Consider the following 576,716-nt stretch of genomic DNA (forward strand, 5'->3'; position numbering starts at 1 on the left):
TTCCTCACCCTTTGAAATTATCAAACCTTCTTTTACTCACTTTTATCTCTCCCACTGTTTTGATGTCTCTGGCCCTACTGCTCCTCCTCTGGCATGTGGTGTACAGCTCCACGGTCAAATGAGTCACGGTTTCACACTTTCCTGCTGTCAAATACCTCTTGCTTCAAAAGCTGCTCTAAGCACCAGGCTCTACTATTGCTTCCTATCATGCACACACTAAGAACAATCATTAGAGTTTGTTGGGGCAGGGAACTTCCTCCTGGCTTGGTCATTAAGCATTACATAATTGCATCACCTATATAAATTCTTTTATGAGTTGATCTTTGATCAGTAATGCATTGCTGATATCCTCTTGGGTCTCTTGGTCTTCCTCCCATGACAGTGCAATGTTTGAAATTATCATCTTGTGATGGAAGTCTTTTTTGTTATAATGGGATTAAGTGTGCTTGTGCAACAATGTTCTCATGGATGCTCCTGTACCAGCTGTTTCCCTTATGGCATGGTTGTCTTCAGTGGCAATGGCTCTGTTACAGTCATGTGTATCTAACTTACACTGAATGTGTAGTTAAATTACCTAAATTAACAAAATTTTGCAGTCCAAGCCCTGTATGTTTGGGATGGCATGCAAAACAAATCCCAAGTGTACTGAGTATCCAGGGCTAGAACTGCTTTTCTTGTCACTGTAGATATCTCTGTGGGAAGGAGCTCTGTGAAGGCACTTGCAGGAACTTCCTGCTGCCACACTGAGTGCACCAGGAGACACAGACCTGGCAGGTGCAGTGCTCCTGGTCATGTGTGGCTCCAAGTGGCCCAGAGCAGATCCCGTTGCTTCATTTCCCTACAGAGCACAGCCCTTCATCCCACAGATGTAACCTGCTGCTCCATACCTGCTTGTGACTGTCGCAAGTGGAGTGACTTCTGTTTCACTTTCACTAGAAAATGGGTAGCAAGCATATAAAGAGGTATTTTTTTTGCTGCTAATGTCACCACAGATGGGAGCACAGCCTCCCTGAGAAACATTGGATGTTATCCTACATTGGATGTATTCCACTAAATGTAGTGAGAGAAGGCTTTTTCAGGAGTATGTAGTATGTGTGATTCATATTCTGATCAAAAAGATGGGACCCACGTATTTATATAGTTTTTTTTAAGTCAAATGACATGTCTATTCTTGACACATGTTCAATTGCTGGGCCATTGTTTCTGCACATGAATTGATCCTTGTATACTTTCAGTTGCATATGAGTCAAAAATTTGTTGACATATCTTTTGATTTGTCACATTAAAAAGTCTTATTTTTGCAGTCTTATCATAACAAAGCCACCCAGAAGAGCAAGAGTTGTAGTAACAGGCCCTGTGTATGCAAACAAAATTCTAATATGCATTCTGCAGAAACCTTAGTAATAATATCCTAAATTATGTATACTTAAAAGGATTTTTTATCATACTAAGAAGAATTAATAGCAAAAAAATTAATAAAGATAATTTCAGATTGATAACTAGTTTTTAAAACTTGCAATACAGTTTCTATAACATGAAATAATATCCTGAAGGAAACTGATAGATACAAATAAATCTCAGCAAAATACTAAGGAAGCTGCAACTGGCAATACTACTGGCATGGCTGAAAATCTTTATTATCTTTAGATCTAATCTTTATTATGTCAAGATTCCGTGGGATCAAGAACAAATCAAAGGCAAATCCAATTGGACTTTAAACTAGTGACTTTTGTGTGCTCAAAGGCAAACCTGATAATCTAAGAAAACTGAGAAAAACAGGCTTTTGTACTTTGAAAAATGCAGTTACTGAGTGTTGCAGGGTTTAAGGAAATGACGTAGTTATCTCAGCTTGTGCTGCAGTGTTTCTTTTAGTACAATTCAAATTATTTGCTTTCTTTTGCCTTGTCTGATTAAGTCTTTTTTCTTCTTTTTAATAATAGGGAGCAGGATATGTAAAATACTCCATTGTGTAAAAACAAACCAAAATACACCAGTGATTGATCTTTCTAAGAAAATTAAACATCGCAAGTAAATCTACCATCTTTCCCCCATTGTTGGTTCTTTGGGCCTACAGATATTGAAATGAAGGGAAGGGACAGATGAGGCTGATGGACAGTTGTCATCTAATCCTGACAGATCTTCTGCCCACCTCCACTGAGGAGAGACTGAATGGTGTTATCATTCCCCTGACTTAAGCTAAGTCCATGACACCAAATGGAATCTATAGAATACACAACAGCTGCGTTTCACCATTGCCTTCTATCTCATTTTCTTTTCTACCCTCCTCTTATAGGTCTTTTTCTGACCTTTGTGTGTGGGTGTTTTCCTAGGATGTGTGACTTAGCTGATTAAGGCTGTGGCATGTCTTGTTTCCCTGCAATGAACCCATGACTAAAAGGGCAGCTAAAAGCAGCATTGTAGTCATCAGATGCTGCTCAGTTTGCCAGGTTTTGGAGTGGCTGATAAGACCATGTGCTGGGCCTGTCTTTTTCCAAGGGCAAGTGAGTTGAAATAGAAGTTATTTTTCCTTTCTAATTCCCATGCTTTTCTCCCCTTTGCTGTGTGGGTCTGGTTTGTTACAAGGAAGTAGATACTGATTTAGTAGTCCTGATTTCAACTAAATGTAACTTTGGTGCTCTCTTTCACACAATGCAAAATTTTCCCTTATAAAAACCTAAAGACTGTAGGGAAAGGCAATGGAAAATCCTTTACTGTTCTGCTTAATATGTTGTGTTGTGTTTTTTTTTCTTTTTCCTAGTTACGAAGAGTCAAAGCATTTTAATTTTCACTGTGAAACTAAGTGAATAGCTTGAAACTCTTAATCCAGATGTTATAGAGTGTCATATTTAAATAGAGCTTTTGTCCCTGTTCTATCTTTGTCCCCTTTTCTAACAAACTTAATATACTTCCCTGATCTTTTGAGAGAAAAAATCAAAAAATGGGGTGTTTGGGGAATGACCAAACCACTTGGACATCTGGCTGGTTAGTGTCCTACCCTGGATTCTTCATAAAGCTTACTTCGTACCTCTGACTAGCAAGAACAATTTTATTAAATACCAAAAAACGTTACATAATCTTGGACATAAGTCAAATGTGCTTAGAGTAATTTTTGCCCAGCCCTAATTAGAGACCAAGATATTACTTCCATATGCAGAAATCTCCTCTAACACTCATTTTTTTAATTCAGCAGACAGAAAGTATGATCTAAGACTTTGTTCTCCAGTATTTGGAACATGGGACATAAGTATACTCCATAAATTTGAGGCATTTTGCTTTTAGTTTGGTAAAAATTGAAGCTGTGCATGTTTCCATATGCAAGGAAAGAAATAAACTCAACTCCGTTAATACAGCTAATTTTCTGTGCCAGTTCAAGTGGACTAAATAGTACTTTTCACCTGCACTTGCACTTTAAATGGGCAGAGCTCAGAAGGAGTAGTTTTGAAAGCACCACAAAGAAAAATAAATAAATGTAAATATCACTACAAATAGTTACGTCCTTAAAATCCAATATATATTTCTTTCCTAGGTTGTTTCTTTCTTTCACCAGCAGTGAAGGATAATGAGCTTCAGGGTCTGTGGGAACCTGCAGTTGAAACAGAACTGTGATATCTTGCAAATATAACATTGAAAGGACAATGGGGAAATCACACTTAATGGGAGAGGAACTAACAGTGTGACTGTTTGAATGACAAAACCTTATGTCAAAAGTCATTAAATGCCCTCCTTTGTCCTTGGCCAGGACTAATGTTTCATTTGAATATTTTATCTTTATCTTGTGAAAAATTATATTTATGAACTCTGAGAGCAGATGCAAAGTGCTATTGCATGCAAAAGTCACAGTTCTTTCCCCTGTAGCCAACTGACATCAAAATACAGCTGAACAACCAACTACTGATCATAGAAATTGGGGTGGAGAGACCGTAAGCAGTAGTAATATCACTGCAGAAAATACTGATCCTAAAGCTAGTATTACCTGATTTAGGCAAAGAAATTGTTAAAACAGTTCCCTCCCTTATGGTCCTGCTTGGATTTAATTAAAACAAGTTCAGCTGTCAGTAGGAAATATCTGCTACATAGCCTAAAAGGAAGCTTGTCTTCTTGACCAGTAATAAAAGCACATTTCTGCAACAGGAGAAAAGCAGTCTTAGTTCTGTCACTCTTAAAGTCTAATTCAGAGTGGGTATTGCAGTTGGTGCTGCTTTATTTGTACTGAGATCTCCATCCTCACTTAATGCTGATGGGTATACCTACAGTCTTATCTGTGTATATATGTGTAGTCTCATTATACCTATTCTGTGTGCTAAGACAGGTGAAGAATGTTGACATTATCCTTTAGGACCACTAGGCAGGTACTGAAATGGATTAGCAAATTATGTGTTTCTGTTAGGAGACAAGCAGTGAATCACCAGCAAATTGTTGCCTTCTGCTAAATCAGCAGAAACATGAGTGTCCCATTGTTAATTGTTTATGAGCTCCTAATAGTTTGCTGTAACAGTTAGCTCAAAATCTACCAATATTGTTCCAAAGCATAAAATCCTTATGCTCTGCTGCTTTGTACTGATATACATCTGGATAATGTGTGTGTAAAATTTTATCAGTCTGTTGTGCAAGAGTTTTACATCCGCTTTTTTTGCTGGTGACTATATATGCTAAGAGGCAAGCATGGAACCAAGCCTTTTAAAAACATTTAATAAGCAGATTAGGCAGAGTTGTCAGAGAAACCTGAGCTGCAGTGCTGCTGTTAATGATGGAAATCATGATGTATTGCTAAAAAGGAAAATGTTAATTGGACAATTAAAATCCCCATTCATGATATGCAGAAAAACCTGGGGGTTCTGCTTTAATGTAAAGCTGTGTTTTTCAACTGAAACCATGCCTGCCTTGAAATTACATGTGGCAATTTACTTATGTATGGTTTATATATATCTATACATTTATGGAAATGGAAATGACCTCAGTAACCTCAAAGAGAAGATGATTTTAAGTGGATTACCTAAGTGGCGTAAGAGTGATTTTCTTGCTTTTAATGAAGTAAAATCATACTGCTCAGAGTGACTAACACCACTTTTCAATTGTTACTTCATGGGTACAGATTTTAGGTGATTATTTTGCTGTATCATAAGGCACACAATGCAGTGTCATATAAACAGATTTAACAGGCTGTACAGTATTTATTGAAAAAGAGCTGTGCACTAAAAAGAATGGAAAAGAAAGATACTACAACATTATGATTGATATTATAATACTGATTAATATTATATACTATTAAGATCAAAGAGAGAAAATCCAATAACAAAGATGGGAAATACATGATATATTACCTAATATTGTCCTTCTCTTTCAGTGACTACAAAATTAGTCTCTGCTGTCAAGAAAGCAGAAGCACCTTAGCTAAGAATTTGAGATATGCAAAAAGGAAACAGTTCAGCTTGTTTTCACTGGTCGCCTGGTGGGATACCCTTGCAACTGACAGGAGTTGTTCTTTTTAAAATGCCATATTCTGGGAAATGTAATGGAACTATGCCTATGGAATCAGTCTGAGCTACAAGAAGTACAGCAGAATCCAAGAAGTGGGAGGCAGAAGTGAACAGAAAGAATAATGTCTGGAAGAAGCTAGTGTTCCTGAAAATTATGTGAGCAGTTCTACCAAATAACAAATAGTCATATCTAAGATTTTAGTGATGGTACAAAATGATCCAATCAAGAGATAGAAAATATTTTTGAAACAGTTAATGATTTGTGTGTTGTTGGACACAACAAGAGTCATTGGGTTTTAAACAATATTAAATTAGAGTTTTGTACACAACACACGAAAACTCATTAAAAAATCAACTGTACAAAAAATTATAAAACAGATAGTCAACCAAGATAAAAAATTTATGACTCAAATGAGGGAAGAGCTAGACAGTTTCCATTTGCATCAGTTCTTTGCTTGGCACAGAAGCTGACTAGAAAATCACGCATGGATTTTCGGTCCAGCTCATCATAGCAAACTGTATCTGTCTTTAAAATAACAATACAAACCCCCAAATCCTTCCTTTTCAGAATTCAGCACATTATAAATTTTGGTTTAGGTGCATTTCAGCATATGTCCTTATTTTGTTCAGTGAACAGTCACAAACAGATAGTGCTTCCATTTTGTAGAGGTGAGGAATTTCATTAGGGCTATGGGATAAGAGACTAGATACCTAAACTAAATATTTATGTAAGATAGTTTCCTCACAGAGCTTCAGAAAACATTTTTTCTTTTTAATTATAGAAGTAACTGAACCATACCAAATATAAGTTTTGTGCTCTAGCAAGAATGTTGTAAGCACTGTTAATGTCTTAATTTATTCCTGGAGTGTGATACAACACTCCAATTCAGGAATTCTGCTACTCCTTTATAATAACTATTATTTTTCAATAAATTAATCTATTTGTTTCTGCTTTACAATTGTGTTAATGACTATTTTCTTTCATATTAGTGAAATGGACAAGTGAATGTCGGTTATTTACTATATACCATTTCCCAGATACTTTATCTACAACAGTTAAGTGCTTGTTGTGACTGGAATGTAATCTCAGTGGTTTTGGTTCTGTTACCTCCATGGAGCTTTCACTTCTTAATGGCTACAGAGACTAATCTTGAGTTAAGAGCCAAACATTTTTTCCTCTGCAATAACGCAATGATGTTTAGATTTGTGGCTTTTAATGTCAAAAGGAAATTATAGCTCATGCATGCCTTTCCAAGCAGAATAGCTCATGTACAGGACACTAGAATAACTAAAAGGTAGGCTGGAATAAACTCATAATAATTATAAAGAAAAAAATTATTTAACCTATGTGATTATCCTATATTAAAGAAATTAATAATTAACTGTGTGTGAAAACTGGGAGCCTGTGTTTATGCTGGCCTGTGAAATAATGGTGGGAAAAAGTAGCCTTGTTACAGATTTCTCTGAGTATGTGGGGAATATCTGTTTTTTTCCTCAGTTATCTGCACTGGCATGTGCACAGTGTTATTTGTGCTTCTGTACGGTATGTAATGCTTGTCCTTCTGATTCTGTCACCCAGTGAGGCAGCAGAAGCAATACTCTGTCACATACATGACACCACAGACATCACAGAAGCTGTGAGAAGTATTCTACGGGAAAACCCAAGTGTATACCTCTGAAAACTATGGCCCTATATTTTGTTAACAATGCTGAATAACAAATATATTAGTGAATAACTTAGCACACAATTTTTGACTCAAAAAAAGCTAAATTTGGTTCTTCACCCAGAGGGTGGTTGGGCACTGGAACAGGCCCTCCAGGGAAGTGGTCACAGCACCAGCCTGACAGAGTTCAAGCAGTGTTTGGACAAAACTCTCAGGCACTCTTGGGGTTCCCTGTGTAGGGCCAGCAGTTGGACTCAGATAATCCTTCCAACTCAGCATATTCTACGATTCTAATAATTTGTTCACAGTGAATAGTTTGCCTAGTAACAATTGTAGTTCTGCACTTGTGTTGTCATACTCACAATTCAAATAAGATGTTTGCATTATGACCAGCTTAAGTTTTAGTTTTAAATGCTGGATGCTTTTGTGTCTTGTGTGAATATTCAAGTCTTGGGCTTTATGTTATGATACACTTGAAGAAGTGTACTAGAAAGGCAGACAGAAGGCAAAAATTAAGACATTACTGTAACAATGTTGTGGTACACAGGTTCAATATTTATGATTGGAAGACCTTGAAAGTTTTCCCTTTCTCTCTGTTTCTCCTTCCTCCCCCACCCCCCACCCCCCCCCACCTTTTTATTCTGGCAGCTTCTCCAGGCTACCTCATCATCACCTCACATAATATTTATGAGAAAAATACATTTCACCTGCTGGCATAAAGGATATCTAATTGGAGAATGATCAGTCTGAGTTTTGCATTGATTACCAAATTCTTTTATCACTAATTTATAAGCATTTTAAGTAATGTAAATATTTCCCCATGGAAGAATATTATTTTTATTGCCTCTAAAGACAAAAGAATTAGTTGCTTCTCCACAACCTGCCAAAAACTTTGACTTTTGGTATCTAGTATCTGATTAATGCCTGTAATGCATCCTAGCAAAAATTTAATGTTGTTCCTAGTGTTTGTGCTTCATCCTTCCCCCACCTACAATTGGTTGTCTCAGCAGCCAAGGAAAAAATATTCTTTATCTCTTTAGAAAAAAATGCAAGTCTACTGTATTGCTGAAATTTCATTTTTTTTTGAAAATGCAAGTATGAATATAATGTTTTCTCAAACAAGTTTTGGGTTTTTTTTGAGGTACACAAATCTCTTAACAATTATTTGCATTATTCAAGTTTCAGAGTAGCACTATGGCTACTAAAATCTCTCCCAGAAAACTGCCTGTTTCTTTAGAAACAGAGTTGTTAAATATCACAGAACTGAACTTCACAGCAAAGATTGTCATGGTAGGGACAGGGGATTAAATTTTTCTGGTTTTATAAGTTTATTGGAAAATTATACAGAGGATTGCTGCATATTAATAAGAAGGAAGGCCTTCCCTGCCTTTTTTGTGTCTTTGTAATAATAACAGAATTATTTAAGTCCTCAGATATTAACTCAATCAGAATAAATCAGGGACATGAGGTATCTAGAATCTTACTTTAAAAGATTTTGGAAAACCTTGAAGAGCTAATTTTCTCCAACTATTTGCAAAAACATTGACTTTTGAGACTGACATATGGTTAACATAAATTATTAACAAAATTAGAATTACCTTCCTATTGATTCCTTTTCAGTGGCTAAAAACTGATGGTATTTCATTTTCAAGAATGCAAGGTGAAGAAGGCACCAGAAACATCTCCCTTTATCCATAAAAGTGTGAGATGGATATATCCTTATATACATTATAGTCATATAGTACATGTATATAGTTACATAATGACATAACCTGTTAGAAGACTGAGAAAACCAGGAAATTCTATTTTAAGGATGCTATTTAATGTGCTCTTTTAATTTAAACCAACATTTTTTAGAAGCATAATATCTTATTGCCCCCCAAAATGACCAAAGGGGAAAAAAAGCCACCTTCAAAAACCCACTTCTTCTGGTTTTGTACCTTCCCACAGCTTCCAGTGAATTTATCAGAGAGTACATCAGAAAAAGATTAGAAGAGCAATAAAAACCTCAAAGGATGCAGGAACATGAAAACACAAGCAAACTATTTTCCCCCAAAAGATAACCCACAAGACTCATAATTCCCCTTTAGTCTTAATAATCACCCTCACCAACCCCCTCCCCCTCCCCCCCCAATATCAAATAATGAAAAGAGAAATTAAAAGCTTTGAACTTTGCCAGGAAGGATGCTTCAGACAGTGTTGGTTTCTTGCTCTTAGGTGAGAAGTGTAATTTCCAGACCTTGGCACAGCCATGTTCTAGACTACACTTAGACATGAGCTCAGTAGCTGCAGAACAAAAGTTTTTATGAAAGGATAAGCTTGGTTGTCTAAATTTTATTATAACATTGTATTCCTGTGTAAAATTTTGCCTACAGGCTATTTATAGAGTACAAAACATGTACCTAATGACAGACATGTACTTAACACTTATACTGTACTTTATGGGTTCAGGATAAACACTAATTGAAGAAAATGCAGTATATTATTGAACTCCAGGGTGATCATGACAAGCATATGATCTTAGATATAATTACTCTCACTTAAACTCTGCTAATCTGCAATAAAATCTTTTAAATTCTGTGCAGAATTAAGCCTACTAATTTTATTCTTTCCAAGTCACATTTGGGACCTAAACTGGCATAGATTTTACATTGACTCAATTTCATTGACCACAGGGTGTTGATTTATGACATATGATAGGAGATGCAATCTTTCTAGTTTTACAGTATTTGGAATAACATGTTTGCAAGATTGATATTTGGCTGAAAAGTCTGACATGCTGTAAGAAAGAGCAGCACCAGGAAGAAAGGATAGTGTCTGCCCCTTTAAATTGCTATTGGCATTATCTTATTCTGTGCTTCCAAGAAGAACAAATAGTGTGGTGGTATATTCCGCTATAAAAAACAAAGAAACATGTGGGAGTTCCCCTCATGTTGCTGAATACTGAATGTTCACAATACTTGTTATTATTATAAACAGCAAACATTGTTTGTTTCACATAGATTATTACTTTGAGTGTGTGCACACAAAATTACCTATTAATCTTCTTCTAATATTTAATTTAGATCATTAAAATTTATGAAATGAAAATGCCAAAATCCTTGTAATAGTGCAAATTTATGTTCAGTTCAGAATCCTGCTGTGATACCTCAGAAGCACTGTCATGCTGGTGCTGCTGTACTGCCTCTGCATCACACAAAGAAACCTGGGTTTTTTTTGTGAAAATTGCTAAGGGCATATTCTGGATCTTCACAGTGCTGCTGCCTTGATAATTGAGGCTTGCAGGAGCAAGAAGGCCTTGCTGTACAAAGGCAAAATGCACTAAGTAAAGTATCTGTTGTAGTGACAATTACAAACGGGCACAGACATTGGCAGATTTCAAATGAAGTTTTAAGAACATAACGAGAACAGCACTACAAAAAGTTTACAGTAAGCAGCAGGTTATATTAGATGGGAGAACTGGACCAAAAATTTGAAAGGCTGCTTCTAGATGGATGAAAAAGAAGTAGACATAGTACATGCATGTCATGCAAGACAACTAGATGGCTTACAAAACATAAACTAGAGCTGAAAGGGAATGCCAATTTTCTTGTGAAAACTTTTTGTTAAGCTTCAGAGGTTGCGTTAGAACCTTTAAATTCATAAACCAATACAGGATTGTTTTGGTAGAAGTAGAAACTTTTGTTCTGCATTTTTTTCTATGGAAAGCACAGCTATCAGTGATAAAAATCATCAGACTTGTGGAAAACAGTGGGCATGATGAGATGTAATATAGACTAAAGTAACAGTGGGGAACACAAAGTGAATTGCTATGGGGTTGACTGGCATCTTGAACCTTGGGACTGCCAGTCCTGGAGTAGGGACCCCTGTTCTTCCACACCCACACAAAATATGCAATTCTTCTGAATTCCACCTGTAAATATCAACCATGGAGGATGTTTATTCTTCTGCTTTTCCCACTACTTCATCTAAGAAATAATTCTGTGAACTTTACATTACTTCCTGTTATGATAGAAATGATTGTGTTTTTCCATTTTTAACCATTATTTTCCATTGTTTTAACCAATCAGTTGCTTTTAATTATTCAGTGCAGTTAACCATAACCGCTGAGTAGAACCTCACATCAGCTAAAATGCTGGAACTATATTTAATATGTATTTTTACACATGTGTACTGCACATATGAATATTTGTCCTTGATGAGTAATTTAATAAGAAGCTTCTGTCTACATTACGCCTTTATCACCCTGTTCAGAAAGTTTCTGGAAGAATCTTTACTACTTTTTCCCTTTGCTCCCTAAGCAAATTACTTAATGTGGCCAGATATGGTGCATGTGTCTCTGTTACTGCATAATATCTTTTAAACTAAGTGGAAAACTCCAACAAATTCACAGAAGGTTAATAGTAGCATACATGCTCCTAGCCATTTCATTAGAACAGATGCACCGGTAAAGAAGATACCAGATAACTCTCTTTGGTGTCTGAACAACTGTAGCATACATTTCATTCATATTAGACACCAAAAAAAACCCTTTGTGTTAGAGACATATTACTGCCCTAGCATGGAGAAGCTTCATATGGAGTTTTCATCTTTGTAAACACCAAGGAGTCTAATTATGAGCACCAAATCTATAAGAAACCAGGTATGATCAGTTCCACAGTTCTTGGAATGACTTCCATGATGTCATAATGTGCTGAAAACTACAAAATGTTTCAGGCACTGATGTTATAGTGAACTTACAAAAAATTACAATTTTTTTTCTTTCCTTTCTCTATAATGTCCTTGCTTTACATGCAGCAAACAAAAAAGGCATTTAATCTGATACTCATCTTCATAGCCTTATGGAAAGTACCCTGGATGTTCTATGATCCAGACCTCTGACCAGGTGAACTGAGATTTACAACTGTATGAAATACATTCACAAATAGGTTGTGCTGGAACTGACTTGTGTGCTGAGCAGGAGAAAGAGATAGGATAGTATGATAAAAGATATTTGTTCAGTGCCTTTTCAATGAAATCTAATTTTTTAAACTTATCCAAATTCAGGACTTTTCTTCATAATTGGGGTCTATTTCAATAAATATCTCTCAGTCTAAATAACTTGGAGAAGAGATACTTAAGAGGTTTGAGTGAAATATGAATGAACATAAAAAAAGTCTTTATTTTATCATTCTTAAAAAAATATGTATTTTCAGTTAGTAGTAATCTTGAGAGGTAAAAGTCACTTGAAGTCAGTAGTAACTGAAGCCAGGATATTACAGAGGAAATGCTTAAGCTGTCATAACTCTGGGGTTCATCTTCAGAACCTCTATATTAAATATTCGTACATTACTTGCTCTAGAGGTCTTATGGGTCATGACTGCTCTTGCAGTTTCCAATCTGTCAGATGAACAGGTTTTCCACTACTGGAAGTAATGATAAAATCTCACAGTGCCACACTTTTTCATGATGTCCTTGAACAGCATAAAGTTACAGATTATGGGTATAGCTTCTCTAGAAGCACTTTCCACATTTTGCTATGCTAGCCACACAGTCTGTTTACCAAAATAATTGTGATTTCATTATGTTTACCAGTTTTGGTCCTTCGGAAGCCTTCTGTTGTTATACATCTCACACACATTTTACTTTGTCAATGATCCAGTGCTAATTTTACTCTTTTTTGAGATACCCTGTTGTCCTCCCCTCATGACAATTGCATTGCATTAACAGAGGCTCTCTGCCATACACTTGTTTCAGAGTGCTGTTGCTGTTAGGTGTCTGGTGGCTCTCTGGCTTGCCAGACTTCTTTCTGGAGGCCAAGCCTCCTCCCTGATGGACATAGGTGTCCTCTTAAAGGTATGATCTGCACGAATGCTCATGAAAGATGAGCTATTCTCTGGCAACCCTTGACTTCACCCTATGGAAAACCCGGTATATATCCTTCAAGGAAATGATATTTTAAAGCTTTACATTCACCCTGGGTTAAGTTCACTCACACGATGGTTCAAGTACAACACTGGGTGAAGCCATGTTGTACCTTCCATCTCTTCTGCCCGACAGTACAGTCGGCTGACAAAATAACTGGCGCAGAGCCGTTTAGCTCTCCCTCTCCCGAGGGATCTCTCAATGCAGCACATCACGCCTAACTCCTGCGGGACAGCCGTGCCCAGGCAGCCACGGCACCGAGCGGCCTTCCTGGAGACGCCCGGAGGAGCGGAGGCAGCCCCTGACTCGGGCCGTGCGAGGTGAACGCGGGGCGGCCGCGCCCCCTGGGGCCGGCGGGTCGGGCAGCGGCCCCGGGCGCGCCCCGAGCCGGGCGGCAGCCGCCTCTCCGCGAAGCACCGACAAGGGGCGCTGGGCGGCGCGTTTGGAGTGCGGAGGGAGCGGGCTGCGGATCACCTGCAGCGGCGGGGGGGCTGGGAGCTCCGCCTCCCCTCCTCCCCCGGTTAATTGCATCCCACTCCCCGCGGCAGGCACAGGCAGCCGGGTAGCGCTATCAACCTGCTGCAGGCGCAGGGGCACCCGACCCCGCTCGCAGCCAGGGCCGGGCTGGGGCCGTCGGCTCTGCCGCCCCCCCACTCGCCCCATCCCGGTGCGGCGCGGCCGTGAACCTCCTGCCGCCGCCAGCCCGCGGGGAGCGATCGCCGCCGCCCGTCCGGGCATCGGGAGCAGTGCCCGGCAGAAGGAGAGACAGGGGCAGCCATGGCCGAGGGGGGCGAGGGCGAGGACGAGATCCAGTTCCTGCGAACTGTAAGCGCCGCGCTTGCCTCCCTAACCTCCGCGCTGTGGCGGGGCGCCGGGAGGGCCGGGGGCTGAGGGGGCGACAGCAGGACCGGCCGGGGTGGGAGCCGGGCGGGAGCAGCTCGGAGCGGGCTCCGAAGCCTCGGCCTCGTCCCTCTCCACCTGGCAGCGTGTGGCCCCGCGGCCGGGCGGGGGGCGATAGCTCTGCTGGCCGCGCCGGGATGGGCGGCCGTGCTCGCCCCGGGCGGGGGCTCCCCGGGCAGGGTGAGAGGTGGGCGGGGGCGAGCGGCGCCTCCCCAGCAGCACCTCTTCGCGCTGCCTTCCCGGCCGCGGTGTATGTGCCTACTGCAGATACTAACCAAGCAGCCGTCCCCAGCATGAAAACTGCAATCACACCCCCTTTGCAAAAATAGGCTTGGGGGAAAAAAAAAAAAACCAAAACACCTCTCTCACCCTGTCCCCTCCCCACGGAGGTTCCCACTAACTTGCAGCCTCGGCAAGGCTCCTCCTCGCCGGGCACAGACTAATACGGCTTTTTCTGGCGTGCGCATCCTTTCGTTACTTCGGTCCAGGGCATGTTAAGGCCCTAGAGTGCTTCTTCCTTCCGTTTAATTAATACATCGGGACTGCTGCATCTAATGCTTATCTGGATTATGTTTCTTCAAGCAATGCTTTTATTTATCTTCTCGGCCATCTCCCAGGTGCCGTTTATATGCACAATGCTAGCAAGTTTTGCAGATAGGCATCTGCATTTAGAATGGTGGTGTACACAAACCGTGCCACAGTTTGAGGAAAAATTGCTGAGACATTTGTTAAGTAGAGCTGGAAACACTGAGTCTGTAGGATAAAGCTTAACTTCCATTTTATTTAGTACAGTCTGATTTAGAAAATGTTCACGTTTAATGGCTTGTAAGAAAATAACTCTAAAAAGGGGTGGAAATAAAGCAACATAGTGTATGTGAAACATATTCATGTGCTGTTTGCGGCATTAAGAAGCCTGGTTCTCAGTTGTCTTCCATTTCTATCAGAAACCACACAATATTAGATGTATACCTTAATATTTTTTTTTATTTTGTTTGAAGATTCTTAGAAAATCTGCTTTTACAGAAAATACAGCTGTTACACAACATTGTCTTGAAGATCGACAGCTTTTTTTTCCTGTCAGTGTTATGTGACTTGTATTGTAGTGTTGCCTTACACCTAAAGACAAAGCAGAAAATATTCCTGTGAAAGAAAATTTGTGGTCTCCATTCACTAGAGTTTTTTTTTATTAGTACTTTTCACTGGTAAAGATTTTTAGAAGACTTGTACCATGGCAGCCTTACTGCAGGCGTGAATGTTAAGCTTAGTTCATGTTATCTGAATGCTTAATAGGGAAGGAGAAGCATTGAGCATGCTAATACAGCTCAGCACATCTACAGTGATGTTAAACTCCAGCACCTGACGGCAGCAGCATGTTATGTAAAACAGCACTCCTGATAAAGTGTGTCAGGCTTGATACAAATTTGGCAAACCCAGTCTTTAGATAGTACTTGAAAATGTTTAGAATGTTGCATCACTGGTAAAATGACCTTGAATATGGTAAACTGAAGCTTTGGGGAGGCATGTGGTGTGGTTTAATCAAAAAGGCCTGAGAAACCTTTTTAATGTGAAGTTTTGAGTCTATAATCTGAAGTGGTATGTAAGCAGTGATTTTTACTCTTCCTTCCACTTTGTCCAAGTTGTGAGCATTACTTGGAAAAGCCAGTGCTTTCAGACATTTTTTTTGATGTAGTCTTCCACTTCTCAGTTGTTAGAAGGCTTGGATTAGTGGTCTCTAAAGCTACTAGATGTGTGTAACTTTCTGAATGCCATTGGTAGAAAGCACTGGAAATTTGATATTACGCTGGTAATTACTGCAGTTTTTCTTTTTATTTATTTTTAAAATACTAATTAGGGACAGATGGATTCATAAATGTTTTGTAGATAAACGAGCACTTTTCAAAGAACACTGTATGCAAGCAAAAAGCATTCTGTGCTTTCAATAGTTTGAGGATGACATCTGTAGGCCTACTACATGTAAACAGTGCTCTTTATATTTTCTTCTTTTGGTAGAACCTGATAAACTTCCTAAAATCTTCAGAGTCTACCCTGGAATGTAAACAATGTGTTTTTTTAATGGTTAGAATTGCACATGAGATTTATCAATTAAAAATGCCCATTATTTGCATGGAGCTACTAAACTGAATTTGTGGTTTTGACACATGTTGATTGGAAATTTTGATTTTTCTGACCTCTTCACACATTCTTATATGTCTAATGATTCTTCTTCTTTACTTGCTGCTTTTTTTTTTTTTTTTTTTTTTTTTTTTTTTTTTTTTTTTTCTCCCTGGTTTGGTTTTGTTTTGGTAAACTGGAATTAAGCATTACTTCCTGCAAATTTTGCTGCTAGGATGGATTTCTGTTTCTTTTGGGAATAATCTGAAACATGAACACAGCCTCTTAATACCCTGTATTTCTGGAAGCATCAGAGCATTGTCTGGGACAACTTTGGACAGACTGGAGCTCAGCTCTGTGCTGTTCAGTTCTCCTCAAGGAACTTTTCTGTAGTCCTGTGAATTACTTGCTTCTCTGGAATCAGGGATCTCCCCCATTAGTTTGCCAAATGCTCCAGGTGGAGATGACCTTGTGTTATGTATGGCGTTATTTAGGCTTGGACATACATTCTCCTGACTTCTCCCATGGAATAAACATATATTGTGCAGAAGAAGTGAAGGGGAACAAGTATCCTGCTGTGTGTTTATTAGTTGTGTGTCCAGGCAGGACCTCTTCCCTGTAGGGGAATTTGTTTTTTATTTTATAATACTAGAAAGATGAAGGATATATGTAACACAGATTTCACTGTTTAGTCTTTACAGTCAAGAATCTAAACCGGTCATAATTGATATGGAAATGACCTGGTTTTTTATTTGTTTGTTTTTATTTTATTTTTATTAAGATGTGTAATTTGACAAGAGTGAAAATAATTCCAACTTCTAGGAGTAAACAGAAAATATCTTCTCCTAAATGCATAGGCTCCTTCCTTAATATGCATATGCAAGGACTGTTTTTTGTGACACAGAACCCCCATAAGGGAAGGCCTTTGCAAGAAGTGGGGTGGCAAGCTGGTGAGAGGATTAAAACCAATTGCAAGATTAAAAAAAAATATTGCCTATATTTGTTCCTTAGATTTTTTAAAGGTGTCCTGACTTTCAGGAGCAATATGTACCTGAAAGTGATGAGAAATGTGTAATTTAGGTATTTGTTTTTGTGATGTTGCTGATGCCAGTGTGTATGGTTTTCTGGAGTTGTGGAGTTTCTTAAATTAGAGGCAGGTCTGCTTTTAGCTGTTTATGGCAGGAGACACCAACAGGACATGCTGAAGTAGGGCTAACAGGGTTATGTTTTTTTTCACTGTCTTCTGAGACAGTGATGACTACCATGCCTGTCAGGAATCAGAGGCGTAATCAGCGTGAGCAGCACATGTTCCCCAGGACCGATGGAGTCATCATCTGTTTCCATTTTTTTTTTTTTAAAGGTTTGAATGCTAATGTTCCATGTTGCACTCTCTTCTAATGCCTTTTTAAAATTTTTTAAATTAGCTTACTGTAAAACAGAACCTCTTGCTTGTGTGAATGTACTCTGTGCTGCCTTATTTTCTACATGGATTTAATAGTTCTGAGTGTGAGTGCCAGTGGAAAGTGTAAGTGTGCTTTGCAACACTGGAAGAGTAGTTTGAAACAAATTTAAACATTACTTAGCATTCGTGTTTGACATGCAAAAGATTTTTATTCACTCAGTGCTGAGTTTTTGTACTTGAGATGATAAAAGAATGAAGTTTATAGCAGTGAAGTTTGAAATGAAGAATGTTGTGTTCACATTTCAAGGACAGCAGTTCTGTGGTTTCAGAGTCTCTTCTATTCCAGATATTCCTCATTATGGCAGCATTTAAACAATGAGTGCCACTTTAAGTCTGACTAAAAGTCGTATACTTATATGCCATCCTACATGAAGATTCTGTGGAATTAGAGGACACAAAAGGAACCAGAAGAAACAAGGTCTGAAGATTATTGTAAGATAAGCAACTCAACAGTAGAAGACTTATGAGAGTCTCTCAGTGAAACAGAAAAAAAAGTGGTGTTTTTTTTTAATCCCTCAATGCTTTTCATGTGCTGTTTATCTTTTAAAGGGCTTTTTCAAAATATGTGAGATTCTGGTAGCTGCAGTCATCAAACATGCAATTGTCAGAATGCACAAAAAAAAAGCTCAAAAGCAATCTTGGCTATTAGAAGCAGTTTTAGAATTAAAGTATGCCAAAACTCACTTTGGATATCCTTTGTTTATTTTATAAAGTGTTTCTTGTTCTTGTCAGTATGTGACTTTGAAGATACACAAGGGACTGGCACAAGAGACCAGTGTTTAACAGCTCATGTGAGGGATGGCATGGCTGAGATTGCAGCATTTGTACCTTCCTCTCTAAGGCACTGCACTGCAGTACAGATACCGAATATGATCTCAAATTCTATTTTGGAATTGGGCTGGATGGCTTGTTTGTAGTGAAGGGGTTTTAGCTGGGACATGCAATCCATTTCTTTTTCAGGGATTACATGTGAACCTTTCAGGTATAATTTTTTTGATTCCAAAATTGGTTGCCAAACATTTTATGCCACCTTTAAGATTATATTAGTGGATGAAATCGCTTGTCTAGTGCCTGTACTGTTGTGTCCCGTGTTCTGCATTTGGAAGTTGTCTGTATTTGATGTGTGAGAGCTGCATTTCCTCTCAGAGTATGAAGATGTTTTGATGCATCCTGCTTTTTTGAATTGTGAAGACCTGAGGAAAATCCACTGGAGGAACTTAAAATGTGTACAGACTGTAAAGAGAGAATACCACTTATTTCTGACCTAAGGTTTAGAATGGGCATGAGAGCTATGCCTGACTTGTGCTTCTCTATTTATGTGCTCTATTATTACAGGCATATTTTAAAGGTGGATTTTCCTTTTACATGGCTGTGTGGAAAATACACAGGATGATTCTAATTCAAGAAAATAAACCAGTCTTTATCAGGGATATGGATTTATTGAAGTATTTCTCTGAATCAAGGTAGAAGACTGGAAGTTGTGTGGAGAAATGCTGACAGTGGACTGACCCCAGGAACTATGTGAATTAAACTGAAAAGACAGAAATATTTTTCTTCTGATTTTTGATTAATGTTGAAAATCTGCATTAGTTTTGGTATTGTTTTCTGAATTACACCTAGGCTTTTGCTTAAATTTCCTGATCTGACTGAAATAAAGCTTTGTGTGGATGACAGAAGGAGAGTGAAGAAGTGTGTATATTCCTATACTTCCTAATAAAACTTTAGTGACATAAATTTCTTTCATTTGGTAATAATACAGAAATAACTTTGAACTGTAAAATGACTACGAGGGTGATTGAAAGAATTTGAACTTCATACTGTGTTTGTTTGACACAGTCATACTCTGGAATTTCTCTCTGTAGCAAAGTAAGGATAACCTGGCATCATTTTCTGTCTCCAGTTTGTATTCTGCTAATACAGAATGTTTTGCAGGTGTATGGCACTTATGCTATGTCTGGCTGTGTTGTCTGTACGACTCTGGATATGGAGGACCTCTGAGTCTGTCTGATGCATCTCAGTAACTGAGAAAAGGGATAAAGGAACTAGTTTTGTTAACAGCTTAAACCTTTTTATTGGCAACCACAGCAATATGGAACTTAGTGCAATATGCTGTGACCATCAGAAGCGCAGCTGTGGTATTTCTTTGTTCTCCTTGTAAGAAATAGAGCAGCTTAAGGGCACTGCCTGCACCATCACGAGAGGTCACCCCAGTTTCCTAACAAAGACTAGCAAGAGCTCCCATGTGGTTTTACTGCAGTGTAGTTTTAAACTGTAGTCCCTTGTTATTAAGTGTGAGATTCATTAACTAATTATGTATTCAGTTATTAAAGTACTTTTTATTTTTATTTTTTTTACATAATAACCATGGTGCAACTTGTGAGGTGAAGAGCTTAAACTCTTCAAATATGTTGCTGCTTCTTGAGGCCAGTGATGTTACTCAGCTACTATAGGTTAGAATGAATGTTTTTGAGGCATGTGATTTAGTAGAAGCTTTTCATAGCTTCTCAGCATTGCTAAATAAAAACAAACTGGTGTATAAATGCCTTTTGTTAGAAAAGGGAAAGATATGATATGTAAGGCATCATAACATGAATTGTGTTAAATTATGTGACAGCTGCAATTCTTTTCTAAATGTAGTGCTCAAATGATCAGATTTAAAGTAATATTGATGTGTTTATAAGAACATTCACACTAACAATTACATAAAATTTTAAATAAAAAGATGATGTCATTCCTTCAGTGCTGTGGCATACTTTAACATTTATCATAGTCAGGAATGACTTCCACACAACTGTCATGTGCTTGAAAAAAAGTATATTAGGTTTCCTAGTAATTCAGACTTCCCAGAGGGACTTTGGCAAAAATCTACAGGGTATCATTCTGTAAGATGCATGGGTCAGTTAATTTTTAATGTGGATGACATTTTGGTTCAGGACAAGTTTTTTTGTCACTGAGATGGAGTGACAGGATCATTGCGTTTTGTGAGACAGCTTCCCAGGGGATTGGAGTAATAATGCTACATAGCAATAGACCTGTGTTACCTGGTAGTCTTTTATTCGACTGTGGGAAATAATATCTGAAGGGTATTAGCTGGCAGAAACAAATGTCAAACACTGGCATGTCTTATCTCTCCTCTCTCTGAAAACCTCTCTGGAATTCTACTGTGAAAACTGAGTGCACTGAATTTGAGGTATATCTCTGCTTAAATCCTTATTTCAAAGGAATGATGGAAAAAAAAGCAACACAACATTTGCATTGGCTGTCTGTGAGTTTTCCTGGAGATTGCCAGAAAGTGGAGTTGTATTAATGGAATCAAGTCAGAAATGGCTGTCTCTTACAGCTATATTTCTTCCTTTTAAACCAGGCAAAGCTGGAAAAAACAAGTACCGGGGATTTGTGTGGGATGTGTTCTTTGGCTTCAGAAAAAGAAAAATGGAAAGAGGAATGTATCTTCCTTTGCTGAATATGCCAGATAATTTCCTGTGGTGTATGAACATCTTCATTCCTGTGATGGGCAAGCAGAACTCCTTGTATATAAATTTAGGTGGAGGAATGAATGTAATTTGAAGAGTTCTCAGAGTAAGCCTAGGCAATTGGATAGATATGCAATAAGACTCAGTAAACTTCTGGATGGTAGGATCCATTCCTTGGTAACTGATCCTCATTGTACATCAGGCATGTAGCCATGCTGATAAACATTTGAACATTGCCTACTGTGTGTTTATTTCCTAGATGTGAAATGGAATAATTTAGTTAGAACTAACATGCTAAGCACAAGCCAGATTGTTAAACCTCTCTCTGCAGACACATGGTCTTCATCCTTGAGCTGCCTTTGTAAAAGCATTTAGTTCCAATGGTGACAGAAGCAACCTAAATACCTGTACAGATACATAAGAATCCCTAGCCCTGCAACACTCACAAGAATTCTGTGTGCTCCTAACACTGGGGATTTGCCAGAATATAAGTCAATCTCGTGACTTTGTATTTTTGTCTATTTTCTGCCCATTTATGAAGTGGATTTTGCAGTGCTAATGCATAGATAGTTATGTGTGGTTGCAGTCTTTATGGCAAGTACCAGGGAGATGGAATGCATATTCCCTTTTCCATGCAAGTGCAAAGTAAAAAAAATCACAGTATGTGATGCAGGGAAATACTCAGTAAGGTTCTCTCCATCCCCATTTCTTTCTTCTGGTGTTAGAGACAATTTAATAACTCTTTGCTGCTTAAGAGTTGGATTCATCTTCTCTTAAAAGCTTGTATTAAGTAAATGTGGTTTTTGATTTTTTTGCTCTGCCCCAGCTAACACAGAAAGCAAAGGTTTATCCCATGCCATCCTGAGTCTGCTGGGGTTTGACTTTGTGCCACACCAGCTCCACCGGGCTCTGCTGGGCTCAGCTGCCCACATCAGCAGTGTGCCTAGTTTATTGTAGTCTTGGAATTATGTAGTGTTGGGTCCTTCAGAAAAGCTTGTGAGCAAAAGAAAAACCAGTAGTCTACTATTTAGTAATTGCAGGAGGGTGATAGCTGCACAGATAAATCCAGAAAGCTCAAATGCCATCATTGTTAACTGAATTTCAGTAGGGTAAGTTTGTGAATTAATGATTCATACCCCAAGATGTTTTTCAGAAGATCTTTACATGATGGTCTAACTGCCTGATCAGATATGTCAGCCTTATTATTTAGTCTTTAATCACTTCTAATGTATCTCATGTAATGAATTATGCATTTAAAGAGTTGCTACTTTTGCTAGTCATATGTCAATGCAAGAAGGATCAATGGAGGCCTGGTTTTCATTTTGATCTGACCAGGGTTCTTGTAGAAATATCCTGTAAATTTTCTTTGATTTGAGAAGGTTCCTGAAATCCTGCAGAAGAAACATTGCATTTTTGGATCATTTCAGAAGATTGCAATGTTATGTCTCCAAGTCCGTTTCTGGAATCTGTTAGCAGTATCTTTTACAAGAAGACTACTGTGTTTGTTCTCTACCCGATCTTCTGGTTCATTTTAACTTGCTTTTCTTTGGAGTTTCAAGATCTGAGTCCAGAACTTTGTTTAATCTCTGTCACTTTTCCTTGGTCTTGTCAGAGCCGCTGAGATCCTTCTCTTCCAGTATTGGGTTTGATGGCTCTTCCTGATTTTAATTGTGGCACAGCTTCAATCTAAGCCTGTGCTAGGTCTTACTATTATATATTATGAATTTAAGGATTCATTCAAATTGATAGAATTTTCAACTTTTTTTGGTTTTTTTTTTTTTTTGAAGGGGTCTGTTAAATTTGGAATTTCTTTCTGTCTTCTTTTTTTCTATTTATTTTAATCTTGATCTGAAAAAGATCAAGGTTTTGTTCTCTCAGACCAAGAAAATAAGTGTTTTAAAAATGTCACACAAAGTTTACTAAGATGTCAGAAGTTATTACAAGAATTTCAGTAAATTGTATTCAGAATATCATTTATCTTGATGAGTGATTAGTCTGCATTTTCTTTCTCCTTTTCCTTTGCATGCTTCACCTCTGGAAAGCTTCATCTTACTGAACTGAAAGGCTCCAAAATCTTCAATTTCTGAACAGAATTTGTCTAGAAAGGGAAAGGGTTGGAGTGTAGGAGGGAAGGATGTCATAACTTGCAGGTGACCTTTGTCATCCTTTTGAGAGGCATAGTTTGTTGCCTGGCTTTTCAGGAAAATAAAACCAACCAGCTTTAGCATAGAAAGTGTTATTTAAGTTTAGATGCAAGAAGAAACACTTCAATTTTCCATGAATGGGAGGTGAAAAATGAGTAATTAGGTAGTGAGAATTAGATTTTCATGTTCCTAAAGGTGAATGGAGATATCTTTATCCAGGTGAGATGTCTTGCTCATTTCAGCAAAATAGTGTATACTTGCATTTTAAAATACTGGGATATTTACACTTGTTTATTGACTTCAAGCAACTGAAAGCATTTTTGTTTTTTCTTCTTTCTTCCATCTGATCTTGGAATTCTCATACCTTTTTTAATCTACTGAAAATTAAATGGATGTGGTTTAAAGCTATATCAAATTGCAACATTGGCATATTCTGTTGAAAATGTTACAAGCGTCACTTTATTCTGATTATGTCAGAAGTAATGTATTGCTGTTTTTTTCTTTTGAAATTTCCAGTTGGATTCTATCTCATAATTTGTATGTCAGTTGCAATTGCAGCTGAATTTTTCCTTATACTAGAAATCTGTTACTGAAGCAGAATTAGATGCTTTCTATTTTATGCCCATTTTTTATTCTGCTTTCTGTTCTACAGTTTATTTTTCTCTTAACAAGCTGTAAAGATAAAAGAACATCAGTGACACTATTTTTCCCTTCAAAACCAGTTTGTTCTGGGGAGCTGTCCCTCAGACTTGGTAGATCAGCTCATTGCAAACATCCTGTGCCTGACTTACGGAATAGTTTACTCTGGCCCTCTGCACAAAGGTTCCTTCTGCTGATGCTAGGAAAACCTCTAGGTGAGAGTTACTATATCAGTTTCTTGAGGCTGTAATCCTGTAAAGTAATCCAATTAATATAGTGTATGAGAAGTGCTCAACCTTCTGAACTCGATGGGGGACATTTATTTCTTATGCATGGCATTTGCACTTCTGTTTACACAGGAAGGCCTTGCTGCACTTTTTGATTTACTAACACAATAAACTAACATGGGTCAGAACACATATTCAGTGAAGGAATGAGGTTGACTGGTGGTGAACTGTGCGGGATTGTCAGTGCTAACAAAATTACTTCTTTTTGTACATCTGTAATTTCTGTTGATGAGTGAGTTTTTTTATGATGATTTATGACTGTTACAGAATTACACTTTGACAATTGGAACCACATCTAGAGCTTGGGAAGCGCACTTTGTTGAAAGTTCTTACTCAAAAGTTATGGTTTGCTATTATGGTTGTACCATAGTAATTTGTTTTATTGGGAGGGGCAGAGAAACAAGGAGTTCTGCAAATGAAACAGGTTTATAACCTTACTGTATACCTTTAAATTAAAGAGTAATCAGCTGAAAAAAACCCATATTCCTTTCAAAATTTCTAGCTGGATCTCATTTTCCTTGCCTAAGGAATAAATCTTTTAAATGAAAGAAATACATAAAACAGGCAGATTGGTATAACAGGTTGTTAAAGGATATTCTATTAACAAAACTCTGGAAGAAAATACTTATGGCACAAATATACTTTTTGGCCAGAAGCCTAAAAACAAATCCTTGTATTGCAAGACTGCTTCAAATAAAAACCTGGCTCTCTTACCTATTGCTTAAATGATACTGCAAATCAAATGTAAATGAATTGATTTTAGTGTATTGTCTATCAGAATAATCTACCCTTCATCTGTTAAACATTCAATGAAATTATTTGTCTATGACTGTGACATCTCTATATGGCCATGTATGTTTTTATAAGTCTGGTTCTGTTCTTGTTGGTGTTTATGTCAAACCTCCTCTAGATTTTAATCAGAGCTGAATCATGCACTAATTGTGTTGTGTGGTGTTGTATGTAGTGGCCTAAATGTGTTGAATTCATGTCCTTGTCTGCCATCTTAAAACAATTAATATTTATCTTGCTTAGGTGCCAGAAGTGTGTGACCTTTTGCACAATTAGTTTAAAATTATGTGCATATTGCTAACTGTCCATCAAAATATTTACATCTAATGGTAAATTGTTCCAACTTTGCTACTCAGATATATCAACTCTAACTTGGATTTGAGATTACAAATACTGTTTAATTTTCTCAGGAAGTTATCTATGCTGTGGGGGAATACTGCTTTTTAGGTACTAGATACATGCAAAAATGTACTTCTTACTATTTATCTTTTTCTCTTTCAATGTCATATTTTAATTAATATGTTGTAAAAAATATATCTTTTTACTTGGTCTGTATTACAAGGTCATGAGATCTGTTTGTCTTGAAGCATTTGCCACTGCAATTACTTTTGTTTACTGAGAAAAGTAGGAATTATACTTCAAAGTAAGAAATTATCTTGTCACAAAGTTTCTGAAACATCAGCAGTGCATCTGTGATTTTTATTTGGTGTCTGCAAGCCTAAGCAAAGTCCATTTTAGGAATATCAGCACTTGGTGGAACTGAGCTTTTGCTGTACAACATTGCTTTTTCAGCCTCATGTATTAACTATGGCAGTGGCGAAATAGCTAAAATGATGTGCACTTTCAAATTCATTGTAGAGATAAACTAAACATTAAAATGTATCTGCTAGTTTTCTAAGCTCATATGAGTGATTTGCCTTGCACTTGGACTGGAGTAGAATATATAATAAAAAAAATTTATAGGCATATGCCTTCTGCTCACATTTGTCTAATCTGCCTAGTCCAGCACTTTAGCTCTTGTCTTCCAGTAAAACTTGCAAGGCTTAAGTGGGAAGAACTTCAACCAGTTTTCTTGATTGTACATGGTTTGCATGGCAGTATCTGGTAACAGACCATTTCCAGCTTATATGCTGCTGAAATTGTCTGTAAGCATCTTTATATTTATTGGATTTTCCATTCACATAAACTTTCTGTGAACCCTTGCATGTTTTATTCTAGAGTTTCCAGCTATCTTGTTCAGAAACTTCTAATCTATGGCATGGTCTCATGACTGTGTTTATTTGAAATGCTGTATAGCAGTTTTTTTTTGTTTGTTTGTTTGTTTGTTTTTTTTCTTTTTTTTTTCTTTTTTTTTCTCCTTAAACACAGGAGTTAATTTTATCAGAGTTAAGAAAATAGTGATACGTGTATGAAAATGTGCCTTCTTTTCTCTTCTGGTTTTCTTGGTGTTTTTTGATTTGTATATGGGATTTTTGGAATGTTTTTCATATGTAAACTAACCCATATCTGGAATTTAAACTTTTCTTTCCAAAACATGTATCTCTTTCATTGTGAAGATCTCAAAATCGTAGTATTTTGTCTTGAACAGGATGATCTTGAGAAAAATTGAAGCATGTATAAACAACCTTTTGCTGTCTTTTAAAACTGACCTACATTCTTTTCTTCTTCTAATCCAGCTCTTGCTGAATTAAAGGTAAACATATTTCTTGATTTAAATTTAACATTTGTTTAAAGTGTAATATATTTTTATAATAAAGATTTTATACCCTAAAGAGAAAGGAGCATTGTCTCTTAAACTCATAGTAGTTTTAACAAATAGAAGCTACTTTTTTTTTCTCCTCGGGGTGGAAAGCAAGTTCTAGTCTGTAATTTGTGTTTCTTGGTAAGGAGCTACAGCATAGTAAAATCATAAATGACTACATTTTTAAAGACTGGACATGTTTTTTCTGAAAGCTGTACTGAAGCTTTCTATTCTCTGGCACTAGTTTGTGTCAGAGAATAGAAAATAATTTGGGTGGACTTGGATATTACTTGGTCTAAAAGGTAGCCCAAAATACCTATTTTTTCCACACCTTATGAGGTGAGAGAGATCTTGTTGCAGAAGAGAGTTCCATCACTCTACTCAATCCTGTGGGATGGAAAAGAGATCAGAATTGTACTACACAGAATTGGTGCTGACTTCCAGGAGGAATTTATCCCCCATTTGCTTTTAATTGCAGTAGCTTAAGACTTCTCATCAGGAAGAGAAAGCTCATCAGGAATGGATTGTGCTTCTCCCATCAAACCCTCTGGTCTCTGGAAGGCAGTTTTGTCAGGTTCAGCTGGAAACATGAACCTTTTACTTCAACTGTCACAGAAGCTCCTGAGTTTACAACTCCTGGTGGCCAAGGATTTTTTACTTCTGGATGTGTAAGCGGATTCAGATGAGAAAGTGAGCAGTGTTAGAATTCACTAGGTTTTGGTTGTGTAACTTTGGTTGCATCAGTAGTGTTCTTTTAATATCCAGTCTAGGGATGGTAGCTCCTGCTCGTAGCTGTCGTTTGCCTGTTTTATTTTCAGATTTGTCATTTGTGCCAAGGATTGGATTTTTACATGCTGTATGTTGAAATAGTTTTTAACAAGTAGTAGAGGCAAAGAGCATACAAAAGCCAGAGAATTGTGATGAGCCCAATGCTGCAGAATACTGGTAATTGTAGAGAGGCACATTTCTAGCTGAAGTTAGCACAGAGTCCATCATGAACTTTTGACAGTCAGAGATGTGTCAATTCAAAATATTGTAATTGATGCAGCACAATGTGGTGCTCATGAGACTCTGGATGTTGACAGAAGGTGCTGTTAGGAGATTTGGAGATGATCCAGGGGACAGAGTATTATTAGAGATTAGTTGACAGAGGTATCACTCTCACCTCTGTGGTCAACATAATGTCTATGAAACTGTGGTACAGCTTGCAATGCAGTGTGTAACTCTTCTCTCTGATATTGTTTTAAATGTAAGACTTTTCTTATGCAGAAGTACTACTTGTAGATTGTGGCTTTGTTTTTTGGGGTTTTCAGTTCTTTTTTATTTGTTTTAACAGCATGTCATGTTATTGAAGTCGCTTCAGGGAGCTGTTAAACCACTGAGCTTCCTGAGAAGTGGTTTTTTGTGTTTTTTGTTTGTTTGTTTGTTTTTGTTTTGTTTTTGTTTTTTTTTTTGTTTTTTGTTTTTTGTTTTTTTTTTTTGTTTTTTTTTTTGTTTGTTTGTTTGTTTTATGTGGGTTTTTTTTTTGTGTGTTGTGTTCTGTGGACTTTGGCCATAAGAAATCTTACTGCATTTTTCTGGTACATTTCAGTGCATTAGTTGCACAGCTCACCTGGCATGGTTTTGCTGGCAAACTGGGTTAAACAAGGGACTGAATCAAGCAATTTTTTAGTTTTGAAAATTGCAAGATAAAGAATGAAAAGGTGGGTGTTTTTTTTTTGAAGATAACTAAATCGTGAGCAATGTGATGATTTATGACTGCTCTTGAGTATTTAACTTAAGTAAAATCAATAACTATTATTGATTTTTAAACAACAAATATTGTGGTATTCATTTTTCTCTTGGGTTTAGCTTTTTCTTTGGATCAGGGAGAGAAATCTGATTGGAGGGTTGGAAAGGTAGTGGGGTCCAGGAAACTGAGAAATAAAGTGCCACTTTGTTTAGTTTGAGGTTGTAAAGATCACCTGTGGAGCAAGTATTATGGATTCAGGCTACTTGTTGCATAAGGAATTTGGGATCTTTGAAATATATTTAAAAATTTAGTCTTCAATTAGCTCTTGCCACTCTATCCTAATACTTGACGAAGAATCTCTGTGAGTATCTATGAGTATCGGTGTTTATGAGTGAAGATGGAGGATCCAATGACAAAATATATTTTTACTACTAGAGAGAGTGTGTGGTCTAACTGTGACAGCACATTGGCTAAGGCAATGTGGCCTCTGACTTTTGCAAATTCATCTTCTGAAGAAGCAGCTTAAATACAGTGTTGTTGGAAATAAAAGCAATCCTCAGAACCCTCTTTAGGTACTGAAAACCTCAGCTAAACTAAGACATATAATCATTATATCCTCTACCTCTGCTGCTAAAACTGTATTTGGTAAAATGTGTATCAATGTGGGAAGTCAAACCCAGATTTCTATCTATAATATGAAGTCACATTCCACTCCCTGTAAATTGTCTGGAGACTGATGGATCAAAACTATCCAAATTAATTATAACCATCATTGTTTTCCTGCTGATTTTTGGCTGTTTCAAGGGACTGAGCAGGTGTTTGAATTGAACTGGGGTTGTCTTGGTGATTGCAGTCTGAATAGTCAAAATTATTGTTGATGCAACACTTGACATTTTTTGGATTTTTTACAGAACCACTGGAGTTGAAAGGGACCTCTCAAGATCATCTGATCCATTTTGCTTTTGAGCTCTCCATAGATGCAGTTCACAGTGTCTTGGGGCAACTTATTCCAGGGTTTGGAATGTCCATCTAGAGGAGGGTAAAAAAGTAATTTCTGGAGTTCAGCCTCTCTCACCTCAGGGCTCACCAATAGTTTTAGAACCTGTATTGGTCCAAGCAAGACGTCATGAAATGTCTATGACATCATGTACTGAGCCCTATAACATGACTACAGGACTTTTTTCATAGTGAATAAAAGTACCCTTTTAGAAGAACTTAATTAAGAAAAGTTGTTCACATCAGAATTGAAATTAGAGTGTTCTTGCAGGGTTAGAATTCCATTTGTCAGTCCATATCTGCGCTATTCCAGCTCTGGGCACTGGAGTGAATTACGAGACCTCTTGACATGTGGCTTTTCTTTATTTTCCAGAAACAACACTAGAAAGCAATAAAAAAGTAAGTATTTCTCAATAGGAGGCTAACTACATTTTTTAAGAACAGTACCTAACAGTACCAGTTACCAGTTATGTAACCTCAGAAGAGACTTTGTTACGAGAAGAAAAAGATTACAGGAAAGAACATTTAGAAAATGCAAAATATGTATGTCAAATATTTCATCACTATCAGAGAAATTAAAAGGCACAATTAATCTGATGGCCACAATGAATAAGCAGAATTATTTCTGCAAATATATAAGTAAGAAGATGTAAAATTTTTAGTGTTGAAGTCAGCTTTGATTTGAGAGAAATAAATGTTGAAGAGTCTTTGGCAGAGAAATATTTGGAGTCTTCAGATAGTTGCAGTTATATTGCATCAGTTTCCATTTGCAAAGCTGGATTTTCCTCCACTGTTTGAATGGTCTAAGTCCAGCTCGTGAATTGTCACAATCTGACTTTTGACCTGAAGCAGGGAAGTTTCATGTTTTGGGTTCTAAATTGAAGCAATTTTTTGTCAGTTTCCTGGGTAAGGATGGAGTCCCTAAACTGTCAGACAAATCTGGCTTTGTTTGGCACTGTTAGTATCATGCTGGACATGATACTAAGACAAGTACTAAAACATTAAAACATCTTCATAAGATGTTTTACTGTTTCTTGTGTGGTGCTGTCTTGGTGACAGCAACCAAGTGGTAGTGATGTGATTTGCTAGTGCAGATGACCTGCTTGTGGTTTAACCCGAATTTGACTTGGTTTTGCTCAAAGTGTCCTGTTGGTAGTCACTTAAAATGGCACAAGTCGCTTGTTATTTCTACACATTCACGTCTCTGCTGCATAATGGGTGCTCTTAAATATTCATATTAGAGATAGTTACATGCAAAAAACTTGCATTTTATGTCTAGGAATCGATACTCAGTATTTAAGAGACTGATACGAAGAAATTGTTGATGACTGGTGCTGGCACAAAACACTAATTTTGATTTGAAGTTTGTCTTGCCAAAAGAGCTCTGGCTTTGTTGGACTCTTGTCTGCTTCTGTGGGTGTATATGTGTGTATGAGTATGGATGAAAGTACATGAATGTTTTTTCTGAGCATTTTCCTGTGTTTAATGTCAATAGGAATCTTGAAATAACTTAAACCATTGTCAGAAGGCCCAGTCTGTAATGGAAGATCTGCCCTGGTTATAGATTTGTACTTGTCACCCGTTAGTTTGATAAGAGACCATATATACATATGGAAAAAAAACTATTTTCCATGTAACATTGGTATTTTAATTCTGAAACACTTATATTTGTCTCTTAGTTGTTTAACCTGTACGTTTGAAGTAGTGCATGCTGCCTTAAATTAGTAATGAAACTTTATCTGAAGGAAATGAATTTTGGGAGAGAATTTGAACAAAGAGAACCAGTTGCTGTGTTTTTCTTAAAGAATTGGGTGTAGGTAGGTCTAAGGAGAGGGGGACAATAGATATCTTTGTTAGTGAGACAAAACATGAGGAGCTACGATGTATATTCAGTTATCAGAGGAAAGAACACAGCAGTTGGATAAAAGAGGAAACAAGGGACAAAATTAATTACTGTTATTGATTGCATTTCGAAGTGCCTGGAGGGCTCAGCTGAGGCAAGGGTGCCATGATGCTACTGTACAAATGTGCAGCATGTCACAATTCCTGCCTCAAAGAGCAGAGGAACGCTGAGATGACACCAAGGGACAGGAAAATGAAGTAGTGTGCCCAGGAACACAGAGGATGTCTTGGTGTTCATTCCAATCTCCTCTGGATTCCTGGTGAATTCGAATACGGAGAATTGGAGGGCTGTGCCTTTGAAGATGAGGACATACAATACAGACATTATGTGGGAGGATACTGTAAGTCAGTGTATAGAGTCAAGGCCTCATGGACAGAAGACTGAACCAAAAAAGGTGAATTTATTTGCTTATTCAGTGGCTGTTATCAGAAACATGAAGATGTCTTAGTACAAAATGTGTAATACTGCTAATAATGGCATAGTTGGAAAAAAGATACATTGCAGTTATTGAGTTGAAAGTTCTAAATTTTGGTTGCCTGATTGGTTTGAGATAGTGTCTGGTCTTTAATGGTAATATTTAATTTAAAGTAGAATGCATTGTGATTTCTGTGTTTATGGCATATCAGGCTAAAAAGACTGGGAAGGAGTTCTTTTTGACAAGCTATTCTTAAAGGAAAAAAATGAAAGGGGGGATATGAAAAACTGCATAGCCAAATAATAACTGTAAGACATGCATCCTAGAGACCTGGAAGTGTTGAGCCCTCCTGTACTGGGTGGTGTGGGAGCATACACATCCTCACATAAAATGATACTTAAGTAGAATGTTTTGTCATAAATGAGCAGAAACAGAAACCTATTTGTTAATTTAACTATCCAGAGTTTCAAGTGTTAATGGATGAGCTCTGTTTGCTCCATCCATATACTGTAAAACCTGAAAGGAACTTTGGCATCTGTATAGTCTTTATGAATGTACTTGTCATAAGTTATTTCTTTTGATTTCATGTAACCATTAGAAGAAGGAATCTAGGCTAACAATGTGGGGGGATTTTTTTTTTTTTGTCTGGTCTGAGTAAAAAAATTGGAATTTCCTGAAGTGCCTAAAAAGAAATTGTATTTAGAATTTAATAAATGTAGGACTTCTCAGATAATGTTTTCAAGGAGATGACTTTGGAGGTAATTTTTAACTCTTATGTTTGTTTTTTCTGTGCACCTACAAAATGTGTTGTGTTCCATGTACATAGAATTGTTTTTTCATCCTGTGTTGTAATGTACCAATATTATAGGTGGTCAGTCTGGCTTTTAGTTGTACTTAAAAGATGGCTTATTTAAATGTTATTTCCTTGCTGTTGTATTATGTCAATACACGGTACCTTCTGGATGAGAAGTCAAAGCACATTGCAGTTTGTTCTTGGATGTAGGATTGACCATCCTTAGTCATGAAAACATATGCAATGAGAAGGAAAGGTCCCTAATGCTAGCATAAATTAAGCTCTTAATTTGGACTCTAAAATCCTGAATTGTAGTTAGCTATTGGTTTCCCTCCCTGAACTTCAGTATATTATCATTATTGTAGAAAATTCTGGATTAAATATTTCAAGTGAGGGTAATTAATTCTTACAATCTGGTTACTCTGTCTGTTCTGTGAAAACAGTGATAATTCAGTTTGATTTTTTTTTTAAATTTGTTTGAGATTGTGATTTATTGGTACAAGCAAAATAATGAAAGAACAATGAATTATAAAACCTTACAGGTTTTAGGGTTTGTGTTCTGGTAAAGCAGTGAATTTAAAAAGTAAAAAACTTGAGTAAGAAAAATGTTGAGTGGTTTTGCACAATGGATTTGTTTAATTTGTGGAAACTACCTTTAGTAAGTTTTACATAGCTCAAAATTTACAATTTTTGTTTCAGTACAGTTCAAGGATGCTCTTCTAGCCAGATCTTCTGTCTTTATTGTCCTAGTCAAGTTACTACACGGATATTACTAGGTATTCTCAAGGTATTACTAGGTTGTAAGAAGAACAAAAGATGATTTTGTTGTTGCCATTAAGTCCTGGTGAGAACCAAGGCTGGTATTTTAACTGGATTTAATGACTCACCTGAAATTGGCATGCAAATCTTTACTACTGAATAAAAAAGACAAACAGAAGCAGATATGTGCAATGTGTAATACATTGTTTCTAAAATGAACAGAAATACCATATGAAGATGGAGTCTGTCTGAAGATTTAAGCAAAACAGGGATGTCACTCAGCATGCAGTACCAACTGCTTTCAGCTTATTTAATATGCAAGAGCATAGTTGCAGATGACTCACAGTTAAAATGCCTTACGTAAAATTGCCAAAGTATTTAGTTCATGTCAGGTGATGGAAAGACACTTTAAAAACAGTAATAACAACTGTATTCAGTTACTCTCACTGGTTTATATTTTTCTGGGTTTTTTTTTAGTCTTTTTTAAAAGATCCCTTCTGTAGTCTTATATAAAATATAAAAATGATGCCTTAAAAGGAATAATTAAAAGAAATTATGCAAGGCTGCATTTTTACTTGTGATTTAGTGCCAGAAGTTTACCTTACTCAAGAAAAGCAAATTCCAGTCCAGAGTAGACATTGCTATCTGAAAAGAAAGGCTATTCTAAAACTCTTGCTAACCCACTGCGTTCCAAAAATCTGTGTATCTTCCATACACTTCATCAGTGCTCCCAGAGAAATAGGCTAGCCTGCTTTTGTCCTTAATAGCAGTGCTTTTGGGTGCTGTATTTATGTATTTACTACAGATTACATAACAGCATAAAAATAACTGACTGTCAAGGGGTACATTTAGTTCAATATTTTGTCTCTAGTAGTGGTCAATAACAGAAAGGGAAGAGGACAAGAATATACTTACCCTGTCTCTGTTGTGTGCTACCAGCCTGTAGCACTCTGTGTCTTCAGGGAATTAGTCTCAGGCTTGGTGACACTGAATTTGGTGGCAAATTGAGTTCCTCAGCTGCAGTGGATGTTAAGTGGGGAAGCACTGCTTTTTGTTTGTTTTGAAGCCTCTGTGTGCAACTTTTGATAATCTCTAGATCTTGTACTAGAAAGGGCAGTGAATCATAACTGAAAACAATACTACATGCATTTGCAACTATTGTGATTTTTTTGGTAGGCTTATACAAAAGGTTCAGTACTTTTTAAATCTGTTGTTCACTCTTGAAACACAATCAACTGTTGAAAAACCAGTGGGATTTCTTTTAGCAGTAAGTGGGGTACTTTGTGTTTCTTCTATAATCTCACATTCCCCATCCACTTTTCCCTTTTTGTAGTTCTTACTTTGTACATTTGTGGAAGGCCTTGCATTTGCAGATTTTCTGACTTTTTATAGTCCTAACAGTTGCATTCTTGTGTAGCCTGCGTTCTGGGTGCTTCCTGGCCCTTTGTAGCAGCAGCAGCCTGTTTGACTCTGTTTGTAGCTATTGGGAAAAGTGTTTGGGGAATTAGGAATATTTTCAAACATGCTTATGACTTACACTTGAACTGGGATGATTGCTACTTGCTTATTGTGCTTTCATTGTTGTGCTGAAATATTTTTCCTTGTGGATGCAGTGCTGCATGTTTTTGTCTCTGCATCCTGAAATGGAGTTTGTGTTGGAAAGCTCACAGAAGCATTTCTGGGAGTGCACAGAGAGAGCCATGGTGGTTGATGCTGCTTGGGAAGAGAAATCCAGTCTGCTGTAGCAGGGTGGGGGGAGGGGTAAGGATCAGAATGTCTCAAGTGAAATGGTATACACTAAGCACCAATATATTTTTTAGGGCTCTAATTGGGCCCTAAGAGGGCTGACCCTCTTATTTGCCCTTTTGAGAAGTTGTTGCTGTCATATATTTGAGAGAGGTGTTGTTGAGTTGCAGCTTAAGAAACCCGAAGTTGTGGTGTGCAGCTCTTTTTAGCAGTACAACCCAAGAAGTCAACAGCAGCTGTGGTCATATAGTTGTGGGCAACGCTGTGGCCAGACGGAGGAACAAGGTGTGGTCTTCCATGGTTGCACAGGCTGCCTGTTTCACAGTGCAGGAAAAGAGAATCCATCCTTATTATCCCCCTGGCATGCCTGTATTGTGAGGACTGGCAGAATGAGAAGGAATTCAAACCCTGACCTTCATGCATGTGTAGGTGAGCAGAGCAAATAGGGAACAGGCGGTGGATTATGCGGTGCTGTGAGGGGACAGGCAATCTGTAATATGCCACAGCTAAATGCTCACCCTTTACTCAGGGTGGAGGACAAACTTACAGTCTCAATGCTTTATTGTTAAGTTAAAAAGGTGAAGTAAAGCTTCTTCTTGCATCCTGTATAGTTTTACATTAATGGTGCTTAGCAATTATGTCTTGCCTTTGAGTGCTGCAAAATATTAGCTACTGTCAGTGCTCAAAGTAAATCTTAGAGGTGAAAAATGGTAAAAAATTATCATTCCAATAGCTGCAGTTTGTTTAAAAAAGTAACCAAGCAAAACCCAAACAGCAGTATAGGTATTTTTAATTTGACTTTTACAGTTCAACATACTCTTTGCAATAAAGTGGATATTTTTTTCAAAAGGAACTCTGAAAGATTACTGAATTGATTAATATTCAAAGTGGGCTGCTGTCTTGAATGTAACAACAATAAGAAATAAGAATTCCATTAAAACAAAACATTAATAATTACTGCTGTTCCATATGCTTAAATTTAATTGTGATGAGAACTTCCTCCCAGTCAAATATTCAAATGAAGGCTCTTGAAGCTCCCAGTGTTAAGTTAGAAGCGAGATGAAGAGAATGTCCTCAGGTAGCAAAGAAAAGATGTTGCTCCTTCTATTGCTCCTTTTCCATCCAGGCAGTCGATATTGTTTGCAAGTCCCACAGTAAGGATTTAGGGGAGAGAGAAAAATCCAGCTGCTTGTGGTGTTAGCTGTGCATTGCAAATAAAAGTGTCTCTAAGTACGAGGATGGTGGCTGAGTGGTGAGCATCTCTGGGCTTCTGAAGTTCTGGAGTGGGGGTCACTACTTCTTTCAGTGATGACCCCTAACGCTTGGAGATCCTGAGGGATGAAAATTGAAAAATACAAGGTTGGCTAAAAATACTGTTAATTTTAAGTGGAAAAATTGCTAACTTTTAGGTTTCCATTTAGTTACGATTTTAAGAAAGCCATGTTTTTAAAGTTTGGAAATAGATCCTTTTTCTTATATAAGATTTAAGGTTAAGATTCTTCAGAGCACCTCCATTCCATTTTCAAAAGCAGTACTTACTGAAAAGAACATATTTCATTGTAATTTTGGGGCAAGAAAAAGTGCACGATATTTTTTAATTATTAAGATATAAGAGCAGAAAAGTCTTCAACTTTGGCCTTGAGGATGTTTATTGTCATTTTAGCTTTGGTTTTTAAAACCAAACTTCTTTTTATGAAACAGAGAATGATGAGAGGCTCCTAACTTGTTTACTTTTCTGTTTTTTACCCACTGGGCTGTGTATTTTTGTAGATGGGAGGCATATGTCCCTGAGAGATCATAAGTACTCCCCTCCTCCTCACTAGATGGGCTTCTCACATCCTTAGGCTAATAGGGAGAATGATGCATTTACATTATTGCTTCATTTAAGCAATAACTGTTGCTAAGAAATAAATACTTAATTCCCAAATGGTATCTGCAGTATTTAAAGGTTTGGCAAGTTTTCGGGAGGATAGGCATGAATTCAGCACTAAACTGCTGCTGCTTCTGTGGAAAACAATGAGCTGTGTCATTTGATCTGGGACAAAGTGACTAGTAAGCAGGGGTGATTTTGAGGAAGTAGTGTTTAATAATGAAGAAAGAATACAATTTCACATGTGAAACCATTCCTATAGCTTGTTTGTAAAGTAGATAATGTAGTTCATGTGTTAGGGTGAACAAACAGAAATGGGTTGTAACTGTCTGTTTCCCTAAAAATCCTCTTCTGACTTTTTTGCTTCTTGCTGCTGCTGGTATACTTGTCCACTGGTTTGTTTTGTGGAAACACCTCCCTGTATTCCCTTGCAGTCCTCCTTGCATTAGAAGCGGAAAACCTTTTTTCTTTTTTTTTTTCTTTATTTTTCCTGCGTAAAGAAGCCATGAAGTATTATGTTGCCTCTATTGAACTCATGGGAAGAGTGTTGCATCAATGAATGGAGGTCAGTTGCTATTGTGTAAAAGCTTAGTCTTTAATTATCTGTTTTTCTGGTCTGATTTGGCCTGTACTATTCAGTACAGTTCTGTTTTACTTTGTAGTATGTGCTGGTTCTGGCCAGGACAGGGGCAACTTTTGCAGTAGCCAGGAGGGGGCATGATTAGGACCTGGAGGTTGTTTTATACCACTTCAATCATTGCCAGGGGTGAGGGAAAGGGTTCTGGTCTGGTTGAATATGTATGATGGAGGGAAGCCAAACAATCTGGTATTTGTCTATTTTCAGGGGTTTTATCTGTGAATTGTTTCTTTGTTGTACCCTCTGTCATCAGCATTTTTGCTGTTACTGTTAGTTTTCTTATCTCATTGCTGTTTCCAGTAAATAGTTCTTATCTTAACCTGTAATATTTGCCTTATATACCTCCAATTCTCCTCTCCATTCCACCGCAGGGGTGAGAGGGAGGGGAAAGTGGGGGGACTGTGAGAGAGGTGGTGTGGCTTGAACAGTTCAGATGGGGCACTGAGTTGGAGAGAACCATTCCTAAACCACAACATATTAGGACAATGTAGTAGCTCTGGTAGATTTTGACATACTGCTCTGAACTGGGCTAAGAATGCCTGGATTGCTCACCCAGAAGCCTGTGAGACTCATGTTTTGTACCTTGGACAGAAGCAGTCTCGCACTGGGTTTTTTGCTGCATTATCTTCTCTGAGATGATGCTGTCTCAGAACTGCCTGATGATGCTCTTGGAACTGCTGGAGGCTCTTGCTGATTTTTACTGGCAGCTGTAGCTACCATTTTTTAAAGTCAAATCCTGAATATGTATGATCTGTCTAAAAGTGGTTATGATAGGCAGAGTTTGCCATGTCTGCTCTCCCTAAACAGCCTGTGTTGTCTCTTGAGCTTTTCATTCTTTCTGAGAGTGCCATAGCACCTTTGAATTGACACATCTCATAGGTTTAGCTGTGGTTGTTGGGGCTTGCAGAGCCCACTCTTGCTCTTTGGTCTCACTTCCCCTCTTAGCACAAGTCAAAGTTTTGCCCAGTGATTCCACTGTTCTGTGGTAGGTCATCCTATGTGTCTAAGGTTGAATATTCAGTGACTACTCTTAAGTCCACTGGAAAACAACTAAGCTAAGTCACATCTCTTTGAAATCAAAGCCCAAACCCCTAAGCAGATAATATTCTGTTATGAATTAGTAATTTCCTTTGACAATATATTCTTGTGGCTATTTACCCTCACAGTTAAAAATCATGCTTTTTTTTTTCCTGTGACATTTTACCCCTTATTTGTGTTCTAGTGATGTCTAATTACCAAAAGATAAATTTAGAAAGCATTTATAACCTACAGTGGCATAGGTACTTGCAGTTTTTCTGTGAAATATGACAGAAGTCTCGTTTGTACCTTTCTCAGGTTTAGTTTTATATCTGTCTGGAGTTGGTTTTTCCATGCAGTGGCTTCACATAAATTATATTCAAATAGACACAATCATTTCCTATATCCTTTATTGTATGTGTATCTCAGCTGCTTTCATTCTTCTACCTCAAGATTTTGTAGTAGAGGTAGCTTGTCCTTTAGAACAATCTCTAGTTTTGATCCAGTTATAAATCATGGTTTAGGGTGTTTTTTTTTTTCCCTGTAATTTCTTTGTTGTGTCAACTAACGTTTCAGTTTTCTTATATAATTCAATGATGGTTTATCTTTACTTTTCAGTTTCCTCACAAAATAGAATGACTTATTTCTTATTTAATTGCTGTTATATTTTTTTTCCTCAAATAGGGATCACTGATGTATTATTTTAGTTTTTTAGATATTTAATTACTGAAAAATAAGTGGACTAATATTCTGTTTCTTTTCTTTCCTGGATTACATCTCTCAGGTTGTTTACATTTTCTGTTTATCTGGAATAGTTAAATTATCATCTATGTATTTCAAAAGAAATGCATTATGTGCTTTTTATCTATATTTTATTTATAAAAAAATCATGTTATCTTTCAAGAGTAGGGTGCAAGAGTATTTTTGCAGGTGTCAGAATGTGCCAAATAGTTTGAGTTATGTAGCATAGTAAAAAAAAATGAAAGGTAGGATTTGGATTTTTTTTTAAGTTGCGTGACTAAATAAATTTTATTTAGTTACTTGTCCTACAGATCTCTGCAACAATCAATCAACTGCTGTTAAAGCCTGTGGTATTGATTTTGATTTGTAATATCACAACCAAGCCTGAAGGTAATGTGGTGGTGACCTGCTGAATGTGCCCCAACAGAGCCTGTTCACAGAGGCAAGCACAAGGAAGGCTGGAAGCTGGTTCAGTTTTCAGTTTTTAGGTGCACAGATAGAAAGTGAATGAGCTTATAAGTGTTGGTCTTGCACTGTATGTTTAGACTTATTAAGCCTTAGGACTTTTGTTATATGAATGATTTAATAAATCCATTTACATTGGAGATTTGTGTCCTGCTGTTGCTTACATAATGGTGATCTCACATAGTTCACCTCAATGTGAAGCTCCCAGATGTGCATGAGTGCCTGTGTCAGTTGTGAAAAAAAGCATGTATGGGGGCTGGGTACACCTGTAATTTGCCATCACGGACTAACTTAAAATTAGGTGCATTCATATGCACATGTGAAATCGTTGAGATTCAAAATATGCACATCAATATGGTCTTCAAGTTTTTATTAGTGAATTAAGCTAGGCTAGGGCTGGAGAAGTGGGTTGAAATCACAGTAATGTAAAGTTGCCTTTTCAAAAATTGTACCCCTTACCATGGTCACCTTTGTAGTTGTACAGTGCTTGGTTTATCAATAATTTTTCAATTTCTTTCATTTTCTCTTGTGATTAGGGCACACAGTATGGCTTGAGATCAAAATGCCAACAGCATTCTGTAGTCATAGGCAGGATCAATAATGTAGTGATTTAAATTTTGTGAAACCCTTCAGAAGAGATTGAAGCAGAGAAATTTTTAGACTCTTATGTCTTAAAACCAACAGTATATTCATAAGCTACTTCAAATTTTACAAAATGTTAACGTTATCAGAGCATCCCTTTGCTGTATCTCATGATGCTGAGTCTTCACTGTGCTTGAAGTTATTTCTCCTTTGCTGCCCAAGTTGTCAACAACTGTTGTACGAAGGCTGCTCTCCTAGGCTAAACTCAAATGTCCTATGATATGTGCTTCCTCTCTCTGGGGAGATGAAGATGTGTCTCTTCATTGCAAAGAGCCTTTGTTTGCTTAAGTGACAAGCCAGTGCTTTTTACTGTTCTTTGCAGTGTGTTTCAGCAAAGGATATGCTTGGTGTGTCTTCCCACCCAGGCTAGATAAAATCAGGCTTCTGCCTTCAGGTCGTTGTTTTCAGTGCCATTGTATTATGGTTTGTCCAGGTCAGGTGCTGACATAAATGAGGATGGTGTTTTTTCTCCTCCTGTCAACAAATATTAAACCAAGAACACCAAGATTACTTTCCAAGCCCTGTGCTGACTTTGCCTTGGTTCCAGGCATTATTGTGAGGTGTGATGTTGGAATATACTCTGTTCTGAGACTGGATTTTCCAGTGTTGAGTCCCCCAGTGACATGAATAGAGGAGGCAGATGTACTGCAGCATGGGTTGATACTGTTCAGTTTTGATTCTGAAGTTTGATTTAGATCAATGAAGTTTCCCTGAAGTACTCTGCATAAATTAGCATGCTGAGGGTTTCAGTGGCACTTTGAGAGATTTGTTCTTCTTTTCATAATGAAAACTATTATCCATTTAACTAGGTGTTAAGTGTTTATTAGGCTTTGTCTTATTGATATCTGGCTGTAAGAAATTAAAAATAATAAAATTAAAAAATTTTATTAGTTCCTGACCAACTATCATTAAGGGCTGTCAGATGAGCACTTATCATTTGATTATATGCCCTCAATTTGACTTCCAAGTCTAACCTATTAATTGGAAAGGAAGATTTTCATCTGTTCAATTTCAGGCCCTTGAATCTATTTGAAAAGTTTATTGACTTTCTCTGTTGTGACCTCTGTGGGAAGAGTAGCAACATTTAGACTTGTGTTGTCTGAATCTACCCTCTGTAACACTTGAGCATGCTGTGTTTGCTGAGACACCATGAAATTCAAGAGTAGCAACATTGATTTGAGTTCTCTCTGCCTGAAAACCCATGACTTCCAAAGCTGTATATTTCTGTTTGTCAGCCCTCAGCTGCTCCAAATCTACAGTGTAAACAAGAAAAATCCAGTGTTCCCATCCTGCACAAAATTGTGATTTTTCTTCAGTTTTAAAACCATCAGTGAGTGCATGAACAGGGACACTGATAAACTTGGCTTTCTGTCTGCATGTCTGTGAAGCCTGCCTGAAAGCTCTTAAAATTTGTCTTTTAAGTTCTTCTGTCAGTGTTAGAAGTTGAGTTATAATCAGATTATTTCAAAAAACATGTAAGTGTGTGCAAAAATTTGTAAATTAATTTTGTTTGGTGTTTATTTCCCCCTTTCCCAATTAGAATGAAAATACATAGTAGATTTGTAATTTAAATTTCACATCCCTGGTAGCAGGAGCTACCTTTATATGAGCATATTTTGCTTTTACATAAACAAAATCTAATGGTTTGTTTTGCCATCTGACCAACCTGTAGCCTGCCTGGTAAATTAAATTTATTGCTAGCCTTTTTTCATAAATCCAAAAATTTGGATTAAGTCTTTTCAACTTAGAAATTTAGGATTTATTATTTGCTTTTCGAATTCAGATTGTACCAGATTGTGTCTTGCATCTTAAATCCTGTCTGTCTCTAGGATGTCCAAGAGCTTGACTGTTTGTTCTGAGTGGAGGCCTGGCCTGAGCAGTGGGAATTTCAAAACTGTGCACCATCAGGGTTTGGTAGCTAGAACTGCTGCTCCTCCACCCCTTCTGTGTAATGCTGAGCAGTATTGAACCAACTTTCATAGATGGTTGTGTTTCCTTGATTATCTGATACAAAATACCTGGATCTGAGTTGGAGAAGTGCTGAATGCTCACAGGTGCAACAGAATCCAGTATGGGATGTGTTTGGAACATGTAAATTGTTATTTAATTGTAAGTATTCCAAAAGCGCTGCTCCCAGCAATGCATGTTGGACACTCAAAATTAGTTGGTCCTTTTTACCTTCACTTGGTTTTCCCTGTTTGCCAATTAAGGCAATGACATTTTACCTTGGAGATCTTCTGCATGGGATTCTGCAGTGCTTCTGAAGCTGTGAGGTGCTGGAGTGCTGTCTGCCTGGCAGGGTATGAATATGAAATATACTGGTGGATGGAATGAAGTGGTGTGCAGTAAAGGTGGCAAGACATCAGGGCATGTACCGAATACCAGAGGCAAAAGGATCTGTTGAACATCTTTCACTCTGCACTGTTACAGGGCTTCATTCTGTGGGGGGAAAAAGATATTTGCTCATAAAATTAATTAACAACTACTTTGTAGTCCATATCTGTACGAGACAAAGGATGCAGTGGTACTAATTGCAGAAAATCCAGAGGGAATTGTCTAATGGTATGGTAATTGTACACATATAGAATGGTCCATTGGAACAGTTACAGCTATTATGCACAGCTTGGCCCTCTGAGAAGTCTTTGCTTCCTGAGTAAGATTAGAAGCTCTTTTTACTTTCTCTTTTCCTTCAGTTAATTCAGTGCTAGTGCCTTGGTCTGGTGTTTTCCTTCTTGCTGCCTTATTTACAATTTTTTTCTTCATCCATTTTTAAGTTGTGTTTTCAGATGAAGGCAGATTCTACATAATTTTTTTTACCATGGGTGAAATATAAAATGTACCATAACTTGATTTAACTCTGAAAAATAAAGATATTTTCAGGAATTACATCTCCACATACATTTGGCAATGTAAGATTGACTTGTTGTAATTTCTTTCATTCCCTTTCACCTTGCTGGAGGCATTAGCATAGCAGAAAGTGAGAGTAGAATAAGTGCAGTGTAAGGGTTTCTACTTATTTAGCACAAGTGTAAAATACATATTACAAGGTGCAGGAAAACAGAGATTCGAGATTTGTATCTCTTTTTGTGCAAGTAGCTACACTCTTACATCTGGTATATGAAAGTGCCTTGTATTTCCCATTCCTGATACTAGAAAACTGTGGATTAAATTGTCCATTATTTTCTAGTATTACATGGATCCAGCAGTTAGGCTTATAGCCCTCACAGAAAGCAAAAGTTCCAACAGGTTATACTTATGCTGTCAGAGGAAATAAACTTGTTTGCATTTTTTAATTGTGATGGGTTTTCTACTAATTAAGCAAGTTAAACATTTGCTGCAAATTAATATGTGAACCCCCTGCCATTTTCAAAGACAGACTTTGATCTAATGTTTTGTAAAAATGGTAAAATGGGTGAATAAAATGAATATTTTGAAGCATTTTGTTACTCTCTACCATCACTAATATAAATAAAATAACCAATTTTATTTCTAACACGGATTTGGATTAAAAACTAAAGGACATGTGAGTTAGTGCATGTAGTGATTTATGGAGCAACAGACCTTTAGAGACAGAATGAAATCTGTAATATGTGCCAAGTGAGATTTTAGGTGTGGAAAATTAGAAACATTAGGTGAATTCTTCAAGCCTTTTGGTAGGGCCCCTCTGCATTGTCTCTTCTAACAGTCTTTGTCTTCTGGAACATGTGGACCAGGTTTGTGTAAGGGGAAGCTGAGTAAATGGGATGGAATTGAAGACTTTACCTCTTTGTTCCATGGTGTATTTTTTTTTTTTTTTTTAAGATTACTGCCTAAGAAATAGGTGTTTTTGAGAACAGTTTCTCTGTTTTCTATTCCAGACATTTTAGTTTAGGCAAGTATTGTTGTGTGTTGTAACATTTATCCTCAATGAGAGATTGATAGGTTAAACAGTGAGTCTTAAGGGATTCTTTTTTATACAATTAGCTTAGTTCTTCCTCCTAGGTGTTTAAGATAAAACTCTCAGATTTAAAAGCTGTTGTTCTGTTTACTCCAAAGCAGTACCAGGTGAGGGAAAATTCCAAGGCAAACTAGGAGATTTATAAATTCAATTTTCATTTCTATCTTCCCCCGCCCCCCCCCCCTCCCCCCCCCCCCAAACTCCTGGCTACTTTGTCTGTCTCTTGGAAGAGGTCTTTAGAAATTCTCTCCCTCCAGAGAGCTTGCTTTGATAGCATCTCTAATTTGTCCAAATTGACTCATGTAAAAAAGTTAGTCTTAAAATCTTCTGTCCCATCTGCCAACTTCTCAACATTTTACAGGAAACGCTTCCCAGGAGAATCATTACATTCACCCTAGTGTGCTGGTTAAAAGGACTCTGGCTGTCACTGGGATACTTGCCATGTGGAATGTAGAGAAAATTACTCTTTCTGATATGGTAACTACTGGGAATCTCGCTAAAAGAGTGGGCCCCCTTTGTGCTAGGTGATTCACTTAAAAGCAATGGAAGAAGAATGCCTAGTTATTGATCTTTAGAGCATGCAATTCACATTTTAGACAGAATTAAATTTATTAAAGATATTAAAAGGAGGATATAATAATAAAGCAGAAATAGGAAAACTCTAATTTACTTAGAGTAAGCTATAGTTAAGAGTAGTCAAATGATGTATTACATGGGCATCTGTGGTAGTCTTCTTTATCCAATAAATAATGGGAGAAAACTTCTCTAAATTAAGTAGCTTTTGAACAAATTGCTATTTCACTTTTTCAGATAGTGTTTTTGTGTTGTTTTTCTTCCTGGCCAACCCTGAAGGAATTGTTAAAGCAAAACTTCCTTTCTGTGAAGTGTGACACTAACTCATCCTCCTGTTAAAGAGTAGCAAGTCCCTTTATTTAGCACCTGTTTCTGCCCTGGGTTTGAGTCCAGCTGGTGAGGACTGAAGGAGAGAAGCTGCTGCAGTTGTTAGCAGCAGAAATATCTGCAGGGCTTCTTGAGAGACTGGGCACTTAAACAAGCTGGTGTTGTTTTTCTGGACTCAGCTTTCAGATGGTTTTTGCTTCACTTGATTTCTGTGCTGCTGAAGTAAAAAACAAGTAGGTAATTGTGTGTTTTATTTCATTAAGCTAGAATTTGAATTCTATCTTAGATATAAGATGGTTAGCATTAATATTAGTTCAGATAATATCCCTGCCAGAAATTTTTCAGGAATGTTGGAAATAGTTACTCTAGTATGTTTTCCCTAGATAATATTTTCAGGTTTAAAATTATTAACTAGAGAACATACCACTAGGACAATAAGAGAGACTTCTCATTATTACTGTTCTTTTGTGTTTCCTGGATACTGATTTCAACAAAATATATTGGGTTTGAATTTTTTTTCAAGAGATTTAGTTCTAAACAAAGACACTTGCTTAGTATTCTTTAGCATTTTGCCCAAAAATGGTTGCAAACTTGAAACAATAAACTGGATGTTAAGTATCTGCTGCTTTTAAAAAATGCTTCTGAGATTTTCATAGTAGAAAAAGTTACTTTTTTAGGAAGAAATATTTTGCCAAAATGAAATTTTTTCAAAGTTTATTGCAGTGTGAAAAAGCTGACATAAGTAGTATCTGTGGCCCTTTGGAATTATTTTCCTTACAATCATTTTGGGTTTGATGTAGAAACATGTCTAGGTTTTCTTCCAGCCATCCTACCATATATCCATTTTATCTCTGATACGTGGTTTTGTCAGGAGTCTGTTCACTGGTAATTATCATAGGATACCTTTTCCTTTCCGCAGCTAATTTTCTAGGCCTTGTGGCAAACTAATGGAATTGGTCACTGGTGAAAATTCTGAAGGCTTATATTCCTTACAAAACCTGATTAACTTCTTTATTTGCTTGTATTGATTTCCTCTATTTTAGAAAAGGGTAGGAAGGAAGACAAATGCTGCTGCTTTCAGTATTATGGAGGAAATACATAGTATATAATAAATGTGCATTGACAGCAGAAGCACAGATATATATTACAGTGGATGCTGAGAGTGTAATTGAAGCAGCCATTATATTCTGGTATATTACTTGCCTGCATTCTGCTTCACCTGGAGAACATTATGTTTTCATCCCAAGTTCTCCCATGTAACTTCCAAATCTGTGCAGCAAGAGGGAATAAAATCACTATCCAAATGAGGACTTCATATGAGATCTTATTGGTAGAAATGAGCAAAACTTTACTTATTCATAAAATCATTTGGAAGGTGTAGCCAAGTGTAGGTACAGTTTTTAAATCTGCAAAACACCAAAATATCAGAATTTATTAGCTAATACTGTTATTTTGGAGATGGATTAAAATATTTATTATCATAGGGAAGTGAAAGTCAATCTTGAATCTAGTAATTTACTTATTTAAAATTTTTTCTCACCCATTGCATTGTATTAGTTTTTGGAGTTTGTTAGTAAAAAATTGCATGCCGCTGGAAAATAAATTGCAGGACCATGAAGAGACTTGAAAAAATGCGAATGGAAGCCTAGAATTAATATCAATCATTCTAACATCTGCCATGTCTTCACAGTGAATTGAATAGAAACATTATTTTGTATCTTCTTGTGAACCACTTATCTAATGAGAAAAATGTAATTAATAAAGTGATACAGTACATCTATACAGTTTCTCTTGACTTTAGCACTGGACATGAAGACTTTGTCATCTCTTTTTAGGGGGACTTTGGAAAAGGTTTTTCCTGTTGTGTGAATATATTTCCAATGGTGTCAATAACATTTTGAAATTTACCTCTAAAATAGCATTATGGCGTATATACACAAACTAATATAGGAATATGTTTGTATTGATGAACCCACCCAGTATGTATGAACACATAATGTTTTCATGTGAGCATCTGTTCTTATGAGAATTTTTAGAGGCTGTGTCAAGATAATTGTGTGACATAATTACCAGAAAGAATTAACTCCAGTACTCAATGTATTAAGAAGGGCTGTTCTAGCATTTTCGTATGCCATACATTCAGCCTCTTGCTTAAACTACATTTTACAATCAGATAAATAACTCGATTATTCTTTTATTAAACCATCACTTGCCTTTTAAGCTTCAGTAGTGCTTTGACAAAACTGTGGTACAGAGTGTGGTATGCAATATAATTGCTTTATTTTTCAGCAAATTTGCAGGCATTGAGCATTAAAAGAAGTGAGACAATTTGGTCACAGGTGAATTTCTTTCCTAAATGTCCAGCAAGAAAGTGTAGCAAAAAAAAACCCTGGACTGGGTGAGTTTTGAAAGACAGATACCCATGAGTAAAAAAAGAGGAAAAGCTGCAGGGTAAGGCCATTGGAAGCTTTGCTTTGCTGAATATTTGATGGAACAGACTGCAGATCTCTGCAGTGTGAATCTACTGAAATCCCTGATGGAGCTAAGAGTTAGTTGTCCTTTCTGGGATTTGCAGTGATTTGATCTGTCCAACATTCCTGTCTGATAGAGAGGAGAGGGCGTAGCAGAGACAGCAGTGAACATAATGAACAATTAACTTAAACAGCACTCTTTGCATACGGATCTGTCCAAGTAAAAATAAATGATTGGAAGGTTTCTTAATTCTTAATCAAGGATATGATTTTTGGTTTGTAGATTGAGTAGGCCAGGATCTACAAAGGTACTGTGAAATTTCTGTCAATGAAATCTGTTGGGGGGGCGGGAATGCGGTGTTTTTGTTTTTGGTTTTTTTTTTTTTCTGGATGCTTTCCTTATGAACCTTGTTTCTTGATTCAGAAAACCAACTTAGAATCTTACTCAAGGCCCAGTAGAGTTAAGGTAGCACTTGCTTGAAGCCAGGGTGTACTTCTCGAACAGATATAATAATAATAATAATTCTATGTGATTCTCTGAAAAGACAGCTCTGTTTTGAGAGAGAGAGCTGCTTGCTGATTTTAAAAAGGTAAATGTTAATGCATTTACACCCTTAATGACTGTTGTACAATAGGGATAAAAAATGAGATGAAGAAATGCTGAAATGATTCTAGTCTGATTACTTCCAAATTATACTGCTCGTTTCTTTCAGAACAAAGAACAATGGCAGGCTAATGAGAGCTCTACTCTTTCTTAATAGATTAAAGCTATTAACTGACTGGTTCTGCAAATTTTTGTTTCTTGCAGTTTGCATCTGTTCAAATGACATTATAGAGATAAAACCAGTTAGATTCTATTAGCTCCTGAAGTCACATAAAGGCCTAGAAAACTTCTGTGGATGCAGTTATATTTTCAGTGATGCATTACTTCATCCAGCCTTAGGTCAAAATAATAGTAAGTCACTATCTGGGCATTATATCCTTCCTGTTTTTTCAAATCCCATAATAAAATTATTTATGGATTATTTGCAGAATTCATTCTCTTCTTCATATCAGGATTCAATAAAGATAATAGCAGTCAGATACAAGACAACACTAAATGCCTTCATGCAACACTGCTTTGGAGAAGTAAAATAATCTTATCACTTCAAGTAAGTGAGTAAGTAAGTGATAAGAAAGAATCTTATTACCTAGCAGGTTAAATTATGGACAGGTAAGCTTGAAGCAGAATACAGGGTTTTATGTGAGTAAGCTCAGTAGTGATTAAAATATTTAAGTCAGCCTGGCTTGTAATCTGTGACTGATATTTTCCTATTAATATTTAGGAGTGGAGGATAGGGATGGGCATCAGGAGCTGGGAAATGCCAGAATCTCATTTTGAAATGTTCAAATTTTTGTTTCTTCTTTGGTTATAATAAACTATTTCAAGGTACTCCAGAATTAGAAGGTAGCTTTTGAGAGGGGCAAAGACTTTGTCTTCAGGTATTTTCCTTTAAACAGAGCTCTGACACTATGTAGGGCTGCAAAACCCAGTGAAATGCTAATTCACTATCCCAAATCCAGTACCTCACTTCTACCTGTGTCTTCTGGTTATCATAGGTGAGGAGAAGTACTGGATATCTTCTGTCAATCTTTACACCTTTGTACTATCCACTCCTAGTGTGTGTATGCCTTGTGCTGGTGAGAAGTTTGGGAAGCAGATGGAATGCAGCCCTCATGAACCTGTGGTGCAGCCAGATCAGTCGGTAAAACTGCTCAGTGTTGGATGAGACTGGCATACAGATGAGAGTGACCTGAATTAAAGCTAAGAAAGCTGAACTCAGAGAAGATGTTAGCTGGTAGTGTGAATTGAAGGAGGTCTGCTAGGTGTAATACCAGATGCTGTGGCCAAGTACTGAGTGCTCTCTGTCAAGTGTGTTCTGAATCTGGGCCTGTGGTGACTCCTACCTGCTACTGCAGCAGCAGTGGCCACCAGTGTTCCTGTTTGGCCAAATGGCCTGTGTTACTGTACTTTGGCAGAGCTCTGCACAAGGTCATGCAGTTGTTTTTTTAATGTTTGTTTTTCTGTGAGTTCATTAGGTTTAATCTGCAGTGTAATTACTCTTCTTCAAATCGGCAGGGTCTGCAACCCGAGTTCATACTGTAGGAGATAACGGCTTATGAATCCCTCAATTATCTAAGTACCTGTGAAGAAACTATAGTCAAGAATGAATGCTGTTTGTTTTTGAATCTCTTCAGGAGCTCACTGTTAAAGTTCTCATTAGTTTTTCTCCCAAGTATACAGTGTATTGGAGTCTCTCCCGAGACTCTCCCAAAGAACTATGTAAAACCTAGCAATATGTGTGCTATATTTCACAATAGCTTTGTCACAAAGAAACAATTCACATGAGTTCGTGACAGTCAGAATGTGTTGGATACTGCCTTTCATTAGGGAAAAAATGACAGCATGCCAGTATGTTGCATCTAAAGAATGTGTTTAAAAATAGTAAGTGGTTCTAGAGAATTTCCAGGCTCACAAATAGCAGACATGCTACAGTTTATCTCAGTTTCTAGAGGAACACAGTCTGAGTGCTGAACAGAACTTTGGTCAAGATAACAGGATGTTAGGATTCAAAATAACTAATGATGAGCCATGAGAAGTACCAGGAAAGGTTCTGATTGTTTTAAATATCTTGCTGAATCTGTTGGTGGGGTTTATTTAGTTTGTTTTTCAAGATTGTCATTGCTGTTACAGTAGGTCCAAAAGCAGTATTCAAGTATTCACAAATTTACTCTAAATCATAAAGTATATCTTAGCAATAGAAGAATTTTGTCACTAAGATACATAATTAAGATCACTAAGTTTTATACAAGGTATGTATCACTAAGTTACAAACAATAATTAGTTGTTTTGTTTTACAGACATAGTCAGTAATACAGACCTTGATTACAGTCCTTTTAGTAAGAAACTGGGAAGAGGTGTAGAGATTAAGAAGAGTTCTTTAATTTTTACTGACCAATTTTAAACTGATAGGTAATATTTTAATTTCAAAATCTCCCTGATCACAAGGTAACATTGTCTGAAGCACTGGGCTATATGACTGGGCTAGGAAATATTACATACCTTGGCTTCTGTAAATGCAAGGTGGATAGCATGCTCTCAGCTGCAGTGCAGCAGCCATTCCACTGCTTTATAATGCTCTTGATAGATCTGTATTTCTGTTTAATTAGAAAAGTATGGATTGAACTTAATGCTAAGATTTAGTTGATAATTATGTCAGCATGGTCCCCTGGAATTGTTGTGTTTTCTGGCCAGACTGGCAGTAGAAATAGAAAGTGGAGCCTGCATGAAACCAGCTATTCTCCCAGTGGCAGAATAGCTACAATTAGTGGTAACAGAGAGGCAACTATGTGGCCTTTGTGCAGCTCTGGGAAATGCTGAGCCAATGAATGGTGGAGTTTTTTGAAGCTTTTTCACCGAATCAGTTAGGTTGAAAATGACCTCTGAGATCATCAAGGCCAACCTCTGATGGAACACCCCCATGTCAACAGGACCATGGCAGTGGTCTGCCAAATCCAATCTTTCCTTGAACATCTTCAAGGATGGTGACTTCACCACCTCCCTAGGCAGCCCCTTCAAAGGCCCATTTTGTAAAATGCTACCCAGTCCAGGTAGGCATTTTGAAATGGAAAAGCAGTCATGACAGTAAATGTGCTCTCTCCTTCTATGGGTATCTAGAGGTTTAAATTATTTCTTCTTTTATCTGTTTCTATGAAGGCTTACTCTATGCAACTTGTGTTCGTATGGATTATTCGACTGTTACTCAGTTTTCTGGAAGTTGTTTTGTTTGTTTGGGGTGAGTTTTTAAATTATTTTCTCTCTCTTAGTCTAGTGTAAAAACATTGTATTGCCTAAAAGCCTTGCTGGTGGAAGTGTGTAATTGTATATATTATTAATTGTATCTGTTACTAGACTAGAGTCTTAATGCAATTTCATTTGCCAGAGGGCCTTGTCCTTCTTTATCATACTCAGATATGTTGAATTTGCATTCAGCTGACTACAATCAAAGATGTCGAGTGAAAATGAAAGTCCCAAAACAGAATCTTCTCTCTTTTATTAATTAAACATGAAACTAACTGTTTCTGTTTCCTCCATGTTGACTTAAGAGATATAAGCAAGAACATTGTAACTTGAAAGCAACATTTTACTCTGACAATCATTATACACTGGGTCTCTGAGCCTAAGAATGTCCAAGAGGCAGTGTTGTTTTTGTAAAAGGCAGAATCATCTACTCGAGTAAGATATGTGGTATTTCTGGCATGAGAAATCTTGACAGAGATATTTATACATATATAAATATGTATTAGTTTTTGTTCAGTTAAACCATTTGATATTCTGCACAGCATATGGTAGGTTCACATTATCTGCCACATAAATGGGGCATATGTTTACTTCTTAAATTTCCTAAGTCTAGTTGTCTTAAGTATCCTAATGTGGTGGAAGAATCATCATATTCACTCTCTTCTTTTTTAATATGTCTTGTGGTTAAAATGCCTTCAATCATGACTTTTATTTCTTGGTGCTATTGTGCCAGAGGCACTGTTCTCTTGAGCAGGGAGAGCCCTTCTGTGACCTGAATATTCTAAAGCTGAAAAGAGAATCAAGCTCAGAGCTTGATGAGAATTGTGTTCTTTGGACCACATTAATATTTTTTTCTTTCAAAAATACCTGTTTTTCCATTTCAAACAGAAAGACTAGATGATGACATAGCTCCCTTGCACCCCTCTTTGCAATAGGACTAAATTAATCGATGTCTCTCCTTGCAGATACGTCGGCAGTTTCTGTCAGTACCTTTCGTCTTGCTGCATTCCTGCTGGGAGAGACAAGGCTCCTTGCCAGCCTTGCTCAGGATTGTCTCCCTTAAGAATACTTCCAGTAACTGTCTACCCTTGTTAGAGACCCCAGCTTCCTTTTAATTGCAGTATTCAGGAGCTCTGCTGAAATCAAGAGAGTGATGCCAATGTGCTGATGAATGTGAAGTTCTTAGAGTGGAGTTCTTAGAAATGGCTAGGCTTTAGCCACAGTCTTGACACTCAGAAAATCAGTACAGCTAAAGAGAAAAGAACATTTGAAAATGAGAGAAGTTTGATTTGTACAGAGCCTACCTCTGGAGGCTTAGTATATTGTGTTCAAGATCCTTCAAAGAAGAGTCTTTGTATTAAAAATTCTCTGTAATATAATCTGTTCAGAATACATTCAGTCTTTACTCCCTTTGCTCGAAAGAGTAAGCAGTAGGAAATACAGCATTTGTGGCTTCTATAGCTTTGAAAAATTCTAACATTCTTCATAACATATCTTTGTACACATGTTAAAAAACTTTAACAGAAATGTACTTACATAGCATTTGTGCTGTAATTTGGCGAATTAGGATTTGTAGTTTGTCACCACTATGAGAGGGATGTTCATATTAAAAAATCAGAATAAGAAGTTTACCCCTTGGTCATTGAGCACGTGACTCACTAGGCTCTTTCTACCCCCAGACTACAATGATGCAACTGTTTCCTAGATATTTGTAGGAGTTGCCATCAGAATTTCTGTATCTTCCTGTCAGAACTTGCTTAAGTTCACTATGGAATATTAGGAGAAGACAAGCGCAGTGCAGTGTCCCATTACACTTGAAAAAAAGTGTGTCAGATGAAGCTGTAAAGCTGTGAGGTCATTTGAGGATTATGAAATTACTCCTTGAACAAGAGAGAGCCCTGGATTAGTCCCTTTAAAATATAATGGGAGAAGTATCCCCTTGGCAACATTTGCATTAGTAATCAAATGGACCTTGAATTAAAGCCCCTCAGCTCACATCTACTGTGAATGCAGTGAATGCTGTAGCAAGCAGGTCATGCTTGTGACAGTGCTTATGCTGCTGCTTGTATGGTACCTAGTGAGGTATGTCATAAATTCTCTAAGAAGGCAGCAAAAAATCTGGGAGAAAGAAGCAGCCAGCCAGCCTCTTGGCTGGATGTTCTTACTTAAAGCTTGCCCTGCTGCAGGGACTGTTCTACCGAGCTCCACTTCCCCTCCCCTGCTGGATGTCTGTGACAGTGTAGTGAGAAGATCCAGAGAGCAGTGTAGCATCGATTTATCATTAGTAGAATATATAGTGTTCAAGAACTAAATTAATTAATGCCTAGCATCAGAGAACTTACTGAATATCCCAGGAACTATGACAAAAATGTTTGTACCTATACAGTGGTGTTTACTCATTAGTTGCATTGTTAAGAGTAGGGAAGAAGTAAATTCTGAGGATCTACATGGATAGAAGATGACTGGATTATGTATGAAGGCATAAATAGTAAAAATAGTGTAATGATGATAAAAAGGAACTTATGTTGTTGAGATTTCTGTCTTTGGCATTTGCTTAATTTGCAGGAATTTATTTTAAATTTCTAAATCCTTGTTCAGTTGCAACTTTTGGCAGGGAGAATTGATCACTTTCTTTCTGAGATTCTTTTGTGATTCTTGTCCTTTAGAATCAGTTAAAAAAACAAAATACAAAGCTGTGCAAATTAATTAACTTTAAAAAAACATTAGAAAATTTAGTGGTCCAATCCATTTAGAATCATGGTTGAGGAACTTATTTTTCATTATCTTTCTCTCTGACTCTCAGTGCAGACAGGGAATAAAAGCACTAGAAGACTAGACATCCAAACATTTTCTTCTGTCTTTATGGTCCCTGAATTTTGGACACCACTGTAGTGCAAGATGTTGCCAGTGAATAGTAAAGTATGAAGGAAAAAGAGACAAAAAAGCATGATGAAGATTATCAGCGAGACAGAGATGAGGAGCAGAGTAGGCTGAGAAGAACAGGAAAATGTTAAGATTGAAGAAAAGGAAAATTCTTTGGGTGAGGTGCAGGTGAAAAAAGGAAGCAATAGGAAGATAAACAAAGTGAACAGAGATTGAAAAACAAAAGTTGGAGGAAGCTATTCCAGGACAATAAGTGAGGAAGGCTTTAGAGGATAAGAGTCGAGCATAGCAGAAAGATGATAAGGTGGAAGGTCTTTCTCTCCTGTGAAGAAATAGATGAAAAGGATAAAGAAACTCCACACTTAGGGAATGAATGATCCTTCAATGATTCAACAGCCAGTGTTGTGTAGGAACCATGTGAATGGGAAAGAGAAACTAAACTAGAGAGAAATCAACACTGCAGAAACAAGAGTTTTTCTGCCTTATGAAGAAGAGAAGATCAGGAAGAGTTTAGCTTTATGAAAGTGTCTCAGCGCAAATCCATTCATTTATGTCTGTCTCCACTGTAAGGACCCTGTCGGTACTCTCAGATACTGCTGTCCCTGCACAGCTCCTCAGGACTCTCCTCCCAAACTGTCCATGTACTGGGACTCTGTGTCAGCCCCCCCAGCAGCACTGCAACAGGGTCAGTCTCCAGCCATCCACAGCCCTGCTCTGCCCAGCCAATGGCCATGTTGAACCATGCTCACATCCCAGCTCAGCTTTGGACTGATTCTGGGGAGGTGCTCAGTATCTGGGACTGGGAGGTGGGATGAGCCTTGGCTACCAGACCTAAAGGCACAACCTTCATGGGGATCTCCCACTCCTACTGGGCCCTGGCGCCCACGGAGCTTTGTCTTGGCATGCACATGGTTGGCCTTTGATAGCCTATTGATTTTTTAAACTGCTTTAAAACACTGTGAGGTCAAGCAATGTTGTTGTTGGCATTCATGAATTATTGGCAAAATGTTGATGGAGTTGCATGGAACATGCAAGTTAGAGGAGCATTTTGTAGCACCATATATTTATTAGGCTAGCATAATGTTTGGATGTAAAGTAGCTTTCCCAGGTCTGCCCTTGCCTCCCAAACTCCTAAAGGCTGTTTGTACTCTCCCAAAACTGGAGGGGAGTTCTCCTAAAGGAGAATACATTCCACTAGACAGCTGAAGGCTTTTCTTTCTGAGGAAAGTTACTGGAAGCTGTATTGCTGGTGAACTATGGGGAGAAAACAGAAGGTTTTCTGGTCATGCAGACTTAATTTATTTGTAGACGAGAAGTTTGTATTTTTACTCCAAATTTTTTTTTTTGAAGTTTTTAGGCTTGAAGTTACTTCTTGCTAGTTGATCAGAAAATTTCTTAACTATGCTTTCAGTAATACTCAATTTATCGGTGTACTTAAGATGATAGCTCCAATTATTTTCTTTTAACTTCAGACCAGAGTGTAAACGATGTTGCACAGTTGAAAGTTTCATAGTTGGAGAAAATAGAAGTACTTATGGAAGTGGGGAAATATACTGTGCTGCATATGCAGAGAAAATTGCATATATTTTTTTTTAGTAATGATAAAAATAACAAGAATAAATTTTGAATTATATTCACACACTTGCACATGCAGCGTTGACACAGAAGAAATATTTCAAATGGGTTGTTTTATTTTTTGCAAAGCCAGCACAACGCATATAAATTGTCTGATTTATAGGACTCAGTATGAACCAGTAATGGAATGTAGTAATGAGGAAGGGAAATGCAAATATAGGATATGTCACAAAAGGAATTTCCAGTAGAAAATAATATTCATACTATTGTGTTAAGTCACTGATGAGAACTTTTCTGTAATTTTAACAGTAGTTCTTGCCCCTTTTGCTCAAGAATTCTGAAATTGACTATGGGCTGGTTATAACAAAGGGGAAAATGGCTGGGGAGAGCTTGCCTTGTTTAGCCTAGGACAGTGCAACTTAGATTGTGGCCTTTAAAATGTTGAGGATATAAACATCAGGGAGGAATAAAAATTAGTTCATCTTAAAGACAAATGTTGGCACTAAAACCAAAGGGAATAAACTGACCCTGAATAAGCTTAGCCTGAAATTAGAAGATGGTTTCTGATTCTCAGAGGACTTCATGCTGCTCCTGGATACAGAGATGAAGGGCAAAAGAAAACTATGGTAAAAGCAGACCTTAGTAGGTTGGTATTCTCAGATTATGTCTGAGATGATAGAAGCAAGGATGGAAACAAAGGCTCAGATTGTTAGGGTTATCTGGAGTATTTTGCTTATCATCCTGTAGACAGTTTTTGTGTAAGATTCCTATTTGTTTTATTTTTATTCCAAACTACTGAGGAAATGATGAGCGGATCATTCTTAGATGATCCATACTTTACAGTTGGTGACAAATGCCTCACTGATGTGGCAACATTTAAAGTGAACTTTAGCAAGCTGAAATACTTAAGCTAGTGCAGGCTCTTCCAAACTTGTGAGTTGTGGCTCTGCTCTGGCATTGCCTCCAACAGTGGCAAGAGTAAGGAGATATGGAAGGATGCAAGAAATGCAAACCATTCTGTGACTATGTCTTGATTGCACTCCCTCATTTAGTAGGGGCACAGTTGACTTGCTTATTATGCAACCTTTCTAATGAGAAACTCTTTGCTGTAAGCTCTGTAGAGGAACCAGGATGTTATTTTATTATTCCTGTGTTCTTTAGGAAATCTCTATTTAATGTGTATTTTGCATTTCAATTGTATCTCTGTGCTATGGACACAGTGCTCATGCATATGTAGTTGGCTGAGAGGGCTGTACTGTTGGCAGTAAAAACTTCACATGAACATGTGCAGGCCCAAAATGACTCAGGTTTCCTCGGCACAGCCTGGGAAGCAGCCTATCCTCATGGACTCACAAACCTCTATAAAAATGACCATATATGTCTGACTCTGACAGTTGTAATATATTGATTACTTTCAACAAATTATTATATGTGGGAAAAATCAAAAAACCAAACCAGACTGGCTGGTATATGCAGTCCAGACCAAATCCACAGCTTTGAGTAGTATGGTGATGTCTTTCCTTTTTTTTTTTTTTTTTTTTCCTCTTCTTGAATGCCTTGCCTGATTTTTCTTAGCATCTCTAAGAAAAAAACACTCCAACTTTTGTGTAAGACAGTGACAGCCCCTGAGCAAATAAGCATCATTTAGGCCTTTCCTTTTCTTTAAGCTCCCCAGTTCTGTTTTTTCCCCTCTTAACCCAATGTAGAAGTCTGAAAAAAGAAAATATAACGCAGAATTCGTAGCAACTCTGTTTCTTATCAGGATATAGGGCTGGAAAAACAGCAGTGTGTCATGGCTCCTAACGGATGCTGTAAAGTCCTTGAAGAAATCCCATAGATTATAAGGATGTATATGTACACATATCTGTGTATATGGCAAATGTCAGAAAGGGACCTATTGAAAAAGAATGTTGATTTTCAGTCCTTTACCCTTAGGTGTAAGGTCTTGTGTGCCTTTAATAGAATTTGGTAAATTAATTTTTGGAGGTTCCTGTGTATTATCTGTTTTGTTTCTCACTCATGAAGAGTGATCTTCCTGTAAATAATAATAATAATAATGAAATGACAGTTGTTGGCAAAGGATTTGCTACATTTATTAAATTACTATGCTAGTCTTTCAGACTTAGATATATAAATTAACATGTCCTGATAATTTATTACTGGCAAAACGCTGACAGCTTTCAACTAATTTTAAAGGCATAAAAGTGAATAGGAAAAGAGAGAAACAGAGGTGGTCCGTACAAACACCTTTTGCCTATATGAAGTTAAATCAAGAGTAAACATTATGTTGTGTATTCTTTTACAGATCAGCTGAGTAAAGTTATGCATTATATGTGGACTACACAGATTACATTGTCAAGATTGTGCATGTGAGCTATTTAAAAGGATGTAGTTATCTAAGATGATTACCTTATTAAAGATATACTGTCAAGTTTGAAGATAGGAGTATTTTTTCATGTTTTTTTGTGTCACTTTCAAATCATTTTTGTTAACAGCTGGTTACTTAAGCTTATATAAGAATGTGAATGACTTATATTATCTGGTGATTTTCCAGTTCTACAATGTAGAATTTCTTAGTCTTCCTCCCAGAACTATTCTTCTGCCATATTGCTCTTCAGGAGTTACATTAGAGTGCGCCTTTACGACACACTCCAGGAAACAGCAAGAGAAGTGACTCTCAGAATGCTGGATGCAGCTGATAGCTCAAAGAGCTCTTCTCAGCCAGTTAACAAGGATGCCATTTAGTAGTCCTTAAAAGGTGATGAAATTTTGTTTGCTGCTGCCCTAGGATGTGTAACTATTAGCTGTGACTAGAGGTTTATCTACCCATATGAGTGCAAAACCCAAAGAAAGCAGTGTAAATATCTACTGAACAGGGTACAGTTATGTAATTGGCACTTAAAGGTTATGACGGAGGACAGTGGTGATAAGCTAATGAATTCATGAAGGGAAAGTTTAGGTGTTACCTGAATGTTATTTATTCTTCTTGGGTGAAGATAAAGGCAACTGATGCTTAGCAATAGTAGATAGAACTCTCTTTTTCTTCTTAATGTTTCATTAAAAAATTACACTGCTGATAAGAGCTCAGAAAGTTTATTTTGGGGCATTATTATCTGTGTTGATTCAGGGGGAAGAGTGCCATCTGCAGAATCCTTAATCTTCCCTGCTGTAACAACTCTGTCATGCCAGCAGTGCTCAAATGCTGGTGGACAGGATTTACTCTTAGCTTGTGAGACCTGATGTGCTCAGCTTTTTCTAAAGAAATTGCCTAAAACCTGCTACAGAGCAGACTGCTTTTCTGTTGTACAGAAAAACTCCATCTATATGCTCCTTTACCCAGTGAAACATAAACTTTAAGAGATTTAGAGATTTTAGAGGAGCTAAGATTTTAGTTAGAGATAAGCCTTACTAGAGTTAATTAAAATAAAAGGACTTTGTAAGTAGGCCTTGATGAAGTTAAGAGTACGTAGTTAAATAATAATTGATTGCTTGTCAACACAATGTTTAGTTAGCTGGGTTTATAATGAAGAATATAGAAAATGACAAATAGCTTTTAGGAGCATAAGACAGTTGTGGGCCTCCTCTGTTCTGAAACCAATTGAAGAGAGGGAATGGGAGTTCTACCAAGGTTCATTTGTCATATTTGCATTGAAAACGTAGAAAGGTCAGAATGAGGAAGACTTCCTTTACTTCCTCATTTTGGGACCCCTCCCCATGAAAGGGACCACCGACCCATTTCAAGGAACAAGCTACGCATGCTTAATAGCTTTTGGAATGATTAGCATATGAACCGAGGAATGGGATGTACCAAAATGATGAATATGTATTTGTATTTTGGGTATTCAATTCTTGTGTGGATAAAAGGACTCTGTAATCATCTGAAAGGCACGATGTGTATTTGGGAGCTATCCCGCACGCTGCCCGGCATTGCAATAAACATACACTTTCTAACTTTAAACTGTTAGAGAGTTTTTGTCCGTCACAGTTGGATATTGGTGCTAGAGCAATATCCATATTTCTTTAATAAATCACCAGTATTGTCCAAAAAAAGATTAAGATGCACATCCTTGTTGCTTTTATAATCTTCTCTAGATTAACTGTGAGGAAGCGGGGGGGAAAGAGATGAGTATTAGGTCAAAGTGTTTTAGAGGGGATGAAAAAAGCAGCTGCTGCAAAGCAAAAGAAGCACACACTCTCAGCCAAAATCCCACCACCCAAAAACCTGCACAGAAAAACTTCAGGGAAAACAAGAGAGATAGGCTTTTTAATTTATTTTTGTTGGTGTTTCCCACCTTCTCACCCTACAACCCCCCTACCCCACCCCCCTTTCTGGACATTAAATTCAAGTTACTCTATGCTGTGGCTCTCACCACTGTTTCTTAGTTGAGGAGGGAGGTATTCTTTTTACTGCCATGAATATAATGGATATTGAAAGTCTCTTTTTGAAGGGACAGTCATCTAGGGCAGGTTCTAACATGTTTCTGTAGCCTTGTGTTTAATATCTATGCTTCTAATGATGAGTTCTCCTTCCAGAATGCAATGAAGAAGTTAAAGGAAAGAATGAGAGACATTAAAAGAAATACACATAGACAACTTTTTGACTTAGTAAAGCAAAACAGTAAAAATGTTTTTCACTAGAAAAACAGAATCAAGACACCGTGAAGGAGAAGACTCAAGAGAGCCAGAAACCAAGACTTTGACTGCAGTGGCCAGTGACGTAACACAAGATAGCTCTTCACCTAGCATAGGGTCATGTTGGCAGAGACCTGGTGCATCTTGCCAGGGCTCACATGATGCTCACAAGCACACTGCAGACTGTCAGATAGCTGTGACTATCAGTGGCAAATGCCTGGAAGCTGAGGGTTAGAGCACTATTTCCGTATTTATACAAATACTTCTCCAGTGTCTTTGAAGCATGTAAGAAAGGGAAAGTATCTGAATATTGTCTTTGCATCTTGACAAGAGGGTCAGGTAAGTGGGCTTTTCCTTCATGAGGAAAAGAGATATTGCTGAAAGTTTGTAGCTTTCATTGTGACTTGAAATTTAAGCTCTTTCTGGATTCAGAGGAACTGAAGACAGAGTCCCAGAGAATCAGTGTGCCTTGCTGTAAAGACAGGCAGAACAAGCCTATGTGACACCATGCTTGGTTGGTGGTCTGTCAAATCTGGCAGCCCCATAGCCAGAAAAAGGCAGAGAATGCAAGAAAGCAGGAACGTTGCCAGTCCAGCATGTTCATCTGCAAAGTGGTGAGCAAGGGGCTTGGAAAGTCCAGGAATTCATTAGGTTTGGTATAGGAGTGGGGCAGTTCCATAGTTGTGCGGTTGGGAACCAGCATCCCAGGGTGTCTCTAGGCTGAGAGGGTAGGAAGTGTCTTCAGCTGTCCTAAAGAAAATGGAAAGTTTTTAAAGTACTATCAAAGGCTTTGTGTGTGGTGATTGTTTATTATTGTTGTTAAGGCAAGAAGGAAGAATTTTCTTTTATGATGAGAATGAAGCACTGGAACAGGTTGCCCAGAGAGGTGGTAAGTGTGACCAACATGGTAGCTGCTTCCTTCCAAACCAAACCATTCTATGATATTGCTGTTGGTGCTGTTGTTATTATTATAATAATACCCCATTTTTCCCCAAAGAAAAGAAAATTGTATTTTAGTGGAAATATCCTGACCTGAAAGTTGCACATTTTGATATTTTAAAAAGAGTTGTGTGTATTTATCCTTAAGCTTTGGAGGGGGTGGATATGCAATGGTACTGTTTTTCTTTTATGCATTCCTTTGATCTGTTCATCTTTCTGGCCCACCTCACCTCCATCTGTAGGTTTGTTCCATCTGATATGCAGATTTGAGCCTTCTGGGATTGAGTTGCTTTTCTGTTGTGCTTAGTGCAGTGATATTTATTAGCCAAAATCCTTAGTTATTGAACTGTATCATCTTTGACAGTATTTCAGGTAATCTCTGAAAAGTAAATATGTAGGAGGCCTTTGATATTCTTAGGAAACATATGAGAACTTGATCACAGGATGCAATGAATTGAGGCCTTTATTTTTACATCATAGGAAAAACTTGTCCATATTATGATTTTAGTGGTCGCTAAAAAAAACCCCAAAGGCATTTTTCTGAGCTGACTTTTGCTGCTCTATCAACAGTAGTTTCAGTAGTTCCAGTGCTGTGTCGATGAGACGGTGGGGAATGCAGAAGAGTGATGATGAGGCAGGACTTTTAAAAAACATTATTAGAACGAAATATGAGTTCTGGAGCAAAATAATTTAGGAAATTGTAGCTTAAGTATAATCTGTATGCATAAAGACATTGTTGTTAAAGCAAAGCATAGAAGATCTGGCTGGTATGCTTGAGTACGCATTCCACTTGTACCAATTTTGTGTCTTTTAAATTCACAATTTGAATAAGGAATATCTTATGAGTATTGTGATTTTCCAATAAGTATCTGGAAAATCTTGAGCCTGGAGATTTTTACTGCCTGACCTCATGTGGATGAGATGTCTGTATGCTTTGGATACTTTGTGTGCTGCATGTTGTCTGTGAGGTGACATTCTTCTTTTTTTAAGTTTTTTTTTTTTTTTTAAGTTGGATGTACAACACAGTGAATGCATGAGTGTAAGAAATAGGCATGTATAAATAAGAATATTAATTGGCAGGACTCTGGCTAATGAGTTTCAGTAGTGCACGAGACATTTCCAAATGGTCTAATTAGCCTCCAACAAGTTTTAAAATAAGGTTTGATGGATTCCTGAAGAGAACTCAATTGGTAGTTTATTTTTTAACACAGCTTTTCTTACAGTAATTCAGTATAATTTAGCCAGTAGAAGTTTTTGCAGTTATTTATTTTTAAGTGTAATTTTAATTTATGTGAAAGTATAATTGGAAATGGGTTATTTTTGCCAAGTCATCAATGAAATGCTGCTTTAGTAAAATATGCAGAAGATATTCCTGGTCTCTCTATAAAATTTGGCTATTCTGCAGTAAGCAACATACGTAAACATTAACTACAGCTACAGATAGAAAGATACTATATGATGTAAAAGAATTGTAGGCAGTGTGCAAAAATTTTATATGGCACCTAAGTTCATCGGGGTGGAGAGGAGACACAAAGTCTTACACTAACCCTATTTAAGTTACTGGATGGGGAGAAAATGAGATTTTGTGTGTTTCGCTGTTTTCTTTTGTTGTATTTGTTCACCTTACCTTATGTTCTTAGCCAGTTACAGCTTCATCACAGTACAGTTGTGTAACATATATATGTATTGGTAACTTTTCCATGTATATTTCAAAAAATGTTTCCTAAAATAGTCAAACCATGTTGGTTAATAATTTCAGAGTTGGTTAATAATTTTGAGGGTTTTTTTAATTATAATTTTTTATTCTTCTTCTATGTATGTACAGGAGCTAAGCTTTTCTGGAGATGTCTTAAAATGACAAGTTCTGAGTTGTTTTAAGGACTCTGTCCCATTTCAGTTTGAAAGGTGAGACATCCAAAAGAAAGGTGGCCTTTGCCTAAATTAACAAGGTTAAGTTATAAATGGAATGAATAGTAAAAATCATGTTTTGTGTCTCTTATTTCACAACCGGTGTAATAACCCAGAAATAATCCTAAGGGCTCTGAAAATCCTCAAAGGCAGTTTCCCTCAGCATTATTTTGGCTTTTAGTTTTAACTGGAAAAATAGGCATAGGATTTTTAGTCTGTAATTTCAGTGCTACCTTTCAAAATATTGCATTTGGTTTTGTTAGTTAGCACTTGGCAAATACTTTTCAGCTCTCATCACATAAAAAATAAACAGATAACTGAAGCAGTCAGGAAATACAAATTTCAAGAGTTGGACATCTCATTTCATATTTTCTGGGTTCTAGAACTTTGCATGGTTGTGCTTACTGGGAAGGAATTTTGTTTGTCACCTTTATCTGGGTTTCAGATATAACACATGGACTTGAATAAACTTTCTTTTCCAAAGCTTTTATTTGTCTTTACTGAGACTTATGGTGATCAGCACCAACACTCTCAAATGCTTTGCTCAGCATGCAGCAGATGGGAAGTTGACTCTACAAGTGCTTTCTTGACATTAAAGCATTTCATTAATTGCAGTGTGCACTCAAGATCAAGTTGAGCCCAGGATATTGATCTGTCAGGCTCCGGAACCCCTCAACTCTTCTGTCATGTTATGTGGATCTCATCCAGTTCAAATGCCACATATTTATTGTGATGACAGCTTTTACAGTATGGTTTTCCTGAGTCTAGCTCTATGGCCACTCTATATGTCATATAAATATGACCATATAATTTACTACACTTTTTTTTTAGTATTTTGACTCATTACAGTGTAGTCCAGTAAAGTTTATAGTATTCAAGGGCAGTCTTTCTCTTATTTTAGACATGCTCCTTAAAATGATGTTATAAAATTTTATAATTTAGTATAATTTAGTTAGTAAAGACTTTAACCTTCATAAACCTATGAAACCACAAAAATCCATATATGCTTCACACTGAAGGGAGCTTTGCTTCTCTTGGCAATTGTTTTTGTTCATCTATCAGGAGCAAATATTAAGCCTCAGTGGAACAGGCTTAATTTGTGGTAGGGATTTTTTAGTGTTACTTGCCTGGAATGACACTCTAAATTGGAATGTAATTTTAATATGCTTGGTCATAAAACTTCACCTTGTAGCCTTATTTCATAAGGAAAAATGGTATTTTTAAGCCAAAATGTTGAAATTTAACTTCATTCTTTTTATGTACAAGCAGCTAAGTAAAAACTTTAATACAACTTCATGTACTGTTTTTCTCTTCCAATATTTCATTACATTCCATAGTTTAAAAGTTAATGCCTTGAAAAAGAAACCATCCTTTTTCTTGAAAGTTAAAGAGTTGTTAAATGTGTGCTCCTTAATTTTCCTGTGTTGTGTGTTTGCCTTTCTGGGATGTATATTTACACTGATAGTAAGGTGTTTATTGCAGTATAATTTGTGTCTAAAATATGAGAGATTCATGACATTTAAAAATTTTATATAATTTTCTTACTGTAGATAACTACATTAAGGTAATGTAATTACCTTAATGATTTGAGTGGCGTTGTATTATTTCCTGTGAAAGCTGCAACCTTTATGGTAGCTGTGTGAGTTAAGTATAGTTATGTACAGTAATGGGGATAAAATGGGGATAAAAGGAGTGAGTTTATCCTACAAAACAAACAGTCATTCTTATTGCTGATCCTTAAACTTTGTGCTGCATGACCCTCCGGTTACTTCATTCCTGCATCCTTGCCTGGTACCATCTTGGTTCTGCAGAAATTTTCATTGCGCTTGACTTCATGCACGAGGGACTTCAGTGTTGCTGTTCAAGCTTCATACATGCAAGTGCCTTTGTAGAGGTTTGCAGGAAACCTTTACTGGAATTTGCTGCAGCACTCCTTTCTTTTCTTTGAACATTCTTGTTTAAAGCTATGCACCTCCATTTACCAAAAGCTGCAAGTCTTTAGGAGTAAAATATTAAAACATAATATTGGCCCATGTAAGTTATGCAGACCTAATAGAAGTAACCATGCAATTTTTAGTTGTGTTCTTGTCCTGCATTATAATATATAATCTCTTTATTGGTTTGTACATGAATTGAAAAAGGTACCCAAATTAGATGACTAGCCCCTCTAAGAGGGAATCTTGTTCTTTTTGGCTGTCAGAAATGAAGTCATTGAACACTGTATGTATTACTGCTTTACTGAAGGTCTTTATATGAGTAGAAAAAGTGTTCCTAAATTAAAAGATGTGTTTGTAATAAATGTTTAGGCTGCCCTGAATATTAGCATTATTTGATGGTGACTTATATGAATCTGATTCCATGACAAAATTATATTGATATTACATAATTCTCTTGTTCCCCCCCCCCCCCCCCTCATAACCTGCAGCCTTAAAATTCTTGTTCTAAAAATTTGTTGTCTAAAAATTCATGGGAAATATTTCAGCTGACTCGAAGCAAAAGGATTTCTGGGAAGTAGTGTTTGACAGGATCAGATATCTGTAGTGTTTAGTAATGTCTGCTGAAAATTTTTTAATTATTCAGAGGAAAAATAATGTCACACAACAGTAATCTGAATGCTAATACACTGAAAAACTAGATACCTTTAATTCTTTTTACATACACAGTTACTGATCGCATTATTGCTTTTAATGGCTGCTTGTGTCCAGTTTAAATTCCTAGAAATTTATTTTCTTGTCCGAATGTGCAGATAAGCAGCAGAACTAGTGAGGGCAGTGCTTAAATGCTTTTCTTAACTATATCTAATTGCAGTAAGGCTGCACCTACATAATTTTTCTGTTGAGCAGTATTCAGTTGTAACTTTTTTCAGTAAGTATATGAATGGTTTTTATCACTGGAAACTGTCTACCTTTCCTTTATTCTTAAGATGAACATCTAAGGAAAGCCCATGTTTTGTCTGGTTTTCTTTTAGAGGGCATATGACCATATCCAAAACCTGCAGTGAGTGTTCAGCATCTGAATGTATTTGTGTCAAGCGGCTGCAGTGATAATAGGCTGCAGATGATGCAGTCTGCATTGTTAAGTCTTCAGGGAGCTTTGCTCTGATAAACCAAGCTTCATTCCACTGCTGCATCTCGAAGAATAAAGGGAGTAGGAATGAGCAACGTTATAAGTCCCAGATTAAGTTACAGAGATGCACAGTGTATGAAAGAGCTTTTTGGTCTGTGACTAAATACACAATTTTTCATCCATGTTGTCTGTGCAAGACAATAAATGGTATTGTTGTGCAAGTGTCTTACCTCCCCCATCTCCTTGCAACCTTAATCGGGGTACAGTAGCAAGCCACACGTAGTGTGGCTATAGTATTACTTTATTTTTTAATGAAACTGAAAGAAATGTATCCTGCATTTCTTTTGGTCTTGTGTATTGAATGTACTTTGAATTCCTATTGCTTTTCTTCATTTTCTACCAGGAAGTTGATATAACTTATATAATAAAGAAGTGTAATGCCAATCTCTGTCTAGCTACTAAAATATGAGTAACATTGGGTCTGGAATTAGTTTGTCTGTAATAATTAGAAGCTGTTCCTTTGCTTCTTTGCAGGGTAATTGCCTAGAATTGCCACCAGCAAGGCTTTGGCTTAGCTCCTGGCTATGGCTGTGTCAGATGTACCAACACTTAATAAACCACATAAGTTGGTATGTTAAGAATTAGAGATTTTGACCTTTTCTGGATATTCCCAATTTGAATAAAATTTGGTGGTGTTATGGCAGAGAGGTATTTTAGTTCTGCAGTCTTACTTAGGAAAACTGATTCTCAGTTTCTGAATAAGGACTGGTAACACAAAGAACTGATTGGACTGGAAGCTTTGGCTCAGCACTTCTGTTGTTCTCCAAACAAGTGTTTCTACTCTCTTCTTTTAGCTCTCTCGAAAGATGCAGGTGGGTTCAGAGCCCAAGTAATAAATAGCAGGAGCTGGGTGCAAGTACTTAGAGTGCCTTTAATAAATGCTAACTTGTTTCAGCCTTAAGTCCTTGATTCTAGGGTTTGCCAGTGTGTGGAGACATTGGTGGTCTTTTTCTGTAATTCTCGTCAGCATGAGGAAACTCAAAACTGCAGAGGAACCCCTGAATATTGAACCCTTTGTTAGCAAGGTGTCTTGTTTATGTTTATCAACAAAAAATATTAATTTGAAAGGCTCAATTTCTCAAGAAGTATTAAGAGAACACGATTTTTAGAAGCCTTGATGGTAGTGGCTTTGTTGGAATAAGGATAGAAGTGATACTGGAGAAACAAGCTGTGGTAGTAGTAAAAACTGTAGCACCCATAGACTTTCAGAATTGTATTTCAGTTTTCAATAAATAAATCTTGAAAGAGTAGCTCTGAAACTCCATGTAGAATTTTGGGGTTTTTTTGTGGTTATACTTGAACATTGTCTAATTAATTGTTGTTTTCTTATGTTTCAATTTTGTGCCTGTTTATTTCTTTATATGGAGACTATGAAAATTATGAATAGAGTTTATGTAAATTTAGAAAGTTTTGGGTTTCATGTAAATAATTGTAGAACACTTAAAAAATTTGTTTTGTTTTATATTATTATGTCTATCAACCTTTTTTCTTGATTATGCCCAGGCTGGTATATCACTGTAGCATACTAGGAAATTTATCAAGATTTATGTTTAGGTTGGTTTATGTTATTTCAACAAAATTAAACTTACCACATTACCATTCCTTTAGTAAAAAACATTACACAAACACTTGCTGGTATTAAACTGATAAAGGTGCAGAGTTTCATTCTCCTGTGTGGTCAGAAATGTAGCATAGATAATAAACAGAGATGGCTATTTTGATAGACTTTATGCTCTCTAAAAATCTCACCGTAGCTTTAATGTTTATAAGTTGGAATTCTGTTACCAATTTCAGTCTGTTGTCTCCTAATGACAATTCCAGGTGCCCAAATAACGAATTATGTGCTTATATGATGTTCCTTCATAAGAAACAAGTGAGTTCAACTCTTGTACTGCTTTTGTGAAATTACCAGGATAATACAATGGAGATGGAAAGGAGCAGTGGAAACTAAATACATTTGTAGATGTATGTATTGGGAAAAAGGAGGAAGCTGTTTAGTCATCGAGAATCTGTGAATACATGTTGCAATATCAGCAAAGCAGAGAAGCAGTGAGTGAGCTTGAGGTCCTGGATGGTATTTCTCACTGCTAACAGATTATTGCATGTAGGTATTCTCAAATAAATAAACAAGAATGTAGCTAGTAAATGCAAGAGGCCTGTGCTAGTTACCTGTAGTTTGGACTATTTGGTGTTTTGCTTAACTTTTTATTGGTTTAATGTGCTAGTGGATGGACTATGTAAGGTTACATTCAACTAGGTGAAACTTTTTGCAATATTTATTTTTACCCACCCCCAGTATTTCTTTCTGAAGAACTATTGATAAAGATTCTTACAGGATATTTGATCAAAAATATGAACAAAGCAGAGATCATTATGTGGTAAAGGAGTCAGATTTATTTTTCAGTTTTTAAAGGAAGTTAGTAACAACAAATATTTGGTTGCCACTGCAGGGGATGTAATTTTAGTAGTTAGCTGAGGCTCTCTGTTCAGTTGCTCTTTCTTTGCTTTCTGTTTTCTGATATTTGTTGCTTTCTTAGCCTGTGTCCTGCGGGCATGACAGCATCACAGTGAATAATAACAGCATAAAAGGTAGCATAACATATTTTGGGATGTCACAGGCTACATGGCCAGGAGGATTTATTGTAAGTTTGTTTTCTAACCTTTAGGTTAGCACAGAATACAAAACATTACTCAGTAAATTCCATCCCAAATTGTCTCTAATCTTTGAACAGTATAAAAGTTTCTAATAGAGTATTTTTTCCTAGTCTCATAATATAGCCCATATAAGGTTGTATTTGCATATCAAATATGGATAAATGTTTACAGAGAAATTGTTCTTACTAGCATTTAATATATGTGCTATTTAACTTTAAAATCTCAGATCAATAAAGTTATATAGAAGTCTTTGGCACACTGATGAACTCTATTTTTCGATTATTTATCTGTATTTAATCTGAAGAGCTTCTGTGATTGCTTACTGCTTTTAGGGTTTGTTTGTGGTAGTTTTTTGTTTCTTCATTTTGTATTATTGTTTTGGGTTTTTTTAGGCATGCTATGCTCTTTTGAGAGTCATCTGATTGCTTAGCATATGAGAATAGAATCTCTCAGGAGGGATTTTGAACTGTTGCAATACATTATTTTTTCATAAGACGGAAACTGGAAGGATGAAATTGAGGCAGCTGTAATATTTTCTCACCCTTCTTTGAAAGCAACATCTCTGTTGTGAAGAAAGCAAAATGCAGAGTAGGGGAGGTGATAGCAATATGGATTTGGGTGAATCAAGCCTGGAATGGTAGGAGTATCAGTGCAGAGAGAGAAGAGCTGAGATCTGAGTTTCCCTGATGATTTTTGAGTCCTGCATCTTATATAGCAAGTTTTTGCTGTTTCTTTGTGCTGACAAATGCTTTTTTCCTTCTCCTTCTAACCCAGAGTTTTCTGAGTTAACACTCAGGCTTTTTGTGAGTGGTATTTATCCTGTACATCACTTAACAACACTAATGTGTTACTGGATTAAACAATGGCTAAAGTGTAAGAAGTCTAGGTAGAATGATTTTCAGATTAAAGGTGGTAGAATCCATATTAAAAACATTTCATTAATAATGTCAGTTTGTGTGAGCAAGAGTTGTTTAAAGTTGACTGCAGTGGATTCAGTGTTTACTTACCATTTGATCAAGGTTAATCCACAAGAAGGTTCTATCTTGTGGTATAAAATCTAGTCTTTATTAAAAATAAATTAGCTGTCATATATTATTTTCTTTGCTATTTGTGTGAATCATCTCTGAAAAGTACATTGTGTTCAAGTATAAAGTTTATCTTATTATGGCAATCTTGATTTTTTTTTTTTTTCCTTTGCCTTGGAATGAGATAAATGCATAAACACTGTGGGAAGGTAGACCTAATAAGATGCTCTATATTCTTTACTAAGAGCCATGTATTTCAGATTTCAGTTTAATTAAGGTGAATAAAAAAAAAAGTGGATCTCCATAGGGGTTAATCCAGCCCGAGAAATTTAGTAGAGTGATGGCAGATGAAAGTTAGCAAAGATACAAGTGAGAGACTGCTTATGATTCAGAGCCTGTATGTTTTTGTACTCTCCTGATTGGGGAGGTTTCATCAGGAAACATTCTTTAGATTTTTAATATTAGAAAAGCAATGGGAAACTACAAAAAAAACTATGAAGAAAACCAGTTATTGTAGTAAGACTGATTTGCTGTTACCACCACTTAAATACAGTATTAATGAAAGAAGTTCATGTAAGGATGCAAAACAAGTACTGTAACAACAGAACTTCAAATGCAGACAGTGTCTGATATATAAAAAGCAATTTGGCAATGATTTAAAGACCCTTCTTTTGATAACTGTAGTATTGAAGTTTAAGTGCTTTTCATGAGCAACCATTAGCACGCTTGCATTCTAAGAAATGGCTTAGATGTATTATGCAAAAATAATGATACATATGGTAAGGAGTGGTCAGATACTATCCTTGATATGGTTCTTAATGTATGGTAAAGATGCATGGAATGTTACTGCATTGTAAATCTGAAGATAGAAAACCTTGTAGAGATACAATAGGACTGGAGGTGTCTGCAATGTAAAGACCGTTTCATGAACCCCAAATCTCACTGTGTGGCTTAATTGCTGTCTGAGGCTAGCTCAGTCACTTGCACACTCCCCACCTTAAACAGGATAAGGGAAAGAATTGGAAAAGCAAAAACAAGAAAAAAACTTGTGAGTCAAATTAGAAGGAGTTTAAAGTAATGAAAAGATGTGGGATACCCTTTCTAGCCCCAGTGATGCAAAAGTCATCACAGCACCTCCTAGATGCAGACTGAGGCCTTGTGAGTCTCCAGGCAATGGCTGCTTTAGAAAGGTTATCCCTCAGTTTTTATGGCTGAGTATGACATTGCACGAGGTGGAATATGCCTTTGGTCAGGTAAGTTCAGCTGGTGTGGTTGTGCTCGCTCTGGCTGCTCGGCCATCCCTGATGTGCCTGCTGTGGTTTCAGAATGAGGAGCAGAGACACTGTGACACTGTGCAGGTACTGTTCTGCGTTGGCTAAAACACTGGTCTGTTGTCCCCACACCAGTCCAGACACAAGTCCAGAGTACAGCACTGCACAGACCAATGTGGAGAGTTAGTTCCATCCCAGTGAGACTCATCATAGTCACATGTCTGTCTTAGACATTCATTTCTGAAGCACACCTTCTGTAGTACAGAAATGCTGAAAATAAAGGGTATAGACTTGTTAACTTTTAGTTCTTTATCTGCATTTGTGAGTAGTAGCAAATTCATTTTACTTGTCCAAGTTCTGCATAGGCTGGGACATCTTATAGGAGAAGTCTCAAAATCAGCTTTACACTGTAAATTAGTCATAATCAGTACCTCTTGTTTCATCTTCTGTGGCAGTGCTGTCTACAAGTTGGGGCAGTCAATTGCTCTGAAGCTTAGATAATAAAGTATTTTGAAACTGGATTGATTGTTGGATTAAGGAAGTTTTTCAATTAATTTAAGAAACTGTGAACCTCAAGCAAATGGATGTTGTATTCATATCTGCTCAAGTTCTGTCATATGTTTTTAAAACCTACAAAAGGCTAAATTATTTGTGGAAGTAACATTTTACAGTGAAGCTGTTGCAGTCTAACTACTGCAAATTGCTGGGGTTAAATGTCCTTGGTTTCCAAATCTATTTCTCAAATGTTTTGACCTTGCTCAGAAGAGACATTGTAGAATAATGCCAATTTTCTTTACTGTCAAGGATATATAAAACTTTTATCCTAGTTCTCTTATATAGATAGTCTCTTGTGTCTCTGCTGGAGAAAGGAGGCCAAAACCAAAGGATGATGAAGATCAACCATGTACACAAGTGCTTAATTATTTTAGAGAGAAGAATAAGCTTTAATAAAATGTATCTGTTACCATTATTCTAATATTTGGACCAGATAATATGCTAATTCAGGTTTAATTACAGATGATTAATTTCCTCAGTCTTGAGCACATGTGATGTGAGGAAAATTGTTTGCCTGAAGCGCCTTTGTTTAAATAAGCAATGACATAATGTATCAACATTAATCATGACCTTAACTGAAGGTAATAACATTTTTTTTTCCCTGTTTTGGGCACAGTTTTTGGTAGCACTGGAGAATGCAGGCTGCAGAAGAATTAAAGACTTTACTTTCCAGACATTACTCATTTTAATGAGGAATCAAAGTTCTTCTTAGCCTGCTAAGTCCTTTTAGATATTTTTATTAGGATTTTTCCCTTTTCATATGTGATATTCTCTAGGTACCAAAGAGCTTTAGAGATTTCTATTTCTAATGTAAGTTGCAAATGAAAAATGGATTTTGCAAATTTTTTACAAGTGCACCTTTCTTTAGGGAGAGTTTAGATGCTAAAATGAAGATTTGTAGTCTTATCTACTAAAAGTTGCTATCATTTCCCTGAAAATTTGCCAGTTACGTTCGGTGGAATTTATCTTACCTTGATGTAGGCATTGAAAATTACAGCAATTTCATTTTTTATTATATGTTTTCCTTGTTTTGATTAGAAGATGAGCTGCATGTGAATAGGTCAGATATCATACATAATAGCTGTCTATAAAAAGTGTTTCATTCCTTTTAATTAAATTCAGGTAGGGGAGGTATCTTTCAGTGTTCTTGTGCCAATGTTCATTGTTTTTTTATTTTAAACTCTCAATCATCTTTTTAGAGGAGACTGTTTATAGGCAGTTTTAAGGCGAGACTTGTATGTGGTCTTGTCCTGCCACTTCTTTTATTAAGCCTTTTTTTCTATCTGTTCTTGTTAGGACCCAGGACTATAATGTTTCAGGAGTAAAAAATATAGAGAAAGTGAAGATAGTCCCTGCACCAAAGGGGTCTAAGTTTAAAAATAGGAAAAGAAACAATGGACAAATATGTCAGCATGATAATGATAATCTTGTGCCAATACTCTGAAAGTGACCTTTAAGTTTTGTATAGGAGAAAGATTTTGCTGAAAGCTTAATTGTAACATAGTAGTTATTATGGGATGACAAAAATGATTTCATGTCAAAAAAGTGTATCCTGTTTTGGACTGGAAAGCCTGGTGGTTGTGTGAGTAGTGTCAGTGTTGAGTCACGTCTCACATGGCTACTTTTTGGTCATCTGGTGGGGAGCCCTGCTGAATACTTAGGTGAATAGTGTTGTGTGGCAAAGGAAGCTGTTTGGTGCTTTTTACAGTGATTGTCATTATTGGTCTTAGATAGCAAAGCAAATCTGTACAGATGAGATGGTTTTATAAGGTTGTAATTTGCTTTCAGGGAAAATTCAGAGCTTTGTCAAAAGGCTAGCAAAAGTCTAATGGTGCAGAAAGTTTTATTAGAAGAGAAGATAGTTACACCTTTTTAGCATGCTATTTCTTCTTGAGCTTTCATTAGGATTAATTTATTTTCAGCTGCCATTCCACGAGGAAAAAAATTAAAACCTGTTTTATGGGAGTCTCTGCATTTAGGTTTTGGACCTGCCTACAGCTTCCACCGACATTGGTTGAACCCACATGTACTCAGTACTTCTGGAAAAGCTTTTCTTGATCTAACTTAAAAAGTAAACATGTGCCATGAATCTGGCTTCTACCTTGCTGGTAGAACAAAATAAACAGGACAGAAAAATAAACAGGACAGAAAAATGTAATCTAATGTTATCTTTTGATTTTGAAGGGGGAATAGTTGGTGGACAGTATTTTTATGCAGTCCTAACTTTTTCCTTCCAGCCTCCTTCTGGGGGTTGCCACAAGATTCAAGTACCCATGTTGTGCAGCTGATTAAAGTAGTGGTCACTTAATTCTGTCCCTTGCTTTCCTTCTGCCACTGGGCTGTTTGACCCTGGGGCTCACTGCCCCATGGCTGTGCTGTTTGGGGGCAGCGTGGGTGGGGGTAAGGAGAGGTGGCTGGGGATCTGGAAGAGGGCCAAGTGTCAAGATGAAGAGGAGATAAAGCCCAAGGGGAGGAATGGAGCTTCTGGAGGAATTGATGCTCCTGCTTGTTTTAGTGGCCCAATTTAATGTGAAATCATGTTTTTCATGCCTGTTCTAACAGACAGATCTGTTTTTGATATGATCTCTTAATTCTCAGTCATACTACCAATACTTGAAGAACTATATGAGAGATAATCTGATATTATTGTTGCAGTAAACTTTATTTTGCCATTGAACTTAATGATGAAAACTTGGAGCATGGCTATGACCCTGCACAGATGGGAAGTGGTTTGATTACCCTCTGGTCCCATCAGACTGTATTTACTCCCATGGGTATAGAATCACTCAGGTAATTCAAATGTTGCAGCATTTGCTTCCTGCCTGCAATTAACTAGATTTCAATATGGTTATTTCATTATTTGTTAATATTGTCTAAGCTATTTGATTGTATAGTAGCTAGTTCTCATATTAAAACAGGGAAAGTCACCCATTAATCCTTAGAATAACTGTGTGGTTGATATTTTAGCTAGACAAAAGTAATTTCTCTAAGAGCTGAAAATTCCAGTTCTCTTGTGTGTAATCCAATCAAAATTGGCATAGAATATACTTCAGATAAATTTATCTCAGTTTTGAAACATTTCTATCCCTGTTAGTTTGGAAAAGTATGACAATAGGCTCAACCTATTCGTAAGTATATGGGGGGGACTCCAATTCCAAGCTTTTTGAACAATTTTTTACTTTTATCAATAATTAAACAAGTGTAAATTGAATCCTTGGAATGCAGTAAAACTCTTGGTCACATTATTTTCACATCAGGTACCTCACCTTTATTTTTGTGTTGAGTGTATTCACAAAATTTTGCTGTGTCATCTAGCTTTGAAGATCTAGACGGGTGATATAAAAAGAGATTTTCTGTCTGCCTTTGTCTTGAAGAGGAAAGAATTCTGATTCTCTTTCTTCCTGTGCTAGTGTGATAGGCTCAAAGAACTGAAGTATACACTTTATAGCATAAGGTGGGTTTAAAATGCACAGCAGTGCATATTAGTATCAGAATTTTATAAAATTTGTTAGTGGCTGTTCAGTCATAGCCTTTTATGAAAGACACTTAGGTTTTTTAACTGCAGAGCTTGCATTTCATCAGTTTATACTGTGGAACCACTGCTCTTCCCTGTCAGTTGCATACAAGACATCTGGCAATTTTAGCAATTATGTGAGGAATATGTATGTATGTGAGGAATTTATATGCGATATGTCCTTTAATGAGCTTTAACTTCAGTGGAAGGAGTTGCTGCACAGACATAAAGTGATTCCCAGAGGTACTGGCTGAAGTTCTCCAGTAGTCCTTAGCACCTCTGATTAAGGCTGTAAGACAGTAATTAATAAAAGAGGCTTACAGTGCTTGGCAGAAGATCGTGGATTGATTACTGAGTATTTATAACTTTCTACTAAAATCTGGCTGTTTCTCAGAACTTGGACATTTGACCTTTTTTCCCAGATTTCTCCACTTTGTAGCTATAAATAATGGTATTGCCTTTAACTGTAAGGCCACTTTTAAGGATTATATTTTCTTTCTGAAATGGATGACAAATTAGAAAATTCGTGCAAGTTATTTAATATTAGACTATTACTTTTAGATTCACTTTAATGGAGAAAACTTTACATATAAATTGTAAGTGCAGCTCTCTGCTGTCTGGGGTGAGTATCAAAAAGACAAATTTTTTGATGGGGATGGTGAAATTTATTTGATATGGATGGAGAGGCAATGCACTTCCATCCATCATGGTTTGCTTTTTTTAGTATTTGAATGATACTGAATTTGATGCTTGTTGATTATCTCTGTCTATTAGCTTCCTTTTTTTCTTGACACTGCTTTTCTGCAGGTTTTCCTTCAACAGGGCTGAGTAGTGGTGTCTGTCAGTTTTGTTGTTCAAAACAGTATTGGACAGATGTGTGTTTTCTATGCAATGCATAGATGTTGGATACTATGGAAGGGAAATGTAATAGTTGGTAGTTAGTGTTTCTTGCTTAGTATTCTTTTTTTTCACTGTATCCTAAAAGCTAGTCTGTTGTTGGTGCAGATAGAATTTCCATGACCATAGACTTGTTTCACATTTTAAGTTAATTTAGTTGATGAAAGGCTTCAGGAAGTTATTGTCATTGACAGAAATCTGTCTGAGCATCCTGCAGTGTACATGGAATTTTTTTGTCTGTTTCGTGGTCCACAGCTCTTCCACTGAGGAACCATATGCATGAATGAAAACCCATAATTTTCATGATGGTTGGTGTTCTTTTGTTTTGTTTCTTATCCTGTTACTGATTTGTGGGAGATGTTTTTCCCCCCTTTTTCCTTTTTTATAATTTGGTTGGTTTTTGACTGCTTGAAGACATGGATGTCTCTGATAATGTTACTATCAGAAGTACTAATTAAATATAATGATAGTAGTTATTTTTAGTTTAATGTGCTAAACAGAACATGAACAGTGTTAGTTTTCCCTGTAACGTCTAGTGAAAGGAAAGCTTTGCAGCCACTCTCCAAATTCAGCACTGAAAAGAAATACATATTTTATGACCTGACAAACAAGCTTATAATGTCTGATAGAATTTTACTTCCTGTGCCTTAAACATGTCTGTAGCTACAGAGGACTACAGAGAATGTACTATTTGTTGGCATTTTATGTAAATTACGCTTTTCCATAAGGCTATTGTAATTTTGTACTTCATTCAGATATAATCTTTGAAATATTTTATGTGCATTAATTAAGTCAAGGTTACTGTGTAGATCATAATATTTAGAAACTAATGTGATGTTTAGAATCAGCCTTCTACCTGACATATTTTTTCTCCAGTGTGGTTTTCTTTCTGTAGAGCTATAACATATGTCCTACCTGCTGCTATTATCTGCCCTTATCACAATTTAAAAAAGGACTGTGGAGAACATTAAGCAAATGCTGTTGTGCAGTCAGTGCTCCATTTAGATTGAATGGGCAAGATTTATAGATAATGCTCTCAAGGTTTATTTGTATGTTATGGGTGTCTATTACATAGCCTTGGAATACGTATAATAATACTAAACCAAGATGGGGAGCCAAAAATACGGACTATGGAGCCTTTTGTGCCAGACAGAAGGGAATCTTTTTTTTTTTTTTTTTTTTTTTTTTTTTTTTTTTTTTTTGTTTGTTTGTTTTGTTTTGTTTTTTTTGTGGTTTTTTTGTGGTTTTTTTTGTGTTTTTGTTTTTTTGTGTGTGTTTTTTTGTGTTTTTTTTTTGTTTTGTTTCATTTTGTTGGTTTTTTTTGGTGGTTTTGTTTTTTTATTTTGGCTAGGTAAGGTGAAAAAATACTTCTATAATACAGCCAAATCTGTTTTTCTTTGAAAGTGCATATACCAGTATCATGTTATATCAGATAACCTTTAGTATAACCTGAGATAATGTCAGGAAAACATTTTTGAAAAATATACTGACCAATGTGTCAAGGAGAGTTTTTTTCCTCAGAGATATTGGGATGAATTGAAGAAATGAAATGTTCTGCAATCTAAGTGTCTGGATTTTTTAAAGTGTTATGAAGGAATAAAAAGAAAATGTTCAAGCTGGTAGTGAGTCAGCTTAAAGCCTTAAAGAGGCATTAAGAGAAAAAGTTTGATGTACGGAAAAATGTTGTTTCTTGGGATTTTGATTTTCTAAAAAAGAAAACCCCAACAAATTGTAATGTTGATATGTAAGGAGTGCTGAAATAACTCTTTTTTTGATTGCAGGTTGTAGCAGAGGAAAAGCAGCATTTGCAATTATTCAGTGAATACATCCAGGGATTTGAGAAGGGAAAAAGCTGTGCTAGATGCTTATATCTAAAAACAGTGGGTGTATTGTTTTGTCACTGACCTTGCCAATCTTGTTTTTTGCGTTTGCAAACCTGATTACAGATTCAGCCAAGTATCCGAAACCAGGGAGGTGATAATTGTGACGTTAAAGTTATTAATGCAGCTTTTTAATTGTAGAATAATAATATTAAATTTTGCATGGATTTCTTTTCTCCATGACACTAAAATGATGGAAGCAGCCAAGATAATTTGCATTTCAACCAGATCTATTTTGCAGTTTTAAACTTGTGAATCCTATATTCTGTGTGTTCCATTCAGAGTATTAATCTCCCAGTAGAGAAATATTAATGCTGTTGTGCAAATTGTTAGCAAAACTCAATCTGTTTAGTGAAACTGCAAGCAAAATGAAGCAGAGAAAGAGGAAAGTATGATGGAGAACTTATTTTATGAGATAAATAAGAAGACAGCAGCTTCTTAGTGGAGAAAAGTTTTAAGGCCAAAAGGAAATCTAATTGTTCTGAGAGGAATGATACATCAGGAGGAAAAAAACAGAATTATAGAACCTTGAGGTTTTTTTAATATGAATATATACATTAAATAAAATTAAATGTAGTTTGGAAATCAAAATAAATTTCCTAACTTATGTAATTACTAGCTTCTCATTTCAGATCTTTGTAAGAGAAAGTAGGTGTGTTTAAGATGGAGGGAATTTAAGGAAATAATAAGGTGTGATGTATGCAACACCAGGGGATTTATTCACTGATCTAGGGAATCTCTTGTAGTGTTCTTCCTGTATGATAAACTTCTCTATTTCAAGACCTATTTTTTTTTTAATGTTACATGATACAAAGTATGGATTAAGCATTAAAATTAATTTCTGAAAATGTTTTATTAGACTGTTGGCTTTGTCACTGTTACAGACAGTGCTTCATGCAATCTTCATGCAGATCTGCTTCATGCAAATCTATTCAGTGCGGAATACTACCATGCAGGATTTTGCTACTCAGCTGTACCATTGAGGCAATGACTTCTGGCCTGACAGAAAGTGAGTGGTTTCTGAGTGACCCTGACCAGTACTTCTTTGCAAATTTATAAGGAAGAAGAGTTTATGCCTCTGATAAAACTCAAGAGGCAGGTCTGGGTGCTTCTGCTGTCAGATATGCAATCCATGTCAGGACTTGGACAAAATAGGGCTGTACTCTCTGCAGTAAATTTTCATTGAAAGCTGCATGAAAAGTCAAAAAGTCTCTGATAGAAGCATAAAACAAGTCAGTTGAAAGCATTAAAAAAAACACCAATACAAGCAGTGGAACCTGTTAAGTGATGGCTCACTTGGTCCAAGCCAAGCAGGGTGCTATGAATAGTGTTTGTTCATGGAATTTGCAGATAGACCCAGCATTGATTAGTGACCCAAACCCAGCAGACTTACATGATTCTAAACAGACTTAGTAATAGATTTGCAATCAAGTGTCATTATTTTAATGTAATTCCCAGTACAGGATGATTGAGAGCCTTTATTAGCTTTGTGTCACAAAGTCCCAAACTAAAGATTTTCAGAATGAAGGAAAAAAATTAATTACATCCTTTGTATACCTCACTTTTTTATATTGCTTAGTTGACCAAGCTGACTGATACTTCAGTTGAGAGATGTGAAACATAATCCTGACTTCAGAGGTTTTGGCAAGTTATGGATGGCCTTGTAGACCCTGTGTTGTCATCTTTTGCAACAATGTTGTCTTTTTAAATGTTTTATGTATTTGTGGAGACAACAGCGTTATGATGTATTAATGTACTATGTTCTAATCCCTATAAGATAAGGGGCCAATATTTCAAGGGTTAAGGAACTGAGACAGAATATTTACTGTCATCTGAAAGGAGAAAATATTTAGACCATTGCCTTAGCCAGAAAGCCATCACTTTTCTGTACGTGCATTTTCTGTTTCAGGTAACTGTAATATTTGAAGAGTTAATGGGCATTCAGTCCCTTTTCCTGTGATAGAGTGTTTGTGAAATAGAAAAAATCAATTTTTTTCCTGTTAGTTTGTCCAAGTAATGAATGAGAACAGCATCAAGCTAATTAAGGATAGCTGCTGCTTCTGTATGGGTGGCAGCTGTGCTTCTTGTCTGCTGAAGAAGTTGTTTGTTGCTTAGTCAGGACTGAGACACAGCTTTTATCATGTCCTGGAAAAGGGGCAGTCAAGCTCGTTTGCTCCCTTCTGGCTGCAGGACAATTTATGCTGTGAGCTTACACTGCGTGTTTTGTTGTGAGGAGTAGATTGAATGGAATTACTATTCTGATTTTCCACCAATTTGCTCACAGGGGGAAGGATAGTTAGGGTGGCAAAACAGGAAAAAGCTAGACTGAATCTCTTTATTTCTCATTTTTGCGTGATAAAGGACTGTGATAATTTAGTCCTAAAAGTCCTCTTCCCAATATGATAAGACATTTCAATTGCTATTGATGTTATGACAGGTCTTGGTGTATGTAGTTGTACCCTGGGAAATTACAGAGAGAGACATTTATCATACTACAGATCCCCATTGTGTTACACACTGCACAGATGCATAACAAAAATCCAGCTCTTGTGTTTATGTGTTTATGTCCCAAGCATAAGGTGAGATGGATTCAAGAGGCAGGTGGGCTGGAGAGATGCACACAGGAAAAGCAGACGTACACACAAACAGATTTTTCTTTATGATCCCCTCACAGACTACCACAGCTGTCCAGAGAAGGAGCAAACACTGTGGTGGGAGATTATTTTTTTTCATCTGTCACCTTTCAAGTGCAATGTGATCAAAGCTAATGTTGAAGCAATGCAGCATGTAAAGGAATCTGTTTTCATTTAGCTGGGCTGTCTGATTTTGCATTCATTACATAAGGTGAAAATTAATTTTCTAGCTTCTTGCTCAAATAGTTGCTTGCTCTCTGGGAGAAATCCTGTATGTCCAGGAACACTGATGCCCTTCTAAGAGAAACTGTCACTTCAAAAATCTTTTATAACACAAGTGAATAGATGTCGTCATTTTTATTACTAATGATCACTTTACCTTCAAATATGTTCCTATGAAGAAGCTGCCTTGGGGACCCTTTTGTTTCCCTTACCACAATTGCATAGCAAACACTAGTGACAATTGCTTACTCATGAAAAAATTAATGTTAAGTAACAAATATTTGAATTGTGAGTTGTATAGAATGCTTTTCTATTGCTTTTATTTTTAATGATATTTCTCTGTTCTGCTTATTTTGTTCTTTAAATTAATTTTGAGTTGACAATGATCTACTACAATTTTCCTGCCATCCTAGAGTAGAAAAATACAGCTGATTTTTCTCTTCATTAAAAAAAAAAAAAAAAAGAAAAAGCTGAAATCAAGAAAAGAACATTGCTGGATGCATTTCCAAAAACTAGATGACAAAGTGAAGCCCTTTATATCACGGACTGGCTTATTATATGCTGAACATAGTAATTGTGGCCTCTTAACTTTCAGTCTTCTGTTTTTATGATATGCTTAGGCTTTTCTGTTTTTATTTTAATACATTCCTTAGAATATACTAAGTTAAGGAATGCTCTGTTGGTTCAGATCACTCTTCTGTCTACCTGAGGAGCCCTGGAGACTGTGCTCTAGATGGAGACTCACTAGGGCCGAGTAGAGGGGTAGGATCATCTCCTTTGACCTGCTGGCCATCTTTGCCTAATGCACCCCAGGGTGTGCACCCCATTGACCCCATCACCCTTTGCCTAATGTACCCCATTGACCACCTTGGCTGCAAAGACCATGGTTAACCTGCTCAGCAGGACTCTCAGGTCCTTTTCATCAGAATTGGTTCCCAGCAGGTCAGCCCTGAACCTGTACTTGTACATGAAATTATTATTCCTTAGGTTTCTTAAATACCTATGCAGTATCCTGTGAGAAATTCCAGAAGTTAGTTATAGACTCTGTTCTCAAAAGCAAAAAAACACCCCAGGAAAAAAAAAAAAAAGAAGAGAAAAAAAACCACAACCCTAACAACCCTTAAAATGGGTGGGAGTATTTCTTTTAGTCTGTTGTAAACTTTGCAAAGATTTCTTCGATTTTTTTCTCCATTTTCCCTTTATTTTCAGTACATTTGATCTGTCATGGTTTATGTGCTTTCCTCTCCCTGTTTGGGTAAGTTTCCAGGTTTTTTAAACTGTTGACTTTTTCACTTAGATAATCTCCTCTACTTTCTTGTTGAGCTAAGGAAGTCTCTATCTGTTTTGTTTTCTATTAGAAATGTTAGGCTGTTTATCTGGTCCTCTATTGCATTGTTTTTTGAACAGCGCATGCTTGCTTTCTCGAATGCTTTTTGTTTTGACCACTCCTTTTGGGTTTTGTTCATTTGATTTCTCTTCTTCTACCATTTCTATTTGTGTCCTTTCTTGAAATTGAATATCATTATGCTGGATTTATTGGAATATCTTTTTTTTTCAGTGTTATTTTTCTGTTTGTTGTGATTACTTTTAAACATTGTGTTTTCCTACTCACAACTTGATACAAGTAATTAGCTTCATTTCTGAATAAAGCCTGAAGGGCTTCTCTAGGGGGATTTAAGACTAATTCTTCCAGGAACCAGTCACTGCATCAAAAAAATTGTATTTCTGCACCTTTTCCTGATCTGACATTAGTCCATACTGCATGTGGAGAGATAAAAATTGCTGCATCTGCATATTGAGTTTTTTGTATCTCAGATAAAATCTTCTGATGAAAGTCTCCTATCTAACACATTTCTAGGCTTCTAAGACTGTTGTACAAGCACTTACAAGTTTTACCTGTACTTTGTTGTTAACTATTGCAGGTCAGCTGACATTGCAGGAGGTCAGACTTGCTTTTCTGGTTAATCCTGACTTCCCCAGTTCTTTGTATATCACCTCTTATCGCCCCTTATCTCATGGGTTCATTGAGACAGCCTATTTCTTGGTCCTCGGGCAAGGATTTTCAGCCATTTTGGTGAATGCTGCCATAGAGGTCCTTGACTTCAATTTCCAACTAAGAAACTGAATGTAGCCTTCAAAATACCTTTCCTACACTCCCCTTCTTCCTAAAGTAACAAAGAGAATGGTGACCATGATCACCTCTCCTTGATGCCCAATTATAACTAATCTAACGTTTTGGCCAATGCTGCAGTCTTTAGACTTGGTGGAGGAATTATTTGTCACGTCCCCTTGGACTTCGCAAACTGTCTGTCAAAATCTTCCATTGTCAATACTGGCTTTTGCCTATTGTGGAAATTCTCACAAAGAATTTCTCACAAAGGGGGCAGAGCCCCCTCAGTACGTGAGGATGCTGCAATACTTCCTCTCAATCCAGCTTTAGCACCACTACTGCTGCAGTGTTTTGGACCATCTCATGTGTGCACCTCTTCTTTGTGAGGGGTACTAATGTAAAATATGCAGGAGATAGGAAAGGTATCACTTCTTACTCCAAAATGTCATCAGTGTTTCTGTCAAAGACCCATATGAACAATTTTTTTTTTTTTTTTGCTTCACAGTAAATTGGGATAATGACAAATGAAAGTGATAATTTTTTAGAAAATGCCTGTGCTCTGAGTATGTTTTTCATGTAATTATTTTTGCATAAGTATTCATACAAAGTAAGATGAAGTAGCTCTGTGATTGTACTGAAACATTAGGTTTTGCCTAATACTGGTAGTTGGTCATAAATTTGAACTCCTGAATATTTAAAACTTATTCTTTAAATAAATCTCAAAAGTTTGATGAATTCAAATAGTACCTTTAAACCTATGCCAGTATTACTTGTTCTGATTCAATATATTTTCTTTTTATTAAGCCCACATAATTGCTTCTATTTATTGCTCCCATATGCTGGTATGTTCTGATATGGAAATAGTGAATCATTATTTTCCATGTCAATAATTTCAACATTTTAGCTAATACTTTATATTATTAGTGTAGTACTACTTACTTGGAGCATGCATTAGGATTAAATCTAAAACTCAGATATTAGTAGGAATACAAGTATTAGAATATTTGTACTTGTCTGACAAGGTAAAATTTGAGTGAGTTAAATAGTATAGTTTTTCTGTATAGTTTCATTTTTACACATTATGATTATAAGATAGTTATCACCTCTTGAGGAGACCAAAGAAAAAATAATTTGGGTTATTATAGGAAAAAATAGATGTTTTTATTTCCTTCATGTACCTAGAAAAACATTCTTGCACAGTTCAGAATATTTAAAGCTATTTGGATTGTTTTGGTCTGTAGTCAGTATTACAAATAATTGAATTAATCACTGTCCTTTTTTTGAAAATGAGCTCTGACTGTTTTTCATCTATCTGCGTTTCACAGTATTTATGATATCATTTCAAATTTTGGTTTAGTGTGTTTATTAGTTAGAAATCATACTTAATATAGAGGACTTATGACTGGGTGATCTTGAAGAGTGAAAATTTTATTTCCACTATTAGTGCCTTGGAAATTACAGTATGAATCTGAGCATTTTATTATGGTGGTTTTGCCAGCTTAAGTATGAGATTTGTTGTTGTTAAGCTGTATCTGAAATCTCATGCAGAAACCACCTAAAGTATTGATTAACTCTGTTCATAGAACAACAATCATAATAAATGTTGCTTGTTTATTTCTTTTATCTCAACTTGTTTCAGAGAAGAGAGGCAGAAACCCTCTAATGTGAATGGGAAAAGAGAGTTGCAGAGAAGAGGCATGATCCTGTGAGGATATATGACTGTATGCATACTTTAATAAAGTTTGTGTACTGACTTGTTTATTTTTGGTTTCCCATCAGCCCTGTTCTGTTTTCACATAGCCCGGTCTCAGCAAAACATTTTTACTAACTTCCCATGCATTTGAAGTGATGTAAACACTGAAGAATTAAATCCTTCTTTGAATCCAGGCCTCTGGAGGTATCTTCTTTATTTCAGAATCCTTCAGAGAGACTCACTATATTACAGGCAGGTTGCTCTCTAGAATTATCTAATGAAATGCTGAAGACAAATCAGCTCTCTGGGCTACTTGGTTGGCATATCAAACTCCTGCAGATTGCTACACATCTATTGGAAGAAAGAAATTTATTTTTGTGTCCATATTATTGCTCATTTTGTTGCTTAACTAATACAGTTATGTTTAATAGATTTTAATTGTGTCCCGTTATCCAAGCATAGTCTACTTATTTCCACAGATAGTCCACTCTCTTGTAAGGAGGAGGGACAGTCTCCTAACAGTTTTTAAATTAATGAATCTGCTAATTCAATCAAAAGAAGAGAGGTTCCCACATTTCAGCCATCCTCATCCAGGTGACTCATTATGATTTTCTTGTACATTGGCCTGCTGGATGTCAGGAATTTTCCACTTACAGTTGTGGATGTTGTCTTCTGAAGAACCAGAATTGTTTCCTCTCCAGTTCCACCTCAGTATTTAGCTTCTGTTCTGTTTTAAAAGTCATATTTATAATATGATATATAATTTTTCAGATACTTGCAGTTTTAATCCGTACTTGTCCTCTGTGTTTAAATAGAAGTTTTTATTTTCTTTGACATTTTTTAGCATATGAATACTGTTTTGATTTCTGAGAGTTGTCTGTTGTTTGGCAGTTAAATATGAACAGTTTAATGTTAAATTTGCGTAATAGCAAAAATGACTAAAGCACTTTGGTTTCGAGGAGGAGGAGATCTGTTGTTTTTCTGTGAGTGAAGGGATGGAAAAAGAAATGGTCTACCTTGCTTACATTGGTTCCAGTGTAATTTTCTTTGCCATTTATAAGAGTATGCTTATTATTGTGCATGTTCTAGAATAGAGAACACAGTTTACCATTAAAGTATAACCATGTTTAAAAGCCTGCAGGCATTATTCTAATCTCCTTTTTGCTGCAAGAGGGTGATGATTTAAAAAAGGGAAAACCCTTTCAAAATTAAAATTTTATCTTATTAAGTTGTGAGTTTTTACCCTACCAAAGCAGTAAGTCTCTTCTTGAGTTTCAGCAATTTTCAAGACCTAAATTTATCAAAAGACTCTTCAGATAATTTCCTGCTTTTGTGACTTTCTGCAAAGAATGTATAAATTATTTCTTCATAATCTTTAATTATGCTGAGCCTTAGGAGCTGTTAGAAAGCATACTGGAAAGTCTTCCATAACATGCTTAATTCTGCATAGCCCCTATTTTGTGGCTGGGTTGAACAAGAAGGTGACAGAAAACACAAAAATATTCTCTTTCCTGCATTTTCTTGTTCTGCCACCCTAATTGTTGGTATTCTTAGAATTTCAGAGTTTTCTTACTTTTTTTTTTTTTCTTTTGTAGAAGACTCTTGGTGTTATTTTGTAGTGTCCTTGATTGTAGGTGGGTCTATAGCATCCTTCAGTTAGGGGCCTGGGATATATGGTGTACTCAGTTTGCTAATCTGTGTTTGACACATTCCTGTAGCTGCTGGATAGTGGTCATGTGGCCACATATCTTAAAGCTTCCAGCTACTGTGATTTGAAGACTATTTTTCTCCTTTGTACTCTCCTTAATCAGTAAGTAGTGTATTAATCTTCACCTTCTATTTCCCATGTTATTGCATTGAAAAGAGAAGTTTGTGGATTTTTTAAAAGAAATGTTTACCTCCGGTATGACTTTAGTTGACATAAAAAGGGATTTTTTGAACTAGGGCAGTCTGAAATGTAAAGAAGTCCAAGGAAAGTACCACAACTCTGGTGAACTGCTTTTATTTTTCTGTTCATTTTGTCTTCTGTCTAAAAAAGTGATTGTAGATATAGGAGTCAGATGGAGGAATATATCTGGATATTAGTTCCTTTAATTTGAAGAAGCCACCTGTTATTCTGCCAGTATACAAGGAGAATTGGAAAATAAATTTTTCTTAATGTGGATTATTTATTACAGTGATATAGCTCATATTTGTACAAGAACTAAGGTGTAAAATTCTAAAGGGAGAGACAGGTGGTTTACCCAGAGAGCCAGGTCTGGAAAGACTGGAGATATTTGTATGAGATTTGCTGTGGCAAAGCCTCAGCCCTGACTGACAGGGCCCATTCTGCATGTATTGGAAGAATTGAGGATCAGTGTGAATTCTTTCACTGGCATCTCTGTAGGAGCTATAAGGCCTTGCCTATAGTTGACAGCTGTAGTGCCTTTGTTTTGAGACGTGAACATTATCTCTGTTTGTTTCCTCTTTGATGGTTTTGTTTATTTTTGGCCTGTAAGGCAGCTATCAGAAGACACCTGTCACTTAGTGTCCCTAGTGGCTGATTTACACAGGACTGAACAGCTACGGTTTCCTGTCCCCAAACTACTCTGTGTTCTTAATGCCTTCTTGTCTTGTCAGGAAGAAAGGGGGCTTGCTGTTAAGGAGTTATTACCATGAAGCTGGCTGCAGGAATGACTGTCACCAGGCTGGTCTCTGATGTCATGTGTATATTAATGAGATGGAAATCAGGGTTTGCCTTCCTGCTCTTTGTAACAAGCACCTTTGAGGTGACCTAGGGATTTCATTAGAAGAGAGAGGAAGATACATCAATGGATTAAATAACACTTTAGGACTTCTATCTCACCACCCTTCATTCAGTGTGGAATGGTCTCTCTGCCTTTGACTTTATCCAGTGGTTTTCCAGCAATTACAAAAAAAAAAAAAAAGGGTCATATTTACTTGCCCTTCAGTGCTTGCAGAAGTTTATAACACAACACAAAGGAAAGGATTTGCAAAGTTGAATTTCTGAGGTCCAGTGGTATTCATGAGGTTTGAGTTTGAAATAAACACAGTAAGATTGAGGCAACTGTAAGTTGGGATTTTTGGTGTTGAGCAATGCAGACATGTTGTGGTGCTTAGCCAGAAGACTCCTTCAGTCTCCAGCGATTTGCAGCTTATGGAGTCAGACATGGCTTCCTTCTGCTTAACACAGTACATCTAAAAATGAAAGCAGTGTTCAGCTGTCTGCTGGGAGTAATGTTAGGGTGTGGATGGACAAGTCCATTAGTATTTTGTGGACAGAGTCCAGTGTCTGTTAAGAAAACTGACTTGCCAGTCACCTGAATCCTATATGCAGTGACAGTGAGATTTGCATGGCTTCCTTCCCCTTCTGAAAATGCTGCATTTTAGCTTTTGGAGTGGCCATAAGAGGGTGATATCCTCCCTTTAATTTACTAACAGATTACTGCAGTGAAAGGTAGTCCATTGCTTTTGCTAATATCAGCTCAAGTATTTTTCTTGGCTTTTTTAAAAAAAAAAAATCCCTCCAATGCATTCCTGCATAGTTACAGCACATTGCCAGTCCTGTGTGGGGTTCTTGGATGAGGTTTCCTAACAGTAAAGTCACTTTTAGTAAATACCCGATCTCTGTCTATGAAGAAATTTGAAAAGAGACAACTTATATAATGCTGATTCATATGATTACCTCCATTTATGTACAAGCTTAAAGTACAGACATTTGCTTTCAAACTCAACAGAATACTGAGGATCTTGTTACTGTGCAATGATTTAAGCAATTTAATTATTATTTACCACATTCTTTATTACTGATGGAAGCTAGTTTCTCAGGGGCCAAACTTTGAGAGCCACATGGTTACAGATCAATAATATTTTTATTTTCTTGAGACTCTGTGCATCTTGTTCAGCCCATTAATTCCTCTATTCCAGCAATTTTGCTAATTGTTTATTTACTGCTTCAGATTTCAACTGTCTTATTAAAGCATCAACTTCATTAGTATGATAAATTGCTTTCTTATAGCTCACTACTGATGCAGAATTTCTTTAAATTCTCATTTTAGTGACATCAAATAAGAGGAAACAAGCTTACCCTAGTAATGTAAGAAATCTGAGACCTTAGCAGATTTTCAATGCCAGTAAGAAAGGACAGCACCCGAAGTTTTACACTTAAATAGTTTTCAGGGTATGAAATCTGACAGTTGTTTTACTTACAGATTTAAATATGAATGGAAGTAGCTCTTTGATGCATATAATCACAACATAGAGGTCATATTGCTGTTAGCATCATCTGGTATGCTGCTTTTGTTTTTGGTACACAGATAAAGGTCAAGGCGATTGACTTGGTTTCACATTTCTGTAGCTCTGAGTAGAGATGCCCATTGCAGCCCCTTGAATTCAGTGTGGGTGTTTCTCCAAGATGTTCCAGAGGCATTTAGTTGTGCACTTGCCACCAGTGCTGGTCTGAATAGAAGTGTCCTCACTATGCTGGGGAAAGACCTGTGTTTGAGTAACTCTGATAATGCTAAGATATGTGGTAGCACATAGTCCACTCAGGGTGTTTGAGAGAGCTGCCTGATCCTCAGCAAGGAAGGAGTTCCCCCATCCTGGTTCACAGTGTGAATGGAAAGGGATTAGGATCTTGAATTCCAACTCTATGAGTAGAAACATGGAGAAGTGGAGCTAAGCAGCTTGTCTGCCTTCTGTGCTCTGTGATGGCTATTCATCCTGTCAAGGACTGGAATAGATTGTTAATAGAGCTCCTGAAAATATAAAAAAAAAAACAAAAAACAACCCAATCAGTGAAACACCATCTTAAAGGTCTCTTGGCAGGTCAGTCAGCCATTGGACCAGAGCAAAAATTTTCTTGCATTGCTCGTTGCTGTGAATTAAACGCTTCATTATATATGCTTTTGCTGAATGGCTGCATTCTACAAGTTTAAAAAGCTGAAGACATGTAAGAATTTGGCGAAACCTGAACATCTAAATGCAATCATAGTAATTTTCTCTCCCTGGAGATCTGAGAGATTTGCTAAATTTAACACGTATATAGGAGACTATACCAAAAGATAGCAGCAGTGGTGAGGCAGAAATGAGTCATCTCCAGCTCTTGAGAACCAGATGGAATTTTCTTTTTCTTTTAACTGGAGGTCAGTTTTATAGCTATAATAGTATCAAAGCTTATCAAAAATATCTGTGAAGCCATTTTTACTTCAAAATGGTTTATGTTAACAAAATTTTTCTTTCTGAATGAAATGTTTCAATTTCCATTAAAATTTATAATTTTTATGCAAGACAGAAAATGATGTATGGCTTTTTAAAAGGCAGGTATTTTTTTTTTAAAGTGCAGTTTGTGAAACCAAGGATTTTAATATCTGTTTCTCTTAATAACCTTCAGGAAAACTTATTCACAATAAATTAATTTCTATGGAGTTCTGTAAATTTGTGTTAACTCTAGGATTAAAAATAAGCAAAACAAGCTCAATATTGTAATTACTGTAAAGAAAAGGAGAACACCCTGCTTGCCCTACAAAGAAGAAATTTTTTGTTTTATGGTTCCTTTTCTGGACTCTATAGCGAAGGTCTTGTGATTAAACTTTTGGGGGCTTGTGGCTGTGGGATTTAGCAGTAGATAAGACAAAGCTGTCTTATTTTCAGAATAAACAAAGTTTATGGGGTTTAGTTTAAAAAAAACCCCACAATTGTTTATAGATTAGGAATTTTGCAGAACAGTAGGTTAATAATCTATGGTTTATCCTGGGAACAGCAACTTGTTACAATTGGGAAAATACGAGTCTAAGTAAATTATATGAAGCAAGAGGTAATATTTAGACCTTAAAAACATCATCTTAAAAACAAATGAACATCCATACAGAAAAAACCCACAAAACCCCCTTCCCTTCCAAACCTGTTTTAAGAAAGGGAAAGTAACAAATACTGGTTAAATTCAAAATAAATCTACTCTTTATTTTTGTCAGCTTACTTGTCTCCCATTCCAGGAATACCTAGAAAAAATGGTTACTTTATTTTTTGTCTGAGAAACCTTTTTTAGTCAAACTTTAGGAGGATTTCAGTATCACACTGTATTCATGACACAGGGAAAAAATGAATGTAGTTCCACTAGCCAGACTTGCAGCTGATTTTGTCTCAGCCATGGTGTGGAAGGCACAAGGATCTTCCCAAGCTCTGTTGTTGCTGGTGCTTTGCAGTGCAGCATGTTTTTCCTCCCTCCTTGTGTAGTGCATATGCTCGCTGCCTTCAAGAGATGAGAGAAGCAAACTGAGGTGAAAGGGGGATTTAGAGCAAGACATCTCTGAAACAGAGAGCTGCAGGCATTTCACTGGTGCAGCTTCCTCCTGCATCCTTTAGAAATGCCTGAGAGATTGCCTAATCTTAATTTGTAGTAGCAACTACTCTTTTATTGGCCCAGCATCCTTAATGACTGTTTGGGAATCGCTTGCCATTCTGGATAGATGCTGCTAATTGGTGTGCATGAAGGTGATGAATATGTCTGTGTGGAAAGATCTGCCAAATACCCCAGCAAATGAGAGGTTCTGGAGGGATTTTTCTCCATCTTTGGATGTGTTTTTTCATATTTGGTTAGAGGTTTAATAGGAATTTTGCATAAGCACAAACCACCCTCTTTTATGTAAATATTTACTATCACATTCAAATATCTATTTAAAACTGATATGATTCTTAAGGATCTAAATCCCCCCAAAAGTCATCTAACTTGTGTGTAATTATTCTTGGAGAAGTAACTTGTTTTCTGGCTTTGCTAGGAAGATTGCTTAAGCACACTTAGAAAATTATATAAACTTTCTAAACTGTAAAAGCTTCTTAGGCAGCCACCAGCAATAACAGTAAATAAAATGCTTAGGCTTTATTTGCACATAAACTCTTACTTCTACATAGGAATTAGGGGTTTATATTTGCTTTTTAATACAAAATATTTCCAATAAATGTTAAGGATTTCAGTAATGCAGAAAGCTGCTAGAAGTGTTTTTTGAGTGCTATGGAGTTTTCCTAAAAGTGAAGGCAGTAAAGTGTGAAATTACATGAAGTTTTCTTGAATGTAAAAGTGATTTTCTTGTCATTTGCTATTCAAACCTTCTTAGACCCCACTCCCCAATAATCTTCTTATTAACCAGGTACTACATTTCTTGACCATCTCTAATAAATAATAGAATTAGGCTATACATAAAAATTGGCATGAGGAAAAGCAAGAAGGTGATGAAAAAGGTGACAAAGGCTCAAAGCAAAAGTTTAAGGAAACTTTTATATTTTCATTTTACCAAGTTAGGAGTTGAAGGAGAATGTGTTTGTTTAGGCAAGAGAAATGAGTGGTTTGGTAATTCAGATGCAAAAGAACACAAGATAGGAGAAACTGGTGCAGAAAAAAATGCAGTGGCAGGGAGATGTTCCTGAGAAAAGCCAGAACAGAGCATCAGTTGGGATGTCTGAGGAGCAAGTGAGGTATCCAAGCTTGACACAAGGAGTCGAGGCTCTGCCTGCCTGGAGAAATCAAGATTTTGGCCCTTTATTGTACGGATTATATGCACAAGCATATACCTTATTTTGGAGAAAGGAACATATCTGATGCAGTGAGATCAAACCAGGTACTACCTGTTGGGAAATGGTAATTGAATTGATAGTTATGGACAGTTTCTTGACAGGTAGAAAAGTGTATCAATCAAATAAACAGAGGACAAAACAAAGGCTTGTACGTTTAGAGTCATTAAGCTTTGTGGCAAGCCCTGTAGAGAATCAGTCTATTTTAGGCAAGGGTATTCAGCACTAGGTTTTTGTGTTATTTCTTAGTATTTGCTTTATATGTATGTTTATGCTTATTGCCCTTGTACTTCTGAGTAGGTTTGTAAGATCTGTTTTCATTTTGATCTGCATGCTACAATTAAATCTTTAATTCAGTGGTGTTACTTAACTCTGTTTCTGGGAAATGTTACTGGCCTAGTATTTTTCTATGTCTTAGAAACTGTATAGACTGTTATTTAATGACTTGAGAATAGAAGGGGAAGGAACATGAAAAATGGACTTGAAAAAAGTTGATTTTTGTTTTTGGAGATAAGACTGAGAAAGTTGAATCGTATGTTTTGGAGAAGACCATTATGAAGCCTAAAAATGTTTTGGTTTTTTTTTTTTTTTTTAATATTTTGCTTATGGTGAAACTACATAGGTATACACTTTAGGATTTTTGAAAGCATTTGAATTGGTGTAAATGTGATAAGAAAATTAGACAGCACATCTAATTGCAAGCATTAAAGAACTGAATGTTGAAAGACAATCCTTCCAACCAGCCCAAGCTTAACAGGAAAATGTCAAAACCCAACTAAGTCAAACCAAGAAAAAAAATTTTTCTTTTTTTTTCCCCCCCTTTTTTTTTCATCCTCTTAACCTGCAAAGTGGAACTGAACAGATGTGTAAACCTTTCTGGGTAAATGGAACAGAGGCAGTCACCAAAAGATATTTTTCAGGCTGCTAAAATAAACCTAAAATAAACATGTTACTGTAATCTATCTGTCTCTCTTTTCTTTCTTTTTTTTTTTTTAATAGAATATGTCTAAGAATCTGTAAAGGCATACCTTGATTACTTTGAGTTTGTTATTCTGTATTTTAGTAATGATTTAAGTCTGGTTTTGTTACGCTCTTCCTACCATTAGCAATGTGATACAGTGCAATGTCTTTCTGCCAAAAGCAGCACCTTCCAGAAAGCTTCTTAGTGTCTCATAGAATGAATATAATCAGTCTTACAATGTTATATTATTAATGTAAGTATTTATTGAGAAAGCCAAAATTGAGTTGGAGCATCTGAGCACTTTTTATTTTTGCAGTTTGTGATTTTGCCTCAGTATTCTTATCACTACATCAATATAAGCTTTAATTTCCTAGTTAAGTATGTGTGACAGATTTCAGGCTTTCAGGTCTTAAAAAGCCATCTTAAAAACATCATTACCTTTAAGTAAAGACCAAGTCTGAGCATTTCAGGAAAAAGAAAATACCCCATTTAGTACAATTCAAATGCAAAACCTGCAGGTTTGAGTTATCAGCTGCAATAAACAATGTTATAATGATGTCAAAATTTTGTTTCCTATTTTGTGAATTTGTGTTGTCCATAGCAGAAAAGTATCTTGTTAATGTACTTGTAGCTCCTTGGGCAACCATAGCAGCCTTTCCCTTCTGGGGCATTAAGGCCAGTAGTTGTTCTGTAGGGTTGTCTATTCTATGCTAGTGACCTACTGCTTTAAATTGATTTAGTTCCTACATGCTATTGTGTTTTCAGGTGGTAAGGCACAGAGAGGCCTATATAATTTCATTCTATAGACTTCACTTTCCTTTAATTTTCACCATTTTTCTAGTTCAGTAGTAAATATGGGCTTTAGGGTGAACATAAAAGGAGGTCAGTATTGAAGCAGATAAAAAGCTGCATTTGTGTAAGCAAAGTTTGTGGTTCAAATTATCTGCCCTCATCTATATATCTTTCTTTCCAAAGAATTTTTTTTTAACCTCTGCAGTATTGAGATCAATAGCCTGTTCAACAAGGGTCAAGAAAATCTCTGCCTAGCCATTAATATTCTTAAAATTTATGACATCATGTGGGGAAAAGACAATATTTTTATGCCTTATCATTACATAAGATGAATTATTGGGAGCTGGAAGCCAAGTCAAACCAGAAATCTTGAATTTTAAGTTGTAACTGCTAGTAATACTGATTTGCTAATGATATATGTGTATGTGTGAATGTGTGTGTATGTACGTATGCATACATAAATCTTGTTGTGTGGTCTGTATACTGTAATCCTGCCAGTATGCTCTGTCATGCCTCAGGCTTGCCAGCTTTTATTAAATATCCTTTTCTACTGTGGTACTTCCTGTGAGAATTTGTGATTGCAGACCTGTACTTTACTTCTATTATGTTATGCCTGCCCATGAAAACTGGACACGTGGACAGCTGGTAATGCTGACCTAACATGAGTATAGCAGGACTTAGGCCAGCTATTCACTTAAGGTTTTGTTTTGTTGTTGTTTGGTTGTTTTTTTTTTTTTTTTTTTTTCCCTTGGCATTGTTTTCTTTCCTAATGGCACTAGCTTGGATATAGATGCCTAAAGCCTGACTGCAGCAATTCCACTCATCCTGGGTCAACCAGTTGTGTAGAAGCTGAACTGCCAAAGCCCCACAAAATTTATACTTTTTCCACAGAATTTTCATATGCTTTTCATCTGCTGGTTCATCTAAATGTTTTGGAGCGGCTGACAGAGCACTCCAACAGAGAGTTGGCTGTCTCACAGTTTGTGCTAGATGAGGTCTGTACATCGGGAGTTGCTGCAGGATTTATTCAGGTTGCCATCATGTTGACTGTGGCCACCCCTTAGCTGTTTGGGGGCTGAAGGCTGCATTGCACCTGCTTGTAAGTTAGTACCAGAACTGGGGAGAAAATGACCTTGTGACCCAGGACTCAAGGGTTGTGAGTAGAGATGGAATAAATGACTGAGAGTTTCTTTTGAATATCCAGATTAGCATATGATTCAGGTTGAAATTGATAAACTAGGTATTGTTTGCTTGGTCTTTACTTGATTTGGTTGAGGCACTAGGAAACGAAAGAATGTGAAGATCCAGTTCACACTGTGCTATTTGTTATTTAAGATACAGTTGTAATTTCAATAGCTATGCAAAGCTTGTCTAAATTTCTTGCCATTTGATGCCTTCAAATCTTGTGAGTTAGTTTTCATACTCCGTCTTCACTGAAAACACAAGAGTCTTCTGCAGAAGGCTAAAGTTTCCCTGTTGCCTCTTAGCAGACAAGCTACTGTAAGCACATTTAAGCTGGGATTCACCTCACTTAATCTGGGACACCTAAGTGTTGGTCATGCCAGCCTAAGCTGATCATTGAAAGAGTCCAAGGAGAGGAGCAGATACCTGCAGAGGGTGGTTCACCAGGGCTCTCTTTAGTCCTGGTTTCACAAGGCATCTTGCTTTCTGCAAAAATGATCTCCTGCATCCACTGCAAAGGAAGCTGAGGCTCAGTAGCTATGTGTGACAGATGTAGCTAAACAGACTTAGCTGAGTGAATTTTAGGTGCTTTAAGGGTGGTACATCCTAGTCTAAAGGGTTTGCAGGGGCTCAGTGAATCAGATGGACACAGGAGAGCCAAAAGAAACATATAAGGGCTCATGGTTCTTAGTTTCTTTGATACACAGATGATTGTCAGCATCGCTTTGCTGCCATACTTTAAAGTTAAGTAAACACTACAGTTAGTGAGTTTAGAGGACAAGCACGGAAATATAATTGTGTCCCAAAATGAACTTAGATGAATGTACTGTGTTCGAGGTAATGTGAAATTTCCATGAAATTGTGGATTATGCCTTTGTTTTAACAGTAAGTGTTAAAACATCAATTAAAATGAAGGAAGAAAAGTAGTAACAAAAAGTGAAATTCTTTGTAATAAGTATATGAATTATTACATTGTATTCTGTGACTTAGACATACCTTACATTAAGAGTTAAAATTTAAAAATATTCCATTACCATTCTTTAGACATGTAACATATGAAGAAAATTAGAGAAAAACTGCCCAGCATTAAAATATCCAGCCTTGGTTTTCTTTGGCTCAAATGAAACCATTATTCTAAATCCATTCCCTAGTTAAAATGTTCTTTTCTCTTTCTCAGACATCTCTGATTTACAGCTAATAGTGTGATTTTTATCAAGTGTGGCACTTAATAAAGAGCAGCCTGTGAAAAACAATCTATACATAGAGCCTTATACTACAAATAAAAATGTTTATTTTTCTATTGTCTTTAGTAGCAATTCTGACATATTCTGGAAGGCTTTCTAGTATTTTAGATGCAGCTCCTATGATAACATGATACTTTTTACTATCCCAGTACTCTCAAAGTACAGTGGAACCAATGACAGAATTTCTTGTTCTAAAGAAAAATGGGAAAAATTGAGTTCAGCATATGATCATGAAATCAGTATTTGAGAATTTTTCCTTTCAGCCATTATTAATCTACTTTTAACATTTGTTTGTTTAGGAAAATGTAGGGTTTAAAAAAAAATTAATACAGAAATATTTCCACTGTATAAACAGAAATGGCAAGAATTTGTTGATGTTTAGGTGTTTTGCCCTTTCTTCTAGTTGGGAGCAGAATGAAACAGATAATTTATCCCATGTCATGTAAAAAAAAATGTATGAAAGAACAAAACATGAATATACAAATATAAACTTGTGATTTATAGTGTTTCAGTTTGTCCTTGTGCATAATTTTGTGTGGAAGCATTTGAAAGTTAGAGTTGAAGTAGCTGAAACATACTCCTGCTGTTTCAATATTCTTGGTGATAATTTTCCATTTCACTGGCTCATGTACAATAGCTGGTGAGTTTGTTCAAGGGAATGAACAGGAAATAAAAATTGAGCTGTCTCTCTACATGTTACTTTGCAGCATGTACACAATCCTGAAAGGTATTTTTGCACCTGCTTAATAACATATTTTAGGGACTCACAGTTCACTGCAGCCTTCTGTCACTGCACCTGATTAAAGTCTGTGAGGAGTTACCTGCTGGCTCAAGAACCTTGTGATAGAAAGCCATTTTCCTGTGTGCCTGAAAATTCCTTAATGTTTCTAAGTTAGCAGTATACAGTGTGTTAGTTCAGTCTTCCAGCTTTTCCATGAATTGTTCCGCTCCACAGGAAGACTGTGAAGGACTCAAGATAGATGATTAAATAACTGAGTGCCCTGAAAACTGGGGTAAAGAAAAATTCTTTTAGGAACCCATAATTCTTTACTATTTCAAAAGGCAGGATCAGCACAGAATGCATGGGGATCTGCTTACTATTCTGTTAATACCTTCACAGAGTCTTTAATAACCAAGTCTTCTACCTCAGGGTGCTTTAATTTCTTACGCAGAAATTGTCAATCCTATGCTACTATTGCACTGAATCTTTCAGTCTTTGAATACTAAAATTACTTTTCAGTCTATAACAAAAAATGGAAATGGAATGGCAATGCAATTGTTACAAAATAAACAGTGTATCCTTCTCTGGAAGAGACATTCTATTGATGTTCTCTGGTACTGATTGAATAGTAGCAACTTGCAACACTTGGTAAAGTACAGAGCAATATCCTGTGCTCAATAAAACCTATGACTATGTGGCTGCTGGATGATCTGGACCTAAATCCTGCCACAGAAATTTGACCTTTGGCAGATCCTGTATGTCATCTTCGGTGTAAAATACAAAATATGTTCTGTTTGAGGAGGGAATGCTGCAGATAAGACCTGTTCAGGTGTTTCAATTTTCAAGGTATTGATGCTGGAGATATGTCATTTCAGGATGCCACAGAACTTCCTCCCCATCTCCTATTTCACAGCATTTCAGGAGTTGCCAAGAACTAGCCTATTAATGTCAGAAACAGCAAGCCCAGAGGCCAGCTAGAGCACTTGGCTCCTGTCAGAATATTTTGGGATTATTTTTGCACCTTGCCTATTACATCTTGTTGCTACCTTGTAGCATCTTTCCTACTACTATTAGGAAAGATTTCTGTCACTTTACAGCCCTTATACACTTTTTTTTAAACAGTATACAGAGTAAATGGGACATAAGTGGTTTAGAAGCTGCTTCTGGGGAGAGCTCTTGCCAGGTAAGCTCTGTGATCATGGTATGTCATGATGTCTCAAATAAAACAAAGAGTTTTTACTTAATTATAGTTTTCCTAGAACTTATCAGGGCAGTTTTATGGATTATATTGCATTGGTTTGAAACATAATTTTAAAAACAAAATATTATTTTTTCAAGTTTTCTGTTATCATAAAAGTGTGGTAAAAGCAGAGCTGGCAAGTTAAATAAAATGCTCAATTACTATTCTCCAGTACATCTTTCTTGAAGCAGAGTTCACTAAAAACAGGGCTCCAGTGGTGTGGCTTGTCATATAACTTGATTGAAATTGTAAAATAAATACAGCCTAACTACTGTGATTCAAAATTGGGGTAAAATTAACAAGAACTGTCAATATGGTCTGAGGTTCCTGGCTGGAAGAATATTTTCCTGATAACACTTTCCTTGTAAAGCTGAGTACCATTACTAGGACTGAAAATGACTGACAAAAATGCCTGCCTCTCAGCCTTGCCTAGCAGGCTTCACATCCGTGGCTATCCCAGTGCTGCTGCCTTGACTGGCAGCTGGTATTATGGGTAAAACACCCTCCCCCAAAAATAGAAATTGTTTTATTTTTGTCACACAATATACACATAAACTGTAATATGCTAGGTATAGTGATTTATTCCTAAATGTGGTCAAGATCAGGCTGCCTCTGATTGGCATTTTGTCTTTCTTTTAGTGACAACCCTGAGTGTGTGGAAAGGCCAGCACACCTTTTAGTGACAGTCCTGGGTGTGTGGAAAGGCCAACACTTCTCATTTTTTCTCACTGCTCAGTGTGGTCAATTTTGTGTGCATTATTAGAACTGAGGTAGAAGAATTATCAGCAAGGCTTTTAAAACTGAAGTTTTAAAGTGGTGGGGTTAGAAAATCAGGGAATAACAGAGAGTACACCCGGGAGGAAGAATTTTTTATGAGCTATCTGGAAATCCAGAGGAAAATGCCATGGAATTTTTTTCAGGGATATTTGGATAAGAAATAAAAAATTTAATTCATAAAAAGAGTTCCATATTCAGGAGAGGATGGTGGTCTCCTGCTGTATGTAGCTTTGACTTGAATCACTGGTTGTAGTCAAAGTCACTAATCATTGCTATTTCAATGTATCAGTCCACATTTATCCTGCTACTTCTTTTTACTTATTTACTTGTTGAGAAGAGCAGTAAGACTTCGATACTATGATTTTGCAAAATGTGAGTACTGTTCAAACCTGATGATAATTGTGCTAAACAGAGGAAAAATAGCTCAGCTGCAGGCCACAGGCAGCCTTGGAATCAAGCATCTGACCTGTTCATTGTTGACTGTTCCCAGGGCCCTGCAGGTAAGGCCACCAAGCAGACTTCTAGCTGCTTTATTGTATTGTATATATTTTCCTAGCACTGTACTTATGGAGGCTTTTTCTTCTGAGTCTTTTTTAAAAAGCTAAACAAATGCAGCCAGTAAGCTGGGGAAAAAAGGTCTTAAGCACAGGGGAGTAACTTGGCAAATGAGAAGTTTGGTGGGAGATCTGGGAGTGAAATTCATGTACCACTTCTGTCAATTTAGTGTTCTTCCTGTCAGCTGCACTGTCCCTACAAATGACATTTATTTCCTGGTATCTAGGCATTATAGTTTCTTGGATATAAAGCTTATAGTGTAGTGTTTTAAGACTGCTGCAGTTTTAATTTTGTACATTGATGTTTTGCGAAATAGGTACATTGGGGAGGGTTAAGAAGAGATAAATGTTGAACAGCAGCTCTCTTTGGAGATAGTGGATATTGGTCCCTTTTTTGAAGGTACAACCAATATCTTTAATGAGAAAATGAAAATCTCTATTGCACTTGATTATATAGTGAAGATGTCTAGGAACTGGGTTTTCAGTGTAATGATTGCTTGGGCTTTCATAATATGGTTCAGCTCCAGCTATGTGATGGCCCGTGGTGGCATTTTAAGCTGGGTAAAGATTGAATATTGACAATAGCTCTTTTCGACATGTTCATAGGAGGGTACCACATCTCATCTTAATGATTTTATTACTGATCTGCAGGAAAGAATAGGTCATAAATCAAAGATGCTCAGAGGAGAAGTTGTGAACTGTAGTCTGAGAGAATTTTAAAAAATGGATTTAATCTAAGAAGAATTCAGAAAGGTTGTAGACTTCTCATGGAAACAAGGAGGTATCTTACAGTAAATGTGTGAAGTGAAAGGGTTAATCTCAAAAATTACAGCAGCTTCAGAATGAAAGCAGGGAGAAATATTGACAGAGGATTGCATGGCTGAAACAGGTGAAGATGGGAATGAATCTTTCTCCTTGCTTCAAAAATAAACAGAGTGACAGGTGAGTGTTTTGGAATTGGAGGGGAAAGTCACATGATTGATTGGGCTGCTGAAAAATATTAGTTTGTCAGAGTATTGAATTGGAACAATTCAAGAAATACTGCTGGTAAAAGATGAAGGGAAGAGAAAGTGAGCTAGAATGGTATGTGCAGACTCAAACCGATGGTCATATTACAAACTTAGCTGCCTGAGACTGCTCACAAGATCCAAGACTAGGGGCTGATAAAGCTTTCCTCATGTATTGCATGAAAGGGATGATGAAGAGAGGAAGTTTTCACAGTCTGAATTAGGGTGAGAGGACCTTGTTCATGATAGGTGTATTCCAGGTGCCTTCTTGCTCTGGAACTCATTAGTAGGAATATACAGAAAAAAAAGTGTGTTTGTTCAGTTGAGTCTCAGTATTTTATGACCTTGAACAAATTATTTGCTTTAACAAGTGCCCCTGTTTTTCAGCTGAGATTAATGAGGTATTTCTCAGAAAAGTGTTGTAAACCTAAAACGCTTCAGTGATTATTTTCAGATACGGCATTTTCAGGTACTGGTGAGGCTCGGGATTTATTAGCTATTGAGTGCTGTGGGGTTATTAAGTCCTTGATATTTGTTAGAGTCAATCTGCTGCCTTCATAACTGATTCAGATAATAATCTTGTGTTTGCCTGCAGAATATTATGGACACCTTTTCTAGCATGCTCTCACCTCTGTCTTTACTGCTACTGTTATTCACACCAGCAAAATCAAATATAGCATGGAGATCCCCCATGCTGTAATCACACCTTTGAGTGTAGAAGAGGCATAGCCTGGAACGAGTGAGTGAGGGTGTAACGCAATCGATTCTTACCAATTCTTAAAATAGGTGAATTACATCAGAGATAAATTTGAAATACTGAGGCTGTTAAGAAGCTGAAATCAGCTCACCAGATGTTTGTGTTTAATTTAGTACCTACACTTCATTGCAGATGTTTTCCACCACTCCTCTGTCAACTCTGTCAGATGCAGTTAGCCATTGCTAACTATGGTAACAAACAAATTTATTATTAGACATTGATAGCTGAACTTGGCATTTTTTTTTAAGATTGTAGGACCACAGAAGGTGAGAAATAATAAAATGAGCCATCTGATTTGGGAATAAGATCATTAGCAGACACAGTAGAAGTCAATCTATGCTAGCACACGCACATGAATGCTGAAACCAAATTTGACACTATTTCGTGATGACTCGGTTGAGTAAAGAGCTGGAAGAGGAAGCATTTGGATTATGTGTATATAGAATATCTGCTTTCAGTGTTGTGTGCACATTGCTATCACTACTAAATAGTTTGCTTGAGGAGGTGGCTGGTTATCATGTGCAGCTGAAGGTTACAGTCACCTACAATACCACAGCAGTGCCCAGCCAGACCAAGGCCAGTGCTATGCTTGTTTCTCCATGGAGCACTTCTCAGAGCACACAGGTGCATTGTTACCTGTTTGTGCTGGAGCTGTGCATTCTGTTTGTTCATTGCCTTCTGATCATGCTTTTCATTTCCCTTGGGTGGCTGTGGAATGCACAGACTGGGATGGGCGCTGTGTCTGAGACACTCTGCAGTGTTGAAACACAGCTCCTAGATAAACTCTGCTTTGCCATATAGCATCACACTTTCCATGTGGTGTGTAAAAAGTTTTTCCCTTTTATTTAGTGTTTGCTTTCTGACAGGCTCTTTGTGTCATTGTTCTTTAGTGAAGACTTTTTCTGACAAGTACAGAATGTGAATCTGTGTGACTCAACATAGGTTTTCTTTTTTTTTCTTTTTTTTTTTTTTTGCCACATGTCTTTAGTACTGCAGATTGCTATGACATTGCTGTAATGTTGCAAATTATTTTTATTACCAAGTTAGAACTTTTTGGGGAAGGAGGAGGAGGTAACATGGTTATTGTACTAGCAGCCAGCTTCATAGTCCTGTGTTGAGAAATGCCAGCTAATTTGGTCCTTTGGAATTCCATCTGTTCTGCCTGGGGTTTTCTTTCTCAAAGGAGAATTCCATTGGAATAAGGTTGAATTCTTAGGAAATTACTCCTCCTACAAAATAGAACTAAAACATGTACAATTAAATGTGTTCAGACCATTTAGAATTGCACGACGAGAAAAGTCATCTGTTCTTCTCATCCTAAGACAAGTTCAGCTATGCATAAATTATCCTGAAAGAAGTTTTCTTGTGCAGTTTTTGCAGTCTTATAATGATTAGGCTTCTAAACTGGCCTATAAAAATGCTTTATTTTCTGAAAGCTTTTCCCCAACTGTCTAATACTTATTTCTTTAATGCATTAAGAACCAGTATTACCTGTCCTCTCTTCCATGTTTTAGTGACAAAAACACCAGTGTTGCCAAGTTTTCTCACCATCTAAGCGGTCTGCATCCCATCAGTATTCTTGAATCTTTCATTTTTTTCTGTAGGTATCATCAGTCTTTTTGCTCTCTGTCCTTCCCTTATGCAAAATGAAGGGTCAAAATGGCTGAACTGCACTATTGCAATGGTGATCTGCAACCAAGGAGATAGTGTAGTTGTGGTTCAAACTCAGAAAGAGTAATCAGAAGTTTGTGGTCTTTTGCTACTTCTGTCCTAGTCTTTGCATTCAGATGTCAGAAGCTATAGAGTCATTGTCCTAAAGTGGTACTTCAAATTTGGTAGTTTCTTGTTGATCAGTCAAGAATAGAATTAACAGTCATGCTACTCTGAATGTTCTGTTGCTGTCTTCTATAAAATTGTTGAAAAGCTATTTAATCTCTGCAGATCACAGTTCTTGCATGTTATATATGTGTTGTTTCATAAATCTTGTGCATCAAGGCTTCCGTTTGTTGTCTGCAGGGACTTGGAGAAGGAAAAACACCATCCTAACTTTTTACTTGACTTCTTTGTTGTAGCTTTTTACATTTTAAAGTACAGAAAGAAAAGGCTCTGGGGCAACTAGTAGTAGTAGGGCTTCTGTCAAGAGTCAAAGTGCATTGAGTATGTTACTCAGATGCCTATCATAAAAAAAAGTCACATCTGATTTTTGATTTTTTTTTTTTTTTTTTTTTTTTTTTTTTTTTTTTTTTTTGCTGGTCAGATGTCTAGGTTCATCTTAGGAGGATTGATTTGTGGACCCCATTATCCTGTTAATATATGGTTGCCTGCAATTACATGAGTCTTGTGATGGATGACCCATAGGTCCTTCAAACCTTTTATTCTACTCTGTAATCTAGTGTTTATCCTAAAAAGGCAAAGGGAAGTTGAAGTGAAGTTTATAAGTTAGGAAGTATTCTACAGTTTCCCTAAGCAGAAAGCAGTTTGTACTGGCTAAACTTCTATTTGTAAATCTGCAGAATAGATTAAAGTATGTGTGGCACCTATTCCCATTGCACAGCTGAACTGTAAATTGGATGCGGTGAAGCAGAACTCTGCCTCTGTGACCTATTAAAAATTGAGATACTAAGTTAAAGTCTGTCCTGAAATCCTAATTTATAGCATATGGAAGTTGAGGAAACCTTCCACTAACTAGAGTATTTGTCATATAAAACAACAGTAGGAATTTGAATGTGCAAGCATAACTTAAAAAGTTTAATCTTTGAATGTTGAATCTTATAAATGTGACACTCTCTGTTCTCTACATCATTTCAGAATTGATATATTGTCAGGACACAGTAGAAACACAGACTCAGCATTACATCTTTGAGAGGTAATTATGTATAATCAGATTGTGAAGAGCACAGCAAATTATTTAGATTAGTAATAACTCGTGTTATTTGTTGCATTCTCTGCAAAGAAGTGAAATATAAAACATAAAATCGAAAATCAAGGAAAATACTTGAAAAAGGTTGCATGTTTTTGTCATGAAATGGAAGGGAAATACAAACGTCATAGTCATGATGTGATGAGTTTAAGCACCTCAGGCACATACAGTGTTTCTAAATAAATGTATTACTTGTGGTAAATTGCTAGTTTATTTATTTTCACCTTTTTCTGCAGAGGATTGTAGCAAGAGTAGAAGCTCTAATACTGTGCTTTTCTTGCATGGATACAGTAAAACATTTGGAGGTAGTAATGGGATAATTTGTAGAACAGGAGAATGACATACTGTAGGAAAATCTATTTTGCATTGTCAGAGAATGGAGGAAAAAAAAGGAAATTATTCAATCTTTCTTATATTTTGAATTTCTGCTAAACCATTACCAGATATGAATGAATTCAGAAGTTATAGAAGTATGTGAAATGATTAAAAGTTTAAAGGACTACAATGTGCAGAATAAAAATAAAATAAATTCAAACATGATGAATATTTTAAAAACCACAACCAAACAAACCAACAAGTATCAGGTTTCCAGGAAAATGCCACAGCAAGTACTCCACCCTCTAAATCCCAGATACATCCATGATGAAGAGGTACTAACAGCTATTGCACTGTAGATGCGCCTACCTGTAGGAATTGCCAGACACTTGTAGTTCTTTAATAGAATTAACATTGAGAAGTTTAAGGATTAGTCAGAATTGACTTTACACAGGAGGTGACAATTTTCAGGGTTTAATAAGACACAGTAAACTACTAAAAGCATATATGTGTGAACAAGATGACAAAAACATATCTACATATAGATACATACATATGTATCTATGTGTTTTTGTCCAGTTGTAACTTTAAATTGGTGTTTTTGGAAAAATACATATAGTCAAAACATTCATGTTGGAACATAACATGTCCAGATCTTGACATGAAAAATTAACATTTCTTCTTGACCAAGTAATATATATTTCATGTAATCATAGGAGGTTTGAGTGTATTTCACAGAGAAGTCAAATAATTGCTGCAAATAAAAGTATGCGCTATTAAGGAGCTTGAGAACTTGCTGTTTTAATATTATATGTTGAGAGCAAACCCATTCTCCTCCCTCAATATGGTCTCCCATCATGCAGTTCTAACAATGCAATTTGACCATTTATGGCCATTACTGGCAATATTTTGGTTTTAGGTATAATTTTTAGCTGTAGAGAATGCTGTGCCACTGTTAAAAGCGAGTACTGTTTTTTTTGGTCACTGTGTCCTCTACTAAATCATTCAGTTATTTATTTAGTTTCTGTGAGATTAAAGACTTCATGACAAGAATTATGTAGTCCTTAATGGATAGATATTATTTAAAATCTGCTGTGTTCTGCTTTTTAGTTCTTGCTTTTCAAATTTGGATGTTTTAAAAATAAGTAGGGTTTTGTGACCTAGATAACATATACCTGAAATTTCAGAATGCTTCTTGAAAAATCAGAAATTATATTGTAGTGTGCTTATCAAAATCTTGTGCTGTTTGAGTGAGTGCCAATATGAGACATGACACAAAGCAGAATAACTTCATTCTGGGAGATACAGTGTCTTTAAAACTGGGAACTGGTGTACTGGCTGAAACACAAGGATTTATCAGGATTAATGGGTTACTCCAAGATGGTTCTTGCTCATCATCTTAAAGCACTCTATATGGCCGGTTATGGAAGCTTTAGCTGCACAGGGCTGGGGCCTGTTCCAGTGTCTCATCACCCTGACAGTAAACATTTTTTCCTACAGTCTAACCTAAATTTCCCCTCTTTTGTTTTGTACCCTTTACTCTTTCTTCCATCACTGCAGTTCCTGATAAAGAGTCCCTCTGGCTTCCCTGGCCAGAGATATTGGAAGGTTGCTGTGAGGTCTCCAGAAAACCTTCTCTTCTTCAGGCTTAACAGGCTCAACTTTCAAATCCTGTGTTCATAGAGATGGTGCTTCAGTCCTCAAACCTGGGGAGGAGAATAGCTTTTTGGCTCAGGCTATCAGTCAGCTGGGCAATGTGAGTGCCAGTTCTGTCATCCTGTAGGCATGCTCTGTTACTGTAACTAGGTAGTATCCTCTTTGCTCCTCACATCCACATCTTTGGGATGGAGATTACTGCACTTCTGAATTCCTTAGGGTCATGAAGCACCTCAGATTGTGAACTGAAGGACAAATGAGAATGGGTAGAAGAATCATTCATTAAAGTATCTAAACTAAATGGACAGCTTCCCAAGTTAGATTCACTCTTAGATGCAGTAAATGTAATACACCTGAGACTGTGCCCCATTGTTGTTATAGTAACTGACATTTCCTTGTACATTTGATAATTGTGTGCACAGAATTTGTGTGGTTTTTTGGAACCTACTTTCCCTTGTTATCTAGATATCTCTTCTTTCAGTATCCACACCCTGGAAAAATAGAAGACAAAGCAGCGTCTTTGGACTTAACTAGTGAAAGCTGCTATGGTGATAGGGAATTGGGATGGAAATAGTAACAATTCAAATTTCCATGGAGGAAACAGGCAGATGTTTACCAAAGTGATGATTAATCAGCAAAACAAGAGTAGCAGAAATATCTGTCAGTGGAAAAGACTGCAGGGATTTTGGGTTTGTGCTACTGCCCTTTCTTCCAAGCTGTACTGAAGCTTTTTCAAGACTATAAGAAACTTTGTATAATATTTATCTGTTGTGATTGTTTTGAATATGAACTTTAAATTAAATACCATAGTTATTTACTGCAGAATATAGAAACTGTTTTTATTTGCATTTTAATGAAAATGAGTATATACTAAACTCATTTATTTCAAAATTATTGAGACATGCTATTGTTTATTAAAGCATGTTATCTTGATCTATTACAAAGACCTATAACTGTATTACAAAAAGACTAGGTTTTGTCCTTTTGACTATGCACTTTATATTGTCAGTGCAGCTGTGCACAGACATGCACAGATGTCTACATGTCTTGAAACACTCTGTCCAAGAGTTTATATTCCATATGGATAAAAAGTTAGTACAAGTGATTACATTTTAGCATTAAATACCTGTGCTTGAAGTTGGTTTCTTGAACTCTCAGATCTTTGTCTGTTTAGTTTACTGTGATATTAAATAACATTTGCAGATGTATTTAAAAGGCACCAACATTATGGTCAGGAACTTCGCATTGCCTCTTCTACCCTGAATTTTCAGTCATGTGAGAAGAGAGTTGATGTATCTCTTTAACTTTTGAAGGCTACAGTTACAGCCCTTTGAACTATAAATTATGTTGACCTGACAGGAAAAGCGATGATGAACTAATATCAGAAGATAATAGGAAGGAATGAATCAGTTTGAGACATCTCATAATTCATTATGTAAAAATATCTGAAAGATATTTTTATTTAATAGACATTTAGTATGATGCATATTGTAGTGTTCTTTGTACAAGAGCAAAGAGAGTGAAGGTCTCTTTCATGGTATGACTTAAGATAAGGAAATAATGCATTTTTAGCTCTCTTGATATTGGAACTGCTTATCATTTGCTGATTTGAAAACAGGTTTAGAAAAACACTGCTGTGATGCTTACCCACTTACCAGTCTGCTTTAAAGAAATGTAATGGAATAATGTATCTTAAAGTAATTCTGCAACACAATCAAGTTGAATATCTGTAGGAATCTTCTGAATACATAGTCAGTAAATGTTGGAAGACTGAATCTAATGTGGAGCCTATATTAGACAATTCTATAATGATGGGCACAGAAATGCAAAGTAATTTAGAGCTCTCTGTGTGCGTGATGCTCATTATCCGTAATTACCTTTCATGTGATCTGACAGTGGCATCACTTTCTTAACCTTCTGTGCCAGTGTTACACCACCACTTGGACTAGAATGCTAAGTTCCACGACACTGTGACTCTGAGACCTGAATTAAGAGAACATTTATTGTGAACATCTCCATAGAAAACAAAGAAAATATAACAGAGTTGAAATTTGATTTGTTTTAATGAACATGTCCTACCAACCCAGAAATAAACTTTGTAAAAGGATATGGGAGGGTGATTGATTTTCACTAACTTGGAAGCATTTATTAATAAAATGTCTTTTGTATTTACCAAGTATGTAACAAAATAATCCGTGTATGCCATACACTGCACAGAGAAAGAAGGGGAAAATGTTTGCAAAATGTATTGAGTAAGTGTGTGTGTCAGGAAATTTAGCAGTTGCTATATTCCTGTTCTTAATCCTCTAGCAGTCAGCATCTGCATTATATATGTGTGTTTGGTAATTGAGCTTAATTGGTTTGCAGGGAAGGGTATGATATATTAGATCCTTAACTATAATTAAGTATGTCAGGGACTTGCCCCAAACCAACTTATATCTTGCTGCTGTCAGCATACAATAATTTTTTTAGATGGGCTTTGTCAAACACTTTTCAGATGTTCTCTAAAAACCTAGCTTACAATGGTAGAAAATGGGGCAGTACAAAAAAAAATTGTGCTTCATTTCAGTAGAAAGTAGCCTTATTATGTTGTTTACTTCTGGCTGTGGAGGTACAATGTTAGAATCTTTAGCGATACTTTTTGGAGGCAACTCTAGGACAATGGTGACAGAGTTACTGGAATTTCTATTCTGCTGGGGTGGTTACTTCAGGAAGAAGGGCTAGAAAGAGAAAGAAGGAGAGTGTATTTATATAGCTTCAATCTAACACCACCATTTTTAACCTAAAAGAAACCTTATTTTAACCAAATGCAATTAAGATTAGGAAATAGTGCTTTAAAAAATAAACACAACCAAGCACTTGCTTTGCCCCCCCTCCAAATGCTCTGGGTTTTATAGATTATGTTACTTTCACAAAGAGTACACAACAAAGCTGTTAGGTCTGTATGTGTGGTCTTTTCCATCCTTGATATTGGCCTTCAGGGATTTTTCTTTGTTAGCTGCGATTTTGCATTGTGAACTTCACCAGTAACATATGCATGTATTAAGTTTTTCGGATTTAATACCTGACTGTGGATTGCAGCATGGGCACTGTTGCTGGTATACAAATAAAATTGCTTTACCTACACTTACCTTTTCCATATGGGGACAATTAAAAAAAGGTAACAGGAATTAATTTTTTCAAGTGTCTGATTAAACCCTATGTAACCTCCTGTTCTTTTCAGATGGAGATACAATTTAATTTAGTCTAGTTAAATTATTTGAGTAAAGTAAATGGAACCAAATGAAAAGCTACTTTAATTCAGGATGAGTTTGTGGGTGGTTTCAAATTATTCAGTTCAATTTAAATTCAGGAGTTAATGTAATTTGATGAACTTTTCTGAATGTCCCTCTGTAGCAAACTGCCCATAAGAACAACTCCTTTGGTAAACATTCCCGCTTTAATGCGTGCATTTTTGAAGTCTCAGGCTGTTCTGCTTCCAGTTGCATGCTTCATTCTGTAGTTTTATTGTTCTATTTATTGAATTGTATTTACGGTGTTCAGTATGGCCTCTTCATAATCATTCATTTGAAATTTATTATTGGAAACTCATAAATGAATTGGCAGAATGTATAGGGCAATGCTATTTTTTCTATTCTAAACCAGAAAATCTTTGCTAGAAAATACTCATTGCAACAAAATTTTCTTTCTTTAACTTGAACTATATTCCTGCAGAGATTCTCCAGCTGCTGATTGTGTTACTTAGAAGAACTGTGATTTAAATAAGGGTCTGCATCTGTTTTTTGGGGCTTGTTGATAAGATCTTTAACTGTTACTTCACAGAATTAGTCCTGTAGAATTTTAGTTAATACATATTAAGGACTAAGGAACACACTGCTTTGCTGTGTGTAAGATATCATTGATTCCTCCTAGACCCTCCTTTCTCTGAAATACTGAGCAGAGCTATGGGACAGCTGTCCCTATAACTCATTTTCCCTTTTAATTCTGAGTATTTCCTGTATATTTTTATATCCTTGCACATTAGGGTAAGCACAGAGCACTTAATTGGCAAGTTCATAAAGTCTATTAAGCTCAGTATAAGATAGTGGTAGTACTTTCTCTCATAAGCTTCAGCACTCTGCTTAGTCATCATACTTTTATTAGCTTCTATCACAAAGTCTTCCTTGCTCACGAAAGTCTAAGCAAGTCACCACACCTTCTTCTGTTAAGAAAATGTGGGTAGTTCTCTCCACAGCTTATACCAGGCACTAGCTTTTTGGAGGTAAAATCCTTTATTTACACAAGATTATACTTCTCAACTTACTGCAAAAACACTAATTTATGAATTATATATACAAAATGATTCTGAAGATAGGAAAAGTATTTTTGTTTACTTTTTTCTTTACAACCTTCTAAGCAAGTTGTGTTAACTAGAATATGTGCAGTATACACACAAACAAGTTAATTCAAATGTCTAGGGTACCCATCAATTAATTGATTTTAAGCTTTTCTACTTCTTTGCATTGTATGACTGACCTATGAAAGAAATACTAATTCCTGTGTACTTCGTATGTAGTCAAAAATAAAACTCCTTCTCTGACTTTTATTACCAGGACAGGCAAACAGAAAAAGTACATATGCAGTTATTATAATTATTTTAATTTATTTACTCACATTTGAAATTCAAAATAAAAATATGCTGGGGTTTGATTCTGCTTGTGTTCAGGGACAACAGTTTGTGCATTTAAAAATGATTTTCTAAAAGGTTCCATAGGTCTTGCTGGGTCAGAAACATAACCCTAGTTCTCTTTTTGCTTTTTCTTTTTGGTAGGATGATGAAGTGGTTCTGCAGTGCACTGCAACTGTTCACAAGGAGCAACAGAAATTGTGTCTTGCTGCAGAAGGATTTGGCAACAGGCTTTGCTTTTTGGAATCCACATCTAATTCTAAGGTACCGCTGAATGATTTACTTGTCATTTCATGTCACAAAGCAAGGATAGTTTTAACATTGCTTGCTTTAATGTAATATACACAAATCTGTCAAGAAGAAGGAACAAATCAAGTCTATCAATAATAACAGGAATATTTAATGCCCATTCAAAGATTAATTGTTTCTTTGTCCTTTGGCTGGACTCTAGTGTGGTGTTTACTTTAAAACTAGTTAGCTACAGAAGGCCACCCCAAACAATATGCTTGTTATTTTGCTTGTCTGAAGTCAATTGTAGTAAGCCACAGATCAACTTTTGTGTACTGCAAATTGAAAGATAAGTTGATTGCTCTGATTCTAACTCCGCAGAAAAGAGAGCAATTATTATGTTTGTGGTAAGTTTTTATTCTGTGGCATTTATATTGAAGTTATTATTACTTTGAGACCTGATTCCCTTATCTGAGCATAGTGCAAGTATCAAAATTACCTCATCTAACACATTTTATCTAAGCCTCCTCTAACTCTGGTGTATATGCAGTATATATTTTGAAAAAAATAACTTTGCTGTTTATTGCAAAGAAGGGATTTTGTTTCTCAGTCACATATGCTCAAATAAATGTTATGAAGACAAAAATGGGCTTCCTGAGGGCAGAACTGGTTTTGTGAATGAAGTAATGGATATACTTGGACATTTTATTCATAGAAAGGGAAGAACATTGTTTAATATATTTGTTTTTTCTTCAGTTAAAATATAAATATTTGATAAGAAAATATAATAAAGGTAGAGCATCTGGAAAGACATCTAGAAAGATTTAGAACAAAAAATGATGGTTATCTTGCCAGCTTTCTTAACATCACTTTGATTTTCTCTGATAATTCACAGAGTAATGCTTCATTTCTGTCTCATCATTTTGAATGCATTATTCATAATAATAAATTTTTCACTAGAATATTAATGATGCATTATAATAGCAGTGATCTTGATGAAGTAATTCATGCTGCTCTGTTTTAAATGAATCTTTTTAACAATAAAAATGTGCTAGGATAGAAGTGGTTGTAGTTCTACTTGCCTGTGAGGCCTGAAAGATTTATTTAATGAATTTGTTATAATTCAGGAGGTTTGGATATTAGATCTATAGTCTCTCTCTCCCCATATAAACCTCCTGAATATTCCTGTCTTTAAGGAATACAGTGTAGATTTCATATCAGTTATGTATGCTTGTTTGCTGATGCTGCTTTTTTTCCTTGTTTTAGGAAACAATTTGTATTCTGCTCATTCTTCATGAGTTTGGGGGTAAAAAAGCAAACAAAAGAAAGCCCATGCAGCTCGTCTGTGTTTTAATTTTCAAGGGCTGACAGCTGCTAGGATGAACTCATCTGAAGTCATTTGTAGATATAAATATTGAGGGAGCCATAAAATTACCAAATCCTTAAAGCCTATAAATAAAAAAAAAATTACTATACATAAGACTAAATAATTTTTTCCTCATGTCTGTATCTATGCATGTTACTATTGCATTATATAAGGAGGAACATAAGAAATATTCAAAGAGGTGTGATAATTTGAAAATAGTTCCAACAGAGTTCTTGAGCCTGTTAAAAAAATTCTTGAGCCTGTTTAAATCCATGTCTTAGAGGCTGTTTTCCAGTTAGAGTGGGATGTGATGCACTTTAATGCAAACTGTAGTGGGGCATGTGATTTACAGGCAGGGATCAAGGATGGGATGCAAACCCAAGCACCAGTAATAGGCTGAACACAAGTAATAGACCAGCTGTCATCCTGGACTTGCATTTTTGAGAATGCTTGTTACTATGCTGTGCTTTTCTCCTATATCTTTCAGGATGTGGGTCCTCATGGTGTAGCCGATGTTTTATAATCACAACTTCTTTGTGTGCATTTTCCTGCCCCAGGATCACTAAATAATTCACACTCCTTGGTCAAATTGAAGATATGTCTCGATAGAATAATTTGCTAACTGCTGACTATTAATTCTTACCTCTGTACAGCAGTAACACTGGGAGATGAGGCAAGAGATGCCTGTATAGGCAAAGTAAAACAAGGAGTTCATTCACCTGTTCTCATAAGCAGGCATGTGTACATCCCAAGGAAAGCAAGGCTTCATCATGCATCACGGTGGCTTTGAAGACAAATGCTGTCATTCTGATCTCCCCCTGCTTCCTTTTTCATCCCCCGTGCTGAGCACGAGGTTATATGGTCTGGAATATCCCTTAGGTTTGTTGGAGTCAGCTGTCCCGGCGATGTCCCCTCACAACTCCTTGTCACCTCCCACCTGCACGCTGGTGGAAGGGGTTGAGGACCAGAAAAGGTCTTGACTTAGTGCAAGGCTGCAAATTGCTCAAATTGATCTCATATCTTGAAGAGCAAGGTAACAGATAAGCAAGACATCAAGTCTAAATTATGCCTAATTTTACTAATAGGAGACAGTCCCGAATATAAAACATACAGACTTGCCCAAGATATACTCATGACTACCTCATCTCTAGAGATGTAGTAGCTCAACAAAAATATTTCTATTTCAGTTTCTACCAATTTCAAAGCAAATCTGTCTCGAAACAGATCTTATTCTAGGAATAGGTTGGAAGTGCCAAGTGCATAACAATATTAGATTTCTAAACCATCAAGAATTTTTAACACTGAAAATGTTGCAGCAGCAAGAATAACAAAACCCAAAGAAGGTGTGCTGAGGACAAAACTTAAAATGCTTACTTTCCTTATCTTTATTTATTTATTCAACAAGTTTTGTCAAATCTATGGCATGAATTTTTATTTCATAAGTAAGAAGAAGAAGAAAATAAAGGATGGCTGTCAGAAAAAAAAGCAAGTGTGTCATTTTTATGGTTTAGTCCCAGGCAGCAGCCAAGCCCCCAGAGAGTGCTCACTCACTCCCCCAGTGGGATCAGGGGTGGGACCAGGGAGAGAACCAGAAGGGTAAAACTGAGAAAGCAGAAAAGGCCTTTGCTCTGTGCAAGCCCTGCTCAGCAATAACAAAACCATCTCTATAATATCAACCCTGTGTTCAGAACAAATCCAAAACACAGCCCTGTACCAGCCACTGAGCAGAAAATTAACTCTACCCCAGCCCAAACCAGCAGATCTGTAAACTTCCTTTTCAGCAATTGTCTATAGGTAATTTTGTTTCATTATTGTTTTCTGTACTTCCAAATTCATCCCTTTTATTAAAACATAACTTACCTTAAGATAAGTGAGATCTGTTTCTTTACTTTTGAATGTTAGTTGTTGCTTTCTATATATAAACAGATTGGTAATATGAGGAAGTCCATTCATTAAAAGATTATGTTGTCTTGCTAGTGAAGTAAATTTTCTTTAGACTTAAATAATGCATGGATTGCTGAAAAGGAAACAAGATGGAGCTATGTTTTAACAACTTCTGAAAACAATTCCTGTCCACTGTGCAGAATGAAAAATACTCAGCTCTGGGTCAGTCACAAAGGTGGTGTTGATCCCTTGTGAACCACTGCACAACAGAACACTGAAAGCTAAGTTACGCTTTTCTAAGTGGCATAATGGTTTGGGTGTTTTTCCTGTTTTTATGGCAGGTAGTAAACTCATATTAATTTCATTATGCCCCGAGGTATGGACCTACTTTACAGATAAAAACTATGTGTGGGATTTTTTTCCCTCTTGAAGTCCCTGTAATTTGGACTTGAGAGAGGGGAGGATAATATAGTAAGGGTTTTTGAAGGTCTAAAAAGGCCTCTCAAGTTGGTTTTTTTGGTGTTTTATTTCCTTTTTTTTTCCCTTTAACTTTTTAAAGAAGGCAAGAAGGCAGTGCAGTGTGTGATCCTATGGTTTGATCTTTTTACATATAGTAAATTACAGTGCTGAGAGCAGAGGCCGGAAACTGATAATAATTCTATTTGTAAAGTTAAGGAGGTATTTCACATGGAAGTAAGACTTTAATAACTTATTTTCTGATTTGCTTTTGAAGAGTCTCTCCTTCAGAGAGCAGAAAGTTTCTTCATATGTAGTGCTAGACTGGTGTAGGCCAGTTGGTTGGGAATTCTGACTCCATTATCCAGAGTATGTCACTGATGCTCTGTTGTTTGTTGGCCCCTAGATGTTACTGTTGTGTAAGGCAGTAGAAAATAAAGCCTGATGGTAAGACTGACATACTGCTTCTTGTGCTGACAAATGCAAATAATTTGATTTTTATCTTTGCCCTTTCTTTGTCAGATGAATTGGCTGGAGCTGGACAGGTGGCTATGCTTAAAGGGAAAAGGAGAACGGGGGAGGGGACTGGAGAAGGTTATACCTGGCACAGACAATGCTACATGAAAGTAGGATTCTCTAAGTATTTATGCAAGCTGTTTCCATGCCAGCAGTCAAATTATGTATGGATGTGTCTGGAGAAGGGTGTCATCCTGAATGGTGGGTCATTGGCCTGAACTCCTGTACCCTGATTGTCTCTGGGAGAAAACCTCTTTTCTCTGTTTGTCTTCTAGAGTGTAAGATCTGAAGGCAAGGGTTGCCTTCTTTTTTTGTCTTTTACACCAAACATATTCTCAGTGGCCAAGACAAATAATCTGTCTCCGGAGGGACTGAGTCTGAAACTTTCTCTGACAGCTGAGAAACAGTATCTGCATTGTGCACAGTTTTTGAATGTGTAAATCCAATTAGATAAAAAAGCACATGGTTTTCCTTAACATATGGATGCAAGTAGATGCTTTTTGAGCAGTTGCTGACATAATGAAACAGTGAGTTTTCTAAAAATTCATTCACTCTGAGAAATTAGATCAGTGTTGTTTGCTTGTGTTTACACTGGGTCATTCTGTGAATGTAAGATGGTGGTTACACCTTACACCAAAGTAAGGTGGTTGGTTGGAATTTTTTTTAATGTAATTGCTATGGTTCATTTCTGTACATGTGTTTCCAGTTAATTCTTTTATAATAAGTCAAAAATTTTGTCAGGGCTTTGTAGCTGCACCTTTAGGGCCATTTAAATTGCCTTTGTGTCATATTTCCAAAATGATTATTCCCATTTAATGGTAAAGATGGCACTTAATCTTACGTAATCTTATGTTCAGAGGACTCTACTTAGCAGACTTTGACTAAAACTGTTGATTTCAATAATTCAAATGCAGGGAATTTATGAATACTTACACATTACTTGGCCTGCTTGACATACATAAATTAGACACAGGTAGACAAAGTCTTCATAGGTGTAGATTAGGCAGGATTTTGTTCAGAGTCATTCTATCCCAGCAAAATGCTCTCTAGGAGTAATGCAAATAAAAAGTGTGTTTCACAACATTGTATGTACTTTTATGCAACATAAATTTTTAAATATTATCTTTATTATTTATGTATATCCAAATCAGTTTTTACTTCTTGTAAATGTAAAATATTTTATAAATTTTGAGCCTAAATGCAGATTGGTAGTTATAGCCATCAGACCTGATTGTAATCCTTGCAATTAGTTCCAGAAACGAACATAAATATTTATTGAGATGGAAAGTAAATAATTTAAAATGAATGTGAAAAATTTGGACTATGAAAAACACTGTCAGATCTCCATGTCTGTAAAGCACCAATAGAAATATGGCTTTATATCAGCTGAAAATTGTGGGCATTTTTATTCGGCATAACAATACAGTTTAGCATATTCGTACTGTCACCTGTAACTCAGGTAGTTTTTAAAAAGGAAACAAAATGTGTGATATCAAGCAGGTCACCACAGACTTAACAGTGTAATAATAATAGATCCAATCTGTGAAACCATAGCATTTTCATTTTTCATTATATCTCCTGTTGAAGCAGATATTTGAAGTATTAAATTCACATGGGAATGGATTATTTCTGATATTAAAGAAATATTTTTTATCAAATCTAGTTTTGCCAGAGATACACATTGAGTTTTAGCTTAATAAGGCATTATTTGCTACAAAATATGAATTTAAAGCACTTCCTATCTTCAAACTGTACATTCATGAATGGGAAAGTGTTTCTTTTTAAATGACACTCACTTACTTAATATTTTTAAAAGTAAGACATTATTATAGGCCAGTTCTCTGGTTTTGGGGATAACTCTGAATGCTGAATACTAGTTATTTAGAACCCATGGAGTTTTATTATAAAACTTTAAATGTATTGCATACTTGGGATTTTCTTGCCAAAATGTATTTTAGAAATATGTAACACTGTAATTGATAAAGCACCTGGGAAAAAACCTCCAAAGGAAAGTTCTGAATTCCTAAATTTGCTGCTAGAGTTCATGGCATGTAACCTGAACATATAGTGACAAAAGCTGATAGATAGAATTGAAGCAATATTGTAAGTCAGTTTAGTTGATGATAATACTCCAAGTGATGGCACTGAATGAAAGGATAGTACTTATGATATCTATGCATGCATCATGTCTGCTATCAACTAAACAATGCAAGAAAAATTTCAAAATCTCTTTGTTTCACACTATTAGTAACATAGGCCATCCATTCAAGAAACTTAACTCAAAGTTATATAATTTATGAAATTTAATGAACAAAACATGAGTTGTAATTTCTCCAGTCAAATGTGTGGTTTGCAACTTTCTTCATTATCTAAATGTATGTTAAAAAACAAACCAACCCTAAATTTTTGCAAACCCATGTATAATGTGACTGTTTTGGGTGTTTTTTGTTTGTTTGTGTAGGTTTTTTTTTGTTTATTTGTTTGTTTGCATTTGTGTGGGTTTTTTTGGTAGAACATATGTAGGAATTTCACTTCTGGTCTAAAATAAGAGAAGAAAACCTGAAAAATCCCATTAAATCAGTTTTCCTTTATAATTATATATCCCACTAACTGTTTAGGCATCTTATTACTTAAAGATTAAAATGAAAAAGAAGCAGATATTATGCTGAAAGATCTTGTCTGAGATATTGCTGTAACACAAACACTGTGATCGAATGAAGTCAGATATGTGGTGTACAGTCCTGTAATTGGTTTGGCAAGTTTTTAGAGGCTTCTAAAAACCTGCCAGTTTGCTGTGATTTATTTTCTGAGTCCTAACATTTTTAGCTCAGTTCCTAGTAAAAAGGAAAATTGCTATCATTGCATGATTGGCTTTAAAAAGGAAAATTGCTATCATTGCATGATTGGCTTATCTATTTGCATTTTGAACAGTCTGTTGAAAGCAGTGCCCTCATCCAAGTGCACAGTTGATGGGTTTTGATGTTTGGGTTTGTCTTTTGCCCCATTTAGTATACAAGCCTTGTGACTCTTTAATAATCTTGGGACTATATGTTAAGAACTGCTAGCAGATTACTTGTCTTCACCAAATGCACTAACTGTAGTAAAATACAATAAGAAAGTCCTTGAAAGACAAATAAGTGATATATAGAGGAAATTAAAAGTATTTTGAGGTAGGAGTTCTTATTTGGATACATTCATGTCTGATGAAAGTTAGAGCTGCTGGCTTTTCAGTGTAAGCTAATCCCAGAAGCTTCAGGCTTGCTGCCTTACCCTGGGAAACTGAACATCACAAGGTTAGACAGCTGGCATGTTCTGCCAAGTCCCCTGGAGCTCAGCATTTTAAATATTTTTCTCTGAAGGGTTTAGAGTGACATGTACTTCATTAGTACATGCAGAGTAGTTACAAAGCAGTCATTTGAGTTTTAATTAGACTGATATGTAGCTGCACATCTGAAAACCTGAAAAAACATTAATAAATCTGTGTTTCAAGCTAAGAACACTTAAAAGTATAAATGCTTATTTTAAGCCTTTTAGATGAATGTTTGTCTAGAACAGCAGTTTCAAATTAGCTTTGTACCCCTTCTTTGCAGTTCAAGTCATGGTATTATTACTTTGTGCTCAATATTTTTAACAACTGTTAGGCTAAATCTGGTTCAGCAGACTCTGATGAATAATCCTAGCCCAATGGGCTCTCAGAAATTAGGGCAAAGAGATGTGGCCTACTAATGAGTGAATCTGTGTTTATTTGAGGTATCTAATATTCATAATATCTGAAACAAAATGGAAAAAAGAGTATAATTTTTTTTTTTTGTTTATTTCTTAAGACTTTTTGAAACAGACCTTGTGGGTTGTGATTTTCAAGATTTTAGACTTTACCTCCTGGTTACTTCCCCCTGAAAAAGAAGGATTATTTGTGCTTTTGTAGCAACTGACAAATGCTGTGACTTGCTAGTATAACAAGAATATTTTCAGCATTAAATTAAGAGTGTTAGTTTATAAATAGTCTGAATTGGATGAGGGAAGTTGGGCAAGTGGAAGTAGTTTGGAATTTGAAGATGTATGCTTTGTGACCCTGTGTTTGAAACCCAAATGCAAGTTGTTTTAGTGACTTTCCTAGTGCTGACTGTTGGGTTACAATGTACAAATACAATATTAACTTTTTCTGGTCTCACAAACAAAAGAACAATTGCTTTATTTTGCATTTAAAAAACCACAGGCCAGAAGGTAAAAGAAGTCACTAGCTCTTAAAGATTATGCATAAATGCTAAAGGTTATAGTTATAGTTCAAGGTTCTTTTCCTGAGGGTTTGATTGTTATTGAATAGTTGGTGAATGTTTGCTGTTTGTTTGAAAACCTGTACATGATAGAGATGGACATGAATATGTGAATAATGCTAATGGATATTATGGAGCTTTAACTCCTTCCAAGTTCTCTTTTTCTTCCCTACTGGATATAAAGAATGTATTTAGGAGTGGTAAGTTTATTTCATCTTCCAGGTCTTGTCTTGGAATATTTATGAAGACACTGTCCACAAAAATGTTGCCTTTTCATGAGCACTGACTTTTTACATGTGGTTAAAAAAGAACAGGAAACCAATATCACTGGGCTGATTTCAAACATCTGATACAATCTTCCCTTAATACTGCAAACTCTACTTCTATCCCACATCTAAATGGCTTTTAATGATAACAGGGAGTTAAGAATTTCATGTTTTCTTGTTTTTTCTCCGAATATTGACCAGTTTTATTTGCACAGTACAATGTTTACAGCTGGCAATAAGGCAATAATTGACAGAAATGCAAATCAAAATCAATAGCTGTTGAAATGGCTTTAGATAATGTAGGATGAATTCGTTTTGACAGTTTAAGATGTTTTAAACAGCCTAGTATTGATCTTTAAAAGAAAGAGCAGGGATAAGCTATTTCTATATGAAGGAAAAAAATTGCAAAATTCTGTGACATTTTGAGTACTGTGAGAGAAACAGAAACAGGGCTAGCACAGGACTTGCATGAGAAGGTTGGACAGAGGTCCCAGAAAGCAAACAAATGTTCTGCTCAGTGTAATATGAAATATGAACTGATTTTCCAAAAAAAGTGTTTGATTGTCCATTACTCAATAAATTAGAAAGCCCAGTAATACAGAATTTCTCATTCTAGTGTATGTAAGTTGATTGAGTATTAGCAAATAAAAAGGCCCATAGAAATTAAGTCAAATTGCAATAAGGCCTTATTTTTAAATAAGAAACATGCCTAGTTTGATTAGCTGTTTTAAGAATAAAGCTTAATAAGCCTTGAGTGCCATATTTCATATTTTATTTCATCTGAAGTACACTAACAATAGATTAAGCCTCTTTGGGCTGATACATTTGAAAAATGCGTATAGATTAATGACTAATAAGTCTTCATTAATTCAAATTGGCAAAACAATTCCTTTTTGTTTTGCATGTTTCTGGCTAATTTATCATGGAGGTGATACACATAATTGTCTGCATCATTCTTACTAAATTTTTTTTCTGTCTATATAAAAGGAGAATCCCTTAGAAGAATTAATGGAAAAGAATTTTGGTTATTTTGAAGAACTTAAAATTATGTGGATATCTTTTTTGTCTGTTGTTTTTAGAAAATAAATCAATACCAGACAACTGAAAGGTTATTTTAAACCCCAGCATGGACAGGCACCTGAGTAGGGGAGTGAAACATCTTTGCCTGGTTAGTTGAAAGTTAAAGTACTGGCAAATTAAAATTAGAACCTATCTAGGAAATGATATGTACTTGTGCATAATAGGTGTCTGCAAAGGTCAATGATCTAAACAAATGCCATATTCTCATGTAGGGGTGGTATCTGTGAACTTGTTATACTCCCTCCTCATTATGCTCCCCAATGAACATGTATTCAAAGGTAGCAGGAAAAAAGTCCACATGTTATTTAGGTCCTTGAGACTGTCTTTACCATCTCTAAATTTTTAAGCCTCTTGCTTTATTGCTTCTTGCATAATTCACTTCTGAGACAGGTGGGAAATACAGGTGGGTATTTCTGTCTAGACAGTACTTTGTGGAAACTTTTTATTCTGTGTGTTACTGAATGATAAGCAAAGAATCATTTAAAGCAGCAGTTGGTTTTATCTTAACAGCTTAGTAGCAATATTTGGGCACCCTAGTCCAAGAAAGAACAAAATGTGAATATTTAGAACAAATTACTCTTGCAATTATTCTTTTTTGATTCTTTAGTTAATAAGGCTGTGTACTAAAACAAGCGTTTGTTTTTCACATCATGCAGTGGATGTTCAGATGTAGTGCCTTGCTCAGGTAAACAGGGGCTTTATATATTTAGACATTGATAGATAAGCCACAGTTTCTAAGTATATATGGTTAGCTTTTTTTTTTCAAACAGATATTTATTTTATTTATAAAAAGTGTAAGTATTATTGCACTTTTTATCAACAGTGGAAACGTGTCAGTATAAGTCCTTAAATCCCTGGAAGTTTCCTGGCAGGCAGGACTCTTCAAATCCTTCTGTCTCTGACCCAAATTATCTGCTAGAGTTTCTCTTGACCTACAAGACCTTCATTATTAAATATAGATTTTCTTTTTTTTTTTTACTAAAAAGCTTTCAATATATGATTCTGATTTATTTGGTTTACATTGCAGAGGTGGATGTATGTATCTTCTAAGGCAATGTATTTTTTAAAATATAATTTTAAACTGTCTTGCCAGGAGAGAGCTGATGATGCATCTCCTTTCCTTCATTTAAGGGCAAGTCAGAGCATACACTCTCTGTTACCCATTCAGCAATATTTATTTTTCATAGGTACACAGGTTGACCACTGATTTCAACAACATACAATGGAAAATATAATACTTGAAAACTTACAACAAAAAGCTTAAAAAGTTAATATTTAATGTCTGTTAAGTTTTTAGTTGATAAATTATGATATAAATGAGCAAATTTTACTTTTCTTAGACACAGTGTTTCATGTTTACTGCAATGTAGATGAATTGCTCATAACAAATAGCATTCTGGAAGAATTAGTATTTAAGTTTATTTGGATGTCATTTTTGTGTGTGTAAATTCTACTGTGAAGATTTCAGATATGGGATAAATTTAACAGTAAGAGAATCTCAGCAAATAATGGCCTATTGGTTATTATGCAGGGGCAAGACCTTCCACTGACGCAGGTCAGGCTGTGTCACTTATTACAGGTACAAAACACGTGCATGTCTGCCCTATTTATTTGATCCTGAAAGGTTAGAGGGTTGCTGCTTAGAAACATGACTGTTGTAATGTATGGTTTATATTAAATCTGGTCAGGGATTAGGAAGATTTTCCTTTTGGCTATCTGGTATGTTTTTCAGATAGGGACAAAGTAGTATTTTATAAAGGTCATCTTTCTGCAAGAATGCTGCAAGAATCAAGGGGTAGCTGCTTCCTTACAGGTTCTAAAGCAACAATACCCTCCCATGATAATAATCATCCTGGATTTTTCCATAATTCGTTGCAGTAGCTACAAATACAACATAATCTCTAAGATAAAAGGGAATGTTAAGGTTTTGAATTATACACATAAGATTAGCATAATAAGATAGAATTTTCAGCATTAATATGAAGATAAACAATGTTTTTGTTAATTTGGATGTATGCCTAGACCCTCTGTAGCACTGTTGATCCTATGAGCTTTTCTTATTTTATCAGTCAGCATGAAATTTTCCTAATTACCTTAAAAATTAACACATTTTCACTGCATTAGGGTGATACACTATCAATTAAGTTCATCTAAGCTTCTGGCTGCAGCAGCAAATGTTGTGATGGGAGTTGAGCTGATTGACCAAGTTTATTCATCAATGCTGCAGTAGTTGTATGGCTCCTTATCGAATATTGCTTCTATCTATTGCTAAGACTTCTAAATTTTCAAAAAGGAGATAAAAAGGAAGCAGCTCTCAGTAATGTAGATATGTGGGACTTATGTCCTTAGGTTAGAAAGGAGACTAGAGGGAAGAGATGGAGGGTAAGAGGAAAAAGCCCCTTACCCATTTAAAGATGGAATATATGCAGCCCTTAATCTATATAGAAAGTAAATACCTTACTAGGAATTACAGCTTCCAAGTGATTAAGATAGTCTGCTCTGTTAATAATGGCCTCAAGACCTTTGACTAATTTCAGGATCAAGGCAATTTCAAAGGGCAAAAACTGAAAAATTTTAAGATGAAATTTTGAAACTGTTTTCAGCATAAAGGAAAATACTGTAATTGTACTTAAGTAAGAACATCTTAAGTACAAGTAGGTTTCTTATGGATTTTTAAAGAAGATTGTGAGAAGGAAAAACCCCAAGAAGCAGTTTCCTTCTACGGATTAAGTTTCAGGCTCACAGAATTTTCTTTGCCAATGAGCTCTGTTACACAGTGACTAGCAGATGATATTTCACTATCTGAAAATGAAAGTTGGAAACGAACTTTGTCTTCACTGCTGTGTAAACTCATAGAGAATAAAAACTAGTAACTCCCTGTAATCAGACAAAAACTACTGTAGAACAGTGTTTGATGTATCAACAGAAAGTATGCTCAGTGTATCAACGATTTTTCCACTGCTGGTTTTATCAAATCTAATGCTTCACTTATGGGAGACTTCTGCGCTCAGAGATCTGGATAAGATGGTGAAACTTTAGATATGTGACCAGAGAGAGTATTTTTAAGAAAATTAAAACATTCCATTGTTTAGGTCAGATTAACAAGGACATCAGCATGTGGCATAGGCAACCAGCAGAATTCAAGAGAACCACTGAGGACATGGAGCTGTCTTGTGTTTTAAGATTTGAAAATGGAATTATTGCAATGTATTTGTGTCTGACCTCAGTTCCACCACTAGCTGGTTTTCCCTGTGTTGTCTCCTTCTTTTTTTTTTTTTTTTTTTTTTTTTTTTTTTTTTTTTTTTTTATTCTAGACCCTGTTCTGATTTTATCCTGTCAGTTTCTAAGTTTTGCCTCCTGAAACAGCTGAAACAATTTTCCTGTGCAAAAAGGACTCTCTTGAGCTTTCAGATGTTAACAAGAAACTTTTCACTATGTGAAAATGACATTTTTCAGGAAGTAGAACATGCCTGGATTTTTGGAGTTTTTCCTAGAAAAAGTGAAAAGTGTACTTGTGACAAAAAGCCACTCCGTTGTCAAACTGCCCTTCCAAAAACATAAGTGCACTACAAGTTTTAGGTAGAATAACAAAAAACGTTTTGAATGCAGAGAATTTCTCTGCTTTTGAGGGAAACAACTGCTTGGGATGGAATGTCCTATAAGAGCCTCATACAGAAAGTGATGGTTTCACACTGAAATAGTCAGAAGCAGCTGATAGTAAACTTCCTGTAGGAGGTGTCCAGGCAACCTTCACAGTCTGCTCATGGTAAACACATGGGAGCTTGACACTGTTCTTGGAGGAGTTTCAGGGAGAGGACAGTGTTACTTGACACTCTCTACAGAACTGAAACTGTAAGGCTCATAATTCATTCTCTGTCTTGTCTGCTTTGGAATTTGATGAATATGGTTCATTCTGTTTGGCTGACGGGACTTGGGTTGTCAGACTCATATATTTCTGTTCTGTCTCCATTATTTCAATGACAAGCTTGAAAACAAGGAAAGCTAGGCCTTCTATGTAGAGTCCTAGAAATAGAAGTTTTTCCTTGGTTATATTGATTGTTTCATCACTGTCACCAGACAGAATCTCATTTAAATAGAAAAGGCTGCCAGAAAGATAGAGGTGTATAAATTGAAATGTAACTTGAAAATAGCTGATGGGTTCAGTTTCTTTCAGGCTACTCCCACAAATAGGACTACAGATGTTTTGCTTAAATTCTGTACTGAAATGAATTTTCTGTGTCCTCCTACTTGCATTCTCGAAGTTAGGCATCTAGTAAATGTGCTAGCATTAAAAAGAGTTATGAACACCCACATCTCACTTTTTGACATCAGGCTGCTTAATTAGGTAATTGATTAGGCACTGCTGTGTGAATTCTCAATATATAGTTAAAAACTAAATACCTGCAAGTCCATTTAATTGGGAATGTGGTTAGAAAAATAACAAAAATAACTGTGAGCTTAGAAAAATAACTAAGAAGCTTGCAAATATCTAGGAAGACAAGTAAAGCTGAGGTGAAGCTGCTTATTCTAGAGACAGAATTGTGTTTGCTGATGCAATTAATTATCCTTCAGTCATCACTAATATTTATGAGAGGCAGAAGTTCAGTTTACATTCACAAGATTATATGCAACATATTATATGAGCAGGTTGTACATTCCAGTGGCTTGTTAGCACTGTGTGATTGTCAGAGTAATGACAACAGCACTGAGTTTTGTGTCTCAGCCTCTTGCTTTTGCTGGAGTGTGTAAATAGAAATTCTGTAGAAAATGAAACTGAGGATAATTAATACATCCAGTACCCATGATTCACCTGTGGGTTGGAATGCAGTTAGGGTTGAAATATATTTCAAAAGCTTTACTTGAAACACCTTTTTAATAAAGGGTATGAATATCTAATTTGCAAATCTGCCTCCCACAGAGTAAAGCATAGTTTAATATGCAAATATTGCTACAGAAAACTAGTGTACACAATAAATGTAGTTTAAAATGACAGGAAGAATAAGGAATTCACCAATTTTCTAAATAATCCAGTAATTACTTCAGTAATGGGTATGCCTTAAAAATTCCAGATGACCGTTACATTTATTTTAACTTGTCTAATTTTGCTGATTGGGCTATTACAAGCCATGATGAAGGAACAATAGAAAAAGGTAATAATAATTTATTACTTTTCTCCTAGAGGTACTGAATGTCCTTTTGAAATGTAATATACAATTTCTATTTATTTATGTAATAACTTTTTTAAAAATTGAACTACTTGCATATTAGGCTGTAATTATGACTGAGTAGATTTTCTAAAAAGAAAAACTGACAAGAGGGCAAATCTAAACATAAACTGGCAGCCAAATCAGTAATGCTTTAATTAATACTGAGGTAAACTGGAGTTACTACTATTTACCTTTTAAGTTAGTGAGTATATTTTGGATTCAAACCCAGTAAAAGTATGATTGATTTTGCAAATGTGTCAGAAATAAACTGAAAATAAATTATACTGAATACTGCCATTGCTTATCAGAATTTTCCACTGATGATATGAAGTGATACAGGTTCCCTGGCTTGTCCAAGGCCATTATATACTCTGTCACAGAACAAACCAACCCCCGATTTGTAATATGAATTAATTTTCTATGTCAGTTACTGCAGCAAATATAAATATGATGAAAATTGGTAGAAAAGAAAGTTGAAGATTGCCAATATGGTTATTTATATCTGATGAGGCCTCTGCTTTTGAGCTGATCAGTTTATGGGGTTATAGTTTGTATTCTGTTATCAAAATAGAGATGTATTATTACCATTTAACTGTTAGTTAAACCTGGTAGTTTTGGCATTTATTAAAAGTGCATTGGTGGGTTGTTAGACATGTAGCAAAATATTTTCTTTAAAATTATTTATTATTAATGGTGTGTTCATAGTCTAGCAAAGCAGTCACTGAAATATCTGCCAACACATTTCACCTGTCCTCAAAAAAGCCTGATGTTGAAAACAAATTGCTACAGGTTTTCCTTGCAGCCACTAGAATATGCAGTTGCTCTCCAGACTGGGTACTAAAATGTACTATGTACTGTGCATGAAGATATTGTTCAATAGAGAATGTTAGACTGCCATAGAATACCTTTATTTTTCATATGCCATCCTCTGTCTGTGTGTGAGATAATTTGACAGACAATAAGATAGATAATCAGAGGTCTGGCAAATACTCTGGTTTTCTTTCCTCATTTTTATTTTATGCTTTGAAGAGATGGAAAAGCCAGTGTGAGTAATTTGTTATATTTAAATGAGAATTTTAAAATTAGTTGGAATTATTGTCTTTGGAGGGGGCTATTCAAGAGAGGAAACTTCAGTCTGAGGCCCAAAGTCTTATCCTTTAAATCCATAGTGTTAAAAGCATCAGCATTGAAATAAAGTGTATAGGGATGAGCTGAACTGTAACTGAGCTAAATACATTGGCAGGTCTGCATCTGTCCCCTGTTTTTCCATGCTTTGATAGTTGTACGTCCTGGGATTGATGCAGTCATGCCCGTTGGATTTCAGTAGACCAGAGCTGGCTAAGGAACTGCCAGAGAGGAAGGTCTAATTCACATGCACCCTGCAAGCATCAGTAGGTGCATCTTTCCTCAGCTCTTAAGGGAAAAACATTTCTCTCTGAGGGCCACCAAGTACCCAGGCATTCATGCAACGAAGATGAGGTGAGATAGTATGCTCTCCCTTTTGCCTCATGAAAAAAAACTGCCTCTAACATTTTGCTAGACTGTAAGAACACAGTACTTCTTTCACTTAATTAAAGCAAAACGATCCCATACATTTCTCCTTTTCCACTGCCTAGCAGCAAAAAGTGTGCCTTACCTGCAATGAGAGTAGCTGAAAAGTGTTCATTGGGACTTCCTACCTCAGTTTTAATGGGTAGGAGAGGAAGTGCTCATGGCTGTCTTGAGCATAAAGGAGAATGAAATGGATGAAGGAAAAGTGTCCTAGTTATGTTGGTTTGACCAGTGTTTGGGACGATGCAGGATTTTTGATATTGGAGAGTATATAACCTTTGGGGTAGATTCAATAGTAAAACATTTGATATGTCCAGAATTGTATGTGTGAGACATGTTCTGCCAGCAAAAATGCTACTTTAAATAACAGTAATAACAGTGGGAATATTGTTAAGGAGACTTTGTTTGCTTATTTAGGCAGAAAAGGTAGCCTTGGCTTATTTCTGAGCACCGTGTATGGAGCATTTTTTCTCTTTTGTTCGTACTCTTGTTTGTCAGTTTAACTGGGCAGACTGGAGAGTGAGCACTACTGTTAGGCTGTGAGGCTTTCTAGACTGGAAAACTGTCCTTATGTTAACTGAGTAGAAGCAGCACCTTGCAGCCTGAGATCTTTGTGTGCTCTTTCCTGCTTTGTAACGAAAGGGCTCGTGGTGGTACTTATATTACAAAGGTGTTTTGAAGACCATCTAATTGGTCGTTTGTTGGCCTAGTCTTAGCATTAAAAGGACGGTTGTAGTGTCTGACTAGCTACAAAAGAAAAATGGTAACAAGAACACTGACAAATAATTAGAGACCTGATCCTGAAGGAGTTGCCTGAAAAATATTCCATGCCAAAGTATCATTGCATAAGTCAGTCAAAACCCATGTAACAGAAGATGCAATTAAAGTCTTTTTCATCTGCCTGAAACTTAAAGTACAATTTTACATTAATTTCATTGAAATAGAGGTATTGGAAAGATCTATTATGTATTAAACAGACCTGAATTGCTGTATTTTGTAGGGATGAACAGCTGTATAATAAGCTGGTAAGAATGTGAGGTATTCTGAGTAAACTAACTTTTGGGGGGGAAAAAACGATTTTGCAACTACCTTTTACAATTTGGCCTTGGAAGTCGCCTCTTCACTTTGTACACAGTTTGAGTAAGTGTGCCGTTTTACAGCTTTTAGCAGCAAAAGCATTCATGCTGTAAAAAACTGGATTCCAACAGTCAATAAAAGTATTCCTAAACTAAATGAAAATGAAAAGAAAATAGAGAAGGAATACGAAAGAATTTCTGAGGCAAGTAAAGGTGTGTAGGAGTTGCATGTTCTTTTAACAGAAGAAAAGATCCCCACATAAAGTCTAATTTTACATTGCTACTTTGTAACTTAGACATTGCTATTACAAACCTCTTTCAATTTTATACGAATATTTATGATAGTCTGGAAAATTAACTTTTCAATAGTTCAATGATATTTATTTCAAGCATGACAAGTTAAATAATGATTTTTATAGGACTCTTTAGTTTTATCCCAGTTAGAGCAGCCTGTGGTGAAGTGTAGTGCCCTGCAAGGCTTTGAAGCTGCTGGCTTGGCCTTGATACTTGATGTCCACTATTTCTGCTAGGAAAATTCATCTTGACCTTTATGATAATGATGAGCTCTGGCTAACTACCAGTAGCCTAAAGACTGAATTTGGTTTTCCTCACAATCTGAGCATAGTGTCTGGGACACATGTTCCATGTGCTAATGTCCAAGCAGACCCATCATTGCTTTGCTTAAGAGCCTTTCCACTCCCATTTTTTTTTCTCTGATTTCCTTTGTACAACTTGTATTGCTGCTTCTATTCCTTCCAAGGAGCACATGCAAGAAGAGTCTGCCTCTGTTCCCTCTAATCACTATTAGATTTTTAAAGAGAATTGCAAGATCCCTCTCCTCCTCTCTGCAGACACAGAGGGAGAGTGCACTAGCCCTGACATTCATGGTGATTCTCTGCTGAACTTGATGAAATTCGTTGGTTTCTTCTTTTATTGAGAGTTTCTTTCTTTTTTTAGATGGGACTTGATACCCCAGGTATCAGCTTGCACATGCTGAGCAGAGCATTGCTCCCCTTTACTGGCTAAAACTTAAGTGTTGCAGCCCAGTATGTGGCTGGATTTCATAGCCTCACAGATGTATTAGATCTTTCAGATCCATGGATGGTGAGGCAAAATACAGCCACTGGAAAGTGCTACTCAGCGAATGTGTTACTAATGTGATCTCATGGTTTTCTTTTACCTAGAATGTTCCACCTGATTTGTCCATCTGCACCTTTGTGCTGGAGCAGTCTCTGTCAGTACGGGCCCTCCAGGAAATGCTGGCCAACACAGAAGAAAATGCAGAAGGGGTAAGTTATTAAATATTCACCTTTCTTCATCTCGCAAAATAGTACTTTTTTTATATGGTACCACAGGTTTCATGGCTGTCACATGCTTATAGCATGATTGTGCTGAATTTTCTTCCTTTGCTACAGGAATGGTCTGGTTTTTTTTTGAAATCATAACCACTTGCAGTGTCCACTGAAGGTTGCTAGAGTTGTAAATTTGCAATTTCAATGTGCTATGGGTCAGTATAGAGTTAGAAGGGTGTTTTAATTTGAGACTCTCATAATGTGTCATATAAAGCTTGATCACTTCTGAACAAATAAGCTTTCTGGGCATTCCTGACTATATTGAGTGAGACTGTCAAAAGGTCTTAAAATTACTTGGATGTTTGATGGTTGTGTTTGGAAATAATGAAACTTTTAGCTGATGTGCCCTCAGCTAAAATATACTGTGACAGACCTTTAAGCTGAAGATAAAATATTATTGAGCCTTGGTGGACAAGAAGTAGCAGTCTGGAAGATTAAGGATATAGGAATTACTTAAATCCTATAACAATTATTATTCCTAATAGGAATTAATTAACTATTTGCTAGTCAAAAAATTATTTACAAATAAATCATAGTACTGTAATTAATTACTGTTCCCTGCAGTGCAATTAATTTGATTTGTTATGCTGTAATTGAATGTTCCATATGCACCTTATAGTGTTCATTTGAATGCTGTGCTCTAGCTCACATCCTGTAAATTTTTGAAGAAGAGTGACTGTAGGCATAAGAGTTCTATAGGCAAAAGAGAAATAGGTGTTAACCATAAGTCCATCACTCAGGCAGGAGATAAATATGCCCCTGGTATTTATGGGGATGCCTCAAGAAACCAAACCAATGTAGCGTAGTCAGTCCTATATATAGGACTAAATATATAGGATAAATATATATAAGTCTAAATACCAGGCACTTAGACTGAAAATGGTATTTGGGAAATGAAGTCTGGATGATCCATGGATGATCCAGAGTGTGTTCTGCAGTGAGAATTTGTCCAAGAGAATGAAAAGCATATCTGAGAGAAGAGGTGGTACCAGAGTAAGCAGATATGGACTTCTAAACCCCTCTTCCCTTACTTTGTGAATACTGAAACCAAGAGCAAGCAAATTCACTGGGGAAAAAATAAAATCAAAATAACAGACCCACAGAGGCATAATGTCAAAAACCACAGCCCAAACCCCAGGATGTACAGTGATAACTGTGTATGGCCACATGTGTAAAGAGCAACAGTTTTCTTTCTGTTTATTCCCAACAGATGTAAGCAGGGGCATGAACTGAAGGAAGTATGGGGGAATGTGTGACCAAGTAATGCTATAGGGCAGAATGCAGTGAATGAAAAAGCATTCAATTTTCAAATAGGAAGTACTGAAACTTTTCTTTAAATCATAACATCAACTTGCAGATTTTCTCTTGCACTATCTTTAGCAGAGTCCTAGGGCCATGTGTTAAGAGAATATTTCTTTTAATATGAAGATCACACCCAGAGAACATTGGAGAATGAACAAACCTCTCTGCAGAATGATTAGGTAATGTGAGCTCGGGTATTCTGCTGGGAACAGGGCAGACTTAAGAGCACGTTGTAGGCATCTTAGGTGGAATGTTTGCACTAGTTCTGGACTATTTTTTGCACTTGATGTGAGTAGAAAAAGATTTTTGTAGGACACACTGACTGATGAGACATACCATGTTTGGTGGTAATCTGGTATTTTCTGGAAAAAATTACTGATGTTTTCTGTGCATAACCATGAAGGTCAGAATTCTGGACACTTATACCCATGCCTAAATAACACTGATGACAGCTGCCCTGGTCTACAGTGCTCTGTACTCAAAGGTCTTCTGAGATGTTTACAGGAAAGATAAAGCAAAGTTCAGTGTGGTCATTATGTGGCTCTTGGCTGTTTACAGAGTAGTTTACTGTGCTCTCAGCACCAACACTAGCAGAAGATACAGAGCTACAGCTATACCAACAGAGACAGATGGTGTTCAGTAAATCATAAATATATTTCTACAGCAAATTTGGATGGCTTCTGTAGAAATGCATTAGGAATCTGCTTGTGTCTCTTGCATATTGATATATTGATATTAGAAGAGAACCATCTTGAAAATAGTAGTTTGTAGATGAGCACAAGGTCCTATTGTCAACGTCAATATTTTTTTATTAAGTCTCTGAAAGTCAGGAGTGATGATGATGATATTAAAATGACTGAATATGTACTTGCTGATAAATTAATAGTACTGGCATTTGGTATCTTTATGTATTTTCTATTTTTCTATGAAAAATACACAGATTTTGCCTTTGCATTTATATTTGTATCTCATAGGGCAGGTACTTACATAGGCAGCTTCATATTTGTTTGAAGTAACTGCCAAAAGAATTTTTAAGATACAAGGTTATTTGTCTTACCTGAAGCACTATTACCTTCCTGGAGAAGCATCCATTCTTTTTATTAAAATAACAGTGCTTCATTTCATTTAGTAGAAAAAAGTATAGAAATTTTTTGAGAAATTGTTGCTATAAACTGGTTTCAGCATGACCTCAGTTTTCTAGTGGAAAGAATCCTGCAAAAGGAGGTTTTTTCAGTCCTCAGTTACTTTTCATTACATTAGAAATCATTAAGATGCTGTGCTTATAAGAGGTCTCCTTGTGCTGGTTTGCCTTTTGTGTTGTGTAATCTTCTCTTGAATGCTATGTTTATATAATAGGTATTCTTGTTAAATAACAGGTAAGTTAGCAGCAATGTAATGGCTGAGTAATATGAACAAAATCTCATGCTGACTTGAGTCAGAACAATAAGCAGATATCTTGTGCCTAAGACAGAATAACTGTGTGCACTTACTGGATTTACTGCTACTTCTCAATTAGTGTGTGTTAAATGTGCAAGATCAGCTCTGCAATAAATACCTATGTTTTTAGTGCAAGAATACCAAAATGAGAATTTCCATACTTTGTAAGATCAGTAATCCATCTATCTGTGTATACCTACTTGACTCTCCTGAACCAGATAAATGCTAGTATCAAAGGCAACAGTGGAAAATTACTGAAATTTCCTAAGAAAGAATGTGTGTAGTGCTCTGTTTCTTCTAGACACTGAGTAGTTATTTTGTGCTCTGAGGTTTCATCATTTCCCTGTAAAATAGTATGGTTAGCTCTGACAATTTATTAAAACACTGACATTCATAGCTTGCTTGAATGGTTTTGGTTTCAAAAATAAAACTACAACCTAGTTTATTTCCTTAGGTAGCATTATTTTCACTTTTTGTTTTAAACAGGTAATATTTTTTATTTTGCTGGGTTGTGGAGTGCTATATGCATGTACCACTTTCATCAGCGGGAAAGAAACAAAAGCCAATTGTCTGCGCTATGGTGTGTTATGCAAGCAGAATTACAGGTGCACTGTCCTACACAAGGGTGACCTCCAGCCTAGGTGTTATTTTATAATAATTTGGCTAATTTTCTTAGTGTAACATTTTATTATTAGAAAAGCAGATGTAAGTTGAAAATTGAAGTCTTTATGTTTTTATAAAGCATTTAAGACCACAGAAAGCATTCAGGTCATCTCTTCTTAGCCTGGTTGTTCTTTCCAGTGAACCTTCTCTGGACCCAAGTGCCTTGTATTTCACTAGTTGGGATGATCCTGAAAAGGTGAATCCATAGCTTCTGGAGTAATTTAGGAATGGTCGTTGCAACCTGTTGGAACTGTGTTTTGTTTCTGATTCTTTTTCCTCTGATTATCTTTTTGGGTACTTTGATGTTTTTTTCTTTTTTATAAGTATTTTATTTTTTTAAAATCACATCTTCCTTTCCTAGTTCAAGATCTCTATCATCTAATACTTTCTTCTTAAAGTGAAAGTGATTAAATGCCATAATCAAATCAGTTCCTGGAATTTTTCCCTAATTTTCTTAAGAAATGAAGCCTGGCCATCTATCCATTAGTGCTCTTGAATTCAGCAACTTCTGCAATTTCTGGACAATATGAACAATATTAGAAAGAGGATTAGATAGTTCTTCATGATATGATGGATATTGGGTATGGGAAAGGGATCTAACTTTATATATCCTATAAGAGAAAAAGAAGGCAAAGTTTTCTCTTTTACATTACCATCAACTGCTCTTGTGCTATTGCACCTTCTGCACAGGTTTTTTTCACTGAGAAAAGATATCACAAGGCCATGGGAAGGAAGTTGCCAGGTTTCAGATGCGAGGGAGGGATTTATAATTTTCTGTTTTCTTTCAGTTTTGAGATTTAAATTACTTTTTCATGAACATTAAGCAACAGACCTGTACATTGTATGCTATTACCTGTCTCACATTTTATGACAAGGAAAATGATTTCCCTTTGTGCTGTTGTATACCCAGTAGAAAAAGGAATCCTGAAGAAAAGGTATCCAGACACATTTGACATGGAAAAATGCCAGGTATTTTCTTAGCCTCAGTTGGTTCAAAAGTGATACAAATTTTGTCTGAAAGGTTTTTCTTTTTAAATAATCCTCAAGCAAACATGCTGCATGAAAAATAGGTATTAAGATATAAATTTGCCAACATAGTGTGCAAATTAAAATTAAGTGTAAGGTAACCTTCATAAAGCCCATTGTTACTAACTATTATCTGAAATATATTCAGAGGGTTTTTCATATGATTCAATATGAATTATTTTTTTCTAATGGGATAATCTGAGTATTCCAAACAGAGTTACTTTCAGTATTTATATAAAAAGGGGCAAGTTTGAACTTTCATTCTATTCTAATGCTTTTGTTACTTCAGAGTAATAGAAACCAGTTTTGTACACAGTGAGTAGGTACAGGAAATTAAATTAGTTTGGCATTTAAAGGACATTTTTCTGTAAGTGGACAAGCAAAAAAATCATCTATCATCTGTGTTGGCTGGAAAAAAAAATCATGTTATTATGTTGAATTACACTTGGTTTGCCTGCGTTTTCTGAAATATATCCAACAGTCTCATTATATAAATAATATACTATTTTTTCCACCTTGTTATGTCTTTTATAGTCCTTCATGATAATTGTAATAAATGAGACCACTGAAATTTGAAGATTCTGGATTATATTTTACATGCCATACCTGATGAATAGACTATATACATATGCGTATATTTATATATGACACATATATATACAGGTGTACGTGACTTGCTTTCACATGCCAGTATGTTGTACGTCTGTATGTGGATGGGAGACCTGGTATCCCAAACAGAGAATTGTTCTTAACTGCACTATCCCATTGGAGTGACTGAGAACTCTGTTAATAGATTCTTTTACAGAGCTTTAATTAGTTTTTGTTAGCAATGATAAAACATTCTCTTCACTCTGGTCTACCAGAATACTGGTGAGTGCCAAACCATTCCAATTCTACTGTTGTACCATATACCCCCAGGAAAATCTCATATCATTGGGAGGGTGTAGAGTAAGAGACATCTATTTTGGTGACAGCTTCTGGAGCTGCTGTTTGTTGATTTGTGCTTTGTTCTGCCAACACGAGGTATATGCTTGGGCTTTTTTTTGTTCAGGTATATGTTGGAGCATGAGACTCCTGTAGGGCTTTTTTTAGTTTTTGTTTTTTTTTTCCCAATTTTATTAGCAAAGTGTTTGGAACATTCAATTCCTTTGCTAATGGCTAGGCTTCATGCTACATGAGCTGCTCGCTAGTAAAATCATCTGCACTTGGAGTGTAATGTGTTTCCTTTGGAATTGTGTTTTAACGACTCCAGCAGGACAGATGCACCAAACTCACTTATCCTCAATGGAACCCAATGGATTTCTCTCAGCTGCTTTTGTGGCCTTTCACTTCAAGTGTAAGCTTTTTGATTGCTAACTAGAAAAGAGTGTAGTAGTGAAAAAAGTAAGGATTTTTTGCATGTCACCTGTAGCAAGAAGGTGAATGTATAAGTAGCTACAATTTCTGTTTTGAATGACACAAAAAACTAGGAACTAGAATACAACAGGAGAGCTTAGGACTCTCTAGAATTTGCATTGAAATGATTTTAAGTGCTTATTCAGAAAATCACATGTATTTGGTTTTTTTTACTTCTGAGAAAACTTGAAGGTTTTTTTTTTTTTGTTTGTTTGTTTGTTTTTTTGCTATTTGTCTTTCTAGACTTCATCATACAGGGGAAAAATTGGCTCTCAGTTGCCTTAGCATGCTTGAAATTTATTTACTTTTAGGCAAAATGAAATGTAGGGTTAATACCTTTTTAGTTTCCTGCAAATTGATCTTAGTTGCTATATTGTCTACTGAACACTTCAGTGTGCGTTTGCTGCATTTTCTCCAATATTTATTTGCCCATCAACTGTGCTATTCTAATACTGCATGCCATGAAGATTTGCTGTGCTTGGCAGCTCTATCCTGTCCTCCTGGTTGGTAATGAAGATGTGAAACTCTGTCCATGCCAATATCAACTCTTGAGGGCTGGTCTTCCAGAGAGCTGCTGGTTCAGAGCTGGAAGCAGACTTCTTTGTGTTTGATACTTTTGAGTGTTCTCCCAACCCATCTGAAGAAGAACATTGGTCGTGGAAGGAAAAATCTGATTGTGGAGTGAGTACTCAGTGGAGTACGCAGGCACTGTTGCAGCTGAACTTGGGGAGAACTGTAGCAAATTCAATTCTGCCACTGAAGCAGAATGGAAAAGTGAGGATTGAAACAAGAATTGGTTCAGATTCCATGTGGTCCTAGGGAACAAACTGAAAATAGTTAGACTAGAATTTGCTGACTGAATATAAGCAATGCAGAAGTCACTGGAACTGGCACTTTTATATATTGAGCTGCCATGAGGACAGCTGAGAAATACTGGCAGAGAGATTAGAATGAGGAACTCAAGGTGTAGTGTGTGGGTTTTTACCTTGGTTGAAAAAAGAAGGGGATTAGTTGTTTTTATGCCTTTTACCTGTCAATTCTATAGGTATTATCCCTGTGCCATCTATAAGCTACAGTTTGTTAAAATAAAGTATAGCAACATACCGATGCTTTTCTGTAGAGATTCCCAGTTAGTTCCTGAAAGAGCTTGGAGTTTTTTGATGAAATTTAAGCACAAAAAAATTGAAAATGATACAGTTAAATTTATCTTCAGAATCAAATCCCCTTTTTTTTTCATCAGCAGTTGGAATTGATGTACTAAAGGCTATTTATGTAAAATGATGAAAAGATAAACCCCAAATCTTCACATTCAGATGCTGTTCTAGAATGTTGAAGTCTCAGTTTTGCTGCTCAGTTCTATGGAAAGTTGAGATATCTCCTAAACCACTAATTTTGTTAATTCTACCAGATGTCTCAACATAGCTAGTAACATACTGAATTTTTAAACCAGGCCAGTGTAGATAAGCAGTTGGAATCAATAAGCTAAGTGGTGATTACTACTTGCATTTTTTTCTGATTTTATTTGTCTTCATACCTCAGGACTGATTTATGCATGCGTTGAGGACCATAGCTGATGAAAGCGACACATAAAATAATGCTAGAAATTGCATCCTGGGTGTCTCAGACTAACCTCCCTGCTTTGTGTATCACATTGATTTTAGTAGATTCTTTAAATCTATTGATATGTCACAATATTGTGAAAATATTGTATTGTGAAAATTGAATTAATATTTGTGAGGTTAAGTTTGCAGTAGTCAATATCATAAAATGGATAGGATTTAATTGTTTTGTCTTTAGAAGAGTTTTAAAATCAATATTTAGTACAATGAAACTAAATAGTAAGTGACCACACTCTCATCTACGTTTTGCATGAGGCAAATGCATGTTGAAAAGGTTATGGACATGTGAAAGGCTGCATCATAAAACAGTGACATTTTTCTGTTTGCCTTAAATTTGTTAACTTTTTTTTTAAAAGTTAGGATAATTTTTTGAAAACACAAAAACCTTATACTTTAGCTTAGTCAAAAGTGTTTTGAGATATTAAATTGTTCATGGTTATATATGATTCTTGTCTGCTACAATTCTACTACTACTATACAAAGTGCAGTTTTACATTAATCTCTCAGCTGAGGCAAGGCCTGGATAAAGTGATGCTCAAACATTGTATTCTCTGTTGCAGTGTGCACAGCTATAATATGAATTATTTGTAAAGACCTTAAATTAAATAAAATATAACTTTTACTTTTGTCCAGTTATATTCAGATTGGAAGTAATAATTATTCAATGTTTTTAAACAGACTGCTTATACTCAGTAAACACCTCATAATATAATAAACACCTCATAATATATATGAAAATTCTCCGTATCTCCATTTGTCTTGTAATGGCTTCTTATAGGGGTAGTTTCCTGAAATATTTGGCTAGGTTGGTTCAAAATTTAAAACAGGAAGGATCCTTTTTTCCAACTCAGTGACTTATAATAGCAAATTAAAAAATATTTTGGTGAGTGGTGTAAAATGTTATCAGTGTAGGAAATGCATAGCAGTACTACAGAGGCTGGCAGTGTGGAAAACATTAATTCTGTCTGCAGTACTGTGTAGCAAGAAACTAGACTCCTGTCAGCCAGCTCTGTAGGATCTCAGCAGCTGGAGCTGGGAGATTACACATGGGATTCTGCCTCTTGAAATGTGCTCAGTGTGCTCAACTTCCAGGAGTTGCCAATACCTTCTGTGATAATTAAAGAAAACAACAAACCACCCTTATCCTCAAATTCAGTCAAGATTTTTGTAATGCAAGTTTGTTCCTAATTCTCCTTATCCTGCAGGGTTCAGCACCTTGGGGTACTTTTGATTCTAGTGGTGCTCTGTATGCATCACAGACTCCCATATTGTTTAAGTTTGGATGTGAATGGTCCTCCCCAGAGGGGTAACACTTGAACAACACCAACAAGGGTAGCATTAAAAGAAGAGATAGAACTGGTGTAGTGAGACTGAGCAGGACTGAACAGACTGGATTCATGTCTTGAACAGGAAATGGGAAGGAATTAAGCTTAGGGTGGGTTCATCTCTGTATTGCTTCTGTGGTGTGTCTGCATGTCAGAGCTGCTGATGAACATGCACAGTTTCTTGGTGCTGTCAATGAACTGTTGCTGAGCAGATCTGGTTAGGGATGTTCCACATGAGGATTCATCTGCATGTATGTAATTGCATCTCCTCAGGCAATAGGAATTTTGAATCCATGGTAGCTACATCACTGAGCAAATCTATGATATCTTAGCAAAAATAATAGGCTTAGTGAGTACAGGTGTTATTTCACCTCTCCCTGGAACAACCATTTGTCTGTGGTGAAATTATTTCTTTTGATGCCCACCTGTTCCTTAGTGACTGTGGTAGGGTTGATTTGCCAAGAAGGTTTCTGGTTTTGTAATGTTTTGTTGGACAGTCATCAAATGGCTTGTTTCAATTATTATAATGAGACAAGAGCCTTCCAAGCAGATGAATGTATCGGTCTTGTATCTAAATACTACCGCAGTGTGAGAGCTATACTATTTCAGGTCTAAAGTTAAAATACCTAGGTTTTGTTTCTCTCTTATCATAGAGAATTACCATTTTTTAATTACTTATCAGGATGGTAAGAGTTCTTGAGTTGGGGGTGGAGGGAAGGAAAGTAAAAGAAATGAGGGGTTTAAGACCAGTGGTGTTAAGTAAACAGAGAGAGGCTGGGAATGGGGAACAGCTCTGTAGACAGAGGTGAGATTCTGTCTCTGGCCTCCAGGTGCCTTATTAGTAGCTGAGTCTGGGACCTAAGCACAGCAGAGAAACCTGAGTGAGCAGTGAACCTCTGCTCTTCACAAGGACACTGACTTACCTTTATGAGTGGTAGGATCATCCACCTATAGACCATGAGTTTGGCTCAGTGTGTGTCAGGATCACTCAGCTTTTCCTAAACCTGGATTTTAGTTTTTTAGTGTTTGAGTGGCCACTCTTGTGAGCAGAGCCTTGTTCCCTCAAGGTTCAGTCAGAGCTGCAGGCTCTGGGACAGGGAAGGGAGCTGCCCCTGCTCGCAGCATCTTGTCCATCCAACCTGCCGAGATACCTCTGGCCTCTGTGGTGGAGAGTGGGTCCCATGCCAGCAGGATCCATTTTGGAGGTTTTGCTGGATCTCAGCAGCAGTTAAGGCTCCTGCTGTGTTCCTGCAGGCAGTCTGGATTGACTTCTTCCTCTTCAAGAGCATGCCTGATAAATATACATGTATACACGCACACGCACACATACATTTAGGTTTAAAAAGAGGGAATGTGCTCTCTGTGATGCTTCCTGACCTCTTTGTATGCACCTGTCCTTCATTTTTCAAGTGAAAATTGAAACCTGTGTTTTAGAGTACATGGTAAGTGAGAAGGGGGGGGGGGGTATTACCCCCACATGGTTAGGTGTTTGATCTTGATCCATAAATATTTTTTGACAGACATGATAGTTGCTGAGCTCTGAAGGTTGTCCTTCCTTTCCCCTGCAGTCTCCTCTTTCTGCCTGGCTATAGTCTTTTTAGCATTTGCTAGTTCAACAGTCGAATGAACCCTTTAGTCTTTTAAATTATAGCCATTCACTGTGTGTATAAATAGATATGGCATTGATTTCCTTTTTCATGTGATAGGGGTTAAAGCTTGAGCCTTATTTTTCTTTACAGAAATTATGTACTTCTAAGTAAGCAGAGCAAAGAAAAGAAACAAAGGGTAAAAAGAAAAGAGCAAAGCGTATTCAGGCTTCTGCTTGTAAACCTGTGTTTTAAATTGGCTGTTGTCATCTGCTTCAGTTTGGGGAGTCCTGTATTGTTGTATATGATCTTTGTAGTTAATGCTCGTTTCTGCAGATACTGCTGATAGAGTGGATTGTGCTTGTAATGATGGTGGTACACGCAGCTTCCACTCCTGAGGCAGCCTTTGATAGCTGACAGTCTGTTGACAAATATGCAGAACACTCACTTTTTTTGAAAGATGTTTCTATTTAAAAAAATATTGGGATGAGTCACAAGATAACAGTATGCAAATAGCAGAAGAAAAGTGACAAATTTGGAAATCCTGGTTTTTCTTACTGGTGATTATTTAATGTGGTAAATTGACATAGTCTAGTGTATATGTAGGTCATTTGGCAACAAACTATTTTCATTATCTAGGTATTAATGCATTTTGGTCTTCCTGTAAAATTCCATTTCCAGGTGGTGTTTGTTAGAATATAAATGATTTACTGGGTATAGCTTGGTTTCTTTAAAAGAACTTGTGCATCTGCCCAAATTTTAATAATGTCAGTAACTGATTAAATCTTTTGGCTGTTCCAAGAAATTTCAGGTGGGGGTTCTTATTCTCTCTCCTCAGCCATATGTCACTATTTATTAGGTACCTTACTTAGGGAAATACAAAACTTTTGTCCTAAAGAAACAACTTCTTGGTGGGTTTGGAGATCTTTGGAGGAACATATGAGACAGTCAGCATTTGCCTCTGCCCAGAAGACCACAGTTCTTTTTCTGTATGCTTTCTTGGTATTACTGCAAGCAGTATGAGACTCCAGTGCTCCTTGTGACTCTGAGTATTCCAAGATGTTGCAAAGTATAAAATAAAACATTTTTAGGGAACTGAGAGCTTTGCGTGGAAAAACACAGACTTGCTGAATCTTGTGACTGCACAGCCTTTTTGTATCTTAGATGTCTGACCCTACCCAGTTTGCTGGGTCCTTTCTCAACTCATGTATGCTATGGCATGAGTTGAGAGAAGAAACAGCACATGCAATAAACTTTCTACTGAGATTTCTTCTGAAATTCCAAACTTTTCCAACTTTTCCCAGTGAAATTCTGATCAATTTCATAGATGACTTCAAGATTTTATTGTTTTGATGTAAAAAGAGTAAAGAAAAATAATGCCTTAACACAAGTAAAAGCTTAATCAACAGATTAATGAAATAGACTCATTTGTAGAACTTCATGGTTAAAATTTATCATTTTTGCTTGATATAGTTTATCAGTGAAGTAGAAAAATTATTTTGTTACATGCCAAAACATTTTTCTCTAATCTTATTACTCCTCTTTTTTCACCCTAGCATCTTATTCACAATGTCTTTTACCACAGGCCTCTCTTTGAAATCCTTTGTAGATAGGATAGGATAGTGTTTAGGGGCTTTCCATGTATCTTGACATGGAAATCTCTTGAGGATTCAAAGGCTACAAATATAGCTGTTGGTTTAAATATAGTCGAGTAGGAAGCATTTTCTAAATTCTTTCTTACATGCTTATTCTGCTTGCATTTAAAACAGTTAGGAAATTTTGTCTCATAACCATCTCCTTCTTATAGTCTTAACTGCATTCCAAAGGAAAATTTCCTTTCTTTTACTTCCTAATTCTGGGTGGATTTTTCATTTCCAGCAGTTTCTTTTTCTTCTGGCTTATTGGATCACTTCAAACTGGGAGCAAGACTGGAGTAATCAAGATGTCAGATTCAGAGAGCCAAAATGGGATTGTGAATGTGATTATTAAAGGGAGTGATGCAAACACATAACATTCACTCATGTTTAAGTGAAGACTTCAATCTGTGAGGAAGTGCTTAGCTAAAGGTTTCATTTGTTCTGCAGCTTGGTGTAACCAAATAAATAGACTACTATTGAGCTAATTATCTTTCTAATATAAACCTGACACTGATTTTTGCTCTGAATTTAGAGAACAACAGGTTCTCTACAGGTAAAAAAACCCCAGGTATCTGTTTCTTTCGCATCAATATAAATGTTTTCTTTTTAACATGATAAAATAGACATCAAAAATATCTTTTATTTAAAAGTCTTAGTAATATTGTGGTAAAGCATTGTAATTAAGGCTAGGAGTTTTTTCAGACTTGTGCACTCATAAATCTATGTCAGACCTTATGAGGAAAATGAAAGGATTTGGTTGCACATGTTGTGTGTGAATTCATAGCTGAATTCAAAGCTGAAGTGTTTCTGTAATATGAAAAAAATTAATTTCACAACCTCTACTTCAATAGTTGACAACTTCATTTTTCAGGAAAATTCTGTCTGCAAAATACCCATCAGTAAGGCAACGTTCTTACTAAATTGCATCATGAGCTTATTAACTCCCATCTAATCATCCAGTCATGGCTGATTAATCACTCCTCCTGGTGCCTTGTTTTAGTGAAATCTGTTTTCTGTACCACTGACCAGCAAACTGCTGTCTAATTTCATGTGTAGGATAGTCTTTGCTGTGGATTAAAGTGAAGCCCTTATCCTCTGATCTGAAGGGCTGTGTGAGGGAATCATCACATGGAAGTGTCTTGCATATATAGTTATTCTTCTGTGTTTAAGGGATAGGGAAAATGTGTTTCCTCAGAGCTGAAAAGCTTTCATGTGCTTCTAAGACAGAATGAAGCCATTTTGGGATAGGAATGGGACTGTAGCTGGTGGATTTTTGAATATTCAAATCACCTATCTCCAACTGTGGAACTCTGAATTCATTAATTACTTTTTATTAGTAAGCAGCAAGATAACATGGAAAGCTGGCAGCTTTGTCATTTTCTTAGCATGGGAGGAAGGCAAAAGTAAATTCATCTCTCATGCCAGCGGAAAGAGGTAACACTTCCCATTTCTTTTAGTAAGTGTTCTGTATGTTAATGAATAAGCCAAATTACCAAGGTACTTCCTTAAAAAAAAAGTATGAAGATTGGCAGTTAAATGCGCTCTTGAAAATTTAAGCTCTCTGATTCACACTACAGTAGCCTAGTTAATAACCTATTTGAAAGCTAACAGCAGCTGTGAATATGACAGGCTGAATATGTTTTTAGGTTTGCCAGAACCCCCACATGTTGGAAGGAAGAGTCAGAAATGAGCCAGAGGTTTCTTGATATAACAAGCCAGAGCTGTTTTAGTTTCCAATTACTGACCTGCAAGTTTTCTTAATCAAACTTTCAAGCAAAAAGGCCAAATTATTGCTTTGTATTTCTATACTTTGAGTTTTTTCATTAACGTAAGGATTGTCTACAGGTACCAGTCATATCTCACTGAAATAACAAAATGTAGTAATTTTCTTAAGAAATTCTTTGGATAAGTCTTTATCAGATGGTGGTGTGTCATAAAGAGGGACAGAGTTGCTGTATTCAGCAACGTTATCTTGTACTTACTGCAAGGTTTGCCATCCCAGACTTTTGAGTTTACATGACCTAAGTGCTTCTTACTGCAAGGAAAGAAAGTGACGGAAGAGGAAGGAGACAAAGAGGATCTCAGTGTTTAATGATGTGTGCGTTTTTGTATCATGTAGATGGACATACATATTTGATACCAGTAGAAAACTTTATGAAAAGATGAGCTAGAGTCCTATTCTGCTTAAAATACTGACTACACATTTTAGTGATGCCATAGTGCAAATAGGAACGGGAAGTAAAACAGTGGGAAAAAACAGAGGGATGGAGCTTTTACAGAGAAACACGTACTGTCACTTTCTACTCAGTGCACCTTATTTAACATCAGAAGTGATTGTTAGCAAGCTATTTCAAATAAGGCACAAAAAGTATATAGCTTGGCTTTGATCAACTGCACATACTGGAGAAGATCAAGAATGGCAGGCGCAGTGTTTTTGCACTCTGCTTATTCTCAGGGTCAAGCAAGGACAGGAATAAAATCAGTATCTATTTCAAATCACAGAATTGTGACACACAAATACTTCTGGCCTGGCACATGGGCCCTTCTTTAGTGTGTGTAGCGTGTTTGGGATGAAATAAAACATTTTTATTATCCTGGACAAGTTTTCTATTTTGGAGGTAGATAGCAGCAAACCTTTTTCTGGCCTTACCACGACCCTTGGAGTGCTAATGTGCTCAAAGTTTTTTTTTTCTAGAGTGATGGTCAGCTAAAAATGAGGCTGGGGGGAGAGAAGTTATTTTGTTTTTACCCAGTAACATTTTCTGATCTAGGTTACATGCAGAGAAGGAGTTAAACCAAAGAGACATGAAAGCACAGCTCTTGAAATGTCTTGATGACAAAAGTCTACACTGGAAGACAAGCCTGGGCTGGAAGAGAAGGCATATCATTAATTAGCTTGCTAAATATTAAATTCAGGAAGACAAGGTGTCGATTCAGGAAGTCAAGGAAGCTAATCAAGAATTGTAATAGAAATAAAGAATACATTTAAATTTGGAATCTAGTTCAAGTCTTAATCTCACCTTGGTTATCTTTATTAAAGTTTTAGAAAAAGATTTTGCTATTTGCAGTTTCCACAACAGAGAAATGAAAAAAAAAAAAAATCAGTTTTTAAAATAAGAGTTTGGTTCAGATAAACGAGTTTAAGTGCAAGGGAAGATATAACATCTACTAGTGAATGTTATACATTTCTTCATTGAGATTTCAGTCACAATCCCATGTGTGGATCATGGCAATATATTATAATTATCATGGCAGTTCTCATAAATACGTGTAGAGAATGTGATTACCCAGAGTCAGCTGAGATTCTTCTATACACTGTGAAATAAAATTCCTTAGTATTTGTCTGTGCTGCTCAAGATGATGAAAGAAAACAATACAGGAGCCAGAATTAGGAATAGGAGGTTGTTTTCATAGTTTAAAGTAGCTTACTTTGTAGCTTTTGCACTCATAATTAATGCCTCTGTATTAGTGCCTCTGTATTCAGCACATGTTCTATGATCTTGCTTTTTGTCAAATTCAAAAAATGAAAAAAACTCCTCATAATGCCAGTGAGATCCCTCTTTTTTCCTCTTCAGTTAGTTCATGGCTCCTTATGGCAAGAGAAAGTAGAGGTAGCAGAATAATATTCCTGCTCTTTTAACTGGCTTTTATGTCTGGTTAGTGTAGTTCTGGGTATCTGCAGTGCTTGGGAAAAAACAGCTTTCCAGTTTGGATTAAATGCATTTAAAATGAAAGCTTAACTGAAAAGATTGGAGCTCTGATGTGCCCCTGAAGAGAAGTCAGCAAATGTAGATCACTCTGAGGTTTCTGGATTAGCATAGCAGTAAATTATTAGGTTTTGGCTGTATGTTCTTTATTGAGAGTTCTTACTAGAACTATCTGAAATTTTAAAGGAAGTACTAAGACTGCAGTATAGTGCTCTCTTCTAGTTCAAGAAGGGAGATTATTTCATCATTCTAAGTGCCGTCTTTGATCTTTTGCTTGATTCTTAGAACAAAACTTGGAATCCTTGGATTTATTTTTATAGCACTACTTGTATATTTTAGATGCCCAGATATATTCCTGCCATACCATTTTATTATCCACTGCTCTGTAGTTTCAAGTGTCATAATTTTTACTTATTAACTTAGGTTGATGGCTATTTGCTAGCAGTAGGCAGTGAAATAATTCTTTTGAGTTCAAATTAGTAGCTTTCTCTGAAATAATTATTGTAGTATAAGTAGTTCACAGTTGCTGAATAAATTCCAGATATGATATATCCTTCAGTCTTTTGCTAACTCTGATGTCCTCATGGTAAGATAATAATCCCTGTACTCAAAATTATCATATGGCAATATACTCACTAAATTTTGGTATCCAGTGTGAAACAGGGTCGTGTTCTTTTTTTTTTTTTTTCCTCAGAAAATCTTTGAGTATCCAGGTACATGAGGAAAGAATATTTCTAAGTAGCACACTGCCTTTGAGATATATATGTTTTAATATGGATCCTGCATCCTCTGCTGGAGGAAGTGTTTTAAATCCAGATACTCTTCGGGTAAAGAAAAAGAGAAAAAAATCAGTACATACATGCCTAAACATTTTATTTTTCCAAAAAATGTGACTTAATGGTCAGGAGAGAAAATGAGCTGGATGAAAAAAAGTTATTGAATTCCAGGGATCTGGATTTTTTTTTTGACTAGGCAAAGATGACAGTGCTTCATGAAAGAAATGACTGTACTGTTCTTTTGGACAGTGTCTAATGTAATATGTGATTGAAATTAAGCAGATACTGTGAGATGCCACAGTGAGAGGGAACTTCAGAAGTGACTGCCAGGCCCTGCCTACCTTGTCCCCAGCCCTTCCTGAATTTTAAACCTTCCTAGACTAGTTGAAAGATCTACACCTCCTAACAGGTGAACAACTCAGCAAAACCTGAGTTATTTATGGTAATAACAGGTAATTTCAAGTCAAAGAACATCAAGAACTCCGAAAAAGAGAGGTAACAAAATATGGTCTGGTAGAAGAGAATGTTAGAAATTGTTTGCTTGTTTGTTCGCTCTCTGGTGTGTATGTGGATTTTCTGTTTGGGTTTTTTTCCTTTCTTTTTCTTTTTTGAGTTCTCCCTTTGGATTAATGTCTAATGCATATATAGCAACAGAAGCTTTGAATCTTAGTCTTTCCTGAATTTGGGTGGGTGCTGGGAAATCCATGGGAAAAAGGTTCCTGTGGCTTCTAGTCTTGAAGATAGACAAAAGATGGAGGTGTCAGTGTGAAACAGAACCTGTATTTAGGTGTGCTGTGAAACATTACATTTATTTATTACTTAATATAATAAAATAAAATAAATATTATTTATTACATTTATTTTGTCTACATTAGGACAATTACTCTTGGATATAAGTAATCTTATTTATTTTTAGCTTTACCTAATCTGTGTTCCTAGAAATTTCCAGATGAGTAGATATAATATTCTAGCATGCTTATGCCTTTTTCCTCCCTCAAATGGGATACTAAATGTCCAGGTCACAAGTCTTCCAGAATAGGTTCCAAAAGCAGACAAAATTTTATCTCCATATGTTGCAAAGACAAAGTTTAGAATTTGTGACCAAGTGGTCTGTGAGAAAGAAATGTCTTCTTTTGACTGGAGTCACTCAAAGGACTCTTCCACAGATGAGATGGGAGCACAGCAGGACCTAGGAGGGCTCTGACGAGGCTCACAGCAGAAGGCCTATAAAATACAGCTGTAATTAGAAATGGAGGATCTTACTGTGCTGTGCACTGTACCACACTTTCAGAATCAGATCTCTTTGGATAAATTCATAGTCATTCCCATGTAGGTGTCAAACGGTACTTTTTGACAAGTGTACATGCACTGTTCAAGTGGCTGTCCTGAGAGACATTATATTTAAACATGAATATACCAACGCAGAATTAGTGTGTGCAGTGTATAAATAATTGGAAAATATTGCACATGACTCATTAAGTTATCTGGTGTCCATTAAAATAAAGTAAATGGACAATTCAGCAATTATAAGGCAATTAATTGTAAAACTGATAATGGCTGTTGAGCTTTGAGTGGGTTCTCTGATACCACTTGAAACTTCCTTGTTCACTTAGACTTTGGGACAGCAATTTCTTGTCATAGCAAGGCAATAAAGCATGTGTCACCTCTTCCTAGCATTGTCACACAGGAAAATTGCTTGCAGTGTTGTTTTCAGAGCATGTACAATTTTAACAAAACAAAAGATGTATCAAAGGCAAGGTAATAAAAGAAATACTTGTACATAAATCTAAATTGGCTATTCCTTACTCCTTTTTTTTAAGACAGTGTAGTTGAATTTAGATTTAAATCATTGCTTACTTTTATGACTTGCCAACGTCTTATCAAATAATTTCTTATGTTGTATCTGTTTTAATACATTTAGCTGTTTTTGAGGAGGCATTTCCTCAGCTGTGGTTGATAACAAAAGTCACAGTAAAGACTGCTAAGAAAATAAATAAGGGCAAATCAGAATTTTGTGTACCAGTGAACAAAAACATAAAGCTGCTCTTTAACTGAAATGTATATTAAAAGCAAGACAGTTTACTTTGAATGGAGCTATTTTAACAGTTGAGAACTAAATACATTGCCTTTTACTACAGTAATTTCACATGCAAGTTGACATCCAGATATTGCTGATTTTGAAAATTGCTCCTGCTTTGCACTAAGCTATCTTAATTATTAAACTTTTATGCGGCATCTGCTAACAAAAGGTCAAATATGTGAATGCAGTAAAACCACTGCAGCATTTTCTGTGCATAGTCCAGAGACCAATCTACTACAGATATATTGCTCTTAGTGCCAACTAAGTATTTAATAGCATGCTAACTGTTCTAGTAGCTGAATTGTGTTCTAGTAGATATTCTCAATCCTTTCTGAGACTGTAAGATAGTCCAAAGACATTTTAGAGAGAGAAATTTAAAATCTGTTTCCTTATTGAGTCATGAAACAGTTTCATTAATATAAAACCTTAAGCTTTTGGAGTTATTCTCACTTTCCGCATAGAAGAAATGGATGACATATTTATGTGCTGTTCTTGGTTGTTATGCGAGATATTCTCATATGCTGCAGGTTGTAGGGTCAGGGTTTGACAGGTACCCCTAATTTTAACTTCAATATTATAGCACTCTTTAAAATGACAAACCATGAATATCAGCAATGAAACCTTTTCAAGTGAATGATGTTCACTAATGGCAGAGCTTTACTCAAGAAGAAATGGAGAGACAATTTGTAGGATACTGTATTCTGCATTTTTGACTGGTTGGTACTGAATACAGTGTGGAAATAATTCAGCATCAGTCTTCCTTTGATGCCTGTTATCTGATTTTAGATGGACTTTTTTGACTTCTAGAATTTGAAGTGCTTTCCACAAAATAAAGACAGAAAGTGAGGTATTGGCATTTTAAAGAGGAGATACCAGGAGAATATCTTCATTACTAGAAGCTAGAGAATAGAACATATTTTCTTTCATACTAGATACATTTCTGAAAATATGAAATGTTAACTTCGAAATAGACTTTGATATGCTATATTTAAGGAAAGAGATTTACTGATTTCTTGCTTTTTCTTTCTACAGCTAGTTGATGTGGAAAAATGGGTATGTGATTCTGTCTTTTATTCACTTGATCCCAAATGTTTCATGTTGCCACTGAGTCTAACCTGTCTGTTTTGATACCCTGTGTGTTCATGACCCTTCAACTTGCACGGCTCAAAAAACCAAAAAAAAAGGTGAAATACATGGTCATGTAAAATCTGGTCACTCCTGAATTGTCCTACCAAATTTCATGTTACCACCATGACTTTTATCTCTTTAAATTTGATCACAGAATCATGTAATATAAATGTATGATTATTGCCTTTCAGTTTTGAGCCCTGCTGTCTAATGTTATAACTCCATTCTGTAACCCACCCTGTCTTTTCCAGTATAGACACTGTAATCTTTAACTGCATGACAGTAAGATACTTAATACTGATAAATAATATGTGATGTTGTGTGTAGCTGCAAATGTATTTATATTTAGTGATGGAGAACAGCTGCTACAGAACAAAACCAACATTTTCTAGATCTTAGGAAATAAAGCACAATTATCTGCTTAATGTGTTGTTAAGGCCCTTCCTAATGTGTCTGTGTATACCATACATATTTGTTTGGGCATCTGATATAACTCCCCTCTCTGGGACATATTTATGTATGTTTTTCTTCAATGTAATCTCTAACACCAGTGTTATGTGAGAGTTAGTGGTCGTAAAATGTATGTAGAATTGTTTGTTCACCTTGGAAAATATTTGAGGCCTCTCTGAAAGCTTGGGCTATAATAGGTCTCCTTGGTTTCATAATAGTTTGAGCTGCACATGACCAGAGACACCCTCAGGTGTCCTCTGAAATATGGCCAATAACATTACTATAGTACTGGTCTCATTTTATTTCAGCCAGAAATTACAGAATTTTAATCTGTGATTATTACATCTTTATAGTAAGTAGTGACTCAAGTTAGAGCTTGCTGAGACTCCTGTAGGTAAGTACATTGTTTAAATAGTGGCTTAGGCTTTTCCACACCATTTCTACTCTACTCAAAAATATTTGTGTCATGTCACATACACAGGTAGATGTTTATAATATTTATTAAACAGTAACTGCAGTTAAATATTAATTTTTGCTAATTGTATCAGTATGACAGAATTATCCATATTCTGTGGACCTGGTATTTATGACAACCATCAATTGTTATACAGTCGATTTTGAGTTTTTTTAAGACATACTGATGGTCAGGTTATCTTTTCATTTTGTCCAATTTATAATTACAACTGAGAAAGCTTGGTTATTCATCTTTAGATTCTGTTGTTTTATTCCTATGAAGAATTTTGCTATAAAGAGAAAAAACAGCAGTAAAAACCACGTTCAGTACTATACAGACAGCTCTCCTCATACTCCACAATGCATTAAATATTATATGGCAGAAGTTTATTTTTAGTTTATTATTATTATAAAAATTACTATTATTTAGTTTATTATTAAGCCACTGATGTGGCTTATTTTTGACTGAAGCATTCATAGTCTTTTCGTGGAAAATGTAGTATTACTTGCATAAATAGAAATCAGATTTGCTGTTTTGGTGGTTTGTTTTGGTTTTTTGGTGTTTTTTTTAATGGTTGGTTGTTTTTAAATTCAGAACTTAGTAACATCAAAATCTTGCTTCAGAAAGACTGCTTCATCTAAATGTGTTCTTAAACCATTTTTAAAAGAACTGGTTCCCATGAGGGCAAAGCTAAATGTGTCATTCCAATTAAATTGGGTAAAGACTTTCCCGATAGACTGATTCTATAATCCAGACAATCTCTCTGATGGGGGTGGAGTGCATACTGTCTTTACTTCATACATAAAATTATTCTCTCTCAGATGAAGCTGCAGTCTGGCCTGTAAAGCAGCTTTTAACTGCCTCTGTAACTCCAGAGTGTTACCAGAGATCTCATGGTGGACTGGAGGTGCAGTGAATTAATGCAGTAGAAAGCTGGCTGCTGTAAAGCTGCATGCTCACTGGGGCAGACATCTCACTCTAACACATGTATTTCTTGATAAGCCATTTTCCAGCATAGAGCACACAAGGTTAATGCAAGTGTGTTTGATTATATCTATCTTCATGTCAAATTAATGAGCAAATTAGTAGCTGAACCTTGCTGTAAGCAGTTTCATGCTGTTCAAAGGATAAGCTCAAGTCATTCACTTCTGAGCTGTTCTAGCCTGTGAAGTGTACTTACAAAAGTTTTAGAAGAAATTACTCCAGTTCGTGTGTACTTCTGTCAAATTACTATAATTCTTGTGATTTTGTTCCAAAATCTTTATTCTACTGAAGGGATGTGCTCTCAGTTGAAGCTGGGTACAAATTAAATCACTTTAAGATACTTCTTGAACTCTTGGCTTCATCCTTTTGTCTCTGAGCAGGTAGGAGAGTGAAGACTTGTAGATCTACTTAAGTGCAGAATCAAGTAGATTAAAGATATCTTGTCCAATGTAAAACCTAGTGGAGGTAAGGCATCCTGGTTCCCATTTCATATCTCAAAATGTTTTTTCTGCTTTTTATAAAACTACCAAGGTGAGGAACCCCCAGTATTTGATCCAAGGGATTTATTAAATTTGAACCAAAATTTAGAAGACCCTGAATGTATTTTCTTTACAGAGAAAATGGCAGTAATGTAGTAAGATGAAACTGAATAACACATAGTGAAAGGAATTCCTTTAATCTCCCTGACATTTTTTTTTCTCTTTTAATGTATTTATGAAATAAGGGAAATAATATTAAAGTGTCTTTTTCTGTGAATTAGCAATGTACTTGCAAATTTGTGATCTCAAGGGAGGTGTTGTATACTTTCATACAACAGGACTAATGTACTCATAAAAGCACCTGAGTGTCTGCCTTGGTTTTCAGGATAACTGCTTAGCTCTACAACAGGTTTCAGTGTAAGGATAAGAACTTTTCTTGTGTATCTCTGGTGATATAAAAATTTGGCCTTTTTTACGCATTTGACTACATCTAGTTGGTAAATTATTTTGAAAATATAGCCTTAAGAGCCATCCAGAATTATTGTTTTCAGGAGGGATTACTCTGAAGAGCTTTTTACCTGAAAGGAAATGAAGTGTGTTGTTTCTTAAATTCAGAATGCAAGGTACAAGAATTTTCATGTTTACCCTGGCTGATGGCAAAGCTATGCTTATTATAACATTGTAGGATTGTCTTCAGTTTTTGAGACAGAGAAACATCTTCCACTGAGGGTAATGGTAAATTTTTTTCTCTTCAGCTCAAGTAGTAACTATGTTGGCTCAGTTTTATGCCACTAGTGAAGCTAATTTTCAATTTCTTTGAAGAAAAGAAACTTGCAGAGTAAGAAAACACACTTTAGACACTTTTCAAAAGAATTGCTTTCATTACAGAGACTTCTAAGCTGAGAAGTAGTGAATAAATTCTCACTTTGACAGTGTGAACTGGATAAATATAACAAATGGAGTTTGTCTAGTGGAAACAACCTAGGGTTCTTGTGGTGGTTGGAGTGAGCCACAAAACAAAGCTTCATCAAGGGAAATTATTCAAGTAATACACCTTCAGTTCTATTAAAGTAATTAATTGCACATCAGTACTTGATAATCAGTATGATTTTCAAGCATTAAATGAATTATATAAGGACATTTTTTCCTTATAATTTCTTGCTCACAGTTAATTTGCTTAAATATAGATTGATTTTTCATATTGCTGTGGGGAAATTAATTATTTGTGCACAAATGTTTGTCCTCAAATATAAAGAATTTGCATTCAAATTTTAGATGTAACATAGACTGCAGAGGTAACTCAATGTAGGGAGCAATATGAGCAGTGTTAACTCAGTTTTATATACTGAGAAGTCAGTTCTAATACACATCTTGAAGGAAAATAAGAGATAATACTCTATGATGTTAAAGTGAACAGGCATATCAAAATGGAGTGATATGGAAATGGTGCTTAAAATGTCACACCTACAGTGATAGTTTCAACCATATCTGTAATTCCATCCTTAGTGTGTTGTATATTTTAGTGGATGCTAATTGCAGCCCAAGCCTCATTCACATCAGAAAAAAAAAAAAAAAAAAACTAACACAAACATTTTCTAAGTATATGTTTCAATTTCAAAAGAAATCTGTGTGCAAATTGATTAAAACTTATCTCAATCAAATAGTGACATTTCCAAATGTGTGCTAGGGTTTCTTTGGTGTTTCTACTTCAGTCCCTATTATATATCTGAGAATTTCAAGCGATGTTCTATGTAGTAATAGTAATTTCTGTGAATTACAGCAAAGTGTCTCAGTTTACTTGTTTTCAATACTTGTTGGATGGGTTAGTGTAAATAGCTAATATTTCTAAGTAGCAAACGGAATGCTACAAAAATTGTACGAAAGGTGTAGTCAGGAGATTATCTCTAAATTAAAGGATTTTTGGCAACTTTCCTATTAAAATTTACAAATAAAATAGAAATAATTTTTTTCTCTTTGCATGTAGCCAGAAAGCCCAAGAATTAAGGTGAAATTATGATAAATTGGAATACTAAGTGATAAGCTACCTGAAAGCTGTCTGTTGCTGTCCAAGGAGCCAAGGAATACAGTGGCCTCAAACAGCCGTAAATATTTATATTAAAAACACATCCTAAGTGTACTCAGATAAACCTTCAGTAGGTTTTAAATGTCAATTTTTTGCTTTATTTTGAGAAGGAAGAAGTAATTAGGAGGATGAATAGAATGATGGGGATAATGATTTGAAATTCTGCAAAGGCTTTTTTATTACTTTTCCTTTTTCAAGTCCTGCTCCAAGCCAGTCAGGTATTCCAGCTGCTGAGTGCTCAGTTTAGTTCCTCCGTGAGGATATTTGTTTGATACTAAGCACTCACATTAAGTATTTGTCCCCAAAAGGTCAGATAGCATATGCAACTGAAGACTTAATCAGAGGAATATGATTATCCTGTTGCTGCTTACATTGAATTACTAGTCCTACCTCTCAGGACGACTTCTGAAAAAAATGGACACTATGGAAACAGCATTAAAAATTAGAGGGCACTGATTTCTTTAACAAGAGAAGGAGAAAGTGGTAATTTCAATGCATTTAGTCATCAAATTTGCATTGGTCTTACTTGCACAGGATTTACTGTACTCATTGCATACTCACTCTCCTCACCTCAATCACAGTGGAGTGCTTTTGCCACTCATTCCTAGTCAGGCTCACTTCGACCTCCAGAATAGTAAGTTGTTGGGATCTCCCTATCACTCCAGAAATACAAATGGGAATTGAAGGTATTACAGCTGTACGTTGGTGTATACTAGAGCCTTTTACTACTGTGGTCTGATGAGCCAGACCATTGGATCCACATAGTCCAGTAAAGTCCAGAAAAGTCCAATTGTCCCTTTCATCCATCTTTCTGTGGACAAGGTCCTTGTAGTCCTAGCAATAGTTTTGACTACTCACTTCTTGTAAGTATGAATCAGAAGTCCCTTCAATTAAGAATAAGATCAGCCGTTCTGCTCTGGGGAACTTCCCACAGGAAACTGGACTAGCAATTTTCCTGGAAGAACCCCATTTGTGATTGTTTTTCCTTGCAACTCACATATTTGTGCCTCTAGAACTGAGGCGGATTTTCCAGCTTATTTCCTCATCTTGTCTTTGTGGTCACTCAGGTCAAACCACAGGGTGGTGTGTACTCACTGTGTCCTCTCTTTTGAGCAGAGGAAAGTTTACTCCTAATACTGGTCCATACAGATGGGGAGCTGGATCTCTGTGCTGCTGGACCAGTTTTTACACAGCTGAGATGATGAAGGAGAAAAGATTTTCTTCATGTTACTGGAGTTGGCCAGCCATTTCATCCACCTCCAGCATGGCTAATTTCCTCAGGTTCTGGATACCTTTCTTGGTGGTGGTCCACTTGCCTAGGTGACATATCTTTCTTGAAGGTATACCTTTCTTTCACATCTGACAGAAGTTGCCTTCAGAACCTAAGGACTTGTACCCCTTTTCCAACCACTTTGTCAATGCTTCATTACCTAGAAAGGAATCCCAGCTGTTTCACTTCCTTACCCTCTAATTCTGGGCTGCTGCTCCCATTTTTCCAACATAGGAGCAGCAAGGTGACAATGGATTTACCTAGACACTAGACAGCAGCTGAAATCTTTCACACATTTCACAGCTCACTCAGGGAAAGAGATGTGGTTGGCACCTCATTTGTGAGTTTTTGCTCTTCTCCCTTATCGGTGTCTGCCTCTCTTCCTCCTCCTGTTCTTGTGATGGCCCTGCTTTGGGATAGTCTGCCTTGTCCACTTTTTCCTCCTGCTCTCTCTTAGAAGATGCTCTTTCATCCCTTACTGAATGACCTCACTTTTGCTTCCAATATTTCTTTTTGTGTACTGAGAAGACTGATGCTGGCATGTGTTGGTTCTTTGCTTCAGCTGCAGTGCCTGTTGCCAGGGTTGGGGTAGCCGCAGAGCCTATCCTATTGCCATCAGATCCAGAGACCTTCTCTGCCCCTTGAGGGTACTGAATAATGTTAAATAGGGCTCAGTAGGCCTGAGTCAGGTCCAAGCAGGTGATTTGTGTCTTTCTGGAATTGCTAGGATGACAGAATACTTTTTCCAAATATTTTTTACTTGTTTCTCAGGATTCTGCACTTGTTCAGAGGTGTAATTCCAAAATTTTGGAGGTGATTACTGTCCTAAGCATCTGTGTATTCTATCCCACATACCCTGCCACTCATCACTATTCAGCCTCAGTGCAGATCTGTGGGTGGTATTCTTAAATAGTTTTTTAACCATAAACAAGACCTGAAACACATTCAGGAGCCCTAGCAATAAGAACATGCTGGTTTGAACATCCTGAGAATATTCAGAATTCTCAAGCACTGTTGTAATTAGCCTGGAGAAGGGGAAGATGGCGGAAAGTATCTCCCCCATAGATTGGCTCTCCTTGAAGTAAAGATAAAAGGTGTAATTATTAATAGTTTCCAATAGATGGTTCTTGGAACACAGAGGTGGTGGCAATGCTGCGTACAAACTCCAGGTTAGTCTCATGCACCTCAATTTAACCTATCCTAAAGCAGTGTTACAAAATACAACAAAATAATGGCATTAATCCAGCCCTCAGCGGTGATAAAGAGCATGGCAGGAAACACATACCACAAGTAAGATATTACATAATTCAACTTTGAAAACATGTACAGCAGTTGTAAGAAAGATGGCCTTTTTATCAAGGCCTGTTGTGATAGGATGGGTTTGGTAGTTTTGATCTGAAAAGGGGTCATTCTATATTAGATATAAAGAAGTTTTTATGATGAGAGTGGTGAGATACTGGAACAGGTTGCCCAAAGAGATGGTGGGTGCCCCATCCCTGGAAACATTCAAGGTGAGATTGGATGAAGATCTGAGCAACCTGTTCTATTTGAAGATGTCACTTCTCATTGTGGGGGTTTGGACTAGATGATCTTTAAAGGTCCCTTAACCCTTTAAATGGTTATGAATGTTTGGATTATACCCAAAACATTCTCTGTTTCTCCATTTCCATGAACTCTGAGAGCAAATAAATCAACATTGTAACCAGAGACTAATAAACTAATAAAATGAATGCTTATAAATAATTTTTATAACATGCTCTGGTCAGAGCATTGTTATCTCAACCCTTTGTGCTTCATTTTGGGCTCCAGAAAGGATTGATGGGGTTTAAATCTGCAGTCAGTTAAACTCCGCACTGCTAGCTCACTGGCTACCCAGCCACCAACAGGATGAGGGCAAGAATTGAGAGAAAAAAAGGTAAAGTTGTGGTTGAAAAAAGGACAGCTTAATAGGACAAAAACCAAAATAATAATAATCATAATGAAAAAAGAATTAGAATACTCAAAGCAAGTGATGCACAATGCAATTGCTCAGCACTCACCAACTGATGCCTGAGCAGTGGCCCCAGGCCAGCTTTCTCCCCATTTTGTATACAAAGCATGACTATATCATGTGGAATATCCCTTTAGCCAGTTTGGGTTGGCTGTTCTAGCTACATTTCCTCCCAGCTTCTTGTGCTCTCCAGCCTACTTCGTGGCAGGGTGATAAAAGAACCTGAAAAGTCCTTGACTTAGTATAAGCACTGATTAGAAATAGCTAGAATATGTGTGATACTGACACTGTTCTCATCGTAAATTCAAAACACAGCACTTTGCCAGCCACTGGGAAGAAAATTAACTCCGTCTCAGACAAAATCAGGACAGGAAGTTAGAATGACTTTAAGAAATTTGAAATTATATGTGTGTTCTATCTGTTTAATTTTCATATATGCATTCTGAATTGCTAATGTTAGTCCAGAAACTCATGTGCACAATTGTCCTGAGACACAGAGAACAAGTGTTAAGGAGCAGGAAGTTCTGCCCTCTGCAGAGAATGAGTTGAAGAAATTTCTTGTGTAACAGCCTATTGCATACATAAAGTACATAATTTCTGCTGCTTTTTTTTTTCTTTCTCTCCTTTTTGTTTCTTTCCAAGCTGAGAGTTAATGTTTTTCAAAGTAAGCATTCTTATTTAGCTAAGAAGAGATTTGGTCTAAAAACTTTGGAGAATGTTCTTGCAGAGCAGTATGACAGGAGTGTCCAGAACCCTCTGTGCTGGCCATTTGCTTGCAGCTGTGGCCCTCACAGGTCATGATATGTAACTTCTCAGGCTTGGCCTGAACTTTGACGAAGTCATTCACTTTGCATTTGTGGGCATAACATATGTTTAAGTATTTGCAATAACACTTGCTGGTTTTTAAAGTGATAGATACATCAATAGATACATAGATAGATACACAGATAAATAGATAGACAGATAGATACATGTTCAAACTTCCCTCACCCACTGCTGTCTTTCAGGTTTTCTTGAGGGGTTTATTCACAGCACATTCTAGCTCTAAGAATCGTGTAAATTATCTTAAAAATTACTAAGGAACCAAAGTAGCTCTAAAGCACATGATATGACTAACCCAAATAGATGACAATTGTTTCTCTCTCATTTGCTATAGTTCATTTAACACATCAACTGAAGAGAATGAATTGTTAAATCTAGTCTTTCAAAGAATCCAGCACAAGAAGCTGCTGTATCATTTTAGTAATCAATGGAAGATATAAACTATTCACTTTAATTTGAAGTTCGTTAAAAGATTACAATCAAGCATTTAAATAAATTATCAAAAAGAAAACCAGAAGGTTTTACAGGGCTGTTGTTTACTGTACCTTTAATATGGGAAAAAACAATGGGGTCGTGTAATCCTCAGAATAAAATTTTATATATGAATGACTGCTAGAAGAGACTGAGGTCTTTTGATAGATATAATGTCCTTGATAAACTGACAGCAGGTTGGCAAGTGAAAGTCTGTATTGACAAATACAGACTTTCACTAATAGGAAAGGATTAATTTGAATTAATCATCTACATAAATTGTTTATGTAGTAATGAATTTACACTCATCCCACTGTAGAAAGCTCAGCAAAGATTCCTGGTTAGTTTCTGGAGCCACCCAGTAAAAGCAGCAAAATTTCAGTGACAACTACAAAGCTATACTGATAACAACTAAATACCCCTAAAAGAAGAGAAAGTGAGAAGTCTTTGAACATTTTAAGATTATTAGATTATAGTTTTTTTTTTTTTCTTTTAGCTAGAACATCTTGTACATCTTTGAGAACTTGTACATCTTGCACATCTTTGAGATACTTCTCTTTAAAAAAGCACATACGAAATGAAAGCAGCCAGCCTTGCTTGGAAGCTCTCCAGTTAAAGTATCTTTTCATTTGGGATAGAGACAGACTTCAGTCCTCAGTTTGAACATTTGTGATATCAAAGCATGAACTGATGAGGTCAAAAGGGGAAAGGTGGCCATAAATCTCTGACAAAGAAAAGCAAATCACTGCATGTAGCACATGACTCTCCTTTTATTCTTGAGCAACCTTCATGAAAATTAACCTAAAAATTTCCATGATTTTCTATCATCAGCCATGTGGCACTTGATTTTTTTAAATCACTGCATGAAGTCTTACTAATATTTAAATTTTCTTAATTTATTTTACATTTACATACAAAATATTGCTACACTAGTAGTTTTGCTCTTCAGCACTGCACTTTGAGTACAGGATTTAACAAGTCACATTGTACTTGTTAGAAACTCATCAGAACAAGTTGTTTAAGAGGATCAGGCATGGCTCCTGTTTTACCTGTACTGTGTTTAATCTTTAAGTAATAGGTGTTTCATGCACTATATTATTTCAAGTGAAGAAAAAATCTGAGAAAACTATTGCAACAACAACAACAAAAGGATAAAGCCTTGTTCAGAGTAACTGTTTTGCTTTCTAGCACGAGCTATAATTATGTTAATTGCAATGATAAATGTTCCTTTTAAATGTGGTTTCTAGTGAGTGTATCCCACTCACTTTTTCAGGGGAAGCAAATCCCATTTTTATGCACCTGAAAGCAAATGTTCATTTCACATTTTCTCTTTTTTTCCCCTTCTCATAGATCTACAGAAATTTATGATGAAGTTAAGGAAATTAAGTTTGGTTATACTTCCTATGTATTCCTGCAATTTAATTAATTCTATTTATTAATTTTTAACAACAACATCAAACTTAACTTCTTGAACATAAAACATACAGAATTTTTAAAAAATTGAATTTAGAAACCACAGTGACTCTAGTTTGTTTTGGGGTTATGATTGTGAAGGACCAAAGGCAGACTGTGGAGAAAGGACTTTTGTCTGGTTTCTCTAATTTTTACTTCATACTAAGCCTTTCAGTGAGAGTGTAGCATTACATGGTAAATACAAAATCTTGATACAATGAATAAATAACAGAAGTTACAGTAAAACATTTTGGAAAGCAGGGACAGCACATTGTTTCTTCTGTCACAAGACTGCTGTTCTGATGATTTTGTGTCTCACCTGTAGGTTGGTTGGGTAGACTTTGGGATGGGGCTGTCACTGGCATTTGCTGGAGCTCTGTTTCTTGGGGCTTCTTGCTTGTATTTTTTTTTGGTTTTTTTGTTTTTGTTTTTGTTTTTCTTTTTTTTTTTTGTTTTGGTTTTTTTTGGGTTTTTTTTTTTGTTTTTTGTTTTGTCTCATTAAGAATATGACAAAGCGCTTGAACCTGCAAGCATTTTGAATAACTGACATTAAACAATTACCTGCAGTTTTCTCCAAAATGTGTTGCTTATCCATTTTCTACTTTAATTACCAGTCTATTCCCAATTCAAAATTGATTTCTTTACTGATTTTCATCCCCAAAGAGTTTAGTTTTCTATGGTATGGTCTTGCTTCACTGTCACTCTCCACAAGTGAGCAATTCTCAGCTAGATAAGCAGTTCTATTTTAAGGGCTGGATTTAATGATGTCAGAGGAGTTTTCTTAGCATTATTCCTCTGCTGATCCATCTTTCCTTCCCACTCAGCTGTCTGTCTTATTCTTTTTCTGTGAGTTTCTTTCTTGAGTGACAGGGATGATTCACATTCCTTGTACCATACAACAACAGAAAAAGCTTAGTCACGATCCTTAACCTGTGAAGAATGCCTCCCTCCTCCAGTCATTTAACTCTAAAATAACCAGGAAGATTTTTATTATTTCTTCTATGTCCCATGCAGATTAAGAGGAGGAGAATGGGGGAAGAGAAATCCTCACTAGGCTAAAGGAGAAATCGATAAATTTTATCTTCCTGGGCAATTTCTTTTCCAAAACACTGGAAATGCTTGAAAATAGGCATTTGTAATGGAAGTATTGCCTCAGCCATAAATATAAATGTTTCTTTCACATATAAATCTGGAAGCAGACAATCAATATTATTTACTTTTGATTAATTTTTACTGCTGTGTCTGCTATTCATTGTTGTGAAATTTCCCATTGCTAGGAAAGTGATAACATAAATGTAGTGTCAGAAGTATTAATAATGAAGTATATTTGAAGTGTTTCTAATTCTGCCTTCCAACAGGTCAATATTATCAAAATTGGAATAATTTAGCATGGTGCTGGCACAAATATTTGTCATAATTTCTAATTATTCCAACCTTTTTAATGTAGGTAGTAAAATATTTCTGTGTTCTCAACTCAATAAGGCATGCTTATGGGGATTTTTTGGCCAGCTGATTTATTCAAATTCAGATTTTTATGTGATATTTATAAAGAACAGCAGCTTTAAATTCAAGCCATCTTTACGAAATCTATGGTTTAGCTGAAGCCTTTTTTCTAGTTTTTTGGGTTTTTTTGGCCTGGCACAAATTCGGAGGTAACTGCTGATCAAGTTAATAAAAAGTTTGTTTTGTTACTTTTTTCTTGCTTTTTTTTCTTGCTGCTTTTTTTTTTTTTTTTTTTTTTTTTAATCACAGTGGCCATCATTATCTGGGAGTAGGTACCAGTAGTCATCAATCACACTAAGATCTATGGCTGAATTTTTGCAGCATTTGCTGTGTGATACTGAATTTCACAGAAAGTCTATAGTTGTTTAGGAGTAAAGTATAAAGACATGAATATGTATAGCATATATAATGTCTTGAGAGATTCAACCTCCTGTTTGTTGTTCTCATCTAACATGGTGTGTAGGCTACAGTGAGACAAAGAAAGGGGTTTTAGACTGTTTGAATTCACATTGTTGTTTTCTTCCATAAAAGAATTCAGGGGTTCTGGGCCTGGATGCCATAACTTTGGAAAGGAAGTTCTGTCTGTTTTGTATCAAGATTTTAAAATAAAAATGTATACTTCTGTGAGCAAGAAGAAGATGTAAAACTTCTTGGCTTATTCTCTGTAGCTTTGTAGTCTTCACTGCTTGCAGCATTTTCAAGTTCTCTGATGTTGCTGAAGATTTAATTTCCCAGTGTTAGTATTCCAAGCGTCAGTTGTTTAGTTTTGCCTGACTAATCTTGTCTTGCAAGCCTTCTAGCTCTGTTCACAAGTTCTGCAGTGATTCAGCCTGTTTCCACACACTCTGTTTTCACCACTGTTTGGGTTTTCTGGACTCCGCTTGGCATTCATCTCACAAAACTGAAATGCCAAACTTAGAGCCATGGATATCCTAAGCTCTCTGTGTAACCACAAGCTGAATGCTTAGATTTTAGGTGGGCTGAATTACTGAACAAAAGGGCCTTTTTTCTATCTTAAGGCTATTTAGTTGCCTTAAGCTACATTAATCTGAGTGAGTGTTTTGTCATCAAGTGTATTAGGTCTGGCTGAGATGGAGCTTGTTTTCCCTGCAGCAGCCCTCACAGTGCTGTGCTTTCTATTGGTGTTGATAACACACCAGTGTTTAGGCTATTGCTGAGCAGTACTGGTACAGCATCAGCACTCAACATTCCAACATTCCACCTCTCATCTGTGGGCTGATGTGGGAAAGATCTTGGGATAGGACACACCTAGGACACTAGACCCAAATTTACCAAAGGAATATTCCATATCATATAATGTCAGCTCATATATAAAACTACGAAAAGGAGAAAGTGGAGGTAGTTGTTATTTACAGCATGTGCCTTCTGGAGCAACCATGATGCATGCTTGTTGCATCCCGGAGTTTGGGTTTAGATTAGGGTTTTTAATTTATGTTAAAATAAGTTCTGTAATCCCGCGTTTCCCCCGCGTTGTCCCCCCCCGCGGTTTCTGCCCCCATGTTGCCTGCTGCCGGCTCTTACCCCTGTGCCGCTCCTGTAACCACCCTGCCGTCCGGCCCCGGGAAACCCCGTGCTGGCCACACGATCCCGCTCAGCCCGCTCTGGCTCGGCGCCCGCCCCTGCGGGGTTCTCTGGTTGGTTGCGGTTGCTGGCGTCACTGCCACGGCAGCCGCCCCTATTGGGCGGCAGGCCGTGGATCCTCTCGCCCCGCCCCTCTATAAAGCCCTATCCCGCCGGCAGTCAGACGCCATTTGCTCCCATGCGAGTGCCGGGAGCGGTCGCGTCTTTCCATCGAACCGCGCCACGTGACCAATAAACCGTTCCTGCCAAGCACGGAGTAAATGGACAAATTCCTTCCTCTTTGCCGGGTCCCTAGCGCACGGTAACAGCGGTTGGCCAGCCCACGCGCCCGAGACACGGAGCCGTGTCCGGGAACCCGCGGCAGCAAACCCCGGCAGCACGTGGAAGCTACGCCACAGCCGGGCTCCCAAGAGCCGCGTGCGGCCGGGGAGAGCAAAAACTGACGCCGCACATGCTGAAGCCCTGCTTCTGGGGAAGTGATCATACATTTCCTGATGATGGGGAGTAGCAAATAAAATGTTTTGTTTTTTTCCTTTACTTGTATGCATGTATGACCTCTCACTTCTGCTTTAGTAAATTGCCTTATCCCCCCTGTTTCCCATCTTATTTTTCTCCCCTGTCTAGTTGAGATGAGGGAGTGATGGAGCAATTTGGGGGACACCTGGCATCTAGCCAAGGTCAACCCACCATATAAAGACTTTTTTTTTTTTTTTTTAGCTTTTCATTTCCAGCTTTTTATGTAATTGATCATAGTAGTATTAAGAGAACAAGCCTTCCTGTATTTTCCATCTGGCTGTTGCTCGGTATCAGAAAGAAGCTCTCATTAGTCATCTGAATTTCAGTGTGAAGAGTTTAGACAGTATGTACTTGTGGAGAGCAAGAGGTCTTGTTGAATATTTACCTGTTGTGGCCTTCTATTCTAGGCAGCTTGTAGGACTGCAGCATTGCTGGTTTTAGATGAATACTGACCTCCATCAACTTTGGTCTACAACAGATTAAGAAATGGCACATTAATAAAGAAATCAATAGATGAGTAGATATTACATTGCTATGGAAATATTTTGAGAATCATCTCCTCTACAGAAATGGTTGTAGTGTTGTGCAAATATTTATGTGTAGAATCATGGTGAGATGTAGAATCATGGAAGATGGACATCCTTCCCTCCTATTCCTCCCAGGTCCCTTTATTAATTTCCTGATTCCTTTCACTTCATGACTAATTCTGCCATCATGGGGTTTTCCTTCTTCTAAGTAAGGATTCAAAATTTTCAAGATTTAAATTTATTCCACATCCTTTCAATGATTTTTGTTTTGTCTTGCACGTTGCTTAAATAGAAAGCTTTAATTTGCTTAAATGAAGGAAGTTGCAAAGAATTTTATATAAACAAAGCACATGTTTTTTGTGCAGTCACTGTTTTTTTTTCCCCAGTAACTAGCTCAGAATAAATACTTACATTAGTCTGCTGATTTTAAAAGCTTTCTTCAGCATCTTGATAAAGATATTGATGTCAACAGCCTTGCATCCCTAATCTTGACACAGGTTGTTTCAAACAGGGAACACCAGGGCCTAAATACACTTTTACTCAGAATACATAGTAGTTGCTTTTTTTCATGCCAGTAAACGTGGTCAGACCTGAGTTTCCTATTTGATTTCTTTCTAATGGATCAAACCCAGAATTTCAGAATGTAATAAATTCTCTTGAATGAAAAAATTGACAACTGCAATGTGGGTCCTGGGGAAGGGACTTGGAAAAAATTTTGTCACTGGAAGAACATTTCCTTTTTTATGTAAATATAATTCTTTAGCATTTCCATCATGGTGGGTGCAATATCCTGCTTGGTTTATTTCTGTAGTGGTGGTAGGTTTACATTTAAAAGGGTTCAAACCAGGTAACTGTAGGCTATTTTGTATTTGATTCTATACTTCTGGTTATGCATTTTGTCTAAGTGTCTAGATTTAGAAATAGAAATATTCTAAACTTTGTAATTTTCTAACTGTATAAGCTCCTGAACTTCATGAAACTTGGAACATCCTTGTGATGGTGAACATGATGCCTTTTGTATTCATATTTGCAAGTGTTTTCATGGAAGTATTGGTGTCATATGTTTAACATGCTGCTGTCTCCAGCATCTAAGTTCAAGATGGTCATTGTCAATGTGTTCCATTTTAATGAAGTGTGAGTAGTCAGAGCTTTATAGGACATTGTTTTACTCCAATGTACACATGAAACAACCACAAATAGTCATATTTGAAACTTTTCATGCTGTCTTACAGTAGTTGCCTTGAAAAACACTTGCAAAGAAAAATAGGGAGCATGTTGCTTCTTTTATTGTACTGCCACTTTACCATATTCAGTGTCATGAAAGCAGTTGTGTAGTATTTGTGTAGTATTTGTGTAGTATTTCTTTAGAAATCCATTAAAAGCAATTGGTCATAAGTTCCATCTAGTCTGTTAGGGTTGGATCTGGGGCACAGAGGAAATACAAGGCTGTACAGTTGATTGTGATTAAATCATGCTATACCATAACATTAATTTATATGGACTGAATTTTGGAAGGATTTACTGATGTAGTTTATGGTTTCATTTGATTTTTTAAAAAGTTATTTTTGAAGTCTATCGAGCTATTTTTTCTTACACTTTAGTCGTTGTACTGTCATTTTCCATATAGCACATGTCAGTAACTCCATTCTAATAATATGGACCTCTCATGGAAGGAAGCAGGAAAAGCCTTTACATTCTTCTTAAAAATTTGCTATGTTATTTTTTATGAGTGTTTCTAGAGTGTGAATCAGTTCCTGTGTCACACATTCAGTATTTTTAAATTGATTTTGTGGGTGACTAGACTTGCTTAAATAGTCATGTGTTAAATGCAATTGCTGTCAGGCTTTCTTAAGCATTTTATTTCTTAATAATAACATTACAGAAGCTTTTTCTTTACAGATGCAAAACATTGAAATAACTGTCTTGTTTAAATACTTCTAATGCTTTCATATGGTTCTCTCTCTGGTACCTCCCTGAAGATCAGAGCTTTTTCCTCTTTTCTCACACATTTGAAGATTGTGCAGACCTGTGAAGAAAATTCAGTTAAAAAAAATCAGAATTTGCTTGCAGTGGAGTTCTCATTGGTCTAAGGGATGTTGTTGTCTAGTAGAAATAAGGCTGTTAGTATAAGAAGAATGGAAGGGCAATGGCTGACTCAGAATCATGGATGCCACAAGGTTATTCACCAGCCTCTAAAAGGTCTCATTGTGAGGCTGCCAAAAGGAGAAATGGTTTTAAAACATGTATTCATGTGACCATGATTAATTTCCTGCAGCTTCTCATATGTGTCCAGGAGTGCAGCAGTGCAGCCATATGCACTGCATAGGTGCAGGTGATGTTGTGTGAGTCTTTTGGTCTGTGAGGTGATTAATTAGATGTCTGGGCCTGTGACAGCCATGTATGTGCAAAGTTGTACTGATACAAAGGGATTGTTGAGTCAGGTATAACATATCTTACTCCATATTGCGTTGGTATTCATGGTAAAATGGGTCATTTTTTTTGTTCTATCTTTGCACATTTTACTACATAGCTTTTAGGTTGTAGGTTTTGAGTGCTTTTTGGCATTTTAATCCTTTTTCTATTAAGAAAACATGGAAAATACATTTCCAAATTTTAGCTTACTATTTTTGATTTTGGTTTATGGTAGCACTCTTTACATCAAATTAAAAAGCTCAGATCTTAATACTCTGTCATTGCCTGGTCTTCCAATGCATTGAATTTGAAATCTGTCTATATTTTTTGAATGCTTATTTATTCAGCTCTAATTCTTGTTGTTCTGTTATAAATTGTCTTTTCTTTAGAAATGACTTTTGGGTAATGAGATGACTCCAAATTAATCTTGTATTCCAGCTGCAGAAATATTGCATTAGAGATGGGCAGTTTACATGATGTTTTCACAAGCAGTGTGAATTTGTCAGTCCTGTGTTTTTTTAAATCTGAAATTATTATCTTTAGTGTTTGCCAGTTCTGAAGACTTTTAAGTATTTTTGTATACCCCACATTCTTGAGGAATAAAATGTGAAGAATTTCTGTTAATATAATTGACACTGCTGAATAGCATAGCTTGTAGAACTTCAATGGATAACTTATTCTTTGAAAACAAATGTATTTTTGTTCAGCCTAGTTTTATTTGAGGAATGTGTTGTTCAACTTGGAAATTACTCTGAAAATTGGAAATCTTAAACATAAAGAAAATAAGACTTATGATAAATAATGTGGCTGTTAGCAACTGCCTTGCATTATAATGCCATTCATACATTTGTGCAAAAATTTCTGGGCGTTAATGGGTTGAATTAGTCAGCATTGTGGATTCCAAGTAGTCTTACTTGCAGAGTCTTCTGATTGCAATATTACAATAAATTTGGTAAAACTTCAGTGTCAGATCTCATCTTGGATGTTGCATTTTTGCCATGGAAGTTCAATTGTTAAATTTTAATTTTTTTTTTTTTTAATGTGGACAATTTAAAGTTTTCTGCTAGAAATTGAATGGATCATTTTAAAAATCAAAGATTGTTTCAGTAGGCAATCATCATCCAACAGCTGCTTGCTGTGCAGTTTTTGGCATAAAGATAAATGCTGAGTTTGTAGTTATGAAATGAGCTGTTAAAATAGGAAATGAACTTACAGGTATGTACATGTCCTGGAAGACAAACTACAAAGTGGAAGGCAGTTTCATAGAGCCAGCCTTGTTTTCTATCCTTTTCTGTAATTTTCTGTTTCATCTTTTGGCTTTGTCTCCAAAAGAATGGTTTCATTATGATTGCCTCCCAGAAACCCTTAAGTGGAAAATGCTGTAAATGTTTTTTACATTTAAGAAACAAACCACAGACTTGCTTGCATTCTTCTAATGCACAAAGTAATACTAATTAAAAGGAATTGCTTTAATTCTCTTGGAAAAAAAAATATCTAAAAACCGTCTCCTCTATTTTTCACAAAAGTGATTAAATTTTTTTAGAACCTACCTTTCTCCTGTTCAGCTACAAGTGAGAATTTAACAAAAAACGTGCTAGACAGACAAATACAGCCAAAGTAAAGGCAAGCTAATATTGCTGTGATTTTGTGGGTTATGCGATTATCAGCTTATGTGCAACAGGCAATCAAATCTTTGTTAGATATCAAATGTATGGATAATAAAATAGAATACTTTCGATAAAAATACCCATGAAATTTTGACATTTTGTTCCTATTACTGACTTTGTTAGTTGGGTACCTGTGTGTGCTGTTGATAAGGTTTGCAGGTAAGTCTGAAATGCTGGTAGGGGAGTGTGTTCACAGCAGTGTTTTTCTCTCTTCCCCAGTGTGATGAGTAACAGACATTCAGTGTTCATCTTTGGCACAGCGGGCCTGACAGTATCAAATGTCTTGTTCTTTCCTCATGCCTTTGGAAAAACAGGTGGTGCTAATGGTAGTTCAGAGCTAAGTCTTCATATCTTATTGTCAAGACTGTGCCTGTGACAAACTCCATGACTTTGACTATTTCTTAGTAAAAAATAATGTCATTCAGTCTTCCAAAGAGATTTTTCAATGTGCCTCCCTGCTTTTTGACTGCTATGCAGTTTGTTGACAGTCAAAATATACCTTGTGTCCATCAAGCTGCTCTTTTCTCAATAAATGAAAAAGCTAGAAACTCTTGGCAGTTTCTTAAAAATGCTAAAATTATTACCTTGGAAGTGCTTGGTGCTTTACCACCTATCTCTCTTGTTTTTTTTTCTTGACCAAGTAATTCAAAGTTCAATAAATGCTAACGCATAAAAGATAAAGAAGGATAACATGGAAGGGAAATAATTGTGTGTTGCTATCATAGACTTTAAGTTAAATTGATCTTCAGCATTGAAATTTAACTGCCAGAGATGTAAGATAGTATGATTTTTTAAATTTATTTTGTAATGAATCTGATGTTCCAGTCAAACAGAAGGTCAATCTTCTATGGTAAAAAAAGGGTGTAAATACCATATATAAGAAATCAAATTCCTTAAAATTAAATATAGGGTTTCTATATGAAAGTATAATTCTGCTTATGGAGTTGTCACATTTATAGATTCATAAAATATTTACTTACCACTACTTCTTGGAGAGTGTGCTGTGCATAATGTTACATGAGTTGTTCTGTCAGAGAAGTATGAACTTATGCTATTGACAGTGTCTTGTCAGACAGTCTCTGCACCTGTCCAGTGCTAGTCATCTGCATTTCTGCATAAGGAATACATAAATCTTCAGAAAAAATTGAAGGCTTGTTCATGCCTTAAGATTTATTTATTCTTTCATGAGTGGTTAAACTGATTATTGATAAATAGAAAATGTACTAAAAATACTGGAGGGAAATGGTTGTAGTTTCTTGGAATAAAAGTGAATTTTGTCACTTTAATTTTCTTTTACTCGAGATTTGTGCTGTTTTTCAAGAGGAATAATTACTTGGATGTGATTTCTGAAATTTCAGAACCCCCAAATACTGTTGAGTTAGCTTGGATGTCTTTAAACATTTACCTGTCCTAGCAGATAAAGAATTCTCTCGAATAGTATTAAAGCACTTCCTTCATTCCTTTTCTCAAAAGGCTCCATTTTATTAAAACATACCAGTGTATAATATCTCTTTACCTTTCAGTCTGCACAAGGTGGTGGACATCGAACACTGCTCTACGGGCATGCAATCTTGCTGCGCCATTCCTACAGTGGCATGGTATGTAACTATGTTACATCAGTTGGGGGCAGCAATGATTTCTTTTTTGTATGAAAGATATGTTTGAAAGTGCCCAGAATATTGCCATTTACTGATATCTGGAGAATTACTCACATCAGAGGCATTTTACTATGGTTCCTAGAAACCGTTATGAAGGGTATCTGGGTAAGTGCCAAAACTAAGTCTGGCTCCCCTAGTGCTGTATCCCCTGTTTGTCAGTCTGAGTTGGTGAGTTTTCATTTCTTTCCCCTTGGATTTTCCAGCTGCGACTGAATCTACAGCTGGCACCTTGCTGTCAACCTGAGCACGTTAGAGACTGAGTGGAAAAGGAGATTCCTTCTTACATGTATTTTGGACAGAAATCTTAGTTGGAAATTCCCTGATGAATTACACAGGTTCCAAACTCCTTACCTAAAAGTGAGGCTTCATGGAGCTGAAATCTGATGCAACTACCTCCATTATTTCCACTCTTAGTATTCCCGTCTCAGTGAAAAGATAACCTGGGCAGACTGAGGGGTTATTTTAGAATACGTATTTTTGTCAAGACTCCTTGAGTGCATTTCAGCTTATCAGGCATACATGTTCTTCATAATAAATAATGGGGATAATCTAAGAAAATTCAATCCTGTGTTAGTGGGTTGATTGCTTTTTATATTATTAGAAGTGAGCAGAACAAATAATGTATGCTTTTTTCTTTTGGTAGTACCTATGCTGTCTCTCTACATCTCGATCGTCAATGGATAAGCTGGCATTTGATGTAGGATTGCAAGAGGACACAACAGGTAACCACTAGTTTAAAAGACTGTAGAGTGAAGAATACTGTCAGTCTAAAAATGAAAGTCTAAGAATTGCTTAGTTAGATTGTTTGCTTGTTTTTTAAAGCTTTGCTTTAGATAGGAGTAGTAAAAATAGCAGCTGCAACAATTGAACAGTTCAAAGATCTGAGCTCTTTTCTGAATAACATGGTTTTAGTTAAAGAAGCCCATCTGAAAACAAGATTTATCATGGGAACAGAATTTGTGACTAACACTTACACATATTCTGGGAGATTAGAGGCACTAACAGTCAGTAAAAGTGGAAGAGCATATTTGAATTTGGGTTTATGTGATCTTTCAAATATTACTTTAAGTGGTATGTAAATGCTTTTTTTCATTGCCCTTAGTTATGGGTTGCTGTATTTCTTTGTCCAAATTCTCAGCAGAATATCCTTCAATGTCTTTTCCAGAATCTGTAATGAAGGTGACAGGGAATCGCTTTAGCAAAAGCAGCCTGGACCAGGTTGCCTAGAGAATATAGAGAGCCATCATCTCATTCAACTCTGGAATCACCACTTCCAGAGGTCTTACTCTTTTGCTTATGTGTATTATTTAGAGCCGAGTTTCTGACAAGGTGATGCAGGAATGATACTAGTTATGGAAAACACATGGACACTTGGTTTAGCCCAGTGAAAACTGGATCAGAACTTTTAAGACTGAAACAAGTGTGACAGTAACATCATTAACATTGGGCCTTTCCTTTCTTGTTTCATTCTTTGCTGTTACTCAATATTGACATTAGGTGAGGCTTGCTGGTGGACCATACATCCTGCTTCTAAACAACGATCAGAAGGAGAAAAAGTGCGCGTTGGAGATGATCTGATTTTAGTCAGTGTCTCTTCAGAAAGATACTTGGTAAGTTGTATAAAATTATCTGTACAGTGGTTCTTCTACAGAAAAAAAAAAAGCTAATGAATGTTTTACAGTAAAATCTGGCTTACATTTCCACCTTCTAAAAGTAAAACTTAAGGTTCTTAAACTGTTTTCTTAAATAACATAATTTTGCAAAACAACATACTGAAGGTCTGGAAAGTGTGATATATGGCTAATCTAATTTTTGTTCATTTTAGTAGTGGAATAGGAGCTTAAAAATTTGCTTAGATGAAAATAAGTGATTACAGAAAAAAAAAATTCCAAATTTCATGATTGAGATGTTTAGAATCCGTGTGAGTGTTCATAGGTTAACAACACTATCATATATATTAGAACTTTGTACAAAATTTTGGGGTATCTAATGTAGGTACATCAGATTTGTGGGCTTAGAAGGTCCATATTTTATTAAGATGATATACAGTGTAATATATAGAACTACAGACATGTCAAATGAAATATACTTGAAATACTCAATGATTAAATATAATTGAAATATTTTACAAGCTATTGTGCTAGCTGCTTTATCACTGATTTACACAGCTTTCTTCTTCACAATAGGCTTTCCCATTGTTCTGTAATGAAGCACGTCAACACTTTAAGATGGTTTTTTTTTTTATTCTTGGTGTTGCAAACACCTGAACTACTCTTTATGGCAAAAAGAAGGTGAAAATAAGAACAAAATTATTTTGCTGGAAGCTTCTGAAAAATCAGCCCCAGTGATTTGGCCCAACAACTTAAAAAAAGATTCTTTAATGAGGAAGTATTTTGATTTTGTCAAAAATCTGTCTCTGATCTAGGAGGGCATTGAAGATGTTGAAAGGCCTTGAGGGGAAGGCATTTGAGGAACAGCTGAGGTCACTTGGTCTGTTCAGCCTGGAGGAGTCTGAGGGGAGACCTCATTGCAGTTACAGCTTCCTCAGGAGGGGAAGAGGAGGGGGCTGGCACTGATCTTTTCCCCTGGTTACCAGTGACAGGACTCATGGGAACGGCCTGAAGCTGAGTCAGGGAAGGTTTATTAGAAAAGGGTTCTTTATCCAGAGGATGGTTGGGCACTGCAACAGGCTCCCCAGAGAAGCGGTCACTACACAAAGCCTGATAGAGTTTGGACATAACTTTTGGGCACTGGGTGTGACTCTTGGGGATGGTGCTGTGCAGGGCAGGAAGTTGGACTCGATGATCCTTGTGGGTCCTTTCCAACTCTGGGTATTCTATGATTCTATGAGATGTGCATATAACATTAAAGTTTATTCTCTGTTATTCACTTTTTTTAAAAATAATTTAAATTTTTTTTTAAAAGTATTTAAGAAAAAAGTGAATAGTTTAATAAGATGTCAATAACAAAATTGAAAATATGCTCCCTTTTTTTGGAAACACATAGGAAAATGAGAATACAGTTGTTAGAATATAATTCTAACTTAAAATTAGAAGCTCAATAGCTCATTTAATTAGTTTATTGTAATTAGATATTCTAAAAACTTTCTGGTCATCTTTGTATTTTAAAATTATATTAAATAATTTTATAAGAATTGTAACTACACACAGTGAAAAAACAACTTCTTATGGACGGAACTTTTGAGAAATCCAATTAATGGAAAGGTTTTAGTGAAAAGCATTTGATTTCTTTAAGTTGCGGTTAAAGCTGTTGCTTTCTTTAACAGCGGATAAAGAAGTTGAATTTTGGTACAGATTGTGTCCCTGTGTAGGCACGTCCTGGCCTCTAATTAGTAATAATCAGCTCAGCCTATTATTTAGGGTTTGTGCCTCGGCTGTTGATTCTCAAGGCTGTCACATGTACTTTTATAAAGCATGAGGCACAATTCTGTCTGCAGAGACTGATTTTCTTTAAGATGTGATGTTAATGCATGTACTGTGTGTTCCATGCAAAATATCAATATACTAAAAATAAATAATATTTTCAGTGCAGAGAGAAATAACACTCTATTACAGTCTTAAAGTGTTTTAGAGCTCAATTGTAATGAATAGTTATTAAGCCTATTTCAGTTATACAGCTCTGGTTTGATAGTAAGATGGAGCAAAGATTCAGCAAATTAATTTTGCTCTAACATGCACTCACACATTTTTATGATCAGATGTTTTTCAAGACTAGATTAAGAGTTGATAAGCTATGTAGCTCCACAATCATTAAAATAATTGTGGTTTTGCTACCTATTCAGTAATTATTTTAGCATTGTCAGTAAAGCAATGAAGTTTTATGAAAATTGAAACAGTTGATAAAGAATAATCAGTGAGTTACCAATATTTTTCATGAAAGCTGTCTCTCTGTCCTAAACTGTTTGACTTTGTCATGGGGACAGGACATTTTCATGCTTATTATCCCAATCGTGGTTTCTGTTCCCTGCTTTCAGTTTGTTTTGTCTATAGCTGGGCAGGACCTGCTTGGTTGGTGGAACCTCGAGTGTTAACTAACCAGGTGGCCCTGGCTAAATGCTGCTCCCAGTTCTTGAAAGATCCCCCAGCCAGTGCTTTCAAGGTGGTTTTTAACAGTCCATTGTACCTCTCCACCTTGCCTGCAGCTGGTGCATGGTAGGGGATATGGTACACCCACTCAATGCCATGTTCCCTAGCCTAGGAGTTGATAAGGCTGTTCTTAAAATGAGTCCCATTGTCTGACTCAATCCTCTCAGGGGTACCATGCCTCCAAAGGACCTGCTTTTCAAGGCCCAGGATGGTGTTACGGGCTGTAGCATGAGACACAGGGTAGGTTTCCAACCATCCTGTGGTGGCTTCCACCATTGTGAGCACATAACGCTTGCCGTGGCGTGTCTGCGGCAGTGTGATGTAGTCAATCTGCCAGGCCTCCCCATACCTGTACTTGGACCACCGTCCCCCATACCATAGGGGCTTCACTCGCTTGGCCTGTTTGATGGCAGCACACGTCTCACAGTCATGGATAACCTGAGAAATACTGTCCATGGTTAAATCCACCCCTCGGTCTCGTGCCCACTTATAGGTGGCATCTCTACCCTGATGGCCTGAGGCATCATGTGCCCATCGCGCTAGGAACAACTCCCCCTTGTGTTGCCAATCTAAATCTATCTTTGACACCCCTATCTTTGCAGCCTGATCTACCTGCTGATTGTTTTGCTGCTCTTCATTAGCTCTACTCTTGGGGACAGGAGCATCTACATGGCGAACCTTCACAGGTAGTTTCTCTACCCGGGTAGCAATGTCTTTCCATTCTTCAGCAGCCCAAATTGGTTTTCCTCGATGCTGCCAGTTAGCCCCTTTCCATCTCTCCAGCCATCCCCACAGAGCATTGGCTACCATCCATGAATCAGTGTAGAGGTAGAGCTTTGGCCACTTCTCCCTTTCTGCAATGTCTAGGGCCAGTTGAACGGCTTTGAGTTCAGCAAGTTGACTTGATCCACCTTCTCCTTCAGTGGCCTCTGCGACCTGTCGTGTGGGGCTCCATACAGCTGCTTTCCACTTCCGATTCATCCCTACGACGCGACAGGAACCGTCAGTGAAAAGAGCATAGCGTGTTTCCTCTGCTGGCAATTGGTTGTAGGGTGGAGCCTCTTCAGCCCGTGTCACTAGTTCTTGTTCTTCATCTGTGACACCAAAGTTTTCACCTTCAGGCCAATTTGTAATCACTTCCAAAATCCCAGGGCGATTCAGTTTACCAATACCGGCGCGCTGCGTGATGAGGGCAATCCACTTGCTCCATGTAGCACTGGTGGCATGGTGGGTAGTAGGAACCTTTCCTCTGAACATCCACCCCAGCACTGGTAGTCGGGGTGCCAGGAGGAGTTGCGCTTCTGTACCAATCACCTCTGAGGCAGCTTGGACTCCTTCGTAGGCAGCCAAAATTTCCTTCCCTGTTGGGGTGTAGTTGGCTTCAGACCCTCTGTAGCTCCGACTCCAAAATCCTAGCGGTCAGCCTCGAGTCTCATCAGGCACTTTCTGCCAAAGGCTCCAGGACAGACCATGGTTCCCGGCTGCAGAGTAGAGCACATTCTTGACCTCTGGTCCCATCCTGACTGGGCCAAGGGCTACTGCATGAGCAGTTTCCTGCTTAATCTGGGCAAAAGCTTGTTGCTGCTCAGGGCCCCAATGGAAATTGTTCTTCTTGCGGGTGACCAGGTAAAGAGGGCTCACGATCTGACTGTACTCAGGAATGTGCATTCTCCAAAAGCCTATGGCGCCTAAGAAAGCTTGTGTTTCCTTATTGCTGGTTGGTGGAGACATTGCTGTGATCTTATTGATGACATCAGTGGGAATCTGACACCGTCCATCTTGCCACTTCACTCCAAGGAACTGGATCTCTCGAGCAGGTCCCTTGACTTTGCTCCTCTTGATGGCAAAACCGGCTTTCAGGAGAATCTGGATTATTTTCTCTCCTTTCTCAAACACTTCTGCTGCCGTTTTCCCCCACACAATAATATCATCGATGTATTGCAGATGTTCTGGAGCCCCACCCTCCTCTAATGCAGTTTGGATCAGTCCATGGCAGATAGTGGGACTGTGTTTCCACCCCTGGGGCAGTCGGTTCCAGGTGTACTGCACACCCCTCCAGGTGAAGGCAAACTGAGGCCTGCATTCTGCTGCCAAAGGAATAGAGAAAAACGCATTGGCAATAACTATAGTGGCATACCACTTCGCCGCCTTGGACTCCAGCTCATACTGGAGTTTCAGCATGTCCGGCACAGCAGCGCTCAGTGGTGGTGTCACTTCATTCAATGCACGGTAGTCTATTGTCAATCTCCATTCCCCTTCAGATTTACGCACAGGCCAGATGGGGCTGTTGAAGGGTGAGTGGGTTTTGCTAACCACCCCTTGGCTCTCCAGCTCACGAATCAGTTTGTGGATGGGGATCACGGCATCTCGATTCGTTCTATACTGCCGGCGATGCACTGTCGAGGTCGCAATTGGCACTCGTTGCTCTTCCACCCTTAGGAGCCCTACTGCAGATGGGTTTTCTGTCAGTCCAGGCAAGGTGTTTAATTGCTTAATGCTCTCTGCTTCTACAGCGGCAATTCCAAAGGCCCACCTGAGTCCCTTTGGGTCTTTGTAATAGCCGCTCCGGAGGAAGTCTATGCCTAGAATACACGGAGCCCCTGGGCCGGTCACAATGGGATGTTTCTTCCACTCTTTCCCAGTCAGGCTCACCTCAGCTTCCACCAGGGTCAGTTGTTGTGATCCCCCTGTCACACCAGCAATGGAAACAGGCTCTGCCCCCACATATCCCGATGGTATTAGCGTACACTGTGCACCACTATCCACTAAAGCGTCATATTTTTGTGGCTCTGATGCGCCAGGCCATCGGATCCACACCGTCCAGAAGATACGGTTTTCCCATGCCTCTCCCTGGCTAGAGGCAGGGCCCCCCCTCTATGCCTGGTTACCCTTCTTTCCTTGGGCATATGTCTTGGAGGTTCCCTCAAGGGGATCAGACATGTCATCATCATACCTGGCTGTTCGGCTACGGGCAACTGGGGCTGCTTTCCTTTTCTTACCTTCCTTCAATTCACGCACCCGTTGTGCCAGAGCAGCAGTAGGCTTCCTATCCCATTTCCTCATGTTTTCTCCAGACTCATGTAAGAAGAACCACAACTCAGCTCGTGGGGTGTACCTTCTCTCCCCAACAAGGGAACGTCTGCGTTGGGTGCCAAGGCCTCTAATTTGTACAGCTGAGATTTGGAGGAGGTCCTCCTTCATCTCCTCCCTGAGTTTCTTGCGGCTTTCCTCTATTTTGTCTTCTAATTCCTGCAGTCGTGTTTCCACAGCTGCAATTCTGGCATGAGTCGGGCCATGTACAGCATCCGCATATGCCCGAAGCTTCTTTGCCATATCGAGTACAGTCTCATATACCTCCTCCCGCTTCATTATTGCTAGAGCAGAAGCGTATTCAGGTGGCCCAAGTCGCACCAGTTTCCTCCACATTACAGGTGTGCATGGTACAAGGTCCGGATTCCTAGTTGTTACGTCATCTGAAAAAATGATCTCCACCACTGCCATCTCCCTCAGGCGTTGGATCCCCTGTTCTATGGTCTTCCATCGTGTCTGCTGGACATAGAGGTCATCGGCACACAGATATCTTTGTGCTACGCTGTCCAGGACCCGTTCCCAGAGGCTGTGAAGGCTAGCCCCCCTCATCATGCCTTGGTCGATGACAGGATCATGTGACAGGGATCCCAAATGCCTCGCTTCAGTGCCATCCAGGATTGTGGCTTCACCTGCAGCATCCCAAAGACGGACCAACCAACTAATTATAGACTCATCAGGTTGTCGAGTGTAATCCTTTCTCAGGCCACGGAGGTCCTTTAGGGAAAAGGACTCAATATTGGCCTCTGATCTTGTACCAGTTGCTCTGACTCCTGATTTTATGTTAGGAGGCATTGAGGGTCCTTCTCCTGCATCATACTCATCATTGTCATCCACTGGTCGATCGGTCTTCTCTGTGCACTTTCCACTTCGTGTGCTAGTAGCCACAGCCATTGGTTGAGGCTTACAGTCTGGTTTAGCTGCTGGCTTCGAGCCTGGGCTGTTGGCTGCAGCCTGAGTGACTGGGATAGCTGCTGGTTTATCTCCCTGCCCCCCTTCCTCTGTCTGCTGCCTTACAGTATCAAGCAGAGTGCGATAAGCATATGCCAGGGCCCAGCTCACTGCAATGATCTTTTTCTCCTTAGGGTTATCCTGGCATTTCCCTTTCAGGTACTTCGCCACCTCAGCTGGGTTCTGGATTTGTTCAGATGGAAAGTCCCAAACTACAGGATCAGAAAACTCCTTTAAAATTTGGCCCATATCCTCCCATTTCCCACACCACTCAGGATTTTTCACCCTTGGTTGTACTCCTAAATCAGAGGTCTCACCAGCCCCTCTAGAAATCTCAGCCTTCATCTTATATAAACTGCAGACAGTATAGAGAAAGGTTATTAAATTAAATAACAGAAAGATGGTGTCCTTGGCAGTCAGGGAGAACTGAACATTTGCTAATAGAGATGTAAACAATTCGGAGGAGGAAAAGGAAAGCAAAGGCTGAAAAGCCTCCTCCCCCATAACAAATTTAGCACACAGCCACAACCACGAATTATACATTCCTGGAGCCGATAACAACATTTTTATAAGCCCCTTGCAAAGTATCACAGCCAAGCCCAGCCCGATAAATATTCTCGTTAGTGCCCCTCTGCTACAAAAGCTACGTATTAGGGACAATACCGGAGCTACTTCTGGATAAGAAAATAACTCCAGGGACCATAAAGCTATCAAAACTTCAAAGAACCCTCATGACCACAAATAGAGGCAGGCTTTCACTCCAAATGACATTATAACTTTAAAAAGAGACATACCAATATTCCCACAAAACAGTTAAAGCCAAAATATTGTTAGAATAAAGTTTTTTCCACTTTGTCTGGCCTTCCCTGTACGGGCCACCAAATTATTTGTCCTGGTTTAGGACAAATTAGGTGAAAACATCTCCAAAGGAGCCCCTTATAGGAAACAAAACCCTCCGCAACTTCCCCCACCACCGGGTTCGGGAGGAATTTCTTCAGAGGGGAAGTGGAAAAAACTTGTTTATTAAGGAACAACAAAAAACACTCCCCAGCACAAGAGAAATAGCCCGAGATGACAACAGATGTTTTCACCAGTCCAAGGGGGTTGAGCTGTATCTCTCTTCGCCGCAGAGGGTACGCAGCTTCTTTCGCAGACCCCGGGGGAGCTCCTGCCCGGAGTAGGTCCGATATCTTCGGGGGGGGGGGGGGAGGGGGGGAAAGGGAACAACAGAAACCGGGGAAAAAGAAAAAAAAATGGCAAAAAAGCAAGCAAGCGAAAAGCAAAGAAAAAAGAAAGGAAAACAGAGCCAGCAAAGCAGGCAGCCAGCAGCGAGCAAAAGCAGCAAGCAAAAGCCAAGCAGCAAGCCCAAAAGCGAGCCGGGGAGGGGGGAAGTACGAAGCTATAGACAAAACAAACTGAGAGCAGGGAACAGAAACCACGATTGGGATAATAAGGATGAAAATGTCCTGTCCCCACGACAGACTTAATCCATTTGACTGTTTTCAAAATAACCTCAAAGGATATAAGTTTGAAAATATCCACAATTCATTGTTTACATGTTGAGTGCAGTGTCATGTTGTAGCTGCTATTTTGTACAATTCTTAAAAGAATGTAGCAACTGATATCTTTTACAAAAGTTAAGACTGTGGAGAGATGAAGTTATTTTTGTGAATCTGCTCCAATAGTGAGACCAAATAAGCTCTGTTGAATCCAGTTAAGGAATGCTTTTTCTAAGGGAGTGGAATTCCTCATATGGATTCTTTGACAGAAAATAACATCTATCAGGATGTTGAGGGTTGGGTTTTTGTATGTTGCATACTCTACAATTAAAATCTTAGGAAAATGTAAGTTCTCCATCAAATGTTCGATGTAAATATGCTGTTAGGAATAGGACTGGAATGTCACCTTTGTATATTGCAGTATTGGTCTGTGTCTTCAAGCAATTTGCTAATTCTTTCTGAATGAAGAAAAATAGGTTAACCATCCTGGGGCAAAGATGTGCGTATAAAAATAACAGATGAAGCAAATTCATTCATAGGGCATGTTTTTTTCAAAATGTAGTCAGCTCTTAGTTGAATTTGTATAATGCAAGAGGAGAGAAGAACGATGTCAGCTTCCCAAGTTAGTCTTCTAGTTGTCTGGCTTTAGCTTAATTAATTTAACATGTCACTTTGACACTTTATGATCTCAGTGTAATCAGTAGATTTTTGTTTAGACCTCATTTGGTTGGCAACACTCTTAAGTATTAGGAAAATGTCAGGACTTTGTTGTAGTACCCTTCTCCTCTTTCCACAAAATAAAATATTTTGGGACAATTGGCTCTATTTTTTCCCCAAAGACTTAACTTTCAATTTACACCAAGTACTAAACTGATAGGAAGATCAGTGTTAAAATTATAAGCTAAAGGTTCAGAGAGGTGGATTTTGACTTTTGACTCACAACAATATCCCCAGGCAAGTCATTCACTTGCTCTGACTCTCATTATCTACCTAGACAATGGGATTTTGGATCCTTATTATGCTGTGTAGCATTTCTGAGGAGAAGCACTTACATAAGTGCATGCGGCATTATATAATGTCTGAGCTGTGTTATTGCCAAATACTTCAGAGGCAGAACTTGGCTCTGTTAGCATAGAGCAAAAAGATGTTCTGCTATAAATATTGCCACCATTTAAGTTCAAGCCAGAGTTACTGTTTCCTTTCTTGAGGCAGTACAGCCTGATAAAGAACAGATGTGATATTTCCAGCATGGTTCCCCAACTGGTACATAGTAGTATCTACCCCAGCACTGAGGTTTGCCTATGCCTCTTGTTAACTACATATCCTAAGCAATCATAAGCAATCAAATGATTGTTTTCAATATTGCCAATTTTCAATAACTTAGAAGTTTGATTAGTTGCAATTTCTTTCAAGCTCATGAAGTATTTAAATAGCTTTTAAACAAAATTCAAGAAAAAGTCCTTAGGCATGAAGCTGAAGTACAAAATGCATAAATGAAGAAAAAACTGGAAATTGTTATCCATCAGGTTGGTGTTATTCTGGCTGAGAAATCAAGAAAAAGGGAAGCCCCCCAGTTTTGAATCTACAGTGCACAGATTTCACTATAATACAACAGTTGTATATACCCTATGGTTTATATGTAGTTACTGAGTTACTGTCTCAGTGACTGCAATGCTGATCTGCAAATGCATTCTGCAGATCTGTGAACAAGCCTTAACGTTTATTTGATTGTTATGACGTTTTTTTTTTTTTTTTGGCTACTGACAACTAACAAGAAACTAATTAGGAACTGATGGCAGAGTTCCCTTTATTGCAAAGGTTCCTCAGTATTGCAAAGGCACCACTTCTGTATCCTTTTGCATCAAATACGTTGTTTATTTTCAGCTCCTTGTTTTATTTCTCTTATTATCATATACTTGGAACAGCTACCAAGTATCTGTATTGCTTCTTGGTGCAGTAGTATCAGGAAACACAGCAGTGTGTGAAGGTTTTTTTCCTGGAAGTGTAAAAAAGAAATTTATTCTTCCCTTTCACATTTTTTCTAAAAGTATGACACTCAGTATTGGACTTTACTTTCTTCTATGTAAATTCACAATTCCATCGTTTCTCTTTGTTGAAAAATTATAAAAAAGGTTTTTGTAAAGAATAATTTTAATTTGCATAAGCAAATCTGAAATTAGTGGAACCAAGGTAATGCTGAGCTGCTCTGTTACACTGATCATAATGCAGTTCCCATGGAGCCTTTATACAATGATTTGACATGTTATTGTGGAGGCTGGTAGTACTTTCCAATAATTAAGGTTGTCAAGCTGCTCTGCCTTATGGAGTCCTGCTTCCAAGTGCTTATAATCAAGTGCATGTGATGTAAAAAGTCACTTACTAGAATTAGTAGCATCTATTTCTGTTTTTTTTTCTTTCTTTTTTTTTAATCAGTCTGAGATAATTTTTTAATTTCATCCAGAAGAGATCAGATGTTATTGAGCTCAAATACAGGGAAGAAAACAAAGCCACATAATTAAAAAAACATTGATGTAATTTTCTTGTGTACTTCTTGGTAACTTATTAAAAAAAACCCAAAATGAACAAATAAAAAACCCCCCAAACCAAACAAAAAAAAAAAACAAAAAACAAAAACAAAACAAAAAACAAACAAACAAACAAAAAAAACCAACAAAAAAAAACCCCAAGAAAATGAATAAAAAGGCAACAAGCCTCTCCCTGGTTCAACTTAGTAAAGAAATGTACTCCTGAAAAAATGGAGCTTGATCATGACCAGGGAAGAGTGTTTAAATTTTCTTTGAGTAGGTAGAAGTCTGATGACTTTGTCTATTTTACATAAGCTAGCACCTCCTGTGTCTTAATGAACCGTTTAAACTCCCTCTACAGTGAATAATTAAATACATGCCAACCCTAGTGGGAGCAGATATTCCTTGAAATGGGTTGCTCAAAGCAGGAATATGAAGCCAGGCATATTGACAGTGTTGTGTGTGCTGCTGGTGATCTCCTGTCATTTAAGATATGTGGAGGAAGAAGCTGTGACAAAGTAGAAGGAACAAAAGGCAAGTGATGTATCAGTGACAGGAGAGGGACTGAACTGGGAAGGAGGGAAACTGAGTGGGATTTGATGAGTGGTTGAAAAGATTGTCAACTGAAGGCAGGCAGGTAGATAGGGATTAACCAAATTGTCTGGGACAAGAAGCTGGTGACAAGGGAAGAGTAGACACTTGTTGGTTAAAGTTGTGTTCAAAATTTAGGTCAGAAAAACTGTGTGGTTTTGGCAGAGAGAACTGAGAGAAGAACCAGGAATGGGAATGGAAAGAGAAGGATTGAGATAAGAATGAGGAAGGAGAATGGAAATGAGGGACAACAAGAGAGATCTGTGGAGAAATGAGCTTTCTGGGGAGAACCAAACTGCTGGACAAAGATCCAGAGAGAGGACAAGAAAGGAAAAAGGTATTGCGGGTTAGGAGTTGTGAGATTCTGGAAAGAAGTCTAATGCTGGCTGATGTGGTGAGGAAGAGTTTGAGCAAGAAAAAAAGCTAAAAGACCCTGCTTAAGCTTTGTAGGTCTAAGGAGAACCTTTTGAAGTAAGAGGAGATCCTAATTCTGGGGATAATGTGGGCTATAATTAGGTCAGGAAGCTGATTTGGCTAAATGGGAGGCCTAGAATCATAGATTCTGTTTGAGTTGGAAAGAGCCTGGAAGATATTCTTGTTCCAACGTCCCTCCTGTGGGCAGATTCACCTTCCTCTAGAGCAGGTTGCTCAGGGCCCCATTCAACCTGGCCTTGAACATTTCCAGGGATGGGTAGTCCCAGTCTCTCTGGACAACCTGTGCCTGTACTTCACCGCCCTCACAGGGGAGAATTTCTAGTGAGACTGGGGTAAAAATTTGGAAAGGAAAAGAGAGTGGTAGAGGCCTGGAGCAATTAGGCTAGATGACAACTACTACCAGCAACTATCCAGGAAACCTATTGTATTAAGGCACAGCAGTTAGATGGGGTATGCTGACAATTCCTGTAATGATTTTTATAGTAGTATAAGAAGGAAATGTCTAAAAAAGGGTTTTCAAGTTACTCACGTGAACCACATGTAGAGAACTGTAATGGTGGAATTTGTTTTTGACCTTTTTTTTTCCAATTTAGGAAAATTACATATAAATGATAACATAAAAATAATTTTCTTAAATTTTAAAAAGTCACCGGCATTCAAAAATGCAGAAGTTTTGGTACAAGTATATTTTTAGGAAATCTCCTAACTATACAGTCATACTAGCTTTTTATAGAATGCTATTTTAGTGATGATAAAAGTTCAGTGGATGTGTCAGGGTTGTGTAGCAGGGAAGCTGTGGTATGAAGCAGCTCTGAAGATGAAATTTCAAGCTGGGAATTGCATTTGGAGTATTGGTACAATTATTTTCCTGAAGAATTAGATTCTGTACCAGACCCTGCTGTGCAATTTGCTGAGTAGATGATCTTGTATACTAGGCTTGCTTTCAAGTGGTCACTACTCATCCCTTACTGGGAATATTCCCAGTTGTATCTCTTGCATCTCCTCCTTTTATTTGAGGTTGAAACCTCAGAGTTGCTCTATCTTGATACCTGCAGCTGGTATCTGATTACATCACCTGCAGGAGGTGAATGTAAGATGTGGCTTGACCAATAAACAACATATAATGCAGTCACTTCAACCTGGGCATCCTAGATTAATGAAAATGTCTTAGTTTAAGCTTTGTACCTCCCTTCCCCAATGGAAAATAGGCTATAATACTACTTCTTTGGTGTTTTGACAAAATTAAATCATTTATATTTGTTGTGTTTTGTGAAATACTGTAATTGGTGCAAGAGAAAAGCCTATGAGGAAAATAATAATTCTCTTTTCAAAGCTTTGAAGAATTGACTATATTGAATAAAGCACAAGGCTGTAAATTGAAGATTGAGGGGAAAACAAAGCCCTGAGCAGCTGTTGGCAAAGTGAGCTCCATTATCCTGTATATACAATGAGGCAGCACATGTGCAAAAAATAATATCATGCCATTGAAAACTGTAGTGGGATGTGTTCAGTAGAAGAGAAGCCATTCTTTTTCCATAGGGTACTTAGTTTGACATTTCCTAACTTTTAACGCTTGCTTCTGTAAAATTAATACTTTGTTAATGAAAGCTCTTGTGACTAATCATGCAAAATGATTATTGTTTGGAAGCACAGTAACTGATGTGCTTCAGGCTTTTCATGATACAGTGCAGAAGGAAAGCTGTTATGAAGAGGGGGAATGCAAACTACCCTCTTCTACCCTCTGTGGATCCCTTATGCTTTTCCTGCCATGCATCTGCAATTACCCATGCTCAGCTATGAGGTAGCAGAGTAGATGGTTTTCATTGTAATGGCAAATATCCAAGTATCTGTGGGGTTTAGCTTCAACTTTCTCTTTACTGATGATAAATTTATGACGAGTGAAAGAGTTGGAATAGTTTAGGACATTGCTGTAATTTTCTGTCTTTATCAATGAAAAAATTCCCTTTGCTTTTGGATTTGCAGGCCAGCTGTTTAAGCACTGTGGAGAAAAGTAAAGAAACCAAGATTTTTCTTAGTACTTTAAACCCTTTGGAAATTTCTTAGGCTTTGCCTACTTTGGATCAAAATTTAGATACTAATTTTTTGATCAGCAGTGTAAGTTTACCCATTTTTATTCAAATGTTTTCAAAGCATTCATAGATGTTTCAATTAATATAAATATTCATTTATATTGAATATAAATATAATATTATATAGTATATAATTATATAATTATATAAATATACAATACATAATATATTATATTTATAATATATATTATATATACTGTATAATATATAATATTTCATATATTATATATATTATATATAATATATATAATATATTATATAATATAATATTGAATATAAAGCATAAGCACAAACCCCTAATGCTATAAAAGTTTCACACAGATGCACTTATTAATTTTAGTTCTGTCCAATATATCCCTTTCTTGTGAATAAATATTTGTATTAGTTTTGACTATTTCAATATAATTCTCTGTAACAGAATAGAATAATTTTTAAATTACTCGGGTAATAAATTTTAATAGAAATGACATGTCATAAGTAGGAAGTTAAAATGTGTTTTTGTTTCTAGGGACTGTATTTAGTTTAACCTTTGAATTTTTACTGAAGTTTGCGCATTCATGAGGTTTTTGATGCAAGTTTTTTTTTCCTTTCCTAATTTAAAAAAGAAGAAAAAAAAGGAGTATAGTTTGTTTTGTTTTGTTACTTTTTTGTTTTTCTTTAGTTATAGATACGAGTACATTCTTGTGCACCTGTTGTGGGAATGGTGTCTGTCCAAGACTTGAAACATCTGAGAGATTCTTGGGTCAATTGAGGATAGGTGCCTAAATTGTTTGAAACTGCTTTTCTGTTGGTATCAGTATAGTAATTTTAAGTCAGGAAGCAAGGGCTGTCAGAGTGTCTGTATACAGGAAAGGAAATAGCTTCCATCTATCTCTGCACCAGCTGGTACTAAGAAATCTGAAGGAGTGTGGTTGATGCTGTGGTCGTGCAGTACTTAAGCATTCTGAGAAATGCAATGCTTTATACATAGTTTTCAAAACCTACCAGTAAATAATGTTTTGGGGTTTTTTAGCTATTCTTGCTATTTCAAATGGCCTGAGATTGAAGGCAGAGTTAATCAAACTGCAGATAAAAATAGATATTGCTAGATGAACTGTCAGTATTGGCAAACCTTTGCCAAGAGGAAGCCTGAAGCAAAAGTTTTCCATTCTTTATATTTTTGTCTTTTCACACGTGCATGTTTTGGAGAAGAGAAACTTTCCCATGCAGACATGGGAAATTTAAAAGCTCTAGTTATTCAGAGCTCTTATAAATGCAGCTGTGCTGCAGCAATCACTGCAAGAGGGCTCTTGTGGAAATTACCATCTGATTCCCAGGCTCTTGAGTGAGCTTAAATACACTGTGTTCTTTTTGAAGACCTAGGGACAGAGTTATGATTATGTTACTTTGCTGCAGAGCAGTATAGAGTCTACAATATGTCATTAAATTCAGTTGGAAAACCTGCAATATTCTGAGAGATGAGTCTTGGAGTTTATCCTTGAGATAAACTGCCTGTGGACTGTAGTCTTAACCCATATTCATAAACCACCATGATTTAAATCTGAAAAGGGATAAAAACCCTATTGCAGGTTAAGTGCTGGTTTAGGACATTATCAGTCTATCAGTAGTGAAGACAAATCTAGCTCTTTGCTTGAACCTGGACCAGTGCAGAAAAGACATTATTTGCCTGCTGTGGGGAAGACCTATATGAAGATTGGACTGCATCCAATATATTCCTGAACCCAATATATTTCTGCTTTTCAAATGTTACTACATACCCAAAGACGTGCTATGCGTGTGGTCCTCATCAACAATGGCAACCTTCCAGTTCTGCCAGAAGCACTGATATGCCAGGTTTCAAATATCTGTGTAGCGCTTATGGAGACTGTTCAGCACCAGTCTGAATGTTATGTTCACATCCTGGACATTGCGTTATGGAATTTGTTTAATTTTTATAGCTTTATTGTGCTGAAAGTAGAAAACCAAGCAGGTAAACTCCAGTAAGTTATCGACAGAGAGCAGATTGCTTTAAAACAACATTGAGATTGTTGGAGTATAGCAGTAAAAGCTTAGGCAATGCCAGAATAAATACTGGCATCTCTAATATTTTGGGATTTTTTCAATAAATTTGACATTAACTGAATTCTTGGATATCCCTTAACAATGTAATTTCTCTACATGGTAAAAGCTTCCTTTTGCCATTTTCTATTAATGGTTCCAGGGAGTGAACACCATAGTTTATGGAATTGTAAATGGTAGGACTCTTCCTTTCAATTTTAAATTTAAGGATGCTGCAAGGAATCTAGGGAAGTGAGGATAAGAAGGGAATTGCAGAATATACTCTGCTTTGGAAGTCATATGTTTTATCATTTGAACTATAGTTTTTAAAGTTATAATTCACTAGTGATTCACCTTGAGACATCTGGATTAGAGTTGGAACTGGAATCCAATAAATGGATAAAAAGTATGAATACTCTGAAGAGAGATGTCAGCAGTGTATATTTGTTCAGTGTCCTCTCCATAAAAATGTAACACATTCAGTTGATACTACTGTGAGTGAAAAGAATTAATTAACATGTACAGAACACACAGTTAGAAGAAGTGCTGTGTTGATGGCAGATCTAGATGACAGAGGAGTTCTTCTCTTGTGTCTATCCTGAATGAAGTGTTTTCCTTGAAAATTAATATTTCTGCTTTGGTTGAATTGCTTGTTGCCACTAACTGGATCTATGTGGTGATCTTAGAAGAACCCTAACAAAATGAAGACTCACAGGGCAAAAACAGCACTGGAGCTGTGCCACAGATCCTAATCTCCCATTGTGGTCTGCCTTCACTAAGTTATATAACTGCAGTAAGGGAAGAATAAAAGGCAAAGAACTTGTTTCTTCATTAATGTTCTCCATGATGCGCTGAGTGGCACTGGTGCAGTGTAAACATGGCTTTTGTGAGAACTCCTATTTTGTAGGTCATTAGCTGTTTATGGGACCCTTCTAAATGAGCTGATGTGCTATTTCGTGTACTTCTGTACAGCCAGAAGTTGTGCAGTCAGGAAGACAGAACTCTGCACATGTCATGAGAATCTACCCTCTTCTGACTTCCACTGACATTTGTGTTGTTAATTAGTTTACCCAGAATTTGTTAATGTTGGTCCCAACATTTGGAAACAGAGACCAATACTACTCTATAAACAGAGTTACTTTCCAGTAGTAAAATAAAATTCTGATAAAAGCATCTAAATATTGCTGCACCTCAAAAGTTAGTACCTGGTAATATAAACACTATGATTCAAAACAGCTGCTTATTCACAGAATGCTTGGTTCCATAATCTTCTATAAGGTTATGTTGTTTGGCATTGACAGTAGAAGTGGCTGATGGTGCGGGAGGGACAAACATGGGTGCAATACAAGATGCTTTGAGATAAAAATTTTTGAGATCATGTCAATGAACTAACAGGAACTCACACACACAGAATTCTGAGAAAAGACAGCACCTGTTGCACTTACAGCAAAGATCTGCAATGTTGGCAGAAGGTAAGGAGAAACACAGCCAAAGACTATCCATTGAATGCATAGGTAGGAGGCGTGCCTTCAGAGGAAAGATTGTTTCAGTTTTGTTTGGATCTTGAGAACTTTGTTCAAGAATATATTCTGTGAACTGTGACTTAAGTCACAGTTAAGTGACTGTTAAGTCTTAAGTGACTTACAAAGTAGTTTGTTTATGTAATTTATTTGACCTAATGGGAATTTTAGGAAGCCAGTGGCCTGCAAGAAATATTCAAGTGGTGAGTTACACTTGAAATGCAGATTAAGGTGATATCCCAATATTCAAACTTCATGGAAATTCCCATTGTATGTAGAAGGAAGAACACGGGTGTTCTTCAGCATTTAACAGTTAGTTCTTCAGAGTGTTCACTAAGTCTAAGATGCCAAGCAGCTGACTCTGTTCTGTACTGTTTCTATATGGTTTTTTGAGGCAAATATGCTTTACTATCTAGCTTTACTTCTAATGTCCCTTGAGGAGTACCCAGGTGTTTACTTATAGAGTCAATGGGAACAATTAATGTTTGAAAGAAACAAGAGAATGTTTGGTACTATTAATGTATACTGTAGTACTATTATTGTATATGCAACAAGATTTTCAACTAACCTCAAATAAAAGCCTCCCTCTTTCCTGATTCTAGCATCTCTCTTATGGCAATGGTAGCTTACATGTTGATGCAGCCTTCCAGCAGACGCTCTGGAGTGTAGCACCAGTCAGTTCAGGAAGTGAAGTTGCCCAAGGTAAGATGGACTCAACTTTAATTATTGAAAGACTGATAGTAAATTAAATACTTAAAAAGTCAAATTATAATGCCAAGTGTGGGAGTGGTTTTCTTCTATGTAAACATTGAATAGAGTAAATAAATAAATAAAATATACAACTGTTCTGAAGTAGAGGGAAGGTTATACTGAAAGTAACACTCGTAATTTTCTGTGTAGTTTTGCTGAATGCTAAACAGCTCATTCAAATCTCATTTTGCTAAAGACATAATAACATTCATAATATGTTTTTTGAAATAGCTTTTGGTCCTGGTTTAAAATATTATCTCAAAATATTCTGATGTATGCAGTCATGGTTACATGTTTCTGAGATTGAGTAAAAAATGCGCAAGAGGCTTGGAAGCAGGATGTGAAATCCTAAGACTGAAGATGGGAAATAGTTTCATGGGTAACATATGTTTGGAAAGAAAAACAAGAGGAGGGTAAAGACAGAAAGAGAACAGCTTTCCAGAGCTATTTATTTTATTTAGGAATTAGGAAAGAGTTTTAATGTAATTTCTAACATTGAAAGGACAAGGATCCCTGAATTTATGCCATACTGGTTCCACAGAGAACAATGTTTTTCTGAAAAGTCTGCCACAATGTAAAGCCTAATGATTTCTACTTTCCTGCAGACCAACTGTTTTGAGTGGGTGTTGTAATAGAATCTAAAGAAGATTAAAGCTGCAGGTCATTTAATTTTGTGTGATTTTTGGATACTGTTTTTTAAAGAGGCAATACACTGTAATTTCACATCAATTCTTTTTATCTGGCATATTTTAAAACTCGGACATGGAATGTTCTTGCAACCTTGCTAATTAAGATATTAGGGAGACCATTGCCATCATCTCTTTTTTATATAGCCATTTGGTTTTTACATATGAGACTCATTCTGCACATACAGATTCTCTGGCATGGTTTATACCAGAAACCATTATTAAAAAATGATAGTGCACTGCTTGGCAGTATCCTAAACTTTATGGAGAAAACCTTTCTGTTAATGAGAAGACCTTTTCCTTTTGCCCCTTCCTATTAATTCCATTCTGCTTGTCCTCCCACTGTTGGCAGCTCTGTGTGTCATTCTTGCTAATAATCCCAGCATGGTTTATGTGCTGAGACCCAGATTTGTGCTATGCCACATCTCTGCCTGGTGAACCTCACTACTGAGACCTGCCTGTCTCTTTGAGAAGCAAAAATCCACAATGACATAGTGTCATATTGTGTACTCATACTCCCAGGAAATAATGTGAAAATTATGTAATACAGTTTTTGTAACTGTGCATTTATCTATGTGCCTGCTCTTTGTTGCTATACTTTTCCATTTTCACTTTGCTTAGATACAGAAATTATCTTTAAGCTGAGCATGTTTTCTAGAGAAGTTCAGCTGGCTAGTGTCAGAAAGGATTACAGCAAAGGCCTTATTCTTGAAAAAGTGGCAACTATCACTGTAATCAAGGTAGTCCTGTGGTGCAGGGAGAGTGAATCTCACATTAAGTGTGTAAGGCCTTATCTCTATGTCCTCTGTAAAACAGTAGCAAAGCCAGAGAAAATTTCCTCAAAAAGGAAGAAGAAGGAAATAAGCTGTTTTTCTTAGTATCTGTAAAATGCTTTGTCATATTCATAATTAAAATATGAATGTATAGGAATAACTGCTCTATAATACCCTCTCTTAATCAAAAATCCCCATTAAAATAGATTAATAAATTAAACTATTTAGTTAAATGAAATTATTTTGAAGTGAAAATAATGGATAAGTAGTCTGTAAGATGAACTAGGATATTGGAGGTAGTTCAAAGAAAATAACTTGTTTTTACATGCATTTCTAGAATATTGGCTTATGCAGAAGTCAATTTATTGTTTAAGTCAAAACAGAATTTTAGAGTTAAGTCATTCTGCTAATTCTGAATGATGAAGTAGATGAGGGTCACTTTAAAAACAAAACCTACATTACATTGAATTATATTGACACAGGTCCATGTAAAAAGTAATGTATGTAACAACAGTTACTTGGGCATACCCTGCTGTGTCAAAATAATGAATTTAAAAAATCAGTGCTAAAATTTGCCACATAAATTCCAATTTTATACTGATCTCAAAGGTTTAAAAAATATATAGTGAAATATTACCTGATATATTCAGGAAAAAAGTTTCATGTAATTTCAAAATAAATTCTTGAAAGATGTGTAGTGTTACTGAAGAGTCTTCAACACAATTTCCCTATAAAGATCTGTCTTGCTTCACAGCATTACTTATTAGCGTAGACATTGCTTCAAAATATAATTCCAGGTATAACTTTTTAAAAATCTTGTTGCTGTAACACTAAAGCCAAGGATTTATGTTATTGCATCCCACTCAAATGTAGAATGTGATATGAACTGGTTTTAGCAAGAGGGAAGATGAGTTTAGGAAACAAAGAAATGTTTACATTTAGCTTGTCAGACTGAAAAACTACCATGGAATTGTGCTTAAAACCTACTAAGTTTTAGTATTCTTCAGTGGTGATTATAATACAATAATTGTAGGATAATATAAAATTCTATTTCTTTTTAATGTCACATCTCTAATGCAAAAAGACTAATGAAAAAGATCTATTTTTTAAACATCTTTACTGATTTGAATTATGGCCTGATTTTCAGCTTCTGGCTAAGTCCTGGGACTTCAAATATTGTGATGATGCTGTGTGTATGGTCTGTGCCTTAGTTTGTGAACACACACCTGGACACTGTAAAGCCAAGTGTTTGGCTGTGAACCTGCACATGCAGGGGAGGTATTTGCCATATAGGAGTTTCTCTTTGGAGTCCAAATAAATTGTGATTATTGATTTTGAATTTTCTGTCAAGTAGAGTTTAGAATGGATCTTTCCTGAAGTTCTTCTCACAGAGAACTTCCAAATACTCCAGAAAGTGCTTTAAAAATAATGAACTAGCTAAATCAATCTTTGTTTTTGTATGTTAACTGGAATTCTTATCTTAAATAAAATGAAAAGTGACTAGGTAAGATGGAAGAGTTTCCAACTTCTGTTGTGATCTGGGAGAGGAGTATGTGGTTCCTTGTTTTGGTTGGCTCAGTCTTTTTCTGAATTGTGGTAACTATGTAAGATCTCCTGCTTATGGCTTCTCTTTATCCTGATCCATCCTTCCCTAGTTGCTGACTTGAAGCTTTTCTCACTTGGCAATGTTGAACTGGCTCCCCAGGATATGAGATATATTCCCCTTCTTCTGACACTTTTAAAAAAAGTAATATAAAATGTCAAACAGAAAAAAATCTGAAATCAACCTGATAGTATTGAATACAGTTTGAACTATAGTTTTACATGTTGCTGGGTTTAGAGAAATGATCTAGATTTTCTCCCTTTATTCAAGGATACCTGATAGGAGGGGATGTTCTGAGGTTATTGCATGGTCACATGGATGAATGTTTGACAGTCCCTTCGGGTGAACATGGAGAAGAACAAAGAAGGTAGGTTTCCAGCTTATACCAGAATAATAGTAATGAATGTTGCTGAATTAAGTGTCAGTTGTAGTATAGATGTTTGAAAGATGTTGTGATGATATTTGTTACTCATAAGAATGAGAATGGTTGTGATAAACTTTGGATGTGAGCCTTTTGTATTTTCTTTTCCGTATTGTTCAAGTCTGATTTCACTTACCAGATGTAAAAGGAATAGTGGCTTTTTGGATAATTTTTGTAATGTTTCAGGATTTCAAAGCACTGTGAATTAAATATATTGGGTTTTTCATTGCTGTTTTTTTCTGTAATTACAAAAAATTCCTCAGGACAGGGTATGGAAAATACTGCCCAATCCTTCAAGGCAACTAATCTGGGATTAATCTCAGGTCTACCTGTCATGGCAGTGTAGAATTTAATTTATGGTTATTTTCTTGACTCAAGGAATCCTGGAATGGAAGTAGTGATGACAACCTGGTCTGTGTCTCTCTCTGTTAACTAAAAAAATCGAAATAGTGAGAAGACTGACACAGTGAGTGGCATGTCTCAGTGGAGTGATCGCATCAGTCCTCTTTGTTTGCTCTAATACAATATGCCCTAAGATTCTTTTTGGTAGGGCAGTATTGTATAATTTATTTCTACCTTCAGGCTAAATGTTGCTAAATGTTACTAAATGGTATTTTAGAATAGTTTGTTTAATGCAGCATATTGGGTAGCTTCATTTCCATGACAAAGGAAATGCTATTCATTAACTCACTCATCAAAATGAGTTTTCTTGGCTTTCAAATAGAAATGTGTTTTTAATTTTATTTATTCTCATTTGTAAAGATAAGGACAAAACTCTGGAAACTTTCATAGAAAAATTCTTCTATGGATTTTTAAATGTTAATGAGAAAAACCTCAGAGTTTTCTTATACAGCTGGTGACCAACACTTCATGGATATTTCTTATTTCAGACAAAGGAATAGTTTTTGAATGCAGAAGATAGTTTGTAATGCTGGTACTTAAAATGTGATCTGTTCAGGTTTTAATTTTAGTTACCATGTGCGAGTCATTACCCCTTGATCACTGCTATTATTATCCTCAGCCTGAAACTGAGGAAAACTTAAAGTGATAAATAAATCGGATGCTACAGTGTTTGCTCTTATTTCAGTCTAAATCCTGCAAAATTCCTTCTAAAAATGTAATTGCAGTGTAACTTCAGATTTATGGATGATCAAACACTTCAGTAATGAACTTCAGTGCTTAAGAACACACTAAAAATTTGTCTCTTTTCAACAAGTCTAACATTATATGTAAAACACAATAATGGAGAGTGAAGTTGCAAATGAAAAAAAAAATTGATTTGCTCTACTTGTGCATTCACATGATGCATCTTTGTCCTATAGCATGGGAAGAATATGGTTAATTTCTTAATCTGCAGACCAGTGCCTATAAACAAATCAGAAAATTGTATTTCTTTCTTTGGTGTCTGCAGTGTTCTGTATTTCCTTATGCCTTTCCCATATCTGTCTAAAACCCCAAAAGAAGCAGAGCTAGTAGGCAACAAATAGATGTCTATCTTTGCCTTTTAAGTTTTTCCTCATAGCAATACTAAGAAACATTGTTTCTACATGCTTCCTAAGAACAGATTTGATCTTCTGAAATGTACTGTTTTTCAGGAACTTTCTTTGAAAAACAAGCAAAAAGAAAAAAGTTTGTTTATGTCCCATAGTCTCATTTCTGCAATTTTTCTATTTTTATGAAAAATTTAAAAGCATTTTTACTAATAAACCTAGAATATAATCTATGATTACTTTTAATTATATGGAGTTATTTATAATCACTTTGTGACCCACGCTTTCTCCTCTTGAATTATTGGTAAGTTTGGTTATTGCTTAAAACATCTATACGTCTATCTCTAATTAGGACTGTTGCCTATTCAAAATAATTTGTGTCTCCTTTCAGTTTTCAGTATGTATGCATAAATCATTTTGATGGTTGTGATTCAACATCTGGCAGAATTATGTGTAAATATATGGGTAATTTTGGCAGGTAGGAAATTTTAAGACAGATTTTTTTGTCTTTCATTTCAGTTCCAGTTCTGTAACTTTTGTGCATGAGGCATACAAAGCTATGATATATTTGAAGTAAAATAATTTCATATTATCCTGTCATTGCCTCTTGAAGTAGTCTGGTGATAGATTATTGTGATTTTTTTGGTTTGTTTTGTTCTAGCACACACCTGGAGAGCAGGTCAGCTCTGCAGAATGACAGAATAAAGGAGCACTGAGAAGTACCATCCCTGTTATGATTCACTAATTCCTCTATCTCATTTTTATTTTTCTGCAAAAGCTTCCTCTTTATGCCTTTTCAAATAAATAAAAGATCAGACAACCCTAAAATAACAGTTTTATTCTATAATGTCACCTGGTATCTATTTCAGGGAATAAGTAAATAGTTTAGACATGTAGTATCCTCCCTGGCAGTATCCAAAAATAGCTGTAGTTTTACTCTATTCTTAGAACATTGATACAATTGCATATGTTTTAAGTATAAAAGTGTTTCAAAGAGTACCAGGAGTTCAAAATAAAGCACACATTTTCAAGATGTTTATTCTCTTGTACATATGAGAGTTTATCTCACTTAGCACAGTGGGGACCTATGAAGCAGTGGCAGTGCAGATGTCTTCATGATTACAGTACCTGACAAAGCTTCCTCTGAGGCAACGTCATCCAAATGTACGCTGGAAGAGGCCTACTACAGTGGCAGAAGGAGTTATATAAAAAGCTTATAAAATTATTTTCTGCATCTCAGGTTTTTTCTGAGTCTGTGCTGTGTTTCCTTGCTTAATTGTGCTTGTGTGTCCCTCCATGTGGGCCTTAGATTGTGGTACTGTGATCCCTTGAAGGTAGGGTGGACTCACTGTATTGTGGAAGAGGGACTTTGCTGTTGAGTCAGAAACTTAACTTTTCCTTAAGAAGCAGGTTCAAGTAGACGCTCCTTGAAGTTCCCAGATTAAGTTTGCTTTGTAATCAGAAAACATTTCTAATTGGAAGCAGTACCAATGGAGAAGTTTGTGGTACTATGATGGTTTACTTGATATTACAGTAGAGGAATACAGTGGTATCATTTTTAAAACGCCACAGGCAGGGTGAAAGACACCCTGGTAGTCTTGCACTCACTGATCCAGCCAAAGAGCAAAGAAAGAAGCAGACAAAAGATCAAGTACATGCATTTTCCCTGAATTAAATATAATTTACTGCATATTCTAGCTAGGTATATTGCTGTTTTAAGGCAGCTGGTTAGAATCCTTAAACTGTGTTTTTTTTCTTCAAAGTGCCTTAATTATCTCTAGCAAGCTAGACCTAAATTTGCAGAGTAGCTCCTTAAGTCAAATTTCAGAAGCATTGTCCAGGTAGATTAAAAAATATATACAGTCATAGACAGACAAGAGAAGGCCTAGTATGATCAGTTTGGTGTTCTTATAGTGCTTACTTTGATTTCCATCTATCTTCAAAGCCAGGGGAAACTGATGCAGCAGCACAGTAGCTATGAATCCATATTTACCTTGACTGCTTTTCCTTCAGTCTGTGTCTGCATGGTTTGTGATGTAGATCCCATCATAGGAGCTTATATAAACAGTTTGTCAGTAGGAATGAGGCAAACCCACCACAGTTTCCTTGATTTATGTATTGTTTTTTAATTTAAATAAAGGATTGCATAGTCTTCTTTTTCCATCTTTTCCCTCCATTTTCATTGAGGAGAAACTTGTGAACAATTTTTAATACTATTTTTTTTTGTTGGAGGGTCATATATGATTATCCAGCAGAAGATTTAAATCACTTTTTGTATTACAGATACCTTGAAATGGTCTTTACTTTCCTTTAATATCTTTTCCTGTTGAAATTGTGACTCTTTTTTTTTTTTTCTTTTTTAAACCTGTTATTTGGTAATTATATTGAGTCTTCATTTTGAATTTATAATATCAAAGGAATGAATAAATTTATTTTAATTATGATAAGAGTTGGTATTTAGAGCATGTATATATTAAAGTGCATGTTGCTTTCTATTGGTTCACTCTGAAAAGAAAAAATTAAAAATGTTCATAATAAGTTTATCCCAATTGAATCAGTCAGCAGTTCCCTCCCCCTCCCTTCTTTTTGCAGTTCAATTAAGTGGAATTGCTTTATGTTGTTGACATTGTTGTATTATGTGTTTTATTTTTAGTTTCCTGTAGAAATGTAAGCTGGTTATTAATATGGGCATGACTATAGAGTTCTGGATTGCTTTCTCATGTTGGGAGGATATGTGTTGTAGTTGGGTTGGGGTTTATGTGTTTTGGTTTTCTTTTTTAATTTTATAGAAGTTCCCATAAAAGCTAATGGCAAATAGAAGTATGTGATCAAAATTATGTGGTGGGTTTTTATTTTTCGATTGGATTGTGGGATTTATATAGTGGATTATATCCGCTATCTTTCATATTCTTTTAGAACTTAAATGCTTCATGGAAATAGGGTTCTGATAGTCATAGTTCCCAGTCTAGAAAGGAACTATGAGTGTTCCCACTGCAATTAATTTGCATTTTGATTTGCAATATATGTTTTAAAATGATGACTGCAGTGCAATTTGGACCCTTCAGAAATATTTCATTATGGAAAGCAATTACCTGTGACAAAGAGAAAAGCGCTCCTGGCTTTTCAAAGTATCATTTGGGCTGGAGCAGACTCCAGTTTCTCAAACCAACCATTCAGAACAGGCCTTCATGAGGAAATGGATAAATGTAGCCTAATTTCAGAAGCAGTTTTACCATTCCTGCCTTTGAGACTTTCTTTGGGGGAAACTTATTATGTTAAGGCTGTTGTAAATTACATTGAACACTTAGTCTCAGGGATGGACAGGCTTTTAAAGTGAAGGTCAAAATCAGTATGACTTAGCTAATCCCTTTTTTATTTTCCATACCATTTTCTGACACCTTTTCTTACAGCATTATGCACTGAGGTCTGTTGTACCTCAGAAAATTTGGGATCTGGCATGTGTGGAGCATGATTTATGACTGAAATGTGAACTCCAAGTTTTCAATCAGCATAAGTCAACAACCTTTCCCCTGCACCCCAAAAAACCCTTGAATAATGATGGCTGTGCTTTTAAAAATTATTTTGAAAACATACATAGAGCTCCTTAGTGACTGATTTTTCAAACTAAAACCAGGCTTGTCTGTCATTGAGAGGAGTGGAAAAATTTCTTTCACTTGAACTTTGACATGTTATTTGGATTTATTCATTTGTGTGTGATCCAGGTATGCTATTGTTCTTTATATTGCCCTGGTTCATTCCAAGAAACTGAGATTTGTTCAATTATTAGGATTTGCAATTTCTTCAAACAAGATTACTTCAGCAGTATCGAAACACTGTAATTTAATGTAATTTCTTTTAACCTCATTTAATTCCCATTTGCAGCCAGTGAGTTTCAGTGAAATGATTGCCCTCTCTCTGCTGAACAATAATAAAAATATAAATTCACTAATGGCTCTCCAGGGGGGGTTGACACGTGGTAGTCTATTTTAAAACTGTGTAATTAATTCATTATTGAAATTAAAGATAATAGATTCAGATATGGAGCTTTCTTTTTGATGTTTACTGTCTCTTTGCCCCTGCATCCCCTCTTGGCAAGCTGGAGGAGAGCGCTGAGAGTGAGCCGGGGAGAGCAGGACTTGGTCCCGGCAGGGCCGTGGCTCTGTCCGTGGTGCTGCACAAGCAAACCCGGGCACAGGGAGACAAATGCCACGTCCAGCCCCAGCTCTGGTTTGGGTTAAGGTGAATTAAATAGATTAACGACAAAGTCAGGAAAAAGATGATGTTTTAAATTTAACTTACAGTCATAGGTCAGACCAAAAAATGGCTTAATTACACCAACTGATTAACTAGATGAAGGTTAATAATAAAGATTAGCTGAAAAGTCTCAAAGGTTCTGAATTGCTTATAGATATTTTATTTTGAAATCAAGGTGGTTAATATCCTTAATCTATACATGTAGAATATATGGATAAAATGCATTGGAAAAATAGAAAAAAATGTCACAAATTAATATGGTGGGTATGGCTCTGAAGATACAAGGTATCCCAAGCTTTGAGGAAAACTAACACTTGTAGCTTCTTGTCCTTTTTTTTTTTTTTTTTTTAATCCTGTCAATGTAAATCTGTAATAAATCTAGATAGCCAGAGAATTTTTGTGTGTTACTTCATGTCATTAAAACCAATGTTCCATTTGACCTAGCAGTACCAGTACCTGATATGACCAACTAGTATCAGCTTCCAGAAGAATTCAAATGTTTTGAATCATCCTTCCTTTTCAGCACTGGACTGTCATCAGAAGTATATAAATAGAAATGAGGTGCATCCCATTAAATAATGATATATAGAGTAAGCACTAAGGAAGTTAGCTTGAGCAATCTCAGAGCAGTTTATTTTTTACTACATTTATTTTTTATGAAAATAACTAAAAATGAACTTCCAATTCCTTAGCATAACAACTCTTGAGATGGTCTGGCTTATAAACTTATTAATCTGCTTTGGGACGATGTTCAATATGCATGCTGTTATGGTAAAGACAAAGTGACTTGCCCTTCATTGAAGAAATCTTTTATTCAAAATATTCTTTTATTAATCTTTTCTTTATCACCTTTTTTATAGCAAAGACAGTATCTAGTTAAAACCACAGGAGCTTACACCCTATTCTAATGCTTTGTGGGTGGTTTTTTTTTGTTGTTTTTGTTTTTGTTTTTGTTTTTTTTTTTTGTGGTTTTTTTTTTTATTTTTTTTTTTTTTTTTTTTTTTTTTTTTTTTTGGTAGCATGTATCTTCTTTCCTGTTCTTTCAAATTCTTGCCATTTCATCCTTTATTCTAGTTTTCAGGCTTCTTTTCCTTCCTTGTAGGGATCCTTTACCCCTAACCCTCCAGTCACCAGTTCTCTTTCAGTCCTTCTCCAGACTGCTGTAACTTGTTCTTTTGCTGAGGCTCAGCTTCTGCCTCTTTGGCTTTTGTCTTTAAAGTTCTTTTATTGTCTTTTAGCCTTTACTCCCTCTCTTGCTGCCATACCTGGTCATTCACTGACAGACAACCCTAGAATCATTTTTATTTCCTCTAGTAAACAAGTCATATGTTTTTATTTAGGATCTCTTCTATCTCTTTCCCATTTTCTCATCTTACATGACCATTCTAAGACTCTTTGAAGGAAGAGGGAAAAAATAATGGATAGACAGTCATGTAAAAGTAAACTCTTTCACCCATGAGAAGCCATTTTTTTAAGTTTAAAATGGGAGATTTTTTAGATCTTTAGTGTTACACTAACCCAACAGCTATACGTAATCCAAAACTAGCTTCAAAAGGATAATTAAACTGAGAAACTGGTGACAGCTTTGGGGTTTCCACTGTGAGAAAAAGCTTAATCTCTGAAAAGTAAAAAGGTACCAACTTAAAAATGAAACATTATTATGAATTTAGACCTTTGCTTCCACACAATTTTTCATATAATGAATGACTTGAAAACTGCTGAATAAAATTAAATTTCATATTATGCAAGTGCAAGGATTCCAAATGCATTTTTGTGAGTGAAGTTCATATTGAAATAAGCCAGGATGTAATCAGAATGTTTCAGCTTTGAAAAACACCAACAACCCCCACCCAAGCTGCCCAAACAAACAATCCATGCCCTCCCACTCCCAATCCAAACCCACCAGCCAGGGTGATATCTGATCTGTTATACTAGAGATGTTGCCACATAAATCTAGTCTTGGTCTGTTAGCTGCAGAAGAAGAATTTGAACAAATACCTGAAGCACAAAGAGAATATCTGAACAGAGAAATAGCTGAGTTCAAGGTTGTATAGCAATTACATTTTACTGTAATAATAAAGATAAATTTCAATAAAAAATAAGATTGCCTTTGAATTTAATTTCCTTCAGTGAGAGGGAAATGAGAGACTTGTTAATACTTGCCAGCTGCTCCTAGCATCACAAACCATTGCAGAAAATGGTTGAGATAATACTTGGAGAAAATAGTGGATAAAAGGTCAAGGGGTGAATATAGTACATATTTATATACATCTGTAACTTCTTGCTATGTGGAACACGTGCCATAGTTTCTATTTATACCTGGTTATGAATGTTCCATGTTTCTGATTCTGTAATTGTAGTGAGATGTATTTATTTTGTGTTTGGACTAATTTTTGTTCTTGTATGATTCATCTACGTTCTTACACAATGTCTGCGAGTGTTTATTTCCATAATAGTTTTCAATACATTCTAAAATGAATTTTAGCACATCTGTAGTTTCATGTATGCTTAACGAAACTGAGAAACATGTTTTATTTATTTTGGTTTTGAACACTTTCTTTCAATGCTGGGTTTTCCTCTGTGTTAAACATACAGTCCTTCTGTATGATATCCACAGGAGGACTTTGAAAGATAAAGCCTAGTAAGTAGCCTGTACTTGATTCCAAAACTGTAGTTGTCAAGAATTGCTTTTAGCAAAAATGGGGAATGCCTACAATTTTGTTTTTAATATTCCCTGAAGTTATACTGCTGGCTATTTTTGGTGGTGCCTGATCTTGAGTGAAGTTCACAGTATGTACTCAAAACATCAGCTCTTCCAGCTAATGGCCTACAAAACTAGGCCATTGTTTGGTAGTCTTCCCTGATATGCTTGATCTGATAAGCATAGTGACATCACTCCTTTCCTTAAGTGACTCTTTTATGTATTTTCCCAAAGGAAAACCTAGGCTTTTAAATTGTGTCCATGTCATAGAGCAGAAATATAGGCACAGGCAGGACACAATCCAAAGAATGGCTCCCTAAATTTAGAATGGCAATGCTAATTTTACTTAGTGTTTACTTTGAAGCAAAACAGGATTATCTGCTCAGAGCTTTTGGTGACCATAGATCTTAAACATGTTGTGCATCCAGTATGGATCACTTCTCTGTATGTAGAATAATGGAGGGGGAAAAAAAATCTATCTTTGTTAGGCTTAATTGATGTTTTTCTAGTGATACTTAGATTTCTGGTTATATCCAGGAATTCGAGAGGTCATTGCATATAAAAGTTTGTAAATAGGTAGCTGTTAACATCTGACATGTGTCAAGAGTGTGTCAGTGTGGTTGTTGTTATATCTTAGGTGTTATGGTATTAAAATAAAGTGCTAAATTAGTACATCTTCAAAATTCAGTGTAATAAGTTGCAGTTATTTTAATAATATAAGCTCCAAGAAAACGCTACTTTTCCTGGGAGATACATGCAGTGTCCACAAATCTTAATTATTATCTGATACTGTTTTTTGTTAGAATCTAGAAATGTTGTAATTATCAGGTTATTGGTAATGTTTTTACCCCTGGATTCTTTATCCTTAAAACACTAAGAAAAATGTCTAAGCAAATGCTGTATAAACCTTAGTATGAATGTTGCAAATATGGATGCTAAGGACAATTAGAACAAAATTTAAATAACCAAGACTGAAGGTTTAATTGACAAGACTGGGTTTTGAATCTAATAACCTTTGAATCTGATAAATGCAATAATTGTTTTGACAATCTTAAAATGAGAGATGTGGTTAAATGAACAAACACATATGATAATGAATTATGCTGAACATTTTGTCTGTGCCATTGCTTGGTTTTCAGAACTGTCCATTATGAAGGTGGTGCTGTGTCCATTCATGCTCGTTCCCTTTGGCGACTAGAGACTCTAAGAGTTGCGTAAGTAAAATCTATCTCGGAAAAAGAAAGACGTTTGGCAGGACACTTTTTGTATAGTGAGAGCAATCCTATAAAATCAAATTGATAATTATAAATCCAGATGAGTAAAGCTAAAATAATCCTTTAAAATGCTTTATATGACTTTCATTGAATATTTAAAAAGTTCATATAGAGAGAGTGTGTGTTTTGATTATTTTTTAAAGTTGTTATAGCTGTCAGTCACAGTTTACATTTTTAGCACATAAATAACAAAAACAGAACTGTTTTCTTTAAAATAAAAATCACTGTGACACTCCTTCCCCAGTTTAAGCCATTTGGAAGACTTCAAAATAAAAAAATTCAAAAGAAAAAATCAATCATGCATTATTGGAAATGTTGGAGTATAAGGAATTTTGCCTTGTTTGATAAGGTAATTGCAGTGTAAAACTGCATTTAAATAATATTACAATATGTGCTTATGATAAAGTTTCTAGTGAGGAATAAATGATTGCTCTTTAGAGATTAAATCAGAGAAGCTTATGAAAAGGTTACATTCCAATGATGCTGTTTCCTCCGTGTGCATTTTATTAATAGGATGACATTAAATGTCAGTGATAGGGCAGCGAGACTTTTCCTTTGGACTAAAATGGACCCTGAGACAGTGATGACAACAATGAAACTGTGGAAGGATATCTGGCTTTTTGTTTTTCCCATGGCATTTACTTCCCTAATAAGCAGTACTAGAGTAACGTGGGGATCCGAGTAATGACAGGTTTCTGTTATGACCATCATATATATCACTTTGACAGGCATTGTATACAAACTTTTGAAGGGTAAACATTTGAACATACATGACTGAAAAAAATTGTAAGAACTGTCAAAACAATTATTACAAAGCGAGTGGTTATCTTTCTTTTTAGAAAACAGGATTTTCTTAAAAGGTAAAAAAGAAGCAAATCAAATCCCAAGAATAACACTCTCTCCTACACTTCCCTCACCAACCTATTTTCCTGTATGATGCTCTGATTCCTATATATGTTCAGTGCTGAATTGCAGTCCATTAATATTCAGGCAAATGCTTCAATTTGTAGCTTTGTGTATCCATGCTTGAAGTTCTCAATCAATTGCAGTCCTCCCCAGAATGACTGCAGATATAATGCTATGTGAATTTTACATATTTCTAAAGGAACAATTTTTTTTCTCAACTCTGTTCATTAGTAGAGATCTCTTATAAAAATTGCCTGGGCAGTCTACATGGATGCCTTTGGGATGCCCTGCCATGGGACACCAAATACTATTGCTCAGCATTGCTTTCTTTCCCAAAAGGTGGCAGAGTTCATTCTTGCACACTGCGAAAAATATTTTTAGTAGTCAGAAATGGCTTCATAAGATACTTCCTGCTCAAAAGGCTTTTTTTTGTAAGTGCACATGAGTTGTTATTTTTCCTATCCTGCAGGCATGAACTAGAAGCATGGCTCAATTACGCTACCTTTTTTTTTTTTTTTCTTATGGTCAGTAGCTACTGAGGCCAAAAGAAAATTGAATCACACAAAAGAAAAGGCAGCTCCCCGGCATGACCTGTAGTATAAAAGGTGCAGAACCAATGTAATTTACCAGATCCAGCAACACAATAGCTGAGATTCATGACCTGACATTTTACTGACTAGAGAAACAGAAGTTATGCTAGAACACTGGACTCAGATGTCCTTTCTTGCAGTATATGGACTTTGCTGTGCAGAAGACAGAAAAAAGTTAAATGTGTTTCTAAGATATAAAGCTTCCCTATTTCCTTCTACCCCAAAGCTCCCTCAATTTAAACAGAAGAGACTCTAGATTAAAAAAAAATAGTTGAGGGTGAAAACCTTTTTATTCTTCTGTTCTCTTTAAAGCCAATAACTAAAAAGGTTTAAAAGTTTAATTGCTGAAGTGTAATAAATCCTGTTACAAAAAAGAAGCATTTTAAAAAATGCACTTTGAAAATGTTTGCCAAATTGGTTTTGCATACTTTGCATCCAGTATGGCCAACACTAAAGAAGACACATTTAAACAACTGTATGTTGGTGTTAAATAGGTAAGTGCTTTAACGTCTGCTTTAACTGCTACGTCTGTCTGTTAGGGAAAATGAAAATGACTTTTAACTTAAACCTGTGTAAGTACTAACTTAAGGGGAATTTCAGACTTCATGTGGATACATATAAAAACATATACGTAGATATACAGAATAAATACATGATTTCCTCTCCAAAATGCAGCATTCACATACTTCTGAAGTGCAAACTTTTGCAGATATATAACTGAAGAAAATTCTGTGAAGACTAGAAAAAGTTGTGAAAGTTTTCGCATCTGAAAAGCCTTTGTGTAGTACATACTCCTTAGTAACCCCTACACAAGTTAAGGAATTAAACAGGAAGAGCAGCAGGGCTGAATTTTCAGTTTATGGCAGGAAGTTGGAAAGCTATGACCTGTACTTTAAGGTGAATAATTTTTGGGGAGCTTAGATAAGCTTTACCTTTCTTACTTCTATAGAATATGAAGAGCCTGGGCCATTTTTTGCTTAATATTTTTTTCATATTTATTTTAGGAAGTTTTATATATATATATATATATTTAGGCATTTTGTTTTTGCAAAACATTTAAAGTGTGCTTAAAATCTACTGACTGCTAGAAGATCTCTGGGAGAGTAAAGAATGGCTGCTGCTGGTAGATGAAATGCTGGAGAGGGAACTGGCAGATCTAAACTCTTTGTGTACAGCATAAGCCTCTTTTTCTGTAGGCGGTCCGTACCTTCTCTGAAGAGGAACTCAATCTGAACAAAGGCAGCTTGTGCAAAGGCGGACCTTAAGATTATTTATTAGAATGGTTTTATTTGGGATAACCATGAAGTAGCCACTTTCTTGCTGATAATCCAACATGTGAATTTTATATTTTGTAGCAACTAGTTGGCAATATATTTTACTTTAAAATACTATTGCCAGTAGTTATTTTTTTTAAATAGATTTTTTTTATGGTCTCTTTTAGGTGGAGTGGCAGCCACATTAGATGGGGACAGCCATTCAGACTAAGACATATAACAACAGGAAAATATTTAAGTCTCCTGGATGACAAGAGTCTTCTTCTTACAGACAAAGAGAAGGCAGATATAAAATCTACAGCATTCTGTTTTCGGTCTTCCAAGGTATGGAATCAGTGCAGCATTAATATTACTAGTAATCTCTTTAGAAAGCAAGATTTAGATACTTTCTGTTTGTTGTGATTGCATTAATTATTACAGTTATAAAAACTGATTAAAAAAATCCAAAATGCAGTATAATCAATAACTAGAAAGCTTCTTTTACCATGCATTCTCTATGTGTTGCTTCCTGGCTGTCTGTTTGTGGGTTTCATTTTTTTTTTTTTCATGTTATTAATATGTTGGTTTTTGTTGTTGTTTCATTGGTTGGGTTGGGGTTTATTTATAATGCTTTCCCACTTTTGAGCAGTATACTCATTTCTAATTTGTTGTTCTGATTAATTTCTCTGCTGCTTCACTGCTTATATGTGCTGTCTGACATAGGAAAATTTTATAATATTGTGAGTTACTGAAATTAAATGGGAAATTCAGGATTTCTCTCAGCAGATACTTTACTGTAGTCTAATATGAAGTTACCAGAGTTTGACTTTTCATTTTGACAGTTTCAATAAGCATTTTGAGTTTAAACCAGTACTTTTGTAGTGGGTAAATAATACTCTGATAAATTCTTAAATGTCTATTATTTCTCATACTTTTCATCTTTTTTTGTCTGAAAATTTTCCAACAATAATTTTGTTGTTGTAAAAAACTGTCTTCTAAAATATAAAATAACAACAAACAGAATTATTCAATAACTTCTCTGTACCATTTAATTTTTACATATATATTTTGTATATATTTATATATATATATATTTTAATTATTTGCCTGCTTGGGAAGATAAGAAAAGATACCCAAAAACAGGTATATAGCCTTTTGCAATTTGATAACAAAGACTGTCGTTCAGGTGATGGTTTTGAGACCCAGACAAATATATCTTTTTTGAAATAAATTAGAAAATCATAGAAATGCTTAAAAATTTTAGGACAATGCAGTGCAATCATATTGGGAATTTCCTGATGCAGCTATTATAGATTTCAACACTTGAAAGCAGGAGGGGTAGAATAATTCACTCACTGATTTTCAAGATGGGTTGGCAGTAGGATTTGCTCCAAAAAGAGTGGAACAATATACTGTGCTCTACTGTTACATGGATTATTTAGTCAAAAAAATCCTCGAAGGCAAGAATTTTTAGCAATAAAGAATGTTACCTGTTGATATAACTAAGGTGGTTTGTCTCTATTTTCTATGTAGCACAGGTGCTTTGGAGATAAGGTGATGCTGTATTTGAAGTTCCTTCTTTTTATTCTTTTTTTCCCAGCCTGAATTTGGAAGTCTCATTTTAAATTATTTTGAGATTTTTTTATTTTGAAATGTCTTTTCTGCCATGCTCAAAATGAAAGATTAACATTTATTTTGTTTTTAGTGGCCAAACCTATCCTATGCTGAGCAGAGCAGAGACAAAAGGCTTTGGGGCAGGTTATGGTAATCAATTATTGAAGTAATGAGAGAATTTTAAGTGGGGTATATAAGCTAATCAGCACATGACAAATGTAAGTAGCTGTTCAATTTCCAGCTGTTACTGCATTCAGGTTATTTGTGCTAGTTTTTGAGAGAATTGAATACAACATTTAGAGAAATTATATGAGAAAATAATAGGTTAATAAGGAAATATAGGCATATAACTCTAATTGGCATCAGATTATTAATAAATCAGTCACTACAATGTATCAATGGACAAGATTTTAATAAGAATTTCAGCACTTAAGAAGTGCTGAAGGTCATTTACTAGGTAGTGAAATTAACATCTCTATTGAGAAACAATCAGAAAACAAATTGAATTGAATATATTATATCTGAAAATTTAATATTATGGAAAGGAATCATAAGCATTTCACGTCCATACTATTGTACTTTTTTTTTTTTCAAATGCTTCAAAATGCATTCATGACTGTAGGCTGAAAACCTAGCGACAGGATATTTCCCTTTACTTAAAAAATGCTTTAAAAAAAACCTTTAATAAGTTAGAGATTGTTATCTGTTTGTATATAAACCCCAATCTTTCTCAACTTTTATGTGAAACTGGCTTCCCACATTGTCAGGGCACATGTGTATGAAGTAATCATTCTTCTGATCTTTCCTGATGGTAGACAGGTAGAACAAGAAGTTGTTTTTGTCATACTATTTGTAACATTATTCTGAGTAGCTGCAGGAAGATGCTTGTCATCTGCTGATCAGGAGAAGCCCAGAATGTTGAAGCTGTACCTGGTTAAGGGGATCATGTTGCATACAGAATGTACAGCCAAATAGGTACATTAGTCAGTTGAACCTTATGTTTTTGGAGAGATTAAATGGATGATCTGCCAGGAAGCAGGATGCATGGGTTTGTCCATACAAGTCTGTTCAGAAGTAGTTTTTGCTTAGGAGAACTAGGCATTGGGGAAACGCCTCAAATTAGTCACAAACTCTAGTACTGTTTGAGATACTACATTTCCTCTCCTGAAACAACTTCTGTCTCTACAGGACACCAGCTGGAATGATGTGCTGTAATGCCATTAATAGTTTGCAGGCCAATCATGCAGAAATGGATTGCTTTTTTCAGGAAGTAGTGAGCCCACTGTTCAGCAGTGACAGGTTAAAGGCCATCTCTCAGTGATTATTGGATGGAGCTCATCTTTTCCAGGCTGGAAAAAATCCCAAATGCCCAAGAAAAAGCATGTGGAGGTTGATGCCTTGTTCAGTTAAGGGATTCAATGTATCTGGGGTCATTTTGTAAGTTCTTTAGTTTCAATAATGACATGTACTGTCAATTATGATCCTAGTTCTTTCCTGTGCAGGTGAAATGAATGCACACAGCCTTTCAAGTTTAACAGGCTAGGTTTTTTCATGGATGGGATTTCTTTGTCTTTAACTAAAAGTTACACTTTCCATTTTTTTTAGTAATATCTTTAAAGAAGGATCTCAAATATTCTTTTAGGTCCTATTCTGGATAATTTCCTAATACTTAATTTTTTATGCAAATATTAACACATTGGTTATTTTCGTGTATACATTTTTTTCTTCATCAGGAAAAGTTGGATATAGGGACGAGAAAGGAGGTGGATGGAATGGGAGCACCTGAAATAAAGTATGGGGATTCAATATGCTTCATACAACATGTAGATACAGGCTTGTGGCTCACATATCAGTCTGCTGATGCAAAGTCTGTAAGGATGGGCTCTGTGCAGCGAAAGGTAAGGCTGTAACAGGAATGTATTCCCTCACAGGGTGGGTGGGGGCTGGGGGGTTGGGAAATGAAGGGACCTACATGAGCCAGCTAATTTCTGGATTTCAAGTATTTTAAACATGCTTGCCAGATGAAAGATTGGGGTTTTTCAGTCACATATTGAAAAGTTAAGTGGTGTACTGAATTCTCAAACTGAAGACCTGACAAAGTCCGTGTGTTAACCTTGTAGACATTATCTCATAAATATTGATAAATTTGGATATATTTGATTTCAAACTAAAATATTAGTAACAACCTATAGAATATGCTAAAATTCCTTTCTTCAATGTGGTTTGGATTGAGGAGGCTTTTAGTTCAAAGTATTTTTTTCCACATTGTAAATGTGGAATTACCACATTTTGGGCTAGAATGTTCAAGTCTTGAGTCCTGAGAGATTTCTTTATTTATAGAATAATCACAGCCAAGCTGAATGCTAGCTCAGCATCATAAAGTAGGGAAAAGATTCTTTTGCAACTTAACATTGTAGTATTTTCCATGACTATTTTACATAGCACAACTACACAGAGCAGAGGTTTAAAATATTTATGTGGATTGGATTGAGCCATCCAATCCATTAGAGCCATGATAACAAGACATGAAAAACTGTAAGTTATTGGAAATTCCTCAAAGCATGGTCAGAAAAGACCAGTGGCACCCTTAGAAATGAGGACCAGTAAAGAATACCTGTTATGACCTTTTCTGCTTTAGGGATTTGCTGCTCTGTAAGGGAAGTGCTTTTAATGTTGATAAAGACAAAGAGCAAGCAAAAACCCCTTAGTTTTTTTTTTTTTTGGGCTTCTTATTTAATGTCTTGTTTTCAGTGACTGCTTCCTGCTTTTGTTTTCAGGCAATAATGCACCATGAAGGGCATATGGATGATGGTTTAACACTGTCCAGATCTCAGAATGAAGAATCCCGCACAGCACGTGTCATCCGTAGTACAGTCTTCCTTTTCAACAGGTTCATAAGGTGTGCTTTTAAAATTATCTGTTCATCACTTTTTTTTCTCTTCAGTTTTATTCAAAGTTGCCATTAACACAACAGGGAACAATTTATCCTTCAGAAAAAATAGATCAATATTTCTCAAACTGGACTTTCTGTCAATTCTTTGTGTTATCAGCAGATAAGCACCACGACAGATACTGGTCAATTTTTTTTTCTTTATCTTCTAAAATTAATTTATTGCTCAGTCTTGATTTAAATACATAAACATACTGAAAATGCAAACAAACCTTTATGGAGGTTTGTCCTTGCCAAAATTTGCTTTAAGTCATATGGTGCATAAATTAGCTTTTTCTTTTCTAAATATGGTTTTTAAAGGTGATATTCCTTGAAAAAAACATGGAAGAGTGAGATAACCGTATAACTACAGATCTGTAAAAAACACAAATATACTGAAGAAATTCATAGTGTCAAGGAAAAGTTTTATTTAAAATGATACCTTCTTTCTACCCACACATTACACTTTGCTTATTTGTTCCGTTTTAATGTTACTTGTTTCTTTAATATTTTGAACATGAAAAATGTTGTATTGTATTTCACAGTGATTAGCCATTTAAAAATCCTGTCAGATATATGCAATTTGCATTTATCTTCCTATTCCTAAATAACGCTGATAAAATGCTAATTCTCAAACGCTTGTGATTTCAGTAACTGATGAAAGGCCCTTTCATCAGTGTAGCTTGCATTAGAAAAAGAATGATATGCAGTAAGACTGTATGGAATGATAAGAATTTCATAAGAACTCATTTGTCACAAGAAAGAAACAATGTGGGAGATGGTGACCTGAAGCAACCATGTCCTAAATAAGGGCACAAACAAAGGCACAGACATATCAATTTGTTGAAAAACATGTAACAAGGTACTTAAAAAAGCCAGGACAAAATCACCTTTCAGGAGAATTGTCTACAATATGACATTTGAAATACAAAGGAAATGTAAGCCATAGGTCACTTCTTAAATAATACACCTTCATAGAAGCTTCTAAGAATGCCATAAAAGATAAAGACAAAGAAAGGCAATTTAATGATAAGGTTTCACAAATCAAGATATTGCTAAATTACAGTGGAGATTTTTGTGGAATGCACAGGGAGTCCAAGGCAGTGTTTAGCAGTTTAGTTTTGGCAGGATGTTCAAGATGAAAAGCTGAATTGGAGAGGATGAAAATTATTCTTTTATGTATATGCTCCAGTCCTTCCTCACGAAGTCAGTAGAAAAATTGTGCTTTGGATAACATGTTCACAATAAAAATTAAGTTTTAAAAACTTTTGTAGCTATCCCTTTGAAACTTTGCATTATTTGCAAAGGGGCAGGTGTAACCTGGAAGAGAATAGTCAGCCCCCTACTTCTAAGAGAGAATGTTCATAGACTTCAGCAAGGCCAAGCTTGAATTGGATATCAGGGAAACAAAAAGGCTAATGAAGTGCTGAGACAGAGTGTGTAGAAGTGTTGCATCTTTACACACTGAAAAGGGCTTAAAAACAGGTTAGAGATGTGTTTGAGAGCCTCCATGGCCAATCTGGACCCTCCGCAGCACCGCAGGACTGTTCTCTTTAACTTGCGTCTATTCCAGTTTCATGATGTTTTGTACTGGTTTACAAACTTCTCTTCGTCTTTTGCTCTGCCTCTGAAACTGCTACATCCATAAGTAGGATATTAAAATGTGTTTTTTTGATTTGAAAAAATATTACGAGAAATAACATTTTTCATGCTTTCACATTTTGTCTGGGAAAGAAGGAGTAGGTTGTTAAATGGAGAATGGGCAGATATGAAGAATTTTTGACAAGTTGCTGTCAGAAAATGAGCTTTGGCATCTAAACATTTTTTTTTCTTTTAAAGAAAGAGTTTGAATGATAAAGTAAATTCATTTTCAATTCTCAGGAGAGTTTGCATCTTCTTGCAGGGGCCTTGATGCTCTCAGCAAGAAAGTGAAGTCTTCCACCATCGATTTGCCTATCGAGTCAGTCAGTCTGAGCCTGCAGGACTTGATTGGCTACTTTCACCCCCCTGATGAACATTTGGAGCATGAAAACAAACAAAACAGGCTCCGAGCACTGAAGAATCGCCAGAACCTCTTCCAAGAAGAGGTACTTCTCTCAGCTTTACTCCCAATTTTCCACTACGTTATCTGCAAGTATTCTTTCATAGTATCTGTACTGTTGATGTCTAATATGGATTATGCTTGCAGTGAGTTTTTTTTATCCTATAAGAGTCAAACTATTTGCTGCATTCATAATCTACCTAGATCTGCTGTTTTTCCTGCATATTTGAAGAAATACATTTATGGCCTTAATTCTTTTTCCCTTTATAATAACATTAGATGACCTTGTGCATTGAACTCTATCCATAATTTTCTCCTGATGTGTGAATCAATTTCTTCTGTTATAATCTCATGATGTACAAGGATGTTTTGGTTTACTAAGCATTCTTGTTTTTGTTTTCTTGTTTCATATTGTGTGTTATTTCTTTGGTAATAATAGTTGCCTATACTTTGTCAGATTGATAAACATCTTCCAGAATAAAATCTTGCCTAAAATTATGTCAGTAATACTGTTTATTTTTGTTTTAATTTGACCATCCTAAATGGCAGATGTTTATTACCTCCATCAAGGAAAATTTTCCGTTGGGATTGCTTGTTTGACTTCATGCACATACTCTTGTGTTTTCCATATCCGGTCTTTCATGTTTTCTTTTCTTAGATTTTTGAAAATCTTTTGTGTTTGCATCTAAAACTACTTTTTTTTTTCCTCTGATGATATAAGCTTTTTTATTTTTAGGGTATGATCAACCTTGTTCTTGAATGTATTGATCGCTTGAATGTATACAGCAGCGCAGCTCACTTTGCAGATGTAGCTGGGAAGGAGGCTGGAGAAGCATGGAAATCTATTCTGAATTCTTTGTATGAATTACTCGGTAAGACATATTATGGATTACTTGGATAGTTTTAGCTCAAAATAGTGAAGAAAAAAGAATAAAGAATTACATAACTGTTGTAGTACAGAAGAATTTCCACTGTGTAGAAACTTAGAATACAAATTAAGTAAGATTTTTGCATTTGTAATTATTTGATGTATTAACAATCAATTAAAGAAGTTATGGAATATAACTTCTATAATATAAAGAATTATAAACATTTTAAAGTATCCAAATTAGGTCCAGAGAGTTAGCATCTCTGTGAAATCAGTGATGACCTTTTGGGGTGTAGATGGTAGATGATGGACTCTAAAATTCAGTGGTTTGGTTATTCATAGATGTAAGGTAGAGTTGAATTTTTTTATTACAGTTTAGTTTATCTCTTGTTACATTAGGCACAGTGCAGACTGGAGGAAGTAGTGGCTTGATTTCCAATTGGCAAGGCTAGAAAATTCCTTCTGAGGAGTCTGCCTGTTTTGTACAAAGTATTGCTTCCATGGACTTGTAGTGATAACAGCACAGAAGCTTTTGTTGACTTCCCAGTCTGTGCCTCTCCTGCCCCCTGATGTTACTTCTCTAACTGCATTATCTTCTGGCAGCTAATGCTTAGGAAGCTTGGCTTTGATCTGGCTATGATGAATTTGTACCTTGCTCTGTTCTGAATAATGCTGGACCTGTACAGTAATTACATGGATGACAAATCAATATTGCTTGCTCAGTCTTGCTTCAGCAAACAGTACTTTGTTTTTTGAGTCTGCACATAAATAAAAGTAAACTGTGATGCCAGAATTTATGTCTTTTGTCATGTCATTGACGTTGTGTTGTATTTCACTGTGATGAGAATGAAGGCATTTATAGATGCTGAGACCGGATGCTATCAGATATAAAAAAATCATATAATCTTAGAATGGTTTGGGTCATAAGAGACCTCTAAAGATCATCTAGTCCAGCCACCCTGATTGCAAAAGATACTTCCTTCTATTCAATCTAAGTCTACTGCCTTTCAATTTGAAATAATTGACATATATCTACTAAAGAATCTGTCCATTCTCTATTACAAATACATGCATTCACTGTGAACTTGTACTAGATCCTTTTGTATTACAAAAGAATGTGCAGGAATATATGCAGTGATGTGATGTTAATGTCTGACTGACCACATAATGGTTTTTATTTCTTTAAAACTGAATGCTGGTCTTGTTCAGAGTAGTAGGCAATAAGAAAAGCAACTATAGGATGTTATTTTTTGTTTGCAGTTTAAAGTGTCTGTGGTCCTCATTTAATGCACAGCTTTAACCAATGAATACAAACCTTTCACAAACTTGTGCTGAGCAGCATTTATGAAGCCATCTGTGTCTCATTACTATTAATGAAGTTAAATTTAGTGATGTGATAAGCACTGAACTGTTGCTGCCTTCATTTTATGTTCCTACCTGAAGCACAGTGAGGTTGTGTGGCTTCCCTATAACCAATAAAAAAGTCATTGTGTTCCTTAGTTCTGGTCTGTGTGTTTTGACAAGACGTTCCCCCTCTTATGATTCCCAAGTATTTTCAAATAACTGTGGTCATGATTGCTCAAAGGTATAAGATTTCAGGGTACATATTTTTTTCTATTGCATAATACAGCAATTAACAGGGTTTTGTTTGTTTGTTTTGCTATTAGGGTTTGATTTTCCTCATCAGAAAAGTGGTGAGGAAACTGCCATTTTACAGAATTGTCAGTGCTCCAATGTTGCTGTTCCTCTTTGCAGATAGTTTCATGTCATATTTATGTTGTAAGTCTCTACGCGTAGCCTTTTATGAATAAAGCAGCATAAAAACATAGTAAAAATATACTACAATGAGTTTGTGCAACAATAAAACATAGATTTTAAGAGACCATTGCTTCTTAGCAGGACCAACAGTCTCTGCTGCTGGAAATAATCACAGAAACTTCAGGTTGAAATAATTTTTTGGTGGCACCGGAAAACAATTTTAAGACCAGTTTGCACTGTTCCACACATAAACAGAAAACTTTGTGCCTCAGTCCTTTCTTGGAGTAGAGCACAGGCTTCTCTGAGAGCCTGTGTGTGCGCACATGCCTGCAGATGCATGTAATCCAGGAGAGGACAAGCTTGTGGGTGCCTGCAGTGTTCAGGGAGATTTCAGCTCAGTTGTACCCACCAAGTCAGTGCATGATTCAGTCTACTTCAATCTCAGCTTAAAGCACGAGGGTGAACAGTTCCTAGACATCTATCTTGTTTTAGTTCCTATTACTCTTGAACAAATGTATTGTAACAGTAGAAAATAATTTGCATTCATCACCTATGTTGTTGGCTTCACACTCTGCTTTTGCTGTGTTTTCAGTCATTACAAGAATACTGTTTTATAGAAATATTTCTATAGTAGCAGCTAACTGCTGCAGTGTAAGTACAGGCTTCTTCATGTAGAGCATTTTGTATGGATTATTGAGATGATTGTGGAGCCAAAATAATTCAAATTCCCTAAAGGTCGACTTGATAGCAAAGGTATTTCTTATGCTGAATTCTATCACTTCTGTTATTTAAATTTAAATCTAGAACACCAATAATTAAAGGTTAAGACTTTATCTTACTGCATCCTTTCTGACAAGAGAATATGGGAAGTATTTAGATTTAAATGAACTTATAACTGTGATTTAATTTCTCTCTCTCTCATTTCCCAATAGCGGCTCTGATTCGAGGAAATCGTAAAAACTGCGCTCAATTTTCTGGATCTCTTGATTGGTTGATCAGCAGATTAGAAAGACTGGAAGCCTCTTCTGGTATGCTTTTTAGTATTTTAAATTACTTATTTGACCAGTTCTAAATTCTTTAAAGTTGGTTATATACTTGTTCAGCCTAATTATAATGAAGTTCTTATTATGAGAGAGTAAATTATGTTAATAAAGTGAGATTTGTAACATTTTTTACTGATTTCAGTTGTACTTCTACTTTAAGTTCTGGCAGTCTTGCCTTTTCCTTAACCAATTGGATGTAGTGTTACCTTTTAATTCAGACAAACAAAGCATTTGATAAAATAGCTGTTCAATAGTGTAAGTGGCATTAAGTTGTTTTCTAATTCTAGTATCTTCCCTTTTCTTTGTAAGTCTGCTTGTTTTTCAGGATTTGCATCAAACTAAATATAACAGACATCATATGGAATGGATATAATATGTTCTGCCTACCAGTGTTTACCTATGTAATACATATTCATTTCCTTTTGGATCACCTCTTTTACTCCTGATGTGTAAATTTCTATTTAAAATTAACAAGAAATGTTTTTCAGTAGCAGTTGATTCTGTTTTGCTTTAAATATAGTACTTTTTAGGATTTGTTTGGAAGGTGGTGTCTTGAGAGCCTTTCAAAGACTTCTTTTTTGTAATAATACTAGAGTAAGTTCAAAGGGCAGGAAGATTTGTGGTCAAACCAATGGGAAATATAGTTACAATAACAGTGTTGCATTCCTCTCCAGTTACATATCTGTAACTTATTCCCATCATCTTCTTGGTTTAGTGTCATATGTTATTCCATGAACTGGAAGGAACATAATGATTGATTAAAGAGTTGTCCTCAGGAACTGAAATTGCATTCCCCATGCAATTGTTTCCCTTCCTCAGTTGTGTGTCTGCCACAGATTGATGTGTGTGATTGGTGTGCTCAGGAGCCTTGAAATATTAGGGCCAGGAAGGAAGTATGCCCCCCATTGCAAAAGTTATTTGTTTTATATTAGACTGGTAAGCATTTGAAAAAAAAAGTCATGGACATAGGACAGCCTTTTACAGTGACATTAATAAATGAGAAATACCCTGCTATTGCTGAATATTCCATGTAGTTCCAGGAGTTGTCTCAGTACAGGTCACCATTTGGCATATATTAATAAATGTCTTACCTTGGTTTTATCAATGGATGAGCAGCAGCCATGAGATCATGTGTGTCCTATAGTAAATGAGGTGTTTGTGTTCCCCTCAGCTTTGTCATTAAACATTCATGGGCATTTTGTTTATTTGCCATAAATCTGTTCCTGAGATGAACTGACTGACGACATGGGAAGATATTGTCAAATTTCAGTGGCAGGAGTGTTCTCCCTCTCAGAGCTAAGTGTAAACTGGCATGACATTCACTAGCTGATTGACAAGATCTGTGATGGTTGATTGCACTTGTAAAGAGCAGTTACACACTGATGCTTCTCCTCTTGCAGGTTTTTCCTTTTGTCAACTCTTGGGGCAAGCAGAGAGTTTAAAAGTCAGTTATTCTTGGGGCTGAGACTGGTACAGAGACTTTGAAGCTTTTGCCCATGTAAGCCCCTCCAGACAGCAATGTTTTATGGAAGTACTTTTGCAGAGTTTTGTTTCATATTTTAGTTGCAGATCTATGGCCTTAGGGCAGGGGACCTGTTTTATTACAGGATTACTTCCTACTCCTGGCATGTACCTGATCTTTTTCAGCCTGGTATGTTTATGCTCTGAATGCTTGAGCAGCTCAAAAGATGAGGCAACTTTAGCTCTCAGCTGATGGCTGCTTAGAGCACGGGTGTCTAGTTAGAGGTTTGCAGATCATCCTGTCATTGCAGCTGGTACACTAGAGTTGGTGATCCTAACTAAATAGATGTCATAATTGAACATAATGTGTGTTGGTTTATGTTATTGTTTGGGGAACCTGCTCTGCAGATGCTGTGATTTCCTTGCTCTATTGAGCATTTGAGTAACTGAATTTAAACTGAAACAAACATTTGAAAAATGTCAAAATCATAAATTAAATTATTTTTCTGCTATGCTCCACCTTTGGTGTGACAGCATTTTTTTAAGGAGAAGGATCTCACAATTATGCATTTGCCTGGGATTTGATTGCAACTTGCTTAATTTCAATGTATATCACAATATACAATGGTGAAACTATTCCCTAAAAGACCATCTTTTACATATGAAACTCTCAGGGTAAGGGCTTTCAGAAATAATGCAAAACTTTTTGCTCAGCTTTTGGAGGTTCAAGATGAAATTTCTTATGACAGCTCTAAAAGTGCTATGTTACATGGTTTCTATTATGTACATACATATTTTTAATTTTTAATCTCAAACCACAAAGATTTCAGAATTAAAAACGTAATTGTTTATGATAGTATAGTAAGCTATGAGATGCATTCTGTAAACTGCAGAGTATTCTGACACTAGTTGCTCTGGGTAGTGAACCTCCTGACATGCTGCAAGTACTCTGAATGTACTAATATTTACAGTACTCATTTGTTCTGTGTTTTCTGCTAGGAACTAGGCCACTTGAACTCCATCCCCATGTGTATTGGTAACATAACTTCCATGTTGCCTCCAAATCTGATTTTATAATAAAGACTTTTTCTAGTTTTGAGGGAGTCAGTTATAAAAGATGCTAATATTAGGCTGTGCTTTTGTTATCTTGAGAGGCACAGTAGGTTTAGCTTTTAGTATGTAAAAATAATTTTCTGATTTTTTGTGGGATGCTTGCTTGCCAGATTTTAAGCTTTATTTGGCTTGACAGGCTGAGAATATTCACTGTTTTAATTTCCAGCAGTAGACCTTCAATAGGGAAAAATACTGACTTATATTAAACCTTTAAACTAAGAATACTTGGATACCTATATTCACATAACATGATTTTTTTTTCCTAAAGTAAAGTATTTATGAGGAAGACCATAACCACGTTCTGTTAATCACACCAAAATGAAGTTCATCTTGAAAATTAAAATTGTCAGCTACCTCTCCTGCATGTGTTTTCTTGAGAATATTGCAATAAAGATTTGGTGCTACCAACTATTATCTATAAAATCCCTGTTTTCACTTTTTTCTTTTCTTGGAATTAAAAGTGTTATGAAAACAGAACACAGCCATTAAATATATAAACAGCAACTATGAATTGATTGTACAAATTAGATCAGAAATTGATTCATTTCCCAAGCTTCACTGAACCAAAAGAAGGAAAATTACTATCTGTTCAAGTGGAATTATGTCTGAGAGTAGACCATGTTAGAAGTGCAGTATCACAGACCTGCAATACAAATGCTTCAGCTGTCTCTTCAATCCATAAATTAAGATTAGATTAGTCTTTCACTCTGAAATATATTCCAGATGGGATTAACTAGCCTTACTATAATTTTAAAGGCATTAAAACATAGATGAAAAAATGGAATACAGCAAGTTAGTAATCTAATGTTGAGAATACATTCAGTGCAGGAGTCTCTGTTTGCACCCTGCAGTTGAGCTGCTGGCTGAGCTCTGGGTGAGATGAGAAGCCTTGGACTGCTGACTTTTAGCATAGCAAAGTAACCTGTAGCCCAGGCAGCTGACACTCAGAGACATGGCAGGAGTCAAGGACCCCCAGATTTCTGTATGCTTAGACTGTAAGGGTATAAAAGTCCAGGAGCCCACAGACTCACAGACTGTTTTGAGTTGAAAGGTGCCAAAAAGGATCACTGTGTCCAACTCTCAAATAAATGGTCTGTACAGGGATTGAATTTGGTATTATTAGCACCATCCTCTAACTAGCAGAGATAATCTGAAGTTCCCGTCTTGGGGATCTGTCCTTGGTAGCACCCAGCTTGAGTCGTTATTTTGTTAGTCATTGTACCACAATCAAATTATTTTAAGGACTGGGACATCTGAGACTCTGCTATGAGAAACTTGGAGTAGAGCCGGCAAGGAAACCTGGTCTGACTGTGCAAGTGTGTAGCTCTAAAGGGGCCATGATCCAAACTCAGGTGGTGCAAGAGCGAATGGTTGGACAGGGAAGTTTCTCTAACATGATTATCCTCCAAGTAAAGGTTTTTGGAACCAGATAAAAACAGGTTTTAATGATTTTTTAAGGATTTTTTTAAGTGCGTGCATTTTATTCTAGTATTCTACAGAATGACATTAGAGGAGTCAACATACTGTCTTGAGTATACATGCTTCCTTTAATGTATTAGTCATTAAGAAAATTTTCACTTTCCTTACTATGAACTCTGCATATCATACTGTTTAATTGTATTAGATTCAAACACTTACTGCTTTACTGCCTTGAGCAACTCCAGTGAAATTGGAACAAATCTGATTGTCTTTAATATAAATAATCTAAAAGTGAATCAGTCCAAACAGACACAGTATACTCATATACAATTTTTTTCTCAAACACAGGGACCAAAACATATTTGGTAATTAGCAGTCAGATGCTATAGTAATTCAAGAAGGTGCTGGGGCAGCTGGATCTAATTGATAACATGCATTTATTACTGAATGCTTACATCTTCAAAGGGTTTTTAATTCTGTTACTGAAAATGTTAAGTCTACAAAATGAACCCTGTGCACTATTTTAAGAGAAAGGGTTATGGCTCTACCTACAGAAAATTCTAAGGATATGGTTGCCACACTTATGTGGTGTCATTTTTATGTCATTTTTATGACACTTATGTGGTGTCATTTAATACTGGATTACTATTTATATTGATAAAGTGTGTTTCTATATTGATAAAGTGTGTTTCAGTGCTACAATGAGTGGTGGCAAATGTCCAGTTACCATGTTTTGAATGTAATGATTTTTGTGCATTCCCAGATCACTGTGGCACACAAAATTGTTAATCTTGTTGTAGATTACAAGGATCCTTTTGATTAAGGATCCTTTTGTAACACTTTTTTAACCTGCCTAGGTTTACCATGATCAGTGACCCCTGACCTCATCCAGTTGGTAGGCTGAGTAGATTATGCTACTGCTATGTTGCTACAGAGCATCTGCTCTTTTAGCTGGCTCTCATGACTCTTAGGTTTTTATCCTTTTTAACAATACTGTTACTGTTAGTATTCATAGAATCATAGAATGGTGGAATAATGGAAGTGCACATCTATTGCAACACAGACCATACGGCTGCCAAATTCAGGTTTAGTATGTTCTTTTATTTATAGTTAAGGCTTCTTGTGCTTAAACCTTCAGGGCTATAGAATCACTTTGGGAGTTCACCCCTAGCTCTTTATCTACCTGCATTTTCTGTTTATATATGCATGATTCTACAAATATATTAATCAACACACTTTGAAACCTGTTTACTGGATTAATCAAATGATCACTTATCTGTTGTCTTTCACCTTTTCTACATTTCAGTCCTTGAGTAACCCCTACTCTTTATTAGTGATGGCAGCCTATGTCCCTCAGACCTCTGGAAAAAACATTAAATAATATGGGGATAAATGGTGATGGTGCTGTAGGTTATCTGTAGTAGCTGGTGTTCTCTTCCTCACTAGGATCAAAGAAGGGCCAGAGTACTCTCACTGAGACAGAATCATCAGACAAAAACACTATTTTTCCCACATCAAGGGAGTTTGCAGTGCTACAGTTTCTGTGAATGGAAAGAGTACATGGCAAAGAGCAGAAGACTCATGCTATGGACTTTGCTTTTCAAGGATTAAGCTGGGTGTTTGGAGATGTGGCTTGAATAAAGGGCTGAAGACAGAATCATGAGAGCTGTACATTGCTTATAGGAATTGCATATCTCTAGGTTGAAGGCTGCTTCTCAGCTTTCCTTCAGCCCCTTTGATTTTTCTCATTGTGGCCACAACTGTAGCAACAGGTAACGATGAACTACATGTGCAATACTTGCCTTTCCCAAAGACAGAAGATCCCAAAGCAGGTGTTGATTTGGTCCAGTACACATGGGAGTTTGTTTTATTTCCCCATTGCAGAGAAATGTTTTAAGGCTAATGATTCTTCATGGCAATAACTGCTGCTTTACTGGGTTTGTTTGTCAAATACAATGATTTTTGAAACTATTTCGTGTTCATGAGCAACAGATTGCAAACTATTATGTACAGTTATGACATTATATGCACATTGGTGAAATAATTCCTTTTTTTTCCCCCAGGAATTCTAGAGGTTTTACATTGTGTGTTGGTAGAAAGCCCAGAAGCTCTAAACATTATTAAGGAAGGACATATTAAATCAATCATCTGTCTTTTGGACAAGCATGGAAGAAATCATAAGGTAGGTAAAGACTAAACAAGTATATTTAGATGGACAAAGCAAGCTCGTTCTTCTGTGTGGAAGTTAATTTCAAATACTTTAATGCTGTTTCGATAATGAGGAATGAAACTTATCCTAAAATGTGTATGAGCAGTTTGAAGAAGCAAAGCGAAATATTACCTTATTTTTGGCAAAAACATTGATACATAACAATTTGTGAGGGAAGTGGGAAGAATATTTTACTGTTAGGAGAAGTTCTGAATTGTTCTAAAATAAAACCACTGTGTTGGATTAATTACATACCATGACATGTCTTCCAGTAACAAGGCATAGAGCATTACATTGCGTGAAGTAATTAACCATGACAATGACAAAGTATTTAAGATTAAAAAAATCACTTTTTTTTTCCAGGTTTTGGATGTTTTGTGTTCTCTCTGTGTTTGTCATGGAGTAGCTGTGCGGTCTAATCAACATCTAATCTGTGATAATCTCCTGCCAGGAAGAGATCTGCTCTTACAGACACGCCTTGTCAACCATGTGAGCAGGTACAAAGAAAAAGAAAAAAAATCTCTATCTATGAATAAAGAGAAAAAACCCAACTTGTGCTTAAAAGAAATAGTCACTACAGAAAATCTCTTTTACTTCCAAACTTTTGTTATGATATTTTATTTTTACTAGGATTTTAAATTCCCTTTGCTGTAGTGATTCAATTTGAAACATGGGTCAGAGTGAGCTGTCACAAGCTATATCTGCCCTAAACTGTTTTAAGTCTGCAAAGCTGTTGTCTCTTCTAAAGATTATGGTCTAGATCTAGATGTGGATTCAAAGTATTGTCAACTGATGTCCTGTGATTGCATTTATGATCTTATGAGGATTTCCTAATCACCTTTGGTCAAAATTAAGAATTTAGTGTCAAGCACCTTCATCAGTGCCTAGAATATTTAGAGAGTGCCTTCACCCTTCCATTTGCTGACAGAGTTTTAGAATCTACCTTCAAGCAGACATTAATAACAAGATGAAGCTAGTACCATCTTAAATTGGTAAAGTATAATTTACAAATATTATTAAGTAAATTATTTTCCTGAGTTTTATTAATGCTGAGGCCAAATAATGTGGCCTTGTGTGAAGATCTGTGGGATCTTCTGTCTCAAACTTGTTTATTTTTAAAAGTCTCAATCTTTGCTTGAGAATGAAAATTGAAACACAGAATCAGTACTTATAATTCAGAATTCATAGGATTTACTGGATGCTGAAAACCATTAAAAACCCACACTGTATATTATAAGGAGGCTACTTAAAGCTAAAGGATCTGGGGAACTGATTGACTCTCTTGACATTGGTGGGGCCACACCTGGAATACTGTGTTCAATTTTGAGCCCCTCACTACAAGGAGGACTGTGAGGTGCTGAAGCATGTCCAGAGAACAGCCATGGAGCTTAGGAAGGATCTGGAGCACAAGTCTTATGAAGAATATCTGAGGAAACTTGTTTACTCTGGAGAAGAGTAGGCTCAGGAGACACTTTACCACTCTCTATAACTCCCTGAAAGGAGGCTGTAGCCAGTTGGTGGTTGGCTTCTTCTCTCAAGCAAGCAGTGACAGGGCAAGAGGACATAACTCCAAGCTGAACCAGGAGAGGTTCTGATTGGATGTGAGGAAGAATTTTTTCATGGAAGGGATGGTTAAGCATTGGAACAGGCTGCCCAGGGAAGTGGTGGAGTTGTCACACCTGATAGTGTTCAAGAAATGACAGGACATAGCACTTGTGCTGTGGTTTAGTTGTCATGAAGATATTTGATCAAAGGTTGGACTTGATGATCATGGAGGCTTTTTCCAACCCCATTGATTCTGCAATTTGTGATTGAGCTTCCAGCATGACTTTGGATCTTATACAAGGAACAGAGACTTGTCTTTCCCAAATAAGGTGGTAGAAAAAGCAAATTAGTTGTTCCATATTTTTGCTTTGCATTAGAAAGGTGTGAATGAGAGGATTCTTATTCTTGCAATTATAAGGAAAAAATACTTTCTTCAAGAGTCAGTAAGACCAAGGAATCACTGAAGAAATTTAGTGTTAGACAAAGTCATGTGTACCTTGATCCAAAAATATTTGACAAAAGAACTTTCTGAGGTATTACTGGAACTTTCTATGATATTGCTTTTTAACATACTTTTTCATTGAAAATTCTATTCACAAACCTCTTTTGAACAAGAGGAATTTGGCTGATAAGGTTGATTAAATTGTGAAGTCTGGGCAAAAGCATACTTTTGTGCTACTCTGTTCAGGCTAAAAAGATTCAATTGGTGATCTTGCTAATAATTTACAAATAATATAAATTTTCTGGAAGATAGATTTATCAAACATTTGGTTTTAAGTACATTAAATTTTTGATTTGGAACAATGTGAATAGTATCTATACTTAAACATTTGGCAAAAGACAACCCATATGCTTCTAGAAGTGTATTGGTCTTACCTGATAAAACTTGTTATTTTATAAGCAACTTGTTATTTTATAAGTCAGTGCTTTTACACTGACTTGTATTTAACCATCCATACCAGCCCTTCTTCCTCCCTCTGCATTCCCTCTACCAGAAGGCACACTGGGACTAGCTTAGAGCTACATTTTTGTTGATTAGTCAGCATGAATGGAGAACGAAAATATTTATACAAGTAATAACCCAATATAATGGAGGAATGTGAAGACGACATACACTCAGTCTAGAAGTTTAAAAGATTTTTTGCAATATGGGTAACCAACCATTGAAAAAATCTAGCTAGTATTGATTTTGGATGCTTCTGTGCTCTGTGGTTTTAATTCAAGAATTAGTGACATACAAATGACTGCTTGGAGACAGATTTTTTTTGGTATGAGAGTCTATATTCAATATTATCCCCAAAATCAGATTAGAAAAGCATAGGCTTTTTTCCTTTTTTGTCCTCCTTCATGACCTTTAGATATGACTATACACATAGCTCTTTAGCTAGATATTGAATAAGTACAGTAGTAGCTTGCTTTCTTTAAGTAGTCTTGTGAAGTACTGTAAAGCCAGTAGCAGTAGGAGCATCACACTGATATTAAGGATTTCTACAGCCACTGCAAATTACTGAGTTATACAGGACTTGGAACAAAGAAGGAAGAGGTACAAGAGAATTTTGAAATAGAATGACTCTTCACTTTTGTATCTTTTTAAAATGTTATTCTCTTGAATGGATACTCAGTGTTACAGAATACAGTTTGCTATGTAAAATTAAGCCTGCAAAGTGTACTTACTACACTTGTGTTGATAACTGGTGAATAGCTGTAATTTTTTTTTGCAGGATTTAACATCTACTAATTGTTCAAATACATAAACCAATTACTATGGGCATCTGAGTGAGGATACTGTTTCAGTTACTGAAGTACATATTTTTTTCACTTAAAATGTATAGACCCTTTTCCACCAGAATAAATGAATGAATAAATAACTAAATATACTGCCTTCTGGGAGCTAATGTCTCAGATGTTGCCTAGAGGGTGCCTCAACTTGTCCAGAGCGCAGATTGCTATCCATTGTTACTCTTCTCATGGGGGCATAAATGGCACAACAAGCTGAAATCTGGGTAGAATCAAGAAGGGAATATACAGATTTGGGAGTGCAAGTGAAAAGTATTGGAGCTGAAGCTACCTCTTTTTTCCATTTTTCCAGTTAGAGGAACAGCCAGGGGTTAGGTGCAGCCAGGGGTCACATGGAAAAGCCAAAGGGTAATGGGTACAAGTATCTCCTGGGGAAATTCTGATTGGAGAAAAGAGTAACATTTTTCAGAATGAGAAGAATAATTCATTGGAATAATCTTGCTGGGGAAACGGTGGATTACCCAACATTGGACGTATAAGATTCAGCAGGATAGTGTGCTGGGCCATCTTGTCCTGACTGTATGCTGGGCCATCTTGTCCTGACTGTGCTTTTATCAAGAGAGGTTGCACCAGATGATCCTTGTGGTCTTTTCCAGTCTGGTAATCTGTGTGTTTCCATGAAGTAAAATTACTTCCGTTGTTTTAATCACACAAAACTAGCTTGAAATTTGAGTCAATGAAAAGTATGCACAGTTCATCTTGTCCTTGAGATAAGATTTTAATAACTACTTTTATTCTTTCTATTTAAGCATGCGACCCAACATCTTCTTGGGGATTAGTGAAGGCTCGGCTCAATACAGAAAATGGTACTATGAACTTATGGTGGACCATCTAGAGCCCTTTGTGACTGCAGAATCAACTCACCTACGAGTGGGCTGGGCTTCAACAGAAGGCTACTCACCCTACCCAGGGGGAGGAGCAGAATGGGGAGGAAATGGTGTTGGTGATGACCTATATTCCTATGGCTTTGATGGTCTACATCTGTGGTCAGGTATTCTCTTGGGTATTTTGTGGTTGTTGATTATTTTTGTTTAAACATTATAATTGTGTTTGCAATCCCAGTGAATTTGGTTTCAACAGCAGCAAAGTGAATCATTTATTTCAGCTGACACTTGGAACATACAGAAACAGTACCCTATATCAGAATATGATTTAAACTGACAATGTCCATTGAAAAAAATTGGTTTGTATGAAGTAATGCAGGTAGACTAATAATTTACATTTCAGCCTGGGATTCTGGGGGATGGGTAGATAGGAGGACTGTGTGTTCATAGTAACTATGAAAATTTTATTTAAAACTTTAAAGCTGCAAAAATTGAAGTACTACAGCCATCTGGATTTGTAATTCCTTTGTGATAGTGTAAGAACAGTTTGAGAGATTTAAGTAACAGGGCTCTTCATTTTTGATTTATGGTTTGTTTTATTTTCCAAGCCAGATTTTTATTATGAGTCTTTAGAAGTTCAGAGATACTTTAGGGGTGAAGAAGATTTTTAAATGTTCTTTGCCATATATTTAAAACAAGATTTTTTTTTTATGTAGTGCTGTTTTATTTGCCTACATTAAGACTGATTACTGCAAAACTTGCAGAATCATGTTCCTAGCTTGCATATGATGTATTTGCTCAGGTATTAATCTTTAAAATGTTCTTGGCTTACTTTGGATCTAATTGTTAATAGTAATTTATGCATGAAGATTCTAGTGTTAGAGAAAGCTGAACTCAGTATCTAAAGCATTTTTATTTATTCTTGATTCCACAAATACTTTATTCTCTCTTCAGACTGGATTAGCTCAGTAAAATCAGAATAATGATAGCTTGTTCTCTTTTTTCTTAATCTTTTTCACAAGTTTTGACTTTCGTGAAAAGATTCCCAGATATCACTTAGAATATGTAGTCCTACAGTTGGACAGTCCTGAACTTCTTGAAAGGAGATTTTACTGTGATTTCACCTTGCTGAGAAGATTTTTTTTTGTTTTGATTTTTGAGAGATTATTGGGTAGTGGTGAACTAGAGAACAGCCTGGAAACTGGGAAAGGCTCCTTGGATTGGCACTTCTTTCCACTAAAAAGTTATGAGCAGGTTTTCTAAAAAACCTTAGAAGACAAGAGAGATAATATAGTGAGTCAGCTGCATCATCCAAAGTTTTTGCAGTTTTGAGGCATTGTAGGTTGATACTTGGAAAATAATATAGTTTTACATTTCAAAAGAACTTTCCAATCAAAATAGCAATGGATTTTATTAATAAATAATAGCATATCAACTGGAGTGGCATCTTAGGAAAGAAGCTGCTACTTGGCCTCTCGTATGTATGAAAATTACTTTGGAACAATGATGCATATTTGATGGTATCATTACAAGTGTCGTGACTGAGTTTGACAGAAAAAGAATTATTACAGAAGAACCTGAAAATAATGAGCTAACCAACATAGCTTTTGTACTTAAGGTCACTTTTAGGGAGGAAACAAAGGATTACTGAAAATCAAAATTATTTTTCTACCCACTGCAAACTTTTCCGTCAGAAATGTAACAACAGAAAAAATGAACAGTTGTTTGTGGTTCTCAAGTCCTGCCAAAAAAAAAAAAAATAGGTCAGACCACAAATGTATCTGCAAATTTTTTATCTGTTATGGATGTGGATAGATTTGAAAAGATTTGTGTCTTCTTTCTTTGCTGATAATATCGTGTAACACTTACATACCTCTCAAACATGGAAGAACTTTAATTGTTGCATATTGAAAATCATGGTCTTTTTTGCATCCACAATCCCAGGTTACATCATAACCTTCTTACCATTAAACATTTACTGTATTAATGAATAACAAAAATAATTTCTGCCCCCAAGTTTCTGTTCTGGACCAAGCCTGTATGAGAATCACATATAATTTACATTTGGTTCTTCAGTCCTGAAATGACCAATTGTGGAGAAGTGGAACTCATAGGTCCTTAAAGCCTAGGGCCAGAAAAGGCATTTAGATAATTTGATCTACTGTATATTCATCAATGACCAATACATATTTCTGTTAGCAGTCAGCCTTGCATTGATCTCCATAACCTATATTTGCCAAAATTTTAGTGTCTAAAAGGCATGTGGGCTCAAGTAGTATTCTTTAAGTGGATGAAATATCCACTCTTCATTAGTAGCTTTTTTAGTGTTTTGTTATCCCTGCTATTAAATAATTGTCCCTTTCTGTGATTTGTTTTATACTAACTCTCAGCTGTGATATTTTCATCTGGCAGTATTACAAAGTCATTTTTCATATATAGAGTTTTGAAAGTGTTGGTATTTTATTTTTCCTCAGGGGTTGGGGAGATATGTGCACGAAAATTCACTTGTAGAAAAATTACTGAGATTTCATTATTTTTGCTTCTGATAAAACCATATGCCTTCAGCTTCTTCCTGGAAATGTAGTGCTAGTTAAGTCCTTCATGTTTACAAAAGTTGGACGCCCTAGTTAAAAAGTTAGTGCTCTGTTCTTAGTATGCATCATGGAGTATCTCTTGCAGACAGTGTGTAAGTTATTTTTGGAAAACATATGTAGACTTGTATTCAAAGAGCTTCCATTTTTTTTCAAAAATTTTGTACTGTAGATGGCAGTAAATTTCAGACACAATCATTTTCTATTTCTGAATTATATAGCTTGTTTCTCTTGGGAAGCAGGTGTGCTTGTGTAAACTTGATGTAAGATAGAATAATCCTCTAGAATTTATAAAAATGGATTAAAATATATAACTGAATATATGTGCCTTCAAAATGCATCTCTCTATATTGCTGAAAAATGCTGGTTTGCAGTCTAATGATGAAACTGAATAGTATAATCTCATACAAGTTTGGAAAAATACCTAATTTTCCATAAATAATTCAAAGTGAGATATTTTTCTTTGTCTAAATAATGAAGCATTATTTAGAAAAGTATTCTAGGTTTCATATTAGGTACTAATGGCTGTAATGTAAGGAATAAAATATAGTTTTATTGGTTTTGAATGTTTATATGGTTATCAGTAATTATTCTCACATTAAATGTAATTGAGTTTTATTATTTATAATTGAAATAGCTGCGTTGATATGACTGTATGCTGCTATTCACTATATTGCAAGCTTAAAATCAGGTCTTGGATGTCATAGGTTAGACATTCGTGTATTAATGTGTTTGTGCTCTAAAGTGATATTTTTCTCTTTTTTAGGCTGCTGTGAAAACCAGTGTGGTTTTCATAAGTTTCACTAAATGTGCCTCTGTTACTTCCATAGGTTGTGTAGCACGAACAGTAAATTCTCCCAACCAACATCTATTAAGAACTGATGATGTTATTAGCTGCTGTTTGGACCTGAGTGCCCCCAGCATCTCTTTCCGAATAAATGGTCAGCCAGTTCAAGGAATGTTTGAAAACTTCAACATAGATGGCCTCTTCTTCCCAGTTGTCAGCTTCTCTGCAGGAATAAAGTTAGCATCTCATGGAGTTGTTTGGTTTTTTGTTTTGTTTTTTTTTGGTTGTTTTTTTTGTTTTGGTTTGGTTTTTTGTTTGTTTGTTTGTTTTTCAAGTCTTCTGGGTAATTTTTTTTTCTGTATAGATGAATATGCTGAATATTTCCCTGGCTGTCTGCTTTCATTTCTCTTTCTGACATCTGTTTTTTTTTGGCAAAGTTCCAGTTCTTGGGTAGTGAGAGCTACAAAGAAGTCCTGAAGACACAGTGCATCTGTTGCTTTTCAGCACACCAGTGTGTTCTGGTGGTTTGCAGACATATATTACAAACAGCTTCTTAATAATTTCTTTGCTGAGACATTGCTACACATTCACTCCAGGGCAGCATTTTGCATCAGCCTTTGATATTAAAAATATATTTTCCCTAATTCACCTGTTATGAGGTAGTAACTATTATTAAAAGAGGTATTATCTGCACTTACCTTAAGAAATAGTGGTCGTGCATGAGTTAAAATGAATTCAATCTGTATTCTGGTTGCTGTATTGTTTTTTTTACAAAATTTCAAGTCACACTTGAGGTGCCAAACAATTTGCTTCCATGTATTGAGCAATTTGAGACTATAATATTAAAGAGGTTGTGTGGTGTTCCAGTGGGGAGACCAACGTTATCAGGACTGGCAAAGGTGAAGGATGAGAGCTTATTTCTGTTGGAGGCAGAGCAATGTTCTCTGAGGGATGATTCAAAGAATACCACAGAACCTAAAAGCTATCACACAGAGCACACACCCATCCTTTACTCCAGATGCAGAATACACTCCTTTAGACTTTGCTTTTGATGGTACAGGAGAGAAAATGTAGTAAAATCATAGATCTGCATACTACAAAATGCAAAACTATAAACTTGCATGCTTTATTTCTGTTATTAGAGATACTATTGACTGATATTTTTTATGTACTGCATGCAGTTTTTGAATGTGTACTGGTATAGCATTAACAAAAATCTTGTAAGATACTCAGTAAACAGAAAAGATACAAAATTCTTCTGGTTTAAGGCTAGTCTTTTGGGTGTTTCTTGACTCCTTCTGGATGGCAGTGTTCTAGGAAGATTTTTCAGTATTATGCCATGGCTATGTCATGTTGATATTATGTCATTGTTACACCATTATTACCTCATTGATTGAATTTTTCAGTAATAAAAAGCCATGACATATTTACCATTTTGTCATGAATAAAAGAGTGGTTTCCCCTGAGTTTCTATTATTATGACAAGTAAAAGTTTTAAGGAAGGTAATTTAGGAGTTTTTGTATTGTATCCTAAAGATTTGGTGTTTTGTGAGAGAAAAGAAAGAACCACAGTGTTTTAGGTTCATTTCTCAAATAAGATTGAATGGAGACCTCCTCAATGGAAAGAGTTCTGAAATGCTTGATTGATTACTCTGGGTTTTAATCTCTGCCTTTGGAGACTCAAAAGGCTGCTGCTTACTTTATAGGTGTACTGAGTAAACTGATTATTCTCTCTCTCAAAGATTATTGGTCTTGTGATTTAAAATGCCTCCAGTGAAGTAAAATTAACTAGAAAAAAGAATACTTTTTCTGTGTTTTTTCATGTTTATGATGTCCTACATCATAAACCAGCAGCAGTTAGAGAAAGTTGAACTGTAAACAATGAAAAGAAACTGCAACATTTACATTTTTCCCTCCTTTTTTTTTTTTTTTCCTTTTTCCACATTTAATATTCTTTAGGCTTATAGATTGGTTAGGCTTTCCACCAGAGGTGTCTTGGTTATCTAAAGCAATTCTGATGTTTACAGGGTTCGTTTCTTGCTTGGAGGTCGCCATGGAGAGTTCAAGTTCCTTCCTCCACCTGGATATGCTCCATGTTTTGAAGCTGTCCTACCAAAAGAGAAGCTGAAAGTGGAGAACAGCCGAGAGTACAAACAAGATCGTAGCTACACAAGAGACCTACTGGGTCCTACTGTCTCTCTGTCACAAGCAGCTTTCACTCCAGTTCCTGTAGATACTAGCCAGGTATGGCAATGGGAAGACTGCACTTTCCTTTTTAAACTCACACATATCACATGCCTGTTTTACTTCATTTGGTTGAATTTGCACCTTGTCCCAAACTTGTTTTTTTCCTTGGGATTTAGTGAGATCCGGTTTGTAAAAAGTTTGCCTGTTATGAAAATTTGGATGGTGTGTCGAGCAACTTATTTGTAATAGCCTCTTCCTTTCTTATCTCATCTCTCTTTAGATTGTTTTGCCTCCCCACCTGGAAAGAATTAGAGAAAAATTAGCAGAGAACATCCATGAACTTTGGGTTATGAATAAGATTGAACTTGGCTGGCAGTATGGACCAGTATGTACCTTCCAACCTAATTTTCTGTTAATTGCATTGTATGATTAAGTACATTGGTTTCAATGTACTAATGGGACTGCATTTTTCATCATTCCCCCCAAAATTAGTAAGGTTTTATACACCTTCCTACCAAAAGCATGTGGAAACCAACAGCACTTGGGCATTTCTGAACAAAAATTCTGGTATTAAAGCTATTTGATGCTGAAATTTTCAGTTTTGTTCTTGGAGCAAGATGTTCAACTGACTGGTGGAACTAGCCAATGAAAACATTATTCTTGGTTCTCTTTACATGTGCTGACTGACATTACTCTTTTAAAGTCCCAAATAAGTATTGCCTATAGGAAATTCCATTAAATCTGATTTTTGCTTTCCTTTTCTCCACTTCTTCAGTCTCATGTCTCTATTAGGTGCTTTACGTAACTATTTTCTTATCTCTTTCCTACTTTCCATGGAGTATGAAAAAATATTCTTTTAAAATTTAATCAGTAAAAAATTATCATGTTATTATGCTTGTTATTTGTTTCCCAAATGCTACTTTATGAAGAAATATTGCTGTGAAGAGCATATAGAAACATGTACTAGATATAAGTGCAAAAACATGTATGTATTCTATTTTTGTTACTAAAAAGATTTTGGGCTTCTGAGGAGTTCAGGTTACAGATTAAGGTAACTGGGCATAAATATTTTTTTGGTTTAGCATACAGCAGTACTTAAAAATATATGATTAACAGAGAATATCTCTAGGTTTTGTTGTCGTTTATTTCCCCACCAAATCAAACACAAAACCTCAGTTAAATTAACATGTCAAAACATTTTAATTGTGGTGTAATCATACCAGCTGTGCCGCAACCTGCAGGAACTCTTAGTGTACCATTACATATTGAGAATCTAATTGTACAGTTGAACAGTATTTAAACCATATATGATAAGTACCAAGTGATAAAGTTAGTTATGTTCAAAATGAAAATAGGTGTTAAATTTTTTAAATTACCTTGCTTTAATGCATTGTGGTAGGATGCACTCTCTTTGGGATCCTGATAGAGTATACGCTGATCATTTTTTGGAGGTTGATTTCTTAATCATACTGGTTCCTCACAAATGATTTTATCAGTTTCTCAGAATACCCAGAGTTGGAAGGCACCTACAAGGATCATTAAGTCCAACTCCTGACCCTTCACAGCACCATTCCCAAGTGACACCCGGTGTCCAGGAGTGTTGTCCAAACACTTCTTTAGGTCTCTCAGGCTTGGTGCTGTGACCACTTCCCTGAGGAGCCTGTCCCACTACCCAACCACCCTCTGGGTGAAGAACCATTTTCTGATATCCCACCTAAACCTCCCCTGACACAACTTCAGGTCATTCCTATGGGTCCTGTCACTGGCACTACAGAGATCAGTGCCTGCCCCCTGCTTCCCCTCGTGAAGAATCTGTACCTGCAATGAGGTCTCCCCTCAGTCTCCTCCAGGCTGAACAGACCAAGTGACCTGAGCTGCTCTTCAAAAGCCTTCCCCTCAAGGCCCTTCACCATCTTCATTGCCCTCCTTTGGACACTCTCTAACCATGTCATGACTTTCTCTGGGTTGTGGCACCCAAAACTGCCTCAGGCACTCGAAGTGAGGCTGCCCCAGTGCAGAGCAGAACAGGACAATCCCTTCCCTTGCCTGGCTGGTGATGCTGTGCCTGATGCCCCCCAGGCCATGGTTGGCCCTCCTGGCTGGCAGGGCACTGCTAATTCATCTCCAACTCGCCACCAACCAGGACTCCCAGGTGCCATTCCATGGCGCTGCTTCCCAGCATCTCATTCTCTGGTCTGTCTGTACATCCAGGGTTGCCCCACCCCAGGTGTAGAATCGGGCACTGATTTCCCCTGTTGAATTTCATGGGGTTGGTGATTTCCCAGTGTCATGGTTTGACACTGGTGCAATGCCAGCACCCCCATGAAAATACACCTTCCCAAATAAATGCTGTGAGATGTTATCAGGAACAGAGCAGAGCAGGCCCAAGCTTAATAACAAAGGAAAAAAACTTTATTAAACTACTACTACACAAGACACACGGACTAAATCCAGGATGAAGACCTTTTAAAACACCCCTCCTCCTCCCAGTTTCCAAAACACCCACCATGAAACATCACCCGGGATTCCTGATCAAATTACCACCCTTCAGATAATCTACTCAATCTATCAAGGGAGAGAGAAGTCTCTCTTGCACCACAGACCCCCCAGGAAACACAGTTGCCACCTCCTGTGTTTCCATGTCACACATGGCAACCGCCCAGAGAAAATCTGCCAGTGTGACACTCTCCTTTCCATGTCACAGTGCTCTCACCACCGTGCATGGACAGACTGCTCATAGGGCTCCTTTAAGGATGCTTTGCCACGGACCCAAAGATACAACAGTCCAGCTTCTCATCTTGGGACTACAGTCCCCCCCATTTTCCCCTGGGGCCAAGGGTCCAGGAACAGAGATCATCTTCTTTCTGAAGACAGAGGGCATCACCATTCCCTCCTCAGCTTTCCTCTGTTCTTGCCATTCCTATGCTGTTAGTTGCTGAAGCAGGTCTCCTTGGGTCACACTGCATCCCCCTAAAGTGCAGTCTCTATTGCAGGAGAATTTGGTTCAGTCTATGGCTAACAAAGAAAGTCCAGCCAAAAGCTACTTCATCATCTCCTCCCACCTAAATATTTCTTCTTCTAACATCTTAGGTCCCGGACTGTCTCTCTACAAATCGAGGAGGAGTAATATTTTACAAAGCCCTCATTTCCCAGAAAGGGTTAAAGGTTCAGACTCCCTGGACGGCTGAAATCTCTGCCCAGCATTCCCGTCTCCCACGCTGGGCATCATCCCCCCCCTTTCTCCTTCTCCTCTGCCCGCAAATCTCCAGGTGCCGTCAGGCTCTCTGTCACTTTCCCTCTGGTGGCGGGGGGAACAAAGGCATCTCCGCTTCTCTCCACCCTTCCATCCACAGGAGCTGGCTCGGTTCCAGACCTTCAGCCCCTCGGCCTACATGGACAAGGCCGTGTGGCTTCCCCTCCCCCACCCAGCCCATGGCTGGGCAGGGGAGAGTCTGCACTCTCTGAAGACCGGAACCAAAGAGAGAGTTCTCCTGGGAGTTCTTTCTTTCAACCCCCTGTGTTCTCAGAGGTGTGTCCATACTTTCAGTGGTCACTCCAGGTGCCAATATCCAAACCTGACCACTGATTGAAAAAAATCAATCCAATGATTGAACCTGACCCAACTTCCTGGAAAAAAATTCACTTCCATGTCAAACCACGACACCCAGGCTTCTAATTTGTCTAGGTCTCTCTGCAGGGCCTCCCTGCCCCCAGGGAGTCAACAGCTCCTCCCAGTTTTGTATTGGCTGCATTTAAGCCGCTGTTGCCAATTCTACTTATCTGAATTCCTGCACTGCAGTTACTGAGTAGTGGGAGCATGGCACAAAGATTAGCTTGCTTAGACTCACACAGGTCCTCTAATTTTGTCTTTTTAGTTCAGAGGAAGATGCATTGTATGTAGTAGCTAGTGGTGTTTTTTCAGCTTCTAAAAGTTTAAAGGCTAATAGACAGACTTTTAAAATGATCCTCCAGATTATTAAAAAATTCTGCTGTAGCATTTTATAGTCCTCCTACATACCTGCATCATCAGATCTGTACATTGTATCACCAAAGTGATACCCACTATTGCATGCCCTATTAATTCTGCATTCTATGCATGTAACAAAGTAAAATAGCAAGCTAATGTAGAAAAAATTATGGACTTCATTAATTGCCTTAATTTTAACTCTGAATATGTGTGCTATTGAAATAATCAGATGCATCTCCATATCTTTATTTTTGTTCAATGTCACTGCACAGTTAAAACCAGCCACAAAAATTAAGAATTGATGGATGAGTTCTGCCACTAATGTAATTTGTTTGCAAGGCAGTAGATTTTATTTTGTTCTCAGAAAAAAAACAGGAAACTACAAGGTAACCCACAAAATATGCTAGCTGTATGATAGAATTATCATACATTGTAGTTGTAGAACAAAAATTGTGTCACTAGGGGAAATAAATTAATTTGGATTACTGAGGAAAATACCTGACATCCAAGACTTAAATTAGCTGTACACAGATCTAAACTCAGAGACCATATTCAGTTTTTTTAATATGCAGATTACCAAAGATTTTAGGAATCTGGAAATAAACATTTTCACTGGTAGTAAAAGACATTTCTCATTTTGTTGTCTATTAAATTTTTAAATTAGTTGGACAGTTGAATTGCCTGTGTTGTCTGTCCAAAGAACATTAATCCCATCAAATCAAGATAAATAACCCCTGGAGACTGTAAAGATCTTTAAGTCCAAAACATAAATGACTGCTGTTCAATTTGAGAATTATGTGCTTGAATCAAAATGCAAAAACTCAGCAATGTTAAAGAGAAATGTGATTTTTTTCATGACATTAAATAAACTAGATTAAGTAGTAGTGTAAATATCAATTTTAAAAAATTATAACAATTGGGATTTTTAACTTCAACTGTTAGCATTCAGTTTTCCAGCAGAATTATCTGTTTGATCAAAAATCAATAAATGTTATTTTTCAATAACTTCCACTTCGCACCATTAAAGTTTAATTTAAACGGTGAACTTATGGTCCATCTAAGGTTGACATGAAAATGTTACTGTGCAGATGTTAACAATTGCATTGGGAACTTTTAGGTAATATTTTCAAACTAATGTATTTTATCAAGTGTTTGTAGATGTTGGCTGAACTCTAGCATGAGATGCTAAGTTGAGAACTATAGAATGCTTGGTTATTACAGCCTCTGAAGTTGCCTTTCTAGGTTATAGCCAGTGTTAGATTAAAACTGTGTAAAATAGAGGAGGTTAAAAATGTTTTTGATCAAATTTACAAGTTTATAAAATGTAGGATTTTGTAAATTATAGTCTGTATAGCTCTCCTATCACTGCACTAAAAATAAATTAATGTTCCACTCATATGTGCCTTCCTAACGGTCATATTCTGCTTCTATGTACTAGAAATAACTTAGAAACAAATATTTTCAGAATTAAGAGATGGGGAAGATTTCTTTTACATTGTTATTTTCTTTGGGTAAGGATTTCAGTACTATCTGTATCAACATATTTATACAAACTGGATATAGAATTTTTGAAACATGGGGCTGAAGATGAGATGGTACTTTATGGCTGTATGTTAAAGCAATATTGATTGCACTGTTCTTGAACATTGCATATTTCCTGTGAACATCTGTATAATAGCGTGTACAAACTTGCATTTATTCCACTTGAGATATGCAAATCTGAAGTTTATTTGAAAATGCAAATTCAGCCTTGCTTGAACACAGTGATCATGCTCTGAGAGTACAGAATACTTTCTGTTTCGAGGTGTTGTCCAGTTTGGGTAAATCTAACAGGATCAGTTTTAAGTAATTTGTGGATTGGACTGGTTTTAAATTTCGTTTTTGAGGCATGTTAAGCTTATTTTTTTACTTTTTTCTCAGGTTAGAGATGACAATAAAAGACAACACCCATGCTTAGTGGAGTTCTCAAAATTGCCGGAGCAGGAAAGAAATTATAACTTGCAAATGTCACTTGAAACACTGAAGTAAGTTGCTAGAACGTTTGAAATTTATAGTTAGAGTTTTGTAAGGAGATGCAGTTTCCATAATTGACGTGCGAATTAAAATTTGATGTGAAGGAGAGGGTAATAATATGCAAATGAGGGAGTGAGGTACATTAATGAATTATGTATTTGGCACTGAAAATTACTTTGATAGTCTTTTAGAATTATTGTGGTAATGATGATTGTGAAATGAAAATTCAGACAATTTTCATCTAGGAGGAAAGAAATAGATCCAAGCTTTGAAAACCATTATTTTTGCTTCTTATTTGGTTTTATTCAATTTAGTTTAATTTCTTTCAATTTTCTTTATTGATAAAACATACTTTGACACTCAATAGGTATTTAAATTAAGAACTTTGCTCCAGGACCCCTTGCTGCTGTTTCAGTGTCAGTGTGTATGATGCCACAGAACAAATAGTAGCAGGCATTTCCTCCTTTTATGGATGGGTGGTTAGATGTGTGAATGTCATGGAAGCTCTCCAGTTGGAACGCTAGAAAATTTCAGTGGGACATTAAAGGGTTTGTTGAAGTAATCTAGTTTTTTGTTTTACAAAGATACAATTCCTCACCTCAGCTTTGTCAGTCAAGGAGGTGTGAGTTCTTACTTTGCTGTGAATTAATGGAAAAATCTATTAGCGTGAGTAATTTCTCCCATATGTAGCATTGCATGTAGCCAACACGTAGAAATATATCTCAAACTGATAAATCCTTGATGGTAGATGTGGTTCTCCAGTCACCCATACTTGAAATCTATTCTTTCTCTTTTTTTTTTCCCTGTTAGAATATACTTGCTTTTTACTATTCAGAGAGATTACAAAGGATGAATGTCCCATGTGATATTACTTTTATGTGAAAAGTTGTTCTATATTATTAAAATCCTTGCCATGTAAACTGATAGTGCAATATAGTATTTATTCTCCTAAGTAAAGGACTTTATGTCCTCATAGTAGAAAGCTATGTAGAAGACTCCTTCTAAAACTTCTTGCAGATTTCTTTTCAGGCCAGCTTCTTTGCACTATATACTGATCTACCATTCCCAGAGTAAATAAGTTACTCAGTGTGAAACTTAGTACTTAGGGTCATATTTATGTAGGGTCATATTAATGACCCTAAGTCATAAATAGGGTCATATTTATGACTCTAAGTGCTAAATGGTTTCTGGAGGGATAGTTTGCCATTATTTTGAGGTAAAACATTCAGAGAGAAACTGAACTGGAAGCAAGAAAGTAAGTTCAAATTTTCTACAGGTAGATATTAGAATTAAAAGGAAAGTTTTTTGAGCATTTCCCATCAGCATAGCAATGTGCTAAGGATTCAAAATAGATTCTTCCTTTCTATTTAATGAAACTACAAAAGATGATGTCATTAACTTTTGCTACGGTTGGATCTTTTCCTAGAATACTCTATATAATATGGCTCAAACAGCAGAAAAATCATGCTCTCATAATTAAATGCACACTGCTAATGTTCCACTAAATACTGAACAAATGTAATGAGTCCTTAGATGATTACTGGTTCAGTATCCAGTGCTTTTCTAATCTAACCCTGTAAAAAATCCACAAGTTTTTATTTTATAAATATACACGTTACAGATTACTCTTTTTAAAATTAATTTTATTTCTTACTCAAGAAAGAGTCTTCCCATTAAATGGATAATATCCAAAATATAAAGCATTCAGTCCGTCTATGTCTTTTAAAATTTGTATGCTTACTGAACTAAGTCTTCCTTACTTCCTTGTATTAGTCCTTGTTTTCTGATAAATGAAGTTCTAAGTTTGTAGTATTGAGTTGTATTTATCATGTAGACATCTGTTGTGCAGGGATTAGGGGCCTCTTGCTCAGTTTGTTTCTACGTGCTTGAAAATGTGGAAAAATCAGTGCACTAATCAGTTCTAGGTGATCCTTAGATGATGACTTGAATTGTAACCTATCTTGATTATTTCTTTATGAGATGTGTCTAGTCTACTAGCTGTCAATCTTGATAAGAGGGAAAAGGAAAGAAAATGTTATTTTAAAACTTCTAATAATTTTCTTTACAATTTGCATCAAATTGCATACTTGAAATAGTTGCAAAACATGGAGAATAATACTGACTGTAATTGTGTTTTCCTTCGTGGTTTGTGGCCAGTTTTGCTGCCAGACGATAGAGGTAGAAACCAAGGAATATCTAAGTCATATTATCTGATACAACATTTCTTTTCCATATACTGGGATCTTTGTATATTTTAAGTAAGATTGAATACTTTTATGAGCTATAAAAATTACATACTGTATGAAATGTCAAGATGCAGGAATGAGTTGCCTCTGAAAATGTCATGGGATTAAAATATGCTTGCTAATACTGTTTCTGCACATGCTTATATATATGTTTTATAGTTTGGTCTTGCATATTTTTCTGGTTGTCCTTGCTTATTATTTTGTGACTGACTTTCCCATTTCTGTGTATTTATTCAGTCTTGTGTGATAATTACATCTACCATTGTGACGATGAGAGCTACATTCAGCCACTTTTCGTTTTCTTGCTTAGGCTTGAAGTACTTTAATGGTATTTCAGATTCTGCCAGTACAGTCTGTCATTTTATCCTCCTGTCGTACTCTTATTTGAATTTGTTTTGTTTGGGTAGAGATAATTCCTGGCTTACTTTACAGGAAAATTAGGGTTACCAGAGCTTAGCTCCTCTGTACTGCATTTCACTATTAGATATGTTCTCCTACTTACGCTGGTGATAGCTGCATAGGAATAATGTACTGTTTATGCCAGTTGAAATTTAGCTGCATGGAGTATTCTTAGCAGATAGTGTGTTATGCAGGAAGGGGCCACTGGATATTAGTTTCCTCATTTCTGATTTTACTGTCTAATTTTAAATCAGGGTTCACAGTCCATAGAAGTAGGACTTACTTCATGTAGCTAGCACTAAAAATATGCTGTAAGAATCTCCTTGAAACAGACAATTCATCTGCCAAAAGAAATAATGTTAGAAGAGTATTTATGCTCTTTTTTTTTTCCCCCAGTCAGTTCAAGAGCAGTAAATATAGTTGAAGCATGACTAGAAAATATCATTTTAGCTAGTGGCAAGAACAAATAAAAACCTTGTTTGACACCTTTCTTCCACTTCAGGAAAATTTGGAACGGAGTCCAAGGTATTTACACCTGTGATTTCTTTTGTAATCAGTTTCTTTCAAAGATACGGTTATCACCCTCAGATTTTGAAAAAATTCTCATCTGACTCCAAAGTTAACTCTCTGACTTTTGTCTAGGAATTCTATTAATTTCAATGTCAATATTTTATTAATGTACCTAGACTAAAGAAAGACTATAAGCCAACATTGAATATAGAAGCAGGAACAAATAATTAATAATTTACAGATCAAATTCTAGAGATGATATTTAAAATTTATGGTGCTAAACAGTGTGGCTATAAGGAAAGCAAGAAGTCTGAAGTTATCAGAAACCCGGTTAGTACTGTTGACCCTCTTCTAAGTTTATATAAATAGTGTTTGTTTTCCGAAATGAGCTGAATTTTGCAGATTCAGGCCACAATGGACTGGTTCAGTGGCTCTGTGGTATAAGCCTCGTGGTAGGTACAAGACACACTATCTAGATTGAATAAGATGGCAGTTTTGGCCTAATGCTTATCATGCATTCTGCTGTCAGTTCAGTAGTGTGTCCTAAAAAATCCAGATCCAACTATTATTTAGATCTCTAAATAATAGCTTCTTCAGAATGAAAACATATTCTAAGGATAAGTGATATTTTATGCCTTTTTTCTTTTTTATAGCAGTGGTATAAGTAACAAAACATATAAAGATGTGGGTTAGAAGCAGTATGAATGAGTATGTAAGTGCTATGAATAAGTATATAAAGCAGAAATAATATTTCAAGGGCAGTGTTCAAATTTATACCTTATAGATGAAATATACTATATGATAGTTTCATTTTGAAGTATCTTACTCATACTTTTACTAAATTTTTTGGAACATCTTGCGGCATTTTCCTAACACTATCAGAAAGCTTATTACATATACAAATTATGTTGTATATGTAATATACATATATTATACATACAATATAATATACATATTTTATTGTAATTATTTCCATAGGTCTCTTTTGTTTTACAGTGTAATTTATAGGCACTATAGTGTGCCTATAAACAGTAGGAACTCTAAATATCAAAACATTATCAGTAATTAATCTCTGATTTCTGTGCCCTAGAACCCTGCTGGCATTAGGCTGTCATGTTGGAATTGCTGATGAACGTGCTGAAGAAAAAGTGAAAAAAATGAAACTTCCAAAGAAGTAAGTTGAAATTCAATGTGTCTTTTTGTTAGACAGTATGAATTAAGTTAATTCTATTTTAACAATTCAATATTTGCACTGCTAGTTTTATTAGTTCTTGGGCATGCATGTACATGCATGAATTCTCAGAAATTTTCAGCAATTTTCACATACCATAATTCACAGTTTTTCTTCCAGGTATTTGCCACTTGATAGGTAGGCAAATTTTAGGTTTTTTTGTGCTGTGTTGTAATGTCTGATATTCATAGTTATGTGTTTCTTTTATATATTGTGTGTATCACAGAGACTTTGTAAAGAATTTTTACTGTAAATTTGCCAATGTATTTTAAGGTGATGCATATATTTAAAGGTGATCCTTTTGAAAGTTCTCAAATGGCCATGACTTGAGGTGTAGAGAGCTGACTTTTTTCCAAGTGATCTGTTTGCATCAGCAATGGTAGGACTGGGCTTAGCCTGGTATAGTATAGTGGCCTCCTCTACCACAGCTCTGAAACCAGCTCTCATGGCCCAGACAAGTTGCCCTGGCTTCTTAGCACCAGTATACACACACAGAGTTTGGGAATAAAGGACCTGAGAACTTGGACACAGTTGAGATAATGGAACTTTAGTTTCCTATGCCTATCTGACAGCCCTACTGCCCAACATACACTTGAGTCCAGGGGATGAAGGTGGGCTATATGTAAAAAGTCAGAAAGGTAAATGCCACAGTTTTACTAGGAGAGAACTTTTGCATGGTCTGTTATTCCTGAATTTAAGACAGTAATTTAGTTTCCTTGGTTATGACTCTGAGCAATGGTAAATGCTGGTTGCTGAGTTCCTGCCACCAATTGCATCTCATTGCTCTTCACAGGAATGTGTTCTGTGCAGAAACGGCTGTTCCTCTGGGATTGCATGTCTCCATTATTCACTGCAATCCTTCACTGACCCATACCTTTGTATTACATGCAGTCCCTGAAGCCAGTGTAATAACCTCCAGCACTTTTAACTAAAACATGCCTTTCTTCCTTTTGTGAGCCTCATTCTGGCAAGATTACTGCAGGCTTCTAGGTAATACTTTACTACAAGGTAGCTGTAAGAACCTGGACAATCAGGCCTTTGATATCTACCACACTGCACAGATTTACATACCATTGATATTACAATTTCAGAATCCCTGATGCGGTCAGTGGCTTTGCCAGAATGAATGGGAATAAAAGCAGAGTATTAATTTAAGTTCCCTCCCTAAACTGTTGTTCAGTTTTGGTATCCCAAAATAACTGTTTATCTCTCAAGGAAGAAAAGATAGCTAGGGCCTTCTGTATTTTCATTCTGAATTTCCTGGGGAGAAGTATATGTGCATTTGCAAGATTGTTCAAGTGAATCAAATTTCCTGCTTTTGAAAAACTGCAGCTAAATCTCAAGTCTGAAAAAGTTATACTTTCTAATATAAGAAGACCAATAATGTTGAGTCTTTTTAATGTCATTAACTGTCATAACTGTAGAAACCTGAAGTCATACCATACATACAAAGTTAGAATTTTGATGCTGTGCATATAATGGATTGAAAAAGCTAGCAAAAAGGAAAGGAAAACGTTGTGGCTGTATTCTTAAAAGCTTGTGCAGGGGAGCATGACAGGAAAGAGCACAGTAATTGCCAACCTGACAAGTGTGCTAATTTCATATGTTTCACTGTTTCCATTACTGTCTTGTTTTACTCATCTCACTGAAGTGACTTCACAGAAACCTGATGAGAGGTAACTGTGAGGGCAGTGAACTCCTGTGTGGGCTTCTCTGTGGATGGCTGATTTTGGAATGATGTTCTTGAATAGCTGTTTTCTATCTTAACCTTTTTCTTTTTATGGTGGTAATTTTGAATGAAGATTCAATCTCTTATTTATATATTCAATCCCTCTTAAATACCTGGTTGTTTTAAATTATTGTTTTCAACAAATAATTTGTTTAAATGTGTTTTAAAATGGTTGTTACAGAAGAGAATTCATTAAGATTGGTAAAGTATTTGAATATTTTAGTGTGGAGTTGTGTTTTTAGGTTCCACTGTATGTATGTTCAAAATGGTTTATCCCTCTGTACCTCCCCTTGTGCCTTTTTGGTGCATCCCAGGTTTTCCCATCAGCACCTGTGTGTCCATCAATCCCAAAAACCCTGATTCAGGCCCCTGACCCTGCCCAGGTGACTTGTCCATCCTTCCCCTCTGTCTGGAAGCTTCTGCCGGGGTTGCTGGGTGACTGGACAATGGCCTGGGGTCCCTCCCCTCCTCCCTCCTAAGTGGATACCCCCGTTGTCCTTCCCTCGGAGGGCCACTCCCATGTCTTCTCCCATTGCCTGATCGGTTTCCCCGCCCACCCTATATCAGGACCTGTTCGAGCCTCAGAGCTCAGTCTCTTTTGGGACCTCTTCAAGTGCTGTCGGGCTCTGGAGCTCTCCTCAGAATCACAATAAATCTTGGACCTATCCCCAGAAGAGTGTTGCTTCCTTCCTTGCCGGTGGGATCAGCAGTGTCCTCGGACCCACGAAGGCACTCTTTAAAGCCCAGCTGGGTTCAGCAGGGAGTGCCTCTTGCTGCCCTATCACCCCGAAAAGAGCTAGCCGGGGCTAGCAAGAGATCTGCTCTTGCGAAGTTGGGACGAGACGCAGCATTTTAGGCTATAAATGGGGATAAATACTGTTTAATTTTATGGGTTTTTACTTCTCAGTACAAATAAAGAAAATTGCCATATTGTTTAGAAAATACTTGGGCAATTATTTAAACTAGCTATTCTTTATACACCCCAGGGTGTAAAATTTCAATGAGAGAATGTTGTTTATTTTCCACAGACTCCTTTTGTTTCAACCAAAATAGTGCTTTATATTCTGGAGGAAAAATAGAATCATGGGATCATTTAGGTTGGAAAAGACCTTTAATGCTTTATGTCCTCTATTGATGGTTTGCTCATAAGTAAAGTAGATTTCTATAATTAATAAAAATAACTTTATAAACGTAGCATTCCTAGGAGTGCTAAAAAAAGTGAGGAAGTTGCCTTTCTATTCTGAAGTCATGCTTAAATTTAAACATTTGCTTCTATGTTTTGAAGGATAATTAAGGTATGAATTATTATAATGACATTTTAAAGTGGCTTTCAAAACTGGTCTTGAGAAAGCCATTTGACCTGCTCTGTCTCTTTGCATCCCCTTATGCAACAAGAAGAATATATTTTCTTGTTTCAGTAGGAAGTAGATAGAATTTAATAAGTATTGTCATCTGCACAGAGGTAGCAATAAAATTGTTGATACAAGCATCTTAATCTACTACTTTGAATATGTGGCATTAGTAAAATACTTTAAAAATATTTTTAGTTCAGACCATTTTGTGTAGTTTCATTACCAGTTACTTCATCCCATCAAGATGCAATTAGCTTGAAACAGAATCAAAATAAAAAACAAATCAGTAATGAAATTTACATTATTATTCTTTATGTTCAAAGGCAGATGTCATATTTATATAGCTATGTTTTATAGATGTTACTTCTTTCTTTTGTGGTTTCTCTTAACTTTTTTTCTTGCTGGCAAGTAACTGCAAGTTCTGTTTTTATTCAACAGCTATCAGTTGTTGAGTGGATATAAGCCAGCACCCATGGATCTGAGTTTTATCAAATTGACCCCCTCTCAAGAGGCTATGGTGGATAAACTAGCAGAGAATGCTCACAATGTGTGGGCAAGGGACCGTATAAGGCAAGGCTGGACATATGGCATCCAGCAGGTAAGTACTAACTTCAGACACTTAGAATAGCACTTATCTACTGAGATATTTTACAGTTAAATGGAAATAATGGTGACACACAGTCAGGAAGAAACCGCTAGTGAATGCAAGTTTGTCAGTCAAAGAAAACAAAAATGCATAATTTAAAGCAATCTTGTTAGATAGCAGTATGAGATTCGCTTACAAGCAGTATTAAAAAACTTGGTGGTATATTCTTGTATGCTATCTAAATCTCAGGGTGAGAAAATTGCACGCAGGAAGCTAACATGCTCCAGTATTTTAGGAAATGTAAATATTTACTTTCACTAGGGCAATCATGTAAATGTTTGCAGTTCTGGGAATTGAATAATTTTGTTTATCCAGGAAAATCAGAATGTAAACTTCTAGTAATAACTTTTCTAATATCTTGTATTTCTGGCAGAAGCTGTGTTTAACAGAAGAGTTAAGTCAGGCTCAAAGTTCCAGTCCTACTTTAGTTGTTCTGCTCCAGTGAATAGTAATATTATTTGGTAGTTATCGCCAATGTGTTATAAGGGAGGGAGAGTAAGAATAAAGCATGGTGGATCATTAAAAGCAAAACTCAGGTTCTTTGGTTTCTTTAAAAAAGCCCCAAAACCAGTCAATTGGGCATAACCTGAGACTGATTTAGTATTTTCCAAGACAGTTCCTACATCAGTTTTCCCTTAAGATTTTCAATTCTTTTTTGTGATTGGTTGTGAATTTTGTATACAGAATGGTCTCTTCACTTGTGTTACTAAATGTGTGGTAGCATTTCACAGTGAAATTTTAGGACAATTTACCCCTTGGGGAAAGAATGAGTTTTGATGTTTTTGTACTGAGCATAAAAGATCATTATTTTTGCAAAAATTAAGTACAGCTGTTTTGTAGGTACGTGCCCTTGTTCTCCTTGTTTTTGACAAAAATTTGAATTATACATTTCAGTGCCACATATGTCAAATTTTGTTCTTCTACAGGAACAAAATTCATTCTATTTACAAAACTTTTGTGTAAAATAAAATAATCTGGATTTTTATATATTAAGCACTTTACCTCATCACATAGAGGTTTGCTTATGTGACAAAATATTTGCTGCATTTCAGTATTGTTCATTATAGTATCTTACTATGAAGCTGCCATTGTGTTACTCTGTAAGCTATTTAGGAAGTCTGTGATCTGTATTTAGTTCTAGACAGACAGTGAGTCAATTCTTGTGTTTGCAGACTGGAATATATGTATATTCTCTACTAGGAAAACACTGAAGATAATTCTGTGTTTGTGCAACTCCCTGCTTTCCCCAGGATCATTTTTTTTCCATAATACTGCACCTCTAAGTAAGAGGTGGCCTTTTGAAGTGCTGTTAACATTTCTGATGGAACATGAATCATGAGAAGTGTTGGAAGTGATGGTTTTCTGTTGTCAGGTAGGGGGAGGGCATTAATTAGTTTTGAACTCACTATTTCAATCCTGTATTTATGGAGTCAACGCACAATTCATTTCTAGAATGAAAAACTGTATGTTCAAAAGAAATATTTCTGATATATTAAAGAATGCATTCAAGAATTTATACCATGTCTCCCATATTTTTTATTTTTCCAGAAGCCAATAATTTTCAATACAGAACCTTACCAATTGGGAGCTTTGAAATGAATGAAAATTGGGAAATTGTTACAGCTTTGATAGAAACTTGACCTAGCCCAAAATTAAATTTAGTTTTGCAACAGAATTTATTGGTTAGGATAAAGTTAAGAAGTTTCTGGAATCAAATGAATCTTTTAGCTAATTATATTTCTAACTAGCTTTGGGAGAATCTAATCTTGTGGCTCACATGTAGTGAATAAATTTTCTTAGATCTTGAAGACAATTTAACCTACACTTTGTATTGGTGTATCTTTGAAAAAACCCACAAAAAATTTTGCCATATTTATTGGAGTGAATTTGCAGCTAAATTGCATGTTTTCTGAATTAAGTAGGAAAGTCAGTTAAATGGTGATGTCAAAGACTTCCCCAGTGTTGCTGGTTTGGGAATGATATGTAAAAGATGTAATGGGAGTGGGTGGCAATGAAAAAAATTCTCCTTTATGTCTTCACAATATTTTTATTATACACAGTCTTTATGTATGTTTCAGTGTGCCTGTTGATACAGAAGGTTTTGCATTTGAAGAGGTGTGATGTGATAGTCATAAATCATTAGTTTTTTTATGGTTTCCCAGAGGCAGTGGAGTTGCTCAAGGCCACAATTTGTGTTTTAAAAAGCACCCCAAAACCCCAAAAAACATAGATCAGACAAATCTAGTATGGGATATAACCTAAAATTAAACACTTCAGAAGAATCATTAAGTCTGTCTTATGTTCTCAGTGCTGTGCCTAGGGAAAGAGACCAAACTGACTGTTGAACCTAAAATGTTGTAGCCCTGTGAGGAGACATTTTTGAGCCTCACAGGGAGAGAGCAGAGAGGAAAAAGGAAAACTCTGATCACTGAACAGCTCTCTGTATTTTATCTACTGACTCCTAAAATAGTTGCCTGAAGGAAACTCTTGTAACTCTGGCCTTCCATAGGCTCCCTTCCTAATAAATGTCCTGCTTGTTGGATGACAACGTTTCACATGAGAATTAAATCTCTGCTCACTTGTTAAAATTTATAGTCTGGTGTGAGAAAACTCATGGCAACTAGAGGTTTTGTTTAAAACCCTTTAGCCTTGTAATTATCCATACATTACCCATTCTTCAAGAGTTTTAAAAGATTGACTCCATAGCCTCAAAGATATCTGACTAGAGAAATAGGATTTATGTATCTACATCCATTCAGATGGCCAAGGACAAGGTTTTGTATGAAAAAATTATTGGAATGTTAGCCCCTAGTTAAGTTTTCAGATATTTTTTAAGCAGTCAGTGTGTATCAAGCTCGGATTTTGCCTACCGGCTTATGCTCTGAAAGAGTCTTAGACAAATGCTTCTGCTCTAAATCTTGACTGGGCATAGGTATATCTGATACATATTTAACTGTTCTTCCTTTTCAAGACAAAGATAGTTACGGGCATGCAGAGAAGAGTCTGGAGAATTTAAAACTAAAAAGCTTAAGTGCCTATGAAACTAATCACATTTGGAGTTGGAAAGAAAATTAATTGGGGTTTTGTAGTCCTGAGCGCTTTAAACATCCAAAAATTGTTTTACTGACTAAAGACTTTTGTGTGCTGAGTTGTGCACTCTTGTTGAGAATGCAGTGTAGTAGTGCAGTGAGCAGTGTCACAGTTATGCTTTCAGCAGAGTGTGATTGTAAATGTGGACAAGAGCACAGAAATATTCATGACCTTCAGGAAGCAGATTTACAAGGTCAGCAGTGTACTTTACTCCTTAATTCCTGGCAGACAAGTTACCACAGTCTCATGGATAATTAAACAGGTAAATGATGCCCTTTTTCAACAGTAGTATGTCTTGCAGAAGCTGTCATGCTTTGGATATTGATGTTGATTTATGCTTAATTCCATAATCTTTCTCTTTTCAAGTATTTATTTTTCTTCTGGAAAAAAGACCAACAGCTGAGTTTCAGGGGTGCTTACAATATACAAATACCATTTATAACAAAGACCATTTATTAAAACACATGAAAAGAGAGCAGAAGAGTGAGGTGCTCCTTTCTGGGTGCAGTGCAGAGGTGCCTCTCATTTAGCTGGCATACATATCACATGGCAAGCTGCCAGCTCTAGATGTTGTCCATACTGTCAACGTGCTTCTACTTGACTCAAATGGGTTTATTTCATGGGCTACATTTTGTCATCCTGTCATATTACTGTGACATGCTACAGTACTGGAATTAAGTGACATGATGTTGTGCTGTATAATAGTTTCCTATTCCTATAGTTTCCCAGAGCTGTAAGATAGTTTCCTAAGGGAAAGAAGATTACAGATGTTTTAAAGTAGATGAACTAATCACTGGGAAATATGTTATGAACAGTAATGGTGCTGTGGCTGAAGGATGAATTAAATAATCTAGTAAATCTATTCAGTATGACAGCCTCATCATTTTGGGATTATATAAAATGAAAAAATTAAAGGGATACTCTCAAGCAGTTAAAGTATAAATCATTTATTTCTTTAAAAACTGTTGGGGAAAATGCCTTCCAACTTCCAGCGTTTTTTTCTTCTTCTAAATCCATTACTGCTTGTCAGGCTTTTTTCTTAACAAGATATAACAAGCTACATTTTATGCATGACTATATACAGTATTTTTGTTCTGCTGCTGCAGAGCCAGCCAGCCAGGAGAGGGAGCACAAGTTAGCTAATAAATCCTGTTTCCAGAACTGTCACGACAGCTGTGATGACATTGATCACAAACAAGTATTTTTTGGTACTGCATACTTGCAGTTGCTTAATGCTCCATGAAGGGGGAAAGCAGAAGCAAAACAGGTAGGAAAAATATGTATTTCTGCTTAAAAGAACACATTAAGTAGCAAGGGTAAGTGGAAAAACAAGCACAAAAATCAGTATGAAAATAGTTGACAGTGTCCCTTTAAGGGAAAACATGATTACCTGCAAGTTGGTGGTCTTGGAACTGGGGAAATGGTAAATGTACAAGGACAGATACAAGAATTAGATCCAGGAAAAGAAACAATATAGCCTTGCTGTAAGTGAATTAAAATAATCACATTTTTGTTATGAGAGAAGGCTTGCTTTTTTTTTTTTTTTTTTTTTTTTTTACCTTTATGGATTATGGATTTTGATACTAAGTCCTGTCATAATTACATGAGTTTTATAATTTGGTTACTTTTAAGGAATTTTTCATAACAAGATAATGGAAAAATAGCACTGAAGTATAAAAGCACATATTTGTGACTAAAAGTTCACAATCTAATGGAAAATATTCAGAATTCATATAAGTTTATCCATGAACTTAGGGTCTTTTTTGGCATATCCATGAACTTAGGGTGTTTTTTGACATTCATAAAACTGTGATTTTATGCATACAGGAGAATCCCAACATCCATATGAATAAGGAAAAGACAGAAAAGCAGAGAAAAGAATCGAGCTTAGAGATCAGAAAGCAAATGAAAATAATATAAAGTGCATTACTTGCCTTGTCCCTCTTCCTGAATACATGACTTCCAGGTTTCCTCACTGATTTTAGAGATCACAGGCAAAGATTCTTTCACATTTTGCTTATATCCTTTGCCACATAGCTTAATCAAAGGGTATCTTGCTTTTTCTTCATATTTCATTGTGTTCTAGCTAGAAAAGCTAACAATCAGAAACCCCATCTATACTGAAATAGAAAGTGTTAAGAATCTCACAGCTTTAACAATTGTTTATAAATATTGGCAACCTAAAATATTTCTTCTGCTGTGTGAAAAATTTCTTAAAAAAGATGCTCTGCAGTTCCTGTCCTAGAATAGTTGGTTGGTATTGCTAAGCAATTTTATGAATATCTTCTCTTGGGCCCAAAAATGCAAGACATTTTGGTCTTTTAAAGTCAGGATCTTATTTTTTTTCAGATTTATAGAAAGTATGTGGCATCATTAATTAAGATCAAGTGTTGGTCTTCTCAGACTGCCTAAGGCTGCAGTGCAGAAGAGGCATTGTGGTGGAAAGTCAGGCTGGGTGAAATATGCATGCCTGGGAAAAATCAAGTTGTTGCTTATTTTTTCATTAAATAAATATAAAGCCAGCATCTTGTAAAAACCACTTATTTTACCTCACTTTGACATTTTACATGATTTATACTGATATATTAGTTCCTTACATTTATAGTCAGGGCATATTCTGCTAGGCATTCCATATGGCTACAGTCCTCGGTGAAGATGGCAGAAGCTGTACACATATTACTAAGGATATACATACTTCCAAGGTTAGAACTCAGCTGCTAGTATTCCAGGTGAGGAATACAACCTCTTCTTTGGTTGGGTGAATTTGGATTATTAACGTTGCTAAGAATATGATTTTGTTGTGCTTTCTAATGCTCTGGACTTTGAAAATTACTTTTTTAGTAAATACCAATTTAGAATTGTATTTTTCCTTTTCCCCTATAAGATGATTTTTAATTTTCATGGTTTCTGCTTAAACATGAGCTGCTGTGATACGTGTGGAAAAGCTAGCCCTCTGGATAGTGAGGCATGAAAGGTATGGTGTGGGTAAATGATCCTGCTCACGGTGTCTGTGCTGCACAGGCACATGGTGGCTCACTGATTTTATGGCAGCACTGCTGGCAAGCTTGCCCTTTAGCATTTTTTGTGGGAATTGCTCAGAAATCCTTGTGACAGTGAGAGGAGTGGATCTTGCATGTCAGTGGAGATCTGACAGCAAGTGGAATCAATTCACAGCTGTGGAAGGAGGGTTTGCTAATAGTGCAAAGGGAGCTGAGAAAACAACAGCACACCTTTCTCACTGGACGTGTGCTGAAATACATTTGTTTTGTGCTTGTGGTTTAAACAGCCTTGCTTATGAGAACAAAATCATTTCAATATCATAAAAAATATGTATCTGTACAGCTCTTATACTTTAAATCACGAAATGTGTGTTCCCAACAGACTATTATATTTTTCCTGCACTCTTCCTACTATATGTTTTAATTTTTCATTCTTTTCCTATCTTTCTTTCTGTTAAGAACTTACGTTATGCATATGTTTCTGGTGACTTTTTGTTCCCTTTAGTCTAGTGGTCTGTGCTGTTCCTGAACTTCTTAGAGATTTGGGAAGGTCCAGGAGTGCACAGCTTTGCAATACAACATTTATAACTCTGAAAACTACATTATTATTTTTAGATGTCTTTTAGAGGCTTATATGGCGCTTTGTTTTTTGTTACTGAACTACTGCTGAAGCACACAACCTTATTACATAGACTGCATCTCTTAATAGGTTCTTTTAGAGCTGTTTGTAGAATTTGACTATGATTTTCTCTGCTGCTGTAGATCACATGGACATTCCTCATTTCATTCTTATGTGAGATCTGTTTGTGCAAGTTCCAAGACCAGTTGTAGGTCCAGTGCTACGAGATCAGTTATCAGTTAGAGACACATCACAGACTCATTGAACAAAAGAATGCACTTTACATCTGACATATGTTTCCTCTGAGTTACTTTGCAGCAGTGTTCTTTACCTGTCGCGGAAGTTTGAAGAGGCTTGTTGATGTTTTTTGGTGTGTGTGTTTAGGTGTTTTTTCCGTAGTTCTTTTCCTTTTATGTGCTACACGTAGTTTAAAAAACTTATGCAGTTAAATTGGCCCATTGTTGACCAGTTATTGCCTAATTGATATCCTTATATACCCTACAAAAAAGTGTATGAGTGCCCATTCAAATAGTTGTTTGTCTATCATTTGCTATGTATATCAGAATCTGTCATGTACACTGTGAAAAATAATACTGATTTTTCATGGTCAGTGCTATATCACTGACGTTTAACATTATTACTTCCATCCAGGGCACATTTCTGCCAGGCATCCCAACTTTTTATGTTTGCAATGTTTTCCTAAGTAAAGTAAATTAAATTCTAAATTATTAATGGATGTTTGTCACATGAAATGAAGCAAAGTTTTGTAATAAAATACATAGGCTTCCCCCCTCCCCTTTTTTTTCTGTGATATGATAGGTTCTGAATTAAAAACAAAAGAATTATATAAATAATTGGTGTGAGCTACCCAGCTCATACCATTTGTCTGTTAACAAGTAGCTGCCAAACAAACTGTACAAAACAGGCTTCTGAGGAATTATTAGACTGTCAAATCTGGAAAATTCTGGCCAAAAAAAAAATTAAAAATTAGGTTGAATGTTAAAACTTATTTTAACAGTCTGCAATAACATTTTTGTATTGAGTAGGAGGAACTCAGTCTTTTTGCTGCTTGGAAATGTACTCAGTAAAAATTACCACTCTTAGCTAATCAGTTTTCTTGTTGACTTGATTGCGAATGTGCAAAGCTTAATCACTGTACAGGATCATTCTCTACACTTACTCCAGAGAAGTGCAGAAGGCCATTAGTACTAAAACTTATGATGACTGTAACAATAAGAGTGCTTAATTCAGAAATTAGTAACACATTCAAAATTTAAATAGATGTGTAATAAGAAAAAAAAAAAAGGAACAAAGTTGTTAAAAGAAAAATCTTCTCTCACATTCAAATTTAAAGGTGCAGCCACAGTCTTGAATAGGTGAAAAAGGTCACAATGTTAAATAAAATTAGATCCAAGGAAAAAAATCTGTAAAATCAAGTTGGTTTAATACATTAAATTTCTGCATTCCTTTTTTTTTCTCTCCTTGCTCTCATTTTGTGATTAGCCATTTTAAAAGCACTTGTATTATATTTCATTTTATACATTGTTATCAGCTGATTGCCTGTATGTTAATTTGTGTTAGTGGTTGGTATGTCAACTACAAATGCATTAGTCTAACATTATATCATGGATAAGAAGTTACATATTTATTGTTCCAAACTTTCATATTTTTAAAGACAGTATTTCACAATGTCTTTTGGACATAGAGTGCTTCAGAGGAAATGATTTCTCTTTTTTGTGTCCCTTCAATAACAAATAATCAAATGCATAGTGTTTCATCACCTCAGATGTTAATGTGAATACTCTTATATTAAAAAAATAATCTCTCATAACATTTACTTCAGCATTTGCTTGAAGGACACAGCCCTTTTCCACATCTACCAAATTAAACATTTGACAAAGCAGGATGTCAGCTTAAGAATTTGGAATAAATATGAAAAGAGGATCCTTCAAATGGTATTAGTGTTGGCCCTGCCACTGTCCTTTCCATGGAATATAATTAGAGCTGAGGTTTTGTAATTTGTGTCCCCAGCAATGCATTATGTTTATCTTTCTGTTAGCCCTTTTAGCATGTAGGTAATGCTTGTCCCTTAATATTTCTTCTCCTAGAGGAATAACTTGTAGGACCAGATTTCATCAAGCACTGGTTTATAACTGACCTTTCAATATCTGCTCACTGTGATAAGGCAAGAGGCAGATAGTCTTGCATCTAAGCATTTAAAGGGTAACAAAAGATGCCTGCAATATTTTTTTCAGAAGGGATGTTCCATTTGTTCTCTTCTTGAAAAGATGGAATTGAAACCATATATATTCCTAAAACTAGAACTGTAACGCTGTAAAAGAAGTAAGGCACTTTCACTGTAGACACTGTCTTCTAAAACAATAGGCATTGGTCTTGGACTTCTTAATAAATCTAACCAATAGTAAAAGCCTCTCAATATCTTTGGTATTGTACTGAAGAGAACAAACAGCAGCTATTTTTTATATGATATGTCCAGTCTGTAATTTTTTTTTATAAATACAGATATTAGAAAAAAACATGGAGAGCTCTTTGCGTAGTTTCTCTCATTGCCAACAAATTCTGACAGGATGTGAGAAGAAAATATAGACAAGAAAACAATTCTGTTAGTCACTAAAAATTAGATTAGCCACTTAAATAATCCAGTTAAACACTGCTTTCAAATAAGATCATTTTGCAGTAGAGGAAAACCTAATCAATATTTTTTAATAAACCTAAAATGCAAAGAATAAACCTTACCAACACTTTCATTTCAGCTGGGGAGTGGTTAGTTTGACTATCTATTGCAAAAACTCTACATGTGGAGCACATAAATCATATTCTTGCAAACCCCTTTATTTTTGAAAAATACATGTCTTAAATAGTTTTATAGTAAGGCACAGGTTTATTACCTGATTCGTAATTTATTAATTAGTGCTGCACACATTTATTATTTTTTATTAGTAGAATTTTGTTCTTTTGTTTTTATAACGTTTGGTATTTGGGCATTTTGTGTATTTGTAGTATAGAAATGTCTCAGCTTTAGTTAGAAAAAAGTTTTTTGTTATGGTAACAAATTATGAAATTATAATTCTTTTGACTTTTCTGCCATACTCTTTGGATCTATCCTTGTTCCTGTGGTTTGTACTGTTACTTTATTTAGTAAATTTGACAGAAACTTAGAGCAGGTATAAGACACCGAGCTTTGTTTATTTGTGTGTGTCAATTTTTTTTTTAGTGAATTCAGTCTTGTAATTTCTAGACTATTGCAATTTCTCTGATTCTTTGCCATATTTGAAGTTACATGATTTCAGTTGGTGTAACAGTAAATTTTGTGGGGTTATTGAAGCATTATCTTGTCTGTAAGATAAAACACAGTTTCTGAAATGGAATTGATTTTTCATACTAATGCAGGATGTGAAAAACCGACGAAATCCTCGCCTTGTACCGTACGCTCTTTTGGATGATCGAACAAAGAAGTCCAACAAAGACAGTCTTCGGGAAGCAGTCCGCACCCTTCTAGGCTATGGTTACAATCTGGAAGCTCCTGATCAAGATCATGGTAATTAATTTTTGCTTTTTTTCCTCAAAAAAAGGTTAGAAATTTCCACTCTGCTACTGAATTTTTTGGTCCAATAAAACATTTTGAATGGATGTTTCCAAATATAATAGGTGCTTTTCTCTTCTCTTCAATCTTAATTTCTTTCTTTCCTTTTTGTTTCCTTTCCTTGCCCTGTGGCCTCAAATGAATATTTACAAAATGTAACATTTTTACATTTTAAAGCAATTATTTAAAATTTAAACCAATCCACACCATTTTTGGGAATAGTTTTTATTTAATGCTATATTTGCTATTTCAAGACAAAATAGGAAAAAAACCTGTAAACTCAGTAGGTATGAATTTTATATTCCTAAAATTTTAACTTTAAATAATGAAGATTGTACAGTTTGTGTACAATCTCGTATTTAAACACTAAAGATACAAGATGAAATTTTCTAAAATGAATGATTGCAAACCAAATTTCTGTGAATGTCAACCTGCAAGTCTATAATTAGTTTGTTAGAGCCTTTAAGTTTCCTGGACTTCCTCAGGTCTTGGAAGTTGAATTGGACTATTAGTAAATTTTAATTAACTTTTTTTACAAAGTTTTCTTTGAACTTGCATCATTGCCAGGTTGAATGTTTTATTGATACCGTGGGCAGTATTTTCAGTTTGAGATATCCTGCAGAAGAAAAAAATATCTGAACTAATAACAACAAATTTTTAAAGAAAGTACACAACATTTAACTCAATAACTGCAGCATATATAATGTTAAGAAAGTACAAGAAATCAGGAGACATAATGTACAAATAAAATAAATAGATCTAACCCCTATCAAGTCTATTTTAGAAGTTCACTTAAAGTTAAGGAAATATGGAATAATCAAAATTGAAACTAGCATCTTTATAATCTCAGCAAAATTTGGAAATTTTGAGAAATGTGTCTAAACCTTATTTTTTTCCCCTTCATACAGTGATAGTGAATTTACAGTGATTTTGACCTGTTTAGGCCATAGACCTTCAGTAAAGCATTTCTGCATAATACATAACTCATACCTAAAGTGTACACAGGGAACCTGCCATTTGGAATTTCTCCTCCAAAGCACATGCATTCTCTGATCCTCAGCTTTTATGAGATACTGCTATTAAAATACACTTAAATATGAGGCATTGCTGAGACCATGAATGTGTAACAAGGCTGGATTGCTGAATAGGTAGAACAGTGTTCCTCAGTGGAATGGACAGTGTTGGTGGCAAAATGCCATGGTCTCACTCTTAAATCTGTTAAGATTGGAGAGTGTAACTCTGCTGCATAATCCTAGAATTTCTTCCCCTCCCACTGTTGGGAAGGAGATGCTGCAAAGAAAGACTGAGCATGACTTCTTGGTTCTGAGAAGGTGGGTTGCCTGCTACAGGCGGCCTTTGCCTCTTGTGAAAATATAGGGTCTGTCTAATGGTGTAGGCAAGAGGGGGGGAGAGCATGCTCCTTTTCTACTGTCTCTTCCACATCCTGCTGAACAATAGTAATCACCTTTTTCATTTACAGCTCTGAGAACCACATGCTACTGCCTTTCCTTGGAAATAAGTGTTGAAAACCACTCTCTTTTTCCTTAGAATGCAGAGATCATTAGCTGGCTCTGTGAAAATGGAGTCACTGATGAGATGTAAAGAATGCTAGTGCAATCCTTGAATCTGAAAGATGTGATCAAGGTTGTTGCAAAATTCCCAGGGGAAAGGACCTGCAGAACACTATCCCACAAACTGGTCTTTCTTGAGCAACGACTGGAATTGTATTCAGCAAAAGATTTTTTTAGTAATTTTGGGGACTTAGATTTTGCAGTTTATGTGCTTCTCAGGTTATGGAGAGGCATGAAACATGTCACAAGGATGGATCCCCGTTCATCAGCCAAAATTTATACTGTTATTAAGGGGTTTAAAGCCCTCTAGTGGTGTCCTGCATCTCCAATCATTAATTTTTACTCAAACATTAATTTTGCAAAGTTCTCTAGTATTGGTTTTTATGTGTTGTTGTTATTATTACTTACTGGTTTCCCAGAACAGCTGTATTTTTGGGATTGCTTTAGACTGTAGAAAGAATTTTGTTATTTAGAATCTAAAAAGAAAACAATTTCTCAGTTACCATGCTTTGTGGTGCTTCATCTGTATAGTGAGGTACTGAGGTTCTTCAAAAGTGTTTTTAAGGCATTAATTGCACAGACTATCAAAGAGAAAATTTTACTGATAAAGAATTATGTGGCAGAGAGTTGCATTGCTTACAGGAAACTTAATGAACCTCACCTAACTGAAGTCAGGCATGGTGGCATGAGAAGTGATGGTTAATTCTGAAGGATAAGATTTTATAGACTATCCTAGGTGATATTGGAAATGTGGACCTTGATGAGTGTGAGAAAATAGTAAAGAAAGAGAGAAGTTCTTAGCATGGCCTAACAAACAGGTGCAAGTAGGTGCAGACAAATTTGATCTTATAACAAACTCAGGGAGAAGAGGAATTGTGGTGATTAGACTTGGAATGCTTACTTTTCAAATGTTGCACAGGCTTTATTTGATACATTACAAATTTGTGGGAAAAGATCCATGTATTTGGCCTTTTTCCCCCCTAATCTGAAAAAAAGAATCAAAGTGATCCTTGAGTCATCTATTTGTAGCTGCATTCAGATTTCTAATTTCTCCTTTCTTTGTCTTTTTTTGTTTCTTCTGTTCTGGATTTTTTTTTTTTTTTAAATCCCGATTCCCAGATTGGGAAAGAACACTTTCCCCACATGGCTGTTCTGCAGGCACATTCTTCTTTTCATGTCTGTGCTCAAAGGGATTCCTTTACCTTTTGCTTTCACAGTTTCTTGTCAATAGTTGAAAACCGTACTTTCTGCATTGATTTTTTTTTTTTTGTCCTTTTATACTTATTTTTATTTTTTTAATCCCTACAGCAACAAGACTGGACGTGTGCAGTGGGATAATGGAAAAGTTCAGGATCTTCCGCACAGAAAAGACTTATGCAGTGAAAGCTGGGAAGTGGTACTTTGAGTTTGAGACAGTTACTGCAGGAGACATGAGAGTTGGCTGGACCAGGCCAGGTTGTCTGCCAGATCAGGAACTTGGCTCAGATGAAGAAGCTTTTGTTTTTGATGGCTTTAAGGTTTGTATGTGTTTATCTGTAATGATATGAGTGGCTGCAAAAATTTTAATTTTTGTATCTCGTTCCATGTATCATTGCCTCAGATGCCTTCTCTGCTTTCATTTGATGTTTCATGAAATTATTTCTCTGTCTTTGAGGGCCTAGGCAGAATAACTAAAATCAGTGTCAAAAAATTAATTAGCAAGATTTGGCATATCTATAATGTTTTTTCACAAATTCACATGTTTCTACAGTATATATAAAGAATTGATAATCAAAGTGGCTTAATCAAATTCAAAATACTGGCAGAGCTGTAATTAGCGATGAATAATTTTTTTAAAATTTCACTCTGTTGTTCTCTCTATAAGAAGTGCCATTAGGGAATAAATATGATTAAGTTTAACAGTAAGTGTTTGAGGCAAACTTTGATACTAAGTATTTGTAAAAATGTAAGAGCACCAAAGAGTATAGCTAGGTTTTCATGGAAATCCTTACAGCTTAAATGAAGTATGATAGAACCACTAAGATTTGCTGAAATTTAACTCTGCATAAAAAAAAAATGACCAATTGAAATCTAATAGCAAAATATATATAGGAAAACAAACCTTTATATTACTGAATACCATCAGAATAGCTTAAATAACTCATTGAAATTTTTAATTTCAGTATGAGGGCAATTGCAACTGATATCTGAACCTTAATTGTTATTAAGGCTACTGATGACTCATTGTAAAATTATTTCTTGTATCTGGTATTGGAATTAATTTCCCTTATTACTGTTAAAATATGTAACAGAAATCAACAGAATCCCTGGATATTCCCAGCAAGATAATGTTCTCAAGATGTATTTTATTTATGATCTGGGAATTTATTTCTTTCCCACTCCTGCATTGCATGAGAAGAGCCTTGAAAAGAGAACTAGAAAGTTTTTTTGTAAAGTGTTTTAAGTAAATCATTCAAGTCCTCCATTTTTACTGGAAAATCTGTGTAATTGCCTTCTGAATCTTAGGGTTTGATGTTTAGGTCTCAATCCACAATGCTATTTTGTTTTGTTTGATTTTAATAGCTTCTTTCCTTGGTTGGAAAAAAATTACCTTCAAGATATCGAGAAAGGTTCATTGGTTTTGTACAACTTCTAGGATGGATACAGAGCATAAACATCTACATGTGATGAAATACTTGGATAGGAATCCTATCTTTTATTGGTTACTAACACTTTTTTTTTCCAGTGCTTGGTTACAATAGTTCTTAACAGAGGTTAATTTTTTTGAACTCCAGTCCAAGACCCCGTTGAAAGCCTTTGCAGTCTTTGACTTGAAAGTCAGTCAGAGGAATCATTAATCATGCCCAGAGCTACTCTGGAATCTATCAGAAACCCAGTGCTTGTCTCATTCACAGATAGTTCTATTCCTTACAAAATCTGATATGAGAAAAAGATTAATTTTTTTTGCACAAAATATTTTAAGAATTATACTTAAGGAAACAATACAGATTGTTTGCAAGTAATGAATTCTTAGGCTGCTAAAGTAAATAAAAACAATTGCTTAAAAAGGGTTTGTGGAGTAGTTATTAAACATTGTAATTGATAGCATATTATTGCGATTAAAAGTCTTTCATGGAGCTTCAGCAGAAAACTAAACCATAGTTTAGTTTCAGCTTTTTACTAAAATGTTGAAATAGCAATTTTCCCTGTCAGCTCTCTTAGCAATGTTTTATAATGCTGATGTGAGGGGTGAGGGAAAGAAGTTAATTGTTGGATTTCCATATTTAGAGTCAGCTTGGAGTACTCACAGACACAGTTTTGGAATGATATTCTGTGAAAGTGTTAATTTTAATGCCATCTTAATTGAGGCAGTTAATTATTAGTTCTACCCTTGAAGATGAGATTGTTACTATTTTTCTTTTAAATGCTTCTAATTATTTCAGGCACAGCGGTGGCATCAAGGTAATGAGCATTTTGGCCGCTCTTGGTTGGCAGGAGATGTTGTTGGATGTATGGTTGACATGAATGAGCACACTATGATGTTCACCTTAAATGGTGAAATCCTGCTTGATGACTCAGGCTCAGAACTTGCATTCAAGGACTTCGAGGTTGCTGACGGTAAGTACTGTAATACATTATGCTGTTAACTTGCTATTTCCTGGTTTTTGCTTTGACTTCACTTTAATGTGTTTCTTTTGTGTTTCATCTCCCCGTTCTCATCCCTGACCCTGCCTCCCCTGACTTGTCCTTTTTCTATTTGATTAGTATTAGCCTTTTGGAAAGGGAGTTTGCTGGGTGTGACAATGCGGAAGGGGTTTTTCTGTAGTGATCTTTGTGGCTGTCTTTTGTTGTGAGACCCTTTAACTGTTTTTCAGGGATGTGTCTGAAGAGGCAGATTCATGACTTTTAATATTTCATCCTCACTGCAGTAGATCACCATATGATGTAATAGAATTATTACAGAATGTATCATAGAATGGTTTGAGTTGGAAGGGACCTTTTAAGAGCACCTAGTCCACTCCCCTGCCGTGGGGTGGGGGGGCAAGGATATCAGATTTTATCTAGATTAAGTACTGAAATAATACCAAGTGTCTGTCCAATTACTGAGAAACTGGTAGCGAGTTTAAGCCATCTTTAAAGTTTTGTTTTAGCACTGGGAGGAGAAATGACACCTGATCCAGTCAGCTGATACAAAACTATCTGTTGTAGATTGGGTTGGTTTAGTCAGGGATTTTATTAATGTTAGTTAGGTTGGTTCCTTGTACCCCTATTTTCCCTCACAGTGGTTTGCTCCAAGTTGTTTACCACAGGAGCTCCTGCTACTCTTACCTGTTAATCTTCTCACTTCTCCCAGTTTTCTCCTTACATGGTTCTGTCAGTCAAGGTTTGTTCACTCCCAGGCAAGTGTCAATCTTGTAGCCACTCCTTGCTTCTTCATGAAAGTTGTGCATCAATCACCCTACCTTTGCACTTCTATTTGTCCCAGAATGCTGTACCCACCTCTGTTATGTTACCATAGGTTGTTATAATTTATGTCACTCCCCTGTTGTTTGTCCTCATAGGGCGAGCCAGGTTTCCATCCCTGTCCGCTCTCCCCCTACTTAATCTGTTGCAAGTTCTTTGTCTGTTGCCATTTTGCTTTGCATTGCACTGAGGGCATTCCCCCGCGCATGGGGGAATAAAAGTTCTCAGGCTCGCAAGCAAAGCATCCTTCTCTCATCCATTCGCTTCCTCTTAGCGTGAAGCTACCGAAGCTGCGTTACCCATGCCGGGGCATTCCGCTCCATCAGGGAGGCAGACGCCATAACCCTGGAGTGCCCGCACACGTGGCAGCTACGGCCTCTCAAAGGCAGTGCTAGCTGGAGCTTTTACTCTGCTTGAGGTCGTAGCAGGCAACTGCTGCAACTATCCTCCAAAATATTCTGCTTAATTCTAAACCAGCAGATTGAGCTTTGTGTTCATTGTAGGGTTCTTGGTGCAGGTTTCAGCATCCACAAGCAGGTACTAGTTTATTGTCAAGACATAACTTATGAGATTGCTAAAGATGGCAAAGATTATGAGGGTCTGTCAGGTGGCAGATTGATTCTGTACCAAAGAAGTACTTTTGTTTATAAAATTAATCATATATCTGTGTGCAGATAGAAACAGAAAAGGGGTAAGAAATTGCATTAAGTAAGTTAACTGCCTAAAACTTCTGAACTATGGTAATGTTAAAAAAAATTAAGCTTTAAGCTTTCATTACTTACATATATTCTGCCATAAGTATTACACATCTATTTAACAATACAACTGTAGCTGGGAGATAAAGTTAAATTTTTTGAACAATAAGATTTCTACATGCTACTGTTGGGTTACTCATCCCTACTCTATTCCCATGGGAAATATGAATTTCATACTTCTTAATTAGGCATTTCCCTCTTTGAATTTTAACCGCTTTATTTTCATCTGGATTTCAGAGTATTTTACTTTCAGGAGCACTTTGGGAGATTTTTTTTTTTTTCTTCCTCTGCCATACATTAGGAATCAGAAATATTTTTATTTGGGAATGTGCTGATTGATCTTATATTTACTAACTCCAAAGCTATATTTGAAATTATTATGGGTGTTTAATACACAAATATTGGAGGCAAAAGGAGAGGGGAAGGGAAGACAACTGATTATGAGTGTATATGTGCAAACACACATATGAAATACCCAAAATAAATTTATGGAGGTTTTTTTTCATGTTTCTCTTTTTGGAAGGCTGGCTTTAGTTTGATTTTCTTATTGGCTCTTGCTTAACAACACTGAGACCTTTCTGCAGGTCACTTCAATCAGTGAATCATGTGCATATTGTATTGCTGCAAAAAGGGACCTTCCTCTTTAGAAAACAGTTAAAATTTCTGGTGTAGCCATACAGTAAATCAGTCCTGTAGATTTAATTTACTTAGGAACAATGAAAAGGGGATATGGTGCTTTGCCAGTTTAGTAATACAGCTTTTGCTGCATGTTAGGTTGTAATACCAACAAGAAGAGCTCTTTGGGATTATGGCAGATGAATTTAAGAGGTATCATCTCAGTAGTGAAATTTATAAACATAATGACATCTTATTATGCATTTGTAGCAGATAAATTTAACTGTAGATACAAACAGGTACACAGGTACACAACCCAAATGTTATATTTGTCAAATTGTGATTTCTGTGAGCAGGAACTGTTTGTAGTGTTTGACAGATTGAATCAGGAGGTTCATGTTGTATTCTTGAAAGTAGGGAACATTATGGAAAGTGTTGCTGTCCTGTGCTTTTGCTATGTGTGGAAGACAGTGCTAGAGGGTTACTTTTCTTGCAGTAGTGTTTAAGTCTTTTTACTTGTTTTGCTATTTCATATAGAGAAATAAAAGTTGCTCCATAGCCCAGTTATGTATCTGGAGGTTAGCAGCCAGGTTAGGGGTAAATAATCTTTTTCTGTAGCTTCCAATATGCTAGGGTTACATGGGATCTGTGAATAATATTTAAAATGGCTGGATACCCATTCAAAGATGGCTATTGAAATTAATTTTTATTCTGTAGAAAGATATGTAGCTGTCTTAACAGCACACCCCCTGTAAGATGAGATGCTCTGTCTTTACTATGATTAGAAGAGCCCTAAAACACCTAAGTAACAACTGAATCATTGACAAATCGATGCAGAATTTCACCAGAGATAGAAGTAGGGTTTCCATGGTCAGGACTGGGACTGGTGTTTATATTCCATTTACACAGAGCCACAGTTAAGTTACAATTACGTGCAGGAATCAGCTACATCTACAGTGCCTTCTGTTATCAGTGAGAACTGATGACAGTGAGAGGGACTGTCATCTTGATTTCACTTTGCCTCCATTGGCAAGTTTCACGGGACACACTACATTGAGTGAAAACATCAATGGCAGCTTTACCTGTATAGGAGTTTTTCCCATGTTTCTTTTCTTTCAGGGAATCTTACAAATACTCATTTACATTTTATTACATTTTATTTGGTTTTGTGTGTGTTTGAGGTACTTGCTTCATGCCTAATCTATCTGGAAGGTTTGGGGGTTTTTTTGAAACCACAGAAAAATGTGGTGGTAAAAGAACTACCATTTTTCAGGTGATGAGATGAGAATTTTAAGGTTATTGAAACAATTTTCATTTTGACTTTGCTTAGCAACTTTTGCAACAGCTTGTGGATTCCTTTAACTCAACAGGGAGCTTAGTAAGTTCTCCCTACTAGAGCTGCTAGGCTTTATCATGGCACATATGTCTATATGCAAATGTGATTTTCCTAGTTATGTGTTGTTTATGTTCTGTTTAGTCCTGGAAACTACTTGCATTATTGTCCATCACTGAGTTCGCACTAGCAGAATTGGCATTTATCATGTCATCTATTATAGCTGTTTTATCTGAGGTGTTGATACCTGGTGATTTAAGAGCCGAGCTGTGAAGATGAAAATCTGGACTTCAATTTATGGCAAATTGCGTTACGTCATTAAATTTGTCGTGTCTAATATAAATACACATGACAACCACTCTTGTGTATATGTAGTAAAATCTTCAAAAAGTGGTACTGAAGGCTGATCATTTATCTGATGGACAGTAATTCCTGTAGATGGTGCTCTGGAGTTTGCTTTGTCTCTGAAGAACAAATATAATTAATAGATATTCTGCTCTTTTTTTTTTTAATCTGGGCAGCCTAAAGAAAAGTGAGGAACTACTTTGTATTTTGTCCTTATATTTTTCAATACCTGTTATATTTACATGAATCAGAATCACTGAACAGAGCTTCATATTTCTTGTTGATAAAAAAAGAAAACATTTTGTTAATAACTAGGTCAAATGAATCTGCATAGTAGTTTGTAGCTGTGGAAATAGAAAAGCAGGATGAAAAGAAATAGAAGGAATAAAAGATTTTCTTAGGTTTTTAGACAGTGAAGCTGAAATCAAGAAAAAAAAAAAAGGAAAATGTGCCTGCAGAATGGCTGTATGGGGAAAGTGCCCTTGCCCATTCTGGGGAATCAGGAAAGAAAAAAAAAATTAGTAAAAAGAAGTCACAAGTGTATTCCCTGTGCTAGTGAAACAGTAAGATGCATACAAATGTAACGCTGATTCAAAAGGTAAAACAGAAAACACAATCCCAAACCAAAATACCTTAATTTTCATGAAGCTATGGTGTCATATTGTCAGTTCTCATTTTCCAGAACCAGAGATTTCTGAATTTTTAAAAGAAATCTATGACATGCACTTTGTGCATATTTGTAGGTTTTTTTCCACTATTATAGCTGCATGGACAAGCCCTGTATTACTTTTGAAGTAAGATTCTCTCAAAATACAATGAATAATGACATTTTAGGAGGAATACCAAAAATAGTGAGACTTAAAGTAAAATTGTCAATACCCTACCATCTCAGCAGAGAGATTAACCAAGAGCTGGCAATCAGACTCTGTGGAGTAGGTTGAGTGTTGCCTAAAAATATCCATGACTATTAGAAGGCTTTTATTTCCAGAGAGATGTTTAAGATTCATTACTTGGTGACATGCAAGATGTGATGTGCTGTTGATGATTGCTTACCTTTATAATCTTTGCTCTTAGGGGTTTTTTTTCCACAAATTGTTGAGCAGTTCACCGATATTCATTATGCACAACCCACGTGTTCTTTCATCTTGTTTTAAGGATTTCTACCTGTGTGCAGCCTGGGCCCATCTCAAGTGGGAAGAATGAACTTTGGAAAAGATGTCAGCACTCTGAAATATTTCACTATATGTGGCTTACAGGAAGGGTATGAACCCTTTGCTGTTAATACAAACAGAGACATCACCATTTGGCTGAGTAAAAGGCTTCCTCAGTTTCTACCAGTGCCACAAAACCATGAACATATTGAGGTTTGTGATCCTAGTGTTCCTAGACACTTGAGTATGTTTTAGTTATGTTTCTACTTTTGTACTTCCAAATAAGATTTTAATGTGATATGTTGACCCAATTCTGAATGAACCTTACACCTGTTAAAAATTTCTTACATTCAGTAGGGTTACAAAGAATGTAATTGATTGGTAGTTTTTCTTTCTACAAAACCTGTGACGTGTGTTAACGTGATGATCTGAGAGACAAATTATACAAGAGGTCCTCATTAACAGCTCCTTGTGCAGTGAGAGCTGTGTAAGCAACTTCTGGAAACTGGGCATTTTAAAATAACAGATAACCGTGTGTTCTAGTGCACACACTTTTTGATTTTTCCATAGCTAATTGGTTTTGATTGTAATAAATACTTATTAGCCAATTGTGTCAGCACTTAAATCCCAGTCAGTTGTGCATCTTGATGGAACTGAATTCATGCCTTGTAAGTTTGCCCTGAAATCCTGAAATGATATAATAAGAGCTCTTTTTCAGCTTGAAAAAGAGCTTGGTGTGTGGTATTTAAGAAACAGTTTGTTCTTTCATATGTACATGAATGATTTTTATTCCTTGGTCTGTGTTGTTCTGGGCAGAGTTAGATTTATGTTGCAAAGAGTTGTGGTAAGAGGCATAATTTCTTTGTGACTCTTTTTAAAATTTATTTTAGCAGTGGAGCAACAAAACCCATCCATTTCTCATAGTATTTATTTCCCTTTAAAATGGCAGCACATGATTGCAATGCATTAGACTGCTGACACCATGCTGTTGCTAGTTTTGAAAGTCATATATGCTTATTGTGGAAATAGAAGTTGAATATTTGCATGGCAGAAAAAGCATCAGCTTAAAAAAAACTACATCTTTATGTTTCATAGGTGATGAGAATTGATGGCACCATAGACAGCTGCCCCTGCCTGAAGGTCATGCAGAAGTCCTTTGGTTCACAGAACAGTAAAACAGATGTCATGTTTTTTCGATTAAGTATGCCCATTGAATGTGCTGAGGTGTTCTCCAGATCAGCTGCAGGAGGGTTACCAGGCTCTGGTCTTTTTGGCCCAAAAAATGACTTGGAAGATTATGATGCTGATTCTGATTTTGAGGTTCTAATGAAAACTGCTCATGGTCATCTAGTTCCTGACCGGACAGAAAGAGAAAAAGATGCCACAAAACCAGAGCTGAATAACCACAAAGATTATGTTCAAGAAAAGCCCTCACGTCTTAAGCAAAGGTTAGTAGCTTACTACTGTTTCCCACCCTTACCCCTTCTGCTTCTCAAAGTAGAGGAAAATGCCACTAATGTCTGACAAACCAGTCAAGTAACTTTTGAGTATACAGTTTAAGGTCAGAATTAATTTAAGGGCTTTTAAAAATAAGCTTGTCTCTTTCTCTTTTCTGAATATTTTGCCTTTGTGATTGTGCTTTTAGTAGATATTTTAATTTTAATTTTTTTATTGCAGATTTATGCTCAGGAGGACAAAGCCGGATTATAGCATGAGTCACTCTGCACGGCTTACTGAGGATGTGCTAGCAGATGATAGGGATGACTATGATTATTTGATGCAAACTTCCACGGTATTGTAATATAGGATTGATGTTTTAGCTATTTGGGGTTTTTTAGTTGTTTGGTTTTGGTTTTTTGAATACTTACATGGTTTTTTTTATTGTACGAGTTTCAGAAACAGTCTAATTTTCAATTTAAATGTCTGTGATAGTTCTGAACTTCTACCTAAGTGGAGACTGTTTTGTTTCTTTTATTTTGATTGTCAGACTAAAACCGTTTCCAAGTGAAAACTATAAACAGTTTTAATCCCTATTTGAAACTACTGTTGATAACACTACATTAAAGAGGAAGATTAAACAGTTTTAGAATAATGGAATAAATTGGAAAAGGTACATTAAACTAGTAGGTCAGTGTTCAGGACCATTTGAAAACATCTCTGCTAATTCTTCAGAACATTTATTTGATGGAATTCCAGTGAAAGTTTTTTGCAGGTTTTTTAGATCTTGCTCTGACAAGATCAGCTCTATAAGTACTCATTCCTCAATGTTCAAAAGAAAACAAACACTCTTCTGGATGTGTTCTTCTGTTTCTAAAAGATACTAGATAGTAGAAACTGAGTCACCTGTAGTATAAAAATTATAGTTGCTGTAGCAATACAGCTTACAATGCTATGAAGCAGAAGCCTTCACTACAAGATTATAAGCTACATATTTAATCTTATCTGTTTTTTTGTTTTAAAATGCATATTTTATTGGCATTATTTTGGTTTGTGTTTATAGTCTTTGTTGCTTTGCTTGTGATTTGCACTTGAACAAGCCTATGCTACTTTTAAAGAGATGATATGTTTTCAGATTTAGAGCAGTAAATTAATTCTGAATCAAACTGATACACTGGGGAACAAACACTAACATTTGATAATGTTTATTAACAGTACTTCTATTCTGTGAGAATATTTCCTGGTCAAGAACCTGCTAATGTCTGGGTGGGCTGGATTACATCAGACTTTCACCAGTATGATACAAGCTTTGACTTGGACAGAGTGCGTACTGTCACAGTTACACTGGGAGACGAAAAAGGGAAGGTTCATGAGAGGTTGGTTACAATTTGTTTAAAAAGACCTATATTGTACAATTTATAGAGGTGTAAATCCACTCCATTTAATGTAATTGGATTGATGCAGAAAAAATAATTAAAACAGCTGTAGTAGGAAAAAGTGTTAATTTAATTGTTACCTGCTCTTGCTTGTGAAGAAATAGCGGACTAATGGTCTAGTCAAATCAATAGTCACTGAAAAGTAAAATAGTGCAGCTTTCTAAATAGTTTGAAATTATGATCCTGTAAATATTGACTTGCAAGGCCAAAATCTGTACATGAGCACACTCAGCACTATGCGTACCAGAAGCTTTTGTTATGGTTGACATTAAATGATTTAAAACTTTGACTTAAAAAGTCAGTTTCGTCTTTGGTATTTTGCAAACAATTTGAAGTTTTTCATATGTTGTCATCTTTTCAGTTATGATGTCAATGTTTCATTGAATTTTGGCAGTGGTTAGGATGTGATCCGTTGTTTCCGGCCACAAGGCCCTGTATGTTTGGAGCCATGCAGGTTGTTCTTAGTATGTGGCAGAAATTTTGCACACCATTCATAAATTAATTTATCTTTTGATATTCAGTATAAAACGCAGCAACTGCTATATGGTGTGCGCAGGAGAGAGCTTGAGCCCTGGACAAGGACGTAATAATAATGGTCTGGAGATTGGTTGCTTGGTTGATGCTGCCAGTGGCCTGCTGACCTTCACAGCTAATGGCAAGGAACTAGGCACGTACTATCAGGTGAGTATTTTTTGATGATGTATTGCAGCAAGAAGGGGGAAAATGGAATGCTTAGCCTGCATCATTAGAGGCTTTTGTACAAGATTGCAGAGGAAAAAGTAATCGTCATTGTTATGGCAGTAATTTTTCCCTTTGTTTGATCTAGGTTGAACCAAGTACAAAGTTGTTTCCTGCTGTATTTGCTCAAGCTACAAGCCCCAATGTTTTCCAGTTTGAATTGGGAAGAATAAAGGTAAATAATGCTGGGTTTTTGCTGGGTTTTGTGCAGGTCTAGGACTAACAAATCATATAAAAAAAAGTTTATTGTATTTTTGCCATTTATTTCCTGTGATGTGTTCTTGGTATTTAGGACATTTCTATGATTCCAAGTGTTTGCATTAATGCTATTTTTAGTCTTAACTGAGTTTTAAATACTTATGAATTTAAAATACAGTACATTGAATAAAAATGATTGAAAGTGATCAGAATTTTCTGAGTCTTGTCTTTCATTGTGAAACAAAATCACTTGGGTTGGGAAAGCAAATCTCTTAGTTTTACAGACAGAATGGATGGCTGGTGTATCTGAAGAATTTGGTTAGAGTTTTAAAATAATTTTTAAAATACATTCAGATAGAGCACAAGAAAACTGAGCTGAATTTTTCTACCTTGCTTTGGATACTTGGATGTCTAAGAAATCAGAAGAGGTAAAAGAAAAGTGGAGTCCAAGGAAGTAACCACATTTGGCAGTCAAGTTTATGTTTCAGATTTGGCTGTTCTTAAAAAAACAAGTATGGAAAATATCGTCTTCCTGCTAATCTTCCAACAGTTGCTAGCTTGTTTTAAAAACTAGTGAAAATGCTGATTTCCTGTTTTACTCTACTTTGCTATATGTTGAGTATATTTCTGGAAAAGAAATGCAGTGTTTGGTAAAGATGAGGAAACTGATTGTCTCTTCCATTGGAATTTTCCAGAATGTAATGCCGTTATCTGCTGGATTATTCAAAAGTGAACACAAAAACCCAGTCTCTCAGTGCCCCCCACGCCTCCATGTCCAGTTTCTGACTCATGTGCTTTGGAGCAGAGTGCCAAACCACTTCTTGAAGGTGGATGTGTCTCGGATCAGTGAACGTCAAGGCTGGATGATACAGTGCCTGAATCCTTTGCAGTTCATGGCCCTTCATATTCCTGAGGAAAACAGGTTGATGTTTGTTTTGTACTGTATAAGAATTATGTTGGGATTATGGACATAGTAATGTAATTCCATCTATGTAAGAAAGGCCCAAGGTCTTCTCTGTGTTTATAAGACAAGTATAGATCGTATGTTTTGATTTAACTAATATTAAAAATTATAAAAATTTCCAGTGTTCTAAAATCTCCCTTCTTTTACTCTGTTTCCAGCCTCTCCCAATTTCTCTCCAAACATGTTAATAGTATATGCAGATTTGCAAAGAAAATGAAAGAAACTCTGCTTGTAAATTATTAATCTGTAAAATAAGCAAAAATCTGGTTATGTAGAGATTTTTCAAGATTTGTGACCAATCTAATTATTCCATTTCCTTAATTTTCCTAAGTATAATTAAAACAATTGAAGAATTTAACTCTGTGATTTCCTTGTTATCCAAATATCTGAGCATTTTGCCAGTGCCTAAACTGAAAATGAAGTCACCAAGAACCCTGACACAGAATCCTCTTCAAATGTACTGGTTAGTCTGTTCCAACTTTGCACCCCCAGATTTAAAACCAGTAAATGATATAAATATCGTAACCCAACTGCTTTTAAAACCCTTATTTTCAGTTGCGTGGATTCTTGTTTGTAGTATGGAAAAATATTCTGTGTTAAGTAAATAATTTGCATTTTTTTCCCGCTGAAAGTAGTTTAAGAAATGATTTTAGGAGTGACTTGAATAAATTTGAGATTAAATTTTGTTATTAGTCTTGATTATTACATTGACAGTGTTTCTCACATGAAAGCTAAAATGTGGAAAAAAACCCATCCCTGGAACTGATATTGTGCTGATGTTATCCTTAGGGAGAAGTTTGAATCTCTTAAAATGACATTTTTGCATATGTGATTTACTATGCTGTTTTTTTTTTCTCCACAGAACAATTGATATTTTAGAGCTGACAGAACAAGAGGAATTGCTGAAATTTCACTACCACACCCTCCGATTGTATTCAGCTGTTTGTGCTTTAGGCAACAACCGAGTGGCCCATGCTCTGTGTAGCCACGTAGATGAATCTCAGCTTCTCTATGCTATTGAGAATAAATACATGCCAGGATTATTACGTGCAGGATATTATGACTTACTCATTGACATCCATCTCAATACCTATGCAACTGCCAGGCTGATGATGAATAATGAATTTATAGTTCCAATGACAGATGAGACCAAGAGTATTACTTTGTTTCCTGATGAAAACAAAAAACATGGCCTTCCTGGTATAGGACTTAGCACTTCATTAAGGCCAAGAATGCAGTTTTCCTCTCCAAGTTTTGTGAGCATTAGCAGTGAATGCTTTCAGTTCAGTCCTGAATTCCCTCTGGAAATTTTGAAGGCCAAAACCATAGAGATGCTGACTGAAGCTGTTCAGGAGGGAAGCCTCCATGTCAGAGATCCAGTTGGAGGTTCTACAGAATTTCTGTTTGTTCCTCTCATCAAGCTCTTTTATACCCTCCTAATTATGGGAATCTTCCACAATGAGGATCTGAAACACATCCTGCAGTTGATTGAGCCCCGAGTTTTCAAAGAAGCAATGAGCCAGGAGGATGAAATTGATTTCTCAGAGAAGGAGTTCAGTTCAGATGAGCTCAAGTCAGAAGAGGGAGAGGAAGAAACCAGAGGAGAGCAAATGCCAAAGGAAGGACTCCTTCAGATGAAACTTCCAGAACCTGTTAAGTTACAGGTAAAAATACTGTCTTGATAGTGATTGTCCCTGTTTTATTCATGTGGTAATTTGTCTTTTGAGGAATAAAGCATTTTGAAATTGTTTTTTTTTAGTTAAATAGAGAGATAATTTCCTTACAGAAAACTAGAAGATTTAATATCTTTCTGATGATATGAACTTGCTCACCATAGATCAAGCAACTATGGTTTCATTAAAAAGAATTACTTGCTTGATGCCATCAGTAGTGAATTCCTGATTTCTATGGATCCAAACAGAAAAGAAATTCCCTAGAAGAAAGGGGTAAATCCATTCTCCTGTGGCTTTAGTTGTGTCTGAGGCGCATTAATCCCTTGCAGATGCCAGATATTCCTGGTGTAAGATTGCTTTTCATGTAGTAAATAACTTTATTTGATAGTAACTGTTGCTGTAGGAAATCCATCCTTATTGCATAATATGCAGAAGATATTTCTTAGCTTGCCAACTCATGTCTCTTACAATATTGTTTTCTCAGATGTGTCACCTACTCCAGTACCTGTGTGATTGCCAAGTGCGACACCGAATAGAAGCCATTGTAGCATTTTCTGATGATTTTGTGGCCAAGCTTCAAGAGAATCAGCGCTTCCGGTACAATGAAGTGATGCAGGCCTTGAACATGTCTGCTGCCCTGACAGCTAGGAAAACAAAAGAATTTCGATCCCCTCCTCAAGAACAGGTACAACTTACAGTGGACAGTTCCTTTCTTGTTGCACTTTATTTGCTTTTTATGTTGCAGAGTTCTGTTTGATTAGAAAGTTTTTCCTTTTGGAGATCAGTGCAATTTGTCTTTTCTTTGTATTCTCTAAGATTAACATGCTGCTGAACTTTAAAGATGATAAAAATGATTGTCCTTGCCCTGAAGAAATTCGGGATCAACTCTTGGATTTCCATGAAGACTTAATGACACACTGTGGTAAGTCTTGTTACTGAATATTTTTTACTTTTTAAATTTTATTAGCTTAGAAGCAAATTTTATAAGTAATTTTATGTACGAAACATCAACTGACTAGTCTGTAAATAACACTGTGCAAATTTTAAATATTATCCAATAAAAATAATTAGCTTTTAGTAAAAACCAAGGAAATATTCCTATCCTTATCTGGTTAAACTAGAAGGGATTGCTGTATGTTTTGTTTCATAAGCAACTGTTTTGCAGGCTGACAAACTCAGTTCCTTCATTCTCTCCTTATGGGGTAAGCAGTCCAGACTTGGGTCATTGTTCAATGCTTTCCAGCTTTTCAATATTTTTCTTGTTTGGTAACAGGAAATGCAGATGAAATAAATAATTTAGGTAAACATTTGAAAGGAAAACAAGCTTTATATTTTGATTCTTTCAATTTTTTCTTTACTTATTTTCTGTCATTCTCCTCTGTTAAAATTACTTAACATGGAATTGTATCTAATGGAAAAAAAATCAGACAACTAGAACCAGCTGCAATAAATTGAGAAGAATGATGCTATGTCATGAAGAAACATCCTATAAAATTCAAGACTGCTAAAGAACTCTCCACAAAACTCTTAACTTCAGAACTTATTTTGGAAACTAAAAAAATCCAGAAAATGGTTGAATGATATTTTTACTTGGACTTAGTGTGAGTAATAGGTACAGGTCAGGATTTTAAATTCCTCTGCAATGTGTGCATGAATCAATAAATTTAAGAGAAATGAGCTGATAGGAATCCCATAAAGTTCAGCACTGGAAAGTATAAACACCTGGGAAGGAATAACTCCTGTAGCAAGGACAGGATAGGAACCAAATTAGAAAGTAGCTTTTCACAAAAGCTGGGGTCTTCAGTACAAGAGAGACATAGCCATACTGGAGCGAGGTCAGGGAGGAGCTATCAAAGATAGTTAAATTCTTGGACCATCTTTTGTACAAGGAGAAGATGAGAGGACTGGGGTTGTTTAACTTGATGCTCAAAGAGGGATGGTATCAATGTATGTAAATACCAGTTGGGCAGGGAGAGTTTAGAAGGCTAAGACAGACTTTCCTCAGAGATGTCTAGTGACACAAATTGAAAATCAGGAAATTCTACTTGTTTGTTACTGTAGGTTGATGGAACTCAAAGATAGGTTGCTCAGAGAGGTTGTGGAGTCTCTTCATCTTAGGAAATATTCAAAAATTCATTGGACATGATCCTGGGCAACTTGCCCTAGCTGGACTTGTTTTGAGATGGGAGGCTGGACTCTAAAGGCTCATTCCAAGCACAGCTGTTCTGTGATTCTGTGAATCTTCACATTAATTGTTTTTACAGTATTTGTTACAATAATGTTGTGAAAGAGCATTGTATTGTGAGGTTTGCTACTTTCTTCTGAATGAACACTGGAAAGTATATTTGTTGTAACATTCGTACTTTAACTTCTTTTATATCTTTTCACCTAAAAATCTTTACTACTATCACTTCAACCACACTGTATCTCTAGAGACTTTATACTTCTGGGCTACATATGTCCAAAACACAGGCATCAGTGTTCGTGGGAAAAATGCATACTGGGGGACATATATTTATTGTATGTTTTATGTGTGACATCACACAATTTATATGCTAAATTGCTAAGGTTACCTGTACTTTCCTGCTTGGCACATATGCCTGTTCTATATTTGTTCCAAATGCTGGTTAAGCGTGTCCCAGATAAAACTCTCAGAGCAAAACAACAGTTCAGTTTAATTATGTTTGTATACACCAGATGTCTGTAGCTTGCTTAATTTTATTTTTTCACTACTTGGTGCATTTTTTTAATTTCAGGAATTGAACTAGATGAAGATGGAATCTTGGATGGCAGCAGTGATTCAACCATTAGGGGTCGCCTCCTATACCTTATGGAAAAAGTTACTTATCTGAAGAAGAAACAAGATGAGAAGACAGTTGATGAGGATGATAAGACATCCTGTAAGCAAAATTATGTCAGTTTATTGCAACTTAATTACAAAAAGGAAAAGAAGCAGACCAGGAAGCTCTTCACAAATTTTCAGCCAAAACAAGGTGTATTTTTAGTGAAATCTGTGCGCCTTAAAGTTTGTAGCTTAACCCAAAACAAGCACATATGGATTTATTAGGCAGATTTCTTTCCCAGTGGGACATAGAGGAAAATTTCCTTTAGTGGAACTCTTGCCTCATATCTTTTGTTGGCTCATAAATTTTTCAGAATGTATCTTGCTTTTAATAGAATTAGTGCAGACTTAATAATCGTAGCAAAGTCCTGTTTTATGAGAACTTCCTCAGCTGCAGCAGCTTCAAATCATGAAATATTTGCATGAAGATTACCATATGAAATAATCTGCAATTAGACTGTAATTAGCAGAAGCCTCCCCACCCAACCTAAAATTCAAGATTTGCTGATTGTATCTGCTGTTCTGTCATTTTTTCTGATACTTTCTGCCTTTTCATCTTGATAAGAATCACTGCCAGTGGCGTCCTAGTTCTGCAGTTGGTACTAACTGACTATTTAAATTTTATTTATTTTTTTATTTGTCAGTGTTGCCTTTATTTTTATCTTTTCCACCCCTTTTTTTGTGGTATGTGGCCCTTTCAAACGTCCTTAATTTTTATGTGGTAATTAGAGGCTAGGTCTGCACTGAATCTGGTGATGAATCTTATCTCTTCCTTTTTTTCCTTGTAGTAAGCATAAAAGCTGTATAAAATCTGATTCTCTCTTTCTGATATTAGTAGAAAAACTATTATATTGAACAAACAGACCCGCAGGTAGGTGAAATACAGTATTGCAGTTATCAAAACAGGAACAAAGTGATTGCCTGCTCCCAGGATTCTTCATTTAAAAAAAAAACCAAAACAGAACAAACCAACCCACACAAAAAAACTTAGGATTGTGTCCCTTCTTTTTATTAATTATTTCAGTCCTTCTGAAGTATCAGCCCAGACACTTGTTATCTTTTTCCTTAATTTAAAAGTGTTTCTATTCTTAAAAAAATGCCATACTCTATGTCAACGGAAACACCTATAGTGCAGTGCCTGGACAGTAGCAATGAAATACATTATTACTACTCTTTTTGCCCTTTTCCCTGTATTAGCACGAATTCTCTTCTTTGTTAAACTTCTATTTTCTGTAAACTCCTATTTCTTCAGTATCTTTCTGTAATTACTTTTCTTTTTGTTTGTTAATTTAAGTTAACCTGGAATTACCTTAACTGCAATTACACAGCTTGTCTATATCAACATATCTTTCCAAACATACATATACCCCAACTAATAAAGATTATCAGTGGCAGTAGCAGTTACATGTTTCTTGCTTCACTAGAGACTGAACTGGGAATATGCAAATGATGATTTGCCATTCATTTAATATTCGTATCTTTATTTCTTTTGAAAGGCCTTTGTCTTTGGCAAAGGATAAGTTAAATTACTTTGTTGTGTACATTATAAAACTTTGAGTGGATACAGAGCCTAGACATGTAAATAAATATAATTTTATATGTGCTACCAGTATAATTTTTCAGCCTTACTTCATAATAGGCTAAAAAAGCCCTCAGACGTGTATTCATAGAAAAATATTGAAAGCAATATACAGAAGTAAATCTGGTGACTTAGTGAGCATCCTGTATGTCTGCATAAGTTTTTGTGTTTCATTTTAGTTTTTAGTATAGGCTTTTGGTTTTGAGATATTTCTGCTTCTCTTGTGTGGTGTTATTTTTCTTTGATAGACTGCTGAAGAAATACTAAGAAAAAGATGCTTCTTAGGAATTAAATTAATTCCAATTCATGTTGCATAGTGGGTTCTGAGGGACTAGCAGTAGGGAGATAAACAATTAATGGTAATTCTTTGATTTATTTATTTTCTTCACAGCTACTCTCCAGCAGTTGATTTCAGACACGATGGTGCGTTGGGCCCAGGAGTCAGTGATAGAAGACCCGGAGTTAGTGAGGGCCATGTTTGTGCTGCTGCATCGCCAGTATGATGGTATTGGTGGTCTGGTTCGAGCCCTACCAAAGACCTACACCATAAATAGTGTGTCTGTGGAAGACACCATCAATCTTCTGGCATCCCTTGGCCAAATCCGTTCCTTGCTTAGTGTCAGAATGGGGAAGGAAGAGGAGAAGCTTATGATTCGTGGATTAGGGTAAATAACTGGAGTGTAACTTCTCATTTACAGATTTTATTTTTTTATTTGCTGTTTGGTTTTGGCCAAGGTTGTACATGAAGTTTGAATCTGAATATGGGTGTAAACGCAGACACTGCTCTCAGTTATACAATATCTTCAGTAGTAAGGTAAAACCTTTGCAGCATTATAGGTATCATATGAGGGGAGAAGCAGTTGACATCTGTAAGACTTCTGAAAAAATTGAAAATATGTATGTAATATTTTATGATATTTTATTACTACATTTTAAATAGTATGGCTGTCAAGAATCCTGTCAAAAATACTATCCATTTTCTATGAATGCACTGACTATTGGTGCTTGATACATAGGATTTCCCACAGCAGTCAGTTAATGCAGTTGTACCTACCCATGTCTGTACATAGGCTATCCTTTTAATTGTTTTTTATATTTTTTATTCCTTTTTATACCATCTACTAAGTGTAGATGGTATGTTTGAGCTGGGAAGTAGTTCACACACTGTTATTCTTCCTAATTATATGATTAATAATAGTGAAGTATAGGCTAATAAAGAGGTCAGTTGGAGGAAACAGTAAAGCAAACATTATAGTAGTCTCTAGCAGGAAAGAAGTTAGTTGGTTTTTTCCTCTCATGTTTTTCAAAGAGATGTCTTTTGATTTTAAGCATCAGCTGTAATCTATTGAAAATCTCCAGTCATCAAGAGCAATGTGAATGAAAGAAAGCATTATATAAAGAATGCCAGGAATGCAAACAGATGCAAAGCTTTTGTTGTGCAAAATACTTTTTTTTTTAGCTTTCTGAAAACCTCAAATATCCAGATAATGTCTATACATAATTTTGTATTGTCATTATAAACAATGCCTACTTCTCAGGTTACCAGCAGGTCTCATCAGTGTTTCATGGTTGCTGAAGTCTTTGGCATACTCATGGTAAGGCTTTGGCAAAAGGCAGAGTCTGGCACCTGTCAAGAGATGTAAAGTACTGGCATTTCCAAATCTACCTTTTTATACAGATTGAAAATGTTTCATTTCACTCCAGTTTATGAAATCTAAAATGAGTGAGTGATTACTAGATTTGGTTTTCATGTCATGTTCTGTGTTTAGTTCTTATACATTTTTTTCCTCAACATTTTCTACTGTGAATTAAGAACCAAGATTTACTGAATATATTTACTGTTAATGTTTTTTTTTTTGCTGATACATAAAAGTCTGGTGTAACTTAAGCCACTGAACTCACTATCTCTTCTTATCACCTTTCTTGGTAGTCTCTATAATATCTCGCTTAGCTTGTAAGTTACCCAGCTGTGGTATTTGGACTTTTTATAGGCTAATCTGAGCTCCAACACACTTTCAGAAATGCCTTTTTTTTTGCTGCGAGTGGTATTCCTCTCTTTCAGAAATTGAAGTATTACTTATTGCTGCTTTAAAACTCAGTTTCCTCAGAAATGCAGTTAAGATTTTTTTTCCCAAGCATGACATTTTATAATACAGTTCACAGTTAAACAGAACACTGAAAGTGGATGTAATTTGCAAAGTAGGGCAATGTTGCTGGCCAGCCCTTGAGGTGACATTTTGACTTTCTGTGCTGCTTTCTGTAAAAGAAAGCTGCTGCAGATAACCAGGAGTTTAGAATGTCGTGGAAGATTGATACCATTGAGGTCTTTTTTCAAGCCTGAAGCATTAGTGCAGAAAGGAGATGAGACAGCTTTTGGAGGCATCATTACTGATATGAAATTCAGTTTTAGGTTTTGGGGAAAAAATTACTGGGAATTAACACCTCAGTGTCAAATAGTCTTCTTCACATCTCATCTTTTAAAAGGCTGAATTTTCCCTGCCTGAGAGAAGGAGTTTTAGGTCAGGAAGAAAAAAAACCAAAACTGTTTAAAATGTACAGTGAAATTTGAACAGTTGCCAACAATATTTTCTCTTGTGACCTGCTAATCCTTTTCTCCCATGGCCTAATTGCTTTCACAGTTATTTATGGGTTGTATTTGATTTCAAGACTAATTATATTTTTTAGAAATTTAATTACTCTTTAAACTAGACATTTTTATTGGATATATGATGTCAAATAAAATATTGACATTATGATCTTAAAGTCTGATTTTAAATATGAAAATCTGTTCTGATGAAATATGTAGGAGAGTTATGCTAAACAGTAACTCATGAAAAATATTTATGCAGCTTCTGGTTTTGACACTTAGAAGATAGCTGGATACCTCTTTCCCCTAGGATTTTTTTATTGCTTTCAATGGCAGATAGCAAATGTCTCCCCATTTTAATAATCTAAAAGGTATTTTGTGTCAAAAAATATTGCTGATTGAATTTAAAATATAAAATAATATAGCAGTTTTGATGATGCTTTTCTCAGAACATAGTTTTAGATCTGAATGGAATTTCTAATGAAAGTAGTAGTGTCTTCTACTCCAGTGTAATCAAGCAGTAATTGGTGCACTAACTATAATATGGGAAAAACAAAGGTCACATTCTTCCACAATGTGCATAGAAAAATAGACACGAGAGGATGAAACTCAATGGGAAAAGTCCCTGAGGTAATTTTTTACTTCAGGAGATGGTGAAGTATTGCACAGTAAATCAGCTTTGCAAATAACATAATAGGTAAACTACTGGTCCATAACATTTTTTAATTTTGTTTTCCTGTAGAGACATCATGAATAATAAAGTATTTTACCAGCATCCAAATCTCATGAGAGCCTTAGGCATGCATGAAACTGTCATGGAAGTGATGGTGAATGTGCTTGGTGGAGGAGAATCCAAGGTAAAGTATTTCACTGTTAGAAGGCAGAGAGTTTATGATAGAGCTGTTCAAAGCTTTTTTCCTGTAAGGCACTGAGCTGTCACTGGAGGTACTGGGATCATAACCTCTTACTAATTTCTGTTAACATAATAGTTGACTAAATTTTTTAGAAGAATCTGTCCTTCCATTCCAGAGGAAGGTATTATTAGCATTGTAATTTTAGATGCTTTAAAGAAAAAACTGTAGCACTTTCTATGTTTATTATGTTTTAAAGTGTAGATCTTTTTATCAATTAATTAAAAAAAAACAACTCAGTATTACTCTATGAAACTGAGTATACACCTTCTTTCATGTTTGACTCTAGAATCTGTGGGTGATCCCAGCTTTAGTTTTTAAAGCTTATACCTTAATCTTTGAAGCTTAAGGTGTTACTATCTACCTGGGAAAGTCATTTTGATTCCAGTGAGAAACCTAAGCAATTAATTTCCCTGAGGGGCAATGAGTATACCACCTACATATTAGTATGTTAGAAGGCTTTATATAAATGATCATTTGCATGTTGTATGTCTGTATTAGAGTTTGAATTTCAGTCTGTTTTTATTTGCTTCTTAGGAAATCACTTTCCCAAAGATGGTGGCAAACTGCTGTCGTTTTCTATGTTATTTTTGCCGCATCAGCAGGCAGAATCAAAAAGCTATGTTTGATCATCTTAGCTATTTATTGGAAAACAGCAGTGTTGGCCTTGGTAAGTACTGAAATAAAATTTATAACTTCCTGCTGATTTATATATGAAACCACCTGTATATTTCTTCATCCCTCTATTTACTCACTATGTATTGAAATTTCTCATATTTCTGGTGCAAAATATCTTCATTAACTGTATTGCTAGCTCTAAACAACTCCCCTGACAGTAGCATTAAGTTGAACTAATTTATTACACTTTGTTGTATATGCATGAACATTCAGAGAGACTTAGTGGTTAGTTGCTAATGTTGAGGAATAGAATATATTCCTGTTTTTACAAAGAGAATCATTGATATTGGCAGCATTTCATTAAGGCTTACCTCTCTCTTCTCAAGCTTGCACCCCTACACTTTCTTCTGTGTACAGGTCAGTATACAGCTATGGCAGTGTGAGAAACACAGAACTCATTTCCTTGATTAGATGCCCAGAAATGAGCCTTGAAACTTTCTTAACATGTTTGCTTTCCTTTACTTGCCTGAAGGGTTGTAGAGGAAATATATTTATGTTTATTTAGTTTAGTACTTGAAATTGACAATATATAGGTATTTAGGAATTGTCATGGTAATTTTTTAAATGTTTACAAATTTATTAATGTAAAGGCAAAGAACAGAAATGTAAACTCAAAATCTTTTTGAAGAAGAAGAGCCCAAATCAAATGCCTTTGGAATGTCAATGTGAAAACCTCAGATTCTTCTAATGCTATATTTGCAGCCATTTTTAAAAGAAATACATAACTTATAATCTTATATTTTAAAGCGTAAAGATATTTTCTGTTTCAATGGATTTTGGTGGATCCATGTATTAGACATAAAATCATTACTGCATTTTCCTCAAAACAGAGTGGTGTCAGGAAAATAAGAATGAGGTCTTGAAACAAAGTGTATGATGAGAAGAGGAATGTGCAAGACAAGCTGGTTTTAGCTTGAACATTCATATTGTATTTTCATTTCATATCAGTGTCAAATTTCATGCAAGTGCATGATGATTTGTTATAAAGTGAGATGTATAAATTATATATTTATAATCATGTGCTAACTAATACAAAATGTTGCATCTTATTAAAAAAAGTTAATGGATTGCCTGTGAATTTGTTGGGGTTTATTAAACTGATGTTAAAACTAAATGTTATTTTAACAGCCTCTCCTTCTATGCGAGGGTCAACTCCTTTAGATGTTGCTGCAGCATCTGTAATGGATAACAATGAACTTGCTCTGGCGTTAAAGGAGCCTGATCTGGAGAAGGTTGGTAGCTTCTTCATTAAGCAATTTTTTCCCCTGTGGAGAGGAGAAGATACTTGTTTCTTGGAGTGAGCAAAATCCAAGATTATATGGGAGTTTCTGGTACTTTTCAGGGGAAGACTGAAAATCTGGTTGGTTGTTCTTTCTGCCAGTGGTCTGAAGAGTTGAACTGAGTTTGCAGTGATTACACACATAGTTGTAGCCAAAAGGAGTTGCTTCAAGGGCAGCTTTTAATTTTGCAGTAGTGGAGTCCATATCCAACAAAACTTGGTTGCTAAAATCTTTCTTTGTTGTACTTTTGAATGGTGACATGCAGAGGTGACATGAGGCAATAAGGGTTAGTAGGAGCTTTGTGACAACTTGTTACAATATATGACAAGTTTTCCTAGAGATATCTGTCTATATCTGTTGTATTTTCCCATAACATTTAAGTCTGTTGCAGAAAAGTTTAAGAAATTTGGATTAATTACACTGAAGAATAAAACACTCAAGAGAATCTGTGACAATTTTGTAGTATGTCTAAATTGCTGCTGCAAGGAGGAATAGAATAATAGTTACTCTGTCAGTAGTGGATAAAAAAAGCAGATTAAATAATGGAAAGACAGATTCAAGGCAGACATTAAAAACTTTCTTAAGAAAAGACAGAGGAATTGCAATATCCAATTTATTTTTGAAGACCTCAGATTCTGGAGATGATGTAATCTTAATAGGAAAACATCTGTCAGGAGTAATAAAAGTGCAGATGTTCCTTACTTGGAATAGGAAGATGGACCATGTGTGTTTAAAAGGACATTTTCAGTCTCATCATTCTTATGAGTGTTCAACAAGAAGCAGCTGACCAGACTGGCTAAAGGCTGTGCTTAAAATTCTTACAGTTAAGAAAGGAAAGGGCCAACTGAAAACTACTACTGAACCTATAGTCCTGAGTTACAGGAAGTGTAATTACTGCTATAAGTACGGCTGTGCGTTTAAAAAAGAAATGAAAAAGAATAAGTAAGTGAAAATGAATGGTCAAAATAAAAGAGTGGACCTTCTATTCTTTATAAAAGAAAAATACGTTTTTGATTATGGATGGTGTGTGGTTGGGAATATTGCAAAATGACTGATTTGTAATGCTCAGAGTTGCAAGAGAAATGAGGTAACATATAGAGAAGCATATTCTAGAGAGAGAAATGATGGAATTGAGATAAGTAGGTCATATAGTTCATGGCAGGAGTAAGAAATAACTGGAAAAGTGAGCTAAGAGGGTGCTTTTCTGATTTACCCAAGGTATGATATGGTTTTGTCAGGGGTAAGAGACTGAGGTTACCATATCCTGACAATGTATGAGGATGCCTTCCTTTGAAGCTGCACTTCTTTTCTTTTTCACAATTAATATCTTTTTCATCCAACTTTTAGGTGGTTCGCTACTTGGCTGGATGTGGGTTGCAGAGTTGTCCTTTGTTGATTTGTAAAGGCTACCCAGACATTGGATGGAATCCAGTTGAAGGAGAAAGATATTTGGATTTTCTTCGTTTTGCTGTTTTTTGCAATGGTAGAGTAGAATCCTGAACATTTATAACTTCCTCCAATATCTAAGTGTAATTTTAAATAGTAAGACAAGCTAACTTTGTAAGTTACTGTGAATTAAAAGAAGCTGCAGAAAGGGTAGAATTATTAAAGACACATATTAACTTATATGACTTGTGAAATGGGCATCTAGGGTCCTGTGAACTTGTGCCCCATTTTTTGGATCCAGCTTTGGTTTTTGAAATGCCCACATCTCCTTTGGAAGTACAGCAGAGATTCTGAAATCTTTTTGTGATAAATTCATGGTAGATACAGAGCCAAAGCCCTATCTTTTTATGAAGATTTAGATAGTCCAGTTTTAAAGTCCAAGCAATTATATTGATCCCCTCATTAACCTTTGCACTTGACTGAATCTTTACTAAAATTCAGTAGTTTCAGTGGTGCTTTAAAAATCCTTTATTACATAGTTAATTCCTTGGATTTAATTGATTTTGAATAAAAACATGGGTTTCTTTTAATTTCATTGCAGTAATAGAGGAGTATGTTTGTTTATGTAATTCTGTTGTGATATTTAAAGTGTTTTGTAGTAAAAAGTATCTATGCATTCTCCTCTTTTGTGTACCTTTTTTTCTGCTTATATTTCAGAACTCTTTTTGATATAATCTTGTATTTTGATATTTGTTCTGTGTGGTAGGAGAGAGTGTGGAGGAGAATGCTAATGTTGTAGTCAGACTGCTTATTCGCCGACCTGAGTGTTTTGGTCCTGCTCTAAGAGGAGAAGGAGGCAATGGGTTGCTTGCTGCCATGGAGGAGGCAATACAAATATCAGAAGATCGAACAAGAGATGGACCTTCCCCAAGTAATGGATCTAGTAAAACCCTGTAGGTGCAATAGAATTGCTTACATTGCTATCATATTTGTTTATTTGTTTTGTAATGTGAAATGACTTTTTTGTTTTAACATGTGAATTATCAGTTCATTCTTCCTTGGATTCTGTGTCAGAGATTTGTCTTTTGCTAAACAGTGTTTCCTCTGCACTGTTAATTTAAGTAACTCTCTCTAAATATTAAGACATCTCTAGAATTCTGTTTGGTCTTTCTCATTCCATTAAAACTCAGTCCACTGATGCAAAATGAGACTGATAAATGGTACCTGTGGTTACAGTGGAGATGTTGCTGCAATCTTTTAGGGACAAAATACATTCTGTCTTATTCTGCTGTAAATCCATTTGTTAACAGAAGCCACTCTCTGTAAGTTGTTACACCTATGAGCTGATTTTCTTTATTTATTACCGTTCTTAAAAACGTTCTTTTTTTTTTTAATCTTTTATTTGTTGTAACATCTAACTAATTACAGTGAAATAGAAGAACAAGAAGATGACACTATTCACATGGGAAATGCAATCATGACCTTTTATGCTGCCTTGATTGATCTCTTAGGACGTTGTGCCCCTGAAATGCATGTAAGTTTTACATCTTCATGCACTGGAAGGTAAAGGCATGCTTGTTTTACTGGTCATGGGTTTGCCATTCCTTCATTTCTCAGTATCGTGTTATCAGGTGATAAAGCAGTGGTATAGCTACAGAGTATTTTAGCGGACATAATGTCCTGTTCTGATTGGCAAGGAAAAAAGATCCTCAGAAGCTGTTCTTTTTAAGGAATTTTTCCCTTGCCTTTTTTGTTTGGTTGTTTGTGGTTTTTTGTTTGTTTGTTTGACTGTCCATCGTGGCAGTAAAATTCCTCAAATGTCCTTATTTGCTGGGATGGTGTAGAGTGATGTATTTTTTATAAACTAAGGTTTTGTTCTTTATATACTTATTTTAAACAGACTTTTTAAGTTGCATGTAAATAGGGCATTTTTTTTAAATGTAGGGATGAGAATTATACTTGGACATACACATCAATATCTCACATTTTTTTCACACTGACAAATTTCAAAGAAAAGATGTCACTAATTCAGGCATTAGACACAAAGAATTAGAAACACTATAAAAACTTTACCTCTTATTTTGTAATAGATTGAAACTGTTAGAAAATATTTGTTGTTTATGATACAATATACATTATTCTTCAGAAATTTAGTTATACATAGTTTCTCATTTCACCCTGGAATGTGCCCTAATTAATGTACATTAGTATAGATCAGTATCAGATTTGTGCAGGGATTGATAACTTGAGAAAGAAGAGATATGTGTAGTTAATAAGGTCAGTGTATGAATACTTGTTTCATTTGAATAAAAAAATTGTCTGGTTTTCTCCCTGTCTTGCTGCCTTTTTAAAAAAGCAAAACAAACAATTGAGATACTTGAAAGTGTCTTATTTGACCAGGACAAAAACCCTAATTTTTTCCATCTGAGAGTCTGCTTTTGTTTTCCTCCCCACCCTTCCCACCATATACTGCTATATTTTAAGGCTTTGTTCACCAGCTTTACCTAATTTCTGTTCTGAAAATGAACTTTGAACATTTGCATCCAAACAACAGCAAATCGATGCAGATTGCATGAAATTTACATTGTTAATTATAATGCAATTTTGGGAGCAGTTATTCTTTTGTGTAAAAGATAAAAAGAAGATCTTGCTTAATTTTTATTTGTCTTTTTATTAGCTAATCCATGCTGGTAAAGGGGAGGCCATTAGAATCAGATCAATTTTACGGTCTTTGATTCCACTTGAAGATTTGGTGGGAGTAATCAGTATTGCTTTCCACATGCCAACCATAGCAAAAGGTAAAGATTTTTCTACAGTTTTTCTCCCATCCTATTCTTACGATTTGTAATTTATTGACATATTGACACTCATACTTTTTTCAGCATTTAAAAAGATTATAGAAATTCAACTATTTATTATGAGAATTAAAAGACAGATCGTGTGTATCTCATACATATTTCAAAAACCTTTCTGCATTCTGTAGTCAACAATTCTGTGTGCTCCTAAATCACTGATATAAATCCTGTTAAATTGAATTATGAAAATCTATTACAACTTTAAAAAGAAATTCTAAAATGCATGCTTTCTGATTTTAGAACTATTTTAAAATACTGAAGTCTCATTTCTCAATAACAATCCTTAGCTCTTGCTGTTCTAACCCTATCAATTGCTTCTAGCAGATCTTACTAAGACACCAGAGTTGTTCTCCAGCAACTATGGTGAAGAGATAGGTGTGACATACATAGGCGAATGCATTTCTTTGTTTTTCCTGCCTAAATAAAATTGATTGCAATAGTGGGAGCTATGTGAGCACCTATATGAAAGGGATAGCAATTACCTCTGCTTTTTTGTGTGTCTGGAGAGAAAGCATTATAAATGCAACCTGGATTGTTTAGACATTCTTAGCACAAGATTTTTCCAATAGGTTACACTAGAAGAGATAAAAAGATCAATCAGTCTATTTTACTATTACTTATTTATGTTCCAAATAGGGATAAACCTGTAGGTGAAATCTCAGTAGCAATCTGCAGCTTATAGATACAGAAATGCTTGTTTCCTTTCCAAAATGAAAGTACCAAAGTTTTAAAATATTTCAATGAATTCCTTTCAGATATTTTGAAAGTTTTGAGATAGATAGGACTTATTAGCACATTCTTAATTCTTTGTCATACATTAAAGATATGCTCACCAATGCTGCATTTCCAGGATCTCTGATGCAGTGTTCTTGTAATTTTTACTTTTCATCTGCTTCTGCTGAGAACTAGGTAGTTATGTGGGTTAATTATTATGTTAGGTACTTAGCATTTAGAATATCAACTGTTAAGAATCTCTTAATATACAAAGAATAAACAGAAAAGCATGCAGGGACTTTGACGTCCCTGGGTAGAATTCATCTTATGCATTCTTTTTCATTTAACTGTAAATAGGCTTCCTTTGTGTAACAAAAATATGGGGAAGATGCCTAGGGTTTAACAGAGATTGAAAAGTTCTGTCAGGTAGCAGCATGACTGCCTAGTCTGCTGCTGATGGAGAATCCTTGTCACTGAAGTCTTATTTCTTCCTTTTAGATGGTACTGTGGTGGAACCTGACATGTCTGCGGGATTTTGCCCAGATCACAAGGCAGCCATGGTTTTGTTCCTTGACAGGGTCTATGGAATTGAGGACCAGGATTTTCTTCTACACCTTCTTGAAGTTGGCTTTCTGCCAGACCTTCGTGCTGCTGCCTCATTAGATACGGTAAGGGTTTCAATCTGGTTTTATATTTGTTCTCTTACCTTATTGAACACTACAGCATTTTTCATCCCTTGAAAAAGCATTTTTTATGTCTTCACATGTACTGCGTTTCTCAAATGCTGGCTGACCTGCATGTTGCTTCTGAGCTTTGGTAATATTTGAAGATGCAGTGTAATGCTCACTTTTTAAGAACTGATACCCTTATCTACAAAAGATGCAAGGCTTTTCCCCAGGAGACTTTCTGAGCTTGTCCTATGGAATCAAAATCAGATGAGCTGCCAATGAAGCAGACTGGGAGCCTCCCTGTGAGCATCCCTGTGGCTGCCCTGGAAGGTCTGGGACCCTGGTTGGGCTCAGAAACCCCCTTGTATAGAGCCCTGAGAGACACTGTCTCTGATCTCTGTCCATGGAAAAGAGTTTTCAATCTTACAGGATGAATTACAAGCTCTGAGTGTTTGATATAAGTAGTAATTAATGTGGCACGGGTGCAAAAGTAGAATTTTAGGATTCTAGATAAGGGGTTCAAAGGGGGCAAGCTGGAGGAAAATAGGGCGTGCCTTGTCCTTTTTCTTCTTCTTCATGCCCTCCATGTTTCACTTTGGTGTTGGCATTTTTCTATTGGTTTAGGCTGGGGACACACTGTTCAACATGGCTGATAGATGTTGGCACATTATTGTAAATATAGCACACGTAGTTTCTAGTATATAATGTTTGTAACATCGCACTGAGGGGCAGAGCCCTGCACGCTGTCCTGCAAGACAGACCTGCTGCAGGTCAGAGAGAAAATATTTTAGATAAGAAGAAATAAACAACCTTGAAAACCCGCACAGACGAATTACGACTCCTTCTTTGGCAGCAGGGCTGAAAGACAGAGACTTTATACAGTCTCAGGAGCATTTAAATTTCACAGATCCCGACATCAAGTGCCATATCCACTTTTTGGAATATATATATATATATTTTTTTTTTTTTAACACTTCTGAAATTATGACTCCACTAATTACCTGGGCAGCCTGTTCCAATGCTTGACAAACCTTTCTGTGAAGAATTTTTTTCCTGGTATCTCATCTAAACCTTCCCTTGTGCAACTTGAGGCTATTTCTTCCTGTTCTGTCTCATTACTTGGGAGAAGAGACTGACATCACTACAACCTCCTTCCAGGCAGTTGTAGAGAGTGATAAGGTTTCCTCTGAGCCTCCTTTTCTCCAGGCTAATCAGCCACAGCTCCCTCAGCTGCTCCTCACAGGACTTTTGCTCCAGACCCTTCACCAGCTCCATTGCCCTTCTTTGGACATGCTCCACACCTTGATGTCCTCCTTGCAATGAGGGGCCCAAAACTGGAGACTGGAGATGCAGCCTCACCAGTGCTGAGTACAGGGACGTGATCACTTGCCTGCTGGCCAGACTATTGCTGATACAAACCAGGATGCCATCAATCTTCTTGGCCACCTGGGCACAAGCTCATGTTCAGCTGTCGACCAATACCCCCAAGTCCTTTTCTGCCAGATATTTAAGAAGGAGCAGATGAGGACTTTTATCTCACATGGAATTTGGCCTTGTTTATAGCAAAAAGATACTGACTTGTGTTACCTGATTTTGGAGTGTTCTGTTTAGCAACTATGACATTCTTCAATGCAATCTTGAAAACTACTTTGTTTTAGAATGGCCACATTTACTCTGCTTTTTTGTGTGTCTGGAGAGAAAACATTATAAATGTTTATAATTTAATTTTAATTTATAAATTTACTGTTTTTGTTTTCATTCATTAAAAAAAAAAAAACAAAAGCTATCTATGAGACTTTAAAAAAAGAAGGTAGGCATCTAGCTCCAGTAGGTATCATATCCTCATTTCTGTGTTTTGGAAACTTCCCCCCTTATAACTGTAGAGCAAAAACAACAATTTCTTTACATTTGTAGCCACACTGATGAAACAAGTCTAATTTTTTTCCCTTTTAATTTATAGGCTGCTTTAAGTGCTACAGATATGGCTTTGGCTCTGAATCGATACCTTTGCACAGCAGTCTTGCCTCTCTTGACCAGATGTGCTCCTCTGTTTGCTGGCACGGAGCACCATGCTTCTCTCATCGATTCCTTATTACACACTGTGTACAGACTCTCAAAGGGATGCTCTCTTACCAAAGCTCAGCGAGATTCTATTGAAGAGTGTTTGCTGTCCATCTGTGGGTAAGAAAGTACTCCTGGCTCTACAGGAATGCTAAGTGATAAAGTAATCTGTGATATTTATAGTACAGGAATGCAAAACTATGCCACCAGTAACATAAGTAAGACTTTTTTCCCCCTGTAAGATGATTGTGATAGTGTTTAAGATACTGTATTCAATTTGCAGTTTTATTAATTGCCAGTCATTCCTCAGTTCTCATTCATTCAGTCCTCAGTTATTCTGACATCACCAAATCTTTTAAATTAGAACCTTCGTGATTAACTGAGAGAATGGAAAAAGAAAAAGCTCTGGAATTGTGTAGTTATACATAGACTGAATTGCCATTTAAATAATTTTAGCTGTGCAGATTTCTGGTTGATATTCAGTAACTTATCTAATTCTATGTAGAGGTTTATTTATGGTGTGTTCCATTTGAAATCCTAACCAATGAATAGTGTTGTTATGTCTCTTTACTGAACAGCTTTGGGCAGATTTTGTTTGTGTCTCTCCAGGATCAAAACCAGTTGGTTATTATCCAATTTTTTATAAATTCAAAGGCTCAGTAATTAAAAGATGACTAGGCAAATATGAATTCAAGTTCTAGTTACAGTTGACATTTAGGCTATCAGTTCACCAGAGGATTTGGTTTGGATTTTTTTTAATATTTCATCATGACTTTTTTTTTTTTTTTTATAGTGTGGATATGTGCCCAGAAATGACAGACATTTATATTATAATACTGTAAAAAAAACCTGTAAAAATATATTACATTAGATGGTATTTGATATGACCATTTAATATATATATTGCATTGATAGGGACCAATAAAATTGACCAGATTTTGCTATTTATCTGGAAAGCTTTAATGTCCATACCATTCTAAAATTGATATTATAACAAGTTCTTCTTTCCTTCCAATTGGTGCCCACTGCTGTGAATCGTTTAGCACATCTAAAGAGATAGTTCTCTTATATCTTCATTACTTTCTAAGATATTTTAAGAATCATTGAGATATATTACAAGAAATTAACATTATATCCTTTTCTCATGGGCATGGTGATCCTAATACACATTATCAAAATTAAGTTGGTTTTTTTTTTTCCTGGTCTCTGTCTGTAGATCAGATGTTTTCTTGGCTTCTTTGAAGCATTGGATTTTCAGCTTGTTCAGAGTATTTTCTTTGGTATACACTTGTTTGCTTTCTTCTGGACCCCTAGTACCCTAGTGCCACAAGGAAAATATTATTTTATGCATTTGAAGAATTTTAACAGCTTAGAGCTGATATGTTGCTTTAATGTATTTATCAATTATTTACATGAAACTGTGCTGGTACATCCTTTTGAAATGGTTTGTCTGCTTTTAGGCAGTTGCGGCCTTCCATGATGCAGCATTTGCTGAGGAGATTAGTATTTGATGTACCTCTGTTAAATGAACATGCAAAGATGCCTCTCAAGGTAAAAATAAATATTAGTATTTAACAGCATTCTTTATAACAGAATGCAACAGAAAATAGTTGCATGGAGAAGATTCTCTGTAATCTTTGTTATATTATTTCCACTCTGCAGTAATCTAAGACCATTGTTTTTAAGGATAAATTGTTGGTTTGAGAGAAATTCGGTCTAATTTACATCCATCCATATAGAATTATGAAGTCTGGGTTTAAATGTTTGCTTCTCCTTTAATTATTTCCTGTTTGTTTCAGCCCATGTGAAAACACAATAGAAAAATTCTGTTCTGGGCAGAATCCAGTGCACAATACATAACAATTTACAGTTTGTATGTGCCCTTACATTGCACCTCTGCAGTGGTTTTCCTTGCTTTTGGAAAAAGGACTTTTTCTCTCTTGGCGGTGCCTGGAAATCTTTTAAGTAATAATGTTTAGTAGTAATGTTGCATTTTGTTTTCAGCTCCCGAAAGTTTAGCAGTATTTATTCTGATTCTTAATGCATAGGAAAAATGAGGTTTTTTTTTCCTTTTGGAGCTGACACATTCCTTAAAGATTCCTGATATCATCACTTTTAATAAACATTGGCTTCCACACCCTCCCTACTGTTTTTCAGCAGTCCTTTTTAATGCTTTTCCACCACAGTTTTGCGCTGGATACTTAATATTTTCTTACTTAATATATTGTTATGCTTTAAGAGCACATCAGCATATCTGCAACTGTGGTGTAAGAAGAGGAATTTAAATTGTTAAGCTCAAAGCCTGGGCTTGCTGCTGAAGTCCTGCCAAAGACTTCAGAATTTGGTTATGTCCCCCAAGAAACTCTCAATCAAACAAAAGATTCTGGAGCAGCCATTCTTCCATGTCTGTGAGAAAAACAGTCAATAATTTAGTATACTGCCCTGAAGGGGACCCTTCTAATGCGTTATGACAATTTATGTTTTGGTAAAATCAAATAGTAACTTGGCACTTCCTGTATGACTTTAGTGCTATGGGGTTTGTTTTTGAGAGGGGAAGAAAAAAACCCAGCTCCTTGACATCTGTTCATCTAAAATAACAGATTTTATGATACCAGGGTCATGATTGTAGTGAGCTGCCCTTGTTGCTGAACTGAACAGTAAGGAAATAATAATAGGATCCTTTTGGCTAGTCCGGCTTTGTGAGAATACAGTTGTGAAGAGAACCATGGTGCTAGCATGGGCAAAGGATTTTGTTCATTGAGACCTAAAAGACTAATACTTCTGAAGGAATGGAACTCTTTATCTGAAGATAGACCTAAAACTTTTAAAAGGTTTCACTGACAATAAAGTGATTTCCAGTGATTTAAGAAGGGACTTCTACCCATATCTGCTGTGTTTCTGATTTGAAAGTACTGTAGTACTGTAGTGTGCATTCCTTATGGGCTTGTGCTGGCAAGCCAGTTATAGTAATGTAAAGGGGCAGCTGTAAGTTAATCAGACATCTGAAAATGTAATTTTGAACGGGAAGAGAGGAGAAAATGATAAAGGCAAATCAGAATACAGTGCTATCTACTGTGAATACATTTGCTGGTTTCTACAGTTAAAAATTGCCTCAGATTTTAAGCAGCATGCAAATTCAAATCTGTGATGCTGTTCCTGTATTCCATATAGTTCAGACTGCCTTTTGGAAAAGGACTGCCTTGTTTTTGTTTCGTCTTAAATAATATTCGGTGCTTCATCAGGGATTTCTCTAAGACTAAACATACCTTACTCTCTTGACTAGGTTTAAAAACATATTCATATATATTATTTTTTACATATAGTCCAAAAGCAAACTTGTCTAGCCATTACATAATTGAATATAGTTTTAAAACTATTTAAAAATATATTCAGCTCTTAGAGTCCATATTTCTGAGACTCCCGTGGTTCTACATAAATGATAAAACTTCGGTCTATTTACATCTTTCATGCATCTAAGTTCTTCTCTGCAATTTTCTTTAGTCATCCAACAATTTAAATAGTAAATAAATATTAACAGATTATTTAAATATGAAGATAATACAAATATACTACAGATATTGTTTTGGGATTTTTTCCTGATCTGTTGGAAGTGTAAAAGAACAGTGCAGTATCAAGATTATATTTTTTGGCTATCAAAATCCTTGCTTCTTTTAATTCTTTTATTCATGTTTATTTATTTTTTTTTAATTCCTGTCTTTATTTATGCACATATACACATTTATGTTATAAATGTCTGCATTTTTCCAACTTGAAGTTAGTTCAGACTTGAAAAAAGGAAATCATGTCAGCTCTCTACTGACTGTGACTTGCAATATTTAAAAAAAAAAAAAAAATGTTTGCAAAATGGTATTGAAACAAAGATGAAAAAGCTGCTCATTCTGGGTGTATATGCACCAGTGATTTAAAATATATATATATATATATGACATGGCTTATTGATAAAAGTATAGAAATTCTTCTGGTAGCATCTGAGTAATGTTGGAGTGCCAGAATGGAAGAACCTCAGCAGTTACATTTCTGTTTGCTTTCAAAATATGTTCTGTTTCAGTTGCTGACAAATCATTATGAAAGATGCTGGAAGTATTATTGTTTGCCAAGTGGATGGGGTAACTTTGGTGCTGCCTCAGAAGAAGAACTTCATTTATCCAGAAAGTTGTTCTGGGGTATTTTTGATGCTTTATCTCAAAAGGTCAGTAATTTTAGTATCCATCTTTTACTGTAAAATCCTTACTGTGTAACTTTTTTTCTTTAATCTGTAATTTTTAGCCAGCTTATATCAACACTGTATCATGCACTTTGAAGGAAAAAAATACAGGCTTTAGTAAATTTAAATCTTCCTCTTACAGCTTCTAATTTTATGTAGGTCTAAAATTTTATCTCCTAATTAAAAATATTATAACACTAAAGCAATAATCTTGAGATGTATATGTACAGATCTGTGCATTTCTCTGTTTAGTAGTTGTACTTTCAGCACCCTTGAATCAATTGTGTTATACAGTAGTTTAATAATATTTCTTGGTATGTATTTATTGTTCATTCTGTGACTATTTTTAACAAACCTGCTTAAAATTTCATGAGTTTAATTTCAAATCTAAGTGTTAAGGAATGCTGTGTATATTCCTCTGCTGTGCTGTCTTCCCAGCATCTGAAAAATATTTAGCATTGCTACCAGTGAAGTCAACACTTTTCCCATTTACTTGAGCAAGATTAAGACTTGCATCGAGCTTTCTGCTTTGGACAGTCAGTTTTCTTTATTTTCAGAACAAAAAACTCAGTTGCACACTGAGTAAGAAAGCCATTCTCTGGCTGCTTGGTTTCATCTACTGCTGCATCAGTTTCACCAGTGATGTTGAAAGTTCCCTTTCACTATTCACTTTCTGTCCCCTGTGCGTTCCACAGAAGTATGAACAAGAACTGTTCAAATTGGCCTTGCCTTGTCTGAGTGCAGTTGCAGGAGCCTTACCTCCAGATTATATGGAATCAAATTATGTCAATATGATGGAAAAGCAGTCCTCAATGGATTCAGATGGGAACTTTAATCCTCAACCTGTTGATACCTCAAAGTAAGGAATTTGTTGCACTTGGGGTTTTTTTGATCATGCATGTGTAAAAGAGGGGGGGGAGTCTGTTGTTTGGTGTGATGTGAATTTAAAGCTTCTCTTCTGAATGCTTACTTTATAGATAAAATGGAGATATGAATATTTTTATTTAAGCATTTATTTTAAATCAAGTAAAACAATAACTAGCAAATTACATCATTAATTTCTTGGTCAACTTAGAATATTTTTAATGCATTTTTACTCAGGAGATAGAACTATCCAATTGTCTTTGCATGTCTGCTGCAAAAAAACCAGCATGCTCTTAGAAGCTGAAAAAGTAGACAAGTCTACATCATCCTTGTCATTATTAGCATATGTCAAGACATTAATTCATATTTGTATGAATGACAGTGTACCTATAGAAAATTGTTTGATTGTGCCTTCATATAATCTTTTAAAATATGAATTTGGGCAGAATAATCTTCATTCTCTCTAGGCAGCCTGGCTCTGGCCCTGCTTTTTTAAGTATATTAGCCAGACAAATCACGTATCTGAATGGAAATTTTCTGCCTTGATTTTTGACTACAGCAAATGTGCCATTTCCCTTTGTATAGAATAGTCTTACAGAAGAATGGCTATGGACTATAGTTAAAAAAATTCCTGTTGTAAAACATTTGCTTCACTTGCCCCTGTGAGTATATATTATATATACTATATATTTTATATATATATATATATATATATAAAATATATATATATTATACATATATATTCTGCCTATATTAACATTCAGCATGCAGGGTGCTGTCAGTAGATTGACACCTTCCTTAAAGCGTATTTGTACATGTATGCACATCAAAATACTGCAGTAAAAGTCATAATCCAATCTGAAGCATAGAAAGGACGTCAGTGACCATTTAAATTCATTTTTCTAAGATGTAGTTAAAATATATGAAGGTTTAACAAAATTTCTGAAGAATATTATATTATAATATCATTTAACTGAGTATTTATATGGTGTCATTTCAGAAAAAAATTATAGGTAGCTGGAATAGATTTGAAAAGATCAGAAAATGTTACTTGATATTACTGAAATTATATGTCACTTCATTGCTGTAGGAGTCAACAGTTCTGTGATGTTTCAAGACAAAGACAGAACTGCTACTATCATTGTAACCTCCAAATTATCCTGCGTTCTTTTAACTTGCATTGCCTACTAGTACTGGACCTATTTGTATGAAGGCATAGATAATAGGGTGTTAATGTGCTTGCAATTTTATTGCATTTCTGAAATTATTTGAAGTATTATAGTGTTAATAGAGTTTCCCTCAAAATACAGTCTTTCAAACAATAAAAACCTGTTGACAGTGCTGGATGAATATTTTCTGACCTTTGTGTGTGTGTGAGGCTCTTGCAAACTGTTACTCTGACATAATTTGGTTTTACATTTCTGCTCTTTCCACCTTAAGACTGAAAATCCAGACTCCTATTTCACAGTAGATGGCACTCTAACACTACTCTTATTGAAATCCTTTATCTTAGGAGGGAAGGTATTACTATTTCATCAGTGATCAAAAGTAGTTATTCCCTTTCATTTGTAGCAATGCTGATGAAGTAATCAACTGATAGTTGATAAATAATTTTTAATACATAAAATAGATCATGTTTCAAAAAGGACTGTTAGCACACTTAATTTATAATGGACATGTGCAATATGTTACTACCGTACTTCTGAAACTATATATTGTAGTTATGCCTTTAGTATTAAGAAAATACAGGACAAAAAGCACTAGTGCTTGATCTCATTATTGATTTTTCCCTGCATACACTTTCAAAGAAGTTAAATTCCTACAACAGCTGTGGTTGTCATTCAGTGCCCATGAAATAATTCAGGTATCTTCCTTGATTTAATTGGGCCTTGGAGCAAAACTGTATGTGAAAAGAAGAGCACAGGAAAGGGTGTGTACATTATTTATTATTTATTTTGAAGTTTTCTTTACAACAAAAGCATTCAGTTTTTGCCTGTGTGGTATAATGTTGATTTTCTTTTCACTTCCAGCATTACAATCCCTGAAAAGCTAGAATATTTCATTAACAAATATGCAGAACATGCTCATGACAAATGGTCAATGGAAAAGGTAAAAATCTACATTCTTCTTAAAGCAAAATATTATTTTTATTTGAAACAATTTCATCTTTAAAATATTTTATTCTGAATGTTCTTATTTTTCCTGATGTTAAAAGCTGGTATGTAGGTAAGATATAGATATACTATTTTCTTGAAATATATTTGCAGAAAAGTTTCTTAAATGCATACGAGTATTTCAAAATAGTGTTTAATATTTTTTTTGGTTTTTTTGCTGACTTTTGAGTAAATATACTTGGTAATTGTTTAACAGTTTTATGGACCTGAATTTTCTTTTTTTTTAACCTAATAATCTCTTTTCCTTTTTATTCCTTTGTGCATTTTGTTTGTCCAGTGTTAAAAAATAGTTCCTCAACTGTAGTACAGTATTCTGCTTTATAAAAATTTTTGAAAGAAAAATGCATTTACATGGTTGCTTTAGTAATTGTTATTTTGCAAAAAGATGGCTTGCTGCATGATTAATATTTTAATTTGTAAATAATATAAATGTTGATTGAGAAAATAGTAGAAAGGAAACTTCAAGAGAACAGCTCTATAGAAGCATTATTCAGTTAATTTCTACCAATAGAAAGGATTTTTCACAGTTTTCAGCATTTCCCTATTTTATCCTTCTTATTGCTGTTTTCAGTTTGCCAATGGATGGACCTATGGTGAAACATTTTCTGAATCTGCAAAGGTGCAACCATTAATGAAACAATATAAGTTGCTGTCTGAAAAGGTAAGGGATTTGTTCATGCTTGATCCAGGGTTGCTGAAATATCACTGAAAATATTGCCTTATTTTTTCATCATTTTAAGAAAAAAAAATATTTACATTATGTCAACTAATCTGTGTTGCCTTCCTCAAAAATCCTGAAAAGATATAGAAGGGTTTAATTGTATAATAAATAGGCCACTCAAACTTTTTCTCACCAAGCTGAATCTACATGGCATAACTTATGGTGAAACCAAAATGTGATACTACCACTTTGTTTTTGCAGTAAGGTCATACAGGAATGCCTTCCTGCTTAGTGAAGACTTAGGTTTAGGCTTTGTCTGGTCTCCAGCATAAAACCACGACATCTGGAGAACTTGATATAAATGAAGCAATGCTGAAGGAGCTGGGTTTTTTCAGCTTAAAGAAAATAAAGTTGCTGGAGATATGGTTTTGGGTTCCTGGTTCCTAAGCATTAGTTACAGAGAAGATGAATGTATTCTGTTCACAGGGGCGCACAGTGACCTGACAAGAGGCGATGGCTGTAAGCTTCTTTAGCAGAAATGCTTTCTAAAAATACTTCTTATTTTGACAGCTTAAATGTTGGAATCACTTGCCCAAAGAGGCGGTGAAATCACCTGCATGTTGAAGGCATGACACAGCAAGACCTAGATAACCTAATCTTAATAGCCCAGTTAGGTACCTTTTCTGACCTCAACAGAAGGTAGAAGCAGAAGATGTTCAGAGTTCTCTTCAAACACAGACTTGTTTATGATTCTATGATTATGGTTTTTGGTTCATGTAGCAGATAAAACACTCCTGATAATTTCTACTCCACCCTTGATTTCATGCTGTTAAATCATGAGATCATCATCTTCCTGCAGGGCCAGAATTCTTCTTCCCGCCTCTGAAATGACAAATAAACTTTTTAAAATCTATATGATTCATTTGCGTCATTTCAATAACCCTGAGCCATAATGGATGAATTTAGCACATTTCTTTGCATCTCAGTATAGCCAGGAAAAAGTCCAATAGTTACTTTTTGCTCTGTACAGCTACATAATAAACAAGTTTATTATTGCATGTACATTCTTCTAGGAGAAAGAAATTTATCGATGGCCAATCAAAGAATCACTCAAAACCATGCTGGCATGGGGATGGCGAATTGAAAGAACACGGGAAGGAGATTCCATGGCACTATATAATCGGACACGTCGTATATCTCAAACCAGTCAAGTGAGCCACTTTCCTAAAAACTCTGTTATTCTCTATGGATAATAACTGCCTTTTGAAAGGAAGCCTTTGAACTTTTAGGCCTCTATATGCTCGTATTTGTGCATATGAAAATAACATCACAAATAGGAAGAAAAGCCTGGACACTTTTTAAAGCAAGAGGTACCTGTTACTGCATAATCCATAGAACAAAGCCTGTCAATGCCCCTTTCTAGCTGTACTTCTTGTGTCAGTGCCTTGTCATCCAGGAAACCTCTGTCACTTTTTATGCTCCTTGAACATTTGTGTCAGTGTCATGAGCAAACCTCTGACACATTTCAACAATAAAAACAAAGAATAAAAAAATAGTGATATTTTCTGGATGGCAAGGAGGGACGGAAGGTAAAAGATAACTATTTACAGGCTGTAGTCTTAAATGTAGAAATAAGGTTGAAAAGCTAAATTAAAAGTTTATTTTTGCCTGAATTCACCTTAAACTAGATTGTGTGAGGTTTTGCCTATTGAGGAAAAAAAAGAATCTCTAGATAATGCAGAGATTTAATGATAACTTTATCCTTGTCTACAGTAAGTTCAAACTCCAAATGAGTTCAAGTGAAATTTGTGTTTAAATGAAAGGGATTTGTGTCTGATGGCCATCTGTCTTTGGGAACAAACTCTGTTGCTCTTCGCCTAATTCTCACTGAACTTTACCACCCCCAATATATTTTCAGCTGGGCCACAACAGATCCTTTTGCTCTCTAGAGACCTACAAGTGACTTTTTCTTTAAATTTCTTAATTACTTTCAGTATCTTGTTAAACCATTGCATAACTCTGCTTCTTTTGCACATTTGTCATTCAGATCTCTGTAGATACAGCCCATGGTTACACTCCTCGAGCAATTGACATGAGCAATGTCACCCTCTCCAGAGACCTACATGTAAGTCAGAAACACCTAAAATGCTTATGGTTTGTTTTACAATTTAATTTTGTCTGTTTTGCTAGTTTATTTTAAACAGTTTTGGTACCAAATATTACCTATTTTGATATGCTTTGGGTTTGGTGGAGGCTTTTTGGTCTTTTTCATTGACCAAATGCTCTCTGATCCTCTGTTGCTTAGAAAACATGGTTCATGTTGAAAACCTTCAAAATTTTCTTTAGTCCTGGATTGAGTTTCCCAGTTAACTTTGTGAACATTTGCCTTTTTGAAGAGAAACCTGTTTAGAAGAGCTAGCAGCATAAAATTTTTCTGTTTCCCATTCATTTCTTGATCATTTTTACAAAGCATTTTTTCAACACTTTTTTTTTACTCTAAACTGAAGGAACAAGAATCAGGAACCATTAAGTACTGTGAGAATACAGAATGAAGGAACTGGGGGTAGGATTTTGACAGACGTGCCAGTAGGTTGCTGTTATTTGGACCAATATGTTTTAGTTGATGGTCTGTTCCTGTCATTAGATAGGATTTTTTTCATGGTGTTTGCTGGAGTATGGTGCTAGATTTTACAGTCTGCTAATTTCCTGTGAGTATAACTGCAATGCAATGTAGGCGTATATCAAATGGCTTTAAACTAGTTAGCAGTAGCGTTTGTACTAGTCTAGTGATGGCAACATGGTGTTCAAAGCTGATTACAATTGAGTCCTGAAACACATGCTTAACTTTGCCCATACAGAGCTTTGCCATAGTGCAAACAAGCAGTGGTAGTAAATTAATTGACTAACTGTGCAGTATATACTCTACTGTACCTCTAAACAAATTCTCACATTGGATTTCCACTCGTTGATTTCTGTCTTGCAGTTTCCAGTTCCATAGTTCTAGCAGTTTTAGATTGCTGACTAGCTTTATTAATTTTCTGCCAATTAGCTATCAGTAGATTGCTGATCATTCCAAAGAGTTCATGAAATTGATAGTTGAATAACTGCCTCTACCATTATGTTCTTCTTTTAAATTGATGACAAAGACAATTATGGCATTTAATGTTTGTATGAACTCAGTATAGTTTAAAGGCTTTGCAGAATTTGTTTAATGCTCAGGAAACAACTCATAATGTGACCATCATCATAATATTATGATGCAGTAAAGTAAGCCCAGTTAAAAATAACCGTCCTGTCACAAGTCACATAGAAAGGGCATTGGAACTTCTGTTAGTCCCTTGCTTACTTTTTTATGCTGTACCCTCTAACTCTTGTCATAACTTGTATTTCCTTTGTAGTCTTTAGTTATAAGGCAGAACTTGTTGGCTTTATGATTCATTTGCCCTGTGAGGAGAGGTCTTTGAAACCAGCTTCAGAATCTGTTATTTAAAAGCTAAACAAATTTAATTAAAATGCAATTTCAGCTATCAATTGTCCTGATACAGATATTGAGGAAATATATAAACATGCTGGGTGTTAATGAGATCTGAGTTTTAAAAATTAACTATGTGTAATTTTGAACATTATAGAAAATGTTTAATATCTTTCAAGTTGGAGTTCAGCATTAGCTAGCAAGAATCATGACCATGTCTTAAACTGTAAGTCTGCAAAATACTCCTCATTTTGGTCATATGTCACCTGGTCACATCCTAGCTCCATGAGCAGTTAGGTCTTGCTCTAAAAACATCTTCATAGTGCTCTGCTTTGCTAGGTGCTATGAAAACACAGACTAATATGCATCCTTTTAAGTTCCTAATTGAGATTATCAAAATACCAGGATCAGAGTGTGCATGACAGAAGGCACCTACCATACATAATAGAAATGTATCATAATTTATTCACTGGAAAAAAAGTTTATGAAACAAATTGTCTTGTGGACAGTTAAGATATGGCTGAAAACTTTCTCAGTTCATGAGTATTCTCACAAATAAGTAAATTGGTATTGAGAAATACTCCTTACTCAAAATCCTTACTGAAGATGGGAAGGTCTCTGTAGGTTCATGAAGGAAATGTAAAGTGAAATCTGCAGTAAATTCCACCACTCTGTACAATTAGAGGGTACACAACCAGGAGAAAATAGAGGTGAGTTTAAAAAGTTGTTTCATGTTAAAATACTTCCTACTAGGTAGACACTGGAGAGCTTGTCTGTTTTGTTTAGTTTGGGGTCCAGCTTCTAGTTCACCAGTCTGAATAAGTTTGTTTTATAGGAAGAATATATAGATTAATTAATGCTCTAAAATGGTTGGTCATTTTAACAATGTGGTCACGCAAATGAGCACAGTATCCACAGAGAAGAAGCTATATCCATAAGTTCATAATTAGTCTGCCACAGCCAGCAATAGCGTTGATTCAGTCCTCTGGCTTGCTGTTCTCTCTTTCCCTTGACAGTGCCTTCAGAGGGTTCTTTTTGGCCTTATTTTCAGAATGAAGTCCCCCATTTGACACTCCAGTACTATTTCCAGACTATTCTTCTCTTTGTGGTTCTTTGTTTTCTGCAATAAGAATTCTTCAGCACCAGGTTCCTGACTTTTATACCCATGCTGATTCTACCCAAATTCTATGTATTTTTTCAGTAAAAGCTCGTTTTCAGTGAACCATTACAGTGTATTGCACTTCCAAGAGAACAAAACTTGCTATTTAATATCAACCAGAAACTTGTCCTTCTTGAGAGTTATTCATTGCAGCCGATGTCACTAAGCTCTCCATTTTCCTAAGGCTATGGCTGAGATGATGGCTGAAAACTACCATAACATATGGGCAAAGAAAAAGAAACTGGAGCTTGAAGCAAAAGGTAATGTTAGCTATAGGTATTTACAATATTTTAATTTTTCTGTGACTACCTTAGGTCATGCATTTCAGAAAACATTAAAAAAAGAAAAAGGAACAGCAAATTTAAATTGACAAAGAAGAAACAGTGAAGTATCTACACTTGACTGTGATTTTTAGTGCCTGAAAGTTCTGTAGTACCCATTGTAACTGTTCTTGTTTAAGTAGTTTGGCAATTCAAATCTATCAAAGGAAGGAAACGCAAAGGTTGTAAATAAATTTAAGCACATTAATCCATTTTCCTTCTAGCATTAATCTTTCAGACTATTACCCAATAGACTATGATTTAATTTGCATTGCGTTGCGGGTAGATCTGAAGGGTGTTTACTAAGTACTGCAAATATCATGTGTTGAATTGACAAGAGGAAAAACCTAGAGCAGATACTTGATTCCATATAAAAATTGCATGTGCTTCACGATGTCTGCTTACCTAAACAATTTTTTTTTCATCTGTTGTGTAATTTACAGTTTTTCCTCTGTGTTAAAAGCATTTCTTTGTTTGTGTTAGAGCTGATTTTTTTTTTAGATAGCACTATATTACCACATGGAGAAAACAAGTTCTCAGTTGCAAATTACTGAAACTAGGGTTTTACCTTATCTGAAGTTGTCTATTGTATGCACCAAAGTTGGTCTAAATTTGTAAAATTCCAGGAAAGGTATATCAGTTATGGTTTCATAAAGAAAAGCAAAGCTCTATCTGGAAGTGCCTTTGATAATCACTTTATATTCCCATGCCTTTAATTGTATTTCCCCTTAATATAATTTTTGCATTACTCCTTTTCTGTAAAACTTTCCTCAGGATAAGTAGTCTCAGGATGGGCCAAGTTTGGGAAGTCATAGGCTACGGAAAGATGAGATATTTCAATATTTCAACTGCATTTCACAGCTTTGAAAGCAGAATTTTACCTATGAGAAGCACTTCAGTGAGAATACTGTACAGTGTTTGAGGTGTTATGCAGTATAGGAAGGCTGGAGGTGGCAGTAGTGATTAAAGGACAGGCTTCTGATGAAGAGGTTTTGTATGTGAAAAAGAGATTAATTTGTCAGCTGCGCAAAACTTGGCCTTCAAAAACTCTGAAGGTTTTCCTCCAGTATATGCATATGCTAGTCTTTTTATTTTTTTATCCATGTGTAAAGAAGAGAAGAATAATGTGGACTTATGTGCATTTTGCTGTCTTCAGCTGTCCTGTGGTACAATTACATTGTGTTGGTGATAAGAGAATAAAATCCAATCATCCCAATGTTAAACACTGTATTTCCTAAGACAAATCCAGACTAAACAAAAAAACGCAATCCATCATCAGACTTGCCCACTAGGTTTTCATTTTGCATGTACTTAAATAGATTCAGGCAGAATAATTGAAAAATTCAGAATATGTACATTAAAAAACATCATCCAGTGGTATGTCTGCAATATTTCCTACAGGGAATTTGTTCCTTTTAAAAATGATTATTATTTTTAGATACTTTCTTTAGTGTTTTTTTTTTTTTTCTGAGATAAATCTTATCATTACCCCTAGAGTTTCCTGGGGTTCCAGAGAAATTGCCATAGGAAATTATTGTGCTGTGTTATGCGATGGTGATTTTAGAAGTTGAACTCCTAAGAACATTGCTTTTTATGCAGATATTTATATTAACAATAGCAACTTTATTTTCTTTCCAAGTTAAATATCTATATGCAGTAGGTATCAATACATCAGATTTTATTAAACAATACAATTAAATTTATTCTTTTTACCTGTGGTTTTGCAACATTCTTTTAATCCTACTGGACACTAGTGTGAACCATGTTTGAATGATGTATTCTAATTTTCTGTCTTTAATTTATTACTATAAAGTAGAACTGTATCACTTTAATATATCTTTAGATAGTTGTGTATCTTGCTAAACTTGATGAACCCTGTCATTAGAATGTTTAAAAGCAGGATTTCATGTATGGGTTTTCTTAGGAAATGATGTATTATTTATTGAAATATTTCCAGTTTCATTAAATTAAGTTGTAGTTATAATACATGTTTGTAACTGTTAAGCATTTTTTCTTCCTTAAGGATTTTTTGCAATAAGTTCAGCACATTTAGCTTGTATTTGCAGCAAATATGTTAGAACAATGTAACCATATCTCAGTTTCTATCTGGATTTTTTTTTTAAGTTTGTGTAAAAAAACGGGCAAGTATACTGTTATTTCAGACTAGAATTTACTGTAACATGCTGTGTATTATTGTGATAATACTTTTACATACTGGGACTTATGTCAACTCTTATGATAACTCTTTAATTTTTAATTCTCTTCATGCTCCATAGTAGGAGGAGGCAACCATCCCCTTCTTGTTCCTTATGATACACTCACAGCCAAAGAAAAAGCCAAGGACAGAGAAAAAGCACAGGATATTCTGAAATTTCTACAGATTAATGGATATGTTGTCTCCAGGTAATTCTCAGTTCAGTATACATGTCACAGAAGATATTTGATAGTCCTCAGTGGTCTTTTTTGATTTGTTTTGTGGTTTGGTTGGTTGTACTGTGGTTTTTTTGTTTCTGTTTTTTGAGGTTTCTTCTATCAAACCAGAATTCTATGATAATTTTTTTTTTATGTTTCAGTACCTGGGAATAAGGATGAGCTCCTTCATATAAAACATTGTAAGGAAGAAATGGATTACAGAGTTAGTAGCAGAGTTTTTGGAAGGCATGAACAGAGTTCTCCAGAATCTCTGTATGTCTTCTACCTTCCCGCTCAATAAAAGAAGCTTTTTCTTTCTGGCATGTGTCCATGCATCCAACTGTTAGTAAACTTATTAGTTTTCTATGAGTGATGGAATTATTAAGTCTTAGTTACAGGTTCATACACATCTTCAAACACATGTCTCTCTCTAAAGGAATTTCTAGGCAATTGGTTAGTTTTATTTCTAAAACATATGACTAGTTTATTTCAAATGAGTTCATTTACAGTATTATTAAATTATTTTAAAAGGGAAAAGTGATGGTTTAAAGTAATTTTTAAATAATCCACAGTGTAAACATAGTAATAGTGAATAGTCAGCAGATTAACATGCATAATTCATTTTAATGTGGTGTATTTACCTTCTAAATGTAGCATGAATAAAATTTTAATTAATTTAGAGTATTTTCTGCCTTATCAGCATGATTAGGAAATCAGAATCTCTAGAAAATGCTGAAAGCATATCTGAGCATTGCATGACTTGAACATTAGCAAGTGAATGAAACAGTCACTGAGATCAATTTAAGTAATCACTGTGAGTTAGCCTTGCACATCTACCTGAAATCTACCTACTTCCATTCTTTTCTATCAAATATGAATTCCAACCTGATTCTAGAGTCCCACAGTTAATCTAATAATTTTGGTAAAATCTTTCAGGTTAGCTGGAATAACTGAGTTTACTTCCTGTCAATGCTGTAGGATGAACAGAGAAGGATGTCAGGCAGCAAAGGTTTTTCCCTTATTCCCTGTCAATATGATCAGCTGTATTCAGGAGTACTAACCCTTTTTATTCCTGTTAAACACAAGTGAAGTGGCTTTTGGTGTTTTTTTGGGAGTGGAAGGCTAAGAGGCATGGTAAAATAACCATTAACTTGGACATACCCATGGTCTAGTAACTAGCTCTTGCTACACCTCCACCCTCCTGTGCTGGTTAAATGCAGCCTTTCCCATGATGTTAAACTTAACGTACTTGCTGCACCTTTGACAACTGCCTTGTCTAAACAAACAAGGGCCTGATTCTTGTTTTAGTTTGGTCTGCTCCCCACTGTACTTTCTGCCATATATGTCTTGCTCACATTTCTTTACAGTCTTTATTTGACAGTGACCATATGGGTCTCTGCATGCCCATGCAAAATGGCTTTAGGGATGATAGAAACATTTGCCCCCTGCCAAGCATGTGGCACTCAGGCCCACTGCAGCTGCTGGTGCAGAAGCCCTCACTCATCTTTCTGACACTGCTCCTTCGCATTAGCTGGAATTTTTTTAGACCACAGCAGTCCCACCTCAGTGGCAGGCAACTGGTACTTCCAGTTTCTGGTGTTGCAGACTCTGCTTTATGCCCTTGACTGTCTGACTCCAATGGCTACTACAAAATGCACTTGTGTCAGTCCCCTGCTGAAGCTGCCACTCTGGGCTCAAGGTGTGTAGGGCCCATAGAGATGTTCCCCAAAGCTGGCATCTCCAGCTACTGATTCTTGAGACCTTCATTGACCCCGTTTGTCACAGACCTGTGACTGTTTGTCACAGTCCCAGGCCCGACTCCAGTTTCTGGCCCAGTATCCAGCTCATGCTGGTCCTGCCAGTAGCTGCCATTTACTCCTGACAGCGCATGAAATAGTAAGTGATATTACACAGAGATATAGGTATGAAAGCATTTAATAAGAATAAAGGATAAACTCTAGTGATAAGGTGCAGGGCTCAGTCAGTCAACTGATTTGACAGGCCACAGTTTACATGTGACCAGATATTTTGAAATCTGTTTTCGTCTTGTTTGCACTTTGCTATTTCTTGATTCTCCCCTCCCCCCGCCCCATCCTCCCCCCACTCCTGTACAGTCATTGCTTTGTGTACCGAGCTGCCTCAAATAATCCAAATTCTCATGTCCCTTCCTCTTAGGTGTTCCAAAGTTCAGGTGGCCCTCTCCAAAGTTGTATCTGAAGTTTCTTAATGGTCCCTTAGTTAGCACACTTGAGTCACTTGTTCTCCAGCGTTGTCTCCTTTATCTTTTGTCTACCAGATTTGTGTCTCTAGGTGTATGCTTTGATTTAAAACATAAATGTGCAATACACAGGCACTTCTATTCTGTATATATGCAGCAGGTATACTTTTTAAACTTGCAGCCCAGCTGAGTACCATTGTATCTTAGTGCATGAATCAGGGGGAGATGAAGTGTGACTGATTCCCTTGCTGTTTAAGAATAGCTGTTTTATGTGCCATCAATTAAGTCCTGATCCTGCATAAACAAGGCTTGTGCCAATGCCAGCTTGTTGCTAGGGGCGTCATCACATGACATGGATTCATGCTTTGGAGATCCACTCTTGTGGAAAGAAGAGTTTTTTTATATCAGGCTAGTAACTAAGATGGATGGAACATGCTGGAAAAGCAATTCCATCACTTTGTTTTGGTTTTCCTCTGATTTTTCATAATACTGCATAGCTATTCAAAACTTTTCCATTGCAAGCAGACTTTTCAGGAAAAGTCATAGTGATGGTTATTTAGATTTACTTTTAGTTTGATTGTTTAAATCAAAGTATTGTTTCAGCTTCCAAACTTCCTCACCCAAGAATCAGTCCCTGTAGGGAAATGTAAGATAGTACAAGTACTGGAAAGTAATTATAATAATAGTGGATTATTTTGATTGACAAATGTAATTTTTTTTCGAGCTTTCTGGTTGGGAAATCTACTTCTGTCTTAACAAATTTCTCAAAATCTAAGTAAATGTGAGAGTGCTGTTTACATCAAACACAAAAAATTAATAAGCACATAATCATTACCTGGGAAAATGGTATCAGTCCACATGGAGAGGTAAGACTGCTTGGAGTCCTTCTGTATGTTTAAAAATTTATTTGATTCCTTTTACAGAGGACTTAAGGACCTGGAATTAGACACGCCTTCCATTGAGAAACGCTTTGCCTATAGTTTCCTTCAACAGCTTATAAGATACGTGGATGAAGCCCATCAGTACATTTTGGAGTTTGGTATAGTACTCCTTGCACATGTTTTAAAATAATTACTGGCTAAGATGTCTGATGTTATAAAAATAACCAGAAAAAGTTTTTAAAGATTTGTACATTACTGGACTAGTTTTCCGTTTAATTTCCTGTAGTTGATGAAGATAATGAATTTTGGAGTAACAAGACTGCCTTTCATTTCAATTTCCCATATTCATTCATCAGATTAAAAATTTTCAGGAAAAATGTATGACTTTTATTCTTTGAAAAGAAAACTAGCTGCCCCCTTGCATTTATACATAACATTAGAATCTCTTACATGTGCACAATAATAGTTACTATTCACATGTGATCCTTTTTTCAGAGAACAAATGAAACCAGTCATTTGTACCATTCTGAAATTTTCTCTCAAAAAGGGAGCAGAGAAATCTCTTCAACAGACTTCCACAATGGGAATGTTCTTTCACAAATACCCAACATGTTTTGTCAGCAGAGCTATGAAAGATATAACTTTATCTGCTTTTGGTGAAGATAAAAAAAATACAAAAGTTTGGTGACCCAAGCCAGCTTCTTACATGAGCAGTAAAAGCCAAAACAACTCGCCGGATGCTGCTTGTGTTGTGACCATGGGAGCTGCAATGACATATAACATATACTGTGTCTCATAGTCATATATGCTGCAAATGACAGTAACAGGAACATCAGGAAGATTGAATGAATCAGTGCTCACCTAAACACCAGTCTAGCTTTAATGTGGAAGTTTGTCAGATTTAGGAGTTATTATATGCCGTGGTTACTTACAATAGCAAAAGGCTACTTCTGCTGCTATGCTTGATTGCCATGGCTTCATTATTCTTAATTACATAAATTTGGAATAACTACAGGAATGGTAATAATTAAGTACTGAAACACCAGAAACATTGGTGGAACAAATACAGTTTGAGTCTCTCAATAGATTCATGGAAAGAAGACATTAAATAAATGAGAAATAGTTTGGGAGCTGTAAGAGATTTTATCTTGAAAGAGATTTTGTTTTCTATAGTAAGGGAAGAGTGAAGCAATTTAAATTTTAGTTGGATAGATCTAACCATTAATTTTATTCTTTAGTACCAAGTTCATAAATAAGGAATGAAAATGCATTAATTCCGTTTCTCCTGGGAACAACTGGAGAAATGTGTTTATTAGAATCTGAATTCAGGTTTCCAAGTTGTCACCTGTAACAGGAAAAGATAAACATGGCACCAGATTTTTATCTCACAAAAACATCCATATCTCTTTGGATTATGAGATGCCTACACTTTTATGAAGATTTGGGCAGTTATTCTTTATACATTTTATTTGTTGTTACTTTTCCTCTCATGAGGTAGTCATAAAATGCCACTTTAACTAGTGCCTATACTGTTTGAGGTACCTTAAATCTACATCTAAAGATGACCAGTATTATTTGTTTATTGTGTACACTTCCTAAGAAAAATGTAGAGTAGACTGTAATTAGGATATATGACAGGGAAAACTTATTTTTCTTCTCTCTGCAGATGGTGGCAGCAGAGGCAAAGGAGAGCAATTCCCATATGAACAAGAAATCAAGTTTTTTGCCAAAGTACAGTATATTTTTGCTTATTCTTTGTCAACATAGTGATTAACAGAAGTGAGAACATATTTTCTAGTGACTGTTATTGTTATAGTGGTGTTTTTCTGTGTTATCAATTTAAGACAGCAGTAATAAAAGTAGCTTGAAAACAATATGGGATGAAGTATAGATGTGGGAAGATTACAGGACTATATTTTTTATTCTCATTATTTTCTGCTCCATGATATGCAGCTACTCGTATGATATTATTCAAAAGGTCCCTACATTTTCTGTTTTCTGACTTAGTCTAATTTTGAAGATTTTTATCTTTTACAATCTTCAGGTTGGTTAATGTGAGCAATAGTTATTGGAATTAACACAGCTGTGTATCTGTCAGTGTCATGGTAGTATTTCTTTTGTTTTAAAACCACGCTGTTGTCTCTATCACGGAGTCACACAATGGCTGAGGTTGGAAGAGCCCTTTGCAGTGTCAGAGAGCCGTGTCCAGACATCTTTTGAGTATCTATCTCCAAGGGTAGAGACTCCACAATCTCTCTGGGCAACCTGTGCCAGTGCTCAGTCACCCTGACAGCAAAAAAGTGTTTCCTGATGGTCTGAGAGAACCTACCATGTTTCAGTTTGTGCCATTGACTGTGATCCTGCCACAGTTGAAAAGAGCTTGGGTCCATCTTCTTTACACCCTCCCTTCAGATATTTACACACATGGATGAGATCATCCCTGAGCCTTCTCTTCTCCAGGTTAGGGTCCCAGTTTCCTCAATCTCTTGTCATTTGAATGGTCCTGTACTTCCTTAATAATTTTTGACCCTTCACTGGACTCTCTAGTATGTCATTATTTCTCTTGTACTGGGGAGCCCAGAACCAGATACAGCACTTCAGATGTGGTCTCACCAGATCTGAGTAGAGTGGAAGAACCCCCTCCCTCGACCTGCTGACAAGCACTCAGTCTAGTTCAATCCATGATGTTGTTGGCTGCCTTTGCAATAAGATTACATTTATGGCTCATGGTCTGTTTGCTGTCCACTGAGTATCCCCTGGTCCTTCTTTGAAAAGCTGCTTTTCAGCTGATTAGCCCTCAGTGTGTCCTGGTAGTTGGACTTATTCCTCCCCAGGTGCAGGACTTCACATTTCCCCGTCCCCTTCCTCCTGACAGCCATGAAATTCCTCTCAGCACAATTCTCCTTTTTCTGTCATGATTTTACACATTATAAACCAAGAAAATCTGCTGATGTTTTTCACACATAAAAGCTTGTATGATATTTGAACATTCAAAATTCTTTTTGAATTCATTACTGAATAAGAAAAGGTGACTGCAAAATTTTCTAACCCTGGTATCCTTTGCAGTAAGTTGTTATTTCAATGCCTTAGAGTACTACCATGTGGTATTATTTGCCAAGGTGATTTACTCAGAAGCTAGCATCCCGCTCTCTTGAGAACCATGCTCCAAAAGGGAAGCAATTTCATATTTTCTTTTCAGCCACTTATTTTGGATCTGCTGCTGGCTGACACCTGTAGTGGGCATTGAGTAATCACCACTGGAAGTAAACAGGAAAACTTTTGTGGCACAATCCCGTACTAAGTGAGATTGTTTTGGGAATTTCATTTGAAAAATCTAGAGCTAAGTGCTGTTAGCATGCTGACAGTTGTAGGTGAATTTTTTAAAACCTACATTAAAAGGAACAAAAACAATAGTTGTATTTGGTTATGTGGTATGAGAAAAATCTTAAATTGTGAGATAAAATTAAATTATACTTTCTGCCTTGTACTCCTCCTAAACAAAAAACCACAGATAAGTCCCAGTGATAATGTAATTTTTTTCTGCTGCCTTTCTTAATGACATATTAAGTGCCTTGAATACTAAATAAACTCAGAGGAATAGCTATTAAAGAAAAAATCCAAACAGATGGAAGTTTTAAGACAGAAAACCTGTTTGAGATCTCCTGTCTTTAGTTGTGGCTTACAAAGTGTAATACAGAACATAGTAGAGAAGGTCCTGAGATAACCACTCTTTCTGGTATAATTTCAGGTTGTGCTCCCTTTGATTGATCAGTATTTTAAAAATCATCGCCTGTATTTCTTATCTTCAGCAAGTAGGCCTCTCAGCAGTGGGGGCCATGCCTCTAATAAAGAGAAAGAAATGGTGACAAGGTAAAGTTTAAAATAATATTGGTGTCTATGCATATGTGTGTTGTTCTTTAAAGAGCAGCAGTTGATTGTGGGCAAGTGAGAAGTGGGAGCCACAGAGATATTTTTATGTACACAGAAATTAAACATTTTTCATTTTCTTTTCCCATTAGGAGAATTAATTGTATAAAATGGAGAGGAGTAGAGAGTTATTATATGCTGTTTAAAAGGTGATGATTTTAGAATGCAGGGAACTTCAATTTATCCTTATATCCAACAGTGAAACACTTGCACAGTCTGTGGCACAGACTATGCAATTATGTATCAGTTTTCACTGTTAGAAATAGCTATATATTGAAATCATTATTTTATGCAAAATTTTATGTTAGATTTATAAGCCAAACTTATATGTAGCTGAGTTTCAATAAGTATCATTATTAATGTCCATCATAAAAATAAGAGAATTGCATTCTTTCTGCTCTATAGTTTTATGAACAGTAATGAGTAGTACTATCACAGAAATACTTGATTCTTTCCCTGAAGTTACTCTTTTTTTAAGACCATCTCTCTAAGATGTTTTAATTTAATTTCAGTTCTGACTGAATTGAAACCCACACTTTCCAGTTAGTAAGGTGGATTACAAGCTTCACACAGGATCTCTTGAATACCTGTAATGTGGGCCTGTATGATGGTTGCCTTCTTGGCTGTTCTTGGGCATGAGCCATGCAATATTGAATTGCTGTATTTTGAGGCTGACAGCCAGTTGGTGGTCATTGAGACATGCAGGGCTTGCAAGATTGTGTGAATGCTGAGTGAAGTTTTTATCACAATATTAAGCTCAAGTAAGTAATGGCTGTATTGACTTTGCATCATCTCATGGACTAATCTGAACTGGCAGCTTCTCCGAATGCTGTTCTTCAAGGAATTTAAAAACTGTATCAAAATGCATGCATATGAATAATTTTGCAGTGTTATGAGCTGCTCATTTTCTGTCTGTAATGTCCTGAATAAAAGTATTTTTACAGTTGTTAAGTCATATCAATAAACTCCCTACTTCTGGAATATGTCAGCTGTATCAGCATACCTGCTGCATAGAGATTCAGGATTTATGCACATATGTTCTATAGAGATTGTGTGAGATTCCCAAACATACAGTCCTGCAAAAAGATCAGCGCTGCTGCCATACTTCACTGGGTTATGTGCCATCCAGATTTGTCAGGCAAGAAGAAGAAAATAGATGCAGGGAAATCTTGGATGAGTAATAGCTAATCCTATTGAGTGCACCTCCTACACAGAATTTGTTTTAAGCTGAGGGCAGTTCCTGGCTGCTTTCCGTCTCCAGTGAAGATAAACTTGCATTCATTAAGCTATTGAAGAGTATAATTTTGGATATTGATAATGCAGTGAAAGTCTTAGCATATGCAACAACCATTCCATTCTCAGAAAATACAGTAAACCCAGATCTATTTTGCGACAAATATGGGTCAGGCTTCTTCCTGAAATGTGGTGGCATTATATTCTGTTGTATATGTAGCCAACCTCTTCATGATTGGGTTTTTTGAATTTCTTATCCAGTAGACCATCTTACAAGTTCTTGAGCTACTGTATTGTATGAATACAATTGTATGAAATTGGTTCTGAACAGCAATCTAGGTATTAGAAATGTAGAGTTATTTATTTATTTATTTGACCTCAACTAAAGACACTGTAGGTAAGAGTTTCAGTCTCACTTTGTGAAAGCATAGTATCTGCTGAATGGTACGGTCAGTTGAGTAACATTTGTATGTCAGAACATAAGATAGAGTGGTGAGCTAATTATGTCTTTTCCAGAATGGACACAAAATCTATATGATGCTGACATGCTTCTCTACATCTTTTCCTGTTGGACTTAGTGATCCAAGGTCCTCACAAAAGAATATATAATATATGTCTACATCATGGAATAAAAAGTGAACCGAGATCCCCGAAAATGCACCGAGCAGGCTCATTTCTAAAACAAGAGCAGTTGCTGTTGCTAGAGTGGATCACTGTGCATTGACTTATTAGCTGGATTCAATCCCACATTAACCTGGCTGTTGTGATTCTGTACATAAATATTTCCATTTGACACCGTGCTCTTGTCTGTCAATGGAACAACATGTTCAGATCTCATCCATAGGCTGTGCGGACATGCTTATTGTATCTTTTGCTTTTAAATCAAAGGCTAATAAATAGCCGGTGTGCCTATTAATTAAGTAGCTTAATAAAATGACATGATATTGTTCATGTCATTTATAGCAGATGAAGGGGTTTGCAGCATAAAATAATAACACCAAAATGAACGTTCATGATGAAAATTCTCACATCAAACCATATTATGAAGAGTGATCTAATTCCTCCTTAATCTGGAACCCAGGTCAATCTGGGTAGGGCAGTTTGCTTCTGCTCCTGTGAATTAATGCAAAGTTTCACTCTTCTGTTTTCTCAATGGAGTGCTGTTTATGAGCACAGGAAGTAGTTCCAACATGTGAAAGAAAATCATTGATCATATTGTTTTAAAACATGTAAGAGGTGATATTTTAAAAAAAAATGTATTTGAAAAGAATTCTTGCTATATTCAAGTTTATAAATCCTAACTGAACTAGTTAAACATTTGTCATCACACACCTCAGTTAATCTGATTGCCTTGCCTTATGTTTTTAAATTGTTAGTGGTATCCCGTGTAGCGCAATGACCACATTTTACTTTTTAAAGCTTTGATGGTTATTTCCTTGTGGGTTATTGTATAGAACGCTTTTATATTAATTAGCTTTGCTTTTAATTTTTTGTTTGTTTTTTTTTTATTATAATATGTGCTTATTTAACCATGTTTGTTAAGGATATGCACTTGAAAATTCTTTCTTTAGTATTCTGTCCCACATTCTGCTCAGACAATTGATTCTTTCTGCGTGACATCATGTTGCTTTTCCTGCTCATATATCAGCTGTTATTTTTTCTTTCTTCCCCCCCCTTTATTTTTTTTTCCTTTTCCCTTCTCTTTTATTTTTCTTTTGTCTTCAGCCTGTTCTGCAAACTTGGAGTTCTTGTCAGGCATAGGATTTCACTGTTTGGTAAGGAGACCCTTAACAAATACTAGCATGGCCATCACTTGGTTTTCTTTGCCATTTTTGCATTGTGTTAAGTGCTACTTTGTTGCATGCTGCATGGCTGAAATGCATGGTCTAAACAGACCACCAATTGCTTAGACTGGTAGATCAAATACTTTTTTAGGTTGAATAGAGAGCTTTTGTATTTTTCAGGTTGGGAGGGGGTTGGGGGTTGTTAAGTTTTCTGTGTGTCTGAACTAATATTTGCATTTCATTATTGTATCAAAGACTTTTGATGAGTAAATTAAAATTACTGATTTGTAATGTTATTCTGAATCATTTGGGAAAAACATTTGACAATCAGAACTGCACATTTGTGTTGGAAAGTCATTAAGAAAAATTAGAAGTGGGCTGAAATGCTTAGTTATGTTCTGTGGAATTCTTGAATATACCCAGATGTGCTTGACTCCACATACGCATGTATACTCTCTTTCTGGTATTATGTGACCTGGGCAGGAGCTTGGTGTTTGTCTTACGCCATGTGGAAATCACTGAACTGAAGTCCATTTGAAGTCCCTATCAAGTGTATACATTATATGCAATGTGTGGCACAGTCATTTTCTTTCCAATTTTCTCTTATGCCGTGGTGCTAGGAGAACTGGAATAGTACATCCTATGCATACATGGCTTCTCTGATGGATGCAGGGCAAACTTCAGCATCCATGAACATACCTAATTGGATAATTGGCTAGTGACTTAGAATTTGATTATGATAATATGCAGCTAACTCAATTCCTGCATAATTCATCCAATTTGAAGGGAAGGAACTCGCTGCAGCAGTGTGGTGTTTAAAATTTTTACAGACCATTAAACTAAGAAGAAAAATTGGAAGGTTTTTTGGCATAATCACTTTTAAACATTTTGGGTGGAGCTGAGTGGATTTGCCTATAAAGCCAAAAGATCATAGGAGGAATGGAGTTACTTCTGCAGCTGTGTGGCATTGTTGCAGTTTTTTCTGGAGGGTGGAATATTTCACAAACCTACAAAGCTCTGATTTATACCCTAGGTTTTTTCTTCAAAGAATGAACTAGCTCAGATATACTATTAAAATGTTGGAAATCTTTTTTGTTATTTGTACATTTGGTTATATTTGGTTTTCAGTTTGTTTTTTTTTCCTAAAATGAGTCATGGTTGAAATTAAAAACCTAAGTCAATATAACTTTCTTCAGTACTAAAGAAAAGATCTTTTCTATTCTACTTCTCAGCTTGCTTATATCCTGTTGTGTGGCTGGGTTCAAGTGCTAGGAGATAAGTCAGATAGGATCAGCTGATTATTTGTGATAGCTACAGTTTGTTTTTTAACTCTTTTCCTAGACTGCAGTAGCTAACAGATTACAAAATCATTATGCCAACACAGGTGTTTTGGCATGAATTGTGACAAGGTCATTGTGAGACTATGGTGCATGATTTTTACTATGGACTTAATAAGGCAAAGTCACCTTATAGTTTGCCTTCCCCTACAAGTGAATTGCATGATGTGAGAAAATCTGATTGAGTTGCACTTATTCCAGCAAAGACACAGACTGTGCAGAAGAGGAGAAAGTGCTCATAACTGAGCACACCTGGGGCCTATAAAGTTATTTGTGCATTTTGAAGGCATCTTCTGTGAGCAAGCATTGCTCAGTAATAACTTTTATGGATAGTGTGAAGTTTGCTATAACAAATACCGAAATTCTATATAGTTTTGCATATAGGTACTTTATATTACTGTGAATATGAATGGTACTTCTGAATATAGAGTGCATTTCTGAAAATCATTAGTGAAAGTCATGTAGCTTAAGATATATGTAGAAATTTGTTAAAATGGGAAATTAAGCATGCATGTCTTACAGAGTGAACTTAGTCACATTTGATATCTGAGAGTGTCATTAAGATTATGGAATTATCATTCAGCATGGAATCATTATTTCTTTAGAATGTGAAAGTAGATTTTGACTACAATAATATACAGTTTGAGAGCTGTGGCTATACATGAGGAAGACTGTATTGATTTATTTTCACTAGTATTACTGGGTAGAAATTGAAATATTTAAGTGAATAATTTTGGTGAATTGAGCATATTAATTTATATTTTCTCAAATTTAAAAGCCAAATTTGTGTAAGTAACTTGATTGTAGTAGATTGTTTAAATTCATAGTAAGCCATTCTGTTCTGGAGCAAGTTGCTGAGAATTTGTGGCTGCCCCATCCCTGGAAATGTTCAGGCTGGGTTGGATGGGGCTTTAAACAAGCCTTGTCTCATGGAAGGTGTCCCTACCCACAGCAGGAGGTTGGACCTAAATGATCTTTAAGGTCCCTTCCAAACCAAGCCATTCCACAATTCTGTGATGGTCTAATGCACAGTCCAGTGTACTTTGAATACTTCCCTCCATACCTGCTGTCATTAGGACAGTCCTGCGCTCTCTTCATCAGCATGGGCATTCCTGCCACCAGAGCATCAAAACAATAAGGAAAAAAGTTTGATCTGACAAAAACCTTAATCTTTTGGGGTGGTGATTTTGGTAGGATTTTTTTAGGTTGCCTCAGCTTTCTTATCTGCTTGCTGTACCATTGCATGATCACACATGCCAGTGAAAAAAAAGTGAGGCTGCCTGGCTGAGGAAGCTGTGGAAGTTGTGGTCCAGGTTTTTTCCATCTGCTGTGGATGAACATCACAACAGTATTTCCTAATTTTGGTAGTATAGAACAACTTTCTCAGTGCTGCAATGAACCTCCCACATCTTCCTTGCACTTTATCTTTTAAAATCTCTAGTTCACTGAAGCAATTACTAATTTTACTTGAATGTTTGCTTGTATTTTTAAGAAATAACCACCAGTGAGGAAATACAGTATGCTGTAGCACTGTATGCAGATAGAAGTATTTTCAGAAATCTTTCCTAAACATTTGATTTATTTCTACTTTTTTTTTTTAATCAAGAAAATTTAAAGAAAAACAAGAAAAGGCAGTTTTATTTTTGAATAATGTAAAATAGTCTGTGGTTCAAATTGGTATAGCAGACATCGGTTCTGGGTTTAAAAAGTGATCTTAGAGGAAAGAGGCTTGTACACGGCAGCAGTTTGGGATGTACATATATATAGAAGGGTTCTTCTATGTAAGTCCTCTTTTTACATACCTAAATGGGAAAAATACAGAATATGTGTATTATGTCAGAGACTGTTATTTATGTGGACCCAATTAAGCTATAAATAACTGCAGACAATGGGGAACACCAGGGAATTAACTTTTTTAATAATTTTTTTAAGTGTTCTCTTCCTGCAATAGGAACTTTGAAAAGTTAACAGCTTTTATGTTACTGAGAGGGCAGAGATAAATAATCAGATAAACTTGAATTAATTAAAGCAAAATTTAGAGAAATCAAATGAAAACCAGAAAATACACTGCAGATCTAATTAACCTCACATTTAAGTGCTTCCATCTTGACTGCTTCAGCTGTTTTATGAGAGATGCTTTCCTGCCTCTAGTTACTGCATTTGTGTAAACAAGGCTAAGACAAAAAACTGCATGTTCTTGAACATGAAATTACGCAGAAGTTCAGTTGCTCTTCTGCTATGTCATTTATTCTTTCATTAAATCCAGAGGTACAGTTAGCAGTGTGTCAATAAGCTATATGCTATGCTCAGCTTAATTGGTGGATAATTTCCCTCCCTCTCTAGGAAACGATGCAACATCAATAGTCAACTGTCTTCACATACTGGGACAGACCTTGGATGCGAGGTAACACTGATTAGATTTTCTAAAGTACAAGAAAAATCACTGAAGAAAGTAATGTGCAGTAACATTTGGGCTATCTGTGTAAGGCTACAGAATTTCACCACTTGAGAAGTTACAGTGCTGAAAAGAATTCCCATTGCTTAGTTACTAGGATTTGACAGGACAGTATTTGTAGGTTACACTTAAAATTTCATTATGGATCTGTGATGTCCAGAAACTTCTACTGTTAGTTTATGTGGTTTTAATTATGTGACTTTCTCAAAACCAAAGTAAAGTTAGAAATATTTTATTATTTTCCTTATACTGTTTAATCAAAAAAATTCAGGAGTTAAATGCACAGTGAATCTGTCTCATAGAATGTCTTCTTTGCAAAATTAATTCAGGTTCTAATTTGCAAAAAAACCCTTTTGCCTAGAATTCAGTATTACTTTTATGTTAAATTGAGCTCCTTTAACTATTATTGTGAGGTTTGTGGATGAGACAACATTGATAGGGGAGAGTAATGTGTTGCTTTTCATTTACTGTAAAGTCAGCCATCTCTGATGAGAGCTGATTTTTAGATTTTTGCAGTTTTAAACACAATATGATTGCTTAAAGTGCCTCCATGGAAATTTTAAGGTAAATTTTTTCACTTTGCATTAAGTTTCAAAACAATTGTCTATATTATGTGCATATAGTTCTCTTTCTCAATATCTTTGCAGTTGCTTTTATAGACAAGTTTTATATTCCATTTGCTAGGGGATAGAATTGTGATCTAGCCATTAATATGACTCAATTCTTGCATGGTATGCCTTTGGTTTTTTTGTCTTAAATTGTCCGTGGTCCATGCAGTTACACAGATGGAATACAGATACAAGTGAAGATCACTAATTCAGCTCTTGGTAGAGATGTGAAAATAGCTGGAGATTAGATGGAGATTAAGGAATTAATGGAAGTAACATGGAAATTTAAAGATATTGCTCCTGAAACTGTATATATTCACTCTTTAAAATAAACAATCAGACTAAAAGAACTGGACTGATACTCAGTTTACAAAAAAACCCATCACCTCAATTTATTTCATGTGTGCCTAAATGCATACTTTCCTTAAACAAAGGATCTTTGTAATTGAGCTAGGTAATATAACGTAATAATTCTCCTGAATTATATCTTTACATCATTGATTATGGTGCTGTAGTTACATAATAAATGCATTTATTGATTGATTTGATCTAACATATGTGGTTGTTTTTACTCATTCTTTTCTGATGCCATTGTTCTGGAGACAGAAATGTGACTGTTATAATTAGGAAGATTTTCTGAGTTCTAACTTGAGACAGTTCTTCTCTTCCTAGAATCAGAAATCACAGACTTACAAATTTTTTTTTTTTTTTTTTGTTATGTACTTTTTGGTTTTTTTCCTGTCTGAAGGCAAATTAATCACTTTATGAATTTTGAAGGACTATTTGCTCAGCAGTAAAACAGATAAACTATTCTTGTGTTCTGCAGCATACCTATGAAACTTGTTTTCAGTCAATTATTCTGCTCTGAGGAGATTTTACAATGTTAAAAGATGAAAGATTTTTCTTCAGAGCTCTGTTATCTAGTTCATCTAAGCCAAGACTAAGCTTTATTCCATGCTTGTCTAACAGAATATTCTTTTTCATTCTTTTTGCATGCTATAAACAGGACTGTGATGAAAACTGGTCTGGAATCTGTTAGGATGGCATTGAGAGCATTTTTGGACAATGCTGCTGAGGATCTAGAGAAAACAATGGAAAATCTTAAGCAAGGCCAGTTTACACACAGCAGAAACCAGCCAAAAGGAGTTACACAAATCATTAATTATACCACAGTTGCTCTCCTGCCAGTGTTATCTTCACTGTTTGAGCATATTGGACAGCACCAGTTTGGGGAAGATTTGATATGTATGTATCATATTATCATATATGTATGTAGAAGGTCCATGCCATTAAAATATCTGTAGTGAGCATTACTAGACTCTCAATTCTATTAAAGAAGGACAGATCATATGTCATTTTGACAAAATTTTTATTGATTTAATCAAGCATTTGCAGTAGTCGACCAAAAACAATTTGCAGGTTTTAATGGACTCAGAATAAATATTGAAGCAGATGTGTCCCTGGTTACAAAGTCAGAAGGATCAATTTTGTTTATAACTTTATCATAGATTTACTGTGACTTTCTTGTGTGTAAGAATTCACTTTGTGTAAGTTACTTTTTCTTTACTCTGTCTATAAATAAGGTTATGCTACAAGAATGGTGTTGCACCATCATACATGCACCTCAATTTCATTTAGAGGGGAATCTGGGTCGTTCCTTAAATTCTGAAAATTTAAGAGAAAAGGGAGAAGTGGAAGGAGCTCCTGATGAATTCAGACACCAGAGAAGGAACTCTATATATAGGATTTTTGTAAAGGTTCTGATTGTAGTGGATTCAATGATCCTTTATTTTCCCAAACCCAAAATTTTGCAGCCAAAATGCAGTCTGAACACAAAACTTGAATTTTGTTTATTTTAGGAACTCATAGAAGTATCACTTTAGATGGCACTAAAGAGCGAAATCCTACCCTGTGTAGGATTCTGTGACTCTGTGACTCAGTTGTGAAAATCCATGAGAAGGACTTGGAGGAAAAGAATACTGAGTTAGATTTTTTTTCTGTTTTTGGAATCTGTAAAAAGTATTATTTAAAGTAGCCATAAAAGAACACTTCAAAAATTTGGAGTTGCATTGATGGATTTGAAAGTCGTGAGATGTAAACTTCCACTTTTTTCATTCAACTATTTCTGTAAAATTCCAGAGACTTTGGTATCCAGAAAAAGTAATGTTTTCATCATAAACCACTTTTTCAGGCATCAATATGTTCATGCCTTGTATAATTTTTGGTCTCTGGTATCCCATGTTTTAGAACTTAATATTTAGCTTTGAATTCATTATAACTTCAATTGGTGTTCTTAATCAGCTATTCTACATACATCATGCCAGTGTAAAACACGGAATTTAGAATTCATGAACTGGGAAAGAATAGTTATTTAAAAATGGGGCTATTTATTTTATCTAGAGCATAATAGAAAGATTAGTTTTTCTTACATACAACTTGTCTTTACATTTTGTTAAGAGTAGGATTTATCTTATTTCTACAAGCATCTTGAGCCAGTGCTTGTACCTGAGAGTAGTGGTGATGGAATACTCCATGGGTGGATCATGTACAAAGATGGGTCAGTCTACCTGAGGTTACTATTGTGGTGTAAAAGCACTTAATTCCAAGATGATCTGAATTAAAATCACAGTACAATAAAGGGTTGGGCCATGTAGCTTTGATAAATATCTTGTAGGCTCTCCTAGGCCATGAATTCTTACCCTGTTTTACTCACAGTATTTCATTCGTTGCATGTTGAGGGATGAAATTAGCACTGTAGGAGGGACTACGAAACACACCTATGGCAAGAATGGGAGTGTTGACCTTGACGGTCCTTACACCGTTACACTGTTGCTGCAGAGTGCATTACAAAAGCATTTTTTCAAATAAATTTTAGGATTATTCTCACAGTTTTATGACTGAATTACTTGATAATTTTAAAACATACTTTGGTGAAATATTCATAAGGACTAAAGAATTATTTATTGTTTTTAATCCTTTGTAAGTTTAAAGTGTAAATTAAGTATGTGCTATTGGCTGGTATCAGTGCCTAAATTTAAAAAAAATAGATAAACTGTGATTAAAATAATTAAATATCTGTTTAACAGGATTGCCTTTATTTTGCACAGTGGTATTCTATTTGTAAAGGTGTCATGTATGAAGAGTTGTTATGCCATTAATTCAATAAAATTAATGCACCAGTGGAATATGTTTACTATTTTAGCTATTAACAAGATATTTAAGTAAATGGAAATTTTGAGTAAAAAGTATAGCACTTGGACATCCAAAGACTTTTTATTTAGTGGGTGATTTCTGTGGATTGCCTTTGTTAGCCTAATGTTTTTCATTCCATTATCGTCTGAAGTAATTTATTTTAATTCTTTGGGAATGTATTGCAAAGAAAAATCTCTTCGTAAATATAATTTTCTTATTCTCTTTAGTGGAAGATGTTCAGGTCTCTTGTTACAGAATATTGGCCAGTTTATATGCTCTGGGAACCAGCAAGAGTATCTATGTAGAGAGGTAAGAAGGAAAATAGTTCTTCTGTTTTTAATATTTGCATTTATATTTAGCATCATGAATTTGCAGTTCAGAAATTAATATAGGAGAGTATTATTGCAAAGATATCTTGAGAGAACATACAGATGTGCTCAGATGTTAAGTGGAATGCAGGTGCATTTACTCTAATACACTTGAAATATTGCATTATATGTTTGTCACAATACTCTTCTTAATTAAAATAAAAATTACAAATAAAATTATCTGACTTTATAATGAACAGCACTTGATTTGAGGGTTAACTAAGGTATTGTAAAATTATGTCATTCAGCTCAACAATTGTAGTCTTCCTTCTGTAATGTTTATTGTGATGTATATTGTTTTCTCATTACCCTGAGTTTAATTTTATTTGTCACTTATACAACATTTCTTTTCTAGCTTTTACCCAGGTAAATGAGGCATTACAATTGCTGTTTTATACATCTCTGTATCTGCTAACCCCCTCCAAGTTACATTTGGTCTGTGTGAAAAAATAGAGATACCTAGAAAAACTCAGTTCTTAAAACTGAATTGTTGCACTGTAGTGACTAACAGTGTTCTGAAGGCAGGCTAAACAGAATGCATTCATTTCAGATATTGGCAGCAGTAGTCTAGGAAGTTCACTGTCTAGGAAGTGACACTCTGGAGCAGATCAACCTGTGCATAACTCCAGAGCAGCCCCATGACATACCCTTGCTTGCTTGGTGGTGGTATCATAGGCAACAATATGAAAAATCTTTGAGGCCAATATTTAAATTAAAAAAAAAAAAAAACCCAAATCAGGGAAATATCAGGTCTTGTTGATTTCATTAAGGACATAAAATTAATTTATTTTGCTGTTTGGCAAATAAAGGATATGGGATTTCTTTTGAAGACAAAATATATCAGTGTAACTGACAATTTTTGTGTATGATTGTCTGCCACCAAAATCAAAAAGCACATGCTCTTCATACATGTGTGTGATGGATGTATGTTTTGCTTATGAAGACTTAAAGAAAAGGGGAAAAAAAAGGAGAAAACAGTATGAATAATAATGAGAATGAAGTTAGAGTTAACAAAATCAAGTTTAATTAGTTAGATCTAGAAAAAATCAAATATCCAAGACTGAGATAAACTATAGACTGAGGATGAACCTTGTTAAATCACAAGATCAGTTTTGAGGTATTTTTTTCCTTTTAACTTGAAAGTTCACGGTTCTCTTGAGTTCAAATCCTCTTGGAATTTCTGTCACATGTGATTTGGTTTCAGCTAGGGATTTCTCACCTTTCTAAATTCTGCTGTGATCAATTCAATTGAAAATTAGAAAGACTAGTATAGCTGCCCTGTGAAGAACCCAAGTGAAGTGACAGGACATCACTTACTTCTTCCTAGAAACAGGCTTTTTAAATTTGGACACACAAAGAATTTTGATTGTCAAATAAACGTCATATATTTGAAGATATAAAACCAATGGCTTTTTGATAAAATTTCAGAGTTCTTGATCATTAGAAACAATTTTCCACTCACTGAAGAACTTGACTTTCATACTAGACTAAGCGTAAAAGTGATTATCATTATTTCTCAGAAAAATGAAATACTACTTAGATAAAATGATAGTTGATTTTGTTCTGTCCAGTAGCTTTTTCTTAATAGTAAGGATTATACAGGCAGTAAAGCTGAGAGGAAAGTAATAGAACAGAAGATATTTTTATAATTACTTTGGTTTCCCCTGCATGTTTTTCATTTCCTGTAAGCTGTGTAGGCCACCTTTGACATTTTATGTCTTTACATATCATTCATATATTAGCAGAGGGTTGCTAGACTTAATTTTCTATTACATGTTCTTGTGTTGATGATCCCAGTAATGTCGTGGCTTCTCTTTGAAATGCATTGATCACAGAACACAACCCCAAGGTGTGGTCAGTCAGTACTTACCAGGTGACTCCAATGGTGGTCCTTTCCAGCCTTGCCCATTCTGTGGCTCTGTGATCAAAGATGTGTGTCATTAATGGTGTTTGTTAATTCACAGGCAACGATCAGCACTAGGAGAGTGCTTGGCTGCTTTCTCAGGGGCCTTTCCAGTGGCTTTTTTGGAAACTCATTTGAACAAACATAATATCTACTCAATCTACAATACCAAGAATGCAAGAGATAGAGCAGGTATTTCCAGAAACTGACATAATGATTATGAAAACATGATTTCACTATAAATGCTGTTTGCTTTAAGATGTGTGATTTTGAATACATTTTATAGAGGGAGAATTTTCTTGTAATTTCACGGATGAATTTATTTTCTAAATCTTTCTTTCTAAATCAATTTCTTTTCTAAATCTGGTAAAATTGATCATTATAATGATGTTACTGATATGTTAATTTTGAGATACTGTTCTCAAAATACCACTTTGGAATTGAATTAATGAAGGGACTGCACATTTTTAGTACCTCAGATATTCTATATTTGAACATAAAATTAAGCATTCTTGTCAGTAGCTTTGGTTCCTCAATTTACATAAACAATTTTGGGTCCCTAAAACATACGTGCTTGCAACTGAAGGAAAATAGCTTTGCTGTATTAATTACATATTGTGCCCTTATAAAATAAAAAAAAAAAAATTGCAGAGTAGTATGTAGATTGGTTGTAATTTTGTTTGACATAAAAGGCAGTACAGGTGCTTTACAGTGACGTTATGTATGTTTACTTTACCTATATCTTTTTATTCCATTCTTGATATTTCTTATGCTGCAACATGATTGTTGAATAAGGTCACATGCACAAACTGTTCTTGCAATAAACAGAAGTTGCAGTAGAACTTCACAAGCTCTGCATATATGCTGAGTCTGTATCATATTACAGATACACAAAGATGACAGTGTATGTTCATGTAAAATGCCAGTTTATAATGGCAATAATTTTATAACTCCACCTTTATTTGTTAAAAAAGGGATCATAGCAGATTTTTTTCTCAAAGAAGCTGTAGTATCCAAACTTGAAAATATCAACAATTATGCATACTTGCCATATATTTTATCTATTTTAGTATATCTGGAAGGATTATCCATTCTATTGTCATGATTTTTAACAGAAAATGGAAATTTTTTTTTCCAAAATTGCATAATCTTTAATGACACTATGTTATGTCTGTGTAAAATGTATTTGCTCTAAATAGGAGAAGATATTGCTTTGCAAAAAAGACAACAAGGGGTTGTGGAATGCTGGTAGAGACACTTGTATTCACAAGTTGCAGGCTAAATTCTTGCTCTGTAGATACCTGTGTATGTCATGGTATGTGTCTATTAGTATGTTAAACATTCAGGAGATATAAATTGTGCTTGCAGAGATTTTTTTGTAGATGAAAGAAACTGCCTCAAAAATCGAGGCAACTGCAGTGCCTTTTCAGAAGAAACTGAAAATTCAAATGAATTCAAAACTAAACATTTACAATCACATATTCACCTCTAGAATCAGTTTCTCAAATCTGCTCAAGTTGTTAGGACAGGCAATGGTCTCTGTTTGTTCTATTAGAATTACAGGTCTCATCTGATGTATTGTTGAGAGATATTTCATTGTATCAATTTGTTTTCTCAACTGCAAAACTTACACTGGAAGGGATTTTGAAATTTAAGGTTTATTTTGTATACAGAAAAGTGCATCTGATTTCTCTGAATTCATTCCACAATATTTACATTGTTGAAGCCTTCATACAGAAATTTTAATTACAGAACTGTTCATATAAACAGTTTATTGCTCAACAGTATGAAAGGATGTGGTTTTTATTGTTGTGTTGGGTACGTTTCCTTTGGATCACAAGGGTGAAAATGTAAACAGAAAACAGAAGTTTTATTGAAAAGCAGCTGAAAAGCTGTGTTCCTTTTGTGACCTAGTTTATTGATTTTTGATATTTTTTTCCCAACAGTTCTCAATTTGCCAACTAGTGTAGAAGAGGTTTGCCCAAATATTCCTTCCTTGATGAAGCTAATGGAAGAAATAGTGGAACTGGCAGAATCTGGTATTCGTTACACACAAATGCCACATATCATGGAAGTCATACTGCCTATGCTGTGTAGTTACATGTCACACTGGTGGGAGCATGGGCCAGAGAACAATCCTGACAAGGCTGAAATGTGCTGCACAGCCTTGACGTCAGAGCACATGAACACTCTCTTGGGTAACATATTGAAAATCATCTATAACAACCTTGGTATTGATGAAGGAGCCTGGATGAAGAGATTAGCAGGTAAGATGTGAAAATAAATTAATAAACAAGAAAATGTGTGTGTATATTCAGAATGTATGTGTACACACATAGACTCTGAATCGCTCTGTATTTACCCTGTTAAAGCTGGAATAGAAGAACACTCATATTTTTACATTTTTAAACAATGCAGATCTGAATGAACCAGAAATACCAAGTATAAAGAAAAAAACAGTGTAAACAGTATATTTTAATCTGTCTATAAATAATATAGGAAGTACATTAGAATATTTCTTTTTCCATAGAATCTGCACATGTACCTTTTGCAGTATATTAAATTCAAGGACAATAGTAATTTAGCCCCATTTTCATTATATAGCAAATTTTCATTTGCAGGCATTATACAGTTCCTTGCTATTCCATATTAGTGCTGGATCTTTAAAACTTGGGTTTGAAGGTGTATATCTAACATATCCATTACATTGAAATGTCGAAATTCTCATGTCATTTTAGTAATAGTTACATTGACTTCATCTTCTGAACAACTTGAAATTAATTTAAAAACACTCTAATTCTCAGTGTTGCAATCTCTGAGGAAAAGGCACTTCAGTGGTGTGAATTCAATTTTTTAATATGACTTTCTTACGACTTTTCAGTATTTATTGTAGTAGTAATTTCATTCATGGTAGCATTCAGAATTCCTAGTGTTTTGAGAGTTAGTAATGTAGTGCATTCTAAGAATAGGTAGCAACTGCCTAAAATTCTGTGTAATTTAATCAGTGTGTTACAAATGGTTTAGCACCAATGGGCCTAGTTGAAGTGCTAATTTACATAACTGTTGTTATGAGTAAATTTTCAAAAAGCTTGTGCTGACAAGTCTGAAATGAATCAGTTGAATCACTCCCATTTTTGTCTACATACAAGACTTCTTAATGTATTGAAGAAATAGAGGCAAGATGTTTCCATGGGTTTTCAAATAACCGGAGCATGCTTTCCAGCTCCCCTTCACTCAAGCAAAGTTCAAAGCAGGAGCTAGCAGCCGAGAAAACTTGTGCATGCACTATGTAGCTATATGTGTATCCATCCATACCATTAAACAACTTTGGCGTTGCTCAGTAAAACTATGCAGACAAATACCATGCTGACAGAATTCCAGTAAAGAAGTGTTTGAAGTTTTATGATCTTGCAGCCTTAGTCTATGAAGTTGCAATTTCTGCCCTCAGACAAAGTGAATTGACTTTGTGAAATCCTGACCACATTTAATTCTTGGCAAAACTTCTGCTGATTTCAATGGGGGCAGGATTTCGCTCTGTAGCCTAGAAGTAAGATTTAAGAAAGCGGGAAAAGGTAAAAGATTTTAGTTATATTTTGTGGCCAGGTATATATTATAATATTCATTGCCTTAAATAGTGTTTTCCCAGCCCATCATAAGTAAAGCGAAGCCAGAGCTCTTAAAGACACACTTCCTTCCACTGATGGATAAACTAAAGAAAAAGGCAGCAGTGGTTGTATCGGATGAAGAACATCTAAGAGCAGAAGGCAGAGGTGACATGTCGGAGGCTGAACTGCTCATCCTAGATGAGTTCACCACTTTGGCACGGGACCTCTATGCCTTCTACCCTTTGTTGATTAGATTTGTGGACTATAACAGGTATGTGGAGAGGAATAGGTCAGTGAATCTCATAAAATCTTCCTTTTTATTGATACCGCCTCTTGTCCCTTGATGTGCCTAGCACTGAATTAAAGTGGCTTTTACTCAGTCTGACAATCTTGCAGTTGCTCAAGCTAATGCTTTCTGACTTTTAGGAGGAGCTGGGGTCTTTTTGAGAAGAAAACAAAACAATTTGCAATCCAGATCTATTGCATTAGAATTAGGGTTAATATTAAGGGATTGTAAGGGTTTTGAAACAGGACATGAAAAAGCCACTGCTACCAGAAAGGATTAAAAGCATATATTATTGATTTTATTGACTTGTATCCTTGTAAAATGTTGAAAAGTGATTTCAAAGCATTAAGACAATGAGGATTATCCTCTTTTTCACCCTTTTACCAAATTTTAGGGCAAAATGGCTGAAAGAGCCCAATCCTGAAGCAGAAGAGTTGTTCCGCATGGTGGCTGAGGTTTTCATTTACTGGTCAAAGTCTCATGTAAGTAATTCCTTGGTAAATACTTTTTTAAAATGAGGTTTCTTAATAGGTAGTTATTTAATGGTTATATTTGTAAGTCACATATAATGACAGAAGTGAAACTGCAGATGGGAAGGTATTAATGACTCACATTTCTGACACTTTTGAAATGGCAGAGAAGATAAGAGAGTTGGATAGGTATTTTGTACAATAGTAAATTGATTAAAGATATTTTTCTTACAGATTCTAGTTTGTTTGTTGTGAGTTTGTTTCTTGGGATTTTTAAAAATATGTTAAACTCATTGCATTTTGTATTCTTACCTTTTTTTCCTTTTCAATTATTTTAATGCAATAGACTTTTTGCAATCACACCTAGTAAGCACTGATACTTGTTAAATAAAACATGATTCAGTGAATACTGGAGCACAAATAATTAAAAATCCAGAAGAGACAAATTACTTTAAGGCATTAGATCTTTGTATGGACTGTTGTCTGTGCAAAATTTCTTTATTTGCTATAGCTTCAATTGTCTCAAGTCTGGGGAACAAGATACCTTATGACTTCAATACTTGTGCCTGAATTTGGCTGTAAGATTTATTATAAGCAACGCTGTACACAAAAAGTGATTATGCTGTAGGTAGATACCAGATAATGAAATCACCTGTGTATACATAATTTCAATCTTTTATTTAAATATTTTCTTATTTACCTGAATGTAGTGGAAGTTTGTAATGGGGAAAAAATAATTAATAATTTATTAGTAAGGGAAAACCTGGACAATATTTTTATATCGAATTGGAAGAGGACTAAGATTTTTATCTTTTATCTTTATGTCTTTTTCATAGCTAAGGAAACATTTCCTGCTCTGTAACATGGGGAAAATCCCCAGACATACACTACCTGAGTTATGCAATGTAAATGAAGCTGAAATTCGAGGACATTGTTGATCATCTATTAATTTTTACTGGTCTTGTCTTAACTTGTGGATTTGACAGATTCCTACTTAATTTGTATTTTTATTTAAGGTATGTTTGAATTGAGTACTCATATAAATGCTTCTAACTGAGATCTGTATATTTCCAGAATTTCAAAAGGGAAGAGCAGAACTTCGTGGTACAAAATGAAATCAACAACATGTCTTTCCTTATCAGTGACACCAAATCTAAGATGTCTAAGGTAGCGTATTCATATTTTTCTCTTTGCAAAGGGAAGGAGTCAGGAAGATTCCAGAGAAGCACCTTTTATTGTTTTATTTTTTTGGACGGGAGGGGATTTGCTTTTGGTTTTCTTTTTTTCTGGTGAGGAGGTCTATTGAAAACACTGGGTTGAGATGCAAAGCACAGTCATTTGAGTAACACATTGCAAAATATTGGCAATGTTAAAATGCCAGTTCCATTGGATGAGGTCACACCTGTATAGGTAATAAGGAAATTGTCAAACCAGAGACAAGTACAAAGTTTCTAGTACAATTCTTTTATTTAATATTGAATTTGGTTTCTTTTTCATCTTTACTTTATTCTGCAGGCAGCAGTTTCTGACCAGGAAAGGAAGAAGATGAAGCGAAAAGGTGACCGCTACTCTATGCAGACCTCTCTCATTGTGGCAGCACTGAAGAGATTGCTTCCAATAGGCCTAAACATTTGTGCTCCTGGAGACCAAGAGCTAATTGCACTGGCCAAAAATCGTTTTAGCATGGTAAGTACTCTTTTTGCACTTCTAAAAGTTAAAAATATTTACTAATCTAATTTTTAAGTATTTCATCCTGTGTTCATTCTTACAGCATGACACAGAGAATCAAGATTATAATTCTGTTTTATAAGGGCACAGTGGATGATTATGGTGTATATCTACATGTTTTCCTCATGGCTTAAAACATTTCAATTTGAACATACTTATGATCAGTATGAATGTATTTCAGAATATATCAGTATATGAATATATCAGTATATGAATAGAGATAGCATTCAGTAGTTGAACTAGTTATTTCTTTCTCTTAATTTTTAATGCAAAATAGTGTTTGTTATATTTTATGAAGATTGAATTTGGTTGGAGTTGATCTCTAAAGTCTTTTCCAATCTAGTTGATTCTGTGACTCTCATAAAATTAAGAACTAGCTGTTTCCTAACTTCTGTGCCCAATATCGTGACTAATTCCTTTTAATCACTCTCATGTGAATGAAATAATTTCTGTAGGGATAGACTGTTTCAAAAGTGATTCTTTTGGGTATATACTCACAGTGTAATAATTTTATTTTAATTTGGAATATACTCCTTTTCTCAAGCTGTTACACTTTCTACACTTCAGGGGGTTTTATGACCATTGGACTCCTGAACTGAAAAAAAGAGAACTCATATCATAGAAGGCTCTGTTCATGTTATTGGTTTTATTTGGTCAAACTTTTGGTATATGTATGTTAGCAACTTTAATTCAGGCTCACATTTAGTGTGTTAGTGTGAACAGATATTTATGATGCCATCTAGAACTTGGTCCTGTAAGCTTGGTTAAGAAAAGGTTTGTCTCTGAGATTTTTCTCAATCTTTTACATTGTCAGTTTCATTCATCATCTCATGAAGCCCAAGGTTGATATTTAAATGAATCATAATGTTTCCTAATTACCTTCTATTCCTAATTTATATGATTTGTAATCTATTGGCAGAAAGACACTGAAGATGAAGTACGAGATGTCATCCGCAGTAATCTTCACCTTCAGGGCAAGGTAATCTATATGCAGTTTTAAATTTAATTTTTCTTCCTTTGAATTCATTTGTTGGTGCTGTATAATGACAACCTGCCTTGGTTCATTAGGATAACTTGTAGCCCCTTATTCTCTTTTCTCAAGTAATTTGTTCATATTAACTATTAAATGTTAGGTTTTTTATAAGTGTATGTGCATTATATACAATGGCATATGTCAAATCTCTCTTCATTTACACCATTAGTACAAAATTGGAGATGGAAGGAAGTTCTATCACTGTTTAAATTCCACCTAATATTATTTGAGATAAAGTCTGCAAAATGCTCGAAGTTACTTAGTATCGACTTGAAGTGTAAATGAAAAGGAAGCTGCCATTTTGATGTACTCTGAAAAGTGAGAAATCTCCAGTTTTCTCAGTTTGGTTCCTGCTTTTCAGACCTGGGAAAAGAAGATATTTTGGGAAAAAGTACAGATTTCTGTTACTGAATTCCAGTTAGTGCCAGGTGAATAGCTTTAGGGGGAAAGTCTTGAAATGGCCAGCATAATGAAACTGTTTTATTAATGCTTCAAATAAAGAAAAAGAAGCCAGAATATGGAAGTATAATAAAATTATGCATGTGTCCCCACTATTGAAGAAAGACAGAATTGTACCTATGGATGTTGTTTTACTTAGGATTGTTCTCTACCTCCTCCCCCTGCCCCATGTTTTATTCAGCTCAGGTGAAAACTAAACTGCTGTTTTCTGTGCTTATTAAAAGGTCACAAAAGAGTAAGCATGAGTTGAAAATCTGGTGCTTTTTTTTCTGAACTGTTATTTAAGAATCATTCAGAAGTCTAGATTCCACTGCAATCAGTGCATGGCAGTAATAATTCTGTTTTGATGAGCTGGTAGTGGGATGGTTCTTCCTGAATAATATGTGAAGATTAATTTTCTCCATCATATTTTCCATATGTCTCTGCCATGTTAACAACAAAAGTGTTTAATCCAGTAGTTTTAAATTATAGGGTTTGCACATAGAAAAGTTTACTCTGGAAGCAAAAGATTTGGTTAAATCCTAAAGCCTTGAAATACTTATCCTTATATAGCACATATTGTTATATACTGAGAAGCAAAAAACACATGGGCAAAGTACTAGGAAGAAAGCAGTGTTTCTGAAGGTCTTAATAAGCAACAGTACTTAAAAATGTGAATGCCATGAACATAAAACCTTTGAACATGAGGTGATTTTGTGTATAAACTTCAATAGTGTTTTCTTAGTGGCAGTGATACATATTTCTATTCTGGCATTTTCAGTATGTGTACATTGTAATTTTGTGAGGCATGCATTTACAAGTCTTGCCTGGGATTTCATGTTGCTATTTAGCACTTACCCTCCTGTTTTAATTGCTTCAGTTTCTGTTTTGTTTCTTCAGTGATATGTTCTGCTGTTAAGAAATTTCTATCTGTTTCTGCTTTGTTGCCTGGAAGTCCTGTTACGTCCTAATCCTTGATCTTTGCTTTCTCTTCAGAAGCTTCCTATGCTTCAATTAAAAGTGCTATTGTTAAGCAACATACATCTTCTTTGTTTAATGAGAATAAAAATGCTTTTAAATTTCTTAGATTGATGCAATTTCACAGTGCCGTGATAATTAAGACAAAGGTAATTTTAGCTAATCCAAAATTTACACTGTTGGATTTTCCAGTTGTAAACTTTTCATCAGTGACTGTAGAATTTCCTATTTTTAACTGAATTGCCAGTGGAAGATGAAAATCTGAAAGAGAACTACATATTACATAGATAACAAAACTAAATTGCTATTGTAGTTAGCTTTATTTTACAGCTGTTTACATATTGCTTTAATAACTTCTAAAAGCTCTGATTTAGACCTGTATGTAACTGCAGACAAAATGGTGATTTATCAGTGACACATTCTAGAGCTAACACTAAATGTAAATGTGTAGCTAGTTACTTAAAGTACAATGTCTGAAGTTAAATTCAGTAGTTATGTACAAATTACAATACAATTTATTCCGTAATTCTCTGATGTCATTAGGGTTCAGTCACTATACAGTCAAGTATGATGTTTCTTGTTACAAAAAATGATGCCATCATGCATAGACTACATTTTTGTCATCTAATTGAATCAGATATAATGGGAATGAGGGCCAAATGGTCTTATAAATTGACATTATTATTTTCTACTATGAGTTAATATGTAACTTAGTTATAGTGGTGTGTGTAAAGTGGCTTTCAAAATATAGGAAAAATACTGCTTCTTGAAAGGCTGGTTTGCTTCCAACCATAACAATATTCTTTCTTTAAATGGAGTTTTCTCTTAACCACTTCTTTTCACAGACGCCTAACACTCTGTTATTTACATTAGAGTTAAAATGCAATTTATCTAGATTCATTTTTAGTGTACTACACTGTTAGAGAATCATCCTTCTGAATCTTTAGCTATTAATGTTATGGCGTCTATTTCATGCGTTTGTCTACCTTTGTCTACATTTGTCTTCACCCTGTTTCTGTCTTTCCTTTCCCTGCATGCCTGCATGCTGTTACTCAGTACCAAGCCTTTTATTTCAAGAAATTGATGATGAAACTTGCATTCATTTTGACATGGATGAAGCTCAAGTCACCAAAATCTTCTTCCAGCCATTCTAATTCACACCTTGAAATGCCAGCTACTCATACCCTTAGAAATCTACCTATACAAAAACGCTGTACCTTGATAGAGTGTGAGGAGTCCTCAGATCAAAAGACATCTCCACTTGTGATTAAAAAGTCTTTTGTGGACTATCCATTCATGATGATCCAGTCAAATGCTCACACAAAGACTGTGGATGTGACTGTTGAGAAATGGAAAAGCCAAAAGGTGGAAGAAATGCCTGCAAAATGTGGCTTTCTAGGTTATAATAAGCTATTAATGAACGACTGTGTAAGTTTTTAATCATTCCTGGAACTTGAGTAAACCGTGTATCATGATATGTTTTGGGGAGGTGAATTAGTGTTGTTGTCTCATCTTAGGCACAAATTGAAATCTGGATCCATAAAGAAGTTTTAGACAACTAAGTGTTGAGTTCAAGCTCTATGGAAACCTGTAGGGTTTAGCCACCCGAGTTCTCTAGCCATCTGGGCCAATGTGTCTTCAACAGTAACTGCAGAATCAGGAATGATCACTGGCCTCAGTTCTCAGTGAAACGGGTCATCACTGTCATTTGTGCAGTAAATGGTTGCAAAGTGTGTTTCATTGGTCTTGATTAGCAGAAGGAGTGAGGAGACAAAACAAACCAAAAAGAAATCACCAATTGTAAAGCAGAGAATAACTGTGGTAAGCACATCAACAAATAACAGATTAATGAAGTAGAAAAAACTAAATGTAAAGAGAAAAACTTGATAAAAACCCTTTTGCTTCTTACAGTTCTTTATAATTTGTAGGCTGCTAAGCAAATGCATCTGGATTTCATTTTTCAAATTAACTTCTAATTTTTTAGCTAATGATCAGTAAAATTAGAATTTTCTAATGATTAAAAAAAATTTAAAATAAATAGTAACAATACCTACTAATTTCCATGACTGAAAACTAAGTAATCCCAACTAATAGAGCAACACTTTTTATGTTGTTTCATTTAATAATGGGAAAGGCAGTGTACTAAGTTATGTCTGTGTACCTCATATTCATTACTTTTCCTCAAATATTATATTCATTGCTGGTGCCATTGCTATTTGTTGATGAACGATTTTTTGCTATTTGTATGATTATTAGTGTTTTAGTTCTGTGGGACAGGTTGCCCATAGAAACTGTGGACGCATCATCTCTGGAAGCATTCAAGGCCAAGTTGGACATGACTTTGAGAAATCTGGCTCATGGAAGGTGTCCTTGTGTATGGCAAAAGGGTTGGAATAAGATAACCTTAAAGTTGCCTTCCAACCCAAAACACTTTGTTTTCTGGAAGCTCTTAAAAAACACTATGTCTGTTCTCACAGTGTAATGGATGCTGGATGGGTTATGTAAAGCTGTAGGTTAGCCATATAAAGTGTTTCAGTTTGCCTTTGAAGCTGTTTCTCTACTAGTTAAACTGTTTGGAACATTTTGCCTTGGTGACATGTGAAGTCTTTCTCCTGCAGCTTGAGGATCCCGCCATTAGATGGCAGATGGCACTTTACAAAGATTTGCCAAACAGGACAGAAGATTCCTCAGATCCAGAGAAGACTGTGGAAAGGGTCCTTGATATAGCTAATGTGCTATTTCACCTGGAACAGGTTAGACACATTTTACCAATTCCATTGCTTCTTAATCTAAATATTCACCCTTTTGTTTGTACTTTCACCTGCTATATTTAATGTTATATTCTTTTTTCTTTCTTCTGATAGCTACTGTTTACATGCTTAATCCCGTGTTTTGTTGTCCAATATCATGGTAATATCTATCTTGCAGTGCATTTGCAGCAGCTACAACAATTTGTTTGGCCAATCTGGAAAACTCATATATTCTTTGCTGCATTCAAGAAACAGCAGAATCAGGGTGGAGGAATCATTTTGTCTGAAAAAGTTCTGTCCAAAACTTTAAATCACTTCAGAGTCTGGCAAAAAGCTCTGTTGAATTATTTAATGCTTTTTGCAATAATATATGAGCTTCCCATGTGGCCTGGACTACAGTAACTTTTATTTAAGTAATTTTGGTTTTTATTTTGTGTCCTTTCCATATTCTTTAAAATATGAAGTTAAAAAATCTCCTATGTGGATACATCTTACAGGTCAAAAACTAGTTGATAGTTATTTTTGTGACTTTTCTCTTTGAATTATTATGCACTTTAGATTCATTATGTTTTTTCCTTTTTAAAATGTAGTGAAAAAACAGGACATTAACTTGGAAGGTGTTCCTAATGGCAGAAATGAGCACAACTGGTTGCACACCATAGGCTACAAACTATCTTCTTATAAATTTTACTAATTTTTTTTTGCCTTTTCAAAGAACGTTTGAAAATTCAAGGTTCTCTTGAATTCTCATTAGATTAGTTAGTTTCACTCAGAAAGTTTTCAGATCCAATGTCAAGAAGTTTCCTCACTGTCAGGAAGTCATTGGTTCAGTCAATAGGAACCTGAGAGATATGTGAATGTACTCGTATACACACTCTGCAGAAGGTGTGTCGATGTGAATATCCATGTCCTGTCTGCTGCATCACACAACTCTTCTTCATATAATTTGCCAGCCTTGATATGGATTTGCTGCAAGTTCAACAGCCTTACACAGTTTGGTAGAAGAGAATGAGGAGGAGTCACTAATTTTTACCTGTTCCTGAATATGTGTGGAGCAAGCAAAAAGTGATAGAAATTTGGAAGTAAATCCTTGTCAACCACGATTTGCTTATAAGAGAGAGCAAGAGAGGAGAATTGGTGCTGATTTGAAAGGATATAGGTTTGCTCTGAGGAAAGAAGACTAGAGAAAAGCTAGAAATATGGGTGGGGGGGAGGGAGGGAAAGGTTTCCTCTTCTACCTGGGTTTTTATCAAAGTTGACTGAGATGATCCAGCAGTAGTACAGAACAGGATGGATTCTCATTGTAATACCAGATCAACATTTAAGATCAGTATTTCTGATCAGACTTAAACAATTTGTTGACAAGTTTTCTGCTTTTTTTTTATGACTGCCTTGCATCTATTTGTTTAATCTAAGATTTAGCCCCACAGCTTTTCTTATCTTCTGTAGATAAATGCTCACAAGCTTTTGTTTCTGAAATGGGAGATCTGGTGTCTTTAATGAATATATGAGCACTGCATCTGTTTTTATGATAGTCTTGAGTAATCCTTTGCTCTCTGTATGCAAATACTCTGTTCTCTATATATACATACCCCAAATGTTTCTGTATTGCACTGGCAATGATCAGTCCATTCTTTGTATTTGCTTTCCATGCAGACCTAACTTCTTTGTTTTTACTGTTTTCAGAAATCTGCTTGCGTAGGCCGAGGCTATTTCTTTTGGGAAAGTATAGAGTGATTTATAATTGTTTGTGAAGATGTTACTAATTAGCTAACTTCCACATTTGGATTTTCTGACTTTTAAATTATTAGTGCTGGCATTTCTTTTTTTGTGACTGTAAAAATGTTTGCAGTGAATGCTTTTTTGTCCTTTCTCTTAAAAATATTTTTCTTTTGCATTTTATCTTTTATAAAGAACTTATTTAAGGTTTCTACCATTTAATCTTACAAGTATAATTACATATTTCACTGAATGGCAGTGTTTTCGTCTAATTAAATGTTCATTGTTTAACTATTAATATTTTTTCATATTTCACTAAACTGGATAACCAAATTTGGATTGAATATTGAGTCTACATAAATATCGGAATTGTCACTACATATTTGACATATAATGCTTGATTTTGTTTCAAGGGAGAATTACCAAGACTTTCGGGGTAAAAATGGTGACTTCCACTGGCTTCTTTGATGCTGTTGGAACACAGAGGAGTGTAATTGTTTGTAAAATAAACAAACTACCCATAAAAAACTAAACAGCCTGCCCCAAAGTTCAACTCCCCTTAACTCTACAACAGTTGCATAGGTTAAATAAAATTATATAATATTTATGGAAGATGTGTGAAATAAATCACAGAGACTGTAAATAGGCTGTGAGAAAGGAGTGATCCATAGCACTGTCTGCAATCATAGTTCCCAGTTATCCAGTCAGGACATATACAGAAGTATGCAGGTGCTCTTCAGCACCACAAGAGTAATTTTCTTGGGCTGGAAACAAGAATAAAAGGTGAAAGAAGAAATCCTAAAGGCATAAAAGATAAATATGGAGTACACCCTATTTCATCTCATGTTACTGTAAAGCCAAGATGCAGAAAGAGAATATATTTTAAGACAGAGCTGTAGTTTTCTGAAATGTAGCTAAAGTGTTTTGAAGTATTTTATGTACATTCTGTCTGTGCTACTTCATAGAAAAGATTTAGTCTTAAGTCTTTGTACTTGTCACTCTTTCCTAAAGCTAATTCCTTTCCATCGTAGCTGATCATGATAAATATTACAAAGATTATTTGTATCCATGAAAATTTCTTTAAAAATATTGTCTGAGGCAATGTGAAGATGTAAAATTTACCTGTACATGTGTAAAGAGTTACATATAAAAGATGGAGTGAATGAGGGCTCTCTGCATTGAAAGTTAAGGCTTCCTGAGAAATGGCCTTATTGATGATAGTGTTCTATCCAAAATACAGAAAAAGTAGAATGAAGTGAAAAAGAAGAATATCTATATCACATCAGGAAAGGAAGATTTTTGCTTTTAAGTTTATTTTCTAAATTCTGATTCTATGATTTGGCTGAATGCTTGAACTCTGTCTAGAACACTTTTTCTGATCTATTCTTCTTCTGTTGCTTTTCTACTTGATTTATCTGTTAACTAATATTTTTACTAATATTACTGTTTCCCAACACTAGGGACATTGCCACATTATTTTTCCATGTGTATTTTGTGCAACAGGTAGAACATCCACAGCGGTCCAAAAAAGCAGTGTGGCATAAGCTGCTGTCTAAACAGAGGAAAAGAGCAGTAGTGGCCTGCTTTAGAATGGCACCGTTGTATAATCTGCCAAGGTTTGTATAATCCGCTGTATTGCTCTGTCTTTCACAAATGCACTAAAGTTTTTACAGAGCTATTTGGCAAGCTCAAAAGGAAAAAAATGAAAACCAGTAATTGATAAATTGGCATTATAGTTTGTATATTGCTTTATTTACTAGGTTTAATTACTTTTTTCTATCTTCTAAAAAGAATAAAAACCAATTATTTTCAATTTCTGATTTCAATTCTAATCCTGAACATTAAAGAATGCAATTATTTCAGCACAGTCCAAAGTTATCTGTTGGTCTGTCTATCTATAGGTTTTCTTAATATTTGTACTAAAAATATTAAAATATTTTATATTAAAAACATAACACTTACCAATGTGGCAATTTATTTTTTTATTTGTTATATTTAATTTTTTTTAAGTTTTATCTATTATCTGTTCCTAAATAATTGTTACTATGTTTTAGCATCAGTTTTACAAGTTAGTGGGACACAGTTTTAAATAAAACATTTTAATGTAAATTTTCTTTTTAAATAGGTGCTTTAATGGGAACTTTGTCTTCCTTTTTAAATTATTGTTGTAATGACTGTACAATTCTTCAAGCTAAATGAAATTCATATTGACCAAATCTACTTTTTAAAAGTTTACAGCTTTTGTTTTAAATGTTCCTTTTTAGACACCGAGCCGTCAATCTCTTTCTTCAAGGCTATGATAAATCTTGGATTGAAACAGAAGAACACTATTTTGAAGACAAACTGATAGAAGACTTAGCAGTACGTCTGGGTAAAAGGGTCATAGGAATTTATTTTGAATTAACATTCAATTTGTATAGGAATGATTATAAATATGTGAAGTAGCTAAGATAGTACTTAAGCTATCTCTACCCAAAGGGATGGGCTACAACCAAGTCAATTGACAGCTTTTTAAAATTACATATGATGGAGATTCCAAAATCCCCTCAGGCTCTTTGCTTCAGGGCTTCAATAAACTTTTATAAAGTTTTTTTTTTCTAAATTACATATGAATTGCTGTCATTCCCCTATCTCTTATCTTCTGCCCTGTGGAGAACTGGAACAACCTATTCCCTCCTGTTAGCTGTTTTACAGCTAACCTTTGTGTATTTGAGGACTACATAATCCACATTAAAGCCATTTAAGTCAAAAGGTTAGAATATGAAACTAGAGGAATCTAGTCTTAGATCAATCAGTTCCTTAGAAGCTGTCAGAGTCTGCTTCTTCACAGAAGAATCCTCTTGGCAGGGACATGAAGATTTTTCCTAGTGGTGAAGTGTTAGAGCCATGTCTTTAACTTTGCAAATACCTACAATGACTTTCATTTAAGTTCATTTTGAAAATTAGGATCAAAATAGTGAAAGGGAAATCAGCAGCAATGAGCTCAACACAGACAGACTATGGAAGTTCAGTTTTGCCAGCACACACACAGAATTAATTTCTTGTGGTATCCTTATGGTACGAACAATATTATCCTTATTGTGAAAAAACAAGAGACTTCTATAAATATTTACTTTGTGTACAGCCTTTTAAACTGATATCCTTATGTATCCCAACACAATGAAAGTGTTTTAAATAGGGCAGGTTCAGTCTCAAAAATAATTCTATTTTAGCAGTTGGGAGCATGAGTGTGCAGCAGAACAACATAGGTCTTTGCATGTGTGCATGTGTGTGCAGGTGTGTGCGTGTAAAGAAATAACCCAGCATGGTAATTTGGCTACACTGACATGAAGGATTATCTCCTTACCCCCATGATGAACCTATATATTTGCTAAGTCCATTAATAACTCCTTGTTAACCAGTAGCTTGACTGAAAAAACTTCTCAGAGAAGACAGAAACAGACTGGCCCGGATTTTATATCATCCTTTATTTAAAAAAACTACAAGAATTCCCTTTTAATTCCTCAAATATATGGATATGTGCATTTCCATTGCTCTCTTTGGGAGACCATGGAAATAATAGTATTCACAGATATCTGTAAGCATTCTCACAGGGATCTGTCTGGCATGCAAAATTTGTTTTCTCAATAGACAACAAACCATTTTCCTAGTATCTCTGAAGTGGCCAACCTATCCTTATTGCTTAACTGATAACATATGGCAATTGTGTATTACTCGTGCTGTCTTATCAATACATGGAATTCTTTTTATCTGTATTTTGGTGTATAGTGCTAGATGAAAACAAGGATGAAAAGTGTGCGTATTTTATGCAAGCAATTATCTTTGAGCTACCAGATTATTCATAGGAAAAAGTATCTGGATGAAGCAATTTTTTTCAGTAACTTGGCAGGCAAAACTTGCTTTCTGAAATGTCTTTTGGCAAACGATAAGAAGTCAGAGATTTGTATAGATGCTTTTCAGACCACTGCTTAGGTTGCTGTCGTTGTAGTATTTAGGATTACGTTTTCTTTCGAAGAAAGCCAACTAGAGCTGTCTAAAACTGAAAACAAAATAACCACATGAAAAAAGAACCCTCTTTATGCATTTATATATATTATTGAATCATGTATAATATTTTTTGTGCATTATTGATTTGTCATCTCCTAAAATTCTACATCCTGCCAACATTACTGTTGTTGGTAGATAGAGCTCCTTCTGTCTAAAATTGTTGGTAAGCTTCGGGTTTGGATTTCTTCTCCCTTAAAGTTTCTCAGAGTTTCTCACTGAACATTATACCTAGCATAGACTTGAAACAGGATTGTCATTTTTCTGATGAAGCTGGTTAACGTAGCAAAAGACAGTATAATAATAAATGATGGCTTCTGGTTACCACTAGTTCTGGATAACAGAGTAAGAGATTGAAGTTATTTTCAGAATGTAGTGAAGAGGATTGATTTTTATGAGGAGAAGAAATCCAAAGCAATGCAAGTGGTATCATCATTGTAAGTCTTCAGGTCATAAACACAGTTGGTATTCAGTTTTGTCATACTTGGCTTGAAAGTTGCTTCCTCTTGGTTGTTCAAATAAAAATTACATATAGTAATATTTAATGTTCAGTAAATTGTACAAAAATTACATTTTTTACTATTGATAATTGAATATACTTTTAAATTCTTTTTCTTCCCCTAAAGAAACCTGGAGAGGAACCACCAGAAGAAGATGAAAGCCTTAAAAGAGTTGATCCTTTACATCAACTTATTCTGCTATTCAGTCGAACAGCCTTGACTGAAAAATGGTAGGGATGGTGTGAGAGACTACCAAGTGTATGCAGATTTTCAGATTACTCCTGTATTTGAAGTCATATATGTCTTTTTTCAAGTGAGATTGTATAAGCTAGGCCAAAACATGCATATGAACATACAGTGAGTTTGAGTTACACTCAAACCTCTTTAGCTTGTGGTATGTAGAGAGATTTTAATATGACTTTTTCACAGCTATGGATGCTGTGTTCAGGGCTCACTGCTCCTCTGTCTTCTATGTTCCCTATTGACAGTTACATTCTGAATATGAAATACATTCTAACTATAATTAAAAATTAACTATATTCACTTTACTGGAAGGTGTTTATGAATTTCTGAGTACTGTGTTTGTAGCTGGCTATACTTTTCTATTTGTGTAAGTTAATCAAGTCTTCATTTTCCATAGTAATTATTTATGAGCATAGAAGTTATTTTAAAATATTTTTAAGATGTTTGAAAATATTATGGCACTTCAGTTCTACTGTAATTAATCTTCCTTATTCTACCTTTCCTCTGTCTGTTAACCAGCAAATTGGAAGAAGATTTCCTTTATATGGCTTATGCTGACATTATGGCAAAGGTAACTTGTTTGATACCTATTGCTTATTTTGTGTTTTAATTGTTAGTGAAGAAGATCAATAGAAATAATTTGTAAAGTGTTATCAGTAAATTGCGAGTTATCAGCAATGTTTTCTTTCTACATATTATCAGAGCTGCCATGATGAAGAAGATGATGATGGTGAAGAAGAAGTGAAAAGTTTTGAAGTAAGATTATACTGGTTTTGTTTTTCTTGTCGTGTTAGACATTATTTCATAGCTTCCAGCTGACATTTATGTTTTTTGGTTCATGGCTTACTGCAGCTTATTATGCCAGTGAACTGCATGTCACAAGCTGGATATGGCAGATATAAATCCCCAGATTAATATTAGTGAAACAAAAACATGCACAATATTACATAATATAAGATTAAATAGAGAATAATTTAGTGGATCTTAGATATTTATCTCATTTAACTTTTTTGTTAGGTATTACAGATAGTAACTTTAGAAGTCTGATAATAACAGACTGTATCTTTTAAATTATTCTGCCCTACATTTAGTTTGGATTTTTAAAATACTGTAATACTACTTTTTACAGTAGTCATTTACATTCAGTGCCAGTAATTCATACAGTAGTTTTATGTTTCACATATATATTAGTGCTTCTTAATAAAATGTGAACTTCTGTTCATCGGTACTGTTAAGATTTTTGCTTGTGTTGAGAACAGGAAATTTATTGATGTTTAATGTTGAGTTTTTAGTGATTATCACTGTTTTAAGGATATACACATGAGCTGATTACAAGTGTAAGAGTCGAGTCCTTGTCATGTGCTTGCTCTGGGATCTGTCTCTCTTTTTCCATTAATAAAATGGAGTGTGCAAGAAATTTGTCTCTTCTGAGGGGCACTGACAGAATTAGCTCTTCAATATTTTTAATATTTTAATGTGTTTTGGCATATCACAATTCTGGCATTAAAAGATGTCTCTTGTGTCTTTCAAATCAATTGGTATTTATGTTCCATATCTCTACTAAAACACAGAAATATGAAATAAATACTTTTATTATTTCTTTAAAAATTCTAAATATACTGATTGGTTTGCTGTAAAGCTATCTGTGCTGTTCTGATTGTTGAGGAGTGGTTTGGGTCATGTTTACTTTAACTCCATTGTTTTATAGACACAATGTTCTGTATGTTTTCTACATGATGCTGCATGATATAGCACTGAATTATTTAAGTACATATTCCCTATTTGATTGTATAAAGTAATCAGAAAGAATATCAATACTAAATTATTTTCAAATCACTCAGAAGTCCAGTTGAGTTACAAGTAATATACTCAATATATAAATTTTTGTTTCTTGATAAATATCTCATTATGAACCCAAATTTCAGTGGACTTTTCTATTTTTTTTTCCCTCTGGGAATGCAGTATATTGACAAAGACTATTCCTTCTTATAGGCTCTCATCAGTTAGCCTGTACATGCTTGTTAGATATCAAAAGCCTCATGCTTATAGACATGAAAATTGTTAAATAGAAAATCATTGAGGTGTATGAAAAAAATCTGTCAGTAAAGAATTTGTTAGTGCTCCTTACCAAAATTGTAATGGGTTCTTTGTTCAGCATTCAATTTTTTGTCTTGAGAGAAGATCCTATTCATTTGTTTCTCTTTATTACTTTTCCTGTAGCTGTGAAACGTATGTTTAAATAATGTATTTATATGTTCAAAAGACAATTTTGTGTATGTATTTGGTCAGTCACCTACAGAAAAAAAAATTGGACTTCTTTTTCTTATTACTATTTCGCTTCTTGTCCTTGCCCTTCCTTAAGGTGACAGGATCACAACGCAGCAAGGTAAAACAAAAAAAAAATATGTGTGTATTTGTCTGGGTCTAATTTTGTGATTTTTCAGGCCCAACATCTTGGATAAATTCAACTAAAGGGTCTTGAAATAATTTTTAACATTTCATTTCCAGCATGACATCTCTACCAAACCCTTTGTGTGCACAAGGTCTTCAAAGATTTCAGGAATTATTTATGCAGAATATGCTATGCAAAATTGTGATACTGTTTTGGGGAAAACAGAGTGTTTGATTTGTTCATGTTGTTTTGCTGTTCATGCCTTTTGTGCATAGGTTAGCTTCTTTCTGGTTATAACTTGATTTGAATTAATTAAACACCTTACTTGGTTATTGAGGGAAAGTAGTTGAACTTTTCTTCTGTCTCTTAGCAGACACACATTTCTGATATAGTGGTAGAATTCTGTTTCCAATATTTATCATAGAGAGTGCATCAGTCATAGTTCACGTCTGATTCAGGTCCTTTGGAACTGAGTCCTCAGCCTTCAATATTATAGTATTTGACAGAAACTCTTTAGATACTCCTTACCTTAAATGATTCACAGTTCTATGTTTTCTCTAAGAACATAGAGACAATTGCTCTGAAACTTCAGTGTTAATTTTTTTATTGGCTCAATTTCTTACACATTTTTTTTTGTGTGTCATCATGAAAACCTCAACATTTGTTTCTGAAAGGTGTCCTATGGCTATGCAGCAGACTACTTGCCTGCTTCACGCAGGTCAAAGTCTCGGTTCCCACTGTTGACTCAAGCCACTTGATGGTAGTGCTGCAGGTAGTGCTGATATTCTGGGAGAAAGTATGGTGTGTGGAGTAGCTAATTTTTGGTTCTGAGGTGGTTAAATACAGTTATTTGTGCTGTGGTTAATGACAGCTTGAGTAAGTAAAGATGACTTGCTTGAGATTAGAAATGCACAGATTTAGCTAATGGTCAGACTTCAGTCAGTAACTTCAAATTTCATTTCCTATGGCAATGTAGGGAAACAATTGTAACCTTCTCCACGGAAAAGAGCAAGGGGATTTTTATATTTTGTTTGCTAGCTTTCTATTAACATTCAGATCACAGAAGAAAGAGGTTTCCATGCAACTGTGAGGAGAGATGATGTATTTCAGGATCAACTTTACTCTTACTCCTCCAAAAATTTGCACAGGTCTGTTCCATCTTCATATGATAAAGGCATTATCCTGGAAGACGAATGTGCTCACAAAAATTTATTTAAAAGGTATTGTAAATATTGTAAACAAAGTGGATCTCAAAAAGGCCCAAAGAAAATATATAAGAATCTAATAATATAATTCCTTCTTTTTTAATTCCAATAATTGAGCTATTCAAATACTGTGTATCACTCTGCTTACCTGGTTACCATACACTAAATCTTATATGCTCCAGAGAAAATTTTTTCTTGCTGACTGTGAAGATTTTAAAAGGGTAAAAAAGCACAATAAGAAATTGTTCCTTCATACATGGCATTAAACAGTTGTGCAGATATGAAACTGTACATACCAGGTGCGTGTGTGCTTGTGTGTGCATTTGTGTGTTCCTGTCTGACAATCAAACTTCAATGTTGAAGGCTATGCATGTGAAAAGTGTGACTGTTCAATATGTTTGGGGATAAAAGTCTACTGCTGCTCTAGACTTCAGAAATGCATGGTGTTTGAAGTCTTGAATCCATTTGCAGTCAGAGTAATAGAGACATTTGGGCAAGCTTAGAATGTGATGAAAATGCCGAGTGTATTTTATTGACAATTTTATTCCTCGTATCTCAAGCAGTGTAGTCTTATATTTGTACAATTAATCTGAATTGGGTTAATAGTGTGAACAATAGGGATGTGACAATAATGTTCTCTGTATGTTAGTATATTCCTGTCAACATTTACCTGCTAGTATTTGCTTTGAGTTATTACAGATGTCTTTGCCCCTTCCTGTTTGTCTCTAAGTTAACTTTTTGTCATATTGAACAGATGGTCAATTGACCCCCTGTAAAGTTGGTGTCACTGTGTTCTTTGATTCTACTGATAGGAAATTCTTTTAAGTCAAACTGTTTCAATAGCTAAACGCAAATAATTTTCTGCATTTGAGTCACTCCTACATATTAATGTGCGCTAAATATGTGTAGGATGGGAACTCAAAGAAGGAGTCAAGATTTAGCTCATATTTTTAAACTCATTTGTATTAAATTGATTTAAATTGACTCTTCACAGGAAGAAAAGAAATGGGGGGAATAGAGCTTCCTATATCAGTTCCTGTTACTGGTAGCAACTTTGTTGATAGACTTCTTTATTCACAAGTTTTTTGACAAAATGATACATTGTGCTGTCACTTACCTTGGACAAAAATTTTCATGTTTCTTTACATACAAATAATGCAAACTCATAAGGCTCCAGCCCTATGAAGATCGTTACCTGTATCTCTTACTGTCATAAATCCTGAATAAACCACTGAGTGTCCATATACCACATATTTACAATAAGTAACTATTTATTCTGTGAATTAAGATCAGACTCCATATTCAATTTATCAATTCTAAGAAAGTAAACATTCAAATAATTATGTAAAAATGTGTTTTTCATCAGTTTATCCTACATGTGATGGATTTTATGGAACCTAATACATGGTTTCACTCCCTAAACAACAGAATATTTATTAATAGAATAGTTTGGGTTGGAAAGGACCTTTAGAGGTCCTTGAGTCCAAACCCTTCTCAACAAGCAGTGATGCTTCAATGATGAAATCCAAAAGGAATGATATAGGAAAAAATATTTTTTATTTATAGAGCAGAAACCAGCATATATTGAACTTAAAGAATTAAAGTATTTATAAAGATGTATATATAAAAAGATACAGAAGTATTGTGCATGAATATTTGATATTTTAATTTCAAAACTTATGCATGCCTGACATTGAAATGAACAAATATTTTGTCAGTGTAAGTACTGCCTAATAAGATTTGTTCTCTGGACTTAGCAGAAGTCTTGAAAAGTATAAAATACGAAGACAATTCAAAGGAGAAGCATTCATCTTCTAATAGCTGAGTTGAATGCAATTTCTGTTCTTTGCATCTTTTTTTTTTTCTTTTCTTAAACTTAATTTCATAGTTTCATATTAAAAAAAAAAAAAAAGAAGAAGAAAAAATGCTCTGGAAAAGTAGGATCTTATGCCAGCATTCTGTATTTTGGAGCTTAGTGGTGGCAGCAAACAAACCTGTCCATAAGTCCTAGCTCAAAGGGAAACTCCAAGAATAAGTCTCTGTATGAATTACAAGAAAATTTAAGAATTTCAGTGACACACTTGTCAGTTAAAGTTTCTCTTTAGTTTTAACAAGTTTATTGCCTACAAGTTCAAACTAAAAATTGTGGTTTTGCCCAATTTATTTTGACATATGATTGCTCATAAAGATTTAAAACCCAAAACCAAAATGAAGTAGAAAATATTTGGGTCTCTACTTTCAAAGAGTATGATTCAAAAGTTTCCAAGGTTTGGTAGAATGCTTGAAAAAGTCTATAATATGAGAACACGTGTATGTACATTTGTAAGTGGTCAACTTTTTTCCTATATGAGTGGAAAACATCCAAGATGTAATAGATTTGTTCCTCACTGAGGACTGGTTTTGTTTTGGGATGTGTTTCTTTTGTGTTTTGGTTGGTTGTTTGGTTGGGGTTTTTTTTGTTTATTTTTTAAAAATTCTGTTCAATTATTTTAAATGTTTCATTTAGTGAAGTATTTTTGCAATTGTTTTGATGTTTTGGTGAATGACAGAAAGCTCAAATCGTTGGCTAATTACTTTGGTAGTTTCTTGACTTCAACTGGCAAGCAAGGGGATAAAAGTGCAAAAAGCTGAAACTGGTAGCACAGATAACAATGTAAACAGTAAGCACATCTTAGAAAAATGGGGATAACCTTATTAACTTAGTATATTCTGTAGGCAATGGGTGGCCCTCTTCATGTAGGTGCTGCCATCACATATATATTTATATATATGTATTGAGTTGGCAGGGAGAAAGCAACAGTGAAAATGCATTGTAAAGCTGAAGAAGGAACCATGATCTTTGTGGGTTGTCATCAGAGAATGATTGCTTTTAAGAGAAACGCTTGTGGTGGTTTCGTTGGTGGATTGGGTTGGTTGGTTGGTTTTGATTTTCTTTTTTTGGTCTGTTTTGTTACTAATGTCCTAGACATCTTGATTTCCATGGGAAATGCCACTTCTCTTATTCTAAGCTGTTTGGCAATGCCTCTTCCTACTGTTCTTCTATATTGCCATTGTTAAGAAGTTAGTCTGTAGATTATGCAGATACATCCTCACTATAAGCATTCTCATAAATCTTTGATATTCTTACCAAAAAATGTTGTACAATGAAAGTAGTATAGCTAGTGTTAGGCTTGTGAATGATAAATTTTGCAATGGAAGAAAGATGAAAGGGTGATGGGTCTAAAACTAGAAGTATCTAGAAATAGGAAATAGTTTTTAAGAAAAGAAAGGCTGATCAATTTTCAGCAGCTTCTGAAGCAAATGAAAATATTTTGTTGTAGCTATACTGAAACTGTGATGTCATGGTTTTCTGGTGGTTTGTGTGTGTGGTGTGTGTGTGCGTGTGTGTGTATGTTTCTGTTTTGTTTTTGTTAAACTCCCAGGAAGAGGTTTAAACATGAAGGCAAAACTTTCAAACCCTAGCATGGCTAAATACAAAGCAACGCTGCCATTTTTTTTTCCTTTTTGTGCCTCCATCTAGATTTGTCACTTAATTTAAAGCAAAAAGAAAGATACAATTTAACCACAGGAGAGCTAATAGTGTGAAAAAAAAAACCCTGACGAATTTTGTTTCCGCAGCACGATATTATCAAAGATTTAAGAAACAAATTTGCCAGCCTCGGCGAGAACTCTCTGGTAACAGCATAAATGTCTGTGTTGGTTTGCTTTTGAGTTAAAGGTTTCTTTTTCATTCATTTGAACATATTTCTCTTTTTTACCTCTTCTTTTTTAATTTATTACTCATATCCTCTATTTAGCAAGCCTTCATTTTTTAAACCTCTTCCATCTTCCAATGTATTTTTTCCGTAACTTGGATGGAAAGTTTATGGCAGCAAAGCTGTCATTCTGGCTACTTCTGCTGCAGCTGTTCCTGCTTCTAGGTCATACATGTTTTGGGCGTTGTGTTTTTGGACATGATACTAACTGATTGTGTCATGTTCCTTTTGAGTAAGCTTTTTACCACGCCATCTGATGGACTCACTGTCATAGGGCTCTATGCAACTTCCATTTTGCAACTTATACTGCTTAGTCATCCTCAATTCTCCAGCAAACTTCAATTAACCTGATGAAAGTTGAAACTCTTCTGGAATTAACTGTGCCTTTATGTTTGCTCTTTATGCTCGTTATGTTTTCGGTAGTAGTTTAAATTACAAAAAAGAAACTTCACCATTGCTCAAGCAACGCCATGCACTATTGTTTGTTGCCGCTAGAGACTACAAAATATAAAAGCACAGTGTATTCTATCAAATATTCTGTAAATAGGGGGCAATTTATATTGTAATGTAATGATACGTTTTGAAAAAAAATCTGAGAAGTTTCTTTTACTCTGGTATTCAGCAACAACTTACAACTCAAGAGCCACAAACTGAGCAGTATGAAGTTATGGTCACGCTACAGAAGATTATTAAGAGTATGAACTGTTGCACAAAAACAGAGCACAAAAGTGCAAGTTTGATACATGCAGTATATATAATGAACATGGGCTTTGAACTAATCTAATGATTCACAATTGAGATGACTCTTTCCCCATAAACTGCTAAAAGCATATTAAAGAAAAACACCAAGTGGAGATTATTACTTGAACCTGTTAATTATTTGTTCAATAGCATCGTATATATTAAAATGGTTCATGATGTTGTCATAGAGCCCATATACTAAGAGAAAACCAAGAACCTTTGGAGGATTGATAGTAATTCAAATCTCATGTTAAATGACCGGAATTTTTATTCAGGAAAAAGAAATGGAAAAGCAAAAACTTCTGTATCAACAAGCCAGACTGCATGATCGGGGTGCTGCTGAGATGGTTCTGCAGACAATCAGTGCAAGTAAAGGTAAGGTTTTGGTGTGTAGATTGAATTTCAAACCTTATTTCTAATGAACTTTGAAGTAATTTTATTTCTTATTGGGCGCAACCTGCATATGTTTGGCCCTTAAGATTTGCTTTCAAAATGAACTCAAAATTTCAAAATTTTTGACAGCTAATCCAGAAAAGTATAATGAATAATTTTCATGAGACTACTGTTTCTTTTGTAGCTATAATTAATATTTCTAGTGCTAATTTTGAGGATTACTTCATAGCTTTAGCAGCATTGAATGACAAAATGGCCCTTAAATTCTGGAATGTGTACAGTTCTGAAGTAGGTGTGGACTTAAATCCTTTTGTTATTTCCCATTCTTCAATGCTTTATTGGTGTACTTTGATAAAACATTTCAGGAGTTTAAATGATCCTTTTTTCCCCTTAGAAACCATCTTATTCCAAGGTTTTATGCTTTCCTTTTTTTTCTTTTATGATTTGTTTTCACAATACTGATGCTTTAAAAATTCCCAATTACAAATCTTGTTTACTGTAGTAAAATGCTTAGGTCACTGTCATTTTCTGAATAAACTAGAAGGAAACATCCAGATTTTCATGCAGAGGGGACAAACTGCTGAATTTGAAAGTTAGCTTATCATTGTTAGCCCAGCCTTAGATCAACTGTCCTATGCTCCAGTGATTGAAACATGATTTATATTCACTGAACTTACTTATTCCTGCTTTATATTTTGCTTCTTTGTACTTTGTATGCATTACATTATGTCTGTAGGCACTCATGTAGAAATTAAGGAAAAATAGGTCAGTTTTACAATTCATTGAATGGATAAAATAATTAATAAAACATTCTTATTTTTATATATGATCCAAAAATATATTTTTAAATATTTTTTAAGGTGAGATGGGGCCAATGGTTGCAGCAACCCTAAAGCTAGGAATTGCCGTCCTAAATGGAGGAAATTCTACTGTTCAACAGGTAAAATATTAGTTTCTTCTACCCTTTCTAGCCAGTATAGGTCTTTATACCATGGTCATTATTACTGTAGTAGCACATTACGTAGTGTGACTGTTTGTCACACACTGTTTATCCTCTTACTCTTGTTCGCAGAATAAAATTGTATACAAAAGTACCTTGTGGGATGGGTATTTATTATTTGTTTACAGGCTAAAAGGTTTGTTTTGGACTTCAAGTGTAAGGGGGGAATTTTATTTATATTATTTACATGTAGAAATTCTTTGGAAAGGAGGGCTTTCCTGGGAGATTGCCATTGTCTTATAGCCTGTAGAGCAAAATTGCTGACCCCAGTCTTCACCAAAAAGAATGATACACAACTTCAGAAGTCCTTAGCTTATACAATGGAGACTCTTGCTGATAAAAGCAGAGAAAATCCTGAATAACTAATTTATCATAAGATAATTTGGTGCCCAGTGGACAAGTCTGATACAATAAAAGAATCCTGCACTGTTGAAGTGAAGAGGCTGATATAGGGTGGGTTCAGTATTCTGTACTAGCTGAAGATTCTTATGTTGAGAAGGGTTTATACCTGCCATTACTAAATTATTGTAGTACAGTTTAAAGAATACAGACAACTGGGAACAATTAAGGTTGTCTCATTTATACCTGTTTCTTCTGGTATTATGCTCAACTTTCTAATTTTCCTTTACGTCCTAAGATCAGCTTTTCAGTCTTCCTTGGGTATGGGTGGTGGGAGAGGAACAGTGGTGGCTTTTAAAAAGTCATTATTATCCTCCTCCTCTGGAGTTCTTTGCTTTGATTGGTATCATGTTTTTGATGGGGGTATTCTTTTTCTGTAATCTTGGGTCTACTTGGGTTTACACTGATGTTTTGTTAATGCTGTCTGCCTATGTGCTGTCCATTTTGGAGGTTACTTACTATCTACTTTTCCTATTATTTTTGCAAAAATTGTTTTACTTCATTCACAACATGAATTCTTGTAGCTTTCCTACTAAGATTGACCTTTAGCATTGCGGGTTTTCTTCGCAATGGAGAGCTCTGGTATCATCCCATGTCTTCACTGTACAACGCATTGCATTCTAGAATCACAGTTCACTCAATAAATTCTTGGGATTGCAATCTGTTTTCAGATTGTTATGACACATTATAAAAAAATAAAAAAAATTTAAAATGTGCTCAAATTACTGCTAACAGGCTATTTCAGCTAAAATAATTTAAAACAAACTGAGGTTAAAAAAAGCCTCATCTGATGTTGAAACATTAATGTCAATATAAATTTTTAACCTAGTAGTGGCAAGATTGCATTTATATTAAACTCTAAATTCTGGCTGTGTTGATTTTGCTTACTATCTTTATTTTCCATGTTTTTGGAAGGCATAACCAAAATGTACGGACTTTTCTATAAAGTATATGAGCATTTTGGTTTTGATATCTGGATTTTTCTCTGCAAGGCTCTTAAATATTAGAGATATTTCCAAACACCAACATTGCTAATAGTATTGAATGCATATAGTCTTAAGTTACCTAGGTTATCACATAATAGGAATATTAATTCTCTGTGTAAATTATTCGTGTTTACTGCAGAAAATGCTTGACTACCTCAAGGATAAAAAGGATGTGGGGTTCTTTCAGAGCCTTGCTGGTCTTATGCAGTCTTGTAGGTAAGAAAGTATCAATTTGAAAAGTGTGTTATTTTGCATGTATATTTTATTCCATGGGATTTATAGTTGTAGAATGATCCTCTACATAGTTCTTGCAAACAGCACTTGGGGATTGTAATTTGCTAGATTTGCTTTAAAGGACAGGGTGGTGCTTGTGGTGTGAAAAACTTGGTGATATGTATCTACCTTTGTAAGAAAACTCTTTTCTAAAATGTTTTTGGATTTGAGTCTACCTGAGATATGGCAGAAAACAACTCCAGAGTTAGGAGCATTCCTCGGAGGCAAATCCTTAATTCTGGAGGTATCCTGTAATCCTGCAGAGATCAGGTCAATGATCAATGTTAAGTAATCATAAAGATTTTGAGAAAACCCAGCTTTGTTAGAATTATTCATAGGACTTCTTAGAAGTCATATAAAGAAATGAAATATCTAATCTCATACTAAATAAATGAATTTTAATAAATTGAAGTGATACTATGACTTTTTTGTCCATTCATGTTTATTTATGATTTATATTGATTTCATATATAAATGCATGTGTTTAAATGTTTTGTACATAATTTGTAAGAATAAACCATATCAGTAAATGATGTATTAGCGAACATAAAACATAGGACTAAAAGGGGCTCCCTGGATCACGTGATTCAGTCTTGTTATATCCAGGGTATCATGTTATGTATTCTTTTTTCTTAATTGTGTATTCTTTTTTCTTAATGCTGTCTGTGGCCAAGTTTCATTTTGAAATCAGTGAGGTTTCTTGCCAGCAGAGGTTCTGTCATAGTTCTATGTTAACCTGACTTTTATAACCATTTTTGCTAATGAACAAAAGTTATCCCTACCCAGCTGACATGCAAAGCCCTGGAAGGCAGAACCTCACAGGTTCACAAATGAAATATGTGAGATATCCTCCTTCCTTGAATCTGGTTAGTTGAATACATTTTCCCTTTTGGCAGCTTTGGTTTTTCAGAATGTGGAGGGAGAGAAACACTAAATGCAACTAATAATGACAGTTTCTTAATGGACCTTGCTGCTTGGTATGAACTGGGCTATAATACAAAAGTAGTCAGTAACTTCTTTATAGCACCTAAAAATGAGTATGTATATCATAAATGCATACATTTCCCTTCTGTTTGGTCAGTCATACAGAGCTGAATTTGGTCACTTTCAGGGCAAAAGCAGGTTCAGGCTGTTGAGCTGAGATTTGTAATGTAACAGACACCTGTATCAAGCCACTGAGATATATCTTTTTAATACCAGTATGCTTGTAAACTTCAATGAAATCACACATCCTCTCTAACTTCCACAAAATTAAATATTGCACATATTTAATTAATCACAGGACAAATGTAATTTTTCTCACCGCAGCGTTCTTGACCTAAATGCGTTTGAACGTCAGAACAAAGCAGAAGGCCTTGGCATGGTGACTGAAGAGGGATCAGGTACTGTTGATTAAACAGAAATGATCCATCACCTTTTTTAAGTTTTGCAGAAGTAAGCGGAATTTGAAAGAACTCAGGGGAGGTTTAAGTTAAGCATAAGGAGCAGGTTCTTCACCCAGAGGGTGGTTGGGCACTGGAACAGGCTCTCCAGGAAAGTGGTCACAGCACCCACCTAGCAGAGTTCAAGCAGTGTTTGGACAATTCTCTCAGGCATGTGGTGTGACTCTTGGGAAGTTCCATGTGAGGCCAGGATTTAGAATTTGAAGATGCTTATGAGTCTCTTCCAACTCAGGATAGTCTATGATTCCATGAACTCTGTAAAAATCTAGAGGCTGAAGCTAAAACAGGTTTCCTAAAAATTATTTATATTTAATTGACATACCTAAGCCAGTCCTTGTCAACAGTAAATCATTAGCAAGTGTTGAGTTTCAGAATGGTCTCAGAGGACTCCTCATAATTTTGAAGAAGTGAAGACATTACATGTAAAATTGAAAACATATTCCGGTTACGAACAGCAGTGTTTATGCATGTAAAACATTTCAGAAGTCCCCAACCAGTTTCAGCATAGAAAGAAATTTAAAATTCCCACCTGATTTGTTAAACTGAAAACCACACCGCTTACTTAAGCCATAAATTAAATATAAGAGGTTGATGGAAATCTATTTGCTCTGTGGAAAAAAGTCTGGGAAAAGCTTTTTCTTTGAAATAATTTTTTTCTATTTGTCCTTGGGGAAATATTGCAAAATTTTTACTCTACTTTTGACTTTGAACCAATTTGGCTTTCCACCCTTTGTGTTGTTACTTCACTGTCAATTTCTTTCTTCTCCTTGATAGTAAGTTCTACTACTCCCTTACTGTGATTGTCTGGGTACATTAAGTTCATTCTTGCATGCTTAATAGAGCTACAAAAGCACATTTTCTTCCCTTATCTTCCGATTTTTTTACATTGCATTTTTATGTTTAAATCCTACAGTGACCTAACCTTTTAACATGTTTTTATCTTAAAAGCAAGGTAAAAAAGCTTGACTGTATAATCCCTATTGCATTTGAGGGATCATAATTCATACCAGCAATACTGCATATCTCATTGTCCCTTGTGCCTGTAGGTCTTTTATGCGGCCTATTTCTTTAATATTCAACTGCTTAAATAATGATTTTTCATTAACTATTACATTTGTCTGAATGACTTCAAGGCCAATCAAAAATTCTGCTTCTCTGAAAGTGCTCTCACAGTTTAAATTATAGATTAAATCTTTCTAGACTGATATGAGTGATAAAAAAGTGAACCCATGTAGATAAAATTCGGTTACAAGATGGTAAATTGAGTACTAGTACAGCTATCTAGCATATAATTTTTGGCCATTACTCTCATGTTTTACTGAAGATTATTCTGCACAACCTTTTGTTCTTTTGGACAACATTTCTACCATTACATAGCTAAACTTATTCATAATGTTGGATTCTGAAATGGTCTCTCAAGATATTGGCTCATGATTATTTTGACCTCTGCCTCTGTTTCTAGAAATGACTGATTTTGCATGCAAATATAAATAAATCTTTAAATGCTGCATAATTGACTCTACTGATGTTAATAGTATTTTTGTGCTTCCTCATTTGAGGGATTTTTTTTCATTTTCTGTTTATTTGATGTTTCTCTTTTAGTACAGAACTAATTTTGGCAAAACCAATGCTAACTATATTTTGTATTTCCTGAAACAAATTCTCACCTTTTTTTTTCTTTTTTTCCTGTTTCTTTTTCTTTGAACTAATTGTCCTGTCCTCCTTTCCTCAGTCATCACCCATGAGCGTGGTAATTATTAAAAACAACAGCCTATTCCTTATTTTCCCTGCTCTTAGCTTTGTGTCAGCAGTGTACAGCTCCTGAATATCACTAGATTTTTTCCTGTAATACTGCTAAATTGGTGTGATTTTTCTGTTAATATTACAATTTTTCATCCTAAAATTCTTGGTTTACATGTCAAAATTTCCCATTTTGGTCTTCCTTTCTTTCTCAGGATTTGCACAGTGACTGACACAGTAGATGTAAGAGCAACAAGCTTTTTTATACTTTTCTTTTCTGTTCTTTTTTATTTGTTTTCATTTTAGTGAGCCCAATATTTGCAATGGATGAATGTTAAAAGGAAATATAATAATATATACATACACAAAACCTTGTGCTTTAGTCCTCCTGTAGCTGTTTTGTTGTGTATGGAATTATGGCTTTATTGCTGCATTGATTTGTGCAATCACAGGAAATCAGTGGTGGATCCAGTAAGGATTTGAGGGTGGTTAGTGAGAAGAGGACTTGCCACTGGCTAGGTTTATCTAATGCGGTCAGGAGTTGATACAAGAAAGAGGTGGTGCATTGCTGACTTAGAGGAATCAGTGCTGTTTACAGGTGACTCTTCCTTATTCTGAAAGCTACTTGGTGTGTTGTGGTTGCTATACCTCAAAGTTTCCTTACTTCATGTAAAGGAAGGGCTTTGTAGGAGCAGTTGCCATGAGATGTTCACGTCACCATGTGAAAAGAGAATTTAAAATACAAAGTGTGTATACCAGTCAGCAGAAACAATGAACTCCAACACAGCAGATGTCTTTTCATTAGCCAAATGTTGGGGAGGAGGATGATCTGGTGTTTTATTTGTTTTCTCAGTGGAAATTTTCTATTTGGCAGCTTAACAAAATTCTACACAGTGATTAGGATAATTTTTTTGTTTGTTTTCTTTGTTAGTGAGCAGTAGCAGTGTCAAGATACAGTAATCACTGTGTCAAAGATTTCTTGGCACAAAGGGACAATATTTGCAAGTACCATCTTTTCCTACATATTGATATCCAGCTACTGAAAATTCCAGACAAAAGAAAACCAAATCCAACCAAAAAATACTGTATTTTTCCTTTTCAAAGTTACATTATTGTTGATAATATGCTACCTTCAAATAGTAATATTTTTTTAATATTATGAAGCTTGCTTTTTTCAGTTAATTGAAAAGTGGTTTACATAAGAGCTGTACAGATACTGGTATTGATACCTGATAGCATTGAGAAAGCCAAGCCAGTGTGTCTGTGGGGGAATTCCTGTAGTGAACAGTTTCAAAGTATCCTAGATTTTATAGGATATCTGAGCTCTTATGTCTGCAATTCTGTGAATAACCATCTGTAAATAGTACAAAGGAAGTACCAAAGATGAGAAAGATTTTCTCCCAGGTTGTTTTTGGTCCTGTTTTTTAGAGAGAGATGCTTAGTCTATGAATAATTAATTACTCCTCAATTAAAGATAATTTTATTGATTCCCAAGGAAATTTTGGGATGTAAAATGTGCATTTTAGCCTGATTCTCATTTCATCTGAATTGGCTGCAGAAGCAAATTCATAAGTAATTGTCATTGACTTTGCAACCTACAAGCCTGAAACTATTATTCCCAAAGTCAAAGAAAAATTACTGAAACTTAAGGGAATAAAGTCAACCTTTCCTCACGTGCAGTTCTTGTTTCTGGTCCCATGCCAACCTTAGCAATAGATATAAAGCCCTGTATTGAGTCAACATGGATGTGAAATTTATTGCTCTATTCCAATTGTTTCTTTGTGCTGTCCACATCGTAAGTGCCTTATCCTGATATTCCTCTGACTGGTACTACCTTCCCTTTCCAAACCCTGGAACCCCCACTGGTAACAACATTGATGGTTCTTTAGCAAATGTGTTTCTTACTTGTTTTTGTGGTGTACTCAATGTTGTTTCTTCTGTATGTATTTTGTTTTGATTGTTCTGTTTTCTTTTCCAAAAAGGGGGGACCAAAATCAAAGACATGTAGAAATACTTACTATTTTGCAATGTTTTTTCATTTAACACTCATACTCCTTGCCATTTCATTGTAAGTCACAAAAATCTTGAAAGTGCAATGTTTTTCTCTTTTGGAGAGAGTTGTTTTACTTCTATGAAGTACAAAATGTAAGATGTTAAGTTTACACTTAGATTATTTTACTTCTTTTCCCCCTTTTTCAGGAAAGCTCTTTTTTAATGTTCAACTTTTTAATATTTTATCATGTCTTTCTTTAATTTCTCTGTAAGTTCACAGAAGCCTTATTTTAATAAAATATAATTTTAGAATAAGATAGTAGCTCTTAAATGACTTTTACCAATCTCAGAGGTACATGTGATATAATAACTAGCTGTACTGTGGGTTCACATCAGGGCTATTTTCAGCCATTAATAATGTGGAACTAATAAATATGCTTTTAGCCTTCACCAACCTAGTCACACTTGAAATAGATGCTTAAATTCTGTGTAATACACTGTAGCCTGCATTGGAGAGGTGTTTTCCAGCTTCGTAAAACTGTATTTGAATCAGTGTCTGCATTTAAAAGGGAACTTAAATAACTTCAGGGAATTTTAGTCACTGAGGAAACAAGTGTATTTTTTTCTTGAATTAGATTGTTGAGATGTCAAAGACATGCACCATTCACAATCCAACCCAATACTGTCTGGATCTAGTGATAAGAATAAATTCACTTGCTTTATTATGGGACAGATTTGCTCTTATTTAACAGCCATCATAAAAAAGTCTGGTTCCCATTTGAAAACTGAAAGTATTTTTATATTTGTGTAATATGTACTATCGAACCTGTTTTACTGAGTAGCAATAGAAGTCAGATCTTTTCCACTGGGGATTTAAAAAATAAAATCAAGAAAGAGGGAGAGAATCATTGAACTTTGACACATGCACTTTCAATGAGAAAAACCCCATGTATTTAATTTTTCACTGACTTTTATTTTTGTTTCCTCCACATGATTCCTCTGTTCCTGTATATCACAAACACAAACTGCCAGATTTGCGAAAGCTACAGGCTTAAAGCCTTTGTGTGTACAGCCATACCATTTACCTACAGCATGAGCAATGGCAGCATTTTAACATCTAAGCAAATATTTGCCAGAATATATCTAATATCTATAATTGAAATTAAAGAATGTTTTTTCATAACAACCTAAATCATACTATATGTAGTGTGTATGTTTGCAAGTACATTATTTTCAAGTCTTTGTGTGAACTGGCATGAATTTGTGTGCACAGCAGCAAAGGTTGCTCTCCTGAATTTTATAGAAAGATATAAATCTCTATTTAAGTTTTGTAGTTGCCAGTGAGGTACCACTTGTAGTCAGTAAGTACAATCTGAACATAAAAATTCCTGACCATACCAACATTAGTTCTTGTCTGATTTTGATCAGATGTAAAAATTGAAAACCAGGACATTGTATATCTTAGCTTGGCCAGGTGGTTTGAGATGGGCTTTATTTGCTTCATTTTAAAATATGTAAAAATATTTCTAAAAGTAACAGGCCTTTCAGCTTTTGAGGAATGATGCATTTAACACCTTCTGATTTTTAAGAATTTTGCAGTAACTTGTGTTCAAGTTGTGACTTATTTACAGTGGAGCTAATTAAAAGACCCTTCCAGGCCCTTCCAGTAAGAATAGAATTTATTTAATAAAAATTCCTGAACTCCAATAGTTATACTAAAAGCCAGGATCTGTATTACATTTTAACTTGAGACTTGTTTTCCTTCTTGTTCTGGAATATCTTACTTCCTAAGAGAGCAAGAAAAATAGAGGTCAAAAATATTAATCTGTAGCTTATTCTGTAGTCTTATTCCTACAAATGGCTTTGATTCAGTGGTGCCTTAATATGCAAGAAATGGATGATTAGGCCTTTCATGGGCTTGATTTTTTTTCAAGCAAGTTTCCTGATGAAACTATTTTGTAAAATCATTGCCATCTCAGCAAACTACAAGCATTACATGTGTGATACAGGCTTCACCAAATATTTGGCTTTCTGTGATTCTTATTTTTGTGCCTCGTTCAACAAGGCATGTGACCCCACATGTAACTTCAAGTGTGACAGGAATTCAGTTAAACTGAAAAGAAGTAACTAACCCTGAGAAATCTTCTCTACTATGGCATTTGGCCAGCAGCATATGAAACTCTCTTGCAGGACTGAACCTGCATGTAACATTGCATAATATACTTCTAAGAGCTCAGCTACCTCCTGGTTTTGCCTTCTTGGGTGTATATTGCTTGTATACCTTCATCACCACTGACAGAATCAGCCAGTTAGGAAAATAAAGCATTTTTTTTTTCCACTGTTTAATTAGCTGAAAGGGTTTTCAGTCTCCTGTGACTGAAAAATTGTGTGCCTAGTAGTTATATTTTCAGTGGAGAAAAATGTCGTGGAATGTCATTCAAAGTATTTGACTCATTCTTGGAGAAACAATTGGTTATTTTTTGTGGCTGCCCTAAGTACATGTCTAGAGTTTGGAGGAACAGCATCTTATCTTTCCCTGTGGTACAAGAAATTATGTTGGCATATGCCTTAGTGATATATACTCTAAATACCAAACATTGTCTTGAGGGCAACAGAAAAGTGTGAAATTTTGTACTTTAAATATTCATATTAGTTTTCAAAGTGCTTTTAAATCTTATTCCTAGTATGCTGAAGATTCTCACTTTAAAATTCACTGTCTGTGGACTGATAAATCCATTAGCTAGAAATTATAATTGCTTATGATTTGTGGAAAGTTAAACTTCTGATCATGTCTGTTTATACTCCAATTTGTACTAAATGCTGTTTATATTTCAGCTAGCCAATATGAAGAAAATTAACTTGATCATAGCCAAATCTAGCCCAGTGAGAATCTTATTATAATACTATAGTAATCTGTAAATGTGGATATTGTAATTAGAATTATCTACCAGTAGAACAGCATGGAAGTAATTCTTAATTTAACTAAGGTATCAATTTTTTTTTTTTTTAATTTTAATGCCTTTGCTCACTTTTCTGGTCTCCTGTTCACTCACTAAAGGTTCTGTCTTTTTAGAGCCTAAGTTATATTCCCTCAAAGGAAAATTCTTTCAGACTGTTTTGCAGTTTGCTTACATTTTTATATCCCTCCTTTTCTTGTTTACTAATAGCACTTGTCATATATTCAAATTATGTGTATTAAATAGTAGAAGATTTTGTGACTTCCACCTTTGCATACATAGTCAAAATACTTCCCCAAGGTTCCATATGGGAATTTTCTTACTTTTGGTAGGTGGCCTTTAACACTTACAGTATTGTCCTCATGTGTCATTTTATAAGATGCTCTACATTTTCCTCAGTTGTGATTGTTTTCCTGGGTGGATGGTTATTTCTACTCTTCATATGTCCCCTGTACAAAGTTAACTGTATGTATTGATGTGCTTGAAATAATGATGTGTTAATTGAAGGCTTTTTAGTATACTGTTTCCTGTGGGGGGAAAAAAAACGGCTTGAAGCTTTATTCATTTGGATATTAGTTATTTACCAAGAAATTAACAGAGGGGCCTAATTCAGTAAAGCATTTTGCCATTTGGTCTTATTTATTGTTTTATTTTGTCAAAGGAGACATTTCCATTCTGTGTCAGCATCAGGCAGGCACAAAATGCACAAATATTTCAGTCTAAGTGGTTCTTGAGAGTACATATAGCTGTAAATTTCATGGGTTGTTTTAGAATATTTTAAAAGCAAATAGTTTATTTGAGAAGTGATTTTCATAACTGTTTGATTAAATCTCATTCTGTATTTTAAGTACCTTCTTTTGTGATGAATGGGAACCAAATTGATCCAACTCTAACCTTTGCATGTGACACAGCCTCCATGCCCAGTGAAGTCAAACAAGAATGTAAATCAGGGATTATTTGTAAAATGTTGCCAAGCTCATGCTGCCACATTTATAAATCAAAAGTTAAGTTTTGTAATTGAATTTTTTTTACAACCAAATAACTATCTGCCAAGCACAAGTCATAGGTGCTTCAGATAGATTGGTGGTTATAAATTTTCTCTCCCCTTCTCTCTTTCTTAATATTAATTATGGAGATTTTCTTCAGGGGCTGTGAGGTGTTACTTGGCAGACTGTGATAACCTGCTTCTGTCTGGCCTTTCTACAGGAGAAAAGGTGATGCAGGATGATGAGTTCACCTGTGACCTCTTCCGCTTCCTTCAGTTGCTTTGTGAAGGACACAATTCAGGTTTGTGGGCAGGCACTAGTCAGCGAAATCAAGGTGATGGTAACCGATGATAAAAGCTCTTAATTGCTGGAGGTTTGGCAGCCTTCATAAAATATTATGAAAGGTGGAATAGCTGCTAGACTGTACACTGAGGGAAAATCTTTAAGTGGAATTAAGTTGCCAGTGTTTTATAACAGCCCTAATTTTATAGATAAGATAATTGTTTCCAAAATGATGAGTTTTGGATCTTGACCCACTAGGAAAGTTAAATTTCCATAGGAAAATGTACATGGTTTGTAACTTCTAGACATGGAAGATTGAGAGGAAAATGTAAGAGGAAGTTGTGTCAATTTGGCATGTCCTTTGGCATGTCTCTGCTTTCTGGTCCACGCTGTTTCCTACTAATGTCAGTTAGAATTGTATGTGAAGTTACAATGTACACAACACCTTTCTTGAAGAAATAACATATCTTTTAAATATAAAAGAACACATTAAAAATGCATAATTTAATTGTATTTTTTCATTAATATATTTCCATGTGTTCTCTCTCTCATTCTTAATGAATGAAAAGAGGAAAAAAAGGGATATTTTTCCTTTTTAGGCATCAGACATAATTCTGACTTAGTTATCAGGATTTGTATAATTATGTGATTTAATTTTACTTAACAAAATATATTCTAAATATAATTGCATTGATATTGATGTAGTTCTAGTCATAAATAGATTAAAGCAAGACCAAGTTAAGTTTTGCAGATGAAATGTATAAACAAGGTTGTGGCTTCAGAAGTTCACTGGTATGTGATCTCTGCAATAAGATGTTAAAACTCTTACAATGGTTTATTGACCAAAAAACCCCAAACAAACAAGCAAAGAAAAAAACAAAAAAAAAAACACCAAAGAAAAAGAAGAAAACCCAATCCATGCCTCTAAGTTAAACTTTTCTAGACCATCGTAAGTCAGAATTAATTTTCAGAAGTAGTTTCTAAACTTCAATAAGTTTAAATTAAATTCTATTTGAATTTTTAGATTTTCAGAATTACCTGAGAACTCAAACTGGTAACAACACAACTGTTAATATTATAATTTCTACTGTGGATTACTTATTGAGAGTTCAGGTAAGTAATTTATATACTAAGTAAGTAAATCAAAATATGACTTCCATACAAGTTTTATTAGAGAAGCACATTCATTTGTCATCATACTTATTCTGGTCCCTGTAGCCCAAGCTGACAAGAAAGGCTGAAATTCTCCATTGATTGCAATTCCTAAAGAATTGCTGTTTTGTATGGGGAGAGTCAAAGGTAGCATACATGTGAAAGATTGGTTCCGGCCTTTATCCTGGGAATGCGATGGAGGCCATTAACCAAGGAGAGCAGCAGAAGATGGGGCTGTGCTCAGGTAGCCAGGTGTTGACTGAAACTACCCTGTGTGTGCGAACCTTTTGTACTGATCAAGTTCAGTTTCAGCCAGTTGCTTTTTCATCCATATTCTGATTTAGGCTGAGTGCTGGCCACTCTGTAAATGAGTGCTCATGTGCTGGAGTGGAGTGAAGCATAAGAATAGCACATATTCTAAGAAGGGGAAAAAAAAGGTGAAAGGGAAAAAAAGTGCAGAACGCAGTGTGTTAAAAAACTTTCCAATAATCTATTTTTAACTATCTCGCAAATCCTTTTAATATGAAAACATTACATTGTCACAAGACTGTAGAAATTAATGAAAAAAATCTACTTTGTTTCCAGATTGCAGCATGTGAATGGTGTGAAAGCATATTTTGTGATAAATGTTCATAATTTTTACCTATAATTGTCTTCTTTCTGAAAATCACTGCACATGATAGTATATTACGGTTTGGTTTTTTTAAATTATTTGTCTAGTTAAGTTCCCTTTAGCCATTCATTTATTTGCTCTGAGAATTCCAGACTTGGAAAATTATTTTTCTTTTTTTTTTTTTGTTCCCACTGCTGCTGTTACCAACATCGCTTTCTATCTTTATGTACTCTGTAGAAGTTGTGGAGACAATACAATGATTTTCATTCCATTGCTTACTATGTTGAAAATTTAATAAGCTCGCCTTTGGGGAAGATGGAGAGAGAAATCATGCACACAAAGCAACATTTGCTCCCACTATTGACTAGATGTCAAGCACACAGTATAAAAAGACATTGTTTAATGAACAGCATGCAGCATGGCAGTACTACTGAGCACTCCCTTTCAGAATGCAGGTTGTTGTATTTCTAAGATCAGATACCAACTAATCTAATTTTAATTTATTTTATTTTGAGGTTTGCTGTGGGGTGTTTAAGTTATTTCTTTCCCTGTATTTGTTTTCCTATTGATTCACTTGAAATGAAACTACAATTCTTGAAGTATCTTGAGAATCACTGGGTGGTTCATTTAAAGCCTTTATAAACAAAATAAATTTTAGAACAAGAACTGTCTAATACTGTTTTTCTTATATTGATGAATATCCAGTTAGAGCCAGTTTGGCCACACAACCTCTTTGTGCTTCTCACAACTATTTTTTCCTTAGGAATCCATCAGTGATTTCTATTGGTATTATTCTGGGAAGGATGTTATTGATGAACAAGGACAACGAAATTTTTCCAAAGCCATCCAGGTTGCAAAGCAGGTTTTCAATACTCTCACAGAATATATCCAGGTAAATTAATTTCATTAGAATGTTATGAACTTGAAAGAAAAGTCATCATATATTTGGCATAAAGATATAAAGGAGCTGGATATAGCATAGAAATATAATATAGATGCATTTATTCAACATTATTTTAGTGCATTTGTTTATGTATGAAGCAAAATAATAAAATATATGTATCTGTACCTGTCACTACTCTTTAGTATTTTCTTTAATTATTTTTTAGCACTGTGCTTTGCAATATACTGGGGGAAAAAAATCAGGAAACTGATTTTCTAGTGCCTTATATGAATATTGCATTAACCTTCTCTAAGGTTTTTCCAAATTTACAGAGCTACATAAGGAAGAAACAACTTGAAGATTTGTAATCAGCACTTCAGCACTTATTGTTTGAAGTTGCAAAGAGACACACACTTTGGGGGTCTGAGTTAGTATATTAAGATTCGGCTAAAACAGGCAGAATGGTTATTATGAGTAGGCATTTTTTACAGTCAGTGGTTTTATTAAATACATAATTCTATACATTTAATATTTCATAGGAGTTTCTAAAGGACAACCCTAAGCTATGCACTTACATGTATTTCTTCCTGTTTTTGTTGATTTTTTTTTTTTTTCCTGAACAATAGGGGCCATGTACTGGTAATCAGCAAAGTCTGGCACACAGCAGGCTGTGGGATGCTGTAGTTGGTTTTCTTCATGTGTTTGCCCACATGCAGATGAAGCTCTCTCAGGTATCTTTTTGTTTTACTTTTCCTGCATAAGTCACTAGCATGTTTATTAAAGAGAAACAAATGTTAATAAGTTTGAAACATTAATAACAATAGTTAGTAGGAAAAATAAAAGACAGAGATGATAGAATACAATAAAATGGAGGGAGAAAATTGCAAAACTAAAGCAGGTGTGAATAGCAAGCCTGTAATTGCATCACTGGCCACAGGTACAAAGCAGATTAGATCAAACTGCAAACAAAGTATATCACTGATATTCAAAAAGAACTCTCAGTTATGGTCTTTTGTACCAAAGTTCTCTCGCAGTGTTTTCTGCAGTTTCCTTTTATGCAGGACACATCATGTTTGTTGATGGCTCCTGCACTGAACCCTGGTTCATCATTATTAAACCCTAGTTCAACACATGTCTGCATATAACTTTTCACTCTTAGTAGAGAGTAGTCAGACCTTATAATGGGTGAATTTCTTTTGGATGTGAATTTCTTTTTGGATGTCATTTCATAAGCTGTAGAAATAGTGAAGGGGACTGGCAGAGACAGTTATTTAGAGTGTGAAAATGAGGTATGAGGAATCCTATCCTTAAGCAGTGCATTTTTCAACGTCTTAAATTTTTAAAAGAATTACACATTTTAATTCAATGCACTGATTCTAATTTTTTACATGATTTGATATTTTTAGAGAAAAATGTCATATGCTTGTGAAAATGTTATTGTTAAGAAATACATCTCTGAAATCTCTGAGGTTTTAGATTTCATTATTTGGCTCCAAAAGTGTCCATGTAAATATTCTTTGCATAAATAAAATAAGTCTTTCTCAGATTTTTTTTTCTCCCTGCCCTTGGAACTTTATGGATGAAAGTAGGCTGCTTTCCAACACTTGTGGATGTTGGGCTACAGGTACACTTCTTATTCCTTATGGCTAAATAGAAGTGTTTTTCCCACAAATGGCATCACAGTCAAACTTGATTTTCAAGAGAAATGCATTGAATTTCTCCTGAAGCGCATTTAAAAGTACCTGTAGATACTATTCAGGTTTTGAGACATCTTTGTTATTTTAAGAATTTTTAAATAGTCGGTATTTGGGTAGGCCATGTTGAAACCTATTGTGCTTTTTTCCTGTTCCACTAAAGCAAACTGGAAAGAAGTATTTTAGTTACTGACAGTGAATCAAACACGTAGTAGCTATGTGTTGATTATGAAATAGGATGTGGGTACTGGCAAGATTTGCTTTTACAGTAATGACAAGTTTATAGTCACAGCTGTGCCCAGAGTGGCTTCACAGCATCTTCAATTACTGAACCTAGAAAATAACGATACTCATCCTGCCTCTTCAAAGATAGCCCAGCAGCTTTGCATAGCAGGTGTGGACTTACTCCTGATGTTCTGTGGGATGACTGAAACAAAGTCTATTCCAAGTGTATCATTCCAAGTGCATCACTATAAATAGTGGTGGTGTCTTTCTCTTGCTTGGAGATCAAGTTTTTGGCTTCTGGAAACTCTCTGTGGGGTCTAGCAGAAAATACCAGAAGAGACATGGCCTCTTTTGTTTGTTTATATTTATTACAAGAATATATCAATATATTTTTCAGATTCTGTTGAAATATCAGTTTTCAAAAGTATTGAGTGTGGCTAAGTGGAGTTGTAAGGAGTTGCATATGGCTTTTGTCTGTAAGAGGGACCTGCCTATACTTGGGTTTTGTTTTCAATCATGAGTTTTCAGAGCACTTTTGGAGAACATTTGAAGCAAGATTTCAACAGGAGCAAAATTAGTTTGTTTGCGTTTTGTGGGGTTTTTTTTTGTTTTTTTTTTGTTGTTTTTTTGTTTTTGTTTTTTTTTAATTTTATTTTATTTTAATTCTCTATCTTGTACCAGGAAGCAACAATGTGATAATGGTAATGCTTCTTAAGAATCTAAGACAGCAAAAGAAAGTACAATTTTCAATCCAAAATAAACAAAGATCATTTGAGTTGTACATAACTTCTGTAGATAAAAGTTTTGTAATGAAAACTTACAGGGCAAATCAATTAAAAATCTTGTTATTTCCAAATTACGCAGTTTTCAATCCAAGATCCAAATTGTCATTGTTGATGGTGGAGTGAGTGCTTTAGACAATGTTTATTATAAAAGCTCTGTATTTGAGTCTGAAGAACAGAAAGAAAACCTTTTTGTATTTAAACTCCTTCACAGAAAGGGGTTTTAAATGATAGTAAACTCTTCCTTAGCTTCAGATTTTGTTAACAGTTCAAATTTAAGGAATTACAGAGGTGTGATTAAATCAGTATCCTGCAAGTTTTAATGATGGAAGATCAGATACATTTATAAAAGATGAGTTAGTTATTAAGAATATTGAACAGACAGATCTTAACCAGAATTACTTACTACACAGTATAAAAGCTAAAAACACTGATCAACTATAACACTAAATGTCAAAGCGCACTATATGAAAGCAATTCTGTTAAAGCAATTATAGCAGCTAGCTATAGCAAGCTAGCAGAAGAAACATTACGTAGATGAATCTCAGCACATTCCTTTTTATGGTGTACTTCTTCGTCTTTCAATCCTTGTGGAGAGGTGTCCCAAATGGATGGGAGAAATGCCATATGCTTCAAGTTTGTGGAAGAATATAACTGAATGAAAGTGGCCTGGGATTTTTAACGGAAAGAAGTTGGCTGGCAGTCATAGGCCTCTAGGTCAGTTTAGCAGCTTATCTGTCAAGTCTGACTTCAAAGGGACAGGTGTGTGTTTAAAGATGGTAAGCCAGACTGGCCTTTTAGCATATTCAACACTAAAAAATAGCACTATGTTAGCTCACCACAGATGGCTTTGCACTGCTTTATCTCCTGCCCGGGTTCCAGGCCAAGCAAATAAGCTTTATCAGGGCAAAGCATCCTGCCACGGCCATAAAGTACCTTGAGTTTGTTGTACCATTCACTGAAGTCCAACACTGCTCAAGTATTTGTTATCAATTGCATGATACAACAGCATATCACTGAGGAAGAAATTAAGTAGCTGAATAATTCTATCCAGATGGACTCCAGGTAAGTGACATAGTGAACTCAGTAAACCCAATGAGATAGGTGGCTAAAAAAAATCGATTTAATGCATGTCTAAGGATTTACTAATGGAACTTTATTAATAAATATTTTAGCATTTTATTTCAACTTTTCTTTTTCCCTTCAAAAAGTTCAGTGGCCTATAATGAAATTGCTCATTTTGCATGATGTTATACTTTGAACTCTGTGTGCTACTGCTATTGCTGTTTTTACAATTTTCCATAGCTCTAAACTTGATGACAACAAAAGTGACAATGTTTTAGCTGTCAGGAAACATTACAGAAGCATCATCTGTGGCTTTGACATACCCAGTTATTACTTCAGATCTTTTATCACGTTCAGTTTTATCTTTATCAAATTACTCTTTCTAAACAGATGATAATGTAAATATTCTGTGAGGAGTTAAGCAATTAAGTATGTTTTCACTTTATTACAATTTTTGACACTTCTAGATTTCTAATTTCTAAGTCTGCTTTTTACAAGGTGAAATACGCATGCACATGCATTTATAAATGTCAAAGAAAGCAATATATCTTTTATATTTATATACTGTCTTTGTTATTTAGGATTCCAGTCAAATTGAACTATTGAAGGAATTAATGGATCTTCAGAAAGATATGGTTGTCATGTTGCTGTCTATGCTGGAAGGTAGTAAAAATGTGAAATCTCTGTTTTGGTTGTTCTAGCAAAGTTTTTACGTTTGTCATTTTCTAAATTTGAAAGCTAGTGCTCTGTATTTCTTTGCATTTTTAATTTTCATGTCTCAATTGTGAGAAGACCTTTCAGGTCTGAAAGTGAATGGGAGATTTAAGTGGGGTAGTTGACATAGGTTATATTAATTCTGGATGCCAGAATGTTATAAAATCCAGAGCTAGCAGAAGTTTTGGTTTTTTCTGTGAACTTGACTGATCTTTTGGGTTAGATGAAGAATTTTTTACATTTTAAGTTGAAATCCTGAGTTCTGGGGATGAAACAATTTGTTGGTCATTTTATTAACAATCTTAATATATTGCATTTATTTTGGTATTGATCTTATCCATCAAGAACAGGCTTTATTAAACTAGTGACTATGTTCAAGGTCCTGGAATTATAATTCCTCAGGCTTTAGGCTCATAGAAGGTTACTGAAAAGCAAGGTAAATTAGTAGGCTGTGCTCAGTAAGGAACATACTGAGCTGCTTATCTAGATGGTAGTGAACTAGTGACATTAGATCTGTCTGTGCTGCACTATAGTGAAATTTATAATATGTTACCCACTTTTAGTACTGCATTAAATGTATGATCTCTCTCTACAGGCCTTGTTAATTTTTCCTTTCTATAATTGCAGATACTTAGTCACCTTTTTTTCCAAGTCTTAGGGTAGAGTTAATAGTGAAAGACTCCAGATTTCATAGCTAGCTTTCTCATGTGTGTTATCCAATAATTTATCATTCTTACTCTTTGGTGGCTTCACTAATCATTATAATATGCTTTTCTTTGCCAAAATATTTGCTGACATTATCTCTAATATCCTGTCATTACCTCTAGGTAATGTTGTGAATGGAACTATTGGAAAGCAGATGGTCGATATGCTTGTGGAATCATCAAACAATGTGGAGATGATTCTGAAATTTTTTGATATGTTCCTAAAATTGAAAGATTTGACTTCCTCTGATGCATTCAAAGAATATGACCCTGATGGTAAAGGGATAATTTCGAAGAGGGATTTTCACAGGGCAATGGAAAGCCATAAGCACTACACTCAGTCTGAAACGGAGTTTCTGCTGTCATGTGCTGAAACAGATGAGAATGAGACTTTGGACTATGAGGAGTTTGTAAAACGATTTCATGAGCCTGCAAAAGACATTGGTTTCAATGTCGCTGTTCTCCTGACCAACCTGTCAGAGCACATGCCCCATGATACACGATTGCAAACTTTCCTGGAGCTCTCAGAGAGTGTGCTGAATTACTTTCAGCCTTTCCTCGGACGTATAGAAATCATGGGCAGCGCAAAGCGCATTGAACGAGTTTATTTTGAAATAAGTGAGTCAAGTCGGACTCAGTGGGAAAAACCTCAGGTAAAAGAGTCAAAGAGACAATTTATATTTGATGTCGTTAATGAGGGTGGGGAGAAAGAAAAGATGGAGCTTTTTGTTAACTTCTGTGAGGACACCATCTTTGAAATGCAACTGGCTGCCCAGATCTCTGAATCAGATCTGAATGAAAGGTCAGCTAATAAAGAGGAGAATGAGAAAGATAATCCTGAGGAAGAAGATCCTAGAATGGGTTTCTTCTCTCTCATGACCATGAAGTCAGCTTTACTAACTCTCAAGTATAATTTAATGACTCTTATGAAAATGCTCAGCATGAAGAGTCTAAAGAAACAAATGAAAAAAGTGAAGAAAATGACCATGAAGGACATGGTCTTGGCTTTGTTTTCTTCCTACTGGAGCATTTTGGTGGGCTTACTACATTTCGCTTGTAGCGTTGTCCGGGGCTTTTTTCGCATCATATGCACTTTGCTGCTCGGAGGAAGCCTAGTAGAAGGAGCCAAGAAAATCAAGGTGGCTGAACTGTTGGCTAATATGCCAGATCCCACTCAGGATGAAGTGCGTGGGGAAGAAGAAGAAGGGGAGAGGAAACCAACAGAAGCTGCATTGCCTGCAGAAGACTTGACAGATCTGCGGACTTTAACAGAAGAGAGTGATCTACTCTCAGATATATTTGGTTTGGATTTGAAACGAGAAGGTGGACAGTATAAATTGATCCCCCACAATCCAAATGCTGGTTTGAGTGATTTACTGAGCACTCCCTCCTTAGCCCCAGTGCCCGAGGTACAGGAAAAAATCCAGGTAATTGTATCTTCTATTTCTGATATCTATTTCTCTCTTTCATATATTAAATGTAGTCTTGAACTAAAACTTGCATCTTTGTTTCTCTGGGTTTTATGACTTTTTTTTTGTTAAAAGAACCATGTATAATTACTGGTGTTTACTCTTTCTGATGTCACAAACTTGAATTTCCACAGCCTTCTCTAAGCACATAATCTTTTGGATTGCTTTTAATTCAGTGTTAAATTACCTCTCTTCATTAATGTAAATCAAATTATTCTCTTTTTTCAGATTTTCCATTGTTTAACAAAAAAACCCCAAAACCCCTAACATTCTGCATTCTGGGTATTCTTTTAACTAACTCTGTACTGTATAATAATATTTACACACAGTTTTTTAATCCTGGTTTTCTGTAGGAGAAGGTGAAAGAAGAGGAAAAGGAGGAGAAAGAAGAAACAAAATCAGAACCTGAAAAAGCCGAGTATGTATTACTTTAACCTCTGATCCTACAAAAAAAAAAGTGTTTTGTTTCACTGGAAAAAAACTCAGGTTCATTTGTACTCCTTTGCCTTTAATTTTCTGTCCATTCCCATTCCAATTAGGCTGGGGTGTTTTTTTAAACAATTCTCCTCATCTGTGCACATTTGCAAGGAAATGCCATGTAATAAGCACCACTCTGATTCTATAATTTCTCTTCCCAGAAGTATCCTTTGTAATGTTCATTTAATTTCTTTTAATGTGCTTAATTGTTTTGTTTTTTTTTTTCTTGGCAAATCTTAAAGCTGGAAAAAAAAAATTCCTGAAAACTTTGTAAGAGCACTTGAGTTCCAGAGACCTGCTATCCAGCAGTGGTAGAGACTGAATCTGCTTTGCCCTCTCCCATTTGCTATGAAATTTTGAGTTATTTGCATTTTGCAAAACCTTAGCATTCCAGTACAATTTTAATGAATTACAGAGTACACTCACATCTTTATGAAGATATTTGATCAATAATAATTTAAAACCTTTTAGGACATGTTAAAATCTAATGTTAATGCCATTAGCTCAGAATAAAATAGTGGAAAGCAAAATATAGTCCTTGGTTTTAACCAGGAAAAACTGTGAAGCTCCATCCTGTATTTTATGGTTCCTGATACATGTACATTCTTGTGTACAGTTTCTGTAGCTGATTTATCACTGTCAAAATTCAAAGAAGATCCCTTAGTTTTAAACTCTAATAATTACTGCTCTTCTGAGATGGCAAGCACTTGTCCATGACAAAAACTCTTCTTCTTAATCAGTGCAGCAAATTTCTAACTTGGCCATTATAATTTTGTGAGGGAGAGTCTTCCTGACTTTTGAAGGTCATTCACTGTTGATTGCTCTGCTTCACTGTGTGAGTTGCAGTAATACCTGTATTCTTGGCACTATTAGCTGCCCTGAAGCTACTCCTGACATGACAAATTTTCAAGTGAAAGTTTATCAAATGTCTTCTAGGAAGAGAAGCTGGCTTTGGACATCACTCATTCTGTTTGTAGATAGGAACAGAGAAATAAATAATGTAATTTAGAAGTTGCCTCTCACTCTGTTTTGGCTTCAAATGGACTTCTGTGATCTTTTCATCTATTATGCTGACAGTTCAAATTAACTTCTAAGGCAATTCACAGTTCTTTAGATCATGTGCTTGGAGAAGGCAGACCATGAACTCTGACTTTCTCTAACGACGCAGCATGGTGATACTCACACACCAGATGCTGACAAAATGTTACTTCATCTCCTCCTGGAGTGGGTACTTATGACTTCATCAGGTGGGCAGACATGCAGAATTTAAAACTTGAGGTTTGACTTGTAAATGCAAGAAGAACCAAAGATTTCTGCAGCCTTTGTGGGAACTAGATTGTTTAAGTGCATGACTTTGGAGGGGAGCACTTAAACACGTAGGCACTCATGCAGACATAGAGCTGCCAGCTTACAGACATTTTGTCACTGCAAGAATCATCTGCACAGTTGTGAAGAACCTCTGATAGGCAAAATTTTGATTACCTGCCTCTACCAACTAGCATTCCTACTTTAGGGTGCTGAACCAGTGAGTTCATCTGTAGCCTTAACCAGACTGTCACCCTTGAACTCTCTCGTCACTCTGGACTGAAGAGGGATATTTGTCATGTGCATGAACTGCATGAGTCATGGCAACTTGAGCCTTGTTAAAAGATGCAATAACCTATTTCAGCGTGAAATTTTAATTTAGCAATTTTATTAATTTGACATATTATTTTTCCTTCATTTGTATCCTAAGAGGAGAAGATGGAGAAAAAGAAGAGAAAACCAAGGAAGACAAAGGGAAACAGAAATTAAGACAACTGCACACACACAGATATGGAGAACCAGAAGTTCAGGAATCAGTTTTCTGGAAGAATATCATTGCATACCAGCAGAAGCTTCTTGTAAGCTGTTCTCTAGCTTATGTTTTTAGCTGTTGGCAGAGACTTGTACCACCATATTCTAACCATGTAAAGATAAATAGCGTCTGCTGGACCACATTGTTCTATCCACCATTTCCAGAAAAAAGGACATGAAGCAAAGGTTTAATGGGGATGTTAGAGAAAAGAAACACACAAATAACATAGTATACAAGATATTCATTCTCAGGAAGACAATTATCGTCCCAAACCTATTCGGAGATGACTGTGCATCATTGGAAAACATCCATGCATTTTTCTGGGAGTAAAATTCCTGAATTTTTACAGCAGTTAGTGAGACAGTAGGATTTCTCCTTCCCTGAGAGAGACTTCTGGGAAATTGCAAGCTCTCCTATAAAAAGAATCAACTAAGATACAATGCTTAACCTGAAGCAAATAAGAAAAGATGTTGCAGATTTTTTTTTTGTGTGTGAAATAGCAAGTCAGTGTTTGTCAAACTTTTCAAAACCTGTAGAAAAATAAGATTTTATGAACATGTAAACCTGCATCTGAGAGTCTCTCAGTAAAATATCGCATAATATTTTCTCCATAACTGCTTAAAATCCATGCTTTTATTATCTAGGATATTCCATTCATATTCTCTGAGGCCAGAGTGAAATGCAAAGCAAAAAGAAATACACTTTTGCTATGTATATGGTGTATAATTTTGTAGGGATGGCCTACTTCTAGCATGAGAATCTAGCAAAACTACAAAACTGCAGTCAAAATCTTATTAAGAAATTAAGTGTTTAAATTTGGCTTTTGAGCTGAGATACATTTTTAGGCTAGTCCCATTTCAATAATGTGAATTTAGCTAAATTTTTTTTCTAATAATAGTCTCATTTTATATTTCACTAATAGTCATCTATGATTAGGGCTGAAATTGGCAGAATTCCTTTTGGAGTGTTAAAACATTCAAAATGTGTGCTGTAAAGGTTTGTGTGTTGTCAGGAAGAGAAAAGGTATATTTCTGCAGTCCTTTTGATAGTGTGAAAATGTCAGAAAAGCTTTTTATTCATGTCACTTAGTTCACACATAAGTTTTTGCTGGCCTGGTAAAAATGCAGTTGATTTAGGAATAGAAAATATTTAAGATAAACTTATATGCGGGGGGTTTTGATGTTTTGGGGTTTTTTTTTTGTTTTGTTTGTTTTTTTTTTTTTTTTTGTAAAAGTAGCAATTTGCTATATGTATGAATATTGAACTACAGGGAAGATAGAGACTTCTGTATTATTAGATTACTCTTACATTGTGATATCTGTGTTGTTTCCAAGTATATTAAGAGGACAATGAAAAAGATATAAGAAGCAATTAGAAATCTTTCATCCTTTATGGAGTGAAATGGAAGGTCCTTTATTCATTATTGCACATGTACAGTAAGAGAGAACTTGTACATCACTCAAAATGTTTGTTGGTTTTGGTTTTTTTATATTTATAATTCTATTAAGAAGTTCCATAAGGGGAAAAAACCCTCAAAGAACCCCTCTCAGCAGCAACTTTCTAATGATGGTTGAATCTTTATTAGGCAAAGTATATTTATGTTCTGTCCTCTTTTCAGAATTATTTTGCACGAAACTTTTACAACATGAGGATGTTGGCGTTATTTGTTGCTTTTGCCATCAACTTCATCCTTCTTTTCTATAAGGTAAATTTCTCAAAATGCTACTTTTTAAGTTGCACACTGGAAAACATCTGGGTTTTGTAGTCAATATGCAGAAAAACTGCCTAGCTAACAGGTTAAATACCTGCTTCATCCTACCACTTCAGAAATCTAACATGATGACAGATGAAATGTTTGTGTGAAGTAAAAATACACTTCCAGTACACAAATAGTTGTTGACAAAGCATTGTGCTGGGACAAAGGCAGCGGGCTGAGAGGCACACCCTTGCCTCCGATGCTTCGTTTCCCAGTACAGTGAACCAGCCAAGCTGAGCCTTCATAGGTAACTAAAACTAATTCATGTCAGTTTAGATGTTTTCTTGTGCCATTATGCTCTCCCTGAAAGGGTATGTACATCCAGGAGTCACATCATCTTAAGCTGCCTAGAATATCACTGATTTAGTTAAGATTTTAGTAGCATTAATGCAACTCTAGGGACTTTGGACTTGAATAATTTTCTGGCAGAGAGCCGTGATGATAAAGACTACTGTCAGGGGCTTCTTCTAAGAGGGCCGTGCCCTTTCTTGACTTCGAAGTGATAAAATTCATCATGGACCAAATTTGGTAACATGGACAGACAGTGGAAAAAAGAGAAGAAAAAGCAATTTTCATGGACTGGTGTAACAAGATGAAAAGGTCTTGCTGAGGTATTCTTTGTGGACATTTTTATGCAAAAAACGAATTCTTTAAAGTTTCTTTACAGTTATATTGTCTTTGGTGTAATTTTTTTCAGCTCAGCAACTTAGCTTGTAGTATTGTAAAGCTCCTGTCAAAGGAATACAGTTGCAATATTAAGTGTTTTAAACAGGTCTCCACATCTGCTGTGACAGAAGAAAAGGAGCTTCCTGTGGTATCTGATGGTGAAAGTACCACGTTGAACATCCTGGAAAGTGATGATGAGAGGGTCATTGCAGTGCATTATGTACTGGAAGAAAGCAGTGGCTACATGGAGCCCACACTGAGGATTTTGGCCATCCTACACACAGTCATCTCATTCTTCTGCATCATAGGGTATTATTGTTTGAAAGTAAGAAAAAAAATTAACTCTTTTTTTATCAGTCTAGCAAGAACAAATTCAACCTGCTTAAGCAGGTTGGGGCACTGTGTAAAGAAATCTGTTTTGTTAGTAATGTACACAGAAAGTGTGTGTTAGGTGATGTATCTGTTCAGGAGGCTGTAGGCCAGAGTCTGATTTGCTGTCAGTCAGAAAGTTACAGTAGTAACTTACTTCAGAAGCTGCTTGTGACTGCCAAAGACAAGGTGTGAATGCACATGACACAGATGACAGTTTTAGATTACTAGTCTGTCAATTAGTAGTCTGTCAATTAGGTCATTTGAAAAGAATGCAGCATTTTGGACTACTGCTGCTGCTTATTGTGATTCTATAAAATGCAAGCTGTTCATACAAACACTGTGCTGGTAGAGTTTTGGCAGGAGCTTAAGCATCTTTTAAAGGAATATCTTGGAGAAGATCTCTGTGAGGGATGTGAAAATTAAAGATGCCACTTCTGTTGGCAAAATGCTAATTGTGGTCTAAGAAAACCAAATTTCATAAATCTCTGGTGCTGGGAGCAGTTTTTTTACATGTTCTTCCCCCATTTTTACACACTCCCAGGGCAAAAACTGGAAGTCAAAGTGCAGGATAGTGCTAAATTAAATGGACTCTTGGTATGACCCAGCTTCTTATTTGTCCTTATAGCTTTATTAAGGTTTTATGTGGTCCTTAATATTTTTCTTTTCCTCTTTCAATGGCTAGTAATTTATTCTGTGCTAAAAGACACGATCTACATTTGTAGCTCAGGGAAATGGTCATCATATTACTACTTTTAGTGTTGATTTTTTATCTCTACTTTAAGTATCCCTACAGGTCAATAGATACTAAACCATTTTTTTGTTCCATTGGTTGCCATGCAGCATGAAAGCTTAGGTTTCTGGTTTTTGACATGTTTTCTTCTCACACATCATACTTTTTGGTTTGTTTCTACTATGACTTTTTATGCTACATTTTTTAAACTTTTATTCTCTGACTAGAAAGGGAAAAACTTTGCTATCAATATTTATCTTAATTAATTGACTTCTTTCCAATTCTGAAACAAAAATATGGTCCAAATATGGTTTCAGTCTCTATTTTGGAGATCTTTAAGTCCAAAATATTCTGAACTGCAGGCATGTGTGTAATAAGTTTGCTTCTAAATATTGCTTAGCATGAAATCCCTTACATTTTTCTCATTTAGCTGTCTGAAAATAGTGTTGAAACTCTTTTTTATTGTATCTATTGTAATCACCATGTTGCTTGAGTAGTCTTAATTTTCATTATACTCATGTCCATTAGTATACTGAAGTAGTAATAATCTTGACTACTATTACAGTCAAAGTGGGTAATGCAAGGTGGGTGAATTCTGGGGATCTGTGAAGTAGTTCCAGGAAAGAGTAGAGTTTATTTTTTTCTGGTAACAGATTTCTTAGAAAAATTCACTCAAATTGGACCACTATTTACATCTGCCTTCTTGAAATGTACTTTTGAAGTCATCCAGCTGATGAAAGAGAGCTGTAGGTAAAGCCTGGCTAGGTGTCTCAGCTGCTGACAATTCTTTTTTGTTGCTTACCGTCTTTGCTCTCTGCAGCAAAACACTTTGTTTCCCACTGTGAAACCTCAAAAATTCTTTAACAAATAAAAGAAGCCTCTTAACTTCTCTGGGTATCAAAATGAAATAAAAAAATGTCATCCCAAAATAATATTTAGAACTAGAATTTCGAATGATTAAAAAAATATTTTAGCTCTCTTTCACTTGACTACCTCTAATCCTCTCATAGCACTGAAAAACTGTTTTTATCTGAAGGATCCCTCTTCAGATGTTTTGAGCATCTTTTTACAACTGTTTAGTATGCTGTAGTTTAATGATTCTGAATAACCTGATCCTAGTGTATCAATACCTTTTCTGTCTTCTAGGGAATTGTTAAGTCTTTTAATTTTTAGTCTTTTAAAGTACTATTTTTGGTTTCTTCAGTTCTGATACATATTTCTTCATAACAACCAGCTTTTCTTAAAGTTTGCAGACATATCAGTGCATTTTACATAATTTCTGTATTTTCTTTCAACTGCAGGTTCCACTGGTTATTTTTAAGAGAGAAAAGGAAGTAGCAAGGAAATTGGAATTTGATGGGCTATATATAACTGAGCAGCCATCAGAGGATGATATTAAGGGACAGTGGGATAGACTTGTAATCAACACACAGTGAGTTTTTACTTACTCTGTCTCATTATAGCCCTGTAAGTAATTGCTCTTCTGTTTCCCCAGTTACATGCTTATCATTCATCTTGTCTGAAATAAACATTTATTAGAGATATACCTCTAGCAAGGATATACAAAATTTTCAGGCACCTGCAAGGCTAATGTTTACTATAATTTTTACTATTACTATTTAATCTTATGCATTCCCAATATCTTGCCTTAAAATTATTTCTCTTCATAAAAGAAAAAAGAAGCAGGATGGGTTTGTTTTGGCAAGGACAGTGATGGTGGTTGTGCATTGCTGTCAGTTCAGGTGTGAGCTGTGCTTTGCATCACATGTTTAAAGTTCTGTTTCTCTGCCTGGTGGGGCCGTGTGTGGGATGTAGCTGCTCTAGAATCCTGTCTGCAGGCATTGGCTCTGCTGTGCTTCTCACGTTTACATGGTAGGCTGAACACCATTTGGCAGCTTTCACTCCAGAGGGTTCACAAGTGACTGACTGGTGTTAGCCACATAGAGACTCTTAGAAACAGAGTGGGTATATATTTGTCTAAAATGTAATCTTGTTTATCTGTGTTTTTCAGGTCTTTTCCAAATAACTATTGGGACAAGTTTGTGAAAAGAAAGGTAAGGCTTATTTTTAAAAAGATTTATGAGGTTAAAATAAAATTCTAAAGCATATTTCTGTTCATGTTGGGAGGAATGTGGATTACACTTCTTTGAAATATAACTTTGATTCAGTGTAGATTTCCATATTTACAATTTTAAAATACACAGAATTCCTTAGCACATTCTTACCACTTCTTTTATATATATTTCAAACTTTTTCTACATACAGATTTTGTATAAAACAGGAATTCAAATACATTCATGAAATTACATGAAGAATTTTGTGTGTACTTGTATGTATGATGCAAATTATATAAAATATCTTGTCTGTATTTATGTATTCACCTCCATTCGCAGAGAATGGTGTCCCTCACCCAATAGAAGGTTAAAAAGTAATTAATACGAAGACAGGACAAATTGAGATATTTAAGCACAGGGCATAATCAGGCAACTATAACTCTCTGAAAGGTATATACATGCACTGGCCTTTTTTGTCCCTTACTTCTCTATTTTCCCATGGCTTTTCTTCCCCAAGTCACCTAAATCCATCCCTTTCTCCATCTTTGCTTTCTCCCTGTAACATCCAATAGCATCCCACTTATAGGATGCATAGTGTATGCATCCTTTGGCAGTAATCCTCTTAGTCTGACAGGTGATCTGGAGAGCTTTTACCAGTGACTCATTTTTATGGGTTTCAGATTTGGGTCTGAGACTCTTCTGGGACAGCCCTGGGAGGGACCAGGCAGAGCATCCATTCACTGTGAATCCATAGTTTGGGTTCCTGCCTGCCCCTGTGCCACTGTTGTCCTCTAGGCTTGAGCATTCTTAAAAATGCCATTTAAAATGTTTTATCAGCTTGCTCTTAAGAAATAAATCTAATGCTTGTACAATAGCTTACAGCAAAAAGAATCTTTTCAGTGTGTTTGGTCACAATTGAAAAAGGGGGTGTGCATGCTACTGGATCAGATTTACCCCTCATTCACACTTCAATGCAAATCTTGTGTCATACTTTTAGAAATGTGTGTTTTTTAATACTCTTAGCTCTTCTGCTTTGTAACAGTCTTAGGTCAACGTGACCAAAAAAATTCCTTCAGATTGTGTACTCATTTTGCTGTGGAAATTTTTTTTTTCATATTTTAGGTAGTTATATAGAGATTTCTATCTGTCTGTCTAAGCAAAGGGGAAGCAGTAGCTCTCACAGAGTTCTTGAGAAAGAAAATTAAATTCTACATTGCTTCTGTCACTGTAGATGGTCAAGGAAGGCTCAAATCAAAAGGAAAGGAGTATGGTTTTAAGTTATGTGTAAGACTTTAGCTTTGGCTGAGGAACTACGCTGTATGATTTAACTGTCTTCAAATATACTATTTTGCAATTAATGTCTTCTTTTATATATATTTGTATTTTAATCCCCAGTCTACAAAATAATCCATATAATGAAGCACTGTTTTCAGGCTTGCTACGAACAAAGCTTCTCTAAAAATCTAAAAAATTATCAATAAATATTTGAAGCCTTTCCTATTAGAAAGCTGGCAAAATACCTCCTCACCTGCAGGAGACACTGAGTTATGATCTTGTTATAGAAAAATTTGTATTTTTTTGACTATTCTTTTTGAAATGAGTAGAGACATAATATTTAGGAAGGAGCTGTGTGTTCAGTCAGAATGAAAGCAAGTAAATGTTCATTTACAGCAAAATTACTTATGAAACATGTTGAATTTTGTAAGAAAGAGATAGGGGCTAGTTTAAATTCACTGAAAATAGTTATTTGCCGTAACTCTATGTTCAAGATCTTGTGATCACAATGTCATGAAGCACTGTTTTCAGGCTCCTTGTATGTTAAACCTCTTGTCTTCATATCCTGGTCAAATAACTGCTGATCTACCCCACTAATGAGTATTTTTGAATATTCCTTCCTTTAGGTAATGGATAAATATGGTGAGTTCTATGGCCGTGACAGGATCAGTGAATTACTAGGAATGGACAAAGCTGCTCTTGATTTTAGTGATGCTCGAGAAAAGAAAAAACCAAAGAAGGATAGCTCCTTTTCTGCTGTGTAAGCATTTGCCTACAGTGTGTTTGTGATTTGGGTTTTGTTTGTTTCTTTTTTTAAATTTTGTTGGAGTTTTTTGTAAGTTAAAATCAAGCATTCAAGGTTTGTCATTCAGACAAAGCATCTGTTGCTCATTTATGTATATTTGCATAAGAAATCAATTCTTATGTTGAATGATACAGTAAATTTATTTAATTATAGACAATGTATATGCAGGATTCCTCTGGTTTTTTAGGTATGTAGATTTAGTTTGGTGCACAGCAGCTTGAATACATCACATTCGCACTCTTTTGATAATGTCATCACAGCTGGGCTGGAATCTCCTTTTCAAGTTTTCAGTTCAGCTCTGCTGGAAAGAATAGGCAAAAATGGGACTGTGTGTTCTGATTATAAAGAAATTATGAAATAAATTTAAATGCTAGTGACCAGTAAAATCTGGGAATTGGATGATTAATCTTCACATTCTTTTATAATTTGTTTTCCCTAAACTATGCATTTATATATCATTTGGGAGACAAATAAAGAGAAGCCCCTAGACTTTCAGAGTAGTAAATTCTCCTTTGTAGAACAGGCTTTTATGAAGCACTACAAAAAAAGTTTTTTCCAGTTCTGCATTATAAAAAAGGTATTCAACTAGATAGAACATATTTTAACAGATGGAATTTTAATGCTACAGAGATTCTGATGTAAGAGTTTATTTAAAGTTTTCTCTAAAAGCAACATTTTTTCTATGAGTGTGCAAGGATTATGAGAAGTAGGCAGTGAGACTACTGGTAGATTAGAAGTGCATTGAAGCAAGAGCTGATTTTATAAGGAAGACTCTTTTATCCATCTTTATAAATGATGGATATTAATAAACCAGGAGTCTGTCTGAACAGTCAGGTGCAGTGTAAAAGCTCAAGGACTCTGTGGCATTTCAGTATTAAACAAAATTTAATACTGTGGCAGGAGTACTTTCTGGAATGCTTTCTTCCACGCTGTTTTGCTCCTGCTGTATTACAGTAGGACCCATACTTGAGTTTAGGAAAAAAACCTACTACTTTTATTATTGGTATAAAAACAAAATAAAACTACTTTCCCTTCCCTGTGTGCTTATACCCGTATGAGGGGAGAAACATTTAAATAATATTTCTGTGAATAATCTTGAAAAAACAGACCAGAATTAAGCAGTTGAAGAAGGCCGATGAAATATTTAGTTTATGACTCATGTGTGAAGGATGCCTTTATTTTTAACATCTCTAATATCTCCTCCATGTCATATACAGTAAAAAAAAAAATTATGACCTCATCCATCTTTCATATTCTCCCTGGAGGAATCATTTCATACTCATATCAGATTAATATGTTACAGGAAAATAAAAAAATATTATAAAAATTTGCAGAACCAGTCGCATAAAAAAATATACTCTTCAGGAAGGTATGTTTATCCACTTTTTAAAAGTTTCAAAAATGAATACTAATGAAGCTATTAAAACTTGCACATATTCCAGATTCCAAATTTGACATGTATTTACCATGCGGGGAAGAGAGAGGTAGGAAAAGCATTGGAAGTGACCCCTTACTGCAGTGCCTTGGGAAGAAAATAGAGAATGGTGTGACCTGGTTCAGGTTGCAGCTCTGGTGCTTCTGCTCCTGCCTGTGCCAGGAGGAGGTGGCAACCAGATAGCCGTGTCTCACAACACAGAAGGGAAGTGCACTGAGCAGCATTTTCATCTTCAATACAAGTAAACAGGTCTCCTTGACCCCTAGCTCCTATTTTTTCTCTCCCTTTCCTTTGGGAAAATAGCCTGGGATTTGCATGTGTCTTTTTGCAAGGGACTTAAAGCACTCTACTTGCAGGTGAGGATGCTTCTTCAAAAGCTTCTGCCTGTCCCAGTGATATACTGCATTAAAAAAAAATCTGCATTTTACTGACTCGTGAAGAGCCATCCAGCTCATCAATGTAGTCTTGAATACTTTTAAAATGTATCTATTTAAATGTATAAATATTTTAACATTTAAATAATGATTTAAATATGTTGCAGTATTATTTAACTATAACCAACCTAGAAAGATGATGCAGTTGGAGCTTTCCTGTATATTAGACAGTAAAGACAGTTAAATTTTGCACACTGAGATTGAGACAGTGGTGCTGTTTTTCTATTGAATTAGTTTCTTCTTGTGGGTGGATGGTGTTAAATCAGATGCATTATGGATGTAGTATATCTGAGAAAATAATGTGGAAGACACAAACATAAAAGTTAATTTTCAGAGATGCCATTATTATTTCCCTGTCCCTTTACCTTTCTAACTGCTGTTGTTTCTGTGATCATTAGTTTAGTCAGAGTCAATAGAAGAGGCAGATAAGGCTTAAGCATCTGCAGCAACCTTTGACATAAGGCTAATCTGGAAAATAAGCAGGGCTTCTGTCAAATGGTAGAAGAATTCTTCCACATTCAGGAATAGAAAAATTGTAAATTTCTCCTGGAAGATCTGAAGTTTTTGTAGGTTGGAGAAATTGTGTAATTTTGTAATTGGAGAAATTAAACCATATCCTAAATGTGAAATGTACAAACAATGAATGCAGTTGGCCTCAGAATGTGGAAGAATTTAAAAGGTCTTGTTCTTACTTGCCATAAGAAACAATAATCTGAGTTTTCAAAATATTCTGGAGTGGGTAATGTGGTAATATTTTGTAACAATTTCATTACATTTAGTAATGTAGTATCTCAGAGATGCTACCTTTTTAGTAATGTGGTATCTCAGAGAACAGGATTGTTCCTGGAAAGCTAGGAGACTTTTTCCTCAAGTGGCAGTGTATCTCTTGCCCATAATGGCTAGTGAAAAATTAAGGAATTGTATTTGCAGTAATTTTTACACCTGAAGTCTCAAGATTTACACTTGCTATGATGACACTACAGGACTTATAAAAGTGTGGATGTGCCTATTTGTCTAAGTAGAAGTGTATATCTGCAGGTGGGTAGGGGCTTCAGCTGTTGTGGTTGAGACGCAGGCATAGTCACTGTTAATGTCCAAATGCCCAGCCTGTTCCTTTGATGCACATATAGGAATCTCAGTTTCAAACCTTTCCCCTTATGGATGCTAATGTAAAATAACTCCTCCCTTGGTTATTTACTTGGGAATCTTAAGCCTAGTGGATTCTTGCAGAGGCTTTGTGCAGGATACCTCAAAATAATCTGTTCTGTGCTCTGTCTTCAAAACACACAGAAGGCTGACGCACACCCTATAACTCATTGTTTTGTTTTGGTTCAAGGCTCTCTTTTTTGCAATGGTCAAGTGGCACCATTCTCGATGAAGTATCACCTGCTGACGTTGTGCAGTGCCTGGCTCAAAATTTTGACACAGTGTAAAAGAAAGGGTATTTCCTACCTAGTTGACAGTTAATAAAGAATGTTTTTTATCTGATGGGATGCTTTCTATTTTAAAAAAGTAACATTAATAGGAGGTTTTCCTAAGTACCTATATCAAAACTCATTAACTCGTAAGAATTATCATATTTTCACTAATGATTTTCCTTATATCCTTAGAAAAATGGGTCAATTTTCTGAACAAATTCTGAGATTCATCTGATCTAAATTTGTCTGTCTTTAATGTCATCCAATTGTGTCACTCAAGGTATGCTATAATAATACGGTAAAGAATTGGCATTTTAGGTGGAAATTCAGTTACCTTTTTTGACTAGCTACTTCAAGCTTAGGTGGGTTGCATTAAAAATATTTTTTTTTCTCCATGGATTTTAAAGACAGCTTATTTCATTTGTATGCATGAGAATATTTTTGAAAACAATCAGCATTAGGTCTGATGAATTCAAAATAGTACTTATGAATTTGATCTTCGCCTTTTTTTTTGACAGATTCATTCCAGAGTAAAAGTCTGAATTAGAACAAGGTTCTAATGTATATCAGCTTTTGAAGAAATTGATCGGCTGTTGACTCCTGTTATGTGACAATGCACTTCCTACAGATTGTGTTTAATGTTTTCCAGCTATGTCTTGCTATAAAATGCTTTTTTTTTATTATTTTTACAGGCTAAATTCCATTGATGTTAAGTATCAGATGTGGAAATTAGGAGTTGTTTTCACCGATAATGTAAGTTTCTCAATTTATACATATATCTATATATTCATGTTCTAAAATGAATTAAGCACTTGTTAATGCAAAGTGCTTCAATGAGAGGTGTGAAATACTCTGGATTCTATTTATTTTACTACAAGAAGAAAATCTTGAAAGCTTAAAGAGACATTGTCAAAATATTTTCACAGTTAAATTGGTAGTAGTTAATAGAACCTCAGTCAATTCCTGCCCTATTTCTGATATGCTTTATTAGAAGCAATAAGAAAGCACTGCACTGTAGAATTAGAAAACTGACTGTATAAATGCTAATTGCCATTTTTCCTGTTGTTCATAAATATTATGAACACTTGAATATTCCTGGAGCACAGTCAGATCAATATAGTTAATGTATCTCAAATTGTTAAATTTTTATCACTGAAACCAGTAATAAGATGTGCCACAGAATGATACAAATTATTTCAAAAATTTGAAAAAGGGAGTCTTTAAAAGTAAATAAACAAAGAGAGATAAACAAGAATATTAAAATGCAGTTTAAGTCAGTCATCATATGATTTTTAAGTTTTACAATTATTTATTTGCCTAGTTACTTAATTTACTGGTAAGAAAAATGGGGAAAAATTATTTTGAAACTAGGACAGATGGAAAATGAAAGTGTAATCTGAAGGTACTCAGGAAAAGTGGAAACAGTAAGCCTCCATGTCTAGAGACAGCATGATCTGTAAACAGTGTTTGTTTGGGACTAGTATTTTTTTTAGGGGATGGAGTATAATTTCTCTTATAAATACTTGTCTTTAAGTTCAATAAAAATTAATTTATAGAGGATCAGATGAAATTAATATTCATGGTTACTTAAATAATACTTATATGTTTAAATAGGAGTTTTAGTAGCTCAAATTAATTATAAAATTTTTTTGTTGCCTGCACAGTTCTGTAATTGTCGTTAACTAACTTTGGGCATTAATATTTTAATGTAATTGTTTAGAAATTATTTTTAAAAGTAATTTAAATCAGAAATTCTTTTTTTTCAGTAGCAACATTTACAAATAAGGATTTAAGAATTTCAAAATTAGTTTTTGTAGTATAAATTCTGAATTTCTTTATTTTGCCCATATCTTGTTGACTTTGTATTTGAGGATTTAATGTTATTGCATGAATAGATAATTCTCAACAATATCTTGAAAATTCTCTGTTTAAAAAGAATTGTTTTCTATTTAAAGAAAAGCATATTTGAGAAATTTATACTTTTCCTTATTGTCTTGAATTAAGTTATAGATGAAAGCCATGAATTCTATTTTGAATTTACTTGTTTTTTCTGTTAGTCTTTCCTTTACCTAGCATGGTACATGACCATGTCAGTCCTTGGCCATTACAACAATTTTTTCTTTGCTGCTCATCTCCTTGACATTGCAATGGGATTCAAGACATTGCGAACTATCCTGTCATCAGTCACCCACAATGGCAAACAGGTATCAACTGTCATCTCTTTTCAGTGTTTTTACTCAGGAAGTACACAGGAAAGATCATGTCATTACTTGAGTCAGGCGTTCTGCAGGTTGAACAGAATGTTCAGAAATGTTCTTTCATCATGAGCTCTAGAACTTGAATTGATGATGAAGCTAGACAATGGGATTTGTAAGCAAAAGTATTCTCCCTTCTGAAAATATTCCTGAAGTTTTAGCAAATTACCTGTGAATTAAGGGGGAATTATTTATAAGGAACTTTTTAGATCTGGGAGCTACACAAGTGAAATATCAATTTACAGGATATTGAAGCTCCCTCCCAGCTGCTTTCCATTAAGCTCAGAGCAAAATCTGAATGATGCTGCAGTTGAGCAGTGGAGTACTTGTTGCTGCTTTTCTGAGATATTAAAATATTAGGAACAGGTTCTTTTTATATGTAATTTCATACATGTAAAAATAAAGTTGCTTTTATATTAAATTAGTTGATAACTGTATTTCAATTAATTATGCACTAGGTGATAGTAATATTACTATTAGGTAGTGAATTTTCAGATCTTCATCTGATTTTGGGGATTCTATATGATTCTAATCGTTGTTTCCTTGTGTATCTGTTGTTTTTGTAATTATTTGATCAAAAAAGAAAAAAAAAGGAAATACATAATCTTTGCATGAGAATATGCAGATATATTATTCCGCATTACAAAAATACTTAAAGACTAAAAGTTTTTCTGCTGCTACTACATACAGTTTATTGTTAGTTTCTTTTTTTTTTTTTTTTTTTTAAGAAAAGATGAATCACAATCCCTTAGTGGTGACACCCATTCTGTAATTTTGTCTTCCAGCTTGTCCTAACAGTGGGATTACTGGCAGTAGTGGTATACTTGTATACAGTAGTGGCATTCAATTTTTTCCGCAAGTTCTACAACAAGAGTGAAGATGGTGACATGCCAGACATGAAATGTGATGATATGCTAACAGTAAGTCTTGCTTTGCTTTCTGGTTTTTAGTTTTTTTTTTCTTTTTTCTCAAGCTTTTGTGGTTTTGTCCTGACCTTCTCGTTAATTGGTATTCATACAGTCATATCATTAGCCAGCAGGTAGGAAAGACTGCAGTTGAAAACACAGGGACACATATGATGAACATCCTCAACAAATAGATAGATCTTGTGTATGCTCAAAAAACTCCTCCATAAGGGAGTAAAAGAAATGTGGTACTATGCTTTGCTATAGCTGTTCAAAAAATGCAAAACAATTACAAGCTGTGAAGCTGAGCTGGCTAAAGGGCAGCACTTCTGAATCTTGAAATTTGACAGGTTGTTCAGGAGGAGGGTCAGTTATAGGCAAGAATTTTCATAAGTAATGCAAATACTTAAACTCTTGTTTAAGCTTTGAAATCCATCAGTTTCTCATAGCATGAATTGCCATAGTTATCTTTAATAGGCTGTTCAGTAACTACTGTGTTCAGAGCTGCCTTAAATTATTTTGTACCAAGACAGTGCCAGACTTTGGAGTTATGGGTAGTAGGTAGAGCTTAAACCACAAAGAATTTCCAAGGTGCATTGCCCTTAATATCTCTCAAAAAACAATCAATCATGTACAACAGTTAAATATATTTCAGTGTGCTATGCAATATGAATCTCTTCCAGGGGGTCAACAACATTTAAAAGCCAAATAAATAGATAAACCGTTGAAGCAGAGTAGTATGTCTGTATTTTTGTCGGTTTGGGACATTTAGCACACCAAAACCAGATAAACTGGAACACAAATCAGTGAAGGGCTGTTAAATTGTCAGGTGCTGGAGCACTTGCTTGTGGGAAGAGAGGTGAGGGAACTGGGCTTGTTTGGCTTAGAGAAGAGAAAGTCTCAGGGTGGAGGGTGTGTGAGAGGAGTTACCAGAGTCTGCAGAAAGATTATTGGGAAGACAAATCCAAGTCCTAACAGAAAGTACATGACAGGAGACTGTGGACATAAAGTGGAAAAATGTGTTCTGACTGAGGGGAGCCAAATGGATCACGTTACTCAGAGAGGTTGTTGCAGTTTCCATCCTAAGGAATTGTAATGAACTGACTTGGATAAAGCCTAAAACATTTTTTTTTTTGAGGTTGTTTGGGCCTTGCTTGGAGCAGAGATCTCATGAAGTGATGTGATCTGACCTACTCTGTAATTCTCTGACAATACTCATACCACAAGGCTTTAATACTGTACGGGAGTGAGTTAGAATAAGATGTGGTATGCTGTAAAATCAGGGCTGTGTCTTGTAAAAACACTAAGTCTTGAAATGGGATTTAAAATAAAATTATTATACATAGCTTTTTAGAAATAAACAAAAAAAAAACCTTTTACATAAGTAACACTACATTCAGTCATTAAGTTAATTATTACCTTTTAGTCTTGGAGTATAAACTATCTTTAGAAATATTTAGATTTTTCAGGCAAGGGTTACTCAGCATTATATGGTACTATATCAATTTCTTAAAGAAGGAATTTTGGGGACAGTGTGGTATAGAAATAGAAGAATGGATTTTTTGTATGGTTAGGCTTTAGGAGTTAGTTATTGTCATCACTATTTTTTGATAGAGGGTGAGAACCCTTGACCTCTAGTTTGCAAAGATGCTTAAAGAAAAAAACAATTGCATACTCTAGACCTCTAGAGAACGATACCATAATTTTCTATTAAATTATAACATGATAAAACTAGAAATTTTGTATTGTCATCATCCCAGGCAACTGTTCTTATAGACCTATTATACCACTTTTCATATCATAGTTTCACTGTATTATTCTCAGATATTTTCAATAATTAGCCTGTTCTCTGCACAAGCATTCACAAAGATGTTTTGCTGGGTTGTAGGTGTTTTTTGTAGGTTGTAGGTGGCTAGAGGAGGAGGGTTGTTTATTTTTAAATTTAAATTTGAAACACTAAAAACAGTCACTTTTGACCTGGGAAATTGGAAAAGGAGATGGCTATGGTGGTGATGGTATTTTTTCCTATTTACACTGGTGAAATGAATTTACATGAATCATGGGGTGCTGCTGAGCTTCTGGTAGATGAACTTTTGACTTTATTGAACTGCTACGTAATGATAGAACATGAAATACTGCAGCTTCAGCTGCACAGTAGCATTTCCCTTCCATCAGAAATATGCATAATCTCAAAGGAGAGAAAAAGATGGCTTGACATGTTATAGTTCCTAGACCATAGACCAGTTCTACCAATTACTGAATTTGTAAAACTGGGTATTTTTGCTTTTAGCTGCAAACAACCTTTGTATCCCTTTGTTTTGTCTTTTCTAGTGCTATATGTTTCATATGTATGTTGGAGTACGTGCAGGAGGAGGCATTGGTGATGAAATAGAAGATCCAGCAGGAGATGAATATGAAATCTATCGGATTATCTTTGACATCACTTTCTTCTTCTTTGTGATTGTTATCCTGCTTGCAATTATCCAAGGTATGCTTTTGTAATCCATAGTGGGACTGAAAGCATTATTTAGCAGTACAAAGATCTTAGTGCTGTGGTAATCACAAACCTAAGATTCAGACAGAACAGCAGGGCAGATCACAAAGGATCGGTTTATATAGAAAATCACACCCAGCTGACTCTCATGCACTGCTCTTCTGGGTCTCTGTAAAATCAGCAGGCTCTAACTGGATCAACAGAAACAAAATAAATGTTTTGCCCTAGGAATACTGATGTCACTGCAGTTTCTGTCTTGTCACTGCCCTTTCTAAAAGCCTCATACAGAAATCTTGTGACACAACTTAAAATTGTCCTTCAGTGTAACCCATCCTACATGAGCTTTCATGGACAAAATCAGTACTGCTGTCAGTATTCTCCCTGCCAACATCGTAAGTTCTTGACTATCTGGCAGATCTTCAGATTGGTAATAGTGGTGTGAAAATTGGACCATAGCTTTAAGAGATTAAATCTTTTCTTCCACAAAATTGCTGTTTCGTGTGATGCTTCCTTATTTGAACAGTGTATAAAATTGCTTGATATGAAACAGCTTTAGGATAGCCTGGTTAATGACGGTGGAAAGTTAGCTGCCATTAGTTAGCTTTGGAATTTCAGTGAAACTATTTGACTGATAGTGTTTCTCACTGTTGTAATCTGGATAGTGGATACCTTATTTTGGCATGTCAAGGATTTTTTTTTTTTATTATGTTTACATTAATTATGTTTATTGATATCACCTGAAGTACTTAAACCTCTGTTTCTTTTCCTACTATACCTTTAAAATATTGTCAAGAATGCCCTAAATGTCATTTTTTATGAAACTTCGCACAAGTTAACAGAAGTATATTCTCAATTTTAGAAAAATTGATAAACAGTTTTGCTGAGTTCACTTGCTGTCATAAATACTGATACGTTGCTTTCTGTCAGCTGACAGCTAACTTAGGATAATTTTGACATCAGTAAGGGTGCTTTCTCCCTCACTACAAGGAAATTCAAGAAGCAACTTTGAGCTTCTGGTAAATTGTTTATTACTCTTACTCAAACAACAGGGTTTTTTAAAGGGCTTGGGGAGGGTGGAAATTTTTTTATACCCTGAATGGGGATATCTCATGTGGTTCATTTCTTCATTTTGTGAGTGGCTGAAGAATAGAGTCCTTATATGTCCAGATTTGGGTACAGGAGTGTCAATAGTCATTGTGGAGTTAGTCCTTATTTGTATTGGAGTAAGCGAAGGGAAGGTTATAAGCAGTTTACAGTGTGAGCCATAGAGCACGTGACTCTTTTTCTTCTTCTTTCTGTTTCTCCCTCAAATGACCCCTTAATTCTGTCAGAGCTCCAATAGTGAAAACTTTGGCTACATGACAACCATCTTGAGAGAGGATGTATGGAGCTCTGGGCCTCTCTGCATCTGCCATTTAATAAATATCTCATCTCTGTTAAATGTACAGTGTTATTTTTTCTATAGTAGGGCCTTAATCACTGTAAACCCATGTATATCTTAATGTACTAAGTCAAGATTATAGCACTGGGAATAAACCAGAAGTCTGCTTGTCCCATTTTATAATTCAAAACGGTACTGCCAGACATGCTACTGGTGTTTCTTTGGCTTGCTCTTTTTTCTTCATGGTTTTGTTGCCTTTGGGATGTATATTGGTTTCTAGTATTTCTGCAGAAGATTCTCATTTAATATTCTTTATCAGAGTTATGCTATCCCTGGATTTCCAGATATTCTTTGTCACAATTGTTATTGAACATTAACTATCATTTTAACTTAAACCCTAGGTTTAATTATTGATGCTTTTGGTGAGTTAAGAGATCAGCAAGAGCAAGTTAAGGAAGACATGGAGGTAAGAGCATTCAGTTGCTGAACCACACCTATTCTCAGATTTCACGAGTATGTGTTTTCAGTAAAAATACAATTTAGCTAGTGGATAGTTTTTCAAACTAAGAGAAAAATACAGTCCTGTGCATGGTGTGATACCATATAATGTGAATTATAATGAATTGCATGTCTGTGGCTATTTAAGTCTTTTGGATCTTCTAACTAGAGGTTTCTAATGCAGGGTGTTAGCACTGTGATGTTACATTTCATCTCAGATGTAATTTTCTTTGGTTACTATATGTGTGAAAGTATCTTGTACTTCCTGGTTTTCTATTCTGTCATTGAACTGTGCATTAAGAAGTCAGGAAAGAGTTGCAAACCAGCTTCACTTTGTAATGTGAATTTGGAGCATATTCAGTTTCAGCTGGACAAGGATTGAGGTAAATATTTGCCATGTGTCACAGTAAGTGCTGCTTAACATTAAGAAAAGTCTACTGTGATCATTGTATACCATTCTGTTTCCTGATACCTGTTCACTTAGAGCTGGCAAAGATTTATTTTTTTAAACAGTAGCTGATGGTAGCTAAGCTTCTATTCAATATTCAAGTGGTTCTAAGCTTCTATAACTGAGGTATCCAGTTTGAATCATTAAAAGAAAAGCCTTTTTGTTCAGTGCATATTATATATGATGTATTGCTATTTTCAAGAAAATTGTTACTTGTTTGCCTTTTCTGAAAGGAGGGAAGGTGTTATATATAGTGCTGAAGTGGTCTATATTCTTTCTTCTAGACGAAGTGCTTTATCTGTGGAATAGGAAATGACTACTTTGATACAGTGCCTCATGGCTTTGAAACACACACACTACAGGAGCACAACTTGGCCAATTATTTGTGAGTACACTAAAAATGCACTCCTCACTAAGTCATGATCCTTGCAGCGTCTGCAGGTACCTGATTACCTCATTTGCATAAGTAATGGTCAGTGTTGTTCGGCTTTGATGTGCACTTGTACTTTCTGAATGTATTATTCTGGGGCAGTGACAGCAAGGAATTAATTAAGTTTCATATCCTGCTTTCCAGCTTGGTTGTGGCACAAGAAATTTGTATGAGGTTGTAGGTAGAAATAAACTTCGTATATGGCTGCAGAGGCTACATAAATTGTAAAATTGAATGGGGTGTATAAAGTACAGAGGAGCAATATGACCTAGCCTGGAGACTGATGGAAAGAGAGAACAAAAAAACTTAGATTGAACAAAATATTTTGTGTGGAGTGCTGACTAAGAGAACCAGGGACAAAGGGAGGTTGGGGAACTGTAAGGGGGAGCTAGAGATGAGAGGGATCAACCAAGGGCATCAGGTCCAACTTGGAAAATCCAAGCAGGGCACCAGTGACCACTAAACTAAATAAAGCCAATTATCAGGTCTACAACCACTATATCATACTGTTCCTCTCATGTATGGAAATCCAGTGCCAGAGTGTATTTCATACTAGTGCTGTCAGTATGAAGCAGGGGATGGATTGTGTCTTTGTGTTTTTAAACTGGCATTGTATATGCACAAAATAATGAGACTGAAAAGTCAAACATGGCTATGAAAACCTTCCACCTGAAAAACAGGTTGTGCAAACAAAATACATTGGATGCACTGTCATAGGGGGTTTTGTTCCTATATTTACTCAATACTGAACAAATAGCATACTATAGTGTACTTGCTTTAAAGTGCCTCAGCCTGAAGAATTTTTTTTTTTCTTTCTGTGCATGATCATATTTTATGTTTTTACATATATTTGGAGAGAATGTCTCTTGTGGGTGAAATTTTGAAATTATCATCCAGTGAATGTCAGCTCAAACTCTCAAGGCTAATGTTTTTTTTAAAAATTACAAGTTCTTTTCTGCTTATGTTGATCTTACATACACTACTAAAATTCCCCCAAACTGTAATTCCAGCAACAGAAATTCCTTTGATATCTTCAGCATTTTTTATTCAGTGTGGGAAGAGGAAAAAAAGAAATTACCAGTGACCATTTTCTGTCTGCTTCCAAGTGGGTTTTCATGGAAAAGAAAATGTTGTCTGTTGTAAGTTTTGGATTAGAAAGTTTAGAAAATCTTCATTTTAACTGAGTTGCTAACTACAGTAAGTCAAACTGATTATCATGCATTTTAATAAACAACTCATTGAACAATGAATGCCAACAGTGTTTAATCTGTCTCAGAATATTATCATAGGTAAAAATCTGGAACTTGTAAGTCCATGAACAGCATTATCACTGTACATGCTAAAGAATATCCATCTCCTTGTGGTTTGTCTAATGTTTCCAAACACTCTATTCATAATAGCTGTTTCTTTGCTTGTAGGTTTTTTCTGATGTATCTTATTAACAAAGATGAAACCGAGCATACAGGACAGGTAGGTTGAACAACTCTATTAATGTCAGCTGATTCTAAAATAAAAAGCATTCAGGCTTGGAAAAACTAAGATTTTTCTGATGGATAGCCCCTGTATGGTGTGGAACCTAACTCTCACTCTTCTAAGCAATTCTGAAGACTTTGGTTGCTTTATGTTAGGGTGTATCGATTCTGAAGCACTTTCTATTCCTTTTTTGGTATCTGAACCTGTTATTTTTAAGTTGTTATTTCCACAAAATATAAGTACATACTATAAACAAAAATGAGAAACAGAATATTAAAGTAGTCTATGAAAGCAACACGCTTCATTTCTCCCTTTTGATTCTTTTTTTAATAGTATTTGTATTTTATTACTATCATCTGCATATAATCTTCTATGTCTACATTCCTGAATAAGTCCATATGAAAGAACTTGTGCATATATTTAAAATAAAAAATACGTGAACTTCTCTCTGGAGGTTTCTACTGTGTTCTTCTCTGCTCTTTCAAACTTCTGGTGCCCTCTTCAACTTCCTTTAAGTATGTTAAAAGTCACTAAGAAATGTATGACATTTACTGTCTTTTTCTTTCCTGTGTTGCAGATCAAAACACAAAAGAGCTGAATAGTATCACATATATATCCCTACAGACTTGGGTCAGAAGGATGATTTGCTATAAAGCTATATAGCTTACTCTTTCTGAACTCTGATGTGTGCATCATCTTCTTTGCATAAATCTCAGCCTTGTCCAGTACAAGATTTTATGTGTTTGCTTTGCTATTTTTGAACATCCATTTATCATTTGAGAATTTCATACTAACTGAGATTTTTGAAAGTCTTTTTTTATATGCACTTTCTCTTTTCTTGGCAGTGCATCCTACTGTATTCCCTGAAGACAGATATCGACTAACTATTCAGTTTTGATACTGTGATAGTGATAGGTGATAGTTTGAAAATTGAGAGTACTTCATAATACGTAACTTCTAGGAACATGCTTCAGTGATAAACTTGGCACTAGTTTATGGTTGGATTCAATGATCTAAAAGGTCTTTTCCAACCTAAATAATTCTATGGTTCTGTAACTGGTATAACATATGTTGTTTCTACCATGGAATTTTCATAATCAAAACCACATTTAAGTGGTATGATCAAAATAGAAATAAACTGACATGTTCTTTACTACTCTTTGGAACGTCTCAAGACAGAACCCTACCCAAACAAATAATCAGAAAGGAAGAAATACCGAATGCCACTGACTCTGAAAATACTGACTGTAAAGGTCATTTTGGTTTGCCTAGTTTGTAGACATGTTTTGAAATGACTGATGCAGAAATTCAATCAAATTTCTATGACAGAAAATATTCTGCTTACCCTGCTTATCTGTCTTGTGGCCAGTTTTAATTGATCTTTAAAGTGCTCCTTGATGTGCAAAAAGAACTAAACTACCTGGTTCTCTTCTGTGCATTTCTATAGGGCTTTTTGACCAGGTGACAAAAACCTAAAAGCTATTCTAAATGAATCAAAGTCATTAACATGATTTTTCAGATTGATGTTCAACAACCTTTTGTGCACAGAATCAAAAAAAAGTGAATTGATATATAAATAAAACAGAAAAAAAAAAGTAATGGTTGATGATTTCTCATTAAATAAAGTAAAATAATTTAAACTGTGTTTCTTTCAGGAATCATATGTATGGAAAATGTATCAAGAACGGTGCTGGGAGTTTTTCCCTGCTGGTGATTGCTTCCGAAAACAATATGAAGACCAGCTCAACTAAGGAAAAATGAGGATTTCTGGACATAAATATCCATGTATTTCCCAGCTCTTTTTGGAATGTCTAAAAGATTTCTTAAATCCCCAAAGCTGTGTGCATTTTGGAGCACCAAAGCTCTGTTTTTAATGACCCAACTGCACTTTTATTTTCTTGTGTATTTGCTTTGAGAACACTGGAGTAAAGAACAATGAAAAATTACAGCAACTTTGGAACCAAACCAACCACTTGCACAGACAAAAGATGTCCCTATACATAACATGCACACACAAGTAGAGACTTGAGACAGCTTATTTTTGAAACTGCCAGATGATACCCTTGTCTAAAAGATCACACATGGGGTGACATGGTAGCAACACTCATTTGGTCTGTTTATTTCATCATCCTGGAAGGAACTATATATAGTTCACAGAGCACCATAAAAGATTGTTGTGGACTCTAAGTTGTGGGGAAATAGTGCCTTACTATATGTGGGTTGAGCTATGCAGAAGATAAGTGCATGATGACATAATTTTTTTCCTTTATGTCTTCCCTTCCAATTTAATACTTATTTTGTGGTTTTGGTGGGTTTGGGAGGAAGGGATTTGATTGTGCACATCTTTTTAATAAGACTGGAGTGTCTCAGGACAAGATTAGGTTATTCTCATCAAGTTCATTTCACATTTACCTTCCTCTTTAGCTTTTTGCTCTTATTTTGGTAATGCTCTGATACACCACTGCTACTTTATGAAATCTTTGTATGAATACAAAACAGCTGCAAAAAACACTTTAACAAGAATTGTTTCATTGCATGTTTATTATGCAAGTTTAAAACAATCAAAAACAACCTTCAGAAACAAGTTGATCAACATGAAAAAACATTCACAATAATTATATCCATAGTAATAAAGTGTTGTGGGCTTTATTGTACATCTGGAACAAGCATCATCAACCAACAATATGAATATATGTTATGAATTTGACAGTAATTCTGTTTTCTTTTTTTTTCTTTCGTTCATTTCTGCCACCTGTGATCGATAGTGGAGTTGAAGATTTTCTTGTTAAATTATTTTTTAAAAGCAAAGCTGAAGCAATATCCATTCAGGGACTCCATCAGTTGCATCACGAAACACCAATGATGTATACATTACTCCATTTTGAGTCCTTTTCAATTGTAATGCCAATCTTTACAAATAAAAAGAGACATTCAGAATGGAAACAAGCTGGTTTTGGTAGCATTTTAAGTCTTTATCATAGAGTCTTTTTATCAATCCCTAAATTAATTTCAACCACTTCAAACCAGGATTAAGCTACTCTTTCCTTAATGAAATGTTTTGGTACTGTTTTTGGTCTTTTCTGCTGGACTTCCTCCTGTTCTGTTGCTCTCCCTCATTTATTTACAGGTCACATTTTTTGTCACAAAAAAAATTCTGTATCAGTATTCAGTTATACCTAAGAAAAAATACAATTAAGGGAATAATCACTTAAAAATACTAAGGCTGTATTCTTAAAAGCCAAGCTTTCAGTTCTGTGAATTTTGCTGAATTTGGTATCCTGTTCACAGTTCTGGTAAAATTCTCTCAAACTTTGCAAGATTTGAGGCCAGAGACTGGGCAAACTGGTGACAGTGCAAGGGATAGGTACAGCAACTGCAATTTGTATTCATTTTTTAAACCACTTTCACCCAGACTGGAATGTTCAGTACAGCTCTATTTCCTCCCTATTTGGAACAACTTCCTTCAGCCTTTCTGGGATTTGTGTCTAAGATTTAGATAAGATTTAGAAACGGGGAGTTGTAGTGATGTTTCTTTTTGGATGTACAACATTACAATAGTTGTTGTTTGACACATATAAGTACAGGCTATTTTCATTTTGCACATATTGTAGAAAAATATATAGCTAATGAGTCTGAGAGGTATTTCAAGATTCCTTTATCTTCTAAACAAATTCAAATGGGCTTTGTGTAAATACCAGAATAAATGTGACATGTTTCTTTAACCTCAGGTTCCAAGTCAAAGATGTTCTTGACAGACCTTCAGATTCTGGTTTATGCAATCCCCTCTGTAGGCTCTGTAGGCTGTAGGCTTTCTGTGAGTCCCAGAGACTTATTTCCTGTTTGATGCACTAAGTTTGTCATGGAGAGCGTTTATCTTAACAGATAATTCACAAAAAACCCTCTAGTGTGCACTTTTAACAGGATAATACTATTTAAGCAGTCTGCATACTATAAAAATACACACTGTGGGATACAATTTAATACTGTTAAATTTGTCTTAACTATAGGCAAAGTTGAAAAAAAGTATTAGATTTTACTGAAAATTACTGAACTTCCTGCAACTGTTCCAAATGCAACTTCCTTGAATTTTTGTGTTGTAAGCAGTCAACCAATACAGGCAGTTCACGCCTTTAATAGTTGCATCAAAAAAAATCAACATTGACAGGTGTCCTGTATACTAGCACAATGTACAAGAGCAGGTGATAATAACATGTCACTTGAAAACTACAGTTTTAGACCCAAGAAATTTAAAAAATTGGTATTCATGCATGTTATATTTAAGGTAAGGTTATACTTACACATACATTTGTGTATGCTAATGGTTTTTTTAAGCTGTTAAATTTACTGATTGTGTCGGTAAAACAGTAATTTTCAGGGGGAAATAAAGTATCTCCTGCCCTTTATTGCAAAAAGCAAAGACAGATTTTTTCCTATTTATCTCTGAATGTAAAAAAATTTGAGAAGACCTCCAAAACTGATGATCCCAGCACATCCATGTTGATTTAAGCAAAGGAATGAAGAAATGAAAGGCAACGGAAAAACAAAGTAAGATGGAAGAGTAGTTGAGGTGTGATTTATTTGTGGACTTTGTTGCCTCCTTATATATTTCTCCCTTTGAATTGAATATTTTTACACCTTCTTTTGGTAATCTGTTATTATGTCTTTCCTATCCCTTAAAGTTTGAAGCTTATCTGTGTTATTTTTACTGAGACAGTCACAGAAAATTGAAAGGAAGATAATGATAAGCCACTGCATAACTACAAGATTAATTCTAATAGCATTAATATGCTATTTAAGTTGTTCAATATTTTAATTTTTACTATCTTCCTACTGTTGCAGAGCTCTTACTAATAGGAATTGCATTAGTGTTTGTTTCTATAACTATGATAATATTCCTGTCATCTTCAGAGGCACTGAATAATTCAGTTTACTTACATAGTCACCTGTGAAGTATTTATAGGATGTCATATTTTCGAAACTAGGATATTTTAAATTTTTTTTTGTTCATTAGCCAAAACAAATAAAACTGGTGTCCAAAACAATCTTTGTCAAATGATAAGACATCTATCACCGAGAGCATGGGTTGGTATGTTCTTTGATTAAATCTAATATTTATGCTCATAAATACAGCTTCTGCAATCTCTCTCCTTTAAGTCGTAGCTGCTTTTATTTGTATAATTAGTTGCTTCTTTATCAGTTTTCTTCAGCTTTTCTAAAGCCACGCCAAACCATAGAAGCTAGGTTACAAATAGAGTTTCAGGCTATACAGATCTTAAATAATTTTTTACGGAAAATTCGCAAGATATTTAAGCAGAAAAATATAAATATACCTTTTTTAGAGGTTTTTTTGTAGTTTTCTTTTCCTGGATTACAGTTTTCATTTTTGTCTGCATAATATTTTAAATGTATCCATGCAACACCTTCCATTTTACTTCTCAATTATCTTTTTTGTTTGGATATTGTGAATTGGATGTTTAGGCAAAAGGAAGTGTCTCTTTTATGTGGTAGAGAAGACTCTTCTCAGCAGTTACTGAAGATCTCCATCAGACGAACAGCATCCTTCTGTCATGTCAGTGGAGGTCAGGAGTTGAGGCAATTCTTGATATGAGCAGCTTGCTTCTCTAATAACATGGCTATGGGCTAATCTGCAGTTACAAAGGCTTAACCTATTCATTTGCTGCAGGGTGGGAACATCTGAGCTAAAGTTCTCATGAAAATTTTTGGAATGGAAAGGGGAAAAGCTGAAAACCTCACAATTAAAATAAACTGAAGGTCCTTGCTGTTGGTCCATTCTGTAAATGCTCCAAGTTTGCACGCAAGATGCAGACTTTGTAGAAATTGCAGTTACATAGACTAAATACCTCTCTCTCTAGATATATTTTAATAAGAACCTTTGGAATGCTGAAGGGATGGCTAAAGAATTCTGGATAATGGAAACTGAGAACTGAAATAGATTAAAAGGTTTTGGTTAGTTGTTCTTTATGTAGTGCTAGGAGGATAGAATGAAACTGCATTAATTGATCACACTGAAAAAAATAGAACCATGCTGGGAGACTCAGAGAAAGGAAAGTCCTCCAGTCTGTAGCTACAAGTGAATAAATGGCAGAAGTGTCAAGGGTCATGGGCTGTTGTTGTATTTCTTTGGAGATTAATAAATTGCAGTAATTTTGAAGAAGTGTTGTTCTCAGTGTGATCTGCACAACAGGCACAGTGTGGCTCAAAGAAGCATTATTCTGTGAGCCATGCTGTGCCTGTCGTGCAGATCAGCGGGAAGGCAGGAGAATGGATGACATCTGCCTTAAACAGTGGCATGCAGAGAGACTGCTCTTCCCTCCTGTGGTAATGTGCTCATGCTATGCTCAGTGCATCCAGTTCTGAAGGGGTCCCTTCCCATCTCCCTCAGTGCCAGGGAAAGGAAGACAAGTGTTCTCTTGGTTGTGTTATTGGCTCAGTCCTCTGGCAGCAGACTGTGCACTGCTGTACCTGCTGATACACACACACTTGCAGACACTTCCTCGTGAGAACAAATTGAAGTTAAATTGATTAAACAGCTGCTCAGTGCTGGTAACAAGGCATGTCCTTTTAGCGTGTGGTCTACCTAATGGAAGGAAATTTGTAAATTCACTGACTGGGAAATAGAAAAAAAATTAATACCACTGGACCATATAGTGGCAGTTTTTGGCTCTGTCCAAACAAGATAAAATTTCAGGCACAAAGTAAAATACTGTGAACCTTTTAGGTATTTACAATTATATTAGAATAAGTAGCTTCATAGTTTTGATGTAAGTAATGATCTGTTTTAAAGGGATTTACAATGTTACCCTAAATAATAAATAATCATAATGTAATAATAAAATAATAATATGGCAATATATAACAATATTTTAGAAAAGAGCAGTGGTTCAGAGTGTTCTGTGCACATCTAGAAGACCACTCAGTGTTTAAATAAATCTGACGGAATGAGCTTTGGACAGGAAATACTGACACTGAATTTATTTTCTTCACTGCATTTTTATTCTCGGACAAATATGGAATTAATAATAATTTAAATACAAAAATCTAAAGATACATCCATAATCTAAGAATTTGTCTCTCCCTGATTTAACTTTCATTGTTGTTGACTGTAATGAGGCAATTTTTCTTTCTATTTGCTCAGACTTCTGCCCCATATCAGTAGGTTAATATCCCATACTTTGCAGTACTTGGAAGTGACTATATACAAAGGCCAAAATAATCCTGGATCATTTCAGAGAAAAATGCAATATAATTTTCTTAACTAGGAGTCCTTGACAATATACAAAATCCATTTCTTGTTTAAATTTTGCATCTGCAAATGATTTCATAAACCCTCTTGTATGTCACAGACTGGAAATTATTATTTTTATCTTTTTCCAAATCTTTATTTTTCTGAATGATCCTTAACATCTAAAAAGCATGCAAATATAAATTTAGGGACTTTCCAGTACTGAGTGTTAATAGCAATCTCCAAAGTATATAATCAGCAATCTATATACTTTTCACTTCTATATGCATCATGGAGCTGATGTATAATTACTTATGAATTAGTTACAATATTTTTGTAAGGAATCTTCATGCAGTCTGAATTACAGTAGCCTCTTATCTGGATTCACTTGATTTAAAAAACATAATAATAAAAGTAATTAATATGCCTGCAAGACTAATATACACATTTCACTTAGATCATTTTTATGCCGGCTATGGGTTCCTTGCCATAGGAATTCAACAGAGTTACAAAAGACAGGTTAAAATGAGCTTCCAACGAACAATCTGAATAATATTGCTCAAAATGTTTTGCCTGGGAGAATTGCTAAAAAACAAGTCACATTAAATACTCTTCCTATTTTTTGCTGCTCAGTTTGTCAACTGGGGCAATATAAGTACAAGAAACTGTAACTCTGAAAGGAAGTTACTGTAGAAGGCTGTTTTATAGTTAACTTTTTGCATATATGAGTAGCTCTTGACAAACTGTGGCCCAATTATATAGTTTAACCATTATTTGTGTGTAGAAACATCTGTGCAGACATTGTTTTGACCAAGTTGACCTAGAAGTAGTAAACAAACTTATTTGTTGTGCTTGTGGTCTTGTCACTGTAGGCTGGTGAAACTCAGATGTCCCAGAGCCCTAATCTTAATTATGTGTTATCTTTTTTGGCTTTGCATCCTCATTGTATCTTGCTGTGGCTTAATTTGTACGGAGTACAAATTCACCGTACTCACAGTTTGGATTACTTTTATTACCTGAGATCCTTTAAAGTTTCTTCACTATGTGTAAATTGTTACATGCTCCAGAAACTTGAAAGAGTATAGCCAGGGGGTCTAAGTGATGCACCAGAATTAACTGAACAGGGAGGTGTTGGGATAAGATGGATTCTGGCTCAGGCAACTGGATCTTGGGTACCATATTTCTAGGTCACATGCCCCCTTCTTTTCTGTGGACAAGACATGCAGAGAATAATTATACAAACCTGTCCAGTTGCATGGGAGCCATGACAGTTTCAAACAATCATAAAAGCAGGAAGTGGCAATCCTGAGAAAATAAATGAACCAACTCACAGTACTTTATACAAACTAGGGTAGTAAAGGGTCAGAAGTGGGCAAGACGAATTGTTTTGACAAAACTAGCATTATTCTAGTAATATACCCAGAGACAGCTGAGAAACATAGAAGAGCTAATGTGTGTGATGATATTTAGGGAAGTCTCAGACTTACTGTATATATTCTGACCATGCTATACATGTATGGCTGAGTTAGTTACATGGCAGTGAAAGCACAATTAGGTGTATTATAACATGTGTGGCATGACCAGCTGGAAAAGGGAACTTTTGGCATAAATACTAATTAGAGAAGAATTAACATTTTTAGTGGAAAAAAGCCTTTTGGATGCATATAGATATTGATAGATATCACTGTTATTACATGGTGAAATTATATAGTACCCTCTTAATATTCAAAATTAACTTACTCAATATGGGACCTGAAAAGATTGATGTTTCTGTATATTGCTTTTGCAATTCACCCGTATTCTTAATATGATTCAAATTAATTAATCTGGTCTAATTTGGAGGCATAAAATAAGCATAAGAAAAATAAATGTTGGGAAGAAATGTTTATTTCATTTTGAGTCTTGTAACACCAGAGCTTTTTACAGTTTAGCTGAAACAGTGAATTTCCCAGATTTTCTCATGAGTAATGAGAACATACAATGCTGCAGCCACAAAAGTAAATAAATTTATAAGGAAAACACTGTCTTAATATCTGAAAATTTGTGAGGACTGTATTGATCTGATAAATATTTCTACTTTTCTCCAAGGAGAACAGCCATGAAAAACTATTATTTCTGTATTCTTAAAGACAATTTTTTTCTGAGGGGGTAGTGGGGGGAAGTCAACAGTACAACAATATGAAACTTAATTTCATTAAATCATAATAATAATTGCATCTCAAACTGACAGTTTTGTTAAAGGTTTGACTAACCATCTGCTGAGCCATTTGCACTAGCTTTGCTGGAAGGGCAGTTTCATTGGACGGGATTCTTCCATTTATAAAAGAGATTACTTTGGAAAAATATCATGCCAATTAAATAAAAGAAACGGAAGTCTAGAAAATCATGAGTGTCCTGCTGAGAGTGTATGGGAATTGGCTGTACTAACCCTAACCCTATATATAATGGACAAGGGGACTAAACAGTGGTTCCTGGATATAGTCTGGAAATTAGGAAAAATCTTTTCACTAGGAGAGGGATGCAGCACTGGAAAAGTTGTCTGGGGACTCCTATCCTTGGAGATGTTCAAAGTTCATCTCTGAGTAGAAGCCTGGGCTTAAATGCTATCCAAAAGTGCTATTCAAGCAAGACTGCTTTGATTCTGTTGGACAGAAACATCAAAATTGTTCTTACTCTTTCCTAAGCTTCCAGTTATAGGGGCAATTAATTTTGGATACAGATTGCTGGGCTTCATGTCCATTTAGTCAGTAGTCAGACATAGTACAGCCACTCTATTTTTGTGCTTTATTATCTGTCCTAAAAGTTTGTATAGAGCTTTTTTTTCTTTTTTCCAGAAGTTCACTGTGATTTAGAAAAGTCATGACAATGGGAAAGGCTTTAAAAACTGAAGTAACTTTTTTTTTTTTTTACCTAAAATAAATTTTTAAGTTCTCAAAAAATTTTAAAGTAATTCAGTGATTTAAAGTTTTTTACTTTCATCCATGAAAAGGGTTAGCACAACTACTCTTGGAAGGTAATAATCTGAGTATGTAATCTCTTGATAACAAAGCCATTGTTGTGGATCTGTGTCTGTTTGAAAGAGATTGAAGTGTGTCTGACTGAAGTATTAGAATGCCTAACAGAAGGTTATTAGGAAACAAATTTGACAATAACTTTCATTTCTGCTTTCTTCTGCTCCCTTTCAGCTGGCATGGTCTTTAACACTCTGTTTCCCGAAATATCTTCCTGTAACCTATTATACTACTATTCACTACTATTTCAGCATGAAACTGTTTATCTTTAAACCCAGAAAGAACAGGCAGCTAAAATGATCAACATTCTTTTAAAAAATGCAAAATGTCGCCCTGTCAAGATTAATTGCAAAGAACACTATCAGAAACTAATATTGCAAATTACATTTAAGGGAGTCCTTTGGTCAAAACAGATTTTACAGGATAAAACATGTCTAAGCATTCATGGGGTTGCAGAAATAAGTAGGTGACTTCAATAAAATAAGGTCCATAAACTAATCATAATCAATGGAAGAAAAAAGGTCACTAATTATTCCCTTTCTGGGAAAAGGATTTAGTGGCTTAGATATGTTCTACAGAAGTGTAGAAAATTATTCAAAGCTGAAAGCTCATTTATAAAGTAATAAGGTTTCTGAAATGTATTTTTTTCTTCGGGGAAAATAATTTAAAATACAGGGTTTCTATTAGACTTCTTTAGAATGGTTCTTTTTTTTAAGGCAGAACAGGGGGAAACCTCTAGCTAAACAGGACTTCAAAAAATAAATCTAGAATACAATGACAAAATGTTTGTGTTGCCCCAGTTTTAGAAACAGCAGGATTTGATAGAGGGTAGATATACCCCTGAGTACTGTTTTGTGGCAGTATTCTAGCATGCCTTCTGCTTGTGGCTGGACCAATTCATGGGTTGGATTGCAGCTGCCCTGCATGCTGAGAAATGCTAAGCCTCTTTTATATACTTGACTGCATGCCATCACCAGGCATGCAGCAAAGACTAAGCAGTGGGGAATTAGAGACATAAAAATTATCTTCTCAGCTTCTCTGGCTTGTTACAGACAGGTAGAACAGAATTATTACCAGGATTTACGCACTGGGAGCTCTTCAGGTTTTATAACCAAAATGAAATAATTGAACCATGCAGCCTGACTGTTAAAAGAGTTCTGGAAAAAAACCCCACTGAAAAATCACATGGCTTCCATACATCTTAGAGAGTTTTGAACAGGCTTCTAGCCCTTATGACAGTGAGCAGCTTGAGGACAGTGAGCAGAAGGAAAAACCTTTATTTTTGGAAAGGATATTGAAGAATTTATCTGTTAATGTGGTGAATGGTTGTGACTGAAAATGTTCTTCTTTACACTGCAATATAAGATAGAAGGATATAAAAGTAACCTGAGGTCTCTGATTCACAAGAATAATGAAAGAATAAATAATTTGTGTGTGTAAAACTTGAAGCTTGATATTTGCAAGTAACCTCAGCCCTTTTAATAATGTGATAATTGGTTTAGGAAAGTGACAGAAACATATTTAAAAAAAATAAAAAGAAATAATGGTGAAAATACCAAGTTGTCATTTCCCCCTTTCATTTAAACCTCAAAGTGAATTTGAGATGTGGAATGTCTGATTCCCAGAGTAAGGTGAGTTCCCAGCTGAGCATGAACTGCCATTAAAGATGAGACCCTGGTGCACACCAGTGTGGGGTGTCTGCGGCAGAGTACCTTGGGGACCCTGACGTGTAGATGTTGCACAACTCAGGGAGATCAATCTGGTAAATTAAATGAAGAACACCCTAGAACCCTGGAGCAGAACGTGGCACAGTTATACAGCTTTTAGTTTTTACTCCATTGTTTCAGAAAGAAAATAATTTTAAAAGCAACTGTTGATTCTTATATTCTGAAATATTCTTATACTTAAGAAACCATTCCAATATATGATTGTGTTGTCTAAATAGATACATAATACTTACTTTCTCTCAGTTTGTTGTCTGGAAACCAATTCCCAATTGTCAACAAACTGTGCAAAGAGATTCTGGTATTTTTCCTGTTTACTGATTTTCAATTTGTGATAATGTGACTATCAAAATAGGAAAAAAGATTTCTATTCAGAACTACCTACCTTTTCTTGAACCTTAATAGCAAATGTATGTTAATTTGCTTCAAATGCTTTCTTTTCCCAATCTTTTTTCATTGTTTCAAATGCTCATTATTTTTTCTGTGACATATGTTTTTGCTTTGTTACTGGTTAACATTTTCCCCCTGAGGATTCTGCCAGTCACAAAGCTGTTCAACTGTCTCTTGGAAAAAGAGAATTATGACTTTTTCACCTGCAAATTTGTAAGGCTTATTTTCTTATATCTATATTTATTATTTTGTTATTTCTGTTAAATTTTTTATTATTATTTAGTTATCTCTAAACTCTCTTTGGATACCAAAGTTTTCCAACAGAAAATTTAGAGTAACATGCTTACCACTTACATGAATGTATTGTGTATCAGACATAAAGGAACAGAATGAAATTAAAAATAAGGATCCAATGCCATTTCAAATTTTTTATTGCCTTCAACAATCACTAAATTTAGACTGTTATCACATACTTACAGCTGCAATGAAAGCATGTCTTTACTTGAGTAGGCTATAGTTTTTGTTAATGTCAACTGTCTGTAGGTATTCATACATTTTCACTTAAAGATTCAAATGTAAACAAATTAATTAGAATTGCCTCTATAAGATTCTTTTGATGCCTCAAAACAAAGCAACAGCAAAGAACAAATGAGTCAAAAATTCACTTTGTTTGCTTAGTATTTTTTCATGCTTCATCTAAAAAATATTGATTGTTATATTGTATCAAAGCAATGAAAAATTATTAATTTAATACTCTTGAAAAAATTCCAGATGTGTTGATGTGGAGTGGATTTTCTCATATATATATATATATATATATATATATGTCAAACTAGGATCCCAGTACTTGATATAAAAAAAACCCTTAGAAATCCTAAAAGAAGTAAAAAGTCTTGGTCATGAAAATAGTAAGATTCAGATTTGGGGTTTTGCATTTCATATGTTATCCTTATGAAATCTTTTTAGATATTATTGCATGCTCTTACTGTTTTATGCATTCACACTAGCTGGCTCCTGCAATTGCTTGTTTTGGTGCAAATAGAACCTTCTGTAGCCTTTTCTAGCCATGGAGGTCAGTAGCAGCTTTAAAGGAGGACAGGTTGTGAGAAAGAGTGGCCTCTGAGTTTTGTAAGATTACCCTGACTGAAAATGTTGAACTCACTTTCTTTCACAAATTTTTGAAAGAAAGAGCATAAATTTAATATTTTGTTCTAATTTCTGTATAGAATTGTCTTATGTTTTATAAAATTGCACTTAACAAATTGTATTTGAAGAGAACATATCTCTCAAGCATCCTTTTCTTATATTCTTCAAATATACTTTTCTTATATTAAGGTAACAGAGTGTACAGAAACAAACTTTTCCTTATTTATTTCAATGCTTGATCAGCCTCAATTATAGAAATTAAAATCTTATTTATAAAGTTAGTTTGTCAAGTACAACAAAAAATATTTTTTCTATACTTCACCTAGCTAAACTTCATTTTTCTAAAGCACTTTTCATACTCTATTTTTCACACCCACACAGATGTTTTATTTCCTATTGAGTCACCTCTCAATTTTGTTTTGATAAATTAAGCACACTGAATTCTTTACATCTTTCTCTGTAAGATAATTTCTTCAGACCTTATAATTTTTTTCAAAAGCATGTTTTTTCAAGCGTGAGCTGGAGAATCATATGCACTGTAGAAGCATACACAAAGAATCAAGTGAGCACTCATAGGACTTCTTTCTGCTGCCAGGGTTTGGTTAAATCCTTTTGAAAGAAGCATCATGCTGAAAATATGACTCTATTTGCTCAGAAACATATTTATCACATTTGCATATTTTCAAACCCCACTGCTTTCCAGATGGAGATGAGATTGTATTTGTTATTTGTGAACCTGTGATTTCAAACTATTCAAAATGACCAGTCAATATACAAATCCTTATGTGACTGTCTTGTCCTCCTTGCTGTGCTCTTTTCCTCTTGTAAGGGGAATTGAGCTGTTTGGCAACAGTATTTAAACTAATTTCCATTACAATACTACTGCTGGTTACCCAACACTAATTCCACCAGAATACCTTACGGAATTTTTCACTTCTCTGTCTTCTAAAATGTCGCAAGAAAATATTCTAGGTTCAGTTTATAAAAATAAAATAATTAGTAGTTTATACTCTCTCTTTATGCAAGTAGTCAGTCTGTTAAAGGTATCTGAAAAACCTTTGGATATCAATATTCATCACCAATCCAACAGCTCTCTACCTTGCCTGGCCCAACTACCCCTAGGTGTTTTCTCTTCCTTTCCTCCTGTTTGCTTTCTGTAGGGTTCCTTTGGAGGACATTTTGGTAATGACTTCTAGATGTTAGAGCCTTTGTTAGTATGGAAAGGGTGCTTTGCTTAACATTAGCTGAGTTTCCTCAAAGAGGCTGATAATGCATTTTCAAGAGTTACATTATGAATAGAAGCCATATTTCACCTCTTTTGATGACACTTCTCTTCAAAGGATCTGATCTTTCAATTGACATCTGTTATTGTCCCCTCCTGAATCCCTCCAAAATACTTAGGGGGCCCAGAGGAAAAAACATTTTAGCTGACATTTGGAAGTCAGGTTTTTTACTTAATTTCTTTTCTGGTTTTGGATACCTGTCGTTCTTGTTTTCATTAAAATTAATTCCTATGTATGTAGCTGCACTGATATTTTAGCTGGTATTTTGTGGCGCCAGATGAATTCCCTGTAGAAGTGTGGCAACCACAGCAGCTTCCTCAGGAAAGGCAGTACCCTCTGTGGGATAAAGCATGTGACCAAGTGCCAGACCTGCCTCCTCCAGACTGTCTCACTGGTAGCACATGTGCAAGTTTTGAGAGAGCTGCCAAATTCCTGCCATGGTGTAGCATAGCAGGAAGACATAGAGATCAATGTCTGCAGTAGCTCTGTTCAGGACCACAGAGGTGCCATCAATATCCTTTACAGCAGTGTTCTATTCTCCACTTTCTTTGCAAGTACCATACAGCAATGCTGATAACCCCTAAAATTATTCTATTCAATTTCAGGGCTATTTTATTCTATTCAGTTTCAGAGCTATTTTACTGGACAATTTATACCTATCTCTTCCATGAACTTTGGCTATCGACTTTAGATGCTACTTGCTTTATTGCTGTTATTTTAATTTGTGTTAGAAATGTTGTATCCAACTCCTGAGCTCTTGATGTGAATAGTTCACAATAATTCTAAATCTGGCATGTCGTGTTCATATGGTGTTTTCACTACAGATTCAGAAACCATTTAAAAAATTAACTTTATAAGGGGAACCTGATTCCAGAGCTTGAAACAGAGCAATTTCACATGTGAAAATAATTCAGTAGCACATTGGTTCTTAAAGACAAAAACCTGCATAATAATTTAAGCATTTATGTAGGCCTAACATCTTTTAATGGTTCTGCCAGAACTGCCTGATTAAAGATGCCCAGAGAAGATTAATGACTGCAGTAAGTATACGACCTTATGGCATCTCATAAAATTGTTCTCTGAAAGTTTAATGTAGGTTTAATAAACAGTAATTATTCCTTCCTACCATATGGCTGATACATGAGGGTGGAACCCACTTGAAATACTATTCATAATCTCGGGTAAGTTGAATAAAAACATTAATTATTTGTATCATGAAACGTAAGAGGTGATTGCCACTAGGGGAAATGACATGTTAATAAAAATACTTGCTTTCAATGTCAAAAGAGTTGAGAAATGTGAAGAATTTTTATTTCCATACAGATTCCTTTGTGAGAACATCAAAGCATTTGAAAGATGAGTAATTATTATTTCAATTGCAAACAAATTAATATGGGAAATCACAAAAATAAAAGCTAGAATTTAAAAGGTTTTTTTTTGTATAGATGCTGATTTGATGAAAGTGTGCCTAAGATTTTGGGTGCTTATTCCTTTGGGTATCCATTGATTTTGGTTGGAGGTAATCAAAACCAAACTCAGTGGCAAGCTAGTGACCAGAATCTACTGACAGAACAATCACTCATATATTTTAGATTTTTCTGGAGTCAGATTACACTGCTGCACACCAAAATCAGGAGTCTAATCCCTGGGAATGAACTAAAATTTCTAAATTTCTGTATTTGAGTCTGAAAGTAGCATTACAGATTACTTAACTTCTAGTCCTTAGCTGAGGTAATAAGAGTCAAGTGGTCCTTAGCTGAGGCAATAAGAGCATCTATGGAGCTTCCTTCAGATTATCTGGTCCATCCTCTGGAGAAGGCTGTTTCTCTCTGGTTGTGGTTTTACATTCACTTCAGACCATATAGCTCTCCATCAATTGCTCATACTTTCACACAGGAAAATACAGTATCATAATTTATTATACTTTATTTTATGTGTGAAGTAATGGTAAGTTTTGAGTCAACTGCACAATGCACAAGTGCAATGTGCAAGAGCACAATAATAAAATAAAAATTCTCCTGTGATTTTTTGTTATGTTACTCTGTCTTAAAATACTCTTGCATGGTTTGAATTCCCTGCAATAATAATAGTTGCTTACTCAGAGTCTCAAAAAAGTGAATGTTTGTCAGATCATATTAAACATCTGTCAGATTTATTTATCCTCATCTTCTTTCTTCAACCTAGAGCTTGTTTCCCCCATCTTATTTCTGTTTTCTTTCTTCTGTGAAAGGGTATCAGATTTATCCTGTGAAAAAATGAGTCAACAAATAATTTAAAATGAGAGTTTGACATAGAGTCCTTTAGAGAAATGCTCTTTCAGTGACTTTATAAATATAAATACACCAGTAAAGACCTAGTTTTATGGTCAGCGGTAATATATTGAAGGCTGGCACTAACTGAAGACAAAATGAATCCCACTTTTTAATTCAGTAGAAGCTGAGTTAGTCTGCATGCATTAGAGTAATTTGTTGCCTTTAAACAATGATGGATCTAGCTTCATTTACTGGTTATATTGAGGTATTTCAAAGTACTTTTTTATGCATGTGAAGTGTGTGTATGCTGTTGTCTTGCCTTTACAGATCATATGTGCTCATTTTAGTGGATCCCAGGGGAAACTTGTCCTTATTGCTCCTGTGTTAATGTTGGAAATTCATTTGTTGCAAAACTTAATCTTATTGTAGTGCTTTTTCTCTGGGAATCAGATAGACAAAGTGAGATATCTTTTGAGTCCTGCTTGCTTGTGTACCAGCTGAGGTCTCACTGAGGTTGGTCTTTCTGCTTTCAATTCTGTTTGACTGGGGTAGAGGGGAGGACAGTAGTGCCAGACCTCAAGGCAGGCCAAAGTGGGAAAGGTGTGGTCCAACAAGCTGTCCAAGGACTTCTCCCCTGTCAGTGGAATAGCCTTCCAGTGAGAAGATTGTTGCTCATAATTCTAATTCCAAACCTTTTTGTCACTTTGATTTCACATAATCATCAATCTGAAAGATAGTGTGTGTTAACTAGTCTTTATTCCATTCTGCATTGCAGGAAATCACACTTCCCCCCAACAGAATTACCAGCCCACAAATAGACATCTGTGAAAATATTCACTGAAACTATTGCAACTTCTTGTGCAGCAGAAGTTGAGTTGAAGTGAATGTTTAATAACTACCGTTATTAAATCCATGATGAATATGTATTTACATATTCATACAGACAAACGGATACTTCAGTGGTGGATATACTGTGGAAACTTTGAGAAGAAAGAAAAGATCTTTAATAGCAATTCGAGAAACTTAAAAATTTTGCCAGTGGAATCTTTGAAACATGCAAGAAAGAATGTTCAAGTGAGTAGAGCAAGGAGCATAATGCCTGCTCTGCTCCTTCAGACACGTGTATTCATTTGCTTCAACACATTTTTATATCTACTTTTTCCAAGTGGTGCTGTATTATTCAATTCTGCATGTCAGTAATGCCAGAGAGATGTAGTGGAGAGTTCATTAGCCTTATTAGACAGGGCAGCTGCAACCCAGGATAATAGAGAATGAATGACTCACACTGGCAAAACAGAGGACAGGCAGCATTGCTTCACTGGCTTCATGACATTCTTCTGTCACTTTTGGTGGGGGGTGCCAGAATTGACCTTTGGTTGGAAATTGCTCTTGTTAGCAAAAACAACTATTTGGCCCTTTTCCTTCTTCACATGTGTTCTGCTTTGTAATGGTCTAAAAATCTGAGAGTGGCAGAGAGTCATGGATCATGTCCCAGATGCCTGTTAGTGACAGCCACACAAGCCTCATTATAAAACCTCCTATTAGAATGCAAATCAATTTATAAACTAATAACTCCTCTCTGTAAATTCCCCATCGGCTCTATAATTATCTTTGCTACTTATTGATTATTAGTGTGCCAAATCCTGGCTTAATTTCAGAGAGGATTATAGCCACTAGCAAGATAAGGATATAATTTGGAGATAATAGTGTACACTGATTTTTAAATAGCAGTCTTCGCTTGGATGGAACAAAAAGATATTTATGTTATCTCTCTCTGTGGCTGTATATACAGTAGCTGCTGACAGATCTGCATTGGCTTGCAACAATCAGATGAGAAAGGTGCAGGCTGTGGAAGTTATGGTTCAGTTTGTTTGCAGGTTTGTGTTACTCCTGTGAGATTGAGATTAGATTTTACTCAAACTTCCTGCTCAAAAAAATCTTATATATGAACCTTCCAAGATTTTTTCTAAATTTAAGAAACTTATTGTCTTCAGCCTGTACCTGAGGCACAGGTTGGGAGAGTGATTTTTTTCTAACTTTAGGCAATAAAGTAACAGAAAAGATGCAAGAATAATCCTTTTGTCTTTTGTTACCAAACCTGTGGTGTGTTTGTTTCTAGAAAACACTTGCAGCATCTTTGTTCTGTTACATGAGGGTCTATTTCTATTTGCCAAAATCTGCCTACTGTATGACCAAGTATGTCAATCAAATCCATGACTTCTATGTCCATGACCCAAATGATACAAGTATCTATGCTGAATGTTTGTCATAGATTTTTTTTGTGGAATTGGAGATTGGTTCTTGGGAGTTTGCTCTGTCTGACAAAGGGATGTGGTCTAGACTAATGTCAGAATGAGTAGTGTGCACAGAGTAGTTATGTGGGACTTGTTTTTTCTTTTTCATCACAGTGAAGCCTAAGCACAAGAGGTGATGACCAGGGGCTTGATGCTTGCTACTTGCTGTACTAAATATTAAGCAGAAGATGTGATGCAGTTTTTGGAAAAGTTAGCTCTTGAACATTTGGGGTTTGTCTGTCTTTAGGATACATGGCCTGCCATCTATTAAACTAGAATCAGCCTGCCTTGTAGGTTTAGGAAGCCTCATTTCAGGAAGCTAGTTTGCTTTTTACTACCTGATGTCTGTTTCACTCTTAGCTTTCAGTGGTTTGGCAACAACATTTAAACATGAGCAAAAAAGAAACTCAATGTATGCTTACACAAAGACAAAGAGTAAAAGCTTACAGAGTAAAATGAACCTAAATTTAACCAGAGTAATGTTCTTCCTCTGGGAAATGCCAACAAAATTTTGGGTTTTTAGTATATTCTGGAAACTGGTTGTTTTGAGATATGGTTGTCTCAGTTTTCTTACTTTGAACTTTTATTTTTAACAACTACAAGAAATTCAAGAATTTATTTGAAATTAATGAAATATTCTCTGTTTAGAAGTTTAACGTAATGTGTCAGGATAAGAAGGCAGTGAAACAGCTGCAAATGATCTTTTCAAAGGCAGGACACTAAGAAGTCGCTCTTTGCAAACACATAACACATTTTGTGCCTTTCTTGCTAGAGGAAGTTTTATATTTACTAGGTGTGTGGGACTTTTCATTCTGGGTAATTAGCAGCAAGAAAATATCCTGCCAAAGCAGGGAGCTTTCCATCTTTTTGAAGTATTTTGGATATGAAATATAGGCAATTTTAACTTTTTTTTTTTTTAACATTTTCCCTTTAACAATATAATGTCTTTGTGTGCGAAATTCAAGTCATATGTATTTTCTCAGAGTGGAGAATAACTACTCAGCCTCAGTACTGTTATTTGCTCTACAGGTAAATCTCATTAGTCACACAGCAAAAAGTGGTTTTCCTTCCTATGTCTCTACAATTTTATCTGTTTGTAACAATCATTTATTAGCAGTACTTTCCTGCAAATAAAATAGTTGTCTAATAAACATAAACTTATCGGCAGGATTTTTTCAGCAGATGTGATTCTTGGTATTGGGATGTTATTTACTGCTTTTCTTAATTTAAAAAATAAATCATGCTAGTTGTTGTATAAAGTAGTACTGATCAAACAAAGAAGTTTCTTATTCTGTTCCTGTTGATGTAGATTAGTTTATTTGATAAGTAATGGTAATTTTGCAGCACTTTCTGAATAAAGCATTATCTTCCTTACTTCTAAGTCTCAAAATAAGCAATAACTTGGTGTCAAAGATTGCATTCAGGAAAAAAAATCCACACAGATTGGTCCTACTCTCCTTAAGCCTGACAGACAGCACTAGCTCCACTCTCACAGGTTTGCACTTGTTGCTGTAGGTCCATGGCAAGGATGTAGCCACTCCAGATGGGGTCTGTGTCAGATGAGCTGCTGAGGTGCTGAAAAGATGACAGTGAAGCAGAAACACCTGTGCTGCAGCTGTGCAAGGAAAGGAGGACATGTGTGGGTGTTGAGACCATGGTTTGTGTTCATGTCTGACACCAGAAAGAACATACAGAAACCGGACTGGCTGCTTGACTGCCCTGAGGGTTACCCCTTTGTCTGTCTCCACCTCCACTTAAGTCATCAAATAATCAATTCACTTGTCATCTTGCCCCTTCAGGTGACTTTGTTCAGCTTTCTCTTCACTGGTGAATTGATGATCTACATCCAGTGCTACCTCATCTAGATCTCTTCAGTCCTGCAGTCCAACCTATCTCTTAGGTGTCTGTCCTTGAGCTTGTTTTGTGGGCTTCACGGTAACTCTAGCCATAAGTCTAGAAGAACTCTAGAATAGATAAAGAAAATACAAGCAATTTTCCATATTCCCTTGCTTGTTGCATTTGTATCTTTCCTCTTCTTTATGTGTATTAACACCTATGTATAGTGACTATAAATACATGTTCTACCTACATGTAGCTTAACCTTTTAACTTAGTTCTTTTTTTTGATCCTTATAGTGCTGTGTGTGGATTTCACCCCCCCCCCCCCCCCCCCCCTTCTTCCACTGGAGAATTAATTGGATTTTATTTGCAAGATGCCTCCGTTTTCTAGACAAAATTACTTTTTCATAACTGCTTTAGCTGTGCTGCTTTAAGTGGATCAGGTTGATAAATATAAGTTACATACTATTCTCCTCTTTTCTCACATTATGTCCTCTTACCCTTTAGGTATTTTGTGCATCCATCAGTGCAATGATAATGATTTTCTCATTGTTCAAAGCATGCCTAGCACATAAATCTCAATTCGTGATGATGTTTTTGGAATGAAGGTGCTGATTAGGTCACACTGTGCTAAGTATTAGCACCTATTGCATCAGCTTTGATATATATATATATAGTTGCAAATGAGGGAAGAGGGCTTATTGATCTCTTTCCTGTACAAGAGCTCCCCTAGGAGGGGAGGTCAGCAGTACCTCAAATTTATAAAGGTTGTCCAGGAGACATAGAGATTTTCCCTTTTTTTTTCTTCTTTCATTTTTTTGACATCTAGCCTTTTGTATTGTGTATATTTCATTGTGTGAACTGTTTGTGAAACTCCTGGCCACTAATGTACTGTTTTCTTACTCTCACTAGTGCATCTGATCCTGCTCATTAACCACCTCTGTGCTGCTGGTTTGTGGTGTCACATCCCCAGAACAGCTAAGTTTTAATTATCTTTTCCATTTCTGTCTTGGGACTCTTTAACATTATTTTAGCATGTTCAGAAGCTTTGTTTCTGTCAGCAGCAGAAGAATTAGAGCTCAAAATTTTCTGATGTATATTAGTAAAATCACAGTATCTAGACAGATAGAAGAAACAAAATAGCCATATCTTTCATGGATCTGGGTAGAACAGGGTTCAGACATGGTAATGTGTAATAATTTTTTATTTTAAAACAGTGGGATTTGGAAATAATCTAATATTTTATGGGATTTGGCTTCTGATATTTCTGCTCATTTTCCCATGCTCTCCTTCATCAGTGGTACATCTTATAAATGTCAAATACTTCCTTCCCACCTAATACTTGCTGGTCAAATTTTATCTAGTTCTTGCAAAGTAACTAGAAGGTATTCCAAAAAATAAAGCAAGCTGAAGTTATGGGAGGATTTACTGTTTTAAAAGTAATACCAGACATTTTGATAAGCATGTTTTCTTTTTTATATATCCACAGGATTCTGCAAACTTGGTTTTCTTTTCAAGCTGACTTTGAATCAAAAATGAACCTTAGTTCTCTTTATTATGAGAGATTTTTCTAGATCTGATACAACTGAATCCTGAAATTAGTATGAAGATATCCATCCGCCCAGTGGAGAATCAGAAAAAGAAATGGTTTCTGTTGCTGCTAATTTCACAAAATAGTAGCAGCGCCATTTGAAGGAAACACTGGCTAAAGGAGAAATCCTAGGATATTCTATACACTTTCTTTATGTGATGAGCTGTAATGTTTAAGACAGCACAAAAATTATCAAAGACAGAAGGATATATCATTCTTACAGTGAAAGACAATTAAACATGGAGTATCTTGAAATCACTGCTTCATTTCCTTTCTCTGCCTACAATGTAATGTTTCTTTTCTCTCAACAACGATGGCCCACTGGTGATGCTTGTTTTCCTCCATCCAAGTCAGATGTTTCTTACTAAAGGTCTTATCTCTTACTGGCCCTTAGCTTTCTGTCCAGTCAAGCATAAAGCTGTGCAGGCAATTTCACAAAAAAATCAATCTGATAGTAGAGACTGAAACTGGGAAAAAAATATACTGATAGTGCAGGAACACTAGTTGTGAATGAAATAAAACAGCACTGTTTGGAGTTGGGAACAACAGTTAAATTGTACCTCAAGCTAACAGAGCTGTGAAGACATACCATATTGTTGACTAATGGTCTGCAAAGGTTTTTGTTTTTCAGTCTGCCTGGGCAGACAATCAATGCAGTGCTGTTCTTCTCCAGATGTCCCTATTCATCTGCAAAACTTTTAGCACAGATTGTTCTCCTATTTGTAAACAAATTATTCAACAATCCCAGTGAATGACACGAGAATGACAGACGAACAGATATGATGTGCTATCAGAAGTGGCTAATTTGAGACTCGATCATTTTTCAGTGCATAGTGCCAATTAGCCTTAAAGAGTAAAAAAACGCCTGGCAGAAAAATGCTTCATTTTACAACCATCTGGTTTGTTATTGAGCCTTGAGAATTTGATGATACATATATATATTGATGATAAAATAGAAGAAACAATTTTAATACCTTTTCTTTCTTATTCTTCCCAATGTGTTTTTAAAGAGCTTAAGTGATTTATATTGGGCCTTCTCATCTTACTGCAAATTTTCCTCAAAGTTACTTTATTAAGAAAAAATTTGGAAAAGAAAGGCGTGACAAAGCTTGACATCCTTCACCACTTGCTATTGCCTATAAATTGTCATTTCCTTTTAGAAAAAGCAAAGTTAAAACCTGTGTTTGTTTCATGGTCTACTCTTAGGCATCCCTTACTGTCTGTAAAAAATGTTACAGCCAGACAAGGCTTCTCCCAAGAAGATAGCAAAAGGCTAGATTTAATGAAATACCTATTTGTGTTTGTGTCTCTGAAGAAGATCGTATTTATGCATTTTACTTTTAAATATTCCTTTTTATCTAATTCTGTGGACATGTAAAGTTTGTGCTTAAGATCTTATTTATCTGCTTTCATCTGACCTAGATAATAGATGCATGTGTAATCTAATAGCTTAAAATATATTATCCTCCATTTTGATGATCTTTAGCCCTGCTACACATAGATATTGCTTTGAGCAGGGAAAAGCTAGGCTACCTAGCTTAATTGTTAAAGTCCATGGATGAGAGTGGAGAAGGAAGAATCTAGGAATTCTAGTTTTCTATGCTTTAAATGTATTATACTTTGTATTAAAAACTCATCTGGGAACAAGTTTCACACCATTTTGCATCTGGCTATTTTCTATTTTATTCTTGGCTTCATGGCTCAGTGGAATACCCTGGAATTTGGAAAAGGTCTCCAAGATGGTATGGGGAGAGTGGGATTTCATGCAAAAATGAATAGCATTTTCAATGAAAGTGGCTAAATATCCTTGCTTCTAGTTCCTACCAATTTTTAGTTGCTAACTCCAGTAGCTGCTGGATCTGTGCTGTCTGTCCCATGACTCTGAGAACCAGATATTTCACCACCTCACATTTCAGCTGTGTCATTTGCTTGTTTGCACAGGAGTCTCACGTGAGAGAATGCCAAATCTGTGTAATACCCTCAAGTTTTCTGGCTTCTGAAGCCTTGAATGTGAAGTCTTCCAATTAGGATATGAATTCCTGAGTCCTGTGTTAGCAGCTTGTAAAGTCTCTCTAGATAAGTTTCTGTCTAAGAGCTAAATGCATTAAGGACATTTAGGCTGTGCTTTGTAGTGTTTAACTTGAGCGTTCAGAGTCCAAGAAAGAGACAGAGAAAATGTCTGGTGTGACTTTTGTTGATGAGGAAGAAGTAGGCATTAAGTTTTTTACTGTCGTTTATTGGCAGGCACATAAGCAACTCCAGGATTCAGCAGCTGTTAATTAAGAGCAGCTGTTTTGGACATATAAACATCAGGCTTAGGCTTCATGCCCCTTGCTTCAGATACTTAAATCTCTTTGTTGATACAGCTCTCAACTGTGTTGTTCTACCAACAGTGAAAATGAAACAATCGAAGTCTTTATGTATGCTCAGTTTTGTTTCATTTAACTTACGAAGGTGTAAATGAGCAACTGAAGTTGATGAAGCTGCAAATCTAGTACCCTAGTTGAAATAAACTGATATAAATTTGTTGAAGTTTTTTTCATCACATTATGTTGGATAAACTTCTATTTTAGCATTACAAACCAGTGTCTCATAATTATTCCTTCAAGGCTTGAGAAAATAATGGCAGCAGTGCAATAATGAAGATAAAAAATGCAACCTTAGGATGCAAAATGAGCATCAAATAAGTACTTGATTCTCTTTTCAGCTAGGATTCATCTTGTCTTATTTCTGATACATACTTTTTGCCAATTGCCAAAAATATATAAAGCCTCTGGCTGAAATTTTAACCTTTTTTTTGTACTTAATCAAGGAGTTAAAAAAAAAAAAAAAAAAGGAAACCTGATTAAGTCTCCAGTGAAACCAAGGTAACTCAAGCATAACATAGAGGAGGAAGAAGAGATATACTGTTACAAATTCCTTGCCTAAGAATCAACCCAGACATCAGTTCATGGATACACCCAGCTTTGATTCAGGCTGTTTATTCTTTCAAAAATTCAAACCTAATCCTATGCATCATTCTGCCTGTTAAATTTTGTTTTAACAGTCCTTTAGACAATGATTGAATAATGAGGGATGGATGTGGACCTTTTCCAAAGACTTTTTTGGGTTTTTTTGCCTTTAGTGGACTTCTGGAGATTTTCTGAGAGTTTGTTGGAAGAAAAGTTCATCCTGATCCATTCTGTTGAATTGTACTTAAGAGATTTCTTCACCAGAAGGGATTTTTTCTGAATGGAATTTTTGCAACCTCCAAAACTCACCAGTAATTTCTCTAGATATTAGACTGCCTATGGCTTTTATTTTCTGCATAATTTTTCTTGACATTTCAATTACTAAGAAATAAAATTTTAAGACTTTAGCTCTTTAAGCATCAATTAGGAGAGAAAGGAAAAGCTACAGTCTCTGTTGACCATGTTTTGCTTATTGCATGTTTACTATTCATAAAAAGAACATCTCTCCCTTTGCTCTAGGTACCCTTTATGTTATTTTCAATGCAGTCATCAAAGCATCAATCATCATTCCCATCTAATCCCTAGAAAAATGCAGGACAATGAAAGAAAGAAACACTTGTTATCATGTTCATCACTCACTTCTTTTGTAGCTCTTCATCTTTCAAACTTTTGGGAAGGGGGAAAGAGGCTTCTGCACTATCTCTTGGACTATTGCACAGATGATGGAAATAAACCCTTTCCAGAGGTGGAGTCACAGCCATGGCATGCTGTATGGTCATTTGGACTGCATGGGTGGGAGCAAATTGTGAGCAGCTAGGCAGTAGTCCCATGGGAATGGGAATACAAATAATGCACTTCTGAGCAGTCGAATGACCTCATTTTCCCAGGTTGCCTCTCTGGACAAAGAAAGAAAGCTGGTGAAGATTTACAATGGTCCACTGTGTGTTTGGGTTTGCCAGGTTTAATTTAGCCACTCCTAGAGGTTTATCATTTTGAAATTATATAATCTGGTGATATAATCCTAGCGTGTTGTTATGCTGTCTTTCTGTTTGATAAGGATGCAACTGCTACCTGCTGCTAGTATGTCTGTGGTAGGCAGCCTGTGATAGGGAGCCTGCACTGATGTATAGGACTGATGATATTTCACCTTCTAGAAAGATTGTCCCCACAAAGTGGATACAAGGGTTGGAGTCTGTCTTGCGTGTCACACCATTCATGCTACCAATAGCTGTGCACTGGAAGTTGCTCTAAGCACAGAATGTGCCTGGAATTCTTCCTTTGCAGAGGAAGTCAGTCCCAAGGATACATTAACATAGAAGCAATTGACTTAGGCACTTCTTTTGGCCAGGGAGTGGCTTTTTTTCTGGATGGAGGCTCAGAAGTCCATCATTGTTCTTATAAGTCACTATACTATTGACAACTTGGGGTGGTTGTACAGTAATCAATTTATGGACTATACTTGATCTCTAACTGAGCCCATGGCCTTCAGAATTAATTGGTGATACATGGATCGATACAGTCTGGATCCAGATTTCTGTTTCACATTTCTAACTCTTGTTAACCTGAACAGGAGAAAAAGGTGTGTTCCTATTTCTTGTTTTATAAGACCCTCAGCCTGTTGCTTGAAAAGAGGTCCTAAATCTAGAATTTAATTTCATCACTAGTAGACAGTATATACTTTTAGTGTGCAAAAAGATTTTAATCTTAAGCATCTTAGTGTTAGAAACCCTATTTCTGTTTGGATGGTAGAGATAAAGGCATGATTGGAGTTAATTCTTGTAGTCTGGGATGAAAGAAAATCACAACTGCATTGTTGTGAAGTGGGGAACCACTCTGTAAAGAAATTCAAATGCTTTTTTTTTTAATAAATAGTTGTATTGCACTAAGAGCCACTGGGTAACCCTTTCTGTTTTGCAGATACTTTGCTGTAAATTTTAGCTCACTGTGAATTTTTTGTTTATTCTTTCTTTAAATAGCATCGGTATAATAAATAGAAAGCTCTAATTTGAAGTACAAAATATGCTATACAAATGGGGTGATCAAAACTTGTTAATTAAACCTAAATATTTATTTTGCTATGAGTCCCTGTTTGCTAAAGAATTCAGCTCACATTGGTCCATTCTTTTGCTATGCAAACTTCTTAGAATTCTTCTAAGACAGGTCTGATAAATAGAAGGCTAGGGTTCTAATTCCTCTTCTATATCTCATCTCTTTTGTATTTTTATTTTATGTGCAGACAGTAAATTTGGCAATGTACTCTGTTTCCTATGAAGAAAATCAGTGTGCTGTTACTTCAGACTGTCTTCAAATTGTCATGGAAGAAATTAATCCCTAAGCCTCAATACTAACCTCTCAGTTATGTTTTCTCTTCAGCCTCTTCCATTTGCTGCAGACCTTGCTTTTGCTAGCAGTGTGTCGCCTTTTACCCTTTAAACTCCATCTGTGTAAGCTTTCTTCCTGCTTTACTCTCTCTGCTCTGTCTGTCTCTTCATGGAATCTGTCATTTACTTTCCAGGCAGGCTTCGGCCATTCAAATTCCTCTTTACCAATGGAATTGGTTAGAAGCATAGGTCTTATTCAAAATATTTCTTACTGTTTTTCTGACAAAAGGTTGTGAGGAAGCAGGTCTGAGCTGGAGAGAGTGGGGTGTGGCTCAACAGAACCGGCTCTAATAAACTACCTCTCGCTCACCCCTCAAGCAATGCGGACTGCAACTATCAATACTTGATTTCTTGCCTGAGAACATAGTGTAGGCATTTCCACTCTTGTATTTCAACTCTGATGTTTTATATGAAGTCGGATTTACTCAGTGCATATTTGCCAGCCTGTTTATGTGAGAACATTCAGGAAAATTAAGCCTAATTAGTTTTCTATTTGGATTAGTTAAGCAGTGTTGAATGCCTATATAGATGCCTCAAGTCAGAACAGAAATGGTTCTGATGCTAGTCACTTTAATTTGCTTTGGAAATAACAATACTAAAATTTAATTAAGGCCCTTTTATCCTGAATTAATCTTTAGTATGGTATATAAAAAACATTAAGAAGGAGCACCATTAAATAATTTGGATTAATTTTCCTCAGTGACTCCACTCCAGTGCTAAGTCCTTATTTGCAAAATTCCATCAAGAAAAGGGATCTTGATGATTAATTTTTTAAAATCACTCTCAGGTTTTAACAACACTTTTTTCTGACATTAAATATGTTTTCTGGATTCTCCAAACTGAAGCATCTCTAACTGCTACTGGAGCAATGTTCTTCTGTGATGTTATGCTGTCACTCAAAAAAAAAAAATAGAAAATGCCTGCTGAAATCAAACACTTTTTGATTTTAAGACTGGTAAAGAATCCAAGACAAATCTCTGACAATTGTACTTGGGTGGTAACCATATGAGAGGGATTATGTAGTATGTTTTGAAAAAAATTCCCTTACTGTTCAGAGGTAAAATAGTTAAGTATCATACAGGAATAGAATGAAACAAAGTGGTTTGCAGAGGTTAACAGATGCTACCTGCCTTTAGCTACTATTTTAGCAAGGGCAGAAACAGGCTGAATGGCAGGAAAAAAATAAATTCATAGAGTTTTGAAGTTATTTTACATAAAATGAGCTTAAAGATTGAAAATAAGACTTGAACAAAAACAGCACTGAATAAGGAAGTAAGTAAACACTTACTTAGGGTAAGTAAACACTTACCCGATTACTAAAAGTCGGAAAAAAACCTAGGAAAATTATGTGCTTCAAACCTATTTTGTCAAAAAGGTGCAAGATGTAAAGCAAGTTTTAAAAATGTGAAGAAAAAATGGAAAAGTAATATGTTTAGGCATTCTGAAATGTAAGAATCAAAGGTCTGAATTCTAGCTTCTCAAGCACAAGAATATCACCACAATTTTACTGCAGTTTCTTTTAAGTTATTCTAGGAGACTGGTCTCAGACAGATAGTGTGGGAATAGCCAGAACCTTCTGCCACCATGCATACATGCCCATCATGGGCCCATCATATTTATAACAGAAGAGTTTCCAATAAAAATATCCTGTAATGCTTGAAGTGCAGAACTGCTGAACTGCAGAAATTATTTACAGAATGAAGAGACTTCACAATTCAGTTACTGTATTGTTGAGGAGAGGAGGCAGAGAGCTATACATCAAGGGGTCACCAAACTGGATATTCCATCCATTTCAGTTTTCTTTTGGCACAAGAAGAAATAATGGCTCTATTTCAGTGGCTGGCAAAAAAATATCTAAATGCAGTATGTTTAAGTAGTGTGAAATTTAAGTGATTTGTGATTCACCTAGATGAAAGATGCTACAGAGATGTGAAATCTTTGTCCTCATTATGACAAAGGATCATTGTATTGCACACATATGAATGATGAATGAAAAGACAGCCTGTTGGTTTGTGGTAGAAGAGCTTCAGATAGTCCCACAGAAAATATGACAAATAGACCCACTATACTGTAGCAGGAATCTGCTTCTCTATACTTAATGTCTCCACTCAGTTGTTTCCCTCCAGGAAGAGACACCTGTCTATAAAGATGCTACACTTATTTTTTGTTAACCTCTGTCACTTCAAGCACTTCTTTATACACGTTTATCTATACCAACAGGGAAATTTATGTGCCCATTTAGTCCAATCTCTGCCCTGGACAGGTTTTCATTGTTTTTCAACAATGATGATTTCAACAAATCATCATTTCATCTGATCTATGCGATATAATCTTGTAGACAAGTGAAGGACCAGGGGTTCAGTATCATTTTCAGGGTGGAAGATTAACTCTTTCTGGTTCTCTTGGATGACTGCAAAGGAGAAACTTCCTACAAATGGTAACTTTTTCTACCAAAACAGCAGCCTAACCAAAGGCAGGCATAGAAATCTCTTTTGTATTCTCTTTGGTATTTATCAAATTATTAGAGTATTTTCAGTTCTTGAAAATAGTAATTCATAAGTTATCAAGGAAGGAAGGCAAGGATGCTTGCTGTTTCCTGAACCTTCTGTGTCCAAGAGAACTGTTTTCCCCAAACTTGTCTTTTCTCTCTTAAAAGGACCTCAATTCTTCAGGAAAGAGCCAGACATCCAGGGACTGTGCTGAAATACTGCTTTTCCAGTTCTATCACTATGTGTTTGTATTTGCCTTGTGAGGAAAAGTTCCCAAGTTCTCAAAGGATGTAAAAACTGTTTTTTCAATAGTCATGTTTGCTGATTTTGTGCCTGAAAAGTGCCTGGTTTAGTTGCCACCAGAAAATTATACGCTTTCCATGGAGAAGCTAATGCAGCCCAAATTAAGTGTTCTCTTTGATCTTCATTTTACTTATAGAAGCTTTCAAATACTGAATACTTTAAAATATGTGCAACTATTATATTGTTGCACATTCATGAAAGAAGTTAAGAATTTGCTTTGATTCTGTCTTTTATAAACCAGGTTTATATAAGCTAGGCACAATCACATACACAGTGCCTGTCATCTAAACATAAGGAATGCCAAATATAAGTTCATTGAACTCACAATAGAATGCACTACATGAAATACACAAGACAGAAAAATTAACCTGTGTAGGTGACTTCTCTTAATGTTCTTGGCTTTCATGTACTTGATCATATGTGCAAAAAAGAATCACTTATTGAGCAGCTGCAGCAAAAAAATCACCCAAGAGACTTGGGTCTTATTACTTCTACATTATCCAAAAGCTTGCCAAAATCCAGTACTTTGCATAACAAACAGCACAATGTGCTCCATGTTTGGAACACTTATCTTCATCTTTTGTTACTGATGTGGCTTATTTGAACTGACTGCTTTTTTTTTTTTTAATATAATGCTTTTCACAAGTTGCTTTTGAAGGAATATCTTTAATAATTGTATAGAATTGGAGGGAAGAAAGGGATAAAGAAAGGAATCAAAGTACAAATGGGTTTTTCCAGAAGGAGTTAAAGTTGCTGACCTTTTCTGAATCCTAAAATCAGAGATTAACCAAGGAAAATAAAAATCAATATTTTTCAAAATAACAAAAGATTTTTTTTTCAATAGGAAAAGGCATCTGAGAAGCCCAGTTTGGAAACTAGGAGTTTAATATTATTTCAGAGAAAATATATTTGGATGGACATTAGGAATACTACAGTAAATTTCCTTGGTTATAAATGATGTACTAATCAATGCTTGTGCTCATTTGCATGCATATTCCCAAAGAATTAGAATTATGAAGAATTCCTGCCCTTTGGTTGTGATTTCATGTACTTGTCCCTAAAACACTTTAGTACACTTCCTACAAAGCAAATATCCTTATCAAGATATAATTAAAACAGATTTTAGTAGAAGGTGTTAACATACATAGGTGAACAACCATCTGTCTTGAAAACCATTGACAAAACAGTGACAGTTAAACACTTTTGATCCAGTGCAGCCTTATGCTGCTAAACTTTGAGCCTTAGTGACATGATGATTGTGGTCCCACAGCATGAGGCTGAATTTTACATTGGCTCACACATATAATGCTGAGAAGTGCAGTTTTATTTTAATTCTACTCCATAAAATTAATCTCTGTATTTGGATACCAATATTAATGGTGCTATTAATGGTATGTTAATGTAATTTCAAGGGTCAGATGTTATGTAAAGGGGAATGATTAACTCAAGAAAGAGCAGTCCATAAATCCTTCAAGGAGTGTTTTGTACTCAAAGAGTAGGAAACTTAAGTCCAGGTTATAAAATTTTAGAATCATAGAATGTTTTGCTTTGGAAGGGACCTGAAAGATCATCTAGTTCCAAAATATCTGCATTTTTCTGTTAAAAGGGAGAAAGACTTTACAGCATTCGTACCAGCAATTAAATCCAGTCTTAGAATATGTACTGTAGTCACCCACTTTTACTTTCCCAGCTTGGTTTTCACGAGTGAAACAGTTTTGTCTGTGTCCTCTATGAAAAGTTTTGTGGAAATACACAGGAACAATCTTTTAATAAGTGTGCTATGGGTAAGCTACTGCCTAGGCCCTCCTTACTTCACAGAGCTCCCCTTCTGTCTATATGCACTACATATGTGAGTTAGTAACTAGAATTATGAGTTAAATATTAGAAACTAGAGATGTCTTCATTTTTCTCATTCTGCCCAAATCTTTTCCTTTTCTTCCCCTTGTCTTCAGAGTCACCATGACAATAGAGCTTTCTTCTCTTCACTTAAGGCTGCATTTGAGCTTCTGTCCCCAAAGGTAATGAAATGACTATTAATGACTATTAATGACTTTCAGGAGAACAGGGTTTCATCTGTGTTATCTTCTGAGAGAAATGCAAATGCTAGTTCACAGCATCTTTATGCTGGCAATCTCATGTGGTTGAAACATCCTCCTTGTTAAACTTTATGTTGAGGACGTAGAGCTCAAAAATAGGATAAAGAACAAAGTTTTCAGGATTTGAATTCTAGGGATTAATTACAGAAGGTTTCTATCACAGCATCTACCTTTTAAAAGCACTTTGGTATTTAATGGTCCTGAGAGAAGCAGACTGCAATATTTTTGCAGAGAAAGCTGTGAACAGAAAATGCTGTATTATATAAGAGAGTGGTCTACCAGAGCTGGAAAACAATGGTCAAAATCAGTGAATATGTAATGCTGGTGCCCTATAGGGCTTAAGCACTGTACTTAAGGTCCATTTCTTGGCATCTGTGCAGCTCCACAGTCCAATTCATGATATTGATGTAAGTACTTAGACTGTAACTTGACAGGAAGGTCTCAACTCCAATATTTCTGCTGGTAGATCTCACCACTAGTCTGAAATGTCACATATTCCTTCTCTCTTCTTCTAATCCAGTAGGTAGTGAGGTAGGATGGAAATCTGCAGTAGGAGGGACAGAGCAATCCAAATTCAAGGTAGGTAATGGTTATGGCATTTATTTTCCAGGTAGTTTCAAGTCTCTCTCAAGTCTTCAGGAAAGGATACCTGCTGACCTGCAAAGAGGACAGAACCAATAGTTAGAGAAACACTGGCATACTCAGTAGTACCAAGACTCTCACAGGTCTTTGGGTATTAAATCAACCAACCAATCAATCAATCAATCAATCAAACACAATTTTTAATAAGTTCTATTTAATAAGGGCTTACTGGCTTCAGGTAGTTCTTGGATAGTGGAGTAAATTATGAGGCTATAAAATCTCAATTTGTATGCCAAAAGGCTAGTTCTGTTGTCCAACTCAAAAAATGTAAGTGATTTGGCAAAATTCATTTTACTCCTCTGTGCTGAAACATGTGTCCCATCCCACTGTAAGGAGAGTTGGGGGAGGATTCTTTTTGGTACATTTCTTGGATGAAAATAAAGCTCAGATACAAATATTGTATCTGAGAACTGTTTATTGATAAAGGATATGGTCTGGACTGGCGGGGAATTCACTGCTTTTATGTCATAATGCTCCTCCCGCAGCCTGATTCCCTGTGAATTTTTTCCTAGGCATCCAGGGGTCTGCCTGCCTCCAGGGGATAAGTCACTGGCAGCTCAGCCGTGGAAGTTTTCTCTCCCCTGAGGGGCTGTCAGGCAGAGTCTCCCCAGGGACACAGCCTCCCTCGATTTTCACCCAAATGCTTCCTAAACATGAGGCACCTGCTAAGGGTCCCAGCATGTGTACAGCCCCTGTAGTCATGTTTCACCCCATGTCAGAAAACAGATTTGTAACATATGCTGAGGCATAAATAAAAATGAAATTATTTCTTCACAACATGCACACTGCAAGAGAAAGTCAATACGATGAAGTGGTGTTTACAGAAAAGTAGAGTCTGAAATTGGTTTAGAGCATTGAAGTGATAGAAATTACCATTTTGGTCCTACTCTCCTGCTTTTAATGAGATTGTTTTGTGAAAATTGGGGAATAAGTTTTATGAGTATGCAGTGACTAATACACAGATGGGCCATGTTTTGGAAAAGAAACCTCTAAGAAGACACACACCAGACTAAAAACTGATTTTGTAAGTTGTAAACAACATTGAGACACTACAGTCTAATCAACTTAGTTATCCACTTAAAAAAAAGAATCCTCACACGTTTTCACAACCCTCAGAAATACCTGCCACTACTGAAATTTTGTCCCATGTTTGCTGAAACTCTTCAACTTTCTACATCTTTTCTGCTTCCACCTGCTTGTGTAGGACTTGATACCATTGAAATTTTTTATCTATTGGCATGGGAGCTTTAAATGCTTTCATTTATGATCTTGGGATGAAAAGAGAGAAAATTTTCTGGAACAAATTCCAGATTTAAATGGAAAAGTCTGTCATAATTTAAATGGAAAAGTCTGTCCCAGAGGAGTTGAAATAAAGGTGTATCTGGGTATGATTTGAGGAACAGGCTGATGAACAAACTCTGTGCAACAGTCCTTTAAGCACCTAGATCCATCTTAGCTTACAAAACCCACTAAATTACATACATTTGATAAATTAAGTGCATGTAGACCATTTGTTGTGTTAAATCCATTTTTATGTTTACTTCCATTTCTGTAGATTAAATGCTTCACTATGAGGAAATCGTTCTGAGTGTTTGCAGAACTGCAGGTCGTATATCCTGACTGAAAGGTTTTCTGGATGAACTATATGCCATTTGGTCTGTTGCTTTATTGTGTTTTATAAGCAGAGCTGTAATAGTCAAAAGTCTGAGTCCTGTTTAACCTCTTTTAAACCAGTTCATGCTGTGGGTTCATTAAGTCTAGTGGCAAAAGGGAGGGAGCAGTGCAGAATTTCTTCTGGTAATAATAACTCCATTTTTTTCTTGTCTTCAACTCATTTTTGTGAGGACAAGCATGGATATCATCCTCACTTCCCTTTTCTTTTTCTCCTTCAGCCCAGAAATTTGGTTCCTGTGTAGACTTCATTTATAGATACACAAGACAGGGGGATGAAACGAAGTCAGTAACAAATTAATTTTCATATGTGGTTCTGATTTAAATATAGAAAATTAAATTATGGATAAAAAGCTTTCCTGCCATTCCTTACTGATGAAGTTACCTTTGGATACACAAGCATTCGTACCTCTGTGAGTGTGTATGCATAAATGCAAATATACATTTACATATTAAATAACCTCAGGTACCTAAATTGGGCTAAGCAGTTCTGTTATCATAATAGACTATTTTGTTTGTTTGTTTTAGCTTCAGCAGGAGGGGAAAAATACAAATGAAGGTGAAAAAAAAGGAATGTGATGGATGCCAGTTTGTTAAATTCAGTCTCAAAAATTATTGTAAACTGTTAATTTATCAAAGGCTTTTAAAAATATAATATATATTTGAGTTTTACGACTGATTACCAACTACCAGATCTTATTATTATGGAGTTTTTTGAGACTTGAGATATGAGTTCTTTAACTGAATAATTAAGATCATTAAGAACAAAGTGAAATGTTTACTACTTACTGTAGAAAACATAAAAGAAATTCAATTTAATTCACAAGTGGAATCTTTATAGACTGTCATGGCACTATGGCTACCGCTACAGTTTTGTGGAATAAGTCTGGATGTAAAAATTACTGTTGGCATGTAAGAAATGAAAGTCAAAATATGTTATTAGTTACGGTGTGATAAATCTATGTGGTAAACATACAGTACTCTCAAGGCATAACAGTAGAACTAGTTGGAATATTTTTATGGGAAAAAGACAGCTGAAAATATGATTTTTAAAAATGAAATAGTTTCTTCTGCGTCATGATTGTACGTGTCTAAAATTGCAATATTTCAAGGTTTAAAATTCTTTATTCCCCATCATTTCATGTGGATTTCATTGCAAATGCAGATTTAGTCCAATAGGAAACATTAACGTATTCCCAGGTGGAGCAGTGTTGTATTCTAAGACAGAATTGGCTTGGAAATTTAAGCCAAGCTCTGGAGCAAACTAAATGACAACTAGAAAAATAAACTAAAATAAAACATGCAGTACTTTTCTATGCTATTAGGTAAGGATTCATGTTTCCACATGAAAGGAAAGCAGACAACACCTCATTGCTTAAGTTCTGCTGGTCCCTCCACCCCTAGCTCTGGCATCTACCTCACATCTCAAAGCATGGTCAGCCACATTCATGTATTAAAAGTTCCCTTCCTGTCCAAAGTACCTGTCTCTCCTAATATGCACAGGGGTATCACCTCCTGTTCTCCTCCTACTTCTGGGAACTTCATCATCCAGGTCCTGTGGCCATACATTGACCCACGCTAACTATCTCATATCAGCAGGGCCCAGGAAACAGCTTCATGGAGCCGAACTGGACATCACAGATGGGCTTGAGCTAGTTTGAGCCTTTCTGTTAGTAGATAATGGGCATGGAGATAATGACAGGTCAACAATCAGAATTTAGATGGCATCAGCTTATCCATCAGGAGATTAAATAGTGATAGGATTTGGGGGAAGCATTAATGTGAGGGTATAAACAAAGAGAAATTACACTGGCCATTTCAAATTTTATTCCTTAGTGCTGCAGCCTCCATTACCTTGCTGTGTCTAAGGGCTGAAGCAGAAAGCAAAAACTTGCACACATTCCTTAAAATCCTGACTTAACTAACCTTATTTATAAAGTAAAAGTTGTTACTTTTATACATGATTGCTGAATATACAGTGGCAAAATGTGATGACTGGCAAATCAGAGAAATAGTTCTTACTGAGCGAGCAAGGTTCAGAGCAAGGTAAGTAATCTTATCATCCTCCCCTCATAAGCCGTCCATGAGCTCATCTCCTTTTTACAGGTGCTTGCTCTATTCCCATGTCCATTTCTGCTTCCATTTTCCTGACTGCTGTACCAGGTTCTTCTGACCTATCTGTGATGCTCAGCTTGACATGCTGCTAATTTGCTTTCAAAGAGAAAAACTCAAGTAATGGATACTGCTGCAAAGTACAGAAGGAGAGGTCTCATGGTCACCTGAAAAGTTCCTGTGTAGGGTGTGGGGAAAGAGGGAGCTGGCAGCTGGTTGTTGATGGGGTAAATAAAGAAGATCCTTCTATTCCTGATTTTAATATTACATTGTCTTTGATGTGGAGTAGTTTCTGCCTCTGGTGGTTTGTGTTCAGCCTATGGCCATTTTTCCTTTTCCAGTGTGCTTGCTAGCTGAGACAGGAAAAAGCGTGGCTGCAGTAATGTAGACATCAGAGTGATCCTCAATCTTTTAATCTCCATGGAGTTCTTTGGTGCTTCCCAGCAGGGTGAAAGCTGTATGACCTCTTCACATGCTATGCTTTTTGTCCCTAGCTGCCTTGAAATTTTCTGTTCTATGCAAATTTCTTGCTTTGTTAGAGATATTTCTCAACCTCATGGCTGTTGAACAAATATCCAGTCATATTTTGTTGTTACTATAAGTCTTAAGTTTAAAAACATTAATCCAAATCTTTATGCTTTTTTTAATGCTCATAAGCAGGTATTTCAAGCTTCTGACTGTCAAATAGTACTACAAATTGTGAGACATTAGAAGCAAACCAAATCAAAATAGTGTTATTTAAGCTCTAGAGATAAAATTGCACACATTAATTTCAGAAGCAAATATCTTTTATCAAAATACTGAGTTTAAAAATATTTTAATGGGGATTCTGGGGAAATTAAGGTGTTTAAAACAACAGCAGTAAGTCAAAGAGTATACTTAGGTTGTTAATATTGCTTAAGTTGTTAATATATGCATATTGTTAATATGCATGTCCTGAGGAAGAAAAACAGGGAATCTGTATGAATCAGTCACTGCGTATAACCAGGTAAATTATCCTGAAAGAATGCTCTCAGTCTGGCTTTTCTGAGGCTATTGGCTAGGAGAATTCTTTTCCTATAAAGGTCACAATATCAGTTTCATACCCATGCTCCCTCACATGTTCTCTACAACTCATTAGTTGGCTTAGATCCAACACACTCATTGTCACCAAAAAAAATCTGAAAGTTATTTAAATAATAGTTTTCTAAGCCTGAGTTCCAAGTCATTATCTTATTGCAGCCTAAGAATACAATTCAATATGAACTTTAATCAAATGGGAGTAAATGGCAAATTTTGAGTAATGGCGAGTATTTGTTCTGAAGTTCAGAACAGACAAAAATTAATAGAAGGACAGTGGTTGTATATACCCCACCCTACTCATCTGTTAGCAATGCAGATGATGTGGTCATTGAGATTTGTTCAAAATCAAATGCTAATTAACCACGGACTGTGAAAAAATCAAAAACAGAAGGCTGGTTTTTCCTTTCCTTCCTTAGTATCTTTGGTAGGCTGACATAGGTGTATACAAAATTTTATATTTTTTTTCTCCTCAGTGTTAGAAATCCCTCTGCAATATTTACAGAGGTCAGGGAGTCTGTTCTTTCTATCTGAGTAATCCTTTTACTTTAAATGTTCTCATTTTACCACTGACTTTTCTCACCCCATTTGTCTCCAACTAAATCTAGCTTTTTTGTATTATTCTTGATAATTTATTTCTTTAAGAAGGAACTAGCTAATATCAAGTTGTTAATTGTTAGGACATTAAAGGACTAATTCTCACTCTGTTATGTAAATATATTAATTTTTATACATGCACTCTGGCTATTCAGAGGTTTGTGAAATGCAAAGATCTTGGGTCCTATTTGATAAGAACATTTTGATGATTCTGATAATATAAATTAGTACCTATTTCCCACATACATGCATTCACGGCTTCTATGCTTATGTCCAGACCGTTAAAATACTGTCTGAGCTCAGCTAAGTGCAAAGGAACCAGCAGTTTTTGAACAGACTCAAAAATCCCTGCATTTTTCTAACTTCCTGGTTGCATGTGGACCACTTGCAAGCAAGAGAGGGCACGGATTGCAATAGAAGATTTATAGCCTTTGCTGGAAATCAGTAAATGGCTTGATGGTAATTAGGTGCAATAAAGAAATGTTTAGATATAGAGACAAAATGATCGTCTCCTACCTTCTAATATTTTTCTTAAAGAATGTATGTATTTAAGGAAGAGCATTTATCTCTATTTTAGAAATGTTAAAATTTAATATACATATATATCTGCTAAAGACTGTCTAGGTGTTACAGTGAATTTACTGAAGTTTGAATTCCCTCTATAGCCATGGAAATTAGTCTTTCACCAGCATATTTCTGACACCATATTTTTTTTTTTTTCAGTGTTCTATTTTATATTAGGGACATTGGACTGTGTTGAAAGAACAAATAGTTTTCTCTTTCTGGTCCCTTCCTCATGGCCACAAAACGCATAGGTGCAAGCAAGGCATCACTATTAACTTATTTCAGATGTTACATCTGAAGAAAGAAATAAAATAACTTACTCACTTCAATTGTTAAGACTTTGAAAAGAAAATAAGGTAAGGTTCTGCAAAGAGGAGTGATAACAAAAGACATAAATAAATACAGAGATGTGTGGGTGTATGCACAGATTTTCTATGTGGTGTTATCTTTTGGATGTCACTTTCTATGATCAAAAATCTTGGATAGAGTTCACTTAACTGTGTCAGGTCCTAACATTGCCAAGTGTAGAGATTCCTCTCCTGTTCATTTCAATTCTTTAACTGATTTCTAGATTTCAATGAGTATCATTTTGGCATGCTTGGGTCCTTTTCACTGCACCTCATGTCATCCCATTCCATTTAATTGTATTCACTCAATTTACAAATTTTTTTAATAGCATTTCATTTCATCAAGAAAAGCAGAGATACAAGAAAGCCATCTTGATGAGGGATGAGTAGATAAAGCCATCAACCTACCATAGTTATTAACAGCTGAAACCACATGGTCCTTAATATTGCACTTGAACGTGGCTGTTGGAACTATCTGTGTTTCATGGGAGAAAAGCCAGAGACTGTTTCTTTTTATATTTTGCCTTCCATGGCTTGAATTGGATAAAATGGAAAGTCATAGCCAATAGTATTTACTTTAATCTTTACCAACATGAAACTGATTCTGGAAAAAACACTGGGGTGTATGATTAAAATCATCAGTGTTATGAAAAATATTTTAGCAATTTTTAACTGTAAAGAACTTATAAAGTCCTCCTGAAGCCATTGGAATTTGAGCATGTGTGTAGAGTTAAAGATATTGAAATGTAGAAGAGGACTTTGTGAAGGAAAGACCCACTTTTTGTTTGCTGCTAATATGCCTTTTTCTCTTGTCATATAAATCCTTATGGCACCAAACTATTTTTTCATTTGTTTTTCACAGTTTTTCAAGATTCATGATAACATTTTACCGGGACAAATTTGGATAGTAGCTGGAGGTAGGTTGTTTTGGGAAAAGAGACAGAAATTGGCTGAGGTACTAGATAATAAATGGGTGTAATCTGTGTGATAGTAAAGGCTTGCCTTATTAAAATTTCCCCCATTCGTGCTCATTTGATAAACACCTTTGTTAGGATATACCATGCAGTATATTAAGGAAGATGTTAATGAAAAATGAATATTTCAGTGTCTTTTTGGCAGGCTGAATCAATATGGTCTTTTAAATAATTCAGTTTATTCCTCAAAATATCATTTTACTCCTAGAACAGAAAATAAGAACATGACATAATTACCAAACCTCACCTTTTCCCTTTCCTAGCAATGCACATCTGACTGATGCCCACCTCCCCTCAGTTTTCTGAAGCTGTCTTACTATATAATGACTCAAGAAAGGCTCAGTTTTTGACATGAAGAAAGGTTGGTTATTCCCTGAAGAATGGCAGGTCTGAATGATTGACCTTCCCTTTTTAAATGGGATATGTTTTATTTTCTCTGTCACAGTCAGAACCGATAAATTTATGAAACTTCCTGTGCCTCCTGCATTTAGGGGAAAATGAATATCTGATTTGACTTGCAGCCCATTTCCCTCTTTAAGAGGTTAGATAAAGTATGAACAGCAGAGATAGTGTATCACCTCCTGACCCTGACATGTCACCACAAAGTGCATAATTCTACTTTCCTGACCATTTATTTCTTCTGATTATCTCTGTGTAGGCAGTCATATTACAGTATGAAGTTTCCTGTATATTTTTTTTATTTTGCTCTGCTTGCTATTTTTGATGTGAATATTTTCCTGGGATAAGAAGCTCTCTAGAAATCAGAGAAAGGTAAAAGAATTAAACTGTCTGGGATATCGCATTCATTGCTTTACATATCATATTAGATTTATCTTTAGCTTGGCTTCCTAACAGTTGGCTTTTCTGGCTCTTGCTATCAAAGCTCTGGGGACATGAGAAGAAACTGGAAATGTTTTTGTATGGCTCAAGGGATGGAAGAGATGATTGAGTGATGGCATAGAATGGACACCCATGGTGTTTGGGGAGAAGCTGCATTATTGTGAGAGCAGAGACAGTTTAAGTGACATAAGGCTAGACTTGTAGGATAACGAGCATAATAGCTAATAAAAGAAAGCTCCTTTCCTCCCCTCTTCCTGCTGCACCAGGTTTACCTCTGAAATGATACTGCAACTTTCTATACATTAAGATACAGAACTGGTGGTGTGCCCTGGTTTCAGCTGCAGTAGTTAATTTTCTTCCCAGTGGCTGGTATGGGGCTGTGTTTTGGGTTTGTGCTGAACACAGGATTGATAATACAGAGAAGTTTTTCTTATTGCTGAGCAGGGCTTAGACAGAGTCAAGGCCTTTTCTGCTTTTTCTAAGGCCATGCTGATGAGGAAGATGGGGCTGCTTGGGACGCTGGGAGGAGACACAGCTAGGACAGGTGACTGAAACTGACCAGAGAGACATTCCAGACCACATAGCATTACACTTAATATATAAAGTGGGGGGAAAAAGGAGGAAGGAGTGGACGTTTGGAGAGATGGGTGAACACCCACCTGCCCATGGGAAGCAGGGAATTAAATCCCTTCTTTTGCTTAGCTTTCATGCACAGCTTTTGCTTTCCCAATTAAACTGTCTTTAGTGCAGCCCATGTGTTCTCTGTCTTTTACTCTATGTGTTCTCTATCTTTTACTCTATTTATTCTTTATCTTTCATCTCTATCTTTCTGTTCTCACCCCGATCCCGCTGGGGAGGGGGTGAGTAAGCGGCTGCATTGGGCTTGGCTGCAGGCTGAAGTTAAACCATGACACAGTGTAGTGAGTTATCCCCATTATTTATGCTTTAAATATTGAAACTGTTTTCTTAGTTAGTGTATGCATTATACCTCAAAACATTTCAGAACACTACAGGGCATGAGGTTGAGATTCTCTGCTTACTCACTACCTCTGAAAGTGTGTTTAGATTGGTTACCTAATGGCATCCAAAGTATCGAAACCGAGCTGGTTGTAAGAGTTGCTGTACTCCTCTGCATTCAATATGAGTCTCTTGCTAATTGTTCAGATGTCTGGGTCATGTGTTGTAGATGTCAAGCTCTAGGCTTGACAAAACCTGTGGCCTTAGTGAATCAGCTTTAAAACTAAAACATATAGAAATGTTTTGCCCAGATGACACAGAGCCCAGATGACACAGAGCCCATGTTGTAAGGCCATATGTATTAAGTTGTCCTTAATACATATTTTTGTGCAGTCAGAGGAGAGCTGAGGAAGAAATAAAAAATATTGTTTTCTGTTTGCAGTAAAGGCCAGAAATCAGACTTTTGAAGGTATTTTTCCTTTAAGGTAGGAGAACAATACTGGAAATCAGACACTTTCAGCTGAAAGGAATGCATCACTAGAATGTAGCAGAAGCTGGTTTTATTTTTAAATTTTCACATTAAAACTATTTGCAGGATTCCTAGCTGTAAGAAGTGATGTGCCCTTAAACATTACTAACAAAGAATTGTTCAGGAAGGTTTCTCTTTTAGTATACTATAAGAATGTTAGTTTTGTTTGGTTCCTATTTGCTCTTCTCCCCTCTGGAGAGCTTGAATTGGACAAAATTGAAGAGATGTTGCTTCTTTCATTTGTTGTTTTCATTATCAGGTTTGGCAAATCTCTGAGTCAAAGGACATTTCCAGTAACGTTATTAGACAAACACCTTCCAGGCGAGACTCCCTTCAACACTTGTAACATGTGAGTTGCTGTTTCTGAACACGCTGAGCTTCCCCAGTCCATGTAATAAGCTGGACCCATGAGCCTCACTGTGCTTGTGACGAAGGGTCACTCTGCCTGTATAATCCAGAAGCAAGTTCTGGATTTGCAGCTTGTGTTCAGGGTGATGAAAGGGCATTCCAAGTCCAATACATCTGCTGTCCTGCAGGGCAAGCCAGGGAATATAACTGACTTTCTTGAATGGAAAAACACAGATTGAAACTCTAGAGAGCACCAACCATGGAAGAAGAAACAGCTCCTGTCATTAATTTTGTCATGGATGTTGGTTGTAGGTACCATTCACTCAGGTGACTGAGATGACTTTCTGTTATGCTGAAGGAGAGCAGTATAACCTCTGAATGCCTCAGACAGTCAGAATTTAAGGGCTTCTTTGCTTTGGGGTAAATAGGAAGAACATTTATACAGTGTTATAACAATTTCATCAGATGATGAACACACTGAACAGATTGGAATAGAAGTGTTAGAGACTGCCTCAAGATATGGCTGTCTGCTTAAAAATTACAGCTAGCATAAAACCATTAAAAGTTCATTTCTCCTGACTTATTAAAGCCCATAGTCATCATCCATTTTATTGAACACCCCTGTCTTGCACACAAAGACACTATTTTTGCTGCAAGTGGAAATAACGGCTTGTTTACATGGTTCAGATATTAAAAAAACCAGCCTATATTTCCACAGTTTTACAACTTAAAGAATGACGAATTGTATAAAAAGATGTGAAGATACACAACTTGTCTCCCCAAAATGTGTAAGAAATGCTGATACTCAGTTAGAATTAATTTCTTAGTTTCTAGAAACAAAGTTCTATGAAAAATAGTGGATGCAAGAGAGAAAAAGAGCAAGGTTTGCCCCACTGTTTAAGGGCAAAAAAGACAGAACCTGTGAAAGACTGGTTTCTCCCTCTTATTGAGGATGACTCCTGTCACAGGAACTCACAAATGCAAGAGAAGTCAGCCTTTTTCAGCTAACAACTGAAGCCCCACATATAATTTGCATAGAAATTACAGAATGCAGTAATTACCACTGCATTTTTTCTTAATGCAGCTCTGCCTGACAAAGGTAAATAGGAACCCTTTAGCAGGTTTTTACAGACTCCAGTGGAGAGTCTCTCAGTGTTATCTATGACCTTGGGAAGGGAAATAAGTGATTGTTGTCAGGACTGTCACCCTGCATTCCTTGTATACTCTTTGTATTTCATAAATGTCCTGTACTTGTCTCAAGATTTGTCAGCTGAAGTGTGCAATCTTTGGATGAAAAAAGGATGCAAAATGATATAAAGCCTGAATATAATTTTTGTTAGCAACTGCAAACTGAAGAGCAAAAGTACCCTATATTTACTGTTAGCTGTTTTATGTTAGTTTACTAACAGCCAACATTGTTAAGAGGGTGATGGCAGCAACATCACCTTTTGATCAGTGAAAAAGATACTAAAATAGGCAGGAAGATGTATTAATTGCTGTGTTTGAACTTGGAGTGGGTGGATGCCGGCTGGATGCCAGGAACCCACAAAAGCCATTCAGTCCTTCCCCTCCACAGCTAGACAGGGAAGAGAAAATATAACAAAGGTGTAATGGATTGAGACAAGGACCAAGGACCACATAAAAAGGAAGTATTACCTTCCCTTTTCTCTTTACATATATATATATTATTATGCATATACAGTGAGTAAGAGAGAAAAAATATATATCAGAGAGGCAATTTTAAGAATGACTCTTCAAAGTTGTCCAGAATTTGAAATAAAAATGATCTTGTAAAACTTTGACTTAAGATATAGGATGTAAGAGGATAAAAGGTTTAACAAAAAAAAAGTATTAAAAAAAAATATTAACCACATCTGTGAAATTTATCCAAGGAGTATATTTCAAAGTTGTTAATATATGTGTAAGCAATGCACCATCTCACAAAGCACAGTCTTTTTATAGCACCCATACAGTGCATAACATAGATCTGAAAAATGTTTCCTTCATCAAAATAATACTTCTATTGGGTTTGGGAGAATGCCAGATTTCTATTACCAGCAATATTATTCCAAATAAAATCAGGGAAACCAAAGTTCATATTTCAGGGCATAAACTAAGACCTCACACAAAGGCTCAATGGCAATCTATAATGCTGGCTTGGTGAATAGAGTTATCTTCCTCCCCAGTATGAAGGATGCTGGACACAGCTAGCATGCTCACCAGTCTGATTGCCATGCATTTTTATACACATTTCCATACTGCCTCTGACTTTCACCTCTCTGCTGTGCTTTTAAATTTTGAATTATTTGCACTTTAACCTGTTCTTAGTTTATTGATCTTCATATTTTGATCTTGTTGCCCTGTACATAATATTGACCTTTTAAGGTTTTTGAAATCTGTAAAATGATTTTACACCAAGGGTGTGACTAACTCCTGTGCAATTTGTGTTCCTGTCATGCAGAACTGTCTCTTTTATTGTATAATTGAAAGCATGAGAAACAAAAAAGAATCGAATGGAGCAGAAAAAAATGAAGCAGAATAAAAAGGTGAGAAAATTGTTACACAATTGTGGATTACTGAAAGTTCACAAAACCAAGAGGATATACAACAATACAGCTTCCCTGATGAGACTGTGTGTCTTCTATTTTCCTTCATTTCCATAATGCTGAATTAGTGTTCCATTCCTAAATAAGCAAAGTCAAGCTCAATCAGTGTCTGGGTAAAAGACCTCTCAGGCATTTGCATGTATTACAGTAATGGAGTAGATTTATTCTCATGAGACACTGAGGTAGTATTAAAGTGAGTCCTATTGCTTAGGTCTGGTATTTTGATTTTAGAGGCATTACTGGGGACTCATCATCATCCAGTTAATTTTTTTTTTTTTTTTTTCATTTCAGAACAGAGGTTAGTTCTGCTGTCGTGACAAAGTTATGATTTGAAATTGCACAGTTCTTGGCTTCATTTTTGAACTGATTTATTGCATTGGTATCCATTTTCAGTCCTGAGCAGGTGTGGAATCTGTATGCATTATTTAGGCACCACTCTGTTTCCCTCCATTAATGGATGAGTGCACAGCAGAGACTATTTTGGTGCAGACAAATGTGAACTTATGTTACTCATATCTTTGCTACAAATTCCTGCAGAGGAGCACAGTGAATTTTAATGTAGCTTTTACCTTTTATTATGGCTGTATGATTTACAACATTCTTCATTTGCCAGAAGCTCCTTCATTGCAATGCAGATTCTTGAAATGAAGTATATTTAAGAAGTGGGATATGAAAAATTGGAGGGGAAAAGTTGTTTGTAATCAAATCAAAAGCTGATCTTCAAAAATTTTCAGGGTCCTCATATCATGTCTATGTAAGCACAGTTTCTAATCTGAGAGATTGTCTTTAGTGTTGTGATTTGGCCTTGGGTCTAAACTTGAAAAACATGAAGGGATTGAACTTGTATTCACTTCAGTTTAAAGGCTTGATAAGGACAAATGGCATAATGGCTTAACTTAATATTATTCCCTTGCCACAGCTGCAGATGAAACTTTATTAATACATTAGCCTAGTGGAGGTGATAATGAGGCATGACATAAGTAAAAGGAAGGACTGTAAAATAATGAGAGAGCAGTTGCCTGTAACTATTTAAATTAGAGGTCATTCTAAATGCAAAAAGGGAAGCCTTGTATAAACATAATCCTTTATAGCTCAAATCCCTCTGAAGAAATAATTTTATGTGTGGCTATAAACACTGTGTTCATAATAAAAATAATTTAACTAAACCAAAACAATTCAAGAGACATGTATTTTACATGGTCTTCCTTTTTCCTGGCGCACTTTTATCTGTAGCTGAGCTATATTCTCCAAAACCACAGCTCTCTCTTTCTGTTTGCATTAGGCCTGCCTTACTGGTAGAGCTCCTAGTGTGTGCTCTTAACAGTATGTGAAGGCACACCACTCACACTTTCAGTATCTTATAGACTAGGAGATAGATACTGTATAATTTTGTCATCTGCTGAAGAATCTGGCAAGAGTATGTTTCCACAGTACTGTAGTTTGTCACCTCCTGAAGAAGCTATGGTGTGAGGGAGTAAGGATCACATTAAGATTAACCAAAATTATGACTGCTGAAAATTTTTGTTGTTGCAGAGCACCGGTGTACAAAATCAGACATGCTTGTGGATGTTGCTGAGGTGAATGGTAGAGTTCCTTCTGTATTTGTAAATTGAATGACTGAGTTCTTAATTCTGTAAAAAGACCAAATGCATTGCTTAAGAACAGAGATACCAGTAGATGGAAACTGATGTATCACGTTAAAGGTTTTGAAAAATGACTTCCTCTGTTTTCAAATATTTGTAATTTTCTTCCTTTAGACACATCATCTTATACTTACTCCTAGCATGTGCTTGCTTTCTCTGAGGTTATGCTTATATATGTTTGCAAATGCTGCTTTTCCAGTATGAATGTAATCTTATTCTTGTAGGCTAGCTATGATGTTGAGACTAGAGCTCTCTGAAGAGGAGGCAAATTTCTGTGCACCACTTCAGAGAATTTTACTGTTTGATTTACTGTTTTGGTGTCCTCAGTGTAAAATCAAACTCCTTAAATATCCATCTGTCTTTTACAATATTTTAAAAAGACTGTGTTCATAGTAGAGGACAAGATATACCATGCAGGAGAGCTGGAACTCAGTGATCTTTAAGATCCCACCCAATCAAAACTATTCTCTGATTCAATGATATGTGATGCATATCTTCACACTAAAGATAAAAATGCAATGTCTCAAATTTGAAAATTCTATGCTATTATGTCTCTGAATTTTTTTTCTTTTGGGCAGATGTTCATTGACTTTCCTGGCAAGATAACTTAAAGCCTTTCAGAAATATTTGCTCCCTCTGGTATCATACAGGACCTTTTACTAAATTATACTCTAGGCACTTCACTTAAAAGGACTGCGGCGGCTACCTGCCACGACCTCAAGCAGACGAGATGAGCTGGCTAGCACTGTCCGTGTGAGGCCGGGTGGCCGCCATGTGAGTGGGCACTCCAGGGAAACGGCGTCTGCCACCCTGGTAGTACTGAGTGCTGCGGCATGGGTTACGCAGCTTTGGTAGCTTCACACGCTGAGAGGAGATGAAGAGACGAGAGAAGGACACTTGTTTGCGAGCCCAAAGAGTCTTTATTCCCCCAGGCGGGGCAGGAACAAAGATGCTCTTGAGGTGGATGCAGTGACAAAATGCCAACGAAACAAAGAATGGCAGCAGATTAAATAGGGGGTGGGCGGACAGGGGTGTAAACCTGGCTTGCCCAATGGGATCAAACGACAGGGGAGTGACATCAACTATAACAACCAATGGTGACATAACAGAGGTGGGTACAGAGTCCTGGGACAGATAGAAAGGCTAAGGTGGGGTGATTGATACAGGAATTTCTTGAAGAAGCTGGGGATGGTTACAAGATTAACAACCAAGAGGGAGTGAACAAACCTTGACTGATGGGACCAAATAAGGAGAAAACAGGGAGAGGTGAGGAAATTGACAGGTAACTGTGGATCTGAGTGGTGGGAACTCTGAGGGTAAACAACTTGGGAAAAAACACTGTGAGGGGAAAAACAGGGGAGTACAAGGAACAAACCTAACTAACATTAATAAAATTGACTAAATAAAACCAAACTACTACAAAGGACCTTTAGTAAATAATTGATATGGTGAACTATACATGTGTAAATCCAGCTTTATAATTAATTTTGGTATGCCTACTCTGATTTACACAAGTTGCTATAGAAGCATGACTGCACTCTGTACAACTGTAAATGACTGCATGGAGTTGGAATTTTGAAGAATTCAATAATGTAAAAAAGAGTAGAGGTACGTGAAACTCAAAAAAACTACTTGAACTTTTAAGTTCGGAATATACTTTTTCTCAGACCTGCCCTTTAGGTTTTCTGAACCTCACTGAAAATGAAGAGAACAGCCCTGAGGCAATAAAAACTGCAGGGAGAAATTTAATAAAAGTTACAGACAAATATCTTTTCGACTGATGCATTGAGGAAAGTTCAGATATTATGCAGAGTCTTCCAGAGTAGCAGGATAGCATTCAGAGCAGGCCAATGTCATGGTTGGACACTGGCGCAATGCCAGCGTCCCTATGAAAATGCACCTTTTCTAAATAAATGCTGTGAGATGTTATCAGGAACAGAGCAGAGCAGGCCCAAGCTTAATAACAAAGGAAAAAAACTTTATTAAACTACTACTAATACAGAAAACACATAAACTAAATCTAGGATGAAGACCTTTTAAACCACCCCTCCTCCTCCCAATTCTAAAAACACCTAGCCATGAAACATCACCCGGGATTCTTGATCAAATCACCACCCTTCAGGTAATCTATACTCAAACTATCAAGGGAGAGAGAAGTCTCTCTTGTACCACAGACCCCCAGGAAACACAGCTGCCACCCTGTGTTTCCCTGTCACACATGGCAACCGCCCGGAAAAAATCTGCCAGTGTGACACTCTCCATTCTATGTCACAGTGCTCTCACCACCGTGCATGGACAGACTGCTCATAGGGCTCCTTTAAGGATGCTTTGCCACGGACCCAAAGATATAACAGTTCAGTTTCTCATCCTGGGACTACAGTCCCCCCCATTTTCCCCTGGGGCCGAGGGGTCCAAAAACAGGACTCATCTTCTTCTCGAAGACAGAGGGTATCACTATTCCCTCTTCAGCTTTCTTCGTTTCTCGCCATTCTTGTGCTGCTCGAAGCTGAAACAGGTCTCCTTGGGTCACCACTGCATCCCCCTAAAATGCAGTCTCTATTGCAGGAGAGTTTGGTTCAGTCCATGGCTAACAAGAAAAGTCCAGCCAAAGCTACTTCATCATCTCTTCCCACCTAAATATTTCTTCTTCTAACATCTCAGTTCCCGGACTATCTCTCTTCTACTACAAATCAAGGAGGAGTAATACTTTTAAAAAGCCCTCATTTCCTGGAAAGGGTTAAAAGTTCAGACTCCTTAGACGGCTGATATCTCAGTCCAGCATTCCGCCTCCCACGGTGGGCATCCCCCCCCCCCTCTTTCTCCTCTGCCGGCAAATTTCTAGGTGCCGCCAGGCTCTCTGTCTCTTTCCCTTTTGGGGGGGGGGGGCAAAGGCATCTCCGCTTCTCTCCACCCTTCCGTCCACAGGAGCTGGCTCGGTTCCAGACTCTCAGCCCCCCTCGGCCTGCCTGGGCAAGGCCGTGTGGCTTCCCCTCCCCCACCCAGCCTAAGGCTGGGCAGGGGAGGTCTGCACTCTCTGACGACCGGAACCAAAAAAAGAGAGTTCTCCTGGGAGTTCTTGCTTTTAACCCCCTGTGTTCTCAGAGGCGTGTCCATACTTTCAGTGGTCACTCCAGGTGCCAATATCCAAACCTGACTACTGATTGGTTTGACCCAACTTCCTAGAAAAAATTCACTTCCATGTCAAACCACGACAGCCAATAACATTTAAACCTTTCTACCAATGTGAAGGCTAAGAAACCTTCACAGGCTCAAAATATTTTTTGATGATCCTGTTGAAATTAAGACATTCTGTAAGAAATAAAATCAAGAACATGAGAGAGAAGAAAGACAATTACTGTGCAAGAAATGAGGCAACATGTTTTTAATTACAGATGATGTTTTATTTAGGTGACATTTGTTTTTCCCTTTTTATTATAAAATACAAACAATTTCTAGAAGCTGTTGCTGGGGAACTTGACTATGCTCTGGCTGTACAAAAAAAAAAAAAACCCAACCCAATCTGCAAACCCCCAAAACCCCAAACCAAAGAAATAAATGAAAAAATCAGCACCCTCCTCCCACACCACCTTCCCAAAAACAAAACCTGAAAAACCCCACAAAGAGCAAAAAGACCTGATGGAAAAAAAATTCCTCCTCTAGTTGAAATGTCTTCAAGTCCTCTCACATCCTCAAAGAGAATAAATTCTCAAATCTGGTAAGTGGCTATGTTTAAAATGTTTTGGATTTTTAATCAATGTTAATAGCCCAGGTCAGCCCTGATGATTGAACAATGCTGACTTGTTTGTATTCTGTTGCTTCAGGTAAAGTGGCAGAGATCACAGTTATAGATATGATATGTGGTGACAAATATAGCATCTGGTATAGTTATGATCTTGTTGATCAGACGATACCTCTGGCTTCCTCCTTAGGTGTTCCAGCTGTCTTCTCTCTTGCCTTATTATTTAAAAGTTACAGCTGAGGAAAAATGTCATTTGGAGGCTGATACTTAAATTATGATAGCCATGCCTGGCAGACATCCATCCATCATTTATCTATCTATCTATCTATCTATCTATCTATCTATCTATCTATCTATCTATCTATCTATCTATCGGCTTACCGACCTCTGACAGGAAAGACAAATAGCCCCTCTCAGAGCCAGGCAGAAATCCTTGTATTAGTCCCAGTTTCCTGTTCACCCCTCGTTCTCTGAGCACGCCCCCTCAAGTATCATCTGAAAGTATTTCTTTCAAACGCAAATGCAAGTGCTCGTTACTAATATGGTTTTAAAAGCTTTTAGATGTGTTAATTTATGCCCTACCAAATTAAGAAAAAATGTGATCTTCCACTGTTCATCTCTGCCCCATCTCCTCCATCTCAGCAAACATTTTGAGCCTAGAAAGCTTCATCAGAAGAGGTTCTGCCATAGTTGCTGAGGTCAGTATGGGGGAAGATGGATTATTGTAGGTTCTAGTTCTTCTAATAGTATTTCTACCCTGAATAATCAAAGCAAAAAAAGCCCCAAACTGACTATGCTCAGCTCCTTGAAAAGGAGGCTTTCATGGTACAATAATCTTACAATGAGAAAATACAATTACAAAAAGTAATTTCCTCAGACTAATCATGTTTGTAATATTGCAGAGTCAGACAGTCAAGTTTCTCTTAATAAAATTCTCTTTCACAGCTCAGCTGCTGCTATTGCTTGCTCCTTCCATCATCATCCTGCATTTGTGAGAGCATCTATTCCTCTAGTTATGAATATGATGTGAAAAAATCCATGGTTAGAGCAGTGGGCTATTCAGTTCACTGATTGCTTTTTAAGGGACAAAATACCTCCTATCCAACTATTTGTATGAGTAACTGTGCTTTCTCAAACCAATGATTACTTAGCGTTCCCTTCAAATTTCAAAGGACAATTGTAACATGTATGTATGAAACTATATTACTAAAAAGAAAATATTTCTGCTTTATTAAGTGTATAGTAATTAAGTCACAAAGCACTAAAGACAAAGTATTTGTCTGTGAGTCCTGAACCAATGCCCTACAGATAAAGAATGAGCAGCATGAAATTAATGGTGTGAGTGAACTCCCTGCTTGTGAGAAGGTACTTCATTCCAGTCATGAGGTTCTGTAACTGCCAGGGAAAATGAAGCAAATCCTGAACAAAGTTTATACTTTTCCAGACACAGTGCTTCCATGGCAACTTAGCAGACCAACTCTATCTGCTGAAAACATGTGAAGTGATGCCATGATTTGCTTGGGCACCACAGTAACTGTTTCTTGAACTGTGTGAGGCACAGTAAGCATGTAAAAGCTGATTCATTTTGTCTCACTTTTTAAAACTATTAGAAGTTCTACCATTTTAATGTACTAACTTGCAGGTTGTTATTTCATCAGAGAAATATTGAAATGAGTAAGAATAATATTAAAAATTCTTATGCCTTAAGCACCACATCTTCCCCTCATTGTACCTTGATGGAGAAAAGGTCTGTGTCTGTGATTAACTCTTACATGACGAGCAAAAAGTTGGTTGTTCTTTTGGACTTGTTTTGTGAACTCCTATGAGTATGAAGTACAGACTGGCTCTGAGGAAGGAGGCAATAATTGTGCTTATAGATTTCTGCTCTTACTATTTTTCTGTGAAAATTCAAACAAGTTTTCAAAGAATATATCTCTGTATAAACAATAAGACATTGTAGATGTTTTTAAAATATAACTTATTTCTGATTTTTGAGCAGAATGTATGACAACATTTCTTTTGTGATTATACTGATATAAAAGACAGATAATGATACCAGAGGTAGAGTGGTGAGCCTACTGTTCAGTAAAATCCAGCACATGGATGTGGAAACAAGAAAAATTCAGACAATATGTTTAGCTGAGAAGTTGATTAACTGTTGTAACAACTCATATATGTTTTTGCTGTGTTCTGTCACTGGGAATTAAAAAAAAAAAAAAAGGATCAAATCACAGCAATTAAATTTGACACAAGGAGAAATTCAGGGAAAGTCCAAGTGTTAGGTAGAAGATCAGAGTGCAATGATAAGGCTGTTCCTGCCTGGCTTTTGAATCTACTAATCTTCACGAAGAATGCAAGTGTAAGCCATTTGTACTTGTCTGGTGAGCTCTGTTTACAGCTACTTGAAGAGTTGTTTCTCTTTCTATATCCTGGACCTCTGTGGGTACATGGAAGTTATGAGTTACTGAGCTAGATCTTGTGACTGTCCTACCAAAAAAACCCACCAAAAACCCAAATAAAGCTGCCAAGTTTACAATGGCTAGAATTATTCCTAAGATACCATTCTCCGGTTGAGTGCTCTAGCTCCATCTGTAGTTTCCACCAGAGTGGGACTAATTCTATTGTGTAACGGGAACAGGGTCCCTGTTAGATCATCAGCAACAAGGCAAAAAAATTTTTGATTTGTGAAAGACTATGAACCAGGGATCCTATCAGCCACTGTAGAAATGGTTTCAAATTGGCAAAGGCCAGATATGTGGAAGAATATATGAAATTTTGAAAGGTTATATATGCTTTCTCATTTCAGCTCTTATAAAGCTTTTCTTTGCTAGTGTTTAATTTAATCCGTAGATTTAATTCACTACATTTCATTCAGCAGCTAAGAAATAACAAAGGTATTGTTCTCAATTAGCTGATTTTTATTGGTGGTAATTATTTGTTAATGCTACTTAGCAGAGTAAGACAGTATGTCCTCCACAAAACAGGCCATTTAATAATTCACGTTTTTTTCTTTCCCCTTTTCTTAATTTTTTCAAATAATTTAATTTCCTATAGCAAAATTTTTTCTTTGAACTGTATGTATAAAGCTGTGATGGGCAATGCCATATAAACATTTGCAATTAAAATTTCAGCTTCTAAGCTGAAAATATTTTGCCAGCTGTAAATGCACAGATGTATGCCTGCATACACGCAGGCATACTGGTGCTGCAGAAAGCAAGACTGGAGAAAATATAAATTCTTCTCCTAATAAAAGTAGGAGTCAGTAGTCAGTACAGCACAGCCTTAGCTCTGCATAAGCTTAGGGAATCTTTTAAATCCCTGGAATAGAAAACCAGGAGCTGCCTTTTGTAAATAGGCTTTTTTTTTTTTTTTAAATAGGCTTTTTTTTTTTTTTAAGGATTTGCTTTTTAAAAATCCAAGGATTAAACTCGAGGTATATTACAGGTGTTAGGTTCAGCACAAGGTTCAGGAGAGACACATGAATCAATATAATGAGTGAATGAAACTTTGCTGATGGAAACAGATACCCTGTCAGGTCATCAGTGCAATCTCCTGAGGAAGCAAGTTTATCCTCTGATATATATCTTCCAGTTTTTCTCCTAGTACATCAGGCAGATAGCCCATTTTATAGTGACATGTAACTCTGAATCCTGATCCTACGGTAACTTTTCTGTAGAAAATATTTGCTGAACACTTTGAATTCCCTGAGTGTTAGTAGTTTGGGCTTATGTGACAAAGGCAATACAGTCTGACAGATGTCAGCTATTATTCTTATAATTTCTGTATGTATTGCAGTGAGTACTGCTATAGTACCAGAGTTATGAACCAGAGGTGACAACAGAACTGGTTGTGGCTAAAGGGTTCTCTGGTTTTGTTGCTTAGTAAAAGTTACCATAATGTTACCATACTTTATGAATTCAGGTAGATGATTTAAGAAAAAGTACGTGTTGTGTGTGACTATTCACAAAGACTTTGTATTTTATTTCCTCATATTTTGTATTCCTTCTAAGCTAGATGGTTTAGTCAGACTGATGAAAAGCTTCATGCTTTCAAGTCTGCAGACAAAAAAGAATCATTGGTCATCATTATCCCTAAGAAACTAATCACATATTTTCTGTAAGTATGCAAATATCCCCCTTGTAGATTGTCCTTAGACTTGAGCTCATCACTCTTGTGAGTGCTTAACTGGGTAGCAGACAGACTGCTATGAGAGCAAAAAAAGGGTAGTAGGCATGATATTCATTGTTACTGGCACCTGAAGTTCTATAGACTCTACACATCTGGGCGAGTTTTACTTGTTTGCAAACAGGATCATACCCAAACTAAAAGCGCACATTGTGTTTTTTTCTTGACTAACACACAGAGTGAGGGGCTGAAATAAAGACACTGCTGTGCAGATAACCCCAGTGCAAACTCCTGCTGGAAAGGCAGTCATCAGCCAGGTGGAAAAGTGTTAGCCTTGGTTGCTCCTTAGCACAGTTTGAAGCTTGATGTGCTGTCTTCTGACTTCCCTCTGTCTTTCTAAGGACTTTTTACAGTCATTTTGGTTTACTACTTGAGTTTCTAATACCTATTCAGAAATTTTCCTATTGTTTAAGTAAGAAAATATTTAATTCTCTGAATGTATGTATTGCCATTCCATAGAGATCCGAAATTCCTTATAGAAGTCCATAGGCATATGGTAGGGTTTCACATTTTTCATTCTTTCTTTTCATCCTTTGTTGAATATGAGAAGAACTATTTTAAAGCTAAGTGAAAGACAAGTTAATTTCACAGCTTTGAACCTTTTCTTACTGAAATGCTTGTTTAGATTCATTCTGCATGAGTAGTCAACAAAATTCACAGTGAGCTGATTATCCTTTGGGCACTTCCATAAAATGAGCCTGATTTTTGTGGCTAGTCCTGTGGGTAATTGCTCCTGACAAATCTCCTGCTGTAGCTGATTCAGAGCAGGAGCATGTCCAATATGGCCATGATGAACTACTCCTTTTATGGTGCAAATCATCCTTATGGAATGAGTCATTGATTAGTCATTTTGTAGGTATTTTCTTTGCAGAAACCCTCAGTCAATACATATTGGGTATAGCCTCTGTTCCTTTCCCTTGCACCTCTTAAAACAGTGTGAAAATCGCAGTTAAGTATTTACAAAAAAAAAATCCATGAAAAATATAAAAGCTATAGATGAGTCTTATTACCATCAAATCTGTAAGGGTCAGAGCACACAGAGGCAAGTGTATGTAAATAAAAGAAAAAAAAATTGCTAATGATAGTCTATGAATAATATAGGTCAGTTTTCCACTGTAGATTATCCTGTGGGCTAAACAATATTTTGCCCTTTCCAGTCCTTTTGGAATTCCTTTGATGTATGTACTTTGACATACTAGACTGCAGTCTCAAGAGAGGCTTAAGTTCATATTTGACACTACACTGTGTATATTCAAACACCCCATTTATGATTCTGGTTGACCATTTCACACTGTGTTTCTGACATCTTGGCACTGGCACAGGCTATGTGTCACAAACAGCTGAGGCAGCTCCGTGAAAGTGACAACCATCTGGAGCTTTCTGCCTTTTTTCAAAGTGTCTGCCTCGCTGTCCTCCTTCTTTGAGTACTTTATTCAGTTGTCCTTCTCTATTGCCAGTGGAGATGAGAAACAATAGCAACATTTTGCTCACCACCCTCCTTGCCATAATTTCTCTGGATAATCATCTGACATTTCTGTGCTTATGTGTGCTCTTGATGCCAAGTGGGCAGAGAGCACTCAAGAGCAAAGCTGTTGTTCTTTCTGCTGTTAACCAACAGAGACAGGATAAATGATTAACTTGGTGCAGTCATGTCAAGAGTGAAGTGGTGGCAGGCTTCTTGGGTCAGAGTTTAAATCATCTTGTACAACTGACAAAATGTTATGCAAGCTTTATGCCATGCTTGCCCTGTGCTGGCAATAGCAGCACTGTGGACCACAAAGCAATTGAGATGCAGGCCCTTAAATCTCATCACTGAGGCAGCTCCACTGGTGCCCCATAAATGGCTTCAGCACCAATCTTGTGACATAATTTAGCGGAGCATGGTTCTCTTGATGTTGTGTATTTATATATACAAAAATGTATTGTCACTCATTGTACTATTGGCTTCCTTTGCTAGGCATTTCTTTACATGTTCACACACACATCTGTAGCTGAGCAGAAATATCTACTGGGAGCTGCTCTAGGTGCCATTATTCTGCTGTGCCCAAATTTTGGTAACAGTAACAATCTCAGGAAAAAAACAAGCATACTTTATCTGTTTTGTTAAAGCTGGGGTTCAAAACTGTAGCACAAATCCTCTTCTGCTTAAAAAAAGGTAATTAAAATAACTAGCTTTTTTGTGGGGATTTAAATATCCTTTTGTTGCTCTATAATGCATTAGAACCAAATGTTAGAAAAAATTTTTGGCAGGGTTCATAGGTGTGCTGTGGCATTGAGCAAAAGAAGTTATATCTGCAATGTCAGCTAGTAACAGTGAAGTTTTCTGTGCTGGAACTGTTGGTGTTATCAAGGACCTTATGCAGAGCTCAAAGTCTGAAATTTACTCAGTGGATGTGAAATAATTTTTTTTATCTTTGGCTCTGCTTGTCCTATTTCTGTTTTAAGATGTATTTCAGAATGTATTTCAGGCAGCTGAGCTAAAATAGCTGAGGATTTTCATCGGTTGGGAGTACTGGAAAGTGTTAGAGACATTAAAGCAGTGACAGCTCTGTGGGTTGGCTGCACATGAATCTCACACAGTTGTAAGGCTGGCAGCCCTGGTAAGGCCTGAACTGAGACCTTGAGTTCAAAAGGGCTAAACCTCACAGCATCGAAGAAATCACAGTTGCATATTCATTGTTTTGCCTCTAGCTAGTCTGGCAGGTTTTTGTGTGCTGATAGACATGAAGTGCTACTTTTAAGACATTTTTCAGAAAATAAAGGTTAAACATTGCTTATAATGAAAGATAAGTAGTCAAGTTTGAGCAGATAACCTTCTCCTGGCTTCTGGCATCCCTATGGAGGTGTGATAGCTCTGTATACTGCTGAGGGAGAAAAGCCTGCTGAGAACTGAGGCTTCTTTTCACTTCTGCTGTCAAGTCTTTGCAGTCTGAGGGAAAAGTTCAGTCTGAGAGGAGACTGCTGTTGTGTCATTCTCTTTTATGTCACAGTGTAAAGCTGCTTCATTTGGTTATGAAGTATTTTTAAGTCCCAACTTCCCATTCAGATGAGGATCCTCTCAGCTGTTATAGCTGTTTCTGTTATCAAGCATCCCTCAGAGAGCTGTATTAATATGTCCTTCAAAAACCTCTACTAAAAATGTTTTTTGTCATGTTTTTGTGACATCAGGTATAGATATTTTGATTTGAAGGTCAGTTTAAAAGTGTGCTATTTTTTTTAATATATATCCAAATAATGGAGGAAGGGCCAGTGCAAGACGGTTTGCAAATCTCTCACAGAAATTCACATAGGCATTGATATGACCATAATTACTTACAAGGGGGTTGCAATTACTTTAAGCTTTCTGGACAGAGGGATACATTTCAGGGATTTTCTGGAAGGATGATAGCAAGTCTTTGGATGAAGAAAGGTACCTTAGCAGGGATATAGAGGGTGTGATTAGAGGCAGAGCTAGGCAGGGCAGAATGAAGCTTGGCCAAACTGGTATTTGTGCTTTGGATACCACTAATTCAGAAAGAGGTATCTAGAGTTTCACCAGAAATCAGTGGAAACAAGATTCCTAACTGTCTCTTAAATATGGAACTCAAACTCCCAAGTTACTCATGCACTTTTGAAAATATTTAGCATTTGCAGATAATTTGGTGTCTAGGGTTGTGTTTATCTATGGTAGGAACCTACCAGGTGGATATTCCTTTATACTTGCTTGTTATTATTTATTTTTGATTGAACAGACTTGGGAAAAAGATTTTTTTATTGCCAGACCACTTAATCAATTAAAAGTTTTAAGGAACTCAGAGATCTGGGGGAAGAGGCTGGTTGAAGATTAACAAAAAAAAAATGCCACTGTGCTATGTTTATCAGAGGCCTTTCTAGTACTTCTGTATTTCTTGGCTGTGCAGTCCCAAAGCATAAAGTCTGTGCAAATAAATTCAAGTGTGGAAACAAGCACACTTTCTTTCCTTCTTTACCCTTTCATTAGAAATAAAGAATGAAGCAAAAAAGAAAAAAAAAAAAAAAAAAACAACAAAAAAAACAAAAAAACCAAAACCCCAAAACCGCACTGCATTTATTTATGAAGTCGTGGAAAAATGAATCAAAACATAAATGCTGTATACAGAGATAGGCTTGCAGACAGTTTTTATGGCCAGGATAAACAAATAAGATAAAACCTATCTAAATCTCTGTAGCACCTAAAGAGCAAAGAAATCTGGTCTTTGCCATTTAGGTGATTGCTATTTCTTGCTTTATCAGGTATCTCATGACACTTGTGTGTTGAACACTGGAATGGTGATTTTGTGGGAATCTGAGTAATATTTTTTTTCAAAAGATGTTTCTCATTGTAGAAAGTAAGTGGAAAGCTTGACTTCTAAGAGCTCAGAAGAAAATAAAAGAGAGACCACAACTTTGCTGGTTTGAGAATGAGATTTCAACATACATGGACTTGATATATTTTGAAGAACATCTGACTCGAATTTCTAAACTCAGTAGGCCCCCTTTCCTCTGTTCCAAAGTGCATCTTCAAATGTTTGAAGGAAGTCTTGGAACAACAGCTCTCCATGAAGAAACAGAGAATGATACTGAAAATGCCAAGGTTATGGGTTCAATCCCTAGATGTGCCAGTCTCTTAAGAATTGGACTTGATGATCCCTGTAGATCTCTTCCAACTCAGCATATCCCGTGATCTGAAAATGGTTTGCTGAGGTTGGCTGGAGAGGGACACAGAGTCTAGTTTGAATGACTCCAACCATTTGGAACCACCATCCTGCAGCTTCAGTGTTCTGTGACTCTTTCTGTAGTACCACAGTAACAGTGAAATTACTTGGGAGGGTGCTGGTTTAGGCCTGCACTAAAACTCCTACTGTGTATTTCATCTAGATCAAGTATTGTTGGGGAAATGGGCTGGTTCCTTCTTTTCTTCTTTTTTTTTTTTTTTTTTTTTTTTTTAAACTACTCTCTGAAATTTCTGGATATTGTTCATGTCCTTCCTGCAGTATGAGGTGGTACAGTTTCTGTTTGCAGGGATAAGAGGCTATATATATAATCAGAGGAACAAGAGGAACAATATAATTAAGTACGTCTGAGGCAGCCAAATTATTGATAGCAAAAAGTGAAAGAATACAGATTTTATTTTCAGCTCTTTTGCATTTGTATCACTTCCAGGTCTCCCTTTCTGCGGAAAGCTTAGGAGGGGTTTGGAAGCCATTATTGCAAGTTGAAATGCTTCTGAGAGAAAGTGAGCATATTTTTATTGCAAAAGAAATTGGGGGAAATGATACAGCATGATCTCTTCCACCATCACGCATTCCACAAAATTAAAACAGAAGGATGGGGCTACATTAATTAGTAATTTTCCTTCTCGAGGGTTCCTGTCAAGTTCTCCATGATGCTGGAAAGTTGGGGTTTTTCTTTTTTTTCCTTGTGTTACACTGCAGTTTAAAATTGTAACAGAACCTGTTATCGAATTCAGGCTATATTAGCAAATTTGTGCCCAATATGGTGTTTGAAAAGCACTGGTAGAATGATTGTGTTGCTGCCATTGGTTTGAATCTGTTTTGTTTGAATCTGGAAGTTTCTCCCGTTACCCATGGATGACTGGCGTTATAGGCAGTACCTGCTACATTCTCTCACATTGCAGCCTTTTAAACTAGTGTTTAGTCCACAGATTTTGTATACAGGATGCTGTTATAGCTCTGCTGAGGCCCTTTGGGTGTATCTTGACAATGCCTGCTTAAGGAGACATTAGATTGTTAAATATTGATGTGATGCACTGCAATAGTTCCTCGGGTGCAGTTAGTGTGTTATGTGAATTTAGGAATTATTTGTTGACTGATTCAGAAGAATTATTACTTAGCATGGTAGATGCAGTTGTTGATTTTGCACAGTGCCACAATCATTTATAGGGGGCTGAATCACTCCATTCAGCATGTTATTTTTCCAGTATTCTGAAAGAAATGAACTGATGCAAAAGCTTTTTGCTTTCTAAATGTGCCTATACCTGCTTCCACTTAACACCTCACCCACAGGATCCTGCCACCAATTTTGTGCTGACTCTGGTTCCGTTCTGACAGTGTGCTCACGGACACCTACAGCTCTGTTTGCCCAGTTCTCTTGAGATAGTGCTACTCTGCACTACCCATAGGACTCCTTGGCTTTATCACTTTTTCTGTTCTTTGACCTAACATGTATTTTTTTTTCGCTGCTAGAAACATGTGCCTGGTCCTTTTGCTTCTTTTCCTGATTCAGTCTAATTCCTTTCTGTCCTTCTCTGACTTTGGTCTTCCTTAATTCCTCCCTATTATCTTTCCAGCTGCTTGTCTGGGACCCCAGAGAAAGACATCATCTCTCCTGTGTCACTCTACTTTCTGCTTTCATGAAGTGTATTGAAGTTGCTCCCCTGACGATTCAGATCCCTTAAGCATCTGATTATGATTATGTATTTGTCCTGGCCTACTTTTAGTTTCATTCATTTCCTACACTGTTGACTCTCTTCCCAGCCCTTGAAAAAAGGCTGCACAGCTGTATGGGAATGGAAAGGATTTTTTCCTTTTCACACCTGTAGTAATAAGGACAAAAGAACAGTGTGCTGTGTCTTCACAACAAAACCTGAAAATGAAACACATTTCACATCAGTTTTATTTTTCCTGCTACTCCCTTTTAAACCTCACCCTTCCTGAAAAACTTGCAGTGAAAATGTTTTAAAAGAACATTAGTTACTGTTTGTAATAACTTGGCCACTTTCCTCCTTTATTCCTCATTTCTTCATACATCTTATCCTCTTCCTCATCCAGATCTGGCTGCTAAGTTTGAACCCTGACACTCATCATGTTAGGTGGTGACTGCTGGAGCTCTGAGGGACTCTTAGCAGATTGAGAGCTCTCAGAGCCCTGCCTGCAGAAAGAAAAAGATCTGCCCTTTTTATTCTTCAAACGCTGAACTTTTAATGTCTTTCCTGGTTAGTATCTTCTTTTTAGTACCTTACCTCGCTCACATTCAGGGAAATCACTGCAGCTTTCTTCAAGTTTTTGCTACTGTTGCTGGGACATTTCATCTAAGCCCCAATGAAAAGTCTTTTCACAATATGTTCTTGATTATCCTTATGACACTTTCTCACCTCATTCTCAAATACTCATGGTGAAAGCCATTCTCTTTTGACCTTTGTCTTCCTGTCTGACTTACAATTGGTGTTCCACAAAACTGAGTCTGGTCTGGGTTGAAATATTATCTCACAGTCTGCTGTTGCAATTAATTCCAGATTAGTTAGGGTTGGAAGGGATCTCTGGAGATTGTCAAGTTCAACCTCGCTGCCAAGGCAGGGTCACCTCGAGCAGGTGACACATATCACCACATGTCCAAGTGGGTTTTGAATGTCTCCAAAGAGGGAGAAGACTCCACGACCTCCCTGGGCAGCCAGTTCCAGTGCTCTGCTACCCTCAACATAAAGAAATTCTCCCTCATGTTGAATTGGAACTTCTTGTGGTTTTGTTTATGGTCATTGAAACTTCCTGTGTTTTAGGGAATTCTATTTTATTACGTTTCTTATTCTAAAATACAGAAATGTCAAAACTACCTATTTTTCTGTTTCCAAAAGTGGCTATAGTTTTGAATTCTTTCACGGTGTTTTAGGGAAGCAAGTGTTACTGTTAGGATTGTTAATCTCTTAAGGTCATTGAGGCAGTAAATTTTTATAATGCATGAGTGAAATTTATGGGCAGTTTGTAGTGTTCTGTATGGTCAAGGAAAATGGTTTAGCCAGCATCAGGTGGCATTTGAGTCTAAGAAGAACCAGGTGTTAATCTCTCACCAACTAGCTTTCCAATGAAAACCTTCCCTTTCTGTACAGGATAGAAGCAAGAGTTGACATATCAGAGTTTTTCTCAGGACTGAGAAAATTTCATTTTAATCTTTCCTATAATTCAAATTTTGTCTCTTAGTTTAGTGATCTGTCTGTGAGCATACTCCGTAAAATGCCCAGCTGGCTTTAAAATAAGCCTGCCATGGATATTGACCCTTGAACTAATTCCCTAGAAAACAAGAGTCAAAAGACTTTCACTTTACTTTTACTTGTGATCAAATATCTTCTCCCCTCTACCCTCCTGCTCTTATACCTTCTTACTCTAGCTTCTTATTTGCATAAGAGATTCAAACTCAATTCCTAGTAAAATCAGGACAAAAATCACAGGTAAGTGATACCCCTTAGTATTATCAGAGAAAACAACCTCAGTGAGAAATCCAGCATATGCTTAAAATATTTATTAGTTTTCATCATTGAGACTGTTCACTATTTCTTGACATTTTGTTTTATTGCCTTACTAAAGAAAATCTTGTTTCACTCATTAAATCAGTTTCAAAGCAACTAATTTGATTTAATTTCTGCTCTTAATTTAGGTACCAGTTTGTGAAAATTAGTAGCTGAAAAGCTACTACAGTTTAGATTCAAAACAATCATCCTGCTTCCTTTTAACAAGCAAAACCAATAAATTGTCAGTAGCCCTACCGACAAAAGGTGAGATACAGGAAAAAGAAAAGTGAGGCTCAGGGCAGTGTTAGCCTTTTCCTTGAGGCTAGGAAAGGAGAATTCATATCTCTAGAAGAGCATTAGTTTAGGAAACAGCTTATGTAGGTGTTACAAGTCATGCTGCTTTCCCTCTTGCCTCTAAGGTGTGTGCCCTGGGGTTATGGCCACTTGGCCACTTACTGCAGCACAGACTCTTCCAGAATAGCAAGCAGTCAAAAGGACTGCAGTTTTCTCTCATTGAAAACAACCTCCTCATCCAAAATCAAGTTCATTCATCTTTTTGAAAACAAATGAGAGTTAGTATCTCAGTGCTTAGCTGATGTGAGTTAGCAGCCAACTGGTGATACTGGCACCTGGGACCTGTCTGTATGTAATAGCGCAAATAAAGGATGGGAAGGTATGTTCCTCTATGGATAGCTCGGCAGACCTGCAAACAAATCCATGCATACTACAAGAAATGTGGATGAAAGAGCAGTGGGAAGATTTGTACCAGTCAGATAATTTAAATAATTTAGAAAGGAAAGGATTTGTAGTGAGTCTGTGTATTAGAGTGCTGGCTCCTTCATGGTCTACAGGGACATGCACACAAAAACCCCAAAGGCAAAGAGTTTTGGTACAAAAAATGGTTTTAGTGCTACTGAAAATATAACCTGAGTTGCTCTAAAGCGCTTAAATAACTTTTATGGCTACCTTGAAGTACAGAGTCATGAATTTGCCTTCAGTTTAATCTGAGTATGAATTTGCTACCCACCTTAAAACCTGTTCAAGTTGCTGAGAGAAGCTAAAATATATGTCAATGGGAAAAGTCTGTGCCTTAATCTTTTCCAAGGCTTTCAGTGCATTTTCTTTTCTTTAGTTCACTCTGCAGCAACATTTGATGTCAGCTGTTGAGGAAACCTTAGCCCAAATTTGTTAGCTTGAATTAAATTTGTAGTGAAGGTACAGAGTGCAAAAGGACTTTAAGACCAAGGCAAATTGGTTTTTTAAATGGTTAGGAATGGCTAGTGTACAAGGACACACTATGAATAAATTATATGGCCAAGGCAGAACACTTCACCTCTCTTTGCCTACCATTTTTTCTTCAGTTTTATACACATGCACATATATTCACACTCAATAACTTGGAGTAATTTCAATCAGAATGAAATCCATATACCTTCATGTATTAAAGTAATGGTAATGCACAAGAAAATTCCAAATAAATACTTCCTGAAAATACAAGCAAACACTTGAAATAAGAAAAATATTTCCTCTTCAAAGTACTATTTAAAATTTGTTTGGAGTAGCTAATTTTAAATTGCCACTCTCTTCTTTACTGTATCAAAACAATGTGGAGTGTTTTGGCTTTGAGAATTCATTCAGGTAAATAGTAACATAGTAATTTAAGACTTTCTAGTAAATTTATACTTCCTAAGTGTCAGAATAAAATGGTGTCCTTTTAAGGCAGAGCCATTTCAAAGACAGCCATGAAGATTTTAAAACTATGTGATGCTGTCAGTTGTGATAGGAAAGAAATCTGTACAAAGATAGACCAGAAATGAGTGATACTCCTGACATGTCATAATTCCCAAAGAGAGGATTTTTAACTTTAAAAAAGACATAGCTTTAAGCCATGAAGAGAACCAGAGAATAGTATTTCCACTATAAAATGGAAAGTTAATAAAATGTGTGTATCTCTTGGGTCTCGTAGAGTTTATGTAGAGTTAAAACCTTGATATTTCAGATTTTAAAAAAAGGATAAGATTGCTTCTAAATTGCATGGTTGTTTTTGTTTTTGTTTTTTTTTTTTTTTTTGTTTTTTTTTTTTTTTTTTTTTTAGGTTTTTTGTTTTGCTGGAAGTTTTTTGGTGGTTTTTTTTTTGTTTTTTTTTTGTTTTTTTTGGTGATAACACCTTTTCCGTGACACTTCAAGTTTAACATTTACATTTATAATTGTTTCCACTCTTTCCCCTCACACACATACACAGATGTTCTGGTTTGAAAGCAAAACCAGTGAGAGACTCCAAGTCAGAAATACAATTTATTGGGAAAAGGGAAAACAAAAGACAAAAATACACACAATGATACAAAAGGAAGACCACTGGCAAAGTCAGAATACAACCTGACACCCGCTTTGGCCAGCGTGCTGGTAGCAGTCCAAATTGGAGTGGCTGCAGTCCTCTTGGAGCGGCAGATGTGGTTGCTGTGTCTTCTTGGAAACCTGTGGAAAGGCTGCCTTTCTGTCTAGAAATCCCTGGATTTATCCAGGTGGGAATGCCTAGCTTCTCCCCCTGGGCGGAGCATCTCACAATGGGCCGATGTTATTTTGAGTCACAAGGTGTGTTCTTAATCACCTGTTAAACAGAACTGGCTCTTGGAGAGTGTTATCTCTGAGTCATGAGGCGAAACATTGATGGGCCTATTAACAGGAGATAAGGAAAACTGTCCAGATGCAACTGCTACTCGGATGGTAATAGGAAACATCTTGGTGCTCAGTCTTGGACAACAGAGGACACTGGATGTGGAAGAAGCGGTTGAAAGTCATCCAAAGAGAGAAAAGAAGTCAATTAATAGGGAGGCTGAAGAAGAGACTAGAGCATTAACGAAGGTAATGTGTTGAATTTATTTTTATCACTCTCCTTAGAAAGCGATAAGTGATCTCAGTTGAAAGTATTCAAAGACTTTTAATCCAAAAGAAGACATTCAACTTGAATATTAAAATTTGGGAAAGACAAACACCTGAAAACCAAGTTTTACAAGACACTGACAGGTATTTGTAAATTGTGAATGACAAACACTAGAGTAATTAAACTGTGAATCCATAATTTCACTAAGAATAAACCAGCTGTCAAAAGTAGTCTGTGTACTATTCTCAATCTCAAATTGAATAAACTATATCAAATAGTTCAATAAATCACAGAAAAACATGAGGTCGTAGTAAGCCCATTGTCCTCATAGCACCATTTAGGAATATTTTGTATGCAGACATGTACATGGTATTGGACATATTTTTAATTGCAGTCATAAAGAGATTAATGTTCTACAGATAGGAATATTTTTGGAGAGCTCAATAGAAATCCTGTATTTGCTTACAATACTGTTTTTTGCTAAGGGTGACAGCTAGGAAAAAAAATTAAATTTTACGGTAATATTCATAATGGATGAAAATACAGAGGGAAAGTAAAGTGATGGTATATTGAAGAGTGACTCACACTAAAAGGTAACAAAACCTTGTCCTACTATTCAAATTTGTTGCCTGTGCTGAATGAAAAATCTTGGCTTTGAAATAGAGATTTTTGCAGTTCACTTAACAAAATGAATTAAGCATTTATATTTTAGCTTGTAGGGTTATGTCTTGAATTTTAACCTTTTACTTAAGAAACCTCTGCCATGGTTCAAAGGGCATAAGAAAATGCAAATTTCTGAAGCTTCTTGCATAAAGAACAATACCAGAGGAGGCAAAGAACCCAGATAAAGGGGCTCCTCTGTCTCTAAGCCTATCAAGACTGACAGATGTTCTCAGATAAGCACTGAAGGACCAAAAGCGCACGCGCAGAGAGGAAAAGTTCGAAAGTTCAGTAATGAGGAAGACCAAAATCTTCAGCCTCAGAAGACCCCCAAGACCCCCGTGCGACCACCACAGCAAACCATGCGTACCCAGAAGGGCACGGACGTATTTAGCATGAGAAGCGAGGACAGGCGGGGCCAGGGGTTGAATATGCATGAAAAAGTTGTGTAATGTGTTATATATGGAACATCTTTGGGAATAAAGGTGTGGGTCAGACTGAGGCTCAGGTCACAAGTTTTGGAGAGCTATCTCACTTGTGCCGGGCGCTGACATACACACTCACTTCATAACTACCCCAAGCTGTGGAGTCTATTTATTTATTCCGCGTATCGCTACAGCATCTGCTTCATGCTGTGGGACTTAGGGTTTTCAAGCTGCCTTATTCTACAGTGAAGGTCTCTCATCAAACAGCAAAAACCTGGTGGTGCAGGTATTCCAGAGTCCTCCTGCACTGGCAGTGTGAGGAGGGAGAACTACAGTAAAAAATATTTTCTGCATTGATCTAGCAGGATTTGAGAGTATCTGAGATATGCCGAGATTATGTGGAGGGACAGGGTGGGACAGGATGACCTGCAGCAATCTCTATGCTATTCCCAGGAGATATGCTGGCAGCATCTTCATTGTACTTGGGCATCTAATCCAGTAACTATAACGCAAATCCCACTTGAAAGCACTGTAAATCTTAGCAGCAGAAACAGCAGGATGTGCAGGGACTGAAAAGTTAAGTGGATACTCAAACCACAGAGTTAAAATGTGGCTGAGAGTATAAGGCGGTGTTTCTTCCAGAAAGATGAGACAAATAGGCAATCTTTTCACCAGCCAGTTTTGTAGCAACCCAGAGGAACTCTTCAAGCCAGAAGAACAGTGCTTTACAGAGCCTGTAAAGAAATTAAATGCTGCTTCAGGAAAAATATTTCTTTAAAAATTGAAATGTAATACTCCAAAAGCATTTTTTTGCATTGACTCAGGGATTCAATCCAGATGCATAAGCATTGCTGACAATAAAGAAGAAACATAGAATGTTTTGCTGTCAGGTGTTATCTGGATTTTTGCAAACAAGAGCTTGATACTGAAAACAATATGGGGATTACTGTAGAAATGAAACAAAAGCAGAGATTCCCCTTAAATTAAGTAATGAGGCTCAGTGGTAGCTTGGATCTGCTGGATGTTCTGCACTGTGAGGAAGCAGAATGAGCAAGCAGCTTCTTCACATAGCTGCTCCAAGGTTTAATGACAAGAAGCACCCATACATACATGTTGTGATGCACTAAATAGTTATTTAGTTGTTGTTTTGCACTGGGTGATTGGGAATTTGCACTGAGTAGTTTTTCTATTGCACTATGTCACATTGGTCTATTCCACACACCTTTCCCCTCCCCCCCCAAGCCTCAGGTGTGATGGTGTCTCCCTGACCTGCTCCCTCCCCCCTCCCCATCTCCTCACCTGTGTCCCATTGGATGTGGCCTCTCGGTTCTGCCCTTTTTCCCTGAACTCAAAACCCCCCCGGGATGACACCCTCGATCTCTTTTACCCTCCCGGATGCCACCAAACACCTTAACCTGTGTTACCCCCTGAGATGTCGCCTGGATCTGAGGTGGCTTCTGATAATAAACAGGATTTAGTCCCGAGGAGAAGAGCGCCTTTCGTCTTTTACCTGTGTCCATGTAGGATTCCCACCCCATGCTCAGAGGGGACCAAAGGGAATTCCTACACATACAATCTTCAGATTTACATGGATAACCTGTTGCTGCTGGATTTTTTGCTCCTCAGTTCTCCTTCCCTAAAGGAATAAAAGTTTGATTATTTTAAAGAAAGGCAAAGTTGTAGATGTCATAAATTATTTTTCAGCAGACAAGCTGGCAGTGTCGCTGCTTCTGAGCAATAGGAAAAGGAGGCCAGGAGTTCTCTGTTATTTTTGAGGGAATTACCTTCTTTCAACATTTCTGTTTTCCTGCAGTTCTGAATCAGACAAAATTCAATTTGTCTGTAGGAAAGGAATGAGAACAAGCTGTAATTGCAATTGAGGTACAAATATTTATCCTTTGAGTTCTAAGCTAGTTACAGTGTTTTGACTTTTTTTTCCATTAGAAATTGCATCTTTCATGTAAAATTTGATTGAAGTCAGCTCCCTTAAAAGATAAGGGTGGGGAAATAAATCATATAACAGAGAAATGAAAGCAACCTTTTTCTTTTATGTCTAAATGAAATATTTCAAGTTAACCCAAAATACAATTTTCTAGAGTTTCTTTCCCTGTGTTTCTTCCTCCCTACAGTGTTGGCTTTACTTGAACAATTACCTTCTCATCAACCATTTAAAATTCTAATTTAACCTCAAAAATAAACCACATAATTTTATAACAGCCTTAAAATAGAAGTTCAGTTTTTCTTTCTTAGTCCACTTCCCAAGTTCATTATTTCTCCCATTGTGGTGCACTTCAAAAGCTGCACCACCAAAGACAGATGGATCCACCTGCACAGACAGTTTCATATATACATTTGAATGAAGATGAGCTCTATTTCAAATAGCATACAAAATGTTCTTTGCGTTTTACTGTTAAATCAGAGAGGGACAAATGTTAGTCACAATTAAGAGTTTTAGATTAACCTCAACTACAATTTTCATTCTGACCCTTACAAATCCATTGAAATGACAAGTGTTCCCAAAGGCTGAAATTCAGTGTGTTATTTTCAGCATGCTGAAACAAAATGTTTTGATGCTGTCAAAATGTTTTCCCCTCATTATTTTTCTTAAAAACAACATTTGTGGAATTTGACCTTAACTATAACAAGTGTTAATGTTCCCACATTCATATGTAAAGCCTTATTATTTGAGTCACTGAACTGTTGCTGTAGTGTAGTTCATGACATCAGCAGTAACAGAGTAAGAATAGAACGAAAGAACATCACATATAAGGGGAAAAGTAAGAGATAAAATGTCAGTTGGACAGAGCAAAGGCATGAAGATGTATGTTCATGGATAAGAGTGAAGTTGTCCCCCAATTTCTTACTGTATGTTGGAGAGCTGGCAGGTGTTACCAACAGGCTCTACAGGATTTTTCTGAACCTCCTGCCCCTGATACTGCTTTCTGCCAGATCTGGGCAGTTCAGATGCATCACCTTCAGGGGATCTTGGTTGTGCTAGGAAGACCAGGTACGGTGTCCCAGTTATCTGTTTGTAATTTTGCTACACTCCTGTGTGAGGAATGCCTTGTTTCCATTCAGTTAACCTACATGTAGGTCAAGTTAAGGAAAACAGATTAAAATTTGTTCAGAATACCTAGAACAGATAATGTGTTATAGTACATGTTTTCTTTTGTGCTTTCATTACAGTTTTTTGTGGATATCTGTGACTGTCCTAGAGTAGATAATATGGATAACCGAAACTGTGAAAGATTAGATTTTTCTCTTTCTCATTAACTGTCTGCTGTCTTGCTCCTGAATGGGGCATATTATTTTATGGTTTTCCTCTGTTTTCCTCTGAAACTAGATTGGTGAGGATCTTATGAACCATGAGAAGACTTTGAGACAATGCTACAAGCATTTTCTCATTCCATCTTATGGCACATGACTAGCCAGTGAATGGCAGAAACTTTCTGCTCAGCTGTTAGAGCTGGCCACAAGTTTCCTGTTTGCAAGAGACAGGTCTCCAATGCATTTTGAACGGCAGGTAGTGACCCCTGGCCAAAGGCAGGAACAGGGTAGACCCTGTAAAGCTCTCCAACCTGTTGCTTACCCAGTTATTTGCCCTTTGGTTTTTCACATCTCTTGCAAAGAACTTCTTTTTTTTGTGCCAGAAGCCAGTGTAATACTTTCTTATTTTGAGCATGGCTGTCATGAGCTTAATAGGGCAGAAAGATAAGAGTGAATGCAGAATAAATCTTCAGAGCCTGCTGAATAGGGAATTTTCCTGAGATTGATGCTGCAGGGAAACACAGAATTCAATGGTGACAGCATATACTGGAGTAGTTGGGTGACAATAAAGAGAAAGTTAGGGAAAGGTGACCATTTCTCTCTTTCCAGTAATAAATAAAGCAAGAAATCACCAAACGTTCTCAATTTTAAAAAGTGCTAATAAATTTCCAAATCAAGTAGTCTGTTTAGACTGAACATTGGCAAAGCTGTATTCTACCTTTGTGCCACCTGTAATCAACCTTTCTTTGGATTTAATCAGGCATTATTGTATACCAATGAAATAATCACTGAAAAGAGAGTAGACTGACTTTAACTGCATGAGGTAAATACTTTTGCTGCTATGTCCTTAGATTAAAACTAAAGAAAAAAAAAAAAGGCACAAAATGCAGAAAAATTATATTCTTTATACCTTGCTGTACAATCAATGCAGGATGGATAAATTCTAGTCATAAAAACTCAAGTAGTAAATTAGATGGTATCTTCTCAAATTAGAAGCTAGCATCCAAAAATCTATCTTAATGTTTTTCTTTTTCTATCTGTTTTTTAGGTAGAAGTTTAAATATGTTGAAATAACATTTTTTACTCATAATAAGGGCAAAGTTACAGTATGGGAGCTGCTAAACAGCAAATTTTATTAATAGGGAAAGCCTGATAAAGCACTGGACTACTTTGTCTTTTCTTCTTTGACTGCTTTCAAGCAATAACTTCATCTTCAGGTAATGATTTTATAGAAAGAAGTCTCCAGGTGAAAAAAATAAGCTCTGGCTCATTTTGCCTGAGAAGATGATTAACAGGGAGGAGATTATTAGGAAACCTTCCAGAGAGATATGAAATTCTCTTTTGTTTAGTGCAAGGGTTTGTATCACGATATCAGTTTTTGATCACTTCTGTTTTTTCTGTTTCTCCTTTTTAGGGCCATCAAGAATCATGTAGTGCCCCTGGACTCTGCTATCTAGTGTGTAGAAAAAGATGCAATTGAACAGTACATATTCATATCAGCCATCTTTTTGCTGGCTAGGTAGTCCAGCTTACTAGCACTGGATAGATGGTTAATAGAAAGCATAAATCTTTACTGAAGGCCAGCCTAAACAGGAGCTGATTTTATAATTTTATATCCTCTCTGGAGATGTTTTTTAAATAGAGCTTTAAGCAAAAAATTTAATGCAGAAAATCAGTGATCAAAAGATGGTGGTGTTAAATGCACAATCCTACTTTGTGTGCATGTGTGTGGATAAATTCTTGTTTCCACTGAAAACTCAGAATGGAATTATATTCTTACTGTTTTCCCCAGAAAAGTTCATGCAGCCCTGCTGGTTGTGTCTGTGTCACACATGCTGACACCAAGTCCTTTGTGATCTGCTAAGTGCTCTTCCACCTAGACAGGAGATAACATCTAATAAACAGCTTGCCAGAGATTTTCAGACTATTCAGAGCCCAGCTGCAGCTGAGGAAAGGACTTTTTTACCGAAAAAAGGCACTTAAAGTGCTTATAAAGCTCCCAGTGCATGTCTGTGATGTTATACATGGTTAACTTTCACATGAACCTATTAAGCTATAGCTTTCACCTTAACTGAACATTGTAGGAAGCAACTCATCCCCAGGCCATTATGTTGTGAGACGACAGATTCAGAAGGAACAGTTTTTGCAAAGTGCACAAAGGTGCACTTTGTGGAGATTTGTGGGGGTTTTTCTGTTTGTTTTGTGTGGGTTTTTTGTTTGTTTTCTGTAGAAGAATGTAGCAATGCTCAATGGAGCTTCTGTGAAGAACACTTCAAGATATGTTAACTGAAAACTGAAATTAAGGAGAGGGCACCCTGAGTTCACAGGAAAGAGTCTGAGGCCAATGCTTAGTAATGAAAAAAAGGCTCCTCCTGGTCCATAACGTGACAGATTTTCACTCTGGAGACCTGTGCTTTTTTACATGCAGCAGCTGAAACAGATTTTTGGTAGAACATTAAAGGAAAGAAGCAAAGATCTTTCACCTGGAAAGTTCTTTATGGCTTTGTAATGATTTTCTAAATGTACCCATTAAGCTACTGCGCTCCATATCAACAAGCTTCTGTCAATCTGCAGCTTAATAAGGCATACTATTACATAATTCATTTACTGCATTGTGGGGTAAGTGGGCTCAACTGTAGGCTACTAATTTGCTCTGATTTAGAGGGGTTAATGTTAACAAACTTAGGCATACTTGATAATGTAAAATACTCTATTTTCCCTATAGAAATGCTGATGCTTATTGCACTTTAAAGAATTTTGTTGTGTCATTTATGTGGACATGAAAATTTTGGAGCCTAATTAAAATCTTGCAGGTATTATTTTGGACTAATATAAAATTTGTGTTGGGCAGAGAAAAAAGGAGATTGCATGGAATTAATGAACAAGAGATACTAATGGAAGGGATATTTTCCTTATACTTTGTAAAACTGAACAAAAAACCCATTTACTAGGAAAATGGTCTGTTCAAAAATGTATTTAATATTATTTACTTTTAATAACTCGATATTGTTGTTGTGTGTAGGAGGAGGGGTTGGGGAAGGCAGTCTAAGGTTGCCATGGGAAACAGCAGTTGTATGAGTTCCCCACCCTCTTTGTAAGAGAATTGTACCCTCCCCCTGTCCTGTCAGTTATTGTTCAAGTCTGCCCCTTAGCCTAGAATCTTCTCTGTTCCATGTTTTCCCTTTGGTTCTTCCACCAAGAACACTCCTTTCCCTTTTCCCCACTGGTTAATGTTATATCTCCCCTCCCTTTAGCCTTTTCCCGATTGCTCCCTCGTATGCTAAACCCTCCTACCCTTACACAGTTAAAAGATCCCTCACCCTGCCCCTCGGGGCTCTCGGAATTTGCCTCCCTTCTGCTTCGTGGTCTCCCTGTCTGACCCTTCTGCGACCCTTCAATAAACGAGCAGGATTTCAGCAGCCCGAGTGTCCCTTCCCGAGTGTTCTTGTGGACCCTCAGATGTACCAGCTATCTGAGCTTCGTGCCAAGAGGCTATAAGCCCCCGCGGCTCGGCAGTAGTGCTGTTTCATGACTTTGTGGGACAGAATTTTGTTCTGAAAATTACTTCAGAAATATTTTCTAGCATATTAATTTTAATGTCACCCACATGTCACTTGAGTTTTAGTTACCTATCTAGCAACAGACAGAAAACTCAGGTTTTGGAGCTGATTAAAGCTTCAGCTTGCTTTCAAGCCAATCATGACAGCTGTTTCTTACATGGCTGACCTTAACCCCATCATGATTAGCACTAAATTCCAAAGTGATATGGCTGTGATACAGCACACTGCTTTTGAAACACATAAGTACTGAAACCAGGACAACCTTAAATATTTAAATTTTTGACTAGCCTTTTTTTTTTTTTTTTTTGCCTTTAAATATGATTTCATTCATATGAAATTCATTAAAATGGCAGCATCTGGTCATGGTAAGTTAAGCACTGCATATAAAATGGGAAAGAATTATGCCTTAATTTCAAAGGCTTGAGGTTCTTTAATTCTTTCTTAGCCTCCTTGGAGAAATGTGGACTATTTCTCTTCACAGGGAATCTTTTAGCTTGCTAATGGCTTTGTTGAAGAGATTCTACAACATATTCTTCTGAAGACCAGTCGAAGTGTGTCACTAGATTTTTGAAGGGTAACATGCTGACTATGTGGAAACAAAGCTGGAGTGAAGAAAACTCCAAAGATAAATGAGTTAACAGAAAGAAGTGATGGTAATTTTGGTAGGGCTGTCTTGTAAAAGGTAGCTAATTCATTGAATAATTTTCTCATGTAAAAAAATGTGAGGGAGAGGCCATCTCATTTTTCCTAAGCACTTTTATGTTTGAATGAAAGTAATCCCTGGTGCTACAGGAGCTCTCAAATCAACATTTTCTTAGCCAGCTTTATTTCTATAAAATAAGCCCTTTTAAAGATGGTCCAAGTCTTCTGCTTCAGCTTTCTACATCTTAAATGCAAAGGAATGAATTCTCTGCAAGCTGGTGCTGATGAACTATTGCTTACTTTTCTGACAAGCACAGTGTCATCACTGTCCAGTGACTCAATTGAGGCCAGCTAAGGGCTGCTCTTCTGAAACCTGTGGTCTGTTACTGCCTAATTACTGCAGGTGTTCGAACCGCTTTCCTGCACATTAGCTTTTCCTCTTATAGAACATTCTGCAAACCATAAAGATAAGAGTTGATTCATTCATTTTCTGTGAGAAATCCATGGTTCTATCTATTGTCACCTCAGTCAGAATCTTGTTCCTGAAGTAAAGAGAAATTTGTTTAGTCTATACCCCTGAAACTCTCTATAGGGCGTTGCCTATCTCTCTATAGCAGTGTGGACAAGCAGGAGCAAATTAGAAAGGTGATACCTTTGATACTGATACCTTTGATACTGAGCTGTATCGACAATAGTTTCAAGGATTCTAGTTTTTGAACTAGAATAAAAGAAGACTAAAATTACTATTTTCTTAAAGATAAATTACTCCATGTTTCTTCAGGATAGCATCTCCCTCATTTTCTCCTCAAACATCTGTTTTTGTCTCTGGTAGGTGGATCACCAGGAATGCTTATGCTCAGCCAATAAATTATTCCTGCAGTCCTAAAGATTCAGAAGACAAACAGTAAGCAAGGTGTTATGGTTTTCCTTGTGGCTTTCTGTGATTTGTTTCTATCAACATTCAGCCACCCAGGTGATGCTTCCTTTTCACTATCCTCTCTTAAAGGCATTGTACTTAAGCCTTTTTCAGGCATGTGCATCAAGTGGCTTACAATTCTTCTAGGATTCTGAGCCAAGATTTTAAGAAACACAAAATGAAAATCGTTTGTCAAATCAATGACTTCAAAATTAGATCAAGACATGGCTGTATTAATCTATTCCTAACATAATGTGACATGATTTATGAGACTCCTTGCTTAATTTATATTTTTCACCTTTTAAGAATAGATAATATTTGCAGATAATTTCCACCCGAGGAAAAAGACCTGTGAAATATATGGCATGTATTTTTTTCTTTGCCTTGCTTTAGTAATTTTTTTTTGTGTGAAAAATGTTTTTCACATTTTCTGGTAATTTACAGGTTTTTCTCTATCTCTGTTCATATATGGAATATTTGATGACTTTTCCTGTATAAAAAAAATTCAAATTATATAGGGAGATAGAGTCAGACAGTTGGAGACAGACCTCTGTCAAAGCAACCTGCTGTTTTGCTTTTCTTATTATACCTGTGAATGCCAGAAATGGACAACATTAAGTAGTTGCTCTTTCCAGTCTTCATTCTTATAGAGAGACGTGTGACAATACCCAAATTTGGCCAATTAGTTTTGTTCATGAATATGAGTAACTGAAAATTGATTGTCTAATCTGGTAATTGTGGGGTTTTTTACTCTCTACACTCATGCCTGCAAAACTCTTCTCTGAAAAGTTGTTCAGATGTTACTCATAGGAGAATATGTTGCTCCTCACAACAAAGACAACTGGCTATATTCAACCAAATAATCTAAGAAGCAACATCAGGATACAGAAAATATGGCCCAGCTGACTGACTTTTGTGAGACAGATTCAATGCCTTTTCAGGTCAATAAAAACTCACTGTTTCATTTTCAGAGGACTTTTAATATCCTTTATTGTTTTCTGGAAAACACAAAAAAGATGCCTTTAGGCACTTTGAAACCCCCTTCCCACTGAAGTCCACTAGGTCCTTGGGCAGGCCTGTGCTTTAGCCAAATGCTTCCAGTTATTTCCAAACAGACCTTATGCTTCAGGGACTGAGTTATGCTCTCACTGCCTGAACTATTACCATTGCTTTGAGAGAAGGATGCTTTTTTACTTATGAAGAAAAAAACAAGCAATAAAATAAGGAGTGCTCTACCTTTGTGTATATAACTTAGCTTAAATTCAATTAATCCTCCAATGGAAATAGGAGGTTGGAAGACATGCTTGGAATAATTTGCAATTATAGCAGAACATATGTTCCTGCAAATACATGCTGCATGACAGTTTACTGGACTTAGATAGCTCTTATTCTGATTTTGCTGAGACTTCATTTAAATCTAAACCCATGAATAACAATTATTTCCAAACACAATGTCAAATTTTGAATTCTAATAACTTGACACCCTGCTTGGCTGTAATTGAGAAGATTACCATGAGCAGTAAAATTTAAATATTCCTTCTGATATAACTAAGTGGAAGTACGGCTGTTTTAATGTAGAAAGAAAGTGTGATGATTTGCGGCTGATTCTTTGTCATGTTGATGGCTGCCAACCCTTGCAGTCAATGGAAGGCTTTAGACCCTTGCAGAAAATGGTCTGTGCCTTTCAGCACTGAGCCTTGGGTTGCATGTGCATCCTGCGTGCCTGTGACCATTCTGTAGGGAGGTAGACTCACAGTTGGTCCTGTTGTGTCAAGAGAAACCAAATTTCCAAATCAATTTTGAACTCTAAGGTGTGAAATAAATGACTTAAAATGACGTATGTATTTTTTGGTACCTCTTTATCTTGGCTCTGCTGTCAGCTGGGTAGATTTCCATCAATTCAGTACAGCAATGGAGGTTTGAGATTTGTGGCTGTAGTGAAGAAGACCAATGAACAGAAGTGAGGAAAGGATTGAAGCTAGACAAGAGTTTATTTTTATTTTAATGATGAGTTTGGAACTAGTCTGCCTCCTTTCTAGTCTGTCTGGTCTAGTCCTGAGTTATGAGTTTATTGAATACATTTGAAAATGGAGGTCTGAGAGTACAGTTTATAAAATGTGGTGCATCAGGCATAGTGGTGGGGGCAAGCAGGCTTAATTTGTTGAGCTGTAACTCTCTCTCTTCTTCCACAATGGCATCTCTTTTTTTTTCCTCTGTACTTCATAAACAGAGGTGCAGTAACAAAAGAGAAGATTTTTGTTTTGTGCCTTTGCTCTTTAATCCTTTCTGCCTTCCAGGCAAGGAGAGCTGTCTTTATTTTCTGGAAGAAAGTAAAGCTTCCTCATGAACCCAAGAGACAAGATGCATCTGGGTTACAGAATATAAACTGCCCTGGTTGAAATAGCTGTCAGAGCAACGTGGAATAGTCTTGTTTTTATTTTCCTGCCATATTTGAGCAGAAGTGTAAGGTTTTACAGCGTTGTGATTTTGGGATTTTGTTAGCCTTTTTTTGAAGCCCAAAGTTAATGGAAAAAAAAAATCACTGTCACAGTTCTTTCTTGCCTGTTATCTGGAAAAATTTCAACAGAAATCTGGAATGAAGTGCATAAGAATTCTTGTAATAAGGTACTGTGAAATCTGCCTTTAGTTATACATAACTCTTGCTATTGGCTGTGACCAGGGAGATAAACTCACTTTGTTTTAGAGTGCTGACTGAATTGAACAACTATAATTGCCTGATCTCATTTAGAAGAACAGTATAAATGTGTACTTTACTTTTAATTTGCTTTACTTCTACTTTTTAATTATTATTATTACTTAAATATTCTTCTTTCATGGTAATGAGGCTCTACCTTCTGAGTTGCCAGTTCTCCTATTCTCGTTGTCCCTTGTAAGACCCTACTCTGTTGGTGAAGCAGCAAAACCACTAGGAGCAATAGGGTACAAGGAGCTGGGAAATGGTCTTTTTCTGATCCCTTAGCTGTCACCTATATTTTCTTGATGGCACAGAGAAGCCAGAGAATGGTTAACTGATATACCACAGGAGATCCCCTCTCACCTAAGGGGCTTCCCCAGGGCCTATAAATCTCTAAGAATCAGCACCTTCCTGGAAGTGAAACAGGTAAGTGTGGCTTTGAGCACCACTGGCTGCTGGAAAGCCTCAGGGCAGGGGAGACAGGCAGAGGGCAGAAGGCAGAAGGCTGCTTTATCCACAGGAGCACAGAACTTTACCTTAAGGCAGATGTTGAGGCCAGTAGAGGCTTTAAAGGCCTTATAGAGATGGTGGCCAGAAATCCAGGGGTGGCAGGAATATTACATAAAGCTGTTCTCTCTTCCCTTCTGACCAAAATAAGCAGTAGTGCAAAATAAAGATGTGTTGCACTTCAACACACCCTGAAGCCTAGGAGAATGACTGGTGACTTTATTATATTTTTGTAATTGTTTTGCTCATCCTCAATTGGCAATAAAATAAATTTATGGAAAATAAAAAATAAATAATTTTTCTAATATAAATATTTATGTGACTGAATTGCAGTGGTTGGTATTTTGGTAAAAAGTATAATTGAAAATTCTAAACACTCCTGCCCCAATGTTGACTGACACTTGAATTCCATTAGTGAAAACATATTCAATCTCTATATTTTAATTTTCTATATTATCCAACAGGCAGCAGAGAGTGATTGTTACTATTTAAATTTCAGTATTGACAATATGTTCTAACTATCTCTTGGGTCATATTCATGTAGACTTCAAAGCAATCAAAGAGAAGTGTGAGAAGGTATGAAGCAGTCACTCAATGATTTTTTATCCCATATGTGTAACCTCAAAGCTGTTTTGCCTTAAGGAGAAATCACTTTGCAGACAATAAATATGATTAAGTACATGCCATAGCAACTTAGCAGCTACAGAACTGCATTCATTCCAAGTTGTAGTGAACGAACAGAAGGGGCTTTTCCAGGGAGGGCAGGAAATGAGATTGTAGATGAATTGGCTTTACAAACAAATTGCACACAGCTCTCTCTTAACATTAGGCCTAAATTCATATGTGGTTAACAACTGTAAAATATGGCAGCCAACTGATGGACTTTAATCACATTCCAGGGAAAGGGCAATGCAGCAGGACACAAATAATGCAGGAGGTTTCTGTGGTGGTGCATTGTGGAAAATTTGTGAACATACATGGAGAATCTGATAAAGGAAGATGCTCTGATGGACCTTGCATTTTCAGAAGACCTGGTTCGGAATGCAAAGCTTGGCAGTCAGGATCCTGGCACAAATATGCCTTACTCTTGGTGGAAAAGGACCTGATTAAGTAACATTTTTTAAAAAGTGGACATGCACGAGGGTGTGCAACATTAAAAAAAGACTTACGAAGCATGGACTAGAGAAGTGGACAGTGAGGTAGATTGCAAACTGGATGGATGGATGGATGGATGGATGAATGGTGAAGCTCAAAGTTGTGTGATCCAGCAGCACAAAGATGAGTTAGAGGCCAGTCCCTAGCAGTGCTCCCAAGGTGTCAATGCTGGAACAGTACTGTTCAGCATCTTCATGAATGATGTGGACAATGGAGCAAAATGTACTCTCAGTGAGTTCACAAGTGATGCAAAAGAAGGATGGGTGGCTTATACACCAGGCAGTTTTGCTGCCATTGAGAGAGATCTCATCAGACTGGAGAACAGGACTAAGAGCAACTTCATGCAGCTCAACATAGTTTTGCATCTGGGGAGGCATAATCCCCATGCAGCATACACTGTTGTAATGGAAAAATAGCTCTGCAGAAAAAATTACAGGGGTCTGACTTGATGGTCAGCAAGGTGAACTCGAGCAGAAGTGTGCCCTTGGAACAATGGTGTCCAACTGCATCAGGGGCTGCATTAATGCATGGTTAAGGGAGATGGTCCTTTACCTCTACTCAGCACTGAGTACTGGGTCCAGTTCTGGGCTTATCAGTAGAAGACAAATAGGTGCTTTAAGGGATTGAGTCCAGTGAAAAATCATTAAGCATCTGACATAGGAAGAAAGTCTAAGAGACCTGGGTCTAAAACTTGTGTGTCTTTGCTCTTCTACCCCTCAGGAAGCTGCAGCCTGCTGCATGCTGCACCACAGTGCTTGTTACCCCTCCATTTGTGTCAGAAAGTCCTGAATAGCACACAGGTGAAAGCTGAATCCTTGACCTTGTTTGTCCTTTCACTGTCATTTGATTTGTTATCTTCCTTATTGCTTACCTTGCCCTAAAGCTCCCTGCAGACTTTACAGAAGTCTGGCTTTGGCAGTCAGGAGAGTCAAAACTTTTTTTATGCCTCTTTGTATGTGTGGCCAAAAAACGAGCTAGAAGTAAACAACTAAACCATCTGAGAACTGGTATGGCCCAGGGGAGGTCAGGTCAAGTCTTGGAGACTGGAAAAACTGTGCTCTGTCATTATTTCTCCCAAAACTGTGTTGAAAACATCACAGTTTAAGAGGCAGAAATTGCCTTATCATCTTTGTAATTGTTTCCGTTAGACTTTGTGTGTAGATTTGACATTAGTAACAAGATTAAGTGGAGCTTAATATACTACAGCAGATAATCACACTTTTGCCTCCCACAAGTATCATCCATAGCACCATTGGAAGAGGAGAAGGAAAGTCCTTTCTCCTGTTCTCTGTCAGCTCTCAGCTTCTACATTCATAGAAAATTACAAGGTACAGTTAAAATTCAAAGCAGATTTAATACTTCAATGAAATGTTTAGTTTTCCTTTCATGGAAGCTTAATATAGAATAATAGACACTGTTCTGTTTTCCCACTGACAAAAGAGATCAAGAGTTTGTATTAACAATCTTAACAAGGATTTAAATGCCTGGACCCATTTCATGAGAACATTAAGAATGTAAGAATAGTCACAATTTGATACTTAACAGGTCAAGAGTAAGATAGGTGTATTTGTCTCATGATAACTTGCTGAAAGCTCTTGAGATGGATGATATTCCTATGCATTTCTATATATCACACTCTTCCACTTATTTCAGACTGTAGAATCCTTTATTATCCTTGACAGATTTGACAAGGAGTTTAAGATTTGTGCCTATTTTTTCCATCAGAATTAGTATAGTAGCACCAGGCAAAGGGATGCAGGGTTTAAGGCAGAGAGAGCAACATAAGGGACAGATCACCGTGCCTGTGGCAATGTAGAGATGTAGGGATGCTGAATGAAAAACAGCTTTTTTCTCTTATCATAGATCACAGGAATTTTCACTGAAGTTTATTAATAATTTATTTAGTACTACCATTTCCTGTTTTGGGAGACTGTACCTGTTTTGTTTTTTTTTTTAATGTGCTTTTGTTTTGTTATTAAATTACTGTCTTAAGTGAGACTTCTCCAGGCTGCAAATGACTGAGGCAGGTGTAGGTTCCCAGGCAGGTGAGTACAAATTTATGTGTCACACACTTCTCTATTGTCATGTCAGAGTTGGACCCATTCCTGGCCAGGAAATGTCTAATTTGAAATGCACTGACTCAAATCTACTTCAAGGTTGTGGGTAGGGGGAAAGTGGGGAAATCTACTGAGCAGAATGTATAGAGATTTCTCTCCTTTTAGCATGTTAGCTCAGAACAAGAGTATCCTTTCAGTATTGACTTTGAATGAGGATGATGAGGATGCTGCTTGAAAGATCATTCCTTTTTTTTTTTTTTTTTAAAGAGTTTTAAAGTAGTTGAAAAAGGTATTCACTGGAGTGTTATAGCTTAAGGGCTTGAGGCACTTGAAGCTGTGATCCTTAATTTCTGGTTAAGTTATCAAACATGTTCATCAAGAACCTTCAAAGTGAGGATTATATCATTAGATGGCCGAGGCAGAGGCAAAAAGAGGTTATTTACTATGTGAGGATTAAAACCTACATAGGAAGCATTGCAATGCCCAGGTCATGGTCTAAACATCACATAATACATTTGACCTCACTGCTATGCTGTTAGTAAAATTCTTTATTTCTCAATATTTGTATAGCTTCAAGGGTAATATGTTTGATTTTTTATTAAGCCTTTGATTTTCTATTGATTTGAGAGTAAAATTGCATTGCATTTATCTGAATATTATATCTGTATAAAAAGTTGAGAGTAGCTTGACTTTTATATAAAAGGAAAATAAAAAAAAATGGTCAGGGAATAGCTCTGGGTTTGAAAAATATCAATAGAGCAGTAACAGCAAAAAATAATTTTTAAGCTGGATCAGTTCCCTCATGGTTCTCAGTGTAGTGCCACCATTAGTGGTTGTTGGCATTGCAAAAAAGTGATGATATAAATGAAAGGAGATGAAGGAAAGGGAGAAGGTTTTTAAAATCTTCAAATCATGGCTGAATGAACAAAGGTCTTCTTGCCCCTACATAGCAGATTAGAGTGAAGGGTGTATTTTTAAACAGAGGTGGATATAATTTTTAAAGGATGTTGTGACCTAAAGCGAACATTGCACACTCTTTGCTGCATTTGATTGCTGCCCCACAAAAGGTGTCTAAGAACACCTGTCTCAGGAAAATTCCTTGGGATTCTCAGTGAGATGAATGATGATAGCCTGAGTCTGTGTTAGAATTACAATGAAGATACCTTCTTTAGACTTTCCAAACTATATAGCAACAATGAAAGGATTTATTGCATCTTTACCTTGGCTAGAGATATTCCCTGCTAAAAGCATATACTGCACATTGAGCAATTTTTCTTTCAGTTCTATCAAAGCACTACTGAAACTGTACTGGGGGTGAGGATCTGGACCCCAAATTGAAATCTCTCTGCTTGCTGTTATAATTTGCCATACATTACACTGTCATCTGTTGGCCAAATGTATTCATGATACTTGAGAGATTTATTTAAACCATTTCTCCCAAGCCTGCCCTTTCCTATTCCATTGCATTAAAAAAAGCAGCAACAGCTTGACAGCTAGTTGGCTGCCAGTCGTTGCTGAAGAGTGAATCACTCATGACATCAGGGAGATTCCTAGCTAGCACCTCTGAGATTTACTCATGTCATTAACAGAGGTGATACATGGCCACTTGGGAGAAGCAGTTTGAAAAGGTGTGTGCACAGGTGGGTAAGTGGAGGGATTAGAGGAGGGACTAGGATTAATTTCAAAGCTGATCCACATTTATTCTATATGACTTTGTGCTTGATGAACTGATCCTTTTTGGGGATCGGATTTAAGCTGTGTACTGCTTGAAATTCTTCTACTTTTGATTTCTGTGTTTTATATCTTTAAACATCTAAAACTGTACCTGCTTGCAGTAATGATAACCATATCTTTTCTTCTTAGCAAACTGTCAAAGGCTTACTGACTTTGGGGCTTGGTTATAAAGTCCACCTAAAAATAAGTCATTCATTTAAATACCAATTCATTAAATCATTCATTCAAATAGCACTCCATTAGGTGAAAAGTATGGTACAGAGTTCCAGCAAATCCATATATCCACCGTGACTTTTTTGAAGGCGGTCTGTATCCTGAAAATACAGTGAAAATATGGCTCTCATAACCATGCAACTGACTTCAAATGAGCATATGGATCACATCCATGAGTTTGCTTGAATAAATCAGAAAAAAACCTTTCTTTCTTTCTTTCTTTTCTTTCTTTCTTTCTTCTTCTTTCTTTCTTTTCTTTCTTTCTTTCTTTCTTTCTTCTTTCTTTCTTTCTTTCTTTCTTTCTTTCTTCTTCTTTTCTTTCTTTCTTTCTTTCTTTCTTTCTTTCTTTCTTTCTTTCTTTCTTTCTTTCTTTCTTTCTTTCTTCTTTCTTTCTTTCTTTCTTTCTTTCTTTCTTTCTTTCTTTCTTTCTTTCTTTTTCTTTCTTTCTTTCTTTCTTTCTTTCTTCTTTCTTTCTTTCTTTCTTTCTTTCTTTCTTTCTTTCTTTCTTTCTTTCTTTCTTTCTTTCTTTCTTTCTTTCTTCTTTCTTTCTTTCTTTCTTTCTTTCTTTCTTTCTTCTTCCTTAGAATTTCAAATAATTTGGTGATTTTAAATATTATAATTAATTATAATAGCTTTAATTAATTTATAATTAATTAGCATTAATTATAGTAGCTATAATGAATATTAATACAAATAGCAACAAGGGTTATATGCTTGCTGTAAATGTATATATTTTTATAGTGCAAGTTAAGGCATTTAAATCATCTTCCAAAGTCTAGATGTCCCTATTATTTAGTTCCTGATTTGTTACAAATACAAAGTGCATTGAAAAAAGTCCTTCATCAGCCATCAGAGTGACTTTGAAATAAAAAAGAAAAGAAAGTCTCAAATCCCAGGGTTTTTTAATAAACAGTTTTTTCCTTTTTAGAAATAGGCTATTCAGCTACTGCATTTTCTCCTATTTGAACACACTCCATGCTTGTAAGCCTCATATCTTATTCCCCAAATACTTGCAACAATTCCAATGTTTATTGATCACAGCAGGGTTCCATAATTGGACTCACTTAGTTGGGCTGCAGAAAAAGACCAATAACAGCATATGTAAATTGAGAAAAAACCTCCTGCAGAAGAAGATTGTGCCAAACTCCTGACCTCCCAAAGTTAGGATCTGCTTATGCTCTGTAGCTCACACAGAGAAAACACAGGATTGTATGGAGAGAAAAGAAATAGCATTGTTTGGTATTATAAAACAGAAACAGTCGTCATAAAATAATGCTATTTAACACTTTTTGTCTCCAGGGCAGAGAAATAGTTTTCTGAATAAGGTGATCGTCAGCCACTGGAAGAGTAACCTTGTGCTGAGATTAGATTAAATTTTCTTCTAAGCCTCTTTGTTGGTGACCATGTATATCTACATAAAGACTGCTTTCTGTATGCTAGGTAAATAAACAGTGTTAATTATGATCTGATATTAGATCTCTAGCATATGAAAAATAAGTTCACATCAGCATATTTACTTCATTAGCATACAAATTCAATAATCTTTTTTGTGTATTAGTGAATGGGCTGCATATTTTCTGTAATAATCGGTGGCATTTTAATGGATTTTCTTAGATTCGGATGTGTTTTTATCTACCATGGGAAATTGTATGCTGATTCCTTTCTTTATCTTTACAAGTTTCCTAAATTGAACATTCACTGATTTTTCTAAATTAATGTCCCTAAGAGTAAGCCCGATGAGCCCCACTTGCATTTGCATTGATACAATTACTATAGCAACTTTGACATGTCCAGTTTGGACTTGATTGTACGTTTTCTTGTATTCCTTTTTTGTCTCCTCCCATGGCTTGATGAGAGTCCCCTGCCACAGGAAAAACTTCAGATGTATCCTGGTAATGTTTTCCTCTTGTCCAGAGATGAAAGACTTCAGGAGTGCAGGATATTGACAGAGGAAGGCAGCAGAAGTCATGGCCAGCACAAGTGTAAGTTGTCTTTGCTTTAAGGGTTGCAAAATAAAAGAGGAAATTATTTGATAGACTGCTCTGCCTTCCTTTTCCTTCCTCTCCCTCTGTCTTCTCCAGGGAATCTGAGAACTGATGTTCCTGCCAATTTGAAAACTGACTCCAAGTAAGCCCTGTTCAGCTTGCCTCAGGCTCTAAGATACTGGAGTGGTAGTACATGAGTGCCCTGCCCAGTCATCTCTTTGTCATTTATGTCACAAAATGAATGTGATAAAGAACAATCTTTTTCATATGGAGACTCACTGTTAAGGCAGTCAAGTAAGAACACACTCTCTGCCATCAATTTAAAGATTTATAAGAAAACCACAGTCTACATTGACCTTTTTTCCTGCTCAGCCTGCACAGTTTCCTTACCTCAGCAAAGCTGAGAAATAAGAATCTCACAAAATCCAAAGTGTTTAATGATTGATTCTATCCAAACCTTCATTTGAAATCATTTGGGAAGATGGGCCAACTGGCCCTGTCCCCTGCCTCATGTTTTTCCAGTCTTCCCTGGTTTCCGGGAGGTTCTCCCCTCCCTCACCTAACCAGGGAAATTTTGGTGCTTCCTCACCAGATGAGCTGATGTGAAGGGAGGAGGCACCACCTTGGCCCCTGCCTGAGCCCCTGTGCCCTGCTGACCCCCAGAATGTGTCCAGAGAGCAGCTGTATCTATGGTCTGGATCAGCTGTCCCCTGGGCTGCTTAGCTTTCTGCTCTTTTTTCTCAGTGATCTGGATTTAAAAAAAGGAAAAATGTTGGCTCACTATGCTGGATGTCTTCTTGCTGGCTCTGAAACAACACAATGCAGTGAAATTCTGTAATCTTTTTGGCTGCTTTTTTCTTTTCAAATTCTGATGCAAGATGATATTGCTCTTTAAGACTGTGTGTTCCTTGAAAAATTTTAGTTTTATTTCCAAATCAGCTGGGAATAGATCAAGAAAATTGTACTTAAATTCTTTCTAGGTAAAGAAGGATGCACATTAAGCTATCTCCCCACTGCTTCAAGAAGATCAAAAGAAGTAATGAGTTGTCTTATCAAGAATAATTAAGCTGTGGGAAAGTTAGTTGTGAAAATTGGAGATGATCTTTGTCTTTGATGTGCATCTTCTTCTCCTGGAAACTGAGAAAGGATTTAGCAAATAACCTTCTTTTGGTTTTGCTTCACAAAGTTCAAAAAAAGATCTTTAGATTGTGTTGAATTGAAAGAATTGCATTTTTTACTTTATTCCTCTATTTACTTCCATTTGGTGACAGTTTCTCAACTTATTCCTTTTTTCCTGAAGGATTTAGAGGGTAACCCTTTGAGGAGTGGCTGAGGGAGCTGGGGGTGTTTAGCCTGGAGAAGAGACCTTATTGCTCCCTACAACTCCCTGAAAGGAGTGTGTATCCAGGTAAGGGTTGGCCTCTTCTTCCAAGCAACCAGTGACATGACAAAAGAACATAACCTTGAGCTCTTGCAGGAGAGATTCAGACTGGATATTTGTTGCATCCCGGGTTTGGATTCAGATTCGGGGTTCTGATATATGTTAGTTAGCTGGTTCTGTGTATCCCTGTGCAACCCCATGTTCCCCCCGCGGTGGTCCACTCGGGGTCTCTTACCATTGGAGCATCACCATGCCAGTCCTGTAACCACTCCCTTGTGCACTCCTGAGAGTTCTGTGTCTGTTACCCCATCCCCGCAACCCCATTCATCCCGGAGCCCTGTGTCCGCCCCTGTCACGTCCCTGCTGGTTACCCTGGTCCACGTCACTCCCCCATTGTCTGTCCCCATTGGGCGAGGGGGGCTTCTGCCCCCGTCAGCCCGCCCCCTATAAAACCCCATGCACCCTCGGTCCCAGCGCCATTTTGTCCACACGGCGCTAGGGAGCGGTCACGGTTCTCCATCGCAGCTCCACGTGGCAATAAAAGCTTTCCAGCCGACTGCGTGGACAGACTGAACATTCCTTCCCTCTTTGTCTTGTCCCCATGCCAGCTCCAGAGCGCGGCCAACCCCACCCCAGTGCGTGGAACGCAGCAGCGCCCAGGACAAGCGGCAGCCCGGTCCTGCCGAGAAGCAGCGCCATTCCAGGCTCTCCGGAACTTTCCCGGACTGGGGAAAACAACGCAACGCCGCAGACATTAGGATAGATTTCTTGATGGAAGAGGTTGTCAGGCATTAGAATAGGCTGCCCAAGAAGGTTGTGGAGCCATTAAGTAGGAGAATGGTTTAACCCAAAATGCTAGGCAGCAATTTTCCATCATTTTGATATTTAACTTCCACCATGAGACTCTCTCCTGAATTCAAGGCTCCATCCGAAGAGACTGGCCAAACTCAGCAGGAATCAGGGGGAATCAGGAGGGGAATTATAAATTCCCACAAACTGGGTAGGTGATCCTTGTCCTTCCACACAGCTGTAGGACCCAAGGAGTGCCACCATTTTTGGCTTCTCTGCAGTCTGGTAAAGGCCATCAGGTGTTTCCAAAGGGCAGACCTGTGGGGTGTACTGTAGTGGGATTTTTATTCATCCTAGTCTCCATGATCATTTTTCTTAACTCCCACTGAAAGGGCTCAGTAGGCATTTTCCTAATGTTCAACTTTTATTTTCTTCCTTATGTTTATTTCCTACAAATGCCCACTGTGATTAGAGAATATAACCCAACAGTGTAACAATCTGCACAATCACTGCTCTTATGCGAAATCCTGAAAAAAGGTAATTCCCAGAAGAAAAAAGAAAGAATCCTATACTGCCTTCTCCTCTATGTTCAGTTTGCCTCATTAATGTTGCCACTGCTCTTGGGATAATTAATATGTTGTCGCTTTTGCACATCATTTATTTGGTAATTCACAGTAGGAGATGTATTCTATAATGGCTTAAAGTATAATTCATTAATTGAGGTCAATCCCTCCCTATAAGCACAGAGATGGCTCCATCACTATCTTAGCTAGCTGCCTAAATAGCAATATGTTGCTCATTTCTAAGCTTGTCATAAAACATGAATTATAGCAGGTAAGAAATGCCTTCTATTTATCTTACAGTCCATTGCAGAGTGTTTCCCAGCAGAGAAGAGAAAGATCCCTGATCCTCACATGCTCATGTGAAATTCAAAGCCCAGCCTGTGCATGCTTGGTGTAATGCATCTGGAAAACCAGGCACTTCACAGATGTGATGTAAAGTTATATGCTGAGTAAGGAGCTTGTTTAATGCTATGAACTACTAGGGTCATCATGCAAACTGATGTGATAAATCTGATCCCTGCTCTGAAAGTGTTTTTTATCCCCTTAGTATGTGCATGGGGACACCTAGGAGTCCAGTGATGTGAAAACTATGCATGTTAATCAGCAAATTTCTTGAATTTTTCAGTTGGAAATAAGCTAGCCACTGTAATGGCTGGACTGCCTTCAGCAGAGGGATAGCAGTGGTTCAAGTACTTGAGCCCTGAGATGCTGAAACATCTTTGTTAGAAGTACCCCAACCTTTGGGCAATAAAGCAAGAGATGAAGCAGCAGGGTACTTTCATGCTGTCTAGTTGAAGGTAGAACATAGTCTGTCCAAAATTGCCAAATAATGAAACTACTTGGAGAATGAACAAAATGGAGTCTGATTCTGTGGACAAGTGAGAAGCTTAGTTTCTGGAAACCTTGTGTTTTGGCCTCTGTTCTGAAGGGAAAAATCTATAATCTGCCTGAAATCCCAGAGTTAAAAAGAAAAATTAAATATGAATGAAAGAGGGAAAAAACCCCAGCGTGACACACTGATTCTTATTATCCACTCTACATGTAGGGAAATATTTAAAGAGTTCGCTCTTGCTGTTACAGAGCTCCTTGCTTTGCAAGGGTGAAATGATTATGTTTCAGCAAAAAAAGCATAGATGACTCAATCCTTTTCTTGGAAGGATTTCATATCTATGGTATGTCTTTTCAGATACCATTGTCAGTAACCCTGTATAATTTGATGGTACTCTTGATGGGGAGTAGTGTTTTGTCTGTAATGAAGTGTATTATTCATTAGTATTTTATTCCTGATTGTTTGGTTCTGGGAACCAAGTTCCCACTGTGTATCATTTTCCTTTATTGCTGTTATTATCACGAGATTATCCAGTGTGATTCATGGATTAAATTTGACTTTATTGTTGTAGGTATTAGAGTGATAATTAACTGCAAAAGACACGGAGATCAAACTAATTTAAACTTTAATTAGTTGAACTAGTGTTACCAGTTCTACTTGGCTGTTGTCACAGCTCTAGTCACTATAACTGCAAAGAAAAACTAGCAATTAAAAATATTACAGAAGTATTGCAGTGATCAATAAATATTCCTCTTAAATTTTATCTGTAATAGGCTCCATGCCTTAGTGAAGCATGTGTTAGATTAATGATTAAATATTGAGTCTCCTGAGCATGAGACTCCACATCATTAATCTCTTCAATTATTTACAAGAACTTCTTATGAGCACAGGTTGAGTCCTGCAAGCCTGCTGTGAGCGCACTTGCAGGACTCCTCTGCATGCCAGGGCCTTATCTGACTGATCTGCAGAACAAAGGGGACAAAGGGGCAGAGAAAGGAGAGGACTTCAGGCTGATTTACAAAGATGTGGAACTGAGTCATTGCCACCCACTTTACATGTGCTTTGGGAAGTATGGGAGGTGGGTGGAGAAATCTGTTGATGCACAATTTCCTGACTACAAACTTTAGTCATCCAGACCAAACTGCCTGAATCCAAGCTAAGAACCTTGTTTCTGTAAATTGGTCACTATCATATTAACAATAAGTGATTATTTTAATTTTGGTTTTATTTTCACAAATTCCAATTAAACACTATTCCATAAGTGATTTGGAAATACCTCGGTATTTTCAGTGCACTTTTAAAGCCACTATCCACCTCTTCATTCTATAACACTAGTTCTTTGCTTGAGGTTCCTCTTTCCTGTATGTATTTGAAATGGGTTCTGGAACTGATCACTCCAAGCATGTATCACACCAAAGATTTATGTTTGTTTTTGTTTTTTTTTTTTTTTGCCTGACAACTACACAGAGATACTTTTCCTCTTTCATTGCTTCCAATCTCTAAGGCTGAAGCTCACAGCAGAAGTTCTGTGTTTCTAATGCTTAAACATTTGGTTCTTACACATTTTATGTCAGCCCTCAGGATTTGTTAGTTCTTTCTGTACACAGCGATGCTCTTCTGAACTTTTAATACTGGTGCACTGCAATTTTGCAGCACCATTTTAAGCACTCTGGTTCTTACAAGAAGAAATGGCTGTATGCCCTTCTTTTCACCTTTCTGGGAAAGAACGGAGGAAGTGAAGGGGATGTAGTTCACTGTTGAGTTTACTACATCTTATATTTACCTACTCTATTATGTTTAACTCTGTAATTGCTGATCCCTTTCTGCCTCTTTTGACAATGTTGCATTTGTCATAAAGCAGAATTTTACACTTTGTTGACAGGAGTGATTTGTTGATCCAGAAGGTTTCACTAGTGCCATGGGATTGCATTCACAGTTTCAGCTTTGAGCTGAGAATGATAAACATTCACACTAGCAAGAGGATAGTACGTGTGAGAACTCACATATTCTCTCCTTGCAAATTATACTGCAAGAAAGAGCAGCTGACCTCTGTCACAGGCCAAATGCAGCTTGTACAAACAGTTCAGTGGTCTGATGGCTGGTTCCTTTACACCCTCTTTCCTCAGTGGCCCATGGCAGCATGACCCGATGCACCAGCCTCCCCCTGATCACACTGCAGATGAACCATTTAGAGATAAACTTCCAGCTCATTAGATAACTGCACATCATGAATGGCTGTCAGGAGTGCCTGTTGGCTCTGGGAGAAGCACACATCTGGTCACAAATTGAACATTTACAGTCCTGTGTTCTTCTTGAATGCTCCTATGCGAGGATGTGAGGCATAACCTGGATAAAAGTTTCAGCACCTCTATGCTGCTACCTAAGAAGTTTGAAGAAAGATGACTAAAAGGGAAAAATAGAGATCTCATCAGTCTTACTCTTTCAAGTTTGTTAAATTAAAAGGGGAAATATCCATCCCATGTGGGATTGTAACAGCCTGGCTTTTCTGTTCTGTGATTGCTATTAGGACAAGTAAGATTTACAGCAAATCTTTTCTAATAATGTTTCTTTAACGGCTGGATTTGTAATGGAAGAACTGCAATAACAAACAAGGCACATATTGATTGCAAATGTCAAAAGGCAGAAGAATAGAGTGGGGGTAGGTGTCAAGTTCTGCTGGGGCTGCTATCACAAGTCCGAAGCCCTTGTGGTCAGATCAATGCTATCCAAATGAAAATACAATGCTATGGGCAGTACTCCTCATCCTATCACAACAGGCCCTGCCGAAAACCCTGTTCCCATTTTCCATAGCTCCTTTTAAGTACTGAAAAGCCTCAGTAAGGCCTTCCTGGAGCCTGTTCTTCTCCCAGATGAACAACCCTAGCTCTTTCAGACTTCAATCACCAGAGAGGTGTTCTGTCCAGCTGTTACTTTTTGTGCCTCTCCTCTGGGCCTGCTCCAACAAGTCCATGCCTTCCTTCTGCTGTGGACCCCACAGCTGGGCACAGTTCTCCAGGTGGGGAGTATCTATGTAAACAGCAAAGACTGTCACTTACAGGCATGACCATGATATGCAGGTTAGGGCTTTCAAACACAGTGGCAAAGCAGCTTTTTCTAGCAGAGACTGAGATTTTTTAAGTTTGGTCCTCTCTGGGTACTTGGGAAGCCATTACTCAGGACTCAGAGGGATGCGAGATTCACAGCAGTTGTACAACATCGGCAGACAATGCAGACAAACACAGGTTGTATTTGTGGTTTATTGTCCCTGCAATCCTGGAGCTCCAGATTCAGATTCTGTGAGAGTGAAATATTGCACAACAAACAAAAACAATGCTTTTAACAGCAACAAAAAAAATAATGTGAAATCATCATTAGGTCTGTTGTAATGCATAGCTACGCAAATGGAGCAAAAAGCTTTGTGAATTTGGAGTTTGGAGTTTCTGTTTCCTAAACCTAAAGCTGGAGTTTCTATTCTGTATTTTTATGTGTATTTACCCTTCCCCCTGAATCTATTCCCATTGGATTTTACCTGTAATGTATTCATACTGGGCATTGTTCTATTGGTTTCACCTTATCTCTTATTTTCCCCTATAAAAACTGTAATCTAACCCCAGACCGGGGTCACTTGTACGTGCGGCGTTCGAGCAAATACAACATACTTCGGACTGCACACAAGTGTCCAATCTCTTGAGTCTCTTTATCTCGGTCATGGACGCGCTCTTGAAATAGCTCTGTCAGTATCAAATGAATCCCAAAGGTGTTTGTTGCTTCTCTCCGACTGCTCCCGGAAGCACCTGACCAGCGCCCCAGGAAAAAGGAGCCGGGCGGAAACAAGGACGTCGGAGAGAGAAAGCAACACAGGTCCTAATCAACAGAGAGACAGTCTCATCTCTGCTGACACGAACTGAACAATTTTTGCTGGTGCAAATGAAATCAGAATCCTGTAGAGCATTTCTGTGGGAGATCTTCAGAGTTCATTACTTTGAGATATGAATTATTTTTCCCTTTTATGGACCAAATTGCCAAGCCCTCTTCATGCAAGTAATTTACTTGCCTATACTGAGTGTGCAAAGGAATTGCCTGTCCACCCCTTATGGGCTGTTAATGTTTGTACAGGTGCCTACATGGCCAGCAATTTTCTTCCAAAATGTACTGCCAGGGAGACAGCCCAGTATTTTTTTAGCAATATAGGTTAATTACCAAACATAACAGGTCAAAAGTTGCTTCATCCTCTTTGATTACTTAATATCTTTGTTCTTTAACTTTCATTCTATCTTGTTATTTCACCTTCTGGGTAGGGAAGTGGAGGAACTCATGCATGGAAGCACAGATGGCACCTATCAAGATTGGTGCAATCTGCAAAATCTCCAGTTAAAAGCTAATTCTTGTTATTCCTTGCAGCTACTATTAGAGATACCTGCTGGTACACCACTTAGTTTTCTCTTTGGAAAGGTGCATCTGCATTCCCTCCCACAGGATTTAATAATGACGACTTGAGGCTTTGGGAACTTCACATGTCTTATAAATGGGTACTGCTAGCAAAAGCACTCAGTCTGTAGTGGTATTGAGGCATTTTATTTACTGTAAAATGGCAAAAGTGCCGCTACAAATCAAAACTGCTGGAAAACCCAACAGTAATCATACAGTCTTCTCCTCTGTATCTTTCTGTGGGCCTGCTCCTGGGGCACTTGATAAATGAACATTTTATTGTGTGTAGTATAGATTAGTTGCCAACCATTCTCAAACAAAACAACTGTAAACAGACTAGTTTTGTGCTGGCATTTTTTAGAACGCATCATATTTTGATAGCAGCTATTAGTGTTCTGCAGGAGGGGTGCAATAAATAAGATTCATTGATCTATGAAATGATTCCCCACTGGATTGCCACTCATTTGTAACAAGAATTATATACATGTTTAATGTGGTTCAGTACCACTCTGGGGAATTGGTGGGCTCCTTAGACAACATCCTCAGGTGTTGTTGGACAAGCTTCTTGTCTGGCCCTGGTTCAGTGAAGTTTAGAGTTGCTGTATCTCCTTCCTGCTTCAGGCCTTTAAAAATTAAAGTTTCTGTAGGAAAGTGATTAAATTATTGCTAAGAAATAGACACCAGGTTGAAAGAGGGCTAATCAGGTACTACTATCCTGCTGACACCACTATAGTTCAGAAAGATTCTTTATCAGTGAAGTAGGAAAGGGTTGAAGTTTGACAATTATTTTCTGTCATAAGGCAAGATAACAGTGGTGATGTAAGAAGAAACTGAAGCTGATTTGATGTTAGGGAATTCACAATCATTTTTCACAATCATTTAGCAGCAGACCTCAGAAAATTTTCAGTCATTCTCTATAAGCATTTTAGTTTGAACCAAAAATGCATTTCAGACATAATTCTACATTTCTCCCCATTTGTGGTATCTTGTCTCACATCAAAGAATGGTTTCACAGTCTGAAAGTTAGATTTCTTTTAATTAAACTAAACTAAAAGTGTCCCAATAATGAGTTTCAGCTAGTAGAGATGGATTAAAACTAATCACAAGTAATTCCCTTGCCTCACAAATATGTGAAGAATAGACAACAGGATCTTAGAGATTTGACACTGACTTTCTGCCTTTAGATCTTCTCTTAGTGGGCTGTGAGACTGGTTGGTGTTAACATGATTTGTCATCTTAGTGCTTACTAAGCTTTGTTTGGTTTCTTTCTTTCAAATCTGCCAATATCTAAAAACTTTCAGACAAGTTACACATGATTTTTTCTAGTCTTCTGCTTTCCAGACAGATGCCAGCTCTATCCATTTTTCTCACTGGAAGCAAGGACCTATGAAAATACCAGACATAAAAACACAAAGGGGGGTGATTTTATTGTTAAATCAATTCATTCCACCTGTCTGTCTCCCTGTCACTGAAAAATGTCTAATTGAACACAGGCATTAGTTGAGCAGCAACGACCTCCAAACCTCTTCAGCACTGGCTGTGCATGGTGAGGCGTACAAAATCCGGGCACTACCAGCGCCCCCCCCCACCCCCCATTAGTACTACATGACAGTGCTTACTACACTGCGGAGTTCTTGCTTCAGAATAAGTATTTCCTAGTTTTTACATCTGATCACCTCCTTGGAACATTAAAATCTGGTGGGAATCTTATACCCTTTCTATGACTTACAGAAATCCCTTAGAACTGGGAAGGAAATATCAGATTTTGGTATGAAAATGCTGAGCTTGTATGACATCCAGCTGTCATCTGAGTGCTTAATAAAGGTATTAGAAGAATAGCTGCCAAAAAAGCAGCCAATTAGTTAATAGTGGAATAATAAGCATAAAAGGCTTCCTCCAAAAGGCTAAATGCTGATTTGAATAACTATTCACAAAAAGAAAAAAAAGAAACTTTAGGAATTTTGTTGAGTTTTGTTCATTCTCTCAGTTAAGTGGTCTCCATATTTGTGAATGAGTGATATAGGATTGCCATCAGTGGTATCAGCAGAAGTAATTTTAACATGAACTTATAAAAGTGAGATTTGACAAAGTTCTATGGCAAGGTTCTGTAATTTACTCCATGGGTGAAACACACAAAGGAAAATTCGGTAATAACTGATTCAGAGTGAATTACACAGAGACTGAAGATGCAAAAGGATAAGGCCCATCCTCCTGTTGAGTCATGAAGCTGAGAGTAGACCCCCTTACTTTCTAAACTCCTGATAGAGCTTCGGTCAAGCTAGGTGTAATCTTAGTCTCAGACTTGGAAAACAGTTTAATAGAAGAAATGTGTGAATTTCATTAGTGTTGATTTAGCATGTTATCAGCAACCTACCAAGGATCTGTTGTGAATAATGGGTCTCTGCCTTGGGGAAAGAAGGATCTCAGCCTCAAATAAGGGATCTCAAAACTGGAGAAGTGTCCCAGCAGTGAGGGAAACCACTGCCATGTATCCACACTACTGTGCAGAGAGAGCTCAAAGAAGGCTCACTTATTGACAGCTGTCATATTTTTGGGATAAAGTGCTTGGCTAATAAATTGCATGGGAAAAGTATGCATTAGACCCTGTTTACTGACAATATTCTTTGTGAGTCTTAGAAAAAGAATCTGCTATTCATGTGCTGGTCACACAGTGTTCCAAGCTCATATGCACTGATGCTCACTGGGTCAATCTGTGGGATTTCTGGAGGAGTTCTTTCCCTCCTTTGGAGTCTGTACCAAACTATGGCTATTTTGATTAAGGGGATCAAGCACATCCACTATGCTCACGTAGTTGTTTGAATCATATTCGTTCTGTTCACATATTCTCTCAGAATCTGTCCTACTGTTTTTAATGATAAACGTAAAATAGAGTCAACTATTTCCCCCCCTATTTTTAAGCTCCTCCAAGCATGATGGATTTGAATATTCAAATAAGCCCAGAAGTTCTCAATAGTGCCTCCTTTTTTCTTGACAGGCTGAATGAGGAAAAAACCCATGTATAGAAACTTGGCTGGCAGGTAATGCTGAAGCTGATCTAAAAGTTCTACTAATAAGGCTCAAGAGAGGGAGAGGCAGGGAACCAGGAGGTTTGGATTAAAGCAGGCATATGATACACAGACATCTCTGTGTATGCGGGGGAAGATTCTCAGCTGCTCAGTCCACACCGTGAAGCCCAGCATTCAGCAACTCCTTATATAATGTTTTAAACTAGATTTTCAAGGAAGCTGGCAGTGGCACCGAGTGAAGGTGTCACTTTCCTAATAAAGAAACACAGACTTGCCTTTGGTGAGCTAGGGTTAATTTCATCAAGTTTTTAGGATAGGCAAAGGGGAAGAAAACTAGCTGTAATGTTTCAAATTTGAAGTTAATACAATTTCAAATGTTTGATTTGAAATGAAGATTTTACCTTTGAGAGTTAATTATTTTTAAAGGTTAAAACAAACTCAAAAGGCTTGGGTTTTTTACAGGTAGCTGAAAATTGTTAAAATTCTCATTGATTAAAAACATATCTAAATATGCTCACAATGCTCTTTGATATCCAGCACTGTGCTCTTTGGAAAGCCTGAGAAGACCAAGATAACTTGTCCTTGACTGCCTATTTCAGAATATTCTTCTGTCTTTCATGGAGTGTAGAGAAATCTTTTTATAAACTAAAAAACCAAAACCAAACCAAAACAAAAAAAACAAAAAACAAAAAACCCCCAAAAACATGGTAAGAAAAATAGAATTGTATTTGCAAAGAGAGCCTGGAATGCAGAATGACCTTAGGCCCCTGTCCAGCAGAACTTGTGCAGATTGAGAGATAAGGATACGGCAGTGATAGATGCTGAATGTGAGTCTATATTCCAAAAGGAGAGTGAATTTTCTGGTAAAAACTCCTGTTCTACTTGGAGTTGAAACCTTTATTTTCCTTCCCTGTACATCTAGGAAATCTTGCGTAGGTCTCTGCTGATTCTTGACCGAGGCATAGGTCCTTTTAAACCTGTGTGCCTGGGAACAGTCTTGTGCCAGATTCTGTGATCTCTGAAATAGCCACCAGTATGTTTCTATGTTGGTGTGCATTATGTTCATGTTTTATAATACCCAAGGTTTACTTGTGTTAAGAAAACCAGAAGCAGTTAATTAAGTTGCCTGTTTTGTTTATATAACACAAATACTGAGTGAATGCCAGAATTGCAAGGTACTGAGCATAATTGACATTTTTGGATCTGGCATTTGTATTTCCATATTTTTAAAACTTTGTATGTTGGGGAAACTCTTATTTAAACTTGTGATCTTATTTATAGATAATCTGTCATTAACAAGCCTCTGCTCAGAAAATTAATTCTAGCTAGACCAGAGATGGCAATCTGGAAATCCTTACAGTGTTTGAGTTAATTAATGCATCATTTAATTTGTTCACATGTTAATAAGCTCTTGAGGATCAATAAATTCTTATTCAGTATAAATAAATTGGATTGGGGAAGCAGTTAATGCTATAAAAATCATGGTGCCCATATGAGCTGGTTTGTGTACATATTTCACTAGTTAATCACCAGTCAATTTGAAATGAAATGTGCTGTGGGGTCTGAATTAGTTTATTTTCTTCCCACTGGCTGAGAAACAGAATGATCTGGTGTGAAAGACTTGGGACACTGCCTAGCAAAAAAACTCAGTCTGGCTTACCACAGAACCTTTTAGTTTGACCTTAAAATGCAGACTAATGATGAGGTAATTTTCATCTTTCAATCCTCACATAATTTAAATGTCTGTCATTTAAACTTCTGAAATTTATTCCAATGGTTTGTATTGAGAATATTTAATCCTCATCATGGATGCCCTGTGCATATTTTCTTTCTCATCAAGATTTTTAAGGCATGCACATTGGTAATGAAGACTGGTGGAACACAGAAGACATTTTCATAAGGTGTTACAAATCCTTGAGGACAAATGTCTCCTGTGAATTTTATTTTTCTCTTAAAAAATATTCTCTTATTATTTGAGTGCACTTGAAAGCTGCTGTAATGATAATTTTTTAGAGCAAGGGGTTATCAAACAACATCCTGTGTTTGTGACATCTGTCACATAAATAGAATCCCCATCTATAAGAAATGTCTCAGAAATCTTATCACAGAATAAATATAATATAGGATTGTTTGTATGGCAGTTATCCTAGAAAAAGGAAGGAAAATGAATCCAAAAATTATAAAAAGAATGACAAAACCTAGATGCAATCAACCTACTTGCCCAGAATTTTCTTAATATTTAAGATTTGGATTATGAAATTAATGTTATGGAGATAATTAAAAGGTACGGAAAATCATCTCAAGTCACACACCTGAGTGAACTGTGAAGATGCTTAGCTGTCTTTGTAAATCTTAATAGTATCCAGTGAGCACTTATCTTCCTTTCTATAACTTTATTTGCATTCCTTTCTTTCTATGTTCTTCACATAGCTTCCTCATTCTACAGTCTTTTTGCTCTAAAAATGCTGCTGCTTCTATGGCATTTCTCTTCAAAAGCCTATGTACAATGACACTGACACCAAATCACCAGTGTACCTATAATTGGTATTTTTTTAATCTTATCCTATTTGACTGCTAACATCCCTGGTGTTAGAATTGTCAGATTTTAGATGGATGCATTGCACAGTGATCTTGGATTCATTAAGTCCTGGAAACAGATCTAAGATCAGATGCCAGAATGAGCACCTTGGCTTCTGCAGTTCTGTGTACTTGCAAATTGCATGAAAATCAATCACCCTTCAAGACATTAAGTAGTGTTAATGATATTGACAGCTTATGAAGCTGATGTAAGTGGCTGCAGCTAAACAAAAGAGATTACAGAGATCAATGCAACTATGCTCTTTTGCTAGTGAAGAATATGAGGCACTGGGTTTTTCTCCCCTGTTTGTCATTAGCATGTGTTCTCTTTCTTACAGGGGTGTCTTTGCTCTTCAGAATGCAATTGTTAATTGTTCAAGATTTGCTCTCTTGAAAATTCAAGCAGATAAACCTCAAGCTCATAACTGGAACTCACAGTTAAACAGGTGTCACAGACTGAACATTTTGCCCTTATGTTCAAATTTATACCATTACACTTAATTTTTGACTTTGTGCCAGTCTAATGGCTATCTTAAAATATTAAACATAGCTGCAAATCATAGCATTACTATAAAAACCCCAATATGCTGCTAAATAATTCTTTTATTCCACTGTAGCATGACAAGGACAGAGGAATTGTCCTCTACTAATTTCACTGCCAGGCAGACAGGATCATTTTTTCACCTTTTATTCACCTTTGCTGCTTGCCATCCCCAGGATTTCCACATCTATACTTATTTTTCTGTTTTTGGAACTGGAAGGTGATCAGGGTTGCTGTGGGAGCTGTGCAATCCCCCTTTATGGTGCAGGATCTGATGCAGCTGCAGCAAAGGGTGAGAAGGACCCCTCACTGTGAGGAAGCAAATGTGGAGGTGTGAGTGGCCGACACCTGCAAGATCTCTGGGGGTGTGTGGAGCATGTAGCCTTTAGCCAAGCCTGCTGAGCTGCTGGCAGGTAAAATCATCAGGTGTGATGTGCTACACAGCTGGCAGGTGCCATGATTTGTGTTTGTGGTTACATGTTTTGGGAGCTGTAGGGTGCAATAAAACAGAATGTCAAGGGTATCCAGGAGGAAATTTCTGAGCTTTGATTTTGAGTCAGGCTGGTTTTTTTTTGGTTTTTTTTTTTTTTAATGTCACATTGTCTGGTTTAAGCTCAAGCCAATAGGACAAATCCTGGCTGTCATGGTTTGCATGATGGGTGAGTGTGACCTTTGCTGGAAGAGGAGACCTTGAGGTTTTCCTTTGCCATAAGTGGGTTTGTATTTTAAGGCTTCCACGTTGAAAGTTTTTTTTTCATAAAGATTATTGTTAAGGAGGAATGCAACTGCGTTCTGCCTGATTTTTTGCTAACCAATTTCTTTGGGAATCTTTCCTTGCAAATTACAGAGAGATGGAGAAGAAAGCCTGTATTGATCTCAAGTGTTGGTCAATAAGTTTGTGTAAGGAGTCATGTCATGTAGTGGATAAACTAACACTCATCTTTGTAATCAATTGCTCCTTGATTGCTTCCAGGAGATATATGTTTTGATATGAAAAAGGGACTTGTCTTCAATTCCATTATAGTATGCAAACAAAGTTCAGGATTTATCTGAAGGAGATTGAAAAGGTCATGGGGAAATTTCATAGTTTATGTACATTTCAGAAAAAGCTGATTTTATTTGAAATTACCTACCACCTATCAATGCAAACACTTTCCAATATGCTGTAACGTTAAGAGCATTGTGCTTTTTCATGCCAGCACACTGCCTATCAATAAAAATAACAATTTTAACAATTAGCTAAGTGCTTCAGCCTAACCATATTTGCTCTGCTTGGTGTGGATGACCAGAAGCTCAAAAATGATGACTTAAGTATGTGGAGTGAAGGCTTGAGTTGTGAAGTTTGGGGCTGGCTGAGTCACACTATTCAGCTGCATTTCTTTGAATTACTTGATTTATAGATTATTTTAGTTTGAGATTTCTGTAATCTCAACTAATTCCAACGACATTGGAATTAGCTGGAAATAAGTTTCTGGTTCCAGATGATCACTGTGTTGAAAATGGTTATTTAATGCAATCCTACTTTACAGATCCTGACAGGTTACCCAGGCCAACAGATGTACAAAAGTGAATTTCATTTAATATCCAATAGAGTTGGAAAACCTCTTGTGCCTACTTTTGTATTCAAAGATGAAAAATAATTCTTACATACAAGGCTAAGAATTTATATAACTGGAATCTAAACATTCTAATGAAATAACTATTGTTAATGTAGATCTAAGCAGAAAAAAAAAAGAATGTTACTGCACAGAAAAGGTCTCAACAATAAAATGTAAGTTTAAAAAGTTATGCATATTCTGTGATATTTAAACCTTTCCCAGATGTTATGTTCCTCGTAGCACTGCCCTTTGTGTTCTAAGGTTGATGGTGGGGTCTCTTTGAAGGAGTACAGTGGGATATCAGCATCCTGAGCCCTTTGCCAAGAGGAAGATGGTGTTAAAGTAAATGCTTTCCTCATCTTCATTCTAGGATCTGCTGGGGGTATTTTTTATATTTTTTCTTACAGGTTTTTATATCCTATTATTTCTTCATTGCTCTGAAAGTCAGGTCACTCTGTACTCTATATGGTGAGTTTGGTAGGTGCTACTCTCATATAAAGAATGTCTTTTACAGCTAAGCCAAGAAGCAGTGAAGCCACAGAACCTGGCAGGCGCAGAGTGGGACAAGCAGCAAACCTCAGGGATGAGCCCCGGCAAACCCCAGCACAGCCTGAGGCATGAGCTGCATTATACGGCTTGGTGACATAGTGACATTTAGTGACAATAAGGACATGGCTTAGTATTTGACTTGCCAGTGCTGGGTTAATGGTTGGACTTGATATAACAATTCTATGATTCTATGATTACTGAGCTGAAGGGCTGCTGTGCCTCCTGTGGGGGATGGATAGGCTAGAAAAAACAATAGCACCTACATTTACGAGGGCAGTCAATGACTGGTCCAGGGTGAATATCCCAGATTGGACTATATCTTTCTGTTTTCAACTGTGAAATAGGAGTTTTTTTCTTGAATAATTGTGGCTTTGATGCTGTCAATATTTTGTGTAAATAATAGTGTATTTTGTCCTCAAAGAATGTGACATACTGGCATCAACAGAATGATACATATTCCCTTTGTAAATTGTTGTAAATATAGGGAATTCCATAGGGACATCTTCTACAATATTTCTGCTATAGCACACAAATTTAACTATTAGCCATAATATTTTCACATTGGTAAATCCACTTGTCATAAAGAAATAATTTACCAAATATTAAAAATTAAGTCAAAGTAATATGCACATGAATGAATTTAATAGTTTAGTGGTCTGTGAGAATAATACAGGTAATTTAACACTTGGAATGATAGAACATTCTATTTTAAACTCTGCTGATTTTCACAGGATTTGGTGGGATCAGAAAGAAATGCACTTATGCTGGTATACCCAAGATAATGGTGACAGGGAAGTAACCCCTAGATTATTTCACATGGTGCTGTACCATAATTCCCAGTGATGCATTTAGGAGCAGCCCTTGGACTAGAGCAGCTGCCCACTGGAGCAGGTCATCTGAACTGAAAACTAGGGAATAATGGTGAAGGGTAGGCTGATACATTGCTTAGATTTTGCTGATACTTCACAAGCTCTAGCAATATTTTGTTTAGCTCCTTTGTTTTTCTTTTGCATTGTACTTTTCTCCATTCCCCTTGAAGAAGTTGCCATGTGTCCTGTTCTCTCTATTGATAAATGTACACATGTATCACAAAATTCCTTATCATTCTTGTTTAATGAAGTTTGGCCATTTTATAGATTCTTTACATATTGCATCACAGATGGTTGATTTTCAAGGGATATCAGAAAGAGGCATTTTTGACATGGGCCAGATGTGCCAAGTAACACTGACATTGCAAATATAAAACATATGCTAGCAGGAAATTTTCTGTTATTTGTGCACTTGGCAGATGTTAAATTCTAGAAATCCTTGGGGCAAATGGCAAGTGACCTCAAAGACCTCAAATAAAAAGAAGTGCAAACACTGTTTTTGGCATTGTTACAAAGGTAAGTGTTCCTATTTTGGAACCAAACCCTGTTTGGTTTCTGTTGCCCAAATAGCCTTCTTTATTTAAAAAAAAATTAGACTTTCCTGCATGAACATCTGGAAATACAATTTCTACTACTGTATGCTTCTCTAAACAAACAAAGTATTGTTTGGTAAAGGATGCTGGTAATTGGACTTTTTTCAAAATTTCTGATAGACAGAATGTCTTTTTTTTTTTTTTTTCCTGCTGGAAGCTCTCATGTGCAATTTCGTCTTTGACTCTTCTCTTTTTCCCTAGGTTTTGGAAGATGTGTATTTTTTTTTTTTTTTCTTTCATGTTCTACATGTTTCCTGAAGGAAAAGGAAGAGGGTCTTAGGAACAGAGAATAATTTGGCATGCTAATAAAAAGTAGGAGTAGGCACTGAGGTAAAATGTCACAGACTTTGAAAAGGCAATAGAGAGTTTGCCTGAGGAATGAGACTTCTAAAATATATGACAAGGATTTCTTTGTTTAGGAAGGAACTTCTCATGCAAGACTGCCTCTGTTGCTTACAGCATCACTTGAGGAGTTGTACAATACGAGATACTTATAGCATAGATGTTCTCAACCACATGGGTTAATTGTGGCTGTAGTGGTTGGGATTGCCAGTAAAAAAAGACCAGGTGGTAATACTTTTCAAAACTTTCATCAGCATGAAAGAGGACTGAATGAAAAGAAAGAATAGCTTATCTGGGAAAAACATGGTTGACCAGATACATCATACAACTTTTTTTTGTTTTTTTGACTGAAATCCAGAAAGAATTCCTTCTGTATGCAAGCCTGAATTCCTCCTTTATCCACTAATGTTTGCTGTGTTTGATGGGAAACAGTCAAGCAAATTGTATGAAGGTTACTAATACTTGTTAGCAGAAAGATTTTTCTTTATGTACTGCACAGTTCAAATCTCTTAATTTTCTATCTTCACTTATAATAATACTCCTTGGATTGCATTAAACTCTCCCCTATAAAGATATTATCTTGTAATTAGGTTTTTCTGCAAAAATCTCACTATGTTTAACTAGATATGGGCCAGCTGTATCATATTTAAGCTTTTTAGGTATTTCAAGTAAATATGAATCTATCAACTTGAACAAAATATGTGAATATTTTTTCTGTCTGCTTTCTTTTAAATTAGCTAACTTTGTTTAGAATTGACTGTACTAAGCAAAATAATAGTTATTTCAAAGACAAGATTAATTTAAGCAAAAACGTTACCACTGAATATATTTATGATCTGTGAATTAAGTCTTTGTCAAAAAAGCTGGTTCAGTTCAATTTAGAGGTTTACTACATGTGGGAATAAAAATGTTAAATAAAACAAAAAATCTCTGGACTTCAGAAAATCTTCAGAGGACATGAAGAAAAGAGTGCATGATATATGAGACAAAAAGTATGGTGCTGTGAAAAGTAAGATCAAAGTTAAAATTCTTTCTCCCTCTCTTTTTAAGCCTTGTTCCTAAGCCAGGAAAAATAAAATGCAATTTCCAAAATGCAAAAATTGAACATAATAAAAGAGATTACTTATAACCAATGTGAGATTTGAGTGCACTGGTCAAGAATATAAAAAAACCAAAATATTTATGTTCTTTTCAGAGTTTTCTTCCTAGGTTTATGTATTAGTACCTAATACATTTTTATCCTGCTGTCAGGTTTTGACTGTACTGAAATAAGTAAAGCTACACTGATCTCAGTACTGGAAGATTCTGAGCACAGTTTTCTTTGACCTGGAAAGGGAAAGGTACAGCCATATTTTTCATAAAATGTATGCTCCTTTCTGAGCATTTTTTAAAATGTAAGATAAAATAACTTTTAAAGTATCAGTTTCTCACCAAAATGTGTATACTGTTGGTTTGAAACTATTGAAGATAATTTAAACCCTTAAACAACGAGATATAAATAGATTTTCCAGATGCCATTCATTTTCAGTGCTGACAGTGACACTGTTTCTTTTTTCTTTTTGCATGTCTTTCCTTTCTCTCTTCTTTCTATTTTCTTTTTAGAGGCAATATTTCTTCTGTCTTTTTTTTATCTTCAGTGTGCACCATGCAAACTAGGAGAAAATCTAATTAGCCAAGTATTGAAACACATTGCTCAAGGGAGAAAGAAAATAACTCATTACCACTAAGAAGAAATCTTCAAGTCCCAAAGATTTTGTAAAGAAAAGCAAATATTGCAAATAAGGCATCCAAAACAATGCAACACTGTTCCTCAGTATTCACCTAATGCCGGTCACCTGCATTTCCAATCACATTTCTCTTTATAGTAGTATTTTTTTTTTTTTCATAAATAGTAATTTTTTGATAAATACAGTTGATTTAGATCATCTTATATATTCTATAAAAGTTACATTTTTATAAATATATTTGAATTTATAGTCTCATTTTTACAGATTTGAAGAACACAGAAAGTATGTCTGATGTCTGGCTTGGCAGATTAGATAACTTGGCACCTGAACTATGTCTTATTTTCTTAGTTCTTCTGATATATGTGTCAGTTTGGTTGGTGAAGGCTTAGTGAAACATTTTGCCATAGCAATGCAAGGAAGGTTGTTGGTTTTGACTTTCAGATCTATAGCACCAACAAATACGGCAGAACTGTCACATTTCTTTCTAATTTCTTGTAAACAAAATTTCATAAGTTAGATCTGTGAAAGTTTTTTTCTTTTTTTTTTTTCTTTTTTTTTTTTTTCTTTTTTTTTCTTTTTTTTTTTAATTTTAGGTCTTAATTCAGATCTTTTTTTAAAAAGCCCAGCAGCCAGAAGAAGCTTTTTGAAAAAAAACAAAAAGCAGCTCTGTAATTTTCCAACTTTCTGTTTTGTTTGTTGTCCTACAGGTTTTTTATAACAAGTCAGAAGCAATATTATTTGTATAAAACCAAACACTTATAATGAAAGTCACTGGTAAGGGAGAGAGATCTGTAGAGTTTTGCAGCCTCTTACTCGTCATTGACACAAGCAGATGTCGCAGAAACCAGTGCTGAAGTTTCTCCCAGTCCAAATGGTCTTAAGAATCTGGAATAAACATTCTGAGACACGTCCAAAGTGTACAAATTTCTTTCTTTCATAATTCTTCACCTGTCAAGAGTTCATTGTGTAACATGATGTTTAAGTTTTTGGACCTTCAAAGTCACAGCAAAGTCTGCAGAAAAGTGCAAGGCTGTATCCTGGTATTACGATATGTCTTTGCAACATTTGCAAAGGCTGGGTGATCGAATAAGTCTAAACATGAGTAAAATAGGTCAAGAAGTAGAAAAAAAACCTCCAATAATTTCTACAGAATTTAAAGTGTGTCTTTTCTAGGTGTGTATATTTAAGAATAAACTGAATTAGTGATAAAAGTCCTTGGGAAGTGTATCATAAAATTATTGGTTGAAAGATTTGTACCAAGTGTTATAGGCTTTAGATGCATATATTTTGAAAGATGGGGATGAAAATGGTAATTAAGCTTTACTTAGCCTCACTGTCTTCCATCCTTATTCCAGTTTTAGGTGGATTGCTGCTTGGGAGGAAGAAGGGGAAGTTGGTTATTTGGGAGTGATTCAGCTCCTTTTGGAGCTGAGTTTGGTTATCTGCTGGTGGCAGAGGTACTATCAGATGCCTACTGAGAGCTACTGTGTTGTCAGTGCAGACAGGCTTAGCTGGGCTGGGGCAGGCTGAGCAAGTTCAGTGGTCTCTGGGAATCTGGCATTTACCACCAGTTCTTTTCCATGGTGTACCTGCTCACATTTCTGCACAGGAGATCACACTTAAATGGGAGCCTGGATACAGTTTATCACTTATTCCAAATAAAAGAGTCATATCCCTAGGTTCTGTATGCTCTCTGCTTTATCTTGCTTTGGATCTGTCCTTGAAGAATTCCCAATTTCCCAAAAAGGCCTTAGGAAAGCCTGGTGAAAACAGATCCCCTTGGCTTTGCCTCAAGACAGAAACAGTGTGCTGCAGTCTTAGCTAATGAAAACAAACCTATTTTATTTTTTTTAACCCAGGGCTTTATTATTAGAAAGGACCTTTGCTGTTTCTTCTCCATCCTCTGAGTCTGCTAAGGGTCTCTTTAATTTTTTTCCTCTTTTCTGAACTGGGCAATTTTCTGTTCAAGCAAATCATAACCCAGTTGAGTTGAAAGAAAAAGCAATTTATAGGCTTGAAAGTGTGATTCTCTCCAGTCTCTCAGGTGCTCGCAAAACAGCCAGGAGGTATAAGGGACATGTGGTGGAATAGAAAATGCTCTAATAAATTTAGTTGTGATTACTAAAAAGAAATCCTGTGCTTATGCCTGCAGAAGCATTTTGTTTTCAGAGATAGTTCTTTATTTGAAAAAAAAGGAGGCATTTTATTTGTCTGAAAGAATAGGATTTGCCCAAGTAAGAGGATTTGCTAACGACTATGTTAATTTATTTGTTTTCACTCAGTGGTGTCATTGTATTTCCTGCCATATTTGCATATTTCTGTTGCATACCTTTCAGGGGATTTTGCACAAATTAAAGGGGACCTATGTGTATGTTTTTATTTTGGAAGTTCTGGGAATGAGAACACTATATAAATGGGAATTCATTTGGATACGAGTGGATATTGTTATTATATTCTGCAGGATGAACTCAGCAAACTGTAATCCTTCTCAGTTAAGGCTGGGACTGCAAAATGAACAAGAACCGGATTTAGTATATAATTAAAAATGAGCTGGGGTAGGGATTTGTAGCCCTGCTTCATTCCTCTCATTCAAAACCAAACTACTTCCCCCCTCAAAATCTTCATGCAGAAACCCATGAAATGTAGAAATAAAAGCAAGGTTCTAACTCTTAATCTTTTGTGTAATTTATGCTGTAAATATAGCTCTAACTCTGCAGGACTCTGCCCCTGGAGTAATTTTTGAGTTCAGGGACCTATAGGAGTTTCCCAACAGTAAGGTGAGGCTCTCCAGCCATTTGGGGCTGGGATATACTCAGAGATCTTCAGGCTTGAGGGCTTGAGTGTTTTATTTCTGATTTTTTTTTTTTTTTTTTTTTTTTTTTTTTTTTTTTTTTTTTTTAGGAGAAAATGTGCTCTCTCTGGCATGATTGTTCTCTCCAAGTATCTATGATATTGAGGAGAAATTCACGGTAGGAACTCTGAATATTTTCAATGTACCCCTGGAGTTACCTGAAGCTCTCCAGCAACTGTGGGAAAAGCCAGGAGATACCAGAGAGGTAGTGAGAAGTTCATGGCTTTTCTTTGTTCTCCCGTCTTGTACTGTATCCCCAGGGGATCACCTTCATGTCTGAATATCATCTTTAAATTTCTATTTACCTGTTGTAATAAGTTATAGGTTCCAACCTCTTCCCAGTCAAGAAAGATATTTGGCTTCTGATAATTACTTCAGATTTCTGCAAAACAAGATGCCATATAAACTACAGCAAAAAAAAGAAAGGAGTAAATGAGTCCCACAGCACTGAGAAATACCTGTGAAATACCCAAAATTTTTCAAGGTTTGTTATTTTGAGTTTTTTTTTTTTTTTTTTTTTTTTTTGGTGGGGGGGGGATGTGTGTTGTATTTTTGGGAGGTTTTTTGTGGGTTGGTTTGCAGGCGGATTTTTTGTTTGTATTTTTGGTGGTGGGTTTTTGTCATTGGTTTGGGGTTTTTTTTTTAATTTTGCCTCTGTAAATTGGTGTGTGGTAATGACTATAGTTCATATGATGCCTTTAATTCATGCAAAATCCATCCCAAAGAGCAGTGCTGAAATGCTTATTCTAGTTTAAGACTGCAATTGGTTGCTAGTTTCTACCAGTGGTATAAATAATTTTCTGTGCATAGGAACACATAAAATTTTTTCTATCAGGTTTCTTTATTTTTTTCTTCCTAGCATGATGCTAGGGAGGAGGTGATGCCTCATCTCACTTTGCAGCCTCAAGAGCTGTCTTCTTGTGGATCCACAGCCAGCAGCAGCCCCTATCCCAGCCTCTGAATTTCTGCTTCCACTGAGAGCTTGACTCACATGCTGTGGATATGAATACCATCTTCCTTGGGTATATGGGAGGGGAATAGCTATACTTCTGGAATTATGTGGACTTAAAAACTATGACAAAATAACTTCTGAATATGGAAGACAAAGCATGGTTACTCACTTGGTCCTTTGCAGGCCTATTTTTCCAGTTAATTCTCACTATTTTCTAATTTCCGGTCATAAATGCTAATTTATATCATAAATAGATAACATGAAAACAAGGTACAGTGAGTCAGAGAGGAGATAAAATGGTTTCTGAATTTAGAGGGGTTTATTCTCTCCCTGATATTAATCACTATGGTTTTTTGGTGTCTTAGAACGGAGTCATTGGTATGTTCTGACACTGCTGTTTTGATTTGATTCCCGTTTGTTGCATCCTGAGTTGGTTCAGTTAGGGATTTTAATAATGTTAGTTAGCCAGTTCTGTGTACCCCCATGTTACCTCCGTGATGGTTCGCTCCGGGTCACTTACCATTGGAGCTTTCCCATGCCAGTCTTGTAACCACCCCCTGTTCATTCCTGAAACTTCTGTGTCCGTCACCCCATCCCTGCATTCCCATTTGTCCCAGAACCCTATATCCAGCCCTGTCGTGTTCCCGTTGGTTGCCGTGGTCCACGTCACTCCCCCCTTGCCTGTCCCCATTGGGCGAGGGGGGCTTACACTCCCGTCTGCCCGCCCCCTATAAAACCCCATGCGCCTTTTATTTTGTCGCTATCTTGTCCATGCGGGCGCTAGGAGAGGACGCTGTTCTCCACCGCAGGGACCATGAAGCATGGCGACCATGAAGCAATAAACCACAAGGCAGGGTGTGCCATTCCTTTGCCTCTTTACCTCCTCCCAGCGCCGGTTACAGAGCGTGGCCAGCCCACGCTGGTGCGCTAAGCACCAGAGCGCCCAGACACACAGCAGCCCCGGACTCCCTGACGATACACAGAACCGAGCCGGGCTCCCCAACCCGCCCGGGACCGGGGGGAAAAATGCAACGCTGCACCCGTTTTGAGCAGAAAATTCATTTAATATATAGAAAGCTCTGTCTGTTATGTTGTGGCTAATATCTGGGCTGCTTTTGCATTGTGAGTGGCCATACAATTGTGTTGCATCCTAGAGTTTGGGTTTAGATTAGGGTTTTTAATTTATGTTAAAATAAGTCAAGTTCTGTAATCCTGCGGACTCCCCATGTTGTTCCCCCCCACGGTTTCTGGCCTCATGCTGCCTTCTGCCGGATCTTCCCCCTCTGCCGCTCCTGTAACCACCCCCCCGCCATCCGGCACTGGGAGACCCCGTGCCTGCCACCCCAATCCACACGATCCCGCTCAGCCCGAGGCTCAGTGCCTGCCCCTGCGGGGTTCTCTGGTTGGTCACTGTTGCTGGCATCACCGCCACGGCAGCCGCCTCTATTGGCCGGCAGGCCGTGGATCCTCTCGCCCCGCCCCTCCATAAAATCCTACCCCGCCGGCACCCAGGTGCCATTTTCTCCCATGCGAGTGCTGGGAGCGGTCGCGTCTTTCCATCGAACCACGCCACGTGATCAATAAACCGTTCCTGCCAAGCACGGAGTAAATGGACAAATTCCTTCCTCTTTGCCGGGTCCCTAGCGCACGGTAACAGAGGCTGGCCAGCCCACGTGCCCGAGACACGGAGCCATGTCCGGGAACATGTGGCAGCAAACCCTGGCAGCACGTGGAAGCTACGCCACAGCCGGGCTCCCAAGAGCCGCGTGCAGCCAGGAAGAGCGAAAACCTACGCCGCACAATTGGCAGACAGAAGTATCCTTAATTGAGGTTATATTTTGAATACAAATAGGAAGAAAAAAAATCTGCCATCTGGTGAGCAGATATTTACCCTATCCCTAATTGGGTAATATTAATGTTAGGGAATGGATTTGGACCAGAATATTTTAATTCTGTACATTCCAATCAGTCTTTAGGCTGGTCATATGAGGTGTAGCACAGGAGAGAAAGGTGGACCATCTTCCCATGCCAGACAAAGAAATACCATTGAAGCAGAACATTATGTCTGTAGAAACATAGGTAAGAATTTAACTACTTAAACATTACTGTTTAAGTAAATCCTAAACATTACTACTTAAACTACTGTTAAACAATGAAGTGGCAGTAAATATGACATTGTTTTATTCCTTTAAATACAAAGAGGCTTAACTAGCCTTCCCTACATAAATCAGGAACAATCTCTTAGTATGTAATTTCCTGGGATGGAGGAGGTTGAAACACACCTAAACTTGAAATCAGACTAAAGTATTTTCTCAAGACTGCTGTTTCATTTCATGTGTGGGTGCTTATTGTATCTAGGTCCAAACACTGCAGCCTATTTTCTGATTTGCCTCCCTCCTCTCCCTAATACACTCCTACATTTCTGCATCACCAAAGCACTCTGCATGAGGAAACTCTTCCACAGATGAGGTCCTGTGCATATGCAATGAGGCACCTAGGGATGGGGAGGAATGGGGTCAGGGAATGTAAGGATGCTGAGATAGTATCTGCATCCTCAGAGGAACTTCATCCCAAATGTACATTAAAGGGCAGAAAATATTTATGGTTTTGTTGATCCTTGAGAAAAATCAGGCATGGTAATGCTGTAAAAGCTTTTTAAAGTGGTAATAAATAATAATTATTTTAAATAAGCCTTGGAGTCATAAAAATCCCTCCTTGGCTACCTGAATGCTTATTTATTACCATTATTTCAGTATAAATAGTAGTGCTTTTCTTAGACCAAAATATAGCATACAAATGAGTGCTTTGATCCAAGTCCCCTTATTTTCCTAAAGGGTAATGAGTGATACATTATTTATTCTAAGACTTGGGTTAATCCTAGTTTTTCCCAGTTTCTGAAGAGAAGTTTAGGTAAATCTCCAATTTTTTAGCTGCAGATGTTTATAAGCACAAAGAAATACTGGTGCAATAAATGACAGAACATGTATTAGGTTTTTTAAATCAGACTTTTTTTTTCAGAAGGTAAGTAAAGACTGTGAAACACTTCAAAGCAGAACAGAGTTGTCCATGAAAGGACAGGGTGTCTGCTCCTCTCTAGCAGAATGATTGATTCTGAATAGTGTGAAAAACAGCTACCAGAGAGCAAAACCCTTCAAGGCTTAAAGCTTTGATAAGCAGGAGCAAAATTGTAACTCTTATATGTACATGTACCCTGCAGCACACTCTAGCCTCAGAAACATTATCACCATCAAGATTTTTTTCAATATTTATTAAAATACCTCTAAATATATTCATTTAGATGTGACAGCATCAGGCCACAGCTACTCCTATCATTACTGGGTGCTGTAGTTGGGTCAACAACTGTATAAAAGGGTGCATGTATTAGAGTGACCTGGTGGGCATTTCTAGTTTTGTAGAGCATGAGGGCTTGTTGTGATCTGGCTGGTGGGAGGTGCCTCTGCATCCTTTTCCCCCAACATTGTTAACCTCCTCCTAGGCCTGAGATAATCTCTGGACAATAGTACCACCTTTACCTTTATCTGAAGTTCCTATTGCGATGCCTTAATTTACAGTCCAAATTCCAGCATATTTGGGGGAGTGAGCTTCAATGGTGGTCACAGGTGCCCTCTGTCCCATAATTTGGGGTGATCTTTGTTTCACACAAGCAGTTGCTCCTTTACAGTTTACCACAGGGTAATTTTTGTGAGGATGCATTACACAGTTTGTACTAACCAGATCTCTGCCAGGCCTACAGTTAGTGCCATCGTGTTGCTCCATTCTGTGCTCATCTTATTGCAAAGTTCTTCTGGCCTTAAGAGTGTTTGAGATGGGCAGCTGTACTCTTTAAGTCCTTACAGGACTGTGTCTCCATGTTGAGAGAAAAGATAACAGAAAACTTTGAGTCATATGCTGGCTGCCAGAATAAACACTTTCAGGATTCAGTTTTCAGATCTCCTGTTTTCTTTTGGCACCTCAGTGCATGAAAAGCTTCCAGGAGTTTCTCAGTCCATAAGATCATTTTCCCTAGGAACATTCTTGACAAATGAAATCCCTAGCATGCTGCCTGTCCATGTGACTGTCAGTCAGTACAGGGAAACAGAGTAAAACACACACTAGATTGTACCATAATTTTCCAGGCAAAGCTAAGTGTTATAATGTATTTTTCCCCCAATATATTTATGTATGCATACAGTATCTACAGAACTGCAAAACATCAGCTGTTGGCCAACTGAATGTATCATATTACTACCCACATCACACTTCAAAATGACAGCTTTAGCCACCAGTATGAAGTTTGCCAACTTTAGACTTCTGTTAAGAAACAGCAAAATTGCTAGTAACAAAACTCTTATTCATTTCAGAATGGATACATCTGGAATAGAACACTGAACAGTACCAGAACCCATTCTTTGCCCTTGAAACCAACCAGAATGTTTTGACTGTGCCCATATCTTTGAAACATTCAAAACAGAAGGGTTGTATCCAGATAGCCTAGTGGAAATGGACCCTGACTCATCAGAAACCCCAGATTGTCTTCCAGTGGTTATGCAATGATTATGTACTAAGATGCTGACATTAATGAACTTGCCCATTTAGATGTAAGAGCTGTATGCCTCTGAAAATTCAGTTTTCTAGATGAATACAGCGTGAGAATCATATCTGAGTATAACAGCACTTGTGTGCTGTTGTGTGAAAGAGTGACATTGCTGTGGTCTGTATGTTTTTTTGGTTTGACTGCTTCCACAAAGGACAGAATAGTTTCCCAGGCTCTTTTCTGGTTGCCAGATTGTGCTGGCTAGACTACTATGACAGGCATTGTGGCCTTCCTCTACAGTCCTTTAGACAATGGTTGGGTAGAGGGACTCTCAACCCATTTCTCAGAGACTTTTTGGGGTTCTTGATAGCTTCTGTGATTCTGGTCTTGCAGGAATGTGGCACCTCAAACCACAAATGCTTGGCCAAGAGGACATCTTGAATGAATTTAGCACCCATTATTGACATCTGAGCTCGGATGCATTGAAGCTGTGACTCGCCAGCTCTTCAGTACGACAGGGATGATCAGTTTATTGTATGTTACTGAGGTGGTTCTCCATCCAGACACCTTTAGACAGCTTATCTTTCAAACTCTGTGGCTCTTTTCTGAGCCACTGTTGGATGTTCATCCTGGATGATCTGGAAGATAAACTGCAGGCTTCCTTCCCAGCTGGCAACATCTGCGAGACTCTCTGTCCTGAACATCCAGGTATTCAGGTATCTAAGTCTAGACAGATGAATTTCAGGACATGTGCTTGCCTCTACTTTCTGGGGAGCCAGCTTAGTGATGTATAACCATAATGAAGAGTATGTGGTCTCCTTAGCCCTCCCTGGTACTTCCTTTCTGCTCACCAAGAACAGCACTACATTTCTTGGATCTCAGAATTGTCTTCAACTGAGCCCCTGCCCAGGGCTGACCTGAACTTCAGTTTCCTCTTGCCTAGTAGCTTTAAAACACAGATGCTGCTCCGTATCTTCCAGTAGCTCTGTCCTTCAGCCTTTTGTAACTTGACTATTGCAGCCTCCTCTCTTCATGTGTCCCACAGTGCTCACATTTATCTACAACATTGCTAGTTCCCTGCTTTCCCGGGTAAGAATTTCAGCCCTATCTTCCCTCTCCATGTGCTTTTCTTCTTTTTTCATCCTTTGTCCATTCTTTGTCCATCACATCTCACAAGCATCTTGTTTCTGCTAGGATGTCATTATTGGCTCTGTTTTGTCTGCTAAATAAACAGTGCCAGGGTAAAGGCAGAGGGACAGAATTAGGCTGCCTGCACTATTAAACTGTTCAAAAGCCCCAGGCACAGCCATGGTGCATAAGCAATCTTCCAGGTAATTCCTGGAATAATTTGAAAATTAATATAGGAAAAACTATTAATTATGGGCAGTCTGGATATGGCCATTCTATTTCCAGGGCAAGTTTACCATTCCTGGGTGGATATGATTACACTGTGCCACCTGGTCTCAGGACCACAGAAGAGGCTCAGGACACCTGTGGAGTGCTTCAGGCTTATGAAGGTCTGCAATAGTGGTAGATTTCTAATGCAGAAAGCTAAAATGTATAGTAAGAAGTAATTGAGATGTGTAATAAAAATTGTCATTGTAACATGTTTTCTCTTGGGACTCCCACTCCCACTGTGTTACTTAATTACTGCTGCTTAATATCCCTCTCTAAACAAGCTCTTGGTTCCCCCGAGATTATTTCAGTCACCTTTGCCAAAGTTTAATGGTCCAGGCGGTCATTATACTTTTGTTATCTAGTAATTAGTCTCTAAAGAAAATGAGTCTCCAGACTTTAAAAATGCATAGACATCTGCCTACAAGTTACCTTTTCATGAAGAAAGGAAGGATACTTTTCCAAAAGTTTCATCAGTGCTATATTTGAAATCATACTGCTGTTATAATCTCTTCTCAGAGAGCCTCCATGTGCAATTTAATTTATATATTTCACACAGATGCTTCATTTGTCAAATATATTTTTGCATGTAAAGTATTATTGAATTAAAATTTTGCCTATGAAAGAATGGCTAGATAACTAAGCCCCATGAGAGCAAGCCTCCAGAGTGAAAACTTCAGAATCATATTAATATGTAGGAAAGCATCTGAGTGGAAAATTTTGTTACAATGAAATATGGAGGCCAGCCATTTCTCTCTTGGTCATCACTAATTTGCATTAAAAATGTCTTTACAAACCCTTGAAGTGTCAGACAATGCAGAGACCACAGAACTGTAAAAACCTAATGTTTTCCAGAGGGCCTTTGGTTTTAGAAACACGTGAATGATTGAGTGAAATTGTCCTTTGATGGCTAAGAGATCCCGTCATTTACTAAGGAGAGAACACTGGGCTGGGATTCAGGAAACTTGGATTTATTTCCAAATCTGTGTCGGCCTGATGGATCACTCTGGGCAGTCACTCCACCTTTTGTGCCTTATTTTCTCTTCTGGAAAAGCAAGGCTGACCCTGATGAAAAGTGAAATATAATAAATGGCCATTTTTATTACTACTTTATTATGTTACATAATCCTTTTTCTTTTAAATTTGTTTTTGGTATAGATAAGGAATTTTGTGTCTCTTTCACAAAGTAAATGTGATGCCATAATGAGAATTTTCTTCTGTTCCTTTTTCTGCTTTAAACAAAGCCTGTGCCTTTGAAGACAAGAATTTGGAACTAATCCTTCATTAGGATGAGTTAGTTTATGTATGAAAATTTGTAATAATTACTATTTTATTACAGATTTCAGTTACTTGTTAGTACTTTTCCACTCTCTTTAGTCATCTACCTTAGAAGTAATACTTATATCTAAAGACTGCTCACTGTATTTAAAAAGAAAGTATTTACACTATCTATAGTACTAATTAAGCTACAGAAGTAAAGTTAGAAGGTTATTGATCACTGAAAATTATTTACACTTCTATGGAGAGGAAGGCTGAGATGAATCTGGGAAGTCTGTTGCAATCTGGGCTCTCTGTATGGTCCATGTTCATCTTCCTTCTGAAGCTACAGAAGTGGAAGACAAACTAAACTGTGAACTGTGACTGCTGAAGTGAGTTATGCAAACAATGTGGCAGATATCATCACCTTCTCATCTCCTCACAGTATAATGGGGCTGTTTCACTTGGAAAAGACCCTTAAGATCATCACTGATCCAGGAATGACAAGTCCAGCACTGAACCATGTCCCCAAGTGACACACCTACACATCTTTTAAATACCTCCAGAGATGATGCAACCACTTCCCTGAGCAGCCTGTTTCAATGCTTGACAACTCTTTTGGTGAAGAAAATTTTCCTAATATCCAATCTAAACCTCCTCTGGTGCAACTTGGGGGCAAGGGACTCTGTCAACCAGTTTCCTACACAGGCCAAGTCGTACCCTACAGAAGTCCAAGTGAACAGTTTTGCTAACTTTTCTTACTTTTCCAAGAATTTCTTTATCATTTCATGGTAGCTGTGCCCAAGGCAGCCTCCAACTGTCCTGTCACCTGCCAGTCCTTCTGTCTTCACAAGCAACAGATCCAGTGGAACACCTTGCCTAGTTGTCTCCCTCACCAGCTGTGTCAGGAAGTTATCTCTCACACACTCCAGGAATGCCCTAGACTGTTTCCTCTCTGCTGTGTGCTATTTCCAGCACACATCTGGTAAGTGTCCCATGAGAAAAAGGACTGGCAATTGCGAGACTTATTGCAGCTTCTTAGAGAGCATTTAATCTGCCTATTCACCTGGTTGGGTGGTCTATAACAGACTCTTACCATGACATCTGCCTTATTGGCTTTCCTCCTCTTTTATCTGTAAACACTGAACTTCATCATCCTCATCATAAAACTCTGGCTTTCTGACATACAGGGGTGACCCATCACTTCTCCTTCTTTGCACATCACTTTTGAAGTGTTTTTAGTCATTCATTGCAGAACCCTTAGGGTCTAGATCCTTCAGAGGATCTGTCCCAAAACCTGAAGGGCATTTTTTTAAAGTGGAATTGATCTGCAGATCTCTTGTGATTACTCACAGGTGGGAACTGGAGAGAATATATTTTTCATGTCCTGGCTCTAGCCCATAAAAACTTTGATGCTCAGGAGAGGAATGTCCCTCATCCAAAAGGCACAAGTTGAAAGTTGTTTGTAGTTTTGAAATGCATTTTTTTTCTCCCATTTAGGATCTTTTCCCGTTATCGTCATCACCTTACCCTAGAATGTTTTCTTTCTTAGCCAGCAGCAAGTCCTTAAGGCTTACGCAGATTGATGGAATTTTTCAGAGAAATGCAGGCACTTCTGTGTTTCCTATGTTTTTCTGTTTTCCAGATTAGTGTAGGTTCTGCACTGCTCTAAGAGATACAGCTGAGTTTGCCACTGGAAAATCCATAGCCACGTTTTGGCCTTATGTGCTGAGATACAAGTTGCTGGAATGCAGATTTTGGTGTGTGTTACAGTGGTGTCTAGGGGTCCTTGTTACTGACCCAGGTGCTGTTGTAGTAGGTCCTGCAGAAACTCAGCTCTTGTTGTCACCTGGCTTTTGTCTGAAGGCTGTGTAACATCATACAAAACCTTTCCTTCCCTGTGCCAGGCTGAGCACGTAGGTGGGTGAAGCTTGTTTGGTACCATGCAGGGCTACAGAGGGATCAGCAGAGCCTTGGAGCTTAGCTCTTTCCCATGCGTGTGATATCTGGTTTCGAGTCAGGACCCATCTAAGAGAGAAGGATAGGAGTTCAAATATGTATCATTGTACCTCCTGTTTCCTCCTGGCTCTGTCTAAGCAGTTGTGGATTCATCCTTGCCAGCTGAGAAGGCAATGTCTATGTCCTTCCAGGTATGAAGTCACAACATGGCACTCACATAAGTATTTATATCTTAAAGTAGTTCCTTTAGACCCAGACAATGGCTTAAAGTTATGCTTGTGCTTAAATGATCTGCTATCTATTTAACGTTCCATAAGAGTAGTAAGTTGCAATTACTCAGGAAAACAAACAAACAAACAAAAAGGACTTCTGAACTCCTTAATAATTTGTGGAAGTTATGTGGTTAGTTGGAAAGCTATGTTGTGGTTTTTGAAAGAGCAAATAACACAGATTATAGAGTAAAGGAGTAAAGTCTCTTCCCATGGAGGAGATCTGAGAGAAGAAATCTTGCAAATTACTGATCCAAGAGTGGCTGCCTGGATCTTGCCTTATTGTGAAGGCACAGATGTAAGTTGCAGCAGTGACAGAAGAGAGAGCATTCATCTCAGGTGCTGGCTTCAGTACATTGGCTATTTCCCATAACAGATTGATCCAGATTTTTCTCAAGATCTCCATATTAGGTATTCAATAAGAGAGCTCCATTTCAGTTAGAATAAGCACCACAGGAAATCTTGTGACACTCCAACAAAGTACTGCAAATGACTAGTTAAGAAAAACCAAACTAAACCAAAGCCAAATTAAAAACCAACCTTGTATGAAAAGATGCATTTGAAATTTCTATATTTAACTATATTTTTGTGATATCTAGCTACCTGCTCTCTTAGTGTATGTAACCTTGTTAACATATCTATCAAAAGACACTGAAGACCCTATTGATTGATCCTTCTAACACAGTTGTCCATGAAAACAAGACAATCAAGTAGCCTTTAACTCAAACTGCTCAAGTTCAAATGAGATGTCTATTGCATCATATGAGAAAAAAAATCAAAAAAGCAAGACTGAAGTCTGCTTTGACTAATATTTTTACTCTAATAGCTCTGGAAAATTCTACACGGATGTATATGTTTCCATAGCATAACAAAGTCATCAGGCAGTACATATTAGACCAGATGAAGCATGTTTCAGTGAGTCAGAAGCCAGCTGACATGAAATAAATTCAGTCTGAGGCTAAAGAAAAGGTTTGGTTCTGTTATTGGAAAGTGAAAGTTATTATTATTATAATTTTATCTAAGACATTTAAGAACTCAATATATTGTGAGTCACTTTCCCTATTTTGTGTTATTTTCCATTTTCATAGTACCTCCCTTCCCGATTTTAGCAAAGCAAGTTCCTAAGTACTGTGAGAAAGGCTGTGCTCCTAATGATAACACTGATGATGTTTTCAGAGCTGGAAGCTTAATGAGGAAACTTGTTATGCAGATTCAGAAGGATCAGATAAGCTTCTACTTTAATGGGATCAAAAGTGGAGTCACATTTTAAGAAAGCATTCAATATGTGTTTTCAGATTTTTGAGTCTATTTTAGGCACACATGAAAAGAGGTTCAGCTGAGATGAATCATTCTGGGGAGCTCTGCCAGTCTACATCTGCTTAATACCTTCTTCTGCAAAGTTCTCCCAGTACTCTTTAGATAATAATTCAGCACACATAAAAAACTTGGGACTAACTCAGTGGAATGGCTTAAATGATAATATATATAAAGGTGACCTGTAATGTCTGCAGACAGAGATATCTGTTTCCTACTTGGTGTGAAGTAGTTAGAGGGTGTTACAGCAAACAAGAGAGGTAAAAAGAACACATTGCCTTGAAATATATTTGAGTAATAAAATTAATGGAATTCTGTAGAATTCACAATTCAGGACTTACTTAATCAAGAATGACATGTTTAATCATTTAATCAAGTAGTGATGGGTATACCTAATCAAGAGGGACTTCAAAATTATCTAATAATTTTGGTATAGCTTTTACTTTGTAGTAGAAAACATGATGTAAACAATGCACCACATTCTACTTCCTTTTTTTTTTCTGGTTTTTTTTTTTTTTCATGATATATAAGTGACTGCTTCAGCAGTTTTAAAATCAGAATAGGTAGCATTTGCCTGCAACAAAGATTATAGATTTTCCCCTTTAGTGCTTTAGACTTAATACTTTCAATTCTTCTAGCCATTAATTTCCTCTGTAAATAGGCTTTGCAGCAGATGGACAAGTCTATTATTTGGTGCATATGTTTGATTAGCAGCTAAGTAATTTCTGTCATTTTCTTAACAATCATCATGTCTGTTTTCAATTCAATATATATATCCTTAAGTCATCTTTTAGTATATATGCCAGACTTCCTGCTTTTTGTGGTAGCCCATTTGTTTGCATAGTAATCTAGTTTATGACGGATACACAGGAATCCAGGGTTGACAACAAGATGGGTGCCCTGGTTTATAGGAGTGTTCTGACTCTTTCCATCTGTGTAGGCTTTCCATGGGCAGCAAATCCAAAACTCCACATGGTCCACGAAGTTTGGCTGCATACCCCTGAGCCAAAGAAGGTACTTTTTAATTCTGTCAGTCTGTGATACTGTGTAATCCTATGTATTAATAATAATGTTTGCTTATGTAATAAGCTCTGCTTCACAAGCTGTTATTTATGACTACGTAGAGTTGTGATAATTCTATGGGGCTTTCACTGTAATTTTTATCAATTGCAATTTCCTGAGGCTAGCAGATATTTTGATGCTATATCTTACCTGTGAACACACTTTATATTAGTTCCTGCTTTCATTATGGGCTTCGCATTCCGGTGCTTTTACTGAAGCAAAGTTCATGTATACTACTACAACACAATACGTTGTGTTGCAGTTATATCACATAAATTTTCACCTTGGTGACACACCAGAAGAAAACACACAAGAAGGAAATTGAAACTGTTCTCCTTTTAACAGTGACTATAGAATTCTTCCTCCTTTCTGAAAGTACTTTGTGGCCATCTCATGAAAGGTACTATCTGTGTGAAAACAATAGGCAGTAAGGTATATAAGGAGCATTTGATACAACTTTTGAAAATCTTGAGCCATTTTTACAAGCAGATGTGCACCCAGTTTTTCAAAAGTGTTAAAGACAGAGGGAAGAATAATAAGCCTTTGTAATTCTTTCGCAACAAATGCAGTGTTCTGTATATTATCAAATATACACTGAAGACTAAGTACAGAATAAACCTAAAGATAGGGATCAGAGAGGAGTTAGGGGCATATGCCTTAAGACGCTTTTGAAGCTCTTTGTTTGGAGCTCTTGGACAGGAAGAGGTGTTTGAGGCAGGATTGGGTTGCAGGTGCTTGGAAAAGGTGGAAGCCCTTGGCTCTGTATGTCTCTTCATTGTCAGATGATGGAAATTGTGGTGACTTCACAATAAGGAAGAACCTGCAGTTTGCATGGCTGCCTTCACATGCTGCTTTCACATGCTGCTTTCTGTTGCACCCATGCCCTTTCCAGCCATAACAAATCCACCCTATGATCATCCCAGCACCTCCTACTGTGTTTTGCCCCAATATATTTTATAGTATTGTAATTTTTCCTATCTACCAATGGACTCTGATTTGCTGGTTTTATATTGGACAGAACCTAAAGTGATATGCAGGGTGATTTAAATCAAAGCAAGCTTTCCTGATGCTCAGGAACGTATACTTGGAGCCCACAGCCAATGGAGTTGGTTTTATTTATCTTTTTGAAATAATTGAGAAGCTAATCACACAGAAAAGCACATCTGCTGCTGTCTTACTGCCAAAGACATTCAGGAGGTTGAGAAGACATTCAATATAGGAATGTATCTTCTCTTGTGGAACTTACAGAGTTATTTCCATAAATATATTAATTTACCATAATGGTAACACAACACCTTGGGGAAATGACACTACACATACATTAGTCCTGCTAACTTGACTGGGCATGTCTAAGGGGACTAGCTGAGGAATACAACCCAGTCAGTGGAATATCAGAGGTATTGGTATGAATCAATATTTTTAATAATGTAAAGCATCAAATTGCATTTTACTGTAAATGAAGCATGTGCAGATATGTTCGATAGAGTAATAGAAACCCAAATTTAATTCAGGGCCATTTTAAAAATTGCCATATACCTCTTGTGTTGTCTTCATTTTATTGCTGTGCCCTACTTTTGTCTTTCTATCACTTTGAGTTATTAATATTCTACACCCCCTGTAATCTAAATAGAGGCAAAAATACTGAATCTGTGCAAAAATTATCTTCTTTTTTATTTTTCTACAAGAAAAGCTGGCAATAACTGCAAGAATGTTCATCAATTTTGTAACTTCTTTTGTAATTTAAAGTGTCATGCAAAATTGTTTATTTTCAGAAGCATGAGGGATTTGGAGAAAACTTCTGTTATTTTCTTCTCTCAAATGCAAGAAATTGAAAAGTGAAACAGAGAAAAAGTTATTTTTGTTCAGTAAAAACATTAACTGTTGTAAGAGTCTTAACTACCTGGCAATGCATGTTGCTATGAGCTAGAAATAATTAAAATGTAGAAGTACTTCTAGAAACTTCATAAAAATAACATTTGTTAAACAAATAAGTTCTTTAAAGTAACACATTTTTATTACTGTAGGCAGGAAATGACAGGGAGTAAGAATTTGTACCAGAAGAAGTTAAAAGACCTGGGCCATAAATGTAGATCTGTTGTTAGCAGGTGAAGATTAAGTTTTATTGCAATGTCTCCAGCTTAAAAAACAAGACTATCAAATCCACACATAATTTGAAGAGCTTCAAGATCACAAATAGCAGTGCCTAAACGATTAAAGGATGTTGGTATTTCTATGCATCTTACAATGTGTATTCTAGGGTGGGAACAAACAGTGAAATTCTCCTTCCAAATTTCATCTGTTTAAGCTAGATCTAGCAGAAGACCAGTATTGTGAAAAGACAGGTCTGATCTAACAACCCAATTTTTTAGTTAATGCGTTATTAAGTTGCATAAGGTGTTTTGAGATATCTACTTTCCTTCTGACTCAGTCTGAAAACTGGCACATAGTCCTAATTTTTCATTCTCACAGAAAGCTAAATTTGTAAGGTGAATCACCTGATTCAGGAACAAGTAATTGTTTATTAGAGACTGTGAATGTTTTTTGAGATAGAGCTGGATGCTTCATATTAATTTAAATGCATTTATCCATGAAAGTATCTACAGTGCTTCTGCCTGTCAGAATGGACTGGAAAATAACTTTCCCTCTTCAAGCTCAGTAATGTTCCGTGGGAAGTGTTAGAAACTTCCTGTTTTTTCAGTTTTCTCAGTAAGAAGGATTTGCTGAACCTGGTGAAAAGGGAGACTCAGAAACCACAACAGCAACATGTTATGATGATGAACAAACATGACACCAAGTTGTCTGTATCTAAATAGAAGTGAGGTACTACAGATCTGTGCACCAAAGATGGTAATGGACAATACAGGAGAAATTAAAATGGAAAAAGAAAAAATCAGTTGCTTTTTACCTAGTTGAAAAAGCCCTACCTAGAGCAGTCAAAGCTTTCAAGTGCAGCTTGGAGTTTAGGGATTGACTGGTTGTTTTGTAGACTTGCTGACTGGAGTAGGTGCCCTCAGGTTTATGTCTTCCCTTTGTTTTTGCTCGCAACACAGGAAATGACTGGTATGTTCAGAGGCAAAATAATAATAATTATTAAAATGGTGAAAAAATAGAACTGTGCTCTAAAAATATGGTTAATGGAAGTGAATGAGCTCTTTATCACTGCAGCCAAATTTTTCTAGCACATGGCTTGTACAAACACTTCTGTATGAAGTTGAATGCCGGACTTGCATTGCTTTTTCATTGCATTTTTTAAGATGTCAAATGGGTAAAATAAAGGGAAATTTTGAAATATGTTATTCTATAAATGTATAGCAGAGTTCTACTGCCCATAACAAAATTGAATGTCCAAATATGGGTAGGAAGAAAGTAAAGATTGTTACTGTATCTCTTAAAGACATAAAATTAAATTGCTGTTTTGCTAAAGTTTAGGCCTTTACACTGAGAAATTAAAAAGGCCTGTTTTGTTTCAACCCAGTTCCAAAAACTTTGAATTGGTTAGTTAATTGGAAATGCTTAAATTAAATGGTATTTCCTAGCAATTCCCATGGTGTTGTTTGGGAGTGCATTCTTCCCTGTGATCTGAACTGCTCAGGGGACTATACAGCCCAGAACATAATGAAGAATTCCCCCCTGAACAATGTTGTGCTGTATGCTCTGAGATGAGCATAAAAATGGAGAGAGTTTGATGAGGTGGGTTGCACTTCATCTCCTGAAAACCATTGCAATTTAACATACTCAAAATGGAATCCTGTGCATCTGCTCTAGACCGAATTGGAAGCTTTCATTTGCTCAGCACTTAGGAAATGAAAATTTTCAGCATATTTGAAACAAAAGTATTGGAATTTTTTATTGTGTGCAAACATTTGATATTCTAGATCCTGTCTATGCAAAGAGCAAGTAGTGAAATACAGATCTCCTGGACGGGAAATCTGAAATTTGGTTGATGTTATCTTGACTTGTAGTCTAAGATATAGTGATCCTAAAGGGGGAGTAAAATGTCTGATGAAATATGTGTTTATTTATACTTTATGTTGTACAAGGCAAAGGAGACTGTATTCCCCTGGAAAAGGCATTGCTAGCTAAATGATGGGGCTAAATGAACATTTATTTAGGCCCATCCACAGAAGGGCAAAAAGTCAAGTTTTCAGCATCAACAATTAGACTGGTAATGAATATTCCCTGCGATATGCAGCACTTCCCTCAGATCTCTCCTTTGGGTCAACCCTGAGAGGACAAAATCATTTCAGAAATGAAAAATCTGAGCCAGCATCTGAATTAAGAACTCACCCCTTGGATATCAGACTGCTGTTGGCTATAAACACTGCTAAACCATGCACTTGCCTTGTTAGAAGACTACAGGAAGTGCTTTTCAGTATGATCTGTGTAACTATGTAGTGCAATAGAAATGAACTCTACTAAACACTCACTAAATGTTGAAACAAGCAGAGCCAATAAATGCTGAATATTGACAGAGTCACAGGCAATACATGAACCAAGATTATGGCAAACATTTTCTTGCCTCTATAAACTGGAACAATTATATTTAGACTGTCAAGAAAATTAACCTTGTTTAAATTGTTCTCAGTAGCACCACTGTATGTTTCAGTAATATGATTTGTGTTCCATATAATCTAGAAGGAGTATTCTGATTTGTGTGTTGAAAACATATTAATAAAATTATGCTTTTTCTGCAAACATAGCTGCTTCCAATGCATTACCAGCTTCTTCAGTCTCAAATTATGCACTGAGTATAAGACCATAATTTCAATGAAGTTATATTTATAAGTACTAAACTGATAATTTATATCAGTTTATTAATTTGATCCCCTATATTCTATAATCAGAGAAAAAAAACACAGATCTGTAGAATTATTTTCTTTCACATCTCCTCAATTTCTCATTGCTGGATTTGTGAGTAATTGACTCATAAACCAGTCTGCATCAAATTTAATTAAATTAAATGTGATTACTGAGTCTTAGCTCTACATCTGAAGTTCAGAAATTGCTTTAAGGGAACATTCTGCTGTTTTTTTCAGTGTAAATCTACCAGATGCATCATCATCTGTAAATCCCCCTGTTTCTTCACACACATGAGCAAAAGGAATTGGGAGCACTTTGTTGTGATATGTGGCCCTTAAGCCCCAGATCTCCACTATAAGACATGTGTAACCAGCTACACTGTTCACCAGGAAAATGACTGGACCTTTCTATAACTGATTTAGAAAGAACTGCCCAAAATGAGCAGAAGGAAACATTCTGTTTTGGTAAATACAAACCTCAAATGCAATAGCTATTATTTATTGGGGATAATTACTTTCTTTTTTCCTTCTGTGAATACAAAAAATGCTGTAACTAGAAGCTGAATCTTGGATACAGGCTGAAGTATATTTTTTATGATATGTTCATAAAAAAGTCTGTAAAAAAGATTAGACACCATAAATCTCTGCCAAGAATTTTTTTCATGAGCTATATATTCAGTCATTCACTATTTGGAAAGTTTCAGAATAGACTTGATGCTATCTAATTTAGTTAAAATATGCCATAAGGCAGATCTGAATTAATTTTACATTGGAAAAAGATTCCATAGATTCAGAGAATTTGCACAGATTCAAAGACCTTACCATCAGGTAGACTTAGCCAAATATTCAACCTATATGGACCTTTTCCCAGCTTCATCCTAATTATTTGTTTTATAATTATCAATATTGAAAGTTTAAATATTTTACTCCAACTCAAATTTTAAAACTAAAATGAAAATAAGATAGATAACTGAATTTGCAAAACATGAGGTACTGAAATGCACTTACCTTTTTTTTGTGATTGGTTCTTAGATATTCAAGGACTCAAATCAGTTTTTCACAGGTTTTTGCCCTGTGTTACCATGGTAGCTTGTCATACTTTATGCTGTAGAGTTTTACCTACACCTCTTTGTGAGCTGGGCTGCACTTGAAAGCCTTTACAGAATTTGTATCCTGGTATAAAAACTAGGCTACATTTAAATTATAGTATCATTTGGACTGGGCAAGAGTACCCTATCAAATAAATGCCTTTAAGCCAACAAGATTTGTACAATGATAGTGTTAAAATCTACAACAAACAAAAGGCTTCATGGCCTTTTTTTAATGGATGAGCTGTTCAGCAGAACCATTTATTTGGGTAAAGAGTTTGGCCCCAATGAACTTCCGAGTTTCAGAACATAATTGCATTATTTACTATGATACAACAGTGGGCAAAGCAAGTGAAAAACAAAATTACATCAAAGGAGAACATTTAAACTAGAAGGCAGCCTTTGTATTAGAAGTTACTTTCATTCCTTTTTGCTTAATAATTATTTTGTGATAGTTATGTACAGAGACAGCCCAATGCACTAAAGTCTATGAACTGGAGAAGCTGCACAAATGTTATCACTTGACAATAACTAATTCCCAGAGAATATCCCATGACAAGACAATTCACATTTCTACTGTTTTGAACTGTTTTACTAAAAGGGTGTTCCATATTAAAAATTCACTTTAGTCTTACTCATTTTCAAAAAGAATTTTTGCAAAACTAGACAGATAAAGGTTTTATAAACACTGGAAGGAAAATAGTGACAGAATAAGAAAAATAAATTTGCTACTTTATAACACAATGAAGACAGATTATTTTCAGATTATTGTTGATTCTTCTATTTTTTCTGCTTATCTCAGAACTGTTTTCTATCTGATGAAAAGGCTATCACAAAGTGTTAAAACAAGCATGCCAGAAACAAGTAGCAAAAATTGAAGCTACCCTAATTCTACTATCCCTAACCTGCCAAAAACATTGAAAGATACTGCAAAAAAAAGTAGGAATGTTTCTTTTGTTTTCTTTTTTTATAACTTTCACAATTGTGTTTTTTGTTAGAAATGCAAGCCAGATTTTGGAAAAGCTTAGAAGATATGTGATAGAATATAGTTTGGAATAAATACAGCACATTCAGGGACTGTGTTCACACAGACAGGTATGATAAGAAAATGCTTTCTCATTTTTCAGACAGGTTAAGCAACTAAATTTTACTGAATGCTAATGGCTAATCATATAAATGAGAAAGAACAGCCCAGACGGATTTTATTCTTCGGGCAATATGGCAAAATTTCGTTGGACACATGACTATGAAAACACATCATGGGCAAAATAACTTCAGATTAAATAGATGCCAATGCATTTCTTGAAGATTTTATTGTTTCTGGATTTTTTTTTTCCTGACAGATGCATGTTGAAAATTTGCACTGGTGTCAGTACCTCAGGGAAGCAGCAGTCTCTGGAGGCAGTCAGCCATATATCAGCTTATACTTGGGCTGTCCCTATTAAAGGTGGGGTTTTTGCAGTGTTTAATGACAAAAGAAAGGTCACACAAAACATAAATATGAATAAAAATAATATGAATAGGTTTTATAGGCATAGGTTTTTTGTACTGAATAACATTTACACAAAGGCTGCACCACCTCATTTAGTACCTTTGGTGAAAGGTTATGAAGAACTGTTTCCCCTTTTCTGGGTTGCATTTTCTTCTTCACAGACATTTGAAATTTGGATTTATCTGTAACATTTTAGGAGAAGTAAACTTGCCTGAACAGCTTGTTTTCTGGGAACACTGTACAACAGAACTAGATACCACTATAACAACCTCCTCTTTCTAATGAAAGGTCACACAGGAGCTGTGTTGAAAGGCTCAATAAGAGGTTTATTAATTTGTCTTTATCAAAAATAATGACTGAGATATAATCCATCACTAAATCTCACTATTGAATGCTAGATGTAAAAGGTTTTTAACTGGAAACAGTCTAAAGCACCCACAAGTAAGGACTGTCTGGTCTGGTCTTAATCTGATGAAGTGTGTCCATTAATTTATCTGGCTTGGGATTCAATCTCTGTGAGCAGAATCAGTATTGCAACACTTGGTGATTATTTGCAAGTAGTTTGCATAATGTTTACATAAGATTTTTGTTTGCTCTCTGAACATTAAACTTCTTGCACAGGCTTTATTTTATCCACTTCGTGAGAAGCACACCCCACCTGGCACTCCTAGCCCGTCTGTCTTAGGAAAGCAAATACTTAGAGATTTTTGAAGATGCCCTGTGCTCTGGATTGCATTTCTTGTGCATCCACAAACAGTGGATGATGACCAAGAGGAAAGGTGATCAAAGACATCTTTACAAATACCAAATCTGGGCACATTTGAGCAAACTGAGATTCCCAGCAATGCTCCTTCTGGTAGCAGAGACACCATGAAAGACCAAGCATGATGTGTATCTTCCTAAGATGCATAAAGACTGGGATGTGAAACTTGTTAAGTTATTGAAACTTGATTTGGTGATTGGGAATTAAAGGGAAGAAACTTAAAAGAATTTTGTGTTATTAAGTGATATAGAATGTATTTAATGCAACAAAATATATTTTTGTTGTATTTTGCCTTAGGTTCATCAAATGTCTGTGATTCTGAGTCCAGATCACTGGATTATGGTTGATAGCAATAAGAAATATTCATTGTTTTGTTGAAAAATGTGACTGATATTGAGGAAAATGTACATCAGGCAGCTTTAAAGTGAAGAAATTGGATTCTTCAAAGAAGGCAGACATATTTTCTTAGTTTTTTATTGGTAATTGATGTAATTTATATTTTAATTTTCTTCTTTTATTTCTGCTTGATTTTCACAGTAATATTAATTGTGAAAATAATTCCTTCCTCTATAGATTTGCAGAAAGTATAACAGAGGTAGGATCTAGAAAGACTCTTGGAATGCAGGAAGTGCCACTTACCTGCTCTATGAATATGTTGATGGTCCAGAGAGGATAAATGAGAAAAAAAGGAGCTAATTGCACTTGCTGGTCATAGCAGCCACATGGCCAGATGTCTGAGGCACTGTTTGCTGTGGACAGTTAAGAGTCAGTGATGTGCTGTGCTAGACCTGGGTAGGATTCAAGAGTCTTATTTCCATAGGAAAAAAGGATCTATGACCCCATCTCTTCTGTGTGTGCCAGGGTCTAGTAGAGGAAGAGCTGTGGGTGAGCATTGGTGTAGTCTGGTACCCTAAGCAAAAAATGGTAAAGAAATAATTATTTTGAGAAGTAACTTATCAGAAACTTGGTGGAAGCATGTCTACAATATCAAGAGACACCTGAATTAAGAAAGACTCCTTGCCTGCTAGAAAGTGTGTCTGTGCTGCTTCCCATCTGGTAATGTTTGAATGGTAAGTGTCCCCAACCTTAGCTCCTGGGTTTAAAAGAACAGTTTATTTAATGTGGAAACAGTGCAAGCAAATCTCACTGTTTTCAGTTATGCTTGGACTCCTTCACAATTTATGTCTTTTCTCTGCAAAGCCAGGGCTGGATCCAGCTGCTCCATGGACAAGCCATTGTATGGCTGGCAGCAAAACCACACTGGAGTGTGCTGGTTCTCCCAGCAGGCTGTGTGTTTCTCTGTTTCAGTAAGTTTAAGATCTTCAAATATTTACTTGGCTTTTGCTTTGCTAATAGAAAATGGTGAAGCAGTTTGTTTCAAAGAGGCAAAGAATGCATACAGCTCTTTGCCACATATTTATGTTTAAGAAATACAGTCAGGCTATATCCTTGACCCCACTAACTGAAAAATGCTTCAGCTATGATTTTTCAGTCTTTGTTCATTATATTAATGTCAAGTGTGTCTTCAGTACTCACATTACTATGTGGCAGATGGGGGAATTCAGACATATGGAGTTCAATGATTACTGTGAAGAAAAGAGTTTTCCTAGTGCAGATGTGATCAAAGACCAAAAAGTATCACAGCACATGCAGAATGATTATGTTCTGTATTTATGGCTGAGTTAGTATTGGCAAATAGAAAATAATACCTTACTGGGAGCAGACCAAGTCCTCGGATCAGATTCGTTGGTATGCTCTGGCTGCTCAGGGCTCCATCAGAGAGTACAGCTGGTTTATGTTGTCAGAGCAACAGGAGAGTCAGGAATTACAAGAGAAACTGGGCCAGCTTGGGGCTTTTATGATTACTATTTTTTAAAGTAGAATAAAGAAAAGCAAATACTGTTAAGCATCACAAAGCCAATATTAGCTCTGTAGTTAATTTGATATGACAGACTGACTGTTCAGAGGCTGCTACAGTTACTTAAAACCAAACGAATCTTGAATAAAATTGCTGTAGCAAGTGTCCAGCCATTAGCCATGTGCAGGAATGCCTTTCACCATTTCCCTGCAAGCAACCAGAAGCCTGATGTACAGCCAGGAGTTTCATCCTGGGTTTGGTAAGGTATTTTCAGGCCGCAATTCCTGCCCTTTCTGTGCTGTGTGAGCAAGCTCCCCTAGCATGGGGCAATTCAGATATCAAAGTGCTGTGCCAGACCCTGAAATTCTGATTTAATGGGTACTGAAAATGAGGCTGGAAAAGGGTTAGCTGCTTTGAAAGTACTGATCTCTGTGACATGTTGAGGCGAACGTGTGACCTCAGTCACAGCTTCAGTCTCCTGCACCCTTTACGTCAGTGATGGAGAGAGATGAGGAGACTGATTCGGTGATCAGAATCTGATTTTATTGTGGGATACAAACACTTTTATACTATTTTAGGGAGACTAGTAATGTGTATTACAATGATTAGGTTAAAATCCTACAAACTTACACACAAATTTATGCATACAACAACATCTCTTGCTTGCAGAGTTTAATGAGATTTTCTTTTTCTGGTAAACCTGTCTAATTTAATCTTTTTGCAATCTAGATCTAATTCTCAAAGTTCCGTTTGCTTTTGCCAAGGCATCCTGTTATCAAATTCTTATGTTAACCAGGTCCAAAGTCCATCATCTCTCTTGTGTCCTCCAACATACCAACACCTTTACACTTTAAAGGTAATTTATGATTATTTGTGGTTATTTACAACTGATTATATAAATTAAAACTTGTGGCAATATTACTGGTTTTGTTGTTGCCTTAGGTTTTCTCTTCAGAAATCTGTATTACCTCACTTGCCAGTAGCAATTCTTGTATGCTTGCTTCAGTTTGCTCCAATTCAAATGACTTCACTTGCAGACATGCTGTGTTTTGATTGCTTAAAGCAACCTAAGTGATTTTGACAAAAACAAATTATAGACTGATTGCCTTAGAGAGGTTGGTCAGCAGATGTGACTGAGAAGTGTCTTCCAGCTGAGGTCAGTCAAAAGCTTTAGCATCTTTAGCTGGCATATGGGCCAGAGGACTGTGCACTGGCTCGTCAAGCCTTCTGATCATCTGCCCTGTGCCAGCTGCTGGCCTCTGCTTGGGCTTCAAAGCCCTGCTGAAACAGAAATAAAGGCAAACAATCTGGTTTCAATCATCATGCAAAAATCTGCCTGCAATTATTTTGTAAATTGTCATTCCTTTGATATTAACTGATCTCCACACAGGGAAGACCCAACAAAGACAATATTGCAAAATTTTGCAGAAAAAATGCAGTGGATGGTAACTGTATTAGGTCTCGGTGATCAGAAGAGCCTTGAACTGCTGTAAACCAAATCCCCAGGACAGGAACTTTAGATGACAGTATTACTCAGAGGAGTATTGTCATCTTCTGTGTCAGATGCCTGAGTAATAGAAGATTTTTTTTTTCAGTTAGTTGGATCCTTTTGTTTAGTTCTTAGATTTACAGGAAGTCCATGCTTAAGAGCCCCACTTTCTCTACACCTGAAAAGTTCATAACTCCAATTTTATGATGTACTCAGTACCATTGTGGTTAGCTGAGTCCTATCATGGACATATAGGAAGTAGACACACTCTTAAACAGGCCCTGTAAAGCTGTCAAATAGAGAAAATCTGGCTGTCTCATAGTTGACACTAGGATAACAAAGATACTGATATGGCTTGCTATTTTTATAGGCATGCAGACAAGAGTATTAAAACCCTTGTTTTATTTTTTGTTTTGTTCTTGCTGATTAGTGAAAACAGAGAGTGAGATAACCTAGTGATGCTTGAGATCGGATCAGTAATTGAGACAAGCTCCAGACATGAAAGGACTGCCTGATGCTTAGAAGTCATTAAAGGCTGAAAATTACTCTCTGTGAAAGAGGGCTGCATTGAAACAGTTCTTTGAAAAATAAACAAAAACTTTAGAAATTGCTTTCAGAAATTCTGCCATAAGGTTGATTGTGCAGCTGCTGGGTTTATAAACACTTAAGTTGTATGCCAGCAGGCAGCCAACAGGCAGCAAAGGGCAACTGATCTTGCTTCTAATTCTGTGATGATCAGTGACTCATTAATTGGCTTTGTAAAATTAAAATCTGGTGCTTATTTTTACTAAGCAGAATGGAGTTACTGCTGATATTACTATGTAATGTATGCAAATAAACAAACATTACCTTTTGCTGTATACAATTTTTGAATTATATTTTTGACATTTTATGACTCATTGTCTTGGTTTGGAAAGACAAGTGTCTGCTAAGGAAGGCAGGAGCCTGCCCTGAAATGGAAAAAATGTAGACCCTGTTCCTTTGAATTGTTATGAATTTGAAATTAAGGGGGGCTCTCAGGCAAAAATATGGGAGCAGGAAAACAGTTCTTTATTGGGGAAGAAAATAAAAAGGTAAAGTAAACAATGCAGCAAACCAAAACAACACTGATAGAGTCAGAATACAACCTGACACCCTGTTAGTCAGGGTGTTGGCAGCAGCCCAATTGGAATTATGGCTGCAGTCTTCCTGGAGTGTCAGGTGTGGTTCGGTTGGAGCAGTGATCCTGTAGAAAAGGGTGTAGTCTTCCTCTGAAGATGCAGCGGAAGAGGCAGCTGTTCCTCTGGGAAATCCAGTGCAGGAAAAGCAGTGGCGGGTGTTCTAGAAACTCAATATTATATCCAGGTAGAAATGCTTGGATCCCCCCTCTGGGCGGAGCATCTCACAATGGGATGTTATAGTTATTATCAGTCATGCAGTGACATTCAATAGCCCATTATCAGCAGATGTCTCCCCTGAGAGAGGATTAGTTGTGGAAGAGATAAGAAAACTGCCCACTTAACAGAAGACAACTGCCATACAGATGGCAAATAGAATACATCTTGCTTTTCCATCTGGGACACTCATTATCCTAATACCAGTGTATGCAAAAAGCCATGCCTAAGAGGGATCCTTTAATTTTGGGTTTTGCTTTCTGTTTTCTTTTGTTTTTCCATAGTTAAGCTGAGTGAGGGCTTTACATTAAACCCTGGTAAAAATGAGTTTTGTAGTGTGTTTGTTCTTTGACACATTTCAGAGAAATATCAACAGGAACGTTTTACTTGGGGAGAGCAGCTTATGAGATCTCCCACAAAGCAAAAGTGTTGCAGTTCTCAAGAGAGCTGATTAAATGGGAGGCATCAATCTCTTTCAGAAATATAGAGCATTTGATATACTGCAGGACCTAATATTATGGGGCATTACTTCCTCTTTCCTGCTGCAGGTTTTTCCTTACTTCCCTTAATAGTTCATGTAGCAAAAAAAAAACCACTCACCAACTTATGGTAGGTTCTACTGAACTGAGAGACCTGGGAATTAGTTTGTGTTGGCTGAACAGAGAGTCTCTTTGTAACTTAAGAGGATAAGCAGATCTCAAGATAATACTGTCCCTATTTCCCTAAAAATCAGAAATCTTCAAGACTTCCTGACACTTAATCCAAATCTCCATCATAATTACAGTGACTCCCAAAACTATTAGTTCTCCTACTGTATTATGTCAGGTTATAATGATATAAGGGTTATATAAGTCTTTTTGCACAAGAGTTTTATGACCTGTAAAAGGTACAGGAACTAAACTAAGACCTTCACTATCTGCCTCCTTTCTAGCAGAACTCTAAGAGATATTGTCAAGGGGGGATTCTTTGGGAGATATGCCATCAAAAATTTTGCCACAGTGCAAATTCAGTTCATTTCTCAGCATATTAGTGCTTTGGACTGGGGCAAAGACCCACACCTTGTGTTCTGGAACAGAGGGAAGGATAGATAAAAACCCTAAGCCATTTGGCTGAGAGGTCAGCCAGATCAGTTTTCTTGGTTCACACTCATCATCAGCTTATAATTTTATCTCAATGAATAGCACTAATACCTTCCTAAAATAATTAATAATTAACCTAAAAACTTCCTCCAAGAGCAGAAAGTCATGCAAATAGGTATTTGAGATTCTTTCTTGCTATGAAACTGCAATGTCATAGAAACGAGCAAACTGTGCAGCACAGCCAGCTACTGGTAACCATGTGCAGCTTGTGCTATTGGCACCTGGAAATTGTCTAAACCAACAGCTGCCTAGCAGGGCAAAATCGTCATACATATGGATTCAAATACCCCAAATGATCCTACTTAATTATCTACTTCAGAGGCTAAGGATGTTTATGGATATGAATTGAATATCATACCATAAATGGAAATACCATGTAATATTGTAATACTACCTTTGAAGCTAGTGTAGACTGTTGGATATGTTTCCCTTCTTTGGAGGTTATAGAATTGGCTTGTTTTTATTCAGATGGCATGATGATTGACAGATAGAGTGAAAGTAGCCAAAATACTTTCACAGTTACTAGATTACAATGAATTCTGTTGATTCACCTTCATTTTAATTTTGGGTTTGTTTCTCACAAACATTTAGTTTCTGCAGTTTCTAGAGAAAATGTTTCCAGACAAAGGATTCCAAAACAATTTTCCTGAAATTGCCCAGCACTTTCCTCCCTGGGTATCCAGAAAGCACCTGCACACCTTGCTCAGGGCCAATCTGTCAGGGAGGAAGAGGAGGCCCCATGTGTGAAAAAGAGACCCAGGAGCCAGAATGGATAATCAGCCTGGCATTATATTATAATGTCCATTTACTGTGGGAAAGAAATGCAATAGGTCTCTCTAGTCTGTAAAGCAAAGAGAGGAGGGTATAATTGTAAAACAGTGACTTTACTGTCTCTAAACCTGTGCAGATGGGTGAAGATATTATGATCAATCCATTCTGTAAAGATCTAAAAGATAACCAAATGAAAATATTTTTGAGGCTGTCACATTGTGAGTTGAGGAGAGCCAAACAGAGGAGTACCTTCATGCATTCATGGTGCGTTATTACTCACATCTTGTTTTGCTTGCAGGAATTCAGTCTGTTATCTCTCTCTGCTTATAAGCATATTTCCACAATTTTGAAGTGAAGCCTAAAGAAATCCAAAATGATTTTAAGGAGAAATAAATTTTAAAAAATTAAATGATAAATAAAAAACTGTGATAGAGATATTGCTACATATTTCAATTTATTTTCTGGTTTTCATCTTTGCTTTGATAAGGAGAGCTGATATTTAAAAGCAACAATGGCCAATCCCATTTCCTTGAAAATCAATCTCCCAAGTCCTGTTGCAGTAACATGAATTCAGGTGAGGGTTTTAATTTCTGTAAGCCCCAGAAAGGGTTCTGTGTTTAATTTAAATGGATAAATGGCAGATTTAAAGTTTTTATTGCTTTTAGTGCACCAAGTTCTGATTAGACATTATAAATTGTCTGTAAAACCATGGTTAGATGTTCGCACATAAATTTAAGTATGCTTCTGTTTTCTCCTCAGAGAAGTTTGTCACTTTCCTCTCAAATTCCCTATTGAAGTAAATTTTTACTTCATACAGAGAGAATGAGTGAAAGCATGTATTGCATGATTTATATATTTATTAAATATATAAAATATTTTTAGAGGAAGAAAGCCTAGCCATTCTTTCACTAGCTCAAATGGTGCCACTTTTTCTTTCAAAAGGAGCTGGCAGGCACTAAATGGCTGAGTCCTTTGGTGACAGTCTAGGGATGTCTTGGTCCATAAGTGCTTTAGGGAGAATCTGATTAAATAAATTCTTTTGCCAAAAGTGAAACAGGTGGTTGCCATTGGAAAAGTTTGTCAGACCTATAGCAGACTTCATATACAGCCCAAGTGGCAGTGGATTGAAAAAAAAAAAAAAAAGAGGTTTAGACTGAACCAGAAAAGCACACCAGGCTAATGGTTGCAGTGAGGGTAGGAAAAGAAAGTTCTTTGACTTCAGGTCATCCTTAAACCTCACATGAACTCCCTGGGCCATCTCTGTGAATCATGCAATCATATCTTCTAAGATATTCTAGATGTACACCTGTAAGCAGTTAGTAATTTGAGACTATGGTGGAAATAATGAATTTAAGATGCCTAACAGCAAAGACTTGCATAATTTAAAAGTAAAAGCACTGCAAAATTAATATTTGTTCTCTTCCTCTAATACATATATTTCACCTGGTTTCATAAATTCTGCTGCTTGTCTAGGGGTCAAAAAACATCAAAAATTCCAGCTCACTGCAGGTATATTCAATACAATGTATATTCACATAGTTACAGTTGTGTATGAGGTTATAATCCCATTCTGATACTGTCCGATATTAGATTAAAAATTAGATTAACTAACTTTTCTTACATCTTATCATTTTGAGACTCTTTTAAATCAATTTATGTAAGCCACCTGGAAATCAAGTATGCTAAATTATTTAGCTCCATGCTTTAAATCTCTTTTAGTCTGGATGAATTTATTAATCACTCTTAACCCCTATGAAATGCTTGACAGTCTCAGCAAATAATGATGTAGTGTGGAAATAATCAAAGCTGAAGTAAAAATAATATTATCTTTTTTAACAATTATACCATGAGATGACCAATTGTTGACCTCATAATTAAGGGAAGATTGTTCTTGTTTTATGTCAAAATGATGCTGAAGTTGTTTTGCTATAGCTGTGCTCTTCATTGCCACAGTCATATCTATCTTCTTTTCTGTCTTACCATCCAGTTAATAGGTAGTGGTTTTAATAACCAGAGAAATAGAATATCTTCCTGCCACACTACTCTTCAGCTCTTACTGAAAAAACAATGAAACGGGGAAATATTACAACATAGCAGTATTTTTACTCTCTAAGTAGTTCACTGGAACTGTTCTTACTTTCTTGGCTCCTGTTCTACCACAAGGCCAAGAAAACTGTTGTGTTTTTATTTCTAATTGCGAGTCTCTCCTCTACCAACCGTCTCCCTGTTATATCCATGGAATTTTACAAGTGCTCCCAAAGAAAAGCAATATTTAGAGAGTTTATTTATTTAATAAATTCCTCCTCTCCTTTTCAACCCTGCCACCACTCTTGATACAGCTGATCTGTGCTAGGGCTGTTACCAGGGTACCAGGTTCAGCTACAGAACTGAAACACAAGTTAAAGGAGAGGCACTGGGCATGTGGAGTCATTTTCACTATCTTGGTACACTTGTTGTAATGACTTTGTATCATTTTCCTCAGGCAGAGCATGAGATATCTGTGGAAGCTGTTGGCTGTTGTTTTTGTCAGGCAATTTACAATTTTTTGGGGGGAGGAAATTCTTTAAGTTTATACTGTCTATCCTTGGACTGCAGTAACATATGGTGAGGAACAGAAATATTGCAATTCTTAGTATGTTGAGCTAAGGTTAATCTTGGCTCTGCTCAGCTTGCTTTATTTCAAAATCAACTGAAAAGTGGCAGTCAGGAAAAGAAATAATGAATATGTACATATTGAAATATTTTTATATCACAACCTGAGACATGCAATCAGAAAAATTGCTGGTATACAAAATACTCACTTATATATAGATACTGATACCAAAACACATAAACATGGGCTGTGACATGAAACTTTTCACTTGAGCCTTTCTTCGAGGCCCAAGCTCCTTCTAAAGAGCACCTTTGCTTTTTTTTGCAATAGGAAAGCAATCCTGTTAAAGCAAAGCTTCTTTCAGCCATGAAGTCTGTAAAACCTCTTGCTTTTCTGTTTCACTGACACCTGCTTCACTTCTTCAAGTTACATGGCTTTACCTGCAGGAGAAGGGTGAGAAGGAAGGGCTGCACTGTCCAAGAGGAAGGGTGGAGAGATGGTCTCTGGGTAGATCTTAAGGGTGGTCACTCCTCTCTTGCAAAAAAGGAAGACCATGAAAGGGAATTGGCATAAATCAAAAAAGCAGGGAAGAAAACTGAAGAGGACTTCTGTTTCTCTTATAAATTCTCTTACAGAATGATAAAATACAAAAAAGTCAAGCTCTTGTAGCATGCATTACAGAAACTTGTCCTATTTTTGAGGTAGGATATATATTCACGGAGCACAAGAAATGTCATTTTTTATTACTATTCAATGCGTTTTCTTCCCAGCTTCCCTACTGTATCTCACAAGTGGATTCTTGAAATCAATTCACTCAGCTTTCCCTAAAATCAAGAGAACAGCGCAGTATTGATTTCAGGCTAATAATTTCTCTGACTTGCACCAGGAGATAGCTAATTTATTTGCAGACAGAGACATGTCCTTAAAGCTGTTTTGATTACAGACAATGTGGATAAAAGACTATGTTTTGGCAAGAAAAATTTCTATAAGTATTTTGGTGGAAGTATGTGGCAAGGAAGGTATTTCTTATGTTGTTTCAAATAATTGTAAACTGTTAATTCCTTATAAATCTCTTGAATGAGACCATTTATATGCATGAACTTGTAAAAATACAGTGTACAGTATCAGTAAATTTGAAGACAAATTTGAGGACAAAATTTGCTCTAGAGTGTATTGTCATCTACTATAAATTGCTATCAGGATGGAGTGGTCTTTTTTTATTGGCATAACTATGCTTTAGTCAAAGCTGCATTTTCTCCCTCTTAATATGGGGTTGATACCTATTGAGATCAGAGTGTGGTGTGCTGCCTTATGCTTTGTGTCATGTTTAGCAGTAGTTTCCTGGAGTAAAATGAGCTTTTCTCAGCTGGGCAAAGGCATTTATACTGGGATTGCACTGATTTTTGCACACAGAGGTAACTCACCAAGATTAGACAAAACTAGTTTAGTGTCTGTACCTTTAACCCCGTGTTAAGACAGACCCTTAGGGTCTCAGCCTCAGCTGTAGCTTGCTTACCCATGCAGTCCACACTTCCCTGTCTCTTGGGGAGTGGGAAAATGGCACAGCTTTTTGGTTTTTTTGTTCTTGTTGTAGCAGTTTTTCCACTTGTGCAGTATTTTGAGCCATATCTCTGTCAAGAGAATGTGGCCATGGATGCTGTTGACTCTCTCTCTGCACACCAAAGCCTTGGATGCCAGGCTCTGAGCCTCTGCCTCAGGCAGTACCCTCTGCCTTGTGCCTCCAAAGGGCTCCTCATGCAGCAGTCCAAAATGTGCAAGCATAAATAACAGTTCCAGATGAAAATGTTTGCATCTGCATTAAAAATAGCATCTATTTGGCTCAAATCAGAAAGGTTTTTCCTAACTCAGAGTGGACTGTGGTAAGGTTAAGGTCATGTGACAGTCAGCAATACAGCAGGGGTACAACCAGAATTGCTGGATCTGCACTTGGAAAAATGGTGAGTCCAAAATGTTTTCTTATTCTCCTAGAAAGAGGAAAAATATAATGACTTTTATGTTGGCTGATGATATACTAATTTTCACAACCTGCTGACTGTTTTCCTTTTGGATATTTTTGGTCTCACTATTATGTCTACCACCATATTGAAGGCGCTATGTTTGGGAGTGGGGCTGTAACTTGAATATGGCTATCTGTACTGGAGTGTTCTTAACTCCCAGTGCAATGCAGAATAAATAATTGACAGAACTAACTTTATGATATACACCAAGAAACACAGATGCTCTGTGTTGATTTCTAAGGAATCACTAAAAGATCCTACCAGGCTTTCCAAATTGTCCTTAAGCCTCAGATTGCAAGCCAAACTCAGCTTTTGAAGAAGTGTGTTTGTATGCTTTCCAAGTCAAACAACCCACCCCAACTTTCATGGCTGATAGCAGATGTTGTACCTTTCTAACATGTGCTCCAATATTTCAGAAGAAATAGAATTTGTGAAATTCTGCTATGTGAGGTCAGGCATTAGGAAATACAATGGGGATGGAAGTGAAAGGAATTATGTGACTTTAATTATGGAGCCTGCTGTCTGTGGTGTCTGGCCTGATGTGAAGCAGCATCAGGACAGCATACTCCTTTGAGAGAAAGAATTCTGTTTAAGCTGGTATCAGAAATCAGGTGAAGATGGATGCTGCTTCCATCTGCTTCGAATTTTTCAGATTGGACAGGCATAATTTCAAATGACAGCACATATTCTATCTGTCAAAAGAATATTTAAAATTATGAATTATGCCACATAACCAGGATTATATAAACTAACATGAAATGATACATATCTTTAAATCAGCCATCACTAACCACACAGACATGTGCTTCTTCATTAGATGACTTGTTCCATGAAACACAGAGAAATTCTCCATTTCATGAACTACAACATCACTGGTATACAATTTCTCTTTCTAATGCCTTTTGTGAAAACTCCTATTCAACTTTTTCCTCATTATATTCTGATTTTTCTAGCCCAGCTAAGTCAGATTTGGCTTTCTGGGGTATGAAGTAAGCTATTGTTCACATGCTGGTTTTATGCCTTAAAATTTAATTTTCTGAGCTTTCACAGATTTATTTTGTGGTGTTACTGTATTGGTGTCAGAAATACACAGGTATTAAATTGAGGCTTCACAAAATCTCCAGGAAGGCATGCTAGATGGATTTCAAATAATTCTGTTTCCTCGTTTATCCTCTTTATTAGTTTTTTTATATCCTTCATTTTGGCTTCAATTCAGGGAAGCACTCAAGCAAGTACTTAACTTTGAGAATGTGCTTTAATTCAGCTTTTTAATTTTTTTTCTTTTTTTTTTATTAAGTGGAAATGCAGGCTAACACTAAGTGCTTTGCAAAGCAAGAAATGTTGCCATTTTTCCACAGGGTGTCCCCCATATTTAAGTCATGTGCTTGCCACTTACTATAAATTAAGATTTCTGTACTTCTACATGAAATAGAGAAAATAAGCCTATAAGGGGATTGGATGAATTCAAACCTGTTTTCCTGTCTTTACTCATAACTTTTAACTGGCTCTTATTCCTGCAAAGGGAATAAATTTATTTAAAATAGAGCCCAACAGAGCTTGAATATTTTTCATCTACCTTTAAAGATGGTATTACTATGCAGTTCTAATAGTGACACTTTCACAGGGGATACTATCTTCCTGAGGGTAATTGATCATCACTGAATCTCATAAGATTGGACAATTTCTGTATTATTCAAATTTGTTCACATAAAATTTGCATGAGAAAGTAGGATATAGGTTGCATATTTTCTTCATCACAGCTAACAGGTAAGATGGGAGGAAAAAAGCCTCAAAACCAGATGTGGAATATTTCATAGCCTGAATTCTTGCTGTCTCTGGAACCCTATCTTACACATGGTTTTAAGCCTTCAGTTAGGGGAATTTTCTAAGGGGTTCATAATTGAGACATTTTGCTGTAGTAAATAAGATTCTTTTTTTTTCCTTTATTAACAGCCTAACTACTGAAAAGAGGGAAAGACAGCAGTGATTTAATTATTTTCACTCAACAAGATATGGTGGTAAACAGAGCATTTATATTTTCTGTATTTCAAAGGATCTAAAGTTCTGAATAACATTTTTTATTTCTTTAAGCAGTTGTGATAGGACTTATTTGGAAGGCCTGAAAAGCTAAAAATTATTTTTTAGAAATTATTTTGCTGCTATATTTGATATCTTCAGTCTTGGCCTCTCTGTTCTTAAAATGCTAAAGTTATGTAGATGATTAACAGAATTGTTGTTTCATGAAATAGTATTTGGAGCTGGTTCTAGAGGTAAGATGCAAATATTGAGAAGAAACCATACTGACAAAATAAAATTACCACATTGAAATGTGTGTCACATATTGTAAGCACCAACATTAGTACCTCAAAAATGAGTTTTTAGAACAAAGCAAGCAGTATGATTGTATAAGTATTTAGTGGCTGCACATGCATGGATGGTTTTCATGTAAGGACTGATTAGTTCATTACATGACCTTTAGAGATTTTCTTTAGTGGGGCATCAGAAATGGGAGTTTGGGGTATGGTATCACTCATAGTTCTTGAAGATGATGGAAAAGCATATGCAAAGACTGATAAATGGACTGGACAGAACATTTTTGTAGGTGATGAACAAGCAGGAAAAAAAAAACTTTTCCCACATCTTCTAGAATAAATAATGATTATTAAAAGAATTTTTAAAAATACAGACTATTACAGACTTAAAAAAAAAAAAAGGCGTAAATGCAATTTACAGATGTAAAACACAATTCCTGACTTAAGTTTCCAGACAGTCTCTTTCTTTTTCTTTTTTTTTTTTTGTTTTGCTTTGTTTTAATTCATGAGCTACAATTTTATGTATGTGTAATTCCTCATTTGATTGAGTCATTATCAGATGATTTTTAATAGCAAGTAAGAACATCCTGTGAATCTGCACAGAAGCTTTTTTGCGCAGTTTTGCGTGGGTGACAGAGCGAAGTTGGTTGTATTTTTACAGATGATTATTGAAACCAATTCTGCAGTTTGATTGCAAGTCCCTGTAGGCAGGAATATGCTCACTGCTCTCATTCTGTACAGTCAGAAATGAACAAGGACATCGTTATCTAGCCTCATTCTGCCCTTATTTAGACCCCAGTTAACCTGCATGTAGCCACAGGAGAGGAATAATTGTTTCTACATGGCAATTCCTGCTAGATAGCCTGCTCTGGGGGCTATCTTGAGATGGGTTGCTGTGTCTCTGTCCTAGCTGAAGATGCTCCTGATGATTTCAGCAGATGTTGGACTAGATGACATTTAAAGGTCCTTTCCGACTCAAACTATTCTATGCTTCTATAATTGTAAAGGTGAACATCCAGTTTTCAAACATCTATATTTTGGAAGAAAAATTCTACTGTTTAGGTACATTTACTCACAGAAGAGAGTGAGAAAATGTGAATAAGTAATTGCTTCCCTGTTTTGGGGAATAACTTGAATTCTGAGTAATTTCTGTAATTAATGAGAAACACAATCCCCAATGAATGATTTACTTTATCACACCACTGAGGGCTGTCTTTAAAAGTCATGCCTTCTCTTCTGCTGGCCGCAGATTAGATGATGCAGTGGTACAGTAAACTGGATTTGTTTGTTTTGATTTTAGGCCCTGGATAGTTTGTGTGAAGATCACTCTAGTGTAAACATTTCCAAGTAATCAATTGTGTGTAGATCTCTTACCCTCCAGGCAGAACTTGTGAAGATAATAGTATGTATGTATACATATTGTAAATATATTTCCATTGCAAACATGGATGATAACTTTAAAGGGACCATCCTTGTTCCAAATACTCATGGATATAGAACTGAAGTGCTGTGCAAGGAAAAGCAATGTCAGACTCAAAAAGGGATGTTGAGGTAAAAAAGTTATAGCTGAATAGGAGAACTGGCAGAAAATTGATTAATAGAACAATGCCTCAAGACAGCTTTATCCACTTTATCAATTGATGAAGGATAGTATTATTCCCTATAAATATTGTCTCAGACACCCTCCAACCATCATGGAGGCAAAGGAATTGGTACTAATGAACCTCAGAAACTGCTGTGAGAAATATTCCTTCAAGACTTAAAGGATGCATGGTGCTTGACTGAAATTTTTCATGTTTACTTCAGCCATGTTGTATCATGAACAAATGCAACTAGAACAGCACTGACAGCAGATATAGTGTTTGACTACTACTACAGAAGGTTATTTGGAGATGTATTGGCATTCATATATACCTGAAGGCAGCTCCTGAAACTTGTTTGTTTCTATTTTCCAGAATGCAGAATGATCGATGTTCTGGTCCAAGGAGCCAGAAGGAGGAAGTTAGATCTTAAAGACAGAAAGCAATGTGAAAACAAATTGCATTACATGTCTTTCTTCCAAATAAACTTGATGTCCCACTGGCATGGAAAGGTATGGTTGTTCAGCGCTACCGAAAATGATGTGCTTTCTGAAATGTGTTCTCTGGTATATCATATTCCAGAGAACCCAGTGGTGACTTTAACTGTCAGAAACTGGAGAAAGAAATTTGGTCTCCTGACATTTACAGCTATTATGCTTTTCTTTCTGAATTAAGAGTTTTCTCTAATATCTCGTTTTAAAAATTATTACTATCATATGAAAAAACATTATAGATTTCAGGATTAATGCTTTAGGTTCTGCAAAATAAGACAAGTGTGGCTGAATAGGTCCTGTGTGGGTGGTTAGAAACACAAGGGATGTGTTCAAAATAATTAATCACTGGGGCCACAGTCAGCAGTGACAACACTGCCACAGAGAGTGACTCCTGCTTCACTTGAGAGGGCAGAGAAAAATAAGAGGAACGAGAGAAGCATCTCTGTCTGCCTAATCAGTTCATCTACAAATCTGCTGTCCCCTGCAGGACATGAGGAGAAAGCAAATTGCAGCCAGCCAAAACTCTCTCACAGAAGAAGAGATAAAAAAAGCAAGTGAAGTGTGATGTATGGTTTCAGGTGTTTTTTTTTGGTTTTTTTTTTTTTTTTTTTTTTTTTTTTTTGGTTTTTTTTTTTGTTTTGTTTTTGTTTTTTTTTTTTGTTTTTGTTTTTTTTTTTTTCTTTTTGCTTTATGAGACTCTTCATCATTCCATTGTCAATGTGCAAAGTGTTTCTACATTGAAAGTTATCTTTACCTAAGGTTTCAGAAAAGTCATAATGAAGTCATTATTAAGTGGAAAGGTTTTAGTAGACTCTTAGAAGAGGAAAATAATAGGATCATGGCTGCATGGAATTTTATGTGACAATTTAGTTTGTCCTGACAGCAGGACAGGAATCTGTCTTCCTCAGAGGCAGTGCTTAAAGCTGGAAGAAGGAAAAGAGAAAGTTTTCTTGGTCACATTGCCTAAAGCTAGGAAATTGAAATAGTGGTTTTGGAAAGAAGGAATTGCTTAGCATCCACTGCTAGAAAATACTTTAAATGTGTGCACACGTCTAGAAATCTATAGAAAATTGTTGATTTTTATTGTACAGAAATCACTTCCCTATAGGAGTGTAGGGGACCAAAGAAATGATTGCTGGCTCAAAATAATTAAAAGTGTGCAGTTGAAGAGGGGCAGGACAGGTTCAATGAAGGTGAGGCAGTGCAGTGCTCCACACCCCACCTACTGGGGCCTCTGGTCCAGCTCCAAGGTGGCTAGGAAGTCACTGGCACACCAAAAGCCCCACCTGTGGGGTGGGACCAGAGCAGATAAAAGGCTGTGAAACAGGTTTGCACCCTCGATATGTCCTACTGCTTCAGACATTATAGGAGCTGGGATTGTGTTTGTATCCAAGATAGTCTTTCTTGCTTGCTTGCTTGCTTGCTTGCTTTCCTGCTTGCATTCTTGCTTTCTTGCTTGCTTTTCTTCTTGTTTTCCAGAACCTTCCTTCCTGGAACTTCCCTTCCTGGAGCTTCCCTTCTCTTTTCTCTCTCTCTCTCTCTCTCTCTCTCTCTCTTTCTCTCTCTCTCTCTCTCTCTCTCTCTCTCTCTCTCTCTTTCTTCTCCTAAAATTCTTTTCTCAAAATCTATGTAACTTAAAGTTGGATGAGTTAGAGTTTGGTAAGTCAGTGCCTTGTGGAGTGCCTTACTTTAACTGGACGTTGATTTAAAATTTGCTAAGACCTTTGCTCTCTGAAGTTTGCAATTCAACTTCCTGAGAAGTTTCTTCTCTGAAGAGTCTTCTCCTGCATTCCACCCAGTGGTATCAAAGCACTTAAGCCCCTTTAAAACACTCTGGGTGTTAGGGTATAACAAGGCTGGAGAAAAGTGTTTTGAGAACATTTAGAGTCTTGTACACCCCAGATTCTTTCTGTTGGCCAATTAACCTCCTTTAGGTCCTTCCAGAATGGAAACAGTCTTTCTGGGAGAGTGTCCACCAAAGGAAGTGATACAAAAGTTTAATCAGGTATAACTCCTTTCTATTAATTCAAGGACAGCATCTGATCATCTAAATTATTTTTTGCTCATTTGTTCTGCACTTCTGTGGCATACATTCATTTGTATAAAATGATTAGGAGCATATTTAATTTATTAGTCATGGCTAGCAAGAGCATAGAGAAACTATGTTAGGTGGGGACATGAGGCACATCTCCTGACTGTACAGTAACCCATGTTCTTAGGGATCTGTACTTTTCCTTAATTTGAAAAGCTTACTGGAACAGGAGGAAAAAACAGCACACATACCTGCAATGTCAAATAGCTCTTCTGACAAGTATAATAGACTGCTTTAAATTGTAAACTAAGCGAATATCAGAACTATTATATTTCAATTTTAAGATAACACGAAACACAACATTTGCCATAGTGTTATTTTCTGTGTGGGGATTTTTGTGCTGCAAGTTTTCAGACAAATTCAGACTCCATCACATGAAAGTCAAACCTATAACTAAATTATGGAGATATTACAAGCAAATTAAAACCAGACTTCCTAATATAAACTGTTGCCTATATTTAACAAGACACAGTTCTCCAATGAAAATCTGTCTTAATCAATGATGTCTTTCAGGTCCACTTTTAGAAATAAACTACTCAGGCTTTTGTATTTTCTATTCTAATGCTCACCTTTTCAAATAACTAATTTAAATAAAATCATTTGGGTTCCATCAGGATGGCATAGGGCTTTTGGAGGTGTTATAATATATATAAAAAAACAAGAATATTAAGATTTTACTTTAAAATCTTAGGAGTTATTTTTCTACTAACATCAAGACTCTTTGATGTATTGTAATTTTATTCATAATAACCTAAATTATTATTATTTTATGGTCTGAAATAGATGTATCTGACACTACTTGAGTGAATTAGTGTAGAAGTCAAAATATGGCCAAATATACTCTGCGCAAGCTTACCAGACAGTAATTAATTCATTACATGTTTAAGGTAAAGTGAAAATTTGCAATGTTTAAGATGAATAATGAAAACTTACCAATGGCATGATTTATTACCATTTTCTGTAACCCCTTTTAGAAAGAAATCAGTGCTGCCAGCAAATCTGAATGGAGTAGCTGATCTACTGAAAATTCAAAGGGCTTAAGGAGTTTAAGGATTACTGCAAAGTTCCTATGAATTTAATCAGCCAACCTGTCTGACTGATAGATGCCACTGACACTTTTAGAAATTCATTTATTCAAAGAAATTCCGTATCGTTGTGAGAAGCTGGTCTAATAGACACGTCCTTCTTTCAAGCTGGAACTTTGATCTGTAGTTTTTAACTAAGTGGAAACACTTTGCTGGTTGGAAGACACCATGTTGTTTACTGGATTTCTCAGTATGAAACTGCGACCAAAAGGCATGACATATTCTTTCAAATAGTTACAACAAATTTCAATATGGTTTTCTTTGACTAGACAATGACTTCACTGGATTTGTGGACTGTTATGGTTGCTTTAGAACATAGTATATGAAACATTTGGAATTTGTTATCTGGCAAACATTCCTCTGAACAGACTCACTCTTCAGCTGTTACGTGGTAAGCTGAATGAGCCTGAATAATTTTCTACCTGTCAGAAGTAGAAGAAAAAAATAGGAGATGTCTAAAAGACAAAGTGGGAAAAACAAGAAAAATTCTCTAGGGCTGATGTAGCTTCCATCTATGACTCTGCTGAACCTTTGGTTTTGGAATCACAGAAGCAGGTGTATCTCTTAACTTTTGTAAAATTTTGATGTTTTGTCTTCCCCAACGCCCTCAAGAGTGAACTGAAGAGGTAGGGCCAAAATGGAAAGATGATTGGGTAGGTGCAGATCTTATGAAGTAACTGCACCAGAGACATAGGAAAGCAGGACAGAGCAGTTCTGTTATTTGTTTAATCATACACTCCTTTTTCTTTTGTTCCCCTACATTTTTTATCATCTTTGCTAAAGAAAAGTTAGACTTTCTGCTTGGGATTTGGAGAGTCCTTAAAAAGAAGAAAATAAATACTTTCTCACTGTCTTGTATCTAAAGTATGGTTTATTTGAAACAAATTCAGTTTAAAGTCTGCTATTTTTAAAGATAAGTGTTCTCATTGTGATTTGCAGTAAAAGATTTAAATCTAGATCAGACCTGATCTGGAACATACCCTTGCCTCCTGAAGGCCTAAATTTGATTATGTGTTTCAAACTCAGCTGCAACAGTTCTATGTCTACATTATCCCTGAAGAGGGTAGATATTGAAACATTTATTAATAAATAACCCAAGAAGTAAAGAAAGACATTATAGGCAAAAATCAAACCTTAATGAAGTTATGACAGTTCAGTTTGCAGTCACTGTATGGCATAGTAGTCAGGTGGACAAAACCCAAACATTTAAAATAAAATAAAGCTGTATTAATATCACCCATGTGTACTATTCAAAATAATTTTATAATATATTTCTGCTTGTGACAAGCATCTAAGACCATGCTAGATTATTTATTGATAAAATCAATCCAAAGAATAAAAGAATGATAATAGCAAATTTAGAATTTATTGAAAAAATTTTGATGTCAAAGCTTTTGAGGATATCTAACTTGTTTATACTGCTTGAAAAAGTGAAAATGCATAAATGGTTCTACCAGAACAGAGTTGTTTAAAGAATGCTCTTCTCTGATGGAGAGGGTTTATGCAGAACAGGCAAGGGAAGAAAAAAGACTTTCAGACATTTAATTAACTGCTACTCTTATAAATGTGTACTTGTGCAGTAAAACACTCTTTTATATAGGTAGAAGGTACTTTAAATTCATGTTCTAGTCAGCTGGAAGGAAACAAAAATTAGTTCCACAGTATTACAATGCTCTCAAGAACCTGAAGGACAATATGAAACTTAAAGCAATTAATACTTTGCATGAAAAAATATTACTTTTCAGTCAGTGCAATATTTGGTACCAATTAAAGGGAATAATAAAAATATCTCTCACAGACAAATGACATTTCTGATGGGGCATATCTGATGCTTAAAAGTATTGCTAGACTTATCATGACAGGCAGCCTGAAGGTCAGAAATACTTAATTCTTGCTCTGTCAGCAGAATTTTCAATTTTGTTTTTGGCAGTAGCCTTGTAAGAAGCTAATTCTTTGCAGATGATGATTTTTTTTCTGTCAGAGGAACATGTGAGAGTTCAGAAAACTTGGGAATACATCAGCTGGGGAGGAAAAATCTCACCTGTTTTCCTCAACTCAAAAATGCAAAGAAAATAAGCTGATTATTCAGTTGCTTAAATTAAACAGACTTAAGTCACAGGAAAAGTGGAACAAAACCAGGCAAGAATATTCAAAGAACTATTGGTAGTTCTTAATGTCTCCTAGATTTTTACTGTGAATTTTCTCTTTGTTAGAAATTTGTTTGTCTTATGCCAAATAAGGCAATTTTTCTTCATTTGACAGAAAGTTTCTGTAAAGTTTTATGGCTTCTTGACTTCATGTAGATACTTTTTTTATGTCCTTGCCCTCTTAAAATGAGTATGAAAGCAATCCATCTCTTTTTTTTTTTGTTTGAAATTCAAAGATAATTTCTCTATTTCACAAGGATTATAGGAAAAGAAGAAAATGCTCTAGCTTGCTTTATTTTTCTGTTCTTCATGCAAAACTGTTTAGTCAGCAGTCAGAGCTTAAGGTTCTTTAGAAATATAGTTGCTATTTAATTTTCCCATCTTGGACTCCTTTCAGTTTGCTATCTGTAAAGCAGTGAGACAGGACAGCTGAGAGAAATAAGTGGGAGCAAAATGGGTAGCTAAAAAGGTTGTAAGGGAGAGGTGAGATGAGTCAATGGTTCATTGGCTGCACTGCTTTTTGTGCTTCCTATCAAATTTTAGAAAGAGACTGGCAAGGCTTAGAAGCTGCAGGAGGGAAATATTCTTATCCCACTTTTAAGTTGTTCCTCCTCTTACACATTTTTCAAGTGTGAGACCTCCTTCACTCCACCTTTCACTATTCCTCATTTTCATTAAGTAGAGGAAATCCTCCAACTCTTCATAAATCAGTTACTCAGACTTGTGTGCCTCAGTAACTGTCAGAGGCAGGAACAATTCTGGGAACTTGTTGGACTGGATCAGCTCCTAGGATGCTCTAACCTTTGCTGGTTTGGAGAGCCATCTAGCATATCCTTTTTTGAATGCATTCTACAGTCAGAACTCTGACATTTTAAGGATGAAGTAAACTCTTGTTCAAGATCTGTGTACAAAGATGGAAGTTTAAATGCTGCAACTGAAATCTCATGGCACTACTGTACTGAGATCTGAAGCTGCAGACAAAGAACACTAGTGAGAGTTTCTGCCAAATATGGAAATAAGATATTACACATAAAGACAGCATTTAGATATATTGCTGGGACTACATCAGGGCATGGCATCTTGATCTGAGTTATTGATACAAATATAAAAGGAAAGAATAAAGTTTCATAACTCTTTCATATACCCTTCAACATTGGTATTAATGCATTTCCTTTGGGAGTTTGTTTCATTCTTGTCCAGCCTAATGCATGATTGTATACTACTTACCAAAATTTTAATGGCAGTTTTTCACCTCATGTCTGACTGTCTGTATGAGGGATCATAAAGCTGTTTTTGCACTAATTTATGGGCTTTTGCATTAATTTATTTGATTTTTTAAATGCTAAGTCACCCAGAAGATTTGACTGTTAATGTCAATGGAAAGAAGAATAACATGATGCACATAATTCCTCAGAATTCAGCTGCTGAAGTATTTTAGTATATTTGGATGTAAATTCCTCTCATCTTCATTAGTCTTCATTTCATTTGAAAAAAGGCATTTCCAAAAGGAAGGATTAAAAGCTAATTTAGAAACTCAGCCTCTAGAAAATTCATCTTGACATAAAATATGTAACTTTTTGTACAGATTAACCAAGAAGGTGCAGTATTCTTGTCTGAACAAAATCTCAGCTAAAAATATTATTTCTTTAAGTAATGCATCAATGCTTGTCATGTAGAAAAACAAATTATTCATGTGTTGCTTCCTAAATTTAAAAAAGGCCTAAAAATGTCATTCATATGTGAGTAAATTACTCTACTTGCCATTTAAAATTTTTTTTCTTTATGATTATTAATTTTTTAAAAACTTGTAATTTAGGTTAAATTCTGCAGAGTTCCATCCATAATTCAAAATTTTTGTCATGTACTAAGAAAATCCCTTAATAGTCCTGCCCCACAGAAATAGCATGATATTATGCAACAGTTTCTAGTCAGGAGCATTCTCAGGATGCTTTGTGGGAAAAAAAAAAAAAAGAAGAGTTGTAATATGTCAAAACTTTTATACTTTGGTAATAGAGAAGCTTCACAAATAATTGTTACAAAGAGAATATTTGATACCTGAAAGAAGTCAAAACTCACATACCATGTCTCATGTTTCCCAACAAGAAATGCAGTCATAGCATGTCAACTTGACTGTTGGATTATTTGATTCCTCAGTATCTTTTAACAAAAATTGTGTATTTTAGGTTTCTGTCTTTTACCAGATAATTGTATAAGAAACTCCTTTCAACATTTTAAAGGCACCACATGTTAGATTATTTGCAAGTAAAATGGCTGCCAAGCATTTGTTATGCAAATAGAGTTGATCAGGTTTCTCATAATGTTTTCTTTCGAGCATGTTCAATTTCTCACTGAGAATCAAACACAGTGGTTTTATGCATTCCTAGTGACAATTATCTCTTTTGTACAAACAGCACTGGACTGCCAGGGAAATGTAATAATTGCTTTAAGTCATTTATATCTTCTGTCATTTATCAAAAAGCCCTTGAACTTCAAAATGCTTTCCTTTGCATTGGCACTTAAATGCTTCATTTTCCTAGCTAGAAAAAAATTTGTAAAACTAAAACAATTCTGTAAAGTTCTTTAAATTCCAGCAAGTGCAGCAAACAGATTTCAGTGTCAGCTTTCTGCTTTCAAATTTGTAATTTGAACTGTGTGATCTCTTTGAGGACCTCTGCAATGTGAAATTATTACCATATGATGCAATGAAAATGAACCAAAGGGGAATGCTGAGAATAAACAGCACACTTCAATTTGTCAAAATGACACATGTTTGGAGAAAGCAAATGCAAATATTGTTCAAAATCAGCACCGGCTTTAAGCTCCCCTTTTCAGCCATGTTGCTGGCCTTGTTCTCTATAGGAGTGGCTTCCTTCTTCCAACATATCATTTATCAGTTGCCTTTGTTTACTGTTCTTGACACTTCACTTTGCCCATGCTGAGTGATCGGTTTATTCCACTGGCTTAAATGAAGGACTAGCCAGGTTAGCAAATACCTAAACATGGTCATTCAGGGATTTTTTTTTTTCTGCATTTGTGGTCAGTCTTCACACTCTCTTGGAAGTCCCAGCCCAAAGGCTTCCAAGGGATCAACCCCTGTGTCTTGTAGGAGATGCAGGATCTGAAGCAAGGCCCTCCTATTTTCCTTCTACTGGCTCACTGGTCTGTCTCAGGCTCTTGTATCCTTCTCTGGGAAATCTGTGTCGCTCATCAGCACTCAAGAAAAACAAGGTATTTCTATCGAGCTGAACTACTATGTCAGGAGGGCACAGAAGAGCTTGCTGCATAACAAAATGCTTAACAACAGAGTCCAGGGACTTTTTGACAGTAGTGCCTCTGTGCTTCTTTCTGGGTTTGCAGATGAGCTTTTAACACATAACCTATCAGGAATGATTCCAGCCATGAATTTCATTCCATAAAATGATGAATTCTTATTAGTCAAAAGAGTAAAGGACTTTGCTGTACAAGTGCATTTCCTATTGTTTTTCTGCCTTGCTGAAATTAATTCCACGCTTATGCTACCCTCACCAAACTTTAAATGTGCAAAAATTAACCTTTCATCTGGTGCTACTCTGTGCCAAGAACAAGAGGACTGTTTAAGTAGATAAATAATGGATTCCTCAGCAATGAGCACTAATGCCTGCAAACACATAAAGAAATTAGCTTTAATTAGCACTGTGTACAAGTCATTGCCATTTTTAAGCTGTGTAAAGGATACATCTTTAATAAATAGTTTATGTACTAATAGTCTAGTGGTGTCTCTGTGTTGGGTGTTGGGAGGGCTGTCAGCAGAGCATCCTGCTCCTGGTACATCAGCCAGGGTGCAGATTTGCCTGGATTGTCTTGGGTCAGAGAATACAGAATAGACTCAAAGTGCTGTGTATCACTAAGCAAGGTACTATAGTACAGATTTTTCCTTCCCTTGATGAACACCAGGCAGTGAAAAATTCAGTAAAACTGTATGTGTGGACTCCCCTTTTGATGTGCTTGTCCTGGCACTGAGCCAAGTAGCCACACTGTTGCCTTGAGGGTAGCAGGGAAGAGTGTGAAAGGAAGAAATGGTGGTATTCTGACTCAAGTTCAGGAAGGCAAAAAGCTACTGTGACTTAAAATAATCCTTTTCCCCTAGTAGCTCACTTTCCTCCTCACCACCTGTAGGGGATATTTTGGATAGTAGGGCAGAAGCAGATGTGTTAGTGTGCCTTGCTCACTGCAGTTCAACCTGTTGTACTGCTGTGAGTCCAGCCTTGCTTGTGGTTAAAATCACATGGCAACTGCTTACATATTTTCATTTTTTCTGCCACTGTTATGGCCGGAGTGCTTGGCAGGCACACGGTGTGGACAGATGGATCAGCAACCTCCTGAATTGCCCTTTCTAAATTCATAGCACCCCATGACTGTGATTACTAATGGAATACATGGCTTGAGATCACTCAGAAGTTCAAAATACTCTGCACAGGAGGCAGCTGATTATTTTTCCATCTTCTCCTTCTTCTAGCAGTCCAGATATAAATTACTTGCTTTTCTAAACTGTTTGATTTAAACCACTCTGCAAAAAGGAAGCCTAGCTGGCCTGTTTCTCATAGACACATGACCTAAATTTTCTATAATTTTATCTTGAGGATTGTCAAATTCAAGAACTTCCTTCCATACACAATTTGATGGGGCCAACACAGAGGTCTGTTTTTGCAATGGGAAGTTTAAGATAAGAGATAAAAATCCAAGATCATGTGTCAGAGATACAATTAGAGTGGGACTCTAAAGTCTTTTTTTTTATTATTTGTGATTTGTTCTTTGGTCTTTTTTTTTTTTTTTTTTTTGGGGGGGGGGTTGTGGTTTTTTTTTTTTTTGTTTTTTCTTTTTTTGTAGTTAGACATTAAAAAACTAAATTATAGAAAGAAGAGATGAAAAAACAGAAACTGTCAATGAAAATGATGACAAGACAGAGGAGGATTTCTAAAGGTTGTGCCAAAGAAACATTTGGAGAGAGAAGAAGGGAATGAAAATCAGAAGATGGTGTCATGGGTACCAACAGAGAATGTTATTTTGAGAAAGCGTGTTTCTGGTAGTACTAAGACAGCTGACATGTCCAGATGGATGAAACTGATCGGGTTCTGTGGTTTGGTGAAGACAAATCCATGCAGATTTGAAAAAAAAAGGCTTTTGATGATTATGAACTGTAATTGGAAAGCATTAAATAAAACTGGAAAATAAAGCCTCCAGGAAAAGCAACTAGAGCAAAATTACAGGTATGCGAAAGAAGGTGGAATGACAGGTATAGATGAACTGGATCTATGCTGATATGGGTTACTAAAAAGGGTGAGAAATAGGCTGTGATGAGGTAAAGATCAGAAGATATATAGTGCAGGGATGCAGGAATAGGTTAACCTGTGGTAAGGCAAGATGTTCTTGTCATAAAATCTATGACCACTGTGAAACAGTCCTTGGAGCAAGACACTCAAACTGAAATATTGGCACATAAATTAATAAGGGAAATAGGTATCAGATTTCTAAATATGTGTCAGTTGGCTTCCTTGTTTCTCTCTCAACCTGTTTTTCTTAGAAAGATTATCACAGTGTAGTTATCTCCTGTTTTACATTTGGAGCCTGGTATGTCTCTTAATACATCCATACATAGAGAAGTTAGAGAAAGAGAAAAGAAAGAGAAAGGAGGGTGCAAGGGAGATCAGGGGAGCATCTGGTTCTCTGAGGCAAATGGGAAGATGAGAAAAGAAGAGTTAGTGCATTTCTATGTCTGTGAAAAGAGAAAAAACAAAAAAAAACCAAAAAAAACACAAAAAAACCCCATAAGAAACCCCATGAACCAAAAAAAAAAAAAAAAAAAAGAAAAGAAAAAAAAGAAAAAAAAAAAAAAGAAAAGTGGAATAAAGTGAAGGAAGCCAAGATAATGTTAGGGATGTGCTTTAAAAAAGCAGCAGTGAGGACAGGGAAGGTGGGCCAGTGCAAGACAGCAGAGGTGCAGGAACTGCTGCATGCTGCCCTACCAAGCTGGTCCCTTTCAAACCTTAAAGATTCTATGACTTCAAAGTTCAGGAAACTATAGTTCACAAACATCAGCTGAAACTCATGATACCCTAGAATCATAGAATAATAGAAGCATAAAAATGTTTAGGGTTGGAAGGATCTTAAAGATCATCTAGTTCCAATTCCCCTGCTCTGGAAAGGGATGCCAGTCACTATCTGAGGTTGCTCAGGGCTCTGTCCAGGTCTTGAACACTTTCATGGGTAGAGCACCTACAGCTTCTCTGGGCAACCTGTTCCAGTGCTCACCACCCTCTGAGTAAAGAATTTCTTCCTGACATCTAAAGTAAACCTGTCCTCTTTCAATTTAAAACTATTGCCCCTTTTCCTCTCAGTATTTGCCTGTATAAAAGTCCTTTGCCCTCCTTTTTATGAGCTCCCTTAAGGTACTGGAAGGCCACAATGAGGTCTCCCCAAAGAATTCTCTTTCTGAACGCTGAACAGAAGTTGACAAACCTTACCTGAATATATATGTAATAAATCAAGGTCCGGGGAGGACAGAGCATATGGGTGTAGACAGTTTTAAGTACTAGATGATACAAGTATGGTTACTGTGAATGTAAATAATGACTCTTTTGCAGGCACATTCTTCCTGTGGTCCTGGATGTTTCCAAATGCATGGCTAATGTAATATTTATTTGCTTAATACATTACATCAAAAAAGCTTCTGAAGCAAAGAATTCCGTATTCTTTAGTGTTTTCCTGCTATTCTGTTACTTTCAGTAACATCTCTCATTTTTTCTTTTATTTATTATCATCTCTGTAATTAATTCAGTCCACATTGTGAAATTATTCCTGAGTGCTCAATCATTTGGTTTTGCAACTGTTTATATGGCTCAGAAAACATGAATGTGTGAAAAAAAAGAGGATTTTTCAGAGCTCTTCAATTTGTCTAAAATGTTTGTGTCCAGAACCTTTTGCATTTAGAAGTCTTCTGTAAAATTTGTCAAGCACTTTGACTTTGTGAAAGTGACAGCAGTTTAATAAGGCCAGACCAACTGACATAGAAACATGCCAAACCAGGCCTAATAACTTCAATTTGCCATTTTTCATGTGCTCATTAATGTGCTTGACTTTCTTCTTAGAACAAGCCCAATGTCAATGCAAAATAGACCAAAACTCTGATTTTCATTCAGGGAAAAGCCAACACATCCCATGCCTAACAGGTGTCAAGGAGAGAGCCCAGGAGTTTTGGCTCATATTTCTTTGCTTGATTCCATTTAGATAACATTTTGGTTTAAATTAATTTCTTGATTTATACTTTGCCAAATACTTGCTTTAGAGACCCAGCATGACATGACCTCAACATAGCAGAAATATCTTTTAATAATGTTTTCATATCTATAGATAGCAAACACAAACCCAGACTTCAGAATTCTGTTTCAATTCAGACAACAGGTGAGAAAACAGTGAATTTGTATTTTGTGATTTTTGGGCCCACTTACATCTTATACCATGCTGATTGCTTCACATTTCAGAAAAGCATAAGGGCTGGGCTCATTTATCGTAGTCTTCACTCCATGTCCAGATGGTAAATCTTGCATTTATAGAGATCAGAGCACGACAGGCCAATTTGATAGCTGATACCAATGAAATACAAAAGTATCCAACTTTCCCTCTGTTCTCCCTTCAGTCTTCTAATTCCACCTCCTACATATATGAAGAAAGAAAAGTGATGCAGGAGCTGGTGCTTTCCAGACCAAATGCTCTATTGGACTGTCTTTGTGTCAATGCTTTCAATGACTTGATGAGCTTGACAAATGCTAAATTTTGGGAGTAAAATTCATATTTTGTCATGACTTACAAATAACATATGCCCTTTATATATTAAAATGAGAATATTTCAGTGAGGATTTGGATTACTAAATTTAGTTTCTGATTGAATTAACTCACAAATTTATCCTGAACTTTCATTAACTCTATAAATTAATGATTTTGCACTTGTCCTGTTATGCATAGCCATGCAAAGGAAGACTTGGACGTTGTGCGATACTGTAATTAATCACTGTAATTAATCTTTGCTGCAAGAAAAAATAACTCATTTGATATTAAATATGCATCCTTCATCCTGATTTTTCTTAACTTTTGACTGCTTATTTTTTGCATGTTGGTAATATTCATCTGTTAGATAATGCAATTCTCATGCATAGAAGAGATATTTGTATTCCACTGGTTTCCTTGCCGAATATATTCTTTCAATGCAGTCTATAGGAGAAAACACTGGAGATACTATCACAGTAAAACAAGAAAGCAGTTTTGTTATTTTGAATGACATCCACAATGAGCTTGCTGTTGAAAACACGGTGAATAATCCCATACTTTTGACACAAAAACATTCAGAAAGAAACATTATAATAATCATTTTTCCAGCATTTATATATGCAAAATATCATAACTCCAGTCCAAGTTCCTGCCAGTGAATCCAGAGAATGAAAAACACATTAAAGAAATGCCATATGTAAATAAAGCAGATTGTCAGTGCTCCTTAACAATGTGTTGAGAATAACAGGAGCATTTGTTCCTGTATTGCTCACTGTATCCAATGTCATTTAAATGTGACTGAAATTTTTTTCCAGGTGATATACATCTCTTCATGTTGTATACTTCAAAGTGAGCACTGGACTACACATATTGCAAAAATTAGGGTGGATTTTCCTCAGTCAAAATCTGTAAATTCTGAAAAGCTGATAGTCAGTTAAACTGAGAAACCTTATAATTGCAGATGGCATTGTTAAGGATAGTCTGAAACTATTCTTGAAAGAATATCTGAGTGGCTGACTGGATAGTCAAGGTCAGGGACCATCTGGTTTTCCAAAATTCTAGCTATAGTTACTGTGTCACTCACTCTGGACTACTGTCTCTGGTAAGGATGCACATATGTTTTCTTATCATCTATAGCAGCTGCACAATATATGAATTTGAGCAGTTTAAAATTTGCCCTTATGTGTACTGGATTTTTATTAAAATTTTGATATGATGAAAATCCCTTTTTGAACCCAATCTTATACCAAGCCAAGAGCTGTAGCTTCAAGAGAATCATACACATATATATGTATCAAATATTAGAATCAGTTTAAGGGCTTATGATACTGTATGAAATATACATCAGTAAAAAGGATCTTTGAACTTAGATGGTTATAGATGGTATATAGGCTATAGCTATATATAATTTGAGGAATTTGAATATTACTTTATATTACTAACTTTAGTAGTTGTGGTCAGCCCAGTATATGTTTGGCATTAGAGACTTCAGGGAACTGGTTGCTCCACCTATGTCAATTCTAACCTAATGACTGTGCTGATTCTACCTATGTATTCGTACTTCTAATTGGTAAATAGGCTCATTTCCATTCCTTCCTCCTTCCTGGAAGGAAGGAAAATTCTTTACTTTTTTCTGAATAGTATCAACCACAGCAGAAGCTGAGTAGCAGGACAGAATGTCTAGATAATTTTGATTCTAGTTTTTTATCCTTTTTTTGATTTGTAGTCTGATTACACAGCTTTTAATCACATGAGATACTGATTGTAAGACAATATTAATCTAAGACAACTTCAAATGGCATCCATTGAGTACTTTATACTGCATTCTTCCTTTAATTTTTCAAATAAAATTAAATTTAGAAATATCACTCATTTGACAGCAATTCTTTGCTGATGTTTCTTTTCCTTTTTGTGCCATCAAGCTGTGTTTTGCTAAGGCTGCTACCTTGTTAACTGTCTCATATTCAGTAATATTGCTAATAGCTATTACATGCTTTGTGCCAACAACCAGTTTGGAAAACGAAATATTCATTTGAAATGCACATAACTCAGCAGTGGTAGCTGAAAAGCAGCAGCAGCAATCACAGACAGAGTGATTGAATTAATTAGAATTATAGCCTTTGGGTTTTGTATGTGCTGTTGGAATTATAGGAATATCTTAACTATTACATCCTAAATATCAAAAGTAAATGTGAAATCTTACTGCCTTTTCTATTAAAAGAGGTGCATTTTTATGACCTTTGTTACATATTTTTCTGTTCTTTTTCAAGTGTTCTGGTTTACCATGGAATGATTTCAGGGTAACAGTCAGTTGATAACTCACACGCTTCTTTTACCTGTATGACAAATTTAGATCCAAATTTGGTATTTCCCTATTATCTTAGATGGCTCTAGTCAATGCACTGAACATTGACCTTTAAGAGAGGAATCCTTAAATTTTAGATAATATCAGTGTAACTACCTTCCTTTCTGATTTTAAAAGTTACCATGCTAAGCAATAACTAGTATTCTCTCACTTTTTCCAGGTTCAGAAATATCTCCAGGATATTTGGAAAAATATCTTCAGAAATATCTCCAAGAACCTGCACCGAGCCCTCGTCTCTCTGGTTTGTCCAGCCTGGATTTTTATTCACATATGGTGACCGTGACAGTATGAAGAAGGGAATTCTTTGAGACAGAAAGAGCCCACTGCTGTCATGGGGATAATTAAACACCAAATGTGAGCATCCTTTTTATTTGGTGTGGTGATTTGGACCTCTCTGTTGTGAAGTGGAAGGACTGTTTCATAGGAAGGAGGCACTGGCAGCTTTTGAGGAGTCTTGATTCCTCTCCCTGACAAGGAGCCCTTTAAATGTCTGACTGAGATGACCCTAAAATATACCAATGTTACTTGTACTTGTAATTTGGCTGAGTATCCAGGTCAAACTGTATTTTTTAATGGGAAAAAAATGTACAATTTGGCATGCAAAAGGTTTGAAGTTATGTAGGCTGCATCTCTAAAGCTTATAAAGCAAAGTTTACTCCAATTGATAAGGTTTCCTGTGCTCAACACATCATATGATATCAGCATTGGAACAATTTTTACTTTCAGGAGTCATGAAGAGAGATGCAGAGATTTTATCAAAACAGATTTTCACATTTAGGTATTGTGTTAGAAATAATGACAATGATAATGACAGATTAATGGCTCCAGACTAGACATACAATGATGGCAAGACTCAAAAGTTGTAAGCAAGAGTGAAATTCCAAATATTTTTCTCTGCTATACCTTTTTCATTTAGATCAGCACCAGGAAGCGTTATGAACCTAGGGAAAGACTGCTCTAATGCAGGCAGGATCCAATTAAAAAAGGAAAAAAAAATGTACAGAAATCTTCTGTTGCAAATCCATAAACTACCAGCATATCAGACTGGAACTGCATGCTCTGAGAATGGTGCTCTGGAATTTGAGAGGTCTGGGTTCAGTTTCTGGCTTGGGTACAGATTTCTACTAGGCAAATCACTCACATCTTGCTGTGGCTCAGTTCTCCTGTAAAGGGGAATCTGTAAAAAGGAGATAATGTTTCCCTGCCTTGCAAAAGGTTTGTGAAGATGAGTTCATTAATGTTTGATAGATTTAGTGCTGGAGACCATATCACTGTCAAGCAAGTGTGGAACACAGCCTCAGCAGTACCTCCTGAAGCTTGTGAACTGCACTCTTGTGGGAAAATATACTTTGTTTTCCCCAGCCTGGTGAATGGCTACAACTTTCCCACTTCATACAATGAAGCACAGGCTGAGGAGAACTGAAGTGAACTAACTGAACATCCACATGAAGACTCAAGATGTATGAGGAGTCATCTTTCTGGTTTTCTTAGTCTTGTCTTTATCCAGGTTATGCTCTGATTTTGGTATTGAGACTTGTTGATATATGCAATTGTCTGACATGGTGAGAGGTTTATCTGCTTTTTACTGACTTCTCTCTATCCCCTGCAGAATGCAGCAACTGTTGTTTGCTTAATGAACAAAAAATAGATGGAATTTATTCCTTTCCCCCTTGCATTCCTGCTATTCAAACAATGTTTAAATGACACCCTTTTTAAAATCTGTAAAACTGGAGAACTACAAGACTTAACATAATTGCTACATTATTTAGGCCTGACAGCTCTGTCGTATATTCTGAACGAGATGGCCCAGGAAAATGTTACATATGTTATCTATCAGAGCTGAATTTTCAAATCCTCCCTCTGTAAGTTTCAGTCTTCTGATTTGAAAAGCAGCTAAGAGGAGTTGGTGGATTTTCTTAAGAAAATCCATCCTGAGTCAAGGGGAGGGCATTAGGCCTTGGACCCTTGTAATGCTTTACCCCAGAGATATTATACTAAGTAGTAGTCATAAATCCTCTGTGAATAATACTTGTCAGAAAAGGACCAACGGGAGAATGAACAGCCTTCAGTAACTATGGTATTTATACAAAAATACACTTCACACTCTCTCTGATGAAACAATAGTAGCTGCAACATTTTAGGTGTGAACAGTTTCATCTGAAAATGTTGTGAGAAGGCAGCACTGAGATAGAGAAACTAAACAAGATTCAGATTCATGTGGCTGTCATTGTTTCCTTAGTAAATTCAGCTGTGGGAAAATATAAAGCATTTCTTGGAGAAAATGGTTCTGTTCCACATGGTGATCATCCTGCACATATAGTTATTCATTGCAGAATTTCTTCAAACTTCTGACCTAAATCATAAAAAAGATGTCAGGTGAGTCAAGAGACAAAAGAGAATATATCTTGACTAAGGTGTTAATTAGTTTGAAGAAAAAATTGCGAGCAGCATGTTGACAGATTGTGGGTGGCTTCAATGATAGCTGGCAGCTTCTCTGGGAATATTATCCATTTTCCCCTCTAAAGGATGCCTCCAATATCCATTTTTAGAAGGGTATGAGTTTGTGAATACTGCATCCTTGGTTCTTTTGTACCTGAATTCCTTGCTTTCTGTAAAAAACCCTCCATAATTGGTACTATTACATAACCAGACCCTTAAGATTATTTGAGGACATCTTCTCTTTATATCCTCAATCACCTGCCAGAGGAACAAAATCTTGCAAGTCATCATTCTCCCAATCTTGAAAATCTATTCCCTTGCATGTGATTCTTGCACCTCACTGATTATTAATAAAATATCAGAGTGCCTTCTACATGAATATCTACCAGCTGCAGTTCTTTTTCTTTTTCTCCCCCTTAACTTTAATGTTTCTCTAAAATGGTTTAATTCATATCAGTGGGAATAGCTGCAGAATGAATCACGCTATCTCAGAATGGGTCATGCTGGAAGGGACCACAGGGTCCAACCTCCCTGTTCAACCTCCCTCAAGGGGTCATCCTTGAGCACCTGGCACAGGATTGTATCCAGATGGTTCTTGAACTTCTCCAGGAGGGAGACTCCACAACCTCCCTTGAAAATTTGTTCAATGTGCAGTTGCTTATACAGCAAAGAAGATTTTCCTCGTATTCAGGTAGAATTCTCTATGCATCAGTTTCTGTCCATTGCCTCTTGTCTTATTGGTTGATACCACCAAAAAAAAAAAGCTTGGATTAATCTTCTTGGCATCCTTCTGGGTTCATCTTTCTTGGCATATCAATAGACATTGATCAGGTCCCCTCTCATTTATCTCTTCTCCAGACTGATTGAGCTCAGCTTCCTCGGCCTCTCCTGATAAGAGAGAAGATCCAGTCCCTTGATGACCTCTGCAGCCCTTTGCTGGATCTGCTCCAGAAGCTCCATGTCTCTTCTGATCTGAGGAGTCCAGAACTGGACAAAACAGACCAAATATGACCTCACCAGGGCTGAGGAGAGGGGCAGGATCACCTTCCTTGACCTGCTGGCAATACTTTTCCTGATGTACCCCAGGATACCATTGGCCTCTTGGCCACAAGGGCACACTGCTGGCTCATGAGTGAGGTGCAATTCACTGTGATGTGAGAATTGGGGATGATATAATAAGAAATGAGAGAGATAAAATGAGAAGATCAAGTGACTTTGCCCATCTCTGCACTAGAGTGCAAAAAGAGCTGTATTTCTCTCACTTCTCTCTCTTCTGCAGCCACTAATCAAACACTATGAAAGCAAACACAATGAAAACAAGTTGGATCTGATGGCAATAATGCAGTCTTATTTACCTTGAAGCTGGCTTCTGATCAGCACAGTACTTGGCCAGAGCCTGTGAAATGGGAGACAGGCAAGACCTCGGTGTTTTTCATGTGCTTAGCAAGAAAGAGCAAAGAGTCTGTTGTTATACTGTTCAGGCTTCCTTAAATCCCTGGAATGGTGGTCTGTGCTCCATAAAGGCACTGGCTGGGACAGTGTTCAACCACATGCTAAGTCTTTTTTGCTGTGGATATACTTTTCTGTGTTTGGAATTGTTGCTGGTTAATCTTTTTTAAGCAAAGAAAAGTGGATCATCTGTTATAAAAGGTTTTACACAAAATGTGTTAGAGAGTATGATGAAAAGTTGTTTTTAAATATATCTAAAAAAGAGTGTATTTGGCATATATATATATATGTGTGTGTGTGTGTGTGTGTCTATTTGCCAAGTGTATGACTCCTAGAAAATGTACTTATTCACAGATGAAAATAGTGGATCAAAACAGGCACGGATTGTCCTGCAGCAATGCAAGCAAGGAGTCTGAAGTAAGGCATTAGTAAAGGCAAGCAGGGTGGAATTTCTTCCTCAGTACTTGCCCATCAAATTATATCTTTAAAATGGCACCTGTCAGGATGTTTAATGTTAGCTTGTCAAGGCAAAATACTTATTTTTTCTCCCAGTAGTTACTGAAGTTCACTATAAAGCCCTATTCTGCTGTTAGAAGTGAAAGCTGCCTGCATTTAAGTCTCAGGCAGAGGAGTCAGCAGAGGGCAGGACCGCCAACTGGATATGGGCAGGAGGAGCAACTAAAGTTTTCTAAAATACAATACAATAGAAACTGTCATTCCTTTTCACTGGGATATTCCCCAGATGCTACAATTCATGTCACCCACGTAAAGAAGAGTAACAGCACTTTTCTGTGTAAATGTTGACAGTTTGGGAATTTATCCTCATTATGTTATAAAATGTCCCAGCACATTCACCTTTAGTTCCACCTGGCAGGAAGGAATAGCATAAATCACAGATGAGAGGAACTATCGCAGAAAGGCGATGCTGAGGGCAGGGCAGGGAGACAGGGGGATCCTCCTCAACTCTAGTCACAAACAGAGGGTCCAGAGGGATTCTCTGCTGGTGTGACACTGAGCCCAATGGACTGTTTTCACAGAAATCCACATTAGAGCCCAATGAACTGTTTTCACAGAAATTAACATTAGTTGATGGGGAGGGGAAACACCTGCTGCAGGCAAGTAGGTGAAAAACTGATTGGTCTTTCAATAATAATCTGCACTCCAGATGGGAGAGAAATAGCTACTACATGAGCAAAAGGGTGCCGAGATGTTTATTCCCAGTTAGGGACAATGTTGCTGTGTATCTGGAGGCTAGGAGTCCAGTGATGCAGGGGCTTTTGTCCCATGAGATGGGTGCTGCTGGACAGAGAGGCTGTGGGGAGCAGTGCCTTGGGAAAGGGGTTGTTCAGGCTGTGTGGGGAAGGGTTAAAGGCACTCATCTCCATCTCTGTCACAGTTGCTGGTCTCAAGGCTAGGGCTTGCTGGAGCTGGACAGTGGAGGTCCAAGCACTGTTTTCTGAGGTTTCTCTAAGTCCCTGGGACTTACTGCCAACTTTGAGGTTCAGACAACACTGTCATGAAGTCGCATCTGTTAACAGGCATCAGTAACCTTATATTGAAGAAGAAGAAATAGAAATCCCTGGTTGTAAGAGAGAAGCAATATGCATTGAGTAAATGGGCCAACACCAAATAACAGCAATCAGACATAAGGAGACTACTCTGATGAACTCTATTCTATTCCTCAGGCTAAATGATCCCATTTTGCCAGGGAGAACATATTTTCTTCATGTGTTTCTTTCATGAAGTGGTTTCTTTGCAAAAAATCCTTCTGCATGTTTAAGGTATAAATAATTCTAACTAATGCTCAATTATTATATATGCAGTAGAAGATATAAAATAATAGAAATTTAATATTTATATACTTTTTTTACTCAATATTCTAGCAAGTAAAGTATAACCTTAAGTATAACCTTAAACTGTAAGATCCATGCGAATTTTCTTTGGAATTTTTATTAGGTGAATATTATAAAAAAGTAGAACCAGTGGCTGGTTTTCAGACAACAGGATTTTTTGTATGTTTAATACTGTACCTTACTATTCTAGAAAATAACAGAAATTGTTTATATGCTATACAGTTATGTGTTTTTTTGGTATCAATCATCTGTAAAGCCTGTAGCTGGACCTAGACTCCATATTCCCAAGACTCATGCAACTTCTCAAAGAGGAAGAGTTGTGGAGTTAGGCGTATTTTGACCCAATGTAAAAAGCAGTACAAATTTACAGGGAAGTGCAGACAATTGGTGAAAAGTTAGCAGCATAGGAAAGCTGAAATTCCCACCTGGAGCAGTACAGAGGTCATTATTTAACATCATTCAGGGAACAGAAGGTCAGCTCCTGCTCTCTCTGTGAGCTGCCATGCAAATAAATAGGCCTTTGCTTCCAACAGTGGAAACAGGCTTATCTTTTCACAAACTCCGTGGATATTCATCTCTCTCTGTCTATGATTCGTTCTTTATAGTTACCTAAAAAGCTTTAACCATCTAGTGAGGAAGACTAGCTAATGCTCCATAATTTAAGTGACCTGTCACATTACATGGAAAAAGCCAAAGAGTTTGCTGAAGCTTGTTTTTCAAGGCCATTTATAGCCTCTAGGTTTTCAAGCCATGAGCCAAGCTCTTCTGGGAGGGAAAAAAAAAAAAGAAAACGACAACATCAGCAATAAAAAAAGACAGAGACTGGAATTCAGATCAATTTATGTATGAAAAATTTTGGAATTGTAAAATATGCTGAAAATTTTGGAGATTTATCTGAATGAAAAGAGAAGTAATGGTTGCCTAGCAAGTTAAGATGAAAATTTGTAAATATGAGAATACTCTCCCAACCCTGTGCTTGACACCAGCAAAAAGAGGTAGTTTGACTGCAGCAGTCTTGGGGGCACTTAGCTATGTAGTTATGAATTATTTAAAGCTTTCACTGTTACTTTTGCTGACTAAAGGATCATATTAGAAAACATAATGATACTTCTCGATGTCCTTGGATTGGCATTTAGGAAATCTGCATCCTTGTATTAGAGCAATTTTGTTTCAAATGTGTTCTTATCCCTGCAAAAAGTGAATTACAGGCACACTGAATGTACTGAGTTCAGTTCAGGACCAGCTGTATATAATTGGATGCTCTACGTCACAGAGTGGTTTGTATTGCTACCTAATGGGCCACTGAGTAGGCTTTTAATAATTTTGACCATAACTGCTATCTCAAGCAATGAGCATTAAGTCAAAATGTTCTGTGTCTGTTTACCCTCTCAACACTTTCACTTGGTATAAAATATCATCAATGGTGTTATTTTATGCTGCTATTGTACTAACTAGTTACCAACCCTAGTTACTAATTAGGGGTTTCTGACACTAGCTCAGTTGTTGTGTAATACCCACAACAAATATTTTTACAGAACTATAACAACTGAGCAGATTGCCTAGATCACAGTCAATAAATTATATTGCTGCTACAAGCTAAACCACAGTTAACCATCACACAATGGATATTTGAAAGTGGGGTGCTTCAGCTCCCAATTGTGATTGTTCTGACTGAAGGCAGAAGTATAACTGTGAAAATATACATCAGTCTTTCAGCCTGAATGAAGCGTGTAAGTTTTCAAATAAACTGCAAAGGAATAATTAAATCTATCTGCTGTAGCCTAAAGTTTGTGATTTAGTTTGTGATGTATGCACTTTTAGTAAACTTCTTCCTCTTCTCCTGGTGCTCTGTTATACTCCAAGTGGGATTACATGCCTCGTAATGGAAAGATTCCTGTCAGGTAGTGTAAGATATGTTGTGAAACAGAGCAAGTTTTTGCTTGGGGAAAAAAAAAAAAAAGCCTATAGACTTTTGATGAGTTTTGCTTTTTTTTTGACAGTTTATTTTTCAAAACTGCAAATTTTTTCTTATGGGAAAGTTTCTTAGACATGTACCTTTAAAGCTATGTGGCAAATGAGAACCTTGAAAACAGAGCAGATGACTACTATCAAGGAAAGGAAATAGGAGCTAATTATTAGCTGCATAATAATAGTGACTTTTTTTACCTCTGTACCAAAAATAAAATAAAAATTCAATGAAAGGAGCTTTTCTGTAACTGTTATGAAACAGATTATAAGAGATTGAATTCATTTTTCAGGGAAATACCGTACTTTCCTTGTAGTAAATGCATCTGAAAAGATGTTTTGTGTTTGAAGCAATGTTCCGACCTTGCCTTGTCAGATGTACAGAATAGAAAAGCTACAGAGTTTAAAAGGCAAAGGTTGCTAGTTGTTCTGAATTGCCTCAGTTTCTGTTTGATCAGTAAGAACAGTAAAACCATATGCCTTGTGCTGTGTAGCAAAGTGAGCCAGAGTTATCAGGGATAAAGTCCAAGATCCACAAGTTCATAAGGGCAGACAGTAATTTATCTTAGCCAAAGATCTAAAAGACCTAAATAAGATCAATATTATTTTGGGAATGCAGTTTAGAATTTCTACAAGAATATTTAAAAGGATCTATTTTATCCTATTAAGAATTATGCATATCCATCTTTCACATAAAAACCATTCTTTAATAGGTTGTTCTGAAGTACTTATTCTTGTACTGCTTTTCAAACTATCTTTTGTTTGACAAGACCCTGACTGTCAAAGCTATGAGGTATCTGGGGTTACAGAGACAGATATTTGTGAAAAAGTGAACAAGCACAGAATCATGTTTTCCTGCCAATATTAAAAATGTAGTTGAGAAAGATCTTTAAAAGCATGTGAACAATGGAAAACCAGCAGAAAATGAGACAAGATGCTAACCAGGGAAAAGACTGATCATGAAAAATAGGAAGGGAAAATGCGTAGGCAAACTTGTGAAGTTTATTCAAGAATTTTTTATAGATTCATTTTTAACCTTTACATTAAATATCTTAGTGCCAATAATCAAATATATACTGTATACACAGAGGTAGATCTAGTGGTCCTGGAATTGAAAAGGAAGATACCACTTTCTCATTCAATTTTTCAAAGCATCCTTCAACAGAACAATTTTATCTGATTCAGTAAACTCAAGGTTACGTTAGGGAATTCTTTTTGTTTTGGTTTGAGTTTTTTTTTTTGAACTTTCAGTTTGCTTTTATATGGAGATGCTATAAAGTCTTTGTGTAGAGGATTATCCTCTGAGAAGTTACTTTCTGAAAACATCCATAGTCTCAGTCCTTATACATGAACCCTCCAAAAGTAATTTGATTTTCTGCCTGCCTAAGAGTCTTCTATTTTCTGATCTGATTAATGAAGAAAAATACTGAAAGTCAAGTTTTCTCACTGAATTACATGCATAATGAGACCGGAAACTCTTGATCCTGTAGATATGTATGAGAAGGTAGGTATACTAGAAATGGAGGGGAAAATCCACAAGAAAAGTGTCATGTCATGGAGTTAGTTATTTTACATTCTCATAATGGACTAGCAGATAGAAAAAGTATATGATTCAGATACCAAAAATTACCACTTTTGTCTACATTGAAGACATTACTCTGATTTTTTTGTGACACTTTAAAAGTTGGCATGCTCAATTACAGGGGTGAAGGCATGTTTCTTTTTTATTTCTTTTAAAAATGCTGGTTTTCACAGTGTATTTTAATGGACAAAAAAAGTCTTAAGACTGTTGAGTGTACTTTAAGTGACTGACTGTATTTCTGATGGAAGACTGAAATCTGTATGCCTCTTGTGAGCTGATCTTCATCATGTCAGATCTTGGGGAAAACTTCCATCCTTGTCCTTACTGACAGCAGCTGTCAGATCAAAAGCAAGTATGAACTCCGAAGGAACCACAATGAATTTGCAAGGTAGGGCTCACCTGTATGCTTTACACTCTGGGACCAGTCAGTTTAAGTAACGAGAGAGTCTGTTCCTGTTAAACCCAGGAAGGGTTGAGGAGGAAGCATAAGAGCTGCTGTGATCTAGTATGAACCAGCACTCCCAATTCAATGGAGTGATCAGCCAAAAGAGGGTCTTAAGCAGAGCAGTTTATGCATTAGGAATATTGGATGATGAGTTATCTGAAACTGCTGTGTGTATACATTAAACATATTTAGCAAGCCCTATTAAAGCTTGCTTTTGTCATTTTTCTCCCCTTCCAATATTCTCCAACCTGCTCTCAGTACCTCTTACAATGACATTTTGAAGGAAATTTCATATGGTAAACAGAGGGATTTCCTCTAAGCAGTGTTAAACCTGGACCAGGCTGGTTGTGCCCCTGCTCAAAGGTGGATTCCAAAGCGGGTATGTGAAGGGGCCTCACAGCAGTGCTAAAACTATTTTGCAGTTACTACTATGGTCTCACAGAAGCACTTGTCTCTGTAGGCACTGAAATTTCTCTTTCACTTGAGTTTATAAAAGGATGTCAAGGAGCTGTTCTTTTTGGCTGTAAATTAATATTCATATTACTCATAAAACACTCTGAGTTTTCAAGGATGCCAGGCTATAGATGTAAGTGAGAAATTCTGCTGACCTCTGGAGTGCTGCCCCTGACCCTGCAGTGCTCTGCTGCCTTTTTTTTTTTTTCTCTTTGGTCTTCAAAAGTCTGTGGAAGACCTGAATTTGGAGAGATTAGGAGGTCAATCACAGAAGCACTGGGCAGGTCATGGGTAAACAAGAGATACAGGTTCAAATGTTACAGTGCAAACCATTAAAGACACAGTGAAAAAGAAAGAGATCAAAATGTTCCTTTTCTAGGATAAAGACAAAAGATTTTTTTCCTTCTAGTGCAAAATCCTCCTGCAGAAATTGAAGACCAATTTTATTTCATACAAACAGTGAAACCTGTACCCATCTCCATCATTATAAGGTAAATCCAGATTAGATCAATAGAAGTAATTCAGTCACAGTGGAATAATTTGTTTTTTGAAGATTTTGAACTCTCCAGAGATTTTTGTCTTTTAGCTATGTCATTAACAACTATTTTCTTTTTCTGTTAAAAACATCTCTTTTTAAAAGTATTTTTTGTCCTTTCCTTTAAACCATAGTCTTACATTTTTCACAATGTGTTCTCTTGCTACAGAGGGAGATTTCATGATTACAGATGAAGATTAAGCAGCAGGAATGCAGAAACTGAGAAACAAAGATAGTACTGCTATACAACTGACTTTAGGGAAATAGCAGAAGAGTAAAAATAGGCAGAGTTACCTGAATTTAGTGAGTTACATTTATCTCACATATTCTATTTATTTTCAACAGATCTTTCAAACAACAACAAAATTATTAACATTCATCCACTTCTTACTGAAAAGTATATTAATTTTTTTAGTAGGGAGATTCCAAAACTATACCAAATATTTCAATCTACTTATGCTTTTTATCAAAATTGACAAGGAAATTTGCATTGAAAGAATTTGATTCACAATTATTTTATAGACTATCAAGGACAAAGTTCCAAAGTTAAATAGAGTGATACAGCAGCACAAGTCTTACATATAAGCAGTTTATACATGCTTATATAAACCTCTTGTAAATATACAGCTCTAGATATAAACCATACTGTGTCCCAATCTAATGGCTGTGTAATCCACAGAATGTGGATTTGTGGATTTGTGCCTGTGCTGGTGAGAATTTATAATATGCTGTTCTGGGGACAAGGAGAATGCTAACAAAGTCCTCCTTGGAAGGCTGTTCACTTTGCTGCATAACACGGGTTTTAAGTGAACAGACATAAAAGGTCACCAAGAACCCGTCCGATCCAAGCCTCTCTGTGAGAGAAAACCTGAATACAAGCAGCCCAAACCCACCAACTCCTTTTTGCCATTTTTAAGTCAGAAAGTTTCACAGCCTGCAGCCCAGCTTTCCTTGTCTCAAGGAGAGCAAATCTCTCCTTTGCAGACACCCTGACTATCTCTGTGTTTCTTCCTTCTGTTTTTGAAGCCTCTTTACATGTCCATCATAACTCAGCAGTGAATGTGATGTTGCCCAAAGCTAATTATCCAGAAATTTCCATACCATCAGCTTAAGATAACACTGACAACTGGCAAAGGAACATAAAAGCAAAGAAATGACAGATACATAAATGTATAATGGAAAAGATTTTAAGCAAGTCGTGTTGAGTAAGTAGAAATATGGTAAGCAGAACATTTTGTATTTACTCAAGGAATATCTTCCAATAGAACAAAATGCAGGAATAACATGAATTTATTTTTTTTATTCTGTGAGTTTTTCATCTTAGAGGTTTCAGGAATGTTTTTGAGAGGAAGACACAAAGTATTTCCCCAAATATTTGGGTTCTGGTGGCCCCTCTATTCCCACATGTGATATTCTGCTCTCATTTGATGGCTTTTGACACATTTTCTGCATGCGATTTTGTGTAAATACATAGCAAGCATGTAGAATGGGACAAGAGGTTTTTTTTTAATTAATTCAGAGATGTAATATTTGGTTTACATTGAAAGGGTTTTTTTGGGATGTGGTGGGGCAATAATGGGGCAGGTCCTGTAAGACACTGGGAGCTGCTCCTGTAGAGGCCAATGGCAGTTTGAAATGGCTCCAGAATGAACGTGCCAGTGGACACAGCTGAGGCAGTGACTGCTGCTGGGGCAGTGCCTCTGTGATAACGTATTTGGGAAAGGGTAAGAACACACTGCGCAGCATCTTTAAGAAAGGAATGAGAATATAGGAACAAAAAAACCCTGCAGATACCAAGGTTAAAGTAGGAGGCGGCAGGGGAAGGGCTCCTGGCACTGGAGTAGGGATTCCTTTGCAGTCCAGTGGAGAAGACCATGGTGATTCAGATTATCTCCCTGCAACCCATGGAGGTTCCAAACTGATTAGAGCTGGGAGGCACAGGATCAGGGGAAAAAGATTTTTTTTTTTTTTTTGTGGGGGGGGATGTTTGTTTCTGTGGGTTTTTTTTGTTTGTTTGTTTGTTTTTTTAATTACAGTTCTGTAAATAACTTAATTTTTCTTTCTTAAAAAGAAAAAAAAAAACCAAAAAAAATCCCAGAGCTAGAACCTCATGCAATCATGTGGGTATCTGCGTAACAGAGGTCAGCTATTCCTCAGTGTACCCTTGTCTAAGGCCAAAGGCCAAAACTTCACTGTTTCTGGTGTGTCACTTTCCTAACTAAAAGTGCAGAAACACTGAGCAGCAGCAGATCCCACAAGGGCCTGTCCAGAGAAAGGAGCAGAAGTTGTTAACAGTAGCAATTTGAAGCTAAAGTATTATGATTTTTTGAGAAAAGTATATGAGCTTTCAGTGGTTTTCCATCAGTAATTCAACTTTTTCTATGGAAAGGAAAAAATATTTCCTGCGTCCTTCTAAAGTGAAGGTTTACTGTTATGGAGTTATTGCAGCATTTTAAAATGAATACCCAGGAACTTTTCCCTGTGATTAGCTGAGAATAAGGATAAAAAGAAATTGTCTTGGGACTACTTCAAATATAAGTTGTCACCACCACAATGATGAGAGCTAATTTCCCATTTCTGAAGGTTGTATAAGTGTTGTCATTGTGCTTTCATTTTGCCTTATTTTAGGAAAAGGGTGTCCTAACTTATCCTTTTGGGACTGAGGCATTCAATCCCCTCTTTTTGGTTAGGTTATTACAGACAGCTAAAAGAAATAGTAAAGAAATGGCTTTTGATAGCAGAGAATATCTTTAGGGATTCTTTTTAAATCTCATTGTTAGGCTGCTAATACAATGCTAATTGCTTAAAGTCATACCTGAAAGCTTTATAAATTTCACCATTTTCCTTGATAGTTATCAGGCAGTAATGATCTGATCCACAGCACTCTGCAGTCAGGAAAAAAAAAAGCAGCTTATTACCTTTGGGAGATTATGATATGGATTGTAAACCAAATGAGAGGAGAGTTGCAAGTATCTGTGCTGGGTTGCATAGTCTTCACTGGGCGCATAACTCACATTTTTTTGTTTCCATTCTGTTATCAGACTGTAGTGTAAATAACCATGATAACAAATACAAATTTCAGATTATGGCTAGTCTAATATGTGATTAAAACACTATTTCTGCTACTATTCCTGCCACTTCACATTTCCTAAAATACCAGGAGGAAACAGAAAAAATGCAGGAATACTTGTGGATTTTTTTACAAATTGTAATTTTAATGTCTGCGGCATCCTTCTGCAATGCTCTATTGTTTGCTGACAGTGTTTTCTTATCAAGCCATACCGGCTGAATTATTAGCAATGGGCATCGCAGGGCCCTAAGGATAGGGAAATTGATGGCAGTTAGTGCCAGCAATACTACTAGCAAGGAAAATATACTGAAAAAATTAACAAAGAAGAAAAAAGAGTGCAAGCTTAAGAACATAATCGAAAACTAAGGATTATTTTAAAAGTCTATGGTGAAGTTAAGAGTAATCACCAAATATCTGTGGGAAGGTGTACTTAAAATTGAATCAATTATGGAAAATTTCATATGCATGCCAGGTCATCTTGGGAATATGTTATCTTAAATAGGCATAAAACACATGCTGTATCAAAAAGCCTTCTTTTCCATGGAGTGTGTGTTGTAATCATATGGGTGAATGAATTATTTCAGGTGAAGAAACTGACATTACTTAGCAAAATTTTGAAGTATTAATGTATAATGAAATTGTTGGGAAACACTGCCATAAATTTACCGGCCTTGAGATGTACCACATGTCTGGAAAATCTCACTTCAGCAAGGATTCCACACAGGGTAAGGAGGTAAAAGAAATCACACTTTTGGGGTTTTTTTGTCTTTTTCTTAGAAGCTTTCTTTGGTGTGATGCTAATATGCTGTAGTCCAATGTGATGGCATCCTATGTCCTTTAGCTGAGAGAATGAGGCACAGCTGTGTAAGCAGGTGTCTTTACTATGGGAGAGGAAAATGGAATTATTGGAGAGCTCTTTTTAATGGGACTTCATACTTCTAAAGCTGCTGACATGAAAATCTAAGCTTAAATATGTTTTACAGTACATCTGAAAAAGATATTCGCTCTGCTCTTCTTTTCAGAGAATTTAATTATGTTCTCAGGAGAGTTAATGCTCAGAGACAAAGCATTGTCCTTAATTTTCATTGTGACACCTTGCATCACTCAAAATTTAAGATCATGCTTGTTTTCTACTATGAATAGACATGGTCTAAGAATGCTTATATGCTGGCCAAAAAAATCAGGCAATAATACAGTAACATGGAGTATCATTGGTCCTCAGAATTCCTGTGATATTTTTTATGTGAAGATACTTGACTTTTCATAAATATTTCTTCAAATGCTGTGGAAAAGCCCAGGAATATCTGTGAGTTTTGCAATAGCATATGAAAAAAAATGTACTTTGAACTATAACCTCAAATCCAAAGGCCTACATTCCTTTATCTTACAACAGAATGAAGAATTTCCATCAGGTTGCCTTTTCTTTGCTTTTTTTTTGTTCTCTTGGTTTTTGTTAGCATACTCAATTTAACTGCATTAGTTCTCACACTGGAGGCATTGTCATAATGTTAACTTATGGCTAGATTTTATACGATTATTACATTCTTGACATACAATTTTAAACTTAGGAATGCCATGACATGAATCTAAATCCAAATCTGACCAAAGACAGTTTATGTATTTTGCTATGTCAGATTTCCAGCCAAGTGGTATTGAGGTCAGCTTGATTCATCCTGAGACTAAAGAGATGATGCATGGCAATGCCTGAACTTACAAGAAAAATCACAAAATATTGTTCCATATTAATGTAAATGGGTACCAAAAATGCTGTCTTTCTCACTAAAATGAAGTCCAGTACTCAGACCTTGAAGTGAAGTGATTCAGCATTTATGCAGTAATATTGAGCCCCAGCATGGGGACTTATGTGCCAGTTCAGTGGGCTTTTTCTCTACCAACAGAAAGGCAACTTTCCTCCTCCCTTTGTAAAGCTACTTGTGAGAGATTGGAGAAATTGGATGGACATGACCAAATACTTCTCATACACAAAAGATATATTTCAACAGTAGCATCTTCCCATGTGGTGTCCAAAGGAATGAGATTGCTGCTTTGAGAAGTAGTGCAAGTGTTCTCTGCTGGCATCTCTACCATGTCTGGATTTCCAGAGGATGCTAAGCCAAAGTATTATCATTTGCTGATTTCTGTATGGCAGCATCTTTGCACAGAAGCAACTTTTCTGGGACAAAATAATCTTTGGAAGTTTCTAAAAATAATGGTTACTTGGGAAAAATAAATAGAAAAATAAATTATTAAATAACTGCTTGTGCAGTGAGCTGTGAGTACTCACCAGAGTTCAATTAAGGAAACACCTAGAGTTCCTGAACTTTTCCTGTTGCTGAACTTAGTATTCAGGTCAGCTTTGAAAGGAAAAGGATCTCAGGCAAGCAAGAGGAATAAATTTGCACTGACTTTATCCTAAAAATGCCAGGTGCTATTCTCATATATAATATTCCTTTGCACTTCTTCCCCTGAACTAGTACAAGACCATATTTCTCTTTAATAGGAATATATGCATATGTAAGTGTTAGAAAGAATCCTCCACATAAGTCATGGTGTATTATAATAGTCTTAATAATTTTAATGATGTCACAATCATTCTGTTCATGATAGAATTTCTTCCCCAGAAGAAAGTGGATAGGACTTTGCATGACTTTCAGCAAATTAGCTGAACTATAAACAGGTGGCAATATTGTCCTTAAGTGGAGTTTTGAGCTACTTTACCATTTTTCCACTGCAAACATTTATTTGTTTTGATCCTATAAAAGGCTTTCCTTTCTGTGCTCCTTTGCCAAGTAACACCTTTTGTGGTCCCCTTTAGATTGTACTCAGGCTTACATGTTTCATTTCTCACACAACCCATTTGCATACTCTAAAGTGGGTGCTGACTTACACAGGGTAAAATTCAATGTGCCCTGAAGAGATTATATTCCTATCTCAGCTGAGTATATTCCTATTTTAACTATCTCAACTGACACATTTTTGAGAGCTACACAACAGTGCATAACAAAAAAGATTTTTGTTCATTTTTAGAGGAGTTTCAAAGCTCAGGAGAGAGGAAATTAAAAATCCTGGGTCAGGCCCAGTGTTTTCTCCTTCTTGATGTTGCATTAAGGGAAATCCTACCTAGTTGTGGAAACAGTACAGGAACCATAGTATTCAATGCCTTAAAACATACTTCCCTCCCTGTGTCAATAAAAGTTAACAACTATATATTTACTTCTTCACATCCTGAGTGCCATTTATAGTTATGGCATTGACCTCCTCCTAGTTTTCCTTCTTCTGTAGAGTTGGTGTCAGGCCCAACACAGCTCTCTCACTTTGACATAAGTTCAGAAGTTCAAGAAGTTCGAAACAAAAAATTTCAAACAAAAGAAAGATAAACCACTTGCAAATCCCAATTCTCTGCTTGAAGTCAGGGTATTAAGGGAGACTGGACAAATCTCTGAAGAAACTTAGGGGAGCTTTATTTTTGGCAGGTAAGACTCACTAACTGAGCTTACAGAATGTGCCTTTTAAATCCCAGAACATATGAGTCACTCCTGTCTGGCTCATGGCAAAAGGCTAGGGAGGAATGGTTTCTGAAACACAATAACCAAAGTGAGAGAAAATAGCGTATGGCGAGTGCCTTGACTAGAGCAGAAACATGGAGATTATTACTCTAGTTGCACACAGAATTCTTTAACTAGCCTAAAGTACTTCTTCTCTGTTATTCTTTAATCTTCAGCAGAAGACAGGGTGAGGGGAGGAAAAAAGGCTTCTCAGAAGTTTCTTCTATTTACTAATGATTTACTTCATTTGCTGAAGTACCATTTCACCTCAACAGTGTGTGGCAGTAGCGTTGCAGTCTCTTGAAAGAAAAGCAAAGTGTTAAAATCTATTTCTTTTGCCCTAACTTCAAAACAGGTTAGTTCAGCTTTTTAGAATACTCTTTTGATCATTTTGTTGCTTGTTCCTTTTTCTATCAACTGTTTCAAACAGAGATGCAAACTCTAAAATGATGTTTTTAAAGATTTGGGTCTTATACCTGCAGTTTTTCTAAAGACCTGCAATTCCTATATGGAAAATCAGCAGGTGAGATCCTATTGAGCATCCTAAGGTGGGTAATGCTAAAGTGTGTGTTTTGTGTCAGATGTTATACAGTAGAAACTGCAAAAGACATATTTGAGTTATAAGCAGGAGAATAATGTTTCATTGCTTCCTTCTGCATTGTGAATATAACTTCTAATTTCTTTCAAGATTTGACACACTCATGTATTGATTTTGATCTTTGAATCATTTGCTGTGGTATAGTTACTCTTTGTGTGTGATTCTTGAGACTACCAAGGCTCTTCTGGCACCTAGCCTTCTTTTTCTCAGACACAAAATGCATGTTAAACACTGAGATAGAAATGCACCAGTGCGATGGTAGTTTCAGTTTGAACTTGGAAGTTTTCTTTGCCTTTTTTTTTCCACTTTTTTTTCCCTATCTTTGATTCAGTACTTCTATATATATATACTTCCATATTATATATACTTTTTGAGAGTTTTGCTTTCATTGATCCTGAGATTTATTTAATTTATTTTTGTCATGAATTATTGGTTAATTTG

The 576,716-nt window shown here is 36.2% G+C and overlaps 1 protein-coding gene across 1 annotated transcript; it reads left to right on the forward strand.

The window, feature by feature from the left end:
• The first annotated feature begins 13,619 nt into the window (after window positions 1-13,619).
• RYR2 (ryanodine receptor 2) lies at window positions 13,620-399,905 on the forward strand. Its single transcript, XM_053974163.1, has 105 exons — window positions 13,620-13,870; window positions 111,478-111,597; window positions 130,422-130,526; window positions 150,175-150,195; window positions 169,862-169,876; window positions 170,476-170,550; window positions 171,254-171,332; window positions 172,108-172,220; window positions 190,054-190,153; window positions 193,534-193,630; window positions 203,269-203,343; window positions 206,341-206,497; window positions 209,500-209,664; window positions 210,544-210,665; window positions 212,599-212,782; window positions 213,473-213,608; window positions 216,295-216,390; window positions 222,462-222,580; window positions 222,971-223,104; window positions 226,699-226,940; window positions 230,195-230,387; window positions 232,179-232,395; window positions 232,619-232,723; window positions 238,226-238,329; window positions 242,564-242,647; window positions 246,224-246,383; window positions 256,551-256,698; window positions 259,623-259,831; window positions 261,737-261,911; window positions 266,961-267,169; window positions 268,052-268,404; window positions 268,634-268,748; window positions 269,609-269,769; window positions 270,351-270,510; window positions 270,656-270,742; window positions 271,461-271,687; window positions 272,592-273,393; window positions 273,887-274,087; window positions 274,219-274,324; window positions 276,159-276,302; window positions 278,215-278,488; window positions 281,153-281,267; window positions 281,859-281,991; window positions 283,128-283,231; window positions 284,627-284,762; window positions 285,432-285,618; window positions 286,094-286,199; window positions 287,343-287,463; window positions 288,733-288,902; window positions 290,863-291,083; window positions 292,424-292,514; window positions 295,033-295,173; window positions 295,884-296,047; window positions 298,083-298,161; window positions 298,798-298,887; window positions 299,961-300,098; window positions 300,935-301,012; window positions 303,703-303,778; window positions 306,118-306,241; window positions 309,392-309,507; window positions 311,016-311,080; window positions 313,098-313,219; window positions 316,235-316,284; window positions 319,974-320,034; window positions 321,700-321,938; window positions 324,113-324,194; window positions 326,218-326,348; window positions 328,103-328,423; window positions 329,792-330,032; window positions 330,442-330,529; window positions 331,592-331,684; window positions 332,033-332,203; window positions 333,165-333,224; window positions 337,313-337,447; window positions 339,131-339,170; window positions 340,671-340,779; window positions 341,428-341,524; window positions 343,834-343,937; window positions 344,470-344,521; window positions 344,653-344,706; window positions 352,319-352,418; window positions 353,297-353,376; window positions 354,961-355,037; window positions 356,403-356,476; window positions 364,432-364,512; window positions 365,518-365,606; window positions 367,022-367,150; window positions 367,768-367,872; window positions 371,489-371,570; window positions 372,449-373,758; window positions 374,151-374,212; window positions 376,007-376,154; window positions 377,727-377,813; window positions 378,637-378,855; window positions 380,934-381,064; window positions 381,644-381,686; window positions 383,588-383,721; window positions 387,746-387,806; window positions 389,111-389,257; window positions 390,094-390,228; window positions 392,545-392,701; window positions 394,490-394,554; window positions 395,319-395,419; window positions 396,883-396,934; window positions 398,593-399,905. Exons 1-105 carry the CDS (start codon window positions 13,823-13,825, stop codon window positions 398,686-398,688), a joined length of 14,907 nt encoding a protein of 4,968 aa, XP_053830138.1. The 5' UTR covers window positions 13,620-13,822; the 3' UTR covers window positions 398,689-399,905.
• Window positions 399,906-576,716: the final 176,811 nt, after the last annotated feature.

This window comes from Vidua macroura, chromosome 3, assembly GCF_024509145.1.
Source record: "Vidua macroura isolate BioBank_ID:100142 chromosome 3, ASM2450914v1, whole genome shotgun sequence".
Classification (NCBI taxonomy): Eukaryota; Metazoa; Chordata; class Aves; order Passeriformes; family Viduidae; genus Vidua; species Vidua macroura.

Coding starts and splice junctions, on each gene's coding strand:
- RYR2 (XM_053974163.1), top strand. CDS start 13,823: ATGGCCGAGGGGGGCGAGGGCGAGGACGAGATCCAGTTCCTGCGAACT. Junction 172,221..190,053: donor TCTCTTCAGAAAGATACTTG/GTAAGTTGTATA, acceptor TCCTGATTCTAG/CATCTCTCTTATGGCAATGG. Junction 285,619..286,093: donor AATGGATCTAGTAAAACCCT/GTAGGTGCAATA, acceptor AACTAATTACAG/TGAAATAGAAGAACAAGAAG.